This window comes from Nipponia nippon, unplaced genomic scaffold (assembly GCF_047370975.1).
Source record: "Nipponia nippon isolate SJK-2023a ecotype South Korea unplaced genomic scaffold, ASM4737097v1 scaffold_15, whole genome shotgun sequence".
Taxonomy (NCBI): domain Eukaryota; kingdom Metazoa; phylum Chordata; class Aves; order Pelecaniformes; family Threskiornithidae; genus Nipponia; species Nipponia nippon.
In genome coordinates, this window is record NW_028262331.1 from 10,044,636 (window position 1) to 10,600,614 (window position 555,979).

The 555,979-nt window shown below is 47.3% G+C and overlaps 12 protein-coding genes, 3 long non-coding RNA genes and 2 pseudogenes across 75 annotated transcripts; 11 read left to right on the forward strand and 6 right to left on the reverse strand.

Moving 5' to 3' along the window:
* Window positions 1–227: 227 nt before the first annotated feature.
* On the reverse strand, window positions 228–4,177 carry LOC148056324 (uncharacterized). 4 transcript variants are annotated; one of them, XR_015703457.1, is made up of 4 exons: window positions 3,998–4,177; window positions 3,478–3,686; window positions 2,236–2,793; window positions 228–2,083 (listed from the first exon to the last, which is right to left on the reverse strand). It is a non-coding gene; the product is annotated as an uncharacterized LOC148056324 (long non-coding RNA). The 4 variants fall into 4 exon arrangements; XR_015703456.1 differs by having other exon boundaries at window positions 228–898; window positions 1,552–2,793; XR_015703458.1 differs by having other exon boundaries at window positions 228–518; window positions 676–2,793.
* Window positions 4,178–4,355: 178 nt separating this feature from the next.
* On the forward strand, window positions 4,356–8,411 carry SRSF1 (serine and arginine rich splicing factor 1). Of its 5 annotated transcripts, XR_015703599.1 has the most exons (6): window positions 4,357–4,999; window positions 5,369–5,553; window positions 5,825–5,997; window positions 6,261–6,447; window positions 6,859–6,978; window positions 7,894–8,411. XR_015703599.1 is itself a non-coding variant. In XM_087752390.1 (5 exons), exons 1-5 carry the CDS (start codon window positions 4,806–4,808, stop codon window positions 6,879–6,881), a joined length of 762 nt encoding a protein of 253 aa, XP_087608516.1. In that variant the 5' UTR covers window positions 4,356–4,805; the 3' UTR covers window positions 6,882–8,411. The 5 variants fall into 5 exon arrangements, 3 of the variants coding, with proteins under 3 accessions (XP_087608516.1, XP_087608518.1, XP_087608519.1); XM_087752390.1 differs by having other exon boundaries at window positions 4,356–4,999; window positions 6,859–8,411; XR_015703600.1 differs by lacking the exon at window positions 6,261–6,447 and having other exon boundaries at window positions 5,825–6,063.
* Window positions 8,412–20,278: 11,867 nt separating this feature from the next.
* Window positions 20,279–35,863, forward strand: VEZF1 (vascular endothelial zinc finger 1). 5 transcript variants are annotated; one of them, XM_087752361.1, is made up of 7 exons: window positions 20,279–20,458; window positions 25,944–26,749; window positions 27,388–27,451; window positions 28,474–28,657; window positions 30,131–30,346; window positions 32,637–32,681; window positions 33,023–35,863. In XM_087752361.1, exons 1-7 carry the CDS (start codon window positions 20,426–20,428, stop codon window positions 33,448–33,450), a joined length of 1,776 nt encoding a protein of 591 aa, XP_087608487.1. In that variant the 5' UTR covers window positions 20,279–20,425; the 3' UTR covers window positions 33,451–35,863. The 5 variants fall into 5 exon arrangements, with proteins under 5 accessions (XP_087608487.1, XP_087608489.1, XP_087608488.1 ...); XM_087752363.1 differs by having other exon boundaries at window positions 25,944–26,641; XM_087752362.1 differs by lacking the exon at window positions 32,637–32,681.
* LOC148056325 (uncharacterized) lies at window positions 31,841–42,257 on the reverse strand. 21 transcript variants are annotated; one of them, XR_015703594.1, is made up of 6 exons: window positions 40,158–40,291; window positions 39,337–39,617; window positions 38,585–38,647; window positions 36,325–36,434; window positions 35,449–35,769; window positions 31,841–32,356 (listed from the first exon to the last, which is right to left on the reverse strand). XR_015703594.1 is itself a non-coding variant. In XM_087752368.1 (4 exons), the coding sequence occupies exons 1-4, from the start codon at window positions 40,767–40,769 to the stop codon at window positions 32,226–32,228; spliced, it is 1,107 nt and encodes a 368-aa protein (XP_087608494.1). In that variant the 5' UTR covers window positions 40,770–42,210; the 3' UTR covers window positions 31,841–32,225. The 21 variants fall into 21 exon arrangements, 4 of the variants coding, with proteins under 4 accessions (XP_087608494.1, XP_087608496.1, XP_087608495.1 ...); XR_015703591.1 differs by having other exon boundaries at window positions 38,151–38,647; XR_015703585.1 differs by lacking the exons at window positions 38,585–38,647; window positions 39,337–39,617 and having other exon boundaries at window positions 31,841–32,056; window positions 32,153–32,356; window positions 35,449–35,719; window positions 36,330–36,434; window positions 40,158–42,210.
* On the forward strand, window positions 40,114–66,421 carry CUEDC1 (CUE domain containing 1). Of its 5 annotated transcripts, none has more exons than XM_087752388.1 (12): window positions 42,455–42,472; window positions 44,857–44,981; window positions 54,326–54,804; window positions 55,365–55,492; window positions 56,392–56,518; window positions 58,101–58,284; window positions 59,187–59,270; window positions 60,208–60,297; window positions 61,387–61,480; window positions 61,673–61,731; window positions 62,387–62,488; window positions 62,721–66,421. In XM_087752388.1, exons 3-11 carry the CDS (start codon window positions 54,514–54,516, stop codon window positions 62,452–62,454), a joined length of 1,125 nt encoding a protein of 374 aa, XP_087608514.1. In that variant the 5' UTR covers window positions 42,455–42,472; window positions 44,857–44,981; window positions 54,326–54,513; the 3' UTR covers window positions 62,455–62,488; window positions 62,721–66,421. The 5 variants fall into 5 exon arrangements, with proteins under 5 accessions (XP_087608511.1, XP_087608512.1, XP_087608514.1 ...); XM_087752387.1 differs by lacking the exon at window positions 42,455–42,472 and adding an exon at window positions 43,946–43,973; XM_087752385.1 differs by lacking the exons at window positions 42,455–42,472; window positions 44,857–44,981 and adding an exon at window positions 40,114–40,241.
* A 155-nt stretch (window positions 66,422–66,576) lies between these two features.
* LOC148056326 (uncharacterized) lies at window positions 66,577–70,855 on the reverse strand. Its single transcript, XR_015703601.1, has 3 exons — window positions 70,720–70,855; window positions 67,195–67,327; window positions 66,577–66,730 (listed from the first exon to the last, which is right to left on the reverse strand). It is a non-coding gene; the product is annotated as an uncharacterized LOC148056326 (long non-coding RNA).
* MRPS23 (mitochondrial ribosomal protein S23) lies at window positions 70,204–74,344 on the forward strand. 2 transcript variants are annotated; one of them, XM_087752395.1, is made up of 5 exons: window positions 70,204–70,399; window positions 70,543–70,710; window positions 71,279–71,356; window positions 71,472–71,595; window positions 74,093–74,344. In XM_087752395.1, exons 1-5 carry the CDS (start codon window positions 70,356–70,358, stop codon window positions 74,198–74,200), a joined length of 522 nt encoding a protein of 173 aa, XP_087608521.1. In that variant the 5' UTR covers window positions 70,204–70,355; the 3' UTR covers window positions 74,201–74,344. The 2 variants fall into 2 exon arrangements, with proteins under 2 accessions (XP_087608521.1, XP_087608520.1); XM_087752394.1 differs by lacking the exon at window positions 74,093–74,344 and adding an exon at window positions 72,913–73,372 and having other exon boundaries at window positions 70,206–70,399.
* Window positions 74,345–75,677: 1,333 nt separating this feature from the next.
* On the forward strand, window positions 75,678–116,385 carry LOC148056327 (uncharacterized). The gene is made up of 19 exons (XM_087752396.1): window positions 75,678–75,808; window positions 78,686–78,868; window positions 79,855–80,013; window positions 81,246–81,360; window positions 82,164–82,345; window positions 83,190–83,339; window positions 88,601–88,800; window positions 88,944–89,012; window positions 96,650–96,773; window positions 97,219–98,417; window positions 98,724–99,422; window positions 99,593–99,631; window positions 99,711–100,119; window positions 102,994–103,232; window positions 104,544–105,113; window positions 106,101–106,204; window positions 114,004–114,096; window positions 115,470–115,582; window positions 116,150–116,385. Exons 6-10 carry the CDS (start codon window positions 83,225–83,227, stop codon window positions 97,233–97,235), a joined length of 525 nt encoding a protein of 174 aa, XP_087608522.1. The 5' UTR covers window positions 75,678–75,808; window positions 78,686–78,868; window positions 79,855–80,013; window positions 81,246–81,360; window positions 82,164–82,345; window positions 83,190–83,224; the 3' UTR covers window positions 97,236–98,417; window positions 98,724–99,422; window positions 99,593–99,631; window positions 99,711–100,119; window positions 102,994–103,232; window positions 104,544–105,113; window positions 106,101–106,204; window positions 114,004–114,096; window positions 115,470–115,582; window positions 116,150–116,385.
* A 5,211-nt stretch (window positions 116,386–121,596) lies between these two features.
* On the reverse strand, window positions 121,597–381,524 carry MSI2 (musashi RNA binding protein 2). 12 transcript variants are annotated; one of them, XM_087752376.1, is made up of 15 exons: window positions 381,354–381,523; window positions 381,133–381,173; window positions 380,893–380,974; window positions 380,466–380,550; window positions 376,201–376,242; window positions 363,588–363,656; window positions 292,650–292,742; window positions 223,738–223,786; window positions 178,936–179,018; window positions 169,521–169,635; window positions 161,781–161,855; window positions 145,521–145,583; window positions 125,983–126,137; window positions 124,122–124,199; window positions 121,597–121,813 (listed from the first exon to the last, which is right to left on the reverse strand). In XM_087752376.1, the coding sequence occupies exons 1-14, from the start codon at window positions 381,413–381,415 to the stop codon at window positions 124,158–124,160; spliced, it is 1,056 nt and encodes a 351-aa protein (XP_087608502.1). In that variant the 5' UTR covers window positions 381,416–381,523; the 3' UTR covers window positions 121,597–121,813; window positions 124,122–124,157. The 12 variants fall into 12 exon arrangements, with proteins under 12 accessions (XP_087608502.1, XP_087608498.1, XP_087608500.1 ...); XM_087752372.1 differs by having other exon boundaries at window positions 125,983–126,191; window positions 145,476–145,583; XM_087752374.1 differs by having other exon boundaries at window positions 125,983–126,191; window positions 381,354–381,518.
* A 27,768-nt stretch (window positions 381,525–409,292) lies between these two features.
* AKAP1 (A-kinase anchoring protein 1) lies at window positions 409,293–433,503 on the reverse strand. Of its 2 annotated transcripts, none has more exons than XM_087752069.1 (11): window positions 433,374–433,503; window positions 420,765–422,454; window positions 418,637–418,770; window positions 417,104–417,230; window positions 416,405–416,535; window positions 414,808–414,985; window positions 413,958–414,108; window positions 413,259–413,326; window positions 411,874–411,947; window positions 411,018–411,083; window positions 409,293–410,883 (listed from the first exon to the last, which is right to left on the reverse strand). In XM_087752069.1, exons 2-11 carry the CDS (start codon window positions 422,428–422,430, stop codon window positions 410,824–410,826), a joined length of 2,655 nt encoding a protein of 884 aa, XP_087608195.1. In that variant the 5' UTR covers window positions 422,431–422,454; window positions 433,374–433,503; the 3' UTR covers window positions 409,293–410,823. The 2 variants fall into 2 exon arrangements, with proteins under 2 accessions (XP_087608195.1, XP_087608196.1); XM_087752070.1 differs by lacking the exon at window positions 433,374–433,503 and adding an exon at window positions 422,731–422,896.
* Window positions 433,504–433,603: 100 nt separating this feature from the next.
* Window positions 433,604–444,210, forward strand: LOC148056328 (uncharacterized). Of its 4 annotated transcripts, XR_015703498.1 has the most exons (5): window positions 433,604–434,268; window positions 437,453–437,539; window positions 437,654–437,896; window positions 440,033–440,291; window positions 440,766–444,210. It is a non-coding gene; the product is annotated as an uncharacterized LOC148056328 (long non-coding RNA). The 4 variants fall into 4 exon arrangements; XR_015703496.1 differs by having other exon boundaries at window positions 437,450–437,539; window positions 440,033–444,210; XR_015703495.1 differs by having other exon boundaries at window positions 440,033–444,210.
* NF1 (neurofibromin 1) lies at window positions 441,067–552,820 on the reverse strand. Of its 9 annotated transcripts, none has more exons than XM_087751945.1 (58): window positions 552,524–552,820; window positions 541,235–541,378; window positions 538,523–538,606; window positions 536,037–536,227; window positions 533,649–533,755; window positions 533,336–533,403; window positions 533,015–533,090; window positions 532,349–532,506; window positions 531,514–531,687; window positions 531,218–531,340; window positions 530,846–530,920; window positions 529,554–529,685; window positions 526,356–526,490; window positions 525,675–525,788; window positions 523,442–523,521; window positions 521,949–522,072; window positions 520,308–520,451; window positions 519,625–519,871; window positions 519,225–519,298; window positions 519,030–519,113; window positions 517,969–518,409; window positions 517,397–517,536; window positions 516,719–516,841; window positions 516,218–516,301; window positions 515,463–515,579; window positions 514,728–514,909; window positions 514,411–514,622; window positions 513,612–513,773; window positions 512,462–512,565; window positions 511,447–511,582; window positions 499,923–499,985; window positions 497,815–497,973; window positions 496,855–496,952; window positions 496,562–496,708; window positions 496,005–496,151; window positions 495,571–495,681; window positions 469,674–470,106; window positions 469,092–469,432; window positions 468,285–468,364; window positions 466,913–467,106; window positions 465,234–465,374; window positions 464,724–465,003; window positions 463,332–463,546; window positions 463,061–463,122; window positions 462,820–462,934; window positions 462,035–462,136; window positions 460,931–461,071; window positions 460,437–460,563; window positions 459,801–459,932; window positions 459,129–459,264; window positions 458,123–458,280; window positions 457,089–457,211; window positions 456,258–456,385; window positions 455,441–455,541; window positions 454,152–454,294; window positions 453,265–453,311; window positions 452,238–452,454; window positions 441,067–445,373 (listed from the first exon to the last, which is right to left on the reverse strand). In XM_087751945.1, the coding sequence occupies exons 1-58, from the start codon at window positions 552,581–552,583 to the stop codon at window positions 445,231–445,233; spliced, it is 8,379 nt and encodes a 2,792-aa protein (XP_087608071.1). In that variant the 5' UTR covers window positions 552,584–552,820; the 3' UTR covers window positions 441,067–445,230. The 9 variants fall into 9 exon arrangements, with proteins under 9 accessions (XP_087608071.1, XP_087608067.1, XP_087608069.1 ...); XM_087751941.1 differs by having other exon boundaries at window positions 468,162–468,364; XM_087751943.1 differs by lacking the exon at window positions 516,218–516,301 and having other exon boundaries at window positions 468,162–468,364.
* EVI2A (ecotropic viral integration site 2A) lies at window positions 471,351–474,428 on the forward strand. Its single transcript, XM_009469118.2, has 2 exons — window positions 471,351–471,507; window positions 473,630–474,428. Exon 2 carries the CDS (start codon window positions 473,646–473,648, stop codon window positions 474,414–474,416), a length of 771 nt encoding a protein of 256 aa, XP_009467393.1. The 5' UTR covers window positions 471,351–471,507; window positions 473,630–473,645; the 3' UTR covers window positions 474,417–474,428.
* On the forward strand, window positions 477,333–479,609 carry EVI2B (ecotropic viral integration site 2B). Its single transcript, XM_009469616.2, has 2 exons — window positions 477,333–477,454; window positions 478,701–479,609. The coding sequence occupies exon 2, from the start codon at window positions 478,732–478,734 to the stop codon at window positions 479,596–479,598; it is 867 nt and encodes a 288-aa protein (XP_009467891.1). The 5' UTR covers window positions 477,333–477,454; window positions 478,701–478,731; the 3' UTR covers window positions 479,599–479,609.
* Window positions 481,702–485,524, forward strand: OMG (oligodendrocyte myelin glycoprotein). 2 transcript variants are annotated; one of them, XM_087751951.1, is made up of 3 exons: window positions 481,702–481,842; window positions 482,582–483,838; window positions 485,244–485,524. In XM_087751951.1, the coding sequence occupies exons 2-3, from the start codon at window positions 482,588–482,590 to the stop codon at window positions 485,250–485,252; spliced, it is 1,260 nt and encodes a 419-aa protein (XP_087608077.1). In that variant the 5' UTR covers window positions 481,702–481,842; window positions 482,582–482,587; the 3' UTR covers window positions 485,253–485,524. The 2 variants fall into 2 exon arrangements, with proteins under 2 accessions (XP_087608077.1, XP_009467404.1); XM_009469129.2 differs by having other exon boundaries at window positions 482,582–485,524.
* On the forward strand, window positions 501,330–508,423 carry LOC148056329 (uncharacterized; annotated as a pseudogene).
* On the forward strand, window positions 508,705–510,151 carry LOC148056330 (uncharacterized; annotated as a pseudogene).
* Window positions 552,821–555,979: the final 3,159 nt, after the last annotated feature.

A 555,979-nucleotide genomic window follows, 5' to 3' on the forward strand; every position in this document is an offset into this window, starting at 1 on the left:
GCAGAGCCTTGTATGAAAATAAATGTTTTCCCAGGGAAAGAAATCAATTAAAAAAGGTTTGGGGGCCTCATTTAAACTTTTCAGTCTGCGCGAACTGCTGCTTCTTCCCCTCCCCACCCCAGACGTGGTGCGCTGGCACGTGGGAATCAAAGGTGAAACCAGGCGCTGAAAATCAAAGTAATGTAAAAACAAGACAGCAGAAATCACATCAAACCCCCTGATTTTTATTTAAATTTTTTTTTTTAATAATTAACCTTTAATTGCTACTAGCAGGACAAATAACCGCATGCGATTTAACTAGATTCTGCTCCCTTGCATCGCTCCCACCAGCCCGGCAGGCTGCTGGAGACCAGCCCGGGGTGACGAGGTGGCTCGTGGTCCTGCACTGCCGCGGCCGCAGGAACGGGGCCCGGCCGGGCCAAGGGGTCCCGTGAGGACCTCAGCACCCTGCTCCCGGACCTCACCACCACGGCTCTGCTGAGCACGTTGTGCCTAACAGCTGCAACGGTGTAGCTGTTCTAATGAAGAAAAAAAAGCAACGTTTCAGAATTTCTAAAAATGAGCATTTTCATGATGCCTTCCAAACGTGATTTGAATTCCGGTGGTGTTATCTATGGAAAACGCCCGTTGACGCAGCCTGCTCTTCCGAGTGGCTTTTCTTCTTTAAAGCTCTACCTGTGTGTGTCCTTACGGGCTGGCTTTCAGGAAAATCTCACACCATCAGTGTGCTGTGTTTTTCCTTTGCATCCAGACATGCCACAGCACGTGCACATGAAATCTTTTTGCTTACGTATCAGTCTCCATAAAGAAAACGAGCTCTGCCACCATCCGCTTTTATGGGACGTATTTTCAAACGTACACACACTTTCCTTGTCTTATCAATGTACTCAGAGTTTCTCTGAAAAAAAATCACGGGCTGTTATTTTTGCATCTTTTTTCTACATGCGAATGAATACCTTTGATAACATTGAGGCACTATTTAAAATCAAAGGCCCCCAAAACATCGGCTTTATATTTCAAGCTCCAAAGACGCTATCTGTGCAGTTTCGTCTTACTGTTGAAATGCCACAAGAAACCACTCAAGCAGCATATTCAGAACGACTGTTACGGGAGGGAAACAGCAAGTTTGGACAATTCAAAGCTTAGTTCTCCAAAACCACGTTACAACTTAAGACGCCGTTTTAAAAACGACCCTTTTCTTCCAAACGATCTGAGCTTTGACGAACCTGTTATTTTGCGACAAAGTCAGATTAGTCAAGGCTAATCCCAGCTGGATCGTACCGTACCAAGGAGGCCGCCGGTGATTTAGGAAGAACAGGTTTTTGCTAACAGAGCCAGGCGAGCGGTAAAGGGGAGGAAAGCCAGCGCCCAACCCACCCAGCTCAGAGGCAGGCTGCGGTCCCTGCTCGGCCCCTGACCCTCCCCATCTTGGGAAAAACACTTTGCTGCCAATGCCTCTGTTTCGTCACAATTTATTTATAATTTACTTCTTTATAATGAGCAGTGACCCCATTATAAAGCATTTTAGTATTTTTGCATAAAAAGACCCACCTGCGGCATCGGGATGGTTATTTGCAAAGAGCGAGAGTGAGTTTTAACGCCGTGGGAAGAGGTCTGGGAACGAGGGGGAGAGGAAGGAAAGCTGTGAAAACGCCAGGAAAGGCCAAACCGAAGTTGCTGTTTTTCTTTCTCTAGGGGAGCAGGCCTAAAGCAGACTGAGGAGCGGCTGTAAGAAAGCGTCCTCCAGCACAGCTCCACCTGGGTAAGTTCAGCACCCTGAGACACGTCCTGTACTGGGTTACGCAGTTAATATTGGCAATATTCATCACTATTCTCCGTTTGAAAGCCCTGGGCTTTATTACTCTCATTTTGAGAGTGAAAGCTTGTAACTTTACAGTAGTCGGCTTTTTTTTTAGCAAGATTATTTGCCATTTTCTTCCCGGTAATTTATTTTCTGCATAATTAATGTTTAATGATTCTCCACATATACATTTTGTCAGAAAGCCAGAAGTGACTCTGACTAAGCAAATAAATGTTCTGCACCTTATCCAGCTGTTTGAAGCTCTCCACTGATAACACAGAGCTAAAAAAGGTAAGGAGGAAGAAAACATTCAATATTTCTATAAAGAGACACTTCATTAAGGTAATTAAGGCAATCATTTAAAGCAGTTATGAGGATTATTAACACACAAAAGAAATTACGCAATAGGGTTTTCACAAACCAGGTGGACTTACCATTATTTTATGATACCTTTAAGAATAACTTTCAGCAGTTTAATAAGCTTTTGAAAATAAAGACTCACTTCTTGGCAAAGGATGGAGCCTTCCCGACACCTGGGAAGAGGATATTTGGGGTCTTTGAGATTTGTTTTTTTGTGGGGAGGGGAGTTGTTCTTTTCTTTTTAATATGCAACAAGTATTTCTGCTGAGCTGGCAAATAACTGATTTAGCTTGTTAAATTGTGCTGGTTCAAAAAAACGTATTCACTCAAAAGCACCCACTGAAGTCACGTAGATCAGCGCTGGAACCACAGGGGCACTGCCGTCACCGTCTCACCGGTTCGTGTTCCGCTACAAACGAGACTGTGAAACCATAACACTCTTTTAAAAAAGATGTTGAAAATCCCCAGATACTCGGTAGTTTATACTTTGCAAACCATCACTTCTGAAGATGGGCTTTCTCATAACATCTTTCAGTGATTAATAGCAGTCTGTCTTTAAACCACCAGCAATCCAGCACGGATACTACTAACGTTAAAAATCGCTCGAGCAGAGCACATTGCTGTGCGTTAACCTACGCGAGAGAAAAATGAAAGGCATTTGTAACAGTCAAACACGTTATGACGTTATACTGAAAATATTTTTCTAACTGTAAGTCATTGGGATTGCTGTTTTTCTAGAGGAATATGCATTTTTAATTAACACATGAAAAATGAAGTATGCATGACAGACTCTACTAAAGAGGCATGACACATTTTTCAAAATCCCTTAATTAACTTAGGAGCCTAAAGGGTTTTTCTGCACACTCAGATCCTGCTTTAACCCCATCGCGGTGGTTACAGCGACTCAACCTTTCCATACCACACGGACTCGCTTGTGCTGATACAAAAGATACCAAGGGATAAACGAGAGACATCCAGGTTGCAAAAGCACAACTATTTCAAACATTTTTACAAGTATCCCTCCCACATCTGTTGTAGCTTGCGGATCACACGCAAAATTCTCGCTTCCAAAGCCATTTGCGACCCGAACTCCAAGCGGCGGGGCGCGAGCAGAGGAACGAGTCTTGCTGGCGCGGCGCAGGGAAGAGCTGCTGTGCTCCAAGGGTTTGGGGCGCACCGAAGCGGTTTGTCTATCTACAGCTACATTTACTGCCTTAACGCGTTTTTTAAGGCTTTGTGACAACCTAGACTACTACGCTGGTGTTTTAAAGTGACTTTATTTAGATTACAAACTCATAAACATAACGTAAGTGTACCTTATTTTCTTGCTTCTTCCCCAGGAAATCCTTTCCTGCCCTCTTTTGTACGCCTTTCTCATTAAACCTCCGAAGATGGACCGCATAGCGCGTGCGCGCATCTGCAGGAGCACATAGCCCTCAGGAGACGATGTTTTCATAAATGCGTCCACTTGAGGTGCAACTTGCTTCAATCTAAAATGTTTTTTTGTTCCTCCACTTTTATTAACCTACACAAACACAGAACAAAGTCAAGTGCATTCTTAAGGTTCTGCTCAACGTCATCGTGCTCAGCCTGCAAAGATTTGAGTGTCCTTCCAGAGCAGGCTGTGAGATGAATCTAAGAGCCCCTAAAAACCACAATGGAGCGCTCAGAAATGGGAGAGCACATTGCTGGGGGGGAAAAAACCAAAACCCAAGAATCCTAAAACTTGCTTTTAATGTTGTGTTGAAGGGGATACGTAAGCAGGATGCTCGCATGGCTGAGCAGTGGACCCAGGCCTGGATCCAGCTCCCTGTGCCCTCAGGGCAGCCATTTTACCTCAGCGTGGCCGAGCCGGTCCCAGCTCGCCTCCGTCCTACCCTCGTCCCTCCCGGCCGCCTGGGGAGCGGGCAGAGCCCTTTCCCCCCCGTCCCCTGGGCACGCCACAACGTGACAGAGCCGTGACTGCGGCCGCAGCCCCTTCTGCCCACAGCGGAGAGCGACCCGCTCCCGCCGTCACCGCCGCCATCCCGCCCGCCCGCCCACTTCCCCACGGCCGCTGCACACGGCCCCACCGCGGTGCATTGTGGGACACGCCGCGCGCCTTGGCGCCAAGCGGCGCCGCGATGCACTGTGGGATACACCCTCCCCGGCCCCGGCCGGGCCTTCTTGGCGCGGACGCCGCACCGGATGTGACGCCATACGGATTGCCGCCGTGAAAACGGCGGCCGCGGATTGCGTTCTGCCCCCGCCGCGGGCTTTCTGGGGGACAGGCGAGCTCGCCGCACCCTCGCGCTCGCGAGCTGCACCGGCAGCACAGGTTCGGCGTCTTCGGTGGAGCTGCCGAGGAGCGAGAAAGGAGGAACTACTTTCCTCCAGAGCCGCGCATGCGCAGGACGGGGGAGTGAGGGCGCGGCGGAAGACGCGGGCGCCGCCCCGTTCGCCGTGGGCGCGGGAGGTGCTGCGTCCCGGAGTGAAATCGCTGCGCGCAGTAGGAGCGCGAGGGGAGCCGCCGTCGCCATTTTGAAGCGGTTGTTGGGGGAGGCGGCGTGTGCGCTCCCGTCTGCCCGGCCCGGCCCCGCGCCCGCCCGCCCGCCCGCTCTCCCTGCTCCGGCCCTCCACCGCCGCAGCCATTGCTGACCTTGCCATGTCCGGAGGGGGCGTGATCCGCGGCCCAGCCGGCAACAACGACTGCCGCATCTACGTGGGGAACCTGCCCCCCGACATCCGCACCAAGGACATCGAGGACGTCTTCTACAAGTACGGGGCCATCCGCGACATCGACCTCAAGAACCGCCGCGGGGGCCCGCCCTTCGCCTTCGTCGAGTTTGAGGACCCCAGGTGAGGCCCCCGCCACCCCCCACCACCGCCCCCGGGTGAGGGGGGCTCGGGCCCCGCCGCGGCCCGTGTCGTGTCCGTGTCCCCCCCCCCCCCCCCCAGCCCCGGGCCTGAGGCGGGGGCGGCCGCCCGGGAGCCGCCTCCCCCCGCCCGTGCAGCATTGGCCCCCCGCCCTCCTCGGGCCGCGCTAACGGGGCCCCGCGGCGTTGCGGGGGCCGGGGGGGGGGCCCGGGGAGGGGGGCGGCGGGAGGCGCGGGGTGGGGCCGGGGCCGGGCGGCGGGAAGCGGGAACAAAGGCGGGGGGGCGGTGCGTGGGCAGGGCGCGGCGCGGGGGGGCGGGCGGCCGCGCTCACCGCCCCGTCCCGTCCCGCAGGGACGCGGAGGACGCCGTCTACGGGCGGGACGGCTACGATTACGATGGGTATCGCCTCCGCGTGGAGTTCCCTCGGAGCGGCCGGGGCACCGGCAGAGGCGGCGGCGGCGGCGGAGGAGGCGGAGCCCCTCGGGGCAGGTACGGCCCCCCGTCCCGGCGCTCGGAGTACAGAGTGATCGTCTCGGGTGAGTCATTCCTCTTTCTTAGCCCAAGTGCTCCCCCGGGCTCCTCCAGGCAAGCTTCCCAGCGAGGGGCGATGCGGCTCCAAGTCGTTCCTTAAAAAGCATCGCCTCGCGTAGCCGGGGAGAAGCGCTGCCCGTACGGTGCTGGCAGCTCCTCGAGGCAGCCCGTCTGCTTGCTCAACAGTCTCTTTTGTTTGCTGCGAGGTGACGCTGTGCAACTACAGGAGGTGAGGATGTAATCCGGTTTTAAAGTAACGTCTTGCTTTTTATATAGGGCTGCCTCCAAGTGGAAGTTGGCAGGATTTAAAGGATCACATGCGTGAAGCAGGTGATGTATGTTATGCTGATGTTTTCCGAGATGGCACTGGTGTCGTGGAGTTTGTACGGAAGGAAGATATGACCTACGCTGTGCGAAAACTGGATAACACTAAATTTAGATCTCATGAGGTAGGTTTCATACTTACTTTCTTTGGCCAGAATTGGATACAAGGGGCTTAACAGTAGGATGCGAAGGTAAGGAACGTGTGGTGTTCACTGTTTACGTACAAAGCAGCTAAATAAGTCTGTGGTCAGTTTGTCAGGAGATAGACTTTAAAGCTTTGGCGTCTATTTCTGTGCCGTAGTAAACGATATCTTCGGTCTGTCAGCATGCCTAAAAAGATGGCCCTAAAGCCTAGACTTTTCAATCGAAAGTTCTGTCTATTCAATAGGGAGAAACTGCCTACATCCGTGTTAAAGTTGATGGCCCAAGAAGTCCAAGCTATGGAAGATCTCGGTCACGCAGCCGTAGTCGTAGCAGAAGCCGTAGTCGAAGCAACAGCAGAAGCCGCAGTTATTCCCCAAGAAGAAGCAGAGGATCTCCACGCTACTCTCCCCGCCACAGCAGATCCCGATCTCGTACATAAATGATCACTAGCTCTGATCTTTTTGTAGAACCCCATGTTGTACACAGTTTTCCTTTACTTAGTACAGTCTTTCATTTTTTTTTTTAATTCAAACTGTTTTATTCAAATTGGCTGAAGTGTTGAATTGCATTCTTGTGTAAAATCCCTAGTGAGTATTTGCTCCTTAACATCAACATTCCCCTCATGTCTTTGGTAAATTGTATTTTAATTGATGTCAGTCAGGATTGTTTCGATTTAGTTCTAGTTAAATACCAACATTCTCCGAACTGTGGTATTGCTGTGTAAATGTCTCAGTGTTCAGCTATGGTTTATACGAGCTGGGGATGTTGGGATGTTTGTGGCTAACTTGTCTCTTCTGGGGGATCTTATATTTTATCTTGCCTTTTCGTGTGTCTTTCTGTAGACATATCTGAAGAGATGGATTAAGAATGCTTTGGATTAAAGGATTGTGGAGCACATGTCAATCATTTTAGGATTGTCAAAAGGAGGATTGAGGAGGATCAGATCAATAATGGAGGCAATGGTATGACTCCAAGTGCTATTGTCACAGATGAACTTGGCAGTATTGACCTTATACTGAGAGACAGGTTAATTGAGTACGTGCACCTACGTGTCGCTTCAGGCATGTTCTAGTTACCGCAGACTACAATTGCTCTTTTCTTTAAAACTTTTTTTTGGGGGGCAATTGTGCTAAATACTTGCTTTTGTAATTCTCTATTCCATTCTAGTTTTTTAAAGGAATAAACTGGGACGGGGGCGGGAGTATTGGTTTACTTCGTCATGCAGCATTTGGTTACAAGTGTTAATGTTACGTAGTATTCGTACACTTGTAGTAGATCAAGGGTATCTTTAAATCAGAGTATAATATCAATACTGCTAAAATCTGCATGTCCTCTGTGTGACTGATACAGCGTTGCTATTTCATTTTTTTTAAGTATCAGAATGAAAGCAAAAATAGAAAACCTAGTTGGGAATAATTTCGTAAGTCTCAGCCCTGCCCCCTCAGACTAATTCACAATTGACTCACCAATATGTTTGAAAACTCCAGTTAGTTAATTTTGTTACCTTCCAGCTGGGAGTGCTAGCTATAGTTTAGACATACAGTAGGTGGATAGCTTTAGCAGTAAGCTTTTCCAGTTTCATAAACATTTTTTGCAACCACAAAACCTGTAGTGCACCACCGTACGAGCAATGAGTTTGTTGGCATTTTCAGTTGACATATTGTAAATATTACGATGTTTCCTCCAAATAGTAATTAACATTTCTAAAAAGTATCTGAGCATCACCATTCAAAAGTTTGTTTTGGGGAATTGATAGTTATTAATGTACATCTGTATTAATTGATGGCAAACATAACTGATCATTCCCCAGAATCCTATTTTTTCATTACAGTATCTAACTTTTTGCCTCCTCTTTTTTGGTTTTGCTGGTTATAAAGGTTTGGATTGGAGAGGGCTCACTGGATCCCAATCCTTGGAGCTGGATCATTGGATTCAAATCATAATGTGGATAGGATAGGGAGGCTGAATTACAAGGATTCATGGAGCGGGATCAAATTACCAGGAACATAGGAGTGGATTCCTGCCCCAACCAAACCGCATTCGTGTGGATTTTTTTTATTCAACTCAATTGGCTATTCCAAAGATTTTTTTTTTTTTCCTATTTTTGACGATTGGAGCCCTTAAGATGCACGATGGAGTTTTTCATTTTTTTGGTAAAAGGAGCAAAGCGAGGACCTGGAGAGGTACGCTGGAGCAATCTCCTTGGAAGGATTCAGCACGAGTAGATGGTAAACGTTAAAGGGGAAAAAGGGGGGTTTGTTTAACAAAAAAAAAAAAAGTAAACCAATAAGTCATTTCGCTAAATTTAAAGACAAAAATTGGAGTTAAAGATTAAGTAGGTTTTCAATTGGCTATTGCCTTTTTTTCTTTGACAAATAAAATTTTTAAAAAAACATGCATGGCTGTCATCATTTGTTGCTAAGGGTCTTAGTCTTTGCTTGCCACTGTAGCATTGTGAAATCGCAAGTTTTCAGACAAAAGGCTTTTGTGCTCAACAGAGCTGTAGTGTTTCACAGGAAGCGTTGATGTTTGAGCTTCTCCTAAATAAAGGATCGGTTCCCTGGGAAATGGGTGGAATTTATTATACGAGTAGGGGAAAAGAGAATTCTCACCGCTTAAAAGCGGATGCTTTAGTATTAATGTTGTTGCTAACGATACCCTTCTAAAGGGATCACAAAGGGGAAAAACATGAGATTAATCGGGCTCAGCGCTCCCCCCGCAATCCTCTTGGAAATAAATACGGGTAGAAGCGTGTGTGCAAACCTCGGCGGTGCCTGCAGGCTCGAGTGTCGGCACGCAGGAGGCGAGCGAGGCTGCGGAGGAGCCGGTTCCTGCGGCAGGTTGCTGAGCCGTTGTCGCTGGCGTAGGCGCAGGGTAATCGCGCCCCTGCGGCGTGCGCAGCTCGAGGCCGGGCTGGGAACGCCACCCCTTCCCTAGGGGAATATTGGCATGGCTTTGTGGGAAGTGCGTGCGTATTCCTTCGGTTGTCTGATGAAGCGACAGTGCTTAGGTGTGAAGATCTTTAATTTACAGTGAATTAAAGAGCGAAGTCGGCGCGGAGCAGAAAGGCGTCTCTTCCCGCCCAACAGAACTGCCGGTTTATAGAAGTGTCCTAGGGAGCGCAGCGCAGGCGGCGATCGCGTTAATGTTTAAGTAGGGTACTGCGTAAAGAGCGCGCGCTTGGCTTTTCAGAAAGGAGGGACTGCCGCCTGCTTCGGTATGGCAGGGAAACGGAGCGGCCCGTAGGGAGCGGGCAGGAGGGTTGCTTTATTGTAAACCGGGATTTGCGTTTGGGGCAGGATTAGCAGATTTGGGTTTTAAGCCTGGCGCGCGTAACACCGTGAAGGGTGCCGTGTGCGGCGGTGGCAGGCAGTAGGTTGGTACAGAACGTTGTTTCCCTGCAGCAATGCTGTATTGCCGAAGGTGTGTACGCGAGATGTACTTTTTTCCAAAAGTTATGAAATTCTGATAGCGAAAGCGCTGTATTGGGGGGAGAAGGTGAAAGCTGTTACGGACAACGGACTTGCCCTAGGTGCTCGAGTGGGGCGATGCCAGGTGGGAGGAAAAGGAGAAGGGTAGAGGTGAGCGGGGTGAGTTGGGGGAGCGCGAAGGTGGGGTGGCTCTTGCCAGCGGAGGTTGTAGTCGGGGGTGGGAAACAAGGGAGCGGAGCGAGCGGCGCGTGCTTGGCGGCACGTAGGTGCCTGCTGTTGAAAGGGGAAGTTTGGCCCAAAAAACCCCAAACCCTTGTGGGCGTTGATGGGTTCTGTCACCTGTGTGGAAGAAAGGTGAGGCGGGAGCGGTTTTACAGTTGGGTTATGAGTGTGCTCAGGGAGGCAAAACCTTTTCTTTCACAAAAGGAAACGTGAGGAGTTTGGTGTGACTGAACCGAAGTGGCGTTTGGGGAGGATTGCTCTCTGGCTGCGTGGCGTTGGGGAAGAAAGCGAGCTTCACAGGGGAGGAAGAGCGAAGGAGGCCGGGACCCTGGCGAAAGGGGGTTACAGTCCCCGCTTTGAAATACGAGAGCGGGTTCTGACCCAGGGAGTCCAGGCCAGTGGTTCTAAGCAAGTTCATAAGGAGCTAATTAACATGCCGGAGCGCTAATTAAGGGGTGGTTCAGGTGACTTCAAGCTATGGAAGTACAAGATGTAACGGTCGAGGTGCAGGAGGGCTTTGAAAACGTCAGGCGTGGTCCTGGCAACGGAGAGCTGGCAGGTGAGGGATGTGCACGGAGAGGGGCGACGCCTCGGCTCCCGGTTCTGTCGCGTGCCGCTGAGCTACGTGAGCGGGAAATACTTGACAATTGTTCGCTTCGGAGATTGTCTCCAAGTGGTTTGCAGCTGTAGCAAACGTCACCCCGCAGAAAGGCTGTTCCTCCTCGGGGGGGGAGCGCGGGAGGGCGCCGAACTCTGCCGAGGAGGAGGTGGTAACAGCGGTGTTTCTCTGCACCTTCGCGCAAAGCTCCGGATGTCGAGTTCATAAAGACCCGATGGGCATCGCACCTCTGCAAGAAGGCTGCTGATCCTCCCCGTTCAGTGGAAACGCTGCGTTTTCATTTCGCTTGGAAAATGGAAGGGAACGGAGCAACACTGGAGTCCTTTCTCTCGTTTTGGCTTTCCGCACCGAAGGGAGAGAGGCGAGGTCGCCGACGACCTGCTGCTCCGCGTTCCTGCTGCCGCGCGTCTGCCCCGGCGACGCCACCGGCCCCTCCGCTTTGTTCTCCGGTGTGTACCTCACGGTGCTGCTCGGCGCTGGTGTTTGTAAAGCGCTTTGAGATCCTGTAATAAAACTGTTGACAGCGCGGAGCTCTGCTGCCTTTCGTGCCTCTAGACCTTTTTTTTCCCCTGTAAAATCTCGTCTGGCGGCGTGCTGTGAGCAGCCGGACGCGCGGTTGCTGGAGGAGGACAGCCCGCTTCGTTGGGTGAGCCAAGGCTTTCCCCAGCTGCCTTGGTTTTTAATTTCTGGTTCTCATCCGCAGCAGCCAGCATGGCTCCCTGTCTTCGGGGGGAGTAGTGTGTTCTCTGCTTGACGTAATGGACTTTACAAATAGAGGAATTAATTTAATATCTCAGGAATGTGCTATAAACCAGTTCTGATAGCGCCAGGAGACGTGGAGAAGTCTGTGCCTTATAACATACTCTTGGTTTTTAATTACACCATGTCTCTGTGAGTTCGTTAACTTTGTTACCGAGGTGGTTTGGAGTCAGCCGAGGCTCGGGAGCAGTCGCTGCTGCCAGGCACGGCCCGGGGAGCCCCGCGCCCCCTCTTTTCCCCCTTTGGCTTCTCGGGCTGAGGATGGAAATGAGCCTGAGTCAGCGCCGGCTCAACTTCCCTCACGGGGAACGCCGGCTTCCAGGCGCGGACCTCGTGAGGCACCCACTCGCCCAGCTGCGGCCGTTGGGTACAACTTGCTTCCATTTATTTTAATGTCTTACGTAAATTAGCGGGAACAGGTTCCGCTGGAAGGCAGCAGTCAGACCACGTTAGCTGTTCCGCTGGCGCTTACTCTGGGAGCGTATTTTCTAGGATTTAAACAGATGAAACCCAAGGCACCGAGTGTGTCTTTTATGAAGGTGTTCAATTGGTTTCCATTGGCTCCGAAGAAAATGGAAAGGGGTAGGAACTGGAAGATGGAAACGCCTTTATGAAAGCGGAGGGGCCAGCCAAACTTAACCCCCTTCCCTAAATCGTTTTGTTTTCCAGCGCAAGGACAAAAGCGGGTGGGTTTCACAGCGGGTTGCACGTTCCCGGTGGAAGCGGGCCGGCAGCCGCCCTCGGCGCCCGCGGCGTTACCTCCCCGGTGCCACCACGTTTTCAATCCAGCAGCGCTGGAGCAGCTCTCCGCCGTTCCTACGCGGGGAATCTGCCTTTTCAGACGGTCCTGCGCTTCCGATAGTGCCGCTTTGTTGGTACACTGAGGGCAATTGTCTGCCCCGGAGCTGTGTGGCCCCTCTGTCCTGCCCTCGGCCGGCGCAGCTGCCCGGCGGCAGCCCAGCGCGATACTGCCTTCATTGTGCAAACAGTTTGGGAAGTGCAGCGGGGAGGGAGGGAATCCGTCCTTAATCGCGCATCGTACCGATAGCGGAGTACTTAATAAACCTAACGTTCGCGCTGAAATAGAAATGGTTAGAAAACTCGTGGTTTCTCCTCGAAACCACAGTTTGGGGTTTTTTGTTGTTTGTTTTGGTTTTGTTTTGTTTTTTTTTTTCTTTTTGAACAGAAACTTCTGCTTTAGAACAGCAGACTCATTCATTGGTCTGTTCGTGTTAGCCGTGGCTCGAGGTTTCTTGCTCTTGATAACAGCAGACAGTTTTTAGCTGTACGGCAGAATTATAGTAATTTCTAGATGGGCTAAAAATAGCTACAGCTTTGGTGAGAGTCCACTATGCCGACTGCAAAATAATCCTCGCTGCACCTGCACAGTGAAGAGCGGTTTATCTTGAATTGCAGTTGAAGCTATTTCAAATAGCTGAATTTAAAAGAAAAAAAAAGAAGATTCCAGGAAGTTCTGTGTAACAAATATTCCCTAAAATCCCTCTCCCGCTCTCCTGAAGAAGGCAAGTGAGTCAGACCGCGCTGCCTGACGTCCCTGCCCGCGCTGCCTGCTCCTCGATGGGCTGCAGCCTCGGCGCGGGGGTCCGGGCTCAGCCTGCTGCGGCTCGTCCCCTCCCGACCGGAGGGCTGCCTCTATGTGCAACAGTTGTAGGGCTATTAACATAATTTTATGCGCTAATTTGTGTAATCATTAAAGAGGTGAGAAGGGCATTGTTCGCATGAGTAATTACCTCTGTATTCTAATAGCTCTAATTCATCCCTTAAGTGAGTTTCATATTTCTATGAGTCAGCTAGCGAGTCACGCTTCACGTATAATATTTTTTTTTTTAAAATACCCGTTTCTTGCATGACTTGGTTGCACCCTGCGAAGCCGATGATGTGACGGATCCTGGCTTAGACCGCACGGATGTCTTACCTGGGAAGATTTGCCAGCGTGGACCCAGAGCTGTTTTACTCGCTGGGATGCCGAGAGGCTGCAGAAATGCCAGTGGAAATCTAAAAATTAAAAGCTTGGCAGTATGCTGAACTCGGGCTATTTTCCTTCTGACAAAGGACTGTATTTTTCTAGTGATTTTTGATATTGTTTTAAACTTGGGAAAAACATCCTCTGCGCAGCTCTGGGTTGGATTTGACTCTGCCTCCTTTGGCCGCGGTGCCTCTCCGTCCCCGCACGCGTGTGTATCTTTAAAGCGCACGTTGCGAAGCTGCAGGCCGGAGGGAAGGCGCGGGGAGCATCGTCTCCTGCCTGGTTTGTGGGAAACGTGGAGTTGGTTCCTTGGCTGGTGGGAATCTCGGGCAGAGCAGCCCCGCTCCGGTGGCCGCCCGCTTTCTCGCTGCCCCGCCGGAGCGGGGCTGCTCTGCCCGAGGCTCCTGCCGGTGCTGGATGCTGATCCCCGCAGGATCAGCTGAGCAATGCAGATGAATGCACAAACATTGATTATTTTGGAGACAATCCATAGCTGCCAAATGAGATTAAACAACACCCCAGGTCCCAGAAAAAAACCCAACAAACTAAATATCAAAGAATAAAGAAAACGGGGCACGGTGTTGGCAGAGGCACGAGTGGGTCCCGGGGGACCACAGCCATCTAGCTGGGTATTAATCCCTGCTATCCCCGTTCCCTTCCCCGAAGGACTTTGAGCTCTTCGCTGCTATTAATCGCAGCAGCCCTGCAGGGAAGGTAATGCAGCATTATCCGTGTTTTCCAGCTGTGGCTGGGGAGGAGGGAGGCAGCCAGCTTGCCCAAGCTTTGCCGTGTGTCAGTGAAAGATCAGGGATTAGCGCTAGGATTTCCTCGCCGGCTCGGCTGCTCTAATTCAGTGGCCGTGTTTTTCCCTAAATGCACTGACCTTATGTGCCTGCTGCCGTACAGCCCGCGCCCAGGAGGAGCCGGGGCAGATGGTGGGAAGGGGAGCGAGGCAGGAGCGGATGTTTCCCTGCCGTCCTCGGCCCCGCAGGAATTATTACTAAAAATGGTCACTGGTGATTAACCGGAGGAGTGTGCCGCTAAGTAATTGGTACATGCTCTGTCTCGTTAAGTTTTCAAATCAAACTGTGGATGCTTTTTTGGAGAGCAGCAGCGGTTGCTCAAAGGCGAAGCGCCAAGGGCAGTGCGGGGCGGACGGTGCGCTTGGGCAGGGGCCGGTGAGCACCTGCCAGCGGGTCTCTGAAACGTCCTTTTACAAAACAGAAAACGCTGAATATCTGCATGTCTCTGTGTAAATCACATATAAATCATATATATGCGTAGAACCGAGTATTTGGTGAGAAGGGTGGGCAATCGGCGCTGCATGGCATCAGTGCCCCGGCACTGTGCACCCCTCCGAGGGCTGGCTGCCTCCGGGCTGCCCCGGGGCGTCCCCCGGGCGTGCACCCGCAGCGGGCAGCAGCAGAGACGGGTGGCCCCGCTTTTGGGGCACGGGCAGTAATTTTGCACGTGCCTGAGGACGGTGGCAAAGCCAGCAGCCTGCCACCCGTCCCCAGAGCCAGCGTGGCGAGTGGCAGGGAGGGCAGCTCTCCCGCTGTTCCGCAGCTGCTTTGTGGGAAAAAGTTGTGAGGGAGATAACTGAAATAATAACAAAAGGACACTGGGTGCTCGTGGCGTGGGGCAGCTCCGCCGCTCAAGGTGCCAAGCAGAGATTAGCTCCGGCACAGCTGAGGACAAGGAGGTGGGAAGAGATAACGCCACTTTCTCGGCGTGCTGCCCGCCGGCGGCAGGGCTAAACATAGCCGTGCTTGCTCCTCCTCGGCCGCGGCTCGCTGGCCGCCATCCCGTGGGCCGTGCTGGCCAGGACTGAGCATCTCCCGCGCGGCCGTGGCATGCACAGTGGAGCCATGGAAGAAGGGAGGCAGCCCCCAGCGGTGCCGTGCGCCCTGGGAGGGCAAAGATCAGGCTGTGGGAAAGTGGGAATCTGCCTGCTGCGGCACCGCGGGGAGAGGGGATGGCGCCGGATTCACGGGGACGGCAAAGAGTAGGGAGGACGATGAAATCCCAGGGAGGGCAGCCGAGGGGGGACAGTGGGTGCCCCAGGAACAGCGGGCAGGGAAGAGTTCAGGGAGCGACCATTGCAGGGATGTTTGGCATGGGAATGCTTTCACCAGGGAATGCTTGAAAGCACTGAGCAGCCTTAACGCTCCCGCTTTTCCTGCCTGGCGGGGGGCACGGCATCGCCCGGCTCTCGGGGAGCCCTGGGCAGGCGAGTGCGTGGTGGGAGCCGACACCGTCTCCGTACGGACCCGGAGGTCTCCCCGCTGCCAGGACAGCATGCGGCCCTTGTGGCACCACGACCCCACCACTGTGGGCATCACGCTGGCTTTTCCAGTTTCCCTCCCTACCTCCTTGCACATCACTGCTGCAGCGGCACACACCTGAAAGTTTGGTGCTGAAAACATGAAAACAGAGAACCGAGCAGCGTTCAGCCATCCCTGCTGAGCCCTGCTAACGAGGCTCCTTCCCTTTGAGTGGCTTCTTGCTTCTTCTCCGTTGATTGTCGGAGTGCCTTTCTGTGGTGATTCAGCCAAGCTGGCTGGTAATTTCCTGCATCCTATTTTCCTCTTTTGAAAAGTGGAGCGATCTTTCAGATGCGCTAATTACGTGAAGGCAACGGTGCTCTCTCCGCAGCGGCAGCGCTCCCGCCAAGCCCCGGGGCAGGCATGCGTGGTGGCCCTGGCATGGTGCGGGCAGGGGTGGCCCTGGCATGGTGCGGGCAGGGCATCGCTGCCACCGCTGCCCGAGGGCGCGGGACAGACGGGACGGTGGGATGGGTGGCAGCAGGCTCGCGTGGTGGCAGAGATGACGACTGTGGGCAGCCGTCTGGCGAGAGCTTTCCCTTGCCCTCTGCCTAGCAAATGGGTTGTCTGCCCCACCCAGGTTTTGCTGCAGGGACGCACTTGTCCAGCGGGCGCTGGGCAGAGGGATGTGGTGGGATGCTCTTTGGGGGACACCGAATCTTCCCATGGCGTGAGCCGGCATGGGACGGCGGCTGAGGCTTCGCAGCGGGCACACGCTCTGCCTCAACCTGCGCTTCCCAGTGATGTATTTTACTGCCTCTTTTTAGCTTCCCTGGTCAGTTTGAGAGGGAAGCTGAGGCTGCAAAGAGAGAAACCAGAGAAGACACAAAGTTGGGAAGCAGCTGAAGGGAAACTGCCTGCGGGGAGCACATTCTCGGTAACGTGTTGCAGCTTATTTACACACTTGAGGGCTCTTCAGCCCCATGGAGCTGTGAAATTCAAAGCCCGCCGCGTCGCTCGGGGAGCAGAGCACAAACAGAAAGGGGCTCCTCTAAAGCTGAAATATTTGACAACATTTTCTATTCTTAGCAATGCAAGCACATGCTCGCCGAACGAAATCAGAGCACGGCGTGTCGGCAGGCAGGCAGGGGCTGGGGGAAAGCGCTGCGGCTTTGAAGGTGCCGGGTGAGGAGGGTGCACGGGTGCTGCAGGGCAGGCTCTCGCCCAGCCCAACTCACCCGCTCTGTGACCGTGGGAGATGTGCAGACAGCAGAAAAGCAAATTATCGTTTTATCGTTCGTGTCCCGGTACAGGTCCTAACGCGCAGGGGGCTTCTGCAAGGATAATGGGATAAAATGGGGAGAGTTTAGATGGTCCTTCTGGGGCTCCCGGGTTCGGGGAGGGGAGCTGCATCCCCCTGCCCTGCCCGGCTTCCCCGAGCAGGCAGGACAGCTAATGGCGCCTGTGCGAATAGGCACTTTATTAACTGTTTCGTGGCTGAGCACGGTGGAGGAAACGGCTCCTCTCTCTCCGAGTCGCGCCGCGAGGTGGGTTTGACAAATGACCCGTGGGTATTGCTGCTTCTGGAGGCGGATGTCCCTGGGGAGCCGCGTGCGGGGTGGCCAGAGGGCACGTGAGCGGCCAAGGGCTGTGCGGGGGTTTCGGCAGTGCCGACGTCGGGCAGAGCGTGGCGGTGGCACCGAGGGGCAGCCCCGGTGCTGCCCTGGTCCCCGGGAGACTCCCCACAACCGGCTCGGCACAGACGCTGGAGGTGGAGGACACCCCGGCAGCCCCGGCAGCGTTCCTGACCTTCCCAACAGCTTGGGAAGTGCTGAGGAAGAAAGGAGGGAAGATTTTTGTTTGAAAAGGCAGAAAAGAGCAGCCTCGGGACGGTGGTAAATGGGCCCATGGAAATTCCCTTTGCACGCTTGCCGCGGGTACCGGAGCGGCAGCAGGGTGGCTGCTGATGCTATCGCTGTCCCAGCTCGATGACTAAGGGAGCTGGAAGGTATAAATTAAATAACACAACACTTCAAGCCACCTGTTTTGTGGGTTTGTCCAAAGCAGTGCTGCTTTAATTAAGATGGAGGGTTTACAAATCTAACCTTTGTTTGTTCTGCTTTGGGGCATATATAATGTAAATATGTGTTTTCAAACACTGTGGCTTTTTATATTTCCAGTTATAATTCTGGGTAAAGGAAAGTTCGTTGGGTTTGGCATAGACTTGCCCTTTATAAATACGGCTCCTGCGAGCTTGTTCTCCCCCCGGGGATGATCTGCGGAGCCTCAGATCGCTTTGCTCCCAACGCAGCTCTCTCTCGGCGGTTGCTGCCCCGTTGCGGGATGTGTCGGGTGTGCGAGAGGGGCCGACGCCGTCGAGAGGAAAGCGGGCTCCAGCTCTGTTTCCCTTTCCTCCAACTTAGTAAGAAGGCTTTGAGTCTTCTAGGTTTTGTTCCCGTATCCCCTCTTGATTCTTTAGTTGTAAAACCAACAAAAACGTGGAGTTTAGCCTCCTACATGCTCATCAGGATTTCTTCGATGACTCAGTGCTATGCCAGCAGCGGGACGCGGGGGGGGGGGGCAACGCTGCGGCTGCCCCTGCGCCGCGGCTGGGGAGAGCATCTCTGCCGAGCAGAACCAACGCTCCGCGGGCGAGCCGGGCCGGCGCGGTCCCGGCAGGGCTGAGCACGCCTGTTGCACGTGCGCTAGCAAACCCCTTTCACTCCTTTTTTTTTTGGTTTGTTTTTCCTAAGTCAGAGCTTCTGCAGAGCAAGGGGGATATTTTGCACGTTTCCAGCGCTGCCCGCCGCACGCATCAGCACAGTGGTCTACGGGGGTGGTCAAAAACAAGCAGGCTCCAAATTCCCCGAGGCAGACGGACTCTCGGACGTGCGGGTGCCCCTGAGCGGGTCGGGCCACTCCAGGCAGCCGAGCCGCCCGGGCACATAGCCACCAACTTTCCTCTGGGGTCACAAGGCCGAGAAACAGTTTTTTTTTTTTTTTTAATGCAAACAGATTTTGACATAATCACTCGACTAGTCAAACTCACAGGGGTTTCAAGGAAAAAAGCTAGCAGATAGCCTGAGAGGCGCGAAACAATCGCAAGCGGCACTCTGAACAGAAAAACTACTGTGTTGCAATGCTCCTGCAAAGTGAAGAAACGCTCGGGGAGGGCTGAGGACCAGCGCCGCAGGAGCCAGGTGACTTGCCCAAGATTGCACAAAGCGATGGCCGAGCTGGCGGGCTGGGATCCCCGACGAGTCCTCTGCCGCTCGGTCCCCACTGTCCCCCCTCCCCGCCGCAGCAGCGCGGCACCGGCGTTACGCAGAGCCGGGGCTTCGGGACCGGCCTTTGCGTTATCTGTAACAGGAGACAAGAAAAACCACCCGGCTCTCCCATTGGGGAGGAAGTACTATAGGAAACTTCATCGACGTGAGCCATATTTAGCCCGGCTTACTGAGGTCAAGCTGCACGGAAGCCCGCAGTGACGTGCCTGTATTTCTTCACACGCCTGACCTGCTGGGTGGTTTTGGTGAAGCGGGTACCACCACGGCCTTGGACGCGCAGTGCGGCTCAGCATGGATCTGGGCCTGGGCAAAGAGGATTGATCGGAGCCAGGGGAAAAAAAAAAAAAATAAAGCCTTGTAAGCCTGTTCTCATCTCCCCCCAGCCCTGGGGAAGACGGCCCTTGCCTATGAGCAGAGGTCTAGTTTTAAAGCATCCATCCTCTCCCAGTTTCACCTGCTGCACTCGTGTTTTTCCCGTGCTTGCAGGAGAAATGCCAGACGCCCCTCGCAGGGCCACCCCAGGCGGCGGCGCAGAGGCCCCCTGCACCCGCGTCCGTCCCCGTCCCCCGAGTGCACCGGGGAGGCACGAGGAACGCCGGGAGCTCGGGGCCCCGTCCGACCGCTTGTCAAGGATGTGCTTGATGTGTGTAAACACGTAATTAACGGTAAGTATATACTTAATTGCTTGTGGCTTTGATTTGCATTCAGGTGCTGCGCTGAAGATGCCTTAGATACAAGCAAACCCGGTCAGTTTGCTGCTTTGACGTGTGTCGGAAAGCCTGCCGGGGAGGGGGCCGCGGAGGCCCCGATCGCCGGGAGCCGGGCCAGAGGCCGTGCAGCAGCGGGGCCGCGCAGCCCGGCCGGGAGCGCGTCCCAGCCCGCGGGGAGCCCGGCCTGAGCAGCCGGGCCGCGGGGCTGCCGCTGCCCCCAGGCCGCGCTGATGAAGGGCTCCGCACCCCAGGAGCCGCGGCACCGCAGCCCGGCGGGGTGCGAGGCCCGGGGAGCCCGGCGGCAGGGGCCGCGGCAGCCCCGCTGGGCCGAAGCCGATGCCCGGCTGGGCCGAGGCCGGCGCGGCGCCGGGCGACCCCCGGGGCGGCCCCGCGCTCCCCCGCCGCCCCCCTCCGCCCCCGCGGCCCGGCGGGTCGCGGCGCTGCTGCTGTTGCTGCCGCCGCCGCGGGCGGGGCGGCATGTGCGGGGCCTCCGCCCGCCGCCGGCCCGCACCCGCGGGCGAAGCCGCCCCCCGCCGCCGCCGCCGCCCCCGCGGCTCCCTCCCTGCGCGGCGGGCGGGGGCGGCGGGCGGGCGGGCAGGCGGGGAGGGGAGAAGGGGAGGGCGGGCGGCGCGGGCGGCCCCCGCGGGCCGGGCCGGGCCGGGGCGCGGCGAGGCGGCGGCGGCGGCCCTGGACACCTCGCCCGCTCCTCCATCTTCTCTCGCCACAGCTCGCCTCGGCTTCCCCAGCCCGGGACCGGCCCATTGCCAGCCCCGCGGGGGGGGCGGCCGGCCCGCCGCGCCGCCCCGGCCCCGCCGCCCGCCCCGCCGCCCCGCCGCGCCGCCCCGGGTCCGCCGCCCGCCCCGAGGCGAGGGGGGCGGCGGGGGCGGCGCCGCGGCGGCCCGGGCCCGCGCCGCCCCGCCGGGCCGCCGCGCCGCCGCCTCCCCCCTCTGGGCCGCAGTGGTGCAGCCCGGAGGTTAGCGGAAGCGGCCGCTCGGCGCTGCCATGTTGAGCCGCCGCCGCCGCCGCCGCTTTGTTGTCGGCTCCATGTAGCTGGGGCCCGGGGGAGGGAGGGGGGGACCGCGCCGCCGGAGCCGCCGCCGCCGCCCGCCGAGGGCCGGGACGCCCCCGCCATGGAGGCCAACTGGACCGCGTTCCTCTTTCAGGTGAGGCCCCGCGGCGGCCGGCGCTGCCCGCGCCCCCCCTCCCCTCAGCGGCCGCGGGCGGGCGGCCGCCCGCCGGGCTCCCCGCTAGGCCGGGGCTGTCAGTCAGCGCCGCCGCCCGGCCTCCCGCCCGCCTCCCCCGGCCCGGCCCGCGGCGGCGGCGCGGCCCGGCCCGGCCCGGCCCGCCCGGGGCAGCGGCTGCCCCGGCCCCGCGCCGCCGGCAGCGCTTTTCCCTCCTTTCCCTCCTGCACTTTCTCCCCGCCGCCTCCCCCGCGCTGGTCGCGCACGGCGCTCCGCCGCCGCCGCCCCGCAACCTTTTTCCTTGCATTTTTTTTTTTTTTTAAGAAAGAGGGCAGTGGTTATATTTTAAATTTTTTTAAAAAATTTTTCCCCCCAAAAAACCGAAATCGCTTCTTCTCTTTTTTTTTTGGCTTTTTTTTTTGTTTGTTTTTCTCTCCCCCCGCCAAAAATAAAAATAAAAAAAAAACCAAACCCAAAAAACAACCTTCCACCGGGCTCTAACAAAACCCCGATGGAACAAACACCGTGTCTGGGAGAATAAATTAATCCCTCTTTAAACAGCCTGACTCAGGGGCCGGGTGACGAGGGAGCTTGTTTTCTTTTAAAATAGGACGCGAGCGGGCCGGATTTCTGTAAAAACTGGCGAAATGCTAACGGTAATCGGGAGGAATAGGGACGGTGGAGCGTGCAACCCCTCCCTTTGCCAACTGAGTCACAATTTTCCCCCCTTCTGTCTGCGAAAGACCGACTTAAAAACACCGCTGTTTATGTAATTCCGAAGAAAATCCAGTGTACCAAAAAAAAAAAAAAATTAAAAAAAAAAAATCCTCCCCTGGCTTTTGTGAGCCGAGCCCTTTCACACCGGATTGTTTTCTGATGCCTCCTGCTCTTTTTGAGCTTGAAAACATAAAATCTGTAATTGCAGCAGCAGCAAAAAAAAAAAAAAAAAAAAAAAGGCGCCCCACACATCACCTTTCTCAAGGTAAAATAATCCTCTTTGGACATTCCCAGCGGCGGTCACTCGCTTACTCACTGTCCTCCTCGGAATTAAACCCAAACCCAACCCGTGACACGAGTTTGAAAACCTGAGTTGAATGAATAAATCCGCCAAGAGCGAGCACCATTCCTTTAGAGAGGAAAAATTATTCCCTTGCAAGTACCGAGGGATGAGTCACTTGCTCGGGTGCTCTGCTTCTGAAAACACGCCGGGAATGTTCCGGGGAGCCGGTACCGGGAGCTGGGCGCTGGGTTTTCCGCCTTTTCGTGATTAATGCGGGTGATGCCATCGAGTTTGGCTGAGGTCTTGTGAATTATTTCTCACTCTAGTGGGCAGTTGTGATTCGCACGTAGGAAACTTCACGCGAAGAAGTTAATCTCCTCCTTAGTTTAGGGCCATCTCCCTCCGAGCTGGGGCTGTTTTATCGCCTTTCTGCTTCCCAGGCTCACGGATGAGAGTTTTGGAGGGGAAATTCTGCGTAGCCTGGCAATGTGGTATTGCAGCAACCTCTGTAAGAAATGCCAAGTAATACTTCCAAGTACGTGTCCAGCTTCTTGCTGCTTGTCTTTATTTTTTTGAAGGGTACCGTATTTTGAAATAGCGATGTCACACTTTGATTTAGGAGTAGGCTTTGCTGCTTTTAATTAAGGAGTCAGCAGTTCACTCTCCTAACGTACTTAGCTATGTGCGACTTGGAAGCATCTTCATAAAACTGTGACGTGGAAATTTTCCTCTGATTTTTTTTTTTTTCTTTTTGCCCCAAATAATAAAGCTTGAAGACCGCCTAATAAATGCTGAATATTGTTTCTTGAGTCATTTTGTTAAACCCACCGATTTAGGGTGCGAGCATCCTAATGCACCCAGCAGAAAGCACTGTTAAGCTACTCCCGATGTGACTTTAGTTTTCCCTCTTCCCGTTCTCACCAACAGCGTGTCAGCCAAGATCCAGCCCATTAGTTAAAACTAGTAACAAAAAATGGATTTAAAAGCCCCTCGTGGCCCCGCTCCCCGGTATTAAGTTAAATAACGAATGCAAGTGGCTGAATATACACGCTTGTTCTTCGCGCAGGGAGTTTTACCAAGTGTGCGTTTCAGCTGTGACAGGATTTCTAAGGGACGGTTTAATACGCGGTGTGCGACGTTGTCATTTTTAGCAAAATGTTTTTAGAGGAGGTTGCAATGTCTTAATTTTAGTCTTGCTGGCAATGGGATATGTGACTGTAAATTGCTCTTTCCAAATAAAGTTGTTTGATTGTGTTTAGGTGGCATTTTGATGAATTGTATCTTTTTAAAGAAACAATTGTGAGACTGAATAAGCAGCTCTTGTTTGGATATTATTAGTCCCTGAAATGCATATTTTGAAAACCACTTTTAGTATCTGCTCGGAAAGTGAAAGTTGTATCTGTTAATGTGAGGAGGAATCATCCATCAAACAGAGTGTTCAAGATATGACTCATGCTAATTTGTTGCTCTCACATTAAGGCTGGAGCGCAAAAATATTTTAGCCTCTGGCATTGGAAGTTCACAATGCCACATCCTACCACTCCGGGTCACGAATTACAGGGTGTTTTTTTTTTTTGTTTACTGCCCCCCCCGGAACGAAAAAATTAGTGATAGAGCGAGGGTATTTTGCACGAGAGCCTGTCCCAGGCAATCAAAATATCGCAAAAATGTTGACTTGACATTAATGCTAGGTCAAGTAAAAGCGTGGTCTGTGCCTGAATAAAAATGACTTGCGAGAGGCGTGCAGCAGGTGCTGTCTTCCCTTCTCGAACAGCCAGTTAAAAAAAAAAAACCACTGCCTGATCCTTTTTTAAAAGGCTTTAATGCAGGCAGCCCTTGGAAACTGAGGAATACTGCTTGTTGCAAAGAGGGGTTGTTAGAAAGACGGCGCTGCTAATAACGCTGGCTATCTGGGAACCAAGATAAGCAGACTTATATAAGCAGCGGCTTCGTAGCCTGTAGCCTTATGAATATACATTGTTTTATGTCCACCGTCTCTGTCGGTTCCGTAGGAAATAAGTGCATCATTACCTCGAAGTGCTGACGATTCTTTAAGGCTTAAAAATATCCATAAACTGCATAAGTTTGAACCTTGTCCAAAGGATTTGGGCTCTCTATTATCCGATCTGCTAGCTCTGCCTTTGAAACTGTATCACTGGAGCTATCCTTAGGTGCTCTTAAGTGTCTTCTGATGCAGTTTAACAACATTGTTTAATGCTTATTTAAAGTTGGCTGTAACACGTTTCAGAATTTTTTTAAATTAAAATTGTATTTAAGTACACAACTTGCTTAATATTGTACTTTTAATGTGTATTGTACATACTCATTCTTTTTATGCAATGTAGATGTCTCAATCGCTTTTTAAAAACACGGAAAATAAATGCTTGAAAATCCGCAACTGTCACTGAAGTCAGGCAGAAGTTTAATGGAGACGCTGGAGCTTGTGCCGTGCCCTGATTTAGCAGCGTAGCCTCCAGGAGAGTTCTGCATTCGACTCTTCAGCAAGCGCTTCTGCAAACCGGCCCCTTGGGCTGTTGTTTGAGGTGGCCGCTGTGGCCAGGCGCGGTGCGGCAATGTTCAGCTCACCTGTTGCATCCCGAGCTTCGGCACAGATGTAAAATGCAAAGAAAACCAGACAGGCTGGCCTGGCTCCTAGCAATTCCCACAAGTTTTGTCTCCCGTTAGCATACCGAATCCGGGGTTTCTCCCGTGAACTGTTTTCCTGTCGGATAGGCTTGGAGTGTTAGGGAGCACGTATTCATACCCACGTGGGTTAGCGTTTGTGTCCACCGGTGGCTTTTATCCAAAGATCACCGGCATGGCGCTCCTGAAAAACGGGCGGCTAAAGTGATGCAGGGCTTGTGCAGTGGCAGGGGGAGGCGGGAGCCCCCCTGCAGCCGAGGGAGAGTTGCACCGAGGTGGCTGTAGTCGCTGCTGCGATTGGGAGAGGCAAAGCGGCCGGAGCTTGGATGCAACTGAGGAAAAAGTCCCAAAGTGAGCTTCTAGAAATACTGACTTCTCCAAAGGACGCGCTGAAACGGATTCACGTAGGAAGAATATTAGCCTGAGTGCGTTTCATAAAGCTGTCCATCCTCAGCCAACCTAAAAGTAGACGAGTTGGGGGTTGCAAGCCAGCACAGTGTTTTATACACCTCTCACAGCCTCGAGTCGTGAAGTGAAGTACGTGTTATTTTGTGAAGGAAACCGTAGGGAAGGAGTCCTGGAAGGCTGCAGTACTGATCTAATGGGAATGCAAGTTTCCCCAAACTCAGCTTCAGACCTGGCACGCTGCGTTAATAACGAGACTGATTTAAAACTGGTCTGATCAGACTGAGGCACATCTTGAATACAGATGCGCTTAAACTGGCTTAAGGTGCTAGAGTGATTTATTTAATGCTCCATTAGGCTGAATTGGTCTGTGTGGTTTCTAAACCACTTTACAATTGTATCTGCTAGGGTTTTGTCCCAGTCTGACTGGATGAGATTTAACAACAGTGTTTTCTGCCTTAGAATAAACTGCGCCTAAGACAAGCACGGTGTAGAACAGCCCGTAGCGGCGCAGGCTGAGCTCAGCTGAGCGGTGCTTGCTGCGGCATGCTTGTGGAGGGGTCTCTGCCTCTTCCCTTTAGCTTCTCCCACTGATTCTGCAGTTCACAGCCAGTTGGTATTGGCTGTTTCGAAAGAGCTTTCAGGTCTTTTTTTTTCAAACCCCCTTCCCAACCGTGTTCTCCAGCATCTCTAAATGTCTATCAGTGCTTATCGATTAGCTTCTCTTCCTATCACAAAGTAGCTGCTGACGAGGAGAAAAATAACATGTCGCTATTCTTATTAGTTTCCAGGCACAAAGAGCACAGTGGTCAGTGTATAAACGCGGCGGGAACCTGCTAAATATAGAAATGGGGCTTTAGACAGCTCTTGATTCAAGTTGCTTCGGTTTCAGTGTTAAGACACTGGTATGAACACGTTGTTTAAATAAGACGCCTTATCGCATCCTGGCTCTCTGCAGCTGCAGTTTAATTCTCAATGTGCACTAAGCTCAGCTCAAAGGTGGGGCGTTATTTTGCAACTCCCATCAGTACATTCATACGCTCCAAAGATAGTCCCAAGGTGGCATCTGATATGATCGTTAGCAAAACAAGTTATCTGTTATGTAAAGATCAAACGCTGTGTGAGTAAAAGATCTGACAAGCACCTAGTTGTTTTCCATAAGAAGTGTTGCCCTCCGGAAACTTAATAATTATTTGATTGTTATGATGTGTGCCTTCCTACACTTACCACAGAATCTGCACAGCGAATGCATTTAAAGCGCGAGCGGTTTATCCTGTCCAAAACCAAAATTATGTAACCTTTTCCAGTTCCTTCAATGGCTTTTGGTCTAGAATGTGCTTTCCTGTAGTTTGTAAATGTTCTCACCGTGTCAGAGTGAGCACCCATCAATAGAATTTAAGTGTGAATGTTTGGTTTTAGGCACACGAAGCCTCACATCACCAACAGCAGGCAGCACAGAACAGTTTGTTGCCTCTCCTGAGCTCTGCTGTTGAGCCACCCGATCAGAAGCCGATTCTGCCCTTACCAATAACGCAGAAACCTCAGCCTGCACCAGAAACATTAAAGGATGCTATTGTTGGGATTAAAAAGGAAAAACCTAAAACCTCCTTTGTGTGCACTTACTGCAGCAAAGCTTTCAGGGACAGCTACCATTTGAGGCGTCACGAGTCCTGCCACACAGGGATAAAGTTAGTGTCACGGCCAAAGAAAACTCCCACCACAATGGTGCCCCTTATCTCGACCATCGCTGGTGACAACAGCCGAAGTTCATTGGTTTCAACTATCGCAGGCATCCTGTCCACAGTCACTACGTCTTCCTCAGCCACCAACCCCAGCAGTAGTGCCGGCGCAACGGCTATGGCAGTGACTCAGACGGTGAAGAAGCCCAGCAAGCCCGTTAAGAAGAACCACGCTTGTGAGATGTGCGGAAAGGCCTTCAGGGATGTCTACCACCTCAACCGGCACAAGCTGTCCCACTCAGATGAAAAACCCTTTGAATGTCCAATTTGCAATCAGCGCTTCAAGAGAAAGGATCGCATGACCTACCACGTGAGGTCTCACGAAGGTGGCATCACGAAACCATACACCTGTGGTGTTTGTGGAAAAGGCTTCTCGAGGTACCATGTAGAAAATCCCAGGCGAGCTCAAGTATTGGCTTTTCATAACCAAGAAGGGTTAAGCTATCATAGCGAGGGGCTAGGAGAACCAGACATCTTAGAAGATTGGTGAGGGGATAAAGAGCCTTTTTTTACCTCTAGGGCGTGGGTCTCGATCCGAGCCAGATTGGCAGTGGCCAAAAGTGGTGGTCGCTCTTTAATGAGAATGTTTTGAAATGATTTTGCGACCTCATCCAGGTCCCGTAGGACACGTGTCTGTGTCACTGGTGGTGACCACAGAGCCCCTTTACCAGCCTTTGCCGAGGTCAATGACCGAATGGGGCACGGCAGGCAAACCGTCTCCTTGCCTCGGAGCAAGGTTGAGGCGTACTGACAGAGCATTGTGGGGGAGCTTGCATTGCTGCTGGCTGTATTTATATCTGTGCTTGCAACAGAGAAAACTTCAACCTTTAGAGCTGTTGATCTGTCACCTTTACACAAGGTACGACCAAACGTACCATTTCCAGGTGTGTGTGAAGAACACGGTTAAGTTTTAAACCGCAGGTTGGGTCTCAGCGTAACTATGTGTTACTCTAGCCGAAAGCCACTGCGTAGGTACGGGGAACGTATTTATTCTTGCCGTGCAGAGGGATGTGGGCTGCGAGGGGTCATCAGCGCAGTGTTCAGCACCGCTAGCCAAGGTGTCGTTACTATGTATTTGTAACAGTATGCATTTTCTTTTCTGTTCCTCTCTTTTTTTTTTGCAGGCCTGATCATTTAAGCTGTCACGTTAAACATGTTCACTCAACAGAGAGACCCTTCAAATGCCAAGTAAGGGCTAAAATGATTTATTAAGAACAATATGTTATTGTATCGTTAGAATCTCAGGTGAATAATCTTTCCCGAACTGTATTTGCTCCTGGATTTCTCTTTGGAAAGCAAGTTTAGGAGTAAAGTTGCATCTGCCTTACATACCACCAGCACTGTAGTTCTGATGTAAGTGTAGAGGCAGTTTAAAAGGATGCTGTGGCTACTTTTTTAGGAAGATTAGAGGCTTTTTGCTTTCTCGGAGAACAACATAGGTGCACTGTTTTACGGTATGCTTAACTTAGTAGTAGGATTGTGACAGCGTCCTCAGCTCAGTGCTGATTACTGGAGTAATGTGTGCAATGTGTTTCTCAGCATATTTGAGTTAAATGTGTTTCTCAGTATATCCATTTAAAATGGATTGGAATAGTTGATTCTGGATCCGTTATTTCGCTGGAAGGTGAAAGCAAGTTGTCATAAGTTGATGACTGAGTATAAGAGAAATAGCGTGACCGCCCTTGAACAGTTAACTGTTTTGCTTGGAATATCCATGCTTGTTCCAGCCGGTGTTTTAGTGACTCATCATATTAAGTAGAAGTCTTGTGTAAAAAAAAAAAACAGCGTTAGAAAAAGGTTTTGTTTCCTTGTTCTGATTTGGATGGGAACAGAAGTACTTGAGCAACTTCAGATACCAAGTTCAGATTTGTGCAGTCAAATTGTTATTAAAAAACAACTTTGCCTGTTCTAGGTTCTTGTTATAACCTACCTCTTGTTTTGGTAGGTAATGCAACTCCCTGTTTTAAGAAAGTTCAAGTAGTACAGAGTATGATTTTTGTCCTAGTTGTCTCAGAAGCCAACTTCTATTTTCAGTCTCTGTTTAGTAGTTTGATTTTGGTTTCTCTATAAATACAGGTAAAACTTAAGGTTGTCAATATCCTTAGGATACTGTTTGCACCTACGAGGTAAAATAGGCTTACAGTGGGCATGTAATTCATACTGTAATGATGCTGTCTGCACTTCAAGTGTAACTGTTGTCCTTCATATAGACGTGCACTGCTGCCTTTGCCACCAAAGACAGACTGCGGACACACATGGTGCGCCATGAAGGAAAGGTATCGTGTAATATCTGTGGTAAACTTCTGAGTGCAGCATATATCACCAGCCACTTAAAGACACACGGGCAGAGCCAAAGTATCAACTGTAATACCTGTAAACAAGGCATCAATAAAAGTAGGTGAACGTTTTAAAAACATTTCTAATAACAATGTGTTTGCAAAGGGAATTGCCTTTGATTACGTTAAAATGCAAAAACATACCCATCAGTCTGGGTATTCACACCTATTAAAAATAGATATTTGATAACAGGATCTTCTTCAGCTCAAGAAATTGGCATATGTGGAATTAGTTTGCTGCTAGATTGTGCTCTTATCCCTTAGGAATGCCCTGCCGTTTGTGAGAACAACCCATCTCTTGAAGAAAAGAGTTCCCAACTTTTCTCAGCTTCTAAGTACAGTGCTACTTCCTGAACTGTACAGGCCTAAAAGTCCAAGAGATAATTCTGGAGATTTTAGAATATTTAAGAACTGCTAAGATCTGCTGAGTTTCAGGTTTGAAGCCTCATTTAAAGCTCGTCAAAATTAGGAGAAAGATTTCTCTGCTTTCTCTGAGCTTTGGCCCTGGGGCTCAATGATTCCTCCCTCTGGCAATAGCTGACAAGAAGAGCATTTAAATCCAGCCCTAATATGTTTTGGGCATTAATGGCATTTGACTGGTGGTGTGCAGGATTTCAAATGAGTTGTTTGTAATAGTTCCTTCTAGTCTTAAACTCTGTGGAAGTGCTGAAGCCCCAACCTGAGAGTGCCCAGTAAGCAAACGAAGACTTGACTTTCAAATCTCCCCTATTAAGATACCTGTAACTTAAGTTAGCCTACGTGATTAGTGATGTAAGGTGGGTTTTCAGAGGAATCAAGAGGGAGAAGTAAGGAATGTCTTCGGAAACTTTGTCCTTAAAGCCTTTTAAACAGTATTAATTTACATCTTTTCAGTCCCTGTTACTCCTGGATAATTTGAAGGTACCAGGAATGTCTAAAATGCCTGATTGTTGAGCTTAAGATGAAATTTGGATGTGAAGTATTTTTCAAGGTATAGGGTTACAGCTCTGGCTTCCAAAGCCAGTTCGGTGGTGCTAAGCCAGTTCACGTGGGGCATTTACAGCAGTTGTTAGAGGTGGAAATGATGAGCTGTAATGTGGCCAGAGAGCAGTAACATGCTGTTCTGTGATGTAAAGGTAAACTGAAAATTTTAAGTCATACTTGCAATAAAAAGTAAAAAGGCTTTTTTTTTTTTTTTTTAACTGGAGCTGAGGCTTAGAAAAAGTGGAATCAGCTAAGCAGCTTGAATTCTAGAGACTCATTATAGGCTTTTATTTCATTCTTCCTAAAAATACAAACAAAATAATCAGAAAGGAATTTCATTTTTGGCAGTGAAAGCAGATGTTCCTGACTTACAGTTTGTTTCTTAGATCTTGGAAAAGTAGTTTTATAAAACACAGAATTAATTATATGTTTTTAAGCACCTCTGTGATTTTTGCTCTTGGAATCCTGCGAGATTCCACACACTCTTTATGGAAGAAGCCTTTGTCATCTCAGCAGAAAACAGAGTAACTTTTCAAGGTGAATTTGTGTTCTTACTTAATTGGCATAGCATGCATGAGTGAAGAGACCAGCAATCAGAAGCAGCAACAGCAGCAGCAACAACAGCAGCAACAACAACAGCAGCAGCAGCAGCAACAACAACAACAGCAACAACAACAACAACAGCAGCAGCAGCAGCAGCAGCAGCAACACGTAACAAGTTGGCCCGGAAAGCAGGTAGAGACCCTGAGATTATGGGAAGAGGCCGTCAAAGCACGGAAGAAAGGTAAAACAAAACAATACTTATGGTCTTGGCTTTATAAGATACTGGAGTTTACAGTTATCTAGGGAGTTTAAGATGTCAGGAAAGGATGTCTTACATGAAAGTTTCATTCTCGATGTTAGAAGTAATAGCTAAAAACTAGCAGGAGGATAACATGACCAAAATTACGCTGTTGGAAATGAACTCCTCATTACTTGTTTCCCTTTGGTCTCTGTGCTTGAATGTGTATGTAGCAGTCATCAATTATAAAGGGATGTTTGTGTCTGCTCCAAGGCAAGAGTGTGTTTTTTTGACTTGCATGTGGTTTTTAGCTGTGTTTATGCATATTTACCAGTTGTTAACTTGTGTGCATATATATATATGTATATATACACACATACAACCCCCTCTGTCGTTGCATCATCATCAGTTTGCATGTGGGTGCTTTCTGTGTCCCTTTCATCTTTCCTCTCCCAATTTATTCCGTTCGCTTTATCATCACGTAACTGTCTTTGCATCAAGTTTTCTAGAACTCATAGAAATTAACTCTTCTATCTCTTTGTTGTTTTTTTTTTCGTTACGAAATTAACTAATAAGTGATCGTGTTTTTCATTATTGCTAGCTCACAGCTTACATATACCTATGCTACTGTAATTGAAGTGGAATAGCTTCCTATTGTTGGTCAGTGTGTCAGTTTTGTAAAGAATAGATTGCTTCAGTTTAGTTAGGAGTATAGCAGTTTAAAGTCTCCCGTTACTGCTAGCTTATTCTTTTCACAGCAGTTTGATTTCCAATGCCTATCATGTGACTCTCGTGGATTACATGTTTTAGGAGAAATTCTTAGTGACCTCTTACTGTTTTTCACTAGCTGTTTTTAGTAATAAATGTTTTTGACTCACCTTATTTTTTTTTCTTTTCTCCTGAACTTCCTTTCAGTTTCTTAAATCTTTTTTTCTTTTCTAGGTCTTGTTTGTATATTAGGCTGCTAGCTCCTTTCGCCTTGATTGTTATTCCAGTTGAATTGAATTCTGTGATCAGACAGTATAGAAACAGCTTATTCATGTTAAAATGTAGTGATAACAGAAACATTAAATATCATCAGACCGCTAAGCAGATAAAGCAAATGGGTGTCAGATTTAGAAAATCTCTTGAGAATTTTTTTTGTCCTGCTTGTTCCTTCCTATGTCTTGTTCCCTCTTCCCTTCCTTTCTTATTGAGATTATTGAATATGCTTTAACAGAAACTGGTTCGGGACAGAATGGTGGGTGAGGGAGGTGGGTGGGTAGAAGTGTTGTCAGATTGATGATATTAGCTTAACTTGATTGGGGAAGGGGCACGGGGTGGGATGTGTCTTTGCGTATTACTGTGCTTGGAAGGTGAAGCTAGACCAGTCAGTGCCATGCCTATGTGCTACTCTTTCCATGCTGGTTCTCCTGTGCTAGTGCCACCAGTTGCGTTGGCTTTACAACACTGGATGGGATTTTTTTTTAGTCTAATATGATTTATTTTCACAGTTTGTTTTGTTTTTTTTTTTTTTTTTACTCTTTCCCTTCCTTTCCACCCCTCCTAGATATGGACTTTGAAGAACCAACAGTAACCCTTGAATGGGGCTAATGTTGCTTTCAAAGTTAACTCTGTCTTGGTACATTTGTATTGCCCGAGTGGCAAGAGTGGACTCTTTGCTCCTGGCTTACCTCCTGAAACGTGGGTGTAGACTGAGCTTGGTGTCCTACCCTACAAATGTGGAATAAGACACGACTTAGAAGTGCCGTAATGTTGATCTAGAATATATTTTTGTCGGTTTCTCTAGCAGTCATCCCTTCCCTTTACCCGCGTCCACCAGCCCGCTTCTGGTTTTGGAGCCTTCTAGTATGGGTAGCCGGCAGGTGGTGCTGATGGATGCCTAGTGATCCCTCCGCCGTCCCGGACACCGGTGCCCGCTCCCCCAGTGCCCAGCCCTGCTAGAGCCCACCGGCAGCAGGGCCGGGCACTGGCCTCCTGGGTCTTCCTTGTTCGGCACTTCATTCCTGCTTACTGCAAAACAAAGTAAAAAAAAAAAAAAACCAAAAACCAAAACAACCCAAAAACCCACAAACCAAACCAACTTGGTGTGGAGCTGTAGCTTATGTGAAAGCTGAGGAGATAATGGGGGTTGAAAGATGTACTGACTGGGTAGCCTTGAAAACTGCTAAGTAGAAGTGCTGTGATCAGTGGAACAATTTAGTAGCAATAATTAAGACTGAAATAAGCAGGTAAATATTGAAACGAGCTTTGCTTATCAGTCCCTAATAATGACTTTTTAAAACCTTCACAGAATGTCAGTTCACCTTTGAGAAGGCTATAGAGTACGTACCATTCGGTATGTACACTCTCTCCTCTATTTATAATGTTCCTCTTGGGAGGATTTTTTTGATTGTAAGATACTGTTTTTATGAACATCGAAACCCTCTTTATAAGACAACCTCGCTTGACTTCTCAGGAAAAAAATGTTGAATTGAAATGAACTGCATGAGAGTTTGTATTTCTTGTAGGCTATAGAATGTTAACAGTTTTAACTTACTAATAATTCCTAAAGAAAATTATTCCAGAATTTGTACCTGTTCTTGTTTGGTTTTTGTTCTTGTTTTTTTTTTTTTTTAAATCTTGTCCATGGTTTTTTATGTGTTAAAAACTTTTTGTCTTTTTATGTCTCATTTTTAGAAGCTGCTAACTTGTGCCAAACCTCCACTGCTGCTACTACGCCTGTGACTCTTACTACTCCATTCAATATAACGTCCTCTGTGGCTTCTGGGACTATCACAAACCCAGTCACAGTGGCAGCTGCAATGAGCATGAGAAGTCCAGTAAATGTATCAAGTGCAGTTAATATATCCAGTCCGATGAACCTAGGGCATCCTGTAACTATAACAAGTCCATTATCCATGACATCTCCATTAACGCTCACCACACCAGTCAATTTACCTACCCCAGTAACCGCTCCAGTGAATATAGCGCATCCAGTCACTATAACATCTCCCATGAACCTCCCCACACCAATGACGTTAGCTGGTCCGTTAAATATAGCAATGAGACCAGTAGAGAGCATGCCTTTCCTGCCCCAGGCCTTGCCCACGTCTCCTCCCTGGTAAAGAATTTCTAAACAGTATTAAAAAGGATTAAAATGGAATCCTTACCAGCAGTTCTTTTTTGGGTTTTGTTTGGTTGGGGGTTTTTTTTGTTGGTTTTTTTTTGTTTTGTTTTGTTTTTTTTGTTTTGTTTTAGTTAATAATAAATTCAGACTAAGACACTGGGGCAACATGCACCATCAGAGACCATAGTAGCATCTTCCCCTGTTGATTTGGCTCATATGGTTCAAACTTGAGTTTCACTGGAGCACTTCATTTAAAGTAAGTTTTACCTTTTAGCTGACTGATGCTGAATTAGAGCAGATACTTACTTGCCAGAGTTTTTTAAAAAAAAAAAAGGTCATTAAAAAACAGTTTTATGTTTTATCCCTCAAATTATAACTTAGGAAATTATTTTAATCTAAACACTAGCAAAGACCCCTCTGTTTCTTTAACAGGGTGGATGGCTAATTTTAACTTGCCAGTCGTTAAGTCCACTGTTTCTGAGCTAGTGTAGAATCTTTGTCTGTGTTGATGTTTTTTTTTTTTTTTATGAGTAAATGCATTACAATGTTGTCATTGAAAAAAAAATGCATTTTGGAGAAAATATGCATTTTACCTTTGGGAATATGATAATTTCAGGCAGCATTCCCTATGGGAAAGGTGATACCAGCTCTGATATGCAAAGCATATGATAACTTATCATTCTAACTTCAACATATAATAGGGATTGTGACCTGATATTTGGAGATGTAAATATTACCCAACATATTACCCTAAGGGAATATAGCATTGTAGTCAACATTTTTTAAAAAAAAAACTGTTATTGTTTGGTGAGAAACAGCCATGGCTGACAGAAGAGGAGTCGAAATGTATGTAAACATGGTCTCTGAACAGTCAGACCCCTATGGGACTCTTATCTAGGAGCAAAAGGAGTGCTTTGAAACTTAAGAAATATTGCTTTAAGCTGGAAGATTCTGGAGACACTGGGTATGATTTTTATGCCCTCTGCCTCCCAATCAGAGCCTGCTGGTGTTACAGCAGGGGACAGACGTGTTAGTTGTTCACTAGAAGTTTTGTCTTATATTAAATTGTATACAGTTTTTATTCTAACCACTAACTAGGTAGGATGCCCCTCCAGGACAAGCAGAGAGCGTCTTTTAATTTCTCCCCTATTTCTTAATCAAGTGTTGTGCAAATCTGTTCAACTTTGTAAATATTTGCAAACATCATCATTTTTACGTTATTCTTCTATTGTGTTAACACATTTCTATCAATTTGTGGGAGTTCTGGGGTGATGGTTTGAACTATTCAGCCCAGAACTTCTCCACAAATGGTCACACATGTTTAAGCTACATGTGCTTTTTACTTCTTAACCTGTTTATCTGTACATAAAGTAGAAAGCAAAATCTAGGGAAACAGATATACTTTTTAGACTATCATGTCACATATTCACGTTTTTAAAACTTTGTTTAAAAAAAAAAACCACCACCCTAAACCCAAGACTCTACATTAAAAAAATAAAATAAAATTACAGTCGAGATGTTTTTATCTTAATGAAGTTGAAAGCTATGGAGATTAGCGTGTGCGCATTTTCACAGAGTGCTAGCAGGACTGACTAGTCAAAATGGACTGCTTCCGTTTCTACCCTGCCGTGTCAGTACAAGCAGTGACTGCCAGGCTGCTGGCTCAGGTGACAGGTATCTGTATCATTACGTGAAAACTGTTCTAGGGGCTTGGACTACATAGTAAAACAAAAAAAACAAAAAAAAAAAAAGAGCTTAGTGTAAAATAATTTTATAAATGATCTTTTGTACTTTAGGACATCAAATTGTACAACTTTTGTATATATAAAAGCTTAGGAACTTTCTGTTTAGCAGAAAGGAAACACATTCCTACACTTTTAATGTATATGTTTGTTATAATGTCCATGTAAACATATGCCCTATGTTTGTGCCTTTTAATTAGTTTGTCTCAATAAACAAAAATGTAGAGAAGAATATGTAGCTATGACTTTGTTACCACTGTTCTTACTCCAGATGTGTAGAGGTCTTCGTTTTTGCACTCTGTAGAGCATTGCGTGCAGACAGCTGCATGACTTAGGCTGATACGGCCGAAACGAGGCATGTGAGGCGAATGCACCCCAGCAAAACTCCTTCCTCCCGTAGCGTAGAGCAGCCCGCGCCGGTGGGGCGTTGCATGTTGGGATGTGTAGTTTCCGAGCCATCTCCGTTACCCGTGGCAATGATACCAACTCGCACCAGTTTTCCATGGTAGGCGTAGCGTTCTGGATCTGGGTAAATGGCAGAGATGACCCTTAGATGAAGTTTGGGCGTCCCTGAGCTTAAAAAAACAAGAGCATTAAAAGCCAATATGAAAATGTGTACTAGAAGTGGTTATCTATGAATGACTTACAATAAACAGGTGTGAGACTTAATTGTATGTTGTCAATTACTGTAGTATTGACAGTGGGTCCTTTGTACAGCTAGCCTGCCCTGCTGATGTTATTTTTATCCCAGCAGAGTAGCAGTAGAATAAACACATTAAACACCGGCAAGGAAATTTTTCAATCTGACAGAGGCTTCCCAAACCACTAACCGTGGTGCTCTTAGCATGGGATAGGAAAAGGGCTGTTTCCTTTTTATTTTATGTTGGTTCTGCTCGAATGTACCTGGTTTATGTCCACAAAGCTACATTAGCTAATTGTCAACCTGTTTCATTTGTACTTGGGTAAACATTTGCTTTGTACTGTGTATAAATGGTTCCGAGGTGTGCTCCTCAGCTGTCTCAATACGGACATTAATTTCACTTTGTAATGCCATCATACAAAATACATTAAGCTGTTTTTTGACAAACGAAAGCTACCTGGTCAAGTAGTTTATACGGCATGCATGCTACCTTACAGTCGCTGGTATGACGAGGCAATAAGGCCAGCTGCTGTCGGGAGACGATGTGTAGTCGCACGACAGCGATGAGGGATTTGTACGGCAACTCGTGTCGCTGCAGCCCTGGGAAGTTAAGACGATAAGAAAATGGTGGATGTGAAGAACAGATGCTCCTGTTACACCAAGTTAGTTTCTGTGCAGCTGATGCGCTTAGCCTAGTTTATTTCATGGAAACTTTGAAGCTGGATCTAGTCCAACATCCAGGGAAGCCTATTGCCGTTGATTCGAGTGGGTTTTATATCGAGCCCATTCAGGTCTCCGATTGCAAGCAGTTCAATAGGGGGGGTATTTTTTTCTTCTTCAGTTTCCATAAGCATTCAGCATTAGGTTCATGGCTTAGCACCGACTAACAGTTTTAAAGTTGAATTTTGCCTTGGAAGGATTTGTGCTGTGGGAAGTCAGAACAGTCAGATCAATGGCACGAAAACTCGTCCTGCGGGCAAGGAGAGCCTCCGGGTGCCTGGCTCTGCGCTGGCGAGGCACGGCGGGGCAGCGGGCCGCGGGAAGTAAGTATCACGGCACAGCCACCCACGCTGCCGGGAAACCGTAGAAACGGTTTACCTTGGGCACGCTTTTTTCTGTATTTGGAACACCCCACCGCTTCCAGAGGGTGTTTGGGGTGAGGAGAAATTTGGGAGTCGACCTTTTATGTCTTATCATTGGAGAGTTATACCTGAGTGTTGTAAATGGGGAAGATGTCTGTTCAGTCGAGACCACAGATGAGCGAGAGAACCACGTGTTATTCTCGGCGTACGAGTGAAGTTCTATTTGCCATTGTTCACAAATAAAAGATCTTTTTTTCCCCCTCTTACACTAACTTTTCCTTAGAGTGGCAGAAATAAAAAGTATTTAATGTGTTTGCATTTGTCCGCGAGAGGTTTAAAGAAAAACACCCAAACCCCAATAAGCTGTTTGAGCCGCAGCAATCCCAGGTTACATAAAGGGGCCGGGGTTGCCGAGGGATTAGGCGGGGGCATTACTGGTGGGGATGAGCCCTCCAGGTTCTGCTCGCTCTTCCCTCACTTTTATTTTAGCAACAGTCACTCTGAGCCGTATTTTGAAAACTGCTTGGTGTTAATTTTCAAGGCTGTCAGGGTTAGATTCCCGCCAAAGAAAGAAGGAAGGAAAATTTAGATTTAAAGAACGCTCAGGTTTTTAAAAGCATCCAGTACTCTGATATTTTTTTTATCTCAGGGTCCCTATATGGGAGCTGAGTCGTTGAGAAGTGGACTACAGTTTTTCACTGCTGGGTCCTTCTGAAAACTCCTGCCTTGCTTTATTGGTGGCTTAGTTTATCCGTCTCAAAACCAGATTTAACAGTATTTTCAAAAGGCAGCTATTAAAAGCACTTCCAAGTTTTTAAATGCCTTTGAGGTCTGTCTCGGCGCTTAAGTGGACCTTTTTACCGGTGCTTTTTAGGATAAATAGTAAGTGTAAAAATAAATCTCTTCCTCTCCTAATTGTCAGGCAGAATAAAACTTAAAACTTGATCCCCTTCTACCTATTCATTTAATTCGGTGTGTTTATCCATCTTGCTTATCTTTGGATCATTCGCTCACAGCTTCCAGAGCAGCAACTGAAGGATGACAGAGGAACTACGTGCTAATTTTTATGTCAAAAATAGCTTTCACCTTTAAACGCGCAAGGCTCAATGACTGTTTTCTAATTAGAAAAAGAATGCCTGAGCTTCTGCTGCGAATCCATTTTACAGCTGTGCTTGGAGTTGACTGTCAGCCCCTGGTTAAAATTTAGTACTGAGGTCTTGACCTAGAAACAAACCTTTTTTGGTATTGGTTTGGAAAAAGTATTTCAGTGCTAAGAGAAACTGAGCCAGGCTGTCCAGCGAGCTCCCTCGTCACGGGCTGGCGAGGGCGTTACCGTCCCGTCGTTCGTCGTACGTTGCATCTCCCAAGTAAAGACCGCTGGGAAAGCCGGGCTTGTGATGTTTTAAAAATAATAATAGATTTTTTTTTGATTCTTCGGGTTTCTGGGCTAATTTGAGCCATTTTAAAAAGCCCTGGGTTTTTCTTTAAGGAAGCACAGATGCTTTTTGAAAACCAGACATTTGTAAAACGTTTCAGTGTGGGCATCTGAAATCACTGCTTGTATCAGAGTACAGACCTCTGCTTTCCTCGCAAAGCCTTTCCCATAGCTCCCTCCAAAATCAACCCATTTAGTAAAGAAACAAGGGGCATTTTCAGAATGTATGGCACCTTTTGTTTTTCAGAGAAGGCAGAAATACTCCGTTCACCTTGTCACTTAGCTGTTCTTGCCGGCTGTCAAGACCAAAACATTTGTATTCTGTGTTTTCTGTGCAAGGTTTGTTTTTCAGGGAATTATCAATTTAGTCGGAACTGGCTGAATTAAATTCACTATTTTAATTCTTCATAGTTGTGTATTTCTATTCCCATTTCTTTTTACCTCCTAGCGTCATTAGCAGCTCAGACCCATATCAAAGGACAGTAAAGAAATGTGATAAAATCACCCGTTTCCCCTGAAACAAGCCTGGATTAGGAAAAGAGATTGCAGTCAACAAAGCTCACGGCAAGGCGCTGTGTCACAGAAGAGAAGCTCTGCGTTTAACTTCGGGAAAGCGAATGTTGTGGCACATGTACGCACTGAAAGCCGAAGGTTTGCCTCTCATGTTTTCACTCTTACTCATGTCTGTGTTCCTTGTCAAAGCCTTACAGATTTTTACCCAGGCTAAGGATCGCTTAGCTGCCAGACACGGATGAAACAACCGACTGGGAAAAAATCTCTGCACGGAGGGCTGTCCTGCGAGAGCTTTGGACCATCCCAAACACGTGCTCAGGGTCCGGCACCCCCAGATGTGCTTCCGAGCCGGTCTTGCTGGCCGCAGCAGGGTGCTGTGGGAGGCCGGCCGCGGGTGCCCGGAGATGCGGTGTTCCTCCCGCAGCGTGTCCGGAAGGGTTTAGAGAGCTACGAGAGAAGCGGAGGCCCTGACCTGCTGCCGTTCGCGGTCTCACTCCGGTCTCTGCAAAACGGGAAGTGTTTGCCCTGTGTAAACTGGCTCCTGTAATTTGTAAGAGGAGATCACTTCCCGTCCTGAGCTGTTTTGTGGTATGGCTGCAAGCTGTCAGACGCTGTAGCGCTGGATACCGGAGACGGCTGCTTTCTATCTGTGGTCGAAGTGATGCTTTGTTATAATCCTTCTCTCATGTTCAGCCCTTGGGGCAGGAGTGGTGCGTCCTCTTCCTTACCCCATGCGTGCACGGGGCTGGTGGTCTGAAATCCAAGAGCCTGGGATGCTCAAAAGGTGCGGAGGAGACCAAAAACCAGCCCCGGAGAGCAGCTCTCCTCGGGATGCTGCTCCGCACCGGTCGCACCCGGGCTGGCCAGGGCCAGAGTGCCCGGCCCCGGAGCCGCGGGTGCTGGGGAAGCCGGGGTCCAGCGCAGGGGATCCTGAGCCCCCCAGAGCCCCCGCCAGGGGCTGTCTCACCCCCGGGGCCGGGCAGACCCGGGGTGGTGGCGGGTCAGGCCTCGGCGGGGGCAGAGGGGACGGGGCGGTGCCGGCCCCTCGACGCCTCCGGCCGGGCCGACACCTCCAGACCCGGGGGGGGGGCTCACCCAGGCCCCGAGGGGTGCCCCAAGCGACCCCCCCCGTCCCCGCTGCATTGCGGCCCGGCCGCCGCTAGGCCCCGCTCCCAGCGCCCCCCCGGGCCGCCCCGGCCCGGCCCCGGCCCCGGCCCCGGCCCCGGCCCCGCCGCGCCGCCCCCAGCTGCCGGGGACGGCGGCCGCCCCCGCCCCCGCCCGCCCGCCACGTACGTCTCCCGTCCCGGCTCCTTTCCATGGTTCCCGGCGTGACTGGAGCCTGCCGCCGCCGCCCCCGCAGCGCGGCGCCGACCGCCGGTAAGGGGGGGCGGGACGGGGCTCTTTGTGCGCCGGGCCGGGCCGAGCGGGGCCGGGCCGGGCCGGGCCGGGGCAGGCGGGCGACGCCTCCCGGCCTGCGCGGGCCGCGGCCCGGAGCCTCGCGGGCCCCGCCGGGGCCGGGCCGGGAGCGGGGGGCGGCCCCGGGGCTGCGCGGCCGAGCCGAGGGCTGCGCCCGGCCGAGCCCGGGACTGCGCGGCCGAGCCGGGGGCCGGCGGCCGCCCCCGAGCCCCGGCGGGGCGGGAGGTGCCGCCGGTTCGGCCTCCGCTGGGGCCCGGGCAGGGCGGCCCGGGGGCGCCCGGCGGCTGCGGCCGGGCCCGGTGCGGGGCCGCGCCTGTTGCGGCTGCCCAGCGGCCCCCTCCGGAGCCGGGCTGGGAGCCGGGCGGTCGGGGCCGCAGCCCAGCGGCCTGGCCCCGCCGCTTCTCCCGGCTCCTCACCTCCCGGCGGAGCCCCTCGGCCGTGCCGGGGCCCCGCTCCCGCCGGGCACCCGGAGGGTCCCGTAGAGGCCATCCCGTGTGGGGAGAGCCCTGAGGGAGGTGTGGGTGCAGCTGAGCCCGCTGCCACGGCGTGGGTGGGTGTGCAGGGTGAAGCGTCCCCATCCCTGCGTGGGGCTGGGAGCGGGACGGCAGACCCCAGCCCTGGGGCAGGACCGGGCAGCCGCCGGTCCCCGCGTCCCCCTCAGCCCCCGGAGCATCGCCGCTCCCCCAGCCTAACCCCTCCGGCGCAGTGTGCGGGCAGGGTTGGGGGTTTGGTGGCTTCCCGCTGCAGGACGTCATCCCCTTCCTCTGCGCCTGGTTTGCGGAGCGATGCGCTTCGCACCCCTGACATCTCCGCCGGGGTGGGTCACAGCTTAGCGTAGGAACCGCAGCAGGGCCCCGGCGTGCCAAGGTGTTGGCGGTCACCTCCTGGACTCGGGGTTGTTTGGGGACCCCCGGCCAGGTGCCCAGCCACATCTCCCTGTAAGGATGGAGGGCACCGTCCCGCCAGGCTACTCCTTGCCCGGGGTTCCCAGCCAGCGCTGACATTGCCACCGATGGGTTGTGGGCAAACGGTGATGGAGAAGGGTTTGGGAGCTGCCTTGCCTGTGGAAGTCACCGTTCAAAGCAGCGTTCTCATGCACTGTTGGTCTCGTCAGGCGGGTTGGAAAGGCTCCTTTTTATTATTTTTTTAAAAAGCAGTGGAGTCGCACCTCCTCCTCACACCTCCTCCTGCTGCTATCACTGACAACAAACGTGGGGGATGGAGCGGTAAGGATATCCGCGCGGGAAAGCCGCCGTCCTGGGCTGACCCCTGAGGCTGCGACTGGGGCTTTGCTGGCGGGGCTGCCCCATGGCCGGGGAAGCTGTGGCTCTCCTCGCCTCCTCCTCCTCCTCGTTCATCTCTAACGACACAAGCTGAAGTGGCATCTGCTCCACTGCGAAGCTTTTTGTGATTTTCACAAAGGTTTTCCCGTGGAAGTGCCTGGCTGGAGCCCGGCACCGGGGCAGCGAGACCCCAAGGGAGCCGTGCACCTCTGGGAGGGGAGGTCGGCCGGTGCCGGCGGTGGGGCTAAAGGGAAGCTTTTGGCGGTCCTTGCGGCAGAGGAGACCCAGCCCGTTCTTGCCTCGCCGTGCCTTTCTCGTTCCCTGTCGTTGTGCACGCTGCTCCTGTGGCCTTCCCCGCCGTGATGTCTGACCACCCCGGCCGTGCCTGTCTCCGCTGTGCTGAGGATGTGCCTGATGCCGGCAGAGCCTTACACACTGATCCCCGGGTGCCCGCAGCCGCGTACCGGTGCCGGAGCCTCTGATTGCCAAAAGTGTTTCCTTCAAAGATGCCCATCCTCTTCCCAGCCACAGAGTTCCCAGGAAAGTTTTGGCTTTTTCAGCATTTTATTAAAAAAGAGCTTTCAAATGACAAAAAAACCCTAACAAACCAGCGTCTACGCACTGACACCTACCCTTTTTCCCTGACCGGATCCATGGTGTGGCTGAGCAGGCTTTGCCATCGCGGTGGTGTGGGCACTGTGGTCCCCCTCCACCCCGGGCTGATAAGAGCACGCGGGGAGTGAGCAGGGCTTCCCAGTGCAACAGCGAGTGCTCAGTACTTATCTGCCTGCACAAACACCCTCTGCAGGGGCAAAGATAACGGGGGACGCTGCGGGCGGTGGTGTTCGGAGGGGAGCAGCTGGGAGAGGAGCCAGAGGGTCACTCGCGCCTGGCGTCTGTGCCGTGAGGGTAAATCCTGGGGTGGGATCTGCAGGGAGGGGGCTGCTGTCGTAGCCCTCTGGGTGCGCTCCCAGGCCAGCATCGCGGGGTGCTCGTGGTCAGAGCTGGGAAGCTTTTGGGCTGCACAGGTTAATGATGATGATGATAAATGTGTACTATAAAATACGAAAAATGCTTGAAGTCATAACACGGAGCCCCTCGCAGGTGTGCGAGGTGGTAATGGGTCCCTTTCTTGGGGCATGGCCAGGGCAGCAGCATCTCCATCACCATGGCCAGAGCGTGGAGGGACGTTGGCTGGAGCCTCGCCTCTGCTTGGTGGCACTGGGCTTGCAGCAGTGATTTGGGGACCAGGTTTTCCCAGGCCTCGGTCCTGGTTTTGGCTGGTTTGCCGGTTCCCTGGGGTTAGCGCAGGAGCCAAGCAGGCACGGTGATGTGCGAGGCGAGCCTGGGCAGGGAGCCTTTCCGGCAAGACAGTCCCTAAATGGAATAGGGAAGTTGGAAGGGGAAAGAAATCCACCCCAGCTGGATGGAAAGCCGGCTGAAAATAACTGGAAACAAGAACAGGGGGAACATCTGGGTCCAGCTCTTGCACCACTTCCGACGGGCACGGGGCAGCTGCCACCTCCAGGCAATGGCGGTTGAGACTTGGCTCCTCCGTCGAGCAGCCGTGCTGGTGTTGTGTCCCCACCGCTCCTCCGGCAGTGCCGAAACCACCGGTGTCCCGCGAGTGTTGGCCGCTGGCCGGCCTCCTCCCTTGCCCCAGGGGTTCCCCGCATCCACCCTGGTGTTGGCAGTGCCGGGGGGGGCACAGGCTGTGGTGCCCCCATCCGCGGTGCCCCCGTCCCGCCCCGCCGGCTGCCTTTGATGCGGGTGAGTGGCAGGTCCATTGTGGCCCCTTTGTGCCTCCCTCGGTTCTCGGGGTCCGCACAAAACCTGCCATGGAAACCAAAGCCAGCCGCTGCCCCAGGAAACCTGCAGGCGCAATTAGGAAATGCAAATATAAATGCAAATTCCTGCGCTGCCTTCCAGGGCCCGGAAAGTTGTCCCTGGGCCACCGATGTCCCCGGGCCACTGGTGTCCCCAGCTGCGGGGATGGGGAAGGCATTGGGGCAGGACTGGGCAGGCAGCAAGAGCCGGGATGAGCTGCTTTTGGGGTGCCTCAGGCTCTTCCTTGGCCGCCCCGTGCTCGGCGGCGGGAGGAACGAGGCATCCCGGCCCGTGCTGAGCGGTGACTCATAGGTGACAATATGACATTGATATTTTTTTCCATCTTCTTGGTTGCCCAGTGACAAACAAACAAACAAGTGTCTTAAAACCCAAAGTAACTGCCTTGCAGGAACCGTCCCCTCCTGCCACGGTTGTGCGTGGCTGGGCTCCAGCATGTCCCCATCGCTGGCGGTTCTGCCTGTATATTCTGGGGTTTGTTTTGGGGAGATAACTGTCTTTCTCGCATCCTCTGCAGCTGCGGTGTGTGAGCCCAGCAGAGGGAAGGCAGGCTGCCCGCTCGCCGGTAAGGACCCTCCTCGCCAAAGCGCACCAAGAATAGCTGGAAAAGGAGATAAAATCCACCCACAAATAACTCTGGGAAGCACAAAAGCTTCAGGTCTTCATTTCTAGGTGGCATTTATGAGCAATGGAGACTCTGGCCCTCCCTTGGGTCCCCAGAGGAGTGTGTGTGTGTGGGTGGAGTGGGGATAATGGGGCTGAAAAGGATGGAGGGGAGAGTGGGGAGGCTAAGGGAGGATGCTGATCTGAGCAATTCCCCTCCCTGGGAGGAGGCAATAACGTTTTCCCATCTGCTGGAGGATCTGTAGCTAGGAGCTGGGGAGACAAGGCTGGCATGCGGAGGGCATTGTCCACAGCAGTAACACTTGTTGGGAAGGGCAGATCTTTATGCGCCGATCTGAACCCAATCTAGGGCTATACTGCTTAAAACCAAGCATTTGTTGATGGCTTTTATTTTTCCAGGCTGCAGCCCCTAGGTCCTTTCCTTCTCTGTGGCTGAAGTGGTGCGGGATGCGCATCCCCATTAGTGGTGCTTTCCCCTAGCTCCAGTCTGCTTTTATTGCTGGGAAATGAGCTCTGACTCCTGGAAGTGGTATTTCTTCCTTCTGCCTGACAGCTTGTCGATCCCTGCCCTCGCTCACTTCCCCAGGGAAGGTGCGTGCAGCCGGGCACGCAAGGATGCCGGCGATGGAGCCTTCCCGCCGTCCTTGGCGAGGAAAGCAGAGCTTGAGCTGGGGGGAAACAGGCAGGTCGTCTCCAGAAAATGGAGCATGGCACACTGCTAGATGGGTTACAGGGACATTCAGGCGCAAAGCTGATTTTAATATTTGCCTTGGTTACGGAGTCAATTATAACGGTGGGTTTTTTCTTTGCCACTGCACTTCCAGGCAGCAGTTGAACGCACACGAGTGCAACCTTTGCAGCAGCCGGGGAGCTCTGGGGAACACCGGGAGGCACCGCGGGCTGCACTGGCACCCTCCTCCGTCGGGCACAGCCCTGCCTTCACCTCCAGGTGCCATCTGCGAGGGGGATGGGGGGACCAGGAGCCTGGGCACAGCTCGCGGGCAGGACCCTGCCACCCCTCGTGCCTTTGCAGAGCCGGACTGGGCATGGGCAGGGGGGGAATGGTGGCCGGAGCCCCGGCCGATGGAGATGGGTTGTGTGGCAGCAGATGATGGGCCCGTAAGGCAGTGGTGGGAACGGGGGACGGCCGTCGGGGAGGATTCCCGGGCTCCTGGAGCCTAAACTGTTGCTTATAGGATTCTTGTGGCTTTGAACCTCCCTGGCTGGCAATTGCCACGGTCAGGCCAGTGCAGAGCAACCGGGACGGGACAGTGATAGGGTTGTACATGAATTAATTATGCAAACTTAAAAATAATGAAACAGAAGTGAAATGGGATTTTGAAGAAGAACGTGACCTAGTTTGGTGGCTGGGCACAGCAAGCAGCGAGCGGGCGAAGGGGGCAGTGGGCAGAGCCGCTGCTCGGCGGCTCTGGGTTTCCCTCGCCGCCGAGAACTGGGGCTGTGCTGGCACGGGAGCAGACCCTGCTGCTGAGCCTGAAAGGAGACTGAGAGCTTATCTCAGCATTGGCCTGGCTTCAAATCCAGGTTAGCATCCCGTATAATTTCTGTACAAAACTCTGATGTGCTGTGATGGAGCAGAAGGAATGGAGCAAACTCGATCCATTGGCTTTTGAGGGCTTTTCTCTCCCCCGTGATCCCTGTTGTGCTGGGGCTGGCTGGAAATGCTTCTGCAAGAGGGGCCTGACGTATTGGTGTTAATTAAATATCTGTCCCTGGTGAGGTATAGTGTTTCAAGCAGGTTCTCCTCTGCTGAGCAATGTCACCGAGCGCGAGGGAGGACAAAAGACCGGCGCAATTACAGTGTGACGCCGTGTCCCAGGACAACAAGGATACGGCAGCGCCCGAATTGTCGGCTCGGTGCTTTTGTGGGATAGCTTGCATCAGCCATATGGCTTAGTGACTCATAAAAAAAAAAAAGAGCTCCTCCATTTGCAACTTAATTAGTCCCTTTCTTCCCCTCGGTCTTGGCTCGCAGCGATCCTGACTTGTAAGCGCAGTGCTGAGAGCTGCTGCGGGCTGAGTGGGGCTGCGGCTGGCGCGGCAGCAGCACAGGCTCATCCTGGATGCCAAGGGATGGGTGACGGCGCGGGGTGGCCGGTGTGCGGCAGGCGGGCATCGGGCAGGAGCCTTTTCACTGGCTTTATGTCATGTGTTGCTGCTGTGCCACGTAGCAAGGGGCCGGGGGGGGATGAATAAGCGAGGGGTCCTGCTTGGGAGGGCAGACTGGTGTCCTGCTTTACCTCTGCATGCAAAGTACCCACAGGACAGCCCCAAGGCTCCCTCGGCTTCCCCGGAGAGGCTCTGCCATGGCGCCTGCACCCGCTTACCTTCCCGGAGGGCTGGGCAGGAGCTGGCTCAGGAGCAGCCCAGCAGAGTCCCTGCACTCGCACGCCTTCTCGTCGGTATGGTCAATTTGTTGTAAAAAAGCAAAACCACAGGAAGGCGATGGCTTCGGATGCCTGCAGCTCTCCTCTTTCGCACCAGGATATTCTTGTCTGCTCATCACAATCTCCCTGTTGCTGCGTCTCCCTGTCATACCCCCGTGCCGCCCTCATCCTCTCCCCAGGGACACCTGAAGCTGCCGACATGGCGATGGAGGTGCAGGACCTTCCCGCGCAGGCCCCCCCAGCATCCCCGGTGGGTTTCACCGTGCACATGGCGTGGAAACCCAGGGGCTTTCCTCCTTTCCTCCTCCTCAGCTGTGGTTTAGTGCCCCGAGGGAAGAGGTTGCCAGCAACCCATGCAGCGATCACCTCTAAATCTTTTAACCAGACCCTAATGGCCCAGGGCCTGTCCTGGTAAATAATTCATCGTGCTGTCAGTGGGAGTTTTACTCGACTGATTTTGTTTCCACAGAAACTCCTGCGGTCTCACTGTTCCACGGAGCCTCGGGCAAACCAGTACAGGGGTTTTTTTGACTTTGCATGTTAAGCGATGGCCCTTAAACCCTGAGGGCAGGAGAGAAGCAGCCGGAGACGCTGGTGGCTGGGCAGCACCTGGGTGCTGCCTTTTGCCTGCGTTGGCCCTGGTCTACGCTGCCTGTCCCTGCCTGTCCCTGCCACGCTTTGTGGGATGCCCAGGGCCAGATCCTGCAGAGATTCTCTGCACCACTGGGCTGTGGCAGGGTCAGCCCAGTCTAATCCCAGTCCATTCCCAGTATGTTCCTGCTATGCAAAGAGCTGGAGGGGAAGGGGCTGCCTCTGCTCAGGCTCTTTCTCCGTTTTTCCCCTCCTGTGCTTTAATTTCTTTGACCCTTGACCTAAAATGGCAAATTAGCATTTGTGAATCAGCCGTGCTAATTAGCTGGGGAGTGGAGCCAGCCCTGCCCCAAGCCTGTGTTTGCTTTCACCCACTCCCCATTAGGTGCTCGCTGACCAAATCTAACCCCAAAATTGCCTGGAGGTGACTCCACGCACCCTGACCTGGGTCCGGCCCCAGGGAGAGCCGTGCACCTTTGTCTCCGCAGGAATTTTTATTTTCTTTCACTCCCTGCTGCTTCCTGGTGCTTTTGTGCTGAGCCAGGAGCACAAAGGGAGGAGAAGGGATAAGCAGTTAAAGATGGGTTCGTGTGACATATGGCGTGAGGGCTTTGCATGACGGCTGCGGCCGGCGCCGGGGGGGGGATGCGAGCAGGCGCGGAGGTGCCTGGCCTTCCCTCCTGCGAGGCTTGAGACAGATGGGTAAACTGAGGCAGGGAGTTCGGCAATGGGCACAGGGCTTTCCCGTGGGACGGAGGCAGTGCTGGCACCCGCACCTTGCTGCTGTCGCGTGAGCCTTTGCACCGGGCAGCGCTTGCTCCTCGTAGCCGTTTCAAACAAGCTCTAAGCTGATTTTTCAGCTGGGACATGCATGTTTTGGTGTCGTCGGTGAAAGCCGGAGGAGGAAAGGTCGCTGATGTTCAGCCACCTCGTGGAATAATTTTATATTGGCCTCTCTGCTTTAGGCAGCCTCATGCATCTAATTTATTACACGTTGATACAAGATAGAGTTGAACAGAGATGCAGTTAAACCATACAAAGGGATGCTGGGTTACTTTAATCGCTCACACTTGCTTGACCCATTTTTTTTTAATCCCTTCCTGGAAACCTTATTTCATGTTTGAATTCCCTCAACTATTTTAGGAATGTCGTCCTACCAAGATCAAATTACCTTCAACGAAACCAGTGCAAGGCAGCCTTGCAAGGCAGGCGACTTTTTGATTAAGATCTAGTGCTACCTCATTAATATAGACTTAGTTTGGGGAGGAGGTTGGGGGGGGCTGTAATTCTGGCATGGCAAATGTGTGAAAGCCGGGGATTAGCGCGGCACAGTGCCAAAGGGCAGGGGGGTGGCTCTGCCCTCGCTTGGCAGAGCGGGCTGGGGGCATCCCGGCACGCCGGCAGTGCCGGGACCCCCGGGGCTGGGCAGCCCCCTTGCAGCTCTGCGGATCCCGCTGCATCCCGGCGCTGGCGGAGGGAAGGTGGGTGCTTCGGGTGCTGCTCCGGGGGGGTGAGGGATCCCCGGCAGAGCCCTGCCCGGTTTTCCTGTTCCGGCTGAGTGTGGCCCCCCAAGATTTAGCTGGGTGGTGTCGGTTTGTGAGCTGGTTGGGTGCTGTGGAGGGCCGACATCTGGTCGGCTCACAAAGGGCCCTCATAAATCTGTCCAGGAGGATGGCATGGCCGGCCATGGCTGGGCGAGCAATGGGTGCTCTGAGGCAGCAGCAGCTGCCGCTTCTTCTCTTAAACATGGTTATTGTGCGTTTGAGAGTGCAGGCCTGGCCACGGGCTCCTCAATAAAACCATCAGGTGAGAGCGCTTGAGCGGTAACGCTGATGATGGTCGGCGTCGGGGCCAGAATTGCTCCATGACTCTCCCTGGTCCCCTCTCGCTGCTCCTCTGGCTCTGAACACTGCTCTTGGAGCCAAGAGGGGAATTTAGTTTTGCAGAGAGGTACGTTACTGCACAGGTTCTCAAACAGGGCTTACTTCTACTCTCCTCCCTGATTGCTTTTTACTTTGAAAAGGGCTTAAACCCAGCCATTTTAATATGTGGTAGAACAAGTATTAAAGGGGATCCTCAAGTGTGTATTTGTTTCCGTGAAAAAGGATTTGCTTGCAAGCAGTTTTCCCAGGCTGCGGGCCCAGGAGGTGTCCATGCGCATCCCCTGAGGTGGACAGAAAGGTGAGGGAGGGGATTTTGAAGAGACTGATAAGGCTCCACGCCGCACATCCTCAGTGTGTGCTCTGCCTTTCAGTTTGCTGGTAGGTAGTACTGTAATTTTTGTTCCTGATCATTTACTTTTCATCCCAATTTCAATCCTATTATAGTCACACCTGCAGCCGCCAAGCAGTCACGTTGCTGGACTTCTCGTTCCTGTATCGAGCAATCCCTTTGCAGGGGCCAGGCTTCAGGCAGAGCTCAGCAAATCTGCTCTGGCCGAAGCCGTTATTTCTGGTTTAACCTCCCTAGTTTTGAGTCTTCCTCCGAGAGTCTTCCCTCGAGAAGCCGGGGCGCTGGCAGCCCTTGTCTTTAGATAATCCCGTGCATGGAAATGCCTTCTGCGCTTCTGCTCCGCATCCCCCAGCGAGTCATTACAGGCCTGGGCTTGCAGCCGCCGCTGAGCGATGGGTGCCCTCGGGGGAGCCTTGGGCTGAGGGGAACAAGCACTCGATGGTGTCACCCCCATCCTGGCTGCAAATGGGGTGTCATGGCTCTGGCGTGTTTGCAGGGATGATCGACAAACGCAGTGTGGCAATAGCAGGGGAAAAAGGGCTGGGCTGGTTTAGCGGTGTTTGAGCAATCCCATCTGTTGTCTGAGCTGCAGCAGACACTGGGGAAGGGAATATTCGCGTTTGCACTTGGTGCCAAGGCTCTTCCCTGAGCTGCAAGGGCTGCGAGCGATGAGTCCCAGTGCTTTTACAGCTGTTCGCTCCTCTGTTTGGGCTGTGTTCCTCACGAAGCTGAGCAACTGTTGTTTCCAGCATGACATTACCAGTTCAACCAACCCTTGGGATTATCCAGCTGCTCGTCTGCGCCGTTCCCGGATGGCTGACGGCTGAGCTGCAGGCAGCCTCCTCTGCGCCTTGCACCGTGCTCGCTCCCGGCTGGAGCTGACCCAAAGCGCCCGTAGCCTCTTGGGCCACCCCTCGATGTGAAAAGTCCATTTCTGCGAGGTGTCGAGTGCCCCGCTCCCAGGGCTGGGTGAGGACCAGCACTGTAGAGGGGAGATGCTGGCCGGCACAGGAGGACGCGCTCCCCCAGGCTGCGCATGCCTTGTCTGCTCCCCGGTGAGCGTAATTAAGGGTTTCTCCGCGGCTGCCGGGGTCTTGTTCTTGGCTCTGGCTCAGGCGAGGGTGGATCTGAATTGTGCAAGTCACTAGTGGCTTGGGTGGGAGAAAAGGCAGGATGCACCCCTGGGCTCGCAGGGGTGAGCCCCCTCCCCCAAGGTCAGCTTTTGTTTGGTTTTATTTTATGTTTTTTAAGTGGTGAGCTAACAGCAGGAGCTGGACTCAAAGGTGTGCCGGTGCCTGAGTGCAGCGTGCAGTGTGCGGGAGAGCATCCCGTGCCATCCTGGCTAGGCAGTGGTGGCATTTTCTGTGCTAGCCCCCATCCCGGAGTGCAATGCCGCTCGGATGAAAGCTGGTGTGGAAGTGGCAACGTGGAAACCTTTCCTGGGGGTTTGGTGGTACAGCAGCACAGCAGAAGGGCCGGTGCTGGCTCTGCGCCTGGCCCCCAGCCTGGCGTTGGGATGTCACCTGGCACTTTCTCCGTGGCGCAGGTCAGCACTGGGGCAGTCACTGCCCTGGGCGCGGAGGCGGCTCAGCTGGGAGCTGCCACCGTGTCCCCAGGGCAAGCCAGGACCGGGCACTGCCCGCACCCTGCGGCTGCCGACCCTGCCGGGACGGGAGGTTTTACCCCGTGCTGCCGGGGCTAGTGCGGGGGTGCGGGGGCATTGCCGGCCCCGCCAGAGTCCCTGCTGCCACCTCGCTGCTCCCCGTGACCCACGGGACGGGGACACGTGCACCCAGAGCTTGCAGAGCCTTTAAGCTCCTCCTGTGATGGGTGCAACAGAAGGGCAAAGGATTACGCCTGTGCCTGGGTTTGGATGAATGAATAACAGCATTCAGGGTCCTTTTTGCATGATAGCAGAGCAAGAACTATTTTAAGGCAGGAATAAAGTTGATCAGGCAACAGCTAAATGAGTCATCACAGCCTAATGCTGCAAACAGGGGGCACAAGGCGAAGAGAAGCCCAGCCTGCAGCCCACCGTGCCCGAGCGAGCCCATGCTCACGCCTGGGCTGGCAGTCGGACACCAGCTTTCTTCTTGCCTTTTTGGGAAATCCAAAGGATTTTGCTTTTCCTGGCATCTTCTCAGACCCTCATTGACATCACAGAAACAAGGGCCAGAAATATGCCGAGCCCCTTCCCCACGCGGGCAGCGGGGGTCCCACTGCCCTCCCCACTGCTCACCTGAAGATGCTGATGTGGACAAGCAGGAATTGGGGAGGATCCTGCAAATACAACTACTACTTTATCTTTTAAATCAACTCCTGCTGATGTCCCGAGTTGCTTTTCTCTGGATTTTAACTCATGCCGGTGTAGTGGTTTGCATTTCTCTGGATTAGCAGCAGGACTTTAAAAAATGGGTTTAAAAGCCTGCATTTGCAGTGTTTCACTGCTGTCAGCTCTGCCCACAGCGGTGTTTGCCCGAGGGCATGTGGAGTGGCCCTGGTCTGTGCCGGGGCACTGGCTGCACCTCGGTTTTGGGGAACGCACCCTTCGCAGCAGCCTCCTGCAAGCCCCGCAGCCTCCAGCCGTATTACGGGGGCTGGGAAGGTCCCAGCAGCGCAATCCCTCAGGGTTGTTTGAAGCCAGATGTGCAGCAGAGCCTTTTTGGCATATAAATATCTTGTCCCCGTCTCTAATTTAGTTCATCTTCTGACCAGAAGCTTTCAGTTACTTGGCGCGTTGCTGCGCTCAGTCACGCTATCCAGCGTGGGCTGCGATTTCAATGAGGTGTCCCAGACCCTCGTGTCGCGTTGACTAATGCCCTCCCCAGAACAGAGACGTTTGCATCAGGAGGAACCGGTCCCTCCTCGGCGGGGCAGAGGGATCGCAGGGGGATTGCCAACGCCTGGCACGTGGTGGGCTGGGGGCTTCGGCTCCGGTAAATGGGATTTCCCAGCCTTCGTGGTTACAGAGAAGACCTTAAATATACACTTAAAGGTCAAACTCTGGGAGACAAAGACCCCCCAACCACAGGCTTTTCTTGTGACTTTATAGATCTTAAGATTTTTAAATAGATCTGGGAATTTCCAAGCCCATTTCCTGATTTTAGGGGCTGATTTTACTGTTTGAGGTTTATGGGCTAGCATGGCATTGCTGAGGTAATGGTTCTCTGCAGAAGCTCTCATCTTCATATTTGGATAACGTGTGTGTTTGCAGTGTATCCTATGTAACCTGTTTTCCCCTTGATGTCCAGGCTCTTTCCCCATCCACTTGGAGTAGCCAGATCTTTTAAGGAGTGTGTGTACCCTGTGAATGTGTTATAACTCAATTTAATATGTGACTAAACCAGCCATGCAATATTGCAATTAAAGTATAATACCAGAGGTGCGAACAATGCCGGCTTTTTGGTATGAATGAGTCATGATAGCAGAGGAGGAACCGAGAAGCGGTATTTTATTAATTGACTCCAGCAGACTTATTTGTCCTCAGTGAATAGAGCCGGGCAGGGCTGTCGGAATTGTTCCTGCTCCGCTCACACAACGCTGCTCTGCTCGCACAACGCTGCTCCGTGCCTGGCTCCTGGCAAGCGGGAGCAGATCCTGGGGACAGAGAGCGACTGCGGGGATGGAGACGGTTCTCGGCTGAGTGATCCGTTAAATGCATTTTGTTAGCGAGCCGGTGCTGTTTGGAAATGGCCCCTCGAGCCTGGCAGTGAACCTCCTGATGCTTTTCCAGGGGTCCTGTCCTGCACGGTGAGGGAATACTATGGAGAAGGTGGGATCCTTGTGGGGCTGTCGGTGCGTGCCTGGGGTCTCCAGCTGCCTTTCCTGCATGGAGAGGTCTCTTTGCAGCATGGACACCCTGTGTCCCTCGGGAGCATCGGCTGAAGGGCCCCATGGCACCGTGTTCAGCCCGGGGGCTGCTGCCCTGAGCCGGGGTGCGGGGTCTGGCCAGGCGCCGGTGTTTGCACGGGGCTGCTGTTCGGGCTTGCTCGCGGGGCTCAGTGGCACGCTCAGTGCATCTGAATGCAAATGCATCCAGGAATACAAAAAAGCCAGGGAGGGAGAGCGGAGTGCGCCCACGGAGCAGGAATCATGCCCCTGTCCTCCGGAGGCGTCAGCAGTTCCTCTGGGTACTGAGCCAGAGCAGGGCTGTCTCTGGGGACAAAAACGGGGGTTAATTGCCAAAATAAATCTTCTCCCAGAGTTTGTGCCAAGCTTGCCAGGTTTTGCAAGTGGCTTTCGCTCTCGGCAGCCTCTGGAAGCGCCTTGGAGCAGCTCGGAGCTGCGAGCCGGTGCGGTGGCTGAGGCCGGGCGAGCACTGGGGACGTGGCTGTCACACGCGGCCTCGCTATGGGCAGGGGAGAGCCCGGGTGACCTTCAGAGGTGACTGCTCCACTTAATGGCTTTGAATCTGATTACACCCTGTTTCGCTAAGAAACGTGCTTGGCACGTTCTTCTGAATTCAATACATTTTAGGGACAGTTATCTTGAACTCTTTGCCTGCCGCTTAGGAAAAAACCTTTGAAAATGATATTATGGATCAAAAGTGTTCCTGAGGTAATTCTGTTTCAACAGTGGAGTTAATCCAGAACTGAATTTGGCCCTGCATTTCCAAATGAGAAGCAGTAGCTGTATAATCTGTTTATGGTTTTAAAGTGAATGTTAATCTTGGATTTGGTGGCTTTTCCCAAGGGTCGATTTGCCGTGCTGCAAAGTATTTTAGCCCCTTGCTCTGAAACTCTCTGAACCCACTCCATGTTTTATTTTAAAGAGCGATTTTACTGTGTTTATAAATACACGTCAAATCTGGAAATGTTAAATCTGGGGAGCCCTCTGCGGTAGAGGTAATGCCATTTTTCTTATCTTGCATTTTGTTTGAACAGCACCTGGCACGGCGCATCCGAGCTCTGGTGTGCCAGCCCCGCTGCGGGGACGGGCCGGTCCCACGGGGATGCAGTTGGATGGGTCGAATTGAATCGAATGTCCCCCGCCGAGACAGGGATCTCATGGTACCTCTGGGTGCTCTGTCCCCCGGGTGACTTTCTCCCCTCTTCCTCTGCAGGTGGGAGGATGCTGCAGCGTGCCGGGGGCTGACCCGCGGTGCCACCGGCCACGGGGAGCAGGATCCCCGCCGCCCGCCCATGCTCCCCGCTGGCTGCCGGGGCAGCGCCCCGTGACGAGCGGCGGCGGGCACCCGCCTCGCCGTGGCCGGGACCGCAGCCACTGTGCCCCCGTGCCAGCCGCCCCGCCATGACGAGCCTCTTCCGTCGGAGCAGCAGCAACAGCAGCTCGCGCGGCGGCTCCTCCACCCAGGAGCTCAACAACAGCCGCCCCGCCAGGCAGGTCCGCCGGCTGGAGTTCAACCAGGCCATGGAGGACTTCAAGACCATGTTCCCCAACATGGACTACGACATCATCGAGTGCGTCTTAAGGGCCAACAATGGTGCCGTGGATGCCACCATTGACCAGCTCCTGCAGATGAACCTGGACAGCAGTGGCTGTGACGACAGCTCGGACTCCGAGGACAGCATTCCCCCTGAGGTAGCCCCCCCCGCTGGTCCCTTGCACATGGCTATGGGTGGGGGTCCCATACCTGGGCTCCTGGCTGCCACTGCTGGCTCATGGCAAGTGGGCAGCTCAGTCTCATCCTGCCTTGTTTCTGCCTGGGCATGGTGCTACTCGGCTGCTGCGGGTGGGCAGAGATGTCAGTGCCTGATTCGACTGATCTGGAGCGTGCAGCGTGGCTGTTTTGTCTTGGGCAGTGCTTGAGGCTCAAGCCAAAGCACTTTTCTCCCTCCCTTCCACCCCAAAACCCAACAGAGACCCTTCTGCTGCTGTCAGAGGGCCCCCAGGGGCTGTGTGCACCCAGGGACAGGCTTACCCGCCCACCCGAAATGCGGTGCCTCGTCCCTCGAGAGCAGCACCTCCAAACCCCACCAAAAGCCCCCCAGTGCAGGGGGACTGATGCCGGGAGGTTGCCCCCATCCTCTCTGCAGCGGCGTTCAGCTGGTCCCGTCCCTGCTTTGCTGCCACGCGTGGGGGCCCGGCCCAGCGGGGAGTGTTTCCACAGCTCGCCCTCACCCTGTCCTCTTGCCCCCCAGATCTTGGAGCGGACCCTGGAGCCAGACAGCTCAGACGAGGAGCCCCCTCCTGTCTACTCCCCTCCCGCCTACGAGAGCCAGGCGTTCGGCAGCCACTGCCCCCGCGCGCCGCCCACCCCGCCGCCCAGGTGAGCCCCCAGCCCCATGCTGCGGCTGCACCGTGCCTTCTGCTCGTGGTGGCCGGCAAAGCACCCTGCGCTGGTGCCCAGGGGGTCTTGCAAAGGGGCATCTGGCATCAGTTCGTTAGGGCTGGGTGAGACGAAGCCAAGGGAGATGAATGAAGCTCACAGCTGGCTAAAAAATCCCTGTGAGGCCCTAAAAAGTGAACAGCTGAAATGCCCGGAAAGCCGCTCTGGCAGTGCATGGAATGGCAAAAATCAGCTACTGGAGGCGGGGAGCGCTCGCCTCTGCTGGAAAACACCAGGTGCTGGGCAGCCGGGGCCCAGCACATCGTGGCTCTCGGCACCAGAGACCTCGGGTCAGTTTGACTTGCTGCCGCCGGGTCGCCGAGCCCCCGGGGGTCTCTGGCCCTGCAGGTGTGGGCTCTCCCCCGGCAGCACCGCCTCGGCTGTAGGCTCAGGACTTGTGGGAAAGCGAGCGCCAGTGCCCGGGCCGCCTCTGTGCCAGCCCCCTCGGAAGAAGGCACTGCCAGCTGTGCGGGCTGCGTGTGACATCTGGTGAGAGACGTTCATCAGCTTCATAAGCAAGATCCTGCAGTGCTAGGGCTCCCACAGGGCTGTTTTCTGGGAGTCTGAGCAAAACAGGGAGGAGAAGGGAAATCCAGCCTGTGCAGTTGCAGGGCAAGGCTTGAAAAGCAGCTCCCAAAGACTTCAAACTCGCTAGGAAAGCCTTTCACACTCAACGCTAACACTGTGGGTCTGGGAGGAGTGCTGTGCTTTCTTGGTTCCCAGGACCAGCGGTGGAGCTGGGCAGGGGGCTGCCATGCTGGACCCTGTGCCCCTGCCACTGCGGCTGATGTCGGTGGGTTTCTCCCTCACCAAAGGTGCTGTCTGTGCTTGCCCTGCAGGACGGACGTGCTGGGGCCTGGCAGCACCCCAGTGCCCGGGCGCTACAGGAACTGGAACCCACCGCTCCTGGGCAACCTCCCTGAGGACTTCCTCCGCATCCTGCCCCAGCAGACCGCCGGCGCACAGGTGAGGCTTGCCGCCCCTTCCAGCCTGTGCCCCAGCTCCACGGTGTGGTGTGGGGCACCAAACCCAGTCCTCGGCCACCCTGAGCTTGCAGTGTCAGCGCTCTGAAAGCATCTGGGTACGAGGTGTGGACTAAACCGAAAGTCTTGGAGCGCTTCTTGTTGTTCAAGGTGAGACTGAAGTGAGCGAGGTGTGAAACAAGAATCTTCCAGCGAGGCTTTGATGTTTTTTCTGCCATTAGCTCAGTGGTTAGTGCCAGAAATGCCACTTGCAATAAGCACCTAATATTTTAAATTATTTGAAAATCTTACCTGCTACCCTGGTGAGGAGCAGCAGGACCAGCATACGTTCTTGGGGACAGCGGCACTGCCAGGGTGCTCAGGGGCTGGTGCAGCGTAACTTGGATGGAAAACGTAGTGCAAACCAGAGGATTTGCGCCTGGGAAATCGGAGTCCCCATGTGCTTCATGGTGGTTTCGGAGCCACAAGGGTTGGGGTTGCGGGTGCCTTTCTGCCCGCAGCGGGGCAGGCAGCGGGCAGCACCCTGTGGGGAACAAGAAGCCTCATCGCAGCCTGCGCTGAGCACCCAGCTCGGCCCCAGGCACGCCGCATCCCCGGAGCGTCCCTCGGCCCCTGTGCTAACACAGCAGCCAGCCCGCAAATGGGGCCAGCGCCCTCCTGGCATGGCAAGGGGCTGGGGGGGCTGCAGGCACCCTGCCTTCCCTGTGCATCGGCTCCTCCCTCCCTTTTTGGCTCCAAAGGCAGCCTGCCACGTTTTCATAAATGATTGCCCTGCAAGTTGAGCTTCGCGGGCTATATTACCTTTCTGGGAATAGGAACGTGCCAATTCATTTGGGCTCAGGGGGAGGAGAGGAGCAGCTGCCCTTTTCTTTCCCCAGTAATTGTGTGCTTTTGCTTTTTATGGCTCTCTCAGAGCAGCTACAAATCAGATAAATATTGTAGGTGAGGATGAGGTTGCAGCTGTAGAGTGCGGCTCTGCTGCTCCCCAGGTGCGACTGCGCCAGGAGCTGGGGGAGAGCATGAGGTGCCTTGCGCAGGGACATTTGTCAGCGGGAAATTGCAGTCTCTGCTTTTTAGATAGGGGGAAATAAAAGCAGCGGCACTGGCTGAGACCCTTCTCCCTTGCCTCCACACCAGGTTCTGTCTTGGCTCAACCCCACGGTTTAAAGTTAAAAATCTTTGCCAGTCTGCGCTCTGCAAAGGAGCTCTCCTGGAGGCACCGGTTCCTCCCCGTGCCATGCTGACCCCGGACCGCGAGGGTGTGGGATGTCCGTCCCCCGAGGCGGTGGTGCCTTGTTCCCCTTTGTCCCCTTTGCAGCAGCACCGTCCTGAGCACAGCCTGGGCTGAGGGGACGGTGCCCCGGGCTGTCGGGCGCTGGGCGTAGGAGGGAGGGACCCCGCTGGGGAGCAGCAGTCAATGGCCGTCAGGGCTGGAGGTGTGGTGGCATAACAGAGGAGCAAAAGGCCAAGCTCAGCCTCAGGTGCTGCTGATGGAGCCTCCTGCATGCACCAGTGCAGGCACCGAGACCACTGACCGACCTCTGCTGTGTTTGCCTCCTGCCCAGGGCTCCCACGGCTGCCGGCAGCCCGTGCCGCAGGGGCTTGCCCCGCGGGGCCAGGGCTCCCTGGAGCAGGAGCGGCGGTGGAAGCAGTACTTGGAGGACGAGCGGATCGCGCTCTTCCTGCAGAACGAAGAGTTCATGAAGGAGCTCCAGAGGAACAGGGATTTCCTCCTCGCCCTGGAGAGAGGTGAGAAGCGCCTTCAGAAACCTCTGCCTCCGCTTTTTGGGTGCGTGCCTCCCCTGTGACACTGGCTGCTGGCACCATTGCCCTGCCCGTGGCATCGTGGCTTGTGCCAAAGCAGAGCCAGCGCAGGATGCGGCCAGGCTGGTGGCAGGTGGTCTGACCCGCTGACACCGGGCAGTGGGCCGCTCCCCAGGCTCCTGCTCCTGGTGCTCAGCCGCCAGCCACGAGGCTCTCCTCCCCCTGCCCACCCCTCTGCAATGTCTCCGGCAAAGCCCAGCAAAATCCATAGCAAGGAGCCTTGGAAATGCCCTCCGAGCCCAGCCTGGCCAGCGCACCCTCCCTGGCTGTGTGCCCTCCCCAGGTGCTGGCAGGGCCTGAACTGGAGAGCGGTTTTGCCATGACTGCGCCTTCCCTGTCACCACGCTTCCTGTCACCGGCTGCTCTCCCGGCGGCACAGGGAGGGCTTGAGGTTACCGGTGGTTTTGCTGCCGCTGAGCAAAGAGCTGCCCTTCCCCTCCCTTGCGCTGCCACCGGCTCTGAGCCCCATGGCCGAGGGGCCGTCTCCCTCTGACGTCTCGCTGGTGGTTTGCAGGGTCCTGGCAGCACCTTCACTGCAAGGCTTGTCCCTGGCTGCCGTAGCTGGAAAACCACTGGTGTGCTCGCCGCATGCTTGTGGCGGGCAGGCGGTTCCTCTGCTGCGGTGAGGGGAGCGCTCCCGCCTGCTGTTGCAGGCTGCCACCGAAGTGCTTGCGGTCGCTGTGCTGAAGCAAGGCCCGAGCTCCCTCCCTTGCCATCATCCTCTTCCTCCACAGCCGTGGGGGCCGTGAGGGAAGAGGGCAGCAGAGCCACACGCGCTGCCTTGGAGGTCTGATCGAGCAGGGCGCCGGACTTTTTTTGTTTTTCAGATCGATTGAAATATGAGTCAAAAAAATCCAAGTCGACCAGTGTTGCTGTCAGCAACGACTTTGGTTTCTCCTCCGTAATATCAGGTAACTTTCAAGATGCACATGAGCGTCACCTCAGCAGCTCCTATGTTCCCAGCCCTGGCTGATCCCTCCCCGCTGCCCTCCCAGCATGGGAGAGGAGCTGGTGGGTGATGGAGATGGGTGCTGCTGCCCTCCCTGCCTTCCCCACGTGGAGGTGCTCCTGCGTCCTGCCTCCGTCCATCCCTGTGGGTGGGAGCTGGGATCCAGTTCCCAGTGGAGACAAAGCCCTCCCTTGTCTTGGCCGGAGTGGAGGATTGTGCCTGCGAGGCATAATGACTGTTCCTGGGTAATCCTGATTAACCTCGGGGAGGGGAGCAGCTGCCCGGGTTCAGAATTAGAGCTGGTGTCTGTCGATGTCCCCGTGCGGGGGCGGGTGAGACGCCGTGGCTGGGCGGCATGGCGGAGCTCCAGCTGGGCACACGGCGCTTCGAGAGCACCCAGACCTCGGGAAGGGGCATGGGCCAAGGGGAGGGGGCACAAGGACGTGGCTACTGGGGTCTCTGGTCCGCCTGACCGACTCGCTGGGATGCCTGAACTTTTCTGCTCCTGATCCAGTGGCCCTGCCATCCCGGGTACTGAGCATGGGCACGATCTAATACCCAGAGTGCAATTAGTGCCCGGGGTAATTTAGGGAGCAGCACAGAAGGAGGCCTCCTGCTCTGCAGCGGTGCTGGTGGTGGGACTGGTGAGCAGCCCTGCGGGGCTGAGGGTGTGCTGCAAGCCGACGTCTCTGCACCCACGGTCTCGGGGGGTGATATCTGCAGAGGGTCCTCGTCCAGAGCCAGCCCTGGCATGCCAGTGCCCTCCCTGCCTGCTTTCTCAGCTCCGCTCATGGCAGCGCTGTGTTTTGCTAGCGCTGGAATTGGATCATGGAAATTATTTGTCTTGAGCCTCCCCTCGCCGTGCACGCACTCCCGGTGACCAGATGTTTGCCTTCCAGGTGACGTAGCCCCATCTGTAACCAGCGAGGCCGGCAGTGCCGTGTCTGACGATGCCTTATTCAGAGACAAATTGAAACACATGGGAAAATGTGAGTCGGTTTGCAGGCTCGGTGTTGGCAGCGGGACGCCTGCGAGGGCTGGAGGGGAGGTGGGAGCGGGGCAGGCAGGGGAAGAGCCGGCAGCGTCGCCTGGCGCTCACCCAAGCGATGCGGCGCTCCCCGTTCGTGCAGCATGTCCGCTCTGCGTGCGTGTGCCGGTGCATGCACGTCAGCTGGCACACACACGTCTGCTAGCACGTGTGCGTGGGGGGTCTCTTGTCACCTCTCTCGGCAGCTGGGCACACACGTCCCCATTACCCCACGAGCCGCACAGAGGGCTGGCACGTTGGTGGGAAAGGTACAGGCCATTGCACGCTGCGGTGGCACATTGTGCTCAGGCGGTGCTCAGCCCCAGCAGCGGTGCTTTGGGGTTGAGTTTCCATCTGCATTTTACAGTCCTGGGCTGGTGCATCCCCGCCCTGTGGTGCCCTCCCCCTGGCCCTCACCAGTGACAGGGAGCTCCTGGGCCATGCACCGAGTCTGGGAGCCAGCACGACGGACAGGAGACGGAGACCTGGGTCTTGATGCCCCAGCTCCGCACTGTCCGTCCGTCCCTGGTGCACTTGTCGGTTGTGGTGTGAGTTGAGGATGCAAGTGGTGCGGGGGAATAGAGGAATTTCTGAGCAGGGTTTGTGTGAATGCTAGAAAAGCAAGCAGAGGGTTTGCTGTAACTCTCCCTTTTCTGATCCTTTCCTTTCAGCAAGTCACAGCCCGCTTCTCCTGTCGCAAAATAGACCAAGGTCTTTGGGCAGCTTGAGTCGGGCTGCAGCCAGCTGGGACACTGGGGATATGTGGGTCAGTCAGGGGTAGGGAAGGTCATGAAAATCCCAGTGAAAGGGTAAAAATGTCAGCACCCCCTGCCAGGGACCAACGTGTCCCTGATGGTTGCAGGACCCGGCTCTCCGAGCCTGGCAGCCCTGTGCAGCCCTGGTGTTCCCAGGCAAACCCGGGGTATCACCGTGGGGCGTTGGGGCACGGGTGGCTCTCACACCGCTGGCCCTGGCTGTCTTCTCCCTGTCGCCCGTGGCAGCTTTGAGAAGGGTATTGGGCTGAGACCCTCACCTGGCTGCTTCCTTCCAGCCACGCGCAAGAAGCTTTTTGAACTCGCCAGAGCCTTCTCCGAGAAGACGAAGATGAGGAAATCAAAAAGAAAACACTTGTTGAAGCACCAGGTGTATCCTAAAAGGGGCTGGGGAGCTGCGGGGGGCTGCGGGGCTGTTGGAGCGGCTGGGGACTCCCCAAGGCCGTGGTCTGGCCGGAGCCTCCTGGCTGCCTCTCGCGGCTGGGCCATGGGCTGGGAAGGGCAATTGTTGTGCTGCGGCCATGTCCTGGCCCCATGACTGGTTTTTCTTAGCGGAGGGTGCAGGCTGGGGACGGCAGCTTCCACAGCAAATCTTCTCGACGATGTCGAAGGACATTCATGCGGTAAGAAACACCGTGCCATGCCGTGCCATGCTGTGCCGTGCATGCTGTGCTCAGCACGGCTGGCTGAGGTCCCGCAGTGCCCGGCCCCGTCCTGCCCCACGCTGTCGCCCTGCTTGGGGATGGCTCCCATCAGGTCCGTGCCGGGGCATGGCCACCCGTGAAGCGGGCTCGCCCCTCGTCCCACGCAGCTCTCCTGTGAGCATGTGCTTGCTGGGGTGACCGGGGACGGGATCTCTTTTGGGGAGCCTCGGGGGCTTGCAGCCGGGATGTGCAGCGCTGCAGGGTGCGTAGCGTGGGGTCGGGGCACAGTCCTGGCAAGTCTGTCATCAGCCAGATTTGCACAGAGGTGGCTCTTGGCAGTGGGTTTTGTGCCAGCCCAGACCACCCTGGGTCTGCCAAGGGTGCAACTGCGTGGCAGAAATGCCCCCGTGGGCCAAAACCTCCTTCCAATGTTCTCAGGCATGTTCTGGCAGAGAGTCCCTGTGTCCCTGTCCCTGGGAATTGTCTGTCTGTCTGGGAGAGGAAATCCCTGCCCCAGGGCAGGGGCCGGGCTGCCTCCTGGCTGGGGCACCCGCTGGGGCTGGGACTATGGTGCCGTGGCCGGTGTGAAAGCGGCTGCAGCCCCTGCCAGCCCCCGCCTGCCTCTGCCTTTCAGATGAAGACTTCCAAGCACGGAGGCAGCAGCTCCAGGAGGAGGAGGAGACGCCGAAGGAAGGGCAGTAAACGGCAAGAGGCACCTGGGGACGTACGCTTCCCGGTGAGCATGCAAACAGCCCTGTCCATCCATCCGTCCTGGCTGCAGGAGGGAGCCAGGTGCTCTGGGTCAGGTCCAGAGCGTGTCCGGGTGGGGACGAGCCCCGTTGGTGGCTGTGGGTGCTGCAGCTGGTCACAGCCCCGGGTGCCGCGATGGGCCGGTGCTGGTGCTGGCCACGATGCCACTGACGCTGAGCACGTGCCGTTCTCCTTCCCTCCCTTCTCCTCCCCTCCAGGTCCCAGCGCTGGGGTTTATTGCTGGCACAGAACGTGCACCAGGCTTCATAAGAAGATGGCTGAAAAAGGAAAAAAAAACACCCAACAAATAACCCAGTTTTTTGGCTGTTCCCCCTCTGCTGTTGTACTCCTCTGAAGTACAAGTATTGAAGTGAGGCACAATGTTTTCTTACCAGCGGTTTGAAAGCAACTTCTCCTATCTAGCAAATCAGCCAAAAAGGAAAAAAAAAGGAAAAAAAAAAAAAAAAAGCCGGCAGCTGATGTGAGCTGCTGTGGAGGAGCCCGTGGAGCTCAGACTTGGGAGGAGCAGCGTCCCGCCTGCTCTCTCGGTCCGAGCGGCGTTGCAGGAGGAATGAAAATCAGTTGTACTAACGGGGATGCATTCACATGTGGGATCTGCTTGGCCGGAGCACTCCTGAACATCTCTCTGTAGCGATCTGATGTAACTTTACTCTGCGCACACAGGAAAAAAAAAACCACGTGAGAAAGAGAACCTAACAGCCGTTGTCTACTATTGCTAGGAGTAACGAGCAGAGATTCAGATCAGGTAATAGTCAAATAATATAAATTGTTTATAAAAGGAAAGGCCTTCTTTTCCTAGGCGTTTCACTTTGAATTAAACCTTTGCCTTTGGCATTGCTAAAACTGCCTTGAAGTCCGGACGCTTTGTGGGCCGCGGTGTGGCTCACCTCCCGGCCGGCCGGTGCCGCCGGCGGGGCAGCACCAAGGGCTGGATTTCGCATCAGTTTAACCCTCACTGCCGAAGCAGGACACGTCCCGCCGGGTGCGGCGTGCCGCTGGTGGTGCCAGCTGCCGGGCAGGGCGCTCGGCGGCTCCGGGGATGCCCCCTGCCATAGGTAAGATGCAAACCTCCAAGCTCAGGCTTTGCAGCTGAGGCTGGTGGAGGTATTTTTGGCACGGAGAGTTTGCACAAGGGCTTGCAAGCGCTGCCGGCTTTGGGGCAGGGCCGGGGCTGACCCAGTAGCGGGAGCAGAGCACCCTTCCTCGTGCCCGCCCCGGGGGCTCGTTTTACTGGGGAGGACGGTGGAGAGCTGGGGGGGCTGGCAGGCAGTGCTTGAATCACTGCAGCTTTCAGAGATGCTGTCAGGCTAAAAATAATTACGTAAACAAATTCCTTCCCTGTGTAAGTAATGAGTGACGAGCGTAAAGTCAGAAATCGCTCCCGCCAGCACATTTTCTGCTCCTTTATCGGCATAATCTGTTTACTGCGAAATGCAGGAGGTGGCTATAGACGTGCCTGTTTCACTTTCTGGCTCCTGCGAACCAGCACAAATGTTGCAAGATTGGAGCTGCGAAGGCGGCAGACGCAGAAACCCCAGCCATCAAACACACACGCAAGTGTTTTCCCTGCCTCTCGGCGGGGTTTGGTAACAAAAGCCCACATTGCAGGCACTGGCTCCCGACAGGCTCCTTTTCAAACCCGCCCGGAGCCCGCATGCCTTTGAAGTGGACGCCAAGATTTCTTTCCCCGCCAGCGGCGCAGCCGGTGCACCTGTTGAGCGCCGCGGCCGTCGCCCCCGCAGCCGCGGCGGGGATCGGTGGGGACCCGTGCGCTTCACCCCCTCCCTGGTCCCTGGCCAGGGGCTGCTTCGAGGGGCCTGGGGCTGCAGGGTGCGGGTAGCGTCCCCTTGGCACAAACGAAGCGCTCCCGGCAGCACCGGGGCTCGGCCAAAGCCCAGGGTGGCAAGGGGGAGGGCAGGCTGTTTGCACTGGGCTGGAAGCACCCTGGGATGCGCGCAAGCTTTGGGTTCCTAAAATCAAAGCGGCAGAAGACCCACCCCACCGAGCTGATCCCAGCTTTGGTGTCTGCTCCTTTTCTTTTGAAGGAAGGAGAGAGGAGCATCTCTTGAGTCGCGGCAACCTGGCCAACACGTTAGAGCCATCCCAAGCCACACTGGCCTTGCCTCGATGCGCGCAGGCTCTGAGCTCACCCTGCTCCCTGCCCCGTGCCCGGCTGTCGGGAGGTGCTGCAGAGGTACAGCGTGCTTTGTACCGGGCTGCTCTGCGCCGTGCGGGGTGAGATGGGTGTCTGGAGGGGCGTGTGTCCCCGCCTGGCTCGGGGCGCAAGCCTGTCTGCAGGCGCAAGGGGCTAAGTGTGAAGCTGGGGCTTTGCCGCTGGGAACAGAAGGTCCTTTAGTCCCTGGGTGGGACTTTTATTCCTAGCCTGAGACTGGTGGAGAGAGGAGGGGCTCCTTTCCTCCCCTCCGCTAGCGCTGGGGTCCGTAGGAGGCTGCCGTTACTCCCTTCCAGTCCAAAGCAGCTCTCTGCATATTTGGAAGAAAATCAAGCTTGGAACTGGATCAGCTTGTCAATGTTCCAGCGCCTCTTAGCTACCGAGGGCTTAACTTTCAGCAAAGTTTCCATGAACGCAGGAAGCACCGACAGGCAGTCGGGCAGGAGCACAGGCTCTTGCGGGAAGGAAATTCTGCTTCTCCCAGCCGAGGAGGTTGTTACCGGAGGGCTGGTCTGGTGCGCGGGGAGGAGAGGCAGCAAAGTACTTGTGCCCGGGCACTTGCAGCAGGTCTTCCCGCTGCCGAGCCCTTGGAGGGCTTGCTGTGCTCCTCGTCCTCGCTGGAGGACGGGCTGCGTTGTGCTGTGGCTGCGGAGGATCGCGTTGAGCTCTCTTTGGCAGTCTAGCGCTGGGCAAGCCACGTTTCGCATCGCGTCACAGGTCAGTCCTGCTGGAACCGCTGGCTTCAACAGCAGCAAGTGGTGTAGTGGTAAATGCCGCGGTTCCTCCTCTGCCCGTCTGCTCAGCCTGCACGGTAGTTGACGTGTTGCCTCTGAGTCGTCTTTGCAACCCAGCCGTAGTTTGCTGGTGGAGAGGAGCCCGGAGGCAGCAGCTGCCTCTGCTGTCACTTGGGGCTGGTCTGGCCAAGCACAGCCCCGAGGCGTCCGACATCCTCTGCTCCCTACGATGGCACCCGGGACCCGACGGAGCCCGCGCGGGGCTGCCTGCCGGGGAGCAGGGCTGCAGTCCCGTGAGAAAACGCGGAGAGGAAGGGCAGCTTGGGGGCTGCGAGCTGGAGCGCGGGGGCCGCGGGGAGGGGACGGGTGTCACTGTGCAACCTCTGCTTGCTGCGGGCGGTGGGTGCGAACCCCCCGGCCTCGCTGGCTCCGTCTACCCAGCCAGCAAAGGTTTTCTGTTGGGTGGATCCGGCAACGTGCGCTAACCGCGAAGGGTCCTGCGCTGAAAGTGGGCACCGCACCCGTGAGCATGCAGGTTTGGCAGCGGGCTGGCAGCGTACGCTTCGCAGGGGCTTGGGGATGTCTTTGCTAACACAGTCTAACAACTTGCCCTTAAATATCCTAGGCTAGGCAAAGCCTCTCTGAGTGATGTCACTCTGTAGCCATTTCAAAATATCTTGGAGGCACAAAGCATCATTTTAATGGAGGATGAACAGTGATTATTTTTATGTCCTTTAAAAAAAATAATCAGGTCTAATGAGTAGAAAGGCCACTAAAACCGGCTTGGAAGCCAAAATGCATTTCTTAAATAAAAATGTACAATTCTCAGTGACATTTGTATCACTTCTACACAAAGTGGTTTAAAAAGAACAAAACAAAAAATCTGTGACGTTTGTGAGTGTTGCTATTTTAGAATTTATTTCCAGAAGTGATTTTTTTCTGAAAGATGTTTAATAGTAATTCATATAATAAAGTCCTGTTGTACTCTTAACACTTGGGTGTATTTTGCTGTTTTGCTCCCATTTTTTTACAGGGGGAAAAAGAAAGAAATCGGGGTGGGGAGGGAAATGCCAGCTCTAGTCCAGCTCTAGCTGTACCCTTCATGGCTGCAGATGCCCAAAAGCCACCCTGGCTCGTTGCCTCCCTGCTCGTGTCGGTGCAGAATTTGCATCCGATGATTTTCTCCAGGAAGCGAGCGCGGTGGGAGACCCATCGCTGGTGAACTCCTGCCTCCATCCAGGAGCAATTCCTGCTTGCACCCGCCAGGATGTTTGGTTCAGGAGCAGGTCCCCTCCGGTGCCTGTTGTGGGAGAGCGCAAGAAGAGTGCTGGGAGCTCACGGTGAGCAAGCGGCAGCGAGAAGCCAAGACTCGGGGAAAGCCCTGGCGCAGGCGAGGATGCTTTGGGGATGCCCCGTCCCTGTTCCTCCCCACTTCACCTCGGCAGGCAAAGCAACGCCACCCCAAAGCACGGTGCGCTCATGGGGCACCCACCGCTCCCCTCTGCTATCCCCACGCCGGGGTTTCGGCCAGGGTCCAACGCCAAGGGCTCCACTGGGGCTGCGAGGGTGACAAAAATGGGGAAACCGTTTTTTCCACTGGGGAAACCATCCTGGCATCGAGCGTGTTGGGGAGCAGAATCATCAACCCACACAGGGGGGGGGGGGCTGCACCCATGGGTGCCTGTGGAAGCTCCCGTGGCCAGCTACGCGTGTGGGGACCTGCCTTTCAGGAAAGCACGGAAAAGGAAAAATGCTGTGGCTTACCCTCTTCATTCTGAAAATAACAAGCCTCTCGGGGACAGGGTGTGTGAGTTTTCTTTAAACTGTTTCATTAGCTATCGCACAGCAACTCCTCCGCGTCTGTCAAGCAGGCAGTCTGGCTCCGTCGCGTTCTCTCCTGGTGGAATGGAAATACGTTAATGTAATGAATTATTTCTGAAATACATGTTATTCCTCTCCAGCCCTGCACGTTTCCGCACTGTGCCGAGCTGGCGGGATCGCTGGGTCTGCGAAGTTGGAGAGCACGGAGCTGGATGGCATTGGTGGAATTGCTCCTGAAGGGGCTGGTCCCAGCATCGCTGCCATAGGGAATTGCCTGCTCAGCGCTTGCCTTGGCTTCCCCTTCCTTTCATGTTCCCTGGAGGAGGAAAACTTTTGGTGGGAAACTCCTTGGAGGCTCAAAAAAGCAGCACATGGACCCAAAAGTGAGGGAGGGTCTCTGCCAGGGAAGGGCAGGTGCCCATCAAGCCCCACTTACAGGAGCTGGCCCCCTGTGTCCCCAGCCAGCACCCAAAATCTTGATTTCAAGCCCTTCGTTTTGGGAAAGAGTAGGACTTTTGGCCTGTCCAGGCTGTGCTGTCCATGAGAAATACCCACCGGGGCAGCCTTTGTGAGCCACGGGGACTGCTCCATACATCCACCTTCCCTTGCCGTGGGCAGCCCACGACAACAGGAGGAGGAGGAGGAGGGTTATTTCCCAGTGGCGGGGAGCCACAGAGGCTGTGGGGCACGGTGCTTCGTGGGCAGCCCCAGGCAGCAGCGGCAGGGCTGGGGGGCACACGGAGCATCCCCCTCGCTTGCGGGGATGAGGCCGTGCGCCCGCAACGGACGGGGCCGGAGTCTGCTTGCCCTGCACCAGCTGTCCAGGAGCAGCTTTCCGTTGCTGGCGGGATTAGAGCTCCCCAGCCTCACGTGTGGCTTGGAAACCTTCCCTGTGAAAGAAGATGCTGGAAAAAGTCAAGGCGTTCTTGCCTTAAATGTCAAAAGCATCGAAATGCTGGAGAAACCCTGGCCGTTGCCTTCCTGCGGCAGCCAAGCAAGCTGTCGCGAGCCCGCGGGGGAGCCAGGGCTTTTTCAAAGAGCTGAAAAGACCAGGGCCTGCCCAGTCCTTTGAGCAGCTCAGATGCAGCCCTGGAGCGGTCCCAGCAACTCCCTTTTGAATTCTTTTGCTCTACAGGGGCAAGGGTTTTTTTTTCTTTCAAAACCGGGTTTTAAGAAAACCAGCAGCCAAGAAAAGCCCAGGACTGAAAACTGTGTTCAGATGACGGTGAATGCTAGAGGTGTTTTAGACTGGCATCGAGTACCTGCTGGCTGTCAGTCTGCGGTGGAAATTTACTGCCCCCTTCCTTCCCAAGGCTGGAAGATGGAAGGAGGGATGTATTTTTATTCCCGTCAGCTCATTCCCAAGCTAAGGGCTGCACCTAGTGACCAGGCATCGCTCGCTGCCACGCACGTCTCCCCAGTCAGGCTGGTGGAAACGCTGACTGGGGGAAAGGCTGTTTGCACAGGGCAAATAGCCTGGGTGTTGCTGCTGGATTTTATAAATCAAGGTAAAAAATACAGACTGGGGCTCTGCGCTGGCCAGGCACCATCTGCTGCCACCTCCTGGGCCCAGCAAGCAGTGCTGGGGCTGCCCAGGGCAGGATCAGGCCATGGTGCAACCCCTGGACAGGGCTCGTGCAAACCACGGCGGCAAATCCCACCGTTCGCTCTCCGTCTGGCTGAGACTCAACACCAAAAGGCAACCGGGGGTGAGACTGATCCTCCCCGCATCCCACTGCTGGTGGTGGTTTGCAGCCCAATGTCACCACCGGTCCCCAAGCTCCTTGGCTGCCATGCGGACATAGCGGTGTTCAGCTTGGGGGACAGCAGACAGGGCAGTGTAAAGCGCCACGGGGGGAGAAGACGAGCCCCGGCCTCCGGGGACGTCATTCCTGCCGCACGGAGAGAAATGACTTCAGTGAGGAGTCGCAGGCGCAGCATGCAACGGCAATCTCTGATGTCCCCCCTCCTGGCGGGACCGGCCAGCGTGGGCGACAGCAGCTCCTCCTGTCCTTGGGAGCGTGTCCCTTGTCCGGGGCAGCTGTCCCACCCCGTCAGCCCAGGCTGGCAGCGGGGCAGCCCCAAGGGCTCCGTCAGAAACCAGAGACGGCAGCCGGGCCGCCCTGCCAGGGTCCGCACGTGTTCAGCCAGCGCAGCGGGGCGACAACTGCTGCCTTTGCGGCCGGGGTTCATCCGGCGCTCACAGCCCTAAGGCCGGGGGGGCTTTAGGGAAGCACAACTGGTGTCATCTTATTCCAGGGTCAGTGCTAAGGAGGACCCCGGTATTTTTGGACATGGCCTTTCCTTTTTGCCTGTCGACAGCACCTCCCGGAGAGCTGCGACCCCAGACCCCGCTGCTGCACCCCCTCCCAGCCCCCGGCGGAGCGGGTGTTGTTTGGAAGCAGAAGATGGATGCTCAGAGCTGCAGGCGGTGCGAGCGTCTCTGAGGGCCGGGGGGGTGAAGGTTTTGGTGGCGGCTGCCAGAGCCGGGCCCAGCGCTCCCCGGCCCCTGCTCTCCTGGGGCTCCGGCTTCCCCAGCCGCCCGAGGGAGCCGCCACGGGCACGGCGGGGCTGGACACGGCCCCCAGCTGGGGACAGGCCCGAGCCCTCGGTGGGGGCAAGGCCCGGGTTGGGGGGTCCCCGTGCTGCCGCCGCCTTCGTCTCCTCAGGTGCACGACTTGGCGGCAGAGGCCTCCTGAGGAGATGGGGCTGAGGGCGGCCATCCCGCCCGGAGAGACCCGGCCCCGCCATCCCCTGAGGGGAGACCAGCCCCAGGGAAAGGGCTCCCGTCCCCCTGTCCCTCAGCCTCCCCGGGAGCCACGGCCGGGCTGCGCTGCTCAGCCGGGGCGGCGGGACCCGGCCCTTTAAATTGAGGGGGGGACGCCATCCGCCTGAGCCGCCGCTCGGCCATCGGCTGGCGCTGCCTGTGCGCCGCCTTCGGCCGCCCTTCGGCTGTTGGCTGCGTGCCCTGGCGGGGGCCCGGTCGGCGGCGGCGGCGGCGGCGGCGGCGGCGGCGAGGCCGCGCGTTTCCGCTTCCGGGTGGAAGGGCAGGCCGTTGCTAGGGGGGCGGTGTTGCTAAGGGAGGCCCGGCCGCCGGCGCCGCCATGGCGGGCAACCGCATGCATAAGATCGGGAGCGTGTTCAGCCGGTGAGGAGGGCGGGCGGCCGGCCGGGCGCGGGGGCCCCTGGGGGGAGAGCGGGGAGGCCCGGGGCCCCCCGGGAGGGAGGCGCAAGGCCGGGGCGGTGCGGGTGTCCCCTGAGTTTCCCCCCGCCGCTCCTCTCCCCCGGCAGGACCCGGAACCTGCTCCGCATCGGGGTGATCGAGAAGCCGCTGTGGTTCGACGTCTACGCCGCCTTCCCCCCGCTGAGGGAGCCCGTCTACCGGCTGCCGCGGCCGCGCTACGGCAAGGTGAAGGATGTCATCCCGCCCATCTTCTACCAGGAGGACGAAGTGCGCGCGTGAGTTACCGCTTTGCCGCCCGGGACGGCCGCCGAGGGGTGCCGGAGCTCCGCCATTCACCGGGGCCGTTCCCCTGGCCCTCGCCGCCGGCCCCGCTGTCGCCCGTCCTTCAGGCAGGGTTTTCCCCGCCTGTCTGGATGGCAGAGAGGCCGCAGGACGCCGTCCCGCCGCCTTGTCCCCCGTGTGTGTGTTTATTTGTGATGGCTGGCGGAGGCGCAAAAGGCATCGCTTCAGGTGGAGGCTCGTTTGCAAAGGCAGACGCCCGTACAAGGCCCAAGTCCTGTAAGCTGCCTTGGGTAGCCACGTTTGGCTAATTAAACCCTCCCTGAAGAAGTCACAGTGCTCCCCTGACTCACCGGTGGTGGCAAAGGCTAACTAGAATTTACTAAAAGAATTAAAAAAATTTGGGAAGGAATATTTCTCTGTAACACAATAGCTAATGGAGAAATAGTTACATGAATGCTCTTTGTTGTAGCCTAAGTTAACTGACTCTGGGATTGTTTATTTACTCCAAGACATACCCCTTTTTAATGGTTTGAAAAATGAAACTCTTTATTTTTTGAATAGGAAATTTTACAGAATTTATGGCAGCGGTCCAAGACCTTTCGACCTGTCTCAATCAAACTACAAATCTACTTGCCAGAGGTAAGATTTATTTATAATTAAACTGGAAATATTTCTGAAACTTGTCTCTCTCTCCTGTTAAATCAGTGAACCAAAACGTTATTTGTGAGAGTAAAAATACAATCTTGAAATCCAGGTTTGTTGAGAAATTCAATGAACTGAAAGAAGAAGGAAAAATTGAAGAGGAAAAATTGTTTGAAGAAACAGGAAAAGCCCTTTTAGCCAGTGGGATAATTTTACAGAGGAGAGGAACAGATAAAGTAAGTATTAAGCATTCACAGAGTTACTTGGCCAGCGGATTCAGAAAACTTCACTTCCAGGCCCTTAACGTTGAGTTAGTCCGAATTAAATTCTCAGCAAGGCAGTCACGCACCTGATGGTCGTAATAAAATGTCTTTGCTGTGCAGAGTAAACTTTTCTCCTAGTCGTGCACGTGACTGGCCAAGGTTAAGGTTCTTCTTGTGGGGCAGAAAAGAGATCTGCTTGTTTTGGCGATGAAAGGTTTAAGTCTTCAGTGCTTTCAAATCATCCATCAGTGTGTCTATATAAACTATTTGGAAATACGTATACGTATTACTATACACATGTAATCTCTATAAGGTAGCAGGGGGTAAATGAGAACCTTTTCTGGTTTGAAGATGACTGACACACTTTTCCGTCCCTTTTAAATAGTTAAGTAGTCTAATGCACTCTCACTCTTGTTCTTTAATCTTGATCCTGAACTGGAAAATATCTGCATAAATCTTGCAGGTGTGGTTTTGGTTTTTTTTTTTTAAGTATTGAAATAAAGTTTCATAGTCTGGTGGTTGTTTCGTTATATTTTTGCCAAGAAAATAAGCGTCCAAAACAACTGTCCAAAGTGTCCTGCCGCTGCTTTTTCTTTTCCCTGGTGAGAGGAAATGGCTCCTGGGCCTGTGGAACCTGCTTCCTCGTTACTTCAGGCAATTGTCATGTAACTCTTAAAAACTGGGGTGAAAAATCAAACTGAAGATGCTTCTAGAACAACACGTTGGGTAGACTAGAACGTGGCTGCTCTGTGATGGTTAGAAATCTTTTACCTTGTTCATGACTAACTGATTACCGTTTCTTCTGAGAATGCTGTCCTTTCAGTTGAACACCCTCAAGGAGAAGAGCTGCTTATAAAAGCTGCAGTTTTAACCTCTGTTAGCTAAATTAATTTATAATTCTCTTTTATAATATGCTCTCCATCTCCTCATTATCCAGTGATCTCTGGGCTGAGCCTTCCTAGCGCCTTCCCCAATAAAAGAGGCTGAAGAGGAACAGAAATTGGTTCTGCTTAAAGTGCGCTGTCCAATAAGCGTGTGAAAAGATGAAGTCACTAACTTACTTTCATCTTTTAGCTTGAGCTCAGCAGTCTCATTTTAAATTTCTTGCCCTCGTGATACCTTGACACTGAATTGCACCCTCAAAATAATCTACGCATGAATTAGAACGTTTCTGTCTGCCTTTTTTGGGCGTACAAACTGGGGCTGTTGCTTTCTATTGCTCCCTTCAGTCACGCTTTGACAGAAACTTTTGACGGCTGTTTTTTGGTGATCGCCTGTCTTTAACTGTAGGTAGCACAACGGGATCATCAGGATGTTGAAACCAGGGATTCTGTATTACACCTGCAGCTTCAAACTGTGTTGGAAGAGATACAGGGAAAGAAGGAGGAGCAGCAGGAGCAGACGCCAGAGCTGGTGGAAACACAGAAGGAAAATCCCTTACCCTCCTAACAGCCGCGCTGCTCTCCCGTAATGCCCAGCTGCAGGACGTGCCCTGGCTGTGGCAGTCGTCTGCTCAGGAGCCAGCATTTCTGCCTCAATCTTGTGGTTAGGAGATGTTTTCCTAGGGGGAAGATGTGTCATTTACCCAGCTCCTCTGCCTTCCGTGACCACATGTTCTTGTTCTTCCATCTCCCCATTCGTAAAATGGGAGATAATCCCCTTTTTTGAGGTTCAGGAATGCTATCTCAAATTGTGAGTTGGAAAATACGAGTATAAAAGAGGAAAATTAAACCATTTCTTTAAAAATGGGCAGTTGTGTCTCTGCAGGTGTTTTATTTCCAGTAGTAAAGATGTTTCTCCTTGCGCTCGACGGTACAGGCCTTGTGAGAGTCCTGCTGTTGAAATGGCAGATACCGCTTCCCTGACGCGTTGCAACAGCCGCCTGAAGTGTTGTCTTTTTATAGCTAATTGGGAAGAGCTGCTATTTATATAAATGTAATAATATGCTCTTCCTATTCCATCGTTTGCTTAAATTCCGAGTAGGGTAAGTGTAACAGTACCAGGTAATTTGGACCTTTGCAGTTTTTTAGTGACTCTTAATGAAATCGGTCACCTCAGAAGTGTGAGAGGTGCAATGTTGCAGCTCTTTGCTGAAGAGAAGGCTGAGTGCTGTTACGGAAACGCTCACGGAAACTTCGGCATGGAACAGCGTAAGAAAATAACAATCAATCTTGCTAGGATTTGGAGCCAATTGGAATTTCATTCTTCCCATGCCTGCAAACTCCAGGGCCTAGCTCATTTTTTATTAAAGATTTGGGTGTTGGGCTGTAGGAAAACTTACTGCTTTTTCCTTTTTGTTTGTGTGTTTTTTTTTCCTTTGTGTGTTTTCTTTCCTTTTTGTTTGTGTGGGTTTTTTCCTTTGTGTGTGTTTTTTTTTTCCTTTTTGTTTGTGTTTTCTTTTTAAAAAACCAAACTCCCCGAACCAACAGGTGTAAATCACACCAAACAAATCTCTGCTCTCCCCTACCAGGGCGAGGCGAGGATTTCCTTTTGGTTTCACACCTACCTCCCAGACGCATCCTCCGCAACGCAAGTTTGTGACGCCGCTGCTGCGCGCGATGCAAGAAAACCCTCTTAGGAACCTGTGTTGTGTGGCAGTAAAAAGGAGGATTTAAAAATGCCCGTGGTTTGGGTTTGTGTGGCTTGATTCGCTTCCTGGTAGCGGCGTAATGACAGTAGCGTTACTCAGTTATCCTGGGAAGGTCAAACTTTATTCCTAATTCCGCTCTGTAATTCTAGAGGAGCGCAAGGTGTCATTACAAAGAGCAAAAAGCCCTCTGTCTTAGCGCCGCCGTAGCTGTGAGCTCTGGAGGATCTGTTTCCAGAGCTGACCTTGGTGCCACACACGCCTGCCTCCTGAGCAAGGTTCTTCCACGTGGAGCGGGAATTACTAAATCCATACGTAGCAGCCCCTTACAGAGGCGACTATCGTGGCCGCACCCACCTCCAGTATCCCAAGTCTGTGCTGGGTCAAGGGTAGGAGATGTAAATGTAAACAGATGACAAAAATCCATTAAAGCGGGGTTCGGGCTGAAGCAGCGCTGGAGAGGAGACGGGCTGAGAGTAAATCCCAGCAAGGCCTCGACTCGCCGGCAGCCGGCTTTGGATGGGGGTTCCCTCAGCGGCAGCCGCCTCCCGTTTGGCCGAGCACCAAGGCGAGCTGCCCTCCTCAGGAAATCTCTGGCAGCTGGGATGGGAATTTCCCTCCTTGTCCCGGCTTTTCTTGCTTGGGCCGTGTGCTTATCCCCAGCCCAAGGGAAGAGAGACCAGCAGCTCCGTGTCTCCCACGCTCCCAGCCTTTGCCTTTCGTGGATTTTTACAGAGGTAAGAATTTTATTTTGAGCATCCCGGTTTGCATTTTTAACTGTCGATGATGCTCTTAGCTTGCCAAAAATTGCAAATGGAAGTACTTTAGAAGGAGAAGTGCTATGAAGTTGAATGCAATAACACATGAGAGATTTCTCACTCGCTTCATTTGCGGCTCGGTGGTCTCCTGTTTGTTGTCACTTCTCTAAAAAATTGCCAACATTACTTAAAGAGCTTTTTCCTCTCTCGTCTGCTTCGTCCTTGCATCTTTACTGAGCTTGGCTGTGTCTTCCTTTAGTCATCTGAAGCATATCGAGCAATAACGTATGAAATGTAGAGCACAGACTAGAGCAGCAGCCTTGCGGCGGGCCCTGAGTGAGTTCCCGTGCAGAGCTGACGAGAAGAAAGTTGGAATTAATTTTCTCTTTTATTTTGCGTTGGAAAAAGTCACTGGGCGGCTCCCCCGCAGAGCGCTCCCAGCCCTTCTGCCGTGGGCTCGGCTGGGGAGCCGTCGGGTTCTCCCGCGCCTGCAGCTGTGGCCTGGGGGGTGGGAGCGAGAGACCCCTCAGGCTTTTTTCTCCTCCTTCTACATCTGAAATGAGGGCAACTCTCCAGCTTCTTAACCGTTTTCATCATCGCATGTGAGAGGATTATTGCAACTTGCCCTTCTGCTCATAGCCCAAACCCGGTGTGCCCGGCAAGCCAAACAGCGACTTAAAAAGTGCAAAGAAACTTGGACTCCTGCAGCAGCGGTGCAACCTGGCTGTCGGATGGGAGGGTGTAGTTGCGCTCCCCGCTTTGCCAAACTCCTGTATAAAGCAGCGGTGTACTTGAGCTGCGTGCTTCGTTGACGCGGGCGCGTGCTGTTATTCTGAAGCAGGTATGTGGCCGAATTAGGGGGAAAACCTGGAAATATGTAACGGAGCATACGCTTTCAGTGGAGGAGCCCTCAGATGGTGTAAATCAGGAAATTATTTCTTGGAAGCCCGGGCGGGCTGTCGGCTGGCCACAGCGGTGGGGAGGCTTCCAGCCGGCGGCTGCAGGTGGAGAAGCAGTTAGAGATGTCCTTCTGTGCTGTGGGTTTGTCACGGCCGGTGGGCAACGGGGAACCTGCTGGGTAAAGGACGTGAGCTTAAGCGTTTGGTGCAATTAGGAGAAAACACAATTAAGACCGGAGTTCTGTGTTTGTTTGATGGATGCTGGGCTGGGATTGAAATGCCAATCACGGCTACCTTAGAGGAACTCAACTACTTTAATTAAAAGGTTGGAGCAAGAGCCTGGGGTGAGCCGTTTATTATTTATCAAGCGTTTGCCCTCCGGCCGCCAGGAAAAGGTCAGCGGCTTGGCGGGAGGGGGCTTTGCCCGCAGCCGGGCGGGGACGGGCCCGGCCCCGCCGCCGGGTCCCCGCTAGGTGGGAGCCGCGCTCCGCCGGCGGTGGCGAGCGGCGGGGGGGTCCCGGTGGCCCGGCCCGGAGGCGATCGGTCTCCCCCCGAGCCCCGGCAGGGAGGGAGGGAGGGAGGGAGGCGCGGGGGTGGGGACCCGCCGTGTCGTGGCGGGGGTTTCACCCCCAACGTGAAAAATGGCACGGGATGGTAACGCCGGGCCGCGCCGCGCTGCTGCAGGCCGATGCGGGGGGAACCCCCCGCTTTCCGCCAAAAGATTTGGAAAGAAATCGCGGTTTATCCCTGGGAGCGAGCGGATCGGGATGCAAGGTGCGGCGAGGGAATCGGGGCGGCGGGGGAGCCCTGCGGTCCTGCCCGCGCTGGGCAAGGCGAAGGCTGCTCCTGGGGTTTGTGGGCGAAGGACACGGACGTGACCTTGTCCCTCGCCCTTTGCCTTCGCGGGGCAGCTCGTGCCATCGAGTAATTTCCTTCTGCCGGGGCAAACCTGTCCTCTGCCGCCGTAATGCTTGTTAACGACTGGAGCGAAGCTGTCTCCCAGTCCTACACCCCGTTACGGAGCAGCCGCGTGCCCTTTTCGGGGCTAAATTGCTGACCCCCTCCCTCCTGCAAGCTGAGTGCTGCGTGTAGCAGTTCCTCTCTCTGATAGCCGGGCTATTTTTAAGTGACAATAAATGCCAAAGTATCGGTTACAAGGTTCCTTGCTCCTTGAGGCATCAAAAACACCAGACAATCGCAGGCGGTCGGTAACCCCTTCTACAGCTCTGAAAGTCAGGCTGAAGGTTTCCCAAGGTCAATTCCTAAAACTGTGGGCCTCGCCTGAATGTTGAGGATGAAGAACTCTCCCCATCTCTAGAGGGTGTCATTGTAGGATTTAGAAGTCTTGACTGCAAAGTTTGCTGCTTTTGTGATTAGCCCACTTGTGCGCCGATGCCCAGGTTAGCTTGCCCCAGGGGCGCTAGCAATAAACCCCGCAAAGCAGCCGTGCTGCAGCCGCAGCGTTCGTCCAAGCGCTGCCCTTGTTCGGAAATTTGGGGGGCTGTCACTCAGGGCTGCTTCTGACCCCGGGCAACGGCGTCTCGTGTAGTGGGGTGTTGCAAACAGCTCCTGCAGTGATGGTAAATCACTAAAGAGGCAGCAAATGGTGCAGGTATATTGGTGCAATGAATGATCGGACAGAAGGTTCCTAGGGATGCCATAGCGTTACTGGGACCGGTGCTTGTACGTGGGATGTGTCCCACTGGGGTGAACGCCTCTGGTCCCGCAGCTCAGGGCGGTAGGACCGGGTCCTGAGCTTGGGCGCTGTTTTAATCCGAAGGCAGCTGCCCCCCGGCAGCGATGCACAGCCCCTTCAGCCCGTCACCCGCGCGGCAGAGCCGGGCATGACCTGCTGTGCCGTAACACATCTCTGGCCACGCCGTTGGTCACCCGTGGGCAGATGATCCGCTGTTGCGTGTTGAGGGCAGGGGAACTCGGGATTGAATAGGATCAGGTCTTATGTCTGGAGCAGCCGAAATAATTCATCAGCTTTGCTGGAAAACCAGGTGATCTGACGTTGCCAGTGCCAGGCTTCATCGAGGCAGGTAATAAAGCATTTAATGTTTTAAAAACGTGGCAGCAAGTAAGATATTAAAATGTTGGCATTGCCGAGCTGTAGTATTCTTCTGTGACTTACCTCTGCCCACCCTTGCCTGCATACGCACTCACACACACACATGCGCATTTGGTCTTCGGATCTGCCCCATTTTGAGCTTTGGAATATTCCAGAAATCTGTATGTGTGAGGATCTTGGCTTGAATTTATTGTGTTTTTATACTTGCCTTATTATACAACACCTGATAAAAGATATGCTGAGATCTGTCAAGGAGTGTGATGGCCTTTGCAGCCCAGGGACGAGGCAGTCTCATTGCTTGGCACTTGAATCAAGGCAATAGTCGTCTTTGCATCACCTGAATTTAGAAAGCTTTTCTTTGGGTAAATTCCTGCCTCTCCTAAAGGAGCAGGGCTTGGTGCCGCTTTCCTGGGCAGCCGCCTGCCGCGATGGGGCTCTGCGGCTGCCGTTCCTTAGGGCTGTTGGGGCGGCCAGGCGGACACGCCGGGCATTTTACGCTCGTTTGTCAGGAAAACTATGCGGCATCGGAGCAAGGCGCTGCCTGCTCGGGGAGCACTGCAGGTTGCGGCACGTTGAATTTCCACACTGGGAGAGGGGATGGCACACAGGTGGCTGCTGCTTTCGGAGCGGGGGTTTGCAAAACCTCGGCAGCATCGGTTCCTGCCATCTGCCTAGTTTTGTTTTTAAACGAAAGCTTTTTTTAACAATGGGGATTGGTTCTCTCTTTAGTGTTTTGCTTCTGCAGCACCAGAAATGCCCATGTCACAGTAATTCCTGGCCCAGCAGTTGCAGGATGAAGAAGATGCGGGACAACAACCCTGCGCAGGGCAGGAGGGAGGAACAGCACGAGGGTCAGAGCATCCCTGCGAGAACAGCGGGTTGAGCTCAGTGGTGGCTCGGGGCGAAGAAGCTGGCTGCTGTTTTACCAGTAAGTTTTAAGTACCTGCAGGGCCTGACCCACTCCTTGTTCAGTTTTTCCATCAGTTGATGCAAACCACCGGCAGTTTGGCTAACCGGCTTCTTGTGGCTGGGTCAGCTGGATGGGCTGAGCCCCAGAGGGACCCCGGCTGCGGGGCAAGTGCACTGTTGGGCGCTGCAGATACGTTTTATTTTAATGACCATTTTAATAATCATTCAGGGAAGGGCAGGCTGTATGGTGTCCCATGGTTCAGGCCGGGCTGCGAGGGCACCGCTCAGGAGCACAAGGGCTTTGCTGGCAGAGCGCTATGTGCAGTGTTGGCGCAGCCGTGAGAAACCCCCGCGGCCCCGTCCCGGCGAGCTCTTGCCCCGGTGCCGGCAGCAAGGCTGGTCCCTCGGGGCCAGTCACTCCCCTGCCTGCTCCCCCAGGCCGGGGATTTGAAGTCTTCCTGGGACATGGCGGTGATTTGGGATGGCCCCCACTGCTTTGAAACCCTGAGCATCAGCGGTGCTCGGGAGGGCCCCCCAGGAGCCCCGGCAGCTCAGCTGTCCTTGGCTCTGTCTGTCTCCCTGTGCTGCTGCTGCCTGTATGCATATTGCAAGCTCATTCTGATGTGCACTAATGCTATTATCCTTCAGAAATTGAAATCAAGTCTGAACCTATAATGTTTCACTGGGAGGGAATTGGGGTTATATATTCCTGTGTACAGCAGCATTCTATTTCAGTCATAGCATTTAATTATGATTGGTGTGTTAGTGCCCACCAGAGCATAACAAATTGTCATTATGTTATTCTGCTGAGTCTAATTTAATTGGCAAGTTGTCACAAAAGCAATTATCCATCATTTATTTTGTTGCCATAACCACATCTTGGAGAGCACCTGCTGTCTGAAGTGGAAAGGCTCTGCAGTCTCTTGGTCCTGGATTTCTTCCACTTGCCTGACACAAAGACACCATTTCCTCCTCTTATTTAAAAATATGTTCCTCATTCCCCAGCGAGGGCTCATGCACGAGGCTGGAAATGCCGGAGGAAATGCGCCGAGCAGGTAGCGACCCGTTTGAGCATCCCGGGGACGGTGCGAGTTACGGAGCCTCGTCCCCTCCGGAGACCTCGGAGCCAGCCCGGCGCGGTGGCTGTGAGTTGTGGTCAGATGAGTAAGTCGCGGACCCTGTCTGTCTTCTCGCTTCTGGAAAGTCAGGATGAAATAAGGAGAGAAAGGGAAGTTTGAAGATGAGACATTGTCTGCTTGCAGTAAATAAAACACTCGGCAGCTTGCAAATAATTTTTGGGCAAAAAGTGGGAAAAAAAGCCCCTGAACTGCTGATGGTTTATTTTGGTGTCTAAATATACGAAGGTGGGTAGGTGTGTGCACAGAGACGTTCAGAGGAGCAGAAGGGACGCGTGGGCTCTGCCCCGGGACCCCGAGCCCAGCCAGACCCTCTCATTCTGGAGCTGCTCAGCCCAGATGCAGCTGAGATAAAGAACAAGCATCTGATGTTTGACATCTGTGTTGGCCTTCACCAAACTGCTCCCATGCCGGTGGATTTGCTCCTGCCGGCAGCACCGCTAGCTGGCACGGCACAGGGCACCCTGCGCCGGCTGCGGCACGGCAGCCGGCTGGGTCAGCCAGGTGCCAAAACCCACCTCTGCTCCCCGCCTGCCGTTCCCCAGGTCCGAGAGCGGCTGCAAACCATCACCCGAGCTGCTGCCACGCAAGCTGGGGTGCTTTTCAATAAGCAAGTGTCAGATAAGGTATCTGGGTTCCCATAAAGATTAGGAGGCTGGCGAGGGAAGATTAGTGGTTTCTTATAATCTAGCAGGCAAAGCAATATCAGACTTCCCGAGACCAACCCAAAACTGCAGATTTTCTCCTTCCTGAGAGGGTGCGTGGCTGTGACCTATTACCTTTTTAGATTTTGGAGACAGCATCCCAAAATCCTGCAAGGCTAATGCAGACTCGAATGAACTCGAAGCCTGTGACTCACTGTGATAAATGAGTAAATAAATGAAAATCTGTTTTGATGTCTGTATTTCTTTCAGTTACTCCCCTCTCCGCCCTGTCTGTAATCTCTTCCCCTCTGGTAGTTCTGATTTGCTGCTAATGAGGAAAGATGATTTTGTAGTTAAAGCACAGAGAGAGGGTTTTGTTCCTGGTTCTGCTTTTTTTCCCCTTCCATGCCTTGATTTCCCCATCTGTAAGCCAAGATACTGTTTATTTAAGATGGATGTTGTAAAGTTAAATTAATCAGTATTTGCAAAGCAATTTGCTTCAAAGGTAGGGTACAGCGACTTGAAAAGAAAGGTTAAACCTGAGGAATCATAACTTTTCCCTCCTGCTGTCTCTGCTGGGACTGAAGCCGAGCGCTGGCTGTCTCTCTTTTCCCAGCAATGAAAACCTGCTGTTTGCCAAGCTCTTCACCTCGCCTTCACCAGGAGAAGGAGGTCTGCAGGTTCATAAGGCGTCCGGCTGTCACTCATGCGCATCACCGGCCACTTACCAGGTTTTCCTTCAGTGATGGAAGTTATAATCAAAAGCTGAGGCTTGCGGGGGGATGCGCATCCCACCAGCTGGATCCCTGCTCGCGAGGCGTTCGTGCAGCCCCCTGCATGCAAGGCTTGCTCTCGTTCGGGGCTGGAGCCAACCGAGGCGATAATCCGCAGCAATGCTGCCTGAGTGTCATGGGGTGGCTACTGGGAGCGGGATGGGGCTCCTGCAAAGGGCCGTGCCCGTCTGTGGGGCGAGCAGGGACCCCTGGGGCCAGAGCCCGGGCTCGGGGCCGCTGCTCCGCGAGAGCAGGTCGCAGCTCTCTCTGCGGGGATCTGCATAGCGTGGGAAGGCAGCGGCTCAAAGAAAAGGTTTCCAAAGCATTTTGAGCATCTTGGGTGGTAAAATGGCGTGAGAATATATGATTTAAAACCTTGGTTTCTTCTTTCTTCCCCTTTTCTGGGTTGCAGGGAGACAAGAGCAGCTTTTGTCTGATAAAAATCCCTGCGCCGCTGCGGGATGCAGCGATGCCAAGGGGACAGCCTTGTGCTTCTCTGGTGCTTGTTCGTGAGAGGTTGGGATGCGAAGGCGGGTGCTCTGGGTTTGTGGGTGCTCTGCAGCAGCAGTTTTGAACAGTTTGGGTCCGAGTCCAGTTTGCTCGGCTGCGGAGGGGGCTGGGGGTGCGGTGGGGGCAGAGCCCGGCTGCTGCGGAGGGTAATGTGGCCTGACAGGCCAGTTCCACTGCTGCTGAGCTGGAAAAATTTGATTATAGAAGATGCACTCTTGCCATTCCCAAATTGCATTTCCTTTTTATATCAGAAGAGCTTGTAATAATAATGGGTCAAGAACTGCCAGGCGCTGACTAGACACTGCTCCGTGCAGCAGGGCTGAGCTCTGAACCGGGGTCTGCGCTCGTTACCAGAATGCAAATGGTGTTTTGATGGCACCTCTTGTCCCGTTACCCAAGTGCCGCTGTTGTTGCCCAAGAACACCAGATCTTGGTAAGTAAAGTGGAGCCTGTGAGAGTTTTCCCCTTTTCCCTGGGCTGGGTGTCAGTTCGGAGGGGGGATTAGGGGCGCCTATCCGCTCGCTTCTCTCCTTGCTGTAGGTGATGGTGTGCGGGCACTTACTTATCCTTTGCTGGGTCCTGAGGGCACCTGGGCAGACGGTCGGTGCTGCATCGCTTTGCAAGGCAGAGGGAGAAAGAAGAGTCCTCCTCTCATACAAGTTTGGGGGAGGGAGTAACGTTAATTTGAATAAACGGATTTCTTTTTCCGGCTGCGTGACTCAGGCTGGAATTCCCCAGCCACCCACTGTGGAAAACTACCAGCTCCCTGCATGCTGTGGATCCCTCTGGAACCCTTACACAACCTGCCGCGGGAGCCGAGCATCGAAAAGCCGTCGAGGCGCCATCCTCGCCCACCATCCCGTGTTGCGGTGACAGTCACTCGGTGACACCTGCACGCAGGAGGGCAGGTGACAGTACCCGGCTCTGTAAATGGCCATGTTTGCCTGGCCCAGCGTGGCTCTTGGGGCAGCACCGCACTGCTTCTGGCCAGCCGGCTCACTTGCAAACACTTCAATTTTCCAGCGTCAGCTCAGCTTCGGCGCCAAGTTCCCGTTCCCCGCATCACATTTCTCTCTTCCTGGCTCTCTGTCAGGTCTGGGTCCCTTCATGTCATGCCTGCCATCGTGCCAGCCATCTCCTGGACCCCGGCTGCCTGTCCCGTGGATGGGCAAACCTACTCGTGCGCCGGCTTGGGTGCTGGCACAGCCCTCTTGCCGGCTGGATCCACTGCTGTGCGCTCAAATCCTCCATCCCGGGTTTCCTTCACTTGTTCCCAGGACTCCTGGTTCAGAGATGAGTGCTCAAGGAGTTAATGGACGTGATCGGATTCACTGGAAGCATGGCTGGGAGCTGTCGGAGTACCGCCCTGCTGCGGGAGAGCTGCAGTCCCGCACCAGCAGAATGCTTCCTCTGGATGCAGCATCCTGGTAAATACAACTCCTCTTCTTCACACATCCACGTGCGGAGCAGCACCAGCAGACACCAGCTTTGGCCGGCCCCGCTCGGAGGGCGGCAAGGCTGGGAGGGCCATGCCAGCAGGAGCCTGACGGGCAGCACAAAGCACCCAGGTTATTTTTCTCTTGTGGCTTCTCCGCTCTGTGAAGTGGGTGCTTCCAAGGTGCTCAGGCTGGAGCTCCTGGAGCTTGAAAATCAAACAAAGAAGAGCAGACTGGCAGCCCCTTTGCTCCTCTCTTTTTAGGAGCGTTTAAAGTATTTACATATTTACAGGTGTCTAGGATTTTTCTGCTTTGGCAACGCCTGTGAGCTTTGCAGCACTACAATGAAACAATCAGGTCTCAGCCCATTTATCAGCTACCTGGCATGACCAGGAACGATTAGGCTCGTGTCCCACTCACAGTGCTGGCCTCTCTCTTCCCATAGTTGCCATCTGCAAAATGAAGCAAAGTGGGGCGTAAGGGTGGGTGCACGTCGGGTCTGACGGCACGTGGGGTGAGGAGGTGTCTGACGGGACTGTTCCCTCTGGGTCACCGATTCGGATGCGGTGTGGGTGGTGCCTGGAAGAGAGCAGAAGTTTTGGCTTGTGCGGAGATGTGCTTGGTGGTCACCGTGCGGTCCTGCGGTGCAGAGGTCTGTATGGCCAGAGTCACTGGTGCAGGCTGCCTGTCTGGTTCGTGCAGGGGCGGAGGAGCAGCCCCTGTGCAGCACCTCCCCGATGGCTGATCCCAGAGAGCGGGGACGGAGCGTGTTTTTCAGGGCATGCTCCATAGATAAGGCTGATGGAGGTGTTGCAGCCTTGAGCCCTTCCCAAGTTAAATGAGATGCGCAGGTAAATGTGCCGTGTTCACCAAGGGCTCAGCTCAGGCTGGTGGCTCCTGGCCATCAATGCTGCCGATGCTGCCTCGGCCAGGGCAGCTCCGAACTTGCCTGGCCTCGCTGGGAAAGCTGAATCCCCACGGGTGCCCCTGGAGGAGCCCCGTGCTCGAGGGCCAGAAACATCCAGCCTCCCTCCCAGGGTCCCTTTACATCCTCAGAACACTTATTTGTTTCAATGAATTTTACTCTCATTTACCTCTTGGTGCCACTTTTGCTTCTCCTACCAATATAGTCCCAACAACAGGAGTGGGAGAAACAGAGCTCCCGGCAAAGCTTCCTCCTCCGCTTTCTTAATCTGCTGGGTTTGTGGTTTTTATTGTTTCTGTTCCCCCTTTGCCCTTTGACTGGTGTCCAGAGGAGGACCACAAGGAGAGGAGCAACAGAGAGACGGCCATCCTGGGGCAAAGAAATGCCATTTAATTCAGGTGACGGCTCTTAGCCGAGCCTGGGAGCCAGCTGGGGCAGGTGCTGGGCGCACGGGGGGAAAAGGCGCTTGGCGCTGCGGCAGTGCCAGCAGATATTTGTGCGACTGATTTATGGGTGAAATTCCTCCAGATGGAGGGGGGATCACGAAGCTGCCGAGTGTGATAAATAACTCATTGTAATGTATTATTTAGCAAATTATAATGAAAAGCAGAAAATATATGGAGGGGAGCGGACAAATACATTCCCCAGTTGGCAAGTTATTGACTGTTTAGAGCCAGGAAGCGGATATTTAAGAGGGTTTGGGAATTTCCATGGTTTCCCCTACAGATAAATCACCCCTCTGCAGACGTATTTATTGGGTGCCCTGCTGCTGCGTTTGATCCCAGGGGACGGTATCACTCCAAGAGCTGCTAAGAGGCTAGCGAGCACCTCGCTTCCAGGCTGCTGGTTTGAGTGTAGCCTGCCTAAAAGTTGTGTTTGGCTGCTGGCTGGTGTGCAAGGAGTTTTTGGTCCTGCTCCTGAATTCCCAAGAGTCCATGAGGACTCACTCGAGTCACCCCCAAAGCGAGTGCTGCTGGACAGAAGGGTGCCTTTATGAGAGGCAAGAGCACCGAACAAAGTCTGGAGCAGGGCTGGGATAAAAGTCTCCTCTCTTTCTCTCAGCTTCTCTTTTATTGTGAGTATTAAAGGTTGGGCATTGCATTGCCTGCAAGATTAGTGTGTTATTTTTCAAAAAGCTTTTTTCTTAGCAAAAGTGAGTATCAAGAAGCACTTGCAGTTCCTCGGGCAAGCGAGGCGGGAGCCCTTTCGTTAGCCTTCTCCTGGGGCAGCTTCGGCGTGCTGCAGCCCCAGCTGGCACGAGACCAAGCGCTCCTTCTTATGGAGTCCAAAGGCAGAGACCAACAAGTCAGAGAGACGGGGGTTTGGTGATTACGGCTCCCCACTTGGAGTCAGGGCAGGTTTCTTCCCTTATTAATGATTAGTTGGCAGCAGATTAGGACGAGGTCGTTTTTTCTCTCCGCATTTCTGCTGTGTTGGGGCTGGGAAGCCACTAGCAGACTGAAAGTGAAGTTCGATCGCCTCTTCCCGCTGTGACCAACATCTCCTTGAAGTGTGTAGAAACCCCTGTACAACAAACACAGTGACAGCTTTTTCTATAACCACAGTCGGGATCCAGCATCCTCTTTGCAGACTCGCCCCATGCAGCTCTGTGATGCTGTAAGAGGACGGGTGAGTGTCCCTTTTTTTTTTTTTTTTTTTAATCTGGATAAAAGACCTGGTGCTATTGCATGGGTTGCTGATGATCGCAGTGGCACAGGGAGGACAGGACCCCAGCTCCTTGTCTTGCTGTAACCAGCAAGGCGGGAGCTGCACCACCGGAGCCGTAACCCCCTTCTTCCCCGGGAAGGAAACCACCTAGATCTCCTGGATCCCGGCAGTCGGGATGGGTACGGTCCCAAACCAGCGTGTTTTGTGCTCGGAGCTGGGCAGGCAAGATTTGCCTGCCTGCCTCATCACATCCATCAGTTTGCACCTCTCCGAAGCATTCGTCTGGGCATATGTTTGTAAGAAAAGAGAAGGTTTTATTCCTCTTACGGCTCGCTGAGGTTTTGCCGGGCGGTTTGCTGGTTTGCTGTCCCCCACCCCAGCCTGGTCCAGCTCCTCTCCCCGCGGCGTGGGGTGCCCCACGGGCAGAGCCCGAGTGGAGCCGGCCCCGGGCAGCGGCGGTGGCACCAGGGGGTGCTGCCTGATCGCGGCTCGGTGCTGCCGGTGCCAGAGTGGGAACAGCGAGAAGGGGACTTTACCTGTTTGTTGGGTTTTTTTATTATTATTTTTATTTGATCGCTCCCAACTCCCATCCTGGGGATGAAGAAGATGCTATTAGGAGGGGGTTTCCCACGGCAGTGCAGGATGCTCTCTCTCCTCCTTGCTGTCAAGAGATTTAAACTTCTGTGGTCTAGTGGGGGAAAATACGTCCTTGTGCTCGTGAGCTCTGCCTGCCAGCCCCGGGCCTCGGCAGGGCCGCTGGCTGGCGCAGACCCCTCTGCTGGGAGCAGCCCAGTTGGAGCCGCTCTGTTGAGGGCATCCCGAATGGCCCCAGCTGCGCTTTTCCTTGGAGCTGCAGGGATGGAGGTGATGCCGAACGCCTCTGGGCATCAGCAGGGAGGGGAAGGCTCAGCGTGGAGTCCCCAGCACTGTCCCCTCCTTGTTTGGTCCCTTTGCACGGAGCTGCCCGTGGGATCTTCCAGGCCAGGGGAGGGAGGTGAGGGCTGGGCAGAGGGAGCACAAAGGAGCCACATGTCTCGGGATTTTTATATACTCTCAAGTGTCATCTGTGACGTGGAGGCTTCTGCACAGCTGTCCGTGCCGTGCGGTGCTCCATGCTGGCAGGGCTGCCACCCGGCGCAGCCGCAGAGCTGCCAGCCTGCGCCGCGGGAGAAGCTGCCTCAACCCTTTCTGCGGCACGGGCAGCCCCAGTGCTGTGGTGCTGCTCTTCCAGGGCGTCCTGGCGTTCAGAGCTTGGACTCCCCTGAGCACACCAAAACCAGACCCTCTTGGTCTGCCCTGCATGCGCAGCCACTGCACTGCTCTTGTCAGCCCCGGCTCCGGTTTCTGTAGCTGGTGGCTGGCTGGGATCTTCCAGAAGCCTTTCCCAGGGCCTGATCCAGTTCTCCCAAGCCCAAGGGAAGCTCTGGTGTTTTTTCTGGTCATGCAAATAGACAGTAAAATCAGGAGGTCGTTGTGCAGGTTTATGATACACTTCAAAACAGAGGCCAGTATTTGCTTTCAGAATAATCGGGATGAGGAATGAGACGTTGCAGGCATTCCCGAGCAGAGGTCGGGGAGGCTGGAGAGGTGGCAGTGCTGGTGAGCAGTAGGAGGAGGAGGACGTAGCTCGGCCTCTTCGGCCGTGCCTGGGACGGGGACCAGCATCCCTCGGACTGCAGCCCCAGGGAGCAGCTGCCCTTGCCCCCACCATCCCTCGGGTCCGCCAGCAGCCCCAGGGCACTTCTCTGGCTGAACAGGAGATGCCTTTCACCTTGGCAGGAGCCGGTGCCGGGTCTGAGCGACAAACTTCAGCCCAGAACGTGGGGCTTCCAAGGTCTCTGTTCGGCCGGGGTGCTGCCTGATCGGCGTGATCTGTGGATTGCCACAGCCGGCTTTATTGGCAGCACAGATAATGTAGGTGCTTTCAGTTGTACAGAGGAGGAGAAGATAAGGGGCTTGGAGAGAACTTGACTGGGTGACTAAGATAAATTTACTGTACTACAGGAAATCGAAATGTGAAATAAAGATCTCAACCAACTGAAATATTTAAAAAGATACAGAAGTTGGGCGCGCGTGAAAGCCATTCTGAGCGAGCCAGCTCCCGCCGGGACCATCCCTTATCAATCCATCACCCGGCCCAGCTGAATTTTATAAAAGATAATAGGGTGGAGGGAGAATTGAAATAGAAACTATCCATTACAGGAGGCTGAATGACAGGTTCTCTGTGCAAAATATGATCATAATTAACAGGAGAGAGACAGAAAGTTGTCCGCTTTCTACTGCTGTTTGTTTTCCTTTCTGGCTCTGCGGGGCAGGGCGGGCACGCGAGGGGGCCCCGGGGGGCACGGGCAGGGATGGACCCCCAGCATCCATCAGCACCCACCAGTTTTCAGGTGTTAGCAAGCAGTGTTGGAAGGAAATCAAACCTACCCAACATTAATACCTTCATCAACCAGGTGTAATATCTAAGAAAGAGGTGCCTTCACATGTGTATGAATTCCTCTGGGTGAGCTGCAGAAGGCGGAGGTGCTCCTGCCGCTGCGCGTCGCAGCCTGGATTTCATACTGGGCTGACCGTTGGATGTTTGCAAGGTCTTTTATTCAGCATCTCCTTTTTTCCTTTTTCTGCCTCACAGTCCCGCTCTGTTCATGTTCCACAGCCTGTGAAACCCCTGGAAGTTCGCTGAAAGAAAATCCAGACTCTCCCGTGTCGCCTCCTGGGAGGGAAGAGAAGTTTGGTGTCCAGGCTGAGATCCAGTTTGCCTTCACGTGCCTGCAGTGTCCTTCCCACCATGGGTCCAGTGGCGTTTTTGGTCCTTGCTTTGGGAATGTCTCCTTAGTGCTGCAGCTGTTTCTCGAGGTACTTCATGTGTGGCCTTATGGTGGGCCCCTCCAAAACAGCGGCTTTTAAAAAATGTATGTGCTGTTGTAATTGCTTGATATAAGCAAGGTTACTTGGTCTCCATCTTCTGCTGCTAACGTCTCTTTATTTTCTCAACACAGGACCTCCAAAAGTACAGCCAAGACCGCCAGCCCACCCTGCTCCGTGGGACATCTGGGGTGACTGGAAAAGTAAGTTGCATCTTCTTAATGTCGTATCAAACTTCACTGCCTTTCCTTGCTGCACCCTAACACCTGCTTGTTATTCCTCGTTCAAGCAAATGATGAAATCCTCATGAACATCAGCAGGAGCCAGGTTATGTTCTCCGTCTTTTAAATGTCCTTCAAAATATAAACGCCCAAGTGAAAACGTTTCAGAATGTTTTTTCTTCTGGCTCATTTAATTTTGAAGCAGCGTTAGGAGCACTGCTACTACTATTAAACCCGGTATTTAGGCATGTGAAATTGCAATACAAGTAAAGGAGTTTGTGAAGCACTTTGAGTCGCAATGAGAATAGATTGGGTGGATTGAAATGCTGGGAGCTGGGAAGCCGTGCTGATACACGGGAAGCCTGACAGGGAAATCGGCTAGAAAGGCTAATGAAACTCCTGAGTGAAAGGGAATAGCAAGCCACAGGCTTGTGATGCTGGGAAGGAAATCATCCTAATTTGCTTGTGTTTAGTAACCCGAGACTTATAATTAATAACATGAGTAAAAACATTTGAAAAAGTTATATATTATGCCTATTTTGAAACTGTCCAGCTCTGCAGGTACTGCACATAATGTTAACCCTGGGCTCCTGAATCTGCTGCTGCTTTATTCACTAACCCAGAGCAAACTCAGTGCTCCATCTTCCTGGAGCTCTGCCTCCCCTGTTGAAACGTAGGAGTCTGGAGGGCTTCAGGCAGATTAGCTGGAGAAGGCTGGGTCAATCTGTGAATTTAAAATAGAGCAGTCATTGGGGTACCAGCCTGTCTAACGATATAAGAGGTATTGTGTGAATACAAACCCGACCATCTGCCTGTCGCTGAGAGAAAGTCCAACAGGTCGCCATGCAAAATGCTCAAATTTGTTCATTTCTGAGATGAGACAACCTAAAAATGCCCAAGGTGGAGGAAATGGATACCTCATTATTTCTTGTTATCTTCATCACTGCAGTCACCCTGTGTGTTGGAATGCGGTTTAGGGCTGAAGCATCAGTACAAATGCATGGGGGGAACTGGAGCCTTTCAAGCCGTGCTGTTGAGTTGCCCAGTAGCCTTCAGACTTTGGAAATTAGGCAAACAGAGCTGGCGTGCTCATCCAACACATTAATTGTGTGGTAACCTTTGCATAACCTTTAGAAAATCTTTGGATGTGTGAATCCGAAGCCCAGAGCACACGTGCTCCCAGGATGTGCGGCAGCATCCCTTGGGGTTAAGGTCCTTGAACCAGGGGAGATGTGGGGGTCTGTCCCAACCCAGGCTTTGAGTTATGCCTAAATGGGTGCTTCCCCATAACGATTTGGTTCACTTCTGCTTCCCATGCAGAGCCAGGGGCTGGGCAGGGTGGCCCCTGGCTCTCCTGCAGCACTTTTAACTTGGGCCTGAGCTTTCTGGTTTGTGGAGGACTAAGAGGAGATGGGAAAACTGGGGCTGCCAGCACTCGCACGCTCCCAAAACATTGGTGTGGCAGGAGCCTCGCGCCTGCACGTCACCCCCTCCGGTGATGATGCCCCACGCCGGTGACTGGCTCCATCCCGCCTCCGCAGCAGGCAGCCCTTGGGAGGGATGCGGCCCACCGCCTGCGCCCCTCCATCGCGCTGGAAGCAATCAAAGCACCGCGCTGCCGCCAGATTGCCTTGTCCGTTCCAATGATCTTTAACTCCGTTTTCCCCGAGCAATCAGAAGCACTTTCTCTTCGTCCAGGTGGTCTTTTCCCATTTTGCTCTTTCCAGTCCCAGGACCCAGGGCAGTCACATCTCATCACGCCTTTTCTCAAGCCATTTGTACGTCATGCTTTTCCTGTTGCCATCAATTTAGTCGCAGCCTCCCCTCCCTGCTCCGCTCCCTCCCGTGCTAACCGCAGCTTGTTTGGGAATGAAGCTCGGCCTTCAGAGCGCTGGCAGATGCAAATGCAAATCCCCTGCCCCTGCAGCCGGGCTTTCCAAACCTGTGCCTGTCAGCTTTTCATGCAGACGGGAGGGTGGCTCTCCCCATTTTTTTGAGGGATGGTCAATCCCTTTAAAAACTTTCCCCTAGGGAGACTGTTACAAAGCAAATACAAATGTGGATTTTTTAGGAGTGACCTATGGGCTGCTGAGGAAGTGAAGACTGAAAACATGCAGTAACACTGCTTTCCCAAAGGTTTAATAATAATAATAATAATAATAATAATAATAATAATAATAATAATAATAATGATAACAACAACAATAATAATAACAATAATTATTTACTATAATAATTTAACATAGAATATTATAACATAACATAACATAATATAATATAACATAACATAATATAATATAACATAACATAATATAATATAATATAACATAACATAATATAATAATAGTAATAACAACAACAATAAGAGGCAACATCCTTTGGCCATCCAGGCTTTGACCTTTTCGATTCACCGTGTTCTGTGCCTGCACGCTCCCTCCTGCTCTCCTCTGAGCAAGGTGTCCCTGGTCACCCCCATGTGCTGAAGGTCTTCTCTGCCCTGGAGGGTTGGTCCTGGTGCTCCCCAGAGGCACGTCCATCCCCAGGGGAAGGCAGCCCAGAGCCTTCCCCGCTCCCGGCCCTCCCCATGGGCTCTCCTCTTCTGAAACACTGTGGTCCGTGCTAATTAAAACAATAGGCTTTTTTGTCCTTAGCTTGCCCAGGCTTCAACCTGGACTAGAAATCAGTCAGCAGGATTGCCAAACAGGATCATCTGCACTGTATATCAATAAAAAAAGAAAAATATAAGGATATGGAAATAAAAGATCACTTAATAGGAAGTCCCTCCTGTTTCCAGTGCACCAAGCACCAACTCAGCAAAACACTTTAACTGCATGATTAAATATAAGCTCGCTCTTGAGTCCATCGCTGTTCAGCAAACCAGTTTAGCAAGTGCTGAAGTACTTTGCTGAATGAGGGTTTTGCTATCTTTCTGTTTTTCCTTGGGCAGAAGAATTGAACTCACGTTGGTATCACCTATTAATAAGGCGGCAAGTAGCCGAGGCAGTACTTGTGCAGTGCAACAGAGCTCATCATTTTTCTATATATGAGCAATTAAGCTGCACCAGGAGGCCTATGTCTTTATATCATCACCTAATGACAGTGCAAAAGTATTCAGGGGAAGGAGAGGGAAAAAAAATCACATCCATATTTAATTGGCAAAGTTATCACCTTCACTTCAGAGCCCTAACTTACAGCCCTTCTGGCCGATTTCCAAGTCAGATCTATTTCCCCAGACTGGAAAGCGAGTAAAGTGTCCTTATATTATACTTCTGCAACAAATACCATTTGAAAGCTCGTGAACATGCTCCCAACTGCAGTAACAGATAGTTTCTTTTCTTTGCAGCAAATGAAGATATCTTTGAGCTGTTAAATTCCTTTCATTTTTTAAGGAAATTATTTGTGTTATTATTATTATCCAGCCCCACACTTGCCTGTCAGATTACATTTTTTATTGCACTAAAGCAAAAAGCCATCTGGAGCTCCTCGCATCCAGCTCTCGGTACTGGAGAGTGGCAGCGCGGCCCTTCTCTATGCCAGCATTTTGATTCCTCCCAAGGTCTTTTCTTTTTTCTTTTAATAAATTCTCCAGTCCATTATTTTAATCCGTGTGTCCCCTAAGTCTCTCTAGTTCTTGATCGTGCTCCTTGGGGCTCAGCATCTTTCTGCCCCGTCCCTCGGCCGTGTGTTTCTCGGGGCGGCAGCGTAGCTGGAAAGCAAAGAGCAATAGGGGCTGTCTGCTTTCATTAGGCGTGTGGGGAAATCCATTGCTGTTCCAGGGACTGTATCTGTTCAGCCAAATACCTCATTTACCAGCTTCTTCATTTTGTTTTGCAAGCCCTGAGGTCCTCCTGTTGGTTTGCAATACTCTGCTCAGGCCCCAGGTTTGAACTGGAGCTATTTATCTTTTTCTCCCCTTTTCTCCCCCCTCCTCAGATGGAGCTGAGCCCTGGGTGGTGATGGAGGTGGCTGGATCCTCAGGTTTCATAAAGCGCCTCGAGACTCCCCAGCTGCCTTTAAGTGCATGTGTCAGCAGTGTCTGACGGCTCCTTCCGAGGGTTGTCCCTGTGGCCGTGGCGGAGGAGAGCTCTGGTGCCTGCTGGCAGTGATGGTGAGGGACCCAAAACCGCGGTGGGAGAGCAGGTCTGGTCCCCATTCATTGACATGGGGAATGACAGCAGAAAAATCCCACCAGGAAAGAACGGGCCTGACTACCTCCCCCTTCTTGGCTTGACCACCTCCCCCTTCTTGGCTTGACCATCTCCCCCTTCTTGGCTTGACCACTCCACCTTTCTTGGCTTGACCACCTCCCCCTTCTTGGCTTGACCACCTCCCCCTTCTTGGCTTGACCATCTCCCCCTTCTTGGCTTGACCACTCCACCTTTCTTGGCTTGACCACCTCCCCCTTCTTGGCTTGACCACCTCCCCCTTCCTGGCTTGACCACTCCACCCTTCTTGGCTTGACCACCTGCCCCTTCCTGGCTTTGCAGTGTCCCGTCGCAGGGGATATGGCTTTACCATGTTCTGAAGAGACAGAAGAAAAGAGAGAAAAGGGAGAGGAGAAATATCAATAACTTCTATCTCCTCAAGCCCAGTAACTAGCCTTTGACACTTCTCCACTTCAGCTTCACAAAGCCCCAGCTCTCTGAAGATTAATTGATGTAGGCCACTCAACCTATTTTCAAATCCCTTTCAGTTACCATTTAAAACCTTCTGATTTATTTTTTTTGATAAAGTCACCAAGGCTTTTTATGGATTCTCAAATGATTGTCCAGCTTGACAAATTGGATTCTTAAAGCTGGTTCTTTAAAGAAAAGGATGTGGTTTGACAAGACAAGAAACAGCTCATCTTTGAGACAGGGGGATAAATAAAAAAAGAAAAATCCCATTCTTCGAGTCGGGTGTTACTCAATGGGTGTCTTGCTCGTCACTGATAATCTTATCTGTCTGTGATGGGAAGGGACCCACACAAAGGGGCCCTGACCAGGCTGGAGGGCTGATACGCCTCTGATTAATAGGACTGTCCAGCGCACGCAGAGCCTCGGGGAAGGTGATTAATGCCATTTGATATGAACTCTGACCCCCTCCCCTCGCCGACACCACACTGAGGGCACCTCCTGCTGCCGGTGATGGATTGACTCCTGCCTCCCGATCCGTGTGCGAGGTGCAGCTGGCAGGGGGGTGGCAGCTGGGTTGTCACCCCTGACTTGTGCTGAGGTTTGTAAGGTCGTGTCGCTCTGCAGTGCCACAGTTGATGTTTCTGATGGAGTTTTTATTGTCCGTGCTCAAATTCTGCTTTTCACTGGAGTCCAGGTACCCATTGTGTCACCCCAGGCTTTGCAAACAGCAAAACTGCATTCGCATCTAGCATAGGGATGGGGCAGAGTGGCCATGGAGCCTGAGCAATGTGTTTCTGATCTTTATGAACCCAAACAGGGATACTCCTGTAAGATCTCTTCCATACCTGCTGACAGTCAATGCAAATATCTTTTTGGCTGTGCCTGAATAAAACCTGGAAGAGCGTGTGGAAAAGTAGCCAAGGTAGTTGCACCTCCAAGAGCAGTTGTACTAAAGCAAGGACCACTGGGAGAGGAGCCATCTGAAGGTCCTGTCTGTGGGTGTCTGTCTGCCCTCTGCAGATCAGGCCCTCTGAGATGTGCTCAGGTAGAGGTCAGGTGAGGCACCTCGGAAAATCAGCATTGCTGGGAGCTCCGTGATGACCTGGGTTGATGGGGCTGCTCTGATGTGCTTTGTCAGAGCACCCGTGGGCTGGCGTCGCTGCTCCTCTGCCCGAAGGGCAGGCTTGGAGCAACCTGAAGCTGCCAGCTCAGGCTGGTACCGAGGAGATGCTCAGCTTTGGCCATGCAGAGCAGCCTCGCGGACGGGTCCTGCAGGGCCACCGTGGGCTTTGACGGCAGGGCTGCATGGTGTCACGCTGCTGGCGTTTTGTCTTGGGCTGCAGGGAGAAGGAGAGAGGTGAGGAGAGGGGCCCTCTGTGCATTGCAGCCTCAGGACTGCAGTCCAGCCAGGAGCCACGGCATTCAGTCTTCCCAGGCAAGACAAGATAAAATCTCTTTCTGTTTAAGTAATAGTTTAATTGCAGGCTTTTGCTTTTCATTTTTTAATTGACTACCTTTACTTTGAAAATTTCACACCTAGCAGTTACTCTGAAAAATGGAAATGCATCATAACTCCTACCTGTTCTCTGTATCGAATGACTCCAGGTGATACTTTATATCTTATTATGATTATTTATTATGATGTCCAGTTTAGTTCTGTAGCAGAGGGAGATCATTAACCTCTCCTGCAGTAAAGAGAACTCTCTGCGTTGTTTTCAAAGCCATTAAAACTTTGAAAACTCCTCTGATTTTTTTTTTTTAACTAAAAAACCTACAGGGCTGCAGAATAAAATGCTGACACAGGTTGGCTAATGCAGGAGGAGTGCAAACCCTCCCGCTGTGTCTCACTGAATTGCAAACGGAGCTCCAGAGTAAGGAAGAAGTTATTTGCTTGTTAGAAAACACACTCGTGGCTCCGGGGACCCGGATGCAGCTTTTGGTGGTGCTGAGAGAAGAGGAGGTGGCTTTGGTCTCAGGAGGGGTGGGAGATGCCGCCTGGGGTCTCCGAGGACAAGTGGCCCCAGGCTGTGCGTGGGCAGAAGGAGGTGGGGTGCAGGCTCCACCGCGTGCCCCTCTGCAGGGGCCAGCAGCCTTTTGGGCTGGTCCATGTGCATCAAAGCGAATTCCCTTGCTCCTCCAAGAAAGCCCGTAAAAGCTCCATGGTCCATTGTCGTCTCGGGATGCTACTGTTAGCAGCACTGGTTTTGGGTGCTTTTTCACCCGGGTTTACGTGGCACTATGCCTGCCTTGGTGAGAGCAAGGAGTGTCTTTTACAGATTACTGCTTTCAGCGGCTGCATATGGTCACATAACATCTATTTATGGCCACCTAATGCCATCCACAGATGCTGCTTGTGGTTGCTGGGCCCGCACGTAGTGGGAATGGGGAGAACCTCTCGGTTTTCCATGGCTGGCTGAGGTTTCAGCTCAGATATGGCTAATTGCTGGACACACAGTTCAGCCCGCTGGGAGGTTTAATTAGTCATATGGGGAATTTATCTGGAGAGAGAGAGAAGCAGATGCTGTGTCTCCCACCCAGGCAGCTAGCTCCTGGAGATGTATATCCACTCTGGAGACTGTTTTGCTCATGACCAAGAGGTGATCCCGATTAAAATCCTGTCTGCAGTAAGAGGGATGCTCATGTCCTACAAAGTCACCTTGCCTCCCAGTCCATGTCATGTTCCTTCACACCCAAAAGATCCTGAAATAAGATGTTTCCCATCTCCGTATAACCACAGGCTACTTTAACATGATGGCTGATGGTAATAAAGCCTTTGTAGATGTCCCCGTTTTTTTGGAAGCATATCGTGCTGACCATATGGCTGGGGAATACAGAGGCTACATTCATGATGGGATGCTAATGAATTGGTAACTTTATCTGGCCTGTCTGTGCCTCTCAAAAACAAGAAAATGCTGTTCATTAAGCTCTTGTTAAAGTGCCATCATAAAAAGAAAAGCATCTCTCAGAAAAAAATGCTGCAACTCCTTGTTATTCTCTTCCCAGGTCTTCCAGAGGAAATCTGCTCTTTTTGAAAGCCAGGAGATGATTTTCCTAATGGCGGTAACTACATTGCTCATGTTCTGGCTGCATAAACTTGCTCCTGTTGCTGCGATGCATCTTGGGGGAGGTGAGTATCTGCTTTTCTACTAAGCAAACACCGTGACTTGGGGGAATACTGAGAATTAGGTGCTGTTTTCACAAGACCACCTCCCCCAGGCAGCTGCAGCTCCACGTACCTGCTTGCAGCACCTCTCTCCCCATGTCCCGGGGAGCTCTCTCCCATGTTGGATGCTGCCTGAGAAGAATGAGTCTTCATCACACATGGAAACATTATTAATGCCATTGAAAAGACTGAGGTGTTGAAGCCCAAATGAAGTTGAAGGATGTGCCTACCTGGGAACAGAGCTCCAATCTCTGGACACCCACCTGGGGGTGTAGGCACCAGAGCAGAGCACCCATCACCCCAAGGTTAAGTGGGCAGGGACCCCTTGGCAGTCTGAGCCTGGTGTAAGCAGATGAATAATAATTATGGAATATTAGTATTATCCTGAGAGCATCTGTAACTCTTCCAGCAGATCGTGTGGTGTAACCTTGCTGCCTGAGCAGAAATGCCCGCTGGCTCCTGACTCATCACGGGAGCTTTCAGCATCCCATGTCACCAGGTGAGCTGGACGGAGACGCCTGGACCTGCGAAACACAAATTGCTGTAAGCGGTGATCTGCTGAGCTGCCAGCCGAGCCACTCGTGGTGGGTGCTGTGCCTGGATCCAACGCTGGGATGCAGACCTCATCTTCTCCTGGGCTATGAGGAGGTTTCACCCTGTCTTACCCACCGTAACACTAAGGTAGGGCGGCAGAGCTGATCTGCTCGGGCCACTTGTTTTCCACTGTGTAAAACTGCTGCTCTCTCTGCTGCCACCGAGAAGGTGAAACTCACAGGCAGTGGTCCTCATGCCAGCCTCCAGCACCAGTGGACTTCTGCTTGTAGAAGTTGTGCTCGATCTACGGAGAGCGAAGTACATCCCACCGCTGGCAGTGATGCACGGAGAGCAGCGTGCGTCCCACTGCAGGCAGCGAGCACTCGGGTGCCCCAGAGGCATCCCGCATCCTTCAAGTAAAATGCAGGAGCCTGTTTGTGGTTGATGCACTACATGAATCTGAGTTTGTAAAGATGTCATGCTGAGCAATGGGGAAGCTGAGCGACCCCTTACCATTTCCCCAAGAGCCTTTAAGCCCTGGGTGTTGGAGGAGCATCAGGTCTGGGGCAGGCTGGGGTGGTGCACACCGGTGTGGTGGCTTATGGAGGAAAAGAACAAGAGTTTGAGATCGGAAAGGAAACTAGGCCAGAAAATGCAGCAGATAGTTTGCAAAAGGATGATCCAAGCAGCTTTGATATGGATATGTTCCCTTGCAAAGACACAGCGCTGGAGAAGCTCTTTATCAGTGTCAGGCGATGACAAACGACAGTGGAGGAAAGTCACGGGGCTGCAGCGCGTTGTCACAGCTGCAGCACCTTGGAAATGATACAGGTATCGCCGCTGCTCTGTGCCTCAGGGTCCTGCTTCGGCCTTAATTAATCACGGAGAAAAAGGATTGTCTTTTCTTCTGTTCTTTTTATAGCACGATAAATGAGGGAGGGAAGATGAGGAAGAGGAAAATTGCATATGGGCGCATTTGGGGAAGATCATACCCCATCCCTGGCTTGTACACAGAGACATTACTGCCTGGCTGGCAAAAGTCGTTAGGAAATGCAGGAGCTGCCCCTGTGTCAGGTAGGGAGTGGGGGGAGGAAGAGGAGGGAGGCAGCAGCAGTCGAACAGGCACCGAGAGCGGGGACCTTCGCGGCAGGGTGCTGCTGGAGGCCGAGGGTGGCACAAACTGGCAGCGCTGATTAAACAGGAAACGAAAAAAAGGGGAAAAATCAAGCCAGAGTTTCTTACCATTACCTCCAATCCTTTTTTTTTTTAAGAGTTCCCTTGAAGCCTTGTCTATATAAATGTTGAATTATATGGTTCTTTGACTCTTTCCTAGAAATTGCTCTGAATTACTTTTTTTTATATAATCTGTTTCATTTCCAGCACTCTGCCGTATCTCGCAGAGGAATATCTGTAGCTGTCGACTGGCTCATTCTCCTGCTGCCAGGCTGCTGTGCTGCGTCTTCTAATAAAGTTGCCCTCTGTTCCACTACAGGGCAGTAATCTGTAATGAAAATTTCATACGAGTGGTTGGGAAATGGAGTTTGAATCTGGGTTTCAAGTACAATTTTCATAATACCCCAGGCATGTACACGCGCGATGTTTGGGGATTCAGAAATAAAAGGGATCGGTTCCCAACAACCATGTTTTCCTTAAAACCCTTTCTCGATGGGATCACTGGAAATGTTTGCGGCTCAGACCTCACCCTTGTGAACCCCCCCTGGTTACGGTGTGATTTGGGAACCTGGTGGGATGGAGCATCGCCAAGACGTGGCATCAGGGTCATCCATCCTCATGGAGATGGCAACATCCCCACGTAACCTGCAGGGGAATGGGGCTGTTTGGTGGCACTGCTGTCACTCCGGCTCTGTGCTCGGGGCTGCAGCAACACTCACCAGAACAACCCAGCCAGCGGGATTCACTGGTGCTAGGTGGTATCTGAAGAAGTGAAAGGAAAAATGATGCTGGTTCTCTTTCTAGAGGCTTCAGACGAGATGGGGAATTTTACGCGGGCATCATCTCTGTCCTGCTGGGATCAGCGGAAGTCTCTTCATTGCCCTCGCTGAATTTGGCTTGTCCTCGGTAAGTCCCGCTTCTGGACTAGACAGGCTGTGGGTTCGGTGCAGTGCAGCGTTTCTGGCGTTCTCGTTTGCCCGTGAAGACAGCCTCGATGGCCGTGCTCACTGAGTTATTAATGTTTGCACACAGTGTCTGTGTGTGCACATGTATTAATATCTGTATTTCCATTGCAGTGATATTTTCAGTGGCTGCAGGTGCCGGTTATGAAGAAGGTAAGGAAATCCTCAAAAACGTAAGGGAAATAAAGCCTCTTCAGAGGTGGCTGAAACCTTCACTGTTCTTCTAACGCAGGGCTGACTTTAAGGATGCGGTCTGGGAGAACAGAGCCAGCGTGCTCCTGAACGTGGGAACGATGCGACACAACCCCAGTGCCTGGCAGGGGTTTGGCAGGAGGGGATGCTTCGTCTCCACATAGCAAACACCTCCTGGAGGGTCCTGGGGGTCCCGGGCAGCCCTGGCTCCAAGAGGAAAACCCAGGAGCAATGTCAAAGCTGCTGGTCCTGTCCTCCGGTTACAGCACCTTGCTCTGGAGGCCCGGCTGTGTGTGGGGCAGGGTGGCCTCCCATCAGGACAGGCTCCGTGGGTGCTCCTGGTCGCTGGCCTGAGAGGTTTCTGCTCTTGTCTGGCAGCGTGATGGACACGTCGGTAATTTCTTCGCTACATGCCTGTGATGATCGCTGTCTTTTCCATCTCCCATATGGTATTTTTCTTGTCGTTATTGCTATTGTTGTAATTTTTCTATGAAAACCGATTAAATGCAGAGCTGCTGGACTGGGACTGGGGTCCCTCCTGTGCCATGACTGGGCAGCAAGTGCCATCGAGACCCCTCTCTGCCCAGCTCAGTACCTCCCTGGTGCGGAGCAATTGCCATGACGGTCACCGTGGCCTGGGATGGGATGCGGGCAAACGTTCAGGCTCAGCCGCTGCTGTTTGAATTTGGCACATCTATGCTAAACAGGCGGTATTAGCCCTCGCTGGGGTTGATCAATATTTAATGTGGAATTTACAAAGATTGACTTGAGGATGCGTTTAAAATTGGAGCATTAGCCGTAGGTGGCAATTTCCGAGTCGCGGCAGTAGAGTTTGATTATTTAGAGAAATGGCATTTTGTACATTTAAAATAATCCTTAGGACTGCGGGGCCTGCTGCAGCCCTCTCTTCCCCTGAAGTGTTGACTTTTCAATTGTTTTGTTTGTTTATGTTCAATATTAATCACCCCGTCTGCTTGCTCAGTGCCGGGCTGGGCTGACGGGGCTCACGCAGCTGGTACTGGCGGTGGCAGGGATGCAGCTTGGCTCCCTTTTGGGGTTTGCTCTTCTACTGGGGTCCAAGAGCCGAAGACTTATTGGGAAGCTGAGTGTCCAGCGAGCCCAGTGCGTGCTGGCTGTGCCAGGGTGCTCCAGGCTGGTGAGATGGCACCCCGTGCCTGCCCCCGCAGCACGAGCATCAATGCATGCCTATTTTGGGAAGTTAATATTTAAACTGGGCGAGACTCCACGACCTACACCGGGCTCGGGTACTCTGCAGAACCCCCCTGGTGCTGTGCCGCTTGCCTGCTGGGGGATGCTGCCGTCCCAGCCCTTGGGAACTGGGCCGGTTTCTCTCCTCCCACCCCCAAATTCTCCCTGTGATCTATTAATCTCCCAACGCAACGAGGCCGGGGTGGGACATTATGCATGCACACAATACGCACGCACATAGAGACTAATGAAATTGCTGTTTTATCTTGGTTTGCTCGTGCTGCGAGCTACATTAATAAGAGCTGACAGGTTTGAAATAGCTGATCTGCATTGAGTCAGGTTGCAAATGCAGCAATCACGAGAGCAACTGGGCCATGGGACTGAGTGCGGGGAGTTTTTGGTTTATGGGCTGGAGCTGTAAAGGATGGCTCCACCGAAACCCAAAGCGTGCAGAGGCGTGTATGCAGCCACAGCTCCCCGTGCACTTGTCTACATAAAATCAATTCAGGCTTAAATGAGAAAAAGAAACTGCACAGCACGGATCGTGAAGAGCCAGAAGCAGGATGAGGCGGTGGCTCCTGCCTTGCTGGTGTCCCTGGGCTGCACCCACAGGTGCCCGCCGCCTCCTGGGTCCCTCGGGTTTGGTACCAGGTCCCGGGGAGGAGAGCTTGCCCCTGCACCAGTGCTCAAGGGAAGTCAGGGGTCTGTGCGGTGCCGCCTGCCTCTCTGCCGGCAGCGGCAGTGCAGGCAATGCGGGTGCTGGCTCTGCGGCAGGCACCAGCTCCTGGAGCCGTGGCACTTCGCCTGAAATTCGAATTTCACCCGTGATGGCCAAGCCGGCTCTGCAGCCCTTACCTGGGCAGCTCGCAGTTAGAAAGGCAAAACAGCAGCTCCTAATTTATTATTTCTTAGCTCAGCACCGCAGAGCCCAGGGGTGACTCCAGGCTTTCGGTGCGGGGCCAGCAGTGCTGGTGGGCAGTGAGCAGATTTAGTCCCTTCCTCTTGAGGCGACCACAGATCTGGCCCCAAATTTAACCCATCTCTGCAGTCCTTGCGAGGAGAAGGAAAATCTTGCAATTACTTATATGATGGGGAGAAATTATTTGCCTTCCTCCCCTTTATCTAATTGTTCTACTAAGACCTTGCTCAATTTTGTATAATTAAAAAGCTTGAAAACAGCTTGTTTCATATATGGAAAAGGAGCACAACATATGGTAGTGACAGAGTTGTTCATAAATATGAATGGTTTTATATTTAAAAAAAAAAAAAGTGGAAACGCAGTGCTAAAAACATTGGTGAGGTGCTGGTGAGGAGAGCGGGGGGCACCCATGGGTGCGACCTCAGCCACCTGGCCCTGTGACCGTGCAATGCCACCAGCTGTTTTATTGAAAACATTAATGCTGGTGATTTTCTGCTCAACCCCGCAGCCCCCTCGCTCCTTATGTACCACGGGCTGGGCTGCGCTGCCCCTCTGCTGCCTGCCCCTGCCCCGTGGGGCTGGGGGTGCCCAGGAGGGCTGCGGGCACTGGCCTGGGGTGGGAGATGCGGCCTCCGCTGCAGAGATGGGTGGGGGGTGGAACCCTCCCCCCATGGGGTCAGCCCCAAATACCACGGACGGCAGCGATGCTGGGGGGGGCTGTTGGGATCCGGCTGTTGGCGCGGGCCAGTGGGGTCTGTGCTGGTGGGATGCTGGGTCAGATTTGCTGCAGCAGGTCCCTGCTTTCATACAAAATAGCATGTGCAAAAAAACACAAGGACTTATTTCCCCTTCTCCTCCCCCCTCAAACTGAAGCACAAATATGACAAGTGTTATGATTAAGGCTGAGCTGCGGCCCCGAACATCTCTCCCCTTGCAGATTACTATGTAAATCAGCCACTTAATATTGCCGCTTCCCTTCACCGCGCAGTGTGTGCGAGGGTGGGGGGCACTGGGGACGTGCTGGGTGACAGCCCCAGCCCGTGGCGGGTCACACGCTGCCAGGCTGGTGGGGTGGGGGGACACGTGTGCCGCGACGGAGCAGTTCACACGGCACATGTAAGACCTGGCTAATGCAAACCGGTCCAAACAAGTCACTTTATCGGCCTTTTTAATAGTAATTTGTGTTTTTCCCCAGCAGCGCTTGTCTGAAAAGCCAAGACAGCTTCCAGTGCTGGGTAATGAAAGCCGCATCCCTGGGGACGCTGGGGAGAGGAGCTGTGACATCTCAATGAGCTTACGCCACCCCTAAGTGCTGAAGAGCTGCCTTCGGCATGCGCTGCCTGCCACAAGCAGCACTTGCGACACGTCACTGCTGCCCTGGAAGAGGAGGTGCTTTTCCCACTGCCCTCGCTCTGTAAAACTCAGGTTTCCCTGGTAAGAGGTGGTGGTGACGGCCCTGGGTGGCAATAGGGGCTGTGCACCATGCTGGGAAGAGGCTGGGCTTCATCCCTCCCCAGCTGGCACCTGTGCTCTCCGTGCACACTTTCCATCCATAGATCTGGAGATGGAAAAGGGGGCACAGTTTGATGGAGGAGCAGAGTGAAGCACAGATTTATTACCTGTCTGATCTTGTTTCCTCCGGACCCGGGGCTGGGGCTGCTGCAGAAGCTGCTGGGACCGAGGGGTGCAGCACTGTGGGGCTTGGGTTCGGGATGCTCCCAGCAGCCCTTCCCTGTGCTCGGCATGGTCCCATCATACCGAAGGGTCTCCAGCCCCTCCAGCCGGCACCTGCCTCAGGTTGCTCATGTTATTTCATGTCACACCTCTCACGACCACCACGCACAAGGCCACCAGACCCGGCTGGTCCCGGGAGGTGCTGGGGTGCCCATGGGGCCCGTGGTGCCTCTGCTGTCTTCCCACCACAGCCTGCTCACATCCCCTCCTGCCTCTCCTCTGCCTGGGATCTTAGTGTTTAACATATATTTTAATAACTCCCCCCTAATAAATTGAAGCCTGTTCATTTCTGTTGGTTTTTAATCTCACTTATTTTGCTGCTTACTCTGTAAGAAGATTGAAATAGCAGCAGAATGCGATGGGCTGTGTTGTGGCGTATGTTGCAAAGATGCGATGATGGAAATCGTTTCAGAGTAAAGACATTATTAATGAAAACTATAACTGGGGAAGGTACGCCAAGCTCACGTACCTGATCTTGCCTGGGTTGTACTTGACCAGCACATCCATCTATTGGTTGTATTCATCCATTTTTTAAAATGCCTTCACTGTTGATGTCAGCCTGCCTGGGAGTTTTGTGCCATTTAAAAGAATCAAAACAAATTAACTCCAAAAAGTTCACGTCTGAAATGCTGCTGCTTCCCAGCTCCTGGGCTGTGAGTGAGGGGGGGCCCCAGGGGCCGGCACCCCCCGAGGGCCGCAGACCCTAGGAATCCCTATAGACTATTCCTGAAGGCTTAGCGGTGGTAGGATGGAGCTCGGCTCCCGCTGCCATCCCAGGGCACCGAGCACAGGAGCAGGGCTCGGGCTGGGGAGCATGGCCCTGTACCCGCTGTGGCAGGGCTGGGAGCTCGGCGGAGCTGCTTGTCCAAGAGAAATGCAAATATGGGACAATCAGCCTCCGCGGCAGCAAAGTAAGATGTGATGAAACCCAATCAGTTAATAACACTTCAAGGCAGTGGAAGAATTGCAGATGAACGTGTTTTTAAATAACTTTATTTTTTTCCTTGCCAGAACTATTCCTCTGGATTTTTACTGGAAAAAAACTCATTTCAGTTTGTATCTTGCACAAAGGACTGCTGGTGTCAAAGCCCAGAGCTGGGGAGTCTTGGCAGAGCTCTACCACTGCATCCTCCTGCACCATTTTGGTTCCTGAAAAGGCACCTCCATCCTTGCGGGTGGCCCCGCTGAGCCTCCAGCTGCCGGAGGAGGGTCCCACGGGAGCATCATGGGGACCCCCTGCCTGGGACCCCGGCGGTGGTGCCCCCATGGGATCCTGCACCGAGCTCCAGCCGCCCAGCGCGGGAATAAACACTGCAGGAGCAAAATGGTTTGACAGATACAGCTGACGAGCATGAGAAAAAGAAGGTTTTGAGACCCGGATAGTAATCAAGGCTAATTTGTTGATTTGCCATCCGGAATCATTTCTTGCATTATTTTTTTTCCCCCCTACACAATTTGCTGCCTGCCTTCGGGGAGGGTGGGGGGAAGCGTGAGCCCTCCACCCTCTGCTGAGCCTCTGAGCAAGCTCCTTCTGCCTGATTAAGGGCTGTCAGGATGATTGATCTGTTCTTGCCGGAGAAGGTGAGTCCCTTCACCGTGACAGCTGGGTTTGACAGCCAGGCAGAGACCGGCCCTCGCCGAAACCCTCCTCTTCAAATACCTGTATTTTCCCAGCCCGTACAATACCGGGCTGTGGCTCCGGTGGCAAGGGCTGTGCTCTCCACCACATGACGGCATGTGTCCTGCAAAGGTCAAAAGCCTCCAAAGCCCAGGTGTCCTCCCCAGCACGGCCCTTTGATCCCTGGATAAGGACTGGAGGCAGAGGGGGCTGGCGGGGAGGCAGCTGGAGGGTGGGCAGCTCCCCGGTAAGGTCAGGGATTGCCCCTGGCAGCAGGTCACTGTGGCTCTGCGGGGCGAGGCCTCTGTCCATCCTCTGGTTGAGGATGAAGGGGTTTGGTTCAGGCACCGAAGATGCGAAGGTGATGTGGTTCTTCTGAGGTCAAAGAACAAGCCCATGGCAGGTGGGAGAGCTGTGAGTCCTCGCTCTTCCAGCTGCCACGAAATCAAATTCACTGGCCATTGGAGGGCAGGGTGTGGTGAAACCCGTGCTTGGGCATCTTCTGCTTGGGTGGTGAGCTCTGATCTCAGCCCCAAGTGCTGGATCCCCTGTTACCACAATGCGAAACCCACGGGGTGCCCTAAGACATGTGTCTTGATCCAGGGCTGGTGTGAGCGCAGCCACGGACCCCGAGGAGCCGGGCAGGTCCCTGGGCTGGGGGTGGACTTGACCCATCCTTGGTGGAGGCACTTTGGGAAGGGCAAGTGGGGCTGCATCACCTCAGCCCACTTGAACGAGGGTGTCTGAAGCACCCCAAAGGGAGGAGCTGATGGAGCCAAACTGCAATGGACTGAGCGCTCTTAATAAAGAGAGGACTTCAGATGCCAGAGCTGACATGGAAATAAAATAATTGCTCTTTGACATGCAGTAACTGAATATTTTTTGTCGCTCAGCATGTAGGCCCTTAAGACGTTTCCCCCACTTCTGCAATAATGTGCATTGTACCGCAGGGTTGGTTTGTGGATCCGATGCTGTCGCTGGATGGGGGTCCTCAACATCGGGAGAGCGCTGGAGCAGCGCGGTCAGCTCTGCACTTGGCCTTCAGAGGGCAGAGGTAAGGTAAAACCCCTCAGTGATGGATTGTTTGACTTCCCTGCATCTTCTTGGGCAAAGGCTGAGCTTTGCTGTGGCAATATTTATAGTAGATGCTTTTCTTTACTTTACCAGTTAAGCCTTTCCAGCATCCCCACGGCCGAGCCCTGGGGCAAGGTGAGCATTTAACGTGGCTCAGCATCCTGGTCCCTCTCTCTCTGAAGAACATAAACTTCTGTGAAGGTGCTGAGCCTTCCTGAGATGCACTGAAACGTTTCCATTTCATGCTGAGGGGTGAGGAAGCGGAGGGCAGGTCAGGCTGCGGGCCAGCCTGTGGGCTGGGGGCTGCGAGCAGCCGTCTTGCAAATAGACTTTTAAACATCCTGGAGGTATATTTAAGTTCTGGGTGGAAAAAGGTGTCAGCGGAGCCAAAAAAGCATGTGTCAGAGGGAAACAAATGTGCAACCGGAGGTAGTTTTAATAATAAATATGTGGGGTTCTTTTCCCAACTGTTGAATGCTCAGCATTCCCTGCCTGGGAGATTTCTGAGTGTTTCAGCAACGTGGTAGTGTGCTTGGAGAGGAGGTGGCTGCGCAGGCTGCTTTGCGTGGGAAGAAAGGGGGGTGCGGGTGGGTGTGGGCACGCTGGCGGGGAGGGACTCCTCGCCTGGGTCTCCCTGGGACCCCAGAGCCACCCGGGTGCCGGGGTGGCTGGGCACGGGGGCTCCCGTCGCTCCAACGGGACATGCTGATTTGGGGAGGGCATCAGCCCTGCTGAAGGCTGGCATGGGTTTTCAAAGAGGAGTGAAACCCGCATCCGATGTCTGTGGCACGTGGTTGGTGAAACCTCCCGACGCGTGGAGGGAGGAGGAGGCACGCGGCCCTGGTGCCTCCCTGGCCTTGGCAGCTCTGCAGAAGCTCAGAAACGTTATTTTTGGGTGGGCAGCGCCCTGCTCCTTGCGGGGGGGTGGGTGCCAACCCAGCTTTCTGCAGCGGGGAAGCAGGTGGGGAGCATCAAGCTATGGAGAAGGGCAAGAGGCATGAAGCTCCTCAGGGTAATGCCGGAGACCTTCCCCTGGGTAACACCAGTACTTGGGGGGAAAAGCGGAATTCGGCACTTCTTGAAACTCATATGGTGTTTGGGAAGGGGCATCTGTCCTGGAGAATAGCATGAACAGATGCTCCAGCGCTTATTATTTTAAAAGCTATGAATTTAAAATGTGTTAATTAGGAGGAGTGAGGAGAAACATCAGCAATTCCAACTGATCATCCACAGGAGCCTTGTACAGGAAAATAAATGATAACAGTGCAAAAATATAGCCTGAAATCACTGTCTAGATGCTGGGCTTTGCTCCCTGTGGGACCACGACAAGCTGATCTGGAGGGGATCTTTTCTAAGACCCTAAAGCAGGGAAATCTGCCTGGAACGAGTATTTATTTCAAACCTGAGACCATCTATGAACGTGTGGATGGGGCAGCCGCGGTTTGTTGAAGTGGATGTGGGAATTTCACGTGCTTATTTCATACACCGTCAGACCCTGCTTGTCTGGCTGGAGAGCTGCGTAGGAAAGCAAAGACAAGCCCAGTTTGTGCAGACTCCTCCAAAACCCCAGTATGGCTTACTGGGAAACTGCAGCCCTTCAGCATCCCCTTGGGATGCGGTGCTCCTGCCGGCTTGTGCGGAGGTGCCAGCTGCTCTGCTGCCGTGCAGGCGCCAGCGAGCTGCAGCGCTGCCGGGAGAGAATACCATATACCAGGAAAAAATCTTACTTAAGTCTTTGCAAAGCCACAGATAATGCACTGTGAGAGTGAACAACCCGGATGAAAAATAATTGCACTCCTATTTTTCTCCAGCTTTTCTTATCAACGACTTTATCACCTTTGGTTTTATTTTACACCTTATTTAGACTTTACTGTAATCCCAGCTATTTCACCATTGACACCTCCTTAATACCTTGTCTAACACCTCTGACACCTCTGGCTAATGCCCAGGCCCTTCTTCAGCTCAGAACAGCTCTAGCAAAAACGGAAAAGAGCTAAAATGGAGAGAGAGAAAAATTATTTACTGCCCAGGCTCTGTGAATAATAACCTTTGAGGAGAAAGGGTGGGGGCCAGCCTTCCTCGTGCAGCTGAACTTTGATATCTCCCCACATTAGTCTACATCTGCCCATTTCTTATTATTTAAAGATTGTGCAGCAAGTGTTACGCAGGAAGAATCAGCGAGAGGATTTATTGTTTGAGGGAAACTGCAACCTATAAAGGCTCAACTTAGTGAACTGAAGCAAATTAATTCCTCGTACTTAGACACCCTGCGCTAAGTTCAGCCCGATTCAAAACCTTCCATCTCCGCGCGTCCTGCTGGCGTTGGCGGGTCTGGTGCCAGCCCAGCACCCGCTGCCGCTCCATCAGGTCTTTGCCTGGTGGGTGCTGTGGCCAGGGCTTTGCCCCTCGTTGCCAGCCCTGAGCCTGCCTTTTGGGGCTAATTCTCCTTTTGCGGCTGGGGAAGGTACCTGCCTGTCTGCAGGGGATCCTTCCTTTGCAATATTGAGAGTTACTATTCAAATATTCCTGGTTTTCTGGTTGGGAGGAGACTAAACGGGATGCTGGGACACCCGGCTGGGTTTGCAGTGTCACTGAGCTCCGTTGCTCTGTGGGTCGCTGGTGGGGTCCAGCAGCTCCAGCAGGCGCCCAGGAGCATCCCGTGATGTGGGCTGGAGCAATGCTGCCAGAGCCAGGAATTCCCACTAGGAAAACTCCCCCCTTCTCCCTCCGGTGGTGTCTGACAAGGCTGACTTTTCCTGGGAGCCTGACCTGGAAGAAATCCTATTGCAACCCCAGCGCTGGAGATAACACAGCAATACACTTCTTTTTTTTTCCCTCTGATCTCCGAGCCTAAAGACTATTGCTACATTACCTAGATTTAACTACCCATTACACAAACTATATCTCTAAAGCGAGGGATATGGCAGCTTTATTATAAGTTTATTACATGCTAATTCAAGCAAATAAATTTGCTCCAGCTGTGGAGCAAAGGAGATTAATAACCTCGAAGATCACTTTGCTGCTTTGATGAGTTTCTTGAACAGAGTAGAGTATATTTAGGAAGAGCAACTAGATTAGTCAAAAAACCCCTTTAATTATTAGTGACACTGTGCAAACTGCTTCATATGAGTGGAATACCAACTACTTAACTCCCTGACCTTATTATTCAAATAAACACTTCTTATTATAGCAACATGACTTGCTCGTCAACACATCAAATCAGCTGCCTGGGTGGTGGTTTGGGTGTCCCCGCTGTGTCAGCAGCCAGCAGCTGGGCTCTATTAGGGGTATAACGGCCTTAGAGGTGCAGGGGCTCCTGCATGGAGAATTTAAAGATCTTTACATGCTATGCAGTGAGCAGAGAAATGTGCTTTGCTGGGATGGCCTCAGTGCTTGCCCCTTTCCCTGCCCAGGGTGTTTGATACAGGTTTTTATTCTGCAGTTAATTTAGATTTTTCTGAAAGTGCTTAAGGCTGCATGCTCAGCATTGCTTTGGCGTTGCTGATGTTTTAACACCTTCTCCAGAAACGTGCGTATGTTTTGTGGAACAGCCTTGGGCAGGGGATTGCAGGGGTTGTTCTTGTCGCTGGACCTCTCCACGTGGTCGTTGCCATCCCGTTTGCTGGAATCCAGGGCAATTGTGCACTTGCTGGTTCATCTTCGTTGCAGCTGGGGTGGAGGTAGGGTGCTGGAGCAGGACGCGGTTTTCTGCCCCTTTTCATAAATGTGCTGGTTTTAACTGGCTGGGGTTAAACCATGACAATAGATAAAAAGCAGGGGAAGAGGGGCTTCCAAAAAAGATTTCAGATGTCATGAAAACATATGTGGCTGTTTGCTGAGAAGTAGATAATTGTCAGAGATACTTCCTAGTGCAAAGAAGTCAACTCTGAAAGTTTTTCTGGGGAGCAACGAGCGGTGTGCCGCACTCCCGTGGGGATGCTGCAGGGTCGCGGGCAGCGCCCGTCCCATCCCGTCCCTCCTGGGCAGAGAGGTGATTTGCAGCTCCTTCCTCTGGGCGCGGGGGCACCTGCCTGCTCCTCTCGTGTTAAATGAAGCCTGGTTTGGCCCTGTGTAGGACTTGCCACTTTTTCATGGTGCTGGGTAATGGTTGCTGCCGTCAGGGGAGGTGGTGGTTTGGGAGTGGAGCAGAAGATGGGCGGCAGCGCGGTGCTGCAGCCCCCACGGACCTGCCGGCAGCTCGTGCCCGCAGTGAGAATAACACCATCCCCACCCGTTTGGGTAGGAGTTGTGCATTTTTGCTTGTTGCTGCTTGATTGTGGGAGGAAGGTATTTGTGACCCAGTGCCAGGACCTGGATGCGGGAGGGATCAAAAGGCCCCTTCTGCCTTCTCGCAAGGGGAAATGTCCCTGCTGCTGCGTCCTGTGCCCTTAAACTGCAGCGGCTGCCCTTGAGCCTGATGGATGGAGGCAGCGGCAGCTCCGGTGAAGCAGAGAGGACACGGAGCACCGGTCCGCATCACTAGTTGCTTCCCTTCATTTTTCTCTGGTCTCGTTTTACCCACCGGCCCAGCCGGACTCAGCAGATGCCGGTGGCAGGGGGATGCTCTGGGGGCTCGGAGCCCGGGGGTGTCCCTGCGTGGGGAGGGTCCCCAGGGTTTGTCAGCGGTCCACGGGGACGGCATCGGTCCAGCGTCTCTTCAAAAGGCAACAAATTGAGAATATTCTCCTGCCCCCGTGCTTCCTGCTCTCCCTGTCTCTCCGCCACAGAAGGCAGCCTTTCTGCCTTCAAACAGTTCCTATTATATGTAGAGCAAGCAAAAATGATGTGTTAAATACAGCCCGGGCTGAAGCTCCGAATCAAATCAATTCTTTTGTGATTCCCTGAGCTTTTGAATTTTCAGCCCTGCCGAAGAATTGTTAGCACAAGAATAGGGCTGAAGGAGCAATCCTTTCGTATCACTATTGACTCAATTATTTTGCCTCTTGATTTTCTATGAAGCGGGCCGCGATGCCGCACCGATATGCTGATTGCTAATGGCAGAGCATTGTTCAGCACCGTCTCCGAAGGCTTGGGGTGGAATACCTTCATCTCCCCGTTTGCTCCAGGCTGCATTTGGGACCTAGTTTTATTTTGATTGATGCAAACTGCAACGCACAGGAGGCTGTGCAGAGCGGGCTTTTCACCGTGAGCTGCCAGGAGGAACCGCGGCTGGGCTCCAGGCTGCCGGTGCAGCAAAGGGTTATGGCTCTCGCCGGGGCTGGGCTGAGTCGGTGACCTTCCTCTGTCTGACCTACTAATGTCCCCGCTCCTGGGATGTTCCCGGCGCTGCCGCACGCGCGGATCGATAGGGCCAGCGCGGCAAAAGCGGAGAGGTTGCATTTACACAGTGTCACGACTATCAATATTGACAACTCGGCCGCGTGTCCTTCGGAGCAGCGTGTGCTGTCAGCGCCGGGTTATTAATGCCCCAGCGACTGCCCATGCCCCAAGCCCTGCGGTGCTGCGGGAGGGTCGCTGGCGGCTCCAGTCCGCTGCCCAGACAGTGATGCTGACCCCGACCCTGGGTGCTGCATCCCGGCAGGGTGCTCACCTCCCTTTAGCGTCTCCGCTCAGTGTCCTTCGAATGGGTGCTGTGGTACCCAGCCACCGTTGGGGCGGAGAGGGAGAGGGGACAGGGATGTGGCTCCAGCTCCACCGCGGGCAGTTGGGAGAGTTGGGAGCCTGCAGCCCTGTTCAGCCTTGCTCTTTCAAGATAAGAGAGAGGAATTCCCCACCCATCAAAAGGTGGTGAAAGAACAGTAGGAAGCACTTTGGATCTTTGGATGAAAGGGGCTGAGGAGGAGGAAAGGGGCTGAGGAGGAGCAAAATACTGCCTTGCTTTGAAGATGCAAAGCCCTGTATAAATCCTAAGCCGTTTTATTAGTGGCTCAAATGCACCTCAGGCTTTAAAAAGGCAGAAGTACGTACTTTCTCGTGCTTATTATTCTTGCTGATGTTTATGTTGTGTCAGTGCCCACAATTGCTAGGTGCTCTTTAGACGCAGGAGGTGACACAGGCCGGCTGTGAAGGGGGCTGCGGGGTCAGCACGGGGCTTTAGGGCTGGGGAAGGGGCGCTGGTGCGAGATGGGGCTGGGGCGTCCCCTGTCCCTGGCTCTGGAGGGAGGCGGGCGAGCCAGCCTGCAACGCACGCCAAATATTTTTGATTTAAACTTGCTTGCTCCAAGGCACAGTCAAACAGACACCTGCTTAAACACACACAAGCAGAAAACTTTTGCTTTTGTGACAAATGGGCTTGAAAAAGTTGGGTGCAAAGAAAGGGGGGGAGCCCAGGGAGGAGCATCCCCGTGGTGCAGCCCCAGTGAAGCGGGCGTGCAGGCTGCGTTTCTGCAGGAGGAATTAAAGCTGGTGGACCTCAGGTGTAGGATAAGCCCGATCCCACCGCCACGGCTCCTGGGACAGGCGGGAAAGATGGGGAGGAGGGAGGGCTCCGGAGCAGCTTGCCGCGGGGCTTTGCAGGGTAAGTGTGGCCTTCCTCTCAGCAACACTTGCAAACACCCTCAGTGCAAAACTGCCAGGGCAGGGAAGAAAAACCCCAAATCAATATGAAACGATGAGTTCAACTGAGCCCATTTTCAAAGCTGTCAGGAGCTGCAAGTCAAGTGCAGTAACTGGGAAGGAAAAAACGATTTTAATTCAGACTCTTTTTGGAGAGCAGGGTGCAGGACCACGTGCGCATCCCCTGAAGAGCCGAGGGGACAGCAAGGACCAGAGCCCTCCTTTGGCCGTGCACCTCCCGGGTTTATTTAAACCCCATCCGACTGCATGCTTGCCATAGGAGAGCTCTTTAGGTCTCAATCACTGCTGTGCTTCAAATTAGCGGTAAATAAAAGACTGAACGCTGGTGGGAAGCAAGGCCCTGATGTGCCCCAAAGTGGCTGCGGGGGTAATCACCCCGAATCAGCCAGCGGTACCCACACAGGCACCCTGGCTTGGGGCAGGGCAGGCAGCGGGGAAACCCCGAGCTGTAACGAGCGCACCCCCAGCGCGGGCAGGGGGCGAGCAGCCTGCTCCTGCCCAGGTGAATGGTTAATACCGCTCACCGTGCCCTTGCCTGTTTAGAAAACAACCAAGTGAAAGGTTTAATTGCATGGGTTAAAAGCGGATGGGCTCCCTGGCTCTGGGGCCCCGGCTCCTACTGCGCTGCCCCGGCATGGCTGAGCACGGCGGGGGGAGAGCCATGGTGTGGCCGAGCCTCCCGGCGTCACTGTAAATCCTGGGGAATTCAAGCCGCTGTTAGTGTGTGGAGACACTGAAAGTGATGATTTCATAATCACGCCCATCTTTCTGCGGCTGGCTCGAGATGGGGGTCATTTGGTTAATGCACGTTTCAGTCTTCATTGCCTTTTTAACTAGTTTTTAATCAGTAATTATTAGTGAGCGGGAGCGGTGTGTGGGCTCCTCTTGCCCGCTCCCCGGGCGAGTGCCACTCAATATGTCACGGCAATTAGCACCCAGCGGCGGGGCGCGGGCTGGACACCGTCGCTGCCACTGGCCCCGCGCGGGGACCTCGGCTGGTCCCCAGGCACTGCGGCCGCAGGGCCGTGCCGACTGCTCCCGCAGAAACTGCAGCAGTGGATGGGAACGTGCCCGAGCATCACCAGCCCGTTGCGGTCTTAGTTATTAACGTTGGTAAGGTCAAGCTGGGTGCAGGGTTTGGTGACCTGGGCTCACTGCCACCCTGAGATAAAGCCGCTTCAAGGACAGGGCTCTCTCATTTGTACCAAAAAGAAACTCTTATTTTCTTTGTTCGCCCTGCAGATAAGAAATTACCAAGCAGCGGATGCAAGCGGCAGACGCCAGCTCGGCCCGTGGGAGCCTGCGCCGCTGCTAATTACAGCCGCTGCCATGGAGGTAAATAGCAGGGAAATCAGCCTTCGACTGATTCAGAAATGAAGTCAAGTATCGGTGCCCTTTGCAAATAGCTAATGAATTACAAGTATCGCTCTATACACGGGAGCTGACATCACCTCATGACCAACTGAAAACCGCAGCCATGCACCCTCGAAATGTAGAGCCTGCTGTCACTGTTCCTGTCTTAGGATATTTAAAATAATTGCAGGCAGAATGGTGTATTCTGGGGGTGGGTTTGTCACTGTAAGCAGGGTTTCAGCCCTGGGTGCTCTCAAGCTGCGTGCTGGGTGGCATCCAGGCTCGCACCCGCCGCGGGGATCAGTACCCTGCGGAACAAATGGGTTTTAAAAACCCTCTCTTTTATTATGCTTTATTAATAATGAGGAGGCCCTTGTAAATAGCCATGAAAGGAAGTGCTTAAGCTCGTAATTAATAAATGCTGGTTTGGTTTCTGCTGCTGAACTGCAGCCTTGAGATGCCCGATGGGGGATACACAGCTCTGCCAAAACAGCGGAGGGTGCTTGTGGCTGCGCCGCAGGTTAACGAACCCGGGAAATATCGCCCGCGTCCCCCGAAAGCTGGGACAGCCTCCTCGGTGGTGGGGTATCGCGTGGCCGTGCCCCGTGGTGCAGGGTTGGGGGGCCCTGGGGCAGGGGATGGGGATGGGGGCGCAGGGATGCGGGCGGCCATGGGCCCCCCCGTGGGTGCCGCGGCGGGGGGTCCCCGGGCTCGGCTTCCCAACGCCCGCCGCATGGGTTACGCTGCAAAACCCCAAAAAGCCCCGGCTGCCTCCTGAAACCCATTGTTACGTCTCGGTCATAAATGTTTATGACAGGAGGGAAAGGAAGTAAATCACATTTATATCCCTTGTTTTCTTTATCGGGGCACTAATTTGACAGGGAAGGGAAATTTTTGCTTATTTTACAACTCCGATTTTGGCTGCAATTTGATTTCAGTAGCTGGGAGGTGAACACAAACTCTTATTTTTATTCCAGAGTCGGTATAAAAATTTACATTTTGACACAGACCCCCGCTAACATTTTAGTGCAGATAGAGCAGGCCTCCGGGCTTTTCACAAAACACATAACCCAACATATAATACACTCATAATTCACTAATGTTTGCTGAATGACAGGGTTAAGTGGCTGCTATTCCCGGCCTCCCACCACACTAATGTACTCCAGACCTGCGGTCCTTTTCTTCTGGATTGCAGTCAAATCGTTTCCTGCAGCCCTCGCAGTGGAAGCTCCTTCCACCCCGAATAAACACTACTTCCGAAATTATTTTCATTTGTTTTTCTAATCTAATTTTCCCCTCGGTGCTCCACTAATCATCAATCCCATTAAGGGCTTGATGTGTTGACTGCTTTCCAGAGAGGAGCCCGTCCTGCGTTCCACTGCGCGCTGACCTTCACCGGCACGATCCCGGCTGAGCCCCCATGCTGCCGCCCCCGGGGACCCTGCGGCGGGGCCGGACCTGGAGGGAGGTTTGTGGGTGCTCGTGGGGCTGGACCATCCCCTCCATCCCAGCCCAAACCCGCATCCTGGCCATGGCCCTGCCTGTGGGAACTTGTGTCATCCTGGGTGAAATAACGTGAATATTTAAGACATAAAAAGGAGGAAGGGGGGGAAGTTGGCTCTGCTCCGCTCCACGTGCCAAAGTAAAACACCCTCTGGTGAAATATCTGAGCTGCGAAGAGGGTGCGAAGCCAGACAATGCGTGTCGCTCCTAATGAGAAAAATAAACAGCGAGCATGTGTGCAGGGCCAAGGAATTTATCCAACTGGATTGGGAACACATTGCCACCCGCCGCCCTTCCTGGGAACGGGATTAGTGCCGCCACAGAGAGGACGAGCTCACATCCCGGCTCAGCTGCCTTTTGTCACAGGGGCCTGGAGCTCAGCCCGGGACGGGGAGGTTGGGGCTGATTTTCCTTCTCTCCCGTCTGAGGTTTTTGCTCTCCGCTCTCGGCAGGGCCCCGAGCTGGGCAGCCTGGGGTTGGCTGGGTCCAGCCTTCCCAGGTTGTAAAAGTTGCTCATAAACCTTAAATCTAGGGAGGGATGAGGATGAACCAGGCTGGGAACCCCTCCTGCCCTTCACCGCGGTGTCTTGCCGACTGGCACAGCCTCAAACTGGGTCTGCAGAGCAAACCAACGCAAACTGTCCGGACTCATCTCCCTCCTCCTGCGGCCGCCCCCAGAAAGGCTGCTCTGGGTTGCACGCAGCCGTGTTTCCTGCTCTTTACGGGAAATTCAATGCTTTTTTCCCCTCCGAAGACGCGCTGCGCCATGTCCCCCAGCCAGCCGCTCCCTCCCCTCCGAGGCAAGGTAAGCCGGTCGCAAGGACAAAGCAGGTATGATTTTTTTTTCTCCCAAGTATCTCTGCAAGACACATTGAGACTGATAAACAGATGCACCGATATGATGCCTAGATAGAAATATTTCTAAGCCACAGCATACAGATCTTCCCCTCCATCAGGGCTTGCAGAGCACCACTCGGACACGTCAGGAAAGTGGGGTTGAGTGGAAGCCATTAAAAATGGTGACACTTGCCACTGATGTCCTTTACCTAATGTTTCCTGCGCCGGGTTATTTTGACACCAATTTGATGGGTCTGCAGGGGTGGGCAGGTCGGCGGCAGCAGTACAGCAGTGCTGCCACGGCCCCCTTAATTCGGACTTTCTCCAGGCAAGGACACGGTCCCTGGGGCAGGGATGCGATGCCAAAAAGGTGCCCGGCGGTGCGCAGCACAAGGGATTAGACTTGGAGCGCTGGGGACGGGGATGCTCCAGCCCTCCCCAGGGCCAGCCCCCCCCAGCAGGAGCAGGAGGGGGGACAGGGCTGCCCGCTGGCCTCCCCCCAGGAATAAACATTTCACCCCCCCGAATGAAAGGGACTCCACGAATCTGTTCAAAACAGTTTATTGTATTTTTTCGTCAGACAAACACATTGATTTCTGGACCACAGTAGAGGATGGAAACCTTTCACAAACTTATTTATTTGAAAATACAAATATAAAATTATACTTTCCACATCTGTGATGTGAGAGACCCCCATCCACATAGTATTTTACAACAGGGCTTTAGAAAGCCATACACAGAGACCTGAAAGATGCTTGATATATATAGATACATATATATATGTATATATATAAAAAAAAAGTCACTACCAAAGTTCTCATCAGTTCATACTAAAGTATAAAAGGAAGGGCTAGGCCTGCCACTGTGCCATAGTTTATTTAGGTACATTTATGACCACCTGAAATGCTTAGACTTGCATCCTAGTACTGATGGAGTTCAGACCTCGTACAACAGAGAATGACGGGGATTTGCTACCTACGACGGTCGACGCGACACACGAGCCCACGCGTGGTGTTACGAGTATGTACAGAACAGAGAGCCGGGCGCGCGGGCGAGTCCTGCTTCCCCCCAGGCTGCCGGGGCTTCACCCTGCTCGGACACGGAGCTCTCTCGAGACAACACAGTCGGACTGTTTGGGAACCGAGAACCGATCACGAGGATTTACTTTCTCAAACTAAGGTTTGTTTTTTTATTTTTTTTTTTTTTGGTAATTTTTATTACAGTATTAAAGTATTGCTTAGCTTACAGAATCTCCTCACGTAGTGTTCGCACACAGCAATGGGTTTGACTTGGATTCTGTACGTATGAAACTCTACAGTGTCTGTGCGCAGACCGGGATCTGCCGGTGTGTCTTCGATGCATCCTGTCTCTTCACCTTACACTAACTTCAGTTTTCTGTTTGAACTATTTCGCTTAAAAAAACAAACCAAACCACTAAAAAAAAGAATTCAGAAAATTCCACCCAAGAGACATTTCCATAGCATAAAAGACAGCTATGAGTTAGTGTTGGTTTTTTTTTTTTTTTTTTTTGTAAACAGTTTCATATGCAATATCATACATAACCATGGCTGGCCTTCAGTAAAAATGTAGTAAACTATATTGCTTTATTCTTGATTATGTTGCATTGAGTGAATGGCAGAAACGAAACAGGAAGGTAACTGTGGCTGGAGTCGCTAGCCCTCATTCACACTACAGATGAAAACAGCATCCTAGGCTTCAGAGCAGGGAAGAAAAGAAATCCGAACACCTTTCAGGTCGTTATTACCAACAATTACCCAATGGTTTAACTAGCCTAGCAAGATGTGTGACATTCACCAGCGGTACGCTGCCGTACAATGGAAAAAAAATAAACTTACAGCAAAGAGAGCCATGCTACCTTAAAGTCCAAGCTACAAATTCAACTTAAAATGAACATTTATGAAGTATAAGGAACAAAAAAAAAAAAAAAAAGGACAGATCAGGCTTCATTTTAATCAAGCCAATCACAAATGACTTTTTTGTTTTGAAGCGGGGAGGGTACCCGAGCTCTTGTGGCTTGCTACGACTCCTTGTAAAACGTCCCTCGTGTTTGGGACGCGGCCCGTCCCTCGGCAGGGTCGGCGCGGTGCCAGGCGCTCCGGGCAGGGGATGAACCTGCCTGCGCTGCTGCCCGCGCTGGGGAGGCGCTTGGGGTGCCCATTTCGCACAACGAGATGGAAATCTCTCTCTTTTTGGTCGCTCCGGGGGTAGCGGGTCCGTATGAGATATTTGGAAAGAAAAGGGCAATATCCCTTGGAACGATCCTTCACTCGCTGTGCTTGACTAAAACAAAGGTGGAGCTGAACCTTTGTGCTGAAAAATTTACAAAAAACCCCCAAACGAACGAACAAAGGTAAAAAAAAACCCTTCAAAATGGACTTCTAGATGAGTGGGGGACTAACGTGAACCTTAGTCTAGGTAGCCACATCAAAACATATTGGATTCCACGACATTTGTGCTATGGGCCACTGGGACTTCTCAAAAGGTATATAAACATCTAAAACATATTCACACAGATTAGCAATTTCTTCTGAGCATTCTTAAAAAAATATTTTTTTTTTCTCTTAGTAAAATCGTTTTAATATACCGTGCCTCCCTCTTTTAAAAAATAAATTAAAAAAATCCAGTTTTGCATATCTAGCATTAGCATTTAAGGTAGTATGGCACATCCCCTTTTCAAAGTCAAGGGTGGGGATCTACAAATGCCTTAGGAGTTTGCCAGCATTTTTAACGTTGTGAGACCTTTGGTTAGTTGAAACCGCATCAGATCAGCAAAAGAAAAAAAACAAAACAAGAGAAAAAAGAAAACAAAGAAAGGAGGAAAGAAGGAAAAAAAAAAAAGGAAAACCTTCCCAAAATTATTAGCATTTTTGTCTTAAATAAGAGAAAGTTCTATCCTTACTGGTCCTAAATCTGAATAACTACATCTAAATTTTTAACCTTAATTACGATACACCTACCAATATGTACTAGAAGAGGAAGAGAGAAAGAGGGGGGGAAAAATTCACTACACTAGCATCAGGACAGCACTCTTACAAGATAGCCATTTTATACACTATTAACATACAACAATGATCAACAAAGAATATTCTATGAGGTGACAGGGAATGGAGAGGAAAACCAACTGGTAGTACAGTACATCATCAACATTGACAAAATATCAATAAAAAATTCCCTGACGGTACATTGAATTCCAGGGAATTTGGTTCGTTGTTTTTTTTTCGTTTTTATTTTTTAAAGAATTGTTTTATTTATTTTATTACTTGATCAAGTCTCAATATTTAAAAAGCGTCCAGCATTTTGCTTAAACCTGGTTGTTCTGAAATAAGAAAAAAACCTAAAACGTTACATAAAAAGCATGATTCTTTTTTAAAAACAAGAAAAACAAGGTTTTCTCCTTTCGGTTAGCAGTATGGTGCCTTGTTTTTGTTAAAGATGCCTTGCTCTACCTTGTCTATTGAATGTCTACATTAGTCTACTTGTTAGTAAAATTTACAAAAATAGGAGTGCAGCAGCTCTTTTTAACAAATGTCGCATTCAGTGTCTTATACTGGCTGTACCTAAAGTACCAAATTTATAAACGTAACAATTTAAAAAAATATTAATAAAACTCGTCAATATTACGTTAAAAAAAGAAGAAATATATCCACACTACAGTATGTTCTTAATGCCACCTACCATGTTGTACTTCTAGTTTGCTGTTGCAGGCCTATTTACCAATATTAAAAAAATTAAATTAAAAAATATCCTTCATAAGTTTCCTCCCCCAACAGAGGACCATATATATAACAGCCAAATATTAAACATGTGCAAATAGGAAACTGTCAGTTTTTCCCCTACCAGTCACAGTGCAATGATGTTTTATACTTTATTTTTTTTTTAAAATTCTGTTTACAACTACAATAAATTAAAATCTTCCGTTGCTTCTAGGGTGAAACTTGTAGCACTGAGGTATTCCCAAAAAAAAAAACAAAACCAACCAAAAACAAAACCAAAGTTGCTTTCCTAATTTGTTAATACAGAAAGTAATGGATAAAAAAGGTAACCATGCAAGCTTGGAAGCCGCTCTGCCTGCAGCAGGCGAGCGCCGAGGAGGGACCTCGCCTCCGCCCGGGCTGCGCAGGGTGCCCAGAGCAGCTGAAATGACTGGACAGCAAGTTGATCTAGTTTAAAACAACAACTAAAAAAAAAAAAAAAGGTGTGCTTTGAACCGTAAATGCGTTAAATAGGAAAATCGTAGCTTCTTTTTCAGTCTTGGGAAAAGCAGGTTTTAAATTAAAAAAATACCACTAGACTGTTCCTTTGTAAGCTGTGCACGTCTGATAGCGAAGATGCTGGTATGACGCTAGGAGAGCTGGAAGGTCTACCACGCCTACGGAGCAAGCTGAACAGTGTGTGCATCACCTAACTCCCGCGGGCCAGCTCCGGCAGTTGGTCAAAAAGTCTCAAACTTTCTTTTTTTTTTTTCGTCCATTTTCATAGAGAAACTGCCTTAGGCTGACTCCATCACAAAAATAGGTTTGTATTTCTCTTTCTTAATAGTTTATATGTAGTTAATGGAATTGTATTTACAGTATTTTTTTTTTTCTTCAGAATTCACAATTTCAAAAAACCTTATATCACCTCTTTCAACAAAAAAAAGCACTTATAGAAAAAGGACGCACAAAAAGTTTGTAGTCCTTGCCTTATTGCCGAAAATAGATAGAATTAGGTTAACGAAGACGCCACAAACGAAAAGAAGGGCTAGAGAACCTGCTGCTCACCCGCGCCCCCGCGCCCTGCAAGGCCGCCCCGAAACCGTGCCCGCCGCCGGCTCTGCTCCCCCCGCCACCCTTGGCGGCTGCAGAGCCGGTACCAGCGGCTGAGACTCCTGTCACCATCTCAGCATCCTTTAAGCAACAACGACTACGTAAAACAGAAGGGAGAAGGAGAGGAGGGGGGAAAGAAAAACGAAAGAAACCCCTTAATATAAACAGTTACGCTATGGTTAGGCTCTTGCTACATACACAAAGAATTAGAACTACGTGGCTACGAGACTATGTCAAAATGCTACGAAAAAATGTGATTTGGAGAGGTTTAAAAAGAGGGGGGGGAACCCATCAAGAAAATAAAACGAACAAGAAATGGATTTTATATACATACTTTTAAATCTGTTGTTTTTATAGTACAGCAGATTCATGAGATGATGAGAGAGATTTTAAACAACCTAAGTCCGTCGAGTGCCACCTCCAGTTTGTTTGCGTTATCGGTGATGATGTAGTGCTCAAAGTCTGATGAGATCACCCAAACGTGGGCCCGTTCAGAAACTTCGCCCCGTCTTGCCCGGACATCCAGAGAGACTCTGCAGGGAGGAGAAGGCAGAAACAGGACACGGCGGAAAGTGAGAATTAAACGAGGTCAAGTGGGATTTTTAACAAAACCCGCCACGTGTCTGCAAACGCTTCGCGAAGCCGCGGCGTGCTCTGATCCACACCAAGGGTGAATCCGGAGCGACCCGGCTGAAATGCAGAGGCGTTCCCGGGACGGCCGCCGTGGGAGAGTGTATTTCATGTATTTACTGCTCTTACTTTCCAGCTCCTTCCCGGTGGAAAGCAGCCTGCCAGCTAAGCCTGGACTTCAGGCAGGCAGCGCGTTCCCAGGCAGGCTGGGGTTAGCTGTGTGCTAGCCTGGTTTAGGAACAATAAAATGCGACTTGATATATCGGAAAGACAAAAACTGTTCCTCAGGCATCTGTTACGCCAGGAATTTACAAGGCTTCGGTAAAATGAGTTTTTTCTAAAGGCTAAAGTACTTGAAAGGTAACAACTTTTACATGGGCACACTGCAGCAGTGATGATTTATTTTATAACAGAGCCTTCAGCTTCTAATGCTCTGTTCCTGCTGGTGCTCAATGTTGAGATGGAAATAAATATTAGGGGACCGGCTCTGCAGGCAGCCGCTCGCAGGGCTGGCTGCGGCAAGGAATGCATCCCGGTCATGCGTTTTTGGTGACCTCCAAAACCCATCCCCAAACGGCCGTGCCCAGGGTGAGGTCCCACCAGGGCCCCGCAGGTCTGTGGGAACGGCCGGTCCCTGCCCCGGGGAGCCGCAGCTCAGCCAAATCCATCCTCTGCCGCCGCGTCCTGGCCCGGGGAGCGGGGGCAGCCGGGGCGGGCGAGGGACCAGGCGCCTCGGGATGCGCCGCCGCAATAAAAATTTCAAACTCATTGGTCCTTGAGGAATTAATAATAAGGCTCATTTCCTCCTCTCAAAATCTATTTTAATTAGTAATGAGCAACATTAAAAGCACTTTCTGTTTTTAAGTCATTAATGGTTTGAGTCTTAATACTGGCCAGTAAATGATGGTTACAGTTTGATGTGTTGTGGTAAGTGTAAAATGATTACAATACATTAATCTGATGAACGCTGCCTTCATTGCAGCGTTATTAGCGTGAATTATGATGTTCTGCTTAGGTCTCCAGCCGGCGTTGTGTACCACCTCGGTATGACAAAGGCTGACGGCCCAGAAAACGTGAAGGATACTGACAAATTGATCTGTGAACATACACTGATACGTGCGAATAATAACGGGGATTAAAGCAAGAGTGCTTATGCCACTTTTTTCTTTCCCATAAAAAAGTACTACTTGGTGGAGCAAATCAATTGACGGAACAATTTCAGGTAATCTTGGGTGTATGCGGGTAGATGAGGAGTAAACAGAAAACCCCTTTATCCACTAGTATTTAGGTGTAAATCTGGTTTTAGATAATTTAAAACCTCCAAACATTTTCCACAGTTCCCAGCCCCTTGACTAACTGTAATTCTAATTCCATACACCAATTTTGAACATAAAACATGTGACATTGATCAGGTAGAGCCAGGCAAAAGGCAGAGAAATAAAATCTGTCACGTCCATGACGTTTGTCTGTATGGACTAAGAGCTCTAGAGGTAAACCTGTGCCACTTAATGGGGGTAACTTCTGGTTTTCATTGACTGACTTGTCTCATCTACTCTGTTCTCGGTGTACGAATATTTGTTTGCAAAGATGAATATGCCAAAGGCCAAAAAAATAAAAATAAAAAAAAAATTAAACATTTAATTAACTTGAGCTTAGTTCAAAGGGTAGGAAACTGGCAGCGATCCAAGGATGCATTACTCAGGTAATGTCTTTAATTTAATTTGCTTAGGTTTAATTTTTTTTTTAATCTTGATAATTGCTCTATGGTTACTAGTTACAATGTTATCTTTTAGCTGTAATATTTGGTACAGCACTTAATAAAGAATGATGGCTTCTCTGTAATAAAGCAGTGGGGCTCGCCTATTTTTAGACCAGTGCCTTGGTAGTGGATCTATACTCCCCATCGGGATGCTGCCAGCTTGGTCGTTTCCCCACAGGTTTCGGGGATCGCTGGGTTTTCTGCAGGGTTTTTGACTCTCCAAATTATTGCACCAAGTGTCATGAACATGGAAACGTGACTTTTTGGGGGTTTAGCTCCCGATCTGCCTTCCAGTTTCCAACCCATGAGATTGATTTGAATAATATAAATCACAGAAAGGAATGATTAAAGGCCAAGGAAAGACGAAATGAAGATAAAAAATTGTTCACTTAAAGTAAATATAGGGGAGATGGTAGTTTAGCACAAAGTACAAATGGTATATACGGTAATACCTCCAAGTGAGATGGCAACCAACCATGTGTAACGTTTCAATGGTATCCATTTGTAAAAGCCGTTGCAATCAAAGGTCCCTAAAATTGTACAATTGTTAAGTTCATCAGTGCTCTATACATGGGAACAGATGATTATTAATTTTGGCAAGAAATTATCAAAGGACTTGAAAGACTGTGCTGCCAGCATGAATAGGTATTTCCGAGAGCTGTTCTGGTCACCAGTGGCTCGGTGTGCTGAACCCTACGGTTACCTTTCCAAGACCATAATCTCATTCCCCTGGTTGCAAAAATAAGCTTTGGATTTTCCCTTCTTTAGTTTTAAACCAGGGTTAGTAAATGGACAGGGTTAAATAAATATATATGTAAAAAAGACTACGGGATTCTTTGCAGTTATTGGGGGAAATTAAGAGGCTGCCAATCTGCAAGTCAAATGCAAAATCGTTCTTCGGAGAAGTGTTAGTGCAGACAAATCCGGATACCCAGGCTTGCACCTCATATCCTCTTACTTGAAAAATCGGGAGGTTGCCGAGGCCAAAGTGCCCAAGTTTTCAAGAACAAACAGGTCTTTTTCTTTAGGTGAAAAATGGAAATAAGAGGTGTTGTATAGTGGTGAGAGATGGCAGTTTAAATTGATGTAGCTCTTAGCGGAGCAATAATATCCCGTGTTTGGTACCAGCATTGATCTGAAGGGACTGTCAAGTCGCTGGCGTGACCACAGGAGGGGCAGGACCAGGACGGGAATTGAGCACGAGGGCACAAATGGAGGCAGCAGGGGTTTTTTTTGTCTTTTTGGGTACTGGTTGCTTATGCAATAAAAATAACACAATTTCAGGAGCTTTTGTCTGCACTACGCTCCCGCTCCCCCCACTCATCCGATTTGGTCAAAGAGTGAAATTCTCCGCTCAGTTTGAGGCATCTTGGGGGAGCCCTCTGTACTCTGACATCTTTACCACAAAAGAGGGAAAAACATCAAATATTTTTGCTGAAAAAAAGGGAACCAACTTCAGAAGTTGCAGTTTTTCTGTTTGGGAGACTGACAGCCACCAAAGAGGTCCAACCACATTCATGCTAACACACACAGGTAAAACAGCGCGATCTGAAAACCAGCATGCAGCTTTGTTAAGCAAATCTCCGTTGTCCGTAATTAGTGAGATTGCAGACCCACGCGGCATTAAAGAATTACTTTTCTAATGACTTGACAACAAACCAGAAGCGACTTACTTGTAACCTGCAGATTTTAGGACTGTTAGTGATGTCGTACCCAGCTGGAAGTGACCCAGGGGGTTGGCGTCCACCCCCCGTCCACAGGGATGCTGCAGTTACAGGGATGGGTGGCGGGGAGCGGGACAGCCCCGTGGCCAGCGGTGGGATGGCCGTCCCCTTGCTGGGGTGGCTGTGGGCAACCCTGGGGTCCCGCCGGCTGAATTAATGAACCGCTTTCTTCCTCGTTTAGGCAGGAGCAGGGACTGCTGTGTTGTCTGCAAATGGGCCCATCAGCCGGGATGGGTGGTTGGGCTGATACAAAGCCCGTATAGCATAAGCAGAAACTTTAAAGCCCGTAATTATTAAATTATTAAATATCTCCTTTTGAAATGTGTTGAGTCTGGACTACAGAAGGCACCAGACAAGCGTTTCCAGCCGAGCTGGCACCTGGAGCGGCACGCCAGGCAGCTGGTTGGCAGCGCCAGTGGGTTGGGAATAGCTCTAGCAGGCTACAGCAGCAAGGCGCTACGCTTGCCGTCAGGTCATAATTAACAAAAAACCCAACATACCCTCCCCCAATGTCATTAAACAATGAAACCCACCCCCTCGACCAAGAAACAGGGGCGGCGGCTCTGGCGCCAGCGCGCGCGGTACTTACGGCGATCCCATGGCCGAAGCCGGAGCCCGGCTGCGGGCTGGCGGCGCTTATGTAGTTACCCACGCCGGAGTCCTGGCTGGCCGTGCCGTAGAGGTCCGCGACGGGCCCTGGGCTGTTGGCCCCGGGGAAGCCTCCGGGTCGGGCTGGGTTGGAGCCTGCCGGGGAAGCGGGTGCGCCAAAATTCGGTTGAGCACTGTAGCTATTCAAGACTGGTGTGCAGAGAATAAAGCTGGGTATGAGGCCAGACGCCGGGCATGCACCGTTATTACAAAGCCAAACACCAGAATAAACAGCCTAGGCCCAACTTCTAACACTTAACCAAGGCCATGCGATAGGAGAGCAAGTACTGGATAAGAGTCAGCCCGTACTACTACGAAGCTTAGAGCTCCAAAAATATAGATATGGATATATATAAAAAAAAAAGAACAATCATTCAACACACTACTGCAACCAGAGACTGGAGGTGCTCATTTTCACCAAATTATCACAAAATATAATAGATATTTTTCAACATCTGACTTGATGCTCATGCAGTAGTAACAAGTTCTCTAGGTCTGGGCACGCCGAGACAGCATTCACATCCCATGCAAACTACAAAGGAACTAGTTTGAGACTACACATTGTGGTAATATTGATATTAAAATGTTGACAGCAAATAACTTCAATCGCGTCTAGTAAAATCATTTTTGGATCCATTCGATACTTTTGAAAAAAACCCGCCCTTTTAAATTAGTAAGCTGTAGAAATAGTTCAATAGTTGATTTTGTTTTTCTTTAAATGGTATGGAATTTTTTTTAATGTGACCAAGGAGAGTGTTGTTTTATTTATTTTTTTTTCCTTTTGATTTGGAGAGCGAAGACCTACCTTCGTCTCCAAAACCACGCTTGGGACATCAACCAAAATTAAACAAATAAATAAAGATCAAAAGCAAAAAAGAATTCCAGAGGGTGTATGACAACTCACCTCCTAATGTGGAAGTAAAAGAAAATTTTATTTTTTTCCTCCCTTTATATTTTGTTTTTGAGACAGAAAAACAATGTAAATAAGAATGGTACTAAAGAATAAATTTAGATATTAAAGCATGTTAGATGATCAGGCTTCTGGCATTTCTCACAGTTGCTCTTGGATGTAAAATTTATGAGTAAGAGGTTTCAATGCAAAAGAAAAGTTAGCGGACTAGGAGGAGCTGGATGGAAATGGCTTGCGGGAAGCTGGAGCTACACCTGAGCGGTACTTGCAAGGTCCTTCAGGAGCGCACGGAGACTTGCCTGCCCGCACCGTGACGCCCAACTACCATCTCACCGCACCCCCGCCGCGTGCAGGTACCGGCAGCGCCGAGACACACACTGCAAACGGCTAACAGCTGGCCTTGAGCCTCCCGGTTACTCAGGCTGAGCGCGCTTTTGCAAACGCGCCTGGGGACGGGACAAGTCCAGCGGCGGTGACGAACACCGCAGCCTTCCCTGGGAGGCACCCAGCCAGGAGCCCCGGCCGGGCTCTGCAGGCAGCAGTGCAACCAGGTGCCCGACCCGCGGCAGATCCCATCGCCTCCACGTTCAAGGCTGCGCCAAGATTTCTTCAGCCTTTTCCTCTGGCTGCAACTTCCCGCGTATCTTCATTAAGCACTAAAAAGGGTCTATAAAGTTTGATAGCCTGCAATAACCCTCTGCCGCTAGCCCGCAGGTCAGAGCCGCGCTGACTGACTGCGGGGTTTTACTGGGGATGGAAACCAGCCCGGGAGAAAGCCCTGCTCTCCCGACAAGGGCAGCCCGAGGGAAGGCTTTGGTGGCACCTTCCGTGGGCTGCGGTGGGCTCAGCCTGGGCTTGCTGCTGGGCCACCACCTCTCCTGCCCTGGCCCCTTCCCCCTGCACCGCTGCCCCAAGAGGTCCCCATTTGTCAAATGAATTAATTAACTCGTCAAAAAAAGTCAACCCGGCAGCTGTCGGCTCTGCAACGACAGGAGAGTAAATTTTACAAAATAAATGATTTAATGCAGCTCTGAACTAGTAGCAGGGGAAAGTAAGTAGGACATCTAAGCTAGCAAGTTAAAAGAAATAAGGCATGAGAGAGTAAACAGATTTTGGAATTCACTGGCAAACAAAGCACCTTTTTTATTATTAAAGATTAAGTGTCAAGATAACATTTGGCCTTCTCGCTCATGAAGAAAAATATCCAGCTGAGATGTTCAAAAGCCCTTTATTACTATAAGCTAGCACTTTTTTCCCCTTTTCTTCCTTCTGGTTCAATAAAATGGATGCGAGTTTTACTGCCAAGTCACACAGAAAACCCAGTTGGCCCCTCTGAGCAAAGGCAGGAGCTTGGCAGAGGGACACGGCAAGGCGAGGGGGATCCTGTTAGTAAAACACTCCTGCGAATCTCCGCAGCAGCGCCAGGAGCCCATCGCACCGCTACCGCCTCGGGGCCAGGAGCAGGGACCGGCCTTGGCCCCAAGCAACTGCCCATGCGATGCCCAGAGCCACCCACCACCGCATCCACCGCGGGAGGAGCAGCAGATGCTGCTGAGCCGTGGCGATGCCGTGGCTAACAGGACAGACAGACATACACCGTGGCATCCCGAGGGAGTTCTGTGTCATTAACCCAGAACCGTGCATGGGTGGCGAGGGGACATGCTTTGCCGTGTCCTGAAAGCTTGCAAAGAGAACAGCAAACGGAGACCGAGGAGCCACGGAGAGATGCTCCGTGCCCCCAAACATCCCACCCCGGCCACTGTCATTTACATCTCTAAGAACACTGGAAACGCTGGCTTTAATACATGCAGAAAGAGCTGGCAACTGGTTATTCAAATGTGATTGTGGGTATGTACCGTAAGAAAAAGGTAATTTTCTATCCACTGAACATCAGCTGAATACTCCACCCTGCTCACAGGAGTGCCTGTGGAAAAACGGGCACACCAAAAGCACGCCCGCCGCTCCATCGCCCGGGAGCTGCTGCGTGGAGGCTGGGGAGGCCCCGGCACCGCTCCGCACCGCCTGCGGAACAGCCGCCTGCAGAACTGGATAGAAAGGGCTGGAAGCTTTTACAGAGACGACACTTTGCTCCAGACCCAATCAATGAAACAGAAAAGCTCTCGTAATTACTAGGAGGCTAAGCACTCCTCAGAAAGCTGTATTTTAATGATTCACTCAGCCATGGTGAGTTGCTAAATATTTGTCTTCCTACAATAGCTGCACATAAGCTCACCTGGAGCCAGAGGCACTTTTACCATCGCGTTGGAACAACAGCAAAGGGACCTTGAACGACTTTCCCAACATGCAAAATGCGATGCATTCTGATAAGAAATAGCTGGAAACAAATTTGTTTTACACAAACCTGGAATAATCTGAGGTTAAAATGAAGCAGAAAAAAACTCCCCAAATCCTCCAGACTCTGGATACTGTTTCAGTCCTCAAAGAAAAATTAAGGCTCCTTGGAGAGATATATCTTTATGACAAAGTTCCCGATGTCGGCTCAGTTGCCGGAGGAAGCAGAAGCTGTCCACGGCTGCTGTGAGCTGCAGGAATCGCAGAGCACTAAGATTAATGTCTTGCAGCCTGGAAGGAATCTGAGACTTTCCCCTGGCCACTGACATCCTGCGGTCAGAACGGGAAATAATTAAGGGCAGAAGTTCGGAAGCACGTTGCTGGAAAACTGGCAGGGGATTATGCTGTCCCAGGAGAGGGGAGGGAACCACGGACCGTGTCTTGATGTCAGTCAATGGAGACCAGGAGCAAAGCCCAACCTCTTGCCCGGTCCCAGCGGAGATACTGGCCAAGCTGACCAAGTATCTCCTGACTTTGAATTGCCAGGAGGACCTGGCTGACTGATTCAGTGTTGCCTGGGGGTTGGCAGGGCCATCTCCTCCCATTCCAAGGACTGCCAGCACTCAGGAAGTCCTGGTGGTAGTCAAAAGCGCCCATTTCCAACCTGCTCCGAAAGGTCCAGGTCCAATTTACCAACCAATTGCACAGGAAACTGTCCTGCACCGGACGTTTTCACAGCTCTGAGACTGCGGCTAAGTGCCTCCAACTCAAGGGTTTTCTCTGCACATAATTTACAATCCCAAGTGTCACCGGGAAGGCCTGTGATAGATCAAGGTCAGAAGAGATGTGGAAAAGATTAGATGTGTCTGTAAGTCACAACTAACCAACTTTTATCTTCTTCAGCCCCAACTAGCCCCTGTTCTCTGGGTTACAGGAGCTCCTTCCTATGCCTGTGGAGATCAAGAGACAGCAGCCAAGAGATGTGGCAGTGATGGGAACAGGGAAGTTTAATATAGTGTTTGCTTCACTTTGAATTCGCTGTGCTATTTCTTACGGAAAAGGCTCTGAGCCAGTGAATTTTGATCAGTAAGTGAAGGTTTGCCTGCAGGCCAGAGGGACAGGCTTTGGGAAGCCTCGGGCTCTACGCTGCCCAGCACCGTGGTGGCTTGCAGAGTGCTGAAAAGCAATGAGGGAAAGCGAGATGGGGCATGAGATGCTGAAGCAAACGTGGGTTCATAAAGCAGCCCCGGAACAGTCTTTTTTTTTAATGCAAAGCGTTGGTGATGGTGGAGTTGGGATCTGCTGCGCACGGCTGGCACAGCAAGAGCCGGACCTTGTCGGAAGGGGTGGTTGGGAGAGCCACGACAAACATCAGTGCTGTCTCCATCTTCCAGAAGTGATGGGAGAAGACAGAGAAATGCCACTGCTGACAGGGCTGGAAACGGATAAAAGGACCTTAGACTCGGTCCTTGTGGCCTTGCCACAAACCATTGCCAATGTTTAGTATTTCCAGCGGTCAGGTTTTGCTATTCCTGCGTGGACACGGTGAAGCCAGGGTTTGCCGCACTTCTTTGCTGCAGCACGCGCCCGCACGCAGGGTCTCGTCTGAGGGACGTGTTTGGTGCAACCATGCACGTCATGTTCACTGAGCCCTCTCCTCTGCCCAAGCTGAGTCTCCTCAAAGGAGAATCTACTGAAAGTCTTTCTGCTAAAATAAATATGGAGAGAATTTTAAGATGCATCCATAATCTCAAGACAGCGCTTCAATGGGCAAGGCTGTTTTATTACTAGCTCATCTTGGCATCCTTTAGCAGAGCTGTCTTTATCCACATTTAACATGCATGTAAGATGCTTCTCGATGCAATGTTCAGACAACAAATGATTTATGCCGCGGAGCCGAGAGCTGGAGCCTGACACGCGCCTGGCAGCCCAGCTTCACGCAGAGGCAGGAGGCTCGCTGCTTCGAAATGCTCTGCTGGGAGCAGGGACGGAGCTGGCTGGAGCTCGCTTATCAAGTGCCTTCTCCTGCAAACTGCCATGTTAACACAGACCCTGCTCATACATTAATCCGCCTTCAACAAGAAAGGTCACCGTTGAAAGATAAACTCTCTTTCGATGAACTCTTGAGAAATTTCTAAGTCAGGATTCATTATGACATTTGCCTTAGCGAACGGCGTATTACACTAACGAGGATCCAAACATCTCGCTGCGGCGAGAGGGCAGCTGGGTAAAGCACAACAAGTTGGATGCTGAAATTCCACCCAAAATAAACTCAATTCAGCCATGAATGATGAAGGGAAAGAGGAGGGAAAGGGAAAAGAAACATAAGGATTTTGACATTACTGTCCTAGAAGGAGAACTTGCACGGTACCGGGCTGACAATCAGTCCCTTAGGGCCTAGGAAATTAGACGTGATGACAAAGCAACACTTTTAAGCACCACTAAAGTACGTTGTATTTCAAAGGAAACAAGCCAGGCGAAATACATACAGAGGTGTAAGACAGGCACTGGACGGGGACGGCTGTCCCCCGCACAGAGCCCACGTGGAGCCTTCCGTGACAACACTCTTCCCTCTCCTACAGCACCAAAACCCAAAGGTTTAAACACCATTGCAGGGGGAGGACTGGCTCCTACTGCAGCCTCTTCACTGTTAACTACTGTGGTTTTGCCTTTTTTTAACACATAACAAATATGACTATTTCAAAAGTAAAAAAAAAAAAGAAAGGTGAAGAATAGCACAAAATGCGGTTAGAGAAAGTCGTGGCTGCCTTCCCAGCCGCGGTGCACAGGCAAGCAAAACCTCAAGTCTGAAAGAAACCACCGCACGATTTACTGGATTCCCTCTTTGAGAAGAGGCAGGATACTTCAGGATGAGATATAGTGCCGTGTTATCGCAGCCAGAAATACATTTTGCACTTGAGAGAGCAGCTGAGAACAGAACAGAGATGGCTGGAGCCGCCCCAGCTTCTCCCCATCCACAGGCGCCCGCGTCCCCCTCCTGCACCCTGCAGAGACACAGCCGCGGGTAAAGCTGGGATGCCGCGGCCGCATGCGCCCGCCCCAAGGTGTGCGTCCATCAGTACTAAACCAACGCTCCCGGAGACCAGTCCAACGACACTCGATCGCTGCCTGCACCTCCCGAAGAGGGCTCCTTATCCCTGGGCAACAATTCACGCGGGCGAGCGGCTCTGCAGTTACTTCTGGCAGGGCTGGAGGCAGAAGCCAGCCACAGACAGGCTGCCTTTCAATGAAGGTGCTCCCCAGAAAGCAGATCCTGTTGTCTAACGCCTCTGGGGAACACAGCAACATGTATAAGGCAAAAGAAAAGAATGAAATGTAAACATGCATGCTTTATGCATCAGGTTATCAGTTTATTTTTTCAAGCGGAGCAAATGGAAGAGGCCGCCGGGACAGAGGCAGGGCGCAGGCGGGCAGCAGGGGCTCGCCCTGCATGGCCACCGGCACGAGGGCTGGGGAAGAGCAGTCAGTGCTCTGCCCAGAAAGGGACTGCCCTCCCTCTGTACACCGCGACTTCTTCTAAAGCAGCTCCTTCTCGTCAGAAATTCACTTTTAATCTCACGCCAAGCATTTTCTACACCTGGTGCCGGTCACCTCCAGCGCTTCTTTCCTCCAAGGTGCTCCTCACTCCTGCTTTGTCCCACCAGCTCCGGGGTGGCTTTCCGTACAAACGGGCTTCCTGACAACTTGTTGATCCAATGCTCTAATTTCTGGATGACTCTCTCATCTACCATAAACAGCCACGCACAATTTGGCAGGCATTTCTACCATCAGTGTTTATGATAATAACTACACGTGCTTGAAAGCAGCAGGAAATTTTCAATATAACTACCATTAAGACAAAATGCTTTAAATCAAAAGCCATTACCCACTACCAAGACTCAAAGCTCACAAGATTAGGCTGTTTTTCTCTCTTTATGAAAAATTCATATAACATACTGCAAACATCATCTTCCAGCTCGAAGGACTAAATGATATAATAACATTGAGAGCTGCTGACAGGGATGGAAATGGGCAGGGGATGGGGGCACAGGGCAGGGAGGTGCCGTTTGGCAGCAGCCCGGCGGGGGCAGCCGATGGAGAGCAGGTCCCCCAGTCCCGTCGGCAGCAGCGAGGGGACGGTATTTGTCCCCACGCACTGCTGCCCGTCCCTCTGCCCACGACGGGTTCAGCAGAGCTGCAAAGCAGGGTCCCAAGCAGCCCAGCTGGGACAGGGAACGACACCACAGTCTGCAGGCATTTAATTTGAATCACTTGGGATTTTCTGCTGGATTTCAAGAGAAGATTTTCACAGAAGGAATATCACCTGTTATCCAAGCACTCAAGCCTGCCGTACCGCCTTTGCAACAACCCAAGCACAAACGCTGCAGAGGACATTACAGTAAAACGATGGTGACTGGTGCAGGGACCATCGCGCCCTTCCTTGGGGATCCCATGTGTCCTGAAGCATGAGCACTAATGGCCACGTCGTAGCATGCCTGACGAACAGACCAGCAGTCACAGCGTGATGCTGATACTTTAAATAACCAGCCACGGTACGGATTGCGGGAAAACTTCAGCACTGCATGCAAATCTTGCATCATTAGTGCTTAGAGCCTTATAAATATCATTAGCTAGCACTGCACCCGTGTTATAGATAGCTTGGCCAAAGCTAATTCTTTGTGCATTCATGGCTGAAGTTAATGGGAGCTGGTACCTGGCTTTTCAGAGATGCTAACAACCAAGATGTGATTTACCCGAGACTGGATGTATAAATTAATGCCAGTCTGAAATAAGACGTTGGCGCTCCTGGTTCTCGGTTGCTTGTTCAGGCTGCAACAGCGCACAGGCACAGCACTGAGAATTGCACACTCACATTCGGGCTCTTTTTTGCTATACCAGTCACCGCGTACAGCTCCAGCTAGAGGCACAAACACGTTCGTTTGTGGTCAGGCTGAACTATCAGAAGCATCACTTTCTTGTATCTGCGCTTCTACATACAGCGGTGTTTTATGTCTGAGCCAGCACGCAGCACACCTCAAATTCAGATCAATGCTCAAACTCAAAAACGTCTCAGAAATAACGAGCTGGAAACACACAGATATTCTGGAGAGTAACAATGTACAAACTACTCCCTGAAACAGAAAAAGCTGCAACAGAAAGTGGGAGACACACCAGAAAAACAAATAGCCCCAGCGTTACAATTAGAGGTGCCACTTAGTACATCTCTCGTGGGGACCTGCAAGGCGCAGCACTTCACGCCGGCACTTCCCAAGTAGACTTGAAAAGCAAACACCTCTCTGTAAGAAGCCTGTGGCAGACAGAGCTCCTCTGCAAGTGTTAAGAGCCGTAGATATTTTGCTTATGACAGCCAGTTCGGTCCTGACTCTGGAAAATCAAACCACCAGCTTTGTGCCTCCCCTGTCGCCCCTGACATGGCTCTGTAAGGGGGAGCAGCCGGGCAGCCCCGCGTTAGTGGCAGCAGTTGTCCCTCCCCTGCAGCTATATTGGCCCTGCAGGGAAAAAAATAAAATAAAACAACTGTCGGGCTCATCAGTAAAATAAGTGGTGATGAGGCCAAGAGACACCGAGAGCAGCTATCTGCCGTAACAAGGTACTATTTGTACGTTATTTTCTATCTGCAGTCACACTTTAAAAGGTTGTTCTGCCTCTGCAGCCCCTTCGGAAATGGCTTCACACATCAAAATATCGCAGGGATAACGACAGAAAGCAGTGGGCGGTGAGCAGGCTCCCGGCTCAGCAATTACTGCTGGAAGTGAGCGGAGCACGGGGAGGGAGCGCTGCCCAGCCCCATCCTCGCTGCCGCCGGTGCCCAGCCCCGGCGCGGGGCTGCCGACGATTCTTCACACCCCGCGGACCCCCACCTCGCAGCAGCCCGAGCTGTTAGGAATCGAGCTGGCCATGTCGGTGTGATAATGGCAATTGGGATCTTGTGGCAACTGTTCCTGACGCGGCCCCAGCGCCAGTGCGGATGCTGAGCAGGCGGCACGGACACAAAAAGCAACTGCTAAGCTACCTTAGGTGAGCAGAGAGCAAGAACTGGGTGGTTTCCACAAGCCTGGGCAAGCTAAAAATTCAACTAGTGCAGGTGTTTTAAAAACCCACCACTGTCCCTCTCGTGCATGCTGCAGGCACGTGAGCAGCACCTGCTTCTCCTAAATACTGCGGTTAACGCATCCGAAGCATCAGCCACGTCTGGAAGCTGTTGATGTGCACCAATTTGCAGAAGAAAAGACACAAAATTCAATGTATTCAAGCCCAGCTTTTCTAAGTGCTGCAGCTACAGAGCAGGACAAATAAGTGCACTTTCCAGCTTGGCTGTAATTTTTTGCGAACGATCAATATTTATTGCCTAATCACATTTTCCATATTGCAAGTTAGCGGTGTCACTCTCGCGCCGGGCCGAGTGCTACACGGAGGCCACACAAAGCTTCGCTTGTAGAAGCTGCAATCAGGGAGCCAGCTCTTGTCACAGCCTTACAAAAGGATTTCCTCTCGAGCAGCTCATCTTTAATCATTATAAAAGCACAGAAGTTTAATCCATTTTTGATGTAAGCGCTAATAGCTTTGTGTCCTTGAAGTTCAAAGTGGTCTTCGTGCATGTCGCTAATTAGCCGAGCAAGCAGCCATTCAGCTCCCTCTCATGTTTCTAATTAGATCCTTAACAACAAACAAATGTCGACCTTACAGAGGCTGTGCTACGTTTCCCTCCATTAGTTAAACAGTTTGGGAGGGATGAGGTTCCCACTCGCCTGCAACCTGCCCCCCCAGCACAGCACTCGAGGGTTTCGGGCCGGGGGCACTCGGGTGCCTCTGCTGCCCGTTGGAGAGGTTCCACCTTACTGATGGCGTTTCCCAGGGGTGCCGAGCACCCCGGGGCCGCGGGGAGCGGGGGAACCACCCCACGGCCCCCCCCGTGCCCACGCGGCCGGCCACGGCCCGGCTCTGAGCTGCTCCGCTGTCCCTCCCTGCTGACAAGGGATGCTCACCGGCTGCATTGAGACAAGCAAATAAAACAGAGAGGCAAATAAACTCTGACCCATTAGTCATCTTCCTAACAGGTTTCTCTGTCAATTTAACTGGTTTTACAGTTAATTTAAAATCTGGTGTGCTTTAATGTTTACCGACTTTGCATCAAATGCTTGGGACTGTATTCTTCCACTCTTTTTCGGCGCTTGTTTGTAATGTGCCGCACCAGAGCCATTTCAGCAGCACCACGCTCGCACTTTCACATGCTCAGGTTTTCGGACAAGCTCTTTGCTCAAGCCCTGGCCCTGCAGCCGGTGCTGCTCACCAGAGAGGTACGGGCAGCGGCAGGGCCCTGCGCCCTCCCTCGGGCAACGCCGGGCTAGGGGGGATAAATGAAGAGATTTCTGCATCAGGGAACTGCTGCCAGCGCCCTTCTCGTGCACGCAACTCGGAGGGGGGCGGCTGCTCGCTGTTTCGCAGGATCTGACCCCAGCGCTGTACCTGCTGTCTGTGTCTGCACATTAAGCTTTAACACTTATTACCATCCATCCAACTGGCAAATAAGGGCTAAAGCTCGTGATGCTGTGCTAACGCAGACCTCTCTCTAATAATTTTTCTATTTAAAATGAAGGAAGAGCCGAGCCAGGCGACGCCGGCGCTGTCACCTCGTGCTGGGTAACACGAAAGCTGTTGCTACTTTTACCATGGGCAACCACATCTGCATTAATTGTTTACCACAGCCCGGACAGGTCTTTTATTAATATTAATGAGTAACAGGGAACAAAAGGCCCCTTTATTTTTAGCCTACTCTAATTGCGTAGTAATTACTCATCTACAAAACAAATGAGCCGAACTCCATTGCCATAGCAACAGAAACTCTGGCCTCCCACTGTAGCACATTAACTGGCTATCACTCCTGTTAATTTTAAATTGAAGCCTTTTGTACAATAACAGACAATACAGGAGGAAAATGAAAACAAAACCGGGTCTTTGTTTCACTGCATATTTTAAGTCGCTGTAGCAGGAGGGCATTGCCCGAGGGCACCTTCCCGCTTTTGACGGATGCCCAGGGGCTGGATGGATGCTCGGGAGCACAGGGGGGTTATCCAGGTAACAGAAGAGAAATCCAGCTCACGAACCCCCGGTGCTTTCTGTGCCATGAGCCTCTCCTACGGGAGAGCCTGCACCAGGCGCCTGCACAGAGAGGTGCTGGGCACCCTCAGCAGACCTGCCCGGCCGGCCAGGCGCCGAGGCCGCGTCCCAGCCAGGCAGAGCGAGGGGTCCCCCACAGCAAGCACGGCCGGTGATAACACCCCCCAAAGGAAAACCTGAGCTCATCGATGAGGGAACGCCGAGGGAAGCTGCTGCCCACCACGCGATGCCTGGGGGAGAGCTGGTGGCACCAGCTCCGCTGTCGGCAGCGAACACCCCAGCCCCTTGGCAGGGGAGGATTTGGGCGCAGACACCTGAGAGTCCTCACGGCACACGGCTCTGGGCTCTTGCTTTAACTAGCAGGAAACACCCTTAAAAAGACCCAGCTGTGTGAATTTATTATTTTTAAATAGCTCAAGCTTATATACCTGCCGACCAATTTTGCATTCTCTGGCAGTTACTAATCCACCACGCTCCTCAAGCTCAGCCAGACCCAGATGCATGCTAACATCTGCTGCAAGGAAAAACTCCACTGCTTCTTTTTCAGTTTTCTATTTCAGAAAGGAGAGAGAGGAAAAAAACCCTGTACTTATGTATTTACTTTTAAAGCATTTGGGGAGAGAACCAGCATGAAAATACTCACAATAGTATGTCAGTAAAACGTGCGCTGTGTCCCATTTAGTAGTTGTTCCACTAATGGGTAACAGCCTGCGACTGCTGCCAGAGAGGCAAGTTACCCCTCAGCTCAGCGAGTATACTTTATGCGTTTAGTGATTAAAATGCACGAGACGTGCTCGTGTGCTCAAGTATCTCATTGCACTGGAGAGCTCAGGCTGAAGGCCCCATTTCAAACTTTACAATGACTCGTCTGCATCTTGCGTGGAACAAAGTCTAATTACAACTGCCAAGAGCTCCATCCCTCCACCTCCGCTGGGAGAAAGGACACCAAACACCGGTACCGGGCTGTGGCAGGGCTTCGCAGGGCTGGAGCGCGGCTGCCCGGCGAGGGTGGCATGGTCCCGTGCACCAGCGAGCCGGTCCCTGCGCGGGCAAGCAGCCTGCCCGCGGTACGAGGCAGCGGCAGCGGCCGTGCCGTCACCACTTGCCTCCTGTCAAAAGTGTCAGCCAGGACGCTGCGATGAGCTCTGCCGAGGAGTGTTTTCCCATTGAAAATAATTCTCCTGACTGAAAAGGCTATTAAAAGTTAGCTGCTAAATTCATTAAAGATTAACTTCCACTGTACTTAAGCCTGCACTTCAGAGGTGGTCACTAATTGCACTGGAGATGATTTATCAAGTGCACAAGATTTTCTATTACAAAATTATTGATTAAAGCTGATGTATTTTAACCACAATAGACTTCAGCCAGGAGCCCTGTAAAACGACCGCCACTGTGGTCAAGGCCTAACAGCAGCAGCACCAAATTGGTTTAGATCTACTGAATTTTCTACTCGGCACTGCAGGCAGCTCAGTCCCTCGCGGATCAAAAAATAAAGAAGTGGCATCCTACAGTAAAATAAGACAAACCGTTTCTGCGTGTAGCCTGCGTTCTGGAAAGGACCCGCATGATTCCCACCCTGGACCAGCACAGCACTTCTGAACCGAAACAAAATTTTTTTTTTAATTTGGGGTAGTAGTCAGAAAAGTAAGTGTAGTGCTCACAAAAGAGTAAGAGGATATTGCCACTAACGAGGCCAAAACCACCCAGAGAAATGCAGAGCGGCCGCCCCTAAAGCTGCTCCACGCTAACTGGAGGCGCAGGGCGTACTGACCACGCCGGCGGGCGCTCCGTGCGGAGCCTGCCTGCTGCTATTTCTCTTTGACCCGGGAGATTTGCCTCCATGTCCGCCCCTCACCGAAGCCCCGTGCGGCACGGGGTCCCTCCGCCTCACCCTGCCTGCCGGGCCGCCTGCAATGCTCTCCAGCGCAGACCGCCTCTGCTATGAAGATAAGCAAAAGATAAAATCAGATGCAGCCATTAATTTTCTGATGCATCAGCTGCCAGGCGCTGTCTCATAATTACCGGCGGTTCCAGCGGAGTGAGAAATTTCAGCCTGCTTGCTGCTCCCAAGTGGTCCACTTGTTAGGTTCTGGCTTTTGCGATTACATAGCTCAGATTAAACTTTATGTACTTTTATATAGTAGAATAAAAGAGGGAGAGCAGTTCCATCAGAGCTGCCATGCCACAAGGGAGTCCTCTCAACAGGCCGCATAAATCCCAAATTGGTTCATTGCTGGATCTTTGAAACGCTCCTCCTTACGACATTGCTGTGAGCCGGTGGCGGCTTCTCTCCCTCCGCACACACAGACCAACCGTTGTCCCACTTTTTATGGCCGTAATTTGCTAACACTATGGGCGCCTAATGACAAGATTCAATTTTTAGAGCACCTTCTTTAAGTGTAAGACAAGGCTTCCTAAACCCCATGCAATTTGTCGCTCTGCTGACTTTTAGATACACTCCTCACTTCATCATATGCCTGGCGCATTAAACAGTGGGTCCCCGCATCTCCCTGGCAGATTGAGATCTAAGGGGGAAATTATTCTCCCTCTTGATGCACGAGTGTTTCAGCTCCCTGCTAGCAATAAGGAAAGTAACAGGGGTGGCTCAGATTGCCTCGCGCAGGCTTGCGTTGCATCAGCCCCATCCAAGCGGTTGTTTGGTTGATTTACTTTATGTTCTGTTAGAAGTAAGGAGCGGATACAAATCCTTAATTACATTTTGAAAGCCCATTCTGGATATTTTATTTCCTTTGAAAGCGCTTGCTGGAATAAGCGCACTAAAGACTGCCCGGACTGTCCCCAGGGGAGCAGGGAGATGCTGCGACTCCGCACATCTGGTTTGCGGGGGACTCCGCACATCTGGTTTGCGGGGATGGCCGAGGGGCGCGGGGAGGACGGAAGGTGTGACCGTGCCATACAGGATCTTTTCTACTCCCAGCAGGATGTTTTCTGACAAGCAACAAACTAAACAAATAAACAAAAGCCTAATTCGGGATCTCAATTACCATCTGTTAAATTTACTGACTGCAAGCCTCATCTGTGAAAGAATTTTAAAAGTTTAGCACAGAAACACCGGGCACAAGAAGCAAAGGCACTTGCTGGCTCAATGGCAAAGATGATGAACCTGCCTCCAACTCCTCATGCTGGTATTTATGAAATGTTAAATCTTCATTTAAAAACGTTCCCTTAAGCTGGGTGACATGGCAATGAGTGCGACCCACCACTAGCTCCGAGTCTCTGTTGCGTAACAAGATTTAAGGTTTACGACCTAAAAACAATCGCTTCGTGTCTCAGGACAGCCTGCGGGAAGCTGCTTCACACACACGGTATCAGATACCCAAATGGAGTGATTTGCGTCTGGCACATCTGGGCTACGACTGCCAACGAATGATTCTATGGGCTAATATGGACGAGTAACAGGCTGATGAAGAAACCATGACTGTAAAATGATTTTAAAAATATCTTAAGTTCTTTTTAATACAAAATAAAAATAAGAGAATATAGTTATAGTCAGCGTTTTAATTCCTAGGGGGTTTAATTTGAAAAAAAAAAGGCAAATTTACTATCAGCATAACAGCATGTGCGGGTTCTTGTACAGAGGGTGTAGGTTGCCTACAGCCGGCTTCAATTTAAACTTCCAGATAATGGGATTTAACAAATACGGTACTATGGATCCAAGCCGTTAGCAGCTCTCTGCTGTATTGATAGCCCTACGCTTTCAATCAGACCAAGGCTATGCTTTTAACTGCCACGCTAGTTCACGTTGATGATACCTATAATATCAACTCAACAATGCATGTTCTACAACTACATCTACTGCTACCAGTACGACTACTACAGTGCATGCATTTAGTTCAGTCCCACAGATACATACACTCTAAGAACAGGCAAGGGGAGATGTGAAATGTTTTACGGGACGACAGGTGTTTTGTTTTTTAAGTAAGGGAAATTAATAAAAACATCAAAAGAAAGAAAGTGTACAAAAAAATAGAGACATTTCTCAAGAGTTGATATGAGTCGTTTCTTGAACCGTTTCGTCCGAACAAGCAAAAAACATGCAACCAGCTGCTACTAACAAGAAGCTGGACACTGAGAGAGGATTAATAGGTGTGGACAAACCTTCCCGCTGAGAGCGCTCAGAAGAGTGTTTGAGAGGAGGTGTGCACGTCCGAGTGTAAGAGAGGCCGGAAAGTATGCCTCAGAGACACCCTCTCTCACAGCAGCCCCAACCAAGCAAGAGAGAAAACAACAAAACATAACTGCTCACACTCACCATCAAGGTCAGTAGCTCACGTTACGAGATTTGTTATAGCTGGCAAGTATAAAGTACAGTAAGGGGTTGTTGGGGCGCAGGGCTCAAAGGCAGCACTGGCAAGCCGGGACTGGTGCCCAAAATCCAGATGTGCCGGGGGTCAGGGAAGGGGGGAGCAGCTCCTGGCGCTGCGGCACCGCGCTGTCCCACCGCGCTGCGTGCCGCCGGCCGTCTCGGCGGGCAAAGCGTGCCCGTGGGAGCCTGCGCCGCTCACCCGAGGCAGGCGCGCACGGCCCCTCCCGGAGCCGAGCAGCGGGGGCCGGGCTGGATTACGGATGGCCTTATCGGTTTTGTCTCCAGTCCTCAGGGAGGAATAGTTGTGGCAACAGGTTGGGAACTGGAAAAATCTCAGACTTGTCAATGAACCAAAGAGGAAGGAACGAAAACCCTCTCCTGCCAAATTTTCCTTGTCTCGCTCTCCTGCCAAATGAATCCCTCCCATGTCAAATGCAAGATAAATATGTCCCCCCCCGATGATTGTATTTTAAAAAAAGCATTTACACGACAAAAATGTTTTACACGTAAAATATGTCAGGTGAATTCAAAAGAAACATGATATTGATAGTGAAGTTGTCTAGGAGGAGTTTGCAGCATTCAGACTTTTAAGTTTGCTCGTTTTCCGTGGCTCAGGTCCCAATTCATTAAAAAAAATACAAGAATGGATGAGGTTGTCAAAACCAGCTGAGGGATTCGGCAGCACAGTCCCACCCGGCGTGAACGGACGTGGCCAAACCCCCCTCGTCTGCTCGAGGGACCTCAGCTATCGCCTCATCACTGGGACATCGATTGGGCACGTGATTTATAAAGAGAAGCATCGCTGCCTTCACCCTGCCGGCACGTGAGCGGCTAAGCTAGACGTGAATTTACGAGTGGCACCGAGCACGAGTAGGGGGAAACGTCCCTTTCTGCTGGCTGTAGGACAGGGCTGCTGTGACAGATAAAAGAACTTGTTTATCTAGCAAGGCGAACTGGTGACTGCATCCTCACGCGCTGGAATAGAAAAAGAAGGGGCGAGGGCAGGGAAGACCAGGCAGTGCAGAACTGGGGCCAGGCGCTGCCCCAGTGCGGGTAACTGTCCCCGGGCGGGCTCCTTTCGCTGTTAAACAAACGTGCAGGCTTCCTAAGAGGAGGAACATCACTCCGGGGAGAAACCAAGGTGGTCAGTGCCCACGCACCGCAGCCTGGGGGGTTGGAGTGAAAGGGCTGCAGCTTCCTTGGAAGACCAAGATGCATGCCTGGAGGTGGACGCTCTCCATGGGCGCTCAGCCCCACCGGCGGGCACCAGCACCCGGGCTGAGCTCTGGTGCTGCAGAGCCACCACGCTGGCAGTGACGCCAGGAAGGTAGGGATGAGCCGGCAGGATGGGGCCGGAGAACAGAGGTCAATTTGGAGTGAGCTGGTGGGGCCAGAAGGGGCAGCAGCGATTGGGACGTCTCCGGTAGCCTCTGGGCAAAGCACTCCCCAGCCAGCGGAGGGGTGGTGGGAGGCACCTGCCCCCGGGCGTTTTCCAGCTCTTTTCCATTTACTGGCAGAAAGGGCCCAGTAAGGGCCAACTGTGCTGCGCTCCGTGCTCTTGGATTAGGCACGCATGAAGGAGGGCTGTGCAAATTTGCAAAGGAAAAAGAAAAACCCAACGGAAAAGAAAAGAAGAAAAAAAAACCCCAACCATTTTTCTTGTAATGAATCGGGCCCATACACTGTAGCACAAGATCGATCGTACTCTACTGCTCCTGAATACAATTCACTACCATTGCTGATGGAAGTGGCAAACCCAGGATGTCCCTTCCGAAAACTGTCTTTGGATGGAAATGACTCTATGTAAAACACCACTGTTCCCAGAGCACGTTTCGCTGCAAATGTGAGCGGCCGTCGGGCCAGGCCGGTGACAAACCCATCTTCCTCCTTGAGATCTCGGGGCTGGGGAGAGGGGGGCTCTTTTGATTCAGTTTTGGGGTTTTGCCAGTTTTGTGCACACAGGCAATTTTGAGGCTTGAAAGACATTTCCAAACACCATACTGCTCTTTAAACTTGCCAGAAAGGGTGTTGTTAATTTAGGGTTAGATTTAGTTTCGTATTGCAAGTTCAAATAAAAAACAAAAACGAAAAAACCAAAACAAAACAGAAAACCCAACAGAAGAAAAACCGAAAAACACTCAAATTAAAGACAAATGATTTTCAGGCACAGAATTGATCAATGCTCAGTTCAGTTGTAATGGGCACCAAAAGCACTCCGATTAAAAAAAAATAATAACCAGGGAAGCAACGTTAATCCAGCCAAACCCTCTGTGCCTTGCTAAGGGGCAACTCACCAGGTCTGTTTGCACATAAAACAAAGCCTGAAGGGCAAAACATGAGGAAGAGGCAGAAACAATGAAGTCTGTTTTCCTGTAATCATACGCAAAATCATTCTCTCTTTTTTTTTTTTTTTTTTCTTTTCTCTTTGGGTTTGTTTTTCCCCCTCCACGAAGGGGAAGTAGGAAAAGCCGGGAGATGGGGAATCCCCACAACCAGTCTGGCAAGTCACCCCTTAGGCGCTCTCTACATGCCACAAGATGAAACTGGTACAGATAATCCTTTGTAGCCTGCAAGCAGTGCCAGTTTGCATGGAACGGAGTTCTCCTGGTGTCTTTCTTTGGCCTCCATGGCATCAGGCTCGCACTCGAGACACACCTGGGCCTGCGCCCTCCTCGTAACCCCTCACGCAGCGGTTTAGTCGGGTCTTTTCGGGAAGAGCCCGGTTAACCCACCGGGACTGCCAGAAAAGCCACCGAGAAACCCCCGTTTCAGGACTGCGCCATGAGTGAGCTGGAAAGCCGCTGCCACCGCTGCGTCCTCTGCTCCGGCGCCTCCGCCGTGCACGCCGGCGAGCCGGGCCCGGCGAGGGGCTGGCAGCCGGGGGGCCGTGCAGGAGGTGCAGGGCTGGCAGCGGCTCCATCCCGGCTTGATTTGGGCAGACCAGGGAGCCAGGAGGCGGCGGCGGGCGCTGCCGAGCCAACAGCTCACTGATGGCTGTACTGAACACTTAATTACCTGAGCAAAGCACTAATTCACGTGTTTAGCTAAATTTAAAACCTAAGGCAATAACGGTAATTGGCAACGATTTATTTATTTCCCTTAAGGGGAAAAAATAAAAGTTTTCAGAAGGACAGGAAGAAAAGCTTTGACGTTCCTCGTGAAAGCAAGCCGGGGTTCAAAGCGGGTAGGGCGGGTGAACCGCCAGCGGCACTTCAGTGCCGACAGCGCGCGTGTTGGCGTTCGCCCCGCGCAGGCAGAAGACGCCGTCCCCAAGGGGACACGGCCCCTCGCCACGGGGGTGCCCCAAAAAGGCCGCCCCTCACAGCGGGCTGCGGCGGAGGAGGCGAGAGCGGCTCCGGGCACGGCGGGAGCGCCTGGGACCACCGCCGCCACTTCACCCCCATGCCAGCTTTCCATGAGAAATGAAAGCTTTTTTTTCAAAAACACAAATTAATTTTTTTGGGGTGTCCTTTATAACCTCAAATTTAAACCAAAGAAACAAAGAAACCAACATAATAAAGGAATAAAGAAAGAAACAAATCAGAATATCTACCCTGGTTTTGGCAGTTCTTACACCAATCTCCTGCAAGGTGCTCCAGGCCGCGTGGCCTCTGCTTGTAGTTTGGGTTTGGTTTGGGATTGATTATTCATTTTTTATATAATTTCTTTTTTGATTGTTTGTTTTCAGGTCCCCAGGATAAGTGTGAGGAAAATCAGAGAAATGATGGAGAGCTGCAGCCACACAGAATACCGACAGAGCTTTTACCTGACCCTGCACTCTGAGGGTTTGCTCTTCCACGGGCCCCCCTACCTGATCCTCTTGCTGCCGCCACGGCTGCCGCTGCTACTGGTCCATAAGCCGCTGCCGGAAAACCTGGCCATGGAGAAAAGGAGAAGGGTAAAGAAAGAAGCCAGCGGGTACCGCGAGTCTCTGCGGGGCGCAGGGTGGGCGCCGAGGGCACGCCGTTTCCAGAGGTCGCCGTCCCGGCTCTCCGTGCCATCAACAGGCACCATTTTTAGAAAGAGCCGAGCCCTCGCCATGTGCCCGCTGCCAGTGGTCTCTGCCGGCACAAAGGTGGCCCAAATCCCCTTGGCAGAAGAGGAACGTGGCAGCGGCGCGTGCCGCTGATGGTGCGCCTGGCCACGGCATGCCGCGAAAGCCGAGGCGCCGGGGCGGACAGACGGGCGGCAGAGGCTGCAGCACTCAGCTTACGTCTCCGTACTCTCAAACGGCTAGGGTCAGACCGCTCCGCAAGACGACGAGGGAATTCTGTTCTTTGCTTATTTGCAAGTGATAATAACGTGCTGATCTACAGACATAGCAGTAATGGGAAATATGAGGAGGTCCTCATGTCAAGATCACAGATTTGCTGGGATCAAGCAGAAAAAATTCACTGAAATGTAATTTAAAAAAGAAAGAAAGAAAGAAAAAAATCTCTTGAAAGCAAACCAGCCGCAGATCAAGGAGCTCTAAGACATACACCCTGCTACAGGGGGACCGAGCCCTTACGGATGAATGAAATGCTGCTAGCAAGATTGCAGATTTAGTTTCTTTACTTAATTAATATTCAAAAGATCTGCCAGAGGCTCTGACTTTAAATATATGTATTTTAAGAGGGCAATGGCAAGGTCCAGGTAATCGGAGGAACCCCAAATCCCCTTGCTGCGAAGTCAACAAAACCCTCGGAGGTTCCTGGTCTCTGGGGAGCTGCGACCGCTCCTGGCACCCGACAGGACAACCCCGGGGCAGCCACCACCACGGGACGCGGGCTCCAGGACTTTGATCACAGCTGCTTTGCAATGCTGAAGAACCACAGAAAAACAACTGAGGCAACAGAAAACAAGAACAGCGAGCTAGAGGAATGGAGAGAGCGAGACCCAGAGAAATCAGCAGACTACAAGCCCGCTACCTCTAGCACTATCGTCTCAGCTACACGTAATCTACTGGGGGAAAGGAGCAGATATCAACTAGGCTAGAGTGACTTGAAGCTACTTAAAACATCAATTAAAAAAAGACATACTTGCATTTAAATATGGTAATAGGGCTGTTGGGGGAAAAAAAATAGTATAGGTAAAAGTACGCACAGCTACCCGCGGCCGCTGCCTGCTACTGCTCCCCACGCGCAGAGCCCACGCACCGCACAGCAACTCCTGTTCCTTAATGCCGATGTGAATCTGATTCTTTTTATTATGTTGATGAACTGCTACAGTCTGTGTGGTGTGGGATGCAGGAGGAAGCACATCCAGACTGGGGGATATTATAACCAAATACCCAAGCGCTAAATTCCCTCTTGATGGTGATGGAGCCATCGACCCTGGTTGGGCCCCCCGACGTATGTTTAAGGCTGGAGCTGCGATACGCTGGAGTGAGAAGACCTCAGCGTTACAGTCAAAGCAATATCCAAACAGCAGGGAAAGCATCAGCAGGACAAGGGCTGAGGCTCTGGGGCTTCGTTTTCATGCAGAGCCATGCCTAGGCCAAGCCCCGAGCCCTCCCGCTGTGGGTTAGGCAGCAGCAGAGCTGGCACCATCCCTACAGCCTCTCCTCCTCCGCTCCCTGCCCGCCACGGCGCACGTCCCAAGAGCAGCGTCCTCTGCGTTCCCATGGCACGTCCAGGACCAGCTGGCCACCAGCAAATCTCTCATTTGGAGGCTTCAGGGGCTCCCTAAACCATCCGTAAGGGATCAGAGGAGCTGTGGATTTTCCACGGAATAAAATGCCTCTGCCAAAACCAATCAAATACCCTTCAAATCACCAAGCGCTCCCTGAAAACAGCATAAAAACCAGGGCTGGAAAGTTTGTTTCTCTTGTTCAACTGCCAGGGACACTCAGTATCTATTTGAAATGCAGGACAAAAAGTTTTGCCATGCAAAAGAAGAATGAAATAACAAGGGTGGAGAAGGCACTCCACAGAAGGAGCCTGAACAAAGGATCTGTTATTGCATTCCAGTGGACAGATGTGTGAAAAATTAATCCCTCCACCCCCAAAGAAAGCTATTATCCCAGTTCTGAGATAAAAGCATCTGCGCGACATGGCACTCCAAACAACTCAAGTGTGATCGGCTGCTCGCGCTCTGCCCGGGAGCGGCAGCGGCACGGCTGTGCGGCCCTTACGGCTGCAGAAGCGGGAGACGGAAACAAGGATTGATTATCAAGATTGGCAAAAACCTGCTTACCGATACAGACTCACGTGCTGGCTCCATCACTGGAGGATCCCTAAATCAATCCAACGTACTGAAATGACATTTGCCAGGCACTGCATTAATCAGCTCATTCATCTGAAAACAAATTTCCCCGTCATCACACTGTTGAGCGCATTAATGCTGTGCGGCATCTCACAACCGTGCTAACTTACTTTTGCACTTATGTGGTGGGTTGCTCCCGAACCTCTCAGCCGTGATCGGCAGCTGACGCTGACCCCACGTCACAGACGGGATAAAACGAGGCACAAAGAAGCAGGATGACTTGAGAAAGACGTTTGCAGACAGCCAAGGGTGCAACCGGGCTCTCGCAGGTTCTGGGCTCAAGCTCCACCACTAATCTCCGTAATTCCCCTTGTACCAACCCTGTAGCATTATTTAAGCCCTTCGGTCACACTGTATTATCACCTCCTGTTGTTTATAAACTTCTACACCAGTGAAGACTTCAAAGAGTAGGACTACAGCGACAGCACAATTAACACTGAACCCGCTTTGTGTACTGCAAGAAACTTCTGCCTCTATCACCCTTCTGCCTGTGTTGTCACACCATTTTATTAAAATTTGAGAGCTGAGGTATCTGCAGCTCTTTAGTGAAGAGGAAAGCATTAGCAGGCACTTCTGCTGGTTTCCAGGCCCCCAGAAGGAACCTGCTTGTCCAAGGAGCCTCTTGCTGGTCTCCCAGGCCACACTGATGCTTTGGAGAGGCTGCGTGCCTGCATGCGTTCCCCTCCCCTGGCATCAGGGTTTAAAACAGAGCGAAATGCAGCTGCCGAGTCCCAGTGGCACCCTCCCGGGTGCTGTTCCCTGGGCAGCGGCAGAGGTGGATGCGATCCATCCCGCTCTGACTGACGGGGACCCTGGGACGGGGCACTGGGGACGCCTCCGAGGGCCGGAGCAGGGGGCAGGGAGAAGCGTTAGCCAGCAGAGCCCGGCGTGTGACGTGCCAGCGCCACCGTTTTCCCTTAGCAACACCTGGGAAGCGCAGGCTTCTGCGGGAGACGGTGGCTTTGGGGATGCAGGACTGCCGGGAGTGGGGGGACCCCAGGGACCACGGAGGGCTGTGGGGTATCAGCAGGCGCTTTGCACCCTGTAGCCAGCAGCCAAGGGGCTAGCACGCTCCCGGTTCATTTTTAACAGGCGGCTTGGAGGTAACGGGGTGCCAGGAATGGGCACCTGGACCACAGCACCTTGAAGCCAAAGGGAGCATCGACCGCAGCGTGCTCTGGATCCCACCCCCAGCGACGATCCCATGGCGCCAGCCCAGCTCCCTCCGAGCCCTCTGCTCTCTGAAGTCAACTGGAAAATCAAAAGGGGTGGAGGGAGAGATCAATTCATTCATCACGTTTGTTTGAGGCGCTCCGATTCCTGCCGACACGATCCCTGTCCTTCTTTGTGTATCCGCTGCTTATAATTGCCTAGAGAAAACAAGATACCAAAGCTGTTCAAAAGGACAAAAGTGCCCACTTTAGGCATCGCAATTAGAAGATATTTTACAATAAACATTTTGCTACGGGCTCACACACTGTCCAGGAAAGCCCTGAGGATTCACATCAATTTCATGCTCTCTTATTGCTCTGAACGAGCTAAAGCCAGTATTTGGAGTTCAATTTTTCACAGATAAATTTTTCTGCTTCCTGCATCAATAGTTTCACTTTAAATACTGGAGCAGCCTCGTGCGAGGGAAGATGGACACATCTGTTTTCAAATGCTTTGCCCTAAGGTCACAGATTTAGTCAATGGCTGGCTGCAAGCAACTGCCTTCTCCAAGGCAGAAATAAGTCTGGGAGAAGGGGGGGATCAAGGGGTGGCAGATGCCCAGGAGCAGCAGGGCTGGATTTGGGCACGCAGCGCCCAGCCCCGCCGTCTCGTGCTCGGCATTCCCGAGCAGGGAATGCTGAGAGCCCAGGATTTAGCGGATCTTGCAAGGGCTTTGTGAACAAATCTGGTGAGAGCTATGCTGCCTGGGCAAGGCCAGTCCTTATGGGGGACTCGAGGGGCTCAAGGGCTCCCGGAGAAGGGCACGCTCCCTCCGCAGGTCTCTGCCCTGCGCCACCTCCCACTCTGGTGGGATCGTTCCTTTCTCAAACCTCCAATTTCTCCTTTACCCCAGCCTGAAGCTGGCTACAAGGCAACCAGGAGCGAGTGCAAAACACAAGAACTGTTTTACACCCCGTTTTACACGCGTGCTGCCAGGACTCCCTCGCGTGCAGCCTTGCCTTTCTCTGTGAGAAACCACTGGCTCCTTCAGACCTGCTCTGCTCTCTTCAGCCCTTCAAGACCCCAAATACCTTGCATCCCCAAAGGACACAAGACCCTGTCCTCTACAAACAGCCAGACAGTAGGAATCAAACCAAAAAGAAGTCACAAAGATCATGAAATTAGTTCGTACACCAAAAAATATCATGCAAAGAATTGTCTCTGCTTCTAATGGCTAAAGCACTTGGGGCACATGAGGTCCTATGTTTAGACTTTAGCAATAAGCACAGGGATTTAAAACCAGAACAAAAATGGAAGCCGAGATGCTCAAATCATCACCTGACTCCAGCACCAGACTTCAGAAAATAACTGAAATTACGGGACACGCATGGAGAATAAAACAAAAGCCACCATAAAACTGTGCCTAGCAAGCAAAATCCTTCCTCCCTGCTTACAGATTGTTTGGAGCATTTGCACACATTGGCAGAAGAGCCGAATGCTGCGGCTGAGTCGCGCAAAGCCTCCGCGTCTGCGTGCGGGGCGTTTCGGAGGGCCCTACGCACAGCGGGGATCCAGCCCTGAGGCTCTACCCCCCCAAAACGCTTTGCCTCCTACCCCGACGGTGCTCCCCAGCGCGCTGATCTGAACACCGGTCATTTAGGAGGCTCACTTGATCTCCCAGGAAAAAAGTGCAAAGTCTGGAATATAAAATCATCTGCAGGTTGAGTGGGAAAAGGAGAGGGGGAAACTGATATCCTCTTTTCAAACACCGTTACCAGCAGCTTTGATCAGCACAGAAAAGCTTCGCGAGGCTCACAGCTGTCATTTCAAATGGGTTCTCGCTTGCATTATTCTTTCCATTAGGCAGTGTTATCCTCTTTGCAGGATCTTTAGGCTTCATTTCAAAAGTATCAGAGACTCAAACCCATGAAGCAGAAGAGCCTGGTAGCTTTTTTTTTTTTTTTTTTTTTGAAGGCAGGCAGGCGTGGGTCCAATTTACTGGACAAAAATGTAGTCTTTAATGGTGAGCACGCACAAGGGAAAGCTCCATCCCAAAACAATCCCTTTATGTTTAAAACCTTCATCTTTCAGGTCTCTCTGTCTCGGACTCCCCCTCCCTTTCTATAAGGAAACAAGAATGAGAAAGAAAATAACCTGCTACCATTTCAAGCTTTAGATTAACAACAAAATGCTCAATATTTAGAGAATATATACCCAGAGAAACCAAATTTTATCTAGAATTGATGAAAGATCGGGATTCTACCAAACCATTCACAACGTGTTCTCAAGGTTTAGTAGCCACGAACTCTTTGGGATTTGATTGAAGACTCTACCGAAGCGCTCCCAAAGTCCGTAGGAAGCGAACGCGGAGGCTTGAAAAGCCTCGTGTTTCCCGCCAGCGCCCCTGGTCCGTCTTAAAGAAGTGGGATAGCGCCGTCCACGCCACAGCGAACAGAAGGGAGCAAGCAAGGTGCGGGGCAGACGCCCACGGAAACGGAGAATTTCTTTCCTAAGCTTTTGATCAGTTCTAGTCACACTTTTAGCATCTCCAAGCCCGCTCCGAGTCCTTTATTGTGACAGCCCCATTAAGTGCTTCCCTTTGTCTGTATACGCTGTGTTACATCAAGCTTATTAAAATCTGTTTCACCAGGTCAGAAAATTAGCGAACTTCAGATACAGCACATCATGCGTAACGGAAGCCTCATCAAGCAGCCCACTGCGTTATTCAAGGCACAGGCATCTGCTGCTTAAAATGTACCGTGCGTGGCAAGATCCTGTAGCGTTCTCAACGTCAGACACCCGTAATGCGCTCCCCACCGGATGCCTGTTTGCAGATGGATGTTATTATGAACAAATATTTTTGCTTTGGAATTTCAACAAAACAATAAAGCCCAAGTATAGTTAATTTAAAATTTGGCACTTCCACTTTATGTACAGTAAACGACCCATTTTTCAGCTGTTTACCACTCTCAGGCCACGGTTTTTAAAATGAGAATGATGCACTTTTGCCCAGTAATTACTTTATGCATCAGTGAGACAAAGCCTTGTTTGTCTCCAAATTATCATTCGGTGTCGTTTCAAGTGTAATAACCCTTTTGCAGTTATTCCGCCATACAGAAAACTGGGAAACTTCTCAAAGGCAAATAGTTGATTCTAAGAAAACTATTTATTCAAAAAACCGCAAACCAAAAAGCAAAAGCTGGTAGCTGATTTAGTTTATTTACTCTACTTAAAAACTGTTCCTATCCTATAGCAGCCTCAAGGCATCCGCTATACTTCTCAAATGTGTCCTATGAAAACTATACCTCCCACCATCCAACACTCGAACTCAATATGTAATTTGGATTCTCCCTAATTTAGTAACTGGTGAAAGACAGAGAATTATGAGCTTCAAGTGAACGCAGCTGATGTGGATGAAAGAGAATCTCAACCAAATCGCTTCCTAAAAGCAAGTAATTCTGTTTTAGTACTGAGTTGATCGCTCCGATGAAAGCATTTCTCATTTTAAAGCCCAAAGCCAAACATTTACTACCCATTTTTAATAAACAAGGTAAGTATAAATGAAACGAGCACTGCAGGGGGAGGAATACCTGTGGATTCACGGCACCCGAGCTGTCACGCAGCACAGCAGCTCTGAATTTCGGTCACCTGCTGCTGAATGAACGAGGGCAGGTTAGATGGAACCGCATTAACGCATATATTTAAAGTTCAGCAAAGTGGCACTGATTTGCTTCAAGCCTCATTTCAGTTGCTTCGATGGTACAGAAAATGAGCTATTTGGTTAAACCGCATGCTTAAATTTTTATGAATGATCTAAACTATCTGGATAAGTATTCTTAAAAGACAGATCCTTGGCGATGAACAAAGGCATAAAACCAAGTCGTGTCTGGAGGCTGAAGGTGGAAAAATTCAACGCAGGCAGGAGGCAACTATGTAAAAGAGAAGATAATTAATCAGAGGACGAGGTTATCGGAGGGTAGGAAATTCTCCACAACCCCGGTGTTTTGAAGTGGCGAGCGCCTGCCCCTCTCAGAGGGACGCTGCAGCTCACCGAGCCCAACGGCCGCCGCTGGCGGACGGGGAGCTTCCCGCTGCCTTGCTGGGGGAGCTGCCACTGGGCATTTCATAATCCACGTTATAAAAAGGGTCAGAGGAGAGGATCGTGATGCTGAGCCCAGAAACCTTTAGGGCGTCACTGCAGCGACTACGTATTACCGCTTCTGGGCAAAGGAGGACTTGGAAGCTACTTAGTTATCAGCTTGAAATTCTACTATGAAATGTGATTGAAAAACATTCACAGCTGAATGTTTTTGTGCTTTAAGGAGACTGATCTCTTCAAGTTCTTTGCAACCCCCAGCTCCCAATTTTTAACAGCTTTACAGTTAAAAATTGTACCTACAGAGGCATAAGGCATAAAAGCAGGCTAGCCGTCGTGCTCCGGCTAACTTGGACACGTAGAATTCCTTACAGCAGAACTGGCATTACCAGCCCACGTTCTTCTTTCTATAGGGTTATCCATGTTTTCTTCCATACATGCGTGTTTGCGTTATGCCTCTTTACTCTCGTGAATAATTATCCTCATTACATTTCCCAGTTGCTGCAGCTGTGGCCCGTTCGCAGCAGAAGCGGTCGCTCAGGAGCTCTGTTGCCGCAGTATCACCCCAAAACGCAAACAACCGAGAGACTGGTAGGTCTGGGTTTTTTTTCCTTTTCTCTCCTCCTTGTCCCTTTACGATCACTGATTTTCAGGGCAACGGCCCTGAAGTTTTAAAGCCTGTCTCAACCTCCACGCATGGATCAGTGAGCGCCGAGAATAGGACAACCAGCATTTAAGTTCGATGTTCAAGATGTTCTTTTTGCTCAAGCCGTTATTCAAGGCAGCAGCAGAGCAAAACCTAATGAAGGACCCGGGCGGTTTGCAGAGGTGACGTGGCAGGAAAAGGGGACAGGCAGCATTTTTACCGACCACTCTGCTGCCCTTGAAATTGGTGGAAGCTGGACCACCGACTCGGATCAACAGCTTATCTCTTGAAAACCTCACCTTACATTTAATATCCAGGAGATTATTTTAAGGGGTGGGGGAAATGGGAGGTGAAAAAGGAATTTTACACAATTCTCTGCAAAATTAAAAAAAATGCAACTCTTCTCAGAAAAACTGTGCCTAAGAGGCAAAGCTGCTTAAGCTCTGCTCGGACTCAGGGAACAGCTCCAGATACCATTTTTTTTTTTTTGCGTCGAAACAAAAGCTACTGTCATCTAAGCAGAACTTGAAGGAGTACCTTCTGGCTGGAAATTTATGGGCTTTGCTATATTAATTTCTCAGTTTGCTGTCTGCAGTTCCAGCTGCTCCTCACTCCAGGGATGCACCTGCAGTGTGAATGGTCCCTCTTCAGCCTGCCCTCCGCCAGCAAAAGAAACCCAAAAATCTTAATTTTAAAACAGGTCCAGTCTACAGTCTTTGTTTTCACCGATGGAGGCTGAAACGGAGAGGTTTGAAGAGTGGTAATTAAGGTTGTTCTAGCAGATTTCAAATGCACTTTGTAAACCATTTTATGCCATGCAGATGCAGTAATGTGTTTTAGGCAAGAAAAAAAGCATGCAGCGCAGGGATGATTAGAGTAGATTTTAAGCAGTTAAGAAAGGGTTAGACAAAGGAGTAAGAAACATTTCCAGCTTCGTTCCACATCTCTTACTGTTACAAGGCTTAACTCACTGAATACACAATTTAAAATATATTTTGTATTTCCTCCTCCTATTTTGCAGCTGCCAGCAACTTCTTCTTTCTTAACGTTAAGTTTGATCATTCAAGTATCACGACCAGACAAACTTTGCTCCCATTACTAAATGTTATACTAGTCTTAGACTTGTGTAACAGTGCTTTAAAAGAGTGTTTTATAGAGCTGACCCTTATTAATACTAACTTCATTACTCCCTACCGGTAAAGAAGCCATGTGTAGGCAGCATCTCCACTTTAAAAGCGCTTTACATCACCAGAGTAGATAGCTGGGTGCTCGCGTACACGGGAATGTGGCTCAGGGTCGTTGAAGCACCATGCACGTCACGTTGGGAGCCAGACCTTGGCTGATACCAATTGGCAGAATTACAGCTGAGTCCTTTGCAGGGCTTTGGTTTATGCTCCTTCTGGTGAGCTGAACGTACCGACTCCCAAACCTTGCCAGGCCGCACTCAGCTCGGTAAAGCTGCACGGCTTGAGTATGGCCATTGCTTTGTACCACCACGCCTTGCTACAGACGAGACGGTCAGCTTGGCGGCACGGCGAAGCTACAAACGCACTCTTTTCCTCCCATTCCCGCTGCGCTCCCCTGAAGAGGTGGGGAACCAAGAGTGGGACCTGCAGGAGCAACGTAACTTGCAGCTTCCCAATATCGCTGGGCGTCCTAAATAACAGGTATAGGAACTTCCTTACCTCACCTCCTTCTCTCAGACACTATGAAAAAGAAGCCTTAAGCATGCCATTATTATAATAATTACCCTTGTCTTTGATACCAGCTCCTTTTCCTGACCCAGAAAATAACTATTAGACCTACTAGGCAAGCATCACAAATAACTTTTACAGAAGAATACCTTCCTGCCCAGCACTGATGGCCGACAAGTGAACAGTTTGTGACTGGTATCAGGAAAGAAACTAAATTAAGCCCTACAGATTAACAGAAAGTTGCTCTCATAATAATGAAAAACAGCAATTTAGACTCTGAACCGATCTTGTGTGGCATTTTCCCAGCACCAGGCACTGCAGGAGCGTGACCCGCGGCTGGGCTTCGCGGACTGTGGAGTATCCTTATTAATAAGCAAGTGTATTTCCCCGAGCTCTGAAAAGTTTGTGAAAATATTTGTTTTTCCCACCTCTCCCCATATACAAAGGGTTTAATAAGCTTTAACAAACATACAAGCAAACAAACCCTTAATTAAAAAAAAAAAAATTTAAATTACTGAGCTGAAGGCTTCTAAATAACTTTGACAATCCCCGACCATCCAGGTAATGATGGCAGAAAGTATAACTGAGATAAACACGGCGATGGCAATGTCCCTGCCCCGCAGGCACGGCCAGCGGTACCCGGCCCGCCGCGGGGTCTGCACCGAGAACGCCGGCTGCCATCCCAGCCGCGGGCCTCACAGCGACAAGAGTTACCTGATTCCCCTTTCAACTTCCTAACAGCAGAAACAGATTCCTGCACGTTCGTGCTGGAGAGCTGGCAACAAGGGTTTCTAATACGCTCATGGGTTTGACGCTTAGACCCACCTCGGTCGCTGGCACGGACTGCACTGACCACAGCGGTGGAAGATCAGACTGCTGGGAATACTGCCATTTTACCGCGGAGTCACTCCTCTCCCCTCAATTACAAGCGCCTTGTCGTCTTTTTTGGTTTTAATTTTTGCTGGAAACACACCTCGCATGTAACCGTTCATCTGCAGATTCTTCAAACACTGGGTCGCACGCTTGGAGTGATGGTTGTTTTATTCTTTTATTAAATTGTCATTGGTACTGGTTATTTGGTGCGTCCAAACAAAAATATTAAAACTGCAAGCTAAGAGAGCAGCAACACAGCATATCCGTTGTAAACAATTTATTATTATTTTCTACCTCAGTTACTTACAGGAAAAAAGTCATAAAAAAGAAAAAAAGAAAAGCACAGATGGACTATTTACAAAAAATGAGAAAATTCACAATAGCCGAAATGTTTGCAAATCATGCACACTAAGACAAGTTCACAAAAGCAAAGCAATTCATAGCAAAAAAACCCAAACAAAATAATAAGAAGCCATACAGATTAAAAAAAGCTATTGCCTGCAGAAAAGTAAAAAGAAAACTAACCAATTATTACATCAAGCATCTTTAATGAAATGAACAGCATAGCCGTGTATTGTAGAGCCTTTGACACTGACATTTTAAACAAGTGGATTAACAAACATTAAAATGCATTACAGTTCTACTGTAAGCATGCAATTTACTTCTCACAAACTTATAAAACAGGTAGAAACACTTAAAGAAAAACAGAATTTAAATAGGATGCGTGTTTTCTACCCAAAAGTCCAGAATCTGGTCTTGTTAAAAATAAAGCCAATGAATGGAGGCATTATCACCTAGGTTTGCAGCTCTTCTGTGATTTGGGTGGAGATGAAGAGGCGCGATACAGCTTAAGCTAGCAGGGGAAAGCTCGTCCCTCTTGCCACAATTTAAGTCATTTGCCCATGATTTGCAAGCAAAGTCTGGAATAGAAGCGACTGCGCGGCGTATGCGAGAGCATCGCCGGCTGCCAGGCGAGGGGCTGGTTCGCGGCTGGGGGCAGGGGTCGCTGCCGGAGGTGCCGTAACCGTCTGAGCCCTTTTTTTGGTGGCTTCCAGCCACGGCGCTTGCGTGGTTACGGCAGCGCTAGAAAGAGCCACCAACCCAAAGCGAACGGGCAGGAGAAAACACACTCGTGGGCTGGCTACGCCGCAGCCGCCAGCACACACCAGCGGACGCAGGGCGCTCGTTTTGAGTAATTAAACCCTGCGTTGGTAATGATCCTAGCGACAGGAGACGCTAGTCTCGCTCCACCCTAATTTCGATTTGTGCTACCGCTGAACATCTCTATGTTAAAAAGCGCCAGTATCTCTCTTTGGGGCCGCTTGTGAGACCCAGTCGTCATTTTTGCTTCCTTGATAAAATTATTTCTAGAAAGTTTGTGAGAAGTCATGCCTTCGTAACGCCCCTATCCCCAATCCTTGTGAGTTACATTCCAAGTGGGCATTAAAAACTCATAACAAAGCACAGGAAAAAAAAAAAATAAAAAGCAAACTCAAAGCAGTGAGGATATGGAGCCTTTAAAAAAATAAAAATAAAATAAAAAGTCCAGTCAATCAAACCAGCCAGCAAGAGCAGCAATTTTTCAGTGGACATTGATATTAAACATGGACCACCCAGGCTTTTTCTGTCTCTCTCTCTCTCATTAGCACTGTAGTAAACCCCGATTAATTTGTTATGCATCTTTAAGAACTAGTTGATAAAAATTATGTCTTGTGAAATCGGCAAATAGTCTGCAAAGTGAAATAAGAACAGAAATTAATAGATTAAACTGAAAAGATAAGTCCCAGAAATTAAAAAAAAAAAAAGAGACACAGAAAGGGAGTGATTGCAATTAAAAAAAAAAAAGGCTATGTACTGAGTTATAAAGGCCTAGAGGAAAAAAATAACATGATGGGAGAAGATAGAGCAGTCGCCAAGGTGATTGCGTGCGTCTCGCCCGTGGAGCAAGGGGCCGTCCCCGTGCTGCCAGGGAGCAGCGGAGGAGGCGGGAGAGGGACCGTGCGGGGGCCCTGCCAGCAGCTCCGGCCGCCGGTGCTCCCCAGTACAGAAACAGAAACGCAAACTGGTGGATCGTGACATTTGTAGCCTTGTTTCACTTGGACAACAGCAAATACCAACAGGACAGTTCAATTCCGATGGGCATTCAATTTTTTTTCTTTTTATTAAAAAAGTAAACAGGTAGCATAACCTGAGGAGTAACGGGAATAACGCCCGCTGGCAGGTGCCGAGGCACCGCAGCGCAGAGCCCGGCGGGATGGTGCCGGCTGACAGCACGGCTCTGCAGTGACAGCCCCCGGGGATGACCCCGGCCGCAGCCCGCCCTGCCAGGCTGATTCACTGCAGCGCAGGCACCAGTGCAGGAGAACAGGTTTCGCGACACAACTGTCCTGTAGCAAAAAGCACTACCAGGTCTCCTCCATAACGAACTATCGGAATACAGCTGTATATCTATATGTATTATCTGTATATTTATACATATACGTCGGTGCGGTTGCAAGACCACCACTGTTTAGGTACCGCGGAGGCGGGAGGCAGCCGAAGCTCTCAGGCACGCTGCCTGGGATGCTCCTGCAGAAACGGCCAAATATTTCTCTTTTTGAATCATGACACTGAGCATTTGGGCATGACAACTTATTAAAAAAGCAGATTTCAGATTGCTTTCCATCAGGTTCGCACGTGCTCCTATCTCACGCTCTGAGCCACAGTCGTACCATGGGCCCCATGCGTACTTCTGCAAGTGTCAAAACACGCAAAGGGAAGGGTTGGGGGGTTCGGGCTCTTTTGAGGAGGACTATGTGCTGCAACCACGCTTATGCTATTTATCCCGTGGCACTGAACGCCTTTCCCCATGGCTGGTCGGTCAGGCTGCCTACTCGATTCCTTCCCACCAGTGCCTGGAGGAGGGGGAGCGAGGGCTGCAGGAGCCCTGTGCCGCAGGACGCAGCTCCCACCAGCAGAGAGGCGCGAAAGGAGAGCAGGGAGAGCCACGCAGGCACCCGGGACACGGCAGGACACAACCCTGTGGAGCGGCACTTCCACCGCTGTTCCCGTGGCAGGAGCAAGCGGTGCTGGCACATCCCCGTCCTCAAATCCTGACCCGCTCCCGAAACGCTCCCTTGCACCCTGAGCCTTGCTCCCGTGGTACAGGGCTCTCGGCCCCCATCACTGCTCCCTCCAAACGCCTGGCTCCAGCGAGGGGGACGCCCCGTCCTGCGAATGGGTGTCAAACCCCTCGCGCCGTGCCTCCCGGCGGGCGGGGTCCCGCGCCCCGTGCCGCTCGGACGGGTCGTGTTTCTGGAGACCAGAGTCCCAAGTCATCTGAGAAAAAACACCTAACAACTCTATTAACGGTTCTGATTGCTGTTAAGGAATAAATTATCTGAGTGGGAGTGGAGGAAACAACAGCAGAGCTTTAGGGCAGGGAAATCCAAGCAAGGTGATGGAGGACTCTGAGCAGCTCCCCTTCGCTGCCCTGCTCCCGAAGGCACAACGGGTGCCTGCAATGAGATTTTTAGTGGTGACAATCCACTTCGGTTTTCTTCTGCGTATTCAATCTCTGCAAGAGACTGAAAACAGCCCCCAAATAACTGGCAGGTCTGTTTTGAAAAACCAGGCCCTTAATAAAAATATATATAATGAAGGCTAGAGTCAAACAGTACCTCTGCTGTCAGCTGGCAGACACGTTCATTTTAGACATGTTTCTAATTAAAGTCATCTAAGCTCTACTGATTCTCATCATTTAACTTATCAAAGGTGTCTCTCATTTAGCTGTCTTCATACGAATCAGCTGGTACAAGGAGTCGTGAGGGCCCGGGAAGAACGCGTGAGACAACACACAAACGCCTTCCGAAGCCTCCTCCTTATAGTCAACTACTAATGGCTGCAATCCCTGCCAGCCCGGACCTCTGCCCGCTGCCTCCAGCGGAGCAGGCAGCGGTGGTGTCACCCGCAGGGGCAGCTGCCTTGTCACCGCCAGCAGCCTGGTCACTGCCACGCCGCCCCGGCAGCTCCGCTGTCAGCCCTGACACCCTGGTTGTTTCGGACCTGGCTCGGTTTGGGAGGGGGGTAGCACAGGTGGGAAAGAGGCAGATGAGTTTCAAGTAGAGCTCCGGCGTTTGTGAAGTTTAGGAATTGAAAAAAAACCCTAACAGCACTGTTTCCCTTGGTGCTATTAGTCCTGCAGAAACCAGCTCCACAGAAACTACTGTCCCAAGGACGTTATTTGTCTTATGGATGTTAATAACACGTATGCTTCCAATGCAAGGTTCCATCCTAATGACCTCATGCCAACGCAAGGCCGTATCTTCGCCCCAGCGTGCCGCAGGTAAAGCCGAGCATCCCTCCACATCCTCACCCATCCTAAGGGACCTTCCCGTGAGGGTGCCTGGTTTTCCTCCCCGCGGAGCTGCTGCCCCTCCTGCACCCGCTCACTCGCTTTCCCAATGACCCTGAGCAGAGCTGTGCTCCCACCGCTCCCTTTCTAAGCCACCGCGGAGCCTGGCAGCGGGCGGTGGGACCGCTTGTGCGTGACCCCCACGACAAGCGCGCTCATGAATTTAATGCACAGCACACTGGGGTTTCCTCACCACGGTGTCCGCGTGGCCTTCAGCTATTAGTAAGCCATAAACACAGCAGCGTCACGTCGCTTGTTCCAGCTGCCCGGGAAACCCCAAGGTGAAAGGAAAGGAAACCGTGTCCGGTGTGGCTTCAGCCCCACCCACGGGACGTGCTGGAATGGGAAAGGGCTTCTCCTGATCCCCGCTGTGCCCCGCAGCGCGGTGCAGCCGCCCCGCCGCCATCCCACCGCCGCGGCAGGCAGCAGCCGCGCCAAGGAAAGGGGGGAAACCAAACCGAAGCCAAAGTGAACCATCAACACACGGCTAGAAACTATTCCTCTGAAGGACACCAGCGATATCGATACAGAACGCAGGAAGGCTGGACTTCTTACGCCAAGACTGCACTCGTAATGAGTATACACTTACCGCAGGATAGCATGGGAACGTGTGTGCGAGTCTCTGTGTGCGTGTGTGTGTCTGTCTGTCTATATATCTATAATATATATGAAAGAAAAAACCCATCAAAGGGAGGGCAATAGCTCTTAAATGATCTCTGTTGCTTTATGTTTTAATTTAAGAAGTTTGTTTTCAAATAACCAGTACCAATTTACACATTAGCAAAAATGTATTTAAAATCTGTATATAGAAATATCTATTGTAAAACAGTAAAAAAATTTGTTGTTGTGTGAGATGCTCCCTGCAGAATTGCCTGTCTCAGCTTGCAGCTATGGATTTAAAAAAAAGGGGGAAAAAAAAAAAAGAAGGAAAAGGGGGGGGAAAAGTAAATCTGCAAATGAAATGTACGTACCTGGGAACTGATAGCTGTAACTTGGGGCAAATCCAGGGTATCCTCGGCCATACGTTGCAACAAAATTCGGGTAACCTTGATCACAGAAATGTAAAAAAAAAAAAAAAAAGGAGAGAGAGAGAGAAAGAAAAGTTTGAAGATTAATAAAGGCTTTTTGTTTTTAAATACAATGCAAAACGACATGGAGGATGGGTGAGACTTGATTTCACAGAAGGTACTAAGAAACCAAGATTTATTCTGCTCATGCAGAACTGCAGAAAGGTTTCATTATTATCTTGGATAGAAACATCTAGAGCTTGCCGGCCTGGCTTTGTGCATGAGACCTGTCACTCAGGTAATTAACATGCACTTTGGTGTCTGAAGTCCAAGGACTGTGCATACTTGTTAGCTGGAAGAGTAAATGCCAAATGCTAAGGCTAAACACATAACACAGGTTTGCTCTGACATTTGGAGAGCTTACAATGAATGTACTTTGCTTCAGAGCTATTGACAGTTGGAGATTAAGGTAGTAGTAATTCTTTAACCTGGAGTGTGAAGGACAACAGTTAACACATCAAAGAGTGAGAGGCAGCAACAGCAATGAGCCGGAGAGTCAAAGAGCTTTTAATTTTTCAGGAAAGTAAAACCCAGGTATGAGAACCGCTTCCTAAAGCAATTTCTGAGATACGTGCAGAAACGCATCCAACCTCAGGCAGCTTTTGAAGTTTTATTATGACAAAAATACCACTCAGGATCATTTTGTTAATAAAGATGCTGAAGCACATGCATTAAGCGGCAACTCTGCCTGCTCTAACACAGCGGCTGGGAGTGAAAGGTGGTGTCGGTAGGAGAGCAGAGCCCTCGGGGGCGGTGGGTGCGGGAAGTCCACCCGCGGGTGTTTGATGGACGGAGGTACCACCACTTGGCTGTCAGCCCCGCGGGTGCTCAGCCGCGGGGTTCACCGCCTTACGCAGCGCGTGCCTTGCCAGCATCGCAGGTGGTGAACTCTGACAAGCGGGCCAGGGGCGAGGGGTTTCACTCTGCAGGCAGCAGGAAGGTTTGCGTATGTGCTGGAGCTCACACCAGTCCCTAAACGCGCGTGGGCTGGCAGCAGCCAAGGGGGTCACACACTGAGACCCCCCTGTGTTTTAACTTCCCAGCCGTAATGCAAACCGGCTGTCCTCTGGTCCCACCGCGGCTGTTTGCTACAACCGGTACAGCCGACATCACGAGCTGCCCTGTGCAGACTTCCTAAAATTGTCACCTCACTTCCAAGCCTCAGCATTTGCTTGCTCGGTTTTCTTAACAACAGGAACTACCCTTCGCAATTGTCAGTGCAATAAACGCTGCGTAACGCTCCCGCTGACTGCCGGGGTCAGCCAGTCCTCCCAGACTCCTCCAGTCTCCAGGAAAGACCTCTCCAGACCAAGAAACCATCACGAAAAGTTTGCTCTCACTCCATCTGAAGTCAGTGGAAGTCTCGGTGGTGACGACAGCAGCAGCTGGGCTGGACCCCGAGAACAGGTTTAGCAGCTGAATGGTTCTGCTGGGGGTCTCCTCTCTCTGCTTTTATTTATTCTTTAATATACTCGTACATCGTACAGCTATTTTTCTGCCGCAGCAAGTCTCTCCATTTCTCATTAGATTTATATATACATATAACGTACGATTAACCATAATCTAAAACTGGAAGATAAAAATGCTTGGATGAATTTTGATTACGGGATTAAGCAGTGCCAGGGGAAAGCAGCCCTGCAATCCCAGGACAGCAGGCTGTGGCTTTCAGCGATATGTACACACCGCTTAGCCCTTGCGTATTTATTTCACAGCTCAACAGCTGGATTCCCTTAGAAATTAATCACCTCTGTCATTAAATCAGATCTTTCAGAGTTAAGCTTTACAAACCTTTTTTTCCTTTTTTTTTTTAAAAAAAACAACAATATTGATAAATGGATTGTTTGCTAAGTAAGTAGCGCCATTAACACCACTGTGAGCTCCACCATGAAAAATCGCTCTGTGGCATCCGACTGCAGCCCCTCTCCTTGCCAACTGGAAAAAATCAAGTTTTATTCCAATTTGAACGACTCTGGAGCAGATCTGTCAGCAGGCGACTGTCAGGGCCGCAGGGGACCGGTGTGCTGGGCAGCGCCTGAGGTGTGCCCCGGGGAGCGGGGGCTGCAGGTGCGGTCCTCATGGCCCCAGCCGGACCGGCACGGCAGCGGATGGCAGCTGCCCGCGTACCCGTGGTGTTTTTGGAGCTGGCATCGCAGTGCAGGATGCCGTCTATTCTGCTGCCCTGCCCTGGAATGCTCTGTGGGGCCGGGGATGCTCCTGCGCCGGTGCATCTGCCTCCGAACCCAGGGCAGCACACAGCAGCAGCCCGGCTCTCCCCGTCCAAACCCGGCCGTGCCTGATGGCAGCGGCACCGGCGGAGCTGCCTGGGGGGCTCTCGCCTGCATCGCCAGTGCTCAACGCTCTCTAGGTCAGGCAGATGAAATCATAAATTTATAATACAACATTACTTCAATTTTCCTCTTCATTTACTGCTGCAGTGCCCAAGCTCTGCTCTAACGAGTCAAAGCCCGATCTGCGCAGGGGAAATTGCCTGGCTGAATATCAATAGCGCATTAACACCATGCCCATGTGGATGCTTCATCAAGCCAAATTATGGCCATGCTGACCTACCACCATTTCCATTAGATGCCATTCTCATCCTGCATTGGGCACCAAACAGTTTATTTGCTTCAGTAGTCCTGGGGAATGATCAATCTCTCTAATTATCCCTTGTTGCTAAACCAAAAACCCAAGTTTTGCCTGGATTGCCTCCTCTGAAGTGAGACCCTCCTGTCCATGGAAGCACAACTCAAACCAACAACCAAAACTGCTTTCACACCACCACTTCCACCCAGCCCCTGTCTGACATCGACGACAGCGGGTCCGAGGCACCCATCCCACAGGCTGGCTGAACGTCCAGCCCATCTGCGGGAGCCTTGCAGAGCCCCATTTCGCAGCAGCCCAGATCTGGCCCTGCCCAGGCAGCGCTGGCACGCAAGGCGAGAGCGATGGTTGCTGGAAGCACCACGCTGACCACCCGATGGTCACGCTCAACCGGCTGTCACACTCGTGGTGAAGGCAACACGCAATGCGGCCGCGGAGTCCGTTACCACCGCAGCATGTGAGCAACCGCTCGGTGCAGAGACGGTCTCCCGGGGGAAAGCAAAGGCTCTGCTTCCAGGATGAAAACAATTGCAAACAGGTAACACTGACCTTTTTATTTACAGCGTACCTAAGGGCATCCCAGCATTCCTGGTGCTAAAGCCCATGCTGGTGGGCCCATGATAAAGCCTAAGCATTGCAGGCGTTTTACAAAATCTGGGCAAACTGCCCTACCTTCCACTCCACACAGGGGAACTGTGGCCCTGCAAACCGAGCAGCTTGCCACGGCGCACACACAAGGCCACTGGAAAGGCAGGAGAGGTGAGCTGGACTCCCGACTCCCCTCCATCCCCACCAGCACCCCCAGAAGGAGAAACGGCTTCTCTGCTCCGAGCGGGGAAGTGTCCACAGCCACTCAACCAGGCTACGGAAATCTCTCTTCATTTTTAAATTTGGTGATCCAAGATGGACAAAACTCATAGTTACTACGTGGGAACACTGGGCACATTGGGGCCTGGGGACCTCTGCTTTCAAAATTAATTCAAATGTTCCAGTAAATGCAAGAAAATTATTGTTTCCCAATGTTGCTCACAGCAAGGAATGCCAGCTCCTTTGCAAGGAAAGGCACAGTCCTTCTGCCAAAGCACAGCCCCACGCTGCAATAAAAATGCTCAGGGTCTTTCTCAAAAGAAATGTGCTGTGACCTTGACGTAAGCACCTGTGGCACCAGGGAATGCAAACCAAAAATCACCTCCTACGGACATGGGGTGGTCATACACTAGGGAGCAGCTATGGAGAAGAAACACATCTGCTGTAGGAGTTTCTCCCTTGGTCCAACAAAGTTGACCTATCTCCTTCTTCAAGGGAATTAAAGAGCTGGGCTAAAGCTGGCCATGGCCACGTTTGCCAGTGATGGCTACAGCGGGTGCTGCTCTAGGAGCCCAGGGGGGTTCCAGTAAGTTGTGCCAGCCTCCCGGGAAGCCTGTGCTAACAAAGGGCTCCCCTTCCTGAATCCTGCCTCAGAGGCAGCTGCTACTCTATTAAACGGAGTCTAACGGAAAAAAGGAATGACTTTCTTTGAAGGGCACAAGCTTCTTTTATGCATGAGTTCAGCCTACCTAGATTGAACGTGTGCAGTAATGCAGAGCCCCGCTCTGCCTTGTGCAGCGACACAAGCAGCCTGCTAGAGACTTTCTGAAATCCGGTGTTCATATCAGACATCATTTTGGCACTCTGGGGCTATAAGCTTTATGGGCCGAGCGCTCCTGTTTCTGGAGGGGTTTGTAAGTTAAAAAGAGCCCAACTTTAATATTAAACACCAGCAAGTCTAAGATGCCCATTGCCAGAAGAAATAAGTGCTGCAGGGCCCCAGCTCAGACCAAGCAGTGCGACAGTCACCTCCAGAGCCGGGCGTCACCGCCGGGACCACTGCAACGGCAGCTGCAAAGTCCCAGATGCACAGAGCTGCTTCAGATGGGAGGGCAGACGGAGATGACCTGCTATTAACGTTGCTCCTCAGTTGCTTTCTTTTCTCTTGGTTTTTTCAAGTTTTCAGGTACAGACCTGAATGGAGGGCAGAAAGCCGTGGGGCAATGCAGTGACACCCACACACCCTTGGGTGACGGGGCTCCTGGTTTGCACACCAGGACCAGGTGACAGAGGTGAGGCTTCTGGGCGCATGGCAAGCTTCTCGGCCACCGCAACTGCTCCCGCTTGGCTGCAGATGTGTGCATCGCCTGCTCGGGGGGACACGGTGCCTGTTCAGGAGCATCCACGGGATGCTGCTGGGGAGCAGCTCTTCCTGCCGGGTGGGCTGCCAGGGCGAGAGATCACTGGGACTGAAACCTCTCTAGCCCACTCCTCATGCAGAGTGGCTAATTAATGTTCCTGATCTCCCCCAAGACCGCTCACGTCCACCAGCAGACCAAGCCCAAGAGCCCAGAAGCAGTCCTGGCAAAAGGCTCAGCCTGCCCGTGCTCTCGGAGTCAAAAAATCCTTTCAGAAGAACACTTTAATTTTGTTCCAATCAACCAAATCATCACAGAAGCGGCTGCCTACGCACCTTTAGACCCCGGCTGCTGCAGGCTCCTTGGGGAGGCTGTGATTAATGAAAAAGACCAACTTCCTTAATAGCTTTGGAGGGAGTAGCTCTCCGCTCTTTCCTTTGGGTTGTCTCGTGCCTTCGTTCCTCCGATTCCCTCCCTCTGCCCATGAACGGCATCTGGAGAAGGTGACCTTGAACAAGGGCTTCTGGAAACAGGTATAAAAATTCTTCAAGACCAGCCCCAATCGCTCTGTTTCAGTCCAGCTAGGCAGCTGAAAGGAGGAACGGGGTAGGGCTGACACCAGCCTCCTGGGATCTCAGCAAAATGCTCAGCTACTGCAGACGCTGCCTCCGGCGGTACGTTACTTTGTGCGCCTCGTCGTTTGATGGGTTAATTACGCCCCTCTCCCTGCGGGGACTGGGCCCCATCGCCGCGCAGCTGCTGGGGACTGGGGAGGAGAGATTCGGGCTCCCCGCTGAGCCGCTGCCCATCAGCGCCCTTGAAGCCAACTCCTACAGGCAGCCTTTGAAAACGGGGATTTATAACGGCCATCCAGGCAGCCTTGCTCTCGCGTGTTACAATTTCCTTGTTTAGCACTTAATTATTTAACACGGTGCCACTGTAGCAAGCAGGAACTTGGAAGATGAAAAAACCAGCTAGAGCAGCTAATGAAGCATCTGGCCTTCAACACGAAATCAATCATTAATTCTGAGCAAGTCACCCTGATTTGAAATCTAATAAGAGCACATTGCGAGACTGGCCGGAGCAGAGCCGGTTGGGGTGACCCGACCCACCCACCGCAGCAGGACGGGGATTTGCCAACAGGCACCCGCATCGCTTGCTCTGTGCAGACGCAGATCCGCTCGCTGAGGGCTTCTTCCCTTACTTCTTAGGGCTTGAAACGATCTTTTTCCAGAGAGGCAGCCCCGGTGGGAATGAATTTTCCCTTCAGGTCACTGGGGTAGACCCTGGCTCCATTCACTCCTTGCCTGGCTGCGAGAAGGGTTGAGGCTACTCTGCCCATGGTGAGCAGAAGAGGGATGCTGCCCTGGGGCTTTTCGCCTACCCGGGGCAACCTGGGCTCTCTCCTCCAGCAGCCAGGCGGGACTGGCCAGCAAGGCGGCACGCACCACCTCCACCACCCCAAACCTCGGGCACCACAAGTGGAAAAGAAAGAGAAACAACAGAAATAAAGTACATAGGCTCAAGCACACTGGGAACATACAGGTAACGAAATCACAGACTGACTAGAAGATGATAAATATTTTAACCGTAAAATGTAATTTCCAAACACTGTGGGGCAGGGTGGCAGTGGAGTGTGGGGACAGAAAAATAGATGATCAGCTGAAATAACCGAATTACACATCCCAGAAATGGATCGCTCCAGCCACACGAACAGAAGTACTATTAATTCAGAGATAAAGCAAACATGGCAGGAAAGTTTTCCCTATCAAATCAAGCGGTGCCTGAAGTCAGAAATCCCAGCCTAACAGCCTGATACTCATAGGAACCCAGTCCTCTGACCTGACGCCCGCTCCAGGAGCCTGGGGGTCCTCCAGCATCTCAGACAGCCCGTGGACCTGCTCAGCAGAGCTCAGGACAACCGAGCACCAGCTTTCCAGGCTGGTTTTTGTCCTCAGCTTCTGGGATCATCTAAACCCAGGACAGAAAATTCAAAGCATCCCGGAGAGGCCACGTACCAGGGATGCTAGCCTGGGAAAGGCTGATTTCTGCCTGGGAACACCTCTCGATCATGCGTGCTTTACGGACACAGCAGGTGACAACCGAGGGAAAGTCCAGTGACACAAAGGGAGCGGAAAGTTGAAAATATATGGGGTTTTAAAAAAATACGTTGGCAATGGATTAGCAGCGTTTTGGGTTAGTAAATCTGAGGACAGAGTATCAAGAGGTTGTCACATTATATAGAAAGAAGAACTATCTAGGCAGAAACAAATGAGAACCAATTATAACTAAATAGACCTCATACACAAATAGAATTCTGCCATTAAATATCATTTATCCCATTTAATTAGTATTTTCTGGACACAATACTCTGGACTAAAATACCGTTCCATCTCCTTGAAACTTGTAATTATTGTTGTGACCTATACTGTTACGCATCTCCCTGCTTTCTCCATCTTGCATGCCATTTAAGAACCAGCAAGATTTTCAATTATCTATGCTGAACTGTCAAAGATACCTTTAAAAGAAGGGGAATAATGTGTGACTCAATTCCTCTAAAAAAGGGGAGAGATCATTTTTAGTCAGAATGAACACACTGCGTCTTTCATCATTCTATTTTTGCGAGTAAGAGTAAAACAGGCTATTTAAAACATCCATTTAAATGCAAATTTTTATATTCCAGGAAGGGGGGGGGGGGGGAGTTAATAATTTACCACAGACAGGATTATTTTCCCCACTCCACCCCTGCTGAAGTTTTAGACTGGCACCCACGCAGGTGCAGGGATTTGCTCACCCCTACGCCTTAAGCGTTCAGAAATCAGGGAGACAACACGGGAGCCGCTGGCTCCGGGAGACGTGTGGTGGCTACGGCACTTACCCAACATTCCCATCCCTAGCATAAAAGCGTCCATGGTATACGGTAATCCACGTGCCCTTCCTCTCGTCCCTGGTGGAAACATCACTTCTTTAGGTTGTGCTTTCTTACATTCTACCTATTGAGCAGAAACATGTACAAATGAGATGCAAATGAATTCCATGTAAATGTCAAATGCAGAACTGATCTACTTAAGGGGGGAGTTTTATTTTTAGCATTTACCTCCCCACACCGCCTCCCCCTCAAAGGTGAACTTTAAGAACAGCATAAACGGATTTAAAAGAGCAAACGTGTACGTCTCTTTAAACACACATAGCAAAACCCCACTGTAAAGATGACAGAAACGCTGATTTAAGAAGTTGCCGTGTTCTGAAAGGAAAACCTGTGCTGCGTTCACTCTCAATGATACTCGCGGGCGTGGAATGAATGGAGGGAGGTCTCCAGCACAGCTCTGTGGCAATCGATAACAGAAAATGACTCTTGGCTATCATTACAAAAAGCTCCTTTTAAAATAGGAATAAAGAATCAATATTTCTACCCAGCAGAAAATTTCTGTAAACCTATTAATGAACAATCTGCATTCTTTCACTTCCAGTTACTCCTGCTGCCTTTTGAAGTTGCTCAGTGCCACCTGAACCACATTGCGAGCCTCCGCCAACACCTTGTGAGAGGCGGGGACCCAGCCCCGCTGGCAGCAGGACATCCAGGGCCCCCAGCCGCACTGCTGGGTGCTGGTTCTCAGCTGCTTTTTGGATAGGAAAAGGGAGAAATAAAGCACTTGTCCATGTTCTCCAGCTCCAGCACTGCCGACTCGCCCCCTGCAGCAGACTGGCCCCGCGCTCCCCTTGGCGCTGGTGCTACAGCCATGCTGGTAAGCCGGTTTGGAGCTAATCAGAGTTATCCCAACCCATTTCTATGGCTCTACACCTTAGTCCATGCTCTGAGCAAGAGGAAAACGTGCAGACGTGCAGTGCAGCCCTGCATGGGGTGCGGGGAAGCCCCAAGCCACCGTCTGCCCTACCTGTACTGTTCGCATGATGAGAATCGCTGGTCTAAAGGTAAGGGTCTCGGGCTGAATCCAGAGGTTTGAGCTTTATGCCTCTAACTTTGTTCTTCAACCAGTTCCTCGTCCTCTTTGCACATTTACGCTCCCCCTGGCCCTTGCCTGACCAGACCAGAGTGGGAGCAGGGGTGCCGCAAGCCGGGACCGTGCTCCCGACAGACGTGGTGGCACGGGCACATGCAGCCCCGCTGCCCTCAGCCCTCCCGGACATGGCGCTGCCAGCCTGCGGGCAGGGGCTCGGGAACGGGGCTGCTTGTCATGGAGGACTAGGAGGGTCGGCTCCGAGCAGGGTCATGTTTCCCGCGTCACCTCCATCGCTCGCACAAGCACAGAAAGGTGGGTGTGCGCCCCGCGCGCAAGCAGGTAACTACCCCAGGCAAGCCCGGGGATGTAGGATAATACGGCTAAACATCTCGGTGCCTAATAGCCCGATCAGTGACTATGTATTCATTGTCTTATGAAAACCAACCGCCTGTTCCTAGGCAACCCGATCAGTGAAAATTTCAGGTTTATACAATTTTCATTTAGGTAACATAAAGGTTAACTGACTGTAATGGGAGTATTTTACACAAAACCACCTACTCCTCCCCCTTCTGCTGCAAACCTCCACAGACCGTATTTACTTTGCTTGCTTGCAATACTTCCCGAAGCTACAATGCTCAGACACTGCCAACGCTGCCAAAACACGCACTTCTTGCAAACAAGCTGCCCCAACCCAGTGAAGTTTGGAGCAAAATCCTTCTGGAGTTCATGTTTTGCTACTCTTCTGCCAAGAAGTGTTTGGGTCCTTGCAGGAGGCAGCAGCAGGGCAGAGAGGGACCAGGGACGGCTGCAGTAGGGAGGCTTGTGCACAGCCCGGACCCCGCTGCGCAAGGGAAACAGGGAAAACGGGCCAGCAGGAGCAAGAGCAAGAGAGGTGTTGAAGAGACCCGCTCTCCGGACATCCCGAAACTCAGGCGCAGCCACAACGGGGCCAGCGATTTCCTCCATCTCCTCCTCAGTGCTGTTTCTCTCTCTGGGAGAGAAACACCCCAGTGAGGGCCATGGTGAGAACCGGTGCGTCCTCCAGCCAGGGCCACCAACCTCCACACCCCTGTCCCCTGCACAACCACACACACCCACTCCCACACTCCCATGCACACGCGCAGACTCCCGCAGGCACGTGACGGTGCAGACACACTACTGAGCGCACGATGGAGAGCCCCACGGTGCCCCACAGGGTTCCCAGGTCCTGATATTAAGACAAAAAAGAGAAAGAAAAGGAAACAGAAAACTTCGTATCAATGAATTCGTTGTGCAGCCGCTCGCACGCTGAGGTGCTGCTGCCAGAGCGGGGCTGGGGATGAGGACAGTGCAGGATACATATGCCCATCGCTGGCCCGCCAGGATGAAGCCTTCAGAGCTTCCCAGGGAGGTGTAAGCCTGAGCCTCGATGGTGGGTTTCAGCCTAATTCGGCTGTGTGCCGCCCGACACCTCAGTGCCCCAGAAAGCCCCACAGCCCAAAGCCGGCAGCCTGCCGCTACCTCCCCTCTCCATCAACCGCCCCGGAGAGCCCAGGGACACAGCAAGCTCGAAACGCCGAGCACCAACGCCAGCCTCCCTCCCCGCCAGCCTGCACGCCAGCACAGCAGCTCAGCAATATCCTCGCAAAGCGTGCTTTGCTTATTTTTAATCAGAGGGGCATTTAACAGGAGTCTGCCAATCTAATTTCTCCAGCCAAATGACCAGGGGTGAGCACCAGAAGTGTGTCATTTCATTTCGCAACCACATTTTTCAGGTTCGCCACCACTCCAAATGTCACGGCAGCATTGGTTACACCTCGCAGCCGCTTGTGCTGCAAACAATCAGGATGATAAAAACAATCTAGCTTGGCTCGACGGACAATTAACAGGAAAATGAAGTTTGGATTAGCACCGTTAGAAACAATATCCCAGTAATTAGCTTTTGCAACCACAAAACAGCCTACCGCTGCTCTCTGAAAGACTAGCGTAATTTATGATTTTCACAGCACACGAGGATATAAAGGGAATGGCAGCGAGCTGCAAAGAAGTTTTAACTGGGACTTAAAGGGGAAGAAAAAGTCACCAGTAGGAAAGAAAAATAATTCCTAAGCCTTTGTAAACAAATATACCCCATATCGAAGGCAAAAATATTCTCCGTTATCCAGCAGAGACTCCTTCCCCCTGGGAGGGATAAGATGCAAGATACGGGACCAGGAGCCCCAGCCCCGCTCTGCCATCCCTCGGGAAGGGGCTGCATGACCCCGGCCCGGCAGCACGCCTCGGGTGGATTTTTACACTCCCCGTTCAGCCACGTCAGGCCTTCAGGTGCTCTGCAGAAGCTGTCCACGCACCATCCCATCGGCAAACGGGGAAAACGCAGCAATGGGAGGTGAAGCACCATGTCAGTGGACCAGTGGTGGGCTTGGATGGTGCCTCTTCATCAACACAGGCAGCAAAAGGGGAAAAAAAAGAGCCAGGTTGCTTGTCTGCAAAAAGCCAGTCCTGCTCCCCCCTGGGTAACGGGATGGAGATGCCTATAACCATCCCGCAGCCACTGTTACCGTGAGGGTGAAACCCTGGAGGCAGCAGGGATGTCACACGCGTGCTGGCAAAGCGGGACGTGCGACGGGCCTTCTCCAAGAGGCAATGGATCTGGATTTATGAGTCAGTGCTCAGCTCTGTACCAAATCACCCCCAAGAGCCCGCCCGATGCGGGTACTTCATACATAAATTTGGATCTTGCACAAACTTTCAGTTCAGCATTTCTGTACATCTTAATAATTTCCAGATTTTTTCCACCTCCCCTGTATGAGGGATGTGCTTCACTTTCAGCAGCCTAACAAAGAAAGTTTTAACTCTAAGGCTAAAAAAAAAGAAAGGCAGGGAAACTAAAATTCACTATTTTTGTTTAGTCTAGTTTGGAGAATTAACATTACACTGGAGTACTCTTGGGTCAAGCCGAGCAGTCGAAGCCACGAGAACCCAGGAGCTGAGATGGGGAGTGAAAAGCCTCTTATACCCAGTGCAACAACACAGGCTGTCAGCTCGCAGCACCAGGATGTCTCAAAAACCATGGCTAACAGCTTTCCAGGGAAACCAGGGCTATTTTGAGGAAAGCAGAATGCGCACATACTCACAATGCACAAAAAAAACATTTTACCACCCAAAGACAAGGCAACTTTGTCTTGCCAGCAATGTGCAATTCACAGTTAGCTGAGATTCGATTACCTTGGGGACGCCATGTCATTCATGCCATGGCAAGCCAAAACTATCGCTCCTCTAACAGAGGAATCTGTATTCACCCGGTCCTGCCGCAAAGGCAGGGCGACACCAGGCCACGGAAGACAGGTTATAAGCATATTTTAAAAAACCCATTAGATCATTGACAAAGGTGGGGACAATGGGGACGGAAGCTGCTCAGTGTGTCCTCAGACCGTAAGAGAAGTCGGCAGCTACGGGAGAGCAGAGGAGCCTGCCAGAGTTTCTTGCGATTCATCAATTCAGTTTGTCCCCAAAACACCCGATAACATCCAGCGTCGGGCAGCTCCTTGTCCTGTGCGGGCTGGAGAACCCAGCCACCCTTGGAGAACCTGGCAAGGGCGGCGTCACTGTACAGCTCATGAGCTACATAATTTAAAGCACGGTGAAGACAACTCTATAGGAATGCATCCAACCTGCAAGCGGTCTGCAGTGTCCTTCAGCTGACAGATGGGCTTTCCAAAGCTACCGCACCTTCAGCCTCTCCCTAGCACCGCTAACGTCAGTGACACCTTGCGTACCTGCCCAGCACCGCCCTGCACGGGGTCCTATTGCCCTCACTCCTGCAACGAGCCCTCTGCAGAGAACCTGCTGCCATGACCATCAGCCTCTTCGCACGACAGTTCACCGCGGTGCCCGTAGACGCTCTCCCACAACAACCAGCCATGTGTCAGCTCTACAGGCCGGTAGTGATCCTACAGTAGGAAACAACGAGAAGCGATGCTCTCCTGTGACTTGCTGACAACTAGACTCCCCCGAGTCAGGCACACTTTTAGCCTCGGTGCCCGTATGCCCCATCCATAGAATCACAGAATCGTTAAGGTTGGAAAGGACCTCTGAGATCATCGAGTCCAGCCTGTTAACCTGACTGCCTGGTCCACATCTAAACCCTAAGCACCACATCCACAGGTTTTTTGAATACTTCCAGGGACCGTGGTTGTACCACTTCCCTGGGCGTTCATGGTGACAGCTCCCTTTTGGTAGGTCCTACGGATGTGTCAAATGAAGGGACAACCCCAACTCCAAAGAGTTTCCCAGGGATTGCAGTAGGGTCCTCAAACTGGAGCTGCCTCATTTACTTTCTGGCCACTGAAGGCTGTTTCTTAACTCTCTGGCTTCTTGCTTTGAAACAAGGGTTAATGCCCCCATGGAGGGCTGGGAGGGGCGAGGGAGGGCCAAGGTGTGATGAGCTTGTGGGCTTTGCAGATCTGGGACAAAAGCATCAAAACACGCTTACAGCACTCAAACAATTTCCTCACAAGGGAGAAGAGTGATTTCTGGCCCAGATTAAGCACATGCCCACAAGAAAATCTCTCATGTCCTATAACTTTCCCCTTTGTCCCTTGACATACCTTCTGGGCAAGCCAATGCCACATCTCATTTTCAGCCCTACAGCCACTCCCTGACCCAGATGCTCCGTATGCAGAGATGGCAGGGTCATTTGGTCAAGCCTCCTCGAAGACATCTGCTCCAGAACTAGCTACCTACAACACCCCAAACGCCTGCAGCCCAGGGTAGTGCCTGTAAACAGCCGAGCAGCACAACATGCAACACCCCTGCACTATGCTCCATGTATCCCCTCCCAACACAGCCAGCAAACCCATCAGCGCCACCAGTAAGACACCAGCTGGAGAGGCAGCAGGATCATGCACGAGGCCCAACACCACATCTGGGGGTTGACCTCTGTAGCATCCACCTGGCAAAGGACCCAGTGGCTTCTCAAGATGTCTGTGCAAGGTTGGAGGCGGTTTGTTGGCTGCATGTTGTGCTGCTTCTGCTCCCGGTTACTGCAGGGACCTCGGACACTGGTGGTCTCATGCGCCCTCCTGCCTTCTGCACATGGTGCACAGTTTGGTCTTTCCAGGGATGGAGGTGCCTTAGACTACAAAGCATTTGGATGAAAACCCAAAGGCACGTGGTGTGTGATATACACGTCTGAAACGTCACTGCACAGCGAAGGCTGCCAGGCGGGGGAGAAGCCTGAAGAGTGCTGATACATTAAAAAACCCTACAACCAAAACCCCACAAAATCCCACCACGAGAGAGAGACACAGCCGCAGGTGCTACGCAGCATCAAAGCCTATCTTAAAGCAGCCTAACATTTTTTCAGCTGCTCCGGAGTCTGACTTGAGATCCTGACTTCAAGTGCAAAGCACCCGGGCCAGGCTCGGCTCATCACGCTGCTCGCTGGTGCTTGTCCCACCGTCCCTGCGATGTGAACGGCTCTATCACAGTGGGATCTAAGGGAAAATAAATTACCCATCACATTTCGTTTCCAGCTACTTTTGCACCCCCTTGGAAAACCAGGTTTCTCTTTGCAAAGCAGCCTGCTTGTGTCAGAAGAAGAATATTCTGGGGATAGCTTGTTTGGGTTTTATTTGTTCCCCCCCCCCGCAATGTTTGGAGAGCATCTTTGGCCTCCCACGTAAATTCCAAGTTTCATTTATTAAATACCTCACTGGCATTTTCTTTTCGCTTTCACACTGCTCGTTTAATATTACATTTGACATTCTAAGCTTTATGGATGGCAACAGAAGCAGAATGGGTGGGCTAAAAATAGCCTGCCAGGGAGATGGGAGGCTAGAAATAGGCTTGTGAACAACAGCAGCCCTGCTACCCTTTGCTTGCCCCCGTGTTTTGGGAAATGACAGCATTCAGGAGATGAGAAAGAGCGATCTCGGGGCGAGTCGGTGCCCGCCGAGCCGCAGATGGCCCAGCCGAGCAGCCTGGGGATGGGGACAGGGATGGGGATGGGCCGTCCCTGTCCCAGCTCACCAAGCGGCTGCAAACCCCATCGCCTTGAGCTGGGGCTGTGAGAACCCGTCCCCTTGGCAGCTCAGCGCTAGAGGGGGACATGTTAAAAACGAAGCAGGAGCGGCCAGTCTCCGAGGGTGCCGCGGAAAGTCCGTCTGCACCTAACTCCGACCACCAGCCAGCTGCGTGTCACCTCTGGCCATCTGCACCAGCTCATTGTCACACACGCGTGCACAAGCTCTCCTGTCCCTGCATGGTTTGGTAATTAATCTGCAGACACATCAGCAATGAGTCAGTCCCGAGACAGGATCATGTCTCATCTCCTCCCTCGTGGGCTGCTTTTAAAATTAGTGCTGCAGAAGAAGTGACAAGAAGAGAACGCTCAAAGCGTCGTGGCACCTGGATCGTGCACCAAGCAGGCACAGAGAGCTGGGGAGAATATCTTTTAATTATCCGCGACAACAAAACACCAACAGCCTACACTGTTTCTTTTGCTCTTTGTGATCTTCCTCAAGTGTTTTCGCCTTGTCCCATCCTCCACGTTCCCTGCACTGCTGTTACCTTCCCGTGCAGCCTTTCATCTGCGAAGAAACCCTCCCAACACCTCTCCTACCGCTCCTCCCCTAGCAGGGGGCTGCAAACAGCTGGGTAAGATTTTTACAGTGCAGGAGTGCAGATCCCACTAGGAAGCGTCAAGTAATGTGCTCTGCCCCGCTGCTGGCGCCGGTTTTGCTGGGACACACCACCACCCTGCTGCTCCCTCCAGCCAACATCCAGCACCTCGCCAGGGCAACACCGGGCAGCGCTGATCTGCATCGGGCAAAGGCTGAGCCTTGCTCCACAGAAAACACTACTGTGTGAAATAACTAAACATATGGAGTATGACATGGCACGCACCCACCCGCGATTAAGCGGTAGGAAAATCCTGGAGCGCGGCACTGTAGCTCTTCCCTCCCAACTGACAAGTCTTACCTAAATTTATATTCCAAGCATTTCTAATTTGTTGCTGGGTCTGTCGTCTGGATGCTGGGGTGGGGGTGGTTGGGGCTCATTCTTTTTGTTTTAAGGCAGATTAATCAGTGTTTAGTTTAGGAGTTTAGTGTTTAGTTTAGTTTAGGAGCCTCCCCCACAACCCACGTGTCTCAGGCGAGGCATGGCTGGTGCCAGGCAGGAAACCCCAGAAGCAGGAGGAGGCTGGGGAAGCAGCGAGAGGCTTGGACAGGGCAGAGGCAGAGCCCGCGGCACCCATCGGAGATGGAGCGAGAGGCTTCCCGCCAGGCAAGGGGAACTGCCCCAGCCCTGCCCGGCCCAGCCCACCACTCGCTTGGCCAAGGGGACCCTTACTTTTATTTCAGATGCATACTGCGGTGAGGAACAATATGAAGAATATTATTTCAGTGCCCTGGGAAAAATTAGCAAGTCAAATATTGAATCAGGCCTCCAGCATATGCCAAGGAGATTGCTTTGATCTTATCCACACTAAAAGCTCTATTATTGAATTTAAAGCCTGTGAACACATATCAGACCAATATACAATGCATATCTGAATACACATTTGAGAAGCAAAGGATGTTTTGACAAAGGGAAAAAGAATATTTTAGCTGAAAATATCAAAGTTACTGCATCAGTTGAAATACAAATGCCCTTTTTCACCTGGCTCAGTGGCTTTACTGACAGGGCAACCTGCAACCTGGGACCTGACTGTCATTTAGAAGAAACTTCACCCAGGTCTGGCTCCTGGGTTGGGCCTGGGTGGAAAGTGACTGCGTTTCGATGGCAGAGAGCCACAACTTCCCAGGGCAGACGGTCCAGCAGGCAGCAGCAACGTCAGAGCAGCATCAGGACTTGGGAGCTCGACCAGAACAGCTATGTTGGGAGCACACGGTCTGTAACAGCTACCCCAGTCCACTTCCCTCCTGAAAACCCCTAACGCAGCTGTTCAGCGCCTGCCACAGCTCTTCCCAAGAGCAGGGGTGGAGAAGGAGGGCTTCTCCAGGGCTGGTCAAGAAGCTGAGCAGGTTGATTCACACCATCTTTGGCTTCCACACCAAAACCTGCTCTGGGGCGGCTGCCTGAGCCCGCAGACAATGCCTGTGCTCGTGGCGGGGACAGACACCCATCCTGCTGGCGCGGGGACAGGAGCAGCGCCCAAGCAAGCCACAGTCAAGGCTCAGCAGCCTGTCCCCATGACACCTCCGCCAGGCACGGTGTGCCCAGCACCCAATTAACCTCACGGAGAAGGTTGTCCCAAAGGGCCACCACCCAGGCATGGCACGTGTCTGTGAGAAAGGGCGAGAGCTCGCTGCCACTGGCATGCGCTGCGGAACAAAAACAACTCACCATTTTATTATTGATTTCGTGGAAATGAATTTCACAGACTTTTTCCACCACGTCTTCATTTTCAAAAGTTACGAAGCCAAATCCTGTTTAATAAAGAAACAAAAAGGGGAGGGGGAAAGGAAAATATTAGTTAAGTTAAACAGATTTCATTTTAATAAAGCATTACTAAGCCATTGGGACTTTGGAAAACTTTCATAAAAATATGCACGTGTAAATGCACCTGCTGTCTATGGAGCTGTTGCTGAACTTATAGACTAATGGAGGGAAGAAGCATAGTCTCAGGGAAAATTAATAAGGTTCTGTTCCAGCTCTTCCACAGGACTTAATGGAGAATTAAAACCTCCTTATGGATTTTTTGATCCATCCTGCAGAATTTAATGGATAGTTACACCCTGGTTACATGATGGCTCAGAAACTACAATAAGGCCATATTTTCTTTTACACCTTATAGGTTTTTAAGAGCAATCTCTACAAAACCCAATTATATTTCTATGGAATCATATTGATTTTATCTCTTGTTTAATTCCACGGGACTTCTCCATTAGAGCTGACTCATTACACGACCCAAAAAAATAAAAATCCAGGAAGACAGAAGATGATTCCTCATTGACCCCTCACTACCCCTGGCGAGGAAAAAAATACCAATGCTTCCCCAAACATGCAGCAGCACTTTGTGGTTCCATTCACTTTGAGCAAACACCAAACGTCCCCGCCGCTGCGTGCCGGGGCCAGCGGCGCAACCACCGCAGCTCCGTCCCGTGCGGATGCAGCCGGCCCTGCAGGTCAGCCGGGCTCCGGAGGTGGTTATTTGTCCCTTTCTTCCTGAATTACTTCCTCTAATACCTCATCAGGACATCCTGAGGCCTCCAAGAAACCATTATGTTTAAGGCCTCTGATCTAATCATTCCCCTCTTCACCACTGCTGCTTCAAAGGAGCCGTGGATTTGGGCTGGTTTAGGGTCGTTTGATGCCTGCTGCCTGCCTGTAGCTGTACGCTGTATTTGCTCTGCTGGGGCCACTCGGCTGCAGGCATGCTGCACTAAAGAAATCTGGCAGCCCACCACAGCTATACACAGTCGTGTTCTCTGCTCATTCCTTAAAAAACCCAATAGAATCAAGCTAATAAACAAAAAAAAAAAATCTGATGTGTTACATTTCTGGCAAAGGCTTGATGAGTCAACATCGACACCAATTAAGCTAGTGGAATCTTAAAAATGTACCAAGAGGATGAACTTCATCCCCCAAACTGCCCTGAAAACTCTGCCGGACTCAACGCTGGTGAAACGGCACGTGACGTCTTCATCGCACCAGGCTGTGAGCCAAGCGAGCCGGAGCTGGGGCATCCCCAGCAGCAGCCTTCGCCCCCCAGCTGGGGCGATGGGGGAAGGAAGAGGGAGGGGAAACCAATGCTGCCCGCTGTTGTTTTCTGTTAATAGCTTTGCCCAGTGAGCATCCCTCCACTCAGCCGTGCACGGCAGCAGAGCAGTTTTGTCTTTGCTGACTTCGAAGGAGCCGGCTCCCGTCTGCTGCTGGCCGCGTGTCCGTCCATCCCGTGCTGCCCATCCCAACCCCCCGGCTGTGCAGCCTCATCTCAAACCCATTTTGCTACTGACACTTCCCATCTGCAATTAGCACCTTCCCGTACTGGCCCTGCTCCCCCTCCAGCAGCGGCGAGTGCCGTGGCTGTGTCCGGCCAGTCCCAAGTGCCACCCCCAACCTGCTCCCTCTGCCAAACCCAGTGCTCCCAGCAAGCGCCCAGCAGCAGGCAGGTTCTGTGCTGGGGTCCCAAAGCAATACTTCATCATTGTAAACACACACTGGGTTTGCTTTGATGGGACACAGCAGAAGATGTTAAAACTATACAGGTTTTGGCAACCTACAGGTACAAGATACATTTTGCAGGCTACAATATTTGAAGCTGTAACGTGCGTTTGCTGGCTCCTGCACTGGCCGAGCCGAGGTCCGAGCAGCTCCCAGACAGCTTGTCTGGGAATGCACAGTACACGTAGCAATGGTCCATTCCTCTTTGGACCCTCTTCGTGGGGGAAAAAACACCAGAAATGGTTTCTAGATCTCCTCCAAGGCGTAACACATCATCCGACAGCACATCGCACTCAAACCCAGTGCTCAGAACAGTATTTTACTTTGCACTTAAAGCACGTAGCAGCTTGAAGTATTTTACTTAACTCAAGTCTTTCATTTGCCTTCTAAATTACTCCATTTAAATCTACCTTAAACAGACCTGTAGTTAAACCTAAAATTTTTGTGGTTAACTGGCTGAATACGGCATCCCAAGAATCCCGGAGCACGCTGCGTCGGGCAATTACCGGAGCTGGGAGCAGCGTGCCGCCGGGGACCAGCTCTGCCCAGCGCAATGAGACGGCCAGTCCGGGTCTACAAGTCATTAATTGTTTGAGCACCAGCAACATCTTCATCATTAGTAACTCATTAGCGAGTACTGCAGTTGAGGATTTCGCTTTCAACTTTTGTCAGGTCTCACTGCCAGGATGGAGGAGAGAGAGGGAATTTAGAGGAGATTAGCCTTAATATGCATAACACCGCAAGAAAGCCCACTGCAGTCATTACACATTTGGACTTGGAAACAAGTTTCCCATTCTCATCCCACTCCATATGGCTTAAGCACAGGTTTATCAAGAAATTATTTGTCTGATTAAATCAGATAGCTACTCAGCTTTCTGCATTTACAGATTTTATAACAAGAATAAAATAACAATCCATAGATGTCAACACTCATTTGCAGGTTTTTAAAAGATCTATGCCACTTCCCACAGGCCAGCCTAGCTGCCTTGGCAAGAAAAAACAGACGTGTTTGGGTCTGTAAGCAAACCCAACACCATCTTTTATTCCTTCCTCTCTGGAGCGGGCAGACGGGCAGGGCAGGCAGCTCCAGCGGGCAGGGGGCTCGCAGGTTCAGGCCCGGAGCCCACGCAGGGCACTCGATCCATAGCTGAAGGCCCACGATGTTTTACCTTTACAACTACCGACATCTTTAACTGACTGGGAAGCAACCAGAGGATTTAAATCTGCACGCATACAGGCACTTAAAATCCATAGGATGCTACTGAAGAGATGCTACCGCTCCTTAAACGAACAATCCTCAAGAGATCATATGCCCCAGAATTAAAAACTTCATAAAAGTGACGGGTAACGGGTCCTTTTTTTTGTTTCGCTTTCTGAATATCAGATTCCAACTTTTAGTAATTGCACACACAAAAAAATATTACTGCATGCATGCCTTATTAGTTAGCATAATGAATACATGCTCATTTTTAAATTACCAAAAGGCTCAGAAACCTTCCTGGACTAAACAGACAATTATTTCTTCTGAGAGGTACTAAGAGTCAACAAAAAAATGGTGCTCGGAAAGTGTATGAAAAAGATTAACACAAAACAAAGAAGGCTGTTTAAAATGGTGACATAAATAGGATTCCGGTTGTCAAGGAGCACACATTTTAAAATGAAATTATACCACATCCTTCTGAATGAAGCTATTATTGGAAGCTAACAAGCTCTATTTAAGAGATAAGCATTTAACAGAGTCAAACGGTTGGGTTTTTTATTCAAATGAATAAAACTGAATATTCATTTGAATAATCTTTTCTGTAAAAGAAAAGGCAAAGAAGAGGGAAAAAATAAAATAAGAGGCAAACAGATGCCCCCAAACGAGAGGCTCTGAGCCAAGCGCGATCACTAAAGGAAGCCGAGACATGTATTCACGACCTTCAGGTGAAAAAACCCTCCTTCAGCATCTGCTCAGAAAAAGGAGTCATTTCACTCTATTCATCCGCTGGTTAATGGGCACCGACAGGCGCCAAAACGATGCGCGAGGATCTCCCAGAGTCCCGGCGGCTGGGAGCTCTGCTCGTGGACAGGGCAGGCGTCCGCGTGCGTGCGGAGCTCCGGCTAATTGCCAGGAATGATCTGGGCAAAGGAAGGAGACGGAGGGGGCTATCCAGCGGAAAAGCTGCTTTGCAGTTACTGTATGAGAAGGCCCAACAATTCAACTTGAACAAGTCCTCGCCGTTGGCGTGCAGGTGGCCCGTCGGCACGGGGCGGCGAGTGCTACCTCTGCTCGGGGTCTCTCTGCCTCCAGATGCCCAGTGGTCTCGGGGGCTGCACCTCCCAGGGTGGCAGCTCTGCTCTTTGCCCAGTTGATCCACTCCCCCCCAGCCCGCCAGCCCTCCCGTGTCCGACGAGGGGCCGGGCTTTTCTCTTGGGCCTGCAATTTCACCCAAGTGGTTGAAGATTTCTCATCCCATCACCCCCAAATCACCATCCTTCCTACCTCCCCAAGTGCACATCAACATGGAGACACTCAGGACATCTAGCAAACCATCCTGTTTGATCTCCACAACTGCGCTTGCAGCAGCTTTGCAGCCTCCGTTCATACTGCCCATGAAGATGTGGAGATGCCAAAGCCTCATTTCGGAGGGATGAGGATGAAGGCTGGGGCCCGCAGGCTCTCGAGGAGGACAGCAGAAGTGCCACCCAGGCGGGCACTGGAGAGGTCCCCTCCGGTCTGACCTTGCTGCTTCCCGTGGCAGCAGGTTTTGGGAAGAGGACGGCTCACTTCCAGCATCCCGCACCCCGTGGGGTCCTCCCGCGGCGCTGATGGCCGAGCGGGCACTCGGTCTGCTCCAGCCCGCTCCAGCTGTGTGGCTGCTCCTGCCTACAGCAACACGTGGCGGGCACTGAACAGGAGTCCACTTCTTCAGGTGACGTATTTTACTCGCTGGGACTTTCTGCATCTGTTAATTAGAAGCTAAAATGTTTGGGGGTCAATTAGCAGAGGACGCAGCTGCCTCCAGTTGAAGTAAAAGAAGCTGAAGGTACTCAGTACCCCTTCAGACCAGATCCCGTTCAGGATGGCTGGCTGGCAGAACGGGGCTTTTTTAACAGTGACTCAGAAAAGGGGATTTTTTTCCACTAGGAAACAGATACAAGTGTATTATTCACAGGGGAGGGAAAATCTGGAAGAATACACCTCTTAGTGTGAGGCAAGACAGCCTCAAGTATCCAAATAACCCTGAGTTCTCCTGGAAACATTTCCAATGAGCCTGCAGATGCCAGCCCAGACACTTGCCGTCCAACAGCACAGGACACATCCTCCGACACACCTCTGCTACACCGAAAAGCCTCCTTTGATCCAGAGCCTTGTTCAGCCAAGAAAGCTGCCCAGGCCCGTGGGTGGATGGGATAGCTCCATGCAGCAAAGCAGAGCTCAGCTGCAGCACTTTCTGCCACGGTATTCCAGAAATAAGAGAAACACTGTTCAGAGAAAGTGACTGAAACCATAAAAAGATTGAAGTAATTTAAAAAAAAATCAGTAGAAGCCATAAATAATATTAAGAAGTCATACCGAAGACACCAAATGTCAGTGCTCCCGTGTTCTGCGTTTTGTTTTTTTCACACTTGAACCAACTATATTCCACACCTTTGTTGTCACTTGAGAGGTTTTATGTCAACCTCGGTAAAATATAGCCGAGATGACGACACCATTGCTATGAAATCGATCTACTCACTCTTGCTAGTTGGCAGCAACTCTTCCACAGCCAGGGTTTTATCTGCGTGTACAGCGACACATATTGCAGCTGCGTTTGCACACACAGAGGACGTCACTCGTCAGTAGAATTACACGAAAGCAGCTTACCGGGTTAAAGGTCTCGCTCTTTCAAGCCCGTGCGTGCATAAAAACAAGGAAAACAAGGTGATTGCATCCTGTGCCAGAAAGGTTAAACCTAGGCTAGTGCTGGGGTTAGGCCCCGGAGGGCTCTGACGGGCAAACCGAGACCCCTGCCGCAGCAGGGTGCCTTGCACCCAGCAGCCAGGGCAGTGCCATGGGTGCCGGCACCTCCATCACCAGCTCGCAGCCCAGCACTTGAGCCAAAACCGCCTTCACCGGAGGCATGCATGCCCCCGCCTACCGCACGGGCACCGCTGCTCTGTGAAGAGGCTCTTCAGCCACCAGGAAAGATGCTCTGATGGATGAAGGCACTGGAAGGAGAGCCGCAGGAGCCTGTTTCAACTCCCAGGCTGTCTCGGGGTCACCTGGTGAGGTGGAGCAAGTCACTTCATCTCATCCGCATCTGCAGCGCTCCTCTTCGCCCAAGCTGTGTCCGTATTGTCTGGTTAGACCGTAGGGTCTTTGCAGCTGGGACTGCCTCTTACTGCATTTATAGCATGCCAAAGCACCAGAGAGCTCCTTCAAGGGTTCTGGGAAGTAAGTAATCACCAAGGCTCTTTTGTGCCTGCACAATAATCCCAAAGACCAAGGGCAGGAGACAAGAGCATGGAGAGAAGGGAAGAGATTTACATGGTCCACATCATACCAATAAGCGATGCAGGCTCCGCTTAAATCTCACTCCTGCTGCTAGGCAAGAATAACCCGACAGTCGCCTGCTGGTGCTCTCGTTAATGCAGGATCAGACTCCTCTTACACATGTAAGGCGCTCCCGCGGCACCGTCCTGCTCCAGACACCCAACCCAGCCGGCACAGCGTGAGCGCGGAGCACGGCCCCGGGTCCCTGGGGGTCTGTGGTCCCAGCAGCCCTCGGCGCGGGCGCTGCCTGACAAACGGCTGTGCTGACGGATGGGAATAGCCAGCCTGACACCCGCTGCAGCACACAGCATTATAATGAGGAAATATTAGTTCAGGCTGCGTTCCCCTTTTGTGTTAGGTCTCAGTACCTGATCTGCTCGTTTGTGTTTGCTCCATGGCTCTTCTCTTCTCCCCATATTTAAGTTACTTAAGCTTTGAAACAGGGAAAGGTCCAGTCCTGCTGTGGCATTATTTATGCACCTGCTTTCTTGTTTATACCAATAGTTTTGGCAGCTGGTCCTGTAAACTGTAATAAAATGCCTTTCAAAAAGTAAAAAAAAATTAAAAATGAAGAAATGTGACCAGACAAGCCAGGCATAATAACATTAAAGCCCGTGTCAATTAATTTTTCCTCTTCTTGATAAACAAGCCCCGTTCCATCCATTAATAATGAGGGAAGAAACAAGAAAAGTTGACACTAGTTTAATTTATTTTCTCAACTTGCCTGGTCATATTTCTCCCTGTTGCAAAGCTTTCTGGTGCTGCTGGGAATTGCAAGTGGCTCCCACACAGTCGATGCATAGATTGGTGTGAATCAATACCGCTCTACTTTATTCACACATCCCTTGTAATCAGAGGGGAAAAAGCTACTTAGTAAGCTACCGCATCCCACACTGCCAAGCCACCTTATAAAAATAATAATAATAACAAACCTGCAGGGGATGGGGGAGAAGGGGACACGAAACCAAGTCCTGTAATCACTGTCACCGAATCTCGTCTTTACAAGACAAAGAGAATGACCCGAGCGGAGGGGCCGGGACATTTTAATTGCTCAGACAGCGAACTACGGATGTTTCTAACTTCTTGCTGTCTGCGAAGGTAATTCAAGTCATTACCCTGAGAGTCTGGGAACGGGGACATGTGGGTTTAATCCTGCCTCTGGGAAAAGCCATTTGTTCGTTAGCACCACAACCCAACAGCCACAACTCAAAAACTCAGCCCCGACTCTGCTGCCTTCTTACATTGCGTCTTTGGAGAAGTCGCTTTCCTTGTGGTCCAGGTCCCCCGTTTCTTCCCTCCCACTTTCTAGTCCCTTCTGCAAAGTTTTCTTCTGACGTACTGCATCTCAGCTCGTTAAAGCTCAAAATGGTCTCGGATAAAAGCTGTCAATTCTAACTTGTTATTTCCTGTTATTTCCATTTCCTCTGCTGCAAACACACGAAAGGAGAGGCTCTGGCTTCCGAAGAAGTAACTCTCTCCAGATTGGCAGAACACAGCCTTAGTCTGAGAGGCACACTTCCCGGATTTTACCTCCTTGCCTCTAAGGAGGGGTTTGCCGGGAAGAGCGACAACCTTCAGGCCGCACCTGAAGGTACCTCCTGCTCCTGGAGAACAAGATGTCATCTATCCCTCGTGATAACCAGACTGGGAGAGGGATGCACCAGGAGATGGAAGGGGAAAGAGAAGGTTAACACCTACGGTCTAGGATAGAAAATATCATCCTCATTTAACTGTAAAGTGTGCTCTCTAGTAGTGCTTCTGTGAATGATGCTCATCAAGACGGATGATTAGCCTGCACATCCATTTGGTGTTTATGTGCATCTCGGGTTGGGTACGGAAAATAGTCAGGTTCTCCTGGCAGACGCAGACAGGTATTACTGCTGTTTAAAGCGTCAATATATACGCCATGACATGAGAGTAAATTCTCAAAATTAAATCAGCAGACAACTGCCTTAGATCAAAACCTCCATACAAGGTGCTAGCATTTCAATACCAGCGCGGCAGGAGAGCAAAGAGCTGAGGTCAGCCGCGCAGCTGGATAAAGGGCACCAGCAAGATACGCCTTTGCTTTTGTTCTGGAAAGCTGCGAGGCTCCTGCTCCTTGCTCCGTCCTCCCACGACTGCATGGCATTTGCAAAGGAATGCTCAAAAAAAAAAAACCAAACCAAACAACCAGGCACCTTCGGATGAGCAGCCGCTGGGCCACATAGCAGCCTGCTCCTCCGAACCAGTGAAAATCCACCCAAACTGGTTTTGGGGAACAATTTTCCCTGACGAGAGGATGAAGGGTACAGGGACTTGTCCCTCTCTCAAAAAACCCCTTTTAACCAAATTTCCAGGGCGGGGGGCACGCGTGCCTCCCCTTGCAGGGGCGACAGGGCCGGAGCCAGGATGCCGGTTCTGGCCAAAGCCCTCGTGGTTGCCGGAGCACCGGCACCGGGCTGTGGAAGGGGAACCCCACCGCGCGTCACGGACCGCGCTAATGTAAACGGTACCTGAACTTTGTGTAATAAATTTTTCATAACAACAAATCTTCATTAAAATTTTATTCTATTAACATCCTGAAATCAAACCAAAGCGCTGAGTACATAATGACTGAAATGCACACTACACAGCAACTTACTAAATGCCAGTTTTATCATATTGTTAATTAACAGAAACCATTAATGCATTCACAGATCATTTAGAAGCATTAGCGGTGACCTAAGAAAAATTGCATGTACGTGTGATACACTTACGTCTGCATTTTTTACATCTGAATTTTCTACACAGGAGGCCTCAAAGTTTGTTCCCAACTCAGCTTCTCTCTGTTGGAGACATCGTGTCTCAACGGGCGCATTGTTGTCAGCGGCTCGAGAATTAATGCATGGGGCTGAAATACGAGATACTGAAGGAGAAGTTATCTCAGGCAGCGTTTGCTTTTTCATCAGTATTTGACCCCAGCTCCCGTTAGCACTGAGAGCAGACCCACCCGTGCTCCTCACAGCTTTCCATTGCTCCTTTCGGTTCAGGTACGGATTTCCCAGCTCTCCAACGAGCCAGTGGTACAAAACCAACGGGAGTGCAGCTGGGCGGAGGAAGCGTGGCGTAAACTAACAGATTTCTTTTTGCTATCAAAGAAAACCCCAAATGCTTGTAAAATCCGATTAATCTGTCTACAGTGGGAACCTCATGCTTCAAGCGAACGCTTCTGTCTGTTCGGTAGCAAGACCTGCAGCACACAGAGCCAGTGACAAACCCGAACGCTAATTTCCATCCCCAAAACAAGCACCCTGCGGCCCCTCGCTGTGCCACGAGGCAAGCCAAAACCTGCCTCACCACTGACTCGGCTCGCCACCTCTCCTACAGCCAAAGGGCGCAGACCTGCCCGCGGGGAGCCAGCCGTGGGCCCCAGTCCCCTGCCCCTGCCTGCCAGCCCCGTGTGGCAGAGGACAGGGACAAGTGGAGCAGCAGCGAGCGGCCGTGGGAAGGCAGGGACGAAGGCCATCGCTCCCTGGGTGCCAGCTAACCCAGTTAGGCTCCCCCGTCAGAAATGAAAGCTGCTCCTAACGCGCCTGCAGTAGCCATTGCCCGCTGAGCACAAAGTCCTGCCATCTTTATCTGTTTGCCTACAGGCGTCAAATACTCTCTGCCTGTCAATTCTTCCACAGTTTATTATCAAATTTCTAAAATATTACATTTTTTATTATATCCAAATTCACTTTATTGCATTTGACAATACAGATAATCACATACCATATGCTCTAATGTTTTGAAACCAATGCATGTTGACAGCAGTTTTTATTCATGATGCATAATTCTATCCAGGGCTGACAAAGGCGGCGCAGCACCAAGCCTGGTGTTACGGTTTGGTTGTTGGGGGGGGATCCTTTTTTCCATTTCCTTTTCTTCATTTTAACAACAGATTTACAATACTGGGAGGAAAAATGCTTTGCTTTCAGCAGAAATAGGAAATTGGCTGAAAAGATGGGCTTATCAAAGAGATGTCTTCAAAATATTAATAACAGGTGGGGGTTGGTTATTGTAATTACTTGCATTTGAAACTTGCTGCTAATGGGGTTAGGGAAGCATGACGGCTCATCTGCAAGCAAGCAGAGACTGGGGCGGCACGGTGGGGACCAGGCTGGACCCCCGCTCCGGCACACCTTCCCACCTGGCTGCGGTCGCTCATCTCTGAAACCAGCTCCTCTTCCCGAGGGAGATGGTGGGAAGGGAAATGTGCGCACGCCTGGCGTGTCCTGGGATGGCTAGGGGAGGGTGCCCACATGGAGGAGACGCCTGGGCGAGTGCTACCTAAAGGACTTTGAAAGCCACAGGTTCCCTGAAACAACACATCAACAGGGCAAAGCCCTACAGCCTTCCTTTAAACCCCACTGATTTGAACAAGATGTGAAATTAAACACGTTTAAGAGCTTTCCTGAACAGGGTCCTCCATCCTCATCACTTCTTCCTGCTCTTCCTTGAATCAATGCTCGTGAAAACCACGAGCTGTAAGCAGAGCTGAAGTGATGAGCTGGAGAAGTCCCCCGTCCTCTCCCCTGCCCATGCACGTCCCCACCTCCACGAGCAGCCGAGCTGAAGGGCCATCGCGATCGAGCAAACACTCAGTTCCTCATTAAGCTGCTGGGAAAGGAAAAACCCAAGCAACCCCCAACTCCCAACCACAGCGTTCAGGCAATAGATTCAACAACTTGAAAGATGGCAACGCTGCACGAACCAAACAGGATGCTATGTCTAAATTAAGCTGTAATGACCTGCTCTGAGGTCTTTATTAGCCAGGTAATGATCATTTAAGAGGAGGTTACTATCTTGAGCCAAGGGCACCTAATACCATTACTGAACTTGTTAAAACCTGCCAAGCAAGTCATTATTTCCAACATTATTTCTTTTTCTCTTAACACAGCTTTCTACCTTTCCCCTTGTGGTATTTGGCTGTAAATCACGGGAGGCGGCGATCACGCAGACTTGGTCGCCCTTCCCCAGGAGGCTGAACTTAGCTCCCGCTCACCACGAGCAGGCTGAATACAAGACAAGTACCCTACAAGAACAAAAAGCATGCCTTGAAAAACTCCGACCTGAAAAGGCCTGCGGAGACAGGCCACAGTACAGCAGAAGCACGGAGTGGGTAGTGGTCTTCACAGCCTGGTGGCCTCAAAGAGCCAGTGGGCCTTTGGAAGTCATTTGCAGCTGGCATCCGATGCGATGCCACTTGGCGCTGAAAGTGATTCACATGCTGCATGGACCATAGGCATTTTGGCTGTGAAAAGAGGAGCTTAAACAACACCCCAGCCCTTACAGATTTTGGGACTGGGGAGAAAAACAGCAGTTTCAGAGCCCATGTGGGAGCTTGGGGCAAGCTCACCTGGGGACAACCTGCCCGGTGAGAGGACACTGCTCAGACCTACCACCTCCCCGAGCCGAGAGCTATCAGGCAGCGAGGCTGTGGCGAGGCCAGGGGCGGATCTACTGCTGACTTTGAGAAGGACAAGACGGTGAGATGTTTTCCTACTTGCCCCAGTTACACCCCCCAGGAAAATAATACTTCATCCCCTCCATCCCCCTTGGCCATCTTCAGTCCTACAGAGGCTCACATAAGGAAAAAAAGAAAAAAAAGAAAAAAAACCCCAAAGCTAGCATGCAGCTGGTCTACAACTTTGCAAAAAACTCCACTGCGCGCTTGCACGCATCGCGATCTGCTCGCCAAGCGCAAAGCAGGGTCCCGCAGGCTGATCTCTGCCGCCCGCAGCAGCGACGGATCTGCCCCAGGAATCCTCCCCAGCTCTGCGGTCTCTGCACAGGGAGGGAGAGGATCCGGCACCCGGATCCTGGCAACCCTGGCTGGAAAGGAGTTGAGGCGGCTGCATTTTACAGTAACCCAGCATGGACAATATTATGAATGACACCAGCAAGCTGCCAGCTCAGGAACTCATTACTGTCAAGGTACAACATGGCTGGCTGCCAGGCCCCCAGCTTTCACACTCGCTATGCCAGAACATCCACACACAATTTAATTGCATTATAATTTCAAAAGTGCTTTTCAAACTGGAAAAAGGCATTCACTGATTAACCAGCGAAGAGCAAAATTGTTTATGAAATTGAATACAAAAAGCTACAGAAATGTAATTGGGTCGTTCTAGCACCTAATTTTCAAGCCATTTTCCCACTTATTTAATCACGAGATACAAAAGGAACTAGTGAATTGACTTCATACTAATTAGATTACTCCCCGCGATACTCCAGGCCTATATTCCAACTGGTTGATAGTGCTGCTTTAAAATGAAACAAAAAATGTAGCAACAGCTTGTCTGGGGCCATAACGCATTTGTTTCCCATCAACCCTCTCTTACCAGAGGGCCATAAAATCCAGGCCAAATTCCCCTAACCTGCTGTAGCTAGTCACCCAGAAATCGCTAACTTTCCCGGAAAGGAATGAGAAACGTTTGCCAAACGACCATGGCTGCTCCCCGGTGCACGGGCGAGTCGGGGGTGACAGCCCAGGGCTCCCCGCCACGCCGAGCATTACCAGCCGCCCCGGGCAGGCGAGCCAGCATCCCGGGGTTAACCCTGCGAGCAGAGCGCGCTCGCAGCTGAAATCAGAAGCAAGTGAAGGTGTCGCAGATGATGGAGTAGGCCAGGCTGCCCGAGCTGGCTGGGATACACCGTCCTCCCCTGGGACGGACGCTCGGAGGAGCCGGTGAAGGGTGGCTCTGCTCTCACTGCCAGGTTGCTCCCACCAATGGGTGCAGGAAAACCCCAATACGCAGAGCTGAACTCTGCGTCTGCCCAAGGGGGAGAATGTCCCTTCTAAAGCCATCACAGAATTACTGCCAAGAATACCTAAGCTGTTTTAAAAATGCAATGCAAGGTCATCTCTTGACAGAAAATGTTAGTAAATGTGCCGGCAGCAAAGCAAGGGAGCGATGGGGGAAACTCTACATAAAAACTGCTTTTGCACCCTCTTTCCTCTCCCCCCCACCACGCAACGTGCACCCTGGGCGGGAGGAGCCCAGCCCGAGGGCTCCACGCTGCCCAGCCCTGCCTGCTGCTCTCCAGAAGCCGGGGAGAAACCGGCTCCGGCAAAAGGAGCCGGGGAGAGGTGGGGGCTGATAGACTCGTGCACGGACTGTTCTGTACGTCGACTTCACGGTCACCTCTTCAGGATGGCCACAGACCCCTGAGTTTCAGCAAGGCTAGCAAGAGCTGTAGACAATTTATTTTAAATGAAGTCAATAAATTAACAGGAACATTTTACCGAGCCTCTGGTTTACTAAAGACCGGTATTTTGAAGATACATACGTGCACCCGCACGCTCTTTCAATGTGTACGCTTGCAGAAGTTTCTTTAAAGCTGCCCAAGACCCGCTCTGCACCTGATACAATCTGCTCACAGCTTTTTCACTAATTTTAAATTTTATTAGGTGCAACATAATTGATTATATAATCAAATGTAGAATGTACATTATCAAGATATTGTAGCACTTCACAGGCCATTTAATCAGCATATCTGGGACTGTGCCAAAATGAATTAGCTTGCATTAAATTTCAAGTACATATTATTGGTTGTATTTGTCTCCATGTTTAAGCAGGCACTTGCTCTTACAAAAGAAATCTGAAATCCTTCAATTATAGAAATAGATTTTTAAAAAAATGGAAGTGCGCTTTCCCAGAGTTGTTTCTTCTGCAACAAAGAGCCCAGAAAAGCTCACTCCCTTCCAAAAAAATCACTGTGATTGACCACGGGAGCAGAAGTTTTTAGTATTTATCGACTTTGCAAAAGCAGAGCAGAAAACTGTGAAGTGCCTTTGTATTTTGAGGATGTAATTAGCAAATACAGCGAAAACAGAGACGGGTAACGGCACGAGGAATGGGACGGTTTCTACATCAGTACAGCAGTGGTTCTGCTTGTGGTGAAAGAAGAGAAAACCAGAGCATCCACAGCGCTGCACGCTTGCTGCGACCTTGCGAAGGGCTTTGCACCTCCAGCCATCCGCATACCCAGCGGGACACACCAGAGCCCCACCACCCTCAGTGTGCCTTCGAGGGAGGAAGATGCTATCATCCCCCTCCTCACCCCTGAGAAACAGAGCTGAAGGCAGAGCTTGTGCAGATGGAGCCCTCCCACCCCTGTGTCCCCCACCGAGACCCTTCGGCTGGGCTCCGTGCAGCACCGAGGCCGACCGTCCTCAACAGCGTGCAGGAGCCACGTGCCTCCACATGTCCTGCAGCACCCGAAAGTGTGCACAGCAGCTCCTCTTCTTCCTCCCAGCCGTGCCCCAGCTGGGTGGACCGAGGAGATGTACCCGGGGTGGCCCCGAGCGAGGAGAGCCCTTCCCACTGTGCTGGCCCTTGCTCCAGCCACGGTGGGAAGGGCCCTGCCTGGGGTCGGGCAGAAGGGGGACGAGGGGTGCCTGCCTGTAATGGGGGCATTTGCCAGTGCCCCATGGGGACACCAGAAGGGACAGAACCCCAGCGTGTCCTCATCAAGGCCCATTTGTGCCACATGTCAGCAATGGTCCAATTTCAGGCTCTTTCAGCAGATAACCTGCCACCAAAACGCTCCGGTAAACCAGCATCCCCTGGTGTGGATACACCCCGGGTTTGGTGATGAGGCCACAGTTCCCCACCGCCCCGGTAAGCCAGCGCCTGCTGAGCATGGCAGCCCCTGCTCAGCTCCCGCGCCCTCGGAGCTGACCAGTCCCTCCAGACAAAAAAAGGGATTTACAAAGACAGGGATTTCTGCTTGATTTCAGCAAGCAGAGGAGAAGCGCGAGGCAGCTCTGTGGCGAAGGAATGAAGCCAAAACCCTCCACCGACACTACTCCTCTCCAATGCACCAGTCAAACCCAGAAACGTCTCCTTGTTCCTGCCTCCGAAATTTAATTACCACCGCTGGAGAGTTCAGGGGTGCAGCAGCTGCCAGAGGCGCCCCGAGAGAAATGACGTGTCTACAGAATTGACTTCGCAGGGGGAAATTTTTCAAGCAGCTGAGAGGCTGCGCTCAAGGTGACTCCTGCCTACCTGGTTACTGCAGCAGCATCGCGACAGCCCGGGGCTGGGGGGGGACAGACCCACCGCGCCGGGCGGGCGTCCCCCCAAAACACCGTCATCTCACATGACGGCCAGCCGGTCCCCGCTTCCAGCGGAGGTTACAAAGTCCTCCCTCCCAAACTGCAGAGGACGTAGTGCGAAGCGAAGGACGCTTCACTGTGAACATGCAGGCGTCTTTCCTCTCATTAACACACAAGCATCAGCTAAGATAAATGGGAAGGCAAAAGGCCATACGTTACCACGGGCGCGCTCCGAAAGCAGGCTGTGGTGATGCTGCTGGCAGCTGTCGCTGCAATCCCCAGGCAGAGCACCCAGCCAGGGCTGTGCTCCAGCAGAGACGTCCCCTTCCCCGCTGGTCCTGCACCGGAGCGGGGGACGACAGGAGAGCCAACGTGAGACTGGTACAGCCCCAACACCACAGCCTGTAACAGCTCGGTGCTCCTCCAAACCACCACGGGAACTGCCAACACAAAGCTCACGGGAACAAGCACACGAGGGCACGTTTCTACAGGCTGCACCTCCGCGGAGGGACCCTCACTGCAAGAAGTCCCCAATCTTCCTCAATCTGTTTTTCACAGCTATGGTTTACCTGCTGTATTTGCATTGCACCTCCAGGTCAAATGCTGCTGCATGCAAAAACCGATGAAATGCTTGACGGCGCCGCTTTCTTACAAGTCTGCAGTCTGCATGGACGTTTTACCCACCCTGGGTTGCATTCCAAAGCATTGCAAGCCCTGGTTGGGAAGGAGAGCGTGGACTCTCCGTTGCCCTGCTGACTCTATATATCATAATGCGAAGGAATACAGAATTAGGCACCAAACAACAAAAAACTATTCAAGGAATTGAAATAAATACAGACTGGGGTGAAGGGAAATACCAACAGAAATGAGAAGTTTAGCCTCAGGTTAAAATAATACCTTTGAGCTGTGCAGTGTGACCCCTCCAGGCTATAGCTTCAGGCAGCACACAACATTCTTGGACATTATTAATATCCTTGGCCAGGACTCCATCCCTGCTGCTCATGCACCGTATCAGTATTTGCCTAAGCAAACAACATATACTACTGTGAGAAAGAGTGCCTGGCTATGACAGATGCTTTGAATATATGCACCATTTGTTCCTCTGGATACACTTGTAAAGAGCAAAGTATTTGCTGAGCTATTCCTGGAAACCAGCTCCCACCACCAAGGAGAGGTCAGCACGCTGCGGTCTGGCCGAGGGGGTGCAAGATACAGCCTCAAACACCCCAGCAAATTCTCAAATACCCAAGTTTTTCCCGTATGCATGGGTTAAAAGCAACAACAAAGTTCATCCCCCTCTGGTGTGCCGTTCCCAGGAAAGCTCCGATCAGAAATAGAGGAGAGGGGGGAAATCGCCCTTTTTAATATAAGCTCCAAGTCTGCTTTTTTCATTCAAGACCACAGGCCAAGAGAAATAACATCAATTCCTTCAGTACATAAATGCTTATCAGAGCGAACAGGTTCAGGTTTAGCATGCACTTCAAGCAACTGATGAATTATATTAAGATAATCACTTTCTTACATATATATTTAGAGTTCGTATATGGGGGAAAAGCCCTCATCAATTACATTAATGCCATTTAGAAATTCATGTCAGCTTTTACTTGACAACTTGAGAATCGCCTGTAGATTTAACTGATAGGGACTTGTCCCAAAGGCACCTTTAACGTACGAGGAAGCGCCGGGCGGCGGTGCAGAGGGCGGCTTTCCTCCCCGGCTGGCAGCGAGCGCACCGACTGACGTGTCACTGCTCCGCTGCGCCGAAAGCACAGGCATCTCTGTGGGGCGACAATCTGTCGAGAGCCGAGACGCCCGTAAATACGATTGAATCGGCGGCATTAGCAGCGTCTGCAGAGCAGGCAGGGCCGCTCCTCAGGACTCCCATGAACAATGCTCACCTGTTTACTCCTCCGAGCACCGGCAACCCTATTTTTCCCTTTTCTTTTCCCCTGGCAATGTCTGTATCAAAAGGAGACAGACTTTTCTGAAAGACCCTGCGGTCAATTTGCAGGGCCCTTTATTGCAGGAAGCCAGACTTTGATTTCAATGGCACTACACTTTTTTTTTAAAGGCACTATATAAAGAAGAAATCTTCAATCACTGTATATAGACTCTTTTCTTTCCCGGTAAGCCAGATGCAACCTGCTGTGGAAACGCACAGTTTAGAAGTGGAAGGCAGGCGAGCAAAGGGCTGTAACAAGCACCTTACATCTGAAGGAAAACAAAGGCCACATAATAAGGCCCTCCAAAAGAATTGACAAATAAACAAAAATATTACATAGCACGTGCACTCACAGAATTAAACCCCTCTATATTCCCTGAGGCTGCTAAGCATTACTCTTCTGCCAAGTCAGTGCAGCCTAAACACAACTTTGCTCTCATGTTTTGGGGGTTTTGGTGGTTTCGTTTGCTTGGTTTTTTAAAGAATGTTACAAACCAAAGGATACTTCTGGAAGCATCTGCTGCCACACAGCCTGAGACTGCTCTCGGGCTCCCCTAACCAGCGGCAGAGCACGCAGAGCGCTGCCTGGCTCTTTATATCGTCGAAACTTGGGGATGCGACGCCTTGGCCAGTGCCTGTTCCCACCTCCCCGAGGGACTCCGCTCCCCAGGCCGGCAGCCCTCGGGGCCCTTCCAGCTCCTCCGCTGGCCTCGCAGGACCCTTCCCGCACCCCCAGAGGGGTCTCCAGAAGAGCTCGCGCTCCGTATGCCTCCCTGCTGGGCTGGCAGGGATTCCTGCAAGCTCTCTAGGCACCGGACCCACCTCTCAGCCCTTCCCGCTGCTGGAGGAGGGTATATGATGTCTTGCAAGGAGGTTCCCTTAATTCGCGTCATCTAACGCGGCACAGGATCCCAGCCCCGTAGTGCTGGTGGCTGTCGCAGCGTCTCCTCGTTAACACCACGGACACTCTCAGCCCCAGCATCCATCCAAAGCTCCACACTCCTCTTCTAAAACAGGGCACAGAGCTTCGTTTTTACAGTAATAGTTCCAGATAGTCAGGAATCATCAGATTTTACATGTGTCCAGGGGTTGGAAGCTGACAGCGGCCATTAAAAAACAGATATACACAAATTTTTAATATGGCATATATATATATTTTTTACGGCAGACACACTTACCCTGACATCTGTTCACATGGAAAACCCAAAGCCAGTACCGAGGCACTAAGGAAAACTCAGTTCAGACGCACAGAGCAGAACCGGTTTTATGTCTCTGCTCATCCTCTTCTGTCTTCCCTGCTCCCCGTCTCCGCACAGACGGGAAATTGCATCTCGGAGGAACTGAGCGTGAGGCTTCAGGCCATGGCGGGAGCAGTCACTGTACGAGCAGCGACCACGCACGTCCGACCAGCTTGCAATCACACTCCAGTGACCTGACACAAGCCCAATGCCATCATCTTTGCCTAACCCGATCTGCGCTCTATTAAATTGCGGATGCTTTCTGCTTTTTCAGCTGTCTCGCAGAAAGAGCACGGACAGGGCAAGTACACATCACTTCAGCCTTGCTGGAGAAGAGGAGCTAATCCATTTACCGGAATCGTTTGTTGGTATTACCAATCTCCTGTTGAAGTGACCAGAGTAAACCTAACATATCTTAATCATTTTTTCCACTGTTGGAAGCCAGCACAAAAAAAAGCCAAGAGCGTATTTTGGGAGCACTGTGGGAAAGATCCCATTGTTCTTTGCTGCATCAATAAAAGCAGTTTTGCTGTTTGATAGTATAAAGTGTTCAAGAACCAGATGCAACAAAGGAGCAGAATCACCCTGGGAAAGAAAACTTTTAATAGGGACCACACAGAGCCGAACAGCTCTATAAAACCAATCTGCTGGTAATGGAAAAGAAAAACAAGACTCAGACAGGCACATTGCAGGCACAAAATCCAGACCCCTTTGCTAATAACCACGTCTATAATTTCAGTATGCTCTCTAACGTTCCTCAGATATGGTGGATGCTTTACGTCCTCTGCAGCTGCTTTTCGAGGCCATGCACTGACAGACAAGGCCAAAGAGAGGTACTTTCTTTGCTGAGCATCAGACCTCAAATAACCAAGTTTTTGTGTTCACGGGGTGCCTTAATGCCATCTTCTCGCCTCCCCTGACAGCCTGCTCAGGGTAGCTACACCCAAGTCATTCCCTGCTGTGGATGGCTCTCTTTGAGTTTGCTCCCCTCCGTCTCCCCCCACCCCGATTCCAGCACCAGCACCTTCCTGAGGACGGCTGCTCTGCCGAGCCCCGGGATGCCGGGGAATCGCATGCCGGAGGACAGGCCAACCGCACACCTACAGACTGAGGGGTTTCTGCCAAAGCTCCCCCGAGAAGAGCGGGCCATGCTGCTTTTTCATCTGCTACCTTCAGAGGTGACCTTCTCCAGCAGCCTCCCTCCTGTCTGAATTCATCCAAGCCCAGTTCCCAGGTGCATACGCCCAGCAGCGCTTTATTAAAAAGCTGCCTTCTCCTCCTTGCATTTTTGGTGACATTGTTTTATGGATTTCCCCACGCGCTCAACCTTTGTTCAAACCATTGGGGAAAACGCTGAAATCTTTATGCTTAAAAACAAAAGTGCCACGAACAGCAGTCACAGGCAAAGGAAAAGGTGAACTAATTATACACACCAGAGCGTTCCCTGAAGCATTTTCACAGCCTGGGTGCTACCGGCCCAGACCTCGAGCTACCGCCTGCTGCATTTCCCCCACCGGTGCTCGTACCCAGCCCACCAGACTCCGTTCTCGCCCGCAGCGAGAGCAAACACATGCCACCTATTAGCAGCCAAAACCACGCAGATCAAGTGTGCTTCTCCAGCGCGGGGCAAGGCTCTTGACCTGAAGATGTGCCTGAAACCAGAAAAGTGCGGGGAGAGGCACTCCCAGTACTGTCGCGTAGGCAGAGCAGTTCAAATTAGAATACCCTTTGCTTCCTAGCTTTCAAAACAGACAAAGAAATTGCCTTTGGAGAAGCGGTGTTTATGCGATGACCTTTTCCTATTGTGTCTGCAGGCACTCGAGAACAAAGCTGTGGCAGAATCTCACCGCAGCTTCTGGGCGATGGGAAACACGGCCATTTAATCGCTGCTGTGGAAGCTGGGGAGGAGGTTCAGGGTTTGAGGGTTTTTCCATTGGCGTAGTTTTGCTGGGACATTCAACCAGTGCTGAGGACCAGAAACCCATCGCAACAGCTCGACCTGACGTCCTGCCCGAGTCTCACACGGTTTCCATCAACCAGCTCAGAGTGTTTGTGGCACTTGGAGCTTTTCAGTGCTGCTCTTGGACTTCTTGGCTAGTGCAAATCACATTTTGTAAAGGGTAAAATAACCTACAGGGTGCAGGGATCTGTGTGCGCTCACAGGCAATAGTAACTGCTCACGATGCAGCTCAAGCACAGAGAAACGCACCGGCCAGGTTTCATGCAGACAATTCCTCTCTGCAGATTTACACTTGCTGAAGGATTCACTGTGTCAGAGCAGGGCACTGCCAGGACGAGGGCTCTGCAGACCAAGTCCTCGCCACTTCCAGCTCTTGGACTGCAGCTGAAAAGCGCAGCTCCTGCTGCTGCCTCAGCAGTACGCGGCCACCGAGCTCAGAGAGCCCCGTCTCCAAACTCCCCACTCCTCCACAAACCTACAGTCGTATTTCAACCTGAGAGATAACAAGGAAACTTTAGGGGCACAGCACATACAAAAGCTGCCTGTCTTACTAACAAAGTAAAGGCTGGCCATTCCCAGGGGACTACCCAGTGGCACGGGAGAGGTGGGGAGCCCCAGAGGAGCCCATCCCCAGCCCCGTCCCGGTCCTCGGGGGAGGACGAGAGTTGAACGACCAGAGGACGGAGCTGCCAGTCCCCCACCTTCTCCATCCACTAACCCCCCATGCGACCCTGGGCAAATTCCTGCGCTGCAGGACCTTCATTTCCCGACCCAGAAAGGGAGGGGTGCTATTTGTAAAGCAATCGGGATGAAAGGACCTACAGTATATACAGAGGAAAAAAAAGAAAACCCAACAAACTAAGAAAAGCCTTGCAGCTCTGCGAGGCACAGCACAAAAGCCTTATTGCCAGTCAATGGCAATTGAACAGACTATTTATAGCTGAGGATCATTAACCGTATTAAAAAAGTTTGATGTTCTCTAACAATCTATGTCATTTTAAAACGCTGGCCTTCCCCCTGACGGCCGGCAGATAACTGGAGCGGCAGTGCTGAATAGAGGTAATTATACGCTAGTTCAATAGGCTGAGCCCGCAACTGCGCCGAGCCCCGCTCTGAATGCAAGCGCGTCCTTTCCCCAGGGCTCTTATTTAAATATTATGCCAGCTCCCACAGCCTACCACGGGAAGAATACTGCTATGTATACTCTCATAAAACTGCATAATTATGAATAATGCCTTGGGTTTTAACAAAATAAATCACCACACACCAAAAAAGTGCTTATTCCAACCTAGGGCTGGAAGAGATTAAAATGCCAAGTGAAGTGAAGCATCCCTCTTCTGAAACACCGATGCTCACCGTTATTTATTTATTTCTGTTGGCCACACCAGCTACCTGGCTGTGGAGTAAGGGCAGGGCTGGCAGGACCACCGAAACACCTGGAGCCCACCACTGCTAGCAGGAGGACCTGGACCAGAGGTGCTGAGCATCATCCAGAACAGTGGTTCCCGGTCTCCTCCGGTACCTACCCCCAAGACATGCTGTTCCAGCCCCGATCAAGACATTAACAACGAGGTATGCTTGATTGTCATCCAGCTCAAAGTTTATCAGCTTGTAAGAAACGTACAAGCGAGAAACTACAGATAACGCATTGCTGATTGTTATCACCAAGAATATAAAGCTCTTGTGATATGACACATCGAACATATGGTTTTAAAGACTTAATGTTTTGACCCGCACGATGCCATTGTCGCTTCAGCCTGGTAAGACTGACATCCGCCTGCCACCGTGTTTCATCCATCCGAGGATGCACACTTCATCCTTTGGCACAGAGCGCAGGACTCGGAAATAACGCAGTCACCACGGAGGTTTCTGCACGGCTACCGCTCCAGCCAGGCACGCTCAAGGCAAGCTGTGAAAATCATCTCCTTCAATGGGCTGCGCGACCAAGGGAACCAGTACAAAAAAAAGCTATTGATTGTTTTGACTATTTCAACATCTACCGAGCCCAGCTGACGCTATCTCTGTTCTGTCAGATACCACCTAATCCCATGAGCCGCCCCCAGCCCCGTCAATCCAAACGCCCGGCGAGGCCGCAGGAACGCACCGACCCGGCACAGCCGGCGGCACCGACTCCCCGCCAGCCCTCACCACGGCGCTCCCTCACTAGAAAAGGGAATGTTTCGCCATCGTTAGCCCGAATCCAGCCGAATCTGATGGCAGTCGGAAGCAGTTACCATCCGAACGCTGGCTGGCAGCTGGTGTGAAATACAGGCCGCGAAGCTGGGTTTTAAATGGGTGTCACACACATCACAGGCAGAGAAGTAATTGGCAACTTCGCCAGAAGCTGGAGGAAAGGAGCTGGAGACTGAATGGGCAGGAAGGCTGTCTAATGAAAGCTCAGGGATTCCTTACAGCCGAGTTACCCTCTCTTCCGCAGGGAGGGCAGGTCGCGGCGCAGGCGGGACGTTGCTGGAGGCTCGCTGCCTGGCTGCAAGGAGGATGAAAAGAGGCCTTTGGTCTCTCGGCTGTCAGTCTAGCATCCTTCACTGGTACTAATTTTCCTGCATCATTTTGCAAGATGAAAGGCCGAGGCCAATGGTCCTTTCCTTTCAATGGAAATCACCTCTCCCACCCGAGCATCACATTGCTTCTCCTCATTTAACAGAGTCTGGCACCTGCACACTGTTAAAACCCTTTAAGGAGCTCCAGGCTTGACAAAAGGCGAGTGCATCGCTACCAGTCACATAGCACAGACGGACAAACTGAGGCACGGAGCTGCGAGGAGGTTTGCCACAGGCACTGAGCGAACCAGCAGCAAAGCTGAAGCCAGACCCTCATGCGAGCTCCCTTTTGGCTGGCGGATGCAGGAGCTCAGCAGGGATGAGGGCATGAGGGACCTGGCACAAGCCATCACACAGTAACTCGTTACCTGGCTGCATTTTGACTTCATGTCCGAACTTGGCCACCAGGAACTCGCAGAATGTGCACAGGTGGGCCACAAAAAAATTTGGAAACCACCAGCAACGCTGAGCTCAGAAGCAAACTCCCAGCAAACGAAGCCCAAGACCCAGTACATAACGATGCTCCCTGCCCCCGGAGTCGGGTGCAAGTTTTAGGATTTGATCTGTACCGTATCTTTGGCTGAGAAAAACCAAAATTTCCTCCCCAAAGCAGCAGAGATGGTGTCTGCAGACACGCTAGGAGACGGGCTGACAGCAGCGGGCAGACCACTGGGGCAGGGGGCTGATAAGGTGAGGGCGTAAACCAGGAGCTTCACGGCAGAAAGCCCACTGGTGTCGGCACCGTCCCAGCCCGGGCTCTGATGTGCTCTTTTGCTGACTAGTTCTGTATTTTCTTGGTTCTGCATTTTCTTAGCGAGAGGCCAGACACGCCGGTAACAGTCCGTGAAGCCATACATTTACTCTGAGAGCGGCAAGTCTAATTACCCTGCCAAGCCTCGACGTGTTTTTAAGCACCTTCCCTTTAAACTCTTGATAACAAGGGCTCTCCTTCCAAATACTTGGTGCAGCTCTTGTTTCTCGAGTTGCCATCGCTACCGAGCACTGTTTACGGGTCCCTCCAGCCTGGTACAGCTTCATTAGTGCCCGGCTCCCCAGGGAGAAGGAGGGAGCAGGGATCTGGAGAGCGCTGATCCCGGAGGGGGAGGCTGGCTTTTGCTGCCCTGCCTGAGTTGTGAAAGCGCCTTCAACACCAGCTGAGGACTTGGCCAAGCCCCACGCCTGCTCTGAGGGGTTTTTCGTACCACGTTTCACAGCAGATCCTCCCGTCTTTGCTCCCCGTGCAGAGAAAGTTTCCGATCCATCATTGTGGCTGGCCTGGGGCTCCTGCCTCACCACACTGCTCTCTCCAGATAAACACGGTGCTTTTTAAAATTATCTTTTGCCCACAAGCGAGAGACACACAAAAGCAGCCTTTCTGCTAGTCAATAATGGAAACTTTCAATAGATCAGGAACAGAGATATTTTCAGCATGTTTCAAATCAAGTTCAGAAAGACAGATAGGGAAAGAGGGGAAAACATTCAGATATTTGGAGGTTTTCTGGCATGTTGCTAATATTTCCCTCTTCAGTGCAAGAATAAAAGGTTTTGGTTTTTGTTTTTTTTTTTTTTTTAATAAATTGCAGCTTGAAGTTCTGCATTTTTTTCCTCCCCAAAAAACTTTCCCCCAAAGAAGAATCAAATCTGACCAGAAAATGTAGGGAAGCTGCTGCTACCTGTTATTCAGAGGCCAGTACTTTCTTCATTTCCACACGTGGACCAAATACATCTACCCTGGCTATCTAGGTCCTCTAACCTGAAAGACCTTAAAACTCTCAGGAAAAAAAAAAAAAAGAGAAAAAGAATGTAAGTGAATGCAAAAATGTCACGTGAACTAAACAGGCAGCCAGGGTGTGCAAATGCTGCTGCCACCTACTCGCAGCGAGCAGAAGGGCTCCGCACCACGCAGGCCTCCCAAAACCGGGCACGTGTGCTCCTGCCAGCGCCGAGCAGGGCTGGGACCAGCGGCTGCTCAGGAGACAGGCGGCAAAGTCAGCACATGGAGGGGCTTGCTCTGCCGGGAGGCTCCGTCCTGTCCCCGCAGCCCTATCATCCCCTCCAGGTTCCCGATCCGGCCATGCGGGGAACATGGGGTCAGGGACAACCCGGTCCTCCTGTTCGCTTGCAACAACCCCCCGTGTCCCGCCGAAGTCTCCCGCTCGGTGCTACAAGTCTAAGACTTTGCAGGAGATAATTTGACGCTCAAGGCCAACATTAGCAATGCCTGTCTCTCAACTAATCAGCAGGCAATTAGCTGGAAGAATTCAGGATGAAGCTCCAGACAAAGGGTAAACCTTCAGCCACTAAATTCCATCCTCAAATAATGAGACTTTATTTTAATTTCACAGTGATAATATTGCACTGCATCCCCTCCCCTTATTTACCTCCAGGAAGTAACATTAGCATTAAAAAAAAAATAATAATCCAGCAACCAACTTTCACCTATTCCTATATATCATTCATCATTTAATTTGAGAATTAAGCTCTGTTAATGGACACAAACTATCATTTTGAGCATGCGGGCAGTGTTAACATTTGCATAAGCTAACAACAACAACAAAACGTAGAGGACTAATACATGCACGGTCATTCTTTCTAACAGGAAGGATTCAGTTTTAATTTTCACAGAATATTAAAACACATTTTAATTAGATTATACTAGTGCCTCCCTAATAAGTGCTTGCAAGGGGAACGCCATTGTGCAGAAATATGCTCCGCAGTAGAAGAGAAAAACTTGCCAGTTAAGTAGCTTAATCATTGAAGAGCTTTGAGGTGGCTCCTTTTTTTTTTTTTCATTGTAGCCTTCTCACACTTTGCAAAGAGGTTGTCAGAGATGTTTAGTCATAATCATTTCTCTGGAAAATGAAAAGTGAGCTTGACAAACAGGAGTGAGATCAGAAAAGAAAAGAGAAGAAAAAAACCTGTCAATATGTGAAAGACATCCTGTTCCTTCCCAGTGACCCAAAACGCCAAGGTTTGCTACTTCAAAAAATAAAAAAGGGAACAATCTCCAAGGAACAGCTTGTACGTGGTGGAGACCAGCACTGCCTCCATTGTGTTTTTCTTTTACAGCTAATAAAACCGCTCGAGCACTTTTGCTCTGAAGGAGAATTTAAAACAAAAGCAGAAAAGCAAGGAAGGTTAAATATGTAGATACAGCATCACCCTTACGTAAGCCCACATCTGTCACGAAGGTCAGAGCTCCAACAGCAGCGCTGCTCAACACTGCGCGAGACGGATCAGCTCAGCTGCACAGAACATCGCTCCAAGACATCTCCTCCTTGTTTTATCCTGATGAACTTACGGATACGACTCGCTCATCCCCCTCTCCCCCCTTCCCAGGGTGTTTTGCAGCTGTTAGTAAAGTCAAAGGCAAGTGGGCAGCTCAGCACATCCAAAAACCAGAACCCACCCGTAACCATTTTATTTCTCGCCTTGACAGAGTCTGCAGGCCTGAATGAACCCGACTCGGGCACTGCTGAGCCCTCGGCCTGCTGCCCTACAGGGCTGGAACCTCTGCTGATGCAAGGACGAGCCCGCTGGAGACGCAGGGCCGCCCGGAGGGAGGCAGGCCCTGCACCGGGCAGAGCGTTCATGTACTGCACCTGGGAAAACGGAGATCCCATCCAACCTCCCTTCTATATCATACAGGATACTCGGGGAAAACAGTTTAAAAATAATCTCTATTTTTAAGCGTTCTAATTCTAATTAACAAAATCTCACCCGGACCGGGGGGAGGGGGGGAAGCAATTACACAAAATCCTGTGTTGACACAGTCCTGTGATTACAGGTGTAGTCATCAAACACACGCAGTGACTAGAAATCTCTCCTCTCCTGTGCGTCCCCTTCCAAAGCAAGACCTTGAAGCTATATAACAATGGGGAGTTAGGGCAAAAACCAAAAATTATTTTGCCTACTACACTCACACAGCTGCTCCTCTAACATTGCTTCTGCCGACCAAAGCTGCCGAAGGACAACCTCAGCAGCACAAGGCTCTGCCCCCTCCAAACCCAGCCCGTGCAGTTGCCCGTTCCCTTCCCAGGCTGGGGCAGGCGATGTGCGACAAAGGCGAAAGAAGTGGGAGGCTGGTCCTGTGCTGAACAACAGGCTAAAGAATATATCAACACACGCCAGGGAGGACGGAGATCCAGGATGCAGAGCTTCGGCTCCAAGGAGCAGTTTTTGACACACAGGGAATAAGAGGGTCTTTTCCCCCCTCCGCAAGCTTGCCACGAGGCACAGCATTGCACGCTCACCCCGGGTGGGAGCAGGGATTTCACCCCTGTCACTGCTGCACATCTCCATCCTGGTGTTGTGCAAGTCTCGGTACACGTCCCAGCCTCTCAGGCTCTGGACAGGAAGCAGGATTACTGAATCCTTGTGATTCTTCTGAGAACAAAGGTGTATTCACATGTAAGTGTCCTAAGTTTAACACTTAAGTTTTCAAATGCAATTAAGAAAAGCTATGAAAACTGCCAGCTGACTTGGCAAACAGACCGAAGTGATGAAGAGAAGGACCCAGCCCTCAGCCTGCTGAAAAACAGGTCCCTTTTCAGCGCCTCAAGTTGAGCATCCTAAAAAAAAAATAAAAAAAAAAATCACACGCGACTTCTGCAAACCCTTGGCCGCCAGCTGCTCCGCGGCGGGAGCTGCCAGCGCGGTGGCTGCCTGCGTTAGAGGGCTGTTCCCCCGCCTGCAGCCATGCCAGCCGACGCGGTGCGGAGGCAGCAGACTGCCAGCAGCAGGGACGACAGCTCCGTGGGACGGGACTAAAACCACAAGACGGCCCCAAACTTCCGTGTTTACCTCTGGTTAAAATAAAATAACGCTGCGGCCTGTCCGACACACGGGTCTTTCGGCGGCAGAACCAGCCATGGCAGCACTGGCCCCGACTGCTGGCTTCTTTCCCCGATGCCAGCACGGGGGAGCATGTGCTGGACCGTGGGTGACCTACGCCGCGGTCAGAGGGACGCAGCCAGAACCGGGACCTGATTTCGGCATGTGCCAAAGTTGGCTGTGGGTGACACAGCACAACAGCAGGTCCGGCTCTACAGGTCAGGTACGGGCTGTCCTAAACAAAGTGCATCCGCCCTCCATCATACATACTTGTGACCAGTGGCCTTTTTAATATATTCTTCTCCCTCCCGCCCCTTTTTTTTTTTCCTTTCCTCTTTTTACTCAGTCAGCCCCCGTGTTTACAGCTCACTACACCACAAATCCTTATTTCATGTCACCCACTGGCCCAAGCTGTCCCCACTCACTGTTTCTCCTAGACAAGTTAATAAGATGGAAGGCTCCCCGGAGGCCTCGAGCCAGCGAACATTATCACTTGGAAGCAAGGCAGAAATACTGACACATCGGAAATGACTTCAAGCCTATTAATTACCCTTTCTTCTCTGGCAGATCTTTGAGAGAGAGCTTGACAAATTGAAAGGCAGGAGAGCTCATCCTTCCCTGCCCCAAAAAGAGATCCCACCCACATCAACAAAAGCAAACACCGCCCCCCCCCCCCAAACCTTCTTTGTTTTGTTATCAATTAAGTCATCAAAAATTAGCTGAAACAGAGGCTGCCTGTTAGTGACTGCTCTGCCCTGCCTCTCTGTGTTCCCATGTCCTAGGGGCCAGCAGAGGCAGGACGCCCACACGCAGCCCCACGGAGAGCGGGAGAGGCCGATGGGGATGGCGCGGGCTGGGGACCCCCGCGGGCGCCACGGGAGCATCGGCACAGCTCTCCCATCCATCGGAGGACATGGAAAATCAGCTGCTGCTGCACTGGGAAAGTGGGTCTTAGTTTGGAGCTTCCCATCACTGACTGTCAATAATCTCCACTAATATGATCAAACCGGGCACCCCAGATGCACTTCAAAACCTTAGCGAACACCCCTCAGCCCATTCTTCCCCTCCCTCAAAATGTATTTTAAAATCCTTGCTGGCATAATTGATCCTAATTATTATAAGCATTAGATATTAAATGCATTCCTACATGCAATGTGGCTTCAACTACGGGCTTTCAGCAAAGTCTATTGTAAAAATAAATGACTGGATTTCTTATTCAAGAGCTTCAGATTTGACAGTATTAATTTTGATGCAAAGTAGCCACGCAAGTCTAGATAAAGTCACTACCTTCCCCTATGGCTTTATTTTAAAGGTGATTTTCATAATTTCTGGTTGAAAAAAAACCCTACAAAATAACTTGAACAAAAATCTCCAAGCCACTACCTAGAAAACTATCATTATATCATTTGTTCATTTTTTATTAGTATCATTGTAATTAAAGAGAATCATATTTCAAAACTATATCTCCAACAGCACTTATCAAAACCCATCCCTGCAGCCTATCAATTAGTATTACAATAACCTCGCTCCCTTGTTGCCTTCGCTATTAGCATTTTGATTGAATGTCTGTTGAAAAGTGACTGGTAACAGAAGATTGTGTTCAGAAAGTAATGTTTCTTTATTCGCTTTCATTGAAGCTTGTCTAGTTGTCTCCAGTTCCTACTCAAAAGAGACAAGACAGTTCCAAAAGCAGTAATTTTGATGCAGGATTATTTTTTTCCTTCTCTGCGAGGTGAGATAGATTGGGTTAGGCTGGACACAAATGCTATTAAATCACTTGACAGCAGATTTGGGGTCTGCTGGCGGCTCTGACCTAAACACACTCGAACACGCACAAACTACCGGAGAGGTGTCACGGCAATAACAGCCGATAAGCGTGCCCCCAATAAGCTGGGAAAACACATACCACAAGTCTTTGCAAATGACCTTTCAAGAGATTCAAGAATAATAATAATAATTAATAACGCATGAACTACTCAGGGAAGTTTTTGGCTACGTTTATTACTAATAGTATTGAATGTAAAAGGCAACAATTTATTAGATAACCCTTTGCACTTTGGGAACGTATCAGTGCAACTCGGAGAAAGTTAAGTTCACCAGCTGTAATAAAGCCTCTAACGAAGGACAGATCTGTAACTAACGTCATTACGGAGGGGAAATGGATGCATTCGGCAAGCACCATGAATTATAAAGACAAGAGTTCATTAAATCTACTATATTAAAATAAAAATGACCTGCCATGTCAGACAGTTCTATTTACTGATATTCCCACCGCTGATGCCTTCCCCTGATAAATCACATTCAGCAGGCACAACCAACAGTTATCCAAAAACATTTCAATTACTTGGACGTGCTGGAAACTTGCAAGCAACGTTGGGTCGCCCTACAAAAACACCACGATCCCAAGGTTTGCTTTCAGGGCTTCGAGGGGAAAACAAACCGACCCCACCGCCGAGTCACCCTCCTGCCTCTCCCCAACGCCCTCCCTCTGCTTCCAGCGCGGTGGGGCGATGACTCAATTAGACTAATAAGCAATTTAGCAGGGAGGAAAGAGAGGGAAATGCTCAGCAACTGTTGGCATCGCTAGGACAGAGCTGGTACCGACCCCTTCTAAAATATACAGCCTTGCAAAAGCACGGCGTTCACCACGCCACAACGAACGCAACGGGGCGGTGGAGGTCCCTGCCGCGGGGGCTGCCGCGGCCAGGGGGGCTCAGAGGCAATGGCCGGGCTGGGTGAGGAGTGGACCCCAGCTGCAGAAGGCAGAGGCCAGTCCTGCTGTGCTTCCTTGCCCTCCTCAGCCTCCTCCATCCCACCTGCAAGCCAGCCCAGCTCCTGCGCTCTTCACGCTGCTCGGGAAGGCTTTTCAGAGCCTCTCTCCTCCTCAGCAGCTCCCGTCTCCGCTGGCAGTCAGCCAGGAGTGTATAATGGTGTCAGGTAGCAATTTCATTTTTAAAATGCACTTATCAAAGATTTAAGGTGAAAGATAAGAAGAGCATACTAAATCATCATAAAGGAAACGTTGTATAAGGCATGGTATTTTACAAATCAAAACAGTTATCAAAATGAAAAGGTATGAATATAAAAACAAATGGAGCCAGCGCTGAGGAGAGGAGGGGAGGGAGCGCGCCAGATTCGGGAGACATTGATCAGATTTCAGGTTTTCTTGGCAAGTCTCAAAGCCTGCGAAGAACGGGAGCAGTGACGCTTTCACTGTCATTTCAAAACAGAAATAAAATGCCAGGTACGTTTATATGTGAGCACGTACACACACACATCTAAACACAAACACGTGCTTATTTATATGCCTTTTCATATAGATAGATCTATAAATATAGATACATATTTTTCATACCATTACCCACGGCTGTTGGGTGCTTTTATCAAAGTCATCTGACCTGGAAAGCATCTGTTGTTAATACCACTGTTTTATTATTTATCAAATCCATTTCTTCATAGAATGACTAATTTCATACCCGCAGCTGCTCCCATCTTCTCTCCACAGCTGCTCCTTCCCCGAGCAGCCAGGCAGGTTATTAGCCCACCTCCATCTCCCACCGTCCACGTGCTGCTTCTGAACCCTCCCGAACCCCAGGGCCGGGTACCGAACCAGCACTTTGTGCTCCTGCCCTGCGAGGGACAAAGCGCAGTCGAGCCAAACGGCCAGGAGAAAACCTGTGCGGCACCGCCGGGAGCGGGGGACTGGGCTGCTCATTTGCAAGAAAACAAATCCCACACTTTTGTCATCTGATTTTTTTTCTGTTTTCCTGTAATTGCAGGGAACTTCCAGAGACCGGAGGAAAACAAATGTTTTTACTTCTTTGGGCCTGCAGGACAGAGCTTGCCAGCAGGAGGGAAGCAAGCCCTCCGCTCCAGGGCCAGGCTGGCATTGAGAGCAGAGATCTAAACAGAGGGAAACGGGCTTGCAGAAACAGAAATCGGCAAAAGCCAAACCCCTCTCCAATACCTTTGAGCGATTTTAGCTCATCTGAACTTCCTGTGAGCTGACGGGGGAATATTTGTTGCTACAACGATGCTTAAAGCATATTCTCTTGCCAGGCTTCTCCCTACGGATCCTGCCCTAATTTTGAGTGCGCTGTTGAACATGTGTGTTCACGTGTGACTCACGCAACGGATGAGGAGGACGGTTTCCATCGCCAGAGCCTTGCTGCGACTGAAGTCGGCCACACACCTCTCAAACGACTTACACCAGGGCTGGCAATGTTCCCACCAAGAGTAAACACGGAGCGATGGTGCCGTGGTCAAAGCACAAGCCACGGGGTCGGAGCCGGATCCATGCTCAGCGCTGATGGGAGCCACGGGTGAGCGAGTCCACCGCCCCGCACCCCTGATCCCCATGCCTTACCGGCTTCACTGGGACGTGGCAAGGCTTAATTCGCTACATGCCTGCAAAGAGCTTTGAAATCACTCAAGGGAGGGCTACGTAGGGTTAGTAGCACTGTATCTGTTCCCTCCTGGTCTTCTTCCAAAGTGGAGAAATGATGAAGCTGTTAGCATAGATAGGTGTTTTAAAATGGAGAACAATCTGCGAATTATTACGTTAGTTGAAGGTACTCTGTCGTCCAGAAAACACTCAATAAATTAAAAACAAAAAAAAACCCCACAACCCAAATCTGCCGACCCGCAGTTTTCTGAAAGAAGCTGTTTTTCAACTTATTCTATCGGATCCAGCAAAAAAAGTGCCAGATGTTCTTACTTCAGCTTATATATACAAAAACATACAGAATAAGCAAAATCACTCCTTGCCAGCAGATATTAATCAACCTAATTAAAGAAATCTTCAGTCAAAACTTAACGTTTTGGGAAAACCGCTATCGAGCACAGGGGTAAGAGGACACTGATGCGAAACGGCACGGACCCCATGCGAGCTCCGTGCAACACAACCCACCCGGCGTCGCTGCACAGCCCGCGTGCCCCGGGAGGCTGCGCCCGCCACCACAAACTCTGGATCTCGAGATATTTGGGGAAGCGAGGTCAAAGGTTCTCATCTGAAGGGACGAAAGAAATATTGGAAGAATCACTCTTCTTAGAGAAATTTTTTTCTCCCCTTGCTGCCGGTGGGGAGGTGAAGACAGAGCCACAGAAATCAATCCTTGCTCTTTTGGTCAAGAAGTGGGAAGGAGCCAGTAAAGCAAAGGGCAGAGCCGAGCTCAGGTACAGCCCAGCGATCAGTGCTTTTCCTTGCTAACAAAGCGGGAGCTGAACTCAACGCCGTCACCTCATACCATCAGCGCGAGCCAGGGCTCTCTGTCCTTCGCTTGCAGCCATTTGCCACGGGCTCATCAAAGCCAACAGATACACAACGACTTACAGCAGCAAACTTTGCTCTTGCAACTCCTATCTGTTCAATTCCCAGGGTAGGAACTTGGCTCTAACCGCAGTTCAGGGCTTCTAATTTTCTGTGTGTCTCTTTGGTGGAAAAGCCCCTGAAACGCAGAATACACGGATGCAGCCGAGCCTTCAGGTAAGAGCTGCTGACTGCTGCAGGGCTCCGTGCATGGAGCGGCAGGACCTAACCCCTCTGTGTGTCTCCGGTCTCCACCTGCAAACCACCACAGTGACACAGGGCAGGGATGCGGCGTCCCCACCGGCTGGAGAGCCGGCGGATACGCTGGGGCTGCAGAGAACTGCAACGGCCTGTACCTTCTCCCACTCAAACAACGCACCAAACACCCGCAGAGCCTTGCTGCGGCACAGCAGAAAACCAGAGCTGTATTAGAGGAAACCAGAAAAAAGCAACGGGCGTTCTTGGCCCACTCTCCAAGAATATTTTCATCCGTGAAATCCAGAACAGCTTCCCATGCAAAATCACTGCCCGCACCGACAGCTGCCTCTTCCCGCAGGCCCGACCAGCCCTGTGAGATGGCTCCTTCTGCAGGACACCGGGCTCACGGGGGCACTGATATCCCGGGGCCGAGCCACAATGATGCCGGCTCTGTGGCCACCGAAATCAGGCGGAAGAGGACTGTGGACATGGAGCAGATCAAGCTGCAAACACTCTAGGGAGCGAGACAGCAAAGGGGCAGAGGCAGCCGCCTGCCTTTACCTGCCCAGACAAACCAGCTGGCAGGGGAGGGTGTGCAGAGGGAGAGGAGTAAAACGGTGGCTGGCGAAAGCTGGAGCAGGAGGCGAGGACGGCTCTGCGGGACCTGCCTTGAGACCAGACACAGTGTTACTGCAGCACACATTTTATATATCTAAGCTGGTAATTTTAACAGCTTCTAATTTGCTAATACAAGAGGATTGATTAGGTGGAATGTATCCATGCAAGAGCTGTAAACCGTTAATTGCAGGGTAGAAATGCTTCCATTTACACACCCCATTGCCAAGCCCTCCTTCGGCAGCGGAGTCACTCGAAGCTTTTGCTTCGCAATAACAACCCTGGGAGCAATTTCTGCTCCCTGGGCCCGGGGGGGGCCCGGGTCAGCCGCTCGCTTGAGCACACCCACCCCGGTCAGCAAGGCAGGAGCACACGTTCATGTACCTGCACAGATGCAGCCTACAGCTCGGACCAGCGTCCCCCACCTGAATTACCAACACTTAAAAGTAAACGCCCAGAAAACCAGACTCGCAGCCGGGGATGGCGAGGATGGCAGAGAAGGATGGCGCGGCAGAACCCGCTCAAACAGGAGGCTCGGGGGTAAAAGCCTCTCCTTATACTACCAGCATTATTTGTGTAACCCACAGTTCTGCTGAATCTCAAGATTTTGGGGATAGGGGATGTGTTATGTGTTTGTTTAAACAGATCACCAGGAAGCTTTACATACGGCAATGACCTTGTAAAATTAAAGTCTTCAGCAACATCCAGGTCCTGGGTGCGAGCGAGGTGGCAGCTGAGGGAGGTGATTTACTCCGAGGACTGCACTGGGCACAGGGAGGGAAACCAGCCCTTTTTCTGGGACACCAAACGGCTCTGGCTGACCATCTCTCAGCCTCTCCAGGCTGCTGGGAACGTCCTCCTCACCCTCAGCAGAAGTGCTCTAAAAGCTTTATTATCAAAACGAGCAGATATAAAGCACAGATTAAAAAAAAAAATAAAAAACACCCCCCCAATGCATATTTGAGAGGACTCACCCAGTCTGCTTTCAGTGATCCACTGGGAAAAGAAAATAACACACCAGCGAGTGAAAGCCGTGCAGCGCGTCTCAATATTTTCATATCACATTTTTGGGCACGGGCATGCTGTGAGTAGCTGCCTATTTTCTCAAGGTCACCACGCTGATTTTAATTCTGCTCGTTGTATTAAGACTGCCCGTCTATGTAAATGTTGCATTTTGTTCTCCTCCTGTTTCTGGCCTTTCCTCAATTAACATTGTCAAATAGTCCCACAAGACTTGGAGCACTACCTGCTAATCACTTTGCTCCTGCATTCTTGGAAGCAAAAGGGTTTTGGTTTCATCAGCTGAGTAGATTCATAAGCAAGAACTTATTCACGGCATTTAGGTTTCTTTCCATTCACAGATCATCAGGGTTTTTGCTAATTTACCTGTCACTCAAACTGGCTGCTCAGCAGTGACAATAAAGACGGCAAACTCAAGTCGTATTAAAACAACCTCACTGTCTTCTCAACACAGCCTCAGCTGGGAAGATTACGTTGGCCGTTTCTGACACAAGCACTCATCCCGGCAGAGCTCACGCACACCGACTTTCTGCAAGTGCAACTGAACCATTATCATAATTTTTAAAAAGTTCTTAGGTATTTGCACAACTCTTGCTTTACGTTTTGTGAGGAACTTTTCAGAGATGAGAAAGGCTCCACTGATTTACTCCGCACTCTCCAACACGACTGTAGTCTAATTGCATTAAGTTATTGATACTGTTCAGTACTAAGTGAATGGGAAGATTTTTAAGACAGCGCCCATTAACCACAGTTCTATGGGAAGGAAATGCCCCGCTTTCTGCTCGCGGTCCTGCCTGCATCTAGCCCTGGATGCCAGGCAGATACCTTCTCTGAGACCAGCACTGCCATCTCCCATCTTTCTGTGGCTCTGCTTTCCCATCTGAGGCATCTGGATACCTAGGCCTCTAGCGATCTGCAAAACCATCATTTATTGCACCCCAGAAAGATTAACTGATATTTGAAAAGCTATTTAATATCTTCTGTATACAGGTGCCACAGAAAACGCTAAATATTTCCTCCTGCACACCTCTTCCCGCAAGTTTTACGCTCCAGCTCTGGCCCTCCCTTCCTGCAGTTGTTTCCATCAGGGAACGAGAGCAGGACGCTGCCTCCCGCTTTTGTTAGCGCCCGACACCCACTCTGCAGAGCCGCCGGTGGCCCAGCGCTGGCCGTCGGGGACGCCTGCCTTCGCCTCGCCTCCCGTGCCAGAGAGGGCGCGGAGGGAGAGTGCCCAGGACTGAGCCCTTCAGTCAACGTCTGCTCCTGTTACTACCTGTATTAGGGCTAATTGAAAGGAGGTTGGATAAATTAAGAAGGTCAAAAAGGTCTGGCTGTGTAGGGCTCTCCCTCCGGGGAGGGGGAACTACGTAATTTGTTTACACACGTTAGCTATGAAGACAAGACACAAATGAGTTTTACAAACCTACTGTCCCTTACAATGTACTTCTAAGTTGATATTTACCTTAAAGTCTGATTGTGTAACTGGAGACTTCCAAACTAATTGCTGGGCTGTGTTTGCAACCTTCACTGGAGGTTGGCGAGATTCTTTTTCTTATTATTATTATTGCATTTATTTGTTAAACAAGAAAATAAAAATGTCAAGCCATCTCCCAAGTGCTTCTGGCAAGCCCAGTCTCTCCTGTTCTTGAGAGAAAGCATTTGCACACATCTATTCCTTCGGTGCGTCCCGGCCAGTGCAGCTGTTCGCTCTTTCTCCTCCTCTGGATGTAATTTTCATTACTGGTATAAAATTAAGCAATAAGGTATGACAGACAGTACATAGCTGGGCAATTATTCCAAGCCTCAGGTGGCGTTATCCAGCACGAGGCTGGGGGCAGAATGACTGTAACCACCCGAGACGTTCAATAATCGCCTTGAAAAGCGTGGCCAGGAGCCTTATTTGCTATTCTGAAACAGAGTCTACTGGGATGCAGGGCTCATACTGGCTTGAATGCATTTATTTTTACACTTCACGTAAGGTGCCCTGATGCAGCAGCAATAGGTGCTGGCCAGGAAATTAAAAGACAAGGGAGATGGATCCAAGAATTGGCAGCTTTTCCTTTTTGTTTTGTGTTTATTAACACCGAAGTAGGGAGCAGCACCAAGCCCGTCGAGCTTGGGGCCACCGGCACGCTGCCATGCAAAAGCCACCACCCCAGCAGCAGCTGTCACCCTGGCCTGGGGGGATAACGCTCACGGTCCCCACCGCCCGATGCAGCGGCTACGAGGGAGAAATTGATGCCAAATGGGAAACTGGTGGGATGTGGCCACCTGGCCCGAGAGCGGGGCTGAAACCACGAGCCCCTTCCCCGTGCTCTGTCTCACCAGCCGCAGCCATCCCAACTCCTACCCTGGTTCCACCCGGGATGGAGGTGAACTCGCGACACGAAGCAGAGAGATGTGAATATTGGTCTTCAGCGTTGCAGCCGTTAATGTGTTTTATGACATGAATATTTATAAGTGAGGATGTAATATTAAAAACATACACATATAAAATATTAACGTGGCACACGGCATAGCTGCAATCTAAATAGATAGGTATGACTGATGGTATTATCGCTCTGCCATCACCGCTTTCACTGATAGGTCTGTAAACGGTAAATAATATTAACTAATCAATCTTCACAGCCCTCACGTGAAGTTTTGAAGCAAATATTTGCTTAAAAATCACTCTAAAAAACCCTCTCTGCAGCTACTCCTCCCTCCGATCCCCTGTGCCTTTGGCAGAAGACAAACACCCCACGTCTCTCCGCATCAAGGGTTAAAGTCTCTCTCCGCGCTGCAAAGCCCAGGTCCCTGGGATGAATTTCACCAGCTAGGGAGCGGCGAGGCCGAGCCGAGCAAGCGCTTCCCTCAAAACAACTGCACTCTCTGGAGTCCCATTTATGAAGTGATACAACTGACAAGGGAATAAAAGCCCGTCTCATCTAGGAAAGCAATAACAGTAATACCACCTCCATTTATATCTTATGTCACACTTTTCATCCAAAGCCCTTAAAGCACTTTATGCCCTAAAAAAATATACCACCACCGTGTTTGTGGATGCTTTTGCAAAACGCTGTGGGTCAAACCTGGCCAAACAGCAGCTCTCCCTTTAGCTCCATCCTTCTAAAGGCAGAACTATGTGAGCAGATGAAAGGTTCCCTCCGAGCTGTCCTCAAAGCGCTCAGTACTATCGCCAGACTACTGCCACGAAAAGCTACGCTGAAAATGACCAAATTAGGCAATTATTTCTATATATTTTAAATACTCTTTAATCAAAACTGCCTGGGGATGTATTTTTAAATGCACATGACCTTGCCTTACTTGAGGGAGATGGCGATAAACAAATAATTGCAGTGACTCTTAATTATATTTATATCTCATCTATAAAAATGTCAATTATAACTTCAGAGGTCAACTACAAAACTGAGGTTTTGGCACGTGGACAGAACATGAAAGGCTATTTTTCTCCTAAGAAAAGCATCATCCTTCGCCGAGGCACAGATGATATCTCACTAACAACATCACTCCTGTCTCTTCCAATAAATACAACCATTATGCCAACTGCTTCCACCTGGACAATTACTTTTATGCACTGAAATCTGCTAGATGGGGATGGTGCAAACACGAAGCATGACCCTCACGTTCCTCCCCGAGAGCGGAGACCGCGGGAAGGACGTAGCAAACCCGTGCTCCTGCGCGTGGTCTCGGTGGTATGAGGTGCATAAATCTTTCCATGTGAATTCTGCGGATTTAGATCAAACCCGAAGCTCGGGCACACCAGTCTCCATGTGGCTACAGAACTCCTGCGTCTCCACGAGAAGGCTGCTGCGATATCACGCACGGGTGCCAGGAGTCTCCGTGTGCCCGGCTCGAGGGCACGGTGCGCAGCCCATGGGTGCTGCGGGGGCTCGGGACGGCCTGGTTGGAGAGCAGCCGGGGGAGCTGCCGGGTCAGCCCTGCTTCACGCACCGAGCTGAAGGGATGCTCACGGCGATGCAGCCCCTCACACAGGCACGGAGGTGCCACCCAGCCCAGGACAGCCCAGCCCTGCCCGAGCACCCTCCTCGCAGGCACGGGAAACAACGGGAGGTTTGCAACAACTGCAAAAATCTAAGTAATTTTAAAGCTCTGCCACAATCAATGCCTGTCTTTTGGAGATGTTTTAACCCCTAACACACAAGATACTGTTTGTATCCCACAGACAGCCTTGCCTTTTTTTAATTTTGTTTCATTTTAAGATTAAAGAAGTCCAAATCACATGCTGTCACTTCCCTCCTCTCTCCCCTGCCATTCCTAACCGTGTGAGTGAGAGTTAATTGATATGAAGATAACTCTGGGGGCTGTATGGCTTTGAAAAACATATAGCATTACATTCAATACCAGCAATTACAGCTTGGGGGATTCAATCACTCAAAATCTTTGTCTTTTTTGCAAGTTCAAGACGTGGGACTGTCGCGATGCACGCCACGGACAGCTTCTGGAGCGGCTGATGGCTACAGGCAAGCACAAAACAAGTACACGCTGGTGGAGAGCATCTAAGCCTGTGATCTTATGATAACTATGAAGGTGATACCACCTTCTCTTGACTCACCTCTACCCTCATGCTTAACAGTTGCAGAAAGAAAGGGGAGAAAGGGGAGCTGCCAAACAAATTTATCAGGAGACGCTCCACTCCACTGCACTTTCCTTTCCACAAGACATACACAGCCTGGGAAGGGCTGAGCCCACTCCTGCACCCCTCGGTTCAGACACTTTCATCTAACCCTTCCTTCCTCCCTCCTCCTACGCAGCCCGCCGCGTACGCCGTTTTTTCTCAGCTTTGCTGGATACAACAAACAGGCCTCCCGCTGCCGGCGTTTGGGGATCGCCCGGCACGGGCAAAGCGCAAGGGCAAGGCAGCTGCCCCGTCCAGCTCCTGCTGTTCAACGTGCTCGGTGGCAAATTGGTATGCTTTCCGGAGCTCCCTTCCGTAATGAAGTTAGAAGGACATCATCGTCTTGCCAGGCTCCCTCCAACCCCAAAGATCAATAACTAATGCTGAACTCCAGATTTTATCTGCACATTGCAAGGGTAACAAAATAACACCGCCCTGGTTTTTTTCTTTCCAATTACTAATCCTTTCACGACTGACCCAGTAATTTTCAGCTCTATGAAATTTTAGGCAGTGAAGAAGGTGATGGAAGTGATCTTCCAGAGCGTTTGGAGAACTTCTGTCTGTGGTTTTGCTCCATGTACAGAAGTGCAAAAGTACAGTAAAGGGTACAGAAATAGAGGATTACCAACACTTTCTTTCTAAAAAGAAACAGCATCTTAACTAAGGCGACCCAGAGATATTTGCCTTCTAAGTGCTAGTGCACTGCGTGCCCACTATCACAGCTAAGTGGCCAAGCTAGAAGGAGAACCCCTGCAAGAAGACACGGCATCCCAGCAAAGCTAGGGATTGTTTTACCTACAATACCCCCAAAATTAACCACTCCTTCAATTCAATACTCACAGATTTTGTAGCCTGCCATTAATACGGCTAGACAGACAGGCATAAAATACAATAGCCCTGACTCTTATTTTCCTTAGAGAACATCCAGGAACAGTTGGACATTAAAAAAGAACAAGACACCAGCAGAGGCAACAACGTGGTTAGCTTGATGACATTTTTAATGTTATAAAAGTTATGGGCTCCATTGGCAAGGCATTAAGTTTCATTTTGGGTGGGGTTTTCAAGCCTTCCCAAGGTATTAATAAAACCGTTCAACGATGAGCAGCTTTGAAAATCCCTCTTACTACGTCTGGTTAAATCTCTGCATTCCCACTAACTAATCGGTGTTGGCCGCGCGTGCAGGAGAGTTACACGCTATCAGAATACACACACACGAGTAACACGCACGTGCCAGAACTATGTCAACAAATATTCTCAATTTGCTTGCAAGGAAATTTATCCCGCCTCCTAGCAGTAGGGAGTGAATTTTAATACTTTTCCTTTCCCTTGCCTGCGTTGATTATTCTAGGCATAGACTAACTACAGTAAACCACAATGGATATTTTATCTGCCATTTCTCTGTCCCGTGGCTAATTTGAAGATACAGATTGCAACCCACAAGTGGTTTTAAGAATTGCCATTTACACTGTTGCTGCACGCTACCGCATTTTAAACATGTCTCCAACACAATCAGAATGTCACAATTTGTAAAATCTGGGGTGATTTTATAAACGATCGATGCAGCAGAACTCACTTCATCACAACAGCCCACTAGCCAGTTTATTAGCCTGATTAGTGGTAGCTACCCATACAGAGAAGGAAAAAATGTCTGAAAAGACTAGATAAAGTCAAGCGCGAAGATGAAGATGACTCTCTACCCTGCCTTTTACACTTGTTTCTTCCTTCCACCTGTATTTGGCAGAGGTAAAGACCCAGAGCTCAGACTTTCATGCCCCTCTGGCAGCTGCTGCAGCCGCAGACCCTCGGCACCGGCCAGGCTTCACCCGAATTCACAGGAATTTTGGCTAATCCCAGCGAATAAGCAGCATTGTCCTTCACCCAGCAAAAGGGTAAGCCTGTTCCCTGGGATACAGCCTCACAAACAGAGCTGGCCCTCCCGGTGCCAGAGAGCTCCCTTATTTGCCAGGAGCAGGGGGGGTCCAGCCCACCCTGCCCCCAGGACGGCACAAGCAAGCGGGACAGACCCGGGTCCGGAGCCTGACTCCAGTGGAGCATACGGGAGGTGTGGGTAACATCACCTCCACCTAACGGCATTTGGAGCTTGTTTTTGGTCCTTTCGGACTCTTAGTTCCTCCCCCCTTAGATCTCATCTAGGAGCTTACACAAGGATGCTAATGCGAAGAGAAATGTTATGGCTTGCATGTAGGAAAAACAGGCTATAAAAAAAAAATTAACCAATGAAATAAATCACAGAATTCCTGGGGGAAAAAAGGAAGACCTACTGCCTCTCATCTTTAATACACATTGTGGGGAAAAAGCCCTTTGTGCAAAAAACAAAAGGTTTCACGACAGCTAAGGTGCCCCCTTACATCTGGAGGCCTCAACTTCAGCAGTTATGCACCTCTTCTCCAGATAAGGTAGCGGAAAGATGCTTTGGAAAGAGGAATCCATCCTCTGGGGCTTATCGCTCAGGTTCACACCTGATAGCAGGGCTCCCCAGTGTGCTATTCCAGCTTCCCCCAAGAGCACAGGAAAGCTGAAGCAGAGTCGTTAGAGCAGAGCTCAGCACTAGCAGAGCACAACCACCACCGCTTCCCGGTGCCCGCACACCTTGGAAAGTGCTTACAGCAGCACAGTGCCACCGGCGGGGGACAGAGGGGGGATCACCTTGAGGCACGCGGGGAAGAGACGAGCGTCTTGCTTGCAGGAAGCAAAGGAAGGACTAACACACCATTGCTCTATTTTTAATGTCCCTGCAGAGTCTCCTGCCTACCGCAGCAGTGGAGCCCAGTCAAGGCAGGCACAAGCTGTTGAAGAGACCGCCAGTGAGTCTGGTGGGCAGGAACAGAGCTCACTGCAGGCACAGCCTCAGTGGGAACAAAATTCCAGGATTTGGGACATTTCAGCAAATGGAGACTTTCTCCCCCTGTCTCTGGACCAGAGCCCCTGTCTGGGGACAAGGCAGCTGCTGGGGCCACCCAGCCCTGCCGATGGGCTGCAGTTGTGCTGCAGGACAGGCTGACGTCCCCCAGGACAGGCTGTCCACGTGGAGCCCCTTGCACCCTTGGAGAGGGACGGAGACCTGCTCTGCGGGGTGACAGAGGCAGAGACAAGAAACTGCAGGTCAGGGACTTGCAAATCAGGCTGCAAAAGCCTCAAACGGACAGGGCACGGAGATGGATGCCAGGATGCATTGCCAGCCTATCTGATGCACGCTGCGTAAACTTGCCAGATTAAGAGAACAGTTTAAGAGCAGAAAACGAGGAATACAAACAAAAACAGGCAGAAGACTCGCTGAAACACATCCACAGGGGGCAAATCTGCTGAGTACGTGCCTTACTGGGACCAGAGCCCCCCGGTACTCCTTGAGCCCAGCTGCCAGCAGACCACGTCAGGGCAGGGACGCGGGGCCTTTGTGGCCGGCACAAAAGCACCACATAACGCAGCTCTTAAACGCAACAAACAGTGTGCCAAGATTCGGAGAAGGGTATTTATGGCCCGTTTAAGGGTGGTTGCAAAGAGAAGGGTGGAAAATTCCCTGGATAAAAAAAGGACCCTGTCAGGGGTTGAACTTTCCGAACTATATAAGAGTTTTAAACACTTGGTTCCTGTTACAAAACTGATGGGCACTGGCTGTTCACATGCCTTCCTTGGCTCCAAAGAGCTTATCTTTCCAAGCAAGTCTTTTGCTCGCTGCTGCTGAATTTTCCAGGGTACTACGATCCCTGACTTCAGAGAGGGATCAGCGCCTGGGAGGGAACTGCTGGAGGGAGGGAATGCTATCCTGGAGGTTCGCCTGACTCACCCAGCCATCCGCATGCATGAAGTTGCTTGTTAAGGCAAATATCAGAACAGTGAGTAATTCCGACAGCACTGGGAGGTCAGGTCTTCTGACCCTGCCATGGAGATGTAGACGAGGCGGCAGCAGCCGGGCACTCTGGGCTGCTCCCCTCTCCCGTTCCCAGGGCTCCCATCGCTGCCTGGCCGGGCACGGGCTCCTTTACACCCTCTGGCAGCCTCCCTAAACAAATGGGCTACGTACACCACTCCGAGTAGCTGACACACTCGAGGCTGAGACAATAACCGTATTAATGAAGTGAGCCCCCACAAAGAGTAAACTTAAGTGTCTGGGGCTACATGTCCACGCCGACGCACGGGGGCAGAAGCCACAAGCTGCGCTGGCTTCCCCCACTGCCTCCAAACACACACCGTGTTAAAGCAGGAGACTGGGGGCATAAAATCAGTCTCGTTCGGAGAGGAGGGAAGCTGGTCTCGGAGCCTGCCCCCAGTGCAGTTTCTGGTGCCCCTGTGAGAGCCCAGGTACATTTTACCCCCAGCCACCTGAACGGAGCGGCTGCCAGGCTGCTCTCTGCCTGGAGCTCGGCGTCTCTGCTGCAGCGATAATGTGAACCACTCACCGAGAGACAGAGGAGCATCATTTATTTCCACTGAAAGGAATGGCCATAACACTGAAAATAATCCTCAGCTCATTTTCACAGAACTGTACAAGCAATGATGAAACCTTGTCTCTCTTTGTGAAATATGTGGAGGGAAATTCCTCTTCTGGAGATCCTGCTTATTCTGAGCTACCATCACCGGACGACGAGCACTCCTCAGCTTCAAAACTCCAGCATGCTTGAAACCCCAGCGGAGGGGTTTAGCACCTTCATTTCCCTGTATCTCAGCTTAACTGGCCTTATGCCCAGCTTAACCTAATGCTAGCCACCTTGGTGCAAAACCCTCTGCTTCCCTGCAGCCTCACCGCACACAGCTCCTTGGGCTTTACTATCTCCAGGGATGCCACGGAGCCTGACAATGGTCCTCCCAAAGATAAGTCATTAGACTGACCAGAAAAATCATCTCTAATAAGAAAATCCACGTGACGTGGCCTTACATGCCAAACAGCCCTTCCTCTGCAACACCTGCAGGACAGAGGGAGCCGTCTCAAACACAAACGGCTCTGCTGATTTAGCACCACTGGATTTAGCCACCGGGTCATCATGTTGACACTGATTTTTGGCTGAGCTCACCATGCAGAAGCTGTCACAAAACGTGATGTCTGAGCTCCCGTTCTCTCTTACCTCTATGCCTGTTGGTCGTCTTGTCAAACATAAGCATGGCGTCCTCTACCTGCAAGACAGAAGAGGGGAGATGCGTGCTTTAACACAGCGGCTGCACGGCTCGCAAAAACACAACAGACAAACTGGGAAGGGGAGACAAAGGCAGGAGCAGCCTCAACTCGGGTACAAATGATGCATCAGATTTCCTTGCTTTTGCTGAAAGTCAGCTCTTCCTTTTGGAAATCTGCTGCTTTCAACCCCCGTCCTAGCTGACATTTGATCCTAAAGCGGAAAAGTGAACGTTAAAAGTTGTTGCCCTAAAAAGCCAAATATCTAAGGAGCTCTTCTATCTCTTGTCAGTCCCTGTCTGTGCCTCATCTCAGCCTTTTTCCCTTTTGCAGGGAGACAAGGAAGGGCCAAGAGAGGAAACGTGGATGCAAATCAAGCCCATGACTTCTCCAAATTGGAGTCACTGTCTGGGCTGAGAATTAGGAGGTTTCAAGAAGCATGAGCAGGGTAAAATCTGGTCAGCCAAGAAAGGTATTCAGAGGTTTTCAAAAGGCCTTTTGAAAAGCTAGAGGAAAGAGGGGAGAGGGAGGAGGGAGAAAGTTTAATTCGCATCAGGCTTGGCATTTCCACTTCAGAAGAGAGATGACTGATGAAACGTATTGAAGTGCAACCAAATTGCTTTCAACTTTCATTACTATTTGCATGATTTATTCCACCTCCATTTAATCTGTGCAGCCACACCTAAAATTTTACACTTATTTTAGAAGGATGCTGCGCTGGGGTTTATTTTCCAGCATTATCGCATTTTAAACTGTTGCTCAGAGGCTGCAGGAGCTGGGGCGGGCCGGTCCTGCGCGCTGCAGGAAAAGTCCTGGGCAATCTTTCTGTAAAGAAATTACAGACTTGTTATTGCCTGTTTTAAACGAGAGGCTGATGAAAACCTGTGTCACCGCTAAATTGCAGAAGGCATTGGGGGAAGGGAGAAGATCTTTAAAGAAAAGGTTTTATTCTTTAAAGGACTCTACTGGTTATCTGTGGGGGTGGGTTGGCTTGTTTGGGTTTTTTTTTTTTCAGTTTTTTTTTCCCCAGTAATTTTTATGATACTTCCCTGTTCTTATATTCTGGCTTTCCATAAATCATTTATTTCAGAAAAGTGACTTACAATGGATTTACATGCTCTCTCCACCTTACACAGTGCCACCAAAGGCTCTGCCTTCCACCCCAGCTGCCCCTGCCCTCTTCGTGCTGACCCCTTCCTTTCCGCCAACGCGCCTGCGCATCGGGTCAAGCCGGGGAACCGCTCCAGGTTAAAATGAACGGCACTTTCTCTTCCAGGTTAGTTTTACGTCAGATCAGTTCCCCAGCAGGGCCGAACCAAGGCTTGTGCTGACGCAAGGGATCGGCTGCTGCAGAGGGCAGAGAAGCAGCACCTCACGGGAAGGTGGGACCACTTTCGGTAGCTGTGCCAGCTTCTGCTGCTTTAACCTGGTCCTGGAATTACAGCAGGATTTGAAAGCTCCCGCCTGGATAAAATTCACGGTTCAGGGAGTATAGTTGGACTGTAGTCCTCTTATGCAGGGGAACACACATCCAGCCTACTTCTGTGCAGAATTACAATCTCAGTCTTGGCTGGGCAGAGACATATTTTGGGAAGGTGGTAAAAACACAGCTTGAACCTCTCTTAACTTCAGGACTGAAATATGTTCCAGGAGATAGTAAAAAAAAACCAAACCAAAAACAAAAAAAAACAAAAAAACAGTGCAGCAAAACCTTACATGATACCTAAGCTCATCTAAAAACCTGTTTCTGGTTAACTTGTCCTCAACTTTTTCAGTCAAAGTCGTTTGCAAAATGTGTTAGAAATGTCCTGAGATAGAGGAGAACAGCATGCCTCCTTGATACCCGTCTTGAATGAGACCTAAAGATGCTGATGCACTGACAAATCCAAACCACATTAAGCACAGAGCCATTTGTCCTGCTGTCTTTCTTCATGTCAAGGAAGAAAACTCACAGGTACAAGCAATACCAGGAGGCAAATAAGGGCAGAACTGCCCTTCACCCTACCACCACCGCTTATCTCTGCTCCAGGGTTACGTTTGCACAGCAATCTTTATTTTTCATTCTCACATGTCTTGGCCTCACTGGAACCAAAAATTACATGTTGCACCTAATGCTGTTTCCTAGAGCATCGCGGCTTCCTCGGCCTCGGTCCACACGAGTGTGCTGACCACCCTTTTGTCCCCACGCCAACTGCTGTTGCAGAAGTTTTAACGTGCAACTCTTCCAGCGTAACCTTTCTGCCTCAAATCCCATACCAGAGCCCAGAGAGGTCTTAGACGCACTGCAGCACAGATCCCACCAGCCCAGGGAGGTCCTCCGTCCCCCGACCCGGAGGCTGCTGCTGTGCGCAGGCTCTCCTGGCTGGATCTGCACATTTCAAAATGACACCTCCTCCTGCAAGGACATTACCGGGGACTTTAAAAAGGCTGCTTGTATTGCTGTTAGGTGAAGAAGAGACATAAGATGAGGCACAACAAGATTCTAACCTCATGTCTCAACCCGAAGTCTCCCAGTAGGCTGAAGCCTGAGCTACAGGGTGCAAAACCCTCTCTGGGCTCAGCTGTGGCCCGCAGCAGCACCACCATGGGTCTGAACCTCTTGTGCAGTCTCATCCTGCTCCTCCAAGTGCTGCTGTGACAGAGAAGAGACAGGTCCTGGCATGGGACCAGGCACCGGAGGGGGTGAGGGGGCTCTGGGTCCGGTTCCTGGTCATACTGGGGATCTGCAGTTTTGTTTGCCTCTCCCACCCGTACAACGTGACACGTCGTCTCACCCACCAGATACACGTCCTCTGGGCAAACAACGTTTTGTGCCATGTGTACTAAGGCCCCGCTTCACTGGAATGATGATCTTGGCAGAGATCTTTTTTATGCAAATAAATCCTTATTAGCAGTAACAAACGCAGCCTGCATGGGCTAATCCAGGAGATTTCCATCGTGCTGGCTGGGACCCCGAAGAGCGCGGATACCCTGGAGGTGGGCGCTTCATCCCCCCAAGCAGCAGTACCTACTTCTGGGATCGGAACTGGGCGCGCAGCTACCTACAACAGGGTCAGCCCCGCCAGTTCAGATCTGAAACCCTGCAAGGGGGCAAGCAGCTGAGTTTCAGATGTGGACCAAGCATGCCTTTAAGAAAAAATAATCAGTGGGGTGTTCTTTAAGCCAGCTGGTGCCCTTTCAACAATGTCTAATTGGTTATCTTTTCTGTTTCCTAAGGTCAGAACATTTTATCTCCGTCTCTGCCCTTTCTGAGTTTACCCCACCCTGCGTTATTTTTCAGGGCAGCCATTGTAACAGAAGAATAGCCTCTTTCCTCCATAGTCCGGTGACACAATGAGACTTCTTGAAACCTCCTGAATAGATAAAGTGCAATGGCAAAAGGAAAATTCTATTAATGCTTTGCAAAATAAAACATCTAAGAGCTGGTTAGACAAGCAAGAGAAGAAAATCAATATGGAGAGGGCAGCGCGCTTAGAAAAACTTTTCACCAGTTGCAAAAAGGTGGCGAGGGTATGGGAGGGAGGGGGAGAAAGAAACTTATTAATTCAGAAAGCCCATCAATGGTATGGAAATCTGGCAGAACAGCAAGAACTGAAACTAGAAGAATTTGAATATACAAAGGGCTGAATAGAATGAGAAAACCACACTGCCTCACACACACAGCCCGTTTCTCACGGTTCTCTGTGAATCAAACACAAGCGGCTTGTTCAAGTTTTCATCAAGGAGAAATAAGGGACACAGTCAAGGTAACCGGCAGTAAACCCTGTAGTAAGCAAATTGATCCCTATTTCACGGGAAGGGAAAAAAAAACCAAAACCAACCCACAGACTCAAGTAGATTCAGGAGCTGTGACCGTCCAAAAGTTAACCCCCTCCTCCAGTGCGAGGCTCCCTTGCTCGCCCAATATTTTAAAGACGCTCGAACAGCATGTTTTCCAGGTCTCAACTCAAAACATGCAACTAGCACCTTGCTTAAAAAAGAGAAGACAATTTTCTCCAGGGTTAGACACAGAACCGCAAGATGCAACCACCACCTCCAAGACTTGGCTGGGGTACGCCCAGGGCTGATCACCCACCACGCGCCGTCAGCTGAACCCTGTCATCAGCTACAAAAGGGGCCTCCTGCAAGCATCTTCTCTGGGCACGGCGACAAACACCACACCAGTAAAGAGCTGAATTTCACCAGTATAGGTGTCAGACGCTGAGCCACCAAGCAGAGAGCCACGTCCCACCCAGCGCACTCAGAAAGCAGCTGGCAATCAAAACTTCTCTCTCTTTTCGGATGTAGAATGGCTCAATATGGAGGCTTAAAGGAGCTGATTAATTTGAACTAATTATCGGCACCAAATGAGAGCGTATTACAAAATGAACACAGTCTTAGCACTTAAGGTAAATAAAGGAAAAAAAAAAAAGAGACTTGCCAGCTAATACCAGTTACAAATGGACACTTAAGCCCAACAGGCTTCTCCTCTGTCCCAGCATACCCCATACATACATCCAATTTAGACCCAGTTTCTTATATAAAGCCTAACTAATGGGCTTTAGTTTATTTAACTTTTTTTTTTTTCCCCAAGCCACTTGGGGCTCTGAGAAAAGGAAGGGCTATACCACTTCTTTAATCACTGCCTGGAAGAAGGAATAGGGGAGAATAGGAGGAAAGAAAAAAAACTGGAGGAGCCAAAGGCTTTAATAATCCTAACAATTCCCAGGCTTATTTAAAATATGCCCAACCAGTTCACAAAAGGCTCCACAGAGATAAATGTATTTGATTTTCTTCTACTTTAATGGAGGCATACATTTAAAGCAACAAAACCAGGGTGACCTAAATAAAATGACTATTAATTGTACTCAGAAAGGCTCTGAATTTAATGCAACTGATCTAGCCCGGCACACGAACACACAATGTTCTCCATTCATTCCTCCCGCTTTCCTCTTCAGGATTTTCGCGGGGCAGTCCTGAGCAGAGATGATCAAACCTGGCGCCAGCCCATCGCCGCTCACACCTTAATGAACAGGCTGAATCCTCTGCAAAGACCGGCAGCGACTCAGCGAGCTGCTGGAGGACAGTGCTCCAGAAATGGGAGCACGGTGCTGCCACCAAAGGCTGAGATGACCAAACCAGGATGTTTTCTGGAAAACTTCATGCCTCATCTTGTATTTCTACAACCGCGCGATGTCTCCATGGACCGGCAAACCCAGGAGGTGGTCCACGTACACGCAGCTTGTAAAGCCAACATTCATTTACAAGGTGCCTGCACGCACACAGGAGTAACAACAGCCACTATTTCACATCTCCAAGTTTGGTTTTTTTTTTTTTTTTCCATTTGAATCAAGTTCACTTATTGAGCAAAACCTCCATGGGGAAACTACCGACTTCCATAACTATACTGAACGGACACACAGCTGTCTTTATGCCTCACGCTCCCCCTCATCCAGCCCAGGAAAGTTTTTCCCACTCCAAAACCTGAGTTTCCAACGTGTCCAGAGCAGGTCGAGATGTCCCCGCGTTTCCCCCAAGCGTCCCCCCCAGGGACGGCAGGGCTGTTTGTTTCTAACACTCCCGAGCAGATTTGGTGCTACGTTCTCCATCCCTTCAAGGTAAAGAAGAATTAGGGCAGACAAATGAAATAACGCGCTGTAATCGAACACTGTGGCAATTCAGATTGGATCCTGGGAGAAAAGAAATTACAGAAGGATGACATTCAGCTACCCACAGCTGGGTTGTGTTTCTACCCCCTCCATCCCCTGACTCATAAACTTTACAGGTCTATCACTTCTGCTGCTCTCCCAAGAAAAGTGTGCTGGATATTCTGGTCTAATTCCTCAAATTATTTATACACACTGCACAACTCCTCCAATATTTTGCGTTCTGAAGCAGAAAAACCTCTTAGCTGCTAGTAAACTGTCAGGTGCTATTATTTTAAATACGCATGTGAAATCTAAGCACCAGCAACGTGCTTCTGCAGATTTACAGCCTCACCCCACATAAATTAAGACAAATGCATATCGCATGCCAGACAGTTAGAAAAAATGGTTCCCCCACACCAGGCCTCTGGGTTTGATTAGAATGGAATTAAACAAAGAAACAAATACTTTAACCTTTTCCCCTTTTTCTGTCAAGCGTGCCCCCCTTTTATCCCAGCACAGCTCCTTCCCCTGTCCGGAGGCACCCGAAGCACCCTTGCTCATTGCCCAGGCACCTTTGCTGTGAGGCTGGGTCCCTCCCCACCCCAGCCAGCGGCGTTTGCAGCACCGTGTCCCAGCACAGATGACCACCCTGGACCACAGGCTCCAGACCCAGAGCATGGCTGGTCCCCATTGCACCACCCCACCTCGCTCAAGGGCTCCACTCTTGCGCGCACCCTGATGGCTACTGTCTTGGCCAACGCACCAGGGAGCAAACCGGAGACCTCCAGGGCTGAAAGCACGAACCGCTACAGCTTCACCAGGTAGCCCCGGCTCCTGGCTGCGTGCTGAGAGACTCGCATCCTCTGCGGATCAGGCACGATTTGTGCAGTGCTCCCCGGGGGCCTGAGGACACACGGTGAGGTCCCTCGCTGAGCGCTTCCCAGTGTTTCGCAGTGACGACTTACCAACCGAGGACTGACATATTATGCACCATGATAATAATCAATGCCATACTGTGCAAGAACAAATTCCAGTGCTAGCAATTTTTCCCCCCAGCAGTCAAGTCTTTAAAAAGTCTTCTTCAGCAATTATAGCTAATAAAACTACAATTTTATTCAACACACACATATCATTGTAACTAATTTTGCTCCATCAGGGCTGAAATTAAAACAGTCATTCAATCACGCTAATCTCAGGGCTTGCTCACCAGCCGTGACATGGCAAAGAGCATCCCAGATGCTTGCCAAACAGCACAGTGGCTACTCTTGGACTTCAAAATGCTCCTGCAAAACACCAACATGTTACTCAACGCTTACTCTACCAAGGGGGATATAGGAATGACTAATGCTCTCCAGAAAAAAACAGCTTTCCACAGCAGGACAAATTAAAGATGACTCCATAGACAATTTCTCATGAATCCCTTCTCTGGCATTAATAATATGAAGTATTGATGAAAGCAAGGCTCTTTGCCATGCTTAGATCAAGTTATAAACTATATGAGGACTCTTGGAGTTTTCCTTTGACCTGCTGTCTTGGCTGAGAACTTCCCTTGTCCCCACCAGATTTCCAGCACACATTAGCTAACACCACCGAGTGGGAAGACAAGGTTCTTGCAAAAAAAAAACCCTCAACCAACCAACAAACTCAGAAACATAAAGACAGCTCTTTCTTCGGCATCCGGGGCTGCTGTGCCACTACAGGAGCAGCAGCAGAGAGGGCAGTGAAAACAGGAAGGAAAAGAAGCAAGGCCAGTGCCAGTAAGGCGGTGTAACGTCAGCTTGGGTTGCTAACGTCCTCTACCCAGCAGAATGGCTGGCATTGTATAAACTCCCAGGGACATTTCTCCAAAAGGTACAATATACCTATGCAGCCAGGACCACCACCAGAGAGAGGCACAGGGGTCCCCGCAAGAAAAAGGGATGCAGAACAAACCGCTCGAGGCGGCAGCATCAACAACTTATCATTCATCCAGGCACTGGCAGCTACTCTCTCCTGACGAGGTGGCCCTCATCTCCCAGTCACCTGTAACACCGGGTGCTTCAGGGACGCCTTCCACAACGGGAACCAAGCTGAAGACAATAGCGATGCAGAGCGCCAAGCAAGACCATCACAGTGCTACCCTCTCCTTCGCCGCAGGGCATGTATATGTTTGCTGTGCTTTTACGGAGATGGAATAGCCTGTCTCCATCAGAGCAAAGCAAGCCTTGGGCTGGGTCCGATCTCCGCAATCAAGTCCTGCAGCCAGGTCTAATTGCCCAGAACAATTTATGCCCGCCAGCACACAGGCAGCTCTCCCCTGGGTCTCCTTAGCTTGACAGGAAAATAGGTTCCAGCGCTGCATTTCTGAAATGGAATAAGAGAGTCAGAGGAGCTGACACCGAGACCGCGTCTCGGAGAGCTCGCAGGAGCCAGCAAGACATCCCCCATCCTCCTGCCCTTCTCCCAGGCCAGCAGCGCTGCAGCTAATAAAGATCCAGCTGCAGTTCAGTGCTCTGAGATCCCGATGGAAAAGGGTACAGAGGGTACACACGATCATCCTGCAGCAAGAACCTGAGACTCGACTCCAACACACACAAACCCCGAAGTACAGGCTAAGAAAAACTCGCTAGATGCAGTGCTACTTACAGACCTGCATCGATGGAGATTTGCAGCAGCAAACTTAAAATTTCACCGCAAAAGAGCAGTGTCTTTTGCTGAGAATGGGCAGAGACGTGGCACTGCCCAGTGCCCAAACGCTCACGGCCTCGGTGGTCTCTGGGGACAGCCACAGGTCCCAGAATGCCACCGTTCAGGACCTCCTACGTACCTGAAGTATCTCTGGATGGCAACAGAGATGACATGCCATGTAAGTAAAACGAGAGCTGCCACGATGACCCTTTTTGTATCCACCAGCATAACACACACACTGACCTGGCCACAAACAGCGGTATCTGAGCACCACGGCATTTTTATGTTAATTATCCCCAGGACACCCCAGCGAGGCAGGGACACACCACCACCTCCACTGTTGGACAGGGAGACAAACACATCTTTGCTGCTCCACTAAATCACCGGCAGCCAAGCAGCTCCCGCGGTGGCCGGCACCACCGAGAACAGCTGCTCTGTGCTGATAGAGGCCATTACCCATGTTTGGCCCAGTGAATGTGCCACACCAGCTAAAACCAGTCCCACACTGGTGGGGTTTTGCCCACAGATGGGATTCGAGGTAAGGGCAGCTCTGCAGCCCAGGGCATCCCCGGAGAGCTGCTGCAGAGGACGGGGACGTGGGGGACAGCAGTGGGAGGACCCCACGCTCCTGGGGGCACGTCTCTTGTGGCAGAGCTGCTCCCCTCTTTCCGGCATTTTGGATGTCTGCCACCACACACAACCACATCCCCCATCCTAGACAAGCTGCTTTCTTTAAAAAAGGCGCAAGCTAACCTAACAAAGGACAGAAAGCAGACATCCATACTTGTTTCTGGAAGCAGACTGATCTAATGCCACACGATACACATGTTTACACGAAGCTGTAGCATTTGGTTAACACAATGTATTTGTGAATTAGAGCAGCGCCTCCATCACCGCTATAACAAAACTCCAATCTACATTTCTGCCAGAAATCGGTGCCACAGAAATTTCTTCTGTGATCAAAGCTGGTCCCTGTTACAGTATGAGACAGGGAGCGATTGATAACTTTAAAATATATGTCAACAGCTAAAAACACTTCAGTATGCGTTAAAAAGCAAGCGAAGGAGCATATTTCGATCTCATTCAATCTGAAGCCAGTGTTAAATCATGCAGCTCCCGCTGCCGCCCTTCGCCAGAGAGGCAAGAACAGAATCTAGTTCAAAACATCTGCTGGAGAGCCTCCAAACTCTCTTACAAACATTTAATTCACCCTGCCTCAAAACATCTTTGTATTTTACCCATCTAATAGACAAGGAAGAGGGTAGGACTAGAAGGGAAATTAAGCTACGGGCGTTTTAAGTGACCCGTACGTGGCCTCAGAGCCAACCACGATCCTGGAAATCTTTGCCGTTGGTTCCCTGCCGGCATCAGGAGATATCTCCCCACATGCATCCTTGTCTACCTACTTATTCAAGACATCCTGGCTCCCTGTATACGTGCACATGCATATGCACGTATCGTGCATTATTTTCTACAAATTTCCCAAACAACCGAGAAGCTTTTCACAAGCGTTTTCCCCATGTTCTTGCAAGATCCACAAACAAATGAAGAACCTGAGCTCCATCTGTCCCGCTCCAGCCCTGTCACCTCACTAGCTGCCTGAAGGAGTTATCACCAGATAACATAAGACAAACACACACAAACTGTACTTTTTAAATGCAGGCACAATAATTTTAAAATATTCTTTTTGCACCCACAAGGGAGCCATTAGGGTCCACATGTTTAAACTTCTGCCGCTGAAATGCAGGAAACTTTGGCTCTTTTGAAAGCAAATGCTGACAGCTCCACGTAACCACATCACTCGAAACAAAGCTTAAATATATCAAATATCACAGGAGTCACAGCACAACCACAGGAGCTGACAACACTGAAGTTCATCTCAGCTCCTTTACTCCATCAGGTGCTCTCAGGCCAAGCCTTCCCATCCAGCTAAACGCCCCGAAAGGCGCCGCAGGGCAGGGAAAGGGCCGTTCTCCGCCTGCCAGCGCAGAGGCGATGCCACCACGGGGGCACTGGAGGAACATTGCTCCTTCAGCATTTCAGCAAGCCAGGTGCAAGGCGGTTTGTGATTTTACTTTCACGGAACATTAGCTGCCGTCAGCAGAAATAATTCTTCCTCCCTTCACAGTGCTCGTTTGCATATTAGCACTGCAAAGTTGCAATCTGTTTTCTTTTCCAAACAATACTTAAGAGGTGCTGCCCATTAGGCCTGGCTGGCACAGATTTTGGAAACCACAAAACACTTACAACTCCGGCCAGAGGAGAGGCAGCTCCTGGTGAATGTGCGTGAGCACCCGTGGGCAGCCATCACGCGTATCCCCCTTTTTCTCCTGATGGGTTTTAGCCATACTGGGCAATACCACTACCTGAAAAGCCAACACATTTAAACATCTGTCTTCCTTTCTGGGCTGGAGCAACAGGGACATCGCCATTTAATTTAATTACAGCATCAGTTCAAACTCTGCCTATCTCTGCTTGCTGTGCTGCAGCCACAGGGAGCGGCTCCCAGGCCAGGAGGGCACAAGGCATTTTCCATACAAGAAGCTCAGGTTTTAGAGCTGTGGAGCCACTTAAAGCCCAAATTGGCTTGGACCTGGACCCCTCCGAGAGTGCCACCCTCCTGCTCAAGCCCCAGCAGCCCCCCTGTCCACCCTGCCATGACGCTCCACACAGGCAGGCAAAGGATGTCCGAATTAGTGCTTTTCCTGGGGGGGGGCGGGGGGGAAGATATTAAAGTGCACAGTGACAACCCATCAAAATTATGCAAGGGACTGTTTTGGGCCACCAACAAACCACTCAGCAAATACCCCCAGACAGAAGCCTTTACCTGCTCCCCCTGAAGCCTGGGAGCTCGGGTCGCACTCTCGGCGCGTGACACTGCGCATTTAGGCTGGTGGCCCCTGTCGGAGCTGCTCTCGCCTGTGGCACGTGATAACGAGCTTACGCGAGCGAGAGAGGGGGCTCCAGCCAGCGGCTGCTGCCTCCAGCTCCCCCACCAGCCGTCGGGCTGCGGGCAGGGTCCAGCCTCCTCTGGGGCTCCACATGGGAGCTGGACCCAGCAACATTCAGAACAAATACGGCTACAACCCCTCTCAGCGGAGAAGGAGCTTCAAATATTTGTGGAGCACTTGCAGGTCCTCGGATGAAGTGTGCTACATACAGGGTGAAGTCTCTTCTTTCCAAACCCAGCATTTTCCCCATTGACGCAACACGAAAACGCAAGCAGCCGGTTTGTTTACCACAAACAAACGTGCCGAATAACGAGATGCGGAGAGACCATTAAAAGCCACATGCCAGAAAGAGCATCAGAAACCACCTTTCTGAACACCAAAGTACAAGACATCGGACTCCGAATCGCACGTTGACCATTTCGGGAACAACCCCTAATAAATGGAAACCACTGTTAAGTGTGGCTCGATTTCAAGCACATGGGTAAGTCCAATTCAGTCCTTCCAAGACGTCGTTTCTGAAGGCAACAATGGCATTTGCACTTTTCCTTTTAAGAACTTTCTGGAATCAAGACCCAAGGGACCCACTGGTCAGCACACCACGATTCGCTGCATCCCTGCGTCATCACGTTACTCTGAGCAGGAAAGAACAAGTTCCTGTTCATCCAGGGACAAAACCGACAGAGAAATAACCTAACCACACCCCTCTCTATCCCATTGCAGAGTACAAAGACATAGCATTAAAGCATAGGTCTGTCTTACCCACTAAAGGGGCCATAATAACCTACGGGTTTTCAGTCAGTGCCCTTAAGCCATACAGTAAAAACTAGCTCAGAGCCTTGTCTGTTATAGAGCACGTTGAGAAAAAACTCTATTCGCAAGGAACCAGGGTTTTTTCTTTTTACAGCTGCCTTTGCAGTACGATCCCAAGGCAGGGCAGACACAGGTAAACAGCTCTGATTAAGAGACATCCTGAGCAAAGTAACAGGATCGAGTTTAAAGAGCTTCCTGCTGCCCTCCTGTAAATACCTGCTGAATAAGTGTGAAGATAAGACAAGTATTGCATTACTATGTTTCCTGATGCATGAAGGGCTTTTTTATTGCCCAGAGTTTTTTTTTAAAAAAAAAAGTATGAACAATTGCCACAGTCAGCTTCAGCAAAAGGCTCAGCTGCAAAATGAAACAGTGTAGTTTATTAGCGAAGAAAAACTCATCTAAGTTTCCCTTGACTGTAATGAAAAAAAGTTTCGTTTTATTTCCTGCTAGATCCTTTTTCCTTTTATTGTTCTTTTCACATACCGACTTGCATATTAAAGAATATTTTTCCAGGGCTACTTCTTCTAAGCAGAACTCTCTCCTCCCTTGTCCTTCAACCCCAAATCAAACATAGTTTCTATCTCTACGCTTTGAGATTTTTTTAATTTCTGGAAAAAACGCAACCCAGACCCTTGCTGTAACAAGTGCTGCACGTTGCTGCACCGAAGAAAGGTGCCGAATTGGTGGCTCGGGGGTCCAAGCCCACGCTCTGCCCGCGGGCTCCCCAGCAGACAGAGGAAGGCAGCTGGGCGAGCTGGGCCAGCGCTGCTCGCTCCCGAGTCCTTGACTCCTGCGCAGGCTGCTGACAAGGTGGGGATCCAGAGAACTGTACTCAGAGCAAACTCAATGCACTGATGATTTATGACTTCTTTTTTTAAGGCTGTGCCTTGGGTCAGAGCCCCACTGCTCCTCGCACACGCACAGAGACGGGCTGCCTGCTCCAACAGCCCGCAGCACCGATGCACAGAAAGCAAAAGTGACTTTCCCGTTGTCACAAATCAGTGATAAAAACGGGAGAAGACAAGTCCCTGGATTTGCTTTCACAATCCGCTTGAAAAGACGAGAGCTCTGCCCCGGCACTGAAACAGCCAGAGCCGGGAGCACAGGTTTCCCTGGACTTACAGCCCCGCTCGCACCCCTGCGTCATTCGCGCTACGGCACGGCACGTCGTCCACCTTCAGGAGAGGAGAAAAACCACAAACGAAGCGCTACCTCTGATTTCTGTCGTTCGGGGGGTTTAGACTTGTCCTTTACCTCTTTTAAAATATGCCAGCAAGTCTTGATGATAAGACAGAAGCCCAATGCCATTTGTGGGAATGTGTCTTTTAAGTCTGTTCACCGCAGAAAAGCATCGTTACCAGTAACCTTTGGCAGTAATCACGGCCGCCAATCGCCCATCAATAACCCGCCACCCAGCCCGCTTGCTGTCCCAAGTGTTTTACAAAATGAGAAGCACTGGGCATGAAATGCCATTTTGATCACTCAAGACCTCGGGACGCTGGCTGCAGCCTGGCCCCCTTTAATTTGAGCTCAATCAGGGAGCTCAGACTGGAACATTAGTTTGGGCTGTTGGGATGGATTTTTAAAGTACCACCTTGATTTTATTCCCTTCAGCTCCACCCCTTCCCACTCTCCAGTCAGGCTCCTAAGCATGCTGTAATAAATGCTGGGAAAGGCAATCCACCAGGAGAACAGGCTATTAAGGCTGAATACAATATTAAAAAGAAAGCAATTAGCGGCACTGGCTGCGGCTCGGCACAGCTCCTCTCACACCTCAGCCCCTCTCCGAGCCCCTCGAACGCGAGCGTGTCCCGCTGTGCCCCAGTGTCATATTGTTCGGAGAGAGATTTAATGCCCACGAACTGCGGTTATTGGTGGGTAAATTGAGTTTTACACATGTCAACAATGCAAGCTCTCATCAGTTTGACAGAGCCTCACCCAGTCATTTAAAACCAAGGTTCAGCTGCAGTTTTTAATTACCCCTGGACAGCATGGGGATTACGGCATAATCACCGTACCCGGATTTCTGGAACTATGTTACTACTCTTTTAAAGCCTATTGCAGAAAAAACAATGTTTTCTGTCGTGAGGGTTTTTTTTGTTTGTTTGTTTAAAACGATGTTGAAGCCATTCAACCTCCCGCAGCTACTTGAATCATCAAAACGATTTCTGTGGAAAAGAAATTATTTTCCTCAGTTTATAAATGAAAATTAAAAAAGGGTGCTCCCCCACTCTTATTATCCATATAATGGGGATTCAAGACACAGGCAGAGGGTTAACTTTCAGTGCAAACACAAGATGGTTGAATAATGCCCTACATGGGAAAATGGCCCAAAAGCCACCGAGTAAAGGTTTCAGGGTCAGGACCAGGCAGAGGCAGGCAGAAGCTGAGCAGGAGCACCCCATCGTTAGGGAAAGGCAATTTCAGCCATTAAAACAGCATCTGGCCACAGACACCATCCTCTCTCATCAAAACCTGATGTAATCGTTGCAATAAGGTGCGCTTTCGTGGCATGTTTTCCCAGGGGACATCGGGGTGCTCTGCAGTCCCCTCCTTCACGCACTCCATCTTTCCTGGGCACGGGGAGACTGACCACCTTCAGGTGAAGCTGCCTCAACCTGTCACACTGACCAGGGGCAAAACCAGAAAAATAACCCAAACACCTTAACCAAACCCCCCTATTCTACCCACAAAACTGGGCACCCTTTTCACTGAAACAGTATGACACATGGGTTTAATGCAAAACCCACGTTACTTTGGTCCGATTTATTTTTTTTAAAAGGATGGCTTATTTTTGCTGTTGACCAAAACAACACGTATTTGCAAGAGTTTTCCAAAACAACGTGTGTTTGCAAGCATTTCCCAAAGCTGCCATGTCCACCCGCCTGGTCCCTGCGCGTGGGCACAGGCGCACGTGCACACACGTGTGCACGGGTACATTTGCCCGTTCTCCCCACGTCCCCAGGGCCCCCCAGCACGCCGTTCCCCAGGGAAGGGCCGGGGAGCGGAGGGCGCGCGTCCCACCTCGCTGCGGAGACCTGCGCGCACTCACCCACGGCCGGGAAATCAGGATTCAAAAGGACGCTCCCACCTTTTCACTCCTTTTCTCCCCTAAGCCCTGGAGAACAATAAAGCCTCCCTTCTCTTCCTCTACGGGGCCCAACAGCCGCCTTTGAACGTTTCATTTGAAACCTCTTGGCTTCAAACACGTTGTATTTCTTGCCCAAAAGCTATTTGAATGGATTATGTCCCAGTAATGAATCTCTCCTAGAAACGTTACAAGAGACTCTTGAATCATGGCAAACAGGCTCGGTAAATCAAACAAACAGCAAAAACGGGCAAAGAGGATTTTGGTGTTAAGAATAAGGTGACAGGTCCACACATCAATCCCGCATGACTGACAAGATGTCCTTCTGAGATGTGTCTATGTATTTTTTTTAACTTTGCTTCACTGACTACACTTTATTATGCCGAAATAATGCAAGATACAATAATTAAGCTGCGATCTCGGTGGATTGTTCACAATGATAATTCCACCTTTGTAATTCAGCTTCAAATAAACCCCCTTTGTTCTGTCTTATTACACAGATTCTGGTATCATTCAAGTATATTAACTGTAGCCTATTACTGTCACACAAAAATGCTCCCTGAGCCATAGCAAAAGGCTCCCCAGACAAAACTTTATGTCATGTTAATCCAAGCTTTAATAACTATGAGGATATATAACTGTATTCTAATTGTGCTTTGTGTTTCTGCATGCAAAAACCAGAAGATATCAAAAGTGACAGAGGCAGCCTTCTTCAGACCAAGCACCAGCTCCTCGCCCTGGACGGCTCTGGCTGGCTGCGGCACAGCGATGCGTTGCCATGCAGAGCAGCGGGGCTGCAAGCGGCGGTGGCCAATTCAGGCCAAATCCTGGCTCACGGCAAGCCCGCGTCTCGGGCACAGAGGGAAAAGTGGGCTGGTGTGCTAAGCACTGCGGCTGTTACTGCAACAGAAATTAATACCCTCTAAAATAGCACTTAAACAGGGATAATCAGTATTATGGAAATTGTACATATTTAATTCTTGAGTGTCTGCTGAAAACACTGCATGATAAAGGAGTGTAGTAAGCAGAGCATTCATTTTGTAGCCAACGCTTAAAATAGGCAAAGCAAAAAAAAAAAAAAGGAAAAGACAAGGAAAAGAAAGAAAAAAAAAAGGAAGAGACAAGGAAAGAAAGAAAAATAACCTGGAAACAAGCAATGAAAAGATTCACAAATTTAGAACAGTGCATTTTCAAGTGCCGGCTGCAAGCTGGGAAATGTTTTTAAGAAAAAGTGGAAGGATCTGTCCCACCCCCACAAGGCTGAGGCAAAAGTGTTCTCTACTGTGTTTTGCTTGTGCTTTTGCCAACCCAGTTTTAAGTGCCTTGAGAAATGAGATTTATACCCCTTCCATAAGTAAGGTTACAGTGCTGATCTCGCAACTAAATCGGCAGCGGGCTAACGTGGCCAGGTTTTAACCTTGCTGTTCAGCTGTAGGACACGGGCCCTTTCAGCTCCGCCTTGTTGTCATACTCTGCTCGTTTTCGACTGCCATCTTCCCTGTTTTATACCTGTAAAATCTGCTTCAATACAGTACATTCAAAGCGAACCCAACAAGAAAAAAAAAATGGATAGGACTAAAAAAAGTAGGGAGGAGGAAAGCGCAAGCAGTGGCTTGTTCCAGGTCAGAAGACAAACCCGGGCCAGGAGTAAAACTGGACCCGACGCGCAGACGGCGCGCAGGACCCCGCGTTACCTCCTCCCAAGGTGCCCGTTGCTTCGGCCTCTTCTGTAACACTCAGCAAAACCTCCCCTTGGCACTCCCTTCCTCCAGCCCTGTTCAGTGAGAGCCTGGGAGACTCTGCAGAGGAACTTCTGTAATGATTAGCCAAAACGCTACCAAAACTCAAGGAAACATGACGGTTTTCCCTCCTGTGCGCTCACCGTCGCCCCCCAAGGGCTTTCCCAGCACTTTAATGCCAGGAGAATATGGGTAATGGAAATAAATATTATACCTTATTTACTTGTTACTGCCTTATAACACTTAACTGCCATAAAGGGTCATTTTGTAACGTCATAAAAATGGAGCCCGTATTTTACATTAAGCTTACCGACAACCTGCGTGAGATTCGACACTTCTCCGCATGAGGAGCTCTGCAAAACGCCGTGTTAAAGTAACCCAAGCTGCTGTCCATCAGGGTACAGCCCTTTCAGCTTTTCTCAACTTGGCATCGCTGAAATCCATGGAAACATTATTTTTTAAGTTACTCTGGATTGACTGTCTCTCCAGCACATTATTGGGAAAAAAAGCTGATTTCAGGGACCGATGGATAGAGTTATTAGGAATGACTCCATCTTTTCAGGTTTGGTGCTGGCACTCCCCAGTAACTAGACACAGCAGCTTGTTTTAAAGAGTCCCATTTCACCGCCCTGAAGGTCAAATTAAACCAGGAGGGTCAGAGTTTAAAATTACTGAATGACTGATCAACTCTTTCGGCAGCCGGCTCTCCAAGACCTTTCTCCTCAGTAAAGCAGAAGCAAAGCTTTCTCACCCGCACCCCTCTCTGCGGGCACCCTCCCACCTCCCGTTTGGCACTGACCTCCTCCTGTTTGATATGGGATTTGCAGACTTTCTAGATTTACACATTGGGCCCCCCGGGAGATCATAAGGATCAAAACCACATCTGTCTCGAGTGTCAGAAATTCAAAAACAGCTCCTTCAGCTCCCCAGACTCTAATTAGGTGGCATCTTCCAAACGTCTCCCGGAGTAAGCCCAAAAGGTATAAAATGCTGTAGGTTTTAGTGACAGGAGGTTCTGTTTATTGGTGCGAATTAACCTTAGACAAACTTGGAAAACCTTACTGGATATGTTAAAAAAATAAAGCTGAGTTCAAATGAGACTAAAGGAAACCGTGAGAAAATTTTGGGTTTACTCCTGAAGATGCAGCATCCACCACCACTGAGCAGGGAAGGGTCAAGTAAGGGCTGGGGCTCAGGCAGGGCCCGGTGCGGATGGGAAAACGGCTCATTTCTCAAATTCTGGCATTTTAATTTGTCCCACCTTAAAAGAAATGAGCACTGAAGACCGATGGGAAGTACAGAGATGGGACTGAGGCTCTTTGAGGACAACAGCGAGCTTTTAGCTGTCCAGAGCCCCAACGCAGACACAAAGGGCTGCAGAGATGCAGCAGCTTGGTTTTGTTCGGCCAAAAGTAACTGAGAAAAACACCAACTCTCCTCCTGTATTTCCACGGGACCTTTGGGGGAGCACCAGCGCACACCTACGGGCACAGACGTCCCCGTGTGTCCCTGCCGCCAGCGCCCGCACAGCTCATTAACTGGTTTTATTGGGAAATCAGAAGCAGCATGCGAAAGCAGCGAAGCTCAAAGAGAACGGGAGAACAAGTTAGACGGATTTACCTTGGAAATGATAAAAATAAAAAAATATAGCTAATACCCCTGAGAAGCTACCTTCCTCCCGGTGCCTGTTTCACACGGACTCTGATGTTCCACAGCCCACCATCTCCAAATCAGGAGATGCTCTTAAAAAGCCACCAGATTTTAAATAGTAATACAGTTGAGGATTTTATTAGCCTGCTGACACTAGAGCTTCCTGGTTCCATATATTGAGGCTGTTTTCTACAACATGTTTTAAAAATGAAAATGAACAGTCTTGTGTAAATCACAAGACTCCAGAAACTGGAGTATTCAGAAGAGAAGAAAAAAAAAAAGAAAAAAAAAAAAAATCACTGAACAGCCTGAAATTCTTGATAAATTGTGAAATTTGGCAGCACCCATCTGACAATGTTTATTTTTTTTCCCCCCAAGTTGTACTATGCTGAACATTAGATCAAAACAGTTTTCTCTGGCAGACACAGGTTCTGCTCTGCATTCCCCTTCTCCCTGACACACCATATGGACCATTCTTAATGAAATATATTTAGAGAGGGATACTAAACTAGCTCAGTGCTGGTGTAAGCACTGCTTCTCTGGAGTCAGAGACTAAAAAACATCATGCATTTTTGAACTATCACTTTTGATTTAAAAGTCCTTTAAAGTGCAGTCAGTAAGCTCAGATTAAAATACCAAATAAAGCTTTAGTGATATAAAACACACACACACACATATATATATATAAAAAGTAAAATTACTGCTTCTTTTACAAAATGCCTTTAAGTAGCATGCTATAAAAAGAGCCCAGTGAAATGAGAAAAACTGACTTGGACAGCTTCAATACAGAAGAGATAACAAGACAAGCAGGAATTTATTAAAAAGCGAGAGGTGTTTTTTTCTGCAGCAAGATAGGAAGGGTCTTTCCAAGATTTCCAATATGCTCAGAATATCGGTACAATGCAAACGTATACCAAGCTTCAAAAGAAAGCTGTACAGTTACAGGCCGGTTATTCAGGGAGCTAACGGATGGATCATTTACTCACGGATGGTCAATAACCTGTAGGTGCTATAGGTGCCCGCGGCAAGCGCGGCCCCTGCCTGGGAGCGGCACCCGTGACACGGAGCGCCTGCAGCACTCACGCACCGGCAGCAAAGCCCGACGTGATGGCAGACCTGACCTCCATGCGGGATGTCCCAAGTCCAGCAGCACCTCAGAGCACAGCGGGGCTCGCAGGGCTTCAGACGAAAGGATACCAGCCAAGCTGCCGCACTCGCTCTCAGCTCTTTGGGCGTGATCTGCAGTGGGTGTAAACCAGCACCACTCCACAAACGCCAGCCAACTGATGCTATTAAACCACGGGAGCTCTAAGCCCCAGTTCACACCCGTGGGGCCGTGGTCAGGCAGCAGCGCAGGGGCTCCAACGGGACCAGGGCCCAAACCCCAGGGCAAGCTCAGCACAGCCTCCCTCCAACCCGCGGGCTAGAGGGGCCCCATCTGTCTCTGGGAAGGCACCGTGCACCCAAAACCACAAAAGGCTAAAGGAGAGTCTTTTTTTAGAATGACCAAATTATCCGACCACGAGCCCAGCGACTCCCCTGGGATTTCTATCGACTTAAAGGAAATCTGCCAGTAAGCCAATCAGAAGCAACAAGGCAGGAGCCTTTGCAGCAGAACAAATCTTTTAAGAAGTAAAGTGCTTTTATTTTGGGGAAAAGATCTGTATCAAGTTGCTTTTAGTTTTGCATAACCTCTCTCCCTCTTCTTTCCTCCTCGAGCAAGAGGCAGGAGGACAGGCATTATCTAAAAAAAAAATCTTGCAGCGTAATGTCAAGATCGATATGTTGACCTAACAAGTAATGCCAGCTTTAGTAGTGTCTTAATGATGTGATCATTATCTTCTTACCTGAAGTGCAGCAGCAGTTAGCACGTGTGCCAGCAGGAAGACTTAAGACTATTCAGTGCAAAAGACCACAAATACTTCCCCATATGCACACAGATATTCTCTGCATTTGGTGTCTCGGGGAAAAAAAATTAGCTACCCATGCTCCCGAACATTCACAGTGGGCTCAATTAACCAAGCACAGCGGAAAAGATGCCACTGTGGTGGAACAGTTGTTGTTTCCCTCTGGGTAAGGCAGCCTTACAGGCTTCTGGTCATTTGTACCGAAGTCTCCCAGAGAGCACGCTTAGAGATGGCTGGGAACTTGTACGGTGTGCGGAGGCAGCAGGGAAAGGGAAGGTGCCAGCCTGGAGTCCTCCCTCTCTGACTGAATATAACTGGATTTTATGACCCTGGTGGATTCACTCTGTCCTACGTCCCGTTTGTCTAGGAAACACTCAGTATTTTTGTTAAGACACAATCACACTATAAAACTCATCTTGCCTGGCTGCTGTACCCAAGATGGCTCGAAAGACTCACATTTTCCAAAAAACACTGGTTTTGCAAGGAAACGGAGAGACAGTCACATTTTGAAGTATTTTTCTTTGCCCTCGCAAACATGACAGACCGGTTTTGTACCGGCCCTTTCCACCCACCCGCTCAGGGTGCCAGCCCTCTCCCGGGGCGGCCCGGCTGCCCCAGCACACCATTACCCTCCACTGGACAAAGGCTCGATCAGCCTGAGCGCCTCGAAAATGCCCTAGGAGTGAAGATGCAAGTGTCCAACAACGCAAGAATCAAACAGAGGACCCTGAGAACAGAGCCTTGCAGCTTTGCAAAAAGCAAACAGACACAAGAGCCATCCCCTGACCGCAGGGGCATCTTCCTGTGGCAAATGCCCCCAGTAACAGCTGTCAAACACAAAAGATACAATCAACATTAGAAGAGGTCCCTTCCTACTACCACCTTACAAAACCCCACCAGTCCTGCTGTTTTGCCTGCAAGTTTAACATGCTTGAAAGGCTAAAATTTGTATCCGACACTTGAGCATCCATCCCGCCCTCCGAACGAGCAAGCCATTGCCACCAGCGCTGCCATATACAATGAGGGTAATAAAGCAACATAGGCAAACATCTAAGGATCAGCAGGAACACAGCATTTTTCCTGTCCATTAATAAATTATTCCAAAACACCCCCAAACCCAAGAGAAAACAATGCCCCCTTCTTGAAAGCAGTAGTTGGAAGAAAATCTCTTTTCCACCAGTAGCTTTTGCTGGCCACCAGAACTAGCAGAGAGCAGTAACACACAAGCATGGAAGCAGCCCCAAAAGTTAGCTTTCAGACTGTTGTGATTTGTCTATCTCCAGAGACAGACCGAGAAGAGATGCCACTAAGACAATGCATACTTAAACAGATTGCAAGACTGAAATGTGCGATTTTTGGTCTAATTCCAAAAAACATTAGCTAGTGTGAAACATCTCTTTCAGTTGTCTGCCTTGGATCTCCCTGGACAACGCTAGATAAAGAGGCAATTTATCATTCAGCTGAAGGTTGTGTGCAATGCGTTATCTGTCTTCCACAAAGATCCGCGCATTTTGTGCGAGCCCTGTGTTTTGCAGACTGACCTCCCTCCTCCATTTTGAGATACCATAGCAACATGAAATTAGCACGCACAGAACTGTTAAATGAATAATTTACTGATTTCATAAGAACCTGTCTTGCAATTTATAGTTCTATTATCTTTTATATCCACGTCTTAACTCCTTTTATAAAAAGGCTGCAATCAAGCTAAATAACATTTGAAAATCTAATAAGCACATACAGACTCCCCGCTCCAGGGCGAGGGACGTGCAGCCTGATTTGCCCGTTCCCGTGTTCGCCGTGGCTCGGTCCCCTCCGGTCCCCTGGAAGAGGGGCACGGGGAGGTGGCCTCCGAGGAGCGCAGCCGGCACCCCTTCCCCTCCCTCGCAGGGAGATGTTTTTCCCTTCCCAGCTATTCAGGCCCAATCAAGGAAGCACCGAGCAGCATTCAGAAGTATCTCCGTCTTCAATCTACCAATTGTCATTTTAAAACCTGCAGCCAGTGAAGGGCAACGCAGGCGGCTAGGGTACGTACGGCTGCAATGACAATTGGGGTATAAAATATATCTGAAAAGGCTTCTCCAACACTATCAGAGATGCTCTTCTAGTGACTCAACCACATCTTGTCACTCATACTCAATTTAAAAGGTATTTATAAAGACACTACGATGAGAGATTTATTTTCAGACTTATTTATTTGGGTGGAATAGGTTAGATTACTTTTGTTATATGCTCTTCAGCAGAACGGATATCTCCATTCGATGGACATTACAAGCCACAGATGAGTTTGAGAGATGCTGTGGGCTGCAACTTTCCAGCCTTTCACACTGCGGAGAGGCATCGGTTTAAAGAACTAGATTCAGCATCCCCCTGAGATGCTGCTAACCAAACATGCCCAGAGAGTAGGACAGCTTTCCTTTGATTGCTTTGTTTTTCAGTTTCTATTCCTACCGGAGAGCTGCTCTCGGGGTTTAAAAATTAAGAACAGTGCAGCTATTAAAAACAGTGTTTCTGAAGGAGGTGGAGATTTTCAAAGGGAGACTCAGCTAACTCCCCACGAGGAGGGGTGGGTATGAAGCCCCGAGAAGGACGAGGGGAGCCGAACACACCTGCCTCAGAGCCTGGCCTCACCTGCACCTCCTGAAAACTCATCCTAAGTGCCCGGTACCCAACAGCACAGCGCGGCCAAAGCAGGGCCCTCCCCTACGGCACGGCCGGCGGGGCTGGGTGCCGGCACAACCCGCCACGAACCCGCGCATAAACACCATCTCCCGCGGGTCCGCAGGCTTCTAAGAGGCAAATCATTTGGAGATTCAATTTTAAAAAAAGATGAAAGAAAGGGATAGCACAGTATTACTTACTTGGTATTTATGATCTGAAACAAAAACAGTGAGGAAATTTTCTTTTATTACACAGGAGCCCTGGGCTTTTTAATGTGAGATAGAGCAAACAGGGCAAGAACCAGCAGCTGCAATCCCCGGCCTCCCTCGGCTGCCTCGCACCTGGGGATGCTCACGAGCGCTCGGCAGAGCAAAGCAAGAGACTAAAGCTCACATGAAGAAAGGTTTAAGAAAGGTTTACCTCAGTGTGCAATATATAAAAGACTAAAAGCTGGCTCATATAACAAAACTGGCCAAACAATGCTGCTCTCTGCCAGGTTCCTTCATTTTCTGATCAACAGTGTAAATTAGTCACCCTGCCACAGGGAAAAGAAAGGGATGGGAGCAAAGACTGAAAAAACAGCCCACAAAAATACGAGAAATCAAATGATAAAAACTAGGGGGGGGGAATTCAAAATGGTCACCTGAGACCACAAAGTCTTCTTGCAGACACCCTTACAAATAACATTAAACTGACATGCAAACCTTTCACATCAGGGTCTGAACACAGGCTTAACTAGCAGCAAACAGAAAAAAGCGAAGACGTGGCATTTGCTCCACGACTTGGAGATAGGATTTTCAAAGCAGCCTCAGACAGAAAGGTGTCCAGCTTCCTACAGAGCTGCAAGCAAACAAAGTGGGTATAAACCAGCCACGAATAAATGTAGGTGATAAATTCGGTGAGCTTCTAGCCATCATAGCAGCAAGGTGTCAAACAAGCTCTCAGCAGTACTAGAGAGGGTAAGAAAAGGCAACACCTTTGCAAAGGCTGCACGATGAGGCTGCCCAAGATGGCAAGAAACTTAACTCTGAAGCCGCTTCCAACACGGTGCCCCAAAAGCCCTGGCTAAACCACTGTGGCCCAAGGGACCACGGGGGATTATGTGGTAAATACATCGACGTGAGCAGAGTTAGTCATTAAATATAATTACTACTTTTTCAGCACCTTCAGAACATACAGACACCCCCCCATAAACACACATACACATAGAGGGAGACGTATGCTTAAAAAAATTAAGCAACAGCCAAAATCACAACTGCTCTGAGCTGTACTGAATACACCTTGCCTTCTTATTTTTACTAATATAGCTGGGACTAAAAAGCAAAATGCATCAGATTCCAGGAACACCGGAATAGGAAGAAAAGAAACAGTTCTGTTTAAAATTTCTACTTCCTTTCCCTGTTTATTGTTCCCCATCTCTGTTGCTGTCTCAAGCACAGCTGGACAATAGCAAACAAAGGCCTGTTAAAGCCTGCTCTTAGCGTTTTATTCCCCAAATACCCATCACCTACAAGAGAGCAAAGATAAAAGTGAGGAGTTTGACCTGACCACACTCACAATGCAACCGCTTCCCCATCTTCCGAACATAAAAAGGATGTCAGGAGAGCAGATGGATTGGAAGGGAATTTGGAAAACAACAATAACAACAAAATGAAACTCAAGACCTAAAAGCTGTCTCCATCCAAATAAAGCTCCTTGCGGCGGGCATCACAGCGCTCCTGCTGACATCGGGAAGCAGGGCTCAGGCTGTCAGAGACGCCCCACTGCCGGCAAAAAAATAGTCGAAGGAATTCAGTGGTGTAATGGGACCAGAGCATTCACCACAGACACTTCTGAGCACTTCACGAACATTAATCACATTACCCCATGCTCCTGCAATGTTGGCAGCTCGCCTTGATGTTCTACGCCTGGGAGACCAGCGCTAAAACGCTCAGTGGTCCCCCTACCCCCAAGCCCAACTCTACCAGCCCCTCGATCCCCTGCCATTAACCATTGCCCAGAAAGGTCCATGGGTACTCAGGACAAAAGCAGTTCCGTTAGGAAAGGTCTTCTTCCCAAGACCATAAAATAAAATGGATCTTAGCTTAATTATTTTTCTAAGAAAATAATGTAGGAATAACAGATGTTACCCACTCCCACTGTTTAGCTTAAATCTGAATTAACGGTTTGCCCTCAGCACGGGACACGCCGACGGTGCATCACCCAGAGGAGCCCCACGTCGACAAGCCTGGAGCCCACCAAGCATCGCCACCTTAACACAACCAGAGACCCTTCACAAAATCACTTCCCTTCAGGTTTTTCAAGCAAAGTTCTCAACCACTGGTATTATAACACCTGCCTCTTTAAAGAGGAGTATTTTTTGCTGATGACTTCAGTGAGTGTTTAATACAGCTTTCACCAGGAGACCGCGGGAGCAGAAAGCGCAGTGGCTCAGCGGTCAGGATTCGGGTGCTGCTCCCCTGCCAAGCCTTCCCCACGACCCTGCCCCGCAGCCCGCAGAGCACCCACCGGCACGGGGACGTCCCGGGAGGAGAGCAACGCCTGGGGACACACACGCTCAAGCCACGAGCATGGCAGTGGAGAGGGCCTAGGTCGAACCCTTCATTATTCTGCCAGGAAGTTTTAATTCCGTGCTATAAAGCAGCAGAAGCTGAACTCACAGTGGGTGCCCCCTTCCCCCCGAATCAATAAGCAGCGTCAGACACCAGCTCTGGACGAGTCGCTGCAGCTCCTCTGCTGTTAAAAGGTTGCTGCGCACTTCAATGAAACCAAAAGGACAGATCTCTGCTGTTACCGGCTAACCTAAAGGTTAAGACATGCTGGTGCATTGTTTGCAGTAAATGGCCAACTGTTCAGGTTTTATAACTTCTTCCAGAAGCTGCTAATTGCCAGCCTTCGCTCTGCTTCGCTCCGCACTGGAGGACACACGCAGGGACACGGGGTGGCTAGTGCCGTACTGCAAATGAAACACGCAACGCTTGCAAAAGGCCAGGCAGGCTGCAGAAGGGGCTGCCCACGAGAACCGCGCGGTGCCAATTACCAAACGCAGACCCGTGCTGGCAGCATCGCTCTAATTAGGCTCCTGTAGCCTGGCCTGCAGCACACCCTGCGTTCCACCAGCCAAAACGGAAAAGAAATCCCCAGGAAAACGGAGAAGTCTCAGCCATTATTCTGACAAGTACTGGCGTGTACATTCAACGTGGAGGAAAGCAGACTGCCACGGAGTGGCCACTTAACCACAGCCCCTCTTCACCTCCCCAGCGCTCGCCTCTGCAGATGTGCCGTGTCCCCACTCGACTCTGCCACCAGCGCACGCTGCCTTTCCTCTCCAGCATCCTCGGCTTTTACCTCCCACGCAACAGTAGCGATGCTGGTCCTGATCTGTAAAGAATAACAGTGCTCCTCTCTCTTCTTGGGCTTTTACTAAATCATCAGTGCAACAAAAGGGATTAGAACAAAAGGTTAAATTAACAACTTGGCGGAGAAGACCGCCTCCGTTTCTGATGGGTTTTAGCCAGCATTTACACTGAACACTTCAGGCTGAGCAAGACTTGTGCAATCACCCACAGGCCAGGGCTGGTATCTGCACTATCGCCCATGACAGCGCTGTTCAGCCTGCACAGCTTCCCCAGTACACTCTCTTCTCTTTGGGAAGGAGGACAGGACAGGACAGCCCATTTCACGGCTTCCTTCTGCCCCTCCGAGAGCTTAGTCCGTTCCTGGAGGTGAAACCTCCTATTGCTGCAGCACAAGGCCTCTTATTAGTGTCCTTTTTTCTTAACAAACAGAGTTTTAAAAAGGGTTTCTCGTTTAATTACTTGTGTATTTGATCACAGCCTACTTTCAAAGCAGAGGCAAAAAGCAAACCACACATTAAAAGACGACCCGTTTCTGACCAGCAGTGTCCAGGCTTGCAGAGCAGCAGCTCTCTGCAGCGCATCCACGGACCCGCCGGGCTCTGCAGCCACTAGCAGGCAGTAGCATCTGGAAGAAGTTCCACACCTCCGGTAAATCGAGGGCTGCCTGCGTGCATCCTTTACCACGCAAACACCATGCTTACCCTTCCTGAACATCCGCTGAACCATGCGAGTCTCTGCAGCCTGGGACGGTACCGGCTTTCCAGCCAGGGGAAAGAACCCCAGAAAACACTCCAGAAGTAGAAAACGATTTTAATGAAATATACTCCAGTAATAGTCCAAAACACTATGTTATACAAGAGCTACACAGCAGAATTTAAAGGAATTACTGTGAATTACTGCATGTATTTTAAAAAAAAAAAAATGCATAATGGAATTCTTTCATTTAAGAAGCTTCTTTGCAAAAAAGCAATTTCTTGCTGCTTTGATTCAATTCAAGATGCTCCAGAACATCCACGTGTTGATCAAAACAAGATCTAGGGGTTTATAATCTTCAGAGATGCAGGAGTTGGGGAAAGGGAACGACGCGCCACAGGCCCAGGCTGTATTTCGTACGGAGCATGTTACGGTCTGGCTCGTTACGTCCTTCCTCCACGGAGCGCCTACCTGCCAAAGTCAGGTACTTCACCTGGCACCTAAACGCAGACACAATGCACGGGGTATTAAATCTGCCATCTCCAGCCCAGAAATCAGATTTCTGTTAAGAACTCTCTTTCTTGCAGCGATAGCATCAGAGATGGAGAAGTGTCCTCATTAGATGCTCTTTTCATGCCAATGAAGTAACTTGCTGCACTATGTAATGGCTGAAAAGAAGATGCAAATCACAGTATATAGCTCTATATGTTTCTGAGTGGCAAACAATTCCAGCTTGTTTGACAACTCTTCCTTAAGATGAAGCTAAACTGCCCTTTTGTGCCAATTAAAGAACCACCAGAACAGAGTCTGAACCTACACTATTGTTTAATAAAAAAGGGAAGAAACAATTTTGCTTCCCTATTTTAAAAAAATATAAACATCTTGCTGAGGATTCTTCTGACAGGATGTTTTTTCATTAATCATTTTCATTGTTCATTAATACTCTCAAACAATAACCACGATAAAAGACAGTTGCTTCTCTAGGCAGTTCAGAAAATGATCCTCCTTTCAAGGGCCCAAAATCCACCCTGGAAACATCTCCTAACAGACAAGGTTTTCCAAAAACAGCATCGCTACCAGGCGAGGTGCTAATATAGTGGAAATCAAAGCAACACAAAGCAACCTACGCAGCCCAATTCTTCCAACCATTTAGTGAAGGAAAAAGCCTACCAGAAGTGAGGTGGGAGGTTTGTGTGGGGTTTGGGTTTTCAATTATTAGTCCTTTTTACACAACTCTGTTTAAGATGCTGTATCAAAAGCTCGGCAGATTTGAAACAATCATAAAATCATAAGCAGAACCACCCTGGAAGAAAACAAACCAAACCAAAAACACAACCCAAGACCCAGATCGCCCCAGTCTCTCTGTGCAACACCAGAAGCGGATGCATTGCAGCCCTGCCTCCACACAGGGGTTCTCAGACGAAGCGAATTTAAGCGTCTTTGACGCACTGACACAGCGTACGCCTTGTCATGAGCACAGCTAATGATGCTGATGGTGGTTTTTTTCTGCCACTTCATATGGGGTTATTTCCATTCCTTTTATTTTTTTAAATTGTTTCATTATGTTTGTCTAAAACATGTTCACGGCTGTTGGAAAAACAAAAGCAAGAACAAAACCAAATCAAAACCTTCAATATGTTGTTCTAGAATTAAAAAAAAAAAAAGGCGGGAGGGGGCGGGGGGGGCGAGAAGAGAAGCAGCAGAGAGAAGCTGTCCAGCACTGGGGTTTTGGCAGATCTGCAATTCAAAACCAGAGGAGATGCTCCTCTGCCTTCCCTTACTTCTTGTCACCCCTCGGACACCCCGCTCCTGCCTGCAGGATCACCTCCTCTCCCTGGAGGCTACCGCTCCGTGCCCGGCCGTGGCATCCTCTCTCCAGGGCCATCACACTGTCTGCGGTGCTGCAAGGGGACGGATTTGCGCTGGTCTCTTCTCCTGGAGCAGCCAGCTTTGTTCAAGATCAGCGAGAGCAGAAACCAACATCTGGTAGATTAAATAAGGACTTCTTCAGTTCTTCCCCCTTCTCTGGTACAAGGTGCTGTTAGCAAAAGCAATGATTGCAGGCGCTGCCTGGTTATGCTGAGAGGGGAGCGCGAAAAGGAAACTGGAGTGAGCTTTTCCCATGCCCAAAGGGAGGAAAAAAAAGCAGAAAACAGGTTTGCGTGAGAAGGACGCAACTACCTATGAGATTCCAGTTTGATCTGTGCTCCCTTGAGCTCAGACAGTTGAAGAAAAACAAAAAAACCTCATCAGCCCACATCACCCAAAAACTAAAAAAAAAAAAAAACCAAACGCCTCCCCGAACCGTTCAGTCCCTCGAAGCTCGGCCTGCTCTGCAGCATCCCTGATCAAACCATACCGCACTGGCAGAAACAGGACTGGCAAGGCCCTCGGTGCAGTCACAGCAGCTCACAGCCGGCTATCAAAAGAGGCGCACCCCTCCCCTTCCCTAACTGCAAACCACAGCTACCAAACCCATATTTCCCCGTTTCCAAACAAAGGTACCTCCCCAGTTCCCTGCAGCCAGCTGGGCTTTCCACAGCCTCCCCACGTCAGTGCCCGGCACACGCGGCCGCGCAGCCACGGCCCCATGCGTGTGCCCAGGGCACGGCTCTGCGCCTGCAACAGCGGCTCGGCTCCGAGCCTCGGCTGCCCACCGGCTCAGGGCAAGCCCAGGGGCTGTGTCTGAGTGTCTCTGCATGCCTGTATACATACATCTACTATGTGTATATATAAATATATAAATATTATTTTCCTTTAACCAAAGTAACTCCCACCGGCTCACAGACAAAAGTGCCCCATCTCAGGGAATGTTTGTTTTTATTTTTTTTTTTGCTGTCCATGAATTTTGCTCATGGCAATGGTTTAAAGCTGGACATATTCCATACAGAAGCTAACCAGAAGCATTTGTTTCTCAAATAAAAGCCTCAATTGGGAACAGGCTATATAAAAAATATTTTTAAAAGAAAGGAAAGAGTCCTTTCTTAGTCATGCAAGTCAAACACTGTAAAAGAGGAATGAAATGTGAGTGCGAAAGTCACGGGAACTCCGCACTGGAAGGGACATCCTGTACCTTACAGTCCTTCACTGTCTTAAGCAACAGTATATGTTATTCCTTTCACTTACTGATAGTTTGAAACTTAATTTCGACCTCCAGGCTAAACCTATTAATCTTACTTCCTTTGGTTCTCTTGTTGACTCTGCTCCTCGGTCAAATAATCCTCTGCAGGGTGCTTAACCCCTGGTACACCCAGGCAGAGGCATCACCCCCCCTCTGGTTTGCCAGACTAAACAATTCCAGCTTCCTCCCTTTTTCCTCCATCATCTTAATAGCCCGTTGCTGAAACTTCCCAATTAGGATTCATTTCTCTTAATGACGGGTGATCAAGCTGAGGTCTTGTGTAAAGGCATCAGCACTCTCCTTTCTTTACCAGAAATACCTGGGCACTTGGCAGAGCCGGCTCCCCTTCATACTCAGCCCTCCTCACTTGCTTCTCCTAAAGCTATTTTTTTTATTAAGTCCCTTACGGTGTTTCATTCCACTAATTTATCACACTTTACCATTCAGTCTTCACTGTCATTTCTAGCTGGTCCCGTGAGACAGTTGGATCCTCCTCTGCAACGAGGATGCTCTGCAGCTTCGAGGCACCAGTACCGTGCCGATGGCCCAGCAAGTGCCCCACCGGCACACAGTGAACACCACAGACACAGACGGCTACTGTCCAGCCTCGCAGAGCTGCCAAAAATATTGCTTTCATTAAAATGGATTTAAAAAAAAAAAAAAAATCATAAAATAAAGGTAAGTTTTTCGATTTGGACTGCCCCCCCTTAGAAAGCTCATAAAGCAAACACCGCTCCCCAGTAGCGAAGCCTGAGCTGGAAAGCAAAATCTAACATGTGAATGAACTGCAAAATGTAAACAAACAGACTCAACGACATAAAATAAAATTATCAAGTTTTTGGATGCAATCCAAACTTAATAGCACAGAAGGAAGTGAACGTTGAACTTGTGGAATTTTAACCTCAAGTGTCTGTTTAATTTTAAAAAACAGCTGCTGGCTACATATTTGCACGCTCCGCTTTCACACAACACACGCATCGCCTGCAAGAGTCTCCTGCATTTAAATAAAAATCAGACGCGGCCAACTATCACGAGAATGAAAAACCACCTTCCCCAGCCCTAGCTGCTCCCCACCCAGCCGGGAAAATCTTCCCGAGGGACGCCTGCACCTTGCAGGCCCTGCTCACCCCTGCCCGCGCCGCCTCTAGAACGCGCTCTGACCCCGGACCAGCGCCGAGCATGCGGGCAGCAGCCCCTGCCTGCGGCAGCTCCCACCCCCCGGAGACAACGGCAGAAGACAACCAGCCGTGGTGACGGCTCCCCGTGGATGTCCAGCTCTTCGCTACAAGCCGTCTTTGGGCTCAGGGCTGTGGGTGCAATTACTGCACCGCTGTTAACTCCCCAAGTTTGCCTTCACAGAAGGGTTCAAAAGGATCTGGACCTGCGGGCTGCAGGCGGCTGCTCCTGCCTGACCACAGGCAGCAGAACAGCCCTGCGTGGCCATGGAGGATCTGCCACCCCAGCTGCAGGCCAGCAGCACCCTGGGGACCACCCTCACCCTCCCTGCAGCCCCTTCCACCGGGCGCAAGCCAGGGAGAGCGAGGAGGAGCAGGGCCGTGCAAAGCCCAGGCAACGCCTTAACCCTTCCTCGCCCTCCTCGGGGGACACGGGCACACAGAGCGCCGCACGGAGAAAAATATGCTCCAAAACGGGTCATCTATTCTGTACCCTTGTTACTTGCAGCTAAGTATAATGGAAAAAATTGACTGTTTGCTTGGTGCAATAGGGCATGACTCTGTTTACACAGAAATAATAGCTAAACAGTGATGGATTCTAAATCTCCATTACAGTGAAAGATTTGAAGGAGTAAAGCAGTTAGAAAAATAATTGGTTTTCTTGTTTAGCTTTAAAAAGCCTTTACACACTGCCAAATTGAGAAGACTTCTCACTTTATTTTGTTTTTTCCTTTGGGGGGGCTGTTATATTAACAAAAGGAATAAAAACAAACCCCAACCTACTTAGGGAAAAAGGAAGGCCTTTGACCTTCACTGTTAATCCAGAAGGTCAAGGGTTGGGAAGCCCAGGAGATGCAGGACCGTAGCCCACACAGGCCCATCCCAGACGCGCAAGGCACAAGATGATAAACATGGCTCGGCACCCAGGCTTGGGCTTTTGTTGTTCGGGGGCGTTCTTTTGGGTGAAGCAAGTAATCATTACAGCAAACTGGAAACTTTTTAAGTTTTCAAGGAAAAGAAAAGAGAGAGATTTAACTTAAGCACTCTCAACCAAGCACCAAACCTGGACAGGGAAGCAAGTGCCTCTCTGTCCTGGTGGAAGAGGTACAGACGGAAACCTTAGGAGGCAGAGTAGGAAGACTCCCACAGTCAGGTCCAACTTCGAAATGAAGCCTTCCCAGCACCTTTCATTTCAAAGCCAGGCTGGAAAACAAGCACCAGCTAACTGGAAATAGCATAATAATAACAGTAATGAAAACCACGCAGGACTTCTCTATAATGGAAAAAAGGCAGACACTTATGAGTTCAGAGCCCTCTAGGATGCTTCTGAATATTTCACACACTAAAATGAGAGACTTTATGTTTTTCTGAAGGCAGAGACCTTTCCCCTACCCCTAACTCCTCTGAGGCGGCTCTTTAAATTATTTAGCAGCGTGGTGATTACGTTTGGCGCTGGAGGAGATGGTGGCACCCACCGAGCGGGATGGGGATACAGCTGTCGGTGACATTTGCGACTTCTCGGTGGAGTGTCTCAGGGACCCGAAGCACGCCGGTCTGAAGCCACGTCAGGGTGACAGTGGCCAAGGGGCTCCCCGCACCGCTTCAGGTCATATTTACATACAAAAGAGCAGCTGCTGTGCAGCTATTATGCGGCGAACTTTTCAGCAGTGACCCGCGGTGGGTGCGGGAGAGGGGGGAGCAGCGGACGCAAAGCACCTATTGAGGCCCCATTAATTTTTCAGGAATTCTCAGGCTTTGGCCTTTACAAAACGCAGCAGGAGGAGGGAAGGGGAGAAAGAGACTCCAGCCAGGAGGAGAGTCTCCCCCCAGCAATCCTCTCCCCATCAAACAGCTTTGTCAAAACAGAGAAATGAATAGAAGCTGATCTGAACTCCTCGCGTTCCTTAATTAGAAGGGAAAAATCCCGGGCGGTGATTGAAGCGAGAAGCGGCCCCTCGCAGGGGCGCGGGCTCACCAGCACGCTGCACACACACACAGAAAGAAGTTTCTCTCCGCGGTCCAATTTCCGGAAATTTATTCCAGTTGTAAACCATTAGGTGCCAATTTTTCAAATCAACCTTACGATTCAATAGCACTAGCTGCCTAATAGACTCTGAAAAATCTTTTGCTGGCTCGCAGATGAGCAAACGTTATCTAAAAACATCTTAATAAGGCTCTTGCTATTCTTTCACCTCACTGCTTACAAAAGGGGAGACAGTTAAAGGCAGCTCAGCGCGGGTGGCTGAGGGGAGCAGTAATGCTGGGGAGGTGGTGATGGTCCACGCCGGCCAGCTCCGAAGGGACGCGATCTCCCCTCAGCATCACCCCGTAGGACCACATGCTACCGACAGCCAGACGAGGGAAAGGTCCACAGCCCTCCCCACGCAGCCCTGCCTCCCACGGTCTCCTACTCTCTAGTCCTCACTAAAGGGTTGGGGAAAAAAACAACCCACCGTTTCTTTGCGGTGTGGAAAAAGACGTCTGGAGAGGCACCCACCTCTCGTCCCCACCGTCACCCTGTATTGCCCAAAAGTAGGAACAGTTTTATCTGCAGGTCCCTTGCACTGGGAGGCACCACGATGCCGGTGGGTTATACGCCTTATTTATCAACCAGCCTGAACGCAGAGCGCCTATGAACCCTGCAGCCTTTGCGGCACTTGAGCCCGTGACCCTGCTGTGAGGTGGGACACGTTTAGCAGAGGAGGACAGGTGACGCAGGGTGGCTGGGGGCTCTGGCCCTGGGGAGCACGGCGGCTCCTCGGGGCTGGCTGCGAGCCCCCGTCTCACCCCTGCCGTCCCCCACATTCGGCTGCCAGCACACTTATGTGGCTACCACTCACCTGCAAGTTACAGCCATAAATTACAGCCCAGTGAATTACAGAAAACGAAAATCAGCATCAGTTTAATCTTAATACTCCTGGCTGCAGATTTCAGCACTTCAGCGGCTCAAGGTCACGCTGGGAGGGAGCAGACCAGGACCATGAACCGCAGCTCCCAGCCACAGGACGTCCCTCTCGCCAGCCCTCTCCTCCTCTGAGAGGGAGTTCGGCCAAAAGGTCCCCAAAGTTTTCCCTGGGATTGTTGTTTAGGGAAGTTTAAGAACTGCGATATAAAAAAAGTCACGTTATGCAGGCTGGAAAGCTGGTCAGCAATGACCTTGGCTAACTCAAAGGCTTGTGCTCAGGATGAAGGAAGAAGGTCTAATATCCTATCTCCAGTTATCTGAAAATTCAGATTATATGTCTAATGTACCTCATGATTTTTCTAGCTATGCCTGGGGCAATCCGATAGCATGCATCTTCCCAATACTTTTATATTTAAATAAAAGCAAATATTCTTATTGGATTCCTTTACAAATTCCTGCACACAGCTTAAGGAAATAAAAGTCTCATTCCAAAACCCACCCCCAGGCTCAACCTATCCTCCCTACTTTGCATGCTGTTTATATTTAATTGCCTCCAAAAACAATGCCAGGTGGGTCAGAAGAGGTTCGCCTGCTTTTGTAGCAAGTTCTCATGGCTTCACAGAACGGCACACACGCACAAAGCTGTAAAATCAGAGCAGCCAGAAGTTCCCAAATTTGTCTTGTATAAACGCCACGGTTGAATGCTTTTTGAAGAATGCACGGAGAGAAGAAAGCGCACTCGCCATGCTTTAAGCTCTGAGCCACGTTTTATAACCAGGATCCAAAGCCCCAAAAGGGGGAAAAAAAAAATTAGGCTTAGAATGTTAATGCTGACAGATTTACCTTCCATGTTAATAGAACATCTCTGTACTTAGGACGAGACAGAGCCGCACACTATAATCAACACTTGCACAATATCCACTTGACTGTGTGAATATCCCAACTCCGCTCGTATGAGCGGCTTATAGGAATTACAAAGGCTGAGCTAGCGAGGAGAGAAAGGATTACTGAGGGCCACAGTTCATTCTACTTCTGCATAAACAAAGTATGACCTTGATTAAATTAATAATCAAACTTAACATTCCCATTAAACTGTTGCCGGAGAGCAGCGCAGGCCAGAGAGATAACCACCCACACTTCTCCAACCCCAGTGGACAAGTGGACACGCTCCGGCTTTCCAGCTCCAAAAAGCCTAAACAACCGCTTAGCAGGATTAATTTTTAATAACTCAGCACTTTGTTTTTATGTACTTATTAAAATTTAAGACACCGAGTCATTGACCCCTGTAATTTTTCAATTGTTCAAACCGTGAAGTCTGGGTTGGCTAATTACGCCTGAACAGCTGTTGGAGACGACCTTGTGATCAGTGGGGAAAAGTGATGCAATACTATCGGTTTACTAAGCTCCACAATGGTTCCTCTCCTCCTCCCTACCCCGTTATCATTTTAAATAAGTTCATGAGTTAATTACACAGAATAATTCAGAGGGTTATTTGGGAAAACAAACCCTCTTGATAGTCTAATAAACGACAGCCGCAGCTACATGCATATGGGGTACTTGCGAACTTCACCTTCACCATGAAAAATTCAGTATTCACATGCTAGCCCTCCTCTCCAATAAAGCTGGAGCAGAAGCGAGGAGTCAGCGGCACCCAGATCCAAACCCTTCCACAGGGAAGCGCAGCAGCGTCGTGGCTACTGGCCTCTGCTCCCAGCGCTGGGGGAGAACGTTGCAGAATTCCGGCAGGGTAAAAGTGAAAGCCAGGCCTGGGCAGATGACCCAGCCGAAACTGAAGAACTCCCTGCAACAACTGCTGTAGTGATTGAAGTGTCTGGTGAACAGTCACAAGTTCTCTAGAGGTATCCGTCTCCAGAAGTTTCTGGATTGACTTTCAGGAAGAGGGAGAAAACAATTCCTAGAAAAACAACTAAGAGGAACTCTCATCTCCAGGCAAAGGGAACAAATCATTGACACAAAGTAAAAGCCAGAAGACGGAGGGGCAAAAGAACAGGTAATTATCAAATGCATAAATAACGTGCTGTGCGTCTAGTTACCGTGGTTGCCTGGGGACAAGGGAACAGCGACGTCAGAAGCCTTGATGGCGACTGCTCCGACCCAGCCCTGGCCAGCCAGGTCAGAAGCCCTTTCTCTGCCTGCCAGCCTAACGCCAGCCACCACCACCAATGCTCACCTACGCTCAAAAAAAGATTTATACGCATTTTCCTTTTATATCAGAAGAGCCTTCTGTTGCAGGCACTGAGGGCTTAGATGCCTTACGGAGGAGTCACTGGGTTTTAAGGTGCCACTTTAAACTGTTCACCTTGCTGCTGAGTCTGACAGAGAGGTTCCCTTCCCCACTGTGTCCCACCATCCTCACCGTGTCCCACCATCGTCACCCCCACCAGTCCAACACTCCCAGCCCCGCCAAGGGGTGCTGGGTACCAAGCCGAGTAAAAATTATTTGGTCTAAAAAAAGATCTATTTCATTATTAGGTTTTGGTCAATACACTCGCAGTGGCTGAGAGCATCTCACCCCTCTCCTCCTCCAACAGCTGCACCCACAGAACGTCCCCACCAGCACACATCAGGCCTCACCAGCTCCCGGCTGAAACTACTGTAACCAGAAAAAGCGTGAGATATACATCCTCAGGCCCACAGCAACAGCCATGAGGATTCTTCATGCTCCTGGGAGAGGTAAAAATGCCTTTCAATCGGCGAAGACCACTGCGAAAGATGCTACAAACGCTGGAGGTGATTAAAACAGGCAGCTATAGGCACCTGAGACCAAACAGGAGCACTAAGCAATGCCCAGCACCTGGCACCAAAGCACTCCAATTACATGAAAGTTTCTTGCTATCCACAAACAAGCCACATTAAAAAAAAAACCAAAACAAAACCCAACCAAAATCCCCCACCAAGAGCTTGAAAGTGATGATTTCTAAAGCAATTAACAGCCAAGTATTAAGCAAGGTAGCGCTGGGGACCAACCATGTGGGAAAGCGTCGGGAGAAGGCAGGCAGCTCTCGCTCCGACTTAGGACACGTAAGCAAACAGCCTGCCGCATTCCTCGCTGCCTGCGCCGCTCCCCCGCACGGGCAGCGGCCGACAAGAAAATAAACGGCATCTGTTGGAAATATGCACAAAACAATTAAAGGTAAATTAGACTTCCTTCCGACAGACCGAACAAAACACTGTACTGACAATACCGAGCGCATTCCTGGATACATTCCGAGACCATTATTTCACAGCAAAACTTTTGCTGGAGCAAGCAGACAAAAAGCAGGGGGGTTCTCTGTTTAAATTACTCCCGCTCCCTGGTATCTGTGCACTTAGTAGTTAAACGCATTTAAAAGATGAGAAGATCAAAAGGGGACTTAATAGACAACTGCTACAATCAGGAGTCCAAACAATCGACTTTGAAGTTTTCCACTAAATCAGAGAGAAAAATTACTGCATTGAGATGCTGAAAAACACATTTCCTCTTTTGCAGACAGCAGTGTTTATAAACAGACAGAAGCACTGCAAAGGCCTTAGGGTTTGTTTCCACCAAAAATAGCAATTGTCAACAGAGACACCATATTTCAGCATCATGAGCTGTTACAGATTTCTATTAAAAATTAATATGCATTTGCTATTATGACATACCATTTATAACTGCATATAAACCCAAACATGCAGTGCCACAAACACACATCAGGGTGTGACCAAGACCGCTCTCAAAAGCCTGACCGCAGCGCAGCTCGGATGCCCTTTTGTGAACTCTTCACTGAGTTCAGCTGCAGTGAAGCGAGTGGGCTTTCCTTTGCAGCTTTTTTTTTTTTCAGCTATGCATTAGCAGATGTTCTTTTCTTTTTCTTTTTTTTGGGCGGGAGGCGGGGTAGCGGAGGTAATAAAGCAGAACTAAGTATTTCCAACATGCGCAGAGAGCAGCAGCTCTGCTCAGTCCATCACGCTGCCCTAGCTGCACACGTGCGTGTTGCTTCAGAGCCACAGCCTCCACATCTGCCACTGATGAGCATGTGTGTTTATACTGGAACAAATGTACGCAAATTTTATTGTATTTTTTCAAATATGCCTTGTTTAAAAGATGATATCCTTCCACGAGGGTGGATTCTTCTATTCTTCACTGTCCTGCATACAAATACACAAGGCAGAAAAAAACCCGCATTCATCTGCTTTGCCGGGGTTTCTCACAACCACCGCGGGGAGCGTACGTGCATCTTCGAAGCGCCCCGCAACTCCTGGGCTGCGGTTTCAGATCCTCCCAACAAGCCGACAGCTGCTGGTAGCTGGCGCGGGCCGGCCGGCCCTGCTCCCCGGGTGAGCGCCCGGGTCTCCTCTGTACCTCCATACTCCTCTGAGGCAACGGGTGAGCCCGTCTGTCAGGTCCCCACCAGAAGTTAGGTTTGAATCACAGTTCATACGATGCTGAGCACACAACATACATCAGTGCTACTTACGGTCCTGGGGTCTCTCCAGAACTTCCAGATATATGATGTGCATTTAAATTTTAGGGTGCTGAACATAAGAGCGAGGTTGTATGAGGTATGGGGGGCGGAGGGGAGCTGAGGCGAAGCTACGGTCAGAAAAAATTATTTTGTTGAAACAGAATTGGTCAGTTATTTTCAAGCACTTCCAAAAAAATATTGGCTACTTTTCTTTATCTCCCATAGTTACGAGAAATTGCGGGTGTCCCGTAGAAACCCTTCTGATCACTCTTAGCCACTTTCTTCTCCACTAGTATCCCTTTTTTCTATCCAGGTGTGGCAAAGGGCCCTCAGTTATTCCCTCTCTGCTCAGCCCACAACTTCTTTGGGTGCAAGTTTGTGGCTGTTGAGAGAAATCTCCAGCTCTTGCCATTCCCCTAAGACAAAACACAACCTGTCACCTGGATCACTGGCCCATTCCTTGACTTCTTACAGAGATACCTCTCCTTCCCTGGCGTGGAAACCACCTGGCCACAGAGCAGCTGCTGGGAATACTCTGCCCCTTTTGCAGTCTTTGTCACCACAGGACGTCACTGGTCTGGAAACATTACCATTCCCCAGGAACCATCCAAGTGGACCAATGTTGCTTCTTCTGCACAGGTTGAGCTGATGGATTGCAGTTGCAGGAGAAAGGGATTTCTCTTAGAGACACTGAGACCACAAATGTAAAACACCCCAGGCAGGGAGAGCAGACGGCAGCACGCGTGCAGCCCTGTGGCACAAGGCTGACCAGCCCAGCAAACCTAACCCAAGGGTCTGCTGCAAGTCCAACTGTGAACTCAAATCTTTAGAGATCACCAGGTGCAACCCCAGTGACACCATGTGCTGGAAAAAAGCCTTGGGTAAAGACCAAACTACCTGTACGCAACTTCACATCCCGCACTGCCCCCGAGACCGTAACACTTCCACAATTTGCAGAGGGACACAGGTTTAGTGGTGCTGCCCAAGAGGCCAGAGATTGCTGCAGACTCCACAGTTACCAGTAAACATGTACTCAGTGTCACCCACACCTCAACGGGCTGTTAAAGAGGAGATGAAAGAGGGAAATAAAAAAAAAGTATTAGTCTCTTTTTGAAAATGAAGCTGTACAATCCAAAGCAGATAGGCTGAAGTTTAAACTTAAAGGAAATGAGGCTGATCCCAGAGCAGCAATGGGAGCACCTCCACCGCACACAGCAGCCAGCACTGACCCAAGTGTTCCACGTCCTGCACTCGCCCCTCGCCGCAGCAGCCAGAGAAAGGTCCCAACAGGGCCCAAGCTCCTCTCCAAACCCTGGCTACGTTACAGCAGTGATACCAGAGGGAGTGCGTACGGCCCTGGTCACCTCTGCTGTCTCTCAGTCACGTCAGTGCTGTCAGAGAAAGGGCTCAGGCTGCAGCGAAGCTCTGACTGCTGACGAATGAGGCAAAACGCAAGCTACAAGATAAGCAAAAAGCACCTAAAGGCACTTAAATCCAGTCTCCAGCAAGGGGCTGAGTGACAGTGGAGTACAGGGCAGAGACTGAACCGCAATCAGACCGCTAGATGCAAGGACAGAATGAGGAATTCATTTAAGTACGCTAAATAGACAATTATCATTTCAAATATAGCTATAATGAGGAGGAAGGTTCATATTTAAGAGATCTTGCTGCGTCCCACCCTGCATCCTGGTTTTCCCACATAAAAATTGACTGAAGGCAGGATACTGTTTGAAACATTTATTTTTTTCTCCCAAGCATCCACCACTTACCTGGCAGACAAAATTTAAGCTCTTGGCTAGCGCTGCTACCAGGCACAGGTCTGATCATAGCAGCTAGAGCGAAGCAGGGAGCAGACTTGAACACAGCTCTTGGCTCTGCAGCGCTAAAAGCAGGAAAGCTTTTCTGTTTGCTTTAGGAAGACTAGACAGATGTGACTCAGAGGAAACAGTAGCCAAATTTTGGCTGGTGGCTCACCCCACACACGCCAGCAAACCTGCAGCCAACAGCAGGAGCAGTGAGCAGGGAGCGCAGCCCGCCCAGCCGCTGGCTGCCCTCCAGTGAAATTCATGAAAAGACAGCTTTGCGGAGCCGGGCAGACAGGGGACACGGGGACATTTCAGCACAAGTCCTTGAACAGGAAAAAAAAAGGTCCACGCCCTTCACGTACCTGCATTACCCAGGCAAGGCAGATCATTTAGGTTATTATAAGGGATAATTTACTGGTCTGCTTCAAGTTGGGCCAAATTGCTAACCGTGCTGTAAGGGGATAGCACTGTGCAAAGGTGTGCTGACCTCACCCAGCCTTCTCAGCCCTGCTTTTCTGAGCAGAAGTCACCTTTGAAGGTACTGCGCTTATTAAAAAAGAGGACAGGAAAGAACAGGGAAAGCCAGAAAGCATCACTCATCCCCTCTGCCAACTCCAAGCAGTTTAGTGCAAGATGGAAAGCCCTCTTCTCAGCAAATAACAAAGGATGCTCAGGTGACAGAAAGAAAAACCCTACCCAGGAAAAGGCCGAGGATGTCACTGCCTAGGAATCCGGAATGCCTGTTCCAGGCTTGCAAATCCCAAACCCTTGAGATCCATTTTAAAACAATATTTTACAGGAAAACAGTGACATTTTTAACAAAAGCAATTTATTTGGGGAGCTTTTCCGACACCTCCAGGCTGAAATTTGTTGGTATATTCAAGATGCTACTCGGTACCCTCTGTAGCGGGACCTGAACGCAGCTGTCTGAAGAGGAGACAGCACCGCCCACCTCTGGGAATCGGCGCTTCACCAGTTACACTCACTACCTCGAAGTCTCAAAGTACATTGCAAGACCCTGTCTACCCATAGTTAACATTCAGTCCTGCTCGTACCTAAATACTTCATAATCCCTAATGCATGTACCTCCAATACTTTGCTACAATAAAGGCAGTGACACTTCAACCAGATTTTACAGATGGGAAACCGAGGCAGAGAAGAAATAAGTGACTTGCTCAAAGTCCCAAAGAAAATCTGTAACAGTGCCGAGACCTGAATCCAAATATTTTTTCCAACTCCCAGGCACTTGAAAGCTCTCAACAAGCCCTTGGGACCATTCCTCTTACCATCTGCACAAGTGAGGACAAACAAGCAAGTACCTTTTTTGCTTTGAGGCCATCTCACAATGATGCATTACTCCCCAAAGAACGCTTCCCAGCCTTGAAATGACCAAAAAGCTCCTTACCAGCTGCCTCACATACTTGTTCTTGCCTCCATTTATTCTGCAAAAACAGCTGTATTTAAAAGACTTTTTTTTAAAAAATGCACTTGAAGACGACAGCTTAACTGTCAAAGGGATCAAGAGCAAAAGCTCCTGTACCTCCATTAAACTCTAACTGCTCAACAATTCTGACAATCTGCTCTGAGGACTCCTGACAAGGGGGCACACATAAAACACTCAATCCCATATGCTTTTAAATCACCCAGAAGAAGCATGTTTCTGTGACACTACTCCTCCTCTTCCACTAACCAGATTTAAGTGGTAATTCCATAGGAAGGGTGATTATCACTAAAGTTTTAATGAGTTGCCATCTGTACCCTGCACTTCATAAATGGAGAGCGTTCCACTACCATGCTGTCCAGGAACATAAAATGTGGCAACAAAGCATTACAAGGTGATCTAAAATAATACTTCCCTTCTCTCAAAATTAATGGCTTTAACTTGGCAAAGAGATACACAGCAGAGAAGAAAATGAGGACTGCATTTGGAGTCCTGGGAAACGTATGAGAAGGCTTTATTTAGCATCATCAAGACTCACGGCTCTTATTTGGCTGGATCTAAACTTCAAAATAAAATTATTAAGCATTAAGAAACATGATAAATCTCGTATGCCATCTGAGATGGAAACTGTGTACTGAGTTATCAAAACATGTTCAGCAAACTGGCTACAGAAAATGTAATAATTACATAGATAAGAGCCTCTCTCGGTTTTATGGCCAACAAAAGCCTACCCTTTTGTCCCTTGAAAGTTCACAAAGTCATACATCACCCAGGCTGGCATGTTTGCTCCTGAAGTATCTAAACTGTTGCAGCTGTCTCACAGGATTTAGAGAACTAGGAGCCAACAAGGAATTTTTCATTAACAACGCGGAGAGCAGAAATCAATGGTCCCCCGGTGTCATGTCATTTCGATGGGGCAGGGGAGGAGATGGAGGGAGAAGAAATTCTAACAATACAGCGACTGCAGGCAGGCTGCCAAGCCGCGGCGCACACCACCTTCTCCTGCTCGTTTCAGCTCACAAATGATGTGCAGAGTAATTGTTCCCGATAAATTACCTACCTGCATATGGAATATAACAATAGCTTTGTATGTTTATTTGTACTTTTGCACGTGCACACTGTTAACAGGACTCCTCCAGTGAAAGAAAGACCAGTGGTGACATTTTCCTTTCAAGAGAGCTGGCCCAGAATTCGGTCTGGAAAGAGCCCAGGAGGCTTTAAAGCACCTTGTGTTCATCCCACTGCCAAATCCTTCGAGCTGGAAATCATCTGGACTGTCCTAAGGACATGTCCATCTGAATGACGGCAGGTCCCCCCACCAGCCACCCGGCGCTGGCAAGAGGAGCAGGAGAGCACAAGGCAGTGGAGCAGCCAAAGTCAAATCTTTTCGCAGGCTTTTAAAGCCCAACCGATATAAAATTGCCAATTAACGTTTGCCATATAAGTAATTCCTGCTTTCAAAGAAAAGTGAAAACTGATTTTTTGTTGACTATCTCCATAAAAGAGAAGTCCAAACCAGAGCTCGCATCTTTCAGTCGGTTTCAAAAACGCAGCGAGAGCAGGAGTTTTGGAAGCTTTTCACGGATGAGGAGCGGAGCTCCAGAGCATTCGGCATTGCACCACACCTGCTATTTAATTTAATGGACTAAACCTTCCGCAGCACTCAGGTCTCCAAGTCAGCCCCACGGCGTTGCAATAAAGCAGACAGGCGTGCTTCCCCTTCCGTGCCAGGAGGAAAAGCAGAGGAAGAGAAGCTTCTATCAAGCTCGTAGAAGAAGTACTGGAGCAGCCCAAACTCATCCAAGTGAGCAAGAGTCAATCCTCTGTTAAGATTACATAAAACTTGTTGAATGTTAATATATGCTGCCTCCATTCTCCAAACAGTTTATGAACGCTATAATTTTCTTCACTAAAACACTGTCTAATAGCACCAATCCCCCCTTCTAATTATAGACGTCTCTTATGCATGATAATCTTTATACAATTAAGCCCACTTAAAAGAATAACTGATTAAATAAAAAAGTGTTTAAATAACACATAGGGTTGTGATTAAAAAATGACAAAAGCTCAAGAGATTGAAAACTAAAGCAGAAATTCTACCCTTAAGTGTATACTAGTGAGTGAAACAGCAGCCCCAACTTTCAAACCTGAACTGGCAGTCCAAAGTTGAAACATTAATATAAAATCACTCTGCCATTAAAAAAAAAAAAAAAAACCCAAAACAAAAAGAACGCACAACTGCCCTTATATGAATGGCGTATGGAAAGACATTAATCTCCCCTCAATATGCTCTTTGGAGTAAAACCAGTTGGTCTCATATCAAGGACAAAACGCTCCCTCACAAAACGTTACTGAAACTTCACGTCTAATTTAGGTAAAGGGTCCTCTAGGTAAAAATATATTTAGGCAGAGAGTCAACATTTGCTGGAAAGGCTAGCGTGCTACCATTTTGCAAGCAAACCTGTACTCTGCGACTGCACGGGTCCAAACACACCAGTCCCACAGAAGCGACAGGAGTTCACCCTCTGATGCAGGAGGAACACAGCTTCCCCTGCCCTCTCTGTCCATGATCTCCCGTCCTGTCCGCTTTGCAACAGGAAAACTCCAGCTTAGCCCAGGCACTGGATCATCCTCTCTATTCAAATCCCTCCTAAAAACCACTTTTATTCTCATAGGTGCTAGCTTTTATGACTAGAAGTGCCATCTATCAAAAGCTTACACTATTCTGCTGATTATTTCCATTACAGGAGTACCAGTTACAGGTCAGAACTAAATATGCAAGTGACTGTACAAATAAAAACCAAAAACATCACCCCTGCCTGATAGGTCCTAGAATTAAACTGATTATAAACATCCAGATAATGAACAGAATATTCCTCAGTGCTGGACAGACAATCTCAAAGGAAACGGTCCCTGGACACACTTTTTTCCTTTTTCTTTTTTTTAAATGTATATAAAAAAATCACAACCTTGTCCTGGGGCCCCATATAATTAAGATTTAATTAGATTAAATTTCAACTAGGAGCAGATATTTTCATAAGCAGGGGTTTGTATTGGAAGCAGTGGCACAGGTTTCCTTTTAGGAATGCAAAAGCTCATGAGAATAAACTCTCTCAAATACCCTCTAATTTGGAGTGGGAAGCTGAAAATAAATAGGATGAAAAAACCCCTCACGATTAACAACAGACTATGCGTGAAATGAATCGACGTCTCTGCCCTGGTCTGTATCCGTGCTAGCGGAAGAGGCAATCTGGCTTCCCTACCAAAGAAAAGGACAGGAGAAACATAGTTTTGTTACAGCAAACGAGTGCAGTTAGCAATTACCAGCACGTTAACACGGGCGCCCGCGCTGACAACCTGGTCACCCATTGCGGACGGCTTTTATTTGCTCTCCGAAGCAGGGAAGCTCACCAAGGGCACCAGCCTCCTCACTGGGGCTATTCTCTCTGTCCCATCGCGCTCGTCCAAGCGTGCAGCAAAACGAGCGGCTCCCCAGGGTCCAGCGACTCACCGGACCCAGGGAAAGAGTGCGGTATCGTCCCAGCAGCAAAGCAGCGAATCCGGCTGGAGACATCCACGCGGCTCCCCGGCCCCGCCAGCCCTCGCACCGAGGAGTCCCCGTGCCACTGGGACAGGCAACAGCAGGGCAGGAAAACAGATGGCAAAACATGCAAGTCAACAGTGCGCTCTAAAGGCAAAGCAGACGCTCCCTCCGATCCCGAGCCATGGGTTTCCCACTTCGCCTGCCAGCACGAGACATCTTAAGGGCCTCTCTCCACTCAGCCGCCATCTTTGCTCTCCTCAGCTAGGTCAAAAATGTCTCAATTTTCCACTTACATTCAAAAAAACCAAAGTCAGTTCAGAAAACAGCAATAACAACAAAAATACCTGTGCAGGAACAAAAGGGAGGGATGAATTAGGAACACAAATAACACTGGTTCACAGTGCCGGGGCTGGGGGCACGGAGGCAGCGCTGGGGGAGCAGGGGGGCAAGCAGCCTGCCCAGCTTTGGCACAGCAAGCCATTGCATTGAATTTTTCCCCATCCCGGTCTGCTGCTAGGCCAAACACCTCCTGGCCACGAGGAAACAACTGGAGTTCAGGGAGAGACATGGCTCTGCCCCATTGGAAAGAAATGCAGCCACGAGGGCATGAGTGGTAATTTGTGTGGCCTCTCAGCGTAGCATGTAATCCCCGTTCCTGCTGTCCTTTGTCTCCGAGGCTGGTTAATTGTGACTGAACCAACGCTGGTCTCTGGTGCGGCCTCCGTCTATAAACTGGGAGACTCGCCTGCGATCGACATGCGGCAATTAAATGGGTGTTTATATTACACCTCCTTCCTAGCCAGCAGCAAGAGAGCATGAGGCCACCCACACGTTAGCTGGGCATTTCACAACACCAGCATAAAGAAAAAAAGACACCCAAATTGCTTGCACTAGGGAGGTGGTGCTGCTAACCTCCGTGCCACCAGCTGCAGCCTCCGTCCTCGGGTTCCAGGTGCTCTGCAGCATGCCCCGGGCACGCAGGCACTGCAGCGGCCCTGCGCTGGCCCCAGGGCAGGTGGGAGGGTCGTGCCAGTAGCCACAGGCACGATGCACCAGCTGGTGAGGCTCCTGGACAAGGCAGAAGTCACTAAGAAGAGCTCATGCGCGAGAGGAACAAGCGAGGGGATGGAAGAAGAGCAATGGAGCAACAGCCCCAGCATCACACTGCTCTGGCACCACCGTCCCGCAGGGAGTGCAGCCTCCCCTGCAGCAAAGGAGTGTGTTTAAGCACACACATCATCTTCTCTGCCCAGCCTTCACCCACAAACGTGCGTGTGTGTGTATATATATATATATAAGGTGCAATTGCAGGCAGGCTGTACCACTCACTGGGGGGGCAGCATTGTGCTGCCAATGCTATAAATAGACGGGTCTATTTTTAAGTTGACCATCACTTAGCACAGTCAAACTTCCTCCCCTTCTGCTCCCACTGTCATTGCTATGGTCTACGTCCTTGCTCAGCTGTGCACGCAGTACCAGGCTCCAGGACCGGAGCAGCCCAGGCAGGCAAACGCCTCTGCGTTAACTGTCTAGATCTCGAGTTTGCTTTGCCTTTGGTAACTAACGCTGCATCCTTGTGCAGCTCCCCTCAGCCGCAAGCTTTTCACTGAACACCAGCCTGCAAAAGCCCCAGGACAGGGCAGTGCTGGCCCTGTTTCTGGAGGTACCACAACCTTGCACAGCAGCGGAGAGGCTGCAACGAGCACGAGAGCTCCCTCCTCTCCAACAGCAGAGCTCCCTCCTCTCCAACAGCATCGCTGCCCTGCTGCGCACCTACTTAACAAAAGAGAGGTTCAGATTTATTTTTTGGTAGAACTACTCATAAGAGGGATTCCCCCCTCCGTTCCATATTGTAACAAATATTATATAAAACTTGAAAGAAATTCAACTACAGCTTTTATTTACCATTGTGCATATGGGCTGATGGCTGTGGCAGCCTACCAAGTTTGCCGTCAAGCTGGCCAAGTTTGCTTTTATTACCTCACTACTACTGTGTGTCTCGCTTAAGAACAACGACTACTCCTAATGCCAGGCCCTGGGCGATCGCAGCAGTTGGATGGAGGGCTGTGCTGCTTTGCCCGGTCCAGCTGGATGGCGCCTCGGGAGGCCCTGGGAGGGAGGCGGTTTCCCTGCAAAGGACGGCGCAGCATCACTGCTGAGTTATTAATCACCGCTGAAAAAGTGACAGACCCACCCACGCCCCGCAGCACCCACCTGGGTAAGAGCTGTGCGAGAAATTGTTAAAAGATCCTTCTGAAATGCCACCTGGGGCTGGCACTCAGGCTGGGACACCTAAGGTTTCTCTTGGGAGGACTGGATGCTTGTAAAAAATGAATCCAACATCAACAGCTTACCTGGGTGAATCCTGGGGACCTCTTCTTCACAGGAGTTTCATCTCCTGGGATCACTGAAACTGCAAGAGTGACCGAAAGCACCAGGCACAGAAAAGGCCATATCCCAGGTGTGGGGCTGGACAGACACCCACACAGCCCGTGCTCCAAAGAGCCTCCACCCTTGGAAAAGGCACTACAAGACTGCTGCCAACAAACCCTTAGCTTTGGACTTTGTATGAAACGGGTACACTATAACTGCAACAGACAGCAGGAAAAGCAGGGCCTTATTTTGAAAGAAGACTCAGACCGCTCCATTTCCAATTAAATCCTTCTATTCTTTGAGCAAGACTGTGCCGCAGCAGGTAACTGAAGTCTCCCAAAGAGATCTGGCACCATCCGAGAACCCCGCAGCTCCGCACTCGCCGCCTCGGCAGAGATGCTCTGAGGCAAACACACACGACACCGAGACGCTCAGATAGCGCGCACCATTTCAGACGTTTATGGCCCACTGATAAGACAGCTATTCCTGATAAGACACCTATTCCAGTAGCTCCCTCAAAAAAAGAGGGAGTAGCATCAAGTAACAAGCGACAGAACGAGAGGAAATGGCCTGAAGTTGCGCCAGGGGAGGTTTAGATTGGATGTTAGGAAAAATTTCTTCACCGAAAGGCTTGTCGAGCATTGGCCCAGGCTGCCCAGGGCAGGGGCTGAGTCCCCATCCCTGGAGGTATTTAAAAGCCGGATGGATGTGGTGCGTAGGGACGTGGTTTAGAGGTGGACTTGGCAGTGCTGGGTTAACGGTTGGACTTGACGATCTTAAAGGTCTTTTCCAACCTAAATGATCCTATGATTCTAATGTTTCCCACTTCCTAAGGTTGCCATATTTCTTGGCCTGGGCAGGTTTAAAAAAAACCTCAAAGACTGACCTATTGTTTACGTTTTTAAGCCAAGTTGTTGCTTGCTAAATTGTTATGACCTTCCTCCTCCCTTCTCTCCCCTCCCAGTCATGAGCAATAGGAATTAAATTGATTCAGTCTATCAGTGTTCTGCATCTAAGTGATTAAATTCAGCCACTAGAAAAATCTGTTTTGTGCTGCATCTGAGGAAAAGCAGCGCTGTCATTGGACCCAGCCCCCGGCCTCCGAGGGAGGGAGGCGGCAGCGTGCGGAGGAAAGGCACAGAAGGTAAAATACAAACTTGGTCATTGTGCTGATATCATAGGCATAATCTTCCCCCCACACACACTTTTTAAGCTGGATCAGTTATTAGATCTACCATTAAAAGTAGCTTCAGAGTCAGAGACTCCTGGGGCAGACCAAAGAGGAGGAAGCGCTGCTAGGGCAACGGTGCAGGCAGCAGCACCTCCACAGCGTTAGCACATCAATGTTTTAGACCTGCGATGTCCGTGATCAGTGAATTATCGATTCCCAGACAGATGTTAAGAGGACTGGAGCAAGCCAGCCTCACTGACATTTCGGGCAGCTCCCCATCCTCAGTACAGCCTGTCTCTTGCGCACACACGCACAGATCAGTACTAGTCCTAATTTATCCGGCCTGATGACCAGGCAGCATTCCTGGGAGACAGATGCCATGCTCTCCAGGCTAGTTCCAGCCCTCACAACCAGCTGACCATCTATTTTAAGCTGCTCAGCTGGGACTTTACTTTGGGACATCCAAGCTGCGAGGAGCATTCTTCCTCCTTCCCTTTCTTTCACATGGCAATTAGAAAAATTAAACAGGCTGGAGGATTTAACACATCTGCGTAGCCCCGTTCTTCAGAAAACAAGCTATAAGGAAGGAGATGGACCCGATGGGTCTGGGAAGGAGGAGCTGGGGAGGCAGGGTTGCAATTTGTATGCATCTGCGTAAGCGTCGAGCCATCCACCGAACAGGGTATCAGAGCCAGAGAGAATCTAGCTCCGGCACTGCTGTCTGCCGCCGTGTCCTCACCCCCTGCCCTTTCCGTCCTCTGACCGCTGTCCGTGGGGACTCTTCACCCGCCTGCAAAATGCAGAGGCATTACGGCTGTTCTCTGCACTGCAGAGGATCCGTCCCTCTCTGTTTCAGGAATTTAGTAAAAGAACAAATGCACACACAGAGAAAGAACATACTGAAATAACTGCCTGTTCAACCCGCATCCTCCAGAAGTCCCTCGCTTCCTGCATCTGTGGGATTTCTGGCACGGCCAGTGCTCCGACCTCACCTGACCTCCCCAACTGCATCAAAGGCCCTAATCTAAATAGGTCACTCCTCGCAGAGGGAGGAAAGTTCAGAGGAAGCTAAGAGACTTACCGGCTGCCTTAATCATCACACCCCCCTCCACCACCTCTGCTGGGAAAAAAGAGAAAAAAGAAGAAGGGGGAAAAAAAAAAAGCTATCCGCAGCAGCAGAGACAAAACGCTACAGAAAAGAAAATTCGGATCTACATACTGTGGTAGCTGAATTTTAAGCAGTACAAAGTCTAAGAATACATCTGGAAACACACATGCAAATTCTTCATAGCTAAAAATAAATGTCTCTGCTGTATATTACTCTCCAGAGTAAAAGAGAAGTGCTAATATTAATTGAAGGTTTTTGTTTCATTTGTTTTATTTTTATTCAAATTATTTCTTTAAAAATCACATAGATTAAATTATCCAGATAATTTAAAGCATTATACACTTAAATTAATATTACTTATAGCAAACTACCAATTTGCCCCAGGCAAACTACACTACCAACAGTTTTACTTCGTTTTTGAAGTCAATGTCCTTTGCTTTGGAATGAAGTGTCCTTCACGTCACCTCTGCAGAACGCCACATCCTCTTTCCCTGTGCATTTTCAAGGTTTAGGACCGGCAAATATAAAATGAACCAGACTCCCAAGCTAGAGCTCTTCAGCAATGGGCTCGATGCTGATTTACATCAACAGAAGCTGTTGCCATATTTTCCCCATCAGTTCCTTAGAGGAAAGCTTACAAACTTAATTCCCTCTTTACATTTGCTTATTCAAGTTCCAGCTGCATCTCCCCCTAACGTCCCATTAGGGCTTTCCTTTTAATTACTTTTTCATGTCATCTGCACATTCCTTGCAAGGTCCTCTTTCTAGGAACGCGTCTGTCTCTCCCCAGGCCCCTTTCATTAAGGATGTTTTCTTCCTTCCTTCACCCTTCCCACAAGCCATCGCCTAGCACCGTGTCTCCACGCTCCATTTCTTGCCCGTGCCAGCCCTTGGCACCGCTCGGTTTTGACCTCTTGGGCTCGTACCTGCAAGAGAAGCAGGAGCACAGGAGACACCAAGCAAATGGCTGGGTGTGGAGCATTTCATTCATGAGCATTATGCTCTTGGCTTAATGACAATTTCGCATTACACAGACTGTCCTTGCGACTGTCATAAAAGATTAAGGAGCATAAAAACAAACTACTTAATTGCAGGCAGGTGTGCAAACCTATTCCCTCTGCCTGCACCTAATGCTCTTTGGAAATACCTTTAAAGAAAAGAAAACCCTTGGAGAGATTACCTAAGAGGCGTGTGGCAGAGTGGCAGTGCCTGTCCATGTGCCACACAGAGACGGGCGACCAGGGCACGGCACGACAGTGGCCGGGGGCCGAGAGGACCCTCTTCTGACCCACTCCGTCCCCGCACCGCCCAGGCGCAGGCCGCCAGTTGCAGTGAACGCCTCTGCCCCCACTGCTGCAAGAACTGACGCGTGCTGCCTGTCCCGGTCCCCAAACTAACACAGAAAACAGCTTTGCTGATAGTGCCCAGGTTTAAGAAATCCAACCATCCCCCAGCTCCAGCGGGCAGAACAAGGGGCGTTTCACCCCAGCTAGAGGGAAACACCAAACACCGTCACTGCCGTTAGCTGCACCCGAGCACACGAAGCACACGTTGAGCCGGCCCGTGGCTAAAAGTTAGCGAGGTTATTCCACAGGAAAAAAGCACGCTCCTTTTAAGAAGGTCTAAGTTCATTCATATGTTATATAGGCTGAAAAAAGAACACCCTTTTTCTGTAAAGCCGTGCTCATCTTTTTTGTAGCGCAATAGGCAGAAAGACATCTCTCTCCTCCATTCTGCTTAAAGATCATCTTCTTCACTACCAAGATGAAAGACTGGAATCAATGTCAACATACACAGGAGAAATCAGTTTGCTCTCATAGTACAAAACAGCAGAAAAGCAAACTCACCCACAGACGTGGCTGATAAACTGCTACAAATTCAGGCCAATATCATTCAAGTTTAACTACACATCGCTGCAAAAGACAAGACAGATCAGCTACTTGGACAGCACTTTGAAAATGTAAAGTGCCATGTAAGTATTATTATTACTAGCAGGCTGCTGAAGATGTCTCCTATATTTACCATCTGGGAGAAACAACTACTTTAAACAGTCTGCTTGAAAAAGTCCCAAGAGCAGTTAACATTTTCCAAATACCCTCCCAATCAGCCACAGATGATGTAAAATAGTGAAGCTCCTTTTCCCATTCCACGTTAGCTCGTAGGAACTCGGGGAAGGGTTCAAGACCGAAATTCTCACCACTTACATGCCCTGGCTACTAAAGATCCCTCTGCCCACCCGACCCAGGGCGCTCTGCCAGGAGGATTCAGTCGCAGCGGAGGCACATTTTCCCTTACAAACCACAGAGAGCATCACACACCATTTCTCTCTCCTCGGTCTGATGTTCGTTTTAAACCGGATAATTTGTTCCGCGTTAATATTTCAGTAGCACTATAAGCAAATGAACGGATTTCTTCCCGGGCTGTAAGCAAACAAGCACCCGTGCTCGGGAGGCACCACGCGTGGCCGCTGCCACGTCTGCGTGCCGACACCGATGCTTCACTGCAAACTCCTGCTTGTTGAGGCCACGAGAGCAGAGAGAAGGAGGAGACGTGGAAGAGTGCAGGCTGATCCTTCATTCAACGGGAACGTTTTTTCCAAACATATACTGTTCAAAATAAAGCCTCCAATTCGCAGCTTGTGTAAACCAGTGCAGCCCACGGGGCTGCTGACGTCTGGATCACATTCATTCACGCCCTGTGGGTGTAAATCAGCACAGCTCCTCTCATCTTGAGGAGTTTTGCCAGTTCACATCCACAAACAATCTGGCTGAAATCATCAATTACTTCTAATTGTTTTATTTTTAGAGCACCTCCCTGATCACCAAAGGCCATGGCAAAACCGTACTACGTATTAGCGTTTTTACACAGCATTGTTACCGTGGTAAGGCTGAACAGCCCCTGACGCAAGAGCTGGCCTGTCCTATTTCCACAACCCTACTCCAGTTTGATTTACATCACATAAATAGAGGTCAAAAGCAAGCCTCCAGTCCCAAAAGATGCATTATCTCAGGCTGCACCTTCTGTACCTTTTATGGAGCAGATTTTTAGGTCAAGGAATAGTATATAAACCTATCCACTTAAACAGAAAAGCAGGAATGGAAAATATGCCCTATGAGTCAAGCAAGCACAAAGCTTACATTTCACCAGGAACCCGTATCCTAATTACTGATGAACAAGGTGCAGTTCTGGCATTACAGAGGTTTTCATTTATCCTCCTCAGCTGTTTTGGGGGTGGGGAACAGCCAACATTTACTACTTATTTACTTCAGAAATGCCACTGCAAACTGCTAAAGATGCATCTGCTGATGCCACGAAGGTATTTCAGCCAGTGGCATTCAAGAGGCTGGTTTGCCAGCTAACCCAAGCCACGAAGCCTCACGCCTTGTATCGGCCAGCTGCCAGCAGCTGCGGTGTCAGAAGAAGAGAGCCTGAAGCCACCCAAACTGACTCCCGCGTTCTGAGCGCTCCCACGTACGACCCAGTTAGTCAGCAGTGTCGCAGCCGCTCACATGCATATTCTTGAGTTCCATTTTCAGCAAAGGAAAATGTTGAGGTTATAATATTAAATGCTCTGGCCGCTGGCACCAGGAAGCCTCGTGAGGCAATGTTGGCCTCCTCGATTCACCAAAAGGAAAGTAAAAGATGCTTCGTGGTGTGCTCTGAAACATCAAACAGCAGCAAAGGAGCGGACATCTTTCCTTCAGGTGTGATTCTAATTGCTGATTTATGCTTTACTACTAAAAATCCAACACACATCCTTAGTCAATCTGCAGAAAAAAGCAGCTGAACTCTTCACTAAAAGAAATACTTGAGCCCCCTTCTCTCGCCCCAGAAGGTTCCTCCTGCAGACGCAGACCCCCGGCCCCAGGACAGGCAGCTTGCGGCGAGCGGTGACACAAGGTCACGGCAGCAGTGGGACGCTCTTCCCTGCGCACCCGCCGCGGCTGGCACCGGGGACCCCGCAGCATCAACAGACAAGGTCACATTCCAGGGAGGCAGAGCGCAAAGATGGAACGATGTTTATGTTGATTCACTTGCTTTCGCGATCGCTGGGTATTTAATCTCTGCAGCTCTTTTCTTTTGACACAATGGGCTCCTCTGGAGTCATCACAGCCTGAAGAGTCCATCAAGTAAATGGATCCAGATTTCCTAAACAGCTAGCACAGCTCATTCCCACATCACCGACTACTGAGAGCTCACTTCCATTTTGACAGGCGGGCTTTCCAAGCTCCAAACAAGAATAAGATATTTCAAGTGGCCAGTAAGTAAATAAATAGAACAAAAGCTCAATGAACTTAGCAGCACACCCAAAGTGCGGCATGTGGAGCCGGCAGGGGCGTAAGTGTGGCATGCAGGGCAGCCCCAGCCCCACGGGGTGGGCCACCACGCCTCTAGGATCCCTTCGACAGCAGGCAAAGGTTTTGTCTCTTCCTCACTCCTTTTTGTTCTCCCAGTTCGAGAACCTGTTGCTGGGCTTGGAAGTGACACGACCTGGTCTTTACCAGACATTTTTACTTTCTTAAAGTCAAAATACAGTCAGAAGGTCACATGAAATACAGCTTTTCCATAGCACCTAAGTGACTTTGTGAACTTCGGAACATAAATCTAACTGAAGAAAATGGGTGGGGGGACGGGGGACGGACACACACGCACAAAAAAAAAAAATTTAATAGATGCTACTTCTAGAGTTTTACTGCAGTTCTCTTTTTTGATTGTTTTCCAAAAGTACAGGAGGGAGAGGAGGAAAGTTTCAAACAGTCCAAAAATGGTAGAATTTGTGTTACCCTTAAACAAACCTCTGGTTCAAGTTGCCTTGAACTCAAGATCAGTATCTGCTCTGTATTATCAGACAACGTCTGATTTTTGGTCCTTCTCTTTTGTTTTCCTTTTCAGAGGTTTATTTTTGAAAGAGGACTATGTAACAGGGCCTCTTCCATTTCAGGAAAAGTAAACAAAATCCTTCGCAGGGAGGATCAGGGATGAAGGAGCAAAGCCAGCTAGACTAAACCATATGAAGGTGAATTTATTTGTCATCATTTGGTATCACAGCAGCACTGTGACTTTGATCAAGGTCACGGCAAGGTGCTGCACACAGAAACGCTCGCTCCCCCTCAGAAGAGCCTGCAGTTACGGCAGCAATAGGAAAGCCACGCTATCAGTCCCAGATTTCGGGTGGGGACGTGAACGAGACCAAAATAACACAGCACATCAGTGCCACGTCTGCAAAGCTAAGTTCCTAAACCATGGTCCCAGCACAGCCATAGCTCTGTCTTTCTCCTCTTTGCTCCTGGACCCATCTGGCAGACTACGCCAGCTCAAAACATCGTCTTTCCTCGGTACTAACTTATATAAACTCAGCTAAAACTCTCACTGTCAGCAGTGCAAAGCCCTGAAAGATGTCTTTCCAGGGCAAAAAGCAACCAAGTCACCATGGAGGATCCATCAAGTCCCGAGCAGTTTTAGCACTAACACCCAAGTGCAAAGAAACCATATGTACAAAGGATTTGGTGGGATCTCTCGGACTTCTTGGGATAACGTGGCTTTCTTATTTGGGATAGCTAAGGGCTATGTGCTGCTGCTAAGACCAAGGTCCCTGCAAGAGCTGATGTGCTATACCACGGCTAATTCTCTGGATGTAGACATGCTCTTAAACACAAGAAATATTGGGGCGGACTCTTAAAACCGGAGTAGGAGAACCCCAGGAAAGTCCTCTCAGCAAGAGGACTGGACTCTGCCAGAGCTGGGTTTTGTCCAGAGCATTCAGGAATAGGAAATTAAACAGACAGGAGAGAGGCCAACAATTTCTTTAGCCTGGTGGGGACAGGAGGCAAGCATGATAAATATTTAAGTTCCTGCTTATTAGGAAACGCTTGGCAAATAACATGAAGCCTGAAGGGGGTGTTAAAGAGAAGTATATTCAGTGTTATGGGAAAGTTAATGAGAAGCTGTAACCATTATGTATGTATCATATATGGAAAACTAGGTGAGGCCCCTATGGACCATTATATACTGCATGAAACTTTATGGACACTGTAATGCATTATTTTTAATGATTCCCTTGCCTACTTCAGGCCCTGGAAACCAAGAGCAGCTTGCCTAGCTTCCTGGTGGTGTTTCAGCAATGACACCTTGCTTGTTGCTAGATTTCTGGGTTATTTTAATGAGAAATAATTGGGTTACTTTCCAAGATTCCACAAAGCTGATACGCACCGAACAAAAACTCTGAGAAAGTTGCTGCTGTGTTGCAGTGCTCTTCACATCCTCTACCTTCCAGAGGGTTACCTCCCCTGGTAAACCATTTATCTACAAATATGCCTGCAAAAACATTGGCACTTCTGCTAGTTCAAGTCTGCATTGTCATCATCCATCTCTAGGGAGAGCCAGGCCACAGAAATAACCAGCTGCAACATCACAACGATTGCCCCTGCAGGAGATGTATATAATGAAAATTGAAAGCTGCAGGATGAACTTCTTGCATACTTGTCCTTTTGGTTTATTCATCAGAAATAATTATCTGTGCTCGCATTCACAGGAGCACATACTTTATGATGTACATTAAAATTTAATGGATTTTTAATAATACTGTAACTACAGCAGAAGCAGAAAAAAAGATGGACATTAAACCATATGTGCTATGTTGGTGGGTAAATGGTGTTGAGCAAACATCAACCACACGTAACCAGTTTAGCATCAGTGACGGGAAGAAGGAACTGTTACGTCCAGTATTTGAAAATCACAGCGCTCTCCAATCCTGAACATTTAGCTTAAAATCTCCGTCGGTAACAGAAAGTAGCGTATGCATGAAATGCCCAAATGTGAGTTTCTGAATTTCAGGACCCTGCAGGTGATACCCTTGGCCTTTGACAAGAGTCCAAACTCCCCAGCTCAGTTTCTCCACCTCTGCAACGGAGAGAAGCAATACGAATATACCCCACAACAGCGGCATGGGAACGTGTCTGAATTCTGATGTCCATTGTGCCAATTAAAGTACCCCCGCTATTTTACAAAGCTATTGAAGTCCATTCCTTAAGCATCAGCAGAAATTATTGGTCCAGCAGGAGAGACTGACGCTCTAAACACTTTCCTCAGAAGCCACTCTGCAGCTAACGAGTCAGTGCAAAGCATCACCATGTCACCAATACTTGGACTGACATCTATTTATAGCCTAAGAAATTATATACGTGGTGTCCCCACCAACAGTGACACATCTTCATTCAGGCATGAGTCACCTATTCACAAGCATGTTTCCAAAAATAAATCCTATTTACCAGAATTAAATTCCACACGCTCAGGAGAAAATGTGTCCTTAAAAACAAAACAACAGGAAAAAAAGGCATGTTAGAAAACCAAACAATAGCAAACAAGCACTGAAGTCTTCAGCCTGCAGGTCTCCCTGTTTCGTACGATCACGCTGAGGCTGGAAACGTTTAAGATATAACTATGAAGATGGTCGCAGGTTGTCATTACAAACCCCTGCCAAGGTCATCAGAGTGCTACCGTCCAAAAGGAAGCATCCAGAATATTCTTGGCAACTCACACTTTGCAGAAACAGTAAGTATATTGCCGTTATTAGAGAGAACAGACAGAGTGAGCGCCAAGTAATCCCAGAAAATGTAGTGTTAAATAGAGGGTTCAAACCACAAAGCTGTTGATGGGGAATGTTAAAAATGTCAGCGTGGCTGAAAGACATTCGCCAGTGGTGAATGTCAAGTAGTGAGCTACTGTTCAGCAGATGCAATAAAAAAAACGTAAGGGTACTTGGGTAATGGGACCAACATTACAGTTGTTGATACAAATTATATCCAGAAAGCAAAGAAATAAATGGATAAATAAATAAATAATGCAAAAATGGAACAAGTTCAAACTTCTTTTATAGTAATAGTCTCCAGTTGAGCATAATCACCAAAGCTATAGTGATAAGATTGCCAAAACTAGACAAACATCTGTGAGATGAATTCATCTCAGAGGGGAAGCCAACAGCTTGTTATCATTAAAGAGGCAATGCTCTCTCTGCGTTTGAACTGCAGGCCGCCTTGTTACTGCGTTTGCTGAGGCAATTGCACCAGATGTTGGCAGCTATCTTCAGATGGATGACAAGCACCTGCTGTTGGGGAAATTAAATGCTCGTCGGCCTCCTATCCTTCAGGGGAGGGTGGGCCGGGAGGGGAAGAGGGGGAGTGGTGATGGCTCACCCTCTGAAATAAACCTATTTATGCAAAGTGACAGTAAGTGCTGGTTTGCCAAGCAGGGAAACAGAGTGGAAATTCATTGGATCTCTTCCATTGCCCCCGGTGAAATCTGCTCCCACCCTCCCAGTCCTGACAATTAACATGGCACCAATCTGAACTCGCTAAACCACTCATCAGAGTAATAGAGTCAACAGAGGGACCTTCTCCCCAAAAGTCACCGCTCGCACAGCAACTTCCCCAGAAACGGAGCATCGCCACAGCGGGATCTGCTGCACACCCTCTTTTCCAATAAACACCACTAGAAGCAGCTTACAGCCCAGCACCTTCAGGCAACGCAGACCCAAAACACTCTGTAATGCCAGCGTTAAAATAAATAGATGCTCAAAGTGGAACCCTGCACACACTCGTATTTGCTCAGATTTCACATCAATGTCCTGGAACAGGGGTGCAAATGTAATCTCTCTTCACTACCAGCCGGTGGTACGTGAACGTGCCTTTACCAGTTCATTTCAGACCAGCCTCTCTCAGTATTAGGAGCCGCACTAAAGGTCACGATGGGCACTGCAACTCATTTGAAAAAAGAAAACACATAGCAGCTTCTTCTCTGACAGACTTGCTAGTGTTTTCAACTTTCTGTGAAAAGAAAAACTGCAAAATGTGAACTCCTGTTACATGAGCAATCATTTCTTTACCATATAGCCAATACTCTTACTTCTTCAAACAGCAAAGAAATACATTCTGTGATATATTCTGCCAGCAGGACCCATCAGAGTCCGGATCACTATTTCAACAACATTTTGCCCTGGATAAGAAGTTGAAAACACCACTATTAATTCCTGTTCACCCCAAACTTCTCACAAATGTCCCTGACAGAGACAACATTTGTTTGATCTAAACTGGCCACATGCATTTTAGGTGTCCTCCAGATTAAGAGGCAGTTAATCCTCATTCTGCTTAGATTATCTTAATTGGCTCTTCATTTGAGCTACTTTGCCCTTGTCCCCATTTCTGAAGTTATATTTATGAATATATATACTGTACCACACACAGAGTACAGCTAAACACGTCTCTCCCTCTCAGGACTCCACGTACTCCCCAGTACTGGATCATTATTGATAGGACTGACGTTGCCCAACCTGCCATGCTCAGCTACCGCTCCGCTTCTACCAAAAATATGAGCAGGCACATTTTTTCCCCAGAAAATAAAAATACTAACTTCTCCTAACAGAGATAGACACGTGTAAAATGGATGTCAAATGAATTTCATATTCTACCTGTGCAGAATTAGCATAAGTTTAATTAAACTGGTCGCACCTCAATATTGCATGTGTGAACGAAGCTTGGTTATTTCACCTCTAGGACTGACAGAAAATCATCTTGTTGATTTTTAGCACCCAATGGAAAACCACAGAAATAAGTAAAAAAGAAGCAGCACACAAACAAAACAAGAACTACCAGGTGCTGCACAGAACCCTCCACTTTAAAAACAAACTTTCCATCAGAAAAATGTAAGTTTTCAAAAATCAAGCTGCAGATCAAGCCATGCTTTTCCTTAACACTGCACAGCAGGGTGAAAGGCAGACGCGGCTGGAACAAGTGCTCGAAGGTGGGCTGATGAGTGCACGGCTTTATTCCCGGGAGTCCGGCGAGCTCCGCAGCCGCGGGCTGGGCACGGGGTCGCCGACGCCTGGGGACGGAGGGGAGGGAGCACCCGGCACCCCTCTGCTCACCAGCGCCGTGCCCTGCCCCGTGCCAGCTGAACGGGCTATGAGCGACCAAGTATGGCCATTCGTTTCCACGGGGGAAAAAACTATTACACCTCCTTCCTGTAATGCGTGCTCTTTTTCCACAATTTATAGGAAGTTCCTCATGGATACTTTTAAAAGCCCTTTTCTTAAGGGCCCAGACTCAGAGCTGCATTTAAAAAATCCTCACATTTCACATCCTATCACTCGGTACTAGCGTATTTATTATGTAGTATGATGACAGTGATTAAACGCTTACTCTCCAATCAATTATGTTTTAACTAGCTCGCTTTAGCTGATGAGCCTACCCCAAATTTGCGAGCAGTATTGTGCAAGCTTCAGTTACACCATACAAAGTTTTCAATAACTGCTGCTATTTTTTTCATTAGAGAACCAGTGTTAAAACACGAGTTTTCCCAAGGCGAAGCTTTGGCACCCTCAGTTGTAGCTACTCGAAGAACAGAAGTAACGTTCTGGACACAGGTTATATCACTTCAATGGATGTCAGGAGCAGTGCCGACATTTATAAGTAACTTCCCAGAGAGTCCAGGAGGCTGCACTTCAAGACAAGTGCCAAAGTGGAATCTGATGCAATTTCGCAGCATATATCGGAAATATCTATCAGAAAATTTTACCTCGCTCCTATTGCTGTCGTTCAACACCACTATCTTTTGCTTTCGATGCAGCTTGCTGGGGCAGAGTTCGTCTTGCTGATGCCTTTCTGCATAGCAGCCAACCCCGTGGGCCCTGCTCCAAAACAGGGGCTCCCAGCTGCTACCACAGCCCAGCAAAACCAAAGCGTTTCCTTCCAGAGAAGTTCTTCATCTTCAACCCCACTCATCCACCCTGGGGCTGAATCCAAGACCATTCCAGGAATGATTTAAAGATGTTACCAAACATTATTAGCTAATTTTGTTAGGTATTTCATATAGCCTGCTGGGTTTGTATAAAATAAAAGTGGGGTGAAAAACACAATTGACTTTCTTGGGGTCTCAGAAAAGACACAGGTCATTTTCACCAGTTTGGCTCAGTTGCAGAACCGATACAAAGACACCACAAGCAAACATTCGCACACATGTTGGAGGAGGAAACAGGAATGTTTTCTTACAACTTCCCCAAAGACAGCCTCTGATAATCACCGATTTCATCTGCGCTCTTGGTATGCTTCTGGGTCGCCAAGGGTGTATCATGCTCTGCAAGCTCAGGATCCACACCGCTCCCGTTACTAAAGCATGCGAGACAGAATATAGGGCACCAGCCATAACTTTATGCCAAAAAAAAAAAAATAAAAAAATCAAAGGATATAGCAGAGTTTAAAATAAATACATTTTAAACAAAGGATGGAGGCCCTGCCCTTATGGCTCCTAGGAGCTGGGGGTGCTTAAGCTGTACCTACAGCACAGCTGCACCGCCGGCTCCGCGGCAGCCGCCAAGCACAGACCCCTGAGCCGGCTCAGGTGCCGCTAGCACGAGCTCAGCCTCGGCCCACTTACACTGCTACCAGGGCGATTTCTTCCGTCGGCATCGAGTCCTCACCAGCGAAAGCTGCGAGCGACGTGAGTGTTGGCATATTTACATTTCCCATGCCCTTCAGAGCTTACGAAGTAAGAAAGGCAAGGAAATGTAAGGCGAGATAAAACAGCTTGCCCAAAGTCAGACGGCAAGTGGGTGGCACAGTGGGAAACAGAAGACAGATGCTGGGGGCCCGACTCTCCGCCACAATTACCTAATCTCACACGCGTTACGGCGCTACAGCGCAAAAGCTTCCTTGCCATTTCATTTAACCAGAGTAGAAAAGGAAATAAAATTGTACTTCAAACTTCTGCTGAGTTCTGATACAGCCTTCTTGCCCACAAATCCTGCCTCAACATTTCCTCTTTTCATAAAATCCAGGTAGAAACCAACATCTAATTTATAACAAAACCACTTTCACGAAGCATGTGTCTTATTACAGACCACTTAAAAACTGGCTTCCTGTGTACGACTTTTCATGGACAGAATGAAAACACTGGCTTCTTTTTAAGCAACGATCGAGTTTCTCAGTTTGTTTTTTTTTTTTTTTTTTTAAAAAAAAAGAAAGAAAAGAGCACACGTGGGAGGGAGAAGAAATAATAAAAAGTGCTTTAGGCCATGAGGGACCACTATATCCCAGATCCCTTTGTCACATGCCAAAGCAAAAATTTAAAGGAATATTCATCATCCTTTGGAATATCGGAGACATAACATTCAAATAAGGAATTCCAGAAATACTGGACCTTTAAAGCACAAGCAAAGGGCAGAAGCAGCAGCGTGAACAAGGCTGAATGCTGTTCCGTGCTACTGCAACAGAGTAGCCCCCGCAAATTGTGTTTTTCATTGTCCAAAACTTACCAGAAGCTCAAACAATGACGCATTTATCTATTGCTCTTTCTGTTTTAAGGAGGTGCAATGATTCAAGTTAAGCAACTTCTCCCAAGGTACACCCAGGTAACTTTGAACGAAGAATGTAATGAGCTACAAGCTCTTTCACACCAGGGCTAGAGCTCAGCATTGCTTTGGAAGGGAACAGTGAGGTTAGCAGCAGCTAAAAAAATGCCAACACATTCTCTATTTTACTGCATATTACAAATGCTTTGGGAACTCCGGCTATTACAGACTAGAATGTAAATAAGAGTCCAAATCTGTCCCTTCATTTCATAAAATGTAACCAATTCACAAATATTGAATCTGGAAATACAGTGCTGAAAAATGTGAAAGGCTAACAACCTGTCAAACCAAAAAATTACTTTTCTGCAAAGCAAATACTTTAAGAATAGACCATCCGTGTATCCTATTGACCATTAAATCTACATATCAATGTCCAACAGATGTAACAATACAATTCAAACTGTATGCCAAGTCTAAATTAACTAAGCTTTCACTTTCATACAAGCAAAATTCCTTGCACCTCCTGACTCTGGCCTTAGCCCCAGCTCTACACAGACTTCCAAATCCCCCCAAAATGAACCCATGGCAAGAAAACCACCTTTTCTCATGCTAACAACTCTATTGTAATAACATCTTCAGAGACCATACTCAAGGTCTCAGGGAAAAGTAAACCACTGGAGTGCTTAATAATACAACAGCGCATTAACTGGTTCACACCCAGACAGCCTTGCCAAACAAGGTGGGGTTTTCTCTCATGTTTTCTTGATTTATATTTTCACAGCTGTCAGAGAGGAAAGCATGTAGGAAGCAAGTTATGTAAACCACCCGATCAGGCTGAAATCCTCGGTGCGGATTACACCTCCTTCCCTCTCCCGGCACGCTTACGCAGAGAAAGCGGAGGGACTTTATTAGAAAAGATTATTTTTTCAAAGGTTAAGCTGGTCATTATTTGCATTGCTGTCCGTGTTCTAATGCATGACATTGTGCAACCAAAGAAGGAAATTCTCATTCTCACGTTTTGCTGTCCGCAGCCTCGCTGCTATCAGCTTTAGTTTTCTTGCCAGACAGCACTGTGGCCCTGCTAAGGTGCACCCGGAGTAGAGACGGGGTTGGAGAAGTTACTCTCCTCTCACTTGCTGAACTGCCACTAGACGGTAAGTCATGGCTACAGAAGGGAGAGATGAGAAAACTACAAGCGTTCAAAAGCTCAACAGGTTCACAGAAAAAACCCAACATCGGAAGCTAGATATTATTCCACTAGTCTGCTTTGCATCTCAGGAAATAACAAGTGACAGTACAAAACATTTCAGATCCAGAGAGATAATTCAGAAATCCCGTCTTGTTGCAAAATTTCCAAATCTTAAAAGCCATTCTTGAGGAAACAACATATTCCAAGTGAAGTTGAAACATGCCTACGATTTGTCTGAGGGACCTCGTGGCAAGCCAGAACAGAAAACAAAATTAATGCATTTTGGTCCGTTCCAATTTCATCTGAAAACTTAAAATAAAAAGCAAATGCCATAGCCCCCTTCCCCAAAAGTAATTTTAGATTGCTGTGAAAGAAGAAAGAAAAAAAAAAAAAATGTAGAGCCAATGCTCCTGCTTCAAGATTTTTAGAAGTAGCAAACAGCCGGGGCCACCAACACCAGCGCTGCTTTTCTAGCAGTTTGAAATAACAATATATAAAAATAGTGTTTGCCCACAAACCTATTTCACGCATCTCCTTTAAAAATCACCATTCTTTTTCAAAAAAGTATAAATTTAAATGTATTCTCTCCCACACAAGAAAACATGATTTTTCCACAAGAACAGTCATAGACGGGCTGATCTAAGAGCTCAAGACAACTGAAACGTACCTTTAACATAACTCTGTTCCCAGGGTGCTGGAAACAGGGCCTGGAAGGACACAGCAGCCTTTTCATTCAAAGGACTGTTCCCACCAAGACTGATTACGGTATTTTCAGTAAGATTTTTACTCAGAATTCTGTTTCGATAATTGGGTCAAAAAGCATGCCTGGAGCCCAACCACATTAACGTACCAATTAATGACCACACACAACCGTTCAGCATTTGTAAGCTCATCAGACAGTCCCTCCAGCCCACATCTCCAGCCTGGCTCGCACCGCACCAAGGCGGCCTCAACGCAAAAGGGGGGACTCACAGCTGGGGCACCGAAAGGGTTAAAATCCCATGTCAAATAGCAAGTCCTGGCTCCAGACCAGAAGGGACATGGGAACCAGGGCAGCTGAGTTATAAAGGCCTTATTGTAGCAGCCCACTGGATTGGAAATGACTTGTAGGCCTAATGAAACAAAACTTTGGCAGTAAAACAGAATGAAAGGAATGAGACAATAAAAGAGAGGAACAAAGGGAGCAGAGTTGTTTCAGCTTAGGAAAATAAGCTCACTTTGTTGTTGGGAAAAGCCAAAGCCGATTAGGATAAACCAATGACTAGGCATAAGTCTTCCAAACTAATTACACAGTTCACCATGTGAAGTATAATTGCAAGTCGCAAAATAAGGACTACACTACTTTCACTGGAGCTCTATAAAGGGAGCATTACCTAGTAAAAAACGAGCCCTAAGAAGTCCCTTATCATCAGTTGCTTGCAGCTTAAAAGGTGCAGAACATGCACGTCTTGAGAGAAGTGCAATTCATTAGCGTTTGGGGGCTTTCTTCTGCAGGTCGCAGTCCTCCGGGTGAGGCTTATAAGAGGCTGTTGCTTTTTTTCCTTTTTTAAATGATACCAGAAGCCTTAAACGCTCCAACACGTCCTGATCTTGGAGAGCACCATTTTGCTTACCCTTTCAGAAAGCCATAAAACAGGTATACCCGCAGCCACAGCCCTGCTGATGGCTCAGGGCACCTGTGGCCTCTCCAGAGGCTAGCGCAGCCCCACCGTGCTTCCCGTTGGATCTCTTCACTTCCAACGCTTTCTCATTGAAATTCTTTTAAACCTCGGTCTTAACAGCCAGCTTTTCACATGTCAGCACAAGGGCAATGCTGCAGACCCTGGATGGGTTAACATGGCCGGTGAATTTATTTTGTTTGCAAGAATGTTTGAAACATCTTCGACTGAAATAACAGAGGATCACAGAAACAACTGCATTAGACTATCCGGATTAGGTAGTAAGACAATGGATTTTTTTTTTTTCCCTTCAGATTGTAAACGGTTATGGCTTAGTTTGGAGTTTTGTTTTCCTGGCTTAGCCTCCCCAAGTCCTCCTGTGGATCCTGCTCCCTGAAACCACTGGAAGGAGAAGACTCAACCCCAAAGTCTTGCCCAGATACGCCTCCCACCGGCTGCCGGCCTTGGGCCCGCGCCGCCCTTATCGGAGGCGCTGGGCTGGGACGCGCTCCCTGCCCGTCTGCGCCACGAGCCGTGCCGTGTCCCACCAGGTCCTACGGGCCCCGCAGCCAGCCCCCTCCTCGGCACCCAGACCCCCTGCCCTCGCTGGGAAGCCCTCACAATAACTGTTTGTGCACAGGTTCAGGATCGCCAGCTCTAAGCATTCAGCAATCACGAGGCTGTAAGTTACGCTGCTTCGTGCTCGTTCTGTTAAGCCTTTTGGCTTCACTCAGGTAATTTTCCCCAGTCTTCCTCTGCAGCTTACAGCAGCAGCTAGGGATGCCCATCTTCACAAAATGAAAGCTGGGACTCCTACAGATCCTGGGCTTTACAGAAAGAAAAAATAATCACTATCAGAAATTTCATGATCAAAGTCTCGGGAATTATCATTATCACGTATTTTGGTGCTCTAACAGGCAGGCATTTTCACTGGTGAAGTCAGGGAAGAGGGTTTATTAAAGCAGTTTTCTTCTTATTGGAGAAAAAGGTTCTGGCATTTACTTTTCAAAAAGCTGCAGTTTCAAATTCAACACTTTAGGCCCTTTCTTGCCAACTCCAGTTAAACGAGCGAGTCCGCCTGGCCCCAAAGCTGGTAGCTGTTCTAACCACATCGTGTATTTTGAGAGCTACCTCCAGTTACCAAAACAACTTCCCCTGGTTGCAAAGCTCTTCTCTGCAGCAAGTACAAATGGGATTTCAGGAATCACAGCAGTAGGTAAGCAATTTCTTCCACACCAATAAATACGCTCACCATTTCAAAGAGCAAGTCACCTGAGATGCTCTTATCAACTATGGGCGGCTCCTCTACACATTAATTATGTAGTGCAATTTTCTTTATTTTAAGAAAGCGCTAAGCAAATGCAAACCTTGCCAATCGTTCAAGATGCATTGTTTGCATTGTAATGGCTTGACTGGAGAGCGAGGCTTGTGTGCTAAGCAGCGCACAGACGTATCACCAGTCCCTGCCACGAAGAACCTGCACTCTGAGCAAGCAAGTCAAGGAAAGGTGGGGAAGTGGAATGGACGCAGAGAAGGGAGCAGCTCCTACAGTCCTGGGTCATTATATCTGAACGCAGCATCCCACCCACTGCAGCGTATTAACGAGTCTTCTAATTTAGCTGGACCACAAGTCCTCATTTCCTAGAGTCATTAACTAGCTCTGCTTCTTCTAATAACCAGAGCCTTGGGGAGCATCACCTCAAAACACCCCACAAACCAAACTGTCTCAGCTGATGAACAGCGAAGTGCAGTAGAGAGAACTTGAGTGCCTGCACGCAAGGTCGAGTCATGGTGACACAGCCAAGAAGCCTCTCCTCCAAAACGCCACCAACTTCACCAAACTCATCTCCTTTTCACAAGCCAGAATAGGGAAGCGTGAAACAGGGATGCAACTGGAAAAGGTCACCTGGTAGCACAGGGACCGAGTGAGCCTGAGTCCTACAGGAGCTGAGCTCTAACGACTGGACCACGCGGCCTCAGCAGGACATACCCCAGCTCTACTGCCAGAGTAATGGATTCCAGCCTTGATTGCAACTTGTGCGATTATTTTCAGCGCCTTAATTTCTTAGCCTTCAAATTAAGACACTTGAAAAAAAAAAATTTGATTTTCCAAAAGTATTGCCTTTGGAAAGCCAGACCTCTTTTAAGCTATCTCAAGAAAGGCAGAGCACAAAAGCAGAACTGAAGCGTCCCGAATCACTAGTCGCTACTGAAAAACGCAGCCTAGTTGTCTGCATTCTCAGGGACTGTAAAATTGCAAGCATGAAACTACCAGATGGTGAAATTAAAAAGACTATATTAAGACAGCATCCAGACAATATGCAAAGCACTTATATTGAAACTATTATTAACTTCAAAAATACAGGTTAGAGGAGTTCTGCAATTAGGAGTAACTACAGAAGAAACATCCAAAAGCTCATGTAATCCTTTAATAAAAGGCTCAGCAGGCTGTAAACATCCTGCCGGAATCGAAGATTATTATTGAAAATAAAATGAATGGTTTGCAAAACAACTATCAATCCAGCACAGGAACAATTTATAAACTCCCCTCCTCAGCCCTCAACAAAATACCGCCTGGCCGAGGCTTTCCAGGGCAGATAAAAGAAACATAAACTAACTACGAGGAATCGAGCTGTACGGAGCCCCGTGGACAGGGGAGCTGACAGGAGTCTCCGTGGAAGGTGGTACCACGAACTGCTTTCAAAGCGGATGGCTCTGCAAGCTCTACACCTCGCTGGATTCCTGACCAAGCATCCAGAAGCCTTGGAGATCCAGAAAGCTCCAGGGAAGTCGGTGGCACGAAGCTCCAGCTAGATAGAGCCTGGATTGCGGGGTCTGAGCTGTCCCATCGCCATAAAGAGTATTCTGGCAAGGTTTCCTTCCTTGCGTAAGCTTTTTTTAAAAAAAAGTCAGGATTCTACATGTATTTCCACAAGATCTTGCATAAGGATTTTTTTAATAAGAAATTAAATGGATATTCTAGTGACTTCCATATTACTCATGCTATTCACGTGGTTCCTTCAGGCATTTTCACAATTTAATGAGCTCTCTCAAATGTGTCTATCTGCTCCTTTTGCCACTGGAATCAGGGGTAAACAGAAGGCTGATTTTATGGAGAAGATAACTGTGTAATCATTCAGCTAAGGGTCAAATTCTTCCTGAACATACACAAATTCACCTCTCAATGATTCTTTTTTCTCTAATGAAGGTAAACAGTGTTGGCAATGTTGTACAAATACACATGCAACAAACAGAAAAGGAATTCCAGAAGCGATTCCAGAGGCTTCAAGAAATTACACTGAAAGGCAAAAAATGTGGCCCTCCTTTGAGCATAGGCCTCATTGCACTTTTGTTTTTCAAAACACACTTTAAAAAGGAAGGGAAAAAAAATATAAGAATTCAAACCATGTAGTGCTCACTTGGGCAGGAACTTACCTTGCCAAACTGTTCAAAGTATTGCTTTACATCTTCCACTACTGTATTAGCCGATAATCCACCTACAAATATTTTCTTTGTTCTTGTGACCATCTGTAAGAAATTACAAGACAAGCACACGGTTTAACCAGATTATTTCAAACAATATGTGGAAAAAAGAAATACTCTTCAGATGCCATCCCTAACCCAGTTAATGAGAATATTTCTTTAGAAAAGCAATTCAGATTCTATTTGATTAGATACTTTTTTTTTTCTTTGTCTTGTTTTGTTGTTATTTGAGAAATGGCTGAGTAAAGGCACTCAATAACAACTCTAGCCCCCGGATATTTTTTTTTAATAAATGATTTTTATTGTGCTTCTCAATGCAAATATAAGTGAAAGAGGAGTCCAAGTGTCATATCCTCATAGCTACTGTCTCAAAAAGATGTGCCATTTTCCCCCCTTTTTTTCCTAAAGACAGAGTGCATGCTCTTTGCCAGACAAAAGGTAATTACATTGAATCGAAGTGATGCGTTATTAAGTTTCCATGGGTCAGTTTAAAAGGAACTTGCAGAGTTACTTTAAAAATAATCAAATGACAAAAGACAGCAAGAGCTACCGATGCAGTCCTCTAGCTGCCACAAACCACATCTCGGCTGAAATGCTCACAGTATTCCCTCCATCAGGGGCTGGATCAGGCCCTTCAGAAACCTCTTCGTGTTCCCCAAGACCCCAACTGAGCACCCAGCTCTTCTTCCTGACCCACATGCCCCCCAGGTTTGGTCCATCCAAGGTGACAGGATGACGCTGGACTCTCTACGGAGAACGTACTATCAGATAACCCGTTATCCATAACCCGTAACCCTTTAAGACAGGCAAGATCCAGCCCAGGGACCCAAAGCCCAACGGTGGCAGGTGTCTTTGGTGGGCTGATCCCAAACCACTTGAGCCTTGTGGGCCACCTTAAATCAAGGCTGATCCAGGACAACGTTGCCAGCATGCTCCGAAGGGGCAGGCATCATCCCTGTATGCTTGGACAGAGGGGAAACGTCCCAGCTTACAGCAGGCAATTCCCTTACCACTGGAGACAACTAATTAGCAGCCTACCCCACCATACAGAGATGTTGTAAAGTCACCATTGCATGTTAACTCAAGAAACCAACACGCATGTCAATAAGAAATTAATGCATTAAGACGCTTGAGTTTGTTTTCTGTATGACAGAAACTGGACGAAGCGGCCAACTTACAACAGCTGAAGGGAAAATTCACCCTGTAACTCCAGAACCAGGACTTGCTTGGTTAAACAACAGCCAGCAAATACTGAAGCAATGCAAAAGGAACAACACTGGGCAGTCGGCCGGAGACGCAACTGCTGCAGCTGCTCAGTGCACAGCCTGGATTTTTCTCACTTTTTGATTTTTTCACGGAAGACAAGATGCATTTTATGATAGCTACTGAAGGTTGCAAGGTGCAGCCCAGCACCTTCTGTACACCAAGGTGCTGGGGGCTGCCCTGAGGGTCACCACGCTCCCGCAGCAGCACGGCCGCCCCATCACACCAGGGCCTCCCCCGTGGCTCTGCCCCCACGCCACGAGACCCCATCCCGCACATCAGACCCACCGGGAGCAGCGGTGCTCCCCAAACTGGCGCCGGCCCAGCTGGGCTTTGCTACACCAGTGGAGCCGCGGCGACAAGCCGTGCTGTGCGGCTGCGGGCAAAGCCTTCGCAGAACTGAGACACCGAACAAAAAGCTTGGAGTAGCCCCAAATTCTCTCGGTGCAGAACAAATTAAACATCACTCCCGTCTCCGCTGCCATTCAAATTAACCAGGGTAGATATTTCCCTCAATCAGCCCCTAACCATGCTCTACAGAGCTTTACTTTATTTTTTTTTTAAGTTAGGAAGAAAAGAGAGGAAAAAACCAGTGTAAAAATTCAATTATTTTTTCCTGGCTGCAATCTAGGGCTCCAAAATTGAAGCCCAAGCATATATTTTTCTGTAGAAAATTGTCATTTACAAATAAAGAATTGGCTAAAGCCGACTTGTAACTAAAGGATTTTGCAGGGCTGTCAAGAGCCCTCTGCCTGCCAGCATCTGATTTAAGATCAGGCCAAGCTTCTGTTGTCATACAAAAGACGGAGAAAGCAATTATTCTAAAGCAATATTTGAAATTATCATCATTTTTATATTTGACCAAAAAAGAAAGAAAGAAAAAGAGCTACTTCTTTTAGAAGCAAGATTGAAGGTTAAAGAAGAAAAAAAAAAGACTACTTTGTTTCAATAGCTTCAGTCAAAGAAAATATTGGTAATGACAAGCAAATTCACAACATTATAATGCCTAGAGATGGGTTCGAGCTGGGAAATGGTTTCAGAAATCAGCTCTTTGGTACAAACGTGAAGCACAAAATTAAGTCTGCTTTTACAATCTATGTTTTCCTGAAGAGACGGTTCAATTGCTTTGTTGTACATATTCCCCTCAGCAAAAGAACAGAAGTAACGTGCAGCCTTAGCAATTCCTCCTATCCCGACGTGCCTCAACAGGCGATCTCGTTGCCTTCCTTTCACCCGTGGCACGAGGTGCCAGCGTGCCCCCGGGCTCGGCGCGGGCTCAGCCAGCAGTCACTTTCCCACCCCCATCTCCCACGACCCAACGACCACCAGCAGCCCAGGAGACGTGGTCACGACAGAGGTGCAGGTTTGGAAACCAGCCTTTTCCCCATAAGGATCTGGATGTGCGCAGCGGAGGTGAACGAGTGAAGCCCGCTCACCGTGGTGTCACGACGGGCTCCCGCAGCCGGCGACGAGGCCAGCACTGCACTTGGCTCGGATTTAGCCTGGAGCACCTAGGAGAGCCCCAGCAGATGAGAAGAGCTGCTGCTTGCACTGGAAGCACCCATTTCTTACTCAAATATTAATGCCAGGTAACTGCTGTACGCAGTTGACTTGTCTGTGCTGGTACAGCCTCGCTAATTTTCAATTATTAGATAACTGCGGCAGGACTCGGACCAACTGGAAACAAAGCCTCCAACTCCTGCTCTAACCTGCAAATCCTCTCTCGTCGCCAAGCAGACGAGTTATGAGGCAAGGCTTCGTCAGGGTAAAAACCGCAGAGCGCTGTGGTCCTGCTCTGCACAGGGCTCCTGAGGAGCAGAGCAGAGCTTTGCACCGGACTCACAGCCCGGAGACTCAGAGCGCAGACTGTTAGCCTAATAGCTAACAGCCAAAAGGTTTGCAAACGTGTTAGCCAAACATGACGGAGCATGCAACAGCCATTAAAAAAAAAAAATATTCACTAACTTAGGGATTCTACTACACCAGGGATACCTTCTGTGCAGATCAGCTACTGAATCACCAATAAAAAAAGATTTGAAAGCACATCAAATTGCCAGGACCAGGCACATTCACACACGAGTTGAGAAAACGGACAATAACTAGAAAGCCCCCAAACCTCTCATTGCCAATGGCTGTGAGGGCACAGGACCAGATCACCCTGTTTCTCACTAAGTACCCTCAGCAGCAGACAGGGCACCGACACCGACGGGCTCTGGTTCACCCCAGCGAGCGATGGTCTTGCTATCTGCTATGGTATTCTCCACCATCACCTCCCCAGATCGGTGCTTCTTTCAGGGAGGAAAAACAAAGGGTTAAAAAGCAGTTAATGAAGTACACTTAGTGCTGTTTAGTAAACATTAAAGATGACAAATGATCAGAGGCACAAGGAACTGAGCCAACTGAAGAGCTTCTCGTCTAAAAAATAAAGTTTTTTTTTAAATCAAAATTTCTCATTTGGCTCAGTAAATCAATCAGCATATCTTTAACCAAAAAACCCTACAGTTTTATAAAAACATTTATGTATAGATCTAGGAAAACCACTCAGTACTTTTTTTTTTATTATTATTATAACAAAAAGCTCAAAACCTGAGAGTGCCCAGCCTGAAGTCCCTCCAATGAAAGTCACCGAGGATCTTTATCTTTTCCTGCGAGTAAATTTAGCATCTGCTTTCTGGAGGTTGCTTACAATGGAGGCACTCCCACAACGGGCAAAAGGGAGTCGCCTGTAGGGATTTTGGGTTCGGTCCCTCAGACAGCAGCTCCATCTGCTCTCTGCCTGGGGTGGGAATGGCAGTGTTTGGGTAATAGGAAGTGATTTGTGCGAATCAATCACAAAGCCATGTTTTATGAATGACTCCAAAAGGTCTAGGTCACTCAGAAACCACAATACTTCCAGCTTCATGTCTTTGTTTTTAATTTGCAGCATAATATAGCTATCATTCACTATTGCAGGGCTCTGCAAACTGTAGATACTAAATGTTTTTGTACACTGAAGGTGTCTCTCTCTCACTGCAGAAGGAATCGACAGGGGAGTCAGATCTAACGCTGGTTATAAAGTCCGTTAATTGTAAGTACCTGCAAAATTGCTTTGTTTGTACACTGTGTTAGCGTCGCAGTTAATCAAAACACATGTGACTACTACTGCGAAGAGTCATTCAAGGTTACAATCTCTTCATTGGCTTGGCGTTTGAAAAATACATTCGCCTTTGTGCTCTGAAACTGAGCAAACACTTCAGGTAGTGGAGAAGCAGGAAAAAACCACCGTGCTTTAGCAAGACAAGTCTTCTCTTTTTATGCTGTTTTTTTGCCAGGTTAAGGTTGTAACTGGATCGGTTTGGGGCATATCAGGTACATCTTCTCTAAACAACAGGCTGAAGAGGCCATTTCTGGAAACAGAAGTCCTGTCCCACTCGAACACGTCAATACGCTACGTGAACTAAAACCAACCGACTCGGGTAAAACAAAGGAACTGCAGTTTTGCAAAGTCAGAGCCTCCAGTTCAGTGTCCGTTAATATCCTTGCATACTCGGGTACCAACTCTGTTCTTGTTTTCACGGCGGGGTTTTTTTCCCCCCACTGAAAGTGTCTTACTATCATGACTATTAAAAATGAATAAAGGGGATTTTAAGCTCATGAAATATTTTACGGAATTCCTAGAATTTCAAAATCTCAAGCAACAAGTATCCACTACTCTTTTCAGATGAGCCAAGGCCTAGTTTATGTTTAACACAGGACTTACATATTTGACTTCAGGGTAATGGTTTTAAGTGTCATTTCCCTACCGTGCTTTACGCAGCCTTTTTTTTTTTTTTTTTTTTTTTTTTTTTTTTGCTGTTGTTCCCCCCACCCCTGCCAGTTTTAGTGAAAAGCTCCTTGCTTAGGAGGCATGGATGATGAGGTTGGAAAGGATGAGCGCTTACATCCAACTACCACAGAGAGGAGACCGAGAGTGTCACTGGCAGGTCTCATTGCAAAGTGCTTTGGCACTGGGTTATCCAAAGGTGCAGTTAAAAGCGAGCTGGGCAAATGCAGATGGCGGCAGAGTCAGAAATGCTGGGCCATCCTGCGTGCCCTCACAGCTTTGGCTTGAAACAGGACTACTTTCTAAATGAGCAGCCGCTCTCCAAAAGCAAGAGGCAGAGACCGGCGCTGAAGCAAAGCAGCCCACAGGAGGCTCGAAGAACACCCTGGAAACGGGTGCACGAACTCAGCTCTGGCGCACGCCTGTGTGGAATTCATTAAGGCTTTGCATCCTCAACTTCACGATACGGTGGAAGTGGACTAGAGTACTAATAGAGAATCTGCATCGCAAATTGCTGAAATTAGCATTAATTTCAGATTAAACTAATTATGCATATATAACTGTTTTCCAGAGCACTTTCCTCTTTCTTCTACGATAGTGTATATGCGTGGGTGCATGCATACTCCAGCTTGCTCACCTAATCTGCAGTTTGACATTTCATCATTTCTAATGTATCCGCCTTCTAAATAGGCTTATAATTGGAAAAATCATCTTTGGTATATATGCTGAACTGCATTTTATACCCCATTGTGTTGTACATTCAAACTACAGCATTACCTCTAATTAAAAACAACAATAACTCATGTAATAGGGGAAGTGATCTTGTTAACTAAATTGCTAGGCTTCTTTGGCAGAGCACAAACCATAAGCAAGAATTCTCCAGGTTTTTTTTTGCCTCCGGGATCCTCACAGCAAGTTCCAAAAAGCTCTTAAAAAAACAAACTGAAACATGATGCAAAGCCCACGATGAAAAAGGCAACGTTTACTGAAAGCTGCCAACCTTCCTCCATTCACCAAGTAAGAGACCACCCCGGGAACCATCCCCTTCCCCAGCATTACTGCATGGTTGACAAACGATGGACACGTTTCGTTGAGCACTGCGTACCATCGGTTAGCCAATATTAGGCTCTCGAGCTCCACAACAGCAAGAGGAGCTCAATCCTGTGCAAAGGCAGCACAGCTTTACGTGCCACGTACAACACGCTTAAGTATTCAAAGTAGGATTTCAGCAAGACTTAAATAGTGCAAATACCTTGTGCCTGACCCCTGTGTAAGCTAATGTCATCCTGGGAGAACCGACTCAAGCTATAGAAAGGTATGCAGGAATGAAGGAGCTCTTTAATCCAAACAAGCAGCACAGATTCCCAGCAGGGTAAATCAGTTCCCTTGATTTCTGTGGAAAATACAGATGGGTTGTATTCTCCCAATCCATTAATAAATGAAACTTAACTTAGTCCCTGCTGTATTCCTAGGTTTTGGCTGTCTCTGGTTTTGCTGTTAACTTTGGGAGGGTCAGGTTTTGCCTAGTGTTTTATTTTTCTCCCTCGATGGCTATGGTATCAGCAGGAGGCAGAACACACAAAGTGATTTTTATATGACAGATTGAATTGGCAGCATCACCAAAGCCATCCTTGGAGTTTCACAAGCAAATCTGGCCCGGCTCCAGCAGAGCCCTTCCTGGTCATCTTCCTGACTACAACCAAATTTAACTCTCTTGTTTTCCCCCTGGGAGGCCCGGCCCCTTATTCACTCGCAGGTACAGTTCAGCAATGGCAGCCCCGTCAGGGGCCACAGCCGTTCCCCCAGGGAGAGGCCCTCCCCAGAAGAAGAGCTTGCCGTCCGGGCAGGAGCATCCCGCACCCTCCCCTAAGCACCCTGCAACCCCCTCCCCGCTCTCCAGGCACAGCAACGCGTTTATGTGTGCCACCACGAAGAGCTCCCTTCATGGGAGATCCAATCTCCTGAAAATTAGCCCCAGCTGTGAGAGCTCAGCATTTTTTTTTTTTAAGCAAAATCTGGCTTCAAGCTCCATATCAAAAGATACAGTAAAATTCACCAGAACCAGACTTCACACCCTCCAGAGCACAGGAATAGATCATAGCCCCACAGCCTCGCTATAACCAGTTATATCATATCCCCTAGGACTGCTCCCTTCTACTGTGCTCTAGTTAACTCTTTTATGGGTTACAGAAGCAAGGTACAGAGGCAGCAAGAGGGGAGCAGAGAGAAAAATCTATTTAAATCCCCCTGGTTGCTTTAGCTTCTCATGCACGGTACGGTAAGGAAGGTAACTAAATATTCACCAAGTGCAGCCAACGTACCTAACATGCCTGCCTGATTACTGTTCAGCAGTGCTTAAAAAACTGCATTAATAAGTTTAAATAAAGATAATTCTTTTTAAAGGAATACATCTCAGGACCACAAAGAGAGATCACTACCCAACGTGACTGTGTACTAGGGGCGGGATTTTTGCAATGCCCATATAACACAGGGACAAAGGTCCCAACGGGAAGCAATTAAGACACTGCTCCTAAATCTACGGGCTACTGGCAGAACTTCACCTTGTACAGAGAGAGACAGAGAGAGATGGCGTTCTGCCCAGGGACCTCACGTTCAAAGACATGGGAGCAATATTTGATGGGAACACTGCATTAACTATTACAACGTTCATCAATTCCTCTATTTATATTATACTGTCTTCTGGAAAGAAACATCTTGTGCCATATCCAAAATACAGCCAGAAAACCTGTGTCCTCCAACAGGACACACGATTGTGAAAGAACACATTTACAAGGGCATGTTCAAGGTCAGTTTGGAGTAAGGCTCTACAGGTGAAGCAGGGTCGACTAAAGTAAGTCAAAGTGGGAAATCAAACTAAGCAGCTTCCCAAAACATATCCAAATCCTCATTTTTTAATCTGGAACAATACAAGGAGAAGGCAACCAGCCGTCCCTGCTTTCCCAAACCCGGGAGGGGCATGCAGCAAGGCAGACACTGCATGCAGGCTGGATATAGCAGCGAGTGGCATCGTCTTCTGCCGAAGAGTGGGCCGCCTGCCCCGTACAGGCTGCACCGTTGCAGATCTGGTGAAAGCAGAGATTTGTGTGGGGCTTCCACAATTAAGAGTGGCTGAGGGCCTGCCCCAGAGGACAGCTGACCACAAAGGCCAACAACTGCAAAAGCTGTGTGCCTGGAGTTGGATGCCAAAATCCATACTGAAGCACTTAAGTGGCCTGTTTTTTCCAGGTCCTGCAGCTCCCATTGACTGAAAACTCTCATCCAAGAGTCCTCACAATGTTTTTGTGATCTGAGTCACAGAATCATAGAATCATTTAGGTTGGGAAAGACCTTTAAGATCACCAAGTCCAACTGTAACCCAGCACTGCCAAGGCCACCACTAAACCATGTCCCTAAGCACCACATCTACATGTCTTTTAAATATCCCCAGGGATGGGAACTCAGCCCCTGCCCTGGGCAGCCTGGGCCAGGGCCTGACAGCCCTTTGGGGGAAGAAATTCTTCCTCATATGCAACCTAAACCTGCCCTGGCGCAGCTTGAGGCCGTTCCCTCTCGTCCCATCGCTTGTTCCTTGGGAGAAGAGACCGATCCCCCCCTGGCTCCAGCCTCCTTTCAGGCAGTTGCAGAGAGCGATGAGGGCTCCCCTCAGCCTCCTCCAGGCTGAGCACCCCCAGCTCCCCCAGCCGCTCCTCGCCAGCCTTGTGCTCCAGCCCCTGCCCCAGCCTCGCTGCCCTGCTCTGGCCACGCTCCAGCCCCTCCATGGCCTTCTTGGGGTGACGGGCCCAACGCTGAACACAGGATTTGAGGTGCGGCCTCCCCAGTGCCCAGCACAGGGGAACGATCACTTCCCTAGTCCTGCTGGCCACTCCGTGAGCTTCCATGAAGTCCCAATCAACTTCCATGAAGTCATATCAACCCAATTAAAATCTATAAATCCATCAGAGCAAAAGCGGTAGGCAAAATTGAGTAGAGTACCTTCTATTGTTGCTATATTTGCATGCAGCTGCAGTTGCCGCCCGAAGCGTCGCCAGCTCCCGGGCGCTGCAGGCACAAGGGCAGACGTTCCCACTGGCCAACCTCAAGCGCCTCCTGAGGGACAGTGCCAAACAACTCGTGGAAGCTCAGGCAGAGCCATGTTCAACCAAGAGCTGCTGCCTGCTAACCAGGTGGGCTGCCCAAGCCCGTGAAGTCACATTGCCACATCACGGCTGTCAGCTAGGAGCCAAAACAGGGATCCTGCACAGGCCTCTTCCACCAGTAGGCATTGCTGCTGGGCAAGCTGTCATAGGGCAAGGTGACTTGCAGGGGACATGCTCTTATCCTACAGGCAAAAGCTTTTCGTTCTTTGAGTGCTCCACACTTACCTCTGAAGTTAAGAGAGCACGCACAGGCAGTTACGCTGCTCAGCCAGCCATACCTTTTAGCATGCAAGGAGCTTGCTCTGTCAATATGCCCCAAAGCACGTGGTTCTGCAGCCAGAATGGCTTTTATGGTGCTGTCAATGAACCTTTCTTTAAGCATGCACTTACAAAAAGGAGAAGGAAGAAATGTAATTGGAGGTTTAACACAGCGTTTAACAAAAACCAATAGCACAGACCAATTCTGAGATGAAGAGAAGTGCATATTCTGTAAGAGTTTATAAATTCCTCCAGCTCCAAACACTGAGGTCAGTCCAAAAAAAAGTTTATGGCCTCTACAGTGCAGAAAGCAGGCATAATTTAAATACTTCTAAGTTAGTATCAACTAATTTTTCACAATAACCCTGTCAAATCAGTGATGAGAGCTCTCTGTTACGATTCTAGATAATGTTCTGCTAAAACAAGAAAAATTCACAGGAAGGGAAAAGAAATGTGTAAAGCAATTTACCTCCCTCCCAACATACTCCAGATGATTTCTCTGAAAAGAACAAATGGAAAACTTTAACCCTTAGCCTTGATTAATTTCATCTACATAATATAGATGCACATGGCAATCAGTTACTGATGAGCAAGTTTTACTTCATCTGCTGAGTCAAGCTAATGTCTATGCAACACGCTGCTTGGCTTTTTCATAAGGGTGATCTTTTCTTCTGATGCGAGACCAGTGAAATCTTGCAAAATGTCCAGATTTGCTTATTACCGCTGTTGAAATACTTTCACAATTTTATGAAATGCCGCATTTTCTTTTATCCTCTTCCCCCCCCCCCCCCCAAATGGGTTGGTGAATTGCAAGAATTACAGTACTCCCACCTTCATCTCACAAAAGAAAGACGTTTCCCTTGCCAGGGAGGGAACCCACCAGCCATTATGAAAGCAACATCGTCGTCGCTCTAAAGCGGATCAAATAACCCTTGACTAGGAATAAAAGGGCCCCTGAGGAGCAGCATCGAGAATGAAGAGTGGAAGCAAGACAAGAGAAAACATTCATACTTTTTCCAAAGGAAGGCAGCACCTCGCAGCTACAAGAGCTTGTCTCCCTTGTGTGATGTTTACTCACTTATTGACCACGGGGCAAGTCATTTTAGTCTCCATAGGGCTGATGTATCAAAGAGTCTTGGGAGAAACTCAGCTGGAGTCTGCAGGGCTCAGCATTTAAGCATACATTTTAACTTGCAGCGCTTGTGGAAGCCTCATTAGGTTGAGTACGTTGCACAATTGAGTGCTATGTGCCTTGATTTCCACGAAAAGAAGAACAAAAATATATCCCCACAGCTCATTGGAGCCTGTGAGGCTTCACTCATTAAATGCCTAACCCACTGAAAGTCTGATTTGAAGATGCTGGAATAGCACAAGACATTGTTACTGACATTATTGTTATTAAAGGAAGAATAAAAAAATATTATTCCTAGCTAGGAAGGTCATACCAAACTACCAAGCAAGAGATAAATCAGCCAAGGTCTCCAAAAAAAGACATTATTTCTCCTTTACTCCAACATCTTAATGTGCATGACTTTTTTGTGCTGGAAATATATTTCTATAAATCCTCCACTACAGAAAGCTTTGCTTTCAGAAGGGGAAAAGTAGCAGATAAAATACTACCCATCAAAATGAACTCAAGTCTCTAGTAACATAACTAAACATGTAATGTTACAGATGTTTTATAGCCAGGATGTCGGATCCATTTAGATCATTTTTACAAACCCAGCAAGAAATATCTCCCCGACGCTGGAAACCATGCTAACAGGTCTTGGACCAATTGTTTATTCAAACAAAGATGCCATCAGGGAACAACAATAACTACCAACAAAAACTTGGAGGGCTCATTTCTCAGCCTTGTACCATCAAGACGAGAGCCAGAGAAGGATGCCGGGCTGGAAGAGGAGCTAGCATTAAGACACAGCGTCAGGAAAGGGGGCAAGTGTGAGAAAGTAGCAAAGGAGAAGGGGTGGATTACCAGTAAAAACAAAATGAAAGCACTAAGGACTGAGGGCAATTGCTACGCCCCTGAGAGCACAGGAGAAAGAGCACGTATCTGCAGGCAGAGTTATCCCCTGCCTCCACTCACAGTGTACAGCTGTTTCCATTTTCAGGCTCCGAGTCCCTCGAGAGCAGCGCTGAGCAGCCCTTCCCTAGCTGACAGGAGACCAAACAGATGCAACCACCTCGTTTTCTGCGAGGGCTCCTCTTCCGAGGCAGGCCATGACCACCGCCCCGCGCAGCACTGGGAGCCCCAGTGCCAGTGGTGTGAAGTACCCACGAGTACAAGCGAGGCTCCAGCTCTTGCAGCACCAGCCAGACACACTTTCCTAAGACCACCCTGCAATGCTCCTAACGCTTTCAGGTGCCAACCACACCTCATCTGGTGGCAAACACAGTATCACCAGTGTGCTTAAACAGCCTCATCTGGCACCAAAGCAAACTCTGCCTGCAAAGGGCTTTCATTCCTGTAGGTTCAGTGGCTCCTCCTGCTCCCCCTCAGCAGGACCCAGACCTCCTCCACACAGAGGGACCCCACAGCCAGCACGCCCCAAAGCCTCTAAAGAACTAGATGCAAAAAGTAGTCCTTTTACAGGAGTACAGAAGTAGATCCAACTCCAGCTGCTGCCAAGGAAAATCAAAGAAAAATGAGGGACAGCTTGGTCTGCCTCAAACTTTATGTAGCCGTTGTTGTATGACAGCAGCAGAATCAAAATGGCTCATTTATCCACAGCACATTGAACCCTGGAGCTAACATACTTCTTCCCTTCATTAGAGTAAGGAAACCAACGACCCACTGCCCTTCTACTACTATCACCACTAAAGCAAACCGATCCCTGGTTTTACACCCGTGAGTCCTGCCGAGACCAAGGCGTGCAGACACAACGTGAAACCGCTCCTCTGTGCGGCACAGCCCAACGCGCCGCCAGCGCACCCGCGAAGGCAGCACCGGAGCAAAGAAGACTTCAGCATGGCTGCGAGGGCTTGTACGGCACAGCTGCCTCTTGCCGAACACAAACCCATCATCCACCTCCAACACATGCCTGGGTACGCAAATGGAAATCATTAGTGCGCCACATTAATAGCTATTACATTACACGCACACGCATCCTCCGCGCACATGCTGCCTGCCCAGGCTGAAGGCACACTCTGACATATAGTTTTACTTTCAAAGCCCATTAGCAAGTGGTACCCAACGCTGAAAGATTTATTACCCAGAATGATAACTGCCTCATGCTGCTTTGTTTGTTAATTGTGACTAGCTTTGCCTTCAGAAGGGTAGGAGCCTAATAAATCAGTTATCTCGAGGAAGAATTTATTTAAAGCTGTTAACATTGTAAACCCGAGTACTTGGCAAGAGATTCTGCGAAAACGGATGTGTTTATACATTGGCATTTGGATGGCAGAACACACAGCGTGACTCAGCACCCAGACTTTAACGAGACCATCTCTAAGCAAGACCTTGATGGGTTCACGCAGACTTTTATTCACCGGAACAGGCCAACTCTCATGCTTGTATCTCACCTCCCGCTTGGGGTTGTGCCGGGACAAGCAGCACTGCACACCACCGGGCCTGGATTTACAGCACACCAACTCCTCACAGCGGCTCAGGGGACTTGCAAAAGCAAGAGGGAACTAAGCCCGGCCCAACTTTAGGCACATGTAACTAAGCTCAGGCATACCTCAGCCCTCCAGCAGACACAGCAAGGCACGCTGCCAAGCTCTGTGCTACTAACCAGGTTGCAACCATGGTATAACTGATCCTCAGGATGGCCCCGTCACAGGTCCCTGTCCAAAGTGAGGATTTGAGGAAAAGAAATGCATGACACAGAAGTGGAGGCTCTGGGACAGGAGGCAGAGAGCCAGCAGACCACACCAGAGCTCACAGACACCCTGCTCCCTCTTGGCCATGCGTGCAAGCGATCCCAACATCTCGCCAGGCAACACCTCCAGCTCTGAGCCTGCCTGACCCCAGGGGGTCTCACTTCAGAGACACGCTTGCCCACTCTCCGGTAAGATCAGCAAGAATGAACTCCCTGCAAATCATGACATCAAACACAGGTATTTTTGCACTGCACCTCTCTCTGTTCTCAAACACGAGGCTCCTCTTGTTCCAGCACTCACAAAATTTGGCACAGAGAGTGGATTAAAAGAAAATTGTTGTCATGTTGACAGTCCTGTCGCTTCTTTTTCTCCCTAGGGCTGCAAGACCTGCAGAGCTCAAAGAAATCACTGAATTGTGGCATTTCGGTCACTAGCTTAGCCTCCTACCTACTGAAGGATGAGAAGAGGGGCTGCTGGTTTCTTCCTTCCCCAGCAAGGCTCAGAAGCACAGTGCTGTGCTGCATAGGTGCTTACTGGCTCCCAGAGCAACGGCTGCTACAATGAAGAGACTCATTCTTACCCAATCCATAATACAACAGGTCTCCAATAATAATTATGTTACTGAAAATAAGCAACTGGCTGGACATACACTCCTTCCCCATCCTTCCCTGTACAAGAACTCTGCCAGTATCAAAACACTACCACAGCTCAATACACTTACAGACTTGAAAGTACCTAGATCATTGCAACACTGCCAAAAATCTCACATAAAAAGGCCAAATCACAGAGACGACTGGATTTCCAGGTCTGGCATGACATGAAAAGCTGGGACAACTTCCCATGAACAGCCACTTGCATAGTTTGACTCAAGCCAAATCTGAACGCCATTAACATCTGTCTCCTGCCTGATACATGAGGATTGAGCTGAAGACCTCTAAAGCTAGCTCCTGCGATTTGAGCTTAAACTCTGTTGCAGGAGAAGAGATATTCAGAGAATACGGTACCAGGAGGAAAGCAGCAACACCCTTGCCAGAAGGTCACCTGTCAAGAGGCAGATGTGCTGTTGACACTGGAGAAACCTACCTCAGCTTGAAGTCCCAAACTGCACGCAAACTGAACGCCACTGCCTGGCTATCTGCAGGATGGTGGGAGATCTCATTCCTCCCACAGAATCGCCAGGTCTGTAACTACACTGGAAATCTTAATGTAAGACTAGAAGCACCATGCCTCGACTTGCACAGTTGGGCACAGGGCTAAAGACCACTCCAATGTTCGTAAGAAATAACCGATGAACCATGTGAGCATCTATAAACCACACACATGGCTCCATACAACAAAATAGTCGATACAGGCTAACAACAAAATCTTTCATAGAGTTTTACATCCCACCTCTCCAACTTAAAGTGATATCAAGTATGAAAATGAGCTGTCCAGACTGAATTAATGCATGGGAAATGTTTCTTTTTACATGAAGGCTATCATCAAAATGATAGCCATATTGATCACCATCAATTATGGCCTCAAGCTGCGCCAGGGGAAGTTTAGGTTGGATATTAGGAAAAACTTCTTCCCCTGAAAGGGCTGTCAGGCCCTGGCACAGGCTGCCCAGGGCAGGGGCTGAGTCCCCATCCCTGGAGGTATTTAAAAGAAGGGCAGATGTGGTGCTCAAGGACATGGTTTAGTGGTGGACTTGGCAGTGCTGGGTTAACGGTCGGACTTGATCTTAAGGGTCTTTTCCAACCTTAACGAGTCTATGAATCTATGAAAATAAGGAGGTCATCACAAGCTGCACCCACAGCCACATGAAGGTAGCAGTAAGTCAGGACCAATTCCCTCCTGTCCTCCAAGAGAACTTACAGTCCTAATGCAACGCCCAAGGACTGTATGGCAGCCAGACACCTTCTTTGCCTCTTTTTGATAGTGATTTGCTATCCATTTTTATGAACCGCGGTCTGCCAGTCTTTCCAGCTCCAAAGTTCTGCCCTGAAGGCAAATACGCTGCCAACTGTGGCAAGGTTTTGATGGATCTTCGCCAAGAATAAGGGGAGAGGAGAAAGCAAAGGGATTGCAGGGTTGAAAATTTCAGGTTATACATTCAGCTCAAGTTCAGCAATCCTTCATCCATTGTTAAATCACAGACCACATGCTGAGAGTTAAAGACTTATATAGGACTCCAGGGACTAATCGAGGAATGATTTCAGCTTCTAACTGTGCTCTAACCAGGCACTTAGGATGCAAAGCACAAGTTTGTGATACTATTGTACACTGCATCAAAATGACTTTTTGATACATTTCTGCAAATAACTAATAAGGAAAGAAAAAACCATCACCCTGGCATTTAACGTAACTCTTCCCCTCCGTCCCCCATCCTTATATTCACATTTGTGACAAACAGCCTCTGCCTTCAATTACATCTACTTTATGCATGCACGAAGCCCCCAAAATATGAAAGAGATTTTATGCAACACCAGATTATCTAATGTGCACATATTTTGCAAAAGAGCACTTTTAAAATACCTACTCACAGAGAAGGGAAAAAAAAGGCATTCCATTCAGTAAGAGAGAAAGGGGGAAAAAAACCACACATAAAAGGTGCAAAAAAGCAACTGAATGCATTTTTATATTAAGCAATCAAGTACTGTCACACATTGAAAACACAAAGCATTGGAAGTTTAAGTGGGCATACACTAAGGGCCTTGCCATGGGACACACTTTTTCAGCAATACAGAAAGCACTCCCTTATCAACGTAGCACAGTAAGAAGCAGGATCTCTGCCTATTTAAAAAAAACCCGGAGAAATAACTTCTCTTGACAGCCTGACAGCTGACATTCTTAACTGAAAAAGCTATGTGCCAAGAATTATCAGGCCTGGCTTTTCTCTCCCTGATAGATGACAGAGCAAAAAACAACAACGGCCACACACATCTCATAAATCACAACTTTTATTGAATGCCTCACCACATAATAGCAACAGTCAAACTGAATAAAGACGCTTTTCAGTGCTCATCTGTAAAATACTGGGGGAGAATAGAGATCATTTCTAGCACTAACAGCCTATCCCAGATAGAATAGGTATTAGTATCGGTGTTGCTGTAATTCTTATGGAGTTACCTGAAGAGTCTGGAGGGGTTTTTTAATCTTTCATTGTTTTTTTTTTTTTTTTAAGAAGCACAAAATAAAAGAGTGCAGAGAAGAAAAACAGAAATTAAGTGCATGAGGGACAGAGGTAGAAGGAAAGACCAAACGCTCTGAATAGGTAAGCAGAGTAAGTCCTACTGCTGACAGTAACGTCTGTACCGAGAAAGAAAATCTGGCCTTCAGGATAAAGTCAGTCCACAGAGACACAACCACTTGTTGCAGAAACTGCTATCACGTGCCTGGGTTTTTCTCTCTGAAGCACAAGGAATCTGCCTGCAGACTTTCAAGAACTGAACAGACAGGTGAACAGAGAATATGTGCATGCTAGATTAGGAGAAAGCAAAGGTGGCAGCCCCAATCAAGAAAAAATTAGCATGATCTCCCAAGTCAATTAACTGGGAGGAAGACTGAAATGACAGTAAAAGGAGTGGGACTGCAGATGAATACTAGATGGACCAGGAAAGGGGAGGAGGGAAGCCAAGGATAATTTCCTAAAATAGAAACTTTACCTGACAGGTCCCGATTTAAGAGAGCAGCCCCCTGACTACAGCACCAGCCTGCAAAAGCAAAGCCCTCCTGACATTATCTGTCAGGGCATCACCCAAGTGAAAAAGCTCTCTAGGACCAGTGCTGTACCTCATAAAGTATCAAAGACAACACATCTCCCGATCCCAAAAGGGAATTTCTGGGCACTCTGGAAGACTAGAAGCTTAATTAATGGCCCTTTATAGAAAGATATGGACTAGAGCAGGTCAAATTTCTTTCTGGCAAAGCCCTGTGGGCTTGGGGTGTTTTAGGTTTTGATGTTTTTTCCAAGAAAAAATGCCATTCTTTACAAGAAATTTTGTGGGAAAGTAACAATAAAAGAAAATTGCATAGCATTTTGAAGGAGATAAAAGGGAACAGGATGATTAACTTCTGCAACCAGCTGCAGGTTAAATACATGGCAGCTTTGGGATCTTCCCTGCAGATGACAGCTGAGCAGCATCTCGCTGGCTGCCATCTGAAGGAGGACAACTCACCAAACGATGAAGGAGACAGTTAAAGCTAATTTCTCTTCAAAAGCGAGGTACGTTGGCTACAGTAGCCGTTTACAACACATGCAAAGTAGTTCCTGGTTTAAAGATGTGAAATATTGGGGGGGGTGGGGGGGTTATTACATTTTAATATCAGCTATGAAATGTCTGTTCCTAAGCAGTTCAATTTTGCTCTCTGACAACAATTTGAGTCTTAAACGTTTCCATATTTGATGGTGAAGGTACTTTATAAGAAACCACAAAGACTAACTTTAATACCCAGTGCACCGCCCCTCTAGGGACACCGAGTGTAAAACCTGGTAAATACATTAACTACCAGCAAAACCACCCAGGAACATACGACCACGGTGACACCAGCACAGGCCGATCATTCCGGCGGTACCTCAGCTGATATATTATTGACAGCACTAATACCTACTGTGTTCACTTCCCAGCAGTCTCTCTAGCACCACCCGAGAGCTGCGCTCCTGCTTCGGCTCCCAGGCGCGGGGAACGCACGCGACGTTAACGTCAGGCTGCGTTCCACGAGCAGGATGCTACATCCAGGAATTCCTGTTGCATGCAGAAGACGAAAACAGTTTATATCCCTCTCTAATAAAACGTGTGCTCTAACTTTCAGGGCAAGGGGATTGTGCTTTGCAACTGGCTGAACTAAGGAGCACTTGGATTTGTTGAATCACCTCCGACTGCATAAATTCCACTGTCAGTGACTGGTTCCATTAAGATGAGGAGGATAATAATAATAATAATAATAATAATAATAATAATAATAATAATAATAATAATAATAATAATGTTTTCTCCTTTTATCTGAAATAGTGAAGTATCAATAGTACTTTTCATCTGAATAGTTTAGAGGCACTTAACTTTTTGATTTCAAGAAAATCCTAAAAACGCATTTTAATCTCCCTTGTAATAGAAAATTTCTAATACAACCTTTCCAGCACATAAACCAAAGAAAGCAGAGGGCCATTTGTATATTAAATCAATTACCAGAACCTCCCTTCCCTTCACCCAAGCTAATTAAAATTTCATGTGATCCATACCAATAACAGTATAGATGATCACAGCTGGTGTTTTCGAAGTCAAATAACAAAATAAAAATACAAGGGGATCTTGGTCTGCAACCCTACTGCTACAAGACAAAAATAGACACCCAGCTCCTACTGAAATTCAAGTCAGTGCAAATTTGACACCTAACTCCTTTGAAACTTTAAACTTGAGCAGAATTTCAGAGTGCCTCAACCCACTACACCAGCGGCTATGATTCCCACCACAACAAGGAGCCTCCGAGGACCTATGCCCAGGTTTATGCAAGTCATCTGGGCTCCAGGACTCTCCAGCCTTGTTTCTTTCTTGTACCAGCATTTAAGCGGCTGTAACACACACAAGCACAAAATATTTTCTAATAAGTGAAAGCCTGACAGAGGAGCCTGCTCCAGATTTTGCAAAAACAAGAATCAGCTTAGACAGAGGATCACTGAGGTTTACTTGTCTTCTCCTCCTTAATGGTAAGTCCACAGAGGCCCATCCTTTTGACATTTGCAAGGGTCTGGCACGCTTGCTGAAACCCAATGACTTGTATACCGTACCACAAGATCAATCAGGCTTATAAAGAAGTGACAAGGTTACTTCAACAGGAGGAGGAAATGCAAGGTCAGAGGTGGCCATGACAAAGGACTGGTGCTCGCAGGACGGATGCTGCACCCTTGGTGCTCAGCCTTCGCTCCATCACCAGGCAGGTGTTTCTCTGACGCATTAGCGCTGTCGACTCAGGAAGGAAGACGCTGAGCACCAAGCGACGCTGGTAACGTGGTATCTGTTATCCACAACTCGCCAGTGGTCACCAGTAAGGAGAAAGCCTTCAGCTTGACAAAGTCAGCTGTCTTCCAGTCTGTATGGAAACATTTACAAAGCAAGCAAGCACCAACCATTTGCCAAATTCACAAGGTTTGAGGGTATAGAAAGACATAAGCTGAACCTGCAGGACAGCAGATGTAACTTAGATATGAAGGAAAACTTGTTAAATTATAAGATTACTTGGAGAGACTGGGAGACCATTTCAAGTCTCCAAGATCAAGCCATACAAATACCTATTGGTTTGATGTTGTTATAACTGACCTTACCTTTTCTGTGACTTCTGAAACAACCTTCCAGCCCCAAATGAGGCAGAACATGAGGGAGACAGCAGCAGGAGCTATGAGAAGGCTGTGCACCCACCGGGTGCTCCACAGCTCCAGCCGTGACTTCCCACCACCCACGGCTTCGGCTTAAGAAACCTGGTTAGTGCGATGCGGGTCCCCACGGGCTGCACATCCCCGTTGGAGCCCCTGCACAGTGCTAGCCCACGGGCACGTGCGGGCAATCGCCCCCAGGAGACACCAAACCTTCTGCCCAAAACGCAGACCGCTCTCCCCTTACAGTTCGCAAGGCTTTCAGCAGAGGATGTCCCAACACATTATTACAATTCCTCACCACCTGACTCGTACACCCTGGTGATAAGCAAACGGTGGACATCTGGCTTCACGCTTCATGTGTTTGTCAGGCTTAACAGGGAGCACAAAGAATGACTTGTTTGGTTTTCTCTGCACCCCAGCTTTATTTGGTGTGTGTCCATCCCACGGTGACTTCTGCAAGCTGCTCGGAGAGTCTTCAACTGGGATGCTGAACCAATTCCGTGTTTTTCAAACCAGAGGCCGTGACCTCAAATTTTATTAAGTGCAAAACCCTTTCTGCGTCTGTTTCCAATATTATCTTTTTTGAGAAAACAGACTGAGCATATGTTCCTGAGGCTTTTGCCCACATGGTGGGTGGGTGTTACGATAAATTTCTATGCAAGACAGCTACCAAATGTGTCTAAATACCTAAGGCGAGGGTTGGTTTGTTCGTTTGGTTAAGTTCAGGATTAACAGAATGAGGCCACTACCAAAGTTAATGAAACAACTTCCAGGTTAAATCTGAGCCCAGAGTCCCAAGCGAACTCATTTTCTCTACATCAGTCCCGAAGGTACGAAAAGGCCCAGCTTTCCTCTCGGTGCCTTGTTCCAGCAGCCCGACGTTGTCAAGGCAGCGCTGCCACAAACACAGTGGCCACGCTGCACCCCAGCATTTGCTGCCTTTCAACTGCACAGCAGAACCAATTCATGAGAGTTATGCCGCATACTGGAGGATTTGCAAAGAGAGATGTTGTGAGAAGCGCTTTTATTTCTTTCGGAAGAAGTGTAAGGCAGCAAAGGGAGGGGATGGGGTTTTGTTTCCAATATCCATCTGCTCCTGCTGCTGTTCTGCATGTAAAATCACACTTCTGAATTTGTGACATCCTGCCTGGTTGCTGTGGAAATAGCTATGCCGTCACCAGTAAAGCCCAGTTCCTTCAGTTTGGGAAGGAGCAGCGACAAAGATAATGTGTTCACTTAAGTGTTGCTCCTAACCAACCAACCAGCCAACAAGCCTAGATAAGGGGAAAAAAAATTTAAGAGAGAAAATGACGACCACAGCAGATTTGCCACTAAACCAAATGTTTTCTAAGTTTCCCAGGAAGGCATTAGCATTTCTTTAATTTCCAGTGGTTTTTCTTTGTTCTATTAAAAACTACAAAATCCACCATTAATGAAAATTCAAAAACGTCTCTGTTCACTAAGCATGTAGCCATAAACATCAGCATGTATTGTATCATTTCTAATCTGCTTCATGGGAAGGAGACATATATTTGTCTAAAGTGCTGCATCATTCTTTCCATACAAGGGCCCCATTAGCAGACTGTACTTATTTGCAAGTCAAATTATGATGCCACTATTTGAATACATTTTCAAGCCCCCAGAAAACAAGCCAGTAGTTCAGGCTCTCCACAGCTAACTCAACCTGACAGCCATAGCATTGATGCCTGCCAGTGCTGATTGACTGGTTGGATATATTTAGGCACAGGAGGGGAGAAAGGGGGAAGGGAGCAGTCGAGTTACTCAATTCAAGGATACTGCTAGTAACCAAAAATAACAAGCACTGATTCAGCTACATCACTCAGAACAGATTCAGGTCTATCACGTAGAATCCAGCTAATGGAGAATTTACTACCACAAGGGCAATGCCAAAAAAGACGCATAACACTCCGAAAAGCAATTAGGGAATCGGCGCTGTGGGTTCACAACATATACAATGAAATGGTCATTTCCCTCTTGCATCCATCTTCTAACGTTGCCTAAATAAAGAAGAAAGTATGAAATTGGAAGGTCAAAAATTTTCTTCTTTTTTTAGCAAGGGACAAATGAATATTGTATATACAGGTGTGTATATACATATATACTACATATATCTTGTATGTAGCCTGATGCTCTTTCTCTCTCAATTGCCATCCTTTTTCAAAACACTTACTTTGAGAGGGAAAGTGCCTCTAGCTTAGGGAAAAGACCCTCTCCAGCACTAAAGGACAACATGCAAAGCGTATTTGAAGAGCTGGATTCAATCTTTTCTGCCCCCTCCACTGAAGTACTATGCTAAACCTTGGAAAGGGAACCGTATTTACACATGGAAATCAAAAACACACAGAAGCAAAATATCCCTGATATATCTTCAGTTTAAAAAGGGGGAAAACAGGGCCTGCTTGTTTGTTTGTTTTACTAAACTCTACAGGCATCCAGAACACCACACGAAGCTTTTCTCAGGTCTGCTGCAGGACCCCTGAAGATGGGGTCTCCGTCCCCTCACACCAACACAAAGAGGTGGGGAGCTCTCAGCAACACTCAAGCAATGAGGCAAAAATAAAACCAGCCCAGAACCCCCTAAAAAAACACCAAAAAACCCAAACCAAAACAAAAACAGGTGACGTGCAAGTGGCAGCAGCAGTGAGATGTTAGTCACCGTCCTTCCAGGCTTGGTCCTCTAGGTTGACCAGCCTAGTGCTAGAAAGGACTTGCAAAGCAGGATATCGAGCTCTGAAGGATTTGCATTTGCTGATAATGAGGTCCAAAAGTCAACAGACAGCTTTAAGGTATAGTCAGGCAAGCTGAAAAGCTTTTGAAAGCTGAGAGAGATTATTTGACTACCTGCCCCAGCCCATGGCGGAGGTCCACAGGAGCTGAGCTCTAAATACCCGAGATTCCCGTTAAATGCCTTACCAACAACATACCACGTCTTTTCTGGAATGAAAGACAGACAAGGAAAATATAAAACGCATGCCTTCTCCATTTAACACGAAAAGTGTGTGTTTCTCAATCCAAAAAACACAGGGCAGCTTGTTATGTTTTCAGAACAGTGACGCAGCCTTAAAATTTTAAGGTTTTGTTTAAGAAAAGAGAACCTTTAAATGTAAGCGGAATCAGGCACCAGAACCTTAATTTATCAATTAGACGCCATCTGTGGATTGTGTTCCTTGAAATAATTGTTGAATTTGACAATGCACTGCTGCTTTACAAAGTTTCTGCCAGCCTTGCTACCATTTAATTAAATTTCTGCACTTAACTTTGATTGCACTGAAAGCACTGCTGGTTTCTGCCGATTGAGTCCCTTAGCCACCTGCTGTGTTAGAACTAACCATGTTTCCACAGTTATATCAAAAATTATGGTTTTTATTTTTAGTCTTTGTCTTTTTTCAGGCTTCACCAAAAGGAAAAATAATAATAATAAAAACCCCAATGATTCTAGCATGCTAAAGCCATAATACCCAATACGTAGAGAACAAACAACTTTCCTGTCTCCCAACAAAAGCTAGATGCTTCCCTTTTTGTTTTCCACTGCGGAACAAGTGTCAGGGCATGACGGCTTAATGTGCTGCGTTTTGCTTAAACAAAACGAGCTTCCTGCGCCTCCTCATTATATTTGTATACATCTACTGTATTTATATCTAGAGATAAAGGCAAACATACTAGTAATTTACATGCATAAATATTGCACACACAAATAAAGATCAAGCTGTCATTCTCTCTAACCCACAGCACAGTTTGGGAAATAGAACTTCAATAATGTCAAATTAGCAGAATGAAGAGCCCTAAAAGCCTACAAATACCGTCAAGCATACGACTCGCTGCTGTGAGTAACCCCATCACGAAGAGGAGCCCCTTGCTGCGGAGTACGCACCTCGCCCAACACGTATGACGAGAGCTCCCGAGCCATCACAGCTCAGCTCATCACAAAATGCCCTCGTTGCTGGATCCGTGCTTGAATCCCATAATAAACAAATGACTTCTGCAACTACTCTGCTCTAGGGGTTTCAATCCTACAGACACCCTAGGCAGCCGTGCCATGGGCCAGCGATGTAAGGCATCCCTCAGGGGCACTGCCTTGCCAAGAGGTAAAGGTGATTTAAGTGTATTTAATTGGTGCAGGTTCCCTTTGGGAAAAAGAATTTAAAATTGTAGGAAATTAATGGTATAGTTGCCCATTTTCTCAGCTATGATGATTGCTGTGTCAGCTTCTCTCTCTTCCCCTTCTAATTTCTTATTTGTTGTATCAGTGGGAGAGATAAAACACAACGCAAGAATCGAGGCAGGTGGAAACGTGGGTTCTCCTCCCACTCTTCTGACTTCAAGTGGGAAAAGCATTTCCTCAACACTGATAAAGGAGTTCATGCTAAATTAATGCATGCCAGATATTTTTAAATTCTTCACTGTAAATGTTGTGGAAGTACAAAAATATATTTTACCTACTAGTGTTAAAAATAAATAAATCAGATTTAATGGCAGAAGAAATTCAAAGCCAATAAGAACAAGTCAGTGTTTATATAGGGTCTACAAGTTAGGGCATTCTAATAGCATGCCAAGAGAGGTCACAGAAATGAACCAAAGCCTGCTTCTGGGCTTCGCTTAGGCCAAGGAGAGCCAGTCATTTAGATATTTAAATTATTTTAGTAATCCTTCATAGAAGGTTATGAAATATTTATTAGCAACCTGTGGGGCTGAGTAGCACTGCTCCAAGAAAAATACAGATTTAGGCAATTTCTTAAAGTGTGTATTCTACAGCTGGAGAGGCTGGAATAACTCTTTCAAGCCAATATAAGGCATGAATAGGTTTTATGATGCATTTTATAGAAAATTACAATTGCATAATTAAGTTCAGTAGCAACCCTCCAGTTGCTACCTCTGATTAAGACCACACAGCTAATTGAGTGCTGAGGAACGCAGCCGGACTGCCTTCTCTACAGCCTCAGCTCTAGCTCGGAGGGACCGCTCGCAGGGATGGAGGATGCCTGTGACTCCTTCGGCCCAGGGCCTGCAAGAAGACTTTGGAGAGAGGTTCCAGGTAATGCTACCAGGGAAGAAGGGAACCATGAGGAATACGGCAAAGTTGTATTTTCTCTTCCACAAGGCTGAGACCATCCTGGATCTCTCCTACCTATATAGTTACACAAACCTATTTTTCTCTCCAGCTTCATGGTGCCAAAGGCTTTTATCAATCTCAGCAGTGACAAGAGCTATCCTAGCAAAAACCTTGTTTCCATGACCACAATCTGAATTAATTTGTCATTTTTAATAGTCTGCTACGCCCAGTCAGCACAAGACCATAGTATTGCTGTAAAAGACAAGGACACAAACCAACTCGGGGCTAAGACGTGGCACCAGCACGAGTTATGCCTTTCAAACCACACGTCATCCCACGTGGCCAAGGGGGACTGGCATGGTCAGGGCACAGCAGTTTTTAATAGCTCCCAGTTACAAAGAACATGGTTTGCATTCAGGCCCAGTGGCCTAGAGGTTCTTCCATTCCTGATGGCCAGGTACCCATTTACATCAAGATTAACCAGGGATGGGCTTTGAATCTGGTTCTGGGCTGGTGCCCAGAACTCGCTCCTCTAGACCGGCGCAAAGCAGCCTGCACACCTTTCCTGCCGTGCCCTCCCAGGTAACCTGCAGCATTTCACTTGCTGCCCAAGCCTGGTACAACAAGCTTTGCTTTAGACAAGAACGTGTTTTAACAGATCTGCTTTAAAACCCTCGAGTATAGCAAGTTTTATTCCAGTTGGGCAAATTCCCTCAGCTGTGTTAGCACAGTGCCCCTGGGCAGTTAGTTTCCACTGCCTGAGTGCCAGATCTTGCAGCGGTATTAGGGGTCAATTACATTACAAGGAGGTATAGGAAAAGAAAAGACGCTTTTCTTGGTCTTCAGTTCTGCCCTAAATTAACTTTTAATACGGAACAGAATGTCACATTTCCTTCTCCCCATAATCTAAAAATTTCTCCTTATGCAGCAGCAATAAGGAGGGCTTTTAAAAATTAAAAAGACCTGAAAACCACACAAGGGTATATTTCATGGCTATAAAAAGGCGTTTAAAATGTGGAGTTAAAAAGGTGTTTCAAGTGTTTTCATCAAAGGAGGGTGAAAATGGAAGGAAAATAGGATTTTAAAAATGCCCATTTTCTTTAAAATCAGCTTCATGAGTCAGAGCACGCAGAAACCTTTTTGCTGCTATGAGGATCCTGTATTTAAATCCAGCCAGCAATGCATCCCGTTTGTTTGTTGAGACTAACATGGCAATTATGAGCGATACACTGCTCCCACGGCACAGTCTTTTTTTGCTATATTTGCCTGCTCTCCCCCTCTCGGAGGCAGGCGTTCCCTGCTAAAAGCAAGCACGCAGACCTGGTCAAGGCCTTTCCATACTCACAGGATACAAGACACAGATGCAAAACCCAAACCCAAAAACGAGCTGGAAAGCTCAATCCAGTTATCAAGCACACGTTCACCTCACCATAAGCACCCTCCTAACCCAAGCCGCTGGGTTCTGGATACATCACAGCAGTGGTTTTGACTGTGCAATAGCTGCGCGGAGCCTTGCATTCAAACTTGCCGCTTTCACGTACAACAAGGCCTGCGGGCAAGAAACTTGCTCCTTGCGTTGGGAGCAGCCAGAGCTCAGCCTCTGTGTAGCACCTGTCTGGAACTTTCCACTCACCAGCACTGCAAATAATAATAATAATAATAATAATAATAATAATAATAATAATAATAATAATAATAATAATAATAATAATAATAATAATAATAATAATAATAATAGCAGCAGCAGCAGCAGCAATAACAGCAACAACAATAATAATATTCAAACTAAGCATTTTTGTAAGGGAACTGCTCCAGAGCTCTCAGGGAGGGGAGCATTACAAGGACCCAACATGCTGCTCTGCACCATCAACATCTGCAGCCCTCGCTGCACAGTCAAAATGTAAGCTGACATCTCTTTGCAGGCCCATTTTCTTTTTACGTCCATTTCCTAACAGCACAAATTAAGAGTGTTTCAAAACACAAGCAGAGTATTTGCTGTTACTAAAGTTAGAACACAGCCATGTAAAAGCCACCGAGAGCGCGTGGGAAGGATGCTGTGGGCAGCACCCAGAGCCACTTTAGGATTGTTTAGAGGCTTGCTTTCCTCCAGCATGAGGTTCTTTTCTGTCATCAAGCCATGCTGTAGCTACAAAACACATGGACGACAGCAACCAGGATATGCCACCAGCTCTGGAAAAGAAAGCCTGAATTCAAAAAGTAATCAGGGAACGCTTTTTCAGGGGAGGCTTCAGAAACATTTGCATCTAACACCACCACAGGTCAGGAGTGGAAACCTCGTACCTGGGCTGGCTCATCCGGGCAGGGCTCGATTCGACAACTTCCAAGAACCGTCCAGCAGGTACAAAACTAGTGCAAAGCAAAGAAGTTTTATACTGGTACTGCCTGACACTGCCTCGGTGGGTTCCCCGGCTTGTGTGCGGTTTTTATGCACGCTGGCCCACAAGATGCAGTCGCATCAATGAGGCTCTACGGCAAAATGACAAAAAAAATCCTCCAAGTTTAGACAGGACCACTGCCTGCCAACTAGTAGCTGGGAAACATCAGACTGGAATTTATTACTCTCGCCTCCCAATATCTTTCTCCCTCCAATCTTGATTTTCTTAAAAACCACGGAAGACTAATCAGCATGATCTGATACCTGGAAACTTGTATATTTTCAACAAAACAAACCTCTGGGATCTGATAGCGAACCTTTACAGCTGGCTATCGCAGGCGCTGGCTGCCATGCGGTAGAGTTCTAGAGATGTCGTAGTGTTTGCTAAAGGCTGAAACATCAAACGACACGTCATGCTGCTACTCAGCAGTGCCCTGCAGTGTTTCTTCCCTTCCTTTATTATTTTCAGTTAGTGAACCGCAAAGTTTATTTTCCTGACTTTTTGCAACAACTCCTAAAGTAATACCCTTCAGCTCACCATTTTTTGATCGCATCCTCCAAGCATCTCACATCTTTACCACCAAACCTCAGACCAAGATTCCAGCTGTAAATCAAGCAGAGCAAGCTCCGATTTACCTCTCACCTTAAACCAACAGGATATTACAGCAAAAATATCCTGGTTTGGTTGCCTGAAGGAAGCAAAGCGTTCACATTATAATTAGCTAGTAGTAGCAACATATGTAAATCAGCATACGCTGCCACATGGACCTTCCCTCCCTTAAACTGAGCAAAGTGCAACTGAGCAGTGCCGAAATGCAAATTACCCATAAGAGAGTTTGGGGACATGAAGGAAACATAAGGACTCGGTGTCTGGATGCATTCCAATTGGAGTAGTTGCAAACTAAAACAACACTCAAGAATGCTTATGAGGAAGCTTTTATTAAAAAAAAAGAATCTGCTCTCTTTAGTTAATAGTGGGAATGATGCAATTGCAAGAGGGAGCCAGGATACCCTCAGGCCCCAAATTCTATTCTAACTACAGAGAAGGGAGGAACCAGAATTGTTCTGATCATTCCTGGAGCACCGCATGGACCAAGTCCAGCAGCCCCTCGGCCTCTCGGCGCGAAGGGAAACGCCACTGACCCACGCTGAAGGTGCGCTGCAGACAGAAAGGCTCAGTTGTGCTCTTCGAGCACGAAGAAACTCCACCAACAACAGCAATCAGACCCCATACATCCACACAGTGCAGCCCAACGCCACACGCGTGTTCAGAGCCCGGATGCGCTAATGTAATTCCAAATGTCTCCAGTACCAGCTAATTGATTAAACGGAGAGTTATCTATGGTTTCAATAGGTTCCACAGCCCAGATTTCTGCATCAGGCAGTGGCTCCCAAACTACCATATAGGGATGGATTAAGAACAGGAGAGACTACGATGAACTCTCCGCTGCTTTTGCAAGAAATCAGATAAAATTTGCAGCAGAAGGGCTGTCCAAGGAAATGGTGAATCGGGAATACCTCATGCATTAAATATAACAGTAACCATAATTTTTGACCTACACTGAAATGAATTTGCAAATGACTTGTAACACACAAAATGGAAAGATAGGGCCTCAATTGACTGCTAATCTTCACTAAATAATTACATTTACATATAAATGTAAACATACAGATCTACATCTATAAAAACCTTTTAACAATACAACTGTAAAGCTCTGTCATTCCTTTTGAAAAATGAAGTCAAATTCCTTGTTAAAAGGGAAGACTGAATACTGTAGCATATCTAACACAAACAGTGCAGAGTGACTTCAGCACAAGGTATCACTCGCTGGAGATTAACACATACTTTCCCCCCCCCCTTTATAAATCATTTGTGTATTGAGACATGCAGCTAAATCAGCTAAAGCACAGATCTAATTAAAGAACCTGGAAACTGATTACTGAACTCTGTAACACATCAAGGGGTTTTTCTTTTTTTTAAAGAAAGATCTGGCCTGAAATCTTATCAGTCCCACACATGCCAGAATTAGTCCCTGTCTTTGTGTCAGATAGAAACTATATCTACAAACCATTGAGCAGAACTCATGCTTGAGATGAACAAAATGCAGCTGTCTTAATCTGTGAGATTATATTCTGTGCTTTCCACTATCAGGAGACAAACTGCAGGTGTAGCGCTCTTCAAAGCCAGACACCAAGAACTAAAATAGAAATACAAGTGGTTAAACTGAAAAACGTTACATGCCTGTTTCTCTAAGCCAGGTGTGAAGATCTGGGAGCCTCTCTGACGGCACGGCAGGAGCGCAGAACAGGGCTGTGGAACATCAGAGGCGGCTGGCTCTGCCTCCCTGCTCGTCCCGCTCTCCAGGTTTCACAAAGCTGCAGCAGAGCAGAAGTCTTTTGCTAGCACGGCCTTGGGTCTAGCCTTTGACAGCTCTTACCCTGGGGGAAGTGCTAAATAAAGTTCCATTCGCACTTGCCTCACCTTAAAAGAAAAGACTCGTTTTTTGACCTTAGCTGCCCAAACTGCCCAACTTCAAGGACCTCTGATCCCCCCCCAGTAAATGCCTGGGGAGGGATTTCAGCTGTAACTTTCACTGCAGGGAGCAGGAATGAAGATGCAACTGGACAAACAGCGCCTTACGGACAGGGCCAACGCCAGCAGAGCAGATGCCGGCGGGGACCGGGGGCACAGAGATAGGAACTGACGCGCAGGAGGTTCACACTTCTGCTGCAGCCGTCAACAACTTATTAAAAAGGTAATCAGGAAGATGATCTAGTGGCAGCGGCCCCTTCACCACGCATCCTCCCTGCAGCGTCACTGCAGATTTCTTTACGTGTAAGGCGCTTTCCCTCCGGTTCCCAAGGTGCTCAAACTGGGCCACGCCGCCTCGCTGGAGGGGGGGCAGCGGGAAGCACGGAGACCAGAGCCCACGTCCTGCTTTCACCCACTTTGCAGGGTGAATCACCAAGCGCTGTTAACTTTTCAGCACCTTCGCACAGCTCCCAGCCTGCACCAAGACAGGCAATTTTCTGTTTCATTCCCAGGAGCTGAAGAGCATCTCAGCCTCGTGCACGGCACACGAGGAGTGGTGGGATAAGCCTGCAATAATTCTCAGCGACTCCCCCCAGAAGCCCGGCAGCGCTGCAGGCTTTGTAAATCCAGTCAGCGCAGCCTCAGTTCAGCCCACGAAGACTTGGCTTACCCAGGTGCCAGCCACCCGATGGACCTCTCCAGCCAAGAGGCATTCCCAAGGGGGAAATTCACGGACCTGCTGTAGATGCTCAAGGCATCGCCAACAAGGACTCGAGCAAAAGTCACTGGGACGTTTTTGCTTTACAGTGTTAACTACTGAATAACAACTATATTTGCCATAGCATCAATTTGTTCTGAAGGACTGGAAATAAATATTAAAGAAATGCTCCTTTCATAGCTACATGCAGTCTGTTTCCACTTTCCCCTGCATCTGTGCTGGAACCACCCACTGGTGACAGATGAGGTTTAACAGCAGCATGGGCAAGCCCAGCACCAGAGATCAATAGGATCCAAAGCCCTGCAGGATAAAACCCCTCCTTCTGATCAGGGGAAAAAAAATGAATGGGTTTATGGCCTCTCTTTTTCTCAGTTAGATATTTCTGATTCATCTATTCTAGACTGGCTTAGCACAAAAGCTGCTGCTGATGGCCATTAGGTCAGATACACTTCAACACCATATATTGCTATTTTAAAACATGTTGATGCTGCTCTGAAATAACATTTTACACTTACACTCTAATCATCGTTATGGCTTCTGACAGGTTTTAAATACAATAGTATTAACTGCAATTAATTCATTTGAAATTAATGCAGATATTGCAAGCACTTCAGCAAGATCTCCACTGCAATTCACCATTCATTACGGCACCATTATTTTTTAAGTGTTATCCATAAAGCAGGCTGCCAGTGCATTTGCATTTAGGTGACAGAAGTAGGAACATAGAGGAGCAATAAATTAGCACAAAAATTAAGCAGAAGGAGGCAGGAGAATTACCACAGCCCACTGTCTGAAGTTTTAATATTCCTAACGACTTTATGATTCACAGTATCGCGGACCTGCAAAAGCCGGCAGCGGGCTGCGCACCCCTGCCCTCCGCAGCCGGGCGCACACACCGAGCCCAAAGCCATTACACGCTCGTACTGCTGCTTCAGTGCACGGCGTGCTTCACATCGCTCACTCCAGCTGGCTGGAAGATCAGTCATTAGCAGACAGAAAATAAACAGGTTTTTTCCAACACAGTCATTAAAAAAAAGCCAGTACATCCGGAAAGTAAGGCAGAAATAAAACGTATTAGACCATTAAATATGGTGCACAGCAGCATTCCTCCTTGGGCAAAAAAAAGGTCTTTGGTGCAGTTAACAGCCATTTTTAGAGCATTAATGACCTCAGGTGAAAACAAACTGGTCATTAAAAACACGTTTTAAGGGGATTAGCTATCATCTGAACATACAAGTTACTTAAACTGAAGTAGTTCCATATGGTTAATTTATAATTTCCAAGGTATTAATCGGCAAACAAATTCTGATGGTTCCTAGATAAAGTGTAAAAGGGGGAGATTCACACGGCTTCCTCGGAGCAATCCTAACTGGAAGTAGCACTGGCAGAATAGTTTCATTTTTCAATTTGCTGGCTAAACTGAAAACAAAACAGACCCAAAAAAACAGGAGGATAAATTTGCCTATGATTAAACAAACATGTTTTCAGTTTGTTGGCAAAACTTAAAAGAAAGGAAAAAAAAAATTTTTCATTTTGAGTCAATCCACAACATCTTGTTTTAACTCTGAACGGAAATACGCTGGGGTTTTTTTTCAGTTTATTTAACCCCTTTTTAAACCTTTTGTCTTTTAGGCCCACTTTTAAATAAGGAGAACCTGTAAGAAAAAAAAAAATTGAAGTTTGTTTTAGAAAATAACAACATTGTGGCCACCCATTTATGTGTGGTCTTTCAATTTTCTCTTCCTACCCTTCTTCTCCAAGCTCCATCTTATGGAGATGCTATTTCTGCAAAGAATTCACCCAGGTGCACTTGCAGGTGTTGCTGGGTGCCCCAGTCCCCAGGAGCAGGATTTTGGTGCCACTGTGGATGTGCAGACTTCAGCCACCAAGGAACGGCTTGCCCAAACAGCAAACCACACTGAACCACTAATGCGTCGTATAAATGCAAAAAGAAGAGTGTTTCTGTACAACCCAGCTAAATAAAATACTCCATCTTTTTTGGGTTAGTATTGAATGCTGAACTTCGGGCACACAACTGGGGCAAATGCCCAGGACTACCACTGCCTGCACCCAGTGCGGAAAGCGCGCTACAGCCGACTACGGGCAGCGTCGTCTCCAGATCCATCAGTCTTCGACTGCGGCCTGAAAAGCCCCTGGCTGACAGTCCAGAAGGGAATGATTTACTAAACAAGCAATAAGGGAGACATGGAGCTGGGAAGGATCTTACCCTGACAGCGCTTCAGCCCAAACGAGCCTCGCTATCTGTTGCTGCCCAGCTGGCAGATGCCTGACATACTGATGTGCACAGATGGAGGAGGAAACAGAGGTTGGTGCTGCAGAAGCAGCCTGCAGCCAGCACTCGTGTGTCTGCATTAGGAAAATTATACTAATAGATAGCTCCCATCCGACTGATCCCTGAGCAGGGCTTAGCTACACAGACAGACGGAAGCACTGAACAGCAGAGGTCCAAGGGACACCAGTGAAATATTACTCTGAGCAATGCTTTACAATGGACCTCACTGGGACACAGATGCAGGCAGGCCTCAGAGGCCATCAGTCCTAACCCAGTATTTTAAGACTTGCACCACAGTTTAGTGTCACCTACTGATACCTAAAGATATCCAAGGCATCTAGACACCTACCGTATCTAAAGATAAAGCCTTAAGACACTGAAGGGCATTGAAGTTGTAGTACAATAAACACAAAAACAAATCTTAAAGCAGGATCACAACTTTAATATTGACTTGACATACACTTGTAAGCAGCCAAACAAAAACACTGAGAAAAGGCACATGCCTACCCACCACCAGAAGGGAGAAAAGACATACCTGAGAAGTAAAGAAAAGCAAATTTTTGTTCATTGCAAGACTGAATCCATTTAAATAACAAACACACTGCTAAATACATACTCCCCAGAACCTGAAGTCACTTTAAAGAGTGTTCTTTTTATCACTGGAACCTTGGGGAAAATTTTAGAAGTTCACTTCATCCTCATAAAAATAACAATTCCACCACACTGTAATACTTTATTAAGATGATCGTATAGGGCTCTCCAGAGAACCAACAACAGATTTGAGACTTCAATTCGTACCACGAAACAATAGCATTATCAAATAAAACACACTTAAATTCTTTATAGCTGAATCTTTACTGTTGTAATCTAAGAAATGCATCTTCCTTCTCTGAATTTCCTCGTACCTCCACCCACCCGAAATCCATTGTATGCATACAGGATACCGATCAAAAGGCCATCCAGTGGGCTTGTCCAAAGCAAAGACTGCCTCAGCAATTCAAGAGATCAAAAAAATGCTTCTGAAGCCTCAAAGTTTTCAGATTAAAGGGATCCCATTTCAGAATCCAAGGAAAGGATCTATGGAGGCAATCAACATCTCCCTAAGGTCTTCACCATCAGAGATGGGACTGAAGATGAGCACAAACCAAAGAAAGCCTCCTGCATGTTTCCAGACCTGTCTTTTACTCCAGTCTGCTCAAGAACTACGTTTGTTTTAATCTTTTTGTCAAAACAAAAACAAAACAAAAAAACCAACCAACCAACAACAAAACCTTTCCAAGAATGCAGAAAGGCAGAAATCCAAACCCAGTTTAGCTCAAATCTCTGCTTCACTAAGGTCTGAACTAAGTACTTATTTGGGAAAAGAGGGGCTAATCTCTTTCCAAGGTCATTTGAAGGTTTTCATACCAGCGAGAGAATTATTTACATGTGGCAATGCATCCTGTGTATTCAATTGGGAAGGTAAATATGGCTTTAACAAAAAAAACAACCCAAAAGATAAATCCCTGCCTCAAAGTGCCTATTTCTGCAGTTAAATGGGAGTACAGGATGTCCATGTCCCAAGAAGGTGTTGTGCCAACATCCCTTAGAGCTACATCAAATATAATTTTCAAACCAATTAGCTCAAAAAGCATCAACACCAAAGCAATGCCTTCCACATTCTAATTACTAGGCCATCCTATTCAATTCTTAATGAGAGAAGAGACAAAGGCAGTATATGTATTAGGGTCTACTTCAAGAATTCTTTTTCTTTTAGCAAACAGATCCTCTTTTGTTCTGGTTAAACACCAATTACTCCGTTCTCTCTAACATGCAAATCAGCTGAAAATAGGGCATGATGTATCTCGATCCTGCACCACTACAAGTTTGAATGAAGGGGGAAAATAAAGCAACCCTCTAGGGGCTTTCAATTCCAAGTACTTTGTACTCTGATAAAGCTCTTTTCAAAGAGCTTTTTGTATTATCTACAGCAGTTCCCATAAGCAGCGATTTTGCCATTATGCCAAAAGAAATAACACATTTAAGGTGTACAATATAAGCAAGGAAAGTAAAAGTAGCCAACAAAGCTGTTTACATGTTGCTTTTAGGTGTTACGTCCCTGCTGCAAACAGCAAAACTCAGAAGCATTATGAGCATTACTACACCTAGGGAAAGACTTAAAGCAGAAAAGAAAATAAACGTAAGGAGTCGGAGCCCAGCTTTACAATGCATTGCTTTGTACAACTCAGAGCATCGTGGAAGATGCCGCACCGACAGCCCTGGAAAGAAAGGGGAGTCCTTTTTGGTCAGGCTGTAGGCTCAACCACGTCGCTCCGACGTCTCCTCACCCCAGCACCGGGCCTCGCTGGTTTTAACCACTCTGCTTACATTCTACCACAGAAGTTTTAAGATAAGTCTCTGCTATTTTGGAGTCCGATCGTTTATCACAATCGCTGGCTTCCGCAGAGTTCACACTGAACTGCTGATACCTTAAAGCCTCTGCTGGCAGCAGATGGAAGGCTTCATCTTCTCCAGAGCTGTCGCTTCCAAACCCAACAGCCATGCCCGGAGGGTCAGCCTGAAGATTTATTTTGGAAACCAAACCGATAACTGTTTTCACATCTTTTGTCATTGCTCTAGTCATTTCTAATTGATAGTTTTTAAGTGTTGCCCTCTCTTTGTAAACACTTTAAGCAGTGTCAATAACAATTTAGAAACTGTTACATACACAGACATGCAAGCATTTCTATATGGAAAGATGTATTTTTAAAAATGGAAATTTGTAGATCTCTGTAAGATGACCTGAGCCCTAAGTTTGCAGTTGAGTTTAGGAGTGCAAACTGTGCCAGACGGCGTCGCTGAAGTGACCAGGGTATGAGAGCTCAACTCTCTTCCCCTGCAAAACTTCGCAGTCTCCATTTAGGGAGAAAAAGGGAAAAAGGGTATCCATTTTGTATAACACATAGTGCAGCATGTATCACGGGGCAGCGATCGTACTGGATTCCCACCCTAGGAGGAAGAGTTATAGAAACTTTTGAATCGAAACAACCTCCCTAGATTAAACATAAACTAGCACGAGCAGTCTAGTGGGTGACTGCCCTTGCTTAAAACGTCAGAAACATCCTAGAAATCAAAGGCAGAAGGCCAAAGCATCAGAGGAGGAAGCAGCGGCTTTAACTGATGATCCCACACTACATCCTTTGTGGTGTGACTTGGTTACACAGAACGCAACCACATAACTAAATTTAAAAATGCATTAAAAGGGGAAGAAACATGTCATAAAAAAGTTTACTGAAGAGCAAACACACACAAAGCCAACTCATTCTGATCCACTTGGCCTGATCACTTCCATCCGGCTGCCGCGAGACACAAAGCAAGCCTCAAAAACTCCTGGCTTTCCTCACAAGTCCCTCGTGCACCTTTCCAAATATTAGACGGTGCAGTTTACCAAAAAAAAGGCTGAGCACATACATACGGTAACGCACATACAGTAACATACTTGTAATAAAGCCTATCTACAGATGTGTGTGCGTGTACCAGAGAGAAATGAATCTACACAAGAAATTATGTACTGCCAGCCCTGTACCCAACAAGAGGCTACAGAAGTTCTTGGCTAAGATCAACACATCTAGTGAGTGCTTGCACTACAAAAATAATTTTGTAATTGAATATTCTATACAAAGTTGTAATAGAATTTATAGAATGTAGTATATATACTTAACGTAAATTACACACACACTAATACATACATTATGTAAACACACAAGTCCCCTCTGCTGGGTTTTTCATATCGCTAAAATACATAAAAATAGCTCATTTCAAGGAGACGGACCCTAGAGTATTTCACATTTTATAAATTCAGCCAAAAACCACAGCACATTAGTCTCTTCTGCCAAACATTATAGACAATCTTCCAAAAAAGTTTTCATCTGTTTTGTTGGCCTTTAATATATTTTTGATTTATGTCATTTTGAAATTTTTTCCCTTCTGTAGCTTAAAGACAAAAAAGCATTCTTCTGATTCCAGATTCGGAATTTCTTTAAAGAGAAACCAAAAGTAATAAATCTGAAGTGTCATGCTGCTACTGTATCACACGAGCGAGAAGTATTACAGCATGTGTTGACTATAGCTTCCAAGCAAAAAATGTATTAAGTAACAGTGTTTTCTTACATTACACATTCTTTTTCTTGCCTGAAGAGGATATTTCTTCAAGTTTTCACACAGATGTTCTTCATACACCAATATTACACACATGCAGCAAGTTGCTAAAGCTCAGGCTCTCTCCCCTCTCCTCCTTTCCACATAAACAAGTGGTAAAGCTTAGGGGCAAAACATGGTAACCTTGACTTGGGAAGCACTAACAGCTACGCTCCTATCTGTTTCACGGTTGCCACAACCAAAACAAGCTCCCCAGCCTGCTGCTCTTTGTACGGTTTCTACCCCAAACTTACTGTGAGTGAAAGAGTCCATGACAAAGAGTGGGAGAGCAATGGGGTACAATCAGTACCTTTTAAAAGGGAAAGAAACTAAACTGGCATTAATGCTTTTACTTCTTACAAGTGCCAAGAAAGCCACTTTCTTACTGAAAATTACTATGCCAGTCCAAACCTGAACATGTAGGTGGTAATATTATAAAGCTACCTTATCTTTCTGAATGGGGCACGGTGTGCTGCTATAAACAGATTTATTTGTACAGTATATCAAGTGGGACAGCTTCCTCACTGAAAGGAGACTTGGGACATAGTGAGATGAAGACCTGACCAAGCGCATGAGCAGCTCCAACAAAGTTAGTAGAACTACCCTGAGCTTAAAGCAAGGCATGCTCTTAGTCAGTGAATTCTCTGCAAACCACACCTTTTCCCTTTTTTTCTCCCCCCCAAGGGAACATGCTCTCTTAGCCTCCGCTAGTCCTGGCAGCAGGGTAATACAGTCAAACATTAAGTTGTACAGACCGTGTACAAGTATCAGAACTCAACTGTGTCAAAAATCAGCTGCACTAACTATAATATTCTTTGGGGGTTACTATGAACGGGGAAGGAGAGCAGCCTGAGAGAAGCCTGAAAATGGAAGAAAAAATGAGCAATAAACCATGTAATGTAATAAAAATGGCAGTTAGTCTAGTGAGTGCATAGATACCAGGCTTATTTCAGTTTACCACTGAGAACTACGGATAACTGCAGGGCACTGTAAAACATTCATTCCTTTGCATTAATTGCTGTTAGAGTCATGCTTTAGTATATTATACTAGCCTCAGCTTGCTCTAATCCCTTATCCTATTTGCTTTGGCCAGGATACTTTAAAAAAAAAAAAAAAAAGAAAAGAGGAGAAAATGCTTTTAATGATTATTCAAGGAGGTATGTGAAAAGGTATTACTGAGATGTTCTGTAAGACACAAGGACACTGCTAAAGGCATCCTGCTTTCAAAAGGTATTACTGAGATGTTCTGCAAGACACAAGGACGCTCCTAATGGCATCCTGCTTTCACTCTGTAAGACATACAGCCGACAACAGAGCTTTCACATGCACACAGCAGAGTTGAGAAGAGCCATCTCCCACACACCACACCTAAAGACATTTCCACTGTTGGGCAAAAGATCTGCAAAGCCAGCTCTCATGGAAGCACAAGCAAGCACACGTTCAAAAACAGCGCCAGAAGAGCAGAGCACTGTGCCTGTGCCCCGTGGGACACGCTTCTCCATCGACAGTTTCTGCTACCCTTGAAAATGTGCACAAGCTTGTACGCGCACACCTACAAGCAAGCAAAATGGCCAAGTCCACCCGTCACCCCCGGGGCCGAGCACCGCCGAGGGCAGCAGAGGGCTCACCTCCCTGCCCGGAGCAAGGCGGCAGCTCCCCAGAAGGAGGGGAAGCTGCAGCCCTGGCTGCCTCCCTAGCCCTGCTGGTCCCCGGGGGCTCGCGAGACCAGCGCTCCCCTCTCCAAAATGGCTTTGCAGAGCTACCAGCAAACTCCTTGACACGAATCCAGACTACACAAAGAAACAATAGCAATTAGGCCCCAAAATGACTATTTTAATAATAATAAATAATAATAATAATAAAACAACAAACAAACAAACCCACACAACAACAAACCACACACACAAAAACCCATCCGGAAAATCAGATATAGACAGTGCTGATATCATATCATCCCTGGCTTCAGAAGTGATTGACACCGATCAAGTCTCTCCATGTTCCTGGAAAGGAAATACATGACCTCCATGCCTCAGAAGAGAAAACCTAGACACACAAATGCAAAGTAACCTGCCTTAAAAAAGAAAAGGAAAAAAAAAAAAAGCAGAGGAGCAGAGGCAGAAGCCAGATGCATTTCAATCATGACTTATTAAAACCCAATACAATACATAAGAGCTGGCATGGCTGCTTCAAATCCGTGTTGCCAAACTCCAGCAAGAGCCTCATTACCAAATAACTGAAAAACAAAGCTTTGCCATCTCCTCCTCTTTCTCCGAGGTTGGCCCCTTGGCACTGGCACACCTGCCTCCCCGGAGGGCACGGGGTTGGTGCGCGGTTTTATTTGCATCGCTTTTCAGAACAGGAACCCTCTGACCACAGGTCAGGGCACACGCGTGGAACCACGCCAGCACCTAGCAATCCAGTTCAGCGCGCTGCCTACCGCTGAACTTGTGGAAAGAAAAATAATTGACATTTTCAATACAACATCATACCTATATTAATTTAATGTACATAATTATACAGATTACTTAATAACTGCATTATAAATATATTTACCTACACACAAATCATTAAGACTCAGAAAAGCACTAAATAAAAAGAGATAAGTAAAAGCTTTTACAAAGCCATAAAAGTTAAGTCACAACTCCACATAGAAGTTTGCTATCTCGAGACTAGAATTACAATGCACATTCATTTTGTATCCTTTTATATGACTGATATCTCTAAACGCTTTATGATGTTAAATAACACACAGCTGCACAATTTAATGAGCAACAGCAACAGGGAAAAGCTGTATATGGAAGTAAAAAGAAAAGATAGGGAAGCATCTGATTTTCAAGTGAAAGTTAGTGAAATGAAACAGCAATGAAGCAAGCATTATACAGGGAAATTGTTCGAGATGGCAGGGTCTTCTAAGGTAAAAGCTCCGGGAGAAGAGAGCAACAAAGGAAGCAGATTCACTCACTGGGCGGTTAAAACCAAAAGCGTTTCTGAACTTCCAGTAAAGGATGACATCTTGGTTAAAGGACTGGATTCTGAAAAACAAGGGTTTCAGACCCCAGCTTCATCACAGACCTCCTGGGTGATCTCAGGCAAATTTCTTCACCTTTCCCTAGATTTCACGTCTCCCTTTTCAGCTCCGCAAGTCGACAAACGGACAGCAAGGTCCCATGCCTGGCAGCTGACGCATACCAGGCAAAAAGGGAATGAAAAGGCAGTATCTCCTAAGGGTAAAAGTGAGCCTCAGGTTTCATCTTAGGGAGCTTTTTACGACATACAGACTTTCAACAGAATATCCTACAAATAAATCAACAAGTAAATTGTGTCAGTGCTCAGCGATATTACTGGACTGAATACTCTTTAAGGGTCTCATTTACAGTATATAGCTCCTGCACTGCTTACGCCCTGCAAGGAGCTGGAAACTCTAGCATCCACCCTCTAAAGTTATTATTCAACAACAAACGAGTACTATATTTAGAACTTTTTCCATGAAGTAGCAGTATCCAAGGGCCATTGAGCCAAGAGGCATTCAAAGGTTAAACAAGTCTATCAGGCTCTCCTCCCACCCCCAGGTTTCTGCATGCAGGTTACACTTCAGTTATCTCATAGACATGCATCTCAGTTTTATAAAATATCTTTGATCCAAGGAGTGAGACGCTGCACCAAAAATAATCCTCTCTGGTGCCTATATGCGGATAGTGACCTTACAATTACAGGAGCATATACACACAATTACTTTGACTTCATTTAAAAGGCTTTGCTAGCAAAGATTAATTTAACACATTAAATATTCTAGAAAAAAAACATAAAAAACCCACTACCTTCTTTTCTCTCAGCTACTTCAGTCAATATTTCAGCTTTTCAAGCTGCTCTGAACAACACACATTCTTCTTTCTTTGATTTGTTCATATTTTAGGAAACAACTGTTAGATCATGTAGAGATTTAGATTTCATTCTCTGCAAGGAAGTGTGGCCTAGCTACAGAAACAAGCAGAGAACAACTCTTAGCTCCACTGGAGTTATAAGTAGTCTTCAGGAAATTAAAACTACCTCCAGCACCAGTCATCAGCAGGGTTTGAAAACTGGGACTTGCAGCTCCTTAACACAATACCCCCATCACTTGAGCTAAAAGAGCAGCGAGCAGCATGACTACATCGCTGTAGGAGTATGCTGCTGTCCATGTACAGAAGCCATGTGGGAGGAAGGGGCATAATGCAACACATTTCCCAAGAGTGTTACAAGGACAATTTCGCCGTGCATCCTTCCTCTACCTCCCCCTGCCTTCAAAAGGATAAGGCTTTGTTACTTTTCTTCCAGAGATGACACAAGGCTTGAACTGGGTTTGTAAAGCTCTTCTGCATCCTGCAATAACCAACATAAAGACATCTAAAAGCTCAAGACAAACGCATAAAAGTGCAACAACAGCTGCGTCTGCTAAACTGAAGTAACAGACAAACCAGTCTGATCACATTAATAAAAAAAAAAAAAATCCGCCTTGCTAAGCAGACCAAGCTAGAAAAGCAGTCTTGATCAATCAGTAACATCAGTGTCTTAAATTGTTGATTGTATTTCCTTCCCAAGCTCTTACGAAACACGACCAGCGGGGCTGGAAGACTCAGCATCCAAGGACAAAGAATCAGCAGGCATGTAAGCACCAATATTTATGTAATGTATGTCATGTTCACAGGCACAATGAAATCATTGTCTTCCAAGGGGGTTGGTATGTTTGGAGCATTTGTTTGTTATTTCTAAAGATGCAGGAGGCAAAGCAGTTAAAAATAAAGAGGTCACTGCATGCAAAATTAATCTTTAACTGCCTACACTGCTTTAAATGACTTGTAAGGATTATAGCGCACTCCCCAAGCTGAGAGTACCTTTGTTAACAAACAACTCCTCAAGAGGTGGCAGAGGGTAGGCCACTAATAAAAGTCAGCTGGCAAGTTCTGTCAGCTTTCTTTACTGCCAGTGGCTACTCTTTCACTGGTTTCATTTGGTGGGAGCTCTGCCCCCACGCACTGCAGCGAGCACAAGGATGGGTGCACTCTAGGAGACCTTCTCGGCGCTGGCACAAGCGGCATTGCTTGAGAAGCAGACGAGGCGAAGTCTTACCCAGTCTCACAGCCTTGCCTAAGCCCATGCTTAAAATGGAAGGAAGAGAATTTTAATCTCATTCCTCCTGTGAGGAGACAGCAGAGGATTCCTTTAAAAAGCAACCTGTGGCAACGAGAGCTGTTAAATGCTTAACAAGATGTTATGTGCAACACGACTTTAATGCTACGTGCATAATCCAACCCCGAAGAAAAGCAGGAAGAGGCACACAGCAGAGATGTTGTTTCTTTCCCCTATAGCAATGGACGGTTGTTTAGTACTCGGCTATTGGCAAAGAAATTCAGCATTAGCTACCAAGGTGCATCATTAAAAAAAAAAGTAATGTAACTTAAAAGAATTTAAAAACTGAACCTACACTTGGCATCTGCAAAGAGGAGTCGCCCAGCTCAGATTCATGACCTGCAGTATAAATCCACAGTGGACAGTCTGGAGAACCCTCTTAAAGGGAGATATTATAAATATATGCTAATATAAACACAGAAGCCTGTTTTTAGTCTAAGAGGCGATCCCTGGATGGCCTCTGGCAGTTTTGCACAAGTCACAGTGCCACATCTCAGTATACCTATCTGAGAAACAGGAACAGCACCTTCCTATCTCCCAGCGCCTTCTGAAGACTCATGTTTCTAAAAGCACTTCTAAATCAGGACAACCCTCTTCATGCCACCTTCTCGAGCAGAAAGGGACAAAGCAGACAACTGCTGCAAAATTCACCAATTCAAAGCAACCTCATTACAGATGCAACAGTTGGAAACTGATTTTTCCGAGAGACAAGGACTAAAGATACAGCTACCCATTTTGTTCACTAAAAAGTGTCTAAACCATGTCAGCTGTATGTGAAGTGGCTTGCTGCACTCCAGACAACTGGCAGGGTAACAAACTGTCACCTAGGTGACAAAATAATGACCCTTCTGTGAAGCTCTTGCAGCGTCTCCTGGCCATAATTGGACACTGCTGTTCAAAATGCTAAGTGTGGGAGGGAACGAGATGGTACGATCATGGATTTGGAAAGGCTGCAAGCTAACCTTTGGCTCAGCAGGCTAAAACGGACAGCTGTATGATGCTGTGCTCAAGAGATCATGATGAGGGCGGCGGAGCGTCTTGCTGCACCGGCAGGCCTGCAAAGCGCTGGGCAGAATCAGATGGCGCAAACAGGGCAGGTCTTGCCTCTCCCAATTCTCAGTCACCGGCTCAGCCTCCTTCTGCACCAAAAGGCGATGCTACCCATTGACACACCTGCTACGGTTGTCATTAAAAGACAAAGAAAGCATTAAACATGAGGTACTGCCAAGTATTTTTCCCACTATGTAAAACACTCTTCATGTATTTAGCATCTTGTAAGCATTATATCCATCTGGGAATAGCCTACACGAGCTCCACAACAACAGGAATGCTGTTCTGCAAGATCTCAGCAGCTATACAGGCCTATCTCTAAACACAGCAGCATGAAGGAGGGGGCTAGAGAATTTGAGGAAAGCAATAGAAGCTTTTGAACTCCACAAATTTCTAATTTTCCAGCATACAGTCCTCTAAAAACAGCACAGCTTTAGCTGGCATGACAGCCATATGACACATAACTACACTGATTTCCGTCTAAAGAATGAATGAAGGGCTTTGCCAGTCCTGCAATAGCCTGAAGCTGCCATTGCAAGGAATAAAAGAGCAAGTATTCCCTAAATGCTCCTGCCTTGGGCAAGTAAGGGTGTATCCAGTATCAGCAGGTTGAACAAAATTGAGCTCTTCAAGAACTTGGAGGAAAAGTATTCAAGAAAGCAGAGACAGATATAGCTGACATATCCACACTCAAAGATCGGTGTAAGTGAAACAAATTACAGCCCAGTCTGTGGTGGCAGAGGGTCTCATGCCTCTGTCCCCAAAAGGCGAACAATCAACAAGACAGAAGAAAGCTGGCTCAGATTAATGGATTCTAATTCACAGTAAAACAAACAGCAGTAAGACTTCACAGTTTTTGTTACCAAATGAGCCTTGCACAAACACACTCTTGGTTTTCCTCAGGAATAAGCAAGTTCAATCAAGAAATCAAGAGGCATTACTGTCCTCTGAAGAGGCCACAGACTGCCAAAGCCAAGGAACGAGGTCACCAGGCCTTGCACAGATAACTCTTTGCAGATGAAAAGTCATCCCAAACAGGTCTGGCCTGGAAAGGGTTACAACCCACCTTGCTGCTGTTTGAGAGGCTGCACAGAATCAGCTTACCAGCTCCCTACGACTTCCCTGATGCAACGAGAGGAGAAAAACAGCGTACAATTCATCTGTTGGAAAGAATCAGGTTCGGTTACAGGCTTGCCGTACCAGCAGACTTGCTACAACTTCGCGTCAAGTTTGTCTTCACGTCAGGTCCGTTAGATTGGTTTTAACAATTTAAAATGATGAAATACATTTGCTAAAGCCATGTAATGCACATATTGAACCCCTACTTTCTACAGAACCACCTCCCTTCCAGCGGCCGGTGCCTGAACTCGTCAGGCTGTCGCACTTCATTGGAGTTAACTTAAGAAGATAAGCAACCTGGCTGTAATGACGACAGCTTGGTCAGGTGGGCTAGGCATGCGATCCTCATCCGAGGAAGAGCAAGCTTTGGACAAGGCACAGAATGAAAGCCTGAGAATACAAGTTTAGGCTCATTAACCTGGAATGCAGTGGAGCAACCATCCCACCAGACACGGCCTGCCCCAGAGAGCACAGGAAAGCCAAGTTTCCACCTGACCCTGGAGCACGAGCTCAGGGCTTCGAGCCAGCAGTGGTACATAGCCACGTCAGGTAAAGAGGAGATAGAGGGGAGGGAGGAAAGCAAAAAGTAATAAAACAATACTAGACAATAAAATATTTTAGAATAAAAATGTCACTTGCCTTGGTTCCACTGAAGTAGCATGTCACAAGAAGTAGGGCCATTGCTTTTCACAACCCTTTGTTGCACATCACAAATCCATAGTAAATATTAGACGTGTGCAAAGAAAAAGCTGTTTGCTTAGTGGAAACTCACTGCAGTTCAGGACCAGGAAAGGCCCAGGAGAAGTCTGACTTTCTTCTTCTAAGAAGAAAAAGTGAACTGAGTATACTCATTTCTGTTCTTCTTGGCTTACTCCTGTACATCAGCTTCTAAACAGCCAGGAATAGCTTCCTTTATTTCCCCATAAATTCTGTTTTGATCATTCAGATAAACATTTGTTGCCTTCCCCCTGAAACAAGAATAAACTTTTCCATTCATGCTCATACCAAACCCAAATGTCTGACAAACGAAAGGAAAGAATAGAAAATATTTACATACCCAGGAGTAGATATGGCTCCTCGCAGCCATCGGGGTAATGCGGTAATAGGGGTTACATCAGAAGTTTAAGGAGGCAAGCTGTAGCTTGAAATGAGCCATAGATGCCCAACGTAACTCAAGATGAAATGGAAATCACCCTCTGACTAAGAGGTTTAACCAAGATTAAAATGGCAAAATAGAAAAAGCATTGCTCAGCTAATCTTGCAACTCTCGTCAAGTCCTATCACATCTGCACTGGCACATTTGCACATACCACTAGACAGGCTCAAGCCAGGTGAGCTAAGGCAAGATAAAAGCAGATGCAGGAGAAGAAAAAGTCCATGCATATAAAGACTTCCTGTGCTCAGGCCAAGTGAAGATTAGACACACAACGCTGGGAGGACTAGACATCTTTCTGTAAAAGGAGTATTTCCATAACTAACATTTGAGAAGAGTGTTTTGCTTGTTAGGAGACGACAAAAGGTTGGCTCCTTTTGATCTTTCCCTTTATCCTCCTCAACAGAATTTTTAAGTCATTTTCTTTGGTGAGCTACAGATCTAGCTGTGAACTACATTCCTAGGTGTTAGCATACGAACTCATACCCTCAACAGGACTACATAAGATCCCAGGTGGGTACGGAGGAGATACACGGATGATGCATAGCATTTCTAATCCAGGTTATAGGTAAAAATGATAATAGATGCCTCGTGTTTCCCGTTTCCTCCAAGCAACATTTCCTATGGCTACTGGCAAGCTTAATTGTTTTGTTCTTCTGTGATTACCCAGAAGGTCCTCTTTCCAAAAGGCAGAGCTGGAGACTGTAATCACTAACATCTAATCCAACCGCCAAGCTAATGAGAGATAATGGAAAAAAATTAACTAAACGAAGGCAGGTAAAAAGACAACAGCATAGGACTCTGACAGTATTTCTGTTAGTGTTACTAGCTAGCAAAAGAACAGCCTCCAAAGTAATATTGTCTATTCTCTCATTGCTGTCATGGACATTCACACACCTAGAACTTCACTTTAGCCAGTGAGAAAATGGCAGTACAACAGCGGGACACCTCTACCCGCTTGCACAGGACCGTCCCACCGGGGGCCTGCAGCGCGAGTTGGCCGTACAAGCACTGCAGGCACCCGGAGGAGGGCAGGAGAGGGGAGGTCTCCAAAACGTTTGCTCAGGAAAGCTCCAGAGTAAACTATGTACAACGTGAACAAACGGGATATCGCTAGGTACCTATAATGCATGACATGCTACTAAATGAAGGGTAAGAGACAGGTTTATACAGATTTCCTGCCTACCTCCTGTGACAATTCAGTAAACGTTAGAAAATTTACATTTAACAAATCAGCATCTCAATTTTAAGCGGACCAGGTGTTCCAGCCTGTAAGCAGCCTCTTGAAAGCCTTACTGAAGTCTTCATCCTTCACGTTGTGCTCTCTTGAGGTGATGAGACAGAAGTCTGTGGGTTTGGTGTTTAGAAGGTATGGCTGCAGACAGGGTTAGTTAAAACAGCCCCCGCAAGAGCAGCAGCGATGTGCGTGCACATGTACGCCACAGAAGGGATGATGTTCTGCACCAGGTTCGAGGCACCTCCTTGCTGCCGGTAATTGATTCGCACGCCCAAGCTCTTAATTTCTGAAGAGGCATCTTTCAAAAAGATCTAGCAATGCCTCAGTTCTTTTGAGGCTCCAAAGAGGAGATTCACTAAAGCAGATAAGCCTATTTTGTTCATTTCTAAAAAGCTGTTTTCTTAACCTTGGATTTGAATGGAAGATTTGACTCCTGGAAAGTCTATGAAACGAACGCATGCACAACCACACACACCACCACCCCAATGTTACAACCAACTTAGGAGAGCAACAGCTACAATCTGGCCACCTTTGGATGGAAAGCCACAGCTTCTGGATCACTTGTTCTCACAACCCCCTGCAGTTAACTACTGAAATACAGACATCATTATTGTCTCTGGATTCCTCATGGCATCAAAGACTCCGCTCTGACAGAGCCCAACTGGCAGAGCTAGCCAAGTCCTCCGAGCCCCAAATCTAATTAGATTGACTAAAAATCACAAAAACCTCAGAACACTCCAGCGAAGAAATTTTACAACTGCAGTGAAATAAATGCTGTGTAACCTTTTGCACCCAAATTGTATATCCAAAACTGGATTTTTTTTTTTTTTTCTTTTTAATGATCACCAATTAAAAAGCCAACATCCACGGGCAGGAAGCAGAAAACACCTTCAGAATGTTGCAAGAATAAAAACTCTTATTGCACATCTAATGGAAAACCTTCAAATTATGAGGATGCTGACAGAAGGATGCATCTCTGTAAAACCCATTTAGGTGCAACACTCACAGACAGCTGCAGACGTGATCAAAATTTTCCTACTCTTCGCTCTTTGGACAAACACTTGGGTTCTAGAGCCACAGAGGGACAAGTCTGTCTCCAGTCTTTATCAAGAGCTTGGCAGTCGGAGGGTGAGATTTCCCAGAAACTGCTCTACCAGCCAACTGCCCAGCCAAGGTCACCTTGCCATCCAGACACCCCTTGGGAGTTCTTCTAAACTCCTCCTGCCCCCAAGTATTCTGCTCTTGCCCTAGGGAGGGAAACACAGGCGATGAGAATCCCATGTTCCTGGGGACACGGAGCAGTGGGATCCAAGTCTGCTGTGGGCTGTTTTGTTTCTCCACAGCTACCGAAGAACTGAGCCTTGCCCCAAACCCAGAGCCGTTCCTCTCGCAGATGATTGAACAGGAACCACATCAGGGCTAACTGGTAATGGAAACAAGATGGTGGCAGTGCCTAAAGATACTAGTTTAAAAGGTTTCATTATCTTTCAAATTAAGTTTACACAGGAAAACTGACTTTCAATTTCTTTGGAGACCCCTGCTACCCTCTTTAGGGGACAGAACATAATTCTCTACACCTACTGACCCATCCTTCATTCATTTACACACACGTGGATTTTATCTCCCCTGCATTTTGGAGAGGAACCAAGCCACCAGGGCTTTCGTGCACTCCCTCCCCGCGTGCCAGAGCCTCCCCCGGCGTGCAGAAGGGTGAGCTGAGCACCCAGCGGGGCTGCTCAGAGGGTGCCTGGGGTTTGCCTTCGCAGGGGGTTACTATCGCCGATCACAGCTAACAGAGGTTTCCTTGCTGGCGAGGGATTGGCTCAGATGTTCGTTACTTTACAGCCAATTAATGAACCAGGATTTACAGGAACATAAAAATTCACAAGGAAACTTAACAAATCTCAGATAGTGTGTAAATTTGCATCCAATATGTTTGGAACATGTCAATAAAATATTTATCATTACATTGTGCCTCTCCCAACTGTTGTGTTTTCCTCTTGGCAGAGGTTAAAATGACTCCCCCTCACCATCCTGTGTGTATGTTATAGATACGCTTTCAAAACTGACTGCCAGTGGGGAACAGCAAATTTGGTTCAGGAGCATACTCTTTAAAATTAAACTTTCACAGAACAATTCAGATTAGGAGAGCAAGACTAAGTGTTTAATCTTCTCCTGCAATTCTTGACAAGGTTCCCTTAGGGGGAAGAAAAATGCACAGCAAATCAGGTTTTCTAGTAAGTGTTTCCTATCACCAAAACCAATTCAGGACATGGAAACCTGACCACTGAAATCAGAATGCAGTTGAAGAGTAATGGAAATATGTATCGATACAAACCACCTGCACCTCTGTGCAGCATTCCAGGTTTGGCTAGTAACACTCATCCACAACAGCTTGCTACTTGAATGCTAAAAACCACTCAGAGAAGAAAGCGGGCAGGCATACCACCATCACACTCCCAACACCAACCTCATTCTGTAAAACACCCCTTAAAAAGCCTTGAAACAATCACGTAATGCATTCATTTAAAAAAAAGTACAAAAATACACAGACTTACACACACGAAGTATACACACATGCACAAAACCAGAAAATCCCATTCATTCATGCAGACTTTAAATCCTAAAGGATCCCGGTTGCTGTCCAAAGTGAATAAACTTATCGGCTGCAGCATGATCAGATCTACACTATCATCTCCAGAGCAAAATACAACCACTGCTTTAATGATAAACCAAAGACCCAGAAACAAAGAAGGAAAAGACAATGAAGAGGAATTTCAGGTAGGCAGATTATTTTATTGAAGAAGTAAAATGAAAGAAGGCCTGGATTTTAAGTGCCAGAGAACCCTCGGCGGCTGGTAGCTTACATCTCAACCTCGCGCTTCAGCAGCGCCAGAATTAATATTCTTCACTTATCTCCTCTGGCTCATGTCATCAGAAGATGTGCAAAAGGAAGAGGAGGGCAAATATCAGCCTCTTTCACCATCACACTTCCCAGGCTCGGTCGGCTGTGGGAAGAGACAGCTCTCCTGATTTATTTCTCTCTTACATAAGGCTTATGCCTCTCCTTCTTCCCCACAAGTGCCCCGTTCAGAAGGAATTCCCCTCATGGGCTTAAAAAAAAAAAAACCAACTGCCTGATACAACTTGAACTTAATTTTCTTCGGGCAATTTTCCTGAAAGAAAATAATAATAATATGGGAGTGTCCTGTTGAGGTTAACCACTAATGCGGTAAAGTAAGATGGAAAGCAAATGGTGTAAACCTACTTTGAATTCCGATCAGAAGCTAGGGGAGTATTAGCTGTCAAACAGCCCACGGCACTTACATTGCTCCCCCCCTTTTTTAACTGCTACCATAAGAGAGCTACAAGCTTTTACTATTCTGCATATGGCTTCAAATACACATGTAACAAAGCCTGAAAAATGAGAGGCAGATGAGCTGTCTTAGCCCAGAGGTAGGAGGTTAAAATGACCTCAGATCATAAAGTCTAGTACACTATTTAATCTTTGAAACTAGAAATGCTTAAAAAAAAAAGTCAGTATCGATCAGTTCTTCATGCCGGCTGCCCTCCTGCTGCACTGGAGGTGCTTTGCTCCAAAGCAGAAGCAACGATCAAAGGCTTATCTATGGAAGAGGAGGAGACTGCTGCTTATGGAGACATAATTTATAAAAGTCAACAGAAGAGAAACATCATCCAAGTTTTCAGGATAGAAAAGAAAATATTAGTTTTATGGGGTAGGTAGGAATATTTGCTTAAATCTCTTCCATTTCACACTGGTTAGACTTGGATCTCCACTTCGGTAACGAATGCGTGCAGTAAGCCATATTCTGGCAGAGCATGATCTCCGTCACTGAGACTTCAGTGCTGTGCAAAGCCGGAGCAAAAAGAGTACAACACACACTATTAAGGTGGCTGAAGATGGGAAGGAACAAGAGAGAGGAGACTCTTTGCACTTAAAATAAGTTCTCACTGGCCCTGCCACCAGGCTCTTGCATGTTCACTAGCTAGCCTAAAGAAAGCCCTAAAGTTGCTCCTCACATTTCATTAAAAGAAGCTCAAGAGATTCCTTTCAGTGAGAACTTCCCTTCAAATCTCATTAATAACAGACGCCCTTTATGCTGCAACCTGTTAAACAATATTCCCCTCCTCACCCAGGAAGCAAACTTTGCCTCTTTTGGACTACACAGCTTGTGCATCAAGGAACGACCTTAAAAAAGTTAGGCAGGATCCTAAAACTCATGCTACAAAGAGCTCTGACAGCGCCTGCCTCCTGCACACCTTGCTATACACAGTCACAGCCAACGTCTCAGCAGAGACCTTGTCCTTCCTGGCTCCTTGAATAAGGGCTCCAAATCCCAAGGTCAGTCATGTTTCTATTTTGGCAAATATTCAGATCTCCCACCAAAGCAGGATTTCAGTAAACATTTAGTTCAAGTTCTTAAACAAGGAAAAAGCCACAAAAAACAGCAAGCAGAAGAGAAGTTATTTGCTTAACATCATACATACAAAACAGCAAATCTCAGCATCAATGCAGACCTTCCTTCTCCAGAGAGCTCACCCTCCAGCACCGCCGAGCTAAGTTCGCACGTCTGGGAGTTGCTTCCTTTTTTTTTTCCGTATGCTCCAAACCTGAAATTCTGTCTTCGGGTTCAGACTGTTGCACAACAGAATCTCTGAACTTTCTAAACATCAGGGCACATTTGAAATTTCACAGGTTGAGCTTCCAAAATTACAGCCACTTGAAAAAAATCTGCCCGCAAGTCTCTGAAAGCACTTGCCCTTACTCTTCCCAAGACACGACTCTTAGATGAAAACTTTGCCATGTCAAGAGCACCACACAAATGCAAGCAGAACAAGCCCCATCTCCACAATCGCCTCCTCGCAGGGTACCCAAAAGGTCCTTGGACCTCACCCACAGGGAAAGAGGAACTCTCAGCGCCTGGAAAAGGGAACGCATCATATTTTCCAACAGCAGTCCTGCTGGCTCAGGAAACAAGTTTTTATCTGTAGGATGGCAGCTGCAAGCAACATTTCAAGATGCGAAGGAATGACAGTGGTGGCATTAAAGCTACTTTGCCCCACAAACTTTAAATTCTGTTGGGGAGGAGACTGGAAGGACAGAAAACAACATTAACATGCGCTTCAGATTCATTTTTCAGGGAAAGAAAGCTTCCTCTCCCCTCAATATCACTCAAATATATCAAAGTGATGGAAATCGTATTATGATAGATAGATCAGTCACTATGATATATATGTTTATCATGTAAGTAGCTAATTGCAAACATTCCCTTCTCTACCCTTAACTTCCTCTCCTGGATCAACAAGACCTGAAATGGCATCAGCAGGTGACCTAAACAAAACCCCAGAAACAAACAAACAAAAAAGATGCGAATCAAACTACATACAACTTCTCTCAACCCCAATATTTCCATACATCTGGAAACAGTAGCTCTTTATCGCAATATTTTTAAAACTCCCTGCCATTTCCCTGCATTATGGATTAAATTGCCTACAATATTTTCCTTCGGCATAAGTGGAATTTGAGTTGCGTGCGTGTCAAAAGGCATTTAAGGACACTTTCGTCATCACTGTTATTCTCTTCGTGTTATGCCAGCACCCACAGAGGTCCCGAGGACATCAGGGCCCTACCCCATTAAGGCACTGCATGTAGGCAGAGCAAGACTCCCTGCTCCAGAAAGCTCCCGAGGAGAGCAGACGAGACAGAGACGGGACAGAACTGGAGGCACCAAGAGGGCACATGGCAAGCCCTAACTCGTGCGAAGGAAGGAGTTAAGCACAGGTTAGATACCCAGTACAGCAGGCTGACCACTGACCCTCGCTGCTTTTTACTGTTTAAACTCATCTTTGATAGTTGAGTCTTCTTTGCAAAGTAGTCTGAAATCCCCAGAATCCAAGGTGCTGCACACAGGAAAGGAAAAACTCAAAAGTGAAAAGACGTGACTATTAATACGTACAAAAACCTACAGCAGCTATTCAGCGTGAGAGGGAGAGCACGCCACGTGTTTCTTTCACTATCAGAAAGTTTCAGCACAACCCGAAGCATGCCAATATACTGCATTACCTCACGCGGCCGTCACAGCCAGGTTTTCCCAGGCATTTAAAAATACCTACCAAAAATACACATTGCACAAACATACTCCCATGTCCAATTTTTTCCTCGAGCATGGTAACTTGCATACAGAGGATATAAAATCTTGAATCTGGACAACTGAATGTAACGGGCAGCAGAACACAAGTATTTTTTATTGTCTAAAATCCCGCTTTGGTCAGTAGAAGCTTAAAATAACTGCTGCCTTCTACCCCGCTCAGTGCCCTTGCAAATGGAGTCTAAATGAGCTAATGTTTTCTCCCAAGGGATGGGTGAGGCCGGCCAGAAACACCAGCTAGAACCTTCAAAGACACCAAAGACAAAATAGTCTGCAAAACAAAACTGCTGCATCAACTTCAAGGCTCAGCCATTCCCTCAGCTATCAAGCAGCCAGAAAAGTAAGGTCAAACTGGGGACGCCCAATTTATCCCCATCCTGTCAATAAAATAAAAGGTCTTTGGAAAGGGAGACCACCTTTCAGTTTTATGTGCATTCCTTGCCTAGTGCTGCATCCGTAACAGCAGCTCCTTGCCGCTACTGCAGTACAAATAAATGAGATAGAGCTTCCTTCAGATTTCCACCCTACCAACCAGCGCGCTCAGCATTCGTTTCCATGACCAATATTACACCGCTTCCCGGGCACAAAGGATTTCAGTGTCTTCTGACCCAATGAAAGCATGAAAAGGAACATGGAAAAAGAGAAGAAAAAGAGAACTGAAATATCAGGTGCTGGGGAAGCATGCCATTCCTGCAGTTCTCCGAGAGGAGACAATGGGAAGAGGGCTATAGCATGCTTAATTAGCATAGTAAGACATCTGAATTATCTACCTCTTACTTTTTTGCCTTCAGCTCTGACCAAAAATTCACTACTTCAAAAAAGGCAACTAAAGGTTCACATTATGCACCTATACAGTGCCCATTGATCCATTTCTGCAAGAAACTCTTCCAGGTTTCTGCTGTGGATTAATACGTTTCAGTTTCAATTATCCATGTTGGATTTTTAGAAAATAATGTTATGGAACATGAATTTATACGTGATGGGGAGGGAGAGAAGGTGGTTTGTTTGAACTCGGCCACAGCACTGGTCTCAAGCTCCCGCAGCAATAACTTCCAGCCCGTCCCTCTCTGAGCAGAAGGCAGGTCTTTGGTTTCAATTTGACTATTCTTGAACTTCAAAGTATTTTCCTGCTGCCATATTCAGTTACAGATCTGAAAAGGAAACAAGAGACCCCTGAGTAGTTTTCAGTAGGCCTACCATAGTTTTGATTAGCTCAAGTCAGTAATCACAATGAAGTCTAGTCAACATAACTTGGGTTTCAAGACCAGGCATTAATTTAAACATGGCTCCAGCACCGACCATCAGGCTCTGTCACCCGTCTATCAGCTTCCGTGCCTTCGTTTTCTACATCTGTGGAATAGGTAGTGATATTTCCCAATGGAGGAATAAACGATTGCATGTTGCTTTGGAAATTCAAGACGCTAAATGTGCGCTCTCCATCTTTTAATCCCCCCTCTGATCATTCTAGTCTTCACAGCATCCCTGCACACAGCGTCCGCCCCAGCAACAGTCACAACTCTGACTTTCCAATCTATGCTGTACCTCTGTGGCAAGGCAGGCACAATCGCTGTCTCATAAGATAAAGCTTCTGACTCCAAACATTTTTTTTTTCCTCATGCTTTTGTAATGACTACAGGAGGGCAAGGCAGGGACCATCAGTGTACCAACAACCCTGTGTTCCAGGGCACTTATTCTTCAACAGCTTAATCAACACTGTCACATGTAAATGGCTGCAACTCTGGCCTAGCAACTTCTTGTCAAAGCTGCCTTCCTTCACAGCCCTCAATGAGCAAATGGCTTATCTAGATAAAAAGTTGCAGCAGACACCCTGCATTATGGAGCACCAACCTCTGAGACTGTAACAGCTACCTGAAGTTAAAACAAATATGCTCATGCACTGCCAATTAATTATTTCCCCCGACTGAGGTGACTTCAGGCAGGCTACAGGGACGCCAGAAGAACCCAACCACATTTGCCTAGCAGGACATCTCCCAATAGATTAATTTACCAAATCCCCCAGGTGACTCCTTAGAGAGGTCTGAAACCACCTCCAGGTGAGCATGTTGCTAGGAAAACCCACACAGCATCTTTAGCTCCCTAACAATAAAAGTGTTATCCGTGCCTTTCCCACGAAAGCTAGTAACAGCCCAAAGACGAGAAAGTAAGACTACAGCATTCCTCAGACACGAAAGGCAACACCGAGAGCAGGAGCGGAAAGACAGAGCAAGAGTGCAAGCTTAAAGCACGCAAAACTCTCACTGTAGCAACTGGATAATAATAATAAAAAAAAAAACCTCATTGAAACATTCAAATACATTTTTAGAAGCAGACTTGGTTCAGTCAAGTAAAGATTAAAAAAAAAAAAAAATGCAAAACACACGACCCCATGAGACCAAACCTTTTCTATTTCCAAGATCGCCTAAAAGAAATTTTACTTTGCAGATGATCAGTCATTACTCAGACCTGTAACAAGTAAACTCTTTTTTAAACAGAAAAACATCGAGAACAAAAAATGTGTATTATTTAATATAGTTTTCTCCCTTTTTCAACTATAGTCTTCCTCTCTCTTGTCCTCTATCCTTCCAAATCAGCCAAAAAAATTGGCTGACTAAAATCATGGCTCTGCATAACACTGCTCCCTCACTAAGCAGAGCTGGCAGCGCTTCCCTCCGGAGCTTGCAATGAGAATTCACGTTGCAAAGAACGGACCACTGTTCACTGCGTCTCCCTGCCACACGCCCTCCGAAAAAACAAAACCTCAAAGCACGCACAAAGGAAAAGCCCCCACCCGCTTCGGCAGCCAGCCGTCCCTACGTCACCAGCCATGACAGCAGCGCTGGCGCGAGCAAGCGACACGGTGCCCACTGAGTCCGGCGTGATCTGTACGCGGGAGCCGGCTGGCCCCGGCGGCAGGGCCGGATCGGGCTCTCCGCCTGCCGCTCCCCGCCAGCCCAGCCTGCCCACCCCACCGGTGACTGCCCAGGGAGCGCGGCCAGCGTCAGGGAGGCTGCCCAAACCCACTCAGGAGACCGCGGGCTCTCTGCTCCCAGCGGAAAGGCTCCAGGGAGGTGACCGGCACGGAGCCAGCTGCCAGCCAGCTCCACGGAGCCCTCCGGCACAACCCTGTGCTTTTTTGCTTTTCTTGTTTTAATTTTTATTTTAAGAGGAAACATTTATGGTAAGTATATTGCTCTCAATCACAATGGGAAAAGACTCCGGCTGGCAGGAAACCAAGAGCTGTGACGTTAAAAAACACCACTGCCACTAGTTTTGGCAGCTAAGTACACCCACATCACGGGCTAGGGGATGAGAACATTTGACCAGGACCCGGGATCCCTCCCTCAGCTGATGAGCTACAGCAGCCTTGGGAGAGCCACTTCGCTTTCCATACCCTCGCCCGCGGAGAGGCGGAACAGGCAGTACAGGACAGCCTCCAGTGGCACGCGAGCACAGCGAGAGCCCCCACGCCTCCACTCTCCGCGGGTACGTGCGGCTGTGCACCAGGACCTCAGCACCTCTGCAGACCAGGTCTATCCACCACCGGGCAAGCCGCCTGGTCACCACCATGCACATGAAACAACATCGCACGGGTTCACCCACCTGCGCTGCTCGCAGCTGAAAAGCCACCCCTTCTCTAGACGACGCTCTGTCACAAACTAAGATTAATTGAACAGCTGTCCAAGAAAGTCTGCTTTAAATAACCCAGATGGAAACTTGTGCAGATGATAAATTAAGAATAATAATCTATCCCTCGGCGGTGAGCACAGCAAATGTGTGCACACCTTGCCTTCGCACCCCTCCTGCCTGTCTGTACACACACTCGCAGCCCGCTTCCTAACATCTCAGCAACAGGCCCTTACTTGACAGGGAAGCATTGAAATCCAATTCTTGCTAGTCTGGACTCAATAGGTAGCCTTGAAAGAAAGCCACGTTGCTCAGGTGGATCTGCCCCAAGTGGCCATTTTTAAGCTGCGGAAATAGAGACATCTAAAAGAGCTGGTAATTGTCCCCAGAACTCAAAACACCACTACAGTTGAAAGAAATTCAACCACTGCAACAGAATAATCACCAGCCCCAAGTCAAATTGTTATTCTCCTCCCCCACAACATGCATGCTAAGTGCCCCCACAAGAGCATTTACCAGAGGCTTGTATTTGGCAAGTCAGCAAGCAGCCTTGCTACAGTTCATTAACTTTCCTCTCCAGACGTGTTTGGAAAGGTTCTCTTACTCATTTTGGTGCATGTGGCCATCCTGTCCAAACCCAGATCTTCAGCAAAAAGAAGTCCTCCCTTTAATGGTATGCTTCACTACCATAACTTCATCATCACATCATCTTGAAAAAGAATTTGCAGAATTTGCAAACAACTATTTTGCAGGTTGTTTTCCCTTTGGAGGAAAAGCAAGAATTGGAAAGGGTGGGAAGAGAGCAGATCCTCATTCCAAATTGCTATAATTCAGCTTAAAACTCTGCCATCCCCTCCTCCTGGCACGTACACCGCACACCGTATTGCACTTGAGGTTTCATCCCGAAGCGGGGTGTGCACACCTAGCACCTTCCAGGGTAAGGCTTCCACCTCACCACGCGGAAACCCTCTTCAATTTCAGGTCACAAGCAGCATAGCCGAGGACTGTAATAATCCTGGCAGGAATTGAACCAACTTCTGTCACTGATGGCTTTGGACAAACGACAAAACAGCAGAAAATTTCTGTGACGAAGGTCCCAATCCATCAAAGCAACAGAAGTTTAAGCACATGGTTGGCCCGAATTCACTGGAACAGCTCAAGCACTTGACTTCCGCACACACAAACCTTGGCAAAACTGGGAATTGTTTTATATCTGGGAGATGGGAGGGTATTAACAGCAGCTCCCATCTCACTTCTAACAGACATTTTCTTATTTCTGTCAATGTCATCAGAATTGAGTCAAATATCCAAAAGGCGTATTTACATGAAATGAATGGACTGAAAGAAGAATAATTCAAATGCTATTTTAAATCAGCTTGAGAAGTACCTATGTAAAGATTTCAAGACTCCATCACGACACTACCCAACAGAGACAAGGGAACAAATGTTAATCTAACACAAGATGTATGCACAGCATAAATCTCCACATTCATTGTGCAGAGACAATAACATCTTCCCACAGCTTATAACTGTATTTAAAATTCATTTATGTAAATTACAATAGCACACATATGATAAAATTGTTAAAGCAGAATGTGCCCTTTGCTCAAAACAAAAGGACTGACAAAAAAGATATTTTTAATAGTAATAAAAAATATCTATTTCTAGTTCAACTTATTTTAAAGTATATGCTCTCAATCATGCGCTATTAAATTTCCCAATTTATTATGAAGCCAAAGGCAACAAATTTCTGTTACGGAAGCAGTGAGAAAAATCACCAGGTCAGAAAAAAAAAAAAAAAAAAAAAAAAAAAGAAAAAAGACATTAAGCAGGCAGTCAAGTTTGATGAACAAGAAGAACGAAGGAAAAGCCTGCAATTACGTGAACTGGGAAGCGAGAGTTACAGCACTAAAGATAGCTAGCAGAAAAAGTGTTTAAAGCCTTCCCATAAGAACAGGCATTGTAAGAGAGACTCTGGGCTTAGGGAAAAAGATAATTTTAAAACTAATGTATCGCCCACCTTGTGGTTAGAGCATGGGAAAGCAGAACCCTTACATGAACCAGAGAGGGGAGAACGGACTTTATTGTGGGAGACTTCATTCAACTGTGTTTAAAAATGAAAATGCACAAAGCTCTGGAGATAATGCCAAGTTGTATCTGGTTCCAATGAATCTCTAACTCTGAACTCTAAAGCAAGGTATTAACTTACAACACACTCGCCCACAACATCGAAAATAGAAGCGTTACATAATTAGAACATGGTCGCACTGGCTAACGATGTCCGAATGCAGGCAGGACACTGCTTCCAGCCACTTCAGCAATTAACTCTTCCTTTAGAGCCACGAAAGCTGGCTTGTAGCTGAGCAGAGCCACTCATGGATATGTGCATTTACCAGCATGCAGTGGCTTTGTCAGAGAGACTGACAGGCTTATGCGAAAACTAAGCAGCTTTTAGAAAAACCCAGTGGGATCTAGTAAGCCTCAACCACAGTTTCTGAAGAGACAGTGTGCATGTGCAACTGCTCACACCAAAATTTTCCCATCGCAGTCCAAATCAGCAAGAGTAGCAGTGTACATTAAAAACTCTGACAATATTTCATCCACATGGAGCTGCTTCCCTTCAGATTCTTATTTCAATTACTCTGCATACAGTCATGCCCTAAATGCAATTTAAAAACATCAAATCAACAACGTCCATCAAGCACTGACCGCTTATTTCTGATGGTACTGGAGGCAGTGATGGGAAGTGAAAGACCACCAGCCAAGCCCAGGCTTCTCGCTAACCTTTTCTCAAGAGTCACGTCTCTCTGTAGAACAAGGCACGGGGATGTACACCCAGTCATGCAACACCTTCCCTTCCTCCCACCGCTATCCTCAAGACAGATTGGCATGGGGCAGATTAATAATGACAATTACGCTCACCAGATGCTAAGGAGACGCGTCTCTGAGTCACCAGACATGCTCAAAGACGAACACGCTTCCTGAAGCACCAGCTGAGGGAACATAATCAGAACTACAAGTACAAGAAGAATTAGCACAGCACAGAAGGGCAAATACTGGACCTAGTTAGAACAGAGTGTTAATTTTTCCATGGGAAATTAAAACATGAAGTTAGTATTTTCACTCTCAGGGAAATCTTCAGACCATTCTCCCCCCTCTGCCCACACCATAAAAGTAACTGTACAGGTTTCAAAAAAATAAAAAAGCGCTCCAGTTTTGGCTCCAAGTTCTCCCTTCCACATCCTAACACAAAAAGTGAGCACAGAGAAGAGCAAAAGACAGAGGGAAGCAATACGTTTTGCAATATTTTATCATCAAACATAATTTGGATTAAAAGTAGTTTTAATGGAAGCTCTCAAGCAGCCTTATCAAATGTGACATTTCAGCCCAGATTTCTCAAAAGCACTTCACAACAGAATCCTCGAGAAGTGCGATTAATTGTTACTCTCTCCATTAAACAGATAAGAAACTGAGGCATGGAGATCCTCATCCAGAAAGCACACAGAAAGACAGGATGACACTGAAAAAGAATTTTTAAAAAAGGAAAAAAAAAAAAGAAATCAGAAATTTTCTTTCCAATGGAACCACCACATCAACCAAGAAAGCAGTTGCTTTCATACAGCCAAGCCATTGGGCTTGGTACTTGCCATCAGCTGACGGTATAGTTTTGACATGGGAAAACACATAATTTCTAGCCTTTTAAAATAAAAAATCCGTTTGCATTTATACATCTCTCCCCATGCAAGCGCTATGCAAGTACCAACAGAGACACAAGACTAGGGGAATTTTCTGTGACACGTCCTGGGAAACACACAGCAGATAGTTTTTTGTTCCTTTCGCTTAGGAACTCTATTTTGGAAAAGTATTTAAAATAGCACACTTTGCCAGTTTTCAAAACAGGTATTCCTGGGGCTCTTCTTCCTCCTACACCTGAATTCACGCTACCTGGGTCGCTTCCACTACTTGCCCCTGGAAGCACAGCCACGCGTAACTCGCTGTCTACCACCACCGAGCGCTGCCGCTGCTCCTCCCTACCAGGCGGCTGCAGGTACTCCGGGGTACGTGGAACCACGTCCCGTTCCTCTCTCAACCCCAGCACGCGCGTTGGTGATCCTGCATCTCGCCACGCTTCCCCCACCAGCTTCTGACAACAAATATCTGTTTAAACCTAAAACCGGAAGCCTTAACTGTGACTAACTGAAGTGCTGGACCAAAGCAAACGGACTGGAAAGATTTATGACAAAGAGTTGCTGGACTTCTTCCCAGTGGTGAGGGATAAAAAGGTCAAGTAGATATTTGATTTGTGCTAGGACATACCACACTTTGCACGCCCCCCCCTCCAGTCGTGCCCGTGGACACTCATACTCCCCGAGTAGCTTGAACAGCAACTGCTTCAGAACAGAGGAACTACAGTATTGAAGAAGAAAAACACACCAAACTCACTCATCTGTCTCCAGCAAGCGCTGGAAGAGATTTGTTTAGCACAGCGTGCATCAGGATACATGTGCCCACATGAATGCCTGAATTAGAAAAAATTAAGCATTCATATGCATACCCATCTATTCCTAATACATTTTCCTTCACTGATTACATATTCCAAATGAAGGCAACAGAGGGAAGAACTTAGAGAAAAATTAATCAATCAGCTACTTGAGCCTTTTACGCTTTCACAAATAATCAAGTAATGGTGGCAAAGTATCATAGAGCATCTTCCCCATTATATGCAGGGAAAAGTATTCAACTCCGCATCATGATGAGCTGCAAAAGGTTGCGTTGCAGGGCAAGCTCCCCGTCCCCTCCCTGCTCCTGTGAAAATCATAACAGCGGGGAACAGAGGGAACAGCTTAAAGCCAGGCTAAAATTGTATTTTTATGCGTACGCACACACAGGTACCCACTTCAACTTTTCTACTTTTTTAATTTGAAAAAAAAAAAAAAGGAGCAGAAGGGGATTTAAAACAAAAAAAAAAACAAAAACCAAAACCAAACAAACAGAAAAAGCAAACATGCAGACAAGCTAACCCAGAGCATTGCCTGCGTGCACCTATGCACAGGCTCTTCTACAAGACAGTTTCTTCTAATGCAGTCCCCTTTTTCAGCCTCGGATGAGGGATGAATAGAAGACAACCCACGAGCAAGTGGAGAGGCTCCAGGGAACTATGACTTCTTGTTTGTTATTTGTTCACATCCCCAGGGTGAGATCCCACACCATCAGAGCTCCAACCCTCCTCCCCTGCAAGTCAAGCCATCCCCTGCACAGCCCCGTTAAGTTAGCCAAGAAAATAACAAGCTACATATGCTGTTTTATGGAAGCTGCTGTTACGTGATGAAGCAGAGATGGGATAACTTGCATCAGTATATTAAATTGGACTTTGTTACAGCATAAGTTGTCTTAAAGTGGCATTAATGGTTATGGAAAAATACTCCCTCCCCCAAATACATGAAAGGCTGATCAGACCAACTAGAGCCCTGCTTGTAATGCTGCTTATTTCACTTAAAGCCTTATTACAGTACCACAGTGCTGTTTCGCTTTTAGAGAGGGATGTCTTTACAGCATTAAAAAGGTCTTGTGTTTAATTAAATTAGCTGCACCTGTATATATTATGTGCAATAAATCAACTATAATTTGCTACCATAGGCGGCTATTAATTTTCCCTGTGTTATTTATTGCTCAGCATCGTTAGTACAAAGGCTCTTCCAGGATACAGTAAGAAATAGCAGTTTAGGGACCAAAAGCTATAAGTCATTTCGCTTTCCCCTCTCCCTTTTCCAGTGGTGTCAGTCTCATTTCTTGTACACTTCAACAAACACGAATATGTAAGAGATTCTGGCATCCATTATGTGTGTGTGTTCATACATATATATATAAAAAAAATAAATGTTCCCCACACATCTTGGTCTTGACTTCTATTTGTACATATGTAGTAGCAAAATGACACAGCCCAAAATGTTAAGCCCATAAATTAAAAAAAAAAAAAAAAAATTAAAACAAGCAAAATAAAACAACAGTTTTGGATTCTTTCTCCTTCATGTTATGCCGTGAAGGAACGCTGTAGTACTCCAGCTATGCCATGTACCATCTCTGAACACAATTTAGAGACTGACTCACCTAGGGACCATAGACTGCAATCCACCACTTTAGCAAATAGCAGCAGCTGACTGTATTACCAGCACTTGGCGATTTCTTTTGGTTTTTTTAGACACACAGACATACTACCGGATTTTGCACAATTTGGCTCACAGTCAAGATCGTGATGGTATTAGCAGCTTTGCTTCGTAATTTACTCACAATCAGAGTTTAGGAAGTAGTAGCTACTGGCATACAAGGCAGCAAGGGCAATACTTGCTTATGTTTGCAAAAGAAACTAAACGTATCCGTCCTGTCCGCCTCCCTACCTTTTTTCCCCTCACCCACCTCCTGCCTTCCTCCTAGCTAAGCCATCATTTAAAGTAGCAAAACCAAATCAAGGACCCAGGAGACTGAAAAACACCCAAGAGCACAGAATCCTCTACCTTCGTTCAGCATGCTACCAACGTGTTTGCAGAAAGCAGTCTCTCTGTACTGTTCTCTGCTCTTCATGTTTTGATTATTATTTTTTAAACAGCTGCTATAATGCACTGATGTTCACAATGCATTAAATACTTTCCCTGCAATATTTTTCAACTGCTTTAACTGATACGAGAATGTTATGCAACAGCTAATGTAAGAGAAGCTGTCTCGGTGAATGCAAAAGTATTCTGAGTGCTTGAGGTTGCTGCTAAATCACAAGTCTGCTCTAAACACACATATTTTGCAGTTTCTATTTGATTCCTAGACTTGGATCTGAAACATCTCAGTTCCTCCTCCCTTCTGTAATGTATGCATGTATTTTTTAATTATGTTATTCTTTTAAATAAAAATAATGGCTGACATTGACATAATAGGTGCTATGGCCTTCAGAAAAATGCCATCAGGACACATACAAGAAATCAGTGACAATCCTAGCCGGAGTGGAGAACAACTGCAAAGGCACCTACTTATGGAGTAAGGGATGAGGGAAAAAGTACTGGCATCCTGAATCACGCAACCCTTTGGCATGCAAAACCACTGCTGCTCTGTCTCCACAGAATTGCTGGTCTTTGCTGCATCCAGCGATCAGAGAAAAAACAGTGAAAAGCCTGAACTTTACTTACAAAAATGCAAAACTCAATACAGAAACAAAACAGCCCTTTCAGAAATGAGCAAGCTAAATTTCAAAAAAACTTTAGTCCAGCTGATAGATCTGTGGTTGCAAAGAGCAGGACTCCATCCAGGTGGAGCCAGAGCCAGCCAGCTGTGGTCTCTCCTACCGCACCTTCACCACCAGCTTCATCACTTTCCCACCACTGCGCTGGCCTTCTCTAACCGGGCCTCCCTTCCCCACACGGCCTCACGAGCTTCATTCATGAATGAAAACAGCCAACTCATCAGGCAAGCTCCGTCCTGGTCAGCCCTCCCGCTTCCCTCCCCACAACATTTTTTCAAAAACGTCTCTGGAACTAGCAAAGAAAACACACGTGAAAAGCTCCGGGCTGGTGGAGGAGCAGGAAGCACAGGCGGCGGAGACCTCAGAGAGCAGAGGAATGAACTCGGAGGCACGCATACCACACAAAGCCAGGGAGAGAGCACACTACAGTAAGAGAACTATTAATAAAGAGAAAAATTAAAAGGACATTCATGAGTATTACGAGCCAGATTGGAAGCTGGCACTGGATGGGGCTCCGGGAGGCCTGACATTAAACCCAAAAGAGATTATGTAACCTAAGCTGCCCAGTGATCATCTGTTCCCCTGGTTTGGCGTTAAAGCAGCAGCGTGGCTGGCGACCGGCTCCAGCAGGGACCCGGGCTGGGGACCACTCACTCCGCATCCTGTGCACTCCCGAGACTCACGCAACTGTCGTCCTCTTTGTGCATCAGGAACACACGCTGCATTATTCCCTTCTCCGCTGCAAGATCTGCTAACACACGTTTCCCGCAGCGAGTGACCAAAGAGCACACGTGCAGGGCTGAAGTTGGTTCTGCTCTGCCATTTAAAGGCTATATCCTGCTTGTAAATCCCTGCAGTAAGCACTGGAAAAAGCGAACCTGTTTCTCCATCTCTGAGGCATGCACTGCCCTGCACACAGCATCAGCTCCCATCCAGACGGACAAAATGAAAAACCCTCATTATTTTTGCAAAATGCTTCAGCCAAGGCAATATGCTCGGCTTCTCCACCTGCAACGCAAAGCAAGGGGAGTTTAAGAGGATTTGCCCTGCTCTCCCTGACCCAGAAGACCAACACCTACAAAAAGAAGGCATGCCCACTAGCTAATGGGGTCTTCCTCAGAAAGGCTCCTATTTCCTCCTGTTTTTTCACGGTCTGGGATCAACTGCTGTTCTACATAAAGTCATTAGAAAAGCCTGCCAGCCATTATCACCTCTTACCCCTCTTCCCACATCCTTTGGTGAGACTCAATCCAGCTAGGGAATGAAGAAAGGCCTGCTGCACACTGGGTGGTTTCCTTTAGTGGACACACAGAGCAGAGCGTCCATACGCAACCCGCCGTGCCGATGGGACAGGACACTTAGGAGAAGTCACTACAGAGCAGCAGCCTCCTCTCCTCGCCTCTCTTGACTGAGCTAACTGCAGGACGCAGACATTTTCATCAGCCCCTGCTTCATTTTAAAGATAACCTGCAAAATCTACAACACACAGAAACACCCTCCCTAACTGAACCCAGTAGTGGAAAGAAGCACATCTTAAAAATTAAAATAAGAAGCAGCTACTACATGTGTTCAGAATAATTTCTGCAGGCTGGTGCAGCCAGACAACTGCTTAGGACTGCACTAACTTGGGGCAAGTGCTGCGAAAGTCTGTGCCGCCGCAGCTCTCCAAGCACCCCCTCTCCCCCCCAAACCAACCGGCAAGCCTTGACCTTCGCGTCTCGTTCTGGCGGGAAAGGTCAGTGATATAATAGCTCCTCGTTTATCAAGCCTGAATACCAATAACTTTGTCACCTCCGAGAATTAACAACACGAGAGCTCAAAACCCACTTTATTGGTTACGTCAAAGGCTGGAAGACGCTGCCCGAATCCTGGCGGAACGGCAGAAAACAAAAGTGGTCTCAGCGTGAGCAGGGAGCAGGGACTTGATTATCTGCAATTAGCGAATCGATGATTCTCCAAGACACTGATTTAGGCCAGCACTTCTTATTAGCAATAGTCAAGGAAAGCACAAGGGCAAATTGCATCAGAGCCAAGCCCAGCTCCCAAATACTGTCTCGTTTAAAAATTAATATATAACTTCGCAAGGACTCAGATACATATGCACAACAGCATTGCTTAGATCAGCCTGCCAGGTACAAGCTGAACCTAACCATCAGATAGGTGGCCCTAGTCACTAGTCACTACCACCATGGAAACAAGTAATTTTATTACTTTGCTCCAAATACATCGGTATCTTGGGTAGTCAAGATGTTAACAGCCCACTCCTGAGAGCATGTGCACATTTAAGTAACTTTGCTGGTGTTACAGGTCCACACCCTCACTGCGGGGTGGAAAAGGCCGAACACGAAGCTTAGTGAAGTCCCTGGGAAGACACCCACCGGCTTTGGATGAGGCCCTTCTGTTTTTAAATACTTGATGTAATTTTGTCTTGTAACATTACACAAGAACACAGCTGTATATTTAATCTCAGAGTTAAACCATTAATTTGCAAATTACAATTTAGTAATACTCCCTATTAATAATGCCATTACATGGGTTATGTTCACTTTCTATCTGGAAGTTTAAACACAACAGGTCTCGCTCAAACAGCTTAAAATTAAACCATTACATCCATTTGAGATCAGGCACAAAGACAGGTATGGTGTAAAATATACACAGCAGACAGCTTGAGTATACATTTTACTTTCATTTGCCTGAGATGTTTGTGCCAAGAATCCACTTGAGCCTGCTCTTCACTCAATTAGGGAGAAAAATTTGTTTTTAAAATGATTAAAGGCATAACACTGCCCAGTGTCATGTACCCTCCAATAATCTTCAATTTGTGTGACTGTCTTTGAAACTGTATCAGAGCAGTTTTATCACTCACAGCGTGTATTTTTGGTTTATTAATCCCTACACTTCCAGAGGGGTTACTGGAAGAAAAGGAAAAAGAACTTTAGCCCATTTATTTTAAAATAAAAACAAATTAAAAAAGCTGCAACATTTAGATATTTTAAGTAAGAATCAGGCAGGCTTGAACCCTGCTGCAGAGCAGCAAGAGAAGTTTTGATTTATACACTAACATGATAAAATTAAAAAGGCCGAGTCAGATTTCAACACCGTTACTTAATCGGCTTTCTGCATAAACACCTCAAGAACAATGCAGCGATTTACAGACCGATCCAAACAGCTCCGGTGCAGACCCAACAGGCCACGCTGCGCAGAAAGTTGCTTAGTTATGCTTTTATCGAGACAAAAGGACAGGCGCCTTCGTTCTTCCCCTTCGCAAGCCCAGATAAATTCCAGCCCTGAAGTACAGGAAATTAAAACAGAATAATAAACTAAGAAGAAACGCTTCCACTGGGGAAGAAAATCCCGATCCAGTGCTCATGCCCTGCAAAGAGTTAAAGCCTGCAGCCCCAGCCATGCCTCCCCAGTCCTCCTTGGCCCCGGGCCCCACTGATTTTAGCACAGCTGCTACCTGCCGCCACGTCCCCTCGGTAGCAACGCACAAGGGGAAAGTGCAATTTTGAGCTTCTCTTTTCATCTCTATGGTGACAAAAAGCTCCGCGGAGGGAAATCAGGGTGCCTTCCACTCAAAAGGTTTCTCATTTTCAATGACTGCCTTTCACAATATTTTAATTAAATCTCTGGTGGGGAAGCTTTAAAGAAAAAAAAATTTTTTTGCAGATTGTGGGGCTCATTTACAACAATAGTTCTAGTAAAAAGGGGGGAAAAAAGGTACTTTAGGCATTTTCAAAATAGAAAGAAGCTCTAGTTGGAGATGTAAGAATAAATCTACCAGCTGCAAAGTTTTACGAAACCAGCACGTGGAGGGGCCAAAAAGTCTTTCAATAACAAAAATGTTCTGTTGCATGTCTCTCGAATTTTAGCAGAGGTTGAAGGACCGCACAGGAAAGCGCCCTTTCCCAAGGGAGCTGAGCACAGGCCAGGCACGAGAGAGGCATCAACAGGAGGGCAGGTTCTGGAGAAGCCCCTTGGTTCCCCTGAAGCACTGCACTTGGCAAGTCAGAAGATACAGCAGCACATTGAACTGATGGCATTTGAAGACTACAGTATAAAGGCAAAGTCACGGCATTTATCTCTGTTTTTAAAAACCTCAGTTCACTGCTACCAACAAAACACAGAGATGCCCATAACCTCAAAGGAAGGGGCAAGTCCATTCTGCAAACCTGCTCATACCACCGCTGAAGGAGAGCATGCACAAAGTGCTTTCAGTTTTTCCCCACAAAACACATTTAGCATCGGTATCTTCTCCCAGCAGGACATCCTATAGAAAGCAGTATGCCCGCCGTCCCTAGGCTCGGACCCATTCTTTCTGCAACCACCCCACTCTCTGAACTCTCCCCATGGTGCATAACCTCAGCCCATGTGAGCTGGGGACACCGGCACCGGCAGAGCCCGGTGCCCTCCTGCCACACGGCCCCTGGAGATGGCAGGGCTAGCACGGGCACTGTGACGGGCCAGCAGCCCTTCCTCCCTCCTGGCAGCAAGACGCGTGCCAGACACACACCACCGCTGCTAGAAGCCCAGGCCACCGAGCAGGCGGTGCTCTCTTTGCAGAGCAAACCTGCAGCCCTGCCACGAGGAGCCCGCACTCAAAGCAAGGGCTGGTGAGTGCTCCTCAGGAAAAGCCCGTCTAATGTAAAAGGGATGGAACCACTGAAGAGGCGCTAGAAAGCCTGGATAAAAATAGCTGAACACATCCGGAAAATCAGAAAGTGGTAGAATGCAGGAAGATCAGCTTGGGAAACGGTGGTTCTGGAGGAGAGCCCTAACAAAGGTCACTAAAAGCCTCGCAGACCAAAACACTTTCTCTAGGATGCCCGTTTCAATAGCAAGGCAGAAGCAGTTTAGCGTGCTAAAGAGGCATAGTGTAGAAAAACGGATGACTCTGCAATTAAAGCCTACAAACGGCGCCAAGAGATCCAAGTGTGTTAACAAATGTAAAGCTCCTGACAAAGCACTGCAACTCCCATCCAAGCTCTCTTGTATAATGTGGCAATAATACCACCTCTTTATCTAATATAATTGCTGAAAGAACATATTCATGCTGCAAGGTGTGGTGAACTCCTTAGAAAGCAGGCTCTGTGACAGCACAAAGTTTTCAAGTAAGACACAAACCAAGACAAGCATGTCGTTAATTATTTTTTTAAAGTTTAACAGTCTACGAAAGTAAAAAGCAAAGTCTAACTAGACATGGGAAAAGAAATATTTTCATCCTCTTTTTAAAATAAAAATTTAGGTGCAGGGAGATGCAATGATACAACAGCCTGTAACAGACCAGCCCAGAGCCCCTGAATCCCAAACCGGTGCCTTTGTCACCGCGCTCAATAGAAAATACAAGTTATTCAGCCAGGCTGGCCACTTATCCAGCATTCCCGCTTGTTCGCTGGAAATTGCTATTCTAGGAGCTATCCAATCTTTAACGACTTCTGGACTAGTCTGCATCTGATTTCAGGGCAAAGGCCAAGCCAAGAGGGAGACCCCGCAAGGAACTCCTTCCTCCAGCTCTCAGTTCGTTTTTAAGGCCGTCTCAAAGATGAAAACAAAATGTTTTAGTGTTCACAGGGGCTAAATATCTAGAGTTCTAAAATGAAATACAATGTCCTTTCAAAGCCACTGATGGGCAAAAAGTATGTTCTTTAAAATAAAACACCAGGGCAAGGGTGGGAGTCATTCAGGACCAAAGGTTTCTTTTAAACTGACACAAAACAGAACTGCCTGTTTTTCATATAATTTTTTTTTTTTTAAATCATAATCACTGCTGCAAGTCCAGCTACCCCTGTACGTAAAACCCTTTCCACATACATATTTTCCTGGGGGAAAAAAGGCTTATCCCCACAAAGGAGTATGAAATAAATTGCTTTACTGAAGGTTAATAATATCCTGTCGCCGTGGTAAAAGACTCAATTACAAAACCTTCAGAAGAGCTCCCAAGGAACTCATCTGCCTGCAGTGACAGAGGCTTAAATAGCCAAAATACACAGAAAGGCTAAGCACTTCCCAAAAGAGAGGAAAAGGGGAAAAAGATGGGGGGGGGTTAAGTAAAAAACCTGGAAATTGGACACTCAAGGTTATAAAAAACCCCTAACGCACACACACACACACAACCACAATTCCTCTCTGCACACACGCAATTCTCTATAATCTCAGCAAGAATTATGGCCTAGGGAGACCAGCACTAATTTTAGTATCAGATTTATTATGCAGCAGGGAGCAGAAATCAGTCAGGCCCGTCTCTCACTCCTAATGGGCAGAACTAGATCACGCTCCGGGAAGACTCTACTGAAGAATAGCTCAGGCCTGGTGAAAAACAAAGCCCCTGGGGCTCCCCGAAGCACAAACACACTGCGTTCTTAGAAGCCACAATAAAACACAATGATACTCCTCATTTCTACAGCGCTGCCTGCCAGAGGATCCCAAAGCACATGAATTAAAGCTTCCAGCACGCCTGGCAGAGGAGCCTGCAGCAGTGAGGGAGGACAGCACGGTCTTCAGGGTATTCTGCTCAGGACCCAGCAGCCCGGGCTGCAATCTTTCCTCCTCTACAGACGTGCTGTACAGGCAAGTCCTCTGCTTGCAGAAGGGCAGCACCGTTTCACGGGCAGAGGGCTGCTGAGTGCATGCAGGGTGCTCAGAGCTACAGCAGCAGTGGTGGCTGTAAAAGCAGCATTTCACAGCGATGGAAGCAGACGCAGAGGTTAAGCGCTGCTCAGAAACAAGCATGGAGTGCTGACTTGCCAGCTCCAGCTGCCTCCCCTTACCACACGGAAGGCAAGCACCCAAGTTCACCAGCACACCTTCACGCACAGAGCCCTGGGTTTCAGCACTGCTTTGTGCTGCTACATACCCACAAACACGGAGAGCCTCCCCCAGAAATTAATCAAACCCTAGCAGAGAGCAGTTCTATATTCATTCCTTCCCCTTCTTGCCCCATACTACAGTAGCTGACTACAGGTTTTGAAGCATCAGTCAGATGTCGGATGGGCATGCTGCATTCAGTCTGTTCTTCTGGGCACTCACCCCTCCATCTTAAACCTTTTATAGCCTACCTCCGCATCTGCTTCTGCGCCCCTCAGACTTTGAGCACCACTAGCATCATTCTTAAGATGCTTCAAATGCCCAGTGAAACCAGGCCTATTACGAACAACTGTTTCTAATAAGCCAGTATTAGCTACAAAAGCCCTTTACAGAGGGTTTTCATGACTGACTCACACCCGTCTCCAATGATGCAACACTAAGGCAATCTTCGCACATAGCTTCGTCACCTTGTGGGGACTGAAGAAAATGCAGAGTTACTCACACAGCACCGGCCATGGCACAGCCGGGATGTCAGCTTCTCAAACCCTGCGTCTCCTCTCTTCACCAACACCTGGAAACACGCGGGACAGCAAGTTCAGAATCACCCTCTCCGAGGCACCAGCAATTCCCACTGTTTCGAGTATTGCAGAACACAAGAGCAGCACTTCTGTTTTCCACATTCATAAAACAAGGGTGATGACAATCTCTTCCCTCATCTCCATATGATAAGAATAAGGGTCAGATTTAAACTAGCTTAAGTCATTTCAGCACATAAGTCTTTCGTGAAAGTAGGATGCTGATGTCTCCAGGAATGTAATTGAAAGTCTGTGGGACATACATTTTGGATAAAACTTTTCCCAGAGCCAGTTTTTCATCGGCAGCTCACTAAAATGAAGGCTAGAAACTTTCAAAACATCACTATCTCATTTTGATTTCAAATAAAGGACAGGCAGGCACACATCTCCAAAAACTCCATTGCCTACTTCTTTGCATAGCTAGGCACTTCACTAGTAGTTTTCCGGTTTGGTTTTTGAAATGGCCTTGACTGTATTAGGCAATTTAGGAGCTTTGCTTTGACCTGCTCTAACAGAAGTTAGTGGTTAACCCCTGCTAACTTCACATGAAAGCAAAGACAATCATCACTGAGAAATTCAGAAAAGTCCACCAAAAACATACATGGTCAGTTGTAGTTTTTACCTGGTCCTACTTCAGTGCTAGAGCAAACAAAAACAGATTTAGAAGTTTTGGATTCCTCTGCATCTATTTTCCTCCTTCAAAACAACTGTTTTTTGCCTCCAAATTTCAGAAAAAGGGAAAAAAAAAGTATAAACAGTTTCCTGTCCAACAAGAGCCTCCCCTACCCAAAAATCACCCACAAACCAGTTACCTTCTTAAGGCCCAGCCTTAGCCCTGGACTAGTCACGTGCTGCTCAGTAAGAGATCACAGGACTTCTGGCTCCTATCTCATTTCTCCCACTGATCCCCGTAACCCTGAGCAGGTGACTGCAATGGAAATGACGAGAATTAGAAATTGCCTTCAGGCAGTGCACACACCTGCCTCAAAACCACGAAGAGCGGGAGAGCAAGGAGCAGGAAAGACAGCAAGCAAACCCTAGTAACACTGGCCTGGACCAAGTAAACTTAAACCATCTAAGCCTGTGCCTGTCTTGGGATTACTAACCTCACTGCAAAATGCCAGAGCTCTGCATATACTGCTCCTTCTACCACTCTGGCTGCCAAGCAGCAGAAAGTCTCTCACTCAAAATTTCTTAGGGCAGCGGAGACATAAAAGCCTCTTTACAAAATGGGCACCAGACTACGGTTCAGGAATGCCACGTCAGATTTAGTCACTGGATTGTACCAGCAGTGCAAGCTCCCCTTCTGCAGAGCAGCACCACGTCATGTGCGCGGTCCTCCAAAGCGCCCAGCAAGTTCACCAGAAACTACTAGGTAGTTAATACTGAGGACTTCAGATCTTTAGGCCTGCCAAGCAGCAGGAAAAGAATCTTGCATACAGCCACCAAATTACATCTTCCTCCCTCTGCCTCTTTACAGCCCAGAGCACATTTTCACCTGCATAACCAGCACCAATAATCAGGCCGAGCAATTCAGGACTTGCTCTCTGATCTCTGTTCCACCTCAAGAAGCGCGTGGCAGCATCCATTTGTCTGCCTTGATCCAACGATCTCCAGCTCTCGGCCACACAGACAAACAGGTGCTGTTGTCCTTCTCTCAGCTGCAGGAAATCCAGAACATTTCAAGGAAAAAAAGGGAGGCACCCTCCAAAGATGAAGGGCTGCACCTGCCGAAGACCTCTAAGAACATTAAGAAACAGCAAAATTTCTTTTGACCACATCCACGTAAGATGCTTACCCTGTCAACTGCATTCCTTCAGCTGCAAGCTGGATGAAACAAGGTTATGTTTTCTGTGAGGGTACTTGTCCTCTCCCACCTTTTTCTTTCCCCATCATTTTCAAATGAATTGGCATTTTATTTTACTTTCCACATATTGCAAGAGATCAGGATTACACAGCATCAGCGGAATAACATTCTGCACACACTCTCATCAGCTTCATGTGTTCAGATGACAGTGATGGGGACTATAAAAGCATGAAGACAGATAATCACTGCTTATGTCTGCAATTATAGTTCCAATAAAGTTTCTTCATGGCTCTTTAGCATTAAAGCCTTCGGACTGGTAACTAAATTGCTTTAATTTTTTTTCTATTCTATATTTTGTTCTTTTCCTATTGCATACACATAGTTGATTGAGAGAGAAGAGAAATGCCCCTACTAAAATATCCACTGGAGATACCTACAAAACAGAGGTCCAGAAATCTAAACTGACTTCTAATAACTACAACAAAATCAAAGCCATGCTCACAAAACTTCGGGGGAATCATAACTATGGAGGACTTTCAACTATCATTTTATTTGATCTGGAAGATTAATGACATAGAGGATGTGACCAGACAAAAAACACAGGAAAAAAAAATTAAAATCACACAAGATGATCACAACTCCCTCTTCATACATAAATTGCCAGGCACACCGCATGCATAACCTGCTGCTTTGATCACAGGAATTTAAAGCACAAAGGTACTGTGGCAGGCGACTCTCTCCAGGTGCTTTTCACCGCCATCCACCCACCCCTGGGATCCCAGGCCGGCTAGGGCAGGAAATCCCCGCTCGGCAGGCAGAGGGGGAACAGAGGCACGCAATTACAGTGCAGCCTGTCTCCGGCGCTGCGCTTCGCACTGGAAGCACGTCAGGACACACTCCTCATCTGCGTAAGGAGGAGGAACCACCGCAGCCATCCCTCCAAGCCCCAACAGGGAGGAACGACAGGCCACACAGAGAGAAACGGGTACAGTCCTGCAGCACAAAGGAGAAAGCCAGCTTCCAGGAGCTGGACCACGGGGGCGGAGGAGCGTCCGGCATGGCTGAGCGCCCAGCTCTGCCGGGAAGAGAGGAGCCAACGCTTATCTGGAGGCAGAGGGACTCCAGGACACCTGCAGCTTAGCATGCTTCCTCCTCTCCTCTCGTTACTGAGGGCACCAGGATCGACCCTGCATTGCAACACACCACTGAGCCCATTTAAATCCACTGCCAGTCTCCCCCCTTGCCTCCCAGCGCACAAGCACTGCGCCCCAGCCCCCACGTTGGTTTGTAACCACCATGTGACCGGCATTAGCCATAATTCATACCATAAACTACCTTTCACATGCTGCGGCCTAGCGCCCTTATCTCGCTTCCCCCTCCCCGAAGTCTCGCCTCGCCGCCGCTGTTCGGAAACCCCAGTGTACGGCAGGAACCTCAGGACTCAGCAGTTACAACCTCCACCACAAACCAAAGCACTGGCACTCCAGTCAGGGCCTCCCTTATAAATTTTCCAATCAAAAGTCGTTAAAAAACAAAAAAACCTCAGTTTAACCCCTCAAAGACAAGTCACATAAAGAGCCAGCAGCGTACGATACTGCTTCGCTTCACACACTTCCTTCCCAACGTCCAGGGACGCTGCCAACATCTCTTTCAGACAGAGGCAGCCGTTTACCATGTGGTACCCAACCTGGGCGTCAGGAAACGGCTGTGTTCTCTGCCACGCTGAGATACTTTGGATAATGCCCCGTTGCCCCTTTTTCCTCCGACCCTTGCCTCTCCAGGCTCAACGGCAGTACCAAGCCCATCAGGGCCTTGTTTGGGTTCCCGCACGCTACATCAAGAAAGACCAAATTCTTACTGATGGCGATGCTGTGCTTCCTCAGTGGTCAAACCCAGCTAACGGTGGTCCTGGGACATTATCACAGCAGGTTTTACAAGGGGATTTTGCACCAAGTACTATTTGAACAGGGTAGGGTTCAAATGTTCGGTATGCTGCGTATTCAGCAGGCCACCCATCCAGGGCTGGAGTTACAGAGTCGACCTACAGAAAGCAACTGGGGAGGAAGACGAGGTGTCTAGTATAAATACATCAATCAAAAAAAACCCCAAGACACCTTATACTAGAGACTTTTTGAGGAGAGCGAGCCCCAAGTGCAAGAAGCCAACATCTTTCGCCATAGTTGGCTCAGTGGGGCTCGGTCGAGTCGCACATGAGAAACCTCCCAGGGATCCTCAGGACATGGCAGAGAGCAATGGCCTGACACCATCCAACACGATGGTCGGTAGCAGCCCCACACCAAAAGGTGGGGCAATACCCCCGTGTCCTCAGAAAATTCCTATCATATTTCACATCTCAGCATTAACTTCAGATTTCTTTTCCATGTTTTCTGTTCCCTTCCACAATTCACCGAGCACACAGCGCTGCTATAGGCTTTGTAGGTCGGCCAAATACAACACCAGAAGTAGGCAAATTTCACCAGCAAATGAACATCTTTATACTTATTTACAACATTTTGCAAACCTTTGGCAAAAGGATAAATGCACTATGTATGTATCAGGCTCTATGCACAGCTCGGGCTCAGAGCAGGGAATAGCACCAACACATCTCTGAACATAAATGATTGATAACATGGCCGAGTGGAAAACTGTACAGAAGTCTCACTCTTTCAGCAAGCACTGCAGAAAAATCACTAGCAACGTCCCCTTCAGCAATACCTTTTTCCAGCAGTGCAACGAACAGCAAACCTGCTGCCAGTGCTGACGGTTCGCAGCAGACAAGCTTTTGCCACAAACCAAGCCTCCAACTCGGCTGATACCTCTCAGTCCAGCGGGATTTACGAACACTTGGGACAAATCCTCAGCTCCTTGCAACCTCTTTACACACCTCATCAAATCACCCTTCGGGAAGATTTGTGAACAATGTTTATTCAGCAATTGTTATAAAACCCTCTACCGACTCCCTATCTAGCAGGCATTCTGTTTCCACCAGCATTCAGGAAGCTGAGAGTCTTGCCAGCACTTCACAATCCCTATTTTAAATAAATCAAATTTTCAAAACGCTTCTTCACCCTGTGCTCCTCACCTTCTCTTTGATGCAAAATTGACCCACAGAACAACATAAAGATAAGCTCAGAGCCAGGGATACCAAAACACAAATTAGAACAGCACAGCGCAGGTTTGGGGACACCGCAGAAGAATTTTGTATCCTCTGGGCAACACCAGCACTCCCAGCAACCCAGCCCTGAACCACGAGGACTGGAGCTGCACCAGGACCCTGCCCACATTCTCAGCCAAGGAGGCCTTGCTCCAGCCATATCTTGTATGGCACATACAGAGGAAAATAAAACCAACAGGACTTAACTTCAAACCCTGGGAACTACTTAATTCACTAGATATTAGTTTCTTTCCCCCACCCCATCATTTTCCCTCCCACCTGCCAGGCCACCTCATTACTGTCACTCTGCATCAGTTCTTGCTACAGTAGTTTTCTTGGACCTTTGCCCCTTCAGTCAGCTTGAAACCTCTTCCCTATTGTACATCAGAGTCAATGGGAAATTAATGCAAGTCTTTGCTGGGGGAAGGGAAGGGCAGAGGGAACGACACTTTCTGCTGCTGTCAATACTTCTTTTCCTTCACCCTTCTTGCCACGTACACTTCACCAACATACTAAGAAGCCTTGTCCACATTTAACTGTGCTCACTGAGGTCTCTGGAACTATTCCTCCTGTGTAGTATTGCCTAAGTCTTAGTAGGGTAGGGTCCTTCTTTATAACACAAAGTTCCCGAAGTGCAATCTTAATACTTAATTTAAGCTTACTCAGTCACAACAATACACCCAGCTGCAGATGTCCCAGCACGAGGAACGACTGAGCAGGGGAGATAAACTTCCTAACATTCTTCAGATTTTCTCTGCGCTCAAAAAATAAAGGAAATATTTTCAACAGGAGAGCAGCAAAATGCCACAGTTTAGCAGTAACTTATTAATACCGCATGCTCATCCGACTACAGAGATTCACATTAACTTTCAAATTACTCAGCAAACCACAATTTCTACAGCCATAATATCTTAGAAACCTAAGCCACGTTGAACACTACTCACATAGTTTACAGAATTATTCCAGTGACTAAGGCAAATAGAATGTGTGATTGCAGGGCTAGAGACTAAATTAAGCTTAGACAATGATTTCTTTTTTTTTTTTTTTTTTTTGAAAGTCTGATGCTACACTGACCTTGCAATCACTTTTTTGAGGAAACAGCAGATTAATATTTTCTTGTGAGTGAGATCCTCTGGTGGAGGGGGGAAAATGAGGGAGATGAAACTGGCTATGTCTGAAAAAGTAGTGATGGGACTGACCATACACAAAGTCCTGTCAAATACACAAAGTAATCTTTTAATCTTTTTCTGCTACAGACTCCACAGTTCAACAAAGCATTTAATAATATGGTTTTAGTCCATCCTGATTCAGCAAAGCACTTACCCACATGCTTATGCCAACTTAAGTATATGCTTAAGTGCTTTCGCACAATAGGGACAGAGAAGATTCAGGCCCTGCAGATGAACCATTTTCTGAAACAAGCCATTTTTTCCTAAGATGACTGGCTCTATTTACAGCTTCTCCTCCCTTTATAGCATGACCCAAAATGTGTTTAAAGAGAACACTAAAATACAATTGAAAAGTCAAATAACTATTAGGAACAGCAAAGACATCTATGCATGGCTTAATGAAATGGAGGAGTTGCTCTTTTTCCTTCTCAACATAACGTATACCTTGATTTACACACACCACATTACCCTGTTTCAATGCTCTCCTCTAAAAGTAAGTTACAAGTTCCCTTAATGCTTTGGATTTCACAACATTTATGAGACTATCACCAGAGTCAACAGGCTAAAAAAAGAATCCATTAGCATTAACTGGCCTGTCACTGGCAGTGACAAATAAATGAATTTGATGGTTTTAGATCAGTCATTAGTAGACCTACCCCCAGGCTGATAAAGGCTCAGCACTTTGCAGACGAGATGTACTCAATCTGGAAGCAGAGAGGAATGCACAAGGGTGCTAGCTTGCTGCTCTTCTTCCATTTCCCTGACCTCCCTCATTTCGGACCCTTTTCTGGCATACGCAAGCAGCAAGGTCTCGGTGCAGAAAAGTTACCTGGTAAACACCATTAAAAATAATCCAACAATACAGAAAAGCAGGGGGGATGTAGAATCCCCTTTAAAAAAAAAAATCCCAAGTTAGATGATGTTCAATTTTAATTTTTAGTTAGCAGTAAGTCAAAGGGAAGGAAAGTACATTAGGGCTATTCTTAACATGAAAGACGTCCTTAGGCAATGATAATGGAAATACATACATCTTACACAAGTACAAGACAGTCTGTGGGGATTAAGGACAATGCGAGCAATCTACCTGAGTGGTTGGGGAGAAGAAATAAAAGTTTACATCTCAAAAAACAATAACATTACAAAAATCCAGCTCAGCTCTTCCTTCTGACAAAAGTCACTGCGCTCCACAGAACGCCTTGCACAGCCACTTTTTACCCTGGCTGCCAGCATCCAAGAACAGAGATTATGCTCTGCCTCAAACAGATCGCAGAGAGCAAGAATCTGAGCCCAAGAATAATGGGTTTCAAAACCCTGATCCTCCACTACCTGAGAAGACCTGGGTTGATTAGCTGAGACTCAGACTCATCAACTTTTCCATCTGATCATCCAATGCCAGAGGGAGACAAATTCTAGGAGCGGTTCACCCTGGACGACAGATCTACATCAAGGTTGGTTGAACAAGATACCTGAACACTGGCCATCAACCACAAAAAGAAATCCCTCCTATCGTCTGGTAAGGACTTCATATTACTCTATATGTAGAAGATACAGCAATATTATTAAGGTACACATCTATGCCCAATGCTAAGAGCAGGAAATACTTCCTCTCTTACTCCGCCCAGACCTGCAGGGGAATTTTAAAAAAGAAGAAGAAAAAGAAAAAACATAGGGAAAATGTCTGACCTTGCTGCTCTTTACAGCCTGGCGGGGAAGGAAGGGTGGCAGGAAAGGAAGAATCCCGAGTTCTGCTAGTGTGTTCGGTTCACATTCTTTTGAAAAAGACTTCAAAGTCTACCCAGTACTTAAAATAAGATGGGAAGTAGTGGGACTAACCTGGAGGAGTTTACAGGCAGAAGCAGGGGAGGAAACAAACAACAGAACTCTTGATTTTCAAGGTCCATCATTTGCTTTGGAATAAAATCTCTGCTACTCTGGCTCACGCTTATCAGGCAGCCAAGGGACACAGACACCCCACCCACAGTTAACTTAATTGGAATCAGACATCCAAATCCACTGGTTAGCTTTAAAAAAAAATATCCCAGGTTAGCCTGGGTGTTATTCCAAAAGGGCATGCCCTCCATTTGCCACCCTGGAACAGCCAGCTTCACGTGGGTTTAACCAGGGGTGACTCAAATGAAAGGAGAGTTGTTGACACACTTTTTTTACCAAAGAAGGAGGAACAGATGTGCACAACTGCACCTCTTACAGTCCATGTGCCTGGCCAGGCAGGAAACCAGCTAGTCCACAGACAAGGCACGCAGTTTGCAGATACATTGACTGACAGGAGCACAGAGATGGCAGAACCAGTTATCGGTCCTGCACCATCCTCTGTTAGATTAAAACACGTCTAATGAAAGCACCAGTATTCAGCATCACCATCTGACTATCAAACAAAAGGCTTCCCTCACCAAATGAAGACCTTTTGCTATTTTGTGACCGAATGGTCACAGAATATTGTACCCAGCCCACACAGATTAGATCCCAAATTAAAATATGCAATCTTGACAACGACCCCCTCTACTCTGGGTCATCAGCAGACAGGACACCGGACACCCAGCACACAGCCCACGCCAGCGAGCTACAGGAGCAGCTCCAGGAGCTAGCAGCAGTAGTTGGCTTGCCCTTTTTATTCAACAGCTGCTGAAGAGGATGCATAGAGACTATAGGCAGTGGGTCACATACACAATGCTAATGAACGCTGCTGAATGCTACTACAAGTAGTCCCAGCTTGTTGACTTGCCGGAACAATTCCCAACCATAGGCATTACGCTCCTGTAGTAAGTGCCGGGAAAAACAGGCACCTCGGTCCCATGCTGGAGGAACCTGAGCACAAAATACAACTCAGTGGGTAGCCTCACTAACTGTAAACTTTGACTGAAGTATTATCTGCCTCTGTTTCATACATGGCTTTGCACGACAAAGCATCCAAATTTCTATAGCAGCAAGTCACACAAAGAAATTTTCATGGCCAAGGAGCTTCTTTATGGACTGAGGCTGCTGTCCTTTTGCTCTTCAGGATTGTTTTGTTTTTTTTAAATAAATCCCCAAGGTGGGAGGGTGAGGGTGGAAATTGCTTACATTTGAAATTGTCTAATGAACATGCTAAATTTGATAAGGCTTCTCCAACCTAATATAGTAGGTAATGTCAGAACTGACAGGCTATGTATATTAAAAAGTGAAATTATTGTAGTCTTCAGTATTCAAAAGGGGGTACAAAACTACTACGCCCCCCCATCACTGCTGCTTTTTAAGGATTTTCAAGTCAGCAGAGTTATAAATGATCAACTGTTACAGAGCGCCTTCCAGCACTTGGAAGCAAGACAGATTTTTATCAAGGAACAGCAGCCACGAGAAAGCATACGTATATTCTTTTCATCTCGCTGTTTGCCATATACCAGACCCTCCACAAGTTAAACCCCTGCAGCAAATTTCCTAAAACAATGCCTCCAAGTTGTCCTGGACTTCACAAGGAGAGCAGGATTACACATCATGCTGTAATCCACTGGAGGCAGTCACCAAGGATTTTCCGCGAGGGTCATTCTAAAAAAAACAGGGAAGAATGCTCTGCTGTTACAACCTGCCACTTCTGGCTCAGTAACCAATTTGCATCACCAGAGAGGTGTCAAATCATGGAGATGCAGTTAAAAAAGCCCCAAAGAAAGCACTTTACTGGCCTATGGTTTCAAAGGGGAAAACTAGCCAATTAAAGTGAATCAGAAGGGGGGAAGGAATGAGCACAAATTATCATGCATGCACAAACAGGCGAGTGCGACCCCGCAGACCACAGCTAGCATGTGATCTGGCAAGGGAGGCGAATGCAGCCGGAGAACCAATGCAGCCGCTGCCCACTGAAGAGTTAATCGTGCCGAGGCAGGTCAAAAGGGCTCCCGAAGGAAGGGGACGGATGGAGGGAGCGCTGCCAGAAGGTCTGCCTGCACAAGAAGGGGGAACGCGCCTGCAGCCTTGCTTCCACCTCAGCACCCAATCGCTGTCAGGGTGGAAGGCCACCAAGACCACTGAAAAAAGCCCAATCTGCATTTTGCTAAACGCACCAGGAAGGAAGACTACTCGGGAAACAAAAAAATCTCCCCTCCAACCTAGAGAGAGACAGAGACATTTCATTAAATGCCATTAATCTCCACAGACCCAAGCATTAGCTAGTTAATTAGACTAAAGTACAGTCACATTTTAACACTGAGCATTCAGTATTCAACTGGGATAAATGAACAACTGAAGTCCAAAACCTTAATTCAGTATTTAATTATAAAACAGAAAACAAAAAATTCAGATTATGAAATGCAGTCCAGAATAATACGTCATAATTGATGTAAAAATCTGTTCTTTATTGCATCTGATTTTTTCCAATTTCCTGATAAGGCTCCTTTCAACCTTAAGATTTTTTTTTCAAGTGCCCTGTAGAAATCCCAACACTTTAGAAAGGACAAGTGTGTAAAAAGCAGAAACAGACACTGCTGACCTCTCCAGAGAGAGCAAGTTCCTGCTAAGAGTGGAATCCAGCGTACGTTCCAGGATTTGCCCCACACTTGAAAGGTATCTGTTACCAAAAACAAAAACAAAACCCACAACCAAAACACTACGTGGAGAACAACAAAATTCCCTTTGTAAAAATGACCTGATTTTGCATTCTTTAACACAAAAATTTAACTCACTAATATCCTCGGCATAAGACATGCCCTGGTTTTTTTAATTGTTATAGAAGAAATCACATGGGACAGCTTAACAGCTCTGTTGTAAGCGTTATAAACTTTTACCAGTTATCTGTTTCTACAGTGTTGTTTGTAATTGAAAACAGTTTAAAATGTAAATAAGCCTTTAAAAAGTATTGGGAAGGGAGAATGGAACATCAGTCACAGTGCAAGATCATCTTCATACTTTAATTATGAAACCCTTCAAAATTCTGGTAACTTTAAATTGTATCTTAAAGACAGCATTAATCCAACAACATAATCCAGAAGCCCCAAGCCCTGCAAACTATAAACTCTTTGCTTAGCGCAGAAGCAAGCCAGGCACACCATTATTAACTAATTGGTTATTAGATATGTCCTATGAAGAAAAGAACCTCTTAAATATTTGACTACATTAGTTCAGTTTAATTCTGCAAGTACGTGGCCGGGTTTTGTTCTCTTTTTTTTTTTTTTTTTCTTTTAAAGAAATCACTAGCACCTCTCCTGCTATAGGCCTAGGGTCTTTAAATTACATATAATTTTTCCTAGATGCATGTTTTGTACAATATTTAACATTACGGTTCCACACGCTATTAAACTGCTTGCTTTCACGAGGAGCTACATGCAATAAAATTGTTAGGCTGAACTTGAACTTGTTCAGGTAGTCTCCTGCCACCAACTTTAAACCGCTTTTCCTTATTGACTTGCATCCACAACTTTGCAGCCTCGTCTTTCCATCCTTTTTTAACAGAACGCTGAAGTAACCCAAGATGATTAAGAGTGTATACAAGCGGCACACACCAGCTAAATTAAGTTCTTCCAATAGATTCTCAAAAACAAATTAAAAAAAAAGTCAATTACAAGTTTTCTTTCAGCCTCTGGCTTTCAAAATTCAAATACAACTGACTGCACATTTGGATTTGAAACTGATCTGTTGTTTTCGTTAGGCACAGCCTAAAGAGCAACAACCACTTCTATTCCATCAGCAACTCCTCCAGAAGAAATGGCACCCAGCGATATTTCAGAGCAAGCATGCAGACAGAAGTTCCTCTGCACATGGCTACAGCGTCTTTGTCCCAACGTAGAAGCCGGCCACACTACAGCAAGAGTGCCCTGGAAGAAGAAGGTCACTGCTCCAGCCAGCTTCATCGGCTAAGAGACTTAAAGCTCATTGTTTCACTGTTCTTGCAAAAGAATACCCTGTGGCCTGAAGAGTTCAGAGCTTCATCAGAAACTTGCTATCCAGTGCTTATTAGTCTCCAAACACATCTCTGAAGTTATACAAAAGAACATTTGCAAACAATGAAGGCAGAGATATATTCCCATCCATGACAACCACAGAACTGAAAGCTCATCTCAAAACAAGCCCGAAGTCTGCACTTAATCCAAATGCTCTTCATAAACACCATGCAAAACACATTGCGTAAAATAGCGTAACAAACGCAAGTAATGCAGCAACAATCTCCCGCTAGCACTAGAGAAGTCTTTGCTTTTCAGCCAGCCACAACTGACCGGGACTCTGCAAGGAGACAGTTAAACTGGAGACACGTAATATCGCACAAAGCAGCTCTCCTGTAGTTTCACAGCCATACGCTGATACCCTTAAGACGCCATGCACTCTGGCTTTAAAAGCTTTCATTGCCAATTCCCTGTTTGAAACCTGAACTGCCTGGCAACAATGATTCTCTGTGTGCCTAAAATCCTATTATCGATCCTCCTACTTACCTTAGGCTGTGCTCGTCGGGGAAATGCAACTTTAGGGTCAATCTGAGGAAAAAGAAAGGGGAAATCAACAAGATAGCTTTTGTTGTCAATTTACATACTTTTTTTTTTTTAATCACTGAATTATTAATCCCTCATTTCTCAGGCTTATAATTCAGCACATCGGGTCATCTAGAACTACTCTGGAACTGATGGATCAGTCTGTGTTTGTATGGGGTTTTCTTGGCAGGGGGAGGGAGATGGGAAGAAAAGAAGAAAACACCTCTTCTGTACACCTCCTACATCATCTTCTGGGCAACCATCTCCGCGGGGGCTCAGGGAGCTCTGTATTAGTCTCTGGGTGCTGCCTCTACAACCAAAACTGCACGTTAAACATTATCTGTATACACTGGAGGTTGCACAGAAAGATGGCCAGCATTCCTGATCAAGATCTTAACCTGTTGTTTTTGACACCTGCACCTTCCTTCAGTTGGGTTTTGGGTTACTTTGTTTTTCTTTTAGTTTCCTGCTTTGTTTTGTCAACTGACTAGCAGCACAACACAAAAAAGAAATGCAAAACACAAAGTCAAATTATTTACATTTTAATTATTAAAACTAAAACATTAGAAGGACTACAAGATTATCCTTCATAACAATATGCCAAATTGATCTGGTTTGCTTACCCTCAAAGAATGCACGTGAGCAATGAAAGACCACAAAGGGGCATTTATGGAAAGGGGGGGAAGAGGGGAGAGCAAGACACAAACGCAACATACAGGCATTTTAAACCAGAAGAAACCAAGTTCTTAAAAAAAGATTTTCCATGAAGGAGTTACCTATAGTATTCTTGCATGAAGCACACCACCACAGAGACAAAAAGGAAGAAAAAAAAAAAAACCAACAAAACCTTTGTTTTACCCCATGCTCCCTTGTTTTAAGATGCAGCATTGACTCTCATCACACTGCATAAATTAGAAAGCGTGTCCACTCTGCAATTCCAAAATGCTAATTCTGCAATTTTAAATACAACTTCCACATGGGTCATCTTTAAAAAGCCACTCTACCATTCAAAAAACACTTAAAAACAAAAGGACACCACCGCAGATGCATGGCTGGATGTAAAGAAAAATCACACCTTTTAAACAACTGCCCATCTTAAATTGTCATCTTTAAAAATGATTGCAATAAAATGTCTACATGCTGCTGATTTCACCTCTGTTTTTTAGCAGCATCTGCATGCAGACATGTTCTAAATAAAGAGTCTGGAAAAGGATTTTTTAAAGGACTAAATCCTACCTTAACTGTGCAACTTGTGACTGCTTTCAGTGTCATCTTTGACTATATAACAAACGGATGAAACTAATCCTGATCGTGTTAAGGCATATTGAGAAGTAGAGGTTTTATTTAATAGTTTGGGTTTGTTTTTTGTTGGGTTTTTTCCCCCCTCAAGCTAACCCAGATTAGGAAAAGGAGATGTTTCCATTTGGTATTGTTATTCCTGTGGTGATAAATAGTCCTGTCACTGATAAAAAAAAACCATGGGCCTCTCCTAAAAAGCAGTTTTACTCAATTAATTTGTCAAAATTGGAAATAGCACAAACATTTGATGTGCGACCGATAAACTGATTTGTCCACATTGGATACAAATGTACTATCTTTTTTACGACATACCTGAGAAATGAGCGATTACATGACACTTTTGTTCAAAAAGCATAAAAAGTAAAATTCTTTATCTAGAAAGCTAACCTTTTCATAGAGATTAACATTATCTACGAATATATTCAGCACTGACTAGGCATTTGTCTACTGGGGAAATACAACAGGTACGGATTTTCCATAGCAATACCCAAAGGTGGAGGCAAATATGCACATTTCTATATTTGCTTCAAAAGTGAAAAGTTTTCTCAATAAACACCACCAGTCCCACCAGAAAGACATCACTGCAAAGTCACGCTGGTAAAAAGTTGGAAGAGCCATTAAACTCTAAAGCAACACATTCATTTTTGAAGGTCAGTTCAAAGAGCATGGAGTTCCTTGCACCACAGCAACAGCCCTTCTTAAATAACCTAATTTTCCTTTACAAAACCTTTTGGATAAACACCATCAGCATTTGAAGATGAACATTAGCAACCAACATGGCAAATCCATACCTTTTGCATATCCCTGTCAACTATTTAAACAACAACAACAAAAAAAAAATCTACCAAAAAAAAATTAGTTAGTTAGGTACAATTCTACTTACTGTATCTACAAGTCCTCTAGGAAATGACTATAATACTATTTCTGATATGAATGGCCATTACCTAAACAAAGCTTTTAACGTAACTGTAAACAAGAGCGACGTTTCCATGCCAATACCCAACCGATCTGCCTCCTGCGCTGAACGTTGAAACAGAGTCAAATGCTATGTTATACTAAAGAACAGTTACTACAATACGTCTACAAATAAATGGCTGAAAGGGAACCTGGCTAGTTTTATGTTTTACTTTTAAGCTGCCTTACTGATTCTAAGGTCGATTTCTTGTTTAGATTGATTCAATCATTATCACACAATCAAAACTGAGGCAAATTTGTCCTGGTCAAGCTTTTCACCCCTCCCCCAGAGAAGAGCAAATTAATACATTGCAGGGACTAGACTGTGATACAGGAAAAAAGCTGGGGGAGGACCTAATTATAGTCAGAAATATGACAGGGTGTCCTCCCATGATTTATTTTTTTTTAAACCCTCATTCAAGATACTGTTTGCCTTTGTTCTCCTTATCTAAATTTATCTTTAAAAACACATAGAGAATATAGCTGTACATGAAAAGTCTGGTGAGTTTAATCTCAGGAACACAGTTGAATCAGTTATCTTACCATATCTGATTAAACCTAAAATCAAATTATTAAGGCACGTGAAAGCACGGGCTACGTGTTCAGACAAGCCCAGCAGAATTTGTAGGTCGAATTAAAACGCTAGATTCCACCTGCTTCTACCAGAGCTATGGGCTTTTTGTTTTCATATAAATTACATTTTTTTAAAAATCATACACTCGTGTTTGCTCCCTGCTTCTTCTATTCTTCATTTAACTATAATCTCATACACACAGGCACACACAAGATGTTCCAGTACCGAGACAGAATTCCTTCTAACACCACGCTCATGTGAAAATAAAACCTTTAAGACCCAGAATACATACTATAAAAGACAGTTACAGCAACAAACACGTTCGATACGTTCAGCAGAGAGTCTCTGCCAGACAGTTAGACCAACACGATCCTTCCCTTCCCAAAACACGACCCCCTTCAGAGCGATCGGTACCAAAGCAATAATGACCTCTACCAGTGTCCTTCCCCCTCCCCTTCCAGCTTTGCTGAGGCTTAAAATCGTAACAAAGTAAGAGGCACAAAAACTTCATCTTTTTGCATGGCCTTGATGGCAGGGAGAAAAAACAGGGCCTAAAGCTACACAGGCTTGATACCTTTTGTTTGACCCAGTACTGAAAACGTCGTATCAGGTCAAGAGGTAAACTTACACATGGGGCTTTTTAAAAAAAAAAAAAAAAAAAAAAAAAAAAAAAAAAAAAAGGGCAAATGTAACATTTATCAAAAGAAAAAATAGACCAGCTGAATCTCATGAGCATTTTCCTTATGTTATCCACTGGAGACTGAGAGTAGCAAAAAGCTCTGGAGAAACAACAACAAATTAGGACTCGTGCTTCTCTACCACATCTACTCTCGAGCTCTCGTATAGCTTTCCATAAATTAATGCGTACGTTTCATAAGGGCCCTGACATCACAGGTGAAGGGGATCTCTCCAAAAAATGACTTTGGGAAATGACACTAAAAGCAGCTTTTACAATTTGACAGTAAGTCACTCCCACCTTGAAACGCACGCAGCAATAAATAAATAATCAATCAAAAGAAGCAGAAAGTTCCCTGCAGAAAGCATTCTGCAGCAGAACACCAAAAAAAGTTGGATTTTACTCTACAATTTTTTCAATGTCACCGCTCGACAAAATACAAGGCTGGGGGAGGAGCCATCGGTCGGTATCGGGAAATTCGGATTTAAAAAAAGGAAAGTTACCGCTTTTCATAAGTTAAAGGCAGACTCTAGGGAAAAAAAAGGAAAAACACAACCATGCAAAGTCCCGGTTCAATGACAGCTTGACACCGCCCCGCAAAAACTGAGCCGAAGTCGCAGCCGCGGCCGAGTGCGGGGCGAGGGCACGGTCCCTGGAACGTCGCCTGTCACCGCCGCGCTGCCACAGCGGACGAAGGGCAGCCGGGCAGCCCCACGCAGGACCTACCGTCTTGGAGTCCAGTTCGTGGTGGGGCTGAGCCAGGACTTTGTCTACACTCGCCGGATCCGCGAACGTAACGAACCCGAAGCCTCTGCGAGAGACAAAGAGCGAGGGGATGGGGAGAAGGGAGGGGGGGGAATGATGAGAACTAAAGACAAGGAGAGAAGTCATAAAAATAAATCGCTGTTTCCCCCCCTTCCCCAAAGCCTCCGGTTCTGAGGGAGGGCGGGCAGCCCCGACCCGGCCGCCCCTGCACCTCTCCGCCTCCACCGGCCGCTTTGTTTCCTCCTCCCGGTTGGAGGGATGCGGCGCAGAGAAACCTCCCGAAGAGCCCCACCGGCCACGCGTGGGATGGGGTGGGATGGCGGGTCCACCCGCCCCGGCGGCAACTCGCGAAGTTTGTCAACCCGACTCGGGTGGGCGGCGGTTTTACCTGGAGCGCTTGGTGGTGGGGTCCCGCATGACCATACACTCTCTAATTTCTCCGAATTTGCTAAAATAGTCTCTAAGGCTGTCTGCGGAGAGAGAGAGAAGCAGAGAGGCAGAGGAGGGAAGGGGGGGGGGGGGGGGTGCGGGCAGGCCCCGGCGCGGCGGGACGCGGCCCACGCGGGGCGGGACGCGTGGGGGGGGTGGGAGCCGCGGCGGGGAGGGGTGGGGGGGCGGCGGTCCTTACCTGGTGAGGTTTGCCAGCTGAGGCCGCCGATGAACATCTTGCTGGAGGGAGAGAAGAGAGCGGAGTTGAACGCCGGTGCGGGATCGGCCATTTTGACGGGGCACCTCACGGCGGCGCGGAGGGGCGCGGAGCGGGGCGGGGGGGAGCGGGGCGGCGAGGAGCGGCCGGTCGGCCGCTCCTCGCCGCCCCGCTCCTCGCCGCTCCGCCGCCCGCCGACTTACCCGGGGTCGTGCTGCGCCTCGCCGGGGCTCCCCGAGGTAGCCTGGCTCCCGTCCGCCTCCATGGCCGCGCGGAGCCCGCAGCGATCCGCGCCGCGCCGAGCGAGAGCCCCTGAGAGGACCCCCCCAGCCCGCCCAACCCGCCCCCCCCCCGGCCCGGCTCCTCCGGCTCCGGCTCGGTTCGCTCCGGTTGCTTTTCCCCTTCCCTTCCCTTCCCTTCCCCCCTCCTCCTCCTCCTCCTCCTCCTCCCTCCGCTACCGGAGGATCTCACTGGAGAGGCGCTGGGGAAGCAGCCAGATCCGTCACACGTGGGATCGGCTTAGCTCAGCGCCGCGCCGCGCCGTCCCTCCCTCCCCCCGCCGCCATCCTCTCCTCCCTCCATCCCGCGCCGCCCCCCTCCCTCCCTCCCTCCCTCCCTCCCCCGCGGCACGGGGCGGGGCCCGCCGCCGTCGCGTGGCCCTGCCGTGACGTCACCGCGCGCGCCACGGCAGCACCGCCCCCCCCCACCCCTCCCGCCCCGGGGGCGAGCAGCGCCGAGCACGGGAACCGGTATCGGCTCGGCTGATAGCGGCTCCCCCGCTGCAGGCCTGCGTTGGGCGCCCACGCGTGTCCGTGGGCAAAGCACACACACCCCCCGCCCCGAGGTGCGTGGGGGTGTCTGTTGGCGGCACGGGACGTGGGCTTCCCCGCCATCACCCCTGCGCTGCTTCCCGCTGGGCACAGCCAAGCTGGGGCCGAATAAACAGTTCCCGGGGCTGTTGGAAAGGGAAGGCGGGCGGGCGGCGGCGAGGACAGCCCGTGGCTGGGGACAGTGAGCAACTCGGGCATGGCTGCGAGGTGTCACCCATCCCGTCACCCGGCCTGGGCACCGGCACCCGCTCTGCCCTTCGCCTGGGCGCCGCGCGCAGCCCGGGCTCTGCAGACGCTCCTGGGTTTAACCTACAGCTTTCTAGGGCTGCTCAAAGAGAGCGGCTGGTGCCTGCTGCCCCCGCGTCCCAGGGCTCTTGCATCCCGGTGCCCCCGTGTCCCAGGACTCCTGCATCCTGGTGCCCCCATGTCCCACGACTCCTGCATCCCGGTGCCACTGCGTCCCGGTACCCCTACGTCCCAGGGCTCCTGCATCCCAGGGCTCCTGCATCCTGGGGCTCCTGCAACCAGGTACCCCCATGTCCCAGGGTTCCTGCATCCCAGAGGCTCCTGCATCCCGGGGCTCCTGCATCCCAGTGCCCCCGCGTCCTGGAGCTCCTGCGTCCCAGTGCCCCTGTGTCCTGAGACTCCCGCATCCCAGGGCTCCTGTGTCCTGGTGCTCCCACATCCCAGGGCTCCTGCATCCCGGTGCCCCCACGTCCCAGGGCTCCTGCATCCCGGGGCTCCGGCAGCACCGCTGCAGCCTTCGGCCCCAGAAGGGCACTGCCCAGTGCAAGTGACAGCGTTTACCCTCAGCGCCTACATTTTACACTCGGTGTTTGAACAGCGCTTTGCAGCGTCAGACAGAAGCAGCAATGGGGCTGCCAAGTATTGTCGTAATTATATAAGGTGAAAGCAATCAGTTTCACCTAAATTAAGAAGCGCTGAGTGGGAGCGCAGGCCGCTCGCCCAACGGGACTGAGCCACATTGCCCTACATTTTCCGAAACATCCATTGATTTTGAGTACCTCAGCTTGCCCGAGACCGAGTGCCTCCTAACTGAAGCCCTCCCAGCTCGGCAGCCATGCCTGCAAGAGCTATTTTGGGGTCGCCAATTATTTCAAGCTCAGGGATTATAATTTTTTTTATCGGGGGGGTAGAGGCAGTGTGTAAATGTACTTCCCAGAAGTGACTAATGAACAAGGCGTAAATTAGAGGACGTGCAGAGGTCTGGTAGGTCAGGCCTACTAGGGAAAGAGTCATCTTCATGTTTGGATGCAGACCACTGTAAAAATCTGATAAAATTCCCTTTACTGGGTTTGTTTAGTCACAAAGCACTGAATTCTGGTTCAGCAGCATGGCAAGCGCCCGCGCGGGTCTCTGTGCTCCTCCTCAGAGGGGCTGCACCAGCAGGCAGGGAAGATCCCAGCTGCTCCGGCTGGGAAAGGGGCTGACGGCACCAGTGTGCAAAGTAAACGGATGGGGGGGGATTAAAGAACGGACTTTTTCTCCCATCTCTGAGCCTGCTTTACATCTTAGCTATTTCTTGTAATAATCACCGGGAAATTACTCGTCAAGAGTGTGGTTCCTGGGGTTATATTACCCCTTTAATCTCTCTGACCGTGGTGCAGAATTTTAAAGGGGTTCCAGAAAGAACAAGCACAAGACAGATTTTGTTGATGGACAGAGGGAACTTCAGTGGAGCTGATTACAGCTCAGGGGAAAAAAAAAAAAAAGGATTTCTATATATTAAAATGAAATCTCCACTGTTATCCCTTACATCAGTGAAAATTACAGGTCAAATGGCTTTTGAAAGACTTTATCAGTACTTTCTCTTTTCCGCCTTTCCCAGAGCTGTGGCCGGGTTCAGGCAGGTGACCACTTTCAATCTATTCAGTCATTTTTGCTATTTCTCCTGCAGACGCTGCTGAGATTTACAAATTCAGCTCATTTTCAGCCAGCCTTCCATTACTGTGTTTGTTTTTGCCCTCGGTGAGGTTTACAAACCTGAGCAGTTAATGTATGTACATTAAGCTGGAGCCCCTCCGGGTCCTTACTCCGGGCATTTTGGCAATGGCCATTTGATGGCGCTTGCAGGAGGAAAAGCCCACTAATGACTGATTTTGAGAGAGCCCAGGACAGCACAGCCCAGAAAGCGGGTGCAGGGCTTTCCCCTCTCTTTGAGGCTCCCCTCGCACCTCTCCGCACGCCCAGAAAGCGGTTCCGCTGCCCCCAGAGCAGAGCCCGCTCCCCGAGGACACGGTGTGCCCAAGGCAAGCGGTAGACGCTGCAGCATTAGAAAACAGCCCAGTGCAAACCGCTGCCCAGTTGCACCTGCAGAGCACGCCCAGTCCAGCTGCCTGCGATCCTCCGTAATGTCACCAAAAACCAGTGAGCCCATTTACCCTGCCTGCCACCTCCTCTTACGTCCCGGTCAACACGCACACATGACAGGTAATTACACCCCAGCTTTCTGAGAAGCAAATTATTCTAACATTACCTAGGGCAGAATTTGGCCCAGGGAGCTAGTGAAATTAGTAAATGTTTGGGCTATGTCCAGAGGGAACGAGTTTTCCTGCTGCCTGGTCCGAGTACAGAGGACCCAGGTACCCCACTTTGCTGCCCTGGATGCTGACGCAGCGAGAGAGGAAAGGCTCAGAAGAGGGGTCAGCACTGCTGTGTTTCTGTCCCCAAACCCTCTGCAGTCAGCATAGCCCTACAAAAGGGACTGACCGCTTCACTGCCCCCTGTTCCTGTGAACAAAAGCCGTGACCACCTCACCAGGGATGCTCTGGGGGTGCAGGCAGCGCCTGAAGCCCATGGGTGACAAACCAGGACCTGCTGCCCTGCTCCTTGTAGCAGGCAGCAGACAGCACCCGTCTCCAAAGGTGCTGTTCCAGGCCCAGTCCCCAGCCTTTTCTCCAAACCAGGGAGAATTTGCAGGCTTGGCCTTTGCTCTCCTCCTCTCTGAGCTTTAATGTTCATACTAAAAATCTGAACTCCCAGCGGACTTTTGGAAGTAGCTAATGAACTGCGAAGCTGACATCTGTAACTGCTGGTCAGTGGTAACATTCTCCCTAGCTGCACAATTAAAAATTGGAGCATTTATTCCAATGGCAAGGAAAGTTACTGCTATTGATACAAACCAACCCAAATTCTAGACGGTAGCTCTGTAGACAGAATTCAGGAAGACCACATCTGTCCGTGTACTCATATAGCTCCTACTTCTCATTCTCATTTTAAGCCTTACTGATTTCCTTCTGATATACAGCAACTCTGTTTCACAGATCAGAGACTGAGATGCTGAGTTTGTTAAGATTAACATTGATAAGGCCTAGGTAACATGAGACTCCAAATCTCATTGAAGATGCATGGGTACCGAGAGCCTGATTTCCAATCCTGGGCTCCTAAACCAGCTAGGAGCTTTTGAGAATACTGTGGCAAGTACAGAAGCTGGCAGCCAAGCTAGGTGTAGGTCCTAATCGCCCACGTCGCAGTTGTGTGCCCTAGCCGTTTGGACATCTTGTCTATACCATGTGGTGATGCTGAGTGGCTGCATCTAACTCACGATGCCTGGAGAATGAGTTCATCTATCTGGTGCAGGAGAAATCTGCATTTATGTTTTGTATGCTCTATAAATTCAGTGTCATAATAAAAAGGGTCTAAATCTTTACTGAATAATTCATTTTCATGCATAGGGAAGAAATAATGACCTATATTATGTTCCATCTATCATTTGAGATTGATCGGCCGGTGGGTTTCGGAAATCACCAATGACTAACAGTGCGCTGCGGACTGGCCTGCCTGTTAGCCAGACGTGGCTTCACCTGACAAACGTTATTTAGACAGCGTTACGGACGGGCGATGCACTGGGGAGCTGCCAGGAGATCAAAGATCATTTAAAATGCAGAATATGTCATTGCAAACAATTGGTCTTGTTGATGCATCTCTGCCTTTGGCGTTACCCCCAGTGTCTACAGCAAGCTACAGAAACACGCTGGGAGATGAGCTTTGCCAACCCTTCTCAGAGGAGATACGGCACGGAGGAAGGAAGCGACGTCTTCGGGGGCTGTGGTTTCAGACCAGTCGTGGGGGTCAGGGAGAGTTGGCCAGAGGCCGGCCACATCTCCGAAGAGCTGGGAGAAGACTTTCTACATGTCCCTGGCGTTCCTAACGGAGGACAGGCTTTCAAATGCACAGCACCCAGCAGCTTTGTTGTGACACTCGTAGGCAAAATTTTAAGAGAGTGCAGACTTAGTGGCTTGGATATTTTTTATTGTGTTTTTTTTTAGGCTGTCCATCCCTTAATATCCACCTGCATTTCCTAGCGGTGAGCTCTACACATCTTCCCAGGTCACCAGTCCTTCTTTTTGTTACCAACTGCTGAATCACATGAAATGAAACCACAAAACACAACACCCAACGCTGCCCGTCCGCGGGATTTGCAGGTACCCGAGACCGGGCGCTGCCCCGTCTCCAGCAGCTTGCCAGGGAAAAACTAAGAAAAGCCACTTGAGTTTGGCTGCACATACGAGAGTTATTTAAAAACACAGTGGCCAGTCCCTAAACTGAAATAGGTTATCCCAGAACCAGTAATTTTAGGGAAGCAGTACTGGTTCACACCTAGTATAAAGTGGCTCTAGACTTTTTTGGGTAGACACTGAAGTTTTTCCCGGTGGAAGTTCCAGATCTGCATCGAGTTATTTCAGCATCTTGCTAATGAAGACATTACACTGACCTTATTAAAAACATCGGGATTTTCATCTTAGTTGAGAAAACAGCATTTCTCAACTGTTTCAAAAGAAGAATAAAACCCAAATATTATCAAGCCCATCTTTTAGATGATAAGGGAGGGGGGGAAGCTCTGTGAGGAAAGATTTCAAAGCCTGCTTTGTTTTCATCAGCTTTGAAATCAACAGACAGCCCTGAGAATTTTGTTTTTCAGAACTACAGTGTTTAATTCTATTTACTACTTCCAGGCAATTCTATATATATATACACCAAAAAACCCAACCAGACCACTTTAAACAAATCCTCCTGCTTTTTTCAGATGTGTCATTTCTCCTGCGGGTAGGATTGCAGGATACAGATCAGTTAAGTGAAAAACAAAAACAAAACGGGGAGGAGAGGCAGGGGAAGAAGAGGTTTTGTTTTGTCCCTGTGCAGCTCTCCCTGCTTGATCTGGCTCCGGTGCCCATCTCACAGACACCTTTACTTCACCTTAAGGAGGGGTTTAGCGCGGATTTTTTTCAAGGAACTTTCCTTAACTATGCTAGTTGACAGCAGTTGGAAATCCAGGCACCTATTTCTGTGCTTAGAAATATTTGAGCAACCTGAGTTATCCCTTGCGTTGCCTCTCACTGCGGGAGAGTTTGGCAGCAGTTTCCAGCAGACTTGCGCTCGCTTTGCTCTGCCGTACGCGGCTGCGCTGGGGCAGAGGCCACGAGCAGCAGCAGCAGCGGGACGGGGGCTCCAGCGCCGCTGCCAGCATTCAGCCAGCACCGTGCCCCGGTGCAAGTCCAGGCAGCAGCAGGACATCCCTGTGCTGCTTCCATCGCCCCGGTCCAAGGAAGCACCTAAGAGCCCGGGCAATGCCACCGCCTCGTGCCGGTGTTGCACCGTGGGGAAACATACTTTGTGGGCCACAAGTACTCATGGCTAGAGTTATGCCAGGAATACCATTTCCTTCCCTCTACCAAACCAAGGCTGTCTACCTTATTTTTCTGCCTGATAAATTGTAACCAAAGGCTTTTAAGATCCTCTGATAAACTGTTCCCAAAGTCCAAACTAATATTATTAATTATGAATCTTCTCCTATAAATAATTCCCAGAAGTAGATCAATGCTACAACTGAGTCAATGGATTCACTGGAATCATTTCTTCCTGTTACTCCTGGATTTTTTTTCCCTGTCGCCACTAATCAATTATGATGATAAAACTGCCCTGGAACACACCCAAAATAAAGATAAACAGTGTGTATTATCAGAGGCTGGGGATGTGCGCAGCATTGAAGATGTGTTACCTTCCCTGTGGCACATTTGTTTTCCCCTACAGACAGTTAAGGAAAAAAAAAAAAGGAGGCACAGTAAATGAATGGTCTGGATGTAACACAGCATTAATTCCCTGACCTTCTGCATTGAGTGACTACGAATCTCAATCTCAATTATTCCTTTCATGATGGAATCTAAAATAGACACAGCAAGTCCTCACATTCTTGCTCAAAACCAGGAGAGGTGGAATGAGACGAGCCAGCCCAATCATTCGGTACTGAAACCACATTCATTATCAGTTCCATGTCATTCAAAAAAATTGACTGCAGGAGAAAGCAAGAGCATCCAAGGAGAATTACTGCAAAACGTGCACAGGCAGTATCTGTATAAATACAGACACACAGTTATGTATGCACATGCACTTAAAATTCACGAGTCTGAAGCTGAATCGGGGGTAGGAAAAACAAGTCACTCCCTAGAGGGCATCATCGCTATAAATTTCCAACAGGCAGATCAAAACTGATGAAAACACCCTGAAAGGTTGATAAGCAAAACCAGCTCTCTGTAGATGGTGGGGATCCTTGCAATTACGTGAGTTTACATCCACTAACAGGGATGATCTGGGGGAGCCCGTTACGAGATCTGGACACGCCATGCAACCTGGCGAGGCTCGAGGATGGGAGACCAGCTGTGATGAGGCCCAAGGAGAAGGCAAAGGGAACCGTTCATTCTGCAGGGTTAATTGCTCTGCAGATCATCTCTGTTGCACAGTTATGTCCCAAAGCATCTGCGTTCAGTGGCTGCTCTAATGGTGAGAACAAAGAATTTTTCAGATTTGCCTGGCTGTCGGGAGTGCGAGGAGGACACGTCCCACCACGTCCCCTCGCCCAGAGGAGAGGCACCGCGGTGGCCACTACTCTCCGTCTGGAATATTTTGTCTCTTTAGCTGTCTGAGCCATACGCTTCTCTGGCCAGCGGTCACAGTTTGAAGTTTTGGCATTCCTGCATCTCTGGCACACTGGAAATGGCAAAACCACCAATATCTGGTGTTCCAGAGAACCCTTCAGAGAGTTAACTAGTTTATTTACTTCTCTCCAGTTAATCAAATCATTCTTATTGCTGATACAGCAAATTCCATTACCAGTAAGTTCACATCAAAGGAGACACAGGCAAGAAAGTTTCCATGAAGCTTTAGACTATCTCAGCACAGATCTTCAATGGGTATAAAATTGTCATAGTTACACTAGCAATGCGTATTGGTGAAAGATCAACCCCTCATGCATGTACCTTTGAAGGTATTTACCTGCAGCTGAAAAGCAAGGATTAAAAGACCCCAGACCCAACTGTGCGAACCTGTCCATGCAAGGGGCTGTATTCTCAGCTACACTTGGCCCTGTTACACCGTCACGGTACGGCGGTGTGCAGGCAGGAGCCTCACTCACTGAACGCAGTGGCTATTACCAAGGCTCCTTGGTCCCCCCATCCTGGATTTACCTCTGACATAATTCAGTGGCTTTCCAGCAGCAGATGTGAATTGGACTCCTAAGTTTGCCTTTCTGGCCAGGGCCCGGTGTAGCACGTGGGAAAGCTGCAACAAGCCTGGGAGACAAGAAGTCATATGCAGCCTCTGGCCATATCTTAAATTCCAGCATTGTACGTCAGGAAGAAATGTGCCTGGTAAATGTAGCTGTAACTACATTAAAACACCATAATTTAATTCTAACCACATCATTACAGAGGCACAGATCAGATAAGCACGAAGAGCTCAGGAGAGACGAAGCCGGTGTTCGCCTGCTGTGCTGGGCTCGCGGGAGCCATGCCCCGCCGACACCCGGCCCAGCCCTGCACACTGCCGCACCCGTGAGATCGAGCAGATTTCGGGCTTGGAGAGCATCACGCTTCCTCCTCGTGGGATGTCGCACACATTTAAACTGCAAACCCACCTCTGCAGAAGGCACCCTCCGCTCCCTTCCTCTGCTCCGACCTGCCATCCAGTGAAACCGCTGCGCCCCAAACAGGCAGATCTCTGCACCTCTCGCCTGGAAGGGTATTTTGATCCACATTGACCATTACCAATCATATGCAGTCCTTCTCACATCCGAGAGGCTTCGTCAGCGCATTCGTGCCGGGGGTGGGTGGCGGCAGTGCTTGCTGAGCAGGGGGAGCACTGGCAGCCCATCGCTGAGCTGCTGCCCCGACACCCCACCACGCTCTCCAGCCCTTCACCGTGCTGCCCAGGGGTCTCCAGCATCCCAGCCCGGAGCCTGGCGAGGGGCTGCGAGGGAGGAGGAGTCGCTGGGCCCCCGCGGCAGCCTCGTCCACCCACAGACGCTGCCACCCGAATGTCATCCTCCCTCAGGGCATCAGTATCTTGGCCAAAATCACGCCAGACCACCACGTCTGGCCATGGACCAAAAAATCTTTGAGTTATTACCGAGAAACGTCCTCATACCAGGGAGCATTCTTTTCCCATATTTAAGAAAATCCTCATCCTTAAGCATCCTCTCCCCTTAGATTTAAAACACTGATGCACTGACTGTCAAGGTCCTGGATTCCTGGTCTGACTTTTGGGCAGCCATGAGATTAATTCTTTTGTTCCAAATCATCTTAAGCAGAGGTTAATGCTGAACTTGTGCTTGTGCCTTTGCTGAATCAGGGCTTTGCCGACTTCCTGCTGTATTTATTTGGCTTTCTGCGATTGCTGAGCCGAGATGGCAAGGATCCTACCTTGAACTCCCCCCGGGACTTCTCGTGATAAAAAGCAAAGGCTGCAAATACTGTGGAGCCTCTGCTGCATTAGGAGAGTAATTTCATGAAGATTCATGTCTTTCATATTGCTCTATGAAATTAAAGAGCAGAGGAAAATCACTTCCGAGTAAGTGAAGATCTACTGCAGCAATTTAGATGTAAACATAATTAAGCAACTGGTCCTGACATACCTGTCCCTTCTTGGCCAAAGTTCAACTGGAGTTTTCATCAATGTTAAGGTCAAACTATGCAAATAATTTGAACAGGCTTCATCAGGAAAGTAAGGTCCAAAAGAGATTTGGGGTGACAAGATCTATAACAACGTTCCCCTCGGTCCTTCTGAGCCAGATCCAGATCTTTGGGTCCTTCATTTCTCTTCCTGCATCATCCACCTGCCACACGGCAGCTTAACATTCACACTTAAACACGTATAAAAGCCTGCGCAAGCCACAGCTGACAACACAGCAAACCCGGTTTTCAGACTCCAGATCCCAAATCAGGAAATGCTGTGATCACATGTGGACCACCAGCCTGCAATAAAGTCACTCTGCCACTTCGTACTTATTCAAATCGCTTTGATGGGTTAATTTCATACTGAGGGCTCTCGGCTGGATCGGGCATCGTCTGTCTCCCATCTAACTTAATGCCAGATTCGGTATGGCATGTCCTCCTGGATGTGGCACGCAGCCAGGTTAAACTGGCATAGATGCCCTGCCGTGTGTTCTGGCTGACCGCGGCAGCCCTGAGGTTGCATCCCTCCGTCCCACCCGCAGCAGTCTGTGGTACGGCGTGGCGATGCAGGGTGCAGAGCCTGGAGATGGGGCGAGCCGGGACCCCGGCTGCTGCGCCCCAGGAAAGGGAGATTTTTAAAACCTATCTTAAATCAGTTCAGCTACAATCGTGGGAGCCAGGTTGAGAGCTCCCAGTGTTGGATGAGAAACGCTACAGCCCCGTGCCTCAAAAAACAAACCAGTACAAAATCCACTCTGCCCAGTTAAAGTTAGTTCAAAGCACTGTGTGCGCGTGACTGTGCCTCGGCAGACGTTGTGCCAGATTGGGTGCAACCTTTTTTTTCCACAGCCTGGGCACAACTAACACACACCCTAAGTAATTCAAGAGAAACAGGACCGTGTATTTACCCCGATGCAGATCGTGTCCATCCCGTCCGCCAGCCCAGCAGACCCCGCGCACGGAGCTGGAGAATCAGCTTCAGGCCAGGTCTGCAGAGCTGCACTTACTGAAGCAAAAGCGATTCAAACCTAGGTCAGCCGTGGGAGCTTCTGTGCAAGCTTTTCTGAATTAGTTTAAACCTGGCTGGCACAGGGTTAGTTGTACATTTAACTAGCTGAAATAAGAACTAGGGCTTTAACACTTGGTTTTGGTAACTTGTTTTTTAACAGGCACAACTACAAATGTGCAACTTGGAAGTGTAAATACACTTATGAGCTGGTTATAGCTGAGCAAAATCAAGCTGCTCGTAAGCTGAGCTGGGAGCATTGAGCTTTGGCTGTGATATTTAGAGCTTTCCCGAGTCCCTGGGTGTGGAGTGGTTTTCTAAAATTGCTGGGGTTTTTTTCTTTTTCTTTAACGTAAATGTATAGTCTTCGAACCTCCAAGGGAAGAACTTGAAAAATGTGACCTTTAGAGCTTCGATACTAGATGGCAAATAAAAAGAATGCAAAGGACAATCCCTTTAAAAATATACATGGCTATTACTTAGCAAGCAGAGAAAGGAAATGAGGATGACATGTTTTGCTTGGAAACCAAGACTGATGGCAAGCTCGTGTGTTATCCTTAAATATTGGTGGGATAACATGGTACGGGCAAACACCTTCTGTATGTGACATTGCTTGCTCGATTTTGCAGGACCAGGTGCTGCCTGGGTTTGGGGCTCGCTGGGCTGAGCCGCCAGCCGTGCATGGACCCGAGGCGTCGGCGTTTCCAGCAGAGCTGGTGCAAGGTTGCTTGAGGAGGCTGAGGCTAAACGCGCGGCGGCACTCCAGAAGGTGACATTTGCTTAGCTGGCACTTGAGAGCATTTCAGCTTCACCTTTCCAAATCAAAATCTCAGCATCATTTGGGAACCACGCCTGGAGGCCCACCAGGATCCTCAGCGGCTACTCTTCACGCTATTTCTTATCAGGATGCTCTTTCAAGGAAAAGAAAAAACTTGGAAAATTTGTGCAGTACTTAGCTGGGGTGGACAGAGTCTCCTGGACTTGTTCTTCCTGACTGAGGCCATTTTGGAGTAATACATCATTAAAGCCCTGTCGCTCTCATGATGTATTAGTGTAATGCATCATCAGAGCAGCATTGCTCCAGCGGTGCATTATTCGTCACATAACGTTAGCCTCTCACCACCCGAACGTCCACCAGCAAGAACATGTTCAGGACAGCCAGTACCTTTTAATTTATTATTTTCAAAAACTTTTGGAAACTTGCACTGTTGATGTTGAAACTCGGTTTTATTTCCTTTTGGGTACCCAGCTGGGACCAGCGGTGCTGTTTTCAGGTCTCCGGAGAACAGCTGCCATTCCTGGAGAATACCCCACAGGCTTTAACGTGTCATGCTACTTAAAAGGTGAAAACAATTTTAAGAACAAACTGAAGCCAGTGGAAATCCCCTAGGGTTTCTTCACATTTTACACTGAGTATGCTGGCAGCACAGATGAGTTATATCTGCAATTTATCCAAGGAACAAGTATTGCAGGGACTGCAGCCCCACAAACCTCCTCACACCTCCCCAGCTGCCAAAAGTCGGTTGAAGCCAAGATTTAGAAAAACTGACAAGCCTAGGGTTAACTTATACCCAGATTGCACCCAGACACCAAACTCCTTGTGCCGTGTTTCCCACAGACCATCTCAAAGCCCTCGGTGGTACTTAGCTGGTGGGAAACGCTGCGCACAAAGGACTGAGGAGGAGTTCGGTTTGCATCAGCTGAGCCTGTGTGCCTCAGTTTCCATGTTTAAGCCAGCAGGCTTTCGCTCAAGATTCCCAACATCGTTATCTGGAATAACCCAGCAACCTGAGCTCAGATACAGTGGGATATTTAAGCTCATGACTGCCCGTGCGTATAGGATAGAGGAACGGGAGAGACCAGTGTCATAGCTGAGTTTCACCTCTCCCACATCAGCAGGTCTGCCCCGAGGTGGGAGCTCCCCACCAGCCACTGACGGCACCTGCCCAGCCTGAAACCCCCTCACCCCCGGAGCAGCCCTAAGCAGGCAGCACAGGCAGGAGAGCCCAGGCACTGCAGACGGGAAGGGTGAGCATCACCCCAATGCCTCCTCCCTTGCCAGGGCTTTGCTCCTCTCCCCTCTTCCCCCAGCGCAGAGACGTCGCTGGAGCTCGCACCGAGCAGTGGTGGGGCTGGTCCAGGGACAGTCCCGCAGTCCTGCTCTCTGTCGTGCATCTGCTTTGAAAGGCACCAAATAAACACACACTGCACAGGACAGACCCCATTCCTGCTGCTGGGCTCTCTTTGGGAGCAAACCCCAGCATGAGTTTGTCTGGCTAAAAACATCTTCCTCGCCTGTGCGGAGGAAGCATTGCAGCCACCGAGGGCTCTCCGCATGCTTCCATGGGATTTCTCATAAAACCATCATCCAGGTAAACAGGGAACAACAAAGCTACTCAGCATCTTAAATATAATCTGATGAAGAAATCTGACTTGAAAGTTTAGTCACAGCAGCCCATCACACTGTTTTGGAGACAAATTTCTGAACCGTTCCCTTCAAACGCACTCCTCCTGCGGTGTGCATCGCTCGTCGGTGTAGCTATCAGATCAGCAAAGCGCACAAAGCGTTTTGCCATGAAAGCGAGGGGTGGCTTACTGCATTTGAGTCACCTCCTTCGTGGCCAGAGGGATAAATACAGCAAGACTAAATGTCTCCAAAAGCCAGAGAGAGAGTTGTTTCCCCGAGTTCTTTGATTTGTAATCCATTTTGCTTTCATTCTAGTACAGTGCATCTCGAAGACCCATTGCAGGCGGTGGGAGATGGACCAGAGGGAAATGCAGGCACTGCCACCGCAGATGAGGAAAATGCCCAAACATCCCATGTTTCCCCTGAGAGTTTCTCATCCTCCTCTGAATTTCCAGCCCAGCACAGGGAGTTACTGGAGACTGAAAAAGAGTAAGGATTTTGGCATGTCTGTGCCAATCCATTTCTCTTCGCATCGATTTTCCCGTGGTCAGAGCACACCGCACACATAGTTGGTGGCACAGGGATGGATGAGACCCAGCCTGACATAAAACAGAAAGCCATCTGATAGAAAATGAGCCCTTCAAAATAGTTTGAATACATGGTGGGTCAGGATGATGAGTTTATATCTGAGCACTTTCCATCCAGATTTACTGTATTGTCACATCAGGGCTGGAGAAAAAGTCCTGGAAATACCACCTGAAGGAGAGGAACCGTAGTCTAGAGGCTGAAGTCCTCAATTCTGTTTCAGGTGCTGCCTTTTAAATGCTGAGAGACATCAGGGAAGTCAGGTTTTACCTTGCTGAGGCCCTCCCTTCCCACCTCGCGCGTTATTCCTCCGGTTTCCCGCAGCGGGGCTGCCCCTCACCACGCAGCCGAGGGCTCTGGGCAGCAAAGTGCTTCTGCGCCGGCACCGGGACCACGGTGCGTCCCTTCCCTCTTCGGCAGCCCTGCGCATCTGCTTGGTACAAGTATTACAATCCCACTGTTAATACAAGTCACTCAAAGGAGCAGGTGATGGGCAGTAACAATTATCAAAGCTTTATCTCTTTTAAAGTCTTTTCTTTTTTTAAAATGCATGGAAGTCTTAAAAACTTTTTACAGTAATTCCTTCCTACCCTTTTTGCTCACCTCCTTGTATTGCCGCAGTTTACCACAGATATAATGCTGCTGGTTTGAATCAATATAGGGACAGTATTTAGCTGTTCCGTATCAACAACAACAAAAAAATAAAATTAAAACCAACACAAACTTAGCTGAGAAAGTAATAAGAAGGCAAACTCAATTACTGTTTCATCTGGCATTATTGCAGCTTTGCTGCTCTTTGTCAGGGACTTCTTCCAGGCAAAATTGGAGAGATTATCTTGTCTGGATGTTATGAAGTAGCTAATCCCTTCCGCAAGCGGAGGAGAGCCAAATGCTTCACGTTGGGCCAGTAGAAGTGTAAATACGGTGACAAAGTGCTGCCACCGGCTCCCCGGCTCTGAAGGCAGCCTTTTGCCAGGGCTTTGCATGGTCCGCATCGTTGCAAGATACCAAGATTTCTCCAAGATCACCCAAAAGATTCCCCTTTCCTGGCCCAGAAGCCGATCGGAGCTTGCAGCTCTCCCCGCAGCCCCGGCGCAGCCCTCGATGGTGAGCCCCAACCGCACACCCTGCTTGCTTCACCACCACCGGCAGACAAGCCCCGAGCACAACCGGCAGGTCAGAGTGCACACACAACAGCTCTGGTCACACCAACAATTAACTGGTTTAACAAGACCAGCATAACTAGCATTAAGACAGCAACCGGCGCAGCAATGTGCAGAGGTGCTGGGGCCAGCAGCAAGGGGGGAAGAGCTCGCCCAGCCCCGAAAAGGCAGCTTGGGGTGAGGAGTGCGGGGTTGGAGCCACTTGTGTGTCCCAAAGCCAATAACCGCGGCACAAATGGCTCCAGCAGGCGTGGCCCAGCGCAGAGAGGGACGGCGAGGTGCTTGGGAACTGAGAGCCGCGGGCAGGGATGGGGCTTTGGCAGCGGGTGAGTAAATCCCCACCAGAGCCAGCAGATTCAGCATGCTGTCTCCTCCGCTGCTTGTGGGGAACAAAAGGGAAAAGGTATTTTTAGAAGAGAGAAAGGCCACTGTTTAATGTCACTGTGCTAAGTGAGTTAGCGCCATTGCAGCTCTGCCACCAGCAGACATCCCCGCCGGGCAGCAAGCGCGGCTGCTGCGAGCAAACTGCTCATGGGAGGCAGGGCCTCCCCTCCTCAGGCACCCTGGGAAAGTCACCGGGACTGGAGCAACACCACTCCGGGCAAATCTTCCCAGTGAAGAGCAGAGGTTCCATCCTGCTTGCGATGGAAAGGGAGGCAGAAGCCCTGTTGTTCCTGCACCACGTTGTCGACCCCCAGCAAAGCTGACCTGGCAGACCCGTCCCTGCCAGAGGCACGCTGCCGCCTTCCCCACGGCATTGCCCTCATCCCAGCCTGGACCACACCACCGTCACCGGCTCTTCCCCCACGTTACCATCGGTCTGCGCAGGGAAGGCAGCACCGTGAAAGGATGAGGTGTGCCTCGAGAGCTCCGCTGTCTGCCCCAGCAGACCGCAGCGGCTCCCTCTCCCTGCAAGGCTCCATGAGCAGCGGTGAGGATGAGGGTGTTCCTGCCTTCCTCCATCCAACCAGCTGCAGGACACCCTGCGGCAGGGCATGGAGTAGAGACCTCAGAAAGCAACATCAGGAAAAAAACTACCCACCTGTGTTGTATTCACTAGATTTTATATGGCATATATCAAAAAACCTCTGGGGCCATTATTTCCAGTACAAAGTCTTATTTTCATGTAAGAATGGCTATTTTTTTGTCACTTCATACTTACAGTAACCAGGGTAAGGTTGCCCTAAACAGAAATTCATAAAGGTCTAATCTTTAATCACACTGTACATTAACTCAGAGCAACATATTTATGTAAACAGCGCTGACACAACTAACACCTTTCGGCTCAGTGAGAGATCTCTATTACAGCCCTGAGAAAAGGAAAATCAGGAGCCCTCACATATCACCATCTCCGGGACGAAGCCCGCTTGCCCTCCCTCTTCCATAGCCCTAAGAGAGAGACAAAACCATCTCTCACCTGCCCGTCGGCCCCCCGCGCCCCTCCAAACCCCAGCAGCTCAGGTAAAACCTATTTGCAAAGCTGGGGAAGCGCAAGAGGTTGCTCCGCTGGAAAGGCTGACCAGCCACTCGGCACTGCGTGCGTGGATGTGGCTGCGTATATACACACACGTATACATTTAATGAGAATTACTTCTTTTTCAGCAGCAAGCAATGTGCCTGTTACAACCGAAAATGATTTTGCTATTTCAACGTCGGGAAATCTGCAAGTCAAAGGTGAGGGAATGACTGCACAGAGCAGCCAATATTAAAAAATCACAATCTGGCAGCCAGCAGCAGCCTGCGAGTTCTGGGAGAGCTGGATTGCCAATCATTTTTATACCTCTGCGCTTTAAATAGCAATAATGTGTTGAATGTGAAATTGCCTGTGCTGATGTGGTTTGCTTCACACTATTAAAATACAAGCGTTGGGACACATATTACACATTTGTGGTTCTTCTGAGACATTGTTGGGGGAAAAAATACAAACTCCAGTAGAAATCTGAGGGAGGGGGGACCCAAGAGGTAAAGAGGGAGGGAGAAGTGGACAATCAGGTCTCTGAAAGATCCCAAATATACAAAAGGGAACGGGGAGAACACCGTTTAGCTCATCTGGATATGCCCAGGAACTAGCCATTATTTCAAAGTCATAGGAGTACATTAAGTGACGGAGATTATTTCCTATAATGTTTATTCCCTATTCGATTTGCATTTGTTTTGCTCTGGTTTGGCCCATGCCAGACCAACACTTGGCCCAACACCTGAGCCCCCGTTTTGGAGCTAGGCTGCTGCTGTGCTTTTCTGCAAAATTTTTTCCTTTAAAGAGACAAAAGCACCAGCAAAAGGTGCCCGCTAGCCTTGCACCCATTTAACAGAAGCACAGCAGAGTGGTTAAGCAATTTGCTTAAGAAACAAGTAGCACACCCATGGAGGGAGGTGAGGACAGAAACCAGCTCCAGCAGTTTCTTTGTGGAAGATACCTGGTTTTGCCAGCAAGCCGACCCCAACCAGCGTCCCGTGTTACACGCTGGCTGGCGTTAACCTCCTGAGGGGCCTCCGAAGGACCGGAGGTGCCACCCGTGCTGCAGCATCCCTCCATGCAGAGGCGGTTCCAGCTCTGTCTGCTTGCAGGTAATTCCAGCTGGGGCCGTGCAAGCGCAGGCATCCGCTTGCACGGGAGCCGTTTAGCTGGTTAGAGAGCAAAACCAAAGGTAGGATGAAGCATTGGATATAGTGCCCAGGCAACCTGGCTCCCAGTTGAATTTTGGGTTTCTAGGGCTTGTTCTACGTGTGCCTACTGCAGTGTGCCTAACCCAGCGTCTGGCATCAGAGGAAGGAGCAAAGGCTCCTGCAGACGCTGCAGGACGTGGGACAGTTGGTTAAACTGCCCTCTCAGCATTTGGGTTGGTCACCCAAATCCCTCCCTCAGAGCATATAACTGTTCCCATTACGCACCTTCCCACGAGCAGCCGGTCCGTTTTGCCAGGACTTTCCAAGACCATCAGTAACGCTCTGGCCGCTTTGCCTGGGCAAGGACGCGGCGTGCTGAATCCTTACCAAACGCGTTGCTTTGCATCTTCATAGGAGCGTTTTTCCTCCGAATCAGGTACTCATTATGCACTCTGACAGCCACATAACTCTTTTTGCATTAACAGATCCCTTCATCTATGATTTTATAGCCTTACTTATATACAAGTATCCACATATAATGCAGATCTGTATAAAAAATGTATGCAAGCCACCTCTGCATAAACAGCTGTACTCCTGAAAGAGGAAAAGACTATGATATATGCACAGTGTTATTTCCGTCCATCTAAGAAGTTAGTGCACGATTCACTAATCTCCACCCTGCTTTCTACTCTCTACCAACACCCCTCTTCTCTGTCAACATATAAAGAGCCATTTCTCAGTCACACCTTCCAGGTGCCAAACTTCTACAAAGCCTTTCAAGAACAGGAAATTCCTAGCTCAGATGTACAAAGACCGTGGGTTGAGGGTGAATAAAATTTTTAAAAAATTTTAATATTATCACGGTTAGTTTTGCTACAGCATCATCCAGCGCCCTGGGCCAGGCTGGGTGGCTGCCGTGCCGGCAGCGGTCCGGAGGAGCAGCGGGATGGGGGTCCTGCCGTCGGGAGCACGGCAGGGAGGCAGGTGAGAGACGGGAGCGGGAGGCGGAGAACTGGGATGCACGTTTTACAGACGGGGAACAAAGCAGAGAGATTTAAGGTCCTGTCACACTCGAGAGTTTTATTAGTCCATCTGCAGCAGCTATAGGACTGATTTTTTTATTAATATTTTTTAAGAGAATAGGCATACCGGTAAAGTCCTAGTAATAAAAGGTGCTGCAATGGAATAAAACCTGAAGTATCTCTGTTCATCATACTCATGGACCCCATGCTCTTTAAACAAGGTCACACAAAACCACCCTGCGGCACCTCGCTGCCCGCCCGCTCGAGAGGAGCGGCGGCACGGATGGACCTCGAACCCAGACAGCCAGGGAGTACAGTGTAATCAAAATAAAGGGGCTGAGAAAATGAACTTTAAAATGTTAACTGAGAAGAACAAAGACTTGAGACACAAGCTGGAAGACAAATTGTGCTCAGAGGAGAAAACAGCCCGGGCGGTTAGGTGCAAAGGTGCCGTGTTTACAGCGGTTGCGACGCAGAGGAGATGGCAAGTGCGATATCGATTTGATAAGCAGATGAGCTGAAATTCTGAATGCATTGGAGATGCTGATAGGAAAAAAAGAAGTAGATGGAGAGACAGGGGAATGCAAGAGAAACAGCTGTGTACACTGAGATGCATGAGATGTTATGGAAAATAGAAGGTCATCGTGATCCATGAAATTCTCAAAAGAAATGGGAGAAGTGGAGATCGCGGGGAGACAGCAGATGTTTTCATGCCAAGACAATGATGGAACAGTAATTACAGCGAGATAGAACATCCTGCATAGTCACAGCAACGAAGAAACAAAACAAACCCCCAAACCAGACATGTTTGATTGGCAACTGGAAAAGGCTACAAAAAAGTAATGAGCATTTAGCCCTTCTATTACACAGGAGTCAGACAAGTGGAAGATTGAGGGCCCCTCTTCACTGCAGAGCAGGAACACTGCCCAAGACGTCAAGCTGCTAACAAAAATCCATGTGTTTATATGGGTCTCTCACATAGAATCATAGAATCGTTAAGGTTGGAAAAGACCCTTAAGATCATCGAGTCCAACTGCTAACCTATCACTGCCAAGCCCACCACTAAACCACGTCCTCGAGCACCACGTCTACCCGTCTTTTAAATACCCCCAGGGATGGGGACTCAACCCCTGCCCTGGGCAGCCTGGGCCAGGGCCTGACAGCCCTTTCGGTAAAGAAGTTTTCCCTAATATCCAACCTAAACCTCCCCTGGCGCAGCTTGAGGCCATTCCCTCTCGTCCTATCGCTTGTTACAGGGGGGAAGAGACCGACCCTCACCTTGCTACACCTTCCATAGAGCTGGGGCTCAGAAGTAGGTTTTTCTCCCCATTTTCAATGAGGGGGGAGTCCAGGCACGTACAGCCTGAGGCTGGGACGTTCAGCGGACAAGGGGGCAAGCACTTCTTCACCATTCCCGGGCAAACCCATCCCAGGTGTCCTGCTCAAGGTCAAAACCCCATCAAGCAGCAGAGCCAGGAATAGACTGTGGCCTCCGGGGCCCCGTGCACCTTGGGGGGTCGTGTCCCATCTCAGCTGCCGCTGGCAAGTCCCCCAAGGGTCCAGAGGAGGATGAGCGTGGTCTGAATCTGGGGTCGGGGCTTGTGTGCCTGAAAGCTCAGCTGTCCTTGCAAACTGCCAGCCCTGCAGCGTAGTGACAGCCGTGCAAGTGGCAGCAACAGCACTGGGACACCGAGGGGACCGTCCCCTGCGAGACTGAGAGGAACCAAAGCTCTTCAGCCCAGTGGACCTCTGGGCATGCCCAGCACACACCGTAAGCCCCCATCCCAGAGGCTTCAAGAGCATCACTGGGAATACACGTTTACATTAAGCAAAGGCAACTAAGGGAGGAAAGCTAGAAACTCACGGGGAGCACTACAGGAGGCAAAAAGAGCCCTCAAATACGTGTGTCTGCACGAACATCACCACAGGTTCCCACGTTCTGACTCAGATCTGAGCAAGGGCCAGACTTCGTATTTTGGAAGACGATTTATCCGCCAGTTTGCCAGATTCTGCGCCTGTTAACACAAACTCACAAGGTCTGTGCGGGCAGATGTACACGGCACTCGCTGCCTTCGGGAGGAGGAAGAAAAGGAAAAGGAGAGGGCCCTGGGATCGCACTGCTTTTATCAGGTGCCAAGATACACTTCCAAATACAAAAATGACCACAGTTACAGTCAATATGCAACAGGCATTTAAAATCCTGGGCTGAGGCAGCAGCCGGGACAAGCCAGCACAGCACCGCTGGCTTCATTTCCTCCACGTGACTTTATACCAGCAATGTCTGAGCCTTCGTTTGTACGACGGGTCTCTAAGGACAACTTTCCCTCTGCTTACCTGGGGCAGCACCGTGCTGCTCGACTTGCAGGCAGCATTGCCTGTGGCATGCAGCAGCCCTGCCCAGCTCGCGGAGCACAGCGTTCCTCAGGAAAACCGGGAGAGGCAGAACTTGGCTCCTGCGAGTCCCTACATCCTTCCCCTCGGTGATGAGAACAGGTTTGGATTATTTTTGTTGGGTCTTAAAAAAACAAAGTAAGAATACAGTCATGATATATGGCATCATTCGCCTACAAAAAGGCTGCTGAAAGAGCCGGTTTTGTCTGTGCCAGAGTAATGATGTACGTTCAGGTTGTGATCTGTCTCTAAAATACAAATGGGCTTGGAAATATGAAAATAAGGTTTGAATTTATTGCTAATTAGACAAAATAAAAACACCTTCATGCACTATATTTGCAGAATCTCAACAGGAACATTTTTTCCTGACTCATTCGTACTTGTCCGGCTGTTGCCTCTTTGTAAAAGGCACACGGAACTGTGTTTTTCAGTATCTACATCTACCAGTCCATTTTTCAGTGCAAGCACAATGAGGTCACTTCATTTTGGCTAAGGGGAAAAAAAAAATCTGATTTGGGAAAAAAAAAAAAATCTTGCTTCTGTGCACTGGGGTAGTTCTGTGCGGAAAGGCACGCCACAATCACAGGGAAAAAAAATCCAAGCAAATTAGGGGTCAGTCTCTGCAAGTGAAAAGTAACACTTTTTCTTTATCATCTCAAGTCCAGACACTGTGTAAGGACAAATCTGCACAAGCAGAGATACAATCTGGACCTACGAGCGGAGAGGAACATCCAAAGCATGTAAATCAAGGGCCTATAGACGCATCTTATGGCTCAAGATTATACGTCTTCCTTCAAGGACTGAGAGCCTGAATAGCTATGCTTCTTTTGCACTATGCAGGCAAGAATAATTCAGACTTGCTGCCCGGGTTGGGCGGTGCGATGCTGAGCTTATGCTGGAGTGCCATCTGCTGCTCTCCCCTTGCTCCCAGCACCTCGAAGATGTGACGGGCGCCGAGCGACACGCTTCGCTCACGCCAGCTCTGCGCGGGTGGGAGCTGAGCCGTCCCTGTTTGCACGTGTGTATCAGCACCAAACGCTGGTGGTCTCCTGGGGTAGGAACGGGACCTGGGGGATGAGTAAAGGGGACAGGGCAGGTCAAAAAGAAAAAAAAAAAAAACCAAAAACCAAAAACCAACCCAAACCAACTTTTCTCCACTATGACTCTTTCCTCACCCATTTGTGGTTGTTTTTCTGGCCTCAGAAAGCATCTGGGGGCAGGACTGGACACCTGCAGCGCTTCATACTGCCGTTCCTCACCACGTACCTGCATACGACACACTGGTTTGTGCCGCGTTGCCTGCCCTGGTAGGCGAGTGATCCTACTTTATCATCTAGAAACATAGTAGAAGAATTAGAGCTATGGACCTGATGAGGCAGCCAAACATTTCTTCCCTGCTCTGACAACACAGCCCTTCCAGTGGAGCACATGTGTCTCTTGAGGAAGGGCTGGGTTCCCCCACGTCCCTCCTGAGCGTCCCCTCCGCACCGGGGACAGGACAGCTGAGGAAGGAGGGGAGGCTGGATCGCGGGCTGGAGGCAGCGGGGAGCACCGGCTTGGTGCTCAGGCAACCTTGGGTGATAGAGGGGCAGCTGAGGGACCCCGTCTGCTCTCCCGCGAATGTAACGTCCCTGTTACCCACCCAGCGTTTCGCTCCACGTGCTGCCTTATGACAGGGAAAGGGGAGCAGCACGTGGGTCACCCGCAGAGGCTGTAAGCCTGCAGAGCTCCGGATGCCGTCAGACCCTGTGCTGTCTGGTGAGGACAACATGGCATTGTTAAGCGAAGGAAAGGCAGCAGGCAGAGAGCAAACCGGCTCCTGGAGGGGGGTCTGGGCAGGAGGGCAGAGCCCAAGCGCGCGAGCCAGCTGGCCTGAGCTCAGCCCGGCTCCTCGGCCACACGCCTGTGTGTGGGGACCTGCTCCCAGGCAGCGCGAGCGTGCGGGAAACGGGGGAAAGATCTGACACATTTCCTAATGGGATTTTGTCATCTTCTCTGGGCACTAGCTTCCAGCAAGTAGCTAGATGCCTGTAGCAAACCTTAGGGTCAGCTGCTCCAGCAGTCCGATGCAGAGCTTAGCAGGGGAACGTGATATAATCAAGAGATCCTTTTGTTGCTGTCTGCGCTACAAATGAAAGAGCATTTCTTGAGAGGGCCAGAAAAGTGGTTTAGGTGCACTCGGAGAGAGACGCAGACACTCTAGACCCAGACAACATAGCGGAGAGAAACCCAGATCCACAAATTACTTTGAAAGTGCTGTTTCCCAGAAATGAGGGCACCTCACTTTGAAACAGCATGAAACATCTCATCAGCGTTCTTGAATCCAGACTGCGGAGTTCAGGTACAGAAAAAGAACATCACACGCACAACAGACAGAGTTTTGAAGCCGGGACATCAACTGCGCAAACCAGTGAGTCCCTTTGATCCCATCTCCCCTCTCCCAGGGGAAGGTTGAAACCTCAGTGCAGTCATGGCTACAGGACAACTCCTGTCACCTCCTGCTCTGCACGAGGATGGAAAATACCGCCATAAACATCCGCCCCTGGTTTTAGACACCAAAACACACACCTGGCAATCTGCAGCAGCTCTTCTACGTTTTTGATTCAGCAAAAGGAGGAAAGCTTCTGGCACGCATTCACCTCAGAAAAGGCGAGAGGTCCAGGGCTGGGTGTGGGGGAGGAGGTGTGGCACCCACCAGCTCCCACCTAAGGGGCTAAATAGACCTCGGATGCTTCAGCCTGGAACAGAGAGAGGTGACAGAAGAGAAGTCTATAAACTCACAGGCAGTATAGACAAGCCAAAGCAGGGGCCATTACTCACCTTTCTGCCGTATCAGGATGATGGATTAGCCAGGGATGCTTTCAGGCAATTTAGAAAACAAACAGGAAGCCCTTTTTTCACTCGCACACAATTAAGTTGTGGGGCATATTGCCACAGGGCGTCGTGAAGGTCAGAAGGACAAATGGACTCAAAACACCATTACACCAGTTCACCAGAGGTAGTTTATACGTGTCTATTAAGTGCAATGCTGCGTGCAACATTTGCCTCAGAAGTCCCCGCATTGCTCATAGCTGGAAACTGGGAGCACGTTGGGGCAAAACTGCTCTGTAGGGGATCCATCTTTTGTACCTTTTGCCCAAAACACCTGGGCTGCCAGAGTGGGTACGGGCCAGGCGGACCTTCGGTCCGATCAGCTGCGATGAGCGGTCTCACACAGCCCCATCACCCAGCACTTCTGTCCTACAAGAACCATTCATCTTTTCCCTGGCAAAAAGCTGGAGCCCTGAGGCTCTCCCCCCAGTGCCATCATCCCCCTTGTTGCCCAATGCAGCCAGAATTTTTTTCCCTCTTGCTTTGCTGGTTTTTCTTTTGAAGGGGGTGGGGAAGGAGGGGGAGAGGAAGCAGAGGTGACCGAAGCCCAGACACAGCCCCCGAGGCGAGAAACTCAATGCAAGACACATGTTCTTTAATTTTAGCTCAGCAGCCTTCTCCACACAGGCTTCTTAGGGACAGCACCGAGACAGGACCTGATGGATTTGTGCGATACAGTAAAATGAAAGTAAAAATAAAGTTTGCAGCTGATTTTTTTTTTTTTAAAAGGAAAAACCCACTGCCAATGAAGTTTCCACCATGGAATCGTAGAGCCAGGTTCCCTGTCGTGCCGCGAGCAGGCTGCATACGTGGCTGTGAGGCAAGGAGCTGAACTGCGCCTTGTGTCGGCGGTTCATGTGCCGGTGGCAGACAGGGGCACCATTATTCTCCATCTGCTCCAAACCCACTCCCTTCGCTCCTCCCCTCCTCCCTCACTGAGGAGCCTTTGAGTCGATGTGCCAAAGGAAAATCATCTCAGGGCTTTGCCTACGGACCAGCCCCGGTGCTCGAGGGTCTGGCGGGAAGGTGCCGCTTGCCCCAGGGCAGGAGGATGGGGGCAGAGGCTGCGAGGTGAGGAGGCCTCATAGGAAGCACCCCTCGTCCTAGGAAAGGGCCCGAAGAGGGGAGCTCTGGGCTTCCAGGGGATCGCCGGAGCGTGCCTGGCGGCCAGCGGGAAGCTCTCCAGGCAGAAGTTATAAATTAGGCATCTCCGGAGACCTCATTCATGTTACCCGTAATAAAATTACCACTTTTCAAAGGGGAAAACCCCTTTGCACGGTTCCAGTCAAACTAACCCCGTGGGACAGCTTCGCTCAGATGCACGTATGCTCAACCGCAGGTTTTCAGCCAAGACTTACACAGTCGCGTTGGGGACGCAGAGGGTATTACGAGCAGCGTGAGGCCTCCAAAACCCACCCCAGCTACGCTCCCGAGGCCTGATGGGGCACAAAGCACCCCCACCGCGTCTCAGAAAGGAAGATGCAAATACAACTAACCTGTTTCATCCTCCCCTGCTCCTTTTTTGACCTGTGCCTTTTCCCCTGCTCTTTTCCAAGCAGTCCATATTTACCTCCCCCATCTCAGGGAAGCCATTCACCCTTGTCCATAATGTAAAAAAAAAAAAAAAAAAACCAACCAAAAAAACCAAACAACCAAAACCACAAACCCCAAAAAAACCCAAACACAAAAAACAAAACCAAAAAACCCCACGCCCCTGGGGTACTACTGAAGCTATTAATGTATTTCTACAGGCCTAGACTTTTTATCTTAAAAAAAGAAGGGATGCCTATTTGTTACTTGCCAGCACCTTCTTATTTTGATTAATCTCCCCCTACAATGTTCTATTTACTACGGCTTAAAAAACCAGGCAGCTTACAACACAAATAGGGAACAGCGTTTTTCCGTAGCAGACACCGGGGGAGCTCCCCACACCGGCTGCCAGCAGTGGCTGCAGATTCCTGACTTGGACACCCCACAAAGCGAGGGAAAACACCAGCAGTAAGGCGAGTTAAACTTTGTCATGAACAAGAACACATTCATCCCCACGGACACAGACTAAGGCGGCCAGGGCTACTCAAAGCTCCTAAGGAAAAAAAAACCCACCACTTCCAAACTAACATGCACTCGTTTGATGACTATGGACTGGATCTTGGAAAGCTCTCTGGGAAATGGGAATAGAGTGGAGGGAGGCCCATTTGCTCCCAAACCCTAAAATTGCAGCGTCTGCGTTCCCTTGGGATGGTGCTACCACCTCAGGACTGTCAGCCTGCATTATATTCTTCCTCTTCTGCTTCGACACTTGGTAAGCGAGCCTCCTGCATCGCAGCCACCCTGCTCCTACATCCCACAGAGAGAACAGCTCCATTTCACCTGTTCAGCAAGACTCCAGCATTGGGACCAGCTTCAGAGCAAAAAAAGTCTGCATGCAATGAGTCAGACGAGCACTGGTGCGAGGTGGAGCCCGGTTCAGGCAGATCCTGCACAGCACCATGCCCGTGAGGGACTCCCACCTTCCCAAGAGGGAGGGCTGCGTTATCCGCCTCCGCGGAGCTGCGCCTTCTCTGGAGGCGGCTCACCACAGCAAGCAAAGCCCCAGCCCGGGCGCTTCCACACTTTTATTGTTTTACACTCCCATGTTCTGGCAAGGCTGCAGCTAAAGCAGCAACAATTCTCTCCTCCCCGCACAACCACCAACAGTTTGTAGTTCTCTGTCCCAGCGTGAATCTAGCCCCGGGGGATAAAGCTTCCCTGTGCAAAGAAAAAGCCCTGGAGACAAATTCAGAAGAAATGCAGGCAAGCTCCCCTGGGCACTGCACGCGCCTGCGTCAGGCAGACACCGGAGCGCAGGGTTCTTCAGTCTCTCTTGACCTTTCATCGCCAGCCCGCCCGCCACGCCAGACACCGGCGGGACGGAGCTCTAAGGTCACCGCCTTATGGCTGCAACACAAACCCTCCACAAGAGGCTGGCTCCTGCCCAACAGAACTGGTTTGTGAGGGGAGGCCTTACCTAGCAGGGAAGGTACCCAGGAAGGCATTGCTGAGCTGCTGAAGCACCCAAGTTACCGAGCTGAAGGACAGACAACCTCCTTCACAGCTAGATGGCAGCTTTTGCCTCCCCTTAGCCAGAAACTGTCCAGGGAGAGAGACAACCGGCAGGCGATTTGAAACAGCAAGTTCACAGAGACTGCCTGCAACAGCGGCAGAGCTGCTGGGCACGCACAGCTCAGCACGCCACGCACCGTGCTCAGGGTATCGCTAACGTGTTAACCATCCACGTGTTAACCATCCACAGTGCAAGAAGCCAGCTACCACATTTTCTACCTGCCTGATGGTGAAAGCCATCCCTCAGCACATACTCAAGGCTAGCAAGGATTGAGAAACCCTGTGAAGTGAAGCCCTCATCCCAGGGTGAGAAGCAAGGACATTGTTGAACTTTGCTAACTTCCAACCCCACTACTCCTCCACCAAAAATCCCAATGTTTTATTCTTCACCTATCACTTGCCTAAGCAGCACTGAGTTGCAGCCCAGAGCATCTACAGGTTGCGTGTATATTCCGCAATGAACCCAACGGATGGGTTTTAATCCCCGAGATCAGGAAGACCGATATCTGGAACCCCGGACAACTGTGTGCGCATGTACACATCTACAGACCACAAAGGCAGTACCTGCAGTTTAACACGCTTTGCTCCCTGCAGCCCTAGCTTAGTCAGTCCAGCCCATGCCTGCGCTTCTTTTCCATGCCGAGTGTGAACGCATCCTACTGCAAGAACAGACTTTCCCAGTTGCAAGGTGCTGCAGTGCCGGGGGGTAAGGAGAAACTGGTCACTGGGACACCAATTCACACCCTCGCGCTGCTTGGCTTGAACAAGAAACCCGTCGACATTTTCAAGAGGGGATTTTATAGCCTGCACAATAGAAACAGACTCCCAAGTTTCACTTTTCGACACACAAGTGTGACAAAAGGGACGTCCTGAGTAAATTAATTCCACAAATACCTAACAGTTTTAACAGCCTTGAGTACCAGTGCTCAGACTAAGGCTTTCTAGTAAGTAATTAATCATAAAAATAAACCCAGTTTTCAGCTGGAAGGAAAAGGAACCCCAGGAAATTTGAAGCTTCACCTTTCTGCATCTGTTGAACAGCCATCAGGATCTGTTCTCACCTGCTTATCCCATGGAGCCCCCTTCCCAACCCTACATCGCAAGAGGTCAGGAAATGAAGGCTCTTAGTCATCACAGTTTGATTAGGACGGCTTAAAATTTGAGCTTTAATTGAAATGGAAAGAAACATTCCAAGAGGATATATGTTTTATAGATTTAACTGAGTTACCAAATTTAGTTTTCATTGGATGTTATTGCAAACATGAACATTAAATCATAAGTGCCAAATCGGAGAGAACTCAGAAAAAAAAAAAAGGATATAACCATACCATATCAGAAGAGATTGGACCAAATGCTTTTGTAGGCAACTATCCAAATGTGTGATGCACTGACGTGTTAGCTCACGGGATGTAAGGACATCCTTGAATCCACCTGAAAAAACTTCCCAGGACTGACTACATCAACATTTTCCTGGCAAGTAGCTTCTCTGCCAGCGATAAATCCCAGCTCAATACATATCTAAAATGATATACATTAGAGGGCATGTGTTTAAGAGTATTAAGTCAGCTTCAATTACTTTTGAGCAAAATTTTAAACATGTAATAGAAATCTAAAAAGGAGCAAAAAAAAATTGAGAACACCACTGCAATATTAATGCCAAGTTGTTACTTTTTTTTTTTTAAACAGATCTGTACAGCAACATAGCAAAGAATGCAGTGATCACAATTCAAACCAGACAGCAATCTAAGGGAATACTAATCCTGTATACAGCAGAGCTGAAACACTCCCAGCATTCAGATGCTCCAAATATGTCGGCTACCCTAACGCACTCCAAACCAGTTCTACCTACATAGGACATTTTGGTGTGAAAAAGTTTCTGTAAAGTTCCCTTTGTTTCCAGTGTTTTTCTTGTACAAAATATTACAATTCTTTTTATATATATTTACAGACTTGCACAGCTAGAAAAATATAAACTACAATTGGGCTTGGCAATCAGTTCTTTTCTTTAAATACATGACATTTCAGAGCAAAAATTGTAGTGGTAACATATCCTGCACTTCAAGCATCCGCACAGAGCAGCTTTCTTCCTTAAGCGTATCAAGCCTAAAAACCACGACTGCAGTGAGACATGTGCCACGGTAAGTGCAACGAATGCAATCCGTCTACCTTCTCGCTTAAGGAAGACACAAGATGAATGTTGTTTGTGCAGGTTAGTGGCACGATATAGAAAAATCCATAACCAAACATGAAATTCCTTAATAACATTCATCAATTTCATAGGCAGAGCCTGTTAAAAAAGGACAACCGATGCAACTTTTAGGAAAAACAGACACCAAGTTCATGGGGCATTATGCATCTTGAACAAAAATGCAACCACAGTTAACGTGTCAGGGGCATTTGCTAGCTTCAAGCAAGCCCAAAGGTTTTAAGGTTTTTTCCATTCAACTTTTGAGTAGAGGCCAGGGAGGATTTTTCGCTTTAAAGCTACAGTACCTGTCATTATGGCTTTTAACACCCCGCCTTTCACTTAGATGAGGTATGTGTTTCTAGTGAAATGGTAACAGTTGAGCAAAACCAGTTTCAATGGACCACAAAACTCCGCACACAGGTGTAAACATATCTTCTTATGAGTGGTTGCCAAACCAAATTGTAACAAGTGCAAAACAAGATTTCTTCTTTTGTTTTTCTCTGCAGAAAGAGTTGTCGAGGCATCTAGGACGTTGCTAGTAGTCAAGCCACTGAGCAAATCCTCTTTCCACCAGAGTTCTGTTTATCGACACCACCTAAAGGCAGATAAAAAAACAGTAGAAAGGTGAACAAACCAGTAGCAAGATACATCAACAAGTTCCTAATCAACAATAAAAAGTCTTTGTAAACTCTAACAGTGTTGAACAAATAGTTATGTCAACATACGCACCTCCTCTCCCATCAAGTTCCACAGCTGTATCAGCGGCAGACCTGTGGCACTGTCATAATTTGTCACCTGGAAACATAGAAAAACATCAGTGCGCAGCAATTCTGGTCTGAGCCACGGAGGATGCAAGGCCAGCAGCATTCACTGCAGCGCAGGTACTCAAACTCCTGTGCAGGCGGGAGGAAACGCAGCGACTGCCACCAGGCAGCTGGGACGCCCCGCTGGCAAGTTCGCTCCAGGCACTCAAATCCTTGCCAGAATTAGTGATGCATTTGAGCACTGCATTAAACCAAAGGAAGCTACGAGACTGAGCGTCACAAATGCTATCAGCTTCCCACTCGCCCCAATTAACTTACGCGGATAGCTACAGCCACTGTTAGAGGCACTTCAGAAGAGGTAAGCGCCTCTTCGTCGAGATCAGGCACTGCACGCAGAAGCTTTTGGGATGCTGCCAGAAGCCTTACTCCTCCTGCTGGCCAGCCAGAGGCCAGATCCCAGATGTCAGCGTTGCAAAGACAGCCGAGACTGGCAAAGCAGCGCAGGCCCAGATGAATGCTTCATCTGCTGGACAACGGGCCACTTCGTGCGCTGTAAACCCATTCCGGTGCCCTTCCTCCCTGCCCGCATGGGTAACGAGGGAATGTGCATCCCTTCCCAGCCACACAGCCCTGAGCGGTGCTGATGCTACACAAGGAAGTTCTCAGCGCCAAGATTTCTCAACAAGAACCCTGCCCAGCAGCCAGGCTTACAGGCTCTGGCTTTGGTTTTGATTTTAACACACACAGCGTGCTAGGGGACAGAGAGGATAACAGCAGCAGCCAAATCGGCAACGAGACTTTTCCAGACAGCTCTCCTGTACCTGTGCCACTAGGACCGCGCCTCTGGTCATCTCGCTAACGGCAGCGTCAGCTTCAGATGAAAAGTGATCCTCGTCTTCGGAAAGAAAAGAACAAGAGAAAACAAATGAGATATTCACAGGCTTTAAAGGCCAGAAGGGACTATTAAGCTAATCTTGTCTGACCTCCTACACAACGTAGGCCAGAGAATCCTCACCTACTGTTGCTGTAGGCATTTGCTGAAACCAGTCTATTAAGCTGGAGATCATACAAGTATTATGCCTGCTGTGTTGCTGAAGGGAAGGATGAAGTGCTTTCTAAAGCCACTAGCTAAGTTAACGTGAACATAAGTAGCTGATGGCCTTTGGACCACCGGCTGGCTGGCACCTGAACAGTGCCGAACACGCTCTTTGCAAGCACTGGCCGCTCAAGTCTCTCAGCCCGCACAGCTTACGTGGGTGCTGTTGCTAACTGCGCACCTGTAACGCAGCAGAAATCCCTGCGTCCCAGGCAATACAGTTACAACCTACACTGTAGGCCAGACATTAGTGTTTTCATTTTGGAGGAAAGTTGCTTATTTCCTACCAAACTGCTGCAAAATAGTTTTTCGTGCTCCCCACCCTGATCTCCAGCAGCAAGCAAACTCCTTGCAACCCCACGAATACCGAAGGAGGTCGATTGCCTCAGGGAACATGCAAGTCACTGACTTCTGCTAGAAGCAGCTTAAACCTTGCCATCCATCCACAGCCTCGGCAGGGCCTCTACCTCCTGGCGTCCTACCAGCCACAAACCCCAGGGGTGAAACCTGGCCTGACCCCCGGCCCCTACAGCCACCCCTTCCGCACCCAGAAGGGCAGCTTTTTAGACACCAGTACAGCATGTATCTCTAACACCACTAGAAAAGGGGGGGAAAAAAAGAAAAAAAGCAAAACAAAGCATTTCTAGGCAGTGACTGACATTTTTCCAGTGCTTGGAGGGTGGTCTTGAACACAAAACTACACATCAGTCATTTTAGTAGGAAAGTGTCAGGTATTTGTCTAGAAGATTAAAAACTGAATTTGCATTTACAGCTACCCTATGACAGAAGGCGGCAGGGGAGTTACAGCTACTTCACCTATACCCTGCCAGTCCTGCCAAATTGCTGTTTAGCAAAGTAATTCATTCTCTCCTCCATGCAGGAAAAAGCCTGGACATTTATCATCTTTCCCCTGGAGTCTGACAGGTTATGCTATGCTGGCACATTTAGAAGAATAAAATACAATTTTTCCAATCCTTGCCCTAGTCACATCAGAGGCTGAGCTTGCAATAGCGGGGAGAAACTTTAGACAGAATCATCGCTTGTACACAGCTGGCATCCATTTAAACCCGCAGGAGGAGCAGCAGCGGTACATCTTGAGAGCTCCATTACCTGGAAGTGGCACCACGTTGTCTAGTAAAACTTCTGCTCCTTGGAAAGGTAGTGATAAAAAGTCAGACCTTAAAGAAAAGGGAATCAGTCAGAATAAGAACACGGCTTTAAGTTACTCTTGTATTCTTTAAGGTGACATTGATTAATCAATTGCTCTAATAGGAATTCAGTTTAAAATTGATGACAGTCAAAAAAAAAATCAGACTATTCTCTTAGCAATCTAAGCAGCAGCAATAAATTGTCTGATTAGCATGCCAAGTTGGATTGGGCTCCCAGCAAAAAGCACCTCCACAAGGGAGGCTGTACTGCTTCTCTCCCACCTCTGGGGCACAATCAAGTATTTAATGGGCTTGTGTGAGACAGCCCTCATCCCACACGGCTCTCCCACCCAATGGGGCTGGGACATAGAGAATCTGAATCTTATTCCTAGCTCGTCAATTAACTACACTTTGGGGCCTCCTGAAGGCATCCTTTTGCTCAGCCTCCACACTAAAGTGGCAGAAGTGGCAATTTCCTCTCCTCTCCCCTTCAAAAAAGCCTTGCAAGAGCTTGCTGTGCTCCCAAGGAATCCACACCCGCTGCTGAGACAAACCTTTCTACCATTTCCCACTTCAGCTGTGGAAAAACCTATAAGCAATTCAAATGATATGGATGCCCCTGATGAAGACTCAAGCCAGATATGGAAGAGGAACTAGAGACCTGATTTGTCTGAGTGTGTCAATCTTCACTTTGTCATATCCTCCATAGTCCACGTATCTGAGCTCCACTTCACCAGTCTCTTCGAAGTAGCTAATAACTTGAGCCCGTAACCATGCCCCATCCAGGCCTGGAGCCGCGCATATAATACCAACTGCAAAACATAAGAGTACAGAGAAAAAAGGCTCAGTATAAGTGGATTTCCAGAAATCAGCACTTCAGGCATTAGCAGGGCTGCAGTGTTATCTTCTGAGAATCAACAGCATTTCTCATGCTGCTTCCATCTTCTTTCAACACCACCCATACCCCATCAGACAGGGCCTGCAGCTGGGATGCAGGAGCAGTGGGTTTTACTCCCAAGTCTGTCTGCCACTACCACGCTGTTCTACCCAGGTATCCAGTTCTCTCGCAGCCTTTGGTCACTAACAGTGAGGTCTGTCTCCAACAAGGAAAGTAAGCGCTAACCCTTCCACATGTGGTGCACCCTCCACTTTACACCACGTGCAGACAGCGACGCTATCAAGATCTGGGAGTAGTTCCACACTTTGTCAGCAAAAATACACCAGATGTCAAGTTGATCGGAAATAATCTGAAACAGACTTTATCTCATCCTGAATTTCAACATGCAACTAAGTGGCTGGGGAGGTACTCCAGGGATGACTGGTGTAAAGAGGAGTAGAGCAACATCTGTACTCTGGCAGCAGCTTAAAAAAAAAAGATGAAGTGACAAGTGAACTCTCACATTCTCATCCACTGGGAAACTTCCCAAGCCTAACTCAGGGGCCTCAGGCTTTTGCATGACCCTAGAAGAAGTTTCTCAACTGAACAATTTGTGAGCAACCAAGTTACTTGCCTTCTACCGGAGTTGGCAGGGTTGGAATTTCAGGTTGAGAATAGCAGGCGTACATCTGCTGGTCCAGGCTACGCAGGACATGGAAGGTGGGGTGTGTATGCTGCTGTAGAAACATGTGCCCTGCATCGACTTGGTTTGCCACGACCACCTCTACGGTGACTCCATCTGGGAGGAACAGCTGTCATGTGGAGGAAAGAAATTCTCAGTGTTCATTGCAACACAAGCTTCATTCACAGCAGCTTCATGTTCCACCAGCAACTCCTGAGGCTTAGAGCCATGGGTGGAAAAGCCCTGGCACTCTGGTATTCCACTTCCACAGGCTGCTTTGGATCAGGAGCAGAAAGCTATTCACTGTTACTCCACGCTGTTCTAAAGGAAATCAGACGTGGGGTGGGGCCCACCTTGTACACAAACAGACTATCAGCACAGAGCAGCTGTCAGACTTATTTACCCAAGAGATCAGTGAGCAGAGTCAGAAACGACGCAGGTCAGGTCATGCTGCACTATCAACACAGTGCAACTTGCAAGGATTCCCTTGTTTTAAACACCAAGGCAATCTTCGCAAGGATTGTCCAAGATTTGGCACAGAGGTCTCATTTTCAAAGTGATTTGCCCTGGCTGCTAGACAACCATTGTGTTGGGCTTACTTAATGCCTTCTTTGCCTCAGTCTTTAAGAGTCAGAGCAGTTGTTCTGGGGGCACCCAGCCCCCTGAGCTGGAAGGCAGGGACGGGGAGCAGGATGAAGCCCCCATAATCCAAGGGGAAATGGTCAGCGACCTGCTGCACCACCTAGACACACCCAAGTCTATGGGGCCAGATGGGATCCGCCCAAGGGGACTGAGGGAGCTGGCGGAGGTGCTCACCAAGCCACTTTCCATCATCTGTCAGCAGTCCTGGCTAACAGGGGAGGTCCCAGTTGACTGGAGGCTGGCAAATGTGATGCCCATCTACAAGAAGGGCCAAAAGGAGGATCCAGGGAACTACAGGCCTCTCAGCCCGACCTCGGTGCCAGGGAAGGTTATGGAGGAGATCATCTTGAGTGCCATCACACAGCACGTACAGGACAACCAGGGGATCAGGTCCAGTCAGAGTGGGTTTATGAAGGGCAGGTCCTTAATGAGAGGAAACAGCCTCGAGTTGCGCCAGGGGAGGTTTAGATTGGATATTAGGAAAAATTTCTTCACCAAAAGGGTTGCCAAGCACTGGCACAGACTGCCCAGGGCAGTGGTTGAGTCCCCATCCCTGGGGGTATGTAAAAGACGTGTAGATGTGGTGCTTAGGGCCATGGTTTAGTGGTGGGCTTGGCAGTGCTGGGTTAACAGTTGGACCTGATGATCTTAAAGGTCTTTTCCAACCTAAATGATTCTATGATTCTACATTTCTCAGCTCAAGCAGAATGGAAACAGTAGTGGAAGAACAGGTCGATAAACCTGATCTGTAACAGTTACACAAGCTGGACAACAGATAGCCACACAAAACCAGATGGCTTTTGAAGGCATCTGTGAACCAGCCACATGGATATAGCCTACTATGACAGCAGTGACCAACAACAGCCTTCCACCCTGTCATCAGCACAGCCAGCAAGCTGGGACTTACCCAGGCAGTCATAAGGAGGGAATGAAGCGTCAACGGTGTTGGTGGAGGTAGAGCGTAGATGTTGGTGAGACACAGCTCTTTGAACTTCTTGCCAATCAGGCTCAGTACTGTTTCTACTTGATGCGGGGAGCCTGGAAGACAAAAATCCCACAGAAAGTCTGTAGCACAGATACGCTGAGGACATCCCCACCCTGTGACGCAATACAGCGACCAGAAGCCTTCTGTGCTACATCAACAACTTAAGTTTTAATAGATTGTCCTTGTAACCTGGTATCAGACCAACATGAGCAACTCAGACTGCCAGGCCCCAGTTTCAAGAGCTTTAGCCTCCAGTATGAACCCAATTCACTGGCAGATATTTTTCAGCCACAATTAGTCTAACATCCTTCACAGTCAAGACTGCGTTTGCTGATACACATCCTGTAGCTCCTCCTTCAAGCCTGAAGTGATCCTGCAAAAGGTGTTGGTTAAACCACAGCAGCCAGAGATGTTAAAATGCATTCTCACCTCTAGGATAGAGGGTTTGCATGCCAAGGCACAGGCGACTTGGCATACACCTCTACTGTAACAGCACTGAGCAGAAAAGTTTTGTAAAGCACTGGACTCACAAAGCCGCTAAATCTGTTTAGATTTTTTGCCCATCTAATTAAGACCCCCAAGCTACATATTAGACCATGAATAAAGAGACATTCCACTTACCTTCAATGTGACAGACTTGGGAGTCACGGAAATAAGGTAGCGTTGAGACATAAATTTTGGCACCAGACGCTTGCCTCAAGAAGCTCATATATCTTCCTTGTTTGCCAATCAAGCGGCCGACTAATTCCTTTATGAAAGCGACAAGAAAGCAACAGTCAGGAAGAGAAACTTAGATCAAACAAGCCTGTTTTCTGTGGCTTATTTCACCCGCATTCCTAGTTCTTGTAGCACAGGGCCAAGGAGGATAAATACAAGGCAATGCTGGAGCAGCGCTGAGTTCAGCTGGTCTCTGATAAGTCAAGGCAGATACAGCTCATTTGATAGATCCACCTTCATGTCTCAAAGAACGACACAAAGTCACGATGGGACAAAACCAGGCCTGGTAAAGGCTACTGTCTTCCTACAGTCAAGTAAAGTCGTATCCTCTCCCAATCCCCCACCACTTTTTTTTTTTTAAAAAAAAAAGCATGCTACATGCGTTTTTCATTCAGATACGAAATACTAAGTTTTAGCAATTTTTAAACAAGCTAATTAGATTAGAAAGGGAGTAGACAAATTCACAGGAGAGTAAACCAGGCTGTGACGCCCATTAGACTACAGAGTCCTTGGGGAGCAGCGCGAGGTGATGAAGAGATGTCTGTGCAAGCCCTGTCGCTTCTACTCTTCCATTGACATCTGCCACCACTCGCTGTCAGGGACCAGACGTGTTGGGCCCAACTCAGTATGGATAATCCTATACAATGTAAAGTTAGCTGCTTTAAGAAAAGTGACAGCCTGTCTTCACTAACCACTGAAACGTATTTTTTTGCTGCAGAACTGCTTCCTTAGCCTGCATTTTACTGATCCATTAAAATGCGTGTTACATGTCTTCACTGGGCCCACAGCATCCAAGCACTCAAGGCGGCGTGCTTATCCTGCCGGGAGCTGCTCTCTACTGGCCCTCAGCATTCAGGTCTGCCAAGAAGCACAACTGCAAGAGCAATGCCGTGCAGGAGAGCCACAGGTGATTTTGCATGTACAAAGCAGGGAAGAAGGTATGAACATAGTCCTAAAAAACACAATCTCTCAACCCAAAAGAAAGCTCACTATAAAGACAGAGACACAGCAGCTCCACAAAAGAGCTCAGATGAGCATTCAGCTTGTGAGGAAGGGTTTGGACAGGCAGTTGAAACATAATCCTCCTACACAGTGGAAAGGAAAAAAATTCATCACCTGCTCTTAATAACTGTGTACCCTCAAAGCCTTCTGAATGCTTTCAAAGCATCAGACTAACAGATTGGGGTGGAAGATAATGGGGAATAATGAGTCCAACAACCAGCATTACCCTGGGCGTAGCCCTGACATGCCTCTCGTTTACACTTGTGTACTGGCTCTTCACTCCTCTTGAGTCCTAATGGGAGGTAAATGCTTAAATCCTCCTTGATTTGTTGTTGATCTCCCTGGGACGGCATTCAGCCAGTGCCAGACTGGAAGGACCAGAAGATGGCTATGTAGGGCAGGGCAGGATGCGCGAGCAGGCCAGCGGCTGGTTACCTTTGGGACCTCTATTTCCCAGATAATGAAGTCGGATTTGCTGGATTCTCCTCCTAGCTTAGAGTTCTGGCGAGTCACTGTCTTCCTCATGGCACAGCCACTGTCCACGAAATCCACGCTATTTACATCCGAACCTACGAGACATGCACACGTGTCAGCATTCAGACAAACCACACAATCCAGCTACCAGACACAAGGCCATGAAAATACACCATTTCATAGAGAGGTTACACTGAGCTCTTCCTGTGCGTGCAGTTGGGATGTTCCTGTATCAGGTTCTCCAGCATTTCAGAAAGGGTAAAGTCCCATCACACATAACCTACTGGAAGTTTCCTTTTATTCCGGAAGAAAAACCTGCACACCTCTGGGAATGCAACAGAAGGAGGCCCGAGTTCAGCACGTGTCCTTCAAATACGGTGACACCTTACACAGCAGCAGAGACAAGACACTGAGTTGAAGATACCAGCTGAATGAGAGCTATGCGAGCATCAACACTGAGCTGCTCCTGCCGCAAGGTATTCCGCATTTTCCCCATGGCTTAAACAGGGCTCTTCACAGGGAGTTCGGCATGCAGGAAGGGACATGCAACCTGTTCTTCTGCTCTTTGCACTGACATTACATTCCCACCCCAAGTGGGGCTGCACAGTGACCTGAGTGCCAGGTGTGCCCACTGGTAGGGGATTGCCTCTTGCCCAAGTTTGTCATATGCTTGAAGAAACAAGATCCTAGAGCTATGTTTTGTTCCCAAGCCATCAGCCAATACCAGGAACACTTCTCCTTGGGAAGGGGACAAACTCAAACAGCTTCCTTCTGGTCAGATCCCACATACAGTCAGTGTAACACAAGGTTGATCCTTCCTCCAGATTAACAAGCTTCTGCATGAAGATCCTCACTTGTTCGCAAGCATTCAGACCATCTAGTCCAAGACCAGAGAAACCCAACATCTGCTTCACATTTGCCACATCTTAACTAGTAACACAGCACAGATGCCTAGAAAGTCAAAAGCAAACAGTGCAGCTGTTTGCCATAGACTTCCTAGACAAGGATGAGGATTTAAGTCTCACAGCCTGGGTGTGAAGGTCAGCTGTAGGACCTCTTAGCCAACACAGCCACATTATCAGCTTTACCTGCCATATCCCCTCTCCCTACCCTCCAGCTCTCTCAGCGCAGAGCTTTCAGCCCTTGTCATCACCAGGCTCCACAACACACTCTCGTACCTTCTTGTCACACCACCGTTCACAAGAAGGCAAACCCATTTTCTTCCTATGGTTACTCTCACTAGTGACAATGTTTTGTGGGTTTAATCCTGAGTTGTTGGCAAACTCAATCCCCACGTCTTGCAACAAGCAGCGTTCCCACTGCTTTGTAGCAATTACAAAAGACATCCTGTCATTAAGGGCTGTTGGCACCACAGGGTCTTATAAAGGATTTTAACATCCATCCCCAAGGTCACACAGGTTAACATTTGCTCAGACAGCTTTGTATTCTGCCAGGCACACACCATCCAGGATCTAGAAGGCAAAAGCAACACAGAGACAGATGGAGGAACTCCTTGAACATTGCTCCCTGTTGGGATTTCTTGGCGTGCACCTACCCTTCCAAGCAAAAAGGCTTCAGGGTAATTGGTCTGCAACCAACTGATTTTATCACAATTCATCAGAACTCCCCTGGTTCATCCAGCAGCACTTCAGAAACCTGCCTTACAGCTTCCTTTCAGCAGCAGCCCCTAAACACAGATAAGAACCTAGTGCTTACTAGAGGCTGCCTGAACTGAAGCAGAAGCCATTTGTATCAACAGGTCTCAAACCAGCAAGATGTTCAACAGCCTGGCCTACATCCAGACATGGTCCATATCACTGGGCTACTCAAGCACAAGCACAATAAGCTTTGTGCTGAAAGGGGCCCAGCCTCTTCATCCCTTTGCAGCATACCCTGAAGATCACCCAGCTAACACGGGATCCTACAGAGATGGGAATGCTGAGAGCAAATGCGTACCCACCTGCACGTGAGGGCTAAATATTCATCTACTGGGGAAGTTAAACATGAAGGGGATTTACCTGAACATGTTCTGAAGCACATAAAATGCCTGTTCACCACATTTTTGTAGGATGATTTTCAAATCCCTTACCTCCTGAGGGATCTCCATCCATCCCTGCTGCCCTGCCACACTCATGACGCAAGTCTGGACCATCCTCCTTCAGTATCCCATTACTGTATGGCACTTCGCTGTCTCCAGGTAGCTTCAAAGTAGGAGGTTTTTCACTTGGTACTGAGCTCTGCTCAGCAGATGTGTCTTGGGTTGCAGATATGCTCAGTGAGTCCGAATGCTGGCCTGACGCGACAGACAGCATTGTGTTCTGCAACGAGTCCTCCACACTTGTCCCACCTTCGGACATGTATGTGCTGCACCCAGAGTCCTCCATAACCAAAGGCCACTTTTCCAGTGACCCTCCATGCTTTTCCACAGGAGTCCGATCAACTCCTTGGGACTCACTGCACGCACGGTTCTTCATCCGACAGTCTTTTGTGTCTCCCTGAACAGGGCCGGATAAACGGCCGTGTGTTAAACGGCTGGAATCTGCCACACTTTGATCCTGTTCCTCTGTCTGCGGGGACGTCTGTACCGCAGCATCGCCCTTCACAGCAGTGTTCTCATCGGCTACCGTAGCTTCCTCCGCAAGCACCCAAGCAGGGGAAACAACGCTTGCCATCTCCAGAGGTCTGTCACCTCGGCCGGCAGCAGCCTGGCAGATCTGAGCGGACACATCACCTGCAGCACCAGACAGCACTTCCTCAGTTGCTGCCAAAATGACCTTGGAAATGATCTGTATTGCTACTTGCTCAATTTTCTCAACTTCTTCCTTGTCCAAACTCACTCCTCCAATCTTCTCTCTTTCCAATTCATCTCCTTTTGGCTGTGCGTCCTCCTCCTGACACACAGGTACAGTACTGGCTATTGACTCGGACATCTCTTCTTCCCTGGACTGCTCCAAACAGGCACACTCCAAACTATCCGGTAACACGCTCACTGCAGAATCTTTGTGACTTGATACAACTTCAACTTCGTTATTGAGAAAGGCTCGTGGGGTATTGGCTTCCTTCTCCAATCCCAAGCAAAGGGCTGTCACAGAGCCAGTATCCGATAGCACAATTTCTGGCATCTGGCTTTCCTTAGGGGGCTTAAATGAAGAATCATCTGACTGCTCTGCATTGCTAATCTCCGTGATTCCCAAAGACTTTTGCGTCAGTGTCACCGATGCCGATGGCCGCTGATCTTGGCTTGCACCAGAGCCTGAATCCTGTATAAGGCTCACTGCAGCACTGCTGCGACACTCTGCGCTCTTTGAGATCAGAGGGGGAGAAACACAAGCAGGGACGCTGCTTTCGTCTTGAGATCCTGTTGTTTCTAGTTTTTCACTGTCGTCCTCAAGGGTGCTGGGCTGAACTGTCGTTACTGACAGGTCTGGAAGGTCCTGTGAGAGATCTGGCCTCTCAGGAGTTTGACACAGAAGAGAGGGCGTCGTCGACCCTGCTGACAGCAGCGAGGTCGAGGTTTCATTCTCTGAGCGTTTCTCTACCGAGGAGAGAGGCAGTCTTCGAGGAACACGTGCTTCTGTTTTGGGTGATGAATCATCCTCCGGCACTTCTTCCTGCTGCTCTTCTTCAACGGCTATTGCTTGTTTGTTGTGATAGCTTGCATGCTTTTTTCTATGGGAATAGATCCACCAGCAGCCAAGAAGCGCCAGCACTCCAGGTATGGCATATGGGATGACATTGCGGAAGCGTAAAGCCATTTTACAGGGCCTCAGCAATTATATCTACAAGGAGAAACAGAAACCTTGTTAAAATAGCCATAGGGAAGGTAACGGGAAGGCTAAAGTTTCATAAATGCCTTGAGGTATTTCTATTAGCGTGAACAGGCTTGTTTGCCAGCCGCCCTTTAAATTCCCGTCTCTGCTCCACCGGCAGACCACAGAACAAGATCCTTACCTCAGACTAGGGTTATCTGCACATTTCTCACCATCATACTCATCCGTTTCACCTTCCCTCACCTTTACACTTAAAACTATTTCACCTTCTTTCTCCTGTCTCACCTTCGCAGGTCAGTCCTGCACACAAGGACAGCATCCAGCACTGCGAGCGTCTCCAGCATCAGGCTGGGTTCACAGCGCGGCCGTACCACAAGCAATCCAAGTCACAGACGTGATACGCTGCAGGTCTCCCCAGCTCTCCGCGTGAAAGGCAGCATCACATTCTCCAGAGTTTCATAGGCTGACACCGCACACTTCTCTAAAACGAACAACTCACTGAAGGCAAAGGCTTTGCAAACGTTCTCACCCGCAGCATTGCAAGGGGCTGGTGTGCAGGCACACGGCTGAAGTCTGCAGTTAAGTAGGAGCTGAACAGCAACACGCAGCTACTCCGTTGACTTTTGCATGCGCAGTGTAGGAATTGTTAAACAAAGGGCAACTACAGCCTGATGAAGTGAGCGTCTCCCAATAAACAGAAGTCCCTCTACAAGATTTTGCAGCAGTGAAGATGGGAAATATGCTATAATGCCCTTATAAAAGCAGTATTTGTCTAGCAAAAGCAGCCTGGACAGAGACACTACTACTTAGCGAGCCAGCTCCAAAGTTTGTTCTACATCTGAATTTACTGCATTGACAGCTGCTACTCCTCTGACTTTTGAGAGCTGAAACCTGTCTCTTTTACTCCTGAAGCGTGTGAACCCTTCCCCGCCTGGACACCGCTGAGGCTCCCGTCCCAGTCATGCCCCTCCAGTTACAGCCCTCACCTGGTTACACCAGGCAGGGCTGACATGCCTGTCCTTTTCCTTCAGAGAAGTCTACAGCTGGAACACAAAGCTAAACTGTTACCTGCGTCCCCAGATCAGCCTTGCTGCAAAGCACTTACAGTTTATATTTTCACTGAGCAGGAATTAAAGCAAAACTCCACATCTGACAATGCTTACACACAACAGACTTCTTCAAACGGGACCCAAGACTTTTGCCAATGAGCAACAAAAATAAAGGTTGTTTTCAGGAGACAGCAAAGTCCTAGAAATGGGAACCACCCACTGGAAAAGAGTATTATCTAGTTCCTCTTTAGAAGCACAATATTTCTTAGACAAGAGAAGACAACCAAGTCCGTTTGTCGACAATGCTTAGTCTGTCTCAACCGGGGAAAAAAAAAAAAAACCAAAACTTTTGTTATCAGAACAAGCATTCTGACCACGGCTTCCAAATACAACTCTCCTTCGGGGCCCCAATTTTCACGATTACATTCTAGCTGGGGGACAAAAACATGCCTCCCTCAGGCTCAAACCCAGCATCCGAGCCTCAGATAATTTAATATTCACTCCAGATTTCTCACCTCCTCCAGCCACACCCTCCCATCCCACAGGAGCAGACAGACAACTTTATCCAAGCTAGCTCAGACGCCAGCCTTGCTTCCGTACTGTTTACCGCAGAGTCCTAATGACTGAGGCAAGCAAATAAATGAATGGCAAAAATAGGGACTAGAAAATTTCTTGCTCAACGCCAGATCAAAGGTCAGCTGCAGACACGATTTAAGAAATCCAGTAACATCTCCAGTACAACACAAATGAGGTATTTATGTTGTTCTTCACAGGCAACTTGAGTCTGTGTTCACTGGACATTCATATCTGATAACTTCTAAATCCAAGTTACTCCCAGCCGGCTTTATACAGTCAGATAGCAGGGCTCACTGCTGAGGATGCACTTTCAGTTAATGGCAACATCTGAGATTTGGAATTAAAAACCCAAACCTATGCAATAATTTGGATGCTTGGTTTTTGGAACTTGGTGAATGGAAAGGGTGAAGTCTGTACCTTCCTAAGACAAAAGGTTCACATTTATGCCCTGCAGCACAATGGCACACTGTGAGCGCTCATCTGCTGTCCACTTAAGTTGTTATAATGAAGGCAGAACCACCCTACAAGCTGTCTCACAGGCCTACCGCAAACTCAAATTAAAGTAGCTCACATAAGTCCATCCCCAGCAAGCTTTCCTGATTAAACAGACAGCCCTATTATTATCGGATTCCCTATTAAGCTGCGCCCACCGTACAAACAATAGTCCCACACAATTCTGCAGCGCAGGAAGACAGCGGCAGGGTGCCCCACAAAGGACAGGCCCGTCCCGAAGCCTGGCAGACAAAACAGTTCCAAGAGTCATTTTAAACATCAATATCATTTAGGATAAAGATGTGATATTTAGACGAGCGGGGACTGGTAGATTAGCCTACTGCTCCTTGTGAAGCTCCTTTAGTTTCATGTTTTTCACTGGTTTTAGCACGAGCTGCATTCTGCTATCAGTGATCGTGTTACGTGGGAATTCCACATCCTTCCATCAACTAGGAAGGGATAAGAGGCAGTGGCTCCGCACAAGATGCCCGCAGACATCCTAAAGCACTGGGCTGGCTAGGGCACAGCCAACGCCAACAAACGTCTCCCTACACACACAGGACAGGAAGACTTTGGTGGCCTGATTTTGCTATGCTGGTCACAACGTCGCTTTTTATGTGATGCCTAGAAGATGGCTGATTTTTAACCTGCTCAACTGAACAGTTGCAAGATGCAGCACTCCCTTCTCTTTCATTTCTTCCACAGGACTGCTCCTAAAGCCCACGTGCGTTTTCCAACACGTTTAGGAGCGACAAAACCCTCTCTCTATTGCCAATTTGACAGCCAGTTCAAGACTGCAGGGGCAATGGGATCATTTAAACACAGAGGGGGAAGAAAGCCTGGGATTTTCCTGCCAGCAGCAGAGCAGAAAATGGCAACTTGTCAAATCACATGGCCTTAAACACTGCCAAACTGGCGGGAGCCCGGCCCAACAGCCCCTGCACTCTCCAGGCAGGAGGAGCCAGCTGGGGAAGCGCAGCAGCTCCAGAGGCTTCGGACCGGAGATGATCAGCTTGCAGAAGCCAGAACCAGTATGAAGTGCTGGATGCCCCAGTGCCGTTTCCCAACATGCAGGGCCGCATGCGGCCGCGTGCCAAAAACAGAGCTAAGCTAGCGCAGAGCTCACACACCGTACGCGCTCGCCCCGCGCGACCAGCCACTTCCAGTTCCTTCTGGCACGTCAGGAATCCGGTCTAAATGTCACACCTTGTATCAAGGCATGGCCGGAGAGCTGCAGCTAGGACACGAGACTTTTCCAACTTGCTAAATAATACCCACAGTAGGTCAGGATGGGATTAAGACACCAAGGGGAGAGCAGGGGTCAGGCGGCTCTCCAAATCTGTATCCTGACTTGATTTATGGAAAGCTCCTGGTAAAGATCAGGGAGATGAGGACAAGAATGACCGCACACACTCACCTACCTTAAAAAAAAAAAAGCCAAGGACAGTCAACTTATTCTACTTGTTTGCATTAGAGTCCTGGAGCAGTTTTAAGCCACCTTGCTTCTCCCTAGCCAGGACAAACAACCCTTCAGCGTACACATCCTTATAAGGTTAGAAATGCTTGCAGCACGAGGTTCACAGAGGAGCCAGATAATTCATTCTCAAGGTCCAAGAGGGAAGTTCAGCAAGCACTCGCTCCAGATCTTCAGGGCTTCCTACGCAGAAGCAGGTCTGTTCTGGGGGCAAGCTGCTTCAAGTCTCTACCAGAAGAGAGACAAGGACAAATCCCAAGTGACTGAGCCCCCATGCTTCGCAGGGACGTACCCTACAGCGCTGCCGGTCCCTGCCTCCTCCGCTTCCCTCCTGCCCCAGCGCTTGAGAGGTTACACTTCCAGACCCCAAAAGCAGTGGAAATCAAGGCTGGAATTAAAGACCGTCCTGAAGGATCACAGAGGAAACAAGCAGGCAGCTCAACTGGAAATGTAGCTTCAACAGCAAGGCCAGGAGGCCTCCCTACAAACCCTATCGTTAGCGATACAGCACTCGGGAAATAAATACTATCTGGGTGACAGAGAACTGGACGAGGCTGGCACAGTTAAAACTACATGGGACCACGTGGGCTCTTAAAATTTTCCATGCTAAAAATAACCAGTAGCACATGCTCTACCTTACAGGAGGCATAAGAACAGGAGTTGACAAAAACCTAAAGAACTGGAGGCCCCACCATTAAGATTAAAGTAAGAGAAATTACTGCCCAGAAACATACATAGAAAGACTAACTTGACCTACACTTGGCCTAAGTATTTGCATCAAAGCTGAACTGGCATGTGGCATTGCAATATCTAAACTGCAGCTTCTTTGTTTTGCACACGAAGGTAAAGGAGGCAGACAGTCCACAACGGAGGGATCGCCTGCTTCTTCCAGGTCCTGCTGGAAAGGGGTTCAAACTGGAAAGCAAAGAGGTTTTCTGCTCACAGGGGTCAGCAGCACAGAGGCTGACCCTACAGGACAGATCTGCGTGCCCTGGCATCGCACACTCCTGATCACCAGGGGGTCAATCAGCCGCAGGACTTTGCGGCCTTTCCACACTCTTCTCCCAGGCCGGCCTGGTGTGCTGCCATCAAACCCAACATCACCCAGCGGTGAGAGCTCGGAAGACACGACTCGGTAGCTACAAACATCCAAAGACAGGTAGGAGCCAGGCAAGCAAGATCTCAAACTGGATGGCACTTACTGTAAAAGGAAGTGAATAATAAGTTTCTCTATACTTAAGTAAGTATAGGTTCTGCAGCAATTTCTGCTTCAAACACCAGTCTGAAAGACAAGAACAGCAAGAGATAGCCCTTAAGCAATACCACCTTTTCACAGCCCAGTTAACATGAGCTACAGAGCTCGAGAAACAGGCTCCTCTGTGAATGAGAACTACTCATGAAGCCCCTCCACAGCCTTAAAATATTTAAGAACCAACAGTCCTATTTGCAGAGGGATAAATTACGATATAAGTAAAAGGCTGAAAAAGTTGGTTGTTGTAGAGCTAAACTAGAGCTCTGGAACAAGAAACACCACCAACACCAGGCTGTCCTATCGCTAAGATAAAAACCGCTTTCAGCATAATCAGCTTCACTGATGTTCCTTCACTAGCTCACTCCCCTCCTTCGCAGCTGAAGCTGCTACACTGACGGCCTGGGCTTTATTAATATTTAATTTTACAGCCGCCGCTTCTGTGTATTTTCTCCCACTCGGGAGCCAAATAGCGTCCCAGCACAGCTCCAGCAGTATCACTTCTAGGCAAAAGCAGGACTCTGAACAGTTTCTATTTACGCACTCAAAAGCGGAGGTTTACAATAAAAGTATGGGCCCAGCCAAACTGCAGGGTGTTTTTACAAATGTTTTGGAAACCACCAAGAAGCTCACACGTACACAAGCACCGACCACCAGCAACCCTCACCACCTGCACCGCCTAATGGCTTAATGCAAGGCCCCGAGCTGATCGCTCCTGCTATGCAATGAGCCACCGGTTACACTTTGTAATTAACATTAACCCTATCAGACTATCAAGCTCCTTACTGCTCTTTGTATCTTATTACCTTCCTGCTCCAATCATTTCATTATTTATCATTTTCTCAACCAAGCTAGCATCTCCCTGTGAATCCTCTATTACAGAGGAAGGCAGGATCACTTTTTCACTGCTTTGCCAGAAAGGTATCTCAGCCACAGAAGCAAACTTCAGGCACCAGTTTACCAACACCATCTTTATCTTTCTTGGCTATTCCTCAAAATTTGGTGGAGGCTTTTTTTGGCCAGTTTTGGAGTCCCCTCCAGAAACAGAGCCAGACCAAACGTTCTGCTTCTTCAAGCTGGCCAAGAGAGTTTAGCACATAAGGCAGAGGCCACACGACCTTTCTGTTATCACCCGGCTTTAAACGGCAGAGAAAGTCCTCCGATTCAGACTAACCCACCCTGTGTACAGGTACCCCTGACCGGGGAGTGAACACCACTTTTACAGCCAAGAGGCTAAGACATCAGTTGTTGGGATTCTTTCCGAACAGCTACCTCCTCGGCACCCCTACCAGTCCAGGTTCAACTCTTTTAAAAGCGTTTTTCACAGAAGAGAATCAGTCCTCCGTGGTACAGACAAAGCAGCTTTTATTACCTTTTAATCTACCAACACATTACAAAACTTTTTGCCAAATCCAGATTTTATCATCCTTCATTCTTCCTGCATTTTCACTCAGGCTGGAGAACAGAACAAATTATTTTCCAGAATTTCAGAAAAAGTACATCCACTACTTAGCATTTTCTGTTTGCTTCTACGCCAACGAGGCTAACGCAGCCCTTGCTGTGGGCAACACAGTGTAGTGTCCACTACAGGTACAGCTTATAGATTAAAATTTAAAAGCAACCAGCTAAGTCAGATGCCTGGCATCTGTATCAGCTTCCACAAAACAGGCATGCACAACACTCAGGAGCTAAACTAACCAAAGGCTTCCAACGTACTCTGCACACAAGACAAATAACAGGCTTGAATTTTCAAGGAGACCGAACGGTGAGGTTTACATCACAACACACTGATACCGCTGCAAGAGACAGCGAGAAGAGAGGCAGCACTGAGACCAAACACGCATCTGGAGAACAGCATCAAGACCGGCTCACTTCGGAGGTTTACCACGCACAGCAACGAGACCTTGATAAACAGCTTCTCAAAACAAAAGCTGGACTAGACTTAAACAGAAAAGCAAAAAGCAGTGGTGTTATGCCTTATGCCCAGGGCTTGCCTTGCTGAGAATAAGTTGCAGAAGCACATAGAGAGGAAGAATATCAAACATTTGTGAAAAAGGCACTCTATATTCATCTGCGCTAGGAAGGAACGGCAAAAGTTTCACTAAGAGTCATTTAGACTGAGCAAGCAGGGAGAGAACGTGTCCGCATTAACAAGCTTGCTACGAGAAGTTACACAAGATACTTGAGCCCTAATCAGAGAGACATGCTTCGCTTTGATCTGCAGCACAGTAGCACCTACAAGCCCTTGCCCAAATTACGCTAGGGGCTGTTCTCCTACGCAGAAAGGCTTCCCCAAAGATTGCAGGCCGCATCCTTTCCTCAGCTTTGGCAGGCTTTTTTTTTCAAAAGCAAAGCCAAGACGCAGATTAAGTGACCTTCCCACAGTCACACTGAGTTGGCGGAAACACAGGGAACAGAAAATAGGCACTCCAGCACGAGGGGCGGGAGCCCATTCTCCTAACCAGGCAGCAAACAGAACACTACACTCCATTCAACTTGAAATATTTTAGGGAAGTGATGTGCTAAATTATTTCCTGCACTCCTGAACACCAACAAAAAAATCTTCCTAACCTTGCACTTTGAGAAGAAATAGCATACAAGTCCCAGCTGATAACAAAAGAAGCAACTCTTTAAGGAAGGGGCAACTGCAGGGTCACAGCCCTAAGGTTTATGGGACACACGCTCCAATCCTTGTTCCAGAGGCTTCAAGTTCCCAATTCAGAGATTTATCCTTATGCAAAGCGAATGTCCCCGACACAAGAGGCACACGCAGATCATGAGCTTTTGCCAGGAACTGCTGCTATTTATACGCAGGGAGTCAAACCCAGCTATAGCACATGGTAACTTTCTCATCCTCATTGCCAGGTGGCAGCAGAGGTCAAAGGCAATGGGACCTCTTCAGGTCTGCAAGCAGTGATTTGTTTGCTGAAGAATGGTTTTAAATGATCTTTTATGAAATATTCAACTCTGCTAATAGCAACGTGCAGGGCCCATATATTCGGAGTCAGCTTCCAGCCAGGGTAAAAAATGCAGAAGCAGCAAAGTTAAACAGAATGCTTTTAGTGGACAATAAAAAAAAGCCACAGTAAACCAGCTGAAGACAGCTCATTTGCAAAAGCAGCGAGTGACATGCAAACATATCACCTTCAGCCATCCCCATGAGAAGCAAACTCAACAGCCTTAATTTCTAGGAAATATTAAGCACCTGCTGAATAAAATGGCTTCTTCCAAGTATCTGAAAGTGGCTGCCCAAAGTTAATCATCACTTCACGAAGTTTAACAGCCATTTGCATTAAGAGTTCCACAGAAGCACTGTAGTTAGAAATCAGGATTTAAAAAAAGGCTAGTCATTAGATCTGAAACATTAAACAATTAAAAGTAATTAATGTTTTAACTGATGTTCTTCATTACTTCTAGATGTTGCTAAGGGCACCTAGGATACCAGCCCTGATCTTATTACAGTCTCCCTGGACACTAGAAATACCTTGAATAGTTTTTTCACACCATTTAAGTGCACGTGAAAGATGAGAGCCTTAGATAAGTGGGATATGTTGCTTTATGCTCTTCAGATAACTCTACTACTGCAAAAGTACACTTGCTCTCAAACACCCCTGAAGTCAGCCTGCAATGTTTTCAAAATGAACACAAGTCTCAGAGTAGCAAATCAACTGCTGCTGGCTCTGAACAGCTCTGGCTGCAATCCTCAAACCAACCAACTCCTGTCACAGTATAACTCTCAAGAGAACCTGCCAGAACTGGGAACCGACGTACCGTGGTGGATCTGAACTGCAGGTACCTTCATCTCACACCCTGGGTGGCGAGGGAAATTCCTGTTGTCTAATTTCAGGCACTGTGGAATGCCTAGGGTAAAGCCAAGGCTTTCTAGGCAGTCGATGATTTTCAGTGTTAGTGTCTCAAAGCATCTCCAGAGATCTTTAAGGAGGAATCTGGTTCCTAGGACGGGTATTCAAACTCGGTGCAGCTAAGGAGAGCACACCTAAGTGAGAGGCGGCTACCAGAACACACGACAACCGGGTTCCTGCAGCACCGTCCATGCAGACCCTCCAAGCCTAACGATATCATTTGTTTCGTGTCCGAGAGCAAACAGCCTGTAGCCCTGTTGTACAGGACAGCATTACAATCATGGCGAGATTCACCTGCCTAAATCCCCCAGCACAGGTGTCCCATGAGAGCTTTTAAAAGTCCTTCAAGAGCTCAAACGCTGGAACAGAAGCTGAGGGACTGTCAGATGAGTGCTACCAGGACAGCACGCGATGCAATAAGGTGGATTCTTGCAAGCTTCAAGCACAGCTCAAGTTCTACAGGCTTCTTGCTCTTTTTAACTTACTCAAAGGCTGTCATTTCCTTCAGCGCTCTAGGCAGCACATGCAAGCAAACCAATTAATCAAGAACTAAACTGTGCCATCAAGATACACACAGCAAAGCCCTACTATCCTTTTTCAGAGTCACAGGTACACCGAGATTACTAGATGACAGGTACAGTAGCTCAGCAGACGCCTGCCCAGTATTTTACCCTTTACGCAGGAAGCTCATTAAAGACGAGGCTCAGTGACTTGAACTGGGTCACACAGTGACCCCCGGCAGAGGAGCAAGCTCGGCTCAGTTGCTCCCACAGCTCTGGTCCACGCATTACCAAAAGCCATTCCTCCCTTGCGAGCAGTTGTGCCGCGCTCTAGCACGCCACGTGCTCTTCCTCGGCCGTACCGCGCACACACGGTGCCGTAACTCGGTAGATCATTCACAGGCACAAAGCAAACAGGAGAAAATCTCCTGCTACTACCTTCCACAGCAACGAGCCATTTCCTTTCACCTGAGACAAAGTCCACAGGGGCTCTGATAACAGCCAGCGTGTGCCAGCACAAGTGCGACCTGCCCGAGGCAGCACACCGGCCTGGAAACACAGAACGGCACGGTTACTGCCGCCCCGCAGCCCCTTACTTCTCCACAACAGACGGACCGCGGTCAAATGCAGCTTTTGGTGCCGGTTCCTACTATTACAGGTAGCTTTCATGAAAAGGATGCCCTTACTGAGGTGCCTGTTCATTTTGTGCTCCCTGCTTCGTGGTATAACTTACTAGGCTGCGATAAAGAACGTGGCCAGGCAGAGATCAAGTTGCCCAGTTCTGCGACGCGAGTAACTTAGATCTTCCTTGCTTCAAGGAGGGGAAAGAAGAAAAAACAAACCAACACAAAAGAAGAAAAAAGTCAAACAACAAGGACTCTTTCAGGAAAGCAAGGCTACAGAAACATTACTTCCTCAGTAGCAATATAATTTAATTCCTTTGCTCCTGACTATATTCCGTGCTGGCTTACAAACAAACAGAAGTCACTGCAATACCTGAAGAGTTTGCTAATAACAGTTTTTATCGGCTATTACCATAACACAAGCAAGCCTTGCCATACCAGACATACAAGAGACAACACACGGCATCCTTAATCTTTACTACCCAGTCCGCAACACTTATGTCATCTCTCCCTTTCATTTCTAAGCAGCTACAGCACGGTTTGCAGCACGGTGTGAATCACGTTTAATGCCACCTCGCACGGCTGCTTGGGCCTGCCCAGCTGCACTAATCGCCTTCGCTACCGTCGAGGGGGAAACAAGGGGTAAAACACACATGCAAACGCGGAAAAGACCGGGAGCCGCCGCTTGCTTGGCTGACAGAGCCTGCCCGCCCCGCTGCCCGCCGGCACGGCACGGCACGGCGCACTCGGGCCCGGAGCGGCGCTGCCGGCGGAGCCCCCGCCGTGCCTGCGGGCAGCCCGGGCGGGGGCGGCCCCGCACCCTCCGCTCCGCCCCGCCGGGGGTGACCTCCGGGCCGGGCCGGGCCGGGGTCCGAGCGCGGCGGCGCCGACCTTGGGCGCAGCAGGGCTGTGCGGGACCGTGCCACGGCCTAACGAGCGGCAGCCGGCGGGGAGGACGGCGCGGGGGGCAGCACCCCCCGCCCCGGCCGGGAGCGGCGGCCCCGCGGCGCTGCGCTGCGGGGAGCCGGCCGGCTGACAGCCCAGAGCAGCGGGGCCCCGCCGCTCCCCGAGGGGTCGGACGACGGCCCGCGGCGGTACTTACGGATGGCGCGGCGCGGCGCCGCTGCCCGCAGCAGGAGCAGGTCCCGGTGCCGGTCCCGCTGCCGCCCGCCGCGGCCGCGCCGAGCCCACGTGCAGCCCGGCCGGGCCGCCGGGCTGGGACTTGCAGCGGCTCCCGCCGCCACGCCCGCCCGCCACGCCCCTCTCGCGAGAGCGCCGCGTCCCGCGAGACCCGCCCCCCCCCCCCCCGCCGCCGCGCCTGCGCGCCCGCCCGTCTGCCCCCGCCGCCGTTACCTCAGGGCAGCGGCGCGGCGCGGCGGCGTTTGTGTTTGCACCCGTTGTCGTGGCTGAGGGAGCGAGTTCGGAATTCTCGCCCCTTCCACGCCCGGTACTCGCGGGGGTTTAGCGCAGAGAGGTGCCGCCGAGAGCCCCTCAGCCCTGGCGGCGGCTGGGCCGGCTCCCGTGGTGCCCCTCATCCCCAGGCGGCGGGCCGGGCCTCTGCCGGCAGCCCGGCAGCTGCTGTAATGGAGGGTTTCCCACTTGCTGGCCTGGCGCGGCCCCGCGGGTCCCCCTCCGGCCCGGCGAGCGCTCCCTGCCCTCCCGCAGCCGCCCGCCCCGGCGCGGCCCGGCGCTTTGCCCCGCGGCTCCTGCCTGGTGGCGGGCGGCCTGCTCTTACCGGCCCGACCTGCTGCGTCTTCTGCTTCGGCCAGTCCTTGGGTGCCTGATTCACCTCTTCAAAGGGCTCGGAAAGGCTCCCTGCGCCTCTTTCCTCTCATAGTTCCCAAAGGCTGCATCTGAGCACCCTCGTCCGCTCCGACTGCTCGGCCTGTTCTCTGCTGGGATCGTGAGGCTCACCTCGGCCCCGGAGCCAAAGCTTGTCTCCTAACACAGCCAGACACTGCTGGCTTCCCCCGTGCTGTTCAAACAAGTAAACACAGGTGAATCTGTGCTTTAGACAAAGTTCTAGACAAGATGCTGCAAACGCGTAGCTGGTGATGAAATGTTAGGCGGTAAGCAAACGTATTAGCTAGCAGCCACAGCAGCGCGGGATTGGAGCTGCCATCTGCCAAGGCCGAACCAGAATGAGAAATGAAAATCTGTTCAGGCAAGGTTACTGCTTAGCTGCAGTAGCACGAAGGTGGAATTAACGGAGACTTTTGTTTTCGTTTTATTGTTAAATACTTGCGACATTTCTCCCCAGAGCTTTTATTCATCCTTAAAGAAAATAAGGTGTGTAAGTGATTTCTGTGTCGCAAGGAATCGCTGAGGCTTTGTGGGGGGGATACGCAGTAGACAAGCAGGGCTTGTCCTTGCTGGAGCGCTCTTTGGGACATGGGGGCTTGTTCGACGGTAGTTTTCAGGACAGCTCTGGGCAAGTCACTTGGAGGAGACTGTGGGAAATAGTCGTAGTTATTCTAAGGAGCTTGGGAGTTTGCACAGCAGCCTGGTATGAAAGAGGAAAAGGATATGGGGTGTGGGGAGCAATCTGAGGAGCAGCCATGCCTTGGGAAAAGTTCTGCGCTGACCTTTATGGGGGATCATTGTTAACGTCTGTGTTAATGACACTGTAACACCCGGGAGGGAGGGGTTTGGCCTCCGCGCTGGGTCTGTGTGGGAAGAGCAGTTTGGGAGTTGCGTATTCCCTCTCCAGATAATCCAGCACGTTGCGTGCAAAGGCACGGAGTCACAGGAGTCAGCTTTTTCTGGGTGCTTCTTGCCATGCAGCCTGGCGCTGTATTCACTTCTGCTGCAAATCAGAGGGTACCTGCTGCATCTGGGCACTGCGGTGGCCCCCGGGACACTGCTGTACCTGCAGGTTTTTTCAGGATTTGGTTCTGCGTTGCGTGCAATGGAGAGGAAACTCTTCTTGGTTTGTCACTGGGCCCGTCTTTGTGGTAACAGCGACGGCTCTGGATTTCCCAACAGAACAACTTAGGCTCCTTTTTTATCATTTGGAAACTCAGAGGCCAAGTCAGAGGGAAGAAATAGGGCAGGGAGAGATGGCTCATGCAGGCGTGCTTTGGGGCAAGAAGAGGTGGCCGGGAACAGCAGAGCAAGGAGAAGTGAGACTATAAACAGAGAAATTCCTGGTGGTAACCAGTGGGAGCTGCAGCAGTGTAGGAAAGCATCCGTCTCCTTGCAGCCTGCGCACCTGTGAAAGCCTGATCTTCCTTTTCATCTAGAAGCAATAGATTACTCCAAAATTAGTCTCCTTCCTTTTTCCAGTAACCAAGTCTTTCATTCTGCAGAGCCTTGTCCGTTCCTGTGAGCGTGCCTGGCTGTAAACAGCATGCTCCACGCTCTGTAATGATGCAGGAAACCCTCTGTTGTAAACACCTTAAGAGCAGGACACCAGCGTAGTTTTATTGGCCTAACTAACCAGGCTGGCTGGAGTTAAACCTGCTCGGTTGTTTATTTACACATGTATGCAGCAAGCAGTTAGTACATTAGAGAGTGTAAATGAGTAACTTAGAAAAATCACAGAATCGTGTTTGAGCGGGATTCTCCTTCCTAAAGTACTAATTTGTGAAAGTGTTTTTCTGTGAAAATTTCCTGATTTGCCTCATTATTTTTGTTTAGCGCAGTCAGGAGTTAATAATAAATATCTGCTTAAAGGCTACAAATTGCACCACATGTGAAGTGGAAAACATACAACAATGCTAAGACTTCGCCCTTTTAATGTCTTTAATCTGAAGACCCCAGAAGTTTGTCCGTTAAGAATTCCGCCAACTGGCGGCTGCCCTCGGCTGCTACAGTTGGGCAATTCAGGCGTTTACAATGCCTGATCGTAAGACGCTAAGAGATTTGTCCAAGGTCACAAAGGCAGCCTGTCTCAGGCACATGGTGACTATAAACACTTCAAGCTCTCTGGACGAAACCAGTATCTTGCTCAGTGCGCAGAGCGTAGCTGAGCTCTTACAGCAATCAAAGTCCATAAGCTTTACTATAGTGAAAAGAAAAATACATTCTGTCAAGCAATAATAAAATTATACTGATGTCAAATAAAACAAACACTGCTAACAGAGCGAGCAACTGCTTCCGTGTCTGACAAGGCATGTTCTTCTTACGGAAACAGTTCGTGTCTCTGAATTTTTCATGAGTGGGAAACAGTTTTCTGTCCTGCTAGTTCAATTTTCATGATTTAAAAAAACAAATAAATGTTCCCAGCAAAAAAAAATTGCACCATACGAATTCCTGTTCAACATCTTCATTGATGATCTGGACAAGGGGATCGCGTGCACCCTCAGTCAGTTTGCAGATGACACCAAGCCGGGCGGGAGCGTTGATCTGCTGGAGGGCAGGAAGGCCCTGCAGAGGGCCCTGGCCAGGCTGGGGCGATGGGCTGAGGCCAGCTGCATGAGGTTCAACACGGCTCAGGGCCGGGTCCTGCACTTGGGTCACAACAACCCCAGGCACCGCTGCAGGCGTGGGGAGGAGCGGCTGGGGGAGCTGGGGGTGCTCAGCCTGGAGAAGAGGAGGCTGAGGGGAGCCCTCATCGCTCTCTGCAGCTGCCTGAAAGGAGGCTGGAGCCGGGGGGGTCGGTCTCTTCTCCCCAGGAACAAGCGATGGGACGAGAGGGAACGGCCTCAAGCTGCGCCAGGGCAGGGTTAGGTTGGATATGAGGAAAAACTTCTTCCCCCAAAGGGCTGTCAGGCCCTGGCCCAGGCTGCCCAGGGCAGGGGCTGAGTCCCCATCCCTGGAGGGATTTAAAAGACAGGGAGTTGTGGTGCTCGAGGACGTGGTTTAGTGGTGGCCTTGGCAGTGCTGGGTTAACGGTTGGACTCGATGATCTTAAGGGTCTTTTCCAACCTTAACGATTCTGTGATTCTATGAAAGTAAAAGGATTACTGAAAACAAGAAAAGAACAGGTAAGGTATGTCAGGATCCTTGAGGCCAATTTATTCTTGCCTTTTTTTAATCTGTGCCTTTGTTGTAAATTACAGGCATACCCATTAACATCTCAAACAGAACTGGGAAATTAAGGCCAGCAGAGGTGTACTGGCTGACTTGCTTTGCAGGGTGTTTGATCCAGTCCTCGGTGCTACAGCAGGCTCCTTGCGCTCGGCGCGAGCCTGGTTTCATCCCTCTGTAACTGCTCTCTTCTCTTGCTTTTGTCAGCAGCAAGGGGCGCGTCGTCGTGCCAAACGCTACGGTGCTGCTGGCGTCCCGCTCCGCAGCCGCGGGAGAGCCCTCCTCTCCCAACAGCAGGTAGGGAGCTGCCGAGAGCCATACCTGCCTCTCTGCAGGGCTTCCTCAGAGCAGCGCGGCTCTGGCTGCACTGCAGCTGATGGAGGGAGCAGCAGTAATTTTTCCCTCTTTCAGGAACTGCATGTGACCAGGAGTTAAAAACAAGGACGGGCCTGGCAGAGGAGAATCAGCCCTGGAGAACAAGATCCAGCGCAGCCTTCAGAAGGACAGAGTACACAGTGGTGGTGGCCTCTTCTCCCCTTTCCGTGAGCATCGCTTCACGTGAGGAATTCGGCATGCAGCGGGATTCAGCAGCACGGAGGCAGCCTTTGCTCTTTGATCCCTACTGCACGGAGACTTAGATGCTAAGCGGTTTGGGTAAATGCAGAAATTCCTTCCCTTGATTTGTTGTGCTGCCTCAGCCGCCCCAGTGGCCTCACTTGTGCTTGTACTGTGGGGCCTTTAAGCCTTTTTATGTTTTGCCTTGCTCTGAACCAGCCTCTTTGGCTCAGAGCCGCTGTTTCTGGGCTGTCTCTGGCCCGTGCTCGGTCATGCCTGTGTACAGACAGTTGGGCGGGTCTCTCTCGCACTATGCAGAACTTTTCATTGCACCCTCTCTGCATGTGCTACCACTGCGAGGAGAGCCGAAAGCCTCCTCTTCTACTTGCCTGAATCGGCACTAAATGCGCCCCAGACCTCGCAGAAATGAGAACGGCTGCCTCGCAGCGAGCTCAAGGAGGGGTAGGGGGCAGTTAGTAAAGGGAAAGGGAATCCCCAAGAAGGGGAAAAAAAAACCTGTGGCTGATACTGGGAGGAGCTGGGGAGCACAGCCAGCAAGTGGAGGAACTCCACAGAAAGCAGATCGGGGGAAGGGAGTGGAGCCCCGAGCAGGTGAGGCAGAGGCACCCTCTGCCCCCGGCCCGGCATCTTGTATCTTAAACAGAAGCAGCCTCAGGAAGCAGAGTTGATAACCTAGAGCTTGGAAAGCTCGCTCCCAGTCAGGCTGGTCCCCGATCCACCTCTTCCGGACCCGGCCGTTTCATTTCCCTGTGTCTTCACAGAACAGCTATTTCTAGTTTTTCTGGAGGACAGAATGCTAGGAGGAAAAAAAAAATTAAAATACAATTTAATAGTTCAGGGGGATTTTCTTGAACATCATATAGTTAGTTACTCATCGCTATTTATAGCACTATCGTTTGAATATCCCTAAAGATGCAGTCATCAGACTTTTTTTCATTGCTGCTTTGAAGAACAAACCCGTACTTGTTTTAACAAGTCACATCACGGGAGATGTTATTCTACATTCTCCACCCACACAACCCTGGGATTTATTTTCATTTGAGAGCTTGTTAAACATAGCAGCAGTCAGCTGAAGAAACCAGCGTTCCAAGACACGAAGGATTCGCACCTATAAATCGTGAACTTTAGTGGTGGAAAGGTCAGTAGCGCTCTTCAACGCTACAAGAGGTTGGCTTTAGTTTTTAGTTCTGTGACGCCGAGCGACCAATCACATTATATCTATTTTGGTTCACGTGTTCTCTGTCCACCTTTCCTGTACTGATGGGCCTAAGGGGAGGACAGAAAAATAAAAAGCATCCGACACTCACCGAAGTGACAAACTTGCTGTAGAATTCAATCCTGTGGTAGGACGTCAGGGACCAGATCTCGCCCCGCCTCACGCGCGGGGTTTGCGTAGCCGTAGCAGCAGCGAACCCCTGGCAGCGCTTGGTCACCTGCACAGGCGGCTCCAAGCCATTCCGGGGTCCGGCAGCTGCAGCAGCGCGCGGGACGCGCGGCCCTCGCCCCACCCTCGCGGCAGCTCGCTGCGGCAGACGCGGCAGCTACGTCCCTTCGGTTGCTGAAGCTGCCCGGCGCTGCGAGGCAGCCGAGAGGAGGCTGCTCCCGGCAGCGATGCTGAGGTTCAGAGGTATCGCATCATGGCGAGACTGATGCCAGGGCTTCCCCGGGGCAGCGTCCCACCAGCCCTGGGAAAGGGCTTTAATTGTAGTGTTTGTGGGGGTTAGTTTTTCAGCATGCTTAAGAAAGTCTGCTCTTAAGGGAATTGCAAGTTTAGTATGAAACTTTTGGGCTATCTAAAATATGAATATTGTGAAGACTTGTTATTCCAAGTGAGAAGTATTGGGGAATATTTATGCCAGTCAGAGAGACAGCTTAATATTTCGGGATTAGCCGCTCGCATCATGGGTCACTTGTGTTGCCGTGAGTAACGACTTCCTTTCTCTTCCTCCTTGACTGTTGTGCCCTACTTAACTCTAGAACAGAATTTATACCCCTGCATCAAGAACGTTCTGAATTTTTACTTTGCTTATTTTTTTCTCCTCTGTAAACTATTCTAGCAGCACCAGCATCAGCTGGGCAGGGACTTGGAAGCTATTTCCTAAGACAGAACTGCTTGCTCCAAGGGTGCAATTTTCCCCCTAAATATAGTTTTTCCAACTGCATAAAGACATAACTAAAATTCCTTCTCCTTTCATTCTCTCCCTGTGGCTACAGTCTGTTTTGTGAGCTCAAGTAGCAGAGGCGCTCAACTGTCCGAAAGAAGAACTTGAAAGCTGTTTTTCGCAGCAGTGGTTTAGCAGGTGGCGTTGAGGGAACGTCCCCTGCGTGGCTCCCCGCTCGCCAGTGCGGCCGCTCCCGACGCAGCAGTAACGAACAGTTCCTCTAAGGCCAAGAAACCGCGCTCCTGAAATTTAAATTCGGACACTGCGGCTCTTCCAGCCATGCAATCCCTGCTGGCACCAGGAGCTCTGCAGTGAGTCACCTGCTCCCTACACCCGCACGGCTGTCTGTCTGTCTGTCTGTCTGTCTTCAACTGAGCAGGCCTAATGATACGTTCATATGCAGGAACAATAAGATGTCTCAGAAGTCAATGCAGTCACGCTTTAATGTGCTTTTACATCCTTTTACGATTCCCAAAGCCAGAATAGAAGTACTTACACGTTTTTAATAGGAAAGTAATATATTCCCCTAAAAGAAAAATAGATTTGATTAATCATTTGTCATGAAAGTTGCCTGACAGTTGAAACTTCAAGCTTCTAAGCTAGAAAAGCTCAAATAGACAAATTATACTGAACTTTCTTCAAAGACCAAGCAGCTGTTTTATTAAAATATTAAATTTACATTTTAAAAAGAAATATTCGGGTTTATTATTCGGTTGTGATAATCTCATTGAAGTGACACAAAATTCACGACAACGGGCTTTATTCTGTCCGAATTCTGGCCTCAGTTATCCACAGGCCGTCAGTTTTGCCCTTAGAAGTGTGCAAGACCACGCACGCAGGGAAGTGCTGTGCTGGAAGGACAAACCCGAGACACTGGACTTCAACCTGACTCTGATTTTCCCCAGAGAAAGGGGGGTTTTGGGTGTGGGGCCTGGGCTGGATCCAGCGCCCGCTGCAGCGGGGCCCTCGGTCAGACCCAGAGGACGCCTCCGAACCTGGCTGCCAGACGAAACGGAAGAAGGGTTTCAGGACGCACCCACCGGCTGCGCCCCGCCGCACAAGCGAATGACCTCCCAACAACTTGAAGCAGGTTGAATTTACATTTTACTTCAAAAAAAAGGGAAAGTACATACATGAGGGGGGCAGGGGGTGAGCAACAATGATCTGAAACCGGGTTTCTACCATGTTACCTACAGTTACCAACCGCGTTTGAGTCAGCGGGGCTCTTGCCAGCTGTCGCACGCTTGCTTACAAGATGAACAGGATTGTGGAGCAAGGAAACATTTTCAAAGTTGAGGCCCGAATGGAAATAGTAAGATATCATACACAGTGTAAGGTTATAGTACACAGCGTTTTTTTTTTAAATGACGTAACGCAACAGCAGGAAGGAGTAGTAGTAGTTAACGGTTACTAACACTAGAATAATCAAATTTGTATGTTATACATATACAGCAACTAACTGCTTTACAAAAAAAGCAAAATAATACAATATATTGTCACATGTATTTACAGTGTAGTAAATATACTTTTCTGTCAAATTTTACACAAAAACTATTTACAGGTGAATATACTGCATTAAAAAAAAATCGTGGGACCAACACTAAAAGTGACTTTCTGTGGTAAGTTCGTTGCATAACAATAAGACGTGCTTCATTACATTTGAAAAAAAAAAAAATTAACCTTAGAATGAAACAGAAGAAGCCCTAAAACCTACAACCCAGTTAGGAATAGAGCACTGGAACGCTCCCAGGTGCTCAGTCCACAATACTTATTTGAAACGTTTCCTGGTCTTGGAAACCTCATGCACATTAAAGCAGAAACATTGGCATAATTAACAGGAAGGTTATGCACTATTCAAATACTACGGAGTTATCTTTAAGTCAGGGAAAATACAAACACAAACAAAATGTTAATCGTCTTTACAGTACTTAACTGTAGTTAGTGCGTAATGGATAAGGTGTTCTAAACCAGGGGTGTCAAACATACAGTCCCCGTGATGCAGTTAGATGGTCCGCGTGTTAAAATCAGATTTTTCTGAATCTAAGTTTCCACGTCAAAGTACACAGACTCCACGGCCGCAGCGGCCCACGCAGCAGCGGCTGCCCGGTAGCCTGCAGGCTGCCTGACACAGCGACTCCAGGTCGGACCTCCGAGATCTGCCTCCCGCTCGCGAGACCAGGTGTCGAGCCCACATCCCCACCAGCACCTACCTGCTGATCGCTACGAGCATGAAGGGAGCGACGGGACGGGGAGAGAACGGAAGCGGGCCGGACTGGGAACGGAGAGCGGTGCGCACAGGAACGGAACAGAGCAGGATGGAGAATATTCAAAACGGGAGAAGAGACCAAATTGAGGAGGGTGTGAGAAAGAAAACAAAAAGGCGAAACAACAGCCGTGGCTGTTACGGGGAGCAGGCTAAGTGATGACTGTGACAGTAAGGCACTGAACAACTAATGACTGATAGAAGTGTAACCATTAAAGAAAGGCCATGTTTTCCGCTTGATCCAAGCACTGGTACCGGGAGATCCCCTCCCTGCGTATCGGCGCGCACGGGATCCTGAATTACACCCTGGCCATCGACTGTAACCAACCCAAGCTCAGCCCCCATTACCTGACGTGTTTGACACCCCTGCTCTCGAAAAGTTCAGGTCCTCTCGCTGAACCATGCAGTGAAAACATGAAATGACTCCCCCTCCTTCCAGGAGACAGAATAAATTAAGTTCTGTCGCCTTACTTAATGACAATATCAATTTTTTTCAGCTGGGACGGAGAGCCTGGAGTAGTTCTAGTTCTCACGTGAACGGTAATTTTAATCACTGTCCATTTGGATTTCAGATTATATGGATTTCAAAGACTGCATTAATTCTAATTTAGGGACGCTTTTCTTTCTGTAGGCAATGCAAAATATTGAAAGAGTTGCTCTCAAATGCACCCAGTCCAAACAAAACTGATTTGGTAGCTTGAGTAGTGATTTTGGAATGACTGTTTCTGTTTAAAGACAACCTGCTCGTAAGAGAAACAACCGAAAGCTGTCTTTTTCTAACAGCAAATTACCTTTGCAAGAGACTCTTTTTTTCCTCCTACCTACAAATCTAAGTCGTTGTCCTCAGCAGCACGGAAGGGGCTGGAATCAGCTTGATTCAGCGGAACCAAGCGCCAGCTGGCAGCGATGCTGAAGGTGGCTCTCAGCAATCTGATGTACTATGAGATGAGAACGGTTTTTAACCCCGCGCCTCCCCAAGTCTGACGCGCAAAGCAGCTCCGGCCCCGGCGCGAGCCACTGCTCTGTTCCTGCGCCCGGCTCCGGCCTCGCGATCCCTCCCCTAGCTCTGCACCGCTGCCGTAACCGCAGTTCTGCTGCGGCTCCTACGCAGCCAAGAATAAACAAATCTGGGTAATTGCACAAGTCTCCGTATTTTCCAACCTATTTCAAGACTGCTAATTTTACGTTTTCCTCTTGTTTTGGCAAACTATTTGCATATTAAGTTTGTGTTCATAGTTTTTCCAGGACTGTAAACAAATCAAAGAAATTAAATTGTTATTTTATGAATCAATACAATAAAGGTATTTTTATTTACATAAATGTTACATTGTTACTGCGTGGATACATGTGAATTATGAGCTATATCGATAAAATCTGAACACTTAATTGTACCATTCTCTAATAATTTAGCTGTGGAGTTTGATTTACTGAAAGCCACTAACAAAATTGCACTAGAGGGTTTTACTTTATATAGTGGATATACTTTTTTTTCCTTTAAAGCCACTTCTAGCTTGTTAATTTCTAACATACACCAGGGATCTGAAACCGGGAAGTTTAACTCTTCTTCAGCAGGAGACGCGCTCGGCCCTCCAGCAGCACCCAGGCGCCCGGCCCTTCTCTCACAACCTCCGCTCGCCTCCCGCATCGAACGCTCTGCACGATGCCGGGCAGCGCCCGCAGCACCCAGCGCCGCGCCTTTACACGTCATCGACATAGCAGCATGTCCTCACAGCCGTCCGTCGCGGATACACGACTGTAGCTGACAAGTCTTTCACAGTGACAGCAGTTTCAGTTTTGTGTAACCCCCAAGCACGAACCCTTACAAACTCAGACCCCCTGGAAGTTCTGCAAGACAGGTTTGACTGCAGACGGCTGTACTGATCCCAGGAATTGCACCGCAAACGTTCGGACGTAACCTGGATTTGACACAGTGTCAGTTATTTTTAAATTCATGTACCTTCAGCAAACATTGCTGTGTTTATATCACTGCTTGGGCAGCACAAAAGCAGCTTTGCCAAGCGCCGTCTCCCAGAGCGGGAAGTTAATTCATGAGATCTTCCCCTCCATACCCCACTGGTTGTTCTGCCAGGAATTTCTCGAAGGTGCGTATCGTTGGGAAGGGCAAAACTAAAGCATACGCTAAATGGAAGAAAGAAGCAATAAATTGTCAACACTGCTACGACGACAGCATAATAGTCAGTTCTCGATGATTTTCCTTCCACTATACAACCTTTTTAGTGCAGTTAAAGTACAGCAAAAAAAAAAATTTGCTTTGGAAAAAAGCCAGTTTGTCCAGTCTGGTCCGCATACAGTCCAAGTATGTGAAGCTATGGTCTGGGGAGCGAGAGACTCCTGCAGCCCCCTTGTCCTCTCAAATTTATTGCTAATTACTAGAAATCTAATCTAATCCACCACTTCTGGTTAAGCTCACTGTACTGCGGCTATCGTAAGTTTCTTTTAAGTATGGTAAAAAAAAGTCCACAGCTAAAAATCTTACAGGTTTGAACTAACACCAGGATTACAGTAACTTCCCCTGGCTCGTAGAGCCACCACCCTGAAAAGTGTGCAAACGGGATTACGGACGAACACTTTCCTTTGGAGAAGAAGGAACTGAGGCCGGCGACAGAAGCAAGGCAGGGCTGTCTGTGGGAAATGGCTTTCGTGTTTGGACAAGAGACGGTTCCGCAGTGTTAGAGAACTCCACGCCTCCTTCGGCTACAAAGTCCGTCAGGATCTATATGAGCGGTTCTGAAACACTGGCTTAAATCAAAAACAGAAGGAAAGAAATGAAGGCATTAAAAGTCAGGCAATGTTTCAAGAGTTGATCATCTGGCAACACGGCTGACAGGATGGGAGCTTTAAAAGTTAAGTGCAGCATCGCAACCGGTGGAGGGCCCTTCGCGAGAGGCCCGCGGGTGTCAGTCAGTTTCCAAAAAAAAAAAAAAAAAGAAAAAAAGAAAAAAGAACAAGGAATTAGAAGGAAATAGTCACACAATCTTTTTGATGCTGTGACGTTTGAAACTGCCAGCGCTTCGCTGCTTCTGCACTTGGCTGGCGGAGCCGTGGCGCATCCTCCCGCTGTTGGAGTGTCCGGCGGTGGGCGAGAGCTCCACGTTCTCCTTGTCGATCCCTGGGGAAACACAAGGGCCGAGGTTAACCTCGCCGCCGCGCCCGCCGCTTCACCGACCGCCGGGCAACCGGTGCGGCCGGGCGCGGGGAGCGCCGCGCCCGCCGACCGCCAGGGGGCGCCCTCCGGCAGCGCCGGGCCCCAGCGCGGCTCCGGGACGGGACCGGGACCGGGACCGGGACCGGGACCGGGACCGGGGGCGAGGGCGAGGGCGGAGGGGCCGGGGGCGAGCGGCCGGGGGCGATGGGCCGGGCCCTGGGGCCGGGCGAGCCGCAGGGGACCCCCGCCCGGGCTGGGGTCGAGAGCCTGGAGGAAGAGGGGTCGGCCCCGCTCCAAATCCCGCCGGATTCTGCCATGCTGGCCAGCGGCGGTTCATTCAAAACAGCGTTTGGCAACACAGACCAGCAGCGGGGTCGCCTGCCTGGGAGAGTGCTGCAAACCCGGTCGTGATGTGTTATAAAAAAAGGATGAAATATTATTCTTTGTGGTGGCTTAACCCCGGGTAGGCAGCACGCAGCCGCTGGCTCATTCCCCTCCACCCCAGTGGGATGGGCGGAGGAAAGGAAGAGCAGAAGCAAGGAAACTTGGGTGTCCTGATGAAAATACAAAGTTCAGTGAAGCGAGGGGTTTGTGGAAGAAGGAAGCAAGCAAAACAAACTGAGCGATTGCCTCTGCGTCGCAGAGCAGTGCCCAGCCAGGCCCCAGGCAGGCCGGCTCACCTCGCAGCGCCAGCGCCCAGCTCCGGCTCACCTCCCCAGCGCTGCCCGGCACGGGACAAAAGCCCCTTCGGGGCGCTGGGGCCGCCCGGGTGCCCCCGGCCCCCAGCCCACCGCCCACCCCCGGCTCTTCACCGGGGTCCGAGCGAGGATCAGCGCAGGCCCTGCCCGCGCAAATGTGGCTCAGCACCGTTTGGTCACAAATCCAAACCACGGCCCCACGCCAGCTGCTACAAAGAAAACCAGCTCCACCCCAGCCAGGCCCAGGACAGTGTTTTAGCCGGGTGGAACACAGTCTTACTGCCGGCGGTGTCTCACAAACGACAAATTGGATACAGCTATTTCACTGCAGTACAGTAGTATGAAAAATAATTTTTTCAGGATCCAACGTATGACCCCGTGTTCAGCGAGAGCCCGGACTCCCACCAGATCAAACACCTCCACGTGCTAAAGTGTGATGCCTGCTCACACCGACCTAGGCACTCACCTACGCACAGCTTATTGCATTTCAACGTGCCTCATTCAGATAATCTGCCCCCCCCCCCCCCCGACATCTGCAGATTGGATTTGCTGTTCCTTTAATCTGCCTCCAACAATAAAAGACCAAATACGTTGGCCGATGGGCACTGGCTGATCTGTTTCAATCCGTGCTACTTTCCTACAACATGAAAACAGACGGGTATGAACTGTTCACCGAGTTCACCTAGTGAGCTGTTGAAACAGAAATAGGAATTTTATTTAGCATGGGAAGTAGCATACAAAAACGTTCACCCGGCAGATGAAGGGTTTCCCTACATCCTCAAAGCATTCGTACCAGCACCTGTACCCCCGAAAACACTGAAGTCTTCCAGGCCACAAAGCCCGTTCTGGCTCTCGTTTTGAGAAGACTGAGCAAATGAAAGAGTTTGACTCAAGTCTCTTCTGGCCTTTGCATTCTCCAGGAGGAAGAACCGACAGCCTGTCAAATCTGTGGGCTTCTTCCAGCCAAAAATCAATGACCGCTATTACACAGGGGAACGGCGGAGCGAGGAAGGTTCATTTCTGCACCTGCAGATTCTGCGGCAATGGCAGAGGCTGGTTCTTGCTACCAGAGAAGATTCGTGTGTATTCAAGTCCCTAGAATTCCCCTCAACACTGAATCTTGGCTCACAAATAAAGATCAGTAAAAATCCATAACGTACAAATCAATGTCTGGAGGACTCTGTCTCACTGCCAGGAGGAATGAAAGGCTTAGTGGCTTATTCTGCATACAGCAGAAAGAGAACCGATGCAGGTATTCACTTGAAGAGTTCAGTGTCAAAGTGTAGACAGCAATTGTAACGATTTAAACCCTGGCAAATCGAGAGTGAAAAAAAACCCAAACCACATCAACAATTAACTTTTAACAAGGAGAACTAAAGAAACTGTTTTCTAAGCAGGGTATTAACAGGAGACACAGAACAGGTGAGCCTGGAAACCTTTACAAGAACTGCTGTTGTGTAAAGCTCAGCTCCACTGAAGGCAGGAGGAGGCCGATGGAGCGCAAGACAGGATGCAGCCAGACAGGCTTTATACCCAAGTGCATACGCTTTTCTGAGCAGCTTTGGATGTTCTCTGCAGGACAAGGTAACTCTGTTACGTTTTGCTAAAAGAATAACATCAAACAAACCTCAAAAATGAACTGCTTTAGTGTAAACGTCATGCTGACACGATGGCAGCACATGAAAGCCTTGGGTTATGAGCCGTTCCTCTAACAGCTTTGGACACCGTCAGTAACTTGAAGATATAAAAGCTGAGACTTCTTTTAATGCAGACATGCTTCCAATCAATTATTACTTTTATGCTGATGCTACTATGAGTTAATCATTCCTGTAGCAATATCTTAGTGTAGCTGTCACAGTATTTCTGCAACAAACTGAGCGTGTTTGACGTGTGTTTAGCAACACTCTCGACACTTACAGCACACGAGCAGCATTGGAATGACTAGCAGGAAGGGTGTTTTTATGCAAGAAGCTACAAGTACAATCAGCAGCAAAAAGCAGGATGTCTGACAGTGAATAAAAAGGTTAGAACAAAATCCTATTACTGTAAATGACATCTCCCACAGTTATGTCTCATTCCTATAAGAAATTGATTCTCATTGGCATTAGCAGGAATAAAGGATACGCTCCGCATTTCACACATGTATAGGCACAACTTCCAAACTCCAGCCAAAGCTGGCTGCAGGCTACATCATCCTTCCTCTCCTTGTGTGGGTGCGAGCTCACAAAACCCACAAACTACGATAAGAATAGGAGGCAACCCACGGGTGTGAGCAAAATACCTCTTCTGCAGCTTCTTCTTATTTCTCCATATAGAAGCAGAAATGAAATGGTGTTGAGTACCCATTTTACTGAGCTTCTGTCTGCTGCAATTTAGTCCAAAGAACTCGTGCCTGTTTCCCGGTGGTGTGTAATTCAAGTTAAAGCTGACTTCCCATGAATCTGAAGAGCTCACATGAAACGGTTCTTCATTTTAGCTTAATACGTGAGCAGAGTAATTTCACATACCAAGCATCCGCTTCTCTATTACCAAATTTATCTTAAGGATGCGATTGACTCTCTTTGCCTGCTCTATCATCAGATATTATTAGCATCACGCAAGAAAAGCAACAGCTTAGCACTTACACTGAAGCCATTCCCGTGTCAAAAGGATCAGTAAACCACTTCTCATGCCCCAAGCCCAACCCTAAAGCAGACCAAGCAGCATTTCGTGCAAATACGATGAAAGTAGAATGTACCTTGATGAGGAAGCTGCATGAAAACTGCAGATTTAGAGCAAGGCAGAGAAGCTTCACAGACACAGAATGAAAGAAAAAACATAAGTGAATAATGTCCATGACAAGGGGAAGGGAAGGGAAAGGAGAGGAGATGATGACAGACAAAACATTAATAAACAATGATCTCGCCTAGTTGTTTCCAGAGGCAAGAAAATAGTTTTTCACGTATCTGCAACTTAATATATTTGTAACCATAATAAACAACTGACTTGGCTGAAACGGTTTCTTCAACTCAGTGTGAAGAAGTAACTCAGCACTGCTAAATACTTGATTTTCTTGTTCAGTAGTTCTCAAATCAGAGTAAGTGGACGACAGATCTGCATCCCCTGTTCGTCCCATAGTTGCCTTGCTGTTTCATGAAATCCTGTGGCCCACCTCCATATTCTACAATTCTTTCACCAATGATTTTTATCTTGGCAGATATCAGGTCTTTCACTGCTTGCTCCCTCGCTCTTGTCTCTACAGCGTAAACGTGCACAGCAATGACAACGCCATCACACACCTCCAGGCACGGCTAAGGAGAATGCAAAATCCATGTATGCAGCTAGGGAGCTGGATAAGGTGCCACAAGACCAATTACATTTTTAATACAATTAAACAGCTTAAAAAGCAAAGCATGCTTTATGCAAAGTTGCACTGGTTAACACACCAGTTTAAACTAGTGAAATTGTATGTTGATTAAAGTGGAGCAATGTAATAAACGTGCGATGAAGGAGCAAAATGAAGTGACCTGGCCCACAGTTTGAGAAAGCTGGAGATGCCCTGATCAAACCCCAAGTCTTTGTATTCAAATTGCTAGAATAAAGCTGGAAACACCTCTAAAGGCCGATTCTTTATAAAGATGCCTTCAGCCTGGTTACACAAAAAGGGAACCATTAGTAATCTCCTGGCCTTCCTATCGGTCTTTTAAAATTTAATTTCCAAGCAAACCACGCAGAGTGTCATAAATGCATGATTACAGGCTCACTAGTATCCTCAATCATGTACCCAGCTCACTAGTTCCTAACTCCATTTGTGGGGATGGGCTCTCAACCAGCGTCTGATAAAAGCCATCTGTTTGCAGAACACTTGAAAGAAACTTTTGAAGAGCTGGATTAATTCCTTCCTCTTAGCCAAGAAAGGAACAAGGAATAGAAAGTGAGGCATAAGGAAGGAAGATGTTTACACAGCAAAATGCTTTTTTCACTAGTAGAGGGCCTAATCCTGCATCATCACTTCATCCTTGCAAAAAGAACTGCTGGAGTTGCTACCAATTCTACATTCTAAATGGAAAGATGCTGCCCTTAACGTATTTATTTTCACACTGACAGCAAGGTCTCCTTTTTTTACCCCTTTAATTTTATCCTTCTCCCTGTTCTAACATTACAGGTCATTCTTAGCTTTATGTTAAATAAGAAAGTTTCTGTGGAACCACTTTCCTTTTCCATAATCTTGGTTGTTATCTGTACCTGCACTCTATTAGGAATTTTTATACGGCAGTATTTCCATACACAGGATGAACTGCATGACAGTATAGTGCAGTGGCTGCATTATATATTCACACCGCATAATGGACATTGTAAGACGTTAAGTAAAACAGCAGTCTCTAAAACTTCCTCAAACTCAACTTTTACCCATTCTTATTACTCAAATCAAATGGGATTCCAGGGTGGCACCAGTGAGTCCCTTCCAGGCCGGGGCAGGAATACAGAACAAGGGAACAACAGCAGCAACTGTCTCCTGCAGGCTAAGTCGTGCTATTAACGAAGTGGCAGAGAAAGAGGTAACAACTGGGGAAAATATGCTTCACACTTTCTCTCCTCACTTGGGATAACATTATTTAATGTAATAAGTCATTTTGAATTGGCAGGAAACTGGAAAGCAAATCCTGTTTTGAGGCTATTTAGACTGACAGGCATCTTAAAATATTAATTCTACAACACAGCATCAGTATATCAAGAAGGTGATCTCCCCAAATGTAAACAATTCAAGTTGGCTTCTCATACTGGCAAAAAGCAAGTTGTAATCACTTTTCACTGCATGAAATAAAAAAAAAAATCACTATTCCCAAATTATTCAAACACAGAGCACTGTCTTACCTCTGCTGCACCTCTGCACATGCCTCACCTCTGCAATACTTGTCATAGTCAACAAAAAACATGCATAGCATCTGTGAGCAAACTGATAACCTGGAAGACCAGATTTCTTGCATAGAGCTAAGTACAACTAAGTACAGCTTATTTCAGGGCTAGCAGAAACCAGTAAACAACAGGAGAGTAAAAAAAAAAAAAACAAAAACCAACACAAAACCCAAACCACCTCTGTAAATATTACACCTAAATTCAAGTAGTTTCTAGCCTTCCATCAAGGTTAGAAACAAAGCAGAAATAAAAGGTTGATTGACTTCAGTGTTCAGAACTGCAATAGTTAAATCAACATTTAAGAAATATCACACAGTATAACTTTTATGACAAAGAAGAGTAAAGAATTTCCTCAATATACGAGACACTAATCCAAAATCACTTCAGGAAGAGTCTTCATGCAGATTTCTTTGACATAAATTCCATTTTCTTCCTATATTTAATTTCCTCTAGCTTATGCTTCATCTGCTGTACTGAATAATTTTTACTCTCTTTTTTCATTTTTCGCCCTGAAAACCTATGCTGTTAAATTTAACCTCTGCGTCTCTCTGTAATTCCCCTCTCCCCAAGCCAGACGGATTTCAGTGTTTTTATCCATTTAACACCTTTCATGACTGTTCTTTTCTGGAATGCCTTCAGTTTACCATCAGCATATTTCTGGCAATACAACAGTCTGAACTGACCCAGTATTCCATACGTATCTCCGTGAATACTTTTTTTTCTTCAAAGGAGAGCATGACCTCGGTACGATGCTGCCTGTATGAGCACTGCCCTTAAATCATGCCGTCAATTGAAACTGAGTCAGCCCAGACGCACTTCTCCGTGGCACAGTTCTGGATTATTTTTCCTAGTATGTGCTACCTCGTATTGCCCAGACAGGTATTATTCTCCTTGCAAATTATCATGATTATATACTTATATTTATTAGTTTTCAAGGCTCCACTGCTGCATATATTCCATATTAAGATGCAGCGGTTATTTGTTCTGATGTACTTAATGCTATTTTCTTCGTGTATAATGGCTTGGAAGACAGCTTTTGTGCTGGACAAAATCCAACATCTGAAATACCAGTGTAATAGCTTAGTAAACAGTTTAATATTCATTTGACTCAAGAATGCAATGATATTTGATGCATAAAAACATCCGAAGAGACAACGAGATGGAGTGCTTAGCTACAAAACCAGTAAATTCAATAAATTTCCCTTACCTATGTAGTACCAGAACAGCTACTGACCTGGGGAGTGCTGGGAAGTTGCGAGCGAGGTCATGGAATTGGAAAGGTTAAGGTTAGCAGTAATGCTAAGCTGGCTCTGCACTGCGGGAGGATATGGAGACGTGGGTGTCAGCAGAGATTCTTCACTGGTTTCCTCATCAATTCCAGGCAAATACGTGTCAATCAAGGCATCAAGAAACTTCACTATGAGCTCAGCATAGTCTGGGATTTGTGTTTGCTGTGGGTGATGGGGGGGAAAAAAAAAGGATTGGTTCTTTTCTTCTTACTTTTCTGTCAATATGAGCTTTGCCCCAGAACTCACTCTGGTTTTGCCTGAAAATTTTAAAATGCATTTGATGTGAGTATCTGTAAAAACTAATTTGTGGTCTTTTCCAGATTAATCTAAATGCACACATTAAAGACACTTGTAGGTATAATTTCAGTAGTGCGTGGAAGCACCAAGTCAGAAAAGAGGGGCGGTTTCATTCACAAGGGGAACTGCCACAGATAGCCGAACCTAACGTGTTGTTAAAAGCACTGCCTCTGCCCCCAGAGCCCAACACCCAGAACGCTGCCTACTCTGCTCATCTAGTTCTTGCTACGATGACTAGAGGGAACAAATGGCAGTACAGATGGTCAGTGCTCGATGTATTTGTTCTGTTGTAACATAAAATTTATCCTCATGGAATTATCATTCTTATCAAATTAATCCCTTACACTGTAAGACACACGTAATAAACTAAAGTCTTTCTGAACGATACTGCATGTCCGAGGCCTCTTAGTGAACCTGGGAGCAGTAAAAAGGTGCATTTACACACCTGACTGCTTTTACCCAACTTTGGTAATTTGACCTTACTGAGTCTGTCAAAATATCCGACGCAGGCTCAAAAACTGTTTTAGCTATAGAAGTGAGCCTTGTATTACTAACCTGCTCATACAAATTCTGTAACTTGTCATTTACCTGCATCTTTCCTGGAGCACCAACGTGCTTTACACAGAAAATGAAGGCAAAACACTCATGAACTTACAGATAGCGTACTGCTCTTACCTTAGAAAATGGGCCAGCAAACCTCCATAACCCATTAAATCCAAAACCTACAACAACAAATTGAATGTTACCACAAAAACACAGTTCTGGATTGATAGAAAACAACTAGAAAGTACACATAGTACATCACTTGGATTTACTTAGGCATAGAACTGAAATATTTCGATTTGGAGATGCAATACTACATGTTGTCCAAACCATGTATAAGATAAAATTATGGCATTTTAATTTGTATATGAAATATATCAGCTGTAAAAACCTCAAAGTCTCAGAACTGTCATGCAAGAAATTCTTAATGGCACTTTAAAAGATAAATTTAGCAGGTAACTACCCATCTAATTTAAAAAATTATGTCAACATTTAAGTTTTTCTCAACTGTTGTCTGCTTCTTATGGATCTTCCTGGAAAGTTTTTGATTAAGGACCATAAAAAAAATATTTAGGTTTTAAGTGTTCAAGTGTGACATGAAAGTGAGCTTGGGCACTGAAAAACAAACATTAATTATTACATAATTAAATCAACCCCTAACTTACAAGGTTAACTTAAACCTCATCATTTATCACCAACATTCATGCTTTGTATTTCTTTAAATTGGTTAGTGGAAACAGAATACTGAATTTCAACTTCTTTTTACTCATGTAGATGGTGTAATACTTTTAATATCTGGTGCGCAACTGCAGCAAGAAGTTTTAATATTAATGTCGTCAGGGTTGGTTTGTTTTTTTTTATATGCAAACTCTTATTTTTACTAGGATATATGAAGTTGGAGAGATGCCACACAGGACTGACATACTATTCTATTAGGGTTGCACTAATTCTGAAACATTTTCAGTAGTAAATCTAACTTAAAATAGAGCAGTTTTTAAAAAAAATGGAAAAATATTTACTCTGTAGGTAAGAAGTTTGGTATTGGGGTGGAGACTCTTCATGGTAGACAACACTCTGAACAATCCCATGAATTGGATTCAACAAATTTGGATCCTGGCACAGCGATAAAAGGGTATTGATCTTGGAATCCAATAAATTATGCCTGAAGAAAAGAGAAGTGGCTTATTTTTTGTTCATTAAATAAAATAGATCTGCGGTTCCCAGCTGACTTTAGCAAACAGCAGTTAAGGTGGGATTTTCAAAATCTCAGTTCCTATATATGTTCAGTGAGGACTCTTACGATGTGTAACACTTTCAAAAAATTGTACTAACAATACAGACCATTAAAGCATCTACCCAGCACTTTAAATTGCAAATATTTTAGTTCTTTTCAACCAAAAAATTATTCATTGGATTTGTGTACATGTCAGAGCTGGAATTTCAAAGCAGTCTTTTAAACTTGTGGGGGTACTGTCTCATATGAACTCCCTTGCAGAACTCATCCGTGGCTTTACTTTAATACAAATGCCAGTTACTTACAATTGTGGTTTCAATAGCTCACAGAACTTGTCCGTACTTTGACCACTGCTTTATAAAGCCAGAAAAAGGTAGCATTATTTCTGAATCACGCACAGGTCAGTTTTGAAAGTCTGCTCACGTTAACTTCTGATAGCTGGGTTTCCCTTACATATATTGACTCCAGCAAATGCTATTTTTAAATGACATTTAAAGAAATACATCCAAAAAAGTATCTTGAACTATGCTTTAAATCAGTTTAGATGTGCACTTGGGGTACTAATTAAAAAACCTGAGTCTGACTGGGGTGAAAATAATACTTAAGAGACAGCAGATATTGACTCGTATAGAAAGCTACATGAACATACTGAAACGTAATTTGGTTCTCTGCCGTATCAAATAAGCGATGAAGCCATGCTAAGTCACTGGACAGCATGGATGCTGAAAGCTTCTGGAAGAAGCTGATGGCTGCACAGACAGGCTCCCTAGCAACGGCGACACAGAGCTCTCCCACGCTCTGCCAACCCGCCTGAAAAGCTGACGCTGAAGAGTGCTTTTGAGGACCATCTGCAGCAGCGGTATCTGAGGATGCCTATCCTAGTAAGAACATTATATTCATCTAACGTAGGGGAAAAAGCAGGATTCTCAAATTGCTATGGCCATTTGTCTCAACAGGCCATGGACAGATTGCACCTAGTCACCTACCAATGGGTAAGTATCTCACACGTGCTTGCCCTGGTCCAGAGACCTTTTAAAGGACAGAGTCGTCATACACCGAGTTTTCGATACTTACACAACAGGAAAGACCTTTGGGAAGACAACACTGGCTTCTGCTAAGTACTCATACAGAATCCGCTGGTCAAACTCATCAGTAGTGTACTTCACTAATGTTGCCTGTCATAACGAAAAGGATTAAATTAGCATGCTTCTAATTTAATTTGAGTAGTTACGGGCTTTTGTTGTTGTTGTAGTTTTAAGGTTCTAAGATTTCTGAATAGCAGAAAGCAGCATTACAGAAGATTAATTTATGTTCTCTCTGGACAGGGAATCAAGTTATTTTATGTGTATGTGGGAAGCACTAAACCCAGTTGGCAATAGCTTCTATTTTGGCAAAAAATTTAGCTAGGCAGTTTTTGACAAAAGTGGGCAACTGTGTCTTTCTGAATTGTATCAGGAATGGTAACTGTATTGGTACATCTGAAGAAAGCATTATCATACTGTACCTATATTACCAGTTAATAATTTTTAAAATGAATTATGCTGGGATTCCAACAATTTTCACTTCTTAACTTTTTAGGTATAGTATATTAATATCCTTTTATTACATAAAATTAGTTTGTGATAAAAATCTGCTAGGAAAAAGGGACAATTGTTGGACATGTTCTACAAAACAATACAGGATAATGAAAATTCAGTATTTGCTCTCAAAGAAATACTTTTCTAAAAGTGATTCCTAGAAAGTTTGAAGAATGGCAACAAAAGAATAGACTTGCACATCACAGTGATTCTGATCCATATGAATTTAGAAACACTGAAAGGAACACGTATGCTTCTTTGGAAGATGAAAGAGTATCAGAAAATAACAGACAATACACAGAAAGAAGGCTTACAAGAACTGTAAGCAGCAGTGCTTGAATTTTTGGGTCAGTCAGAACTTCTTCATCCAGGAGGACATTTGACTCAGAAACAGAAACTTTTCGAAGATGTGGGTGTTGCTGCGGTGATATTCTCTGGGTTTCTGCCGGGTAAAAAAGAGCAACTCATCCAAAGCAAGATAAACCCAAACCAAAACAGAATTAGCTCTTGCACAACAAATTCAGTCGTACGCAAACTTCAGAGTTCACCAGCCTTTTCATAAAGTATAAAAGCAACAGCTACGCTGTAATACTTAGCAGCGCTAGACCATTACATGGGATGTATTATCAAATGGCAAACAATAACCCCAATTTCCTATTCGGTGAAATACAGGCCCAGGGGTGGTAAGTACCATATTCAGGGTCAGGCAGCAGACTGACATCAGATACAACAGAAGAACCCTGGTCTTGCATTGCAATTGGGGATGGGGGCACAGGAAGCAGATGTGGGAGAAGATGAAGAGAGGCATTCTAGGCATTAGGTCATGTTCCATCTCCTGCAGAAATTTGCAGCTAGGACTTATTGACTTATAACAAGCCAAAATTTATTTCATTTCACTCCTGTATGCAGTACTTTATAGCTGCCCCTTATTCTGCATCTGCAAACTGAGCAACTCTGATTCAAACCTCAGTTGCCAGTGATATGGAAGGCTGTACTCTCCAGAAGCCACTGTTAAGAAAGATATTTCTCCCTTACCTTGTAGTAACCTAGGCAAATAAACATTGAATTTAGAAATAATCCTTTGTATATATATACAAAGCATTTATAATTAGTATTATTCTTAAAATGTTAGTCCTGTTTCTCACCCATTTCATAATCATTTTCGGCTACTCTCCTCATTTTGGGAGGCGTTGTGATTCCAGATTCCATGTCTTGCCTTTTAGGAGCCTTTGTGTCCGATATCAAATGGTCAAAACTTTTCCTTGTACCTAAAAACAATTTATCAGGCAATTAAAAACATTAAACCTAAATCCATATTCTAACTATTTCTGATTTTCTGGCCAAGCTACTCTCCTATCTACAATGTATTGATAGGAATCTGGGGACATTTTCACCATTTTCAGGGATGGTAGAGAAAATACGATCACACCATGCCGCTCTCCATCACAGTTTCCAAAATGCTTCACAATACATATGAGGAAAGCATGCAATTTACTCAAATATGTAAGCTGTGGGCATGCTATGGTTTCCTGGTCAACATGTCACATCGAATAAACATGCCAAAATGTGATTACTGAAAAGGAAGCAGTAATAGGATTGTAATGAAAGAAATGCCCCTCTCCTTCCATGTATACCGTATAACGTAAAAGGGTAACCACAAGTTATGCAAAGCAACTCATCTTGTTTCTCTGATATTAAGACTTTGCTTGTAAACATGATGCACTGAGAAGCCATGAATAAAAATCAGATTGCTTCCAAAACATTTAAAATGTTTTGGGACCATCTCTTCTAGCATAAGAGAAGAGTAATCAATATACTAGCTAAGCTAAGGTATTCAGCTTCTTGGTTTTGTTGAAAGAGGGCTGGTGGCAGAAAATTGGCACTATGACTCCTTATGTAGAATATCTTTGTTCCTCCCCCCCCCCTTTTTTTTCTTTTCTCTCCACTTCAACATGCACATTTTGAGTGTCCTTCTTGCTTCCCCCCCTTCGTGATCAAAAGAACTGAGTTCTCTTTAACTGTACAGCGTTCTCTAATGTGTATTTTGTAGAAACTGCATATATTCCTCTGAATCAGGAATAAGCACTTAGAGTCAGAATAAATACAAGAATAGTTTTTGTCCAGTAACACTTCCTGAGGTATTCTGTAGACAAATTAGTAAATTAGTTATCTTAATAACCTAGAAGCTTTTTAGTGTTCGCTTGTGAAGGCTGCCCCATATCCAAACTCATGGATTTTCGTGTTCGAGGGCTTATCTGTCCCACTGTCGGGTAACTGGCAGCCAGATGTCTGTCTGACCCCTTTGGTGATGACCATGGTTGATTTTCCTTTAGTGTCCTGAAAGTGCAGAGAAATTAAATTAAGAAAATCTTTAAAAAAATCTTTAAAACTGTGCACATTTAGGCATAATTTTTTCAACTAGCCAAACTATCCTTTATTAAACCCATCTTTCCTAAGAGGTTAATTTCCCAAAAATACATATTAAGAAATAGTAATTACTTTGCTTGCAAAAATGTCTGAGCTAGTGATAACTAACAATCTGATATGAAGGTAATGATCAAGAGATAAAAAATAAAGCAATGAAAAGAACACAAGCAAATCAGCCTATGAGGCAAGATGAAAGATATTTAATAATCAGCTACTACATACTGGATGCTAAAAAGAGAGATACTGAGTGAAGGGCTCCCCATTGAGAGAAACTGGCTCCCCGTGTCACTTTAGGTTGATTTCTTAGCTTATCTCTGTGGCTGCTTATAGACAGGCTATAAGGTGTCAAGATTTTTCAATGACAAGGACCAAGTGATTACTTAGTAAGTGCCTTGAAGCTCTTAAAAGAACAAACTAAACTTTCTTCTAAAATGTAAATGAAAAATGAGGTGAAATTAGGTCTTGTAGAAAGAGGTTAGCAAAGAGTTTAAGAACCTCCAAAGCAGTTAAGCTCTGAAATAGCTTTACGGATCTCAAAATTAAATGTATAGGAATTTGATACCCAAATTTCCCTGTGACTCTTGATCACAGTATCACAGTATAAGTAGCATATTGGTCTGGAACCAATAACAGAACATTAACTTAGCTTCATGAATGTGTGTTTCAGTTTTCAATATACCACAGGTTACCTTTAGATAACTACTAAAGTAAACAGACATCAAAATTTGGATAACTTATCTAAAAGTTAGACAACCAACCTATAGCTAGTGTCACTGTGATGTATGGGATATGTATCCATAGGAACATTTTCCATTGAAACGTCTGTCAACAAGAGAGACTTCCTATGTTTTAGGCTGCAGCGACTTCGAACTTCCTCAGATACTGTCAGCAAAGCTAAAAATTCAAAGAAAGCTAACATAAGTTTTCCACAGTAGGAACACAGTGAAGATTGTAAGCAATATTCCATCAATTTATTTTTTTTTTTTTACTTAGCATAAAGAAGACCATTACGATGTAATTACACCTTACTGAAATGTACAGATTAAAAGTAGGTCATTTAAAAAGAATTATATTCCCCATCCAGTTAACAATTACATGATTTAAACATCTGCCCTCATGTGGTCACAATTTCTATTTCTAGACCACCAGAAGTTTGAATGTTCTAAGGCACGCACTTAAACCAAGAAACCTTCAGCCTCCCTGAAGTATTTTCAAAGTTGCACGGTAGGCCCCATGCTGGCAAGCCTTCAGTCCACAGAAAGCTTTAATTGATGTACCCCAGCCTAGCCCAGACTCTTGTCCATCTCCAGTTACAAGTTTCCTTTACATTGGTACAATTTTATCAACCTAAACCCACAAGAATTCCCACAATAATCCATTCCTTTTCAGTTAGCACAAATTTAAAAGAATGCTTGTTTGTTTAATTTTACCTGCTAGGTAAGCCACACTCTGCGTGTTCACCTCAAACTTGTCACAGTTCCTATGTTTGTTAACCAGAGCTAGTAGTGTATGTAAAATCCTTACTGTTCTTGCTACAGTGGTAGGAGAAGGATGCCTGTACCCTAAGAAATGAGGTTAAGAAACCAAATACTGTCTTTAATTTTAATGCATATTTATGAAGCATTAATATTTTGAAAATATTTATAAATATTTTTCAGCACGTTCTCAGGAGACTTCGTGTAAAGCGTAAGGAAACACAATGCTAACAGAAATTGCACGCTCAAGACTAATTTTTTTCTGTCCCTCCCCCCCAAAATCACATCATTTCAAATGTCTGTGCATATATTATATCTATTATCTCACAAATCAATCTTCTAAAAGAAACAGTGAGCCTGAGGACAGGCAAACACACAGAGAAAGACAGCATTCTTGGAGGAAGTATTAAAGAACATGTCTATGGGAAACCTGGAAAAGTCCTTTAGTCAAAGAACGTTTAATTCTATATCTATTCTGTGATCCAAGTCACTTAAAATCCACCACCCATTTTTTCCCCTTTATCTTTGGAGTTGTTTTTATTTCTGAATTAAGAGTGTTCATCTAAAATGAACAGCAATATCTATTCTTACCTTTCAGGAGGTGTCCCACTAGTGCGAAGTTAAAGTTGGAGTTGAAATTTAGCCCAACAAAATGATCCATCTGCTTGCAGTGCCATTCGAGTGGCCTCCTGATCTCCATGAACACCTCTTCTGGGCTCTGACCCAGCAAAAATAAAATACAGGAGCACCTCATCAAAAGTTACTCATCATATCACAAGTTGTTGGTTTTTTTAAGAAGTGACAAAACAGTAATTTTAAGAGCTTACGTGACAATAGAAAACATAGTCTTCGTTGGAACACATCTATACATTTCTGTTCCAGCTTAGAACAGAATAATAAGAGCTTCATGTCTACATCTTAGTTTTACTGTTGACATTACGCAAGTGAAACAATTTCTAATGCAGATTTCAGTTTTAGTTGCTTAACTACTGTCCATGAATACAAAGAAATTTTTTTTCTTTTTTAACAGATCTAACTGCTTACATAAACTAAGGGTTAGTCACAGCTGATTGCTAAGAGCTTACCTTATCATTGAATACTCGAAGGCTATCCAAGGTATGCAGATTCTGTTCAAGTAGTGCTGTACCTGCTGAGTACAAGTTCACTTCATCTAGCTGCAGTACTGCCATAGCTACCCAAAAGAGGGCCTTGTGCATAGGAGAGTCCTAGAAGGAAAAAGAAAAAGCCACGATTTCACTTTCAAGTCAGTTTTTGTAAGTCAAAGCCAAATCAGACTGACATGAGGTTTTGTAGATGCATCACTGTCCTTCCTGCAGCAGATGCTGTCCTCAACCACATCCATTCCATCAATACAGATGTACCTAGGAACCTGCAGTCTTAATGCAATTCACAGGCGAACAGTAGAAAGCAAATGAATTTCAAGCCTTTCACCGCCCCGAAGCCATTCCTTCTCTCTTATATTCCTTCCCTTGCTCACAAAAATGTCAGACACATATTGCCCCACACCAGACTGAATAGAAACGTGTCTTTTGTTATCAATTTGAGAGCTCACGTGGAAAGTGGATTGCAATTCTGTACACAGAACTGGCCGGGCAATTTCTTCTCCAAATCAAAAAAGCACGCATGAAGAATTCGCATTCAATAGACTCTGAGTCTCTTAAGCAGCAGATTTTTCTAGGAACAAGTTTTATTTACTAACAGTAATGCTCTTCATTAACAGAATCCCCATTGGTATGCTGATCAAATAACGAACATGGAAGTAACATACAGATGGCTACCTTCATACCAAATCAGACGAGGCTGGCATTTATTACAAGCCGTGATCTGAAAAGCACGAATTAGCAATCAAACATTCAAAAGCCAAGACTGAAAATCTTTTGGAAAGAATTAAGACAGCCTGTAGCACGGTGTTTACCTTATTGCTACGGCCCAGTTTGATGAAGCAGAACAGTACATTCTAAAGTGTTTTTAAAGCCTTTGCACAGGTCCCACATACAAACATCTGTGACATATTTCCCATATGCAGTACTTTCGAGCATGAGTCACAGCAGTGAAGAGTGAACTTCAGATACCACAACACTTAGTCATATTTTTGAGATTATACCCATAACTACAACTTTCATTTACAAAATATGTTCTCTGTTTACTCTAAAAATCCAGTTGTCTACCTTATTAAGAAGAGGCTGCAGCTTGGTGAGTGCTATAACTGTAGCTTCGATTAGAACTTGGCTATTGTAATTATCAGGGCCTTTTAAACAGCTCTCAAGTCCCTGTTTGTAGGAAAAAGAGAGTAATTAAAAACCAACCGTAATTAGATTTTGCTTTGTAAAAAGAAGATCAAAGCTCTAAACAATAATTGTTGCTCTCAGTTAGTTTACAAAGCTTGAACTCATTTTAAACCAATTCTTGAGGACTTTTACAAATGGAGATTTACACAGAAGTGATATATGTATTGCTGAAAGCAATTGCGCAATGCGTATTAAAAAAGTAAGGGTGGAGGACAGGGTGCAAGAATTAGAGAATCTTTTACAATTCAGATGGTGTTCAAGTGAAGTTTATGTCCATAGAACTCTAATAAAAAGCTTAAAGGAAACATTTAGTCCACTGTTTACTTGCTATGGAACACAACCTTCTTTAGAAGATAAGGAACGTCGTTACCAAGCTAGGCAGTCTGTTTCAAAGTTTTCTTATACGAATGCCCTGCTCTTTATTGTATCTACTTCTAACACATTAGATTATTAACTTCCTTTAAAAAAAAAGGAAGTTGTGAATCATGTGCAGGCAGCTAAATGCCTTAACAGAAAATTTCGCCTTTATTTAAATACTGACCTCTGGATCAATCTCAGTGTCTCAAATTTTAAACTCAATACTGAAAACTATTGTTACTCTAGAAGTCGCAGCACTGATGAAACTTACTGCCACCAAATCGATTTAAGGTATATGGGTCTATTACCTTGCTAAGAATTCGGATTATTTGTTTTATTTGTCCATGAGACACACGTTTACTTATACAGCCAAAGACAACAAGTGCTCTTGGCTGCAGGGATGGGTTATATTGGAATGCAAACCTGTGAAGAAACAGAGTACACTATGTTAAACAAATATACAACAAATAGGCTGTATAATGAGAAGCTGAGAATTCTCAATATACTACACAGGCAGGCAGGGGTTATGTTTTGAGATCTATAACATACTTTTGAGCTAGTTCAGTCCACTGGTCCAGCCACTTGCACGTTGGAATATCCCTCATACAAGCCTAAAAAAAATTATATTGTTTGAATACATGTAACATTAAGAGAATGTATTTTTAAAATTCAGAATGCGCAGTTATTTTAGTTCTCAGAAGTCAGCTGCTTAACTGTTTATTACCACATCATGGGAGGTACATCTCACTACACTGCTTGCCTGCAGAAAGTGTAAGCAGTGCCGTTTTCCCTTTGGGATAATTTGTTTTGAAGCACATACCTCCATGATCTCCAGCAAAGCTTCAGTAACAGTTTCCAACGAAGTCAGTGCGAAAGTCTCCCTTTCATAGGAACCAGGTGAAAACGACCTGTCTCGATAGCTGGATCGGAATGCTATGACTGCGGCTGATTTCACTTTGCTGATTCCAAACAGCAAATAAAATTTGGGCAGAGAGAACTCAGTCAAGCTCAGCCTTAAGACTTGCTTGGTCTCCTCTGTTGAAAAATTTTTACATATTAAATTTAAACCACTGAAATCCACTCCATCTTTTCAACACTCTTAGGCTCACCCTCCCATGAATACAAAAGGAGATAATCATCCTATATGTCACTTTGCACATTGCAGTACTGTTTTCTTTGCTACTTCTCCCAGAGTATGCCACAAGAACTGTGGTCTGTTGCACAGACTGTTGAAACCAGTCACCAGGAAGATGTATTCTAAAAACAGGTAGAAAGTAATTTGTTTAAAGATGTCGTTCTGTGAGACTTTTCCTCACATGGGTTCAGAAAATGGAAACCTGCAGAGTTCCTGCTTTGAAATACCAACAGCACTGTAAGTTCAAACTGCAATCAAATTCTGCTTTTGGCTCTGGCACTAAAATGAAGAAAGCCACTTAAATCAGAAGAAAATGACAGCCCTGCTACTAGCACTGAATATTTTTACAATTCTGAACTTTCATTTCATTTCAGTGTACTTTAAATTCATTGTTTAAACAGGAAGGCTTGCCTTTCTCTCTGTGCGTCGAAGCAAAGCTTTTCTTTATACATATATATGTATCTGTGTGTGTATTCACACATTCGCTCTGTCGATATAGATAGATATAAAACGAGCTTTCAGATACTTAAAAAAAAGGACAAGATTATATAAACTTTTAATTTTTTTCTGCATAAAATCTAGCCTGGTTTTATACTGTACTTCTGTGGTAACAAGTGACAGCTACATATTTGCTAATACCAATTATTTTAGGACTGCTAAAATACAGCAGTATGCAAAATACCTGTTTTAACAGTATAGTTTCACAATTCCCTTATGTAATTGATATTTTTGTTACCACATTATGCAACCGTTCAAAAGATGCACATCAGCCAGTTTTAGCACAGACGTACTTTCTCCTTTCTCTGCATTACAGGAACTTACTGGTACTTTCTTCTCTTTTTCTAAAACCTGTTATACAAACAATTTACATTATGCTCCTGCTCTAAACCAGATAGTGATTTCTTAATTCCATGCTCATTTGTTGTAGATCATATTCTCATTCCCATTTGTATGCAAGCTGAATTACAACACAGTATTTTCAAACTCTCAGAACAGTTTGAAGAAAGACAACTCAAATATTTCTTAAACAAACTAAGGAGCAATCAGCTTAATTGAAAATCTGAAAAAAAACCTTACCACTAAAGTGAAGCTGTGAACAAGTGCAAAGAGAATGAATGATGTTGATGACGAGACCATGAGTGGAAGCTCTGAGAGAAAGGGGACCAGTAGCCACCAATAAAGTAACCACATGAAAGAGGTAGGGGAGATGTGCTGCCACATCTAGAGAATTGTTAAAGGAGAGCATCAGCATGTAGCGTGCTAGAATAGCAATATCATCCCACATCAGGTGCTGTTCCAGTGTAGGAGTTGGAGACAGACAAGTCTTGTCGATTATTTTACACATCCTTCCAATCACCTGAAAAGAGAGCAACCATTTTGTTTCACTCAAACAAAGAGCACAGCTCAAAATTTCAGCAAAAAAACATTACAATTTAGCATTGGAATTATTCTATTGCTTGGAACCTATTTTATCATGTTTTTTGCATTATTGCCTGTACCGAGTTATCAGAAAGCATCTCAGTGTCACATTATTATACAAGTTGAAATTATTATATAAAAGGAAATTAAGGCAAAGAGGGAACTCACTTTGCTTGAAACCAATTTCACATTTCCAGAAGCAAGCGCTACAGCTGTGTCTGCCATAACCTCAGCTTTTATGGATCCTAAGCCCCCTGTGGCACTAGTTTTGATGAAACTGTCCAGCACTACATCAAGGAGATCTGTTATCTGTTAGAGAAAAAAAATTCTTTTTTATCAGTCAGATTAACTTTATTTTTCCACTGCAACGCACCTTTTAAATAAGCAATCATTCTTTTTTTTTTTTAGTTGAAAATGCATAACTACAGTAAATTGAAGCATCAGTTTTCATGATTTGTTGTTCTTTTGGAAAAAAGTCTAATGTAAATATTAGAAGTATAAAGATTAATTCCATCAGGTTTTATTCCAGATCAAAGTGCTTCAGAATGGGGAGAAATTATAATTTAGTTTGTATTATTTTTATTTTTCCGTTTTAAAGTATAACTATTCATAAAATGCTGAACCTAGTAAGAAGAAACTGGATTTGAAGTGGGGCAAAAAACATACTTCCAAGAAAATAAGCAAGATCTCGCCTGTCAAAGATTTTGCTTAGAGCACTAGCCATGCGTGAATACAGCTACAAGTAAAACAAGTTTCTTCTCATGTACAAAAAAAACCCCAAAACCCGCATTTAATGTATGCAGGTAAGAATAAAATCTGTCCAAGTGCACAGAGAACTCTCAAAGTAACACGCAGGCTAAGATTAATGCTATTTCTATATTGGTTCAAATTCAGCTCTCATTATATTATGAAAATTGGTTGAAATTCTGGGTCAACTAAGTCAACACTAAAGTTTCCACTGGCTACTGTGGAATACTTAATCTTTTAATTTTGTGTTGTCCATATTTACCTGTTAACACTTTCATACTGGACTCAAATTGCTCTCAATGTGATTTAAGCTTTCAAAATACATTGGGTTTTTTTTTGTTTGTGTTTGGTTTTGGCCACTTGGAGCAAGGAAGAAAATGCACTCATACATCCATTTGACAGTTCTCCCGCATTCTCCAAGAGCAGCTTTGTGATGCTGGGCTGCATCAGTTTGGATGACAGTTAAAAAAATAAAAATAGTGTAACAATGAGGAAGTTGACAGAAAGCTTGTGAGCAAGCCTGGTCACAGCCAGTAAAGCTGGGCTCGCTTGTCTAGACACCTCCTTCATGAATGGCATAGATGACGTCAGCTTTATTTTTTTCATTTTCTTTACTTTGCAGGGAAGATGATGACAGAATTTGGCTAAGTGTTAAGCTAATGATCAACAAGAGGACTGATATTCTATTAATTGTAATCAAAATGTGTCTGTTTCAAAAGTGCAAACGAAAAAAAAAAAAAAAGAGTTCTTTCAATGCCACGTGCCTAATACACCTCTGAACGCTAGTACCTTGTCCTTTCCATTCAGCACCCGTACATTCAGGGGTTTGAAATGAAATAATTACTACTAATTGAAATAATTACTACTAATACCAAAGACTTTCAATTTTCAATTCTCAGTGGGGGCCAGCAACACATTCATTAATGATTTTATGAAGTATTTTATAGAATGGAAACTTCAGAAGAACTTGCATACTACTCTTCATGCAGCTAATATATTCAGGTCATGTCAAGATCCATTTTATCTTTCTGCATTAAAGTGGTTAAAAACGCTATAATCTGCTTATAAACAAATTGCAATAAATTATGCAGAATTTGTACCTGTCCAAGACTTCCCCATATCTTAGCTTGAATGGAAGGATACATCTGTTTTTCATTTATTGTCATTGTTATAAGCTTATCAAGAATAGCAGTGACTCGCTGGCGCTTAGCATCATCATTGTGTTTACAGAATCGGACCAGATTGGACAGCCAGGGAGTCATATACTCCAGACAAAGATGTTTCAGTTCAATACCTGAAATAAAAATTCACTTTGTAACAAAGAATCAGCATTATATAATCTCTATTTATAAGTAAATAATTATTTGTGAGCACTTTTCCTTTCAGCTTTATCGTCTAAAATAATTAGTATCAGAGCTGAGCAAATAATACTGGGCAAACAGACAGGTTTCAAAAAGAAACATACTCTGATAATGACATTCAAGAAATGTCTGTAGGAATCTGGCAAGGAGACGTTGACATTTTAATATCTTATTAAGAGATATGACAAAGATGTGTACATTCAGTATTAGGCGGGACTACTTAAGGTAATTTCTTTTTAATCTTGAAAATGTATTCTAAACAGCTTTCAACAGTAAAGTCAGAGCTGTATTATGCCTGGATAAAAAGGATGACAAAAGTAGTGCAATAGAACCAGATTTACAATCAAGAGATATAATCAATCTGAAAAGATTAATTTTGATATGACTAAAGAAGCCTGTAACTCTTCTGTGTATGTATATTCTAGAGGTCAAACTTTCACTACCATGGACGTCAAATTTTGATTTTTGTTCTGCAATATTCTCTATTTCTGGTGAATTAATAACAGCCTGACAGAGATCTATCCAAAGTACTCGCTGTATAAAACTATCAACAGTGATATGAAACAAATAATTTGTGTTGTGATCTCTCTGAATGAACTTAATCCTCTAAACAAATGAGATGTCTAGTAAAACTTGTTTTACCATTAATTTCAAAGTTTAAAAGGCAGTTGCCTTTTTTATTTTTAAAATCTACTTCATGAGAAAGGAAAGGGCACATTCAAATGTGAAAAGTAATGTTTTTGCTCCAACAGATGCCATTCCAGTTTGTGAAACCGCCTGGCTTCAGAGTATTACACAACTTGATTATAAAGAAACAGATATAAATGGATAATCTTGAGAACAGCTAAAACGGCTCTAAGAAGCATTTGCAATTTAAACATACGGTGACTTAGTAACATGAGGAAGCTTAATTGACTAAGCTAGACAGCTACCAACTTAAATCTTTTCAAATTCACGGTTAGCATTAAGGAATACTAGTGTTACTTACTAGATTTGCTAAATCCAGAAATACACTCTTCCAAGAACTCTAAGGTAAGGTGTGGTTCATTAGCTGCAAGAGTCTTACTAATAGATACAATAAATAGCGTGTTGTTGGCAGGAATACACAGACCTGAAGTTTCCAGTAACTGGCCCTCAATCTTTAAATTAAAGGTACAGGTTAAGGCACACAGAAGATTATAGGCAGCAGACCTGTAACAAAGCAAGCAACGTGACTTGTAATAGTTTTCTTGTATATTTTAAAATATACGCATTACACCAAGGCATCACAGTAGTACTACTGACATTTTAAAAATCAAATCAATAGTGCTATATAAGAGATTACATTTAAACCCTGAACTTTTTCCCTGCACCAGTTAACATTCAGAGACAACAACATTCGCCTTGGAGAAATGAAAGAAATTACTTCTCCACTTAAAAAGTATGCTTGAGGGACTTTGTACTGGACTTCTCAGAGCGACTTTCAGTTCCAGAAAATTCTAAATATTTCCAGGTGCACCTGAGCTGCTGGGAGAGAGACCGCCCAGGGCCCCAGGGGCTGCCGCTGCGCCAGAACCCGGTCCGAGGCAGTGCCTTCTGCCAAGATCCGAGAGCCTGCTCTAAGAGGTACAGCTCCCAGGCCATTAAACAAGAAGTTCAACACCATGAAAATCAAATGTGCCTAATAAACATATATTGCATATATTTCTCCTTATAAAGAGAAATTAAGCTTCCTATATGCCTTCAGTTACCCTGACAGCATGTATGCCTTTCTTCACCTATAGAAAACCCAATCTTTCTTTATATTAAAAACTACATTTTATTGAGTTGTGGAGAAAGAAAAATTGTTTTGTTCAAAAGAGATTTGCTAACACTAAGAAAACCTTGGAAAGAATTCACATTTTTGACCAAAGTTGATATGAATTTAAAAGATCTGTACCGCAAACTGGGGTCTGAGCTTCCCAGGTTGAGCAGCGCTATGTTCAGTAGTGTTCCAGGGACATCCTTAGGACGAATTTTAGTATGCTGTGGGATGGAGTCTGGTTGTGACAGCTCCCACCGTGTCCGTATATGAATGATGGACCTAACGATGGCTTCACACTCCTGATGCATGAAGGTGAGTGGTGTGCCTTGGTTGGCAATGGTTAAGGTAAACTGGTTCTCATCAACAAGACATATTTCCTCAATTTCGGAGGCATAGTATATATCATTTAAAAACACTGTTTGTCCCAGGACTCTTGTTCGTTCTGCTGACGTCACCTGCACAGCTGTTGACCCAACCTTAGAAAGAGAATAAAAAAAATGGTTCAGCACCTACTGTTAACAATACAAAGAGAGAAGAGTCTGACACTTCTGATTTTATAAAGATAAATGCATGACATTTTATACTTCCTAAAGAGGCATACTAATAAGTTGTGATTTCTCCTCAAGACAGGCTAGGAGAATTAAGAGGCAGCAAAACTGTATTCAAAACCTTATGAAAATATAACAATTCACTAGGAACAGCATTGAAAGGACTTACTTTAATAGAAACTTTGGTGTCTTTATGAGCCAGTTTGAGAGCATTGTGAAACACTTTCAAGTCCTCCTCCAAAGCCAAGGTAGCTGCTGGGAGTTTCTGCTGGTCGTGTTCGATGTGCTCTGCCAGTTTCCCTGGAGAGTCTATGAAAATAAGCCTTTTGCTTCCTTTCAAACCTGTCAAGAGCCTTTCATGGTATTTGGTGTATTCTCTGACCCAAGAGTTACAGTTATAAATAAAAACTGCTGAGACATTTTCATAAGCAAAGCCTGGAAAAACTACAAACCATTTAGAAAGAAAGTCTGTTTTAAAGCGATTACTGGGGCCAGCATGCGTGAGGTCCACTACAATTTCATATGGCTTTGCATAGTATGGCTTCAGAGTTAGCAGTACATGGTATATCAATAAATCTCCGTTGATCTGACCAGTCTTGAATCTGTAAGAAAACAAGACAGACATTGTTGGGTTTGCTTTTTAGATCCACGTTACAAACATTTGAGTGGTGTATTACACATACTACTACTACGCTAAACCAGACTGATCTTTCACATAGTTCTAAGAATACCGTCAGTCCAAAGCAATGACACCGGACTGGCAGCTACAGCCTAAAGGCATCTGTTACTCTTCTGTCATGGCTCACACTCCGAACAAGCTTAGTGCCCAGTATGATGAAGCCTGACTTGGGATTTTAACTCAACTTCATTTTGAAGTGCCGCGCAACCTACCGCAGCCTCCAGACAGACAGGAGGTTTATTCACAAAACAGAACAATACAATCCATGCTGGAGAGCAACAGCGCATCAATTGGATCAGAACTGGATGACATGAAGAGAGCTCAGAGTTTCTTTAAAAATAGAAGTCAAGTGTAAGTCCCTCAAACTAACTTTTCAACATCTCTAAAGATTCACATTATATCTACTTTTATACTTGGAAATACACATTTATTTCAGAAGTCATAACTAAGACTAATTAAGCCTCCACATACCAACTTTTCCAAAAGGTCTCAAACTCATTTCATTTGCTATATACTCCAGCACACTCTAACGCTTGGTGGACCGTTTCTAAGAATGGTCAGCCCTCTGAGTAGCACAGAGGATTTGTCTAGAAAATAACTCTTTCCAGAAAAACACTCAGATAAGATATAAATATAAAGAACCTTTTTTCCTCGTTTAATCATTCTCTGAATTTTATGAGACTGGGCAGCACATCTGCCGAAACCAAGTCTCCAGAGATAGCATAGCAGACAAAATTCTACTAGATTAATTAAAAATCAAACTCAACAGTAGGTCATGAACATCTAAAGTACTTTTAAATACCTATCTCTGTTTCAAGCCAACATTAACTCAACTCTTTCAAGGCAAACCAACAGGCTATGGAAAGAGCTAATAAATACTGTCAGCACGTATGTAGTTTTGAGTGTATTGGGACACTGCTCTTGATACCATTTGAGGTAGACCACCTGAGTGTAGGATAACTGAGAAGATAAATTTCATGAACGTAGAATATTTCTCCACCGAAGATACTTCCCCCCCTGTTACTTCCTGTTGTTCTGAGAGCTAATTTGGGCAAGTCGGTGTTTTTCCCCCTCTAACGTGTCATGGTATAGTTGTTACAAAAAGGAAGTGTGTCATCTCTGTGGTTTTAGTTCTCCACTTAGAGTAAACGACGTATAATTTCAGTTACAGATTTGCTTAAAAAATACCAGCATAGTCTAAATCTACGTGCTTTATGTTAATGGTCGTTTGCAACCTAAGAGCAAATATATGCACAAAGAAATTTTATTGTTAAAGGACTAAGTATCTGAAACACCAATTTTCTTTTGACTGCATCTTGTCAAGGTAAGTACACATTTTCCTTCTCCTATTCTAAGTTCCACTTCAAAGTTTCTTAGATTTTGTAGAAAGTTATATGCAAAAGTAATTTTAAAGAAGTTCAAGTAATTAAAAAATAGTAATCTGTAAAAATATTATCTCCAACTGAATTAAGAAAGCTGATATAACTGTATTTCTAGTAATGTTAAAGGTTATTCATAATCAGACTCCAAAGAATTAACAGTGACAGTCGCTACTTAGCTCTGTTGTTCCTATCTATTGCAGATCTTATTGTGTACTGATAGAAGACCCTATCAATACCTAGGCACAAAGGGTTGAACGAAAAAGATAAAACCAGCTCTTTAATGATCAGTTCCTTTGCTCTCATGATTTTAAGCGAAGCCCTTAACAACATGAGTTTGTTTATTTTTAAGAAAAGCACATCTGGTCTAGAATGCTACAATTAACACTGGACTTATTGTATTCTTGGAGGGAGCAGGCAGGCAGAGAGTTGCAAGTCTCAGACAGTAACATTAAATGTTGGAATATATCTGTACCGGCAAACGTGTTGCAGTTCTGCGTGACATGCAGAAACTTTATGTGAAATGTTGTTTTGTTTCCAAAAAAAAAAGGCTTTGCTGGTTTTGTTTTTTTTCCTTTTTAAAGTTTGCTACAAGGCATCCTCCAGGCAGTCTTTACCATATAAAGATAAAAATTCTACCTGAGCCGTAGTTGATTGCTAACGTGGTTTCTAGTTCAAACTTAACAATAAGGATTCATCTCAGAATGGAGTCTAATTTTATGTTATGGGTGAACTGCAAAGTAAAAGATACATATATCTTTTGCTGCTCCTTTGTCATTTAAGGAGAGACACCCAGAGTTTGTTCCCTGCTTACACACCAGGCATATCACTTCCTTCATTTTCCTGGAGGACTTCAACAATATGAAGGGCTGCCGTTTGGATTTTGCAAGATAGGCAAGTTCACCCCTCTGCTTTTTGGGAGTGAATATATTAACTTCTTTGGTAGGCATGCTAACTTTTGACTATGATAAAAGTAAACATTGTTGGAATATTACGTAACCTGACAAAGATACAGATATGCTTTGTTACCTTTAAAGTAATAGCTTCAAAACCAAATGTATTTATAAAAATAGCACTGTTATTTTGGCTATTCTGTATAGTATTTATACTTGAACCAAATGTAGTCTGTAACATTCAACGGAAACATTTTGTTCTGTAATAGAGACAGGTGAGAGACATTGGCTTGGTTAATAAGCCTTAAAATCTGAATGTGTCTCACACACGCAAACTGGATGAAGCAACAGCAGTCAAGTGGTTCACTGCTCGTCCGACTTGTCACTATTATTTTGAGGTTCTTAGTATCAGACTGACCTAAAGATCAGTTTCCTGCCTTCCAGACAAATTCAACAGGTACAAATCTGAATACTACACAAATGTGAAACAGAACATGCTAATGGCAATATCATTTGCATAGTTATCTCAAGCATTTTAAAGAAAATGCCACAATCTGCAGCATGTTTGTGAGAAAAATTTGAGAAGTACATTTGTGATAAATAGCCTTTTATACAATAAAGCAGAAAAATTAGTGAACAAAAATTCTCCTAGGCATTTATGAAATACTCCAGACAGCTGTGCTAAGAAACATAAACAATTAAAATAAGCTATTGCTGTCACTTACAGAAACATTTTAGATTAAAGTTTTTCACTTGACAGTCTTTACAAGCATGGTTACATTTCCCACATTCAGGGGAATACAGGCAAGTAAGAAGCAGTAATCTGTAAACTTTACATGGGTTTCTCCTTTCACTGTGTAAAAGCAGAAGTGGTGAACCTAAAGTTGTAATATGGCCAGCTTTAAAGAGGAGGAACTACCAGAGTCTGCCTCTGCATCACTGGGTAGTTAGTAGGAAATTTTCTATAAACCTCAAACTGTCAGAAGTTCGAGACAACCTATTCTTTCAGAATTCCAAGTACTTGAACTCTTCCTCCTACATCCACTAAAAATGAGGTCAAGTCACATTTTTTTTTCCATCAAAAAGCTGCTGCCTACTATTCCCCGAGAAGTCCGATTCAAACCTCTAAGAACTAGCATTTGCTAAACTAATGCCATGATTTGTAATTTCGCAGGTGACTAAATAGGAAGATGAAGACAAAGAGACACAGTAAACCATACTTCGCCTTCCCTGTGGTGATAATCTCTTCTTTATGTTTGCAAACAAGTGCAAACCATACCGATTATCCTAGGGTCATAAATGAAACCTGGAATCTTATCAGCCAAAACCAAAGTGGAAGCCAGAACATAACAGAAGCCAATACAAATTCTCCTCTAAGCATCACTTTCAACAGCAAAACGACTACTTTTGAAATGCAGACAAGTACCCTGCAATCCTTATCTTCAACAACAGCCCAAAATTCAACATCTTCCCCTGCCAGAAGTGCTGTTTCTGCCACTGGAGGACCTAGGAATACCAGCAAACCCAAGAGCACAATGACAAAAGAAACGTGTGAAGACAATAAGTCTCTAATACTGATTTGCTTCATTATAATAGCAGTACTTGTGCTTATCTGCACCTTCTTATGTCTGTCGACAGTCATAATAGCAAACAGAATGTCATATCTCAAAAAAACTAAGCAAAGAAAACAAAAACGTTGGCCCAGGAGCAATGGTGATATTCTGGCGGCTAACAGTTTATGGCCAACTGCAGCAGGAACATGGCAGAGGATGCCTAAGGAGACATCTGGAACTGACTTGATAATGCAAGAATTAATATCAGGGAGAGATGCTGCGATCCAAAGGAAAATGGAAGATGAAACTCCTGAGAAACTCACTAAGGAAACAGATAACGAACAGGAAAACAAAGAAGCATCAAAGTCACACAAACCCATTGTAACCAATTTTGTAGTTGAGATTTAATTCATATTCAGGTAAAAACTCATCTTTTGCCTTTTTTACATCATTAATACAAGGCAAAAACTTACCTTTCAAGAAACAACATGAATTTTAACACAGGAAAGCTAAATTCAGATCGTAAGAGTTTTTCCTTTTGTGACAGTGGGAATGCTGTAGCAACTCGTGGAAGGGACTAAGATTGTGTTAAATAGCTTTCTGTAAATAGTGTCAAGACTGGTTTTACTCCTTTGACCAGAAATCGTGGTGATAGGAGCTGAACAGGATAAAACAAAAGAACAGAAGTCTGCCCATTCTCAATGATCATCATGGGGAAAAAAAAAGGAAAGGACTGTCAGTCTAATAAGTAATACCATACCATAAGGTGCTACGCAGGTATAACCAAGTTGCCTTTTAAAGAAAACCGTAATTCAGTCACAACGTTGATGCAATTACTGAATCAGGAACTAGTCCCTCTCAAAATACCCTTTCAGGTTTTTCCATCGAGAACTTCTTAAACCAGCTTAATTGCTTTTAAACCAGATTGAGATTTGAATCATATTTATTGTGTTTCGACTTTGTCTATGAATATATAAAGTTTGTATTATATGTTAGAATATGAGAACTGTTTCAATTTGTTATCTCCAATAAACTAGCAACATCAGTGTTTAAATAACTTGACATATGTGATACTATTTCTCTCAGTCAAAATATTACAAAAAATATTAAACAAGGCATTTTGGAATATTATATTCCTATAACATTTGCTGAAGGTCAGTAAAGGTCTTCTCTGACAACTAGCTGTGATTTCTTGCATCACAGAAATATGCGCCACTTTGTCCTAATACAACCAATTAGAACATGCCAAAAATTGGTTCAAAACCACAACTTTTAGTTTCTTTATTCTCATAGAGACCTGATTTTCCCATATTTCTGGGGAGATGTCTGTGCCTGGTCTCACTACAGCAGAGCTTTGTTATTTTAAGGAAACATGAGAATCTATTCACAGGCTACTTCTTGGGTTAAAGAAGATCTGTTGCACCATGGTTACCAGTGCTAAAACTGCATAACGACCAAGCTCTAAACATCCTGTGCATCTGTAATAAACATTTTTGACACAAGAGATGGTTGTATGAGCTTGAGAGAATCAGGACGTAAGACTGAATCCCCAGTTCACCTTCCAGTACATCACCCACAAACTTATCTGAAAGGGCAGGTGAAGAAGCAGCAGTGAAGCAAGATGACAGTATCATGCAAGCCAAGAGACTGCAAGATCGCGAAAAAATGCAACTGCCTGTGTCAAAGGTGGTTTGTGTAGTAAGGAAGATAAAGTTGGAAGGAGTTTGCAGGCTTGGCCCAGAACTGGGAGTCACAAGAAAGCAAGTTCATCGGAGATAGGAAAAAAAACCAACAACAAAACAACCAAAACCCACAACTACAGGGCAAAATCCAATGAATCTGCCATAAACCACATATTCAGACCTTAGAGCTCAAAGGGACGAGGCACAACACAACACACAATTAGAATGGGACGACAGGGGATTATGTCAGGCATTCCTAAAACACGGGGAGAAAGGCCAGAAGCGTAAGGTGACATGTCGGCGGTGACAACCCAGTACTCAGAGGAGACAAACCGAGAACATCTCACATTGGTGACAGAAAGAGAACTAAAGGGCAGGGTTGGGGGATGCTGCATTGCAGTTACCTTCTCCTTCCCCAAAATGACCATGAGCACATGAGGCAACAGCAGAGGCTGTGCAAGTACTAAAAAAAGAATCTGAGATAGCAAACGTTGGAATCTAACCCGGTGTAAAACTGCTCGCAGCTAGGAAGGTAACAGAACTAAAACGGGAGATGAATCTGTAAGAGAGTTAGCCAGCCTGCATACAGGAACACAGGAAGTTTTTAGCAGGCAGCAGATTAAAGGGGTAAACCAGCAGTGTCATGAAAAAAGCAGGCAAAAAAGGAAAAAAAAACCACAATCATATCAGTGGAAGGAAAAACAGGAAGAAAAAAGAAATGAGGTGGGAACTGTGGCAATAGATGGGTGGTGACTGAGGCTTGAAGAGAATGGGGATGAGATGAAGGAATTGGACAAGAAACTATGAGTTATGATGTGAGTACGGGATCAGGATTTGTGTTTGCTGCAGGAGTAGGGAGAATCTGAAAAAGAGAACTCGTGCAATCAGAAGGGAGGCGCAACAGGAAAAGCAGGAGGAGATGAAGAAGCTGCAGAAGGATCTGGCACTGGCAGAACACGCTTGCGAAATGTCACGAGGACGTATTTGTGCGGGTTTCTTTTTGCCAGGCAGCCTTTCTAGGCAAAAATGCTCAAGGAGACAGAAGAAAGCAGTGTGGGTTACACTAAATGGTACGGACAGAGCATGGGAAAACAGCTGCTCAGAAAGCACAGCCCCCCATCAATGATGGCAGCAGGTACCAAAGTTGTCCAGACACAAAAGTAACATGGAGAGTAGGGCCAGGAGCAAGGTGAAATCTGTAGTTATCTGCCTTTTAATGCAACTAATGAAGATGGGTAAGCAAGCCAGCATCCTGTGATCAGATCGCTTTCTATGACTCATGGTAATGAACCTAAGGTTGCTTTTCCACTAATAATCATGACAGCACACCAAACCCATCCCCTGAAATTAAATCAGTAAGATTCAAATCCAATCCAAACTTGTAGGATTTTTGACTCACACAGAAGTAACTGTAACTATTTTCAACAAGAGACAGGCGAACAAGTATTAATGAATTTCTACATAATAGGTACATACCCGACAAAAGCCACAAACATTGAAATATTTTGAGTTTTATAAAAACTACAGAGCCGAAAAGTTTGCTCGTGAAGCATGCAAACTCTGAGATAAGGCTCTTCGTAATCTCCCTACTCTTGACACTTCCTGCAGCAAGCGTTGGTAAACTTCCTCTTCAGCCGCAGAGCCCGACTTCAACGTGAAACGAGCCATTTTAAGCTGCTTGACTTTCAGCACATGGTCCATCTTCCTAAGGCTTCCAACAAAAAAAGTAAGACGATGTTTGCTTGATAGAAGATCAATGTGCAGGTAAGAATCAACTTCGAGATGGAAAGGCTTAATATTTGTATTATTTGGTTTGAAATGGAACCGCACTGTGTACAGCACTGTGCATGTCCTGACTTCAGGGTGCATTCAAAGCTCTTGTTGAATGCCTGTATCTTACAAGTATTAGGGTTTCAAACACATGTTGTTTGGTGTTGTTACTATGAACTATCATGAACTCTACATGTAAGCATTATTTGACTATATTTGGAAAAGAGGGGAGCAGAAGAAAATTAAATTGTATCTGTGTATTAAATTGTATTTTTCCCTGTTATAAACCTTACAGAATTTAGATTGTAATGTTCTCAAGAAGCATTAATTTACTACTCATAGGTGTTTACACTGTTGCATCTGAAATTTAATTTTGCATATTTATAAACCCACAGATTTATGCGTATTCATTTGCCAGGAACAACTTTACATGACTAGCATTATAGAAACTAATAAACTATCTCAAATTGCATCAAAGTAGCTTCAGATATAAAAACGCTATGTAGCGGATGTATTTTACGATTTGTTTCATATGGAGACATGAACTCTAAACGGTACAGGGTGGGGGAAATCTGTTTCATGCCAACAACGTAACATTAACACAATCTCCTGCATTACAAAGAGTGTTCCTCATACAGGAATTTATAAAAACAGCTTAACATTAGAATGCCGTTCCGTTACAGCATCAGTATTTGGAAACTTTTAAAAAATGATTACGCTCTACCCTTAACTGCTCAAGAGAGGCAAGAACAGGAAATAAAAGTTGAAGAGAACTGTAAAGAGCCTTTTACTTAGGTCTTGGCTTATGCCCAGCAAAACAAGACAATGTTCTTTACTCATGACAATCCTGTTTGTCAATACTGCTGCGAGTGTTTCATATTTTGTTCCAGGTCCACAGCCATTTACATGATTGATAAATGTTATTTTGAAACACTCTTAGGACTTCTCTGCTGATGCCTTTTTCTGATAAGGTGAAAAAAGGTAATAACAACCAAGACGTTCTCTTCAAAGTCACTTAATTAGAATGATCGATAATGTTGAAAATCTGCCTGTTGTTTGTAAAGTCAGCGACAAACCTGCTGATTATGCAAATGGGAATAGACACAAAATTTTAAGCATAGAGTCTAATATTATTTTCACTACTATAGTATTAACATAAAATTGTCTGGTGTCAGTAAAGTGTAACTATACAACGAACGCAGTTTTCAAGTTAATATGTTCTATTTCATCCCTGCTATAGGAGAGGACGTATTTAAAGAGGCTGCAGGAAAATGGCCAGCAACCAAGTAATACTGTTTCTCTTCTATGGACAGATCTGGAAATCACTTTCTACAGCAATATCTCAAAACATTTCCATGAATAAAAGAAATGCATACACCAGTATCAGGAGTCTGATAGAAGACAAAGCTCCTCTATATCAGTTGCCAGCAACTGGACCCAGTTTACACAAATCTGGACGAGCACTGATTGTTACGATACCACCTCAGCTCCCCGAAGCATACGCAGAACCTAGCGATGGCAGCTGGATAGCAGCACTGATAATTGGCATCATTTTGGTTAGTATGATAATGGCTATTATTATAATTGTTCTGTGGAAATGCTGCAAGAGGCCAGTTCTAGTTGATTCAAATTGGGCAGGTCGTTCTCCATTTGCAGATGGAGACACACCAGACGTCTTTATGGACTCTGACCAGGCTACCAAACGTTCATCGGTTTTATTTATGTTGCCTTGGAAACTGAAACAAGACACAAACTTACAGAATGATCCCATGGCATCAGAGAAACCATCCAACTGCACTACCAGTATTGAAAACAGCCAGTCGCCTCCACCAGTAGCAGACTGCTCTGGAGCCAGTATTTCGGTTTCCAACACAGACGCCTCTCCAGCTCCCGCCTCAGAAGCGGCAAGCTGTGCCCGCGACTCCTGTCCTCACCCAGCGGCTTTACCCGAATCCCCAGATCTGCCGCCGCCGCCTGACTGGCTCAGGGAACCAACGGAGGAGCACAGTTCAGATCCCAGCAAAGACCAGGAATTTCACTCAGAAACAGAGGAACAACTGCCCCCACCACCCGCGTTACTCATGCAAGAGATTCAGGAACCACTGCCTCAGCTGCCACAGCCAGAACACCCTTTGTAGACTGCCAAAATTGATTTCCAGCATACTTCTCATTTTTCTTAAATGAAGTATTCTTCAAATAACCGAAAAAAATGGAGAAGTTGACACAGGCAAGAACAGTGAGACCACAGCACTGGCATTTCCCCAGGGTTTCTTCACTTCAGCTTTCACAAAAGGGAACAACCTGCTTCTGCCTGAAGCAAACGATTTCAAAATGCAATACAGATTGTGCCCACTAGTCACCTGTAACTAGCGAGCCCAGATTTTGGAGACTACAGAAAACAGAGTATGCATACCTTTGTGTGTCGGGATATACATATATGTAACATAGATATGGAGCTTTCAAGAAATGGTACAGCTTTAGAGGTACTCAGAGGTACTTCTAAAAATTGTTCTCCTAGGCTGTATAAGCAAATGCAATGAATTCAAGTTAATTTTAATAAAGCTTTGTAATTCAAAGATGTTTTGGTCACGTAAAGCACAACTGAGTATTTGCTTAGATACAAAGCTTCGAATTCAGAACAAAGTCTAAATGCCTCAACACGCATACATATCGTCCTTCATACAAAGGCCCGTTTTCTGCGTATGACCAGGTAACAACCTGGCAACAATGGATTACAGGTATCCGAACCAAATCCTCCTAACAGCCATCAGCTGTTCTTTACTAATAGTAATGAGATTTCCTTTAGATCAAATATTGCTGAAAAGTTTATTGCTGTAAAACCTCCAGTCACTTCACACTGTTGTTTAGTACCGCAGAGAACAGTGAGAGTAAACAGTCAGTGTAGTGGTCACTAAAAAGCTGAAATGGCTCCAAATGCTTGGAGAACAAGTACAAAAAGGTTTTCTTTTACCGAGATACTTTTGATTTTTATGGATAAAATCGAAACAGTTTGCAGAACACCCAGGAAAATTATTAGCAGAAATGGTTGTGCGCATTCACCGATTTCTTCCTCTGAGGCAGTATTTTCAGAGTGCACTCAATATTATTAATATAAACTTCAAAAATTAATTTAATGTTGCATGGATGACAGATTCCTTTTAACTCAAGGTGACTAAGTGTTCTTTTCCAGGCCCTGAGTACAAGCGGAGCTCACCGTCCTGCCTAAAACCATGCATTTTGCTAAGCTAACTTTGTGGTGGGATGTTGGAGGGTGGTCTCAGAGGTGAATTTTTTTTTTTTTTTTCACCAGTATTGAATGTTTAGATTTATAGAAAGAAGCTGCTAGATGCTGAAGCTAACTTTGTATGACATCTCTGCAAAAGGGCAAAGAGCTTGTAGCTTTGAGTTTGCTTGGGAGGGAATGTATTTGTGGATGTTGCACAGAGCACATGTTTGCACATATTATAACAATAAACTTCAAAATCTTTAAATTGCCACTAAAAATTGAAGTAATAAGTTAATGCAAATGCAATTCTAGGCTGCTGTGCATACAATGGACATAGGGAAATATATTTACAATTTTTTCTTACCATTTATATAAGCTGTATGATCGTGTATGCCTAAGAATAGCATTCCAATTACGCAAAGATTTTTTTTTAAGGCTTGTTGCATTATACCATGTTAAAATTAACAGCATTGTAAGCTATATCCACTCTTACCATATTGTCTGGAGAAATTCAGATAAAGATTTCCTATAGAAATCTGTAAAATCCTACAAGCTGAGCTATATTATACTTGACAATATAGTGACAGCCTGATCTGAGGAGTAGAAACTGAACATTTTAAAATTATGAAAAGATACTCTGGGAGCATAGCTTAAAAAAGCTTAAGATAGGAAGCCTAAATTAACATTAACCTTTATTACAGGAGGAGAGGTTAATCGAAGGTAAAAGAGAACACAACTTAACGTGACTTTTTAAATAGGAACATTTAAATGGAATCATAGCTTAAGCTGAAACAGCCTACAGAAATTTCCTTTGGTACTGTTTCTGTAGGCAATCTTACATGTCATGTTTTGATGCATTAACACAGCATAAAATATAGATATGGAGAAGATAACTGATTCAAATTATAAAAACCAACTACTTTATTGAATATGCTCGCTTTGCAATAAATTTGAGTCAGCACCAACGACAGCTCTGCAGTCCTCCAATGTAGTGCAGATCAGGTGGTTGCAGAGCCCCAGCTAGCAGCAATACGATGCAGCTGAAGAGGCAAGCACAATCCACAGACAGCAACTGTAGCTACTCTCTAGAACAAGACGACCTCTAAGCTTAAATCTTTCACAGAAATGACGTGCTGATATTGCAGAAGAGATTACGGTAAGTTTGTGTTTTTTGTTTTTAATCACAAAAACCTACTACAAAATTAGAGACAGAAAAAAGAACGAAATTCTTAGTTGATGACAGATGCTTGCACCAGAAATTTGCTGCAGTGTCAGAGATTTCTTACTAACATTAACTCAGCTTTCAAACATGTGTTACCAGCTTTGAGAATGTAATTAACACTATAATAAGGAAAAATAATAATGTGCATGTTAGCATGAACATGGAATTTGGGTTTCAAACTAAATTCCTAACAATTTAAGATGTATTTTAACCAATTCTACTTAAGCAAATAGCATGCATGTATGGGGGGGACTGCTACATTGCTGCAGAGATTTGTAAAGCAGATCCAGTTGACAGCCATTTTTTCATCCTGTATAAAAGAACACATTATCCCAAACATAATATAGGCTTGAAATCACTAAAAACAAGAAGCAGACATTGTATAACATTTGGAAGAGACTTGCATTTTCGGAAGAAAGCCCTCATTTGAGCTTGAGGGGGAAAGGGAGATGAAAAAACAAGTCTCATTCTGCCAGACAACATGACAGTCTATGAAGGGATGCTTTGTAAAGTCTCTCTTGAACAATTCTAAAAAGGACCGTGCCACAAAGGGGTTTATTGATATTTTTACTTAATTTCTCCTGCAAGTGGTCATTGCAAAGACAACCCTTATAAAGAAATAAAATATATTACATGGATTTAAAGGGTGTCATTTTGGTGTATTTATTTCCAGGCAACGATGGAATACCAGATACTGAATACATCTACCTGTCTGCTGGTCCTTCTGTTTTTCATACCCACTGCTTTGGGTATCTGTCCTTCTAACTGTACATGCTCAGGAAATGACAGGAATGTGGACTGTTCAGGCAGAAACTTAACTATACTGCCACATGGACTTCAAGACAACATTACATATTTAAATCTGTCCTTTAACCAGTTCGTAGATCTCGATCATCAGCTAACGAGATTCACCAATTTGAGGACCCTTGATATTTCAAATAATTGGCTCAAGAACGTTCCTGCTCATCTGCCCAAGTCCTTATGGGAATTATATGCCATGAACAACAACATTAAAGTTCTTCAGAAACTTGATACAGCTTACCAGTGGAATCTTAAAGTGCTCGATGTTTCCAGGAATATGGTGGAAAGAGCTGTTCTGATCAACAACACACTGAGCAGTCTCAAGTTGCTCAATCTCAGTAGCAACAAACTTTGGACAGTTCCAACCAATATGCCCTACAACATCGAGACAGTGGATCTATCCAATAACTTCTTGTCTCAGATACTTCCAGGAACACTGGTGAGGCTACAACACCTTACAAGCCTCTACCTGCACAACAACAAGTTCACGTACATTCCTGACAAAGCTTTCGACCAGCTCTTTCAGCTGCAAGTAGTAACGCTGTATAACAACCCCTGGTCCTGCAGCGATGAACAAAATATTGCGTATTTGCTCAAATGGGTGCAGGGAACAGCTGCCAGTGTTAGAGGGGCTCCCTGTGCCAATCAATCCGTGCTTTGGCTGAATGCCACGCCAACTCCAGCGGCTCCCACCGTTACAGACTCTAGCCTCATGATTAAAGGAATGAAGGCAGCAGACAAAGCTACTTCTCCAGTGGCAACTGAACCAACCAAAATGACAAAAATGCATAAACAATTTAAAGCTAAGGAAGTTTCTACCTTGGCAACCTTAAGCCAAACTGTACTGTTTACGAGCACAGACCGGCCACTACTGCTCTATCCAGAAGATCTGACAACTAGGAAGGTCAGTTCTCAAGAAGCAGCAGCCACACACACAATCTACATCAAAGGTTCAACTGAGCTGAACTCAAGCCTGACTCGTTCAACAGGATCATCCACTACTCCTATGACTTTAAGTATCACCAGTGGAATGCCAACAAACTACTCCAAAATGCCTCAAAGCACAACGGCTACCTTAAGGAAAGAGGAATCCACTACAAGTATTTTGAATACTCACGTCCCCTCCAAAGCAAGTATCTGTGAGATATATTTGTTTTATGTTGTAATGCTTAATGCAGTGGCAATGTTCATTGGCTAAGGGCTTGTATCTTGTGAAAATTACTGAGTTTATTCCTGTGATACATAGCTGGAGTTAAGACATCCAGGTCAAACAATGAATCAAAATACAAGAAATTCAAAGTTCTGACTCCGATCTAAAGAAAATAACAGTTCTTAATTAAAGAAGTGCACACTAATGTCTTGGTACTAAGCTGCTACTTATTTTAAAATGTCTTAATTGAGTAAAACTAACCTATGATTTTGTTTTTAAAAATGTGCTTATTTTGTATTTAAATTTTTAATTTTACTTGCACAGAATAAAACATCAGAATTTTAAGTACTGATTTTATGTATGATTTTGTCATTAAACAACTGGAAAAAAATAGAAGGCCTGTATCATATCTGCATTGTCTTGCTTGACTTGCCAGTGAGCAATTCTTGTAATATAGCAGCACAGATTCTCTGTAAGTTATGACGACATGCAAAAGGAAGGGAAAAAATAAAGGAACTAAACGTAGCTGTTTCACTAATCAGAAGTTATTCCTGAGAAAAATTGCTAGCATGTATATCTATGTTTGCTTCATATGTATTAAGATATTTTAAATATGAAGAACAACAGTTTTGAATTTAGGAATTAAATACGACAATGCCATGATGTCTACTAAGAGGGTCCAACTTCAGCATGGGAAAAGTGGTAGGGGCTGATATCTTTTTGCTATGTCTTGACTTAGAGACTGCAGGCAAGTTATTTCTCACTCTCCATATTAAAAAAAAAAAAAAAAGATAAAAGTAGAGGAAAACACAAGATGTTCAATGCCATGACACTCTCCAACAACAAGGAGTGATCTACACAAATTAATGAAATGGAACTCCTTAACTTTATTTCAAGTGACATCCAAAAATCTGAAATCTTAATATATTATGCCTAAAAGAATATTGCAAATCAGCCTGTATCAAACTACTACTTTCTGATCAGTAAAATTAAATATCAGCCAATTTCTAATGCAAGTTATGTAACAAATCAATTAAACAATTAATTGTCGAGCTGTCATTGAAACAATCCTTGAATCTTGTGACTTAAAAAAAAAAAAAATTAATTCAGTCCATGGCATTGAACATGCCCAAATCTTTGCTTTATAAGGATGAGCATGAATGCTATTCTCCTTGACATCTGCACCATCAGTGAGTAGAAATAGTAGCACGCATGGTTCTGTCCACTCTAGGAAAATAATTTAAATTATGTGGCAAAGGTACTTGATATACTACAGATGAAGTTTTGCAAACAGCATGAAATGAAAACTGAAGAACAAGTTCATTGAAAAGTATTATTCACGTAATATTACAAATCTTCATACAATGTTTTCCATTCATTTCAGGCCATTTAATTTCCAGTTATTGTAGCATGAAGGTGCTGCAAAACCCAGAAAACCTCACTACTGAGACTGGAGTCCTCTACCTATTTCTCCTAGGTGGCAATGAGGGCTGTAGACCATTTACAACTACTGGTATCAGAGAAATCACAACTTTCCAATTGTGAACAGTATTTCTATAACCAGAATTTGTTTTACTTTCTAACAGTAAATGTTACACAATGAATTTGTACAGTTATTTCATTGGCATTTAAGTAAAAATAAAGTTACGTTTGTATTGAACTGAATTAGTGACAGTGCTTCTTTTCAAACGAACATAGTAATATCACTGATTAGATAATATTTTATTATACAAACCCATTTCAAGCAGACATTTGGCTCAATCTTCATGTCTTATGGGGGAAAATCATGGTTAAATCAAATTACATTATTTTGATACTGACGTATCCCTAATTTTGTTTATCAGTAAGGTAATGAGATAATAGTTACGTAGGGTCTACCTTTCCCCTTCCTACCCTTTAGAACTTGCAAACACCTAAGGCATATCTCTGTCTTTCTCCCTCTCAAAAAAAAGACTCTCCATGTTCAATAGGACAGAAAACTTAAAAACCAAAACCAAAGCAAAGGCTGACATTTCATATACATTTTAGGTAGACAAGAACTAGTTATCCAAGTCAACATTTGGACAACCTAGACCACAAGCAATGTGTGCATGGTACCTTCAGTGGTACCATGCAGAAGTGTCTCATTATATAAAGTGGCTACCAGCAGTCTGAAAGAGTCGCCTACTTGCACATATATTTTCCTCAGTTTAAATAATCTGGCATGAACTGCTAAATTTCACTAACTAGGGTCACTATTAAAAAAAGAAGTCACTGCCCGCTGCTCTCTTTGGACAGTCAATATGTTTGCTAAGTACTGACTGACTATAAAACAGTATCAACCTACTTATCATGTTCAGAACGAGGTATTTCCTAGAATTCTCTCATTCATATGGTTTCATCCCACACAGTTTAAAGCAGCTTAGCTTGCAAGGTAGGACAGGGATCACAAAATGAGGTGCTATAACAAAAATGCCTCCAGTTGAGGAAATCACGTGAAATACTACACGTGTCTTTGCTGAACAATTCAATACAAGGTGCCAAATTCTATTGTCTGCAAAAAACCTACATGGAATCAACTTTAAATGCTCTGAGAATGTTTAACCCATAATGAGACTATTCAGTGAACAGCAACTCTATAAAAAATACTGTTTTCCAGAAGTTGTTTGGGGCAAATTGCAAGCCCCCATACTGAATACCTTGCTACTCAGACTTCAAAGTCTTAAGCATGCTGATAAAAGCCTGGAAGTGGAAATGGGGTTGTGGGGTTTTCCAAATACGTGTACAGGATTGGGAAGCTAGGATACAAAAAAATTGCAGATGGGTATGGAAGTAAAATGGCACTCCCAAGTTCTAGGGCTATGCTCTCTACCGAAGCCTTGCCTGTGGTAGATGCAAGAGGGCTTCTTCGTCAGACTGCTTTCAGTAAAGCAGACTGAAATTTAGGTTTCCTTGTATTTTTCTGGAATACAAATTAGTTGATAACGGAGCAGCGAGTAGGCAGGCAAATGTGGGAGTCATGCACTTGTTGCTTGGCAACAGTGCAGTCAAATTGAAATAAAACTGATAGGCACGGATGTGAACACGACAGCATCGGTCTGTGTTGTTTTAAACAAGCTGGTCATTCAGTTCATGATAAATATAAAATAATCTACTCTCAGAGAAATCCTTTCTTCCAAAATAACTCTTTAGCATTTCAGGACAATTTTCAAAATACCAAAAAAAGGTCTAGCACAGCTTGAAATAGCAATATGCTTGCTTTTGAAAGGTTAAAATTGCCGTAGGGATAGCTGCGGTCTGAAGCAATAACTCAGAGGTTTGTATTCCTATTAATTAGTTTGCGATCAGCTTTAAAACTTAATGGCAGTACTTCAGGATCAATATGGATTTATTGATCATTTTAGTAACAGTGTAGGGATTAAAAGCAGAAGAGCACTGGCTTCAGAAGTCAGGTTGTTGCCCAGGAAACAAAATGCCAAGAAAAATGACAGACAGAATTAAATTTCACAGCACAAGAAGGATATAAACTGATCCAGATATATCAGTAAAATGACTCAACAATGCCCTAGCAACAAGATCTCAAACTCCCCCCCAAAAAAACACCCAACCTCCCTCCCCCTCGGCTTGCTGCAAGCCCTCAAACATCCTGGCAGCTACAATATAAACAGTCTTTCCACATTTCACACCTTAAAAAATGACATCTGGCTCAGAACCACAAGACAAACACCCCAAACGCGCCACTTAGCCACATCCCTATTAGCAGAAAAGATGTCAGAGCATCATTCCAGAGCAAAGCCCCCCCTGCTAGGTTTGAAAAGGCAGTGTCATGGAAAAAAACTGAGGAATTACATAGCTGCTGAAGAGAAAGTAAGCAATAAAAAGGGAGGTTAAGGAAGGCAATATTCCACCTAGTAGCAAGGCTTATGTCAAAGTATAACAATATTGTCATTAAGTATCCTGTACCTGGATAAAATGTACAGAAATCTGCTCCTTACCACCCCTTTATGCAATGCAGGAACGCATATCTGACTTGTACCATGATCACTATGGTTTAGCAGTGATTTTTCATCTTCCTTTGAGGAACTGAGGTTTGTGTTCATTCAAAAATCCCTGGGACACAGTTTATAAAGCTATTTTATTGAAGACAACTTTTCAGACTGTTGAACTGTCAGGTAACTTGGTCAATGACTAGAAGTTCAGAATTTCTGTAGAGTTCAGTATGACAAAGCTAGGGAAATCAGCTCCATTCTTGCAGGACTGAAGAACAGTAGATCTGCAAGAGATCAGAGGCCATTCTGGAGCTCATTTCTATTTACAGTCTCTTTTCGCCCCCAGAGCACGATTCCAGAGCGGTTTGCTGACTGCGGGACCCACCAGCTGGGTGAGGCACACAGGTCATGGAGCAGCACTGGAAAAACACCAGGGCAAACTTTCACAAACACTTGCCTCCACATATCTTGCAGATGGCCAGTGAAGAAAGAGGATTCACTTCCACTAGTGTCTGATGTTCAAGCTTTATTTTTAGTCACCCACTCCTTTCTGCTGAATTCAACAATCCTTAAACACCAGTTACTAAATAAAAGGTCATGGATATCCATACTGCTTTGCCAAGTAAAACAACTTAAAATGCAGAGTTACACACAGAGTAGGTATTTTAAAGTTTCATAGTGATGTAAACAGAATTACAGAGAGTAGTGAGATACCTAGAACTAAAGACTTCCTGTTCTAGGAATTTTATACTGTCTTAACAGCTACTAGTTAATGCAAGAAGGTTCAGAAAGATGAAGATGACATAACTTATTCTGGGCAAGTCAGAAGATGAAATAGTTGTCTATCAGTTTTTTCTAAAGTTGTGTTATCTCAGCGTGTGATCAGCTACTGGTAAGGTGATACTTAAAAAGTACTTTGCAGTGCCTTCTATTTAATGTTCTCCTTTTTCAATTTTTGCATCTATTGTCTCAACAGACAAATTCTGTTGTGGACATGTTTCACAGCCAAATTTCAATATACATCCAAAACAGAACAATACTGTGATTACTACAGTTACACTTAGTAGCTACCGGCACAATAAACAAGCGGCATCCTCCTTTATTATTTATGTACTAGCTTTATTAGGGCCCATCACTGGCTTGCCCAGACTCGGAAAGGTTTACTCTCAAACATCTGTGTACAAACAGTCACCCACTGAGCTGGCACCCTTTTCCAAGGAATATCGCATACCCAAATCACAAGCAGCATTTAATGATGCTAATGATCGTATACTTTCTCAGATAAGGAGTCAAGCAGAAGAAGTTGAATTATTTGCAAGTAAAGGGCATGAAGGTATCGGTCATAAAATCTCATAGTTCTCATCAATAGTCCTTATACATAATTATGAAAAGCAGATTCACCTGCACTTGATTAGACATTCTGCAGAATTCAGCCCCATAATGAACAGTTATTATCACTATTCTTTTAGCTTACAGTATGCTTCACTCATGACAAGTGATAAGTAGTACATATACTTAAAAGTGAATGATAGTGTAGCCCATTTCAATGTCAGATTATATATTTCTGTAAACATGTCACCAGCTTCATTCCTGGATGTGTATAATCAAGTTCCAAGAAGTGGTTTATCAATTCCTCAGCCCTTCTGCCGATCTCAGTGTTTGATTGTGTGAGAATTATATATTTCCTAACTATATGTAGTCCCAAGAAATATTTATAGGTATCTTAGACAGATATGAAACGTTAACTTCAACCAATCTCAACCTCAGTAAACAAGAAAGAATTCTGAGCAACTACTTAAGGCTTAAGCTCTCTCCCGCCTCCTTTTCAGGTACTCTGCTGCACAGAATCTGAGATACAAACCACGCAGAAGGGACAGGATAATGATGTATCGATAATACCTTCCAAACGCCTGTAAAAACATGCACCACTACTTACTTTCCTTCTGCTCACCAACGTTCTAACAGCATGTAAAATATCACTGCACCTTGGACCAGCTAACAGTAAAATGTCAAGACTTCAAATACTGAAATAAGCACAAAATAACCACTAGGTCATTTTCATTTATGACAGATTCATATATAAACAGTTTGCAGGGCTCAGCTCAAAACACTGAGGTAGTTTGTAGCATTTAAACAACAACATATTTTTGCTGAGATCACTTCCACATGAACTCATCAGCAAGTCACAGCCACTATGCCCGTTAACTTCTGTACAGATACAACACTGCTATTAAGTTATTCAGCTGTGGATAATTTTATTTTTCTGCTTTTAAAGAAAAGGTAGGTAAGTGATCTTGGCCTAGCAAGCATGTGTTGCACACTTTTGTATCAATTCATTTCTAGAAATTCTTTCTTTAAAAATGAAATATCCATTTCTTGCTGTGCAAATGAAGAGAACACTGCATGTCAAGACTTTACAGAATACAGAAAGGTGCCTTCGATCACTGCCAGACACAGTAAACTTTTTGAAGATGGGTTATCGCTATCCTTGGCATTTGTATACCCAATTTCTTGTCTGAACAGGACAGGATAACAACGTAGGCATTTTATTTTACTTGACATGAAATCTGATAGTGTCTAATGGAAAAAACTGGAGGAGAAAAACGTGGTGAGCAAACAGAGAATTTTTTAAAGAGAATTCAAAAGACTACCTTCTCTTCTAACTCTGTGTATGGAAGGGGCTTAAACATCTGGGATCTTGCTTATTAAAAAAAAAAAAAAGAAGAAAGGGCACAGGCTTCCCTCGAGGCCACCCCTCTCCGTCCGTTCATCCTGCAGGTTCATGAACTGTTAGCTCCGCTCCAAGCTCCAAGCAGGAGCAGATGGCTGCGCCTCTACGATCCCATCGGGCCCCCACTCTAACCACAGCAAACGCCTCCTTACAGGAGCAGTGGCACCTTCGATGCTGAATGCCTTTTGCCTAGAGCACGAGTTCACTTTAGCACAGCTGCTTCAAATAATCCTTTCCCATAAGGCTTCCTAATGCTGTTGTCTAAGTGGCTGACACAGGAAAACAATCCAGATCAGAGTGAGAAACACCAGTTTACTTCTGGAGAGAACTAGTCAACATCCCTTTTCTCATTAAACTGCCACTAAGTCCTTCTGTTGAGCATGCAAAAGATACCACGCTTACTGAAGCAGACACTGAAATACCGTCCTCCTACCCCAAATTAATGAAATACCGTCCTCCTACCCCAAATTAAGCTACCAAGCATTCCAAGTTCCCTTCAAATACCTACTTGTGTCCACTGCACACCTCACCTGAAGAAAGGGAGAAGCCATCTCATTAAAACAGGCTCGCACATACTAAAATTAACCACGCAAAGATACAACAGCACTTTTAATATTAATATATTAATATTTTTGTTGTTGTACATTCAACATAACTCATGAAAGATGTGGGGGGAACACCACCACCCCAATGTTTGCCTTAGAAAAGGATGAGGTGTCTTACAAAGTTGAAGTATTCCTAAAAGTACATATTCTACTTTTTTTTTTTTATCCTAAAGAGAAGATATTTTGTCTCGTGATATATACTTGCATGAGTCTCAGAAAAACAGTTTCTGAAATTACTTTCACAGAATTGAGGGGAGGAGGGAAATGCAGGTGGGAGCGGGCAGAAAAAATGACTCCAGCTGATCCTTCTAATTTGCAGTAGTCTGACAACTTTTCACACTTACTCCATTACAACAGCGAATAAAAACAACAACTGGGAGAAAAACTGAGTTTCCAAACGTCCATTTTTATTCCCGAATTTTCACGATCAGTCTTCTCTTGTGACAGCAGTACAACTAGTTTAGAAGGGGTCTGAACATAACACATCATATATTTTTCAAAAAATCTACTGACATTCAACTGCATAAAGTCATGTTGACTGAAACAATCAGCATGCTTTTTAAAAAACATTTATTTAAGCTGATACATGCTGTTCATGAGTACATATCCTTTTTTAAGCGTATGCAGAAATCAACTTTAGCAAAAATCATAATCCAAGGATATGTATTCTCAAGTGTTCACAATGAGTTAGTCTCCCACACAATACGGCATTTTAAAATGTGTCCTTAGTTAAACTTTTGAAACTTCGTGTGCAGATTTAGTGTCAGGAATCTCTAGGAAAAAATGAACTTATACACAAACGGAGGACAGGCAAACTAATTTCAGTTTCAGCACTGTATCACTCACTCTGCTGCCAACTCTGCAACCCCGTTGAATCTTTAAGGCACCACTAATGTTTTTTCTACTGCCTAGCATAAATGCAACACTCAAACGTGAGATTCAATAAATCTACTCCTAGTACAGAATTACATGCAACATTCGGATATCCCAGTAAAGGCACTCTACAAGTCACGTGCTGTTCAAAGTTTTCTGAAAAGCAGAAAACAGCATTAGATGCTAGATATGCAGATACATGTTTCACCGAAAACAAAATGATTTTGGTTTTGTTTCAACAACGATCACTAATATCCAAAAAGGAAAATTTCCAGAAGCTATCCCTCTCCTCAACCATTTTGTTGTAAAACGTGAAAGATACACATGATAACCTAATTTAACACTACTTAATTACTGTTAGAAACTTACATGGCCATTGACACTGCAAACTGAAGTTTCATAGAGGATTTTATAAAGGCCCACTTCAGCCAACACAATAGGCTCAAAGGTGACTCAAAGTCCTTAAAAAGGGCAAAGAAGTGTGGTACGACTTTTGGAGACAGAAAATTAGGACGGAAGGGAAGTGGTACTACTCATCTTGCTTTCTTCCACTCCATCCAAAGAGTCAAGGGTGTTGAAAATGCAGAAAAGGGGTCAAGTTAAAGGAAGGCATTTTCCCCAGGAAAAGGATGGGAAAGCTAAAGGCTGACTGAGATAAATGTTCTCTCATATAGGTTCTATTTCAGAGCTATAAATCATTGGAAAAAAGTTCAGATAAATTTTGTTTTCTTACCTACTTCTATGTAATGAGACTTTCTTTGTATTATTTAGTATTATTATATTAGTGTTACATATTTAGATTAGCATGAGCTTACAGATTTGTTAAGCACAGAACTGACAAAAAGCATGGGCACTTTACTCTCCTTCACATGAATGTTATCTCCAAATGGTACCAGCTGTATTACACTTTCTTTTTTCTTCCACCCTTGGACTGCCTTACACGTAAAAGTCTTCCCAAGAGCTAGCAATGAAGCAAGTGTTTGAGAACTTTCACAGCAACAAATTTAAGAGAATGTAAGCATTTCTTCCCTACATTACCAGCCTGAAAGCAAGTGTTTTGTGTTGGTTGTTTTTAAAGCATGAAAAAACCCTTTGGCATGCCTGTACAAAATTCCAGAAGAAGGAAACAGTTTTGAAATTTATTTTACCTTCCACATTGATACTGAACAGAAGTTTTGTTTGTTTGTTGCTCTGAAAATCAAAAACATAATAAAAGAAATGTGAACAGAAATATTCATTTGTTGGATCTCTAATTGCAATTTGGCTAGGAAACCATATTTAAGTAGCAGAATTCAACTACCAAGTTAGAGGTTATATTTGGAAAGGTTCTTCAAAGCTTGCTCATTACTTTAGCCTCCAACCTGAATTTGGAATAAGGTATGTTTATTATCCAGCAGTAAAACAATAAAACCTTCCAATCATCAAAATTGTTCCTTATTTGAAAATTTGGAAATTTTGAAAATTTCTGAGGGGAAATGACAACAGTCACATGGTACAACGGAGCACAGATTTTCTAGGAAAGTCAAGTTTGTAACTCAATCTACAGAGTAAAAAGCACTACTGAAAACAGTGAAAAACTATGAAAATTAATAAAATTAATTGAAAAAAACTTACATGCCTGTTGGGTATGATTTTCATTAGACATATGTAAATTCAAAGAATGCCTTGATTGCAAACGCGTATTGGCTATTTATTTAAATTGTTGACTACAAACAGAAGACACTGCTAAAGAAGTGGTTTCCTCTGTTTATTTTCATGTTCTTACATGAACTCAAAGGGTCTGCTGAAGGTTCACCACTGACGACATCTCCTCAGATCACGACAATACTTTTTGCCAGAAGTGGCACCATCAGCCAAACTGCCACCACAAGCACCCTGAGTAGCAGGGCCGCTACCAGCAAGGAGCACACCGTGGACAGCAGCGTTGGCACCACCATCAAAAGCTCTCTTTCCCAGCCTCACCCCAACAAGCAGCTCAAGCAAGAGCTCCCCAGGGACCACAACTGTTCCTAATCATGCCACGCATAAGCACATCAGCAGCAAGGGTACTAACAAGCAAGCACCCCAGTGGTGCAGCAGCCACCCCACTGGCATCACAAACAAGCGCCTCACCAGCACCAGCAGCACCAGGAAGAGCCAAAGCAACCACATGAACTCTACAGCACTGGTGCCACAGGCAGCTCCACCAGCATGAACTCAGCTACCACCAGCAGCACCAGCAAAAACCATATTGGCAATAGCAGCAGAAGCAAAACCAAGAGCCCCGCTGGCACAAAATGCATCGGCAATAATCTGACCATGAACATCCATACAGGATCTGCCAGCATCCGTAAATGCCACACTGGTATCAGGGCTCTCACTACCAAGACCAGTGCCGGTGAGAACTTCACAGAGCTCGGCAGCGCCACCACGCACCCCGCCAGTGCCAAAACCAGCAGTCCCACTGCTGCCAGCCCACACCTCACCAACACCACCATTACCAAAAGCAAACGCACCAACAACGCAGCACAGAAAAAAGGTACAACAGCTCTAATCTTATCTTTACAGTTCTGTCATTGATTGCACTTGGTTGTGAGCACAACGATTTTCCTTTTCTTAAAAAGACTAAGAATGACTTTTAGTAATGAGTGTAATTACTACGGTGACTGTTTCGAACGTGCTGCCCTCCATCAATTTCATAGTGCAGTTACTTAATAACTAGATTGAAATATCAAGTTCAGTTATTTTCTTACTTTAGTTGCAGCTTTATGACTGCAGACGTTAATTTAAATACAACTTTTTTTTTTTTTTTTTTTTTTAAGAGAGAGAATTGTGACTTATTTGACCATGAACTGACTAATATTGATCTTGGGATATTCTTCCCAAATTCTTCAATGCTGCAGCATATGATATTCGTTGTTCTGAATCACTATCTTCCAGAGTAGGGAAGACTTAACACTTTCAAAATTTTGCCTTTTGGAAAAACACAGCCTTCTGCAAAGTTCACACATCTGCTTTTCTTATTACTTTAGTGATATTTCCACAGATGTCAGCCATTTCCAAAAACATGGTATTATTGTCACTTAGACCATAATGCTGAAACTGAGGCAACATCATGGTCTTGACTATGTGTGAAACTTCTAAATACTTGCATTAATCTTTAAACTGGGATACAGGGACCGTTTTCAGAAATTTTATCCCATGTTTTAGCTTGTTACTCATTTTATACTTCAGAAAATGAAGATGCTAAAATCACTGATAAAGAGTTAACAGTAATGTGGTGTAGATGTAGTTTACTTGAGACAGTGAAAAATTAATAAAATGTATTTAAAATTTTAGGTATTTTTCCACAGATACTCACATACTCCTGGGTGGAAAAACTATGACAGTTCTGATTTAGGAAACAACTCAGTTATAAAATACTGTCACCAAGTTTGACAAATAAGCTATTTTCAGATTCTTGTTTGTTACAAAGTTGGTGTCCCTTTCTTATATACAATTGATCCTTTGATTTTACGTGCTTATTTCAGACAGGGAAAGTGAAAGATTCCTTACCGCCGAGCAATGTAGTAGAAAACAGGATTGCCAGCTTTTGATGTCCCAGCTTGGTAGAAAATATTTAATGTTTTCAGTGCTTTGAACTCCTCTTTTTCATGTACCTGATGCCTAAAAAATAGTACATTGACATCAACTTTTCAAAACTGCCTTTCAAAAAAAAAAATTAAAAAAAAAAAAATCCCAAACCCTCTTTATTTGCATCTTTAAACAAAAGTATTAAGTTCGCACAATCTTGAACCTTTGTTAAATCACAAATGTTACTGCTGTTTTCAGTTCTCAATTTAATTTTTGAAATTAAAATCTACTCAGAAACCTAAAAGGTATATGTAGACCCAGCTTTTTAAACTCCCCTTCAAAACAAAAGCTAGAGTCTTAATAGCTACTTATATTGCCTCACATGCTAAGTGTCCCCTCCACGATCATCTCATTACCTTGTCATAAATTCTTCAAATTTGGAACTAGTGAGATTTAAACTGGACCAATGGGTATCTGCCACGGGTTTGTGCTCAGGAGGACCCAGATAGGCAAGAAGAGTAGCCATCTTGTCAAAAGGTCGTCTTCCAACAGCCTTGTGGTCCCTAGAAACAGCATATTACTTAAAAGAAAAGTCCTTCTTTACTCAGCAATTCCTATTTCTTTGCCTACTACCCTTCCTTATCCTTGAACAGGCTGGATTTTCTTTTTTAAAATTAAAAAAAAAAAAAAGGTTCAACGCAGAAATAAGAAAAAATGTTTGTTACACATAGAACAATTTTAACAAAAGATAAGACAACTATACACTTGCACAAAAGACTGGCAGTAAAGCGGGCAGCAAAGATGTTAGGCATGTTCCCAGTAATGGTTTGTCAGTAATACACAAGTTTCCAAATGTAAGTTTTTTCAGCCATGATATTCTTCTCAGTAATAATAACAAAAGCATCTGAAAGTATTTCCAAATATTCATTTCCCATCAGCAACTCCCTTCTTCATAATATTTCTGCAGTCTTACCTGTTGCTGGAAAGGTACTGGCCAATCTTCTCCTGATTGTTCCACAGCAACCGGTGCAAAGCAAGCACATTGCCATCACTGATGAAAGACAGGCTGTGATTGACAGTGTCGCTAGCTGGGCAATCAGATGCAATATCAAGGAAAAACCTAGAGTTCAAAACCAGTAATAACCATAAGCGGGTAAGGGAAACCTGCCAAGTAGCCTCAATGCAAATTAAAAGGCCCTAAGAACATTCTCTGCTTACTCTTTACACACGACACAGATTCTTTGTGTAAGTTCCCAAAAGGCCTACCTGCGTGCTGCATCAAAATTGCTTTTTACAAAATCATTAAAAGGCCGCATATGTTCTTCTTTTGTAAACAGGACATGGTTGGCAATACTCTGAAGTATCTAAATAATAAAAAGATGGTAAAGACACATAATGGTTTAATATATTAACTGTTACGGTAGTCAGTGTAACTTCACTGTCACAAATATTAATTTTAACTTTTTGTGAAGCTTCAAGACAAAAAAAGGCCAACAAGCCAACTAATTCAGAAATATGTTCACTTTCAAAATATTTTCTTTCACATACTTTTAAATACTAGAAAACTACTTCCCTTATTTATGAACTTTATTCGGGTTTAGACCAAGAAAATAAATCACCTTTCAAAACCACCATTTATTAAATGTTAACTATTTCTTCCAGAAATTATACAGACAAGTAAAAGCAATACCATATATGCCTATTTAAAGAAAACTATAATTTGTCAATGTTTAAAACGGAAAATATGCACAGGCCACAGAATTTGTACGCCATCATCAAACCTTTTTTTTTTTTAATTTTTACAGGAAGTAATACCAAATGAGATTAAAGATAGGAAAAATCACTTCTTTAGCACTAGTATGAATTTAATCGATGTCTGGCTGCCATTATTCTCACCGTGCTCAAAGTAACGTTGGTTTCTTTGTTTGTTCTCAAATAAGGGTAGAAGTTCAACTGAAGAGCCAGAAGGCACTCTGTTATCTTATACATCATTTTGGCAAAGTGTTTTTTTTCCCCACGCAGACCGTTCCCCATACTTACATCGTTGTGAGCTATAACATCAACGTCATGATGCAGAAACATAGTATGGAAACTGCACTTTCAATAAACATGACGGTTGCTACAAAAAACTACAAGTTTATCTAAATTTTCTCATACTAGTCAAAGAGCAGAACTAAATCAGGGAGAACATACAATGTGGCCAAATAAAAATATTTATTGATTCACCTTTGACATCAGTTTCAATCCCCTTTCAATTCTTGGTGGAGGCTTTTTATCTAAAATCCCTGCCTCATAAGGGGAGACGATCGCAGGATTGATGAACCGAAGGAACATCGCACTTCCAACTGCTCCAATGCTGTTCTGAGGAAAGCGCTGACTAACAACCTATGAAGTTGAGAATTATAAAGAATATTTTTGCATTAAAGAAAAGGGAAAGCAAGCTGAGAAAAGCCTTGTTTGGTAATCCAGCTCTACATTCTTTCCATATCAGTCAAGCTCAATACTTTTGAGTAGGACTCTCTTGCCTTGACAGGTCTTGCATCATAGGACAATCAGGAATGAGAGGGAAACGAGTCGGGGCGAGGGGGCTACCAGACACTAGCTAGCTTTACTTCAGCTTTTGTACAAACTTTCCTGCTAGGGTGAAATCGCTACAACAGCTATTGGACAAAGATAAGAAGGTATACTTCAGAGTATACCTGCCGCTGACAGTAAAGCAGACAAAGGCAGTATGTGTGTACTCAGGTGTGCACAGTCTTCCCATCAAATACAGGTAATTCTTTTTAAATGAGTGGGTCTTTTATCCGTGTATTTATAATTTCACTGTTGATCACGAGAGCCTCTCCAGCAATAAGACTTATGCTGTAAGTTTCAGGAGTAATTTTAAATTTGTGGGAAGGAGATATTTGTAGAAATACTCTTCAGAACCATCACATCTCAACAGATTTGCCAAAGGAGGAAAGACAGGATGAGCCAGAGCTGAGCGGCCCGGGTACTTCCCTGCCTATACATACACTGTCCAAAATCACTTAGCAGAAATTTGCTGGAAGAACTACAGATTTAAAATATTGCTATCTAGGAAAAAAAAAAATCTGAAAATGTTGTAAGAAAAAAGAAACCTCCTTTCTTTTTAGGAAATCAATTATGTATTAGTAAAAGGATAGTCTACTCTCTAGGTATCTTTCATTTGACTTTGAAAAGTTAAAGATAAAGCTCCCTGACAAAAACAAAGTTCTTAAATATGCGACGTGGTTCTATAAGGATTTGGTATGTGTATGTATGTTTTCTTATGAGTAACAGCAGTTAATCAAAACAAGTCAAATTCTACCTTTTCACAGAATAAAATTAGCAAGCTTCATATTTTAAGTTATGTTGTTTAAAATGAATAAAACCCAAACAAACCCCATTTTACTAAAATATTTCAAAACGTTAGCTAGTGCAATCTCAAATCATGCTTCTTAAAACAGATAAAGCCATTAGTACATACATAACATATCAAGAATCACTTTGGTTCAGTATCAACTTCATTCAGTTACCTTGTGATGGAATTACTCATAGTATTTTCTTGTAAAATACTAGTTTGCACGCAGATTTTGCATTTAAACATGATTACTATTCTGCTCAGTTACAACAAAAAAATAAGGGAGTATTTAATAAAAGTCTAAATTTCCGTTCTGCCTGTTTTATTCATACTTTATATTTTGAGGTCACTGTCAAAGAAAAGGACGAGTCTTAACTTTTAATGACATCACTCTATCACAATATACATATCTAAATTCTTTAACACAGCAAGTTACTTAAAATGGGAAATCTGCTTTTCTCAGTAAATCAATACAAGTGCTAAATTTTCTTGCTTAGTCACAAGGCAAACAAAAGAAAATGTAGCAGAAACAAGTCATATAAGCGTCTTTTCTTTTCAGTAACCCATATATATTAATTTTTCTTCTCCCAGGATGCAAGCTGAAGTCAAGTTATCAACCAGAGTGTTAAAATAACTAAACAGGCTCAGATTTTCCCCAACACCGAAGAAAACATTTTTCTTCCACATTTTTTTTTAATTTGAAGATGGTGGCAAGGGTAGAAGAATCAGAGTATTAAATACTAAGCAGTAACGTTAAAAATGTCTTTTGTTGACTCAAATAGGCACACAGAGAATATTTTAAATATAACTTAATTCCAGTGTTAATTGAAATGAAAGCTATTTTGTGCCAGAATTAGTAGAATGATTTTACAGTGAGGTCAAATAGACTGAAGTGAAGATGTTTTGAACAAACAGCAAAAGATTTCTGTTGTGCTTTGAAAGAAATGGCTAATAAAAAGGTCTCCAAACTTACTGATTTTTTGTTTTCCTTTTTTTCTTTTACGGTAGCTTTATTCAGTAGAGAGTGGCAAGTTGCCTACAGAACAGAGATGAGCACAAACAAGTCACAGCACCAACTACATACAGCAACAAAAAACCAATGTTGACTTGTACATAAATTACACAGTAAAATGTAACAAACATAACCAACAGAAAATGAAATATATAAACTAAAGACTGATGATGGAGTTTTTATTCCACAATTTTATTACATCTTATTTACAAAGCACTAAGTACAAAACAAGCAAATGTTGCATTTCAATCATTTCTACTATTTCTGGCTAGATTAAACGTCAAACCACATTAATGTGCTCATGATACACAATATTGGGCATTAAATGGTATATTCAGCTTTCAAATGTATTTCACCATCCCCAAATAATTTTAATAGTAAAAATAGTAAAGTGTTATACCTTTGAAATACATAATACTTTTAAAATAAATTTAGAGTTTTAAATCTTCCCAATGTTTCTCTGTGTGTCCTTCAATTTAGTTAGATCTGTGAATCATCATGGTTATTACTACTTTAATAGCTAAACACTGCCATAAAACACTCTGTGGAAAGAGGAAGAAAAAAGCCAGCAGGTCTATGTTGATTTATTATAGATTTCCAAACCAAGATACCTGACTTGATTGCGCTTATTTCAGCGTTTCATTTAAATGCAAAGGGACCCACCAAGAAGCATCGCATTCTCTTGTATTTCCCGTCAGGATTTGAGCAAAGCTATAGTACATCAGCCTTGTGCACTGCTCCCCTGTACAGAGGTAAATTTTGGTTTTGGAGCTCATTCCTACCTCCTTTAGATTAGCTGTAACAGTAAATTAGCATCACTGAGAAGCCCTACAGCAAGCAACACCTGGAGCTGTATCAACAGAAAGCTAGCAATATTTAGCAGTTTGAGAGCAAGCGTGCACCAACAGTTTAAATAATCTTTAGAGTATCGCAAAAATTGGAACTGCAAGAGAACTTCTACAACTTAAGAATGTGACAGAGTAAAAAGAAAAAAAACAAAAAACAACAAAACCAAACCAAAAACCCAAACAAAAAACCCCAGTCAGTAAAAACTATTCTGCTAACCAAGCTAAATTTAAATAGTTCAAATTTGTGCAGGACCTATTAATATTTAACCAACGGTGCCTCTGCCAAATTTCTGACTTTGTGTAATTTCTACAGAGTTAGCTCCTGAAGCAGTCATATACATACCCCATGCATCAGCCTATTGCATTTAAAGCAAGTAAAATTCCCATCTCTCTTTATTAAGAAAAATCACATATGTTTGTGTGTTTTTTATGAATTAGCCAGCACAAATTCTTTGTATGAGTTACTTCGATCAGGCTCGTTCGTGACCGTGTAACACCCCTGAACATACATTACCTGAAAATGACCAAGCGTGAATCTGTCGGGGTAACCAGTTACGTTTCCAGATGAAAACACTTATTAGGCCTCCGTTCTGGTAACAGAAACGCCAGCCAGCGTAGACCCCCAATATCCAACTGAATACACTGTTTCCATAATGTTGCTACATTGATTAAAATTAGCTATGAATCATTTACAGAACACACCTGATGAGTAGTTTTTGCACACACGTTTACTTTAAAACTCTAAGCATAAAAAGACACTGCAAAATTCAGTCTCATTTACTACTACACTATTGCTTGGGATGAAACACATTCACCTTATGAAAAACAAAGTTACCTAATAAAAATCACCTATTTGGTTCTTATGATAAAAATGAATTAATATAAAAAAATTCAGATTTTAATTGTACTTTCTTTCAGATAGAGGCCAGACTCTTCAAAACTCTCTGGAATTTGAAAGTACAGAATGAATTATTACACTATTTGTGATGAACCAACATTTGTACACAAATATGCACGTCACCAGTTAAAACAGTAAACGTTGAAGCTGAGTATCAGTTAATACCACTTGTATATTTGCCAGTAAATCATCTCTTTCAGGAACAAATCACCCGTGTTACCAAAAAAATGTAAAGGCAAGAATAAAGCCAATAGACTTGATATGCTTCCATAGAAGAATCTCTGGCACTGCCCACTGGTGGGTACGTTTTAGTAATTCCATTTCATGTAGGAATTAAAAATGGTTTGTGTAGAAATAATTTCTAGCAACGTATCACTGAAATGGAAATAAACCTGATCCATCCTAGTAACGGCATATCAAAGCAATACTAGGAAAAGACGTGGGACAATGTAACGTCAAATAACAGAAGCAACAGTCAAGATTGTGTGTGACATTTTCAATAACACTCGAATATACTCCCAGTCAATGTCTGAGACTGCGGCCATTTGAACCTGAAGGAAACCAACCTGCCCCCCTCATTTCCCAATTTAAAAAAACAAACCAAAGAAAAACCCCAACGCCCTCCCCTGCCAACCTGAACACAACCACTGTCGGAAAGAGGAACTGATGACTTTAGAAGCCATTTATACAAGCTGTTACAGCAGAAACAAAGGCAAGGCACGTCATTTGCACGCCTAGTTCATACCAAACAGCTCACAATAACAACCCAAGATGCGCAACAGTCACAATACACAATTCACTGTTTCTCACTTCCAAGTTCTGAGAATCACAGTAGTTGCATTTAATAATGCAGCATTCACTGTAAAAATACGACGAGACTACACTGCGCAGAACTTTTTATTACTCGTAATTAGTTCGTACAGCTCAGAAAATCGATCTTCCTTGCTTTACTTTAGACCTGAGATACAGGCTCCATGGTTGAAAGGCCAAAAATAGCTTGTCCAGACCACTTAACTGAGACCACAGGTCAAATATTCTGCCATGCACAGCTCTGCTGTGACAGTCCTCCCACAGGACTGGAAATCGTATTTCCTATGAGCCCTGAGGGTGGCAGGAGTATCCCCCGCTGGAATTTTTAACAGCAGCTAAATCCATCAGAAAAACACAAGGAGCAGGAGAGACCTGTAAGCATACTGGGCTCAGCACCTCCTGCTGAGCTGCTACAGAGAGCAGCAGAAACGGGACAGAGCAGAGGAGTCGGGGACGGAGGCGGGGGAACGCAGGTACTTGAGCAGGAGGCGGCCAGGAGGGTACCGCTATAGAAGAACTTACTCTACAGAGGACAGGGCACCACTCAGGAAGGTTTCTTCTCTTTAAGCATCATCTATAAATGATACCAGAAACAAGCACGAATTGGGCGCTCCCAGCTTGGTAACATTCCAAGGTTTCTGTGACAGCACTAAAGTTTTGGCTACAAATAGAAGTCAGTCTCTGTCATTTGCCTCATTAAAAGAAGTATATAAATACATTTATCTGTCTCTTCCAGGTTTTCTTCCTCCTATTTACCTGCTGAATTTCTCAATACTCTGTCTTTGCAAAACGTTTGGTCAGCAGCTTAATCAAAGTACAGCAGCCCTTTGCATACAATAACTTACTCCAGGCCTCTAACAGGCAACCGTACCTCCATCAGAATGCGCTGCCCATAGCAGATGGAAGATATTTTACTTCGTAGACCAAAACGTATTCCTGTTGTCATTCTATCTCTCAAATACAAGAACCTTTCATCCTCAAAAGTACAGAGCATCTGCAGCATCCTAGTTACAAGGCTAATGATATTTACCAAATGATGTGTCAGTGGACCTCCTTCCCAGTACAAGTTAATGGCTTTCCTTACAGTTGTCCACAGCGATCTAGAGACTCCTGCTTTCAGAACATGATTACGAGACACGACACTGAGTGTGATCAGCATAAAGCCTGAATGAAGCAGTGTCTTGACCTCACCCGCAAATGATCTTCCTTAGGGAAGCACATATAACCACAAACAATTCTCTACCAAATACAGCCAACAGCATTTTATACATCTAATTCCTTCCATTATACTCAGCTTCAATCCACAGTTTCTGAAATTTAGGACTTGCAACTACTGTGGTCCCACTGAAGACCACACAGGTTTTTTCTTCTGAGCATCTTACACCCTTTTTAACCTGCTTTTCTATCAAAGGCAGGAAGTATAAGATTGTGCTCACCTGTAATGGACAACTAAATAATATTCCTGGAGCAATGACCTGAATAATACATAGACAATTTTTGGAAATTTACGTCACAGAAAAATGCTCTTGAAGAAACTGCCTCTGTTTTTATGCAGAGAACAACTACCTAGAGTCAGTAACTGCAGAAATAGCTATTTTATTCCCCAAGTTAAGGTTTATCAAAGGTGTGATCAATAAGACACTTAGATATTTAATTAAATCAGAAATAAAGTTAATTGACCCTATATAAAAAGTAAACAAGTACACTGTTTCTAAATTCAAAACACAGTTTTGCATTCTCTCAACCCAGCAGCGATTTTTTTTTCCCCCCTTTTGCTGCCTTCCCTATAGATGGCCCATAGGATAAACTGATAAAAGCAAGTATAACCATTACCTTCCTAGTTAATCTTTAGTCTCCTATAGAGATGCTAAAGCAGAGATTATTGCTGCCTTATTAGGCTTGAGTGCTTAGCTGTGATTCCACTCCTTAAAAAAATAACATTTGATCGCCTCCTGTAAAGGACCGATAGAAAATGCGGTTGTGCCTCGACATTGCCGCTGTAGCGCCATCCAGCGTCGCGCTTCGAGAACACCCTCTTCGCCACCGTTTTGAGGAAAACGACCTCGTGCGCCTGCGCGGGGGCTAAAGGCGTGAAGAGAGCCGAGGCGGGGACTAAAGGCGCGAAGAGAGAGGCGGGGGCAGCACGTCCGTGACAAGCGCACGCACACATCTGCGATCTGCGCATGCGCGATGAGCCCCTATGTAAGGAGCACACGTGCTCCTCGGTCGGGCGGCGTGCGCGACCTCTCCTTCCATTCCTGCACCCTCACGGCCCCCCCCTTCGGTCCCTGACGACGCCTGAGGCCACTGAAGACCCAGCGGAAGATCACGGGACTCGGAGTGGTGGTGATAAACTCCTCCTTCTCTCTCTCTCTCTCCCCCCCTATTCTTTTCCTCTCCTCCCTTGCCCTCCCTCCTCCCTCCATTCTCTTCTCCCCTCAAATAAAAATAAAAGGTTGTACGACATCTGACCGATTCCAGCGTCTTAATCTCGTCCTTGGGATCGTATAGAAACCTCCCCCGACATTCGATCGCGACATTTAATTGGCGTCACGGACAGGATCCCTTGAGACGAGAGTGTCATGCAACCTTACGGTGTGCTGAGCGATTGCGTGTGAACAAGACGTACAAATAAGTACGAAGCGAGTGCGGAGTTCCGATCCGCGGCTCTGCTCTCCCACGAGGGAAGCAGCCGGAGGTGAACGAAGCGCAAGGAAGGAGTGGGTGTTGAGACCTTTGCACTGAAACGCACGTACTACTTTGTGATTTGAGCTCCTGAGGGAATATAGGGGGAAGCTTGAATTTTATGGCGTGACCCCCTCAGGACGATATCCCCTTTGTAGGCTCTCCTCTGTCTTGTAGTAGTGTACGGTCTGGCCTCCTGGGAGTGTATAGGGGGAACTTGGATACTGAAGCGTGACCCTCTCGGGACGACACCCCCCTTTGGAGGAACTTTTTGGTATTAGTTTGTGTTTTGGCCTCCTGGGAGTGCATAGGGGAAACTTGGTTTTTCTAAGGTTTGACCCTCCCAGGACGAACTCCCCTTTGTAGGACATGGCCGCCCAAAAGGCAGGCGATTCCTGTGAAGAGACAGAGAAATTATATGAGTTTTTAGAAACATACCACTCTCGCCCCTCACCCCCGGGACGAGATTGGGCACGGGACCGCTGGTTCCAACTGCAAAGTGTTATGGACCGAATAGCGGTCTTGCGTAAAGAAGCTGGAGTGAAGAAGGGGAAAGGGAAAGCCATCGTTTGTGCTGTGTTAGGAGCATGTCTGGCAGCGGCGGTGGAGGACAAGAAACGAGCGCCCTGCCAATCGGAGGCTGTGGCCGCTTCCTTGCAAGTGGCGATAACACCACTGCGAGAGCAATTACTAGAGACCGAACGGGCGCTAGAGGAGAAGCGCCAAGCTATGATTTTGAAGGAGGAGCTGAGGGTTCAGCTCCTGAGGGAGGCAGACACCCCCCGCTGAGGCGGAGGTAATGCTGGAGGAGAAAGGGGTACACCAAATTTATCCCCAGAAAGATTTAAAGCGATTAAGAGAGACTGTGGATAACCCCCCCCATACGTGCCCGCTGGTAAAGACAGAATACATATATGAGGACGATAGTGATAACCGTCCCCAAGTTGTCACCAAAGAAATCCCCTTTACCACCACCAAATTGGCCAAACTACAGAAGGATTTTGCTAGGACGGCAAGGGAATCCGAAACCGAATATGCGTGGAGGGTATCCCTGTCGGGGGGGGGACAGGGTCATGCTATCGGAAAAGGAAGCAAAGGGGTATTGGGGCCCCGGCGTCTTCCTCACAATGGGCGATCGCCGAGCCCCATGGTCTCTGACCCAGAGGGCCGCATATTGGGCGGGGGGGCTGCACCCATTGGAGAGGGGGCATCCCCTAGCTATAACTGGTTCGGTCGATCAACTACTAGAAAACGTACAGAAGGCAGCATGCCTGCAAATGATGTATGACCGGGAACTTAAACCAAACCTAAGCTCTCTGATGTTACTACCAGTAAGACCCTGAGCAACTGACGCTGCTAATAAGAGGACTCCCCGACTCGGTAAAACCTCTCGGGATCCAGTTACAGGGGAGAATTCAAAATGTGCCTCACGAAGAGCGAATTACAGCTGCCCTGGAGGGAACGGTAACCCCCGAAACAGCGGCAGTGGGGGAGGAAGGTGTGGACCTGGGGGGAGATAGCTCAGGAACTGATAAACTACGGGAGGAAATATGGGCCAGTGGGCAGGACTTACCAAAAGGTAGAAACTAGGGCCGTGCGGGCAGCGGAGCCGGCAAATAAATTGCTGGCTTCTTCGCGGGGAAGCACCGACCTAACAGAAAGGGAGAAACCCCCCGTTCCAACAAGGATTGTGGCAAAAGGGACTGCAAAAGGGTGTGCCCCGAGACTTGATGGACGGGCTCCCCACCAAAAAGTTAAAGCTCCTGGTGCGGAGGTGGTCCGGGCAAGGACCCCCTCCCAAACCGAACCTGCCTTCTGCGCTGGCATTGGACAGGGAGGAAGGGTTTAAGAAGGACGAAACGAGTGGCGGGAAACTAAAACCTCCCCCCCCTCAGGGTGAGGAGGGAGGCTGAGGGTGGATGTTTATCAGACAACTCACCTGCAATAATAAAGGAGATCTACTAAACCCCACCAACCGGGATGGGCTGAGCGGGTGGGGGAGGCAGTGGCCAATGTCAGTAATTGCTGGGATACAAACAGGTGCCTGAAAATTGCGGCATTTTGTCCACAAGCCCCAACCATGGTACCTGTCTCTTGAAACCCCAATTCCATTTCTAATGTTTACCCTTCAAAGTTGAAGAATTGTTGAAGTCACTCGAGAATGAGCTTGCATTGAGCAATACCTCAGTTAATCTATGTTAAGGCATTCCTTCACCCGAAACCATGTTGTTCCCTTTTTCCTCCCCACTATTTTCGTCCACCCTTATCCCCAACTCTCTCAACTCCGTGTTTTCTTTCTTCCTCCCTTTTTTTTCCTCTCTTTCTCTCTCCCTTATGCCACCAAGCTGCAATGTCGAGCCATGGGGTGGTGTAAAGGACCGATAGAAAATGCGGTTGTGCCTCGACATTGCCGCTGTAGCGCCATCCAGCGTCGCGCTTCGAGAACACCCTCTTCGCCACCGTTTTGAGGAAAACGACCTCGTGCGCCTGCGCGGGGGCTAAAGGCGTGAAGAGAGCCGAGGCGGGGACTAAAGGCGCGAAGAGAGAGGCGGGGGCAGCACGTCCGTGACAAGCGCACGCACACATCTGCGATCTGCGCATGCGCGATGAGCCCCTATGTAAGGAGCACACGTGCTCCTCGGTCGGGCGGCGTGCGCGACCTCTCCTTCCATTCCTGCACCCTCACGGCCCCCCCTTCGGTCCCTGACGACGCCTGAGGCCACTGAAGACCCAGCGGAAGATCATGGGAGTCGGAGTGGTGGTGATAAACTCCTCCTTCTCTCTCTCTCTCTCCCCCCCTATTCTTTTCCTCTCCTCCCTTGCCCTCCCTCCTCCCTCCATTCTCTTCTCCCCTCAAATAAAAATAAAAGGTTGTACGACATCTGACCGATTCCAGCGTCTTAATCTCGTCCTTGGGATCGTATAGAAACCTCCCCCGACATTCGATCGCGACATTTAATTGGCGTCACGGACAGGATCCCTTGAGACGAGAGTGTCATGCAACCTTACGGTGTGCTGAGCGATTGCGTGTGAACAAGACGTACAAATAAGTACGAAGCGAGTGCGGAGTTCCGATCCGCGGCTCTGCTCTCCCACGAGGGAAGCAGCCGGAGGTGAACGAAGCGCAAGGAAGGAGTGGGTGTTGAGACCTTTGCACTGAAACGCACGTACTACTTTGTGATTTGAGCTCCTGAGGGAATATAGGGGGAAGCTTGAATTTTATGGCGTGACCCCCTCAGGACGATATCCCCTTTGTAGGCTCTCCTCTGTCTTGTAGTAGTGTACGGTCTGGCCTCCTGGGAGTGTATAGGGGGAACTTGGATACTGAAGCGTGACCCTCTCGGGACGACACCCCCCTTTGGAGGAACTTTTTGGTATTAGTTTGTGTTTTGGCCTCCTGGGAGTGCATAGGGGAAACTTGGTTTTTCTAAGGTTTGACCCTCCCAGGACGAACTCCCCTTTGTAGGACATGGCCGCCCAAAAGGCAGGCGATTCCTGTGAAGAGACAGAGAAATTATATGAGTTTTTAGAAACATACCACTCTCGCCCCTCACCCCCGGGACGAGATTGGGCACGGGACCGCTGGTTCCAACTGCAAAGTGTTATGGACCGAATAGCGGTCTTGCGTAAAGAAGCTGGAGTGAAGAAGGGGAAAGGGAAAGCCATCGTTTGTGCTGTGTTAGGAGCATGTCTGGCAGCGGCGGTGGAGGACAAGAAACGAGCGCCCTGCCAATCGGAGGCTGTGGCCGCTTCCTTGCAAGTGGCGATAACACCACTGCGAGAGCAATTACTAGAGACCGAACGGGCGCTAGAGGAGAAGCGCCAAGCTATGATTTTGAAGGAAGAGCTAAGGGTTCAGCTCCTGAGGGAGGCAGACACCCCCCGCTGAGGCGGAGGTAATGCTGGAGGAGAAAGGGGTACACCAAATTTATCCCCAGAAAGATTTAAAGCGATTAAGAGAGACTGTGGATAACCCCCCCCATACGTGCCCGCTGGTAAAGACAGAATACATATATGAGGACGATAGTGATAACCGTCCCCAAGTTGTCACCAAAGAAATCCCCTTTACCACCACCAAATTGGCCAAACTACAGAAGGATTTTGCTAGGACGGCAAGGGAATCCGAAACCGAATATGCGTGGAGGGTATCCCTGTCGGGGGGGGGACAGGGTCATGCTATCGGAAAAGGAAGCAAAGGGGTATTGGGGCCCCGGCGTCTTCCTCACAATGGGCGATCGCCGAGCCCCATGGTCTCTGACCCAGAGGGCCGCATATTGGGCGGGGGGGCTGCACCCATTGGAGAGGGGGCATCCCCTAGCTATAACTGGTTCGGTCGATCAACTACTAGAAAACGTACAGAAGGCAGCATGCCTGCAAATGATGTATGACCGGGAACTTAAACCAAACCTAAGCTCTCTGATGTTACTACCAGTAAGACCCTGAGCAACTGACGCTGCTAATAAGAGGACTCCCCGACTCGGTAAAACCTCTCGGGATCCAGTTACAGGGGAGAATTCAAAATGTGCCTCACGAAGAGCGAATTACAGCTGCCCTGGAGGGAACGGTAACCCCCGAAACAGCGGCAGTGGGGGAGGAAGGTGTGGACCTGGGGGGAGATAGCTCAGGAACTGATAAACTACGGGAGGAAATATGGGCCAGTGGGCAGGACTTACCAAAAGGTAGAAACTAGGGCCGTGCGGGCAGCGGAGCCGGCAAATAAATTGCTGGCTTCTTCGCGGGGAAGCACCGACCTAACAGAAAGGGAGAACACCCCCGTTCCAACAAGGATTGTGGCAAAAGGGACTGCAAAAGGGTGTGCCCCGAGACTTGATGGACGGGCTCCCCACCAAAAAGTTAAAGCTCCTGGTGCGGAGGTGGTCCGGGCAAGGACCCCCTCCCAAACCGAACCTGCCTTCTGCGCTGGCATTGGACAGGGAGGAAGGGTTTAAGAAGGACGAAACGAGTGGCGGGAAACTAAAACCTCCCCCCTCAGGGTGAGGAGGGAGGCTGAGGGTGGATGTTTATCAGACAACTCACCTGCAATAATAAAGGAGATCTACTAAACCCCACCAACCGGGATGGGCTGAGCGGGTGGGGGAGGCAGTGGCCAATGTCAGTAATTGCTGGGATACAAACAGGTGCCTGAAAATTGCGGCATTTTGTCCACAAGCCCCAACCATGGTACCTGTCTCTTGAAACCCCAATTCCATTTCTAATGTTTACCCTTCAAAGTTGAAGAATTGTTGAAGTCACTCGAGAATGAGCTTGCATTGAGCAATACCTCAGTTAATCTATGTTAAGGCATTCCTTCACCCGAAACCATGTTGTTCCCTTTTTCCTCCCCACTATTTTCGTCCACCCTTATCCCCAACTCTCTCAACTCCGTGTTTTCTTTCTTCCTCCCTTTTTTTCCTCTCTTTCTCTCTCCCTTATGCCACCAAGCTGCAATGTCGAGCCATGGGGTGGTGTAAAGGACCGATAGAAAATGCGGTTGTGCCTCGACATTGCCGCTGTAGCGCCATCCAGCGTCGCGCTTCGAGAACACCCTCTTCTCCACCGTTTTGAGGAAAACGACCTCGTGCGCCTGCGCGGGGGCTAAAGGCGTGAAGAGAGCCGAGGCGGGGACTAAAGGCGCGAAGAGAGAGGCGGGGGCAGCACGTCCGTGACAAGCGCACGCACACATCTGCGATCTGCGCATGCGCGATGAGCCCCTATGTAAGGAGCACACGTGCTCCTCGGTCGGGCGGCGTGCGCGACCTCTCCTTCCATTCCTGCACCCTCACAGCCCCCCCCTTCGGTCCCTGACGACGCCTGAGGCCACTGAAGACCCAGCGGAAGATCATGGGAGTCGGAGTGGTGGTGATAAACTCCTCCTTCTCTCTCTCTCTCTCCCCCCCTATTCTTTTCCTCTCCTCCCTTGCCCTCCCTCCTCCCTCCATTCTCTTCTCCCCTCAAATAAAAGTAAAAGGTTGTACGACATCTGACCGATTCCAGCGTCTTAATCTCGTCCTTGGGATCGTATAGAAACCTCCCCCGACATTCGATCAGGACACCTCCTGATTGCCAACCCAAGTCTTAAACCACCGTTCAGTCCCTACGTTTAGATTCCTGTTGTTCAGCAAACGTCTGAAAACAGCCTTTAAGAAATGCCCACTCTGCACCCACTACTGGACCAAGCTCCAAACTGCTAGAATTATAAAAACAAAACCCGAAGTTTAGGGGCAGGCAACCATTGCAGGCATACCTGGTATAAACAATGGCACACACTGCGAAGTTGTGGTGGGAACTCCGAAGAAGAATTAATGATTGCATGAAAAAATTTTTCTGTCATTTGCAAGAGACTCCGCTGGTTCTCTTCAAGGCTTTCTGTAGGCTCCAGCCTGAAACAGACCCATAAATGTATGGCCAGCAATCAAATAAATGATACTAGCTGTACTTGTATGTTTGGTAGTAACCTTATTTCACAGGGTAAAGAGAAATCTTACAGAAATATTTATGTTCTTTCACACAAAAGTTTCCATCGATATTTTAAACCATGTAAGCTACATCTATATGGTCATTTAATACTCAGTAATAAACAGGCAGTTGTAAGTGGGATTCTCTGACACCATTCCATACAAAGACATGCATATGTAATTCCAACTGATAATTGCATTATCAATTTGATGGTTTCTCTGAAAGGAATTTTTGACGTAGACACAGATATTTGAGAGTTAACTATTAAAAAGAAGGCCTGTCTTTTGGTAAGCTACTTAAAAGACGAATACTTAAAGTTTTTCTAAGAGTTAGAGGTAATTCAAAGCAATAGAACAGCTACTAAATCCAAGTCTTGAAGTTATATAAGAGAAATTAAAGCAAAAAAATTACAACATGCACACATTCCATCTTGCTTCTGTAATTAATTCAATGACCTAAAGCAGATGCTTTCTGGTACTACTGGAAATCCCCACATTAGTGGCCTACATAAAAGTCTGAAGTAGCAAGTAGGAGAAGAGGTCCTGCAAGAGCTCTCTATCTTCCTTACTCTCTCAGGGCTTAGAGGACATGCAGCAAAACCCATCTCGCTGTGTTGGACAGCTCTGTACAGCTCTCCCTGGGTGTAAGGACTGCAGATACAATTAATGTACCTGGTAAAGTGAGGAGGGGAAAAGTATGAAAGTATGAGAAAAATATTTGCAACAAGGAATCCTACCATATTTACAATGACTGGGAATCACGTTTACAAATAAATACATTTCCTCCCCCCTTGAATCTCAAACCTTGTTGGATCCACCTCAAAGCTAACATGCTGCCATTCAGAGGATGTGATCACAGTCCTTAATAAAGGTTCCAAAAGCTTCTGCAAATACGTAGCACCATATACCTGGGTAGAAAGAAAAGCAGAAGAGGTGGCCAGATTAACATGGCAATTCACAGGAACACTCCAAAACTCTCTAAGTGTTAAAAGTGCCTGAAAACATTTGTTTTGTTTTGGCATAAGTCAGATTTCTGTAAAATTGGTGTTTCTGTATTATAGTCCCACTTCTGAAACGTATCTGTGATCAATTTCTAGAAGTATTTTAATGAATTTCCAATTTAGAGAAAACTATAGGTCACTTTAATAACCACAATAACCAGATGGGATTCTTTCTTAGAGCACAGTGACTCCATAGCCCATCTCTGTTTGTACAGTACTACACAACTTTTTAAATTGAAATGGAATCATAAACAAGACTTCAGAGTTTGTCTCCCCATCTTTAAATTTCCCGTTACAAAAAGACCATCAGGAACAGTCTTCAAGCTGGTACTAGCCCCAGAATCACTCATATAACCAAACTAGTCAGAAGTTTAAAGAGCCCTACTATGACTGAAGATTATTTAGGAAAGGACTTTAAGATAACTAAAACTTTTACAAATATTTAGCTGTTTGTATCAAATAAGTTATGTTTTCTAAATAACTAGCAATCTGTGGAAATCTACAAATCTGGCAAACGGTTTTGTTACTGCGACCAGTTTTCTTCTTTACAGTGCAGAATATACAGGCTAGGCAAGATGAAACATTCATTGCCATGGTAACTTCCAGGAGGACTAACTGTACGCTTAAGCCTAACTGGTTGAGTCGTGAAGTCTTGGCAAAAGGTTAGTTCCAGGAGGATTTGTATTTTTCACTTGGGCCTGAGCATAAGAGATCTACCAGAATTAGTTCATCAAATGCTGAAACATTAAAAGCAAAACTCCCTAAACTTAACAGATGTGAGAGCTAAGACTGACTTAAACTGAGACCCAAAGGCAACTCTGCACTATTTTCATCTAATCCAGTCACTCAAGTGCGTAACACCATAGACTGGTAGTTTTGTATTTTTATATTGCTAAACTTTTCCCGTTATTGAAATGATCTGAATTGCCAGAGAGAACAATTAGATGATATACCTTAAAACAGAAAGTCATTATTTTACTGGCTAAGCTGTTTCCTCGGAAGAGTGTCTGCATGGAATCTGCTAGTTCAACTTCCTTTGAAAACATATTCCAGAGTAGCTGGTAGAGCAAGTGCCGGGAATCAAAGAGCGTGACCAGGACACGAGCTAGCTCATCCTTAAAAGAAGCAATGAAATGTTAATCTGACTAGCAGTGAGCCAAAGCAAGTACGGAAAAAAAGAATTATGAAATAACCACCAAGCAATTTGTACTAATGCTTTAAATTTGCTATGGAGTCTTGCATGTAAATATCAAATTAAGCTTAGACAATCTCTCTTTACATCTTTCCTATGCTATTGCTTGTCTAAAAATCTGCCTCATGATATTCAGCCATACAAATTCATAAGGGTTAGTCCAGACAGATAAGCAGTTATTCTGCTGTGTAACAAAGCCCAATTCATCTTGCTAAAATCTAGAGGAGCAAAAACAGTTCTGTTTGTCTGCATTACAGCACACACAATCTGTAATAAATAAGCAACCGAAACAGATACACTTATTACAATAACTGTATATAAAATTATTCCTAGATATTAACTAAAAATTTACTATAAAAATGCAGTTTATAATCAAGATGTCTGACAATTAGATTCAGTATACTTTTCAAGAATATAGTAGGAAAGGCCAGCTATCATGAATGGTAGGCCTAATCTCTCTTTAGCAGACTGTTGTTACACCCTTAATGTTCACGCTAACTTTTAGTTCAAGTCTTAATTTTTTCAAAAACGTAGGAAATAAAATGCATGAATCAACTTACCCACTGAGAACAAGGCACCACATTGGCTAAAGCCATAGCAATAGGAAGCTCCCCCTGATCACCCATCATTGTAACCAACTCCACCAATCTCTCAAACCGATCTGCTAGCACTGTTTCTGCTAACGTATCAAATTCTGTTCCCTGCTGCAGAATTTTGGTGAGGACTTCCATAAACGTAGCTCTTGTTTGGAGGTCTTTATGATAGCCCAAGCCTGATTAAAAAAACCCAGAACTACTAAGGAAGATGTAAAAATAAATTAAATACCAATGTCTTCATTATGTATTCATTTATGCACAGTTATCTCTAACTACTTTACCTATTGAGTGCATAAGACCACTGTCCACGTTTGCGTTGAGTAAATTTGACATAGCAAGAACAGTGCAGTGCCGGAGCGAAGCTAATCTTCGAGACATTCCACGTTTCCTGCCACCTGTTTGTGCACTTTCATCTTCAACTTCACTACAGTCGTTTAGAAGGTTCATAAACAGTGTGAAGTATCTAAAGAAAAAGACTTGGATAAGTAAAACAGGTTCTGCAAAGGCAACCATCTGAAAAGATCTGCATACAGTAGCAAATAGACAATAAGCCTCCCTAAAAATCTTGTAACTGCCCCATGTAATCTTTCTTGTAGCATAATCCAAACTTTCAAATGCATTGTAACAACCAGAAAGCACTGTCCTAAAATTTGTATGCAAATTTTCTCAAACCAAGCAAGTGAATTTCACAGGTGTGCCTTTACAAACAGATGTCTTGAAAGAGATTTTAAGTTTCATAGATAAAAATATAATACCAAAGCAAGCCAATCACTCCCAGGAATTAAGCATACATCTGCATTAAGCAGAAACAAAGTAAAATTTTATAATTATTTTCTAAATGAAAATGTTTCCATAAACCTAGGAGGTTAAGATGTGTGAAATGGGATAAGAAGTAATTTCTGTTTGGATAATAAAATTATTTCTTCAACGAGAAGAAACATAGTTTGTAATAAAAGTCATAAGGTGCAGCTACTTAGAGTCATTGTATAGAAAAATAGTTAAAAGTCACTACTTACTTAAGAAATAACTGAGATTTCGCTTCCATCAACTCAACACCATCTCCTTCTTCAGGCTGTAGTGGAAGTCCAGCAAGAAGAGAGACCACTGCTTCCATACTCGCTTGGTCCAAATCTCTGAAAAATAAAGTTTTAAGCGGCTGTGAATCAGTTCAGCAGAATTAAGTCTCTCCTTCCCCTTGACAATTTTCCCATCCAGTACCACATCCCTTTTCCTTATGTATCTAACTGCAGGTGAAAAGGATGTTTTAAAAAAAGAGTTATCCTAGTGAAGTTCTGTCCACCAGGAAAAAAGCTACTGCAGCCTGTGGTACAGGGTCAAGCAATATATCTACTAAGGACAACAACTGCAAACCAAATTTGTCACTATAAAAACAGTTAAGTATAAATTCAACACTATAATGTTTCACAATTTTATTCTTCAGAATGCAGCATATGAAGATGTAGTTCTAGCAAATAAAATGTTCAATCCTAATGCTAAATCAGAAAAGGTATTAAAAGGAATTAAATAAATTTGGTAGATGTAAAAAAAAGAACAACCCACCAAAACAAACAAACACCTCAAGAGCCATGTTAGTTAAGACTATGCATTAAATATAATTCTGTTGTTGCTCACCAAAACTTAAGTTTCAATTTTTGTTTTTTTTCCTTAAAATTTCTACCACTGCAGGAAGTCCACAGGAGCCAGCTCATCTGTGGGTACCAAATGCCACCTGGAACACTGTTAGCAACAGTTTGATAGTATTCTTTCTTACCTTGTCAAGCATTTCACATCCTCATCTGTTGCTTGATTAGATGTTCCCATAACCCAGTCTGTCAAATATTCTACCATTTTGTTCCTGTTACATATAGATATATTGCTTTAGCTTTGTTTTTCTTTCTTTCTTTAACAACCCTTCCCCCAAACACACTTACTACTGTTGGCATCATGCTTAATTATTACAAATTCAGTGTAAGAACTATTTGAACCGCCACGCGCTGAAGATGAACGGAACTAGTTTTATTATAGCAAGTAATACTCCAGTCTGTATCAAACACATCATTTTTACACATGTTTAGTATCCCCGCAATCAAAATAAAATTTTAATGCAGCACCAGGCTCTAAATTATTCTGAAGACAAAGACAGGAGTACTATCCCTATACCAGGAATACTGGTGCGAGACAGTTTTTGGTTTATTTTTTTAAACGTGTAACCAAACAAAATTACACTTGTCCACATTACGCTACCCTGGGAGTTATATAATGCAATACTTACCTAAATTTCATTTCTTGGCAAAATGAAAGGTCATCTCTCCTCTCCATCATTACTTCTACTAACTGACATAGCTTAGTTTTTATTTGAATTGCATGTACCAAATTTCCAAGCACACGCACATACCTGAAAAAAAAGGAAAAAGATTGATTAAATTCTTCATACTACAAGGCCCATACATCTGACGAAACTTTTCAGGTCCATGCTGGCTGACCCAGCAGACTTGCATAACGGGTTAGCAAGTGTTGGGGCTACCTTTTTTTGTTTTCCAAGTGAGCAGGCCAGTCCCTATATCAGCTGAAGACCAGCACCAAATTTCTTCTGGCCAAAGAAGTTTTCTATTAGTATAAAATTGAACAGAAATCTGTCCTACAGCTGGTTTTTAACCACTAACACCATTGTACAGAAAAGAAACCAGGAATACTTACAAGAATGAGGCCAAGCTATGGAATGATTAGTTCTTTAAAAAAAAAAAAAAGTCACCCTCTATCAGCACACTTTATGCTACAGTATAAATGATCTCCACAATTACTAAAGTTGTCAGAACCATAAGGAGGAGGAGGATCAGAAAATGAGCTGCTGCTTCTCCATGGATGCAAGCAGAAAAGATATAAACTAGAAGGATCTACCTCACTTCTTAAACGTATTACTTTATATGGGAAGATCAACACGATTTCTTACCTAACCAGATTTAGCATCATTGTCTCAATACTAGCTTGTCCAAGATGCTCTGAGCTCCCTTCTGTATGATTGTCAAGCAAATTCTTCATTATAGCAATGGTTTGCTCTACAAATTGCGTGTTGGTCTCGGTCAACAAAACCTACAGGAAGAAAGTCGGTGGTCTTAATTCTTTGCACACAAAACCAAAAAAGGGTATTTATCAAATATACGGCAGCATTTCAAAAATCTAATGCACAAGCATTTTTCTAGCATCACCTAGCCAAAAGAATTCCAATATGTCAAGATTAAGTATGTCAATACTACCAGCCACAACGATTCTGACAACATTCTCACAGATTCTGTACTCAGAGTTCACTAAGAATTCAAGAATGTTTTCAATTACTTCAAGTTAAATATAGCCTGGAATCACAAATACAATAATTATTAATGGACGTTGTCAAATACAATCACAATGTTTGCAGGTTTTTCTGTACAAAACATTAACAGGTATCAATTTCAATTACCTATGTGAAAGACAAGACAAATGCTTTTTATTAAGACACAAACGTGAAGGAATATATCAACACTTTACCTGTCCTTGAGAATCAAAAAACTTGCTGATGGTATTCTTCAATTTGTTAAACAGCATTGGATAAAGTGCTGGACTCAACTCCAAACCCACCAGATCTTTAATATTAGTCCGTATCTGAAGGCCCACTTTCTCATGGTTACAGACCATCAGAGTCAATAATCGATCGATGAATTTGCTAACGGGAGTCTCTGCATTTCCCTCAGTGGACACCATAGATATCATGGAGCCCTTACGCTCATTGACAGGGCCCATAGGTGGGCTGTAGGTTGCTAATCCTGCATTGCTACGATGCTGTAGGCACACTCCTCCGAGGGCACATAAGAACCCCGTCATGTTGATCCACTCCTGAAGAGAATCTGTGTCAGACAAATCTATGGAGCCTCCCCCGCTAACGTGCGACATTCGTCTCTTAACAATTGTCTTATGAAGACTTTCAGTAACCTGAAAAAGAATGTCTGAAGATGAAATCTCTTCAATTAAATGTAACTAATGGACAGAGATCAGAATTCTAAAGTACTCTGCAACACATCCTGCCATTTACAATTCCAGTCTCAAGAATTTTCTAAGATTCACCGTCCATAGTTTATTGTGGTAGTACGAACAGAAATCTATACAGAGGCACTGTTTTTAGAAAAGTTGAAAAAGCAAGGGTAAAAAGGACTGAAGGGGCTTGCCTAGTCAACTCCCTGCTCTGCACCAGAATAAAGCACATTTAAAATAATGGTAGCCAGCAGCTTGTTTAAAAACTTTCAGTGAAAGGGATTTCATAATTGCTCTAGTAGTATTCCAGAGTTTTCACTATTCTTTTTTTCAATTTCTTTTTAATTTTTAAGCTCAGCTTCCATCTCCCTTACAGCAATTTAAGTCAAATTACTTCTTGGTCTCTTAGTAAGCATAGTGGACAACTGACTACCATTATTTTTCTGGATTACTTTCATGGAGCTTAAGTCTGCCTACAAAACTCATTCTCTAGATTAAAATTCAATTCCTTAAAATAAATAAGCTTAAATAGTTATTTTGATTTTTGTAAGGGTTGAACCTATGGAAAAATTCATAGTCACCTGCCCATCTTCCATTTTGGTCTTCGGATAGTTAAGGATTAGTTTTGTAGCTTGTTCCCATTTTGCATGTGTATCCTCCCAGGCCTAAAATAAGATATATCAAGATTTAATTTCAAAACTACTTGTAGCAACAGTATTTTCTGTTTTCAAAAAAATATGCACGCAAAGAGTATACAAATTCAGAAGAACGTTTACCTCCGTGTTGCCTGCAGTTGGATGTTCAATGCGTCTTAACAACGCCATCACTCTTTTCTGAAGAGCTGCTCTCCCTACAAAGGAGCACAGAACATTTAACCAAGTTTTTTGAAAACCCACCTATATCAAAATATGAGATCTTTAAAAGTAATTATTGAATTAACAGAGAAACATATCCCCTTAAAGCGTTTAGAAAAGGATTCTTCTTTTTACACTTTAAAATCCTCATGAACTCAGTCACCCAAGTTCTCTATGCTTTCTAGCAATTCTGACAATTAAGATATTTCAGTGAAAGCAGGAGTAGCAATCAAATCAAGAATCTCAACCCGTTTAAAGAACTCAAACACAAATAACAGTATTATACAGGTAGAAAAGTATTTTACAGATTCATGATTCTTACCTGTTGACATCATATTGCTAACAGACGCAAACTCCATAAAAGTATTGTAGTTTGGCAAAAAATTATGCACTGAGACTTCATCTACTCCACATCTGATATCCGCTTCCTCACAGAGATGACGGAAACAGGACATTGCAACAAGGACTGCCTCAATATCTGGGCTCCACAAAAACATGTATAAGGCGACTTCCAATTTTGTTTGGGCTTGGCGACAAATCGGTGTTCCGCTGCATCCTGCTGTACTTTCCTTGGAAAATAGAGAATTCCGAATTTGGTAATATTGCTTATGAATACGGCAAGTTTATTAAAATTCAGCCTTATCCAAATTATTCTTTAAAACTGCTTTTATTCCAGTAGGAATAAGCATTCCTAAACAAGATCAGAGCTCTTATATGCCATTGCATGAACACAGTGGCTATGAACCTGCTCTTTTCATAAGGATAACCATGTACTTAGGAAAATCTTATTGATACTGGAAAAGCGTACATTAAAAAACAAAATTCAAGTTTTGGCTCATAAATATCCTCTTCATTTTTTTCCTGCAGCTAGAACTAGCATTAAAATTAGGCTTGAGAAACTTGTCTGTCAAAGGGTATTACCTCTCAAAGTAATTTAATTTCTACTTGCACGCAGGTTTTTTTCTCCCCAGGTGTTAAAAAGAATTATTATCATATAATTCTTACCATGGAAGAATTCCCTTTCCCTTTCCTGAGGGTAGCTCCTGGAGCACAGCGTATCATCTCTTCATGGTCAAGAGAAATTTGACTAGTTCCACCTCCAGAGACATCATAAAGGAAGAGAAAGTGGCAGGAACTCCTATCTGATTGCTATAAAGAGAGGGAAGAAAAATAAATCAACCTATTTTTTTAAAAAGGTAAAAAGGATAGATTTCAGGAAGGTAAAAAGCTCTTCAACATTTACACAATACTTTTCACACTGGTGCTCTCAGGGCTTTATAAAGTTACCCATATTAATGGTATCTTAGAATGATATTTCCCCTTAAGAGATTACCTGGAGAGTCATCTTCAAAAACACATCACCTTGAGGTAAGCACAAAATGATGCCTCTTCCTCCCTTTCTGGAGCCGCCTGAAAACCCTATAGGCTTCTTGGTTTAACTCCAGAGAATACATACTAACATAAATGTAATTATAATTTACATGTAATTAAGTCTAAAGAAGCCAAGCTCAGGAGTACTGTACATTTCATTCTATAAAATTTATATTAGATCAGAAAAGCAGGAACTGAGATTGTGAAGCAGAGCTCTAATAACAACTATTATCTTTTCCTGACCCTGATATTAATGAACATCCTCTAAGCACTAAGAGGAAAGAGATTTTATAAACAACTAATTACTTCTTAACTGGAAGGAGAATGATAATATTAAGCATACTCTCTATTTGAAGGACAGTTGATTTCCACTTAGAGGCCAAATGTAAAAGTCTTTCTGAATTCAGAGAAAGCCAGAATGCCTAAGGGCTTCAGCTGCAATACGTGAGATTATATTTTACAAATATATGTTAAACTGGAGATACCAAAGGAAAAAGCCTACTACTCAGCATCAACACAGACAAAAAGTAGTGTCCATCAGCAACAGAGCTACCAAAGTTGAAAAGAGAAGAAAAGAAAGTAATTTAAAGGTAAAAATCCTCTTGCTGAAAGAGGACTTTTTAAGCACGCCATATACTACACATAAGATAGTATCCTCCTCATGTTAGCACAGCTACTTTCAGGTCAGATAGAAAAAAAAGGAAACCCTTTATTTTTTCTAATAGATCTTTACTTCAAAAAGTAATATAGCGAGTCTGGTTTTAATTCTAGCAAGTGTAGCATTACAATGTGTGTTTGGCTTGGAAAAAGTCTCTTGAGATTATTGGAAAGAAGCTAGTCAGAATTCTAGGACTCATATGAACACGAGATCCAAAACGAAATTTTTATTTCATCCATGAAGAAGAATATTTTATCATAACTAACTTTCCCTTTTCCTCACCTTGTGGACTATTTCCCTTTGTATTAGGCAAACAGGTATCGGGCACCAGGTTTCTGCGAAATACACATTTTCCAGGCAAGTACGACAACCTGTGTAGCTGAAGTTAAAAAAAAAAAAAAAAAAAATCCTAAACCTAACTGGGGTTACCAATTCTAATCAAAGGTGCCTCACAAAACACCGTCTCTCAGCAGAGAGGAAATCAGAAACCAGAAAGTGTAGGTGTAGCTATTAAACCTCTTCCAATCATAAAAATAACCTGGGAAATAAAGGGAGTGACGAAACAGAGAGCAGTTAATTTTAATGATCCTAACAGACAGATGTTAACATTTACTTACTTTGTTTTTTAGAAGAAATTTATTCCTACAGATGAGAATCTCTCGCAGCCACTTGAGGATTTCTGTACTGCTGAGCATCTGATGACTAGTTAGTTTCTTGCAGATATAAAAAAGCATTTGTGAACTGCAGCAAAATGAAATTTGGCATTAGCTTTATAATCTAGTAACAAAATTTTGGAAGATATTACTACATTTTACATAGGAATAGGCAATTAGCATGAATATCCTATACATATACTAGCATCATCTTTTAAAATGTATAATAGATATAATATAGGTGTGTACTTTACATGACAAGCTCCCCTCTGACCCTTCCCACCACCCTGGCTTTTTCAGTTCCCTAGAGGAAGTTAAGCAATTTGGGTACTTGTTAGAAGTCCAGACTCCAGGGCTGTCGATTCAGAAGTCCTCCATTTATCCACAGAACAGATACAGCACAGACAGTGGCAGTACAAGTTTACCTACACTGCTCTGATAACGTGTCTCAACTCTGTTCTGGAAGGAACACATCTAGGGATGTTCCTTCTTCATATCCATTCAGGCCTCACACTCTCTGTTAAAACTGCCAAAGGGTCCAAATTAGTGTCAATTTTAATGGGTTTTTCCCCCAGCCCGAACAGACCACAAACTCATTTCTACTACTAGAAATTACAGTAATGAGTTTCAGTTATTGCCCATCTAGGTAGGGTCAGCCCCAAACCTATCCCATAACAAGCCCCTTGAGCCATATTTAGCAGTCATGCAGGCCGATTTGTTGAGGCTGCTAAGAGTGTTCCTCCTAGACTGTCATCCCCGTTCTTCTAAAACGGGCATCTCTACCAATTCAGATTAGATCACCAAATATTGCTGTTTAAAATCGTTTAGCTCATGCAATTCTTAGAAATCTGAGTTTACAGATTCTTTTTTTTCTGGTTTAGCATTTTGTGCAATTCTGACTTTTTTGGAACGTCATCTCCCTTAATATTCTCCAAGAAATCAACCACAACAGCTGCTGTGAAGTTATAAAAAGCAAGATGACTTTAATGAATAAAAATTCTTTAATTACACAGGAAACACAAATGGAGATCACGGGTCAGGGCAAACTACTACCTTCTTTAGGTGAGGGCTTCAGAGTCAAGATTAGCAAATCCACACTTCTAGAATCGCTTAGCATTACCCTCCCTCAGCCCCAAAAAGATAAAATAGAATTTAAACAAGTAGTAAACATTCAAATGAGGTGGAAAAGTCTCTGACTTTTCAAACTAATAATCATTTCTACACCTTAACATCAGGCTGAAGAGAGTCATTAAGAAAGCCAGCAAAACACCTGTTATATTTTTGTTAAATTTCTATAGTATAAGGAAGATAAAATGTTTTCATGAACACACATAATGATTTTGACTGCAGATTCATGCCAATGCTGCACAGGTATCCCCGAACAGTCACAGCTATTTCAACAGGGAAGACAAATCAAAACAGCTATTTCTCTAAGTTACAAAAGTTAGCTTACATACCTAATTTCCCAGAATGTTTCTATAGGTGCGTCAGGATTCCACAAGTCAATGCTGTCTAACTGGTGAAGAACTAGCAAGGCCTAAATTCAGAACAAAGTAGTTGCACTTAAAGGCAGACATTTACAAAGTAATCAGCACAGGCAGAGAAAGAGGTGCAATCGCACAGTAGTTACATTGTTTTAAAAACAACAAAAGATATAAAAATGCATTTTATATAGAAGATCAAGAGTTCATTGTTAGCCCGTGTCAAAAGTATTTCATTTCCGTCTTTATTACATATTTATAATCCAAACCTAGAGTTTTTACCTTCTATTTCCATACAAATCCATACTACAAACAGTGTTTCTAAAAGATAGGTTTTGGCTTTAATATTTAATGTCCAGCTGCAAAAAAATTAATGCAACCAATCCTATGGATATAAACTTCTAGCGGCAACAACAAAATTTCTGTAGTTGAAGCTCTTTGCCAAGTCAGGACATTCCCTGCACAAGCAAAAACTTAGATAAGACTAGGTTCTGACAACGTCTAAGAACATACTGGTGAACTATGGCCAAAACTTTAATCTCCGCTTTTGATTTCATCAGATTAACTACAAAAAATCTCAAAAATCCACTACTTATAAATCAGCTGAAGACAATTTTCAGAAGAAATATGTATCTAATAAAAATTAAACTGGTCAAAGGTTATAAACAAACAGAAAATTATTGATTAGAAGTTGTTTATCCTTAATTCTACCAAACAACTATAGCAAACAAAATCTCTCCTCTTAAGTCACCTACTACTTGGGGTCTGATATGCAGGCAAATAGACTTCCACTTTGGTGAAAATACAAGTTAAAGACAGAAAGGAGGAAAGTCTTAGCTATTTTTTCTCATAAATTAAAAAAAATAAAGTTTGCAGCAGAGGGATTGTTATTAAAAATGGCATTTAAAAAAACCCAACCCATATTGGTCTCCAACAATGTTTAAGCGGTTATTTCAAATTGCTTCCTATTTTAAACAAATATTCTAGAACTTCTTTAGTAACCTACTAGTCAAAAACAGACACGAGAGGCCGATCCTCAGCTAGTTAAGCCAATCATCAGGTAGATTAGGGATTAAGATCAATAAAGAATCAAGATTGAAAAGTATACTGAAATTAGATTACATAACGGCCAAAACTTTTCAATCTCCAAGTTCCTGTAAATGACCATAAGGATGTTACCATCCAACAGAAACTTCCCTAGAGACTTTCACACTGAAAAGGATTATTCTTATACAAGAAATATTCTTGAATTCTACCATTAAGCTATGAAGAAATATGTATTTCATATATTGATAGGTAGTAGTATGTTGACACTATTTGTAGCAATTCTTTTTGAGGCAAGGTTTAGCAAAAAAGCCTTAGTTTACCTGCTAAAATTCAACTATTTATGTAAAGCTTTAATAGCATATAGGTATAGTTAATCCTTTTTTCAGTCTACCTGTGAAAACCTAAAACATGAAAGATGTCAACGAAGCACACACTCTACAGTGCACTTTTTAGAATGGGAATCTAAAGAAGGCAGAATAATATATCTGGCACCATGGATTTAAAAAAAACAAAAAACCTTTCTGTTCCATTATGCACAAGGACAAGCTGGAGCCTGCTTTCATCGTATATGAAGCGCTCTGGAGACCCACCATAGTGAAAACCACACAAACGTTACAACTGAACTGGCAAAGTCACAGAATCAGCAACTTTGCATGGCAAGGCTAAAAATCAGCAGTAACTTTGGTGATTTGTTAGCTTCATCAGTCAAAGCTGGCGGGAAGAAGATTTCAGTAGCCTGGAAGTATCCAATCCATCCCTCCCACACATAAAACCTCCTCCAATTCACAACAGAACACAGAACCAGCCACTGCATCAGGCATTTTTCTCACAGCCATTCAGAAAACATAAAAGAGAAAGGGCAAGCTTAATGGTGCTTTCCGCAAAGATGGAACAGAGGAAGTGTCAAACTGGATTTGATCAACACCAGGGATGAACAAACCATATTAAGAGGTGTAGGGTAGTCACAAGAGACAGTATGAATTGCTTTTTAAAATTTTCTTATGGGCCTCTCCTGTAAAACTTTCAGTGCAGGAGACATTTAGAAAAAGATCCATAGAGACCAAACTCAGAACTTTGTAGCTGATCGATACTTTAGCGCTTCTACAAAAGCCTTGACTGTCTGTGTACTAATTATCTGGCATAGAGAACATTTACCCCTTACCTCCATGGCTTCTTGTGCTATATCTGGCATGCTGGATTGAGGAACAAGTTGTACAAGGCCTGTAATTAATTCAGCCGTGCTACCTTGTGTCTCAGGCCCTTGCTTCCTTGGATTCTAAATAGCAAAAAGGAAAGCAAGTTTAAGTTGTAAAACTTTTTAATGACTGACCATGTTACTGACTGCTACAGTGGCATTCCTGTAATTAAACTAGGGGGATTTCTGGATCTTTAAGAGACTACCTCATTTCTTTTTAAGCTATGATACCCCTTGCATATCGTATCTTTGACAGAATTGAAATATTTTTAAATTAAACAATACACAGACCTGAGAAAATGGAAGATTTAAGAGCGCATCTGTCTTTCTACTCATTGAAATCATGACTGATTTCCCCCCGCCTTATTTTAGTTTTCTTCTTGTTCTATTCCCCTCTCCTTCCCCCCACACCCCCTTCAGAGTTACAGAGCTTTATGCTCCCTTTCATTGTGTTGCTCTGGTTCTGTAAAATTTCTTACAGTTTCTTTTTGGTTTTGCCTTTTTCCTTTGAAAAAACAGAAGCATTATAACCAGAGAAAAGAATGAGCAGGGAAGTATCCTGGATACCAGGTTTATGTTTTTAATTTTTATTCATTTAGCAGCTTCAAAAGTAAGTTTTACTATGAACAGATGGTATGATATACTTACACACAGCAAAAGCTTTGGATCAGCATGGATCAGTTTTACCAAGGATAACAGCAAGAACTTGTAGCTTCTGGTTTCCAGATCAGTCGGTTTTTCTTTGAATTTAAGGCTTGTCATTTTCTCCTTAAATGTAAGACTCTGATGGAAGGAAAAGTCACAGTCGTTGTCAGTAAGGTAGTCGACATAGTAGTTATAATTAAAAATCTTGTGAAGTGCATTGCTTTTATAAGCTATAATTCATGAAAAAGTTTAAAAGTGCATTAAATTCACTCAAGTATAGTCACATAGCCTTCTACTTAAAAATCCCCTTTTACATATGCATATTTTATCACTTTATTATGTCTTTAAAGTTTACTTCAGAATTGTTTTAGTGAGCTGCATGTGGACATAAAAAAAGTTTTTGCATAAGGCAAACTGTGGCAAAAGTAAAATGGATAAGAGGACTAGTAAGAATTCAGAGAGATTTTCTCTCATCTGAGAAAGAAATAAAAACAAATGTTTCCAAGTAAGCTTGAATCCATGAGAGGGTAGGGAATTTTTTTCCAAAGACAAAGTATTCTCTTTATTTTCTGCCATAATCACAGTCCACATGATAGCATTTTCATCTGTACAGCCTCTGAAAAACGCACCTTTCAGTTTTCACAAGGTACAGAGTGCATCACTTAAAAAAAAAAAAATCTAGCTTCATCTGAAAAACTCCGTGAACTACTTCTGTACCAGTCAAGTTCCTCATGTGAAACGGAGGACAGTTTAAGATACGTATTGAGAGCTCACATGAGGTATTCTGGTTTGACTCCAGTCTGGACTGTATCATACTCTACCACTGCTGTTCACACAACAGAATCCAGGTAGCGATATGACCAATACATTTAACAAATAGTCATACATAGTGTTGGCTGTGAAATAAGTGTACATGGATTGTAGCAGTTGTAAGGATTTCAAAAATTGAGTTTATACTTCAATCCTACAGTGTGCACAGCCCTCCAAAGCGAATCACCCTGTTGTATGGCAATCAACTGCAGTTTCTTCATCTCAACAAAAATAATTTGGATGCATACTAAAGTCTGTGAAAAATACCATATATATGTGTGTGTGTGTTCATATATATACACACACACATATACATACATATATAAAAAAAAGTGACCTTACGTTAATTGGTCCCCAGTATGTCCGAAGACAAAAGATCTTCATCTCTCTCCAATAAGTTTACAGAATTTATATTTTCATTAATTTTAATCTTCCATAAGCAGGGATTGAACTAGTATTTTTGCTTACAGCTACCAAAATCGTCATGAGACAGTAACTTGGACAAAAAAATCTGCCATTGTGGATATTCAACACAAGACAGAATACAACACTCTTTAGGAACTCAGCTTTTTAAACTATTTTGTCTCATTTATTACTTGCGAAGATCTCAAACAATAACATGAACTTGGTTTTCATTTTCACTAAACTTACAAGTTTTGGACAAAAAAAATAGGTAGCTTGAAATCATCCTCAAGGTAACTGCCGAAGAGATATGGCACTATATAATTAAATTCTAGAAGGCATTAGAACCTCATGCTATTTTGCTAAGTAGTTAGTGTAAAAAATATACAGAATTAAATCTACCACATAAAAAAAGCACCTGATCAAGAAATTGATACCACACTGGTGGAGGAAACTAATTCTGTTTTAAATCTTAGTTTGCTACAGTTAAGGGAATTCTGAGAAGAGCCACAGGGCAAAAGAAGCTGATTCCTTTCTGTGAAGCGATTTATTAACTTCACACAATCAAAACTAAAGACGATCAATAAACAAAGACAGGGACATGACCGCCCTCTACAAATACACCAAGGGGATAAACACCGGTTTGAAGCTAACAGACAACACTGGAACAAGAACAAATGGGGATAAGTTAGACATAAATAAGTTTAGGCTGGAAATTAGAAAAGAGTTCTAACCACCAGAGTGGGGAGATTCTGGAAGAGCATCGTGATGGAAAAGTAGGGGGCAGAAGGAAAAGAACAGAACCAACAAAAAGCCTTTCCTTCTAGGAAGGAGCTCGACTGGTTGTGAAAGGGATTGCCTTGCAATTGCCAAGCAGAGTGCTGAAGAGGTCTCCTCCAGTCCTGCGTCTTACGTAAAACATGCTACCTCTTGGATCCCAGCCGGAGCGACTGCAGTGGTAACTATGCACAGAAAAGTCAGAGCAAGGAAGGGCTTTTCTGCGGTAGTTACAATGGGTCATACTTACAGCAACAGAGGCCCACTGCCATGCAAAACAGTGACTGGTTGGCATCTGACCATGTGAGCGACAGCAGGCAATAAGAACGGAAAATAAGAAGCAGAAGACAAAGCACCACCAATCAATGTCAGAGTTGCCATTACAACACCCCTGCTATTTTCTCAACAGATGAATATATACATGTAAAAAGCAAGTTAAACATGTTGTAGCTTTCAACTAAAGGTTATTTTGATCATTTGCTTTCATTTGAGAAGCCCAATAGGAATATTTTCCTGTATCATTTTAGGCCTTCTAAAACAATCAACCAAATTCACTCGACACATCAAAAGTCCTAAATGGAAAGTTCAGAAGAAAGGCAATGCAGCTGCATGTGAACTTACTAAAAAAATCTGGATGAACTACAAATTTGAATTTACTCAAGATTTTTTTCCAAGACAACCAAGAATATTGACTTTATTTCATAATGGTTGAAAAATCTTTTACTTTGTTGCTGTCACCAAGACCAAACAGTCAACTTGCTCAACAGAAAGCAAGCAAGACAAATGAAGAGATACTCATGCCAATCATGGTAAAAGCATTGCAGTTTTCAGAAATTATTTTCACATCCAGAATGCTTTTGTTTTTCAGATTAAACAAGAATGGACATATTACCTAGCTATTCACACAGAAAGAAAGCTTAAAATGAACAGTTAGCCACAGAGGACAGTTACAGAAGAAATACTCCTATGTTGCCAGTTTAAGAGCAGCATGAAAACTGAGAAACATACATCACTGACTAGAAACAGCTAGTCAATAGACTAAAACCTGCAAGGTTTACAGAGCATGTATGGCTCTCTGTTGCTTTTTGGATTGCAATGTCCTTCCCCCCTCTAGTTTCCAGTCTAAAGTTAATGAATAAAAAAGCTGGAATGGAATGGAGACACAGGAAAAACAACAGGTTTGTGTTTCAATAGCTTCTTTACAAGTCTTACCGGAGTCATGCGAATTGCTTGATGTGCCCCACAGCCTTGAACAGCTTTATGAAGTGTCTCACTGAACATGCTGCGAAGCTCCATGGAATGGCAGTACACAGCATCGATCTTGGGCCACCAGTCCAACGCAGACTAGAACGAAAACACAGAAAAGCTCAAGTGGTAAACTGGTAAATATGAGTTAGATTATGATTTGTTACAAAAGCTGCAGAATAACTAACCTTTACGCATGAGTATTTTACACGGTATTGCCAATATGTTAATTTTGCATTCTCACCATAAAACTCATAATATTTAAATGAGTTGTAACAGAAGCAATACTTCCAACTTAGCTGCTTACTGTATTACTCTCCTTTCTGAACGGGCACAAACCCCGAAACCATGAATGCAGGAAACCATGGCAGATTTCAGGATACTGAATGTAAGTAATACTTCAAAACAAACAATGTGCACTCAATTTATTGGGATACACTAAACAAAATGGAAAATTGGTATTTTAAGTGCTTGATAATAACTGAAAAGCTGTATTACTCCACCACAGATACACCACCACATCCACAGTAGCATTTTCACCCCTATTTGTCAAAGTGCCTAATACTTTCTTTGTAAAAAATATTGTGTTTTCATTACAATGTTGGGATAAATGAAATAAAAAATGTTATGTAAATTAAGTAAGGCTGGTTGCTCAACACTGACTGATTCTATTCTCATACGGATCAGGAAAGTATTTCTGAACAGTATAAAAAGTAAAGTTGTATTTGAGTGACTTGAAGTACAATAACACATTGAAGATGAACAACTGCACAAACTTTCAAAATATGTTTGGCACTCGGCATTTACTACAATTTTACACTATTTAAATTCATACTGGATCAAATCCCTGAGCAAAGCCACGAGGCCAGCTCTTCCCCTAAGTTCCCATGTCAATAGACTAGAAGCAGTAGAAGGTGGTGTAACGATGAATGTCCCGAGAGTGTTTTTCATGTATCAGTAAAGCAGTACCTATTATAAAGCCAGAGAACATAAGATTCATTTGTCATCCTACATGAGAGGGTACTAAACCATAATTGTATTGAAATGTTATACTGGAATACAAGCTCTTAAACTGGGAATCCAACTGGTGGACAGCATGAACTAAGATTTGTACATCCTTCCTTATCAGCAAGCAACTCTTGCTGCATGGATACAGGCAACAAGATTTGGTCTACTATTCAAATTGTATTTAATAAGCAGATATTGATCTGAATAGAAGCCACAGATTGCTGGGCTGATTAAATATTTTCAGAACTTACATTTGTGATGATTCGGTGGAGAGAATTTACCAGTACATAATGAAATGTTGATGGGGAATTCTGTGCCAAGCAGATCTACAATAAAAATTACATAAAAGCCACTTAGGAACATCTTTTTCTCTGCCATCTTTCTTATCACACTGAATAACATACTGAAGCCTTTTTATTAAACTGACAAAGCTGTCAAATCTAAACTTGAGAGTCTAACCAGCTAAGAAAAGATGTATAAAAACATGCAGGGATTTATTACTAAGGGATATTTATACAGTTGAACTTATTTATGAGCTTCCAGCTGCTGGTAGCATATCTTTTATAATTGACAGGTCATCAATAGTATGAGGAGAATGACTTACCAGTAAGTAGTGTTCTCACCTTGAAGTGTTGGTTATTATGAGGGTTTATGCGGAAGCAGGAAACTAAGCAGTCAATCATAAGGTCTACATCTGCATTTTGATTGCCTCTTGAAAAAGGTTTGCTTGGATTAAACAGCAAATTCTATGTATTTAAAAAAAAAATATATATATATAAATCAGATACCAAGATTATTCTTGTCTACTTTCAATACAAAACTTTCCACTATGCTATTCAATTAAGGAGAAATTCAAAGTTTATTTCAGTATTCTAAAATTCAAATTTCTTCATTGCAATTAGGAAACAGACATTTTTACCTTCAAATCTACTACCATGGACTGCACTAGTAGGAAAATGACGGAATTATCTTCCCAGTTGATGTAGGTAGATGCTTTGCACAGTTTAACACAAGCAATAGCAGCACTTTCAGTCAGCTGTCTGCTCCCACTGTGGCCTGCAAGTGCTTTCCTGAGATTGTCCAGGAACAGTTTCTGCAGAATTCAAATCAGGAATAGTTATAACCAGAGCTTTGGTAATTTGCGGTCAGGGTTTTTAGATCCTTAAATATTAAAACCAAAACGATACTGCATTTTCTGATCAGAAATCATGGATATTGGGACTGCAAAAAACAACTTGATGCAGCATTCTGGAGAAACGTTATGTTTATTAAACACATTAATTTTGAATGTCTGGGGCAATCAGAATGGCACGAAGATAGATGGTTGTTTACTCTTAACCATAATGTTTGCAGCCACATCAAATTCACCATCTGCTACAGGTACTGCAGTTATGGAACACGCAGTACACACACCGCAGAAACCTCGATCAGTACAACATAGGCCAGCGAGAAACAATGCTAAGTTTGCTACTGGTGGAGGCAGGGGAAATCACTACGCTAGGATGCAAATCTCCAAGGAGATGTAAAAGTTCGGAAATAATATTGTTTGGGACATACTATCTGGATGAATTATTGACAGTGAAACAACATATGTTAGGTGAGAAGTTAAAAAGGGTGCAGAAATTTACCTATGGAATTGTAATGTGCTTTTTAAGCAGGAAAGACAAAATAAAATATACCTGAAATACAGAAAAAGCAAAGACAAGTATCCTCTAGAAATCAGCACCAGAATTCAGATACTTTTATTCTCTTACCTTGTTCATTTTAGTTTCCTCTACCACATCCTTTGCTATATCTTGGATTATCTCTGGACACAGGACCAGGAGTATGATTTGCAGTGGCCAAACTGCTGCTTTACGTTTCGTGCTTTCAGCAAAGCCATCCACTAAGTCAAACAACTTCTCTGCACAATCTGCATAAAATATAACCTCAAGTTCAATACCCATTTTCATTATGACAAGGTAAAGAAGAGGTATAAAAGAGCAGAGGGATAGCTCCGCCTACACAGAAAAAAGTTCTGTTTTGAACATTACTAGGGATAAAATGGTCTCGACCCAGTTAAAGACATGGTTTAGCGGAAAATATAAATTTTCCTCTCTTTTTGACTAGAGACAAATACAGCTGATGTTCTCTTAAGTTTTTTTTTTTCCAGTATCAAGATGAAAAATATATATTTAAAGAGTTTCCATCTTTTAGGTTTTATTTCTGTGTGCTGTGAACCACAAAATGCATCTCTTTAAAAGGTGAGTCAGGAGAGAAAAGAGACAGCAATATTTCCTTGCCTGCCCTGACAAAGGTTGACAGAAATTTGTTTCTTATTTGCAGCCTGCACAAGAAGCAGAGAGGGCACAAAATGCAAGCAAATGTGGGGATGTCCGAGAAACCAACTTTTAAACACTATGACATTTGTTATGCCTTACCAGCCATATCAGTCTGTGGTGTTTGATACAGCTTTGTGAATTCATCAGGATAGTTTTCCACCCAGTTCCAAAACGCCTGCAGATAATGCAAAACATCTTTACATTCCAGAGCTTGAAAATATTTTTTCTGAATTATGTATTTAAATGAAGAGAGATTTCACTCTTAGTTCTAATCACTTGACATTTCTTGCAAAATAGGTATGCATCGAAGGGATGCACCAACATATATTTTACAGTAAATTACTGAAATGCAACTATTCCTAAATTAGATAAAGTCTGCAAATAAGCAATGAAACAGAAAATAAATATTAAAATATTTACCTTTTCAAGACTGTTGATAACAGCTAACTGAGCTACTTTCTTAAGGGCTTTAAACTTGAATACAGTCTCTGTAAAGGTAAAACATTCTGCGTTTAGAGAATAAACTTGGTTCTAAAAAGCTATACAGATTATAAGAGACATTTGAAGTGCAAAGCAATTTTTAAACCCATGTCTTTATGCTACTTAAGTATTTTGGTAAATACATGACTATTTGGAGTAAAACACAGCAATAAAAAGATATCAATACTGTTGTGTCATCTCTAACTAGCCACATGCAGGTAACAATATTTCAAAACACAGGCTCAAATCATACCTTGCAAGAGTCGTTTTAGTTTTGAGCAATCCACACTGATGTACTGTAAAAGTTCAATATCATGAACATCAGCATTATCTTCTGAACAAACAGTCAGTTCCTGTAACCTAAAAATATGCAAAGTAAACTAACTTTTCTATCAGATTATATCAGACAGGTATGAACACATACCTATGATTCTATACACTTGAATAGCAGAGGTATATTATATGATCTCCTCAGATAAACTCTTCCAGGGTTAGAAATGAAAGACAGACCTTGCATGATTAAGACTTAATATTATAGTCTTATTCCATACTCATACTGAAAATGGATCCAGAAATACTAGTGATGAGTCTTACAAGATACCAATACCATCTGGTGACAGTCTGTTTGTGCCCAAGATTTGCCTAAATCCTTCTGTTATCTACCATACTGTAGCAGTAATCTTGTCATCTTTTCATCTAAATATTAAGTTTGTGGAATCACGACACCTTTAGACTACTGCTCCTTAACAGCAAGTCTTGCCCTAGCTAATTTCTCAAGAGTAAAGCAGTGACTGACGGTACTTAATATCGCTGAAGTGAGCTGCAACCACTCTTTGTAAGCTAAAGGAGGTCCATGTTTTTCTGGCTTAAAGAAACCGGATGAAGTTTAATCACACCATTTTAAACACAATGGCATCTTTTCACACTTTTGTATTAAGATGATTTACTAAACATCTCACCAGATACTAAGCCACTAATAACTAAATCATATGTTCTCACAAACCAAAGATTGCCATGTCTTGTTCCAATGCTACAGATGTGTTTTAGACATGGAATGTGATTTCGAGTACTACACACAAAAGCAGTTCTTCATTTCTTCAACGCCAGGGAAACTTAACAGCCCTCGCTGGGAATGAGAAGGTCCCCACTGCCGTGCTTTTTGTGCCAAAAATCCCCCAGCTGCTGTACAAGGCCTAGAAATATGCCTAAACAGGAAGCACAGGTCAAAGGAGCAGCAATGCTAACTGTCGGCAAGCTGACCCCTGTGGAGATCAGCAACAACTGGTCAAATATTTAACTATTTATGTACGAGCCATCTTGAAGTGAAAAACGGGTTAGGGAAAAAGCACTATGTTCCAGCTCGAATGGATGGTAAGAAGGGCTTTGTACCTTGAGAACTAAACTGTGCTACAGCCACATGAATAAGCATAGATCCATGGACTAGATTCAAAGGCTGTCAAAAAATTTCAACTGAAAAATCCTATAGAAGGAGCAAAAGAAATTGTTTCCATTTCCATAAGCAACAAAACATAATCAACCTATTGAGTAAAACCACATCCTCCACACTAGCTGCCAAGTCCATGTTCTTGAAACAGAAGTTACTAAAGGCTCTGTAAAAGTTTGTAAAATACTTAAAATGTCACATCATTAAATCATTTTAGACTGATTTCTGAAATGCAAATATTTTCCAAAATGTTGGAATGGAATTGTTTTTACATTATAAGGAATATATAAACCTTTGTTTCAACATTGGCACACCCATTGCTATGCGACCACACAAGGCTGCCCAAACTCCACTTCTAATAAATCAATGATGATGTCAGCTGTAACAGTGTGTGATAAGAGCTAAGCTACTTCAAGCAACTCTCAAAAAACATCATAGTATTTCAGTACTAAAAAGCTTACTATACAACTCTAGTGGCCTGGCAAATGCTGAAGCATCAGAAAGACCTGGAACAGGGCAAAAAGAGCAAAGAAGAGATGGAAGCTCTTCTCACTTACAATAGCAGAAAAGACAGTTATTTTTACAGTAAGTGTGCTGTGAAATTCAAGTCAGTCAGAAGACAAATGGGTCTTTTCCAACAACTAACAAACAGTCCAGCTGTTTTGTCCCCTTCAGGCGTAAGACAGATTTAACATAAAAGCCTTCAAGCAGGAAAAATTAGGAAAGAAAACAGCCTTGGGGCTCCAACAGAGCTGTAGACAATCAGAAATTTTGCATTCTAAACTCATAAGTAAATGGATACAACCCATTACCTTCAGCATCCTTTTTTTTCTGAAACACCTTGCACCCACAAGAACTTATTCAACTTATTCAGCTGACTTATCATTAGTTTCACTCTACAACTGCATTTGACTTGCACTTATCAAAGCAGATTAAAAAAAGCAATAAATGCAGCTCACAGAAAATACGCTGGCAGTAACCTAGAATGGATACAAAACAGGTTTGTTTTGTAACCTGAAACTCAAGTAAAATTTTGAAAGGTAGAGGGAGTTCCATTTAAGAACTATCTTGTTAAATATCATTTAAACAGCTAACTTTTCTGAAATTAGAAAGACTACAATTCATGACAGATATTCTAGACACCAGTGTTTAGTAGATCTTCTAATACACTAAGTCAGGCTACTGAAAAACACCTACCTGGTGGAAATGCGGCTGAACACAGCATTAAAGTTATTGCAGCTAAGAGAAAAAAGAACCCCAGAGGCAGAATTTCGTAGTTCAGCTGCATGCTGGTTCCCTTCACGGTAAGTGTGGATGAAGTGGCAGATTTCTGGCAGCAACTGTTTTACCAGCATAGTCTCGTCTAGTCGCATGGTATCCTTTGGTTGCTAAAAATAAACATTCAGTATTTCATGAAATTCCATTTTGTGGGTTTGGAGGCAAAAAAAATGGAGCATCTGCTACTGGTAGGCACAGGACCTGAATCTGAACTTCTAATTCTGCCTGCAGGCTACCACTGACCATAGTGTAAGTAGTCTACACAGAAAAGGCTTCTTCCCATTTGAACAATAACCCGTATCATTCTAACCATCTTACATTTTCAGTTAAGTCTCCAAAATACGTAGGACACCAAGCTGATCAACGTCATCAAGGAGCAAGCAAAATATCGAACTAGTTTTTGAAGTAAAACACACTTCTGTTTTGATGAATGCACCCTGTTGATCTGTGTAAAGTATTCGCAGTAGAGCATTACTATCTCAGCTTTGAAGGGAAGCTCAAAGGGCAAAGACTCACCCTTCCTTCTCTTTTGGGTAGTATTCTAACCACCATATTTTGACAGCAAATATTTTATATTAAAAAAAATGAACCAAAAAAGAGGTGCTTCTCCCTTGCTCTTGCCTGGGATTGCTCTATATGAGTCAAAAATGGCTTAACTTTCCTGCAAAAGAAAAATCTAATTTTTGCCAGTTTGCACAGCATGAGACATAAGGAAACTATTTATGAAAGAATTCAAAGTGAAACTTTGCTCTACTAAGAGCAAGTTTTACCAGAAGGGTCAGCATTAAAGCTTTCTAAAATTCTACCAATGAATTTACCATAGGGAATTGGGAAGTTTCAGAGACTCCCACTTAGTTGACCTGAGTCCTGTTGCCATGAGAACTCGATGAAACATTGAGCAAGAACAGCGAGCAAGAAATACGTCTGAAGATATCACAGAACACAACGCTCTTTGTATAGAACTTTGGCTCAGTCTTATTAAACATATACTGGCTCAACTTGCTCTCATTTGAATTGACAAAGCAAGAAGTATTCAGCACAATTTTAGGCTGTTCAAATATCATCATCTATCAGGAAAAAACCACTAATGTTGCAAACAATATGCATATAAGAAATATTTTAAAAGAATTAATTTCTGAAGTTAAAACAGGTTTTTTTGACTCACTGCATCAAAGACACAAAAAGTGCCAAAAAGAGGTATTTACCTCAGCTGTAAAAGCTGAAAAGTATTCTGGAAAATGTATCTACCTGGATCTTCTGTGAATTTAGAAGGGTCCACAATTATTCAGGCTGTTTTAGTACTGTAATATAAGATATGCCGCTTGACAAATCTAACCGTAATAAGGTCATTACCTTATAAAGAAAGAACCTTCAAAAAACTGTTGCAGGGAAACAGCAAAGAGCTTAGATGATTTCATGACATTCATCCAGGAATACAGCTTTAAAAAAAAAATTCCTTTCTTGTTAAAGGAATAAACCATTGCAAATTTTGCTCACAGTGAAGTTTGGCTTTGCAATTATACAGTTTAGCACAGTAAGTCGTACAACCGTTTACATCCCAAAGGTAATAGCAAACTGCCTTGCAGCACAGCTCTGATTGGAAACCTCAGGACTCGACTCCCAGTGGAAGTCTGGACACGGTTAACTAATGTAATCTAGGAAACACCTGCAAAAGTAATCTTTAGAATAGTGATAGCAAAGTTTCTGCTGTATATAAAGTACATGAAAAAATCACTTCACCAAATGAAAGTTTTAAGAAATTTAAAGAAAAATCAACACTGTATGCAGAAAACTTACTAGCATACAACTTAAAACACTTGTACTGAATTATCTGCTACCTTCAAAATTATTTACTATCCCATTATTTTTTTGTTTAAATTGTGGGATGAAAATGTTTTCATGCATCTACTCAAAAAGTACTGAGCAGAATATGCCACAAGCATTCACAGCTTATAAAAATCTAGTGAAGCTTCACAACCACATCTAACTCTTTATTTGGGTTTCTGTCTTCCCTTACTCCAGTTCACACATGTCTCTGAGTACAGTTGTCTGCAATTCTTTTTAACAAATTATTAAAAGAAAATAATTATTTGTAACCCCACAAATTAGTTGAGCAGTGGGAAGGACAAATTCAAAAGTTTACTTGAATCTGTTTAGCTGAAAAAAAAAGTCACTGATTCTAGCCGAGAAAAAGGCACCCCACAAATCCTTAATGTATCAATTGCATCAACTACTTGCATTTATAGGAAGTTTTAGTATTTTTTTAAATGGCATTCATCCTACTTCACTCTAAATCAGTTGAGTTTTAACTTTAGTACCAGTAATAATAGACACACAAGCATTTGACTTGTACTCTCTAACTCATTTGATTCCAACTTAGCAATTGCTTATGCAAGCCTACTCACCCCTGCCAGACATTTTTCCAGTGTATCCAAGATAATCAGCTGAGATAGATATAAATTCTTTTCAGCAGTTTCTCCAAATATTCTCTAGAAGTAGAAAGGATAGGGATTCATCTGAGACACAGAAATTTGACTTGTAACGCATTAAAGTAACGTAGCAAAGTGGCACAGTAAGTTATGGCTCGTTTACTGCTCTGGTTTTGAGTTCAGAAATTAAGCCAGCAAAAATTAGATTAAAATAGGAATTAAAACCTTATTGCTGAAAAAATATCTTTGTCCAGAATGCAGTGCCAAATCTAATAAGGAACAAACAGTTACCACAAAGTAAGACTGGAGGTACATTGCAGTCCCTTAACTTCATCAGGCTTATAATTTATTCAGAAATTAAGGTTCTACCTTTTCAGAAATTATTTTGGTATCAATTACTGCTGACTCTTTTCCAATTATGTATTTCATTGCCAACGTCTTAATAGAACTGATGTTACAACAAATCCATATTGACAAGCTTATTAGAGCGTTGCAAAATTTAGCACAGACCACAGGAAGAAACACGAGACCCTCCAAAAAGATGCCACACTTCAGATACAGAACAAAGGCAGAATTCCATCGTGTGTTGAAGCTAGCACCCAATTTTATTGCCAACAACAGTGACTAGTTCCAGCAATAGTAAGACAGCAAAATAAAGCAGAAAAGATTTAGCCAAAAATATATTGGTACTACTGCCTACACATGGAACACACGTAGAAGTCACCCAAAGGAAGTTGTATTTTAAACCGCGTGAGAGGTTAGCTCAACTAAATCTAAGTTTCAGCAGAGCACAAACTCTCAAGACTTTTTTCTAAGCGTAAGACCATTATGACAGTCTCTCGGTCCGTTTTGTTTCAGCTATAGAAATCTTTCAAAAATACTGCCGATTCACACAGTAGCTCAGTCCATCAAACAAAAAATATTAAGTCTTGCTCCTCGGTGCAAAGCAAATGTTGACTTTTTTAATTGACACTTTTAGCTAGGTCTTTCCTCTCAAAATCTGTATAACATATACAGAAACTTGTTTTAACTGTTTAGTTTTCTCATTTATCAGACAATCATCTTGCACATCAACACATTCCTTCATGCCTGTAAAGTTTAATTAAAATAAATTCTCTCTCAAAAGGGATTACAAGTAGCTTTCAGCAGCCTAAAATCCCTAGCAGTAGGGCAACGTATTTTCTGATTTTATCAATCCTTTGTAGTGTTTTAGCAGATGCACATCTCTCTACAACTGACATGCAAAAGAGCTCACTGCAAACTATCTTACTAAAACCATTAAAAAACCAGTACTGCTAGAGTTTGGCCAGTTCTGTTACCTGTTTGTGGAGATTCCACATGATCACAAGTCACGTGGCTTCAAAACTCAATAAACTAAACTTTTCTCATGACAAATCCAAAACCAGACCTTCATGAAAAAAACCGCAAACTGCATCTTTCTCCTCATAAAGGCTTCCTAAACTTTCCATTTACCCAACTTGATGGTAATAGTTATTTTTCTAGAGTCAACGCACTATGGGCATCCACATTCTTTTTTTTTTTCTTTCTAGGTTTCTCTTCTCTTTGGTTCCACTGAGATCTATTTAAAAAGACAGCTCTAGTGATGCTGAGCAGTCACATATTTTGATGGATTTCAGGAATCATTTTATGGTTCCCTTGGAGGCAGAACAAAAAAAACAGTATGCAGAAGGAAACCATCTACTAGACACCTGGCTCTAAAGATTTCTCTTTGGGAACTTGTAGAAAAATCACCTTTAATCTCATCCCTTCACACCAGTGTACTGCCCTCAAGTATCAACATTAAGTGGTTTAATGAGAGGCTGAATTCCATATCAAACAGTAAATGGAAGAGTTGTGTATCACTCCCACATATTTTTCATTCACCTTTCTTACTGACCAGTAAGGTATCCCTTTGGAGGCATGAGTCTATAGTGGCACTATTAGACAAGAGATTGTTTTCAAACATTTTCTTACAATGCTCTGACTGAAATTCATCTGGTTGTTAAAATACATATATATTTTATATACATCCACACACAAATGCTAAAACATCCAAACAGCCCGGAAAATCCAAATAGCCTAAGTTTTAAATCCTTTTCCCTTCTTTTTCCCTTCTTCCTTTCCCAGAATGATTCCTGGCAGGTCATGCTCTGGCAGGACAGATGAGGGGGGAAAAAAAAACCTCCCGGTGCTGCTGCTCAGCAGCTCCTTGTCCCTGCTGCATTCCTCCTCTATAGACTTCATTAGCATTGCTTCCCTAGCTAACTGAAGCACCTTTCCATGCAATGGAAAACATCCTCCCCCACCTTCTAACAAATAGCACATTCTACTGGTATCTAAACATTGCTCAGAGACCCAAGGTAGTACGAGGTACCTTTATGTACCCACTCCTTCGCTAGCCACATACCTTCCCAGCTACAGACCCTTCCCATGACTAACAGAAGGTTCCCCTCCATCACCACCTTCCGCTAGATTTCTCTGCCACAACTATCTCATCGCCTTCATATGTAACAGAGCTCAGTGCTGTTGGTGAACTTTAGCACAACGAAGATGAAAAGAAAAAAATTAAGTGTAAAAGGCAAGCAACAACTTGACTAAATTTCAAGTGACTCTCTACAGATTGTATAATACAAATAAATAACAACCATTTTGAAAAACCACCCAACAATCCAAAATTAGAAAACTTACCATGTTATTAACATTTTTTAAGATATTAGTGAGACCACTGATGACCAGGGAAAACTTGTACTTGGAAATGTTTATGAGACATTCCTTGTTGTGCTCCGTACTGACTTTGGTGTGGGTATTCTGCTGGCCAGCCTTTATGGGAAGCTACAAAGAAAGATAAGCATTATAAGCTTTTTTTAAATTGAAAGTTACATCTTTAAAGATGGGTTAAAAATTCTTGAGACACCAGAAGCAACCTTGAAAAACATTCTACAAGAGACAACTACAAACACATTATTTCATTTTCTCTACATTCATCTTTCTATTATTTATCTATAAAACAAAATACTCAAGTTCACCTATTCCTTTTTCTGAATTGAAACTAAACCTCTATTTTCTGATAAATTTTCTACAAACCAAATGTCAAAGCAATCAAAAGGAGCAGAAAAATGTGAGTAAGATAGAATTCTGAGAAGAAAAGTTTCTTTATTTCAAAAATTGGCTTGTTAAATACCCAAAATCTTCACAAGGCTAATACCTGCAAGAAACAAAACTGCATCTTGAAACCTGAGAGGCGGTAAAATCACAGCAGCTCACAAAGGAGGTGAGCTGGAAGGCGGTAACAGTGGTTCCATGCGTGTCCTCTGCTCCTTCGCAGGACAGAACTGGCCAAGAGGTACAACCGAGGCCCGGGAGGAACTACCACCAACGGCCTCCGCAGGCCCTAAGGACTTGGGTTACGTAGGGGCCCCCACACAAACGCGCCCCACTGCTAGCCAGGTGATGAAGTCTCAGCCTCAAACACGCCTCAAGCACCTGCGAGCCAAACACAACTTGTGAGCCCCGCATTACCTACCCTTGCCCAACACCCAGTGGTAAAAACTCGACTTGAAATGCATCTTTTCCAGGAAAGATACGATTCAGAGTGACTGCACAAAACTGAGATGTTGCTCCTCCTGTGGGAACACTAGGCACTTTGTTTCATGCTGTACCCAAATTCTTCAAGGGTCACAAACGAGTCACTTCCCAAGCACGCACTTGCTTCCCCTGCACGCTCCTCGCTGGAGTCGGCCCGTTACGAACCACCACGCAAAAATGTGAGAAGCGATTCTTTGGAAAAGTTCATTTTACTGAAGATTTATATTTTTAAAAAGCAAACAAATGTGGGAACAAAAATGGAATCATTATTATCACCTCTTTCTATAATTCACACATGCCATTTGTGTTTTAAAGCATGACCTAGGAATTCCCTATCTATAGAAACTTTAATTACTACTGCAAGTTTTAAACCAATTTTGACTAGAATTCTTGATAAACATGTACTCTGAAAGACACTGATAGCTCAAAGTAAATGCCAGGATGTAATATTTTTGCATTAGAAAGGGGGGAGATTGAGAGGGTGAGAGTGTTGAAGAGAGGTTAAAAGAAGCATTCCAAGGAATTACAACCAGCTTCACAGCTGCAAAATGCTTGAAGAGCAGCCTCCCAGGCTGGGGGCCTCGGCAGACCCGGGGAGGGCACTTGCCATACTGTCATCCAGTTAAACTGCTGCCAGCAGTCATCAACATCTCTGCCGACCAGTTAACATTACTATCGTTGTTGATAAATGTTTAAAGCCTATATTTAAAATGTTAGATGAAGTGTATTAAAGAACCCCAAGGCTGTTACTTTTTTTTTCCAACAGCTTTGACTGCATCATTAAATGCAGGCTACTTAACACTGACATCTTCCATTTGTAGGGAAATGTACCTCTAATATATTATCTAGTTTTTATGCCCAAGTGTAATTTCCTCCCCATATAAACTGTGGTTTGGGTTTGAAGTATCAGTTCTTTTGGTACCACAGACTAGGACCACAACAGAAACTGGCTGTTTTTTTCCTAAGAGAATGGTTGACTCTTAATTTAAAAAAATGACTGAACTGCCATGCTAGATCACACCAAAGACCCAACGGCACCAGAAAGGTCCATGAGGAATGCTTGCTTTCGATTCAGACAGTGGCTTAGGGATCTGTGGCACCAAGTGCTGCATCCAGGGAACCACCCTAAGGGACCACCCCGCCGTATCCGATGCTTTTCGCCTGCACGACCTCCTACAGCACCAAGCTCCACCAGGCAATCAAGGTAATTACAAAATGAAGTGGAAATTCTCCTGCAAGTGTTCAGATTGTAATGCTTTAAAACAGGGCGATGCATTTCAATGTGCTCATTTTAAAACTGGAAAAAGCAGAACAAACAGCATTTATGACTCAAGCTTTGTTTTCATTGTTGGATGTTATTTTTACAATACATTTTCGGAAGTCATTAGTGGAAGATAAGATACGTTTAATTAAAAATTTCACCATTACTAGTACTTTTCTTTGAGTTTTCAAGTCTCTGTGCTGACAACAGCAGAAAAGCTCAGTACCACTGAGTGATAAAACACTTCAGAAGTGCCTCTCAAAGAAATTGTGTCATAGATCCAGTTCTGTATGCTTCCACACTAAGGAAACATCGCGTTACACACTTTTGGAGCTTCCTGCCACAACAGCCACTGCAACAAGGTCACCTAGAAGTAAAACTGCTTTTTATACTACCATTTAAAATAGGAAACTATATAAAAAGGAAATATTAGCACTGTTGGTTTGGGTTTTTTTATTTCTCAGCTATTTCCTTTGTGCATTCTGACATGCTGGAGCATATGTCCCCTAACGGAATGCAGTGCCAGTGCTGAGTGACCAAAAAAACTATTTAACTGCTATACAAATATCCATCAATCTAAACATTACAGGAAAAAAAGAAGAAAAAAGAAAAAAAAAAGTTGACAATTCACTTTCATTGCCTTTGATTTTATTTTAGAAAAAAGAACGACTGACACAAATGGTTTCCTGTATAGCTTATTTGAATTAGAAACAGAAATTAAAACACAAACCTTAAAGATAACTGGAACTTCAAACTATGAACACATGCACCATTTTGAACTCATCTCAGTTTAGCAAAGGGATAGTCCACTACTCTAATTCAGCTACTTTCACCATTGAAATAGGAAGCAATAGTCAACAACCTTATAACTACACTGGTGCACGTCCAGCCCACCCAGAGGCGCGCTGCCATATACCCTCTCTCTCTAATCCAGTTTGACTACGTCTCCTTAAGGTGTCAAATAAGCTACAGAGGACAGGGAACAATGGCATTTTGGTCTATAATTTGCCTTATCTTAAGCAGCGGACAAAGACAAAATAGGTAGATGAAATCTGGAATCTTTCCAACTACCAGATTTTAAATCTTTTAAGATCAATTAAAAAAGAACATTGCTGCAAAAGACAAGGAAAAGCCATTAAGTAGCTGAGCCTGACAGTTGGAATAATCCAGTACAAGACCCAGTGGATCCTGAATTCAGGATACAAGTCATCTCGTATATCAGGTATCGCTGAAACAACTAGAAAAGCTAATCTGTAAGATGAAGCATTGAGGTATCTACCAGCTTACACCAGTGATGCAAGCTCCCTAGTTGTTAGAACACCTCTTTTGGCCACATAGACAGTTTAAGTCAAACTTCGTTTCTAGAAATGCATTTCTGAACTTCACTTCAAGAAGCCCTGCTGACCTATCTACAGCTTCTCCCAAATCTGCCACTGATACAGTACTGAAACAGAACCATTCTCACAAGGTTTACTAAATGCAAAGAGATAACAAAGCACTATTAGTAGGAGAAAAAGCAACACAGATGACACGAGATTATTATTCTCTTTATATTTCCAAAAGGCATACAACAACAGATAAACCTTAGAAATAGAGATCTGAACCACATGCCCTCAAGAAGACAGGATTGATAAGACTGATCCAGCTGAATTAGTGGCTATTAAAAGATATTTATTTTTTAAAATCAATATTTATCACCCAAAAGATGCAAATTCATCTCTCTACTTACCAACGTAAAATTAAATTTTTCCATCTTCATGAAAAATGTAAATTAAATCACTAATCACAAATATTATTAAAAAATAATATCATTTAAGGAAAAAAAATGTGACTAGGCCAACTCACAGATACACAGAATCATAGCACATGGTCAGCTGCTAGCACCTTGGTGCTGGGGAAGGTTGTGGAGCAGATCACCCTGAGTGCCATCATGCAGCAAATATGGGACAAGCAGGGGATCGGGCCCAGTCAGCATGGGTTCACAAAGGGAAGGTCCTGCTTGACTGACCTGATCTCCTTCTACAACAAGGTGACCCTTAGTGGATGAGGGAAAGGCTGTGGATGTTGTCTACCTTGAAAGCCTTTGACACCGTTTCCCACTGCATTCTCCTGGAGTAACTGGCTGCTCATGGCTTGGACAGGCCTACTCTTCGCTGGGTAAAACACTGGCTGGATGGCTGGGCCCAAAGAGTGGTGGTGAATGGAGTTAAATCCATTTGGCGGCCGGTCACCAGTGGTGTTCCCCAGGGCTTGGTATTGGGGCCAGTTCTGTTTAATATCTTTATCAAGGATCTGGACGAGGGAATCGAGTGCACCCTCAGTCAGTTTGCAGATGATGCTAAGCTGGGCCGGAGCGTTGATCTGCTGGAGGGCAGGAAGGCCCTGCAGAGGGCCCTGGCCAGGCTGGGGCGATGGGCTGAGGCCAGCTGCATGAGGTTCAACAAGGCTCAGGGCCGGGTCCTGCACTTGGGTCACAACAACCCCAGGCACCGCTGCAGGCGTGGGGAGGAGCGGCTGGAGAGCTGCCTGGTGGAAAAGGACCTGGGGGTGTTGGTCAACAGCCGCCTGAACATGAGCCAGCAGTGTGCTCAAGTGGCCAAGAGGGCCAATGGCACCCCGGATTGTGTCAGGAATAGTGTGGCCAGCAGGACCAGGGCAGAGATCGTCCCCCTGTACTCAGCACTGGTGAGGCCGCCCCTCGAATGCTGTGCTCAGCGCTGGGCCCCTCACCCCAAGGCGGCCATGGAGGGGCTGGAGCGTGGCCAGAGCAGGGCAGCGAGGCTGGGGCAGGGGCTGGAGCCCAAGGCTGGGGAGGAGCGGCTGGGGGAGCTGGGGGTGCTCAGCCTGGAGGAGGCTGAGGGGAGCCCTCATCGCTCTCTGCAACTGCCTGAAAGGAGGCTGGAGCCGGGGGCGTCGGTCTCTTCTCCCCAGGAACAAGCGATGGGACGAGAGGAAACGGCCTCAAGCTGCGCCAGGGCAGGTTTGGGTTGGGTATTAGGAAAAAATTCTTCACTGAAAGGGTGGTCAGGTATTGGAACAGGCTGCCCAGGGAAGGGACTGAGTCTCCATCCCTGGAGGTATTTAAAAGAAGGGTAGACATGGTGCTCGAGGACATGGTTTATTGGTGGGCTTGCCAGTGATAGGTTAACAGTTGGACTCAATGATCTTAAGGGTCTTTTCCAACCTTAACGATTCTATGATCTTAGAACATAATATTAAAACAGCGCTTCAAAAGTCTTTTCAACACACAGGTTTGGCATCTGAAAAATTACTGCCCCTAAGCATTAATATGGCATACGTTATTAACCATTCTACAATGGTGTCTGGCAGCCACAAGTCGTCTGGTCAATTTTCTGTCTACAGTGATGTGCAGGAGGTCTGTAATCCTGCTGAAGAGAGAAAATGCAAAGGTTTTCCTATGCTTAATCACTCCTACCTATCTGTTTCTGGAGATAAAAGCATTTCAGTCTCTTCAGACTTGTGAGACAATAACTTTGCCAATTTAAAATTAAAAAAAAAAAAAAAAAAAAAAGCCAGCAATTACTTGGCTATTCCAGAGAAAAAAGAAAAAATGATTTAATGTGCATTCTTAACAAGATCTTAATGGTCAAATTATAAAAACTGGCTTTGAAACTTAACAGTAAGTGCTACTACAGAATTGCATAGCTGTTTAAGAAGTAGAAAGCCCTGTGGTATCTGATAGCGTGCAAGACTGTCGTATCTTTGGAAATGGCCACAGTTTAGAGACTGATGTACTTTTATCCAAAAATGGTCAGTTAAGGAATCCCTCTTTGATCATCGATGTTAATTATTAAGAAAAACGGGTGTTTTCCATGTCTGTAGAACAGATTAGCACCTGTTTCAGGTATCCTCTAGTCTGATGCAATAAGGTACAATCTTTTGCTGAAGGTACATGGACATTGATTTGAAACTAACACCACTAATGGGCTTGAAGGTCTGTAAGATATTCCACTCAGTCTGTTGACAAAGGCTAACATTAAGCCATGGATTTTTCTTTACCACCTGTAATTAATGAACATGAAGTTTAATCATCTCTATTTAGTAAACAACTGTATTTAATGTTCTTATTTTCAGAGGTCAGGGAGCAAGCGTAAGTGCTTTATCACTGCAAACAAAGCCACTATTTCATCTTTTTTGTGCAAGATACAACTTTGCAGAACATTAAGAATTCAAAATCTGACAGATAAACCTAGAGTGCCACAGGATTCAGAATGACAGCCTTTGAAATCACGAGCCTGACAAACCTCTTAATACAGACAGCAGTCACTACCCAACCACGCACAGGTACTCCGCAATTCAGCACTCTGAAGATGCAACTTCACGGTGGTGGCAGACTGCAGAGCCCTCTTGCTGCCTCCACTGCCTCTCCCTCATGAAAAGCACAGTGGTCTAAACCACCTTTGGAGAAGGGAAGGTGGGAGGCCATTCCAGGGGAGCCACCTCAGGGAAGGAAATTCTCTGCTTGTCTATAATAGACTCATCATTTTCAGTAAGCAGTTTCAGATGCCTGAATGCATCTGAGCCTTGTGCCTTTGATTCAGATTCAGGAGAAAGCAAGAAACATGACATCTAGAAAAAAAATCCCTAGTTCTATCCTTAACAGCACAGAAATCTACCTAGCTTTTCCCTTGCAAATAACTTCTTGGAACTTCTTCAGTAGACTGTAACACACAGATGTACTGGTGAGAGACAGAAAATATACACAGCACCGCTCTTTCCTTAGCATCAGTACTGTCAGGACCAGATGCAAATCTCTTTAAAAATCAACAGGCATCTTCCTCCCAACTATAAACATGCACTGCATCACCTTCTACAGAGGCATTATTTAGTAAAAGAACCTCACGACTAAGCCTTCAGAAGAGCACGGAACTCTGAAAATATTTTATATAGGCTGCTCTAATATTTTCAAAAGGCTAGCTAAAAGTTGGTACTATAAGCAAACGTATATTTACCCATACTGTTAACACAAACTGCTGTGTTAAATAAGGAAGGATCATCAAATCATCTCGATGCTTTTCAGCAGCTCATTAGTGGACTCAGGTAACATCTGTTGCATGTGGGCCATTCCTTTATCTATTCTTTAGGACACCACCTGTGTGCAGTATAGCACTTCATTTTGAAATACATTACACACAGTGTTTTAGAAAAATAAGATCAAAGCTGCTTCAGGTTTATGTTAGAGAAAGATGAAACAGCACACCTTGTGCTTAGGAGCAGTGTTATAGTCTGTCTCGGTTCTCAGCTCCTGTGGAAATCTGTTCCAGACAGAGTAGTTGTGGAAGAAAGTTCCATCTTCTGCGGAGACCGGCCTTACCTTACGGCAAAAGATACCCTTGCACTTGGGGAGTGCAGTCAGCAGACTTCACGTGAAATACTTTAAAATACATCTTAAGACTACTAGCGATTTTTAACAAGCCAAGATGAAAAACAGCAATGAAAAACACAAAGCTGGTACTTGCAGCCAGTGCTTTCTCAGGTCTCTGCCTCTGCATAGATTTCAAATGCTGCAGAGAGAATGAACAGGAGGAGGGAATATTTGCTTTAATTTAACACCCTTTAATGAAAGTAAGAATGGAACATTCCTACTGGCTTTCAGTTTTTACAAAAGCTTTCTTAACTGAAAGCAATCATATCTCATAAACTACAAATGGGGAGCCTAAACCATAATCCACATAATAAAGGGCTTCTTTCTTTAAAGCATATCATTATCACTTAAGTCACCACAAGTTTATATAGGATTAATAGCTTTTATTATATCTGATAGTTTTAAAACAGTCTAGATTTAAATGGTTTAGGCAGTAAGGCTCTTCTGACTATGCTTAGAACTATTTCACTACTGTATCAGCCTTCCCATGATTTCAGCTTTTAACACATTTAAAAATACTCTAAAAATACAGTACATAAAATCATAAGTGAACATTTCCATAGGAAAAAAGAGATAATTTTATTTTACAAAGACCCGATTATGTCTGAAATCAGAGAATTTTACTAAAACATAGCCTAGCCTCTTTGTGCTCCTGCAGCCTTATTCTATCCTGATCACTGAAAAATATAATAACTACTACATACAAAATCAGTCAAGAGATTTCATATGTGCTATATAAGAAATGTCATGTAGCCTCACATGTACCATCAATAGCTTCTTTCTGCACCAGCTGAAACCTTCACACAGCCTTCAAGGGTAGCTCAAAGAAGAGTGCACGGCAGCAGTTGTAGTCTCAGAAGTGAGCGCAGCTGGGCAAGACTGGCAATGTACTTGAAAAATTTATTCAGTGAGCCAGTCATTGGTTAATTCCTAAAACTATGCTTGCCAGTCATTTTAGGCCCACAGAATTGTACACACAAAAGCAGATTTTGGTTAAAGCAGCGTTTATAACAATAAACAAGAGTAGACAAGAACAGACTGGTTTGCACTGATTTTTCTTGTTTTCAATACAGATTAGCATTCTCTCAGTTTGTTGTTTCATCTGTCTTAAAATGAATTCAAGCACTTAGCAAATGAATGAAAAGCCTGCCTACATCTATAAATTTTGGTGAAAGACGGTTACATTTTCCTCCTTTGTAAAGGAAGGAAGAAACCTTGAAAAGTTTTGTCTTCTCCCCCACAGAAAAAAACCCAAAACTAAACAACCCACAAAGATGAGCACCCTTTCCTTATCCAAACGCACCAATGATATAATAAGCAGCGGCTCCCCCAGTGCTGAATCGAGAGGTCCTGCATTTAGAAGGGCAGACATAGTATGCAAAAACTCAAAAATGCATTATCACCGCTAAAATAACGTGCATACATTCAGTATATTTTATGAAGTATGAACTCGATGCTCCAATGAGCAGTCTAAAATGTAACATGTAGATAAATTAATAACCACGAGTACCCAATAACGACACAAATGTAAGGAGTCACAAGAAGCAATATATACCCCCACTGATTGACAATGCATTTAGCAGTAGCGATAGTGTCACAGTAATCTGGCATTTGGGTATTCAGTTAAGAACGGTCACCTTTCCACCGTGAAGATCACTGTCAGACCAGGCAAGGCAGAGGAAATGATGTTTTAAAAGCAAAAGACAAAATTGAGAACCCCAAGTTGAAATTAATAAATGAGAGAGAAGACTTCTCACAAAAAAGTGGAGATTAATGTCTCATCCTTGCTTCATTGCTTCATTCACTTGATGATATGACATTTAAAAAAAAATGCACTGGTTAAACAAAAAATATGGAATAAACTAATCAAAATTTTGTAAATAGCACCTATCACGCAAGCTACACTATGACTACAACAGTCAATACCATATTTGATGTATATTATCCCTACAACTCCAATATTTTAGCATTTCAAAAATCAGAACAGCTTTCCTCCTATCAGGAGAGGATTCCGCCCGTACACCTAGCTGTAATTATCCCATAAAATGTATAGAAAAATAATTGTGTTTAAAAAGCTGAAGTTCTTAACTCCTAACAGATGTTGGCTAGCCCAATTCCACAATATACATAACAAAGCAAATGACAAAGCCTAGGGCCTTTTAACACCAGTACACAAAGAAACATTTTCTTGCATTATTGGGAGCATAATCAGTACCATGCTTTTTAAGTTTATGGAAAAAATGATCTATGACTCAAGATAAGGGGGGGGAATAAGTTAACTATGCAAATATGCCTAAAATGTATTGGAAAAATCTGCATCATTTTCATGTCGAAAGACAAAGTTTCATATTTTCCTTTTTTAAATAAACTTCATTTACAGCAGCTTTAATACAAATGTAAAAAGGAACAGCTTATTTTTATTCAACCAGGCCGCAATCTTTCTGCAGGTTGTTAAAAGGCAAGCATCACCGAGAGGGATGTACGATTTTAAGGCAAGTGAACAAAATGCAACCTATAGAACCAGCTTTCTGTTTCTAATAGTTGTTATACTGAACAGGGTCTTACAGAGCTGTGTCCTGTGTGACACAAAGGCTGTACTCACAGCACAGCAAAATGAGACAGACAGCACAGAAACTGATCATTCAGCCTAAACTGAGCTCACGCTCACACGTCAGGAAAGCATCTTGGGAGTAAAAATGCGGAGTCTAAGCACTAAGCTTAGCCCCACTGAGAAAGTCATGCCACCTAATCCCAGTAAGCAGTTTCTGCATGTGGATCAGAGAAATACAAAGTCTAAGGCCAACAAATCCCTCTTCCTTCCATTCAGAAAATCCTTCTCCAAACTACTAGCACTGACTTTTGTAAAGAGAAGTAAATATCTATCGCTATAACAACATTGGCTAGAGAGCCCTCTTCATCCCACACAACTGTGCTCCCAGCGACGTGGATGAAATTTCCCACTGACATCCACCGCTATGCTATGGGGAACAAGGCAGCATCGCCTGAGCCGTTCCACGCAGTCCTCCTTAAACTCGTTCTTGAGGCTTTACCTCCTTTCTGATGAGCAAGACGATGTAAAGCAAAGAAGGAAATTTCACAGGAACGTCTACGAAAAGCAAACACACTTTGGGAAGAGGTGGGGGAGCAGAAGCGAAGAGGAACCGGGCACCTCGCCCCCTCCCTGGACAGAACTGACTGATACACCACTGCATCTCGAGCAGGCTGGCAGAGGGGAGGCCACTCCGCCACCGAGACCGGGATCCCCCCCTCCAGAAATAGGTGGGAAGCATCAGGTTGGCTGCAAGGGATAACAGCGCGGCAGGCAGCACCCGGCCCCACCCAGCCGCCCTGCCCTGCACAATGGGCGCAGCGAGCCGCCGCCCCCCGGCCGGGGCCGAGCGGGGACCCGCCGCCGAGCCGGGCGCCGGCGGGGGGGAGGCCCGGCTGCCTCTGCCCCCCGGCACGGCCAGGAAGCCGGCGGCGGGGGAGAAGGCAGGAGGCAGCGCTCCCGCCCGCCGCCTCCGCCCCGGGGAGCGGGGCAGCCTCCCCCGCCGCTCGCCCCCTCCCCGCCCGCCGCGGCCCGGTCCCCCGGCCCGCAGAGGCCCCTCACCCCCGGCGGCGGCCCGCCCCGGCCCTCCCCGCGGCGCCGGCACCCCCCGCGCCGCCCCTGCTCCCCCGCCGGCCCCGGCCCAGCGCGGCGGGGGGCGGCCGCGCCGCCGCCCCTCCTCACGGCCGCCCCCGCTACCTGCTCATCGAAGCGGTTCACCACGGCCTGCACCCACTCCACCGGCTTGTGGGCCGCCATGTCCCCCCGCCTGCCCGGCCAGGGAGGGGGGCGGATCCCCGCAGGGCGGGCGGCAGCAGAGGCGCCGGGCGAGGGGAGGGTCTCCGGATCCCTGGCGCAGCCGGGCCCCTCAGCTGCCCGCAGCCATCAGCGCCCAGGGCCCGCCATGACACCACACCGGAAGCGGGAGCCCAGGCCGCCCCCGCCCGCCCGAGCAGCAGCGCCAGGGGGAGCGCCGAGACACGGGCGGCGGCGGGCGGCGCCTGCGCGGCGGCGGAGACGCGACGCGCCTGCGCCCGCGCGGCCCGGCGGCAGGCGGCCGCGGCGCATGCGCCCCCCGCGGGGGGCGCGGCTTTGGGAGGGCCGGGGCCGGGGCCGCGGCCCCTGCGGGCAGCCCGGGCCCGGGGCGGCCGCTTCCCTTCCGTCCGCTCCCTGCCGCCGTGGGCGCCCGGCGCCCCGCAGGCGTGGCAGCGCCCTGCTCTGCCCCCGGGGGCACGGGCCGGGGACCCGCCAGGGCGGCGGGTCTCGTCTCTGGCCCGGGAGTGTGTTTACGGTCCCGGCGAGGGGCGGCTGGGCGGTTCTCCCCGAGCAGCCTGGCCTGCGCAGGGGGGCCCGGGAGGCAGCTGGGGCTGCCCCGGCCACTTGCGGTCCTTCCCCGGAGCCTCGGCGCCGCCGACCCGGCCGGCAGCCGCTCGCCGCCCCCCCGGGCCTGGCAGCGGCGGGGATGGAGCAGCGCTGCCCGCGGAGCCGGCGCCGAGCGCGGGCTCGGGGCGGTGTCCGAGCCTCCGGCTTCCAGAGCGGTGCGGGGTCGGGGGCTTTCGGGAGCTGTCCCTTGGGTAAAGCCAGGCGGGCCCGACCAGGCCGCTCGTCCCCCCTCGCACAGAAAAGGAAGATGCTTGTGCGTGAGGCTGCCCGGAGGGAAACTGGGGAGGGACAGTTCCCCTGGCCCGGGCCTCTGTCGGTATTTACCGTTGCTTACCCTGGAGAGAAAGGCCAAAAACCCTCACAAGTTAAATGTACTGAAATAGTGTAAACTACTCTTCAAAAACCAGAAGGTCGTTTTAAAAGTCTCCCTTGAAATTATTCATTCAATAAATTATTGTAAACCATATTCCTGTCCTTTGACCACAGGTTATAAGGAAATGCTTCACCTCTCCAAACGTGAGGTGTGTCTTGGTCTAAAGTTTTACATGATTTAGGATTTTTTTACGAGTGTTGGGATTTTACATGATGTTTTACACCTTCTCTTGGCAGAAAGACAAGACAGTTGGCAGAGCTTGCTTTGTTCGAATTGCGGTGGCCATTTCATAGCCGCTGTGCTTGACAGGTGATCTACAGTTTTGATGTTATACACCGACCAGAACGTATAGCTGTATTTTACCTTTTAAATAAAAAAGGGTTATTCTTTTTATAAATGAGTTTATTTCAGTTTAACGGCTTCTGTTACATCTCAAGGCTTCACTGCAGAACTCCAGCAGTAACTAAAAATATGGAACGTAGCGCACACAAATTCTTCCCCAGCCTAGTTACACAGTACCCAGCCAATTGTTTATTCTTTGTGACTCAGAAAAGTAGGACACACAGATAACAAGACAAATAAACATCCACTTCCAGTTTCCTTCTTGGGAATGTTAATTCGTTTTCCTTCTGGGTAGACAGAAGCACAAAAGAATGTCCTCTCGTGCTAGAGTCAGGTTAAAATTCTGATCATATAAATAAAGATGCAACTTGAGGTAAGACCTCTTGAACGTAGGATTTTAAATTGTCAAATGCATGGTGCAGAACTGGAGAATAAAACGGACGGACTTTCTTTCTGTTACTCCACCCAGCAGGGGCCTTCATTTGACTTGGAGACTCTTGCTATTATCGTAACACCTTAATTATTACCAGCAATAGCAATATGAAATATATTCTGAGGTAACTTTCCCTGTAAATAACGAACAATGGAATTCCTGTAATTAAGATTTACAGCATGAACAATTCCATTGCATTCTAGCAACAAATTCAGGAACTTGGTTCACAGCAAATACATGAAGAGGCAGTTGTTTTATAAAAACATGAAAATCGATTGCAAATATTTTATTTAAGAAACCAATTAATTGGTTGAAGAATAAATAGTAGTTTTCTGTCTGTACAACTTGTGGTACTATCTTTCAGGAAATGCAAAAAGCATTCTGATTTATACAAATTATGAAGTCTAATATTGGGCTGTTAAGTGCACTGGATTTTGTATTATTCATTTGCTGTGTACAATAAACTAGCTGTGGTGTAAAGGCTATTGATTCCTTTGCATTAGAGTGCATTATAATGGTCAGCATTAATGTGTTTCTAAAAGATTTTTAAAACTAAATGTTGCCTTATGTTTTAGAAAGGACTTCTAATGTATTGGTTATATATACTCACATCCAAATCAAACCTACACGGTATATGTAGATATTTGCTTGATTATCAAAATCTTAACTGAGTTGGATGGCAAATGAAGCTGGTCCCTGGAACCTTTTCTAATCATATTTGTATGGCTGAGCAGAAAGAAAGGCGCAGCCAACAACCACACCAGCAAAAGAGCAGTTCGCATTACTGCATCCTTTTAGAAGCATTTGTTATTCCCCCCAACATTCCCCTTGAACAGGTAAATGGGTACTTCGAACGCTGGAAAATAGGATCAGGCTAGGGGGCTGTTCTCCAAGGCTTCCGGCTCCTGTGGGCCTTCTGCCCCGTACAGGTGCGCAGGGTATCTGGGAGCAGGGCCAACGCCGAGCTCCCTGAGGTTACGGAGTCTGATTCACTCCGCTACACACCCAGGAACTGTTTGGACTGATGGAAAAAGCTTTGTCACAAAGAGTGTAAAAGCAGAAACGAACACAAAACACCCAATGGATTCAGTGGAGCAAAGATCTTGCCTAGAATTGTTTGTTAACTTACGATTAAAAAACCCCTGAGGGCTAGGTCTCATCCCTTCTCATATTCAGTAACTCCTCCAATGGCCCCTTGGGCTGGCAGAGCAGTAGGAGCAGTAGCATTTGGCAGAGAGGCAGTGACAAACAGCTGGAAATTGTAACACCTGCAGCCAGCTCTGCTCTGTCTGGAAGGGGTCTCACTGTTTGAAACATCAGCCTTAAAACCAGTCTAAACTGTATGGAGTGAGGCCTTGCTCGGGCCACAGACGTACGCTGTCCTGGCTGGAGATGGGATGGCTGCTTGTCCTTGACCAGCACCTGCCACTGGGAGGGACTGCACGAACGTGCAGGCAAAGTCAAGCAGCTTGATCTCATCCTCACCTTCCTCACTGGCTTGGACTAGGTTGGCTCCCTGTGCTGACGGTAGGTAAGAGGGCATGCCTCACAACAGTTAGCCATTTTTCCCAGCAAGCCTATTGCTGTGCTTACGGACAGTGCCTACGCAGCACAGCAGCGCAAG

Coding starts and splice junctions, on each gene's coding strand:
- SRSF1 (XM_087752390.1), top strand. CDS start 4,806: ATGTCCGGAGGGGGCGTGATCCGCGGCCCAGCCGGCAACAACGACTGC. Junction 5,554..5,824: donor GTACAGAGTGATCGTCTCGG/GTGAGTCATTCC, acceptor CTTTTTATATAG/GGCTGCCTCCAAGTGGAAGT. Junction 5,998..6,260: donor CTAAATTTAGATCTCATGAG/GTAGGTTTCATA, acceptor TCTATTCAATAG/GGAGAAACTGCCTACATCCG.
- VEZF1 (XM_087752361.1), top strand. CDS start 20,426: ATGGAGGCCAACTGGACCGCGTTCCTCTTTCAG. Junction 26,750..27,387: donor CCAGACATCTTAGAAGATTG/GTGAGGGGATAA, acceptor TTTTTTTTGCAG/GCCTGATCATTTAAGCTGTC. Junction 32,682..33,022: donor TATAGAGTACGTACCATTCG/GTATGTACACTC, acceptor TCTCATTTTTAG/AAGCTGCTAACTTGTGCCAA.
- LOC148056325 (XM_087752366.1), bottom strand. CDS start 41,284: ATGTCAGCGCTGGCTGGGAACCCCGGGCAAGGAGTAGCCTGGCGGGAC. Junction 36,435..40,157: donor AAGGAGCCGGGACGGGAGAC/GTACGTGGCGGG, acceptor TTAACTTCCCAG/GGCTGCAGCGACACGAGTTG. Junction 35,770..36,329: donor GCCTCGTCATACCAGCGACT/GTAAGGTAGCAT, acceptor TGTTTTTTTAAG/CTCAGGGACGCCCAAACTTC.
- CUEDC1 (XM_087752385.1), top strand. CDS start 54,514: ATGACGAGCCTCTTCCGTCGGAGCAGCAGCAACAGCAGCTCGCGCGGC. Junction 54,805..55,364: donor AGGACAGCATTCCCCCTGAG/GTAGCCCCCCCC, acceptor CTTGCCCCCCAG/ATCTTGGAGCGGACCCTGGA. Junction 61,732..62,386: donor TGTCGAAGGACATTCATGCG/GTAAGAAACACC, acceptor TCTGCCTTTCAG/ATGAAGACTTCCAAGCACGG.
- MRPS23 (XM_087752394.1), top strand. CDS start 70,356: ATGGCGGGCAACCGCATGCATAAGATCGGGAGCGTGTTCAGCCG. Junction 70,400..70,542: donor ATCGGGAGCGTGTTCAGCCG/GTGAGGAGGGCG, acceptor CTCCCCCGGCAG/GACCCGGAACCTGCTCCGCA. Junction 71,357..71,471: donor TACAAATCTACTTGCCAGAG/GTAAGATTTATT, acceptor CTTGAAATCCAG/GTTTGTTGAGAAATTCAATG.
- LOC148056327 (XM_087752396.1), top strand. CDS start 83,225: ATGGACGTGATCGGATTCACTGGAAGCATGGCTGGGAGCTGTCGGAGT. Junction 83,340..88,600: donor CCTCTGGATGCAGCATCCTG/GTAAATACAACT, acceptor CATGTTCCACAG/CCTGTGAAACCCCTGGAAGT. Junction 89,013..96,649: donor CATCTGGGGTGACTGGAAAA/GTAAGTTGCATC, acceptor TTCTCTTCCCAG/GTCTTCCAGAGGAAATCTGC.
- MSI2 (XM_087752373.1), bottom strand. CDS start 381,415: ATGGAGGCGGACGGGAGCCAGGCTACCTCGGGGAGCCCCGGCGAGGCG. Junction 376,243..380,465: donor ACGAACTGGACTCCAAGACG/GTAGGTCCTGCG, acceptor CTTTTTCCTCAG/ATTGACCCTAAAGTTGCATT. Junction 145,584..161,780: donor TTACAGCTATCAGTTCCCAG/GTACGTACATTT, acceptor CTCCATGGCCAG/GTTTTCCGGCAGCGGCTTAT.
- AKAP1 (XM_087752069.1), bottom strand. CDS start 422,430: ATGGCTTTACGCTTCCGCAATGTCATCCCATATGCCATACCTGGAGTG. Junction 417,231..418,636: donor GGGAAATAGAGGTCCCAAAG/GTAACCAGCCGC, acceptor GCTTTCATAAAG/GAATTAGTCGGCCGCTTGAT. Junction 410,884..411,017: donor GGAACTTGATGGGAGAGGAG/GTGCGTATGTTG, acceptor ATCTGCCTTTAG/GTGGTGTCGATAAACAGAAC.
- EVI2A (XM_009469118.2), top strand. CDS start 473,646: ATGAAGACAAAGAGACACAGTAAACCATACTTCGCCTTCCCTGTGGTG.
- EVI2B (XM_009469616.2), top strand. CDS start 478,732: ATGGCCAGCAACCAAGTAATACTGTTTCTCTTCTATGGACAGATCTGG.
- OMG (XM_009469129.2), top strand. CDS start 482,588: ATGGAATACCAGATACTGAATACATCTACCTGTCTGCTGGTCCTTCTG.
- NF1 (XM_087751941.1), bottom strand. CDS start 552,583: ATGGCGGCCCACAAGCCGGTGGAGTGGGTGCAGGCCGTGGTGAACCGC. Junction 525,789..526,355: donor ATCCAAAGCTTTTGCTGTGT/GTAAGTATATCA, acceptor TTTGCTATTTAG/AATCCAAGGAAGCAAGGGCC. Junction 496,953..497,814: donor GATTGAAACTGATGTCAAAG/GTGAATCAATAA, acceptor TTTATTATTTAG/ATACTTCAGAGTATTGCCAA.